The sequence below is a fragment of the Homo sapiens genome, chromosome 7, assembly GCF_000001405.40.
Source record: "Homo sapiens chromosome 7, GRCh38.p14 Primary Assembly".
In the NCBI taxonomy this organism is placed as follows: domain Eukaryota; kingdom Metazoa; phylum Chordata; class Mammalia; order Primates; family Hominidae; genus Homo; species Homo sapiens.
The window spans coordinates 8395956-8972671 of NC_000007.14; the positions used below are offsets into that span (position 1 = coordinate 8395956).

The following is a 576716-nucleotide window of genomic DNA, read 5'->3' on the forward strand; positions in this document are numbered from 1 at the left end:
CTGGGATCTGACTACATAGTTTTAAGACTAGTAGTAGAGAGAAATGAAGGATAAAGAGAGAATTGGCTTTTCCTTGCAAAGCAAGTTCTTCATATGATATTACTAGGGGGTCTTCAAGTACAGTAGAGATAACTTCATCAGACAGGGATGGAAGAGCTGAACCTTCTGTGGCAGTTGAAGGTTCAAGGCATTTAAAGTTCTCCAAATCTTCCCACATATAGTGTATTCATCAGCTTGGTCTACCATAACAAAATACCATAGACTGGGTGGCTTGAACCATAAGAATGTATTTATTATAGTTCTGAAGGCTGGGAAGTCCAAGATCAAAGTTTTAGCTGATCTGGTTCCCTGGTGAGGGCTTTCTTTCTGATTTGTGGATGGCTGCTGATACGACTTGGTTGTTTTGTCCTCTCCATATCTCATGTTGAAATGTGATCCCCACTGTTGGAGATGGGACTTGGTGGGTGGAGTCATGTTAGAGTCACGGGGAGTAGATCTCTCATGAATGACTTTGTTCCAACCTTGTGGTAATGAGTAAGTTCCCGCTCTACAAGTTCATTCGAGATCTGGTTGTTAAAGAAGCTTGGCATCTCCTCCCTCTCTGTCACATGTAGCATGCTGGCTCCCCTTCCCCTTCTTCCATGATTGTAAGCTTCCTGAGACTCTCACCAGAAGCAGATGCCAGTAATATGCTTTGTGTACAGCCTGTAGAACCACGAACCAACTAAACCTCTTTTCTTTATAGGTTACCCAGTTTCATATATTCCTTTATAGCAATGCAAACAGACTAACACAGCAACACAGCTGCCTTCCTCCTGTGGCCTCACATGGCAGATAGAGAGAGAGAAAGAGAGAGTGAGAGAGAGAGTGAGAGAGAGAGAGAGAGAGAAGGAGATAGAGGGAATGAGGTGGGGAAGCAAACTCTCTGGTGTCTCTTCTTATAGGGGCACTAATCCCATCATAATGTTCCTACCCTCATCTAAAACTAATTACTTTCCAAAGGCCCTATCTCTAAATACCATTATATTGAGGGTTTGGGCTTCCATATATTTGAATTTTAGGGGGATACAGGTCAGTCCATAGTACTATATATCCTCAGTACAATTCTCAGAGTTTGATTACTTTCCAATTCACATGCTAATTTTCACATATGATGCATGGTAAACATATGAATTCGGATAATATGATTCAGTAACTTACAGGATAAATATCCTCAATTATTGTTAATTTCCAACCACCCCCTGGCTCTTTGTGTCACTCCCTCAATATTCAAAATCCATTGAGTATCTGATTGGATAAGCCTAGGTTGCTGACACACATCCTGGTTGTCTTCCACCATGGGAGGTAAAGCCCTGAATTCTTCACCTCTTGGGGCTTTCCCTAAATCAGCTCAGGTTTGGGTAGACAAAATGAAATAAAATAAAATAAATAAAACACAACAACCCACAAACCCAACTATTTATTATAAAGATGTTTAGATATTTTTCTTCATTTTCATGCTATTTTAAATGACAGTCTGGTAAATAGCAAGGTTTTTGGTTATTTTCAGGATAGATTCTCAGAAGCAAAGTTTTTGAGTCAAAGGTCTTATAAAAATTTTAAGACTTATGATATATACTGTCAAGTGACTTTTAAAAATTTTTGTACCAATTTTGTTCTCACTCCAGCCATATTGGACTGATCCCATTTCATTGCGCCCACACTCCCACTGACCAAGACATTTTCTTTTCTGTCAACAGTCCATCATTCTTTCTTGAAAACATTACTGTCTTATCTTTTAATGCAACTTAGCATTTCCCCACTGCTTTCTTGATTTCTTCTGTAGCCCCTTAAGAATACATGGAGTGAGAAGGACACAATGTCATTTCTTTGGGATTCTTGCCCCAAATATACAACCCTTAAGCTGATTATGAGAGAATGTCAAACTCACTTGGATATTCCACAAAAAACCTGGCCTTCAAAAGTGTCAAGGTCATAAAGACAAAGAAAGACTCAGAAGTTGTCCCTGACTAGGAGAGACTAAGGAGATAAGATTACTAAATGCAAAGTGAGATCCTGAACTGGGTCCTGGACCAGAAAAGGGCTATTCATGGAAAAACTAGTGAAATTTGAATAATCTTTGTATATTAGTTAATGATATAATCTCTATGTTTATTTCCTGGTTTTGATAATTTCACTATGGTTATATAAGATGTTAACATTAAGAGAAGCTGGGTGAAGGGTGTATGATAGTACCTTTCTGTACCTGTATCATGACTTTTCTGTAAGTCCAAACTTATTTCAAAATAAAGTTAAAAAACACTCCTGGTTTGTGATGCTTATATCTTGTGTTTTGTCTGTAAATAGTAAAAAATAAGCAGCAAAAGTTAGTGTAGGGATCCTGGTCTTATTTCTTCTCTCCCCTATTTTTACTTTCCAGTGTCTCCTTATCTTATGAATAATGGTAAAGAGGTGTCATAAATGTGGCAAATCCCCCATACCTCATCCAAGGCAGACATAGCTAACGGATCCAGAGTCTTTTTCCAGTTGAGCTCATTTTCTGCCATCATGGCTTGGTTGGAATTGTCATGCTAGTTAAGATGTACTTATTGTCTCTGCATGATGGGATGCCTTACTGTTCTGTAATTCTTAATTGATTTCTGAAATTTGATTTGAAACCATGTATTTGCACCACTTTACATTTTAATACATGCTTCATTTTTTCTAAAGTTTTCTTTAAATAATTTAAGTATGCTTCTTCCATTTGTTTCATAACCATGTACTCTGAGCTCTTTAAGCTGTGCTTGACATTTTGTTATTTCAGGAGCAAAAAAGAATTGGAATACAGGCCGGGTACAGTGGCTCACACCTGTAATCTCAGCACTTTGGGAGGCCAAGTCAGGTGGATCACCTGAGGTCAAGAGTTTGAAACCAGCCTGGTGAATATGGCGAAACCCCATCTCTACTAAAAATACAAAAATTAGCTGGGTATGGTGGCTGCACCTGTAATCCCATCTGTTTGGGAGGCTGAGGCAGGCGAATCGCTTGAACCCAGGAGGCAGAGTTTGCAGTGAGCCTAGATTATGCCACTGCACTCCAGCCTAGGTGACACAGCAAGACTCCACTGCCTCAAAAAAAAAAAAAAAAAATTGGAATACATGATTCCACTCTTCAAAGAACTCAGAGTCCAAGTAAAGAGATGAAATATAATCACAAGAAAAACTAGATAATGTGTAAAAAACACATAATAAATATGATATAAAAACTGAAAGACTAAATTCTTAGACATTACAAATACACTAATGATTTGAAGGGCCAGTTTACGAGGGAATATCTTCTGGAGAAGTTGTGTTTCCTGTATTTGTGTAATGTGGAATTGCCTAGGCCTCACCAAATATGAGTATAAATGCAGATCATATTAATAGTGACAACACAAATTTCACCCCACCTACTCTTTATGAACTTGCAGCTGTTCTCCAAGTGTTGTGGAAATCCTTCAAAGATGGTGCACGTGAACGTACAAATGATCACCTCCTGGCCTTTGATTCTGGCTTCTAGTTGATTTCTGCTACCTGGGAAGGCACTTGACTTGGCTGCTCCCTCCTGGCCTTGCTGCTCTTGCACTCGATAAGAGAGCTGATGTCCGAGCTGAGGCCACTCTTTTTCTGCTGCTTGCTGGAGTCTCAATAGGTTTGAGTCACACTAAAGTCTGCAGAAAACTAAAGGGAGAATTCCTGTTACCCAGTCTGTATCCTACCTCATCTCTCTACACCAAATAGCATTCCTTGTGCCCATGAATTTCTCAGAATTCTTTGGAAATATAGCTCCTCACCTGGAACTGGATGAGAGAGCAACATTCAAGATAGATACCATGGATTTTTCCTCCTAGTACTCATGCAAAAAAAAAAAAAAATTCTCCTCAAGCCCAATAACCCTCATGCAAATTTACCCCTGGAAGAGCTAGTCATGGCATCAGACTAGTTCAGATATTAGATTTTCCAGATCAAGCTCAAGATGCACTGTTGAGATCTCACTGTATTTCTTACTTGTTATCATTATTTTTCATGTGGTGATTAAAGTTCTGAAATGTACTTTCATTTAGATTGCTTGATTTACGTCTTTGGGTAGACATCTCTGTTAACCAATATTGGGAGAATCTTCTAAGGGTCTGCCCTATATGTAATGTCATGGACAACACAGTAATGGATGAAGATACTGTCTGGATTTGGTGACAGTAAGGCTTTTCATTTCTAAATGTTTTTTATACTCTGTTTTACTCAGAAATATCATTAATCCTTGTACTGCGGTCATTTCCCTTAATGTTTTGTCCAAGGCTTATTTAAACTGTCAAGGGCCTTGATAAAATCCACCAGTGAAATTCCCCAACCAAAGAATACTCTGTGCCCTCTGGAGCCTCACTCTATTATGCTTCTGCTTGTTTATTATCTTCTCATCTTTAACACATCTCCACCCACACTCCTCGAGACAGCTCCTCAGTATTTCCGGGAAAATCAATGAAAGTTCCATACGAAGCATACTTTTTTTTAATTGTTGTTGTTGACTATTACACACTATCCATTGCATAGGACTCTCATGCACTGTTTCTGACCTACTATGTCCATTGGTCTTAGAAGCCTGAGGGTTGCTCCTGTTTTCCCTCTCAGTCTCCTGGCATGGACACGGATAGCACTGAATGTAATCTTAGTGCTTACTGGTCCCTCCTGTTCAGGAGTACACATTTACTAATGCAAATTCTTGATGATACTTACATGCCCTTGGACATAATTCCTATTGTCACTCAATTGGTCAGGATGGGGCTTTCTGTCTGCAGTTCAGTAGATGTACAGTAGCTTTTCCACAAAGCGTGGTCCATGGGTCACCTGTACCAGAAGTCCTAGGAGTGCTTTTAAACGTGTATGATCATTTTACTCCTGTCACACCTGCCACTATGTCAGAATCACTGGACTCATGAAGAAATATTTGCGTGTCTGAACCATCTTCATTCTTTTCTTATTCTTGATTGAAAGTTCCTTTTTCAATATACAATTGAAAACAGAAAATATCAGTTCCTCAGAATTTGAAGAAAATGTTTGATTGTGAGAATTTCCTGGGAGAGCTGTTTCTTCCTAAACCTAGAGCCAGAATTAGAGAGCTGGCCAGAAAGAATCAAAATCTCTTAGTATGAAAACAAAAAAATAATCTGTATTGTTAATAAGATTTGCTTAGTTTTATTAGGTTCTGTTTGGTCTTTGGCCATAACTACTTCACTCCATATTTGACTTTTCTGGACTTATTTTTACATTCATATCTATACCTCCATTTCATGGAAAGACTAGTTGATTCATTCTTTTAACACACATCTCTTTACTGAGACTCTAATTTGAATGAGACTCCGATACAAAGAAGAGCCAACGTCTCAGCTTTCAAGGAATTCACCTTTGAAGAGGGTAACAGACAAGAGGACAATTACTACCTATCAACGATGAGAGCTGTGGTTGAGGAGGGCAGGCCATAGCACAGCAGAGTCAACTCAGTCTGGGAAGGTCCGGCAGAGCTTTCTACAAGTACTAACACTGAGCAGGCAAAGACTGAGGGCAGCAAAGTGTCAGAGCTTTCTGGTGTGTGTGTGTGTGCATGTCCATGAGTGCCTCTATTAGTTTGATTTACTTTGGTCATCTTCTTTCTACTATTTTTATTCTAGTAGTTAAATCCTTATTGTTTTCACATCCCTCTCTACCTCCTTTCATCCCCTCCTCCCATTTTTACTGAGCCATTTCGAGGGAACCAATCCTCTCATCCCCACTAGCATTGGCCAGCCATACTTCTCCAAGTGTTCCTTCTGCTTCCATTTCCCTCTCTTCTCCCTTGTTCTTGTTGGACCTTGAACGAGTAAGTGCAGGTATTCCTTCAGGATCCCTGCATACCTGCACCTTGTGCAGTGGTCCCCATCAAAGACTGAACTGGCCAATCTCTGACACTGAATGACATTGAATGAGGAGGGATGATTGGCCCAAAAGAGGCGCAATGATTTCTCTCCACCCCCTAGTGAGAGTCAAGAGCGAGTAGTTTGTTACAGCCTTCCCCTGCCCTAGCTCTGCCTAATACCCTAGCTCTGCCTAAGTTCCTCCAGTCTGCTTGCTGCCCCATATGGATGAGTAAAGGTTGCCACATTACCAGCTCTTCAGAAAGATGTTAGAGACTTTGTTTATTAAGTGTCAGCCATACTGTATGATCTCTGGATCAAATACCTTGGGGCATTTAAGGTACCAGTAGTTTTGATTCACTTACGAATTAGTTGCTGCCTTCTCTAGGGTATTCTTATATTACCCCAAATTATCTTTGGGGGCCTTCTCTAGGGTATTTTTATATTACAGCAAATTATCTTTGGGGGCCTTGCGATCCCTCGTTTCTCCTTTAGAAACCATTTACATTTAAATTTCTCATTCTCTTCCTGTGAAACAGGCTTCAAGATAGGGCAACTGCTTGCACAGTATTTAATGCACAGTATTTAAAGGTATTTGGAAAGACTTGCTCTAAGGAAAGGTTAAAAATTTGACAGGGAAGGAGTTCTCAGTAGTGTGCTGTATGAGACACTTCTTGTGCATCACCTTGCTTCCTCTTAGCTGTGCTTCAGTGACGAGTTACATGCAGCTTTCCATGGGTGTCCTCTTTTAGCACCTCACCTCAGGCTGCTTCATGTTATCATGGCGTTTTTAGTGACAGGAGCTTGAGTTCTGTGCATGTGCAACCTGGAAGTGCCTGTGGACTCATCCTTGGCCAATGGGAGACAGAAGCCAATGGATAAAATGTGTCTGTCTCTCTTTTGTCTCCTGAGTGGACAGCTCTGATATTTCCTGAGACTACTTCGAATGCTTCAGCCAGGTCAGATGCGAGCCATCTGTAATGCAGTGGCAGTCTCAGCATTGCATCCTTGTATTGCTGTTTCTTTCTTCTTCTCTGTTTCATTCTAACTAGTCCCTCACTCCTGCTCCTTGCATCACATTCCCAAATAAACTACCTGTGCCTAAGACTTTACATCAGTCTTTGCCTTCAGAAGAATCTCAGACTGTGACATCATGAACATTTTAGCACATATATTTAATAATACCATATTTCTCTCTTTTTTCACTCTAGGAATTTTGGGGCCATCACTGAAGCGCTAGGAATATTTTATTCTATTTTTGCACTTCTCTCTCCTTTTCACATATTTCTTCCTTCTTTCATTCTTTTTTATTTCTTAAGCACTTGCTATGTACTAAGGATTATTTTATCAGTTTGGGATACATACATGAATAAAACAGACAAAGATTCCTGCCCTTAGAGAGCTGACATTCTGGTGGAGGGAGACAGGCAATAAACAGTAAACCACATAGTCTGTTAGAAGGTGATAAAAACTATGAGAAAAACAAAAATTAAGGAGGGTAAGGGGAAATCAAGAGTTCCAGGGGTTGGATGGGTGTTGTAAATTTAAATAGGGCAGTAAGAGTAGGCTTATTGAAAAGATGACATATGATTAAAGACTTGAGGGAGAGGAGGGAATTACCCTTGCAGATAACAGGAGGAAAAACTTTCCATCAGAGGCAAAAGCTGGAGCAGGCATGACACATTCAAAGAACAGCAAGAGTGAATTCCTTTTCTTTTTGTCTTCAGTCATCTTACTTTCTGCTATTGGCTATTCACTTATGGCAGGTGAGCTTCGCACACCATGATGCACTTTCCTGTATGGTTATTCATGGCTCCTGCTCAGTCTCCCATGAACTTCTAATTTCTTCACATTGTCCTCCCCATTTTCCTCTTTTTCCTTCACACACTCCTAACAATATTTTGCCATTTATTCAAAGGTAATCTTAGGTATATCCTTCCTCTCATGTTGATGGAGCAAACATTTTTGTTTTCATTTTGTAAGACAAGAAGAGGGACTATCCCAGTTTTATACAAGAAGAGACTAAAACACAGGAAATTTCTGATTGACTCAAAAGAGGAGGAACTTCCAGTCTCATGTGCTATGGATTTCCTAGTTTGATTGTGTAAAATAAAATCTAGTACTTCACACGCTTTAGGATGGTTACTATCAAAACAAAAACAAAAAACCAAAAATCTGAAAACAATAAGCATTGGTAAGGATATGGAAAAAAATGGAACCCTTGTGTACTGTTGATGGGAATGTAAAATGGTGCAGTTGCTGTGGAAAACAATACGGCAGTTCCTCAAAAAATTACAAATAAAATTACCATATGATCCAGCAATTCCACTTCTGGGCACATATCCAAAAGAATTGAAAGCAAGATCTCAAAGAGATATTTATACACCCATGTTCCTAGCAGTATTATTTACAATAGCCAAAAGGCAAAAGCAGCACACGTGACCATTGATAGATGATTGGATAAACAAAAGTGGCGTACACATACATTGAGGTATTATTTAGTCTGAAGTAGGAAGGATTCTGACACATGCATCAGCATGAATGAACCTTGAGATCACTGTTAAGTGAAATAAGCCAGTCACAGAAAGACAATTACTGTATGATTCCACTGATATGAGGTACCTGGAATAGTCCCATTCATAGACAGAAAGTAGAAGGGTGGTTTTCAGGTACTGAAGGGAGGGGGAATGGGGAGTTGTTTAATGGGTTTAAAGTTTTAGTTTTGCAAGAAGAAAAGATTTCTGAAGATTGGCCATATAACAATATGAATGTACTTAACTATTGAACTGTACACTTAAAAATGGTTAAAATGGTAAATTTTATGCTGCATATATTTTACTATAGTCAGAAAAATAAAAACTAGTAACAGAAGAAGTTTTCAAAAGACTTTGATAACCAGTTTAGGATGGTACTTGGAGAATCAACAGGCTACAGGAATTACTGACACCCATGACCCTGTCATCACTTTGCTCATATAGAACCTAGACTGTTTTGAGTGTCTGTCTGGCCAGCCTGGAGCTGTGCTCATGAGCATAAAACAGGGGAAGAAGAAAAGCCAAGGCTCAGATGACCAGCTTGGGGCTCGCATTCCTTACGAGCCAGAAGCTTAGATCTCTTAGCCCGGAATTCACAGGCTAAGCTGTGCCCTTGTACTTCGCCCAGCTTTTGCTAATATTAGTATCTCAAACAACCATGGTACATCTATCAAAACTAAAATAATTAACATTTGTACAGATTTTACAGATTGGTGCAGATTTCTTCAACTTTCTCTGGTGATGCTTTTTCTTTTTTCTTTTTCTTTTTCATTTTGGGATAACATGTTGCATTTAGTGGTTGGGTCTTCTTAGGCTCTTCAATCTGTGACAGTTTCTCAGTCTTTCCTTGCCTTTCATGACCTTGACAGTTTTTGAAGAGTACTTGCCAGGTATTTTGTAGAATGTTTATCAATTTGGGTCTTTCTTATGTGTTGTCATGGATAGACTGGGGTTATGCATTTATTTTAATTTTTTTAAATTTTACTCTAAGTTCCGCGATACATGTGCAGAATGTGCAGGTTTGTTACATAGGTATACACGTGCCATGGTGGTTTGCTGCACCTATCAACCCATCATCTAGGTTTTAAGCAGAACATGCATTAGGTATTTGTCTTAATGCCCTCTCTCCCCTTGCTCCCCACTCCCCGACAGGCCCTGGTATGTGTCATTCCCCTCCCTGTGTCCATGTATTCTCATTGTTCAACTCCCACTTATGAGTGAGAACATGTGGTGTTTGGTTTTCTGTTCCTGTGTTAGTTTGCTGAGAATGATGGCTTCCAAATTCATCCATGTCCCTGCAAAAGACATGATCTCATTCTTTTTTATGGCTGCCTAGTATTCCGTGGTGTATATGTGCCACATTTTCTTTATCTAGTCTATCACTTATGGTCATTTGGGTTGGTTCCAAGTCTTTGTTGTTGTAAATAGTGCTTCAATAAATGCAAATCAAAACTACAATGAGATACCATCTCATGCCAGTCAGAATGGCGATTATTAAAAAGTCAGGAAACAATAGATGCTGGTGAGTTTGTGGAGAAATAGGAATGCTTTTACAGTGTTGGTGGCAGTACAAATTAATTCAACCATTGTGGAAGACAGTGTGGTGATTCCTCAAAGACCTAGAACTGGAAATACCATTTGACCCAGAAATCCCATTACTGGGTATATACCCAAAGGATTATAAATCATTCTACTATAAAGACACATGCACATGTACTTTTACTGCAGCACTATTTACAATAGCAAAGACTATGGGTTATGCATTTTTTTTTTTTTTTTTTTTTTTTTGAGACGGAGTCTCGCTCTGTCGCCCAGGCTGGAGTGCAGTGGCGCGATCTCGGCTCACTGCAAGCTCCGCCTCCCGGGTTCACGCCATTCTCCTGCCTCAGCCTCCCGAGTAGCTGGGACTACAGGCGCCCGCTACCACGCCCGGCTAATTTTTTGTATTTTTAGTAGAGACGGGGTTTCACCGTGTTAGCCAGGATGGTCTCGATCTCCTGACCTCGTGATCCGCCCGCCTCGGCCTCCGAAAGTGCTGGGATTACAGGCGTGAGCCACCGCGCCCGGCCGGGTTATGCATTTTTAAGAATACCACAGATGTGAAGTGCTCTCCATTGTATCGTATCAGGAGTTACAGGATATCAACATGACTCACTACTGGTGATGTTAACCTTAATCTATTTTGTAAATGGTATATGCCAGGTTTCTTCACTGCAAAGTTACTATTTTCCTTTCCATCTTCTATTTGATAGAAGAGAGTCACTAAATCCAGTTCATGTTCAAGGAAAGAGGAATTCAGTTCTACCTCCTAGAGGGAAGAGTATTAGAGAATGTGAATATATGTTAAAACCACCACAGTAATTAATACTTATTTTGGGGGAGGTTCTTTGAAGCTATTCAACTATTCTGTTTCTCATTGAAATTTTACCCACTAATTTTAACATGCCTGACTGAATCTTATCAGCAGCAATTATTACTGCAGTATTTTGATGGAGATTTTCTGTTTCACTCCTTCCTGCCTGGCTTTACTCATAGCGAGGCAACTATATAAGAAAGATTTGTTTCTTCTCTATTTACTTATTTATTCAATCATTTGTTTATGTCAGTATAGATCCATGAATCTTTGTTTTATATTTTGGGTTATAAATCAGTGCTATTGCTATTTATTTTATTGCTCAATTTCTTTCAGCTTTGGTCATTGAGAACCCTTTCAAGTTGACTTCTGTGTCCTTTTGACAGGTTTTTATTCTCCCTCCCTCCTTCCTTTCCTCCTCCTTTCTCTGTCTGTCTCTTTCTTCCTTTCCACATTCTTATTTTCTGTAATTACAAGATTTTCCAGGTTCATCTTGTATTATCCCTGCCCCAGACCTACACTCAGCCATTTCTTCAAGGCGCACTGGTTCCTTTTATTGGAGAATAGTATTCAGAAACCAAGATCTGGATGCTAGATAAGAAAATTAGTTTTAAGAAAGAGTATATGTGAATGTTGAGGATCTAGAAATGAATTTCCTTAAAAGTTATGTCTACATGTCCTCTGGAGGCTCTTGTATGTTGAACAGTAGGTATTACGAGGTTTATAATGTATGTCTTAAAATCTGTATGTGAGAAATAAGTTCTATAAGATGCTGAAACAGTGACTACATGTTTACATCCATGCCATATGGAATAGCTACCATGTTTTATCAGAAATAAGTGCAGTGGCAGACCAAAGCTGGTGAGAAAGAAGGATGCCTGCTAACTCCCTGCTAACTAAATACAACAGATTAACCCTGTTTCCTTTCTTCGTAAGCTTCCTTAAAGCTAATCAAGCCCAAATCTATAATTAATTAGGTGACATTTAACTTCTTGAGTGCTTACTCTGTACCTTTTAGTCTCTGTTGTAGCGGCTTTTGGTAGATATTAAAATCTTGGCATCTTTGCTTGATATCCTTACGTGTCCTCTCTTTTTCCATATATGCTGCATTAACAATTTCCTGCTTCACTGCTCCTTCCTATAAAACAGTTGTAAGGTTTTGCAGTCTTACAGCAGAGTTGAGTAACAGTGCTTCCATTTTGCTTTATAAAAATTGGTCTCCTTTATTTTTGCCTAGTGTTAGTCTTAGCACAGTCACTCAAGCTTTGAGGATATTTAAATGGTAGCAAGGGAATCCACTGCCCCCATCAGCCGATGAGGGCTCAGCTTCCCTATAGTTCCTCTTGATCCTACACTGACTACATGTCTGATCTACACTGTGGGAAATGCCTGAGATCAGTGTTAGAGACTGGGCACACACATATAATAACTGAAGATTTGTGTTGTGCTTACATTCACCCAAATTCATACTGTGGGCTTAAGGAAAATTTTGGCCTTCAGTGTGGGTGCCATTGTTAATTTTGAAACTTTTTTAAGATTGTTGCAGCATCCCTCACTGAAAGAAGACAGTGCTTGAACATCTCAGAAAAGGATACGATAACTGGCCTGGCGTGGTGGCTCACGCCTGTAATCCCAGCACTTTGGGAGGCCCAGGCGGGTGGCTTACCTGAGGTCAGGAGTTTGAGACCAGCCTGGCCAACATGGTGAAACCCCATCTTTACTAAAAATACAATAATTAGCCGGGTGCGGTGCTGGGCACCTGTAACCCCAGCTACTTGGGAAGCTGAGCCAGGAGAATCACTTGAACATGGGAGGTGGAGGTTGCAGTGAGCAGAGACCTTGCCACTGCACTCCAGCCTGGGCAACAGAGTGAGACTCTGTCTCAAAAACAAACAAACAAACAAACAAACAAAAAAACAGAAAAAAAAACCCCAAAAAGCCCCTCAATTTTTACCTAATGTTGAACACAAGCTGAAGAACTATTTGAATGACATTTGGTTTAATGTGTTTAGTAAGTGCATGCCTTGCCTAATGCCACCAAATGTACACAAACATATTTAAGCAGTGTTCAACATTTTTGAATATGATGAAAACTTTTTAATGTTCCCTCACCTCTAAAACTTCCATAATAGCTTTGTATTTTTCAGGATCTTCTGAGAAAATACTTGGTGAGAAAAGCTCTTATGAATTCAGCAGTGCTTTGAAGTAAATCTGTATTTTTCACAATAACAGACACATACATTGGAAAATAGTGGTCTGCCTTTATGAGATATATAATATGTATTCAATATACAAATAACTCTTGGTTAACATGTTGATTTTGGAACTCCTTACAATAAGCTTGGGGCCAAGATCAGAGCATGATAGCCAAGGAACTACAGATACAAATAGCGGTTGATTTATTTTACTGATCTTATCAGAAATTCTTAATTAAAGAGTGGTAAGCAAACCAAGACTAAGCCTTAAAGGCAGAAGCATATTCTGTCAAAAGACTTATTAATAAGAACTATGCTTTATAATATGGGGGAGGGCAGAAGAAATAAATACATACTTTATAATGTCAAAAGACAATACACTTTTTCATTGTTTAATCAGGATTCTGTAGAAAAAGCTGAACTTTTTTTTTTTTACAATCACTTAATATCTGGAAGTAGGGTCTTGGGTAAATTAAATTGAAGTTTGTCATAATAAGAACAAGGCTCAACTCTGATGACCATTTGTAGAGCAGAGATTTCTCTTAAACAATAATATTAAAATGTGTCAGTGAAACAACCATTCAGATAATATTGGGGAGAGTTAAATTAGCACAACTTCCTATGATAGCAATTTGGCAAGATGCATTAAAAGCCTTAAATAGTTTGGCCCAGTAATCCTATTTAGTGGATATACAAATGCATTTAAACATTTTTTACATTGGTGAAGAATATGAAACCATCTACATTTCCAGCAATGGAAGTGTGGTTAAGCAGATTATGGTTCACTGACTGAATGGAACATTAAGCAGTTATTAAAAATTATACTTACAAAGCACTTATTAAGTAAAAAATGCATTTTAAATTGTTTATGTTGTATAATATTATTGGACAAATAAAGATTTCCAGATTTTTATAATAAACACAAACATCTTTTATAGTGAAAACAATACATTTGTTTATTTTCAAACTGTATATTACAAAGTAGTTTTCCATTTTTTATATTATTGGAAAGCAATATGTAAACTAGCAAGGTCATTGACTTTTTATACAGGCAGATTTTGATTCAAATTTCAGTTCTGGGACTTGGTAGGTGTGTGACCTTGGGAAAGTAGTTTAAAAGCTCTAGTATCAGTTTCCTCATCTGTATGAGTTGTTATCAAGACGTAATATAATAACACACATGTAAAATTCTTAATGTTAAGAAACAGTTAACAATTTCTATGTATGTATACTGGATTTGAACAAATGAAGAAATGAATGGTGGATGATGGGAATCAGTTTTCTCACTGCTGGAGAGTGATGTTAGATAAGCCAGGAGGAGGCAAGAGTGAGCCAGGTGAATCAACTATGGATTAGAGATAGAAATCTCCATATGATGTCATGTTTCCCTTAATATAAAGATGCATAAATACAGACATAATTGTAGATATGTATAAGCCATTTACATGGATTAGGATATATATATATATATATATATATATATATATATATATATATATATATTTTTTTTTTTTTTTTTTTTCTAGCTCTGTCTGCTGAGAGGATCTAGAAACAGTGACACCCTATTAGCGAGGAGCATACCCAGAGTACAGATCTTGGTTTCTAATACAATTCTTTCATTTAAGGAATGAGGGCTCCTTGGGGAAATGGCTGACTCTAGGGGTGGGGCAGGGAAAATACAAGATGAGCCTGGAGCATCTTGTATTGCTAGAAAGTAAGGAAGCAGTCAAAAAACAAAACGATGGGAACATGTCTAAGAAGCACAGGAGGTAAAAGAATTACCAATGGCCAAAGCTGGGAGAAGAACAAAAAGAAAAACAAAAAACAAAAAACAAAACAAATTTGCAGAAGAGAGAAAAAAATGTAGTGGTAGTACTGGATTGTAACCTAAAGATAAAATACATGCTTATGAATCCATACTTGTATAAATGATTGATCAAGTAAACAAATAAATAAATGGGGAGAGAGACACATCTTACTTATGGAAAGATTCCAAATAATTTACATAGACACTATCTCCTGCAAGAGATGGAGCTCAATTTCTCCTACCCCTGAATGTGGGCTGGGTATAGTGATTTTCTTCCAAAGAACATAAGGATGAAAAAAGGGGAAAAACAGTAACTTTATAATGGAGAGATCTGACAAACACTACCTCAGCTTGATGATCAGTGTTAACATCAACAGTGATACCACATTGATAGTATGTACTCTTGATATAATGCAATTAAAAATGACACTTTACCTCTGTTGTCTTTCCCCTCCAAATTTATAACCTCAGTTTAATAATGAGGAAAACATTAGGCAAATTCAAATTGAAGGACATTCTACAATATACTAGGTGATTCCTTCTCAAAACTGTCAAGGTCATCAAAAACAAAGGAATTCTGAGAGACTTTCACAGTCAAAGGCACCTAAGGAGGCATGACAACTAAATGTCGTCTTCTATCCTGAATGGAATCCTGGAACAGAAAAAGATTACTAGTGGAAAAGCTAGTGAAATCTGAACAAAGTGTGATGATTAGTAAATAGTGATGTTAGTTCTTTAGTTGTGGCAAAGGTACCATAGTAATGTAAGATCATGTTTGCTACATCCTGGCAAGTGGTTGAAAAGTTTCCTTTGAACTTTCTAATCCACAAATTGAGGGAGGCTGTTCCAACTTTGGTTAGCTATGAAGATTACTCACTCTTCATTCCCATCCATCCATTTAATTAATACTGATTATGCACCTTAAGGCCCATGCTAGGGCATTAAGGTACATTGGTGAAGAAAATGAATGTAGCCTCTGCCCTCCAGGAGTGACTAAAAAGTGCTTTCTGTAAATTTGTTGAAGTTCCTTATAGATTCTGGATATTAGCCCTTTGTCAGATGGATAGATTGCAAAAATTTTCTCCCATTCTGTAGGTTGCCTGTTCACTCTGATGATAGCGTCTTTTGCTGTGCAGAAGCTCTTTAGTTTAATTAGATCCCATTTGTCAATTTTGGCTTTTGTTGCCATTGCTTTTGGTGTTTTAGTCATGAAGTCTTTGCCCATGGAAAAAAACAAACAACCCCATCAAAAAGTGGGCGAAGGATATGAACAGACACTTCTCAAAAGAAGACATTTATGTGGCCAACAAACTATGAAAAAAACTCATCATCACTGGTCATTAGAGAAATGCAAATGAAAATCACAATGAGATATTTCTGTATGTTTCCTTCTAAAAGCTTTATAGTTTTAACTTTATTTTTGGTCTATGATCTGCTCAAAATAAGTAAAGTTTTATTGAAACACAGCCACACTCATTTGTTTATGTATTGTCAATGGCTGCTTTCCCCCTATAATAGCAGAGTTGAGAAGCTGCAACAGAGACCCGTGTGACACACAAAGCCAACAATATTTCCTACATGGCCTTTTACTAAAAAGTTGGCTGATCCATGTTCTAGGGATTGAGCAGGGACAGGGTTGGTTAGACACAAAAGGAGATAGAAAAAATACACTAGCGAGTGATATATGTCGGATGGTGATAGATGCAATGGAGAAGGATGAAGCAAGGGAAAAGGGATACCAAGAGCAGCTGCAAAGGATGTGGGGGGTCATTAGGTAGTTTAGGGTTCAAGAGGACCTCTCCAAAATGGTGGCTTGAGATTGAAGGGAGTGATTCATGAGGGTATTTTAGAGAAGCACATTGGGAACTGCAAAGACCCCAGGCTCTAAGAGAAAAGGGTCCTTAGATTTGAGAAACAGTAAGCGGCCACTGTGACAGAAGAGAACGTGGGGGACAGGGAGAGTGGAAGGAGCTGAGGTCAGAGAGGAGAGGAGAAGGGGAGGAGGGGCTGAGTAGGCATGTTTGAGGCCATTTTTTTCTCTGACATGGGGAATCTCTAGAAGATTTGGGGCCAGGAGTGGTGGCTCATGCCTTAAATCCCAGCACTTTGGGAGGCTGAGGCAGGAGGATCACTTGAGCCTAGGAGTTCAAGACCAGCCTGGACAATATAGGGAGACCCTGCCTTTACAAACAATTTAAAAATTTAGAAAAAAATTTAAAAATTTGCTGGGTGTGGTGGTGTTGCACCTGTAGTCTCAGCTATTTGTGAGGCTGGGCTGGGAGGATCGCTTGAGCCTGGAAAATCTAGGTTACAGGGAGCTTTGATAGCACCACTACACTCCAGCCTGGGTGACAGAATGAGATCCTATCTCAAAAAGGAAAAAATAAAAGATTTGGGGCAGAGGAGTCAGGTAATGGGACTCCTTGTAAAGGATTGGTCTGGCTGCTATATTGAGAATGGACGGAAGAAGGGCAAGGACAGAAGCAGGGAAAGCATTTAGTGAGCTACCGTTGGGATCCAGGCAGCACAAATGGTGGCTCAGACCATAGCCACACATGGAATGAGGGGCAAAGCAGGACTGCAGCTCCAGATCAGCCTCACTCCAGAGTCTGTGCTCTGTCAAATGCAAGTTCTAATCACAGAAACTGATACTTTAGGTTTGGGAAATGCAAGGAAACACTTACCTGCAAAGGGTCTGGCCTCCTCAAGGATTCTCTGAGTCCTATCGGGGGAATTTGGGTAGTTCTGATAGACAAATCCATAATAACAAGATAATTGGGGGATGCTAGTTAAATCCCTCGGGCAGCACTCCTTGGGTCTTTTGAGTCAGAGTAGGGACATCTTTAGCATCTGATTAAAGCTATGGAACACACTCTCTGGAAAAGAAAAAGGACACACACACACAGATTCGCAATATTTTGCATACATTTTTAGAGTGTTGATAGTCTTTGCCTCTAGGATTTAAGATTCTGTTGAGGTTATCTACATCTGAGCAAACTTCAAAATTGAGAATTGGAGGTTCATCAGTAAGAGGAAGTGGGCCTTCACGGAGTCAGTGGAGAGATACTAGGTTGTGCAAAAGTAATTGTGGTTTTTGTTATTTAAATTAATGTAGTAAAGTAGTTAGGCACATGTGAATATTATAGCAAGCTTTAAGCCATACTGAGCAAGTCACCTATTGTGACAACATGCAGACCAACGTTTTGCATATGTGTTAGTGAGAAATAACGTTCATTGTAGAACTTAAGACTTGTACGTTTTCAAGTTAGCATAATAATATTAATATGTTAGGCCCTGTTATACTACTCAGTTCCCTCTGATGAATTTACTGATTATTTTTTAAACACTACAGGAAAGAACTATTTTAACCTCGATGTACTTCTATTGTATTGAAACAAAATGATGTCTTTGGTGGTGTATTTTTCAAAAAGTAAATTTATTAATGCTAGAAAATACAGACATACTTGGTTTTATTGCATTTTGCTTTATTGCACTTTGTAGATATTGTTTTTACAGACCGAAGGCTTTTGGCAAACCTGCATCCAGGAAGTCTATTGGCACCATTTTCAAACAGCATGTGCTTACTTCGTGTCTCTGTTTCACATTTTGGCAATTCTTGCAATATTTCAAACTTTTTCATTATCATTATATCTGTTATGGTGATCTGTGTTCAGTGGTCTTTGATATTATTACAATTGTTTTGGGGTACCATGACCCATGCCTGTATAAGATGGCAAACTTAATGAATTTGTGGGTGTTCTGACTTTTCCACTCACTGGCCAGTCCTCTTCGCTTCCTTTCTTCAGGCCTAATCCCTGAGACACACAATATTAAAACCAGGCCAATTAATAACTTAAAAATGGCCTTTAAGTATTCAAGTGAGAATTTCACATCTCTCATTTTAAATCAAAAACTAGAAATGGTTGCGTGTAGTGAGGAAGGCATGCCCAAAGCCAAGACAGGCCAAAAGCTAGGTCTCTTGAGCTACACAATTAGGCAAGCTGTGAATGAAAGAAAAAGTTCTTCAAGAAAATTAAAAATGCTACTACAGGGAACACATGAATAATAAGAAAGCAAAACAACCTTGAATAGATCAAACCAGACACAATATTCTCTTAAACCAATGCCTAATCCAGAGCAAGGCCTTAATTCATTTAAATTGTATGAAGATTGAGAGAGGTGAGAAAACTGCAAAAGAAAAAATCTGAAGCTAGTAGAGGTTGATTCATGAGGTTCAAGAAAAGAAGCCATCTCCATAATATAAAAGTGCAAGGTGAAGCAACAAGTGCTGATACAGAAGCTGCAGCAAGTTTTCCAGAAGACCTATCTAAGGCAATTGATGAAGGTGGCTACAATAAACAACAGATTTTCAATATGGACAAAACAGCTTTTTAGTGGAAGATGTCATCTAGGACTTTCATAGCTAGAGAGGGGAAGTCAATGCCTGGCTTCAAGGCTTCAAAGGGCAGGCTAACTCTCTTCTTTGAGGCTAATGAAGTGATGAACTTAAGTTGAAGCCAATTCTTGTTTACCATTCTGAAAATCGTGGGGCCCATAAGAATTATGCTAAATCTCTTCCTGCCTCTATAAATAAAACAACACAGCCCAGATGACAGCAAATCTGTTTACAACATGGTTTACAGAATATTTGAAGCCAACTACTGAGACCTACTGCTCAGCAAAAAAGGATCCCTTTCCAGATATCACTGCTTATTGACAATATACCTAGTAACCTAAGAGCTTTGATAGAGATGTACAAGGTTAATGTTTTTTTCATGCCTGCTAATACAATATCCATTCTGTAGCCCATGTATCAAGAAGTAATTTTGACTTTCAAGTCTCGTTGTTTAAAAAATACATTTTATAATGCTATAGCTGCCATTCATAGTTCCTCTGTTGAATCTGGGCAAAGTAAATAGAAAACCTTCTGAAAAGGATTCACCATTCTAGATGCCACCCAAGAACAGATGTGTTTCATGGGAGGAGGTTAAAATATCAACATCAATAGGAGTTTGGAAAAAGTTGATTCCAACCCTCATGGATGACTTTGAAATGTTCAAGACTTCAGTGGAGGAAGCCACTTCAGATGTGGTAGAAATAGCAAGAAAACTAGAAGTAGAAGTAGAGCCTGAAGATGTGACTGAATTGCTGCAATCTCATAATAAAATTAGAGCAGATGATGACTTGCTTCTTATGGATGAACAGAGAAAGTGGTTTCTAGAGATAGAATCTACTTCCAGTGAAGTGACGATGAACATTTTTGAGATGACAACACAAGATTTAGAATATTTCATTAAACTTAGCTGATAAGGCAGCCCCAGAGTTTGAGAGGACTGACTCCAGTTTTGAAGGAAGTCTACCATGAGTAAAAGGCTATCAGCTAGCATTGTGTTCTATCTTTCATGAAAGAGTTAATCAGTGTGCAAACTTTGCCGTTGTCTTTTTTAAGAAATTGCCACAGCCACAGGTATGATCTGCCACAGTCAGACCTGCAGGAACCACCACCCTGATCAGTCAGCCACCATCAAAATCAAGGCAAGACCCTCCACCAGCAAAAAGATTATGACTGGCTGAAAAGTCAGAAGATCATTAGCATATTTTAAGCAAATGAGTATTTTAAAATTAAGGTATGCATATTGCTTTTTTAGACATAATATCATTACACCCTTAATAGACTACAGTGTAGCACAAACATAACTTTTGTATGCATTGGGAAATCAGAAAGTCTGTATGATTTGCTTCATTGCAATAGGCTGGAACTGAACTCTCAATCTCTCTTAGGTATGCCTGTATTGTCAATTTTCTTTGGTCTCTTTTGATATATTTATTTGACAGTTCAGTACAAGGCAATATCACAATTCCTCTTGTTACATTTACGCTACCATTCACACTTTGTAAATGAAGAGATTGAAAAAGCTTTATAGGGAATGTAGATTCTTTTTCATTTATTAACTTGGCTTGAAATAGAAAAAAAAAGCCATTCAGGCCTAAATGGTGAGTTTTCTCCTTCCTCCTGACAAGTGCAACATGATGAGAGTTGCACAGTAATGTTGGGTTTTCCATGAGCGGTCTAAACTAGCTATTAACCTGGTATGTATCTGGATTTGAAAGATTCAGACTGCAATTCTATTTCCTCAGACAATGCTCTTTATCTGACCCAATCCTAGCACTTCTTATCTAGAAGCAAAGACATTTTTCTAGTTGTTGTATTACTTTGATAAAGAGATTTGAGAGAGAGTAAATCAGAACAAGAATAATATAATATTTTCTCAAGGCATGCATGTAGAAGGTCTCATTCTCATGTGTGTTCAAGAACAAAGGGGTACATATTTCCTTAGTCAGTGTCATGCAGTGGCATACTGAACATATTTGACACTTGAAGCTGATCATTTTCTTTTCTTTTTTTTCTTTTCTTTCTTTCTTTCTTTTTTTTTTTTTTGGGATGGATTCTCGCTGTGTTGCCCAGGCTGGAGTGCAGTAGCATGATCTTGGCTCACTGCAACCTCCGCCTCCCGGGTTCAAGCGATTCTCCTGCCTCAGCCTTCCGAGTAGCTGGGATTACAGGCCTGTGCCACCACGCCCGGCTAATTTTTGTGTTTTTAGTAGAGTCGGGGTTTCACAACGTTGGCCAGGCTGGTCTCGAACTCCTGAACTTGTGATCTGCCCGCCTTGGCCTCCCAAAGTGCTGGGATTACAGGCGTGAGCCACCGTGCCTGACCAAAGTGGATCATTTTTTAACAACACATTTCCTCTCTATGACAAAACCATCTTCAGTAATTATCATAAAATAAAATTAGAGGCCTGTAGCTTTCATCCATAGGGATAGTGCCTAAATCTTTACTTGTAAGTGTTTCTGTGTCCAGCCATTGGTTTAGGATAATTTCTGGTTTCCTGACGCTGATCATAATATAACAAAATTTTGTTTCAAGGATTTGTTACACCTGCCTCTAGTGAATCTCTCATGCAAGGTAGTTATTTGAGCACTGTTAGATATGAGTTCTAAATTTCTCTTCAAAGATTCAATATGTCCGTATGTTCAATTCTTTGCCTTCTACTTTTAAACTTAACTTCCTCATAAAACAACCTTTTTGATCACCTGCTCCACCCTGACTCATTCCGATTACCTGCTCCACCCTGACTCATTGCGATTTCCTACTCTGCCATAATCATTTTTCCCTCCAAACCATTACCCCATCTCTCTCTGTAAATTAGCCAGTCGGAATTAGTTTAGCCTGTGCTGCCTAACCCTAGCCAATAGGGGAACTACACAGCAGCAGGGGCCACCTGCGTCAGGAATAAGAACCCCTTCCCCTTCCTTGTCCAGGTGTGCGCTCACCATTGCTCCGTCGGTGAGAGTGCACCTTTCTATAGAAGTAAATTGCCCTTCTGAGAAGAAAAAAAGAATATTTTATATTTGAGTGCTATTTCTTTTGTGGCACCGAAGCTTTATTTATAACAGGACTAAAAAGAATACAGCTGAGACTTTATTTAGATCAAGATATATTGTATGAACAGTTCTTTTTTACTTGCTTGCAATTTCATATTTATTTAATAAATGTCTATATAAATGTGTCATAATCTGGTCTGAGATATGCTTTTATTACAATTTGGTAATGAGGTTACGGGGAAGTGGCTGACACCCGCCTTAACATTCTTTTGAGACCGACAAGAATAACTTGAGAGTGTGCTCAACCAATTTTGTCAGCTCACAAAAACTAGGTATTCAATGGTCACCTTTATTTTCATGTTGCTTTGCTCCTTCTTATATGTGTAGGTATTCCACTCTAAAATGAATCGATTATGAAATGACTTACCTTATAAAAACAGGGTTAACCTTATAGTTACTCTGGTTTTCCAGGGAACAATGGCAATTAGGCATTTATCAATGGGATGAACCCAAACATGCAAAAGACTTAGTTCAACAAAAGAGACAAAGGCTTTTCAGCAATTTAAGAGTATTAAAACAATAGAAAATACTTTGACTATGAGATATCAAAATTAAACTTTGAGGTCTTCTTGTTTCCTTTTATTTGGGATGTATGACTATTATTAGTTTGGTTTCATAGGTGAACTGGGCTATACCATCATATGGCAAACACTAGGTGGCGCTGAAGGACTGTAATAATTGACCACAATTAGAGCCCTTTACAAATCACATCATTGTTGGAATCAAGAAGAGTGTGAATTTTTACATTAAAAATGATGCATATGATCAGATTTCTTTCTCTTCTGACTATGGCTTTGCTTAGTAAAAATCCAAGTGCAGTTTTGTCATGAGTGAAATAGAATTTATGCAGTGCTTACTAGGCAATAACTTTTCAAAACAAATTACACTGGGGAAACAACATCCTTTTGTTTGGGAGCTCCTATTTTCAAATTTTGTTGCTCCTCCAAGTCATGGTCTTAGTCTGGTTAACAGTCATCAACTCATTGTAAAGCATCCACAGGAAAATATACTTGATAGTCACCTCCCTAGTGACTGACAATTTCCCATTTTGTGCAGGTTTTTTATTTTTTTAAATTTTTTATCTTAAAGAGTTACTGTAAATCTTGGAGCATAGTAGAGCATATGAAAGGTGAAGGCTGTTTCTTCACCCTCCATTTGCTCACATTGTAAAAAAGAATGAAAAATGCCTGCTGCAGAAGCTCATATTTTTCATGTCTCATCTTTACTCCTCAATGAGAAAACTCATTTTGTAATCGTTTCATCGAGGGCTATTTTTGTTCATTTTCATTGAAGGGTATCTACTTCCCAGAACCTAATTAAGGTTTGGCAAAAGAGAGGATAGTATGCAAGGTTAATTAATTACATTTTTATTCTTTTTTTAGAAATGATAAAAGAAAGCATATACCTAGTTTTTCAATCAGCTTATTTGTTATATTCCTCTGCAATATATGGAGAGTTTCTGTCTCATTCATTAATTCTGAAACCTAAGACACAAGATAGAAGTAGTGAACCTGGGACTTAACATATAGAAATATATAGTCTTAAGATACAAAGTCTAAAGTATCTTAATATCTTACTCAATAGGAAGATCATTCCTACAAAATTAACATGAGTCTAATATAATTCATTTTATTTTGAATTATAGAAGCTTTTAAAATCCAAAACCTCTACATTATAGATTCACAATTCACCATCAAAATAACCAAAAAGCATTTAGTGTTATATAATAAAATAAAAAATTTATTCACTAATATATGGTTAAATTTAAGTTAAATTATCCCAACTTTATATTCCTTTATCAAAGATAATTATAAAAAATAGCACTTTGGTTTTGTACATAATTTCTCTGAAAATCTCAACACAACTTCAAGTTTTAGGACAGATGACTTTAGGGTATAAGCTATACACTGAGGGCACTTGGGATGCTGAGTGGCTGTCTTAACTAGAGAATATATTTCCTTTATAGCATCATATGTTGCCATATAACTCTTATTTCTTAGGTTTTTTTCCTTAGAGCCCATGAACAAAAATAAAGCAAATGAGATTGTCAGATTTGTTTTGTTAATCTTGAAGGATTCAATCATGTTGGGGTACCTGCTAGTTAATTATTCGCTCAGATCTCGAATGGAATGGTATCTCAATGATCTAAGATGGTTAAGAAAGCTTTCAAAATTCACAAGAGTTTCCACACTAAGGAAGTAAGTAGAACATCTTTTAAAATATATCTAAGGTATGGAGTTCAAATAGGCTCAAGAAAACATTTGATTAATAAACCATTCTTTGTTTTGTGTTCTTAAGATCAGAAATCTAAGAGAATGAACATGTGGCAGAAAGATGTTCACTCCAAAGAGAAAATGTATTCCCAGAGTACATTTCTAGCTTGCATACCATTACCGTTTGAGTCAGTGGTAGTCTGACAAAGCTTTGTAGAGGTACAGAACCAAAAGGAAAGAAAGTTGTTAAAGAACTATGTACTTTGCTGTGCTGTTATTTTTTTAAGTAAAGTAATCAAAACAGTTGTGAGACTATAAGTTTGTTATTAAGGAGGAAAAGAATATAATAGTAGAATTACAATTTCACTGGAAAACAGATTCAGCAAAATCTCATCAATTCTAAATGAACATGATTTGAAAACAATTTTGAGTTAGGATTCCAGTGGTTTTACTTATGTATTTATTTCCAGCAAGCAACCATGGTGGAAAGAGAAAATAACTGGATTTCAGTAGTTTTGGAATTGGATTCTGAATCTAGAACTGAATTAGGAAGTTTGGGTTCCAGTGTCCTGGAAAAACTTTGGGAAGGTTAACCTTTTTAAAACTATTTTATCATCTGTTAAATGTATGCTACCTACACCTGACAGCTGTCGTGTAGATTAAACGGGGTAATGTATGCTCTATCAGATAACTGTAAAACGTAAAAGCCATTTCCATCCATCCATCCATCCATCCATCCATCCATCCATCCATCCACCCACCCATCCATCCAACCATCATTTATTTATTCATTCTATCATGTATTAATCCTTAATTAAAAGCCTTTACCTGTAGTAATACTTTATTTCTCATTTTATTTTTCATTGATACTGAAAGTGCTAGTTAATGAATAGGAGAAACAGAAAGCCAAAAATGCTAAGCTTGGTCTAGGATGTTTTTTAAAGTGGAACAAATATAAAAGTAGAATTATGGAGTGCAATAGACAGCACAGGAAATACCTCATGAGGTTGACATAGATATGATACCTAAAATCTGGGGTAGCTATATATTAAAGCAAAAAGCATCCAAATATGGGACCAGAGCTATTCCTTGGTTAGTTTCTAAGAGGACAAAAGCCCTTGGATTGAATGAGGAATTTCCAAAAGATAAAATCATAATTAAAATAATATGTGAAAATGAGCAGCTTTTTTTCAGTAAAGTCAACAAAATATCCTGACTAAAGCAGAGGGCTGTGTAAGAAAATACTAAAAGACAAATTTTGGGTAGGGCCATTTTATGAAGGTCCTTAAATGTCAAATTGAAGAACAGAAATTTAATCTACAAGTTGCTTGAAGTAGTTAAAATCTAGGAAAAGGGACAGAGAAAAACATCGGAAAAATATTTATTTGGTTTGTCATGTATTTTTGGATACTCATTGATATGGTTTGGATTTGTGTCCCCGCCAACATCTCATGTCCAAATTGTAATCTCCAATATTGGAGGAGGGGCCTGGTGGGAGGCGATTGGATCATGGGGGCAGACTTTCTCCTTGCTGTTTTAGTGATAGTGAGTCAGTTATCACAAGACCTGGTTGTTCAAAAGTGTGTAGCACCTCCCTGTTGTCTCTCTTCCTCCTTCTCCGGCCATGTAAGACATGCCTGCTTCCCCTTCCCTTTCCACCATGATTGTAAGTTTCCTGAGGCCTCCCCAGCTGTGCTTCTTGCAAAGCCTGTGGAACCGTGAGTCAGTTAAAATTCTTTTCTTTATAAATTACCCAGTCTCAGATAGTTCTTTATAGCAATGTGAGAACAGACTAATACACTCATTATGGGCACAGAATTGTGCAAAGCACTGAGGGGAGTGTTGCAGATGTGAAAGGAGATACTGATTCTTTCCAATAAGAGCTTCCAAATTAGCTGGAAAGAAGATATAAACACAACTGAAAACTAAGTGTCACTGAGGGTGATCATAAAAATGTGCAAGTAAGCAGATTAGTCCTAGATGGTATAGAGACTGAGGGAGAAGAAAATTAAGTAGGATAAAAGTAACGTCCTGAAAGATGATCCATATTCACTGTCTGTACAACTCTTTCCTTACATTTTTCTCTTGAATCCCCTCCATTCTAGCTCTCCCTTTATTTACTCACTGAAACTGCTCTTGTCATGGTCAGCAAAGACTTCCATATGTTTTAATTAAATGGTCATTTTTAAAAATCTTACTTGACTTATCAAAGCATTTGATTCCATTGCTAACTCCTCTTTTTTGGTCTCTGCCTGCATCAGTGTGTGCTCATTCTCAGTCTCTTTTTCTGGGTCCTCCTCACTCCTCCACACCGACTGTTTAACATTTAAGTGCTCCAGGACTCTTTTCTCCTTTTTCTATATTGATTTCCTTGATGATCTCATGTCTTTAAATACCATCTATATGCTGATAATACCCAAATTTATGTTTCCAGCACCGACATTTACCCTGAATCCTAACTCATAATACTCAATAGCTCCGCATGGACGTCCAATGTACATCTCAAACTTAACATGCCTCAAACTGAGCTATCGATCTCTCCTCTTCCTCTGTCTACCTTTTTCTTCCACAGTCTTCCTCAAATTAATGGTGACTTCCATTCTCTCAAGTGTTCAGGGGAAAAACCTTGGAGACAACAGTGTCTTTCACATTCCATATTCAATCCATCAGCAAATTATGTCATCTCTCCCTTCAAAATATATCCAGAATTGGTTCATTTCTCACAACCTCTGCTGCAATCCATGTCATGAAGTCACCATTGCTTCTTGTTTGGACTATTACGGTAACCTCCTAACTGCTGCTCTTGCCCTGCTTCAGACTGTTGTTGACACAGGATGTACAATACTGTGGTTAAAATGTGAGTCAGGACATGCTTCTCTGCTTGGTGTAAAGCTATCCTGCAAGGACTTGTGAAGCGGAGTCCTTCCAGTGCCCTTCAGATGCTGCTCAGTCTGTCACCTCTGATATCAGCTCTTTGCCACTTCTTCCTAGCTCACCAGGAATGTGTCTGTTCTTCCCCAGACAAATTGGCATTCTTGCTGTCCCTCTAATGCCCAGTGTGTACTCTTGCCTCAGCATTTTTCACTTGATCTTCCCTCTACTTAAAAAGCTTTTGCTCCAAATATCCACATGGTCTACTTCCTCACCTCCTTCCATCTTTATTCAGTTTTCACTATCCTCAACCACTCCACTTAAAATTGCTTCTGCATTTTACTCCTGCCATTCTCTCTCTCTTCCCTTCTTTATTTTCTCCATAGAACTTATTGCCATCTAACTTAACCACATATTTTATCTTACATTACAATTTGTTTGTCAGTCTTTATGCACTAGAATATACACTCTCTGAGGACTAGGATTTGTGTTTATTTGTTCAGTGATATATCCACAGTACCTAGAACCACTGCTCATTCAATAAATTTGTGTTGAATGGATGGATGGATGGATGGATGCGGGAAGCTTCAGTGAGGAAGGCCTTGTTCGAGATGATGAACAATGGTTGGATTTGGAGATGTACAAAGGAAGAGGAAGTGGATGGAGAAGAGCATTCTAGTTAGGGGGAAGCTGCATAAGAAAGAACGTAAGGGCCGGGCATGGTGGCTCACACCTGTAATCCTAGCACTTTGGGAGGCTGAGGTGGGTAGATCACCTGAGATCAGGAGTTTGAGACCCGCCTGACCAATATGGTGAAATAGAAAAAAATTACTAAAAATAGAAAAAAATTAGCCGGGCCTCGTGGCATGGGCCTGTAGTCTCAGCTACTCAGGAGGCTGAGACAGGAGAATTGCTTGAACCCGGGAGGCAGAGGTTGCAGGGAGCCGAGATCGCACCACTGCACTCTCCAGCCTGGGCGACAGAAACTCTGAAAAAAAAAAAAAAAAAGAAAGAACTTAAGACTTGAATCAAGCCTGATATTAATATGATTGGGGGCAATAGGGCAATAAAGTGAAGCAAATGTTCTTGAGTGCACTTGCTATTAAATCTTTTTAAAAAATATATTTTATTTTTAATTAACAAATAATAATTATATATATGTTTAGAGTACAACATGACTTTATGATATAGTTGGCCCTCCATAGCCATGGGTTTTGCATCTGTGGATTCAACCAAAACAGAATTGAAAATATTTGGAAAAAAATTAACAATACAACAATATAAAATAATACATAGTTTTATTGTAACAATACAACAATAAGAAATAATACATTGTATTAGGTATTGTAAGTAGAGATGATTTGAAGTATGCAGGAAAATGTGCATGGGTTATACGCAAACACTATACCTTTTTAGATAAGCGACCTGAGCTCCCATGGACTCTGTGGAGAGGTGGTCCTAGAACTAATTCCCTGTGGATACCAAAGGACAATTGTGTATGTATACATCATGCAATGATTGAATCAAACTAATTAATGTATCCATGTTATCAAATCTTGATGGGTGGGATAAACAGGAGACTTTGACAAACTTTAATGTCTGCCACAAGGGGTTCAAATGTCATTCTGTGAGATGGAGTTTTAAAATTCCAATTTATCACCGTCTAGGATAAGGTTTCTCAAAGTGTATTCTTCTGACGACCTTCATCGGATCACCTGGATGCTTGCTAAAATGCCTATTTTAAAGATCAAAGCCCAGACTAGTAAATCCTAATCTAAAGTAGGGCCTGATAATGTGCATTTTACTTCACCCTCCAGGTGGAAATTAAGCAAACTAAGGTTTGGGAATTTCTGTCTTAGGGTATCTTAGATAGTTTCTAGCTCTAGGTTTGCTTGGGGATGGGAGAGAGGAAAGGAGGTAAGGTGGGAAAGGCTGTAGGTAGGGATGTAAACATTTTACCCTAGATTCAACCAGAGAAGCTTTGAATTTCTCTATTTTACCTACCATGTTTTTGAGTGAGAATTCTCTTGAATAAATAATTTCTTGGAAAAAATTAATGAATACATGAAAAGTAACCCTGTTCTAGACATGGGAAGATAAGAGGAGATTTTCTGTGTGTGTGCCGAGGAGTAACAGGGCAAATATGTTGTGTAAGCAAAAATCTATGGGTAGTATAAGGAACTGATCCACCCATCAAGTAAACATCTATTGGGCATCTACTGTGCAGTAGGCATCACACTAAGTGTTGGAGGTACAAAGATGGATAAGACCTTTGTACCACTACAGTCCTTACCACTATAGTGCTCATAGAAGTGAGATTAGTGAGAACTGGAAAACTAGTTGGGAACTGGAAAACCAGTTATAAGGTGTCTGTCCACATGTGAGATGATGAAGCCTCGTCCACGGTGCAAGGAGGTGGATGCAAGAGATATTCCGAAGGAAGGCTTGATGAGACAATGTGCCTGACTGGTCTATGAGATGAACACAAAAATAACCAGATTAATTCTGAGGTGTAAAGCTACATAGAAAGTTTGGGTGCCACAAATGAAGTCATGGGAGCTGTGAATAGGAAGATGTGTGTTGGGGGTGGGGGGTGGAGTATAGTATTGGGGGTATTGTCTAGTTTACCATTGAACATTTTGTATCAAAGAATGGCGGGCATTTGAGTGAAGATTCCGTCTGGCAGATAGAGATATTAGCCTGTAGTTTCAAACCAAAGGGGTGGGCTGGAGGGCAAATTGTTAGCCTGGGAGTGGTTAGTAGGAACAACCAGCACAGGAGACAAAAGGAAACTGTCATAGGTGTAGAAAAGAGACCTGGAAAGAGTGGTTTTATTAAATAGTTACTGGTAAGGTTAATTCAATAGCCCAGGGCTCCAAGGCCTAGTGTTGTTTTTCTCCGGGGATGGCTAACTCCATTTCCCAGGTCCAGAGTTGGTGGTCGTTATGATAATGGTATGCACAGTGCTTTCTGTAACTCTTCTCCCTCTATCTCCTTTCCCTGTTTCATCTGGTCCTGAAGGTAGAGTGATAAGGTGAGGTCTGGTTGTAACAAACTGTTGGGTAAGATACTAATAAGTGGTGAAGCAACTGAACTGTGAGATAGGATTTGGGGTGTACCTGTGCAGAGTGAGCTAGAATTTGGGGACATTGGGGTCTTTTTGGTATCACCACATACTTGGCTCTGGACATGAGGGGGTTAATGAATCTGTCCTGAGTAACTCATTCAGCGCAAATTTTCCATTCAGTTTCTGATTCTGAGCAGTCTCTGAGGATGTTTGCGGTGAAGGAGCTTGTGCCTTCTGGCCAAAATTTCCCACTCTAGTACTGTTCCTTTTGCTCATTTCACTTGGCTGATGTTTGCCTGAAAACTTCCTCCAACTACGCACTCTCTGAGAACTTCCTAGATGAGGACTTGCTGCTGCAGAGGCTCTGATATGCTCTCCTGCTGTGGGGTACACGAGGCTGTTTTTCGGACACTGAGCTTTCTGAGCATGATTGAACATTCAGCTCAATCTAGTTCAAGGTAAGGCTGGGGGTGCAAAACTGAATGTTGCTGTCCAGTAGAGAAGGGACATGTATAAACAGCATGGTGCAAATAGTAAGAATACTTTTTAGTACACAAGTCCCTGAGAAAAGTGGAGAGGATGAGAGGTGATCTTTGAGCAGAGGTTGTAGGAAGATGAGGAGTTTACCTAGAGATTGAATTGAGAGGCGTCAAAGCAAAGGAAAGAAGGTGCAGAGGCTCCAAGTTGAGACATATGGTTGTGTGTTAGAAGCTGTAAGGATAGGTAACTGATGAATGTGAAGCATGTAGTTGAAGAGGGGCCAGATGGAAGGAAAAAAAATGGAGTGGACAGAGGCCAGCTCACAGGGGGTCTCCTGTGCTGAGCTAGGGAGCTGGACTTGATTCTGTAAGCAGTGGAGAGTTTATGAGGAGATTTAAACAAGTGTCTGATGTGGGAACATTTTGGTTTTAGCTCCATCATTCAGGTAACAGTGAGGAGGATATATTTATGGAGACAGAAGCTGAAATGAGGGGAGATCAGTGAAAAGACTATTTCCACAGCCCAGATGACTAATGATATGAGCCTGGGTTATGAGCAGGAGCAGGAGCAGGAGCAGAGAAGAGAGGAGATAAGAGATAATTAGAAATAAAATTGAGATGTGTTGGTAATTTTATGTTTGATGTGGAGGACCAAAAAGAAGGCATAAGAAAATCTGGTACTTAAGTTTTCCAGTATGTTAGTGGGATCAGTTAGTCAGCTTTGCCTGTGATAATGCTGCAAAACAACACCCAAATCTCAACAGTTAAAGAGTAAACATTTGTTTCTCACTTTTGGATCTGCAGAACTACAGGTCAGCTTGGTGGCTATGCTCCAGATCCAGATCAGGCTCTGGTCTTCATGTGCTTTCTCATTTTAGGTCTCAGGCTGAAGGACACAGCTTCTACATGGTGCATGCTGTTCTCCTGGTGGCTGAAGGAGCAAGTGGAAACATGCTATGCCTCTTAAAGACTCTGATTATGATGGAAAAGAACAAGTAAGTAAGACAGGAAAGAAAGAAAGAGAGAGAAAGGAAGGAAGGAAGGAAAGAAGGAAGGAAGGAAGAAAGAAAGAAAGAAAGAAAAAGAAAAGAAAATAAAAAAAGAAAAAAAAGAAAGGCTTTGCATATATGGGGAGGTATACTTCTCCATTTCACCATGAGATCTTTTGGCAAAGGGCATGAGCTTAGTCCCATTACAAGTGGAGAACTCCACAGTGTGTGACACCAACTAACAGGATATATGTGTAATGTAATGACATAATTTCTTCTGTTTTAGGCATATTAATTTTAGGTTCCTCTAGCACATCTAAGTGGACATGATGGCAATTGAATATTCAGACAAAGAAAAACATCAGAAATGGACTTTATGAACTTGGTGGTCACTAGATGTTAATATATAATAAAAACATGGAACTAGACAGGATTGTCTAGTAGGAGTGAAAAGAAAGTTATTGATGGAACCCTGAGGAGCACCAATGTTTAATGTAGGAAGATTAGCACACAGATAATCTGAAAAGGAATGGTTAGTGGGTTATTTAAAATACATGGAGAGAATAGTGGCACTGAAACTAAAATAGTGGAGACAGTTACTAGAGAGAGGGGTATACATTAACGATCCAGTGATTCTCAGATTTTCAAGTCAGCCTTCGTGGAGATGAGTGTGAATGAGATCTTCTCATCTAACCCGGGAAGTTTATTTTTAAAACTAAATTGCTGATTGATGCTCATGGACTCACTAGGGATACAGTGGAATGATATAAATAAAACACAGGGTATGGTTCCTGGCATTTGCCTGGCACTTGGTAATTGGTAGCCATTACCCTGTTGAAAGCTATGGAGCTTTGAGAAATTACCATCTACTTAATACAAAATTTCATGTTAGACTATTTTGCTTTGAACTTTATCAAAAGCATTTTATTATTGAAACTAAAAGAAGCAGAAAAATGTAATATTATGTGATTTTTATAGCATGACCCCTGAAGTTAATTATGGTGAAATTGTAATATAGTTGTTTTCATTAATTTGATATTAAAAAGGGAGATTGAAAGATTTGTTGCATCCCTGTGATATCTCCTATTTAAAAGGTGTCTAATCCAAAACACTGTTATCACTATGACACTATGATATTTGGGTTGAAGCAGTTCTTTGTTCCCTGCCTGTATAAGTCATCTTGTTTTAGAGTGATGTATTCATATTGTCAAATCAGGATAAAAGCTGGACAAACATGTATGTTTCAAAATATCTAGGTACTTTAGATTATGGAGATGAACTATGCATTTACAGACTCATTTTCAGCTTCTGATAACCAAAGAGCTTGTAGCCTTTGTCCTTAACAATTTCTTCCATCCCTGCGTGGTTGAGAGTCCCAGTGTTCTTTCTGGCTGAAAGCAGATACTGTATTTTGCTTTGTTAACAGAACATTGGTTATCAAGTTCTCTGTCTCTAATGATTCTGTTTTAGGGAACTGTCAATTAATAATCTCTGGAGGAATCATCATAAAGAATTTCTGTAATGAGATTATAATGCAAAGGTTTGTTTAGTCACAATATTTTTTAAAATTTTAATTATGATTTTCGGGCGATGACCCCAATCTTTCCATCTTTTACATTCAACTGCCTTTTAAATGCTGGCTTCCTTCAATTTCTCTTATTATGTTCATCCTCTTTTTAAAGTTTTTGAGCATAACTAAAACTACCCTACCTTTGAGAACCCTCTGTCTTCACCTAGTAGAATAAATGAAATGTGGATACAAAGGCTGAGCATATAAATTACCTTTAAAAAAGAAAATGCCTTCTACATAAAGCTTTTTGATTCCCTTTAGTTTTTTTTTATTCTAGAGCTTGACGGCTATTTTTCCTCTCTAGTCCAGTGACCTTGTTATTAAAGCATTATTGTAAAGGTAATTTAGCACACATGCCTCATAGTTATTAACCGAGTTCTACCACATTCAAATACCAAATATTCCAGGCTGGTAAAAATCACTATGCAAATAATCCTTCCTTCCACTAGCAAAATATGTTGGGGGAGTGGAGAGGCCAGGGGCTTTTTTAGTAGTCCTGAGTGACATTTAAGAATTCTGCTAAAGGCCAGGCGCGTTGGCTCATGCCTGTAATCCCAGCACACTGGGAGGCCAAGAGGGGCAGATCACGAGATCAGGAGACTGAGACCATCCTGGCTAATATGGTGAAACCCCGTCTCTATTAAAAATACAAAAAATTAGCCAGGCGTGGCGGCGGGCTCCTGTAGTCCCAGTTACTCGGGAGGCTGAGGCAGGAGAACGGCATGAACCTGGAAGGCGGAGCTTGCAGTGAGCCCAGATCGCGCCACTGCACTCCAGCCTGGGCGACAGAGCGAGACTCCGTCTCAAAAAAAAAAAAAAAAAAAAAAAAAAGAATTCTGCAAAAGTAGTGGAAATAGCTTTGGATCTTTTCTAACCGATATTCATAAGTATAATAAGGATGCCACTTTGAGTGTAGATTCTCATAAATCAGTGACATTAAAAACATGTACAGAACAATTTACATGAAAAAGTAATATGATGAATTCAATACAGTCAACCTCTGACCTAGAAGAAAGGTTATGAGGGTGGAGCAGGGAAGAAATGCAGAAAAAATCTTTGGCTCAAACCTATAAACACACTTGACTAAAAAATCTTTGAAATGCACCAAAAAAGAATGTTTTTTCAAACTGTTAATATCTTTGAAAATCATAATGCAGTACACAATTGTTTTTTGGGAAGCAGGTAAATTTTTTAAACCTGCATTTAATCATAAAAGGTAAAATAAAGGAACTTTAGAATTAGAAATCATTTAAAACATCATGTAACCTTACTTCTGCATTATACAGAGGAGGGTACCGAGGCCAGGTGAATATTTAGGCACTTGTCCAGGACTACACAACATGCAAATGCCAGGTTATACTGAATTAAGGGCAGGAGGGTGATACAGTCTTTGTAAGTTTTCTATCACTATTAGGAAAAAAAATAGGTACAATGCAGTACTATGTACAAAGTGATGTAATTTGGCCTGAAGCTTAAGCAAGACCACAGCTGGATGCTTTGTAACAATAGTTCTCTGTTTTTACTTGGATTTTGGGTAGAATATGATGATATTAAGGTGTTTAAGACAGGTTCATTTTAGGACAAAATTTTGTAGAACTCAGCCTCTCTCTTTATGTCTCTCTTCTCTCCAGCCCCAAGATAATTCAAACCTCTCCCTTCCCTCTCCCCTGCCAAAAAAGAGAATCATACAAATGAACCAAACCAAAATAGATAATTACATTTAACAGAACTATCAGTATATGTCAGAAGATTCTAGTTTAATTTCTTCTGGTTTTAACTTTCAGGAAAGTTAATTTCACTATTTTCTTTTGATGCAGCCCATTTTAACCCTTTAAAAATATATTTCTTAGAGACAAAGATCTATATTATTTCTCGTACTGTTCATTTCAGGTTGGACCAGGTAGACATGGGGAAAAGCAGATGCAGAGGGTTGTGTTTTACAGTGGTTATCATTCATACTAAGTTTATATCTGTATTAAGTTGCATTGCACACAAAGTTTGGAAACAGTATTTCTGAAAGAATTTTCAGCATGAGTAAAGTCAGTAAAAATTGGTACAAACACTATACTTCTTAAGGTAATCACACTTTTGTTCTCACTCAATGAAGCTGACTGTTCATGTATTCTAAGAGTGCATTTTAGAGTAGGATACTACTTGAAACAGAAGAATGTAAGAAAATCATGCTTTTATTGCTCCATTGTTCTTTATAAAGCAAATGATAGGAAAAAAGGAGGGTGAATGAACCATTCTTGTCCACTTCTCCCCCAATATTATATTATTAAAACTGGAGTGGTTTAGCAGAAACGATACATTTTTCTGTGTTACTTGGTGGCTCGGTATCCTTTTCTGGTTGAGTATTATAGGAGATGAAGACCCCTGTGAAATATGAAAAATGACAATCCGCCACTGTTTTATATCACAGGCCAAGTATCTCATAGGATCCAGCGAAGGTTGAATGTCTGGGCAGAAGATCTCAGGTCATTAACAGAAAAAGCTCTTTGGCATCCTGTGTCATAGAACAAAGTGTCAAACCTGTTCCCATTACTAGGTGCCTGTGGTGCTTTTCTTAAATAATCAGTCCCATTCAGACAGACATTTTAAGGTCTCTGATCATCTTTCTATTTCACAAGCAGTATTTTTTTAAGGCTAAATGGCACTAGAAGCAGAATGTTTTTAAAGTAAGGTTTAGAAAAGAACTTGGTATATTCCAAAGCTAGCCGGATTCTTTCTCATTTTCCCAAAGGTCAGACAGAAGTTCAGCTCTGACAGCATTGTAGCTGGGAATCCAGATAGAGGCAGGCAACATTTGCTCCAGCTCTACACTCCAGTCTGGGAGGCCTGGGAGCTCCTGTACAAATAGGAATCAATTTTAGGATAGCCTTATGAATCCTAGAGGATGGAATTAGACAAAGCTTTTTTTGCCCCTGCTTTGACCATTTGGCCTCAGATACGGGTGCCCCAATACTTTAATTTTTCTTCTTTAAAGTTTAAAGTTTTTAAGAAAATGAAATAGCTGGTAAGTGAAAATAGTCAAGAAAACATTGTAATTATGCTATATGTACATGTGCGTTTTTTCTGAAGTGGATTTTCAGAGACACAGTTAGAAGGTGTGCTTCACTGCTTTATTCTGCATATGCCCCAATGAATTCCAGGAGGTCACAGCAGCAGAGTACAACTTTTAAGATTAGAAGAGCTTGCTCTTTAAAGAGTTATTTTTAGCTGGAAGGGAGAGTGTAGACCTCAAAGTGCTGGTAGGTATGTTCTACAGTGGGGATCTAATTTGGAGGTCTTTGGAGATCTGATTCCAGGGGAAGGTCTCAGTGGGGCTCCTCTTGCCTCTGCTGCAGGACTGGGTGGCTCTGCTGATTGTCACTGCCTTGTTTGAGGGGTGGTCTCCATCATCCAGGGGAATTCAGCCTGGGACCTATTGTCTAGAGTGTACATTGTATCTAGGCCCAGACCTGCCAGAGTGTCCACAGCCACACTTGAGGAAAGGACATTCCAGACTCATTAAATATCACAATTCGATTTTGATGTCACTAACTCAGGTTCCTGAGATAAATTTCCATACAATTCCTACAGATTGATATGGATATGTGCATCACCCCAGGAGAGGCTCTGGTGAAGGGCAGGCTTGGAGATGCAATGGGCAAGGTTGGGGAAGAGATACCCTCTTCCGGGTTCCGATTTGTGCCCTGAATTTGGGCAAGCTCAAGGAGCACTGGCAACCCCACCAGCACCAGAAGAAGCTGGTCCTGGCTGTCTCCCGAGACTGGTGAAACTGCTCTGGTGGTGGTGCACTGGAAGGGTGGAGGAAAAAAAACAAAAAACAAAACAGGGTTTGAGGGGGAATGGCAGGGACACGGTAGAGGCACAGAGATACAGAGACCTAGAGTCAGAAATCCTGAGTGAGACACACAGAAAGGCAGAAAAAGGCAGAAAGATGCTGAGGGACAGAGACGCAGACCACAAGAATGACAGAAGAAGGAGACAGAGAGAGAGAGGGAGTGAGAAAGATACTGAGAAATAGGGACAGTAAGGGAGAGACTGAGAAAGACAGAGACAGCCAGAGTCGGAGCACAGAGGCCGAGTCTGGGAGACGCTGGTTGAGTGGGAGGTGTCAGTAGCGAGGGAGGTGGTGACGGCTCGAAGCATCCCCCGTCCTCCTCCTCCCCCTTCACGCTCAGCCCAGCCGGCGGCGAGGAGTCCAGAGGCCAAGGTCGCCCAGTCCTCTCGGCTGTCTCGAGCTGAATGGCTGGCAGTCTGCGGCTCCCCCGCCTCCGGCCCGGCAGCCACAGGTCGGAGGCGCCCGGCGTCGGCGCTCGAGGCCGGCAGGGGCGCCCTGCACCCTCCCGCGCCCTTCCCCGCCCTACGCGACTCCCGGCTGCTCTTCCCGCCACTCCCCTGGGCTTTGCGATCTTCCCTACGCCCCCCGGGAAGGGGGCGCTGCGGCCACCGAAGACACCGCGGGAGCCACTTGTCCCTGTGGGCCCAGCCCGCGAGAGCCTGAGAGCCGGATCTGTTTACACAGGGTACTAATTAGTCTTTGAGGAATCATTCACCCACGTGCCAAAGTAATTGTCCGTGTCAGGAAGGTAGGCGTGCCAAGCCGCGGCTCTGCGGAGAAACCACGACCACCGCGGCCGCCGGAAACCCAAAGCGCTCCAGAGCGTCCCCGGGTGGCCGGGCAGCACCAGGGACAGCGCCCGGGACTCCACTGGGGACCGGCTCCTGGGCTTCCCAGCGTCGCGGGTAGAGGTACAGCTGCTCCGTGTGCCGCAGGCTCCAGATTCTCGCCACCCCACCCCTCCCTCAGAAACTCGGACTGCTCTCGTCTGCCGTGTGGTTCTCTTTTCTTCCGAAAGGCCAGTGTCTTATCTCTCCACTTCAAGTCCAGAGGACTTGCTCAGTCTCCTCCCCTTAAGTCATTTCCACCATCCTCAGGCAGCTGTGGGAAGCCGAGAGTCCTGGACTGTTCGTCCGGGTGCCAGCGCTGGCAGTCCCAGTCCGTCCGGTGCAGCAGCCCGGCGCATTCCCCTCTCTCCCTCCCTCTTGCTCTCCCTCCCTTTCTGTCTTCCTCTCTTTCCTCCTCTACTGCTCCCTCCCTCTCTTGCCTCTTAAGTTTCCTGCACCGTGAATCCAACTGTGCCAAGCCTTGGCTCCCGCGAACCAATCCTGAGCGCGACCCGGGCACTGGGACGGCGACTCCGCCAAAGCTGGACGAGGCAGCCGGACCCGTCTGCGCTCGAGCATGGAGACGGAGCGCCTGGGAGGGCACGTCCGGGGCGCTGGAGACGCCAGGCCCGAGTAGCTTCTCCATGGAGCCTGCCCAGAGCGGTCCCTTCTCGCAGGATTCGCCCCAAGTCCTGTGCGGTACGTACCCTTTGCCTCCGCTGTTCCCGGAGGGTACACCTGGGAGCGGGGTGGTGGGCACGAGGAAGGGACGGCAGGGAGGGGCGCTGGTTAGGAAAGAGAACAAGCCTGGCAGGTGACCCTCACAGCTCGGAGGAGGCTTCTTCTCTAGAAGTTAGCGACCGGCTGTACCCTTTGGCTCGAAAAAAGTAGTGCTAGAGATGTGACTGTGAGCATTCGTGGGTATCTCTGTGTGCGCCAGGGGTTCGAATGGGTAAACTGATCCCTGCTTTCCTGTATGCAAATTGCATTCTCTTTCCCCACCCCCACTTCACCGAACGTGTTGAGGTACCTAGCACCTAATCGCGGTCAGTTCTACCTACCTCTTCCTCTCACCGCGCCCCCCTCGCTCAATCTCTCTCTCTCCCTTTATCTTTCCCCTCTATCTCTCTCTGCTGGTGTGTACGTGTGTGAGCACTGCCAGGGCTGGCGAAGAACCAGCCGCCGCCTTTAGTCCGAGCCGCCGGGCCACCCAACACAAGGGCAGGTCTCGCTGCCGGAGAAGCCTGGGCTCCGAACCAGCCTGCACGCGGCTCAGTGTGCTCCGCCGCCTGGGAACTCGCACCCGAGGAGCGCAGGGGGCAAGGAGCCCCTCACCCTCCCTCTCGTCCGCCCGCCCGCCTCCCCAGCTGCGGACCGCGCGCTTGCTGGTCTCAGGCGCTGGATTTACTCGCTTTTCAATTTTTCGTACCCTCCCTCCCTTTTTTTTTTGGTCCCCCACTCCCCGCTACGACCCCCTTTCCCCGCTTGATTGTCAAGCCTAACCTTGCCCGCGTAGTCATGGGATGTCTAATTTTATTTGCATCTAGGCTGCTGAGAGCGCTCCTTGCTCTGTAAAGTGGATGTCAGGTGGATCTATGTTTCTGAAGGAACAAAGACTCAAAGAAGGCACCGCCAAGGAAGTTTGAGACGCGGGAGAATGCAGGCTGCGTGCTGGTACGTGCTTTTCCTCCTGCAGCCCACCGTCTACTTGGTAAGTCTTGGAAGGTTCGGGGCTTTCGCATTTTTACCCCGGCCGGGAGGCAAGGAAACTGGGGACACGCGGGAGAAGGGTTACGCCGCCAGTTCAGTGAGAGCAGCTTCCTAGCAGCTGTGTTGGAGCAACTTTGGCAAGCTGGTCTCTGGATTCCTGCGGATTTTCCGGGGTTCCCACCCCATTTTCTGCTCCAATCCCCCAGTCTCCTGCGCGTGATTCTTGAAAGGGGCTAGGGCGCCCCAGACACCCTAAACCCAAGGAGGTAGTGAGATGGGGTGCTTTATGTGATAGAGGGCCAACGAGAAGAAGTGGAAGGCAGGAACTCTCAGTAGCTCATGCACAGAGTTTAAACGAAGGGAAGTGGGGGTGTAGTTGGGTGGTGGAAAGAACAAATCTGCCCAGGTCTGTGAGTTTAAAAGTGAATCTACCCACCCACTTCCCCGATTTGGAGATGAGACACATAAAGAAGCGCAGTTAACTTTCTTTGACTTGTAAGGGTTCCGACAGGATAAGTTTAACTATCAGGGGTACTGCAAGCAATCGGAGTTAGGACAGAGATACTCCAGCAAACATGTCCACCTTCCTCTCGTCTCGACCTCCCCTTTTCATCAAATAACTAAATCCCATCTCCAGTGACTAGTCCATTATTAGGGAATGGTAGGCCTTGTCGCCAGGGAGAGAATTCTAAACAAAGCCGCGGTCCTTGTCCTTCAGTAGCAGAGTTTTCCGGGGGGCTGGACTTTGTACACTGCTGGAACTCGGCTCCTGGTTGAAGAGCTTTGTTGTGGTGAATTGGTAGCTGTTTGTGCCATGTTGAGACAAGGAGAATGAGATATTTCAGGTCTGGCTTCTGGGGTGGGAATGGGGGAATGGGGGTAAGGGACACTTGTGCCCTGCTGGTGAAGTTGTGTTCAGTGTCCCGACCCCCATAGCCCATCCTGGGCTGCGGGAGTGCACCGAGGGCTCGCTATGTTCTGTCTAGGGGTGAGGTGCGCTAAAGCAGCCCGAACTCTCTGATGGGCTACACCTCTGATTGGAGGTGATACTGGCGCTCCTCAATCCCAAGAGCCTTAGATAGAACCCATAAGCCTGAAAGAATTGCCATCCCTACAATTGACAGCGTTTCTCGGCCGTTGCCCTGGTGCATGTGGCTGCAAAGCTGCGAGTTGTGTGAATTCTGTGTATGTGAGTGACACGTATATATATGTGTGTGTGAATGTGTATTTAACCGATTTCAGCTTCAATCCAAGAACCCTCAATGTTGCCTGTCTTTGCCCCTTTATCGCCTGACCGTAGCAGCCGCGGACGCCAGAGGGCGCTGCGCATCAGCGTCCTCGCCCACAGGACACCTTGGGGTAAACAGGTGAAAGCCAGGGCAGCCAATCCAAAAGAACAGCCTTTCTGACTCTGTCACCGAAGTCTGTGCCTTTACCCGCTGGAACGCAGGCGGAATGCAAAAAGTGTCCTTCCCATTTCCCATCTTCAATCATTTTCACCCCCACCTGTGTTCAGTAAGCCCACTGACATTGAGAGACCATGGATGGAGGGCAGAAAGTTTGGCCAGAAGAAATATAGAATTTTTTTATTGAGAGATGGGGGGAGGGAATGCAAAGTGAAAGCGACGGGGGCGGGGGGGAGGTAATTTTAAGGATTCCCTTGACCATCGTAACCCGCTTGCCCTTTTCCTCTGCATACCTTTACGCCTGACCTGAACTTGAGGACTGTTCTTACGTCCTTGGGCTGTGCTCACACACACGGCAAGGGCTTGTGGCTATGGTGCAGTTTATTGCTTGGAGCAAGTATTTCGATAGTCTGGAAAATAATCTATCAAAAGCAGAAGTGAAATCAATACTTTGTGTTAAATTTTAAATGTGTTTGTTGGCAGTTAAACCGTTTTCCACTCATTACAACAACAGTGCTGGATTTATTCTAATGCGCTGCGTTCTCAACAACAAGCGCATTAATTCTCCTTTAATTGTAAACTGGGAGCATTTGAAAACCATTCAGTGTGCAAATTATGCTGATTCAATTACCGTTTAGTTACAGACTTCATTACCTGAATGCCTTTTGGCAATACAGAGAAAGGAGACAATTTTTCCAATTTCACTCAAAACAATACGAAATGTGAACAATAAAATAGAGAAGGCTATTTAGAAGTCCGTTCTTTTTTCTCCAATCTAAAGTACTTTTGTGTGTCGGGGACTAGAAACCACATGCACCACAAAAACTACAGCTGATGGCTGTGACCCAAGGCAGTATTTCCAGGGATTGTAATCCCATGGATATTTGCCAGCAGAATTCCGAGCTGTTTTCCTGAAGGAGCAAAAAGCTGACTTCTACCATGGAAATGAATTTAAAAGGGTGAATTGGGCAGTCATTTCGGGATGGTTTTAGGCAAATAAAGAAGTAGAGAGCCTTGATTAAAACTCTAGGGCAATGAACCGATCAAGAAGTGATCAAGGCTTCTTTCTTCATCTATTTCATTAAATACCAGATACAGTTAACTGGATTGATCATTTGTTTGTAGCTGCACATTGGAAGATCTTATCCCTTTGTAAGAACCTGCACTGGATGCATACAGATTGTCAGGAGCTGCTTTAAGTTACATTCAAAGAAGGCAAGAGTGGCAAAACCATTATTTTAATTTTCTCTTGAACTGACATAAGCCAGGGAAGAATTTGATGGATAATTTTTGTCTTTGTGAGCTCACACCACTAGTTAAGTGCCTGCATCACTCTGTTTATGCCTTACCTCTTAGCTGATATCTCAGTGCACCTTGACCTTTAAGCCCATGGTATCCTAGTTATGTTTCCCAGGGAGTAATCACCACATTAAGTCCATGAAACAAGACTTGTCTAGTTATCTCCTAAAGAAATATTTAGGCTTCTGTTTAAAGTGAATACCTTAAATACCCCCAAATTTGAGAATAACTTCTTATGAAAACTCTGCAGTAGGTCAATGCCCCACACCAAGCCACAGTTTCCTACCTGTATTTGGGTGAATGTTTGCAAAGTATGTTTCTGGGCCCGGGATTCTTTGAATGCTTTAGGTTGAGGATTTTTGTGTTTTTTGAGAGACAAGTCTGTCCTAGTTCAAAATAGAAGCTTATTTTAGTACTTTAATGGGAAACTAATTAGATATGTGCCCACAGAGTTACCTTCTGAAGCATGTTAGCTGGAATACTCAAAATCCACCACAGGACAAGCTCCAGCCATAAATGCATGGGGGTGGGAAACTAACTTTTAAAAATAAAGGTAAATAAAATTTCAGACTATTGAATGTTATGTATTGCAGATTTAAAAGCCTGAATTCAATAGGAGAGAAGTCTATGGTTAACAACGCTTATTAAAAATAATAAAAAAGTTTTGCAATCTTTATTCTCTTATTATTCCTGGACCAATTCCAGGATATTTTCAGTATGATACAATGGGATGGCAGGATGATAGCATTTTAACTTTATTGAAGCATATATTGAATCAGCTAGAAAAATATGGTTCCTTGCTCTGAAGAGTGGGGGTTCTAACTTGAATCAGCCTCATTGGATCAAGTAGAAGGATAGGCCAGGACACCAGGAAAGCATCTCCCACAGGGTGTGGCATTCTGTTTGGGGGCTCACCTGTGGTAACTCTCAGTTAGAGAGGTGAGTCTAATGAGCACTTTCTGAGCATGCTAATGAAAAAGCTACTCAGAAATTGAATCCAATGCATCCGACAAGGCATTGTATAAAGTTACTGTGACTAGTCACCCATCCACAGCTCTATTCTAATGAGAAGGGGTCCCACCATTTCTGCTAGGAATTAAATTGCTAATAATCAAGTTGCTTTTTAAATCAAAATAGGCATGAATTAAAAATCCTTTCTAAACTTGTGCCACATTATGAGCCATCTATTCTCTCAAATTTGGGATATCCTTAAAATGTGAATTCTACACCAATTGTTTAATAGAGTTTGGAGAGTAATTAATGTATCTATGGGACCACTACCTCTGCACTGTTAAAAGCTAGATCATTTGGGTGAAATCCACTCATTATGAAGATGGCTGTTAAGGTATATTGGAGCTGGGGGAAAAGCAGAGGGAGAGAGACCAGCAATGTCTTTTCTTTGGACTAGGTATGTGTGCTTCTCATTCTTTAAAAATTAAGCCAGCTGCACACTGAAAATTCTAATCAATTTGAGCTTATTACTGAAAATAAACAAAATAAAATAAATTTCCTGACAGTGGCTATTAAGTGTTCCCTATTAAGGCTAGTTCTTGGAGGCAGTACTAAAAGTTTCTCATTCCACTGCATTTCCTGACTCTTCTACTACAGACCAGCCTTTTAGATACATACGGGATTCAGACTAGATTTTTGGAAGGCCCTCTACCCCAGAAGCACAGCCTTAGAACTCATCAGTTTTAAGATGTATTCCTGAGCTCTGGGGGACACAGAAGTTGCTACTATTCTAGGCATTTCCCTGAAATGTTCAACTTTCCATTGACCAAGAAAGCAGCTCGCCCAAGTGTGTGGGAAGCACTTGGGTGGGACACTTTTCTGCCCCATTTCCAGAAGGATTATCTTGGTCTGAGGCCTTCTAGTGACAGCTTTAGAGAAGCTGACTTTAGTATTCGGAGAGAACCAGGATTGCTCCAACTTTCTCAGCGGTATTTTTTCGGAAAGCCATTAAATTCGTGGCTCCTCTGTGCGAAGTTGATTTCTATTTGGCTTTGAATTGTTGACGGCTATTTCTTCCTTAATGAAAGTGTTGTCTGGGTGAAAAATATATCAGGTGGCTGGGAAATTGGTTGATTTTTTTTTGAGATAGGTGCCCAGTGTCCTATTTTTCTATCTGAGGAAAGATTTTCTGCAGACTACAGAAATTGACAGCATTGTCCGGGTAATAACCGTCGTCGACAATATTTTCGAAAGGGCATTTGAGTGCCGAAAGCATTTGGATATTGCTTTTTCCAATAAGAAATTTTCTGCCCTGAGCTTCTTTGATTTTATAGGGGGTGGGGAGTTGACTAGGGGGGCGATGGGGAAGAAGGAGCCTCGCATTGGCAAAGAGATGCCTTCCCCATCCTCCCAGTCCTGGAATACCAAGGTGCTTGTCAGCTTCACCTGGAATTCCTGGATCTGAAGAGCCCTCAAATAATTCGGCTGCGAGTCAAAAGGGAATTTCAGGAATGAGGAATAACACTCTTCTTGCGCTCCTGTAAAGCAAGTGATGGAAGCTCTGAAAGTTTGCCTGCTCTCAAGTGGGAAGTTAGGAAGTGTGCGTTCTTTCTGATTTTTTTAAAAATAAAAAGTGTCTAGCTTTGATTCGATTCAGGAAAGCTCCTCTTGGGCAACCATTGTCCGTTAGGGGCTTCAGATCTCATTTTAAGACCTTAACAGTCCTCGCCGTTCTAATTAAGGAAAGGCAGGCGAGCCTGCCAGCCGAGAGCGGTTGGGTCAGCGGCTTCATGGTGCAGCCGAGTCTCAAAGCGGGTCTGCACTCTCGCCTCCCTCTGCATTCTCTTAGCCACTATTTGCCTGGTCCCGTCGCGTGTGTGCAGGAAGTTTCAGTCTTGATTTATCCACTAGTCAAGTTCCCGACCAGCTCTTTTTCTGGATGTCAGCACTAACCCCCTCCCGGAGCTTGGTAAACACAGCGCGCGCATTTTTCTGCCTCAGATTGGCATGTTGACGACTCTGCTTGAAGGAATGTGACAATAAAGTGGGAAACCAAAGCTTGGCAAGCACTTAATCAAGGATAAAAAGGTTCCGTTGTAAGGATGTCACTCAATTTATTGTGAAAGTCGAATGAATTACGTTTAATGAAAGTGCTCCCCAGATGAATATTACCAGCAATTTCCTGAGTTGGCTCTGTCAGCTCGAGATGAGGAAATGCCAACCCAGATCAGAAAAGAGCGCCCGTCTCAATTACTATGCAAGCTTTCCAAGAGCGGCTTTTTATTGAGATAATATATTTTGGCGGCTTCTTCAAACCCCTCCGCGCGCCCAAGAGCGCGTTTGCGCATTTTCCAAGTTTGCCCTGCCCTCGCGGGTTGGTGGCTGTTGTTTAAACTTCTGATGAGCGCGCTGCGTTTCTGCTACGGGATGAAAACCTAATTACCTCCTCTGCAAAGAGCTTTCCCTAGTATATTTTATTGATTGCGGAGGTGGGAGCCGGCAGGGGGTCTGTGGGGGTGGGCGGGGAGGGGATTCTCTTGCTCCGGTGCCCTCTGTTGCCGAAAGTTCCTTAGGCGTCTAGTCAGGGGTTCGGGGTGGTGGAAAGCGAGATGGCGTTGGGAGCCAGGGCGTTGGGACGGCACAAGCAGTGGGGTCCCAGGAGCAGCAAGACAGTAGCTCCTCTCGGGCCACGGCTTACGAAAAGCTTTCCTAGCTCCTTCTTCCTATAAATTAATGAGGGTATTTTACTCGTTCAAGCCGGAAATACGATGGGGAGGGGGAGACACAGGCCGCATCCAGAGCGCATCGCCTCATCTGCATGAGAATGGAGAACCGGGAGGCTTTTCTTGTACTGTTTCTTTCTCCCACAATAAGACAAATTGCTGCTTAGAAAAACTGAGTGTTTCCTTAGAAACTGGCTTGCGGGAGCTCTGCGCGTCCCCGCTGAACCTGCCTCTGGCCGCGCCTCGCCATCACCCCCGCCGCCCTAATGGATTCTGAAGCGAAGGATCCTAGCTGCCGCGGCTAAGGGCGCAGGGGGAGGCCGCGCGTCCTCGCCACACCGGAAGGAGAGGGCATCCGGCTCACACATCCCACCCTATGTCTTAGACCCCGTCCTCACACATTGACTTTAAAAGGCCATTTTCCTTCGTCTTCTACAAGAAGCAAGAAACTTTTTTCGACGTAGGCTTCATACCCTCCCTTCGGAAACTCAGTCCGCTGACCAAAGCCGCAGTGTTCAGGCCCCGGGGTTTCCCAGCCGTAGTGGCCGCCGCCACAGCTGCGCGCTTTATTGTCTGCTTTCAGTCGCAGGTGACCTCGAGCGATCTCGACAGGTTTATGGAAACACAGATGCAGCCCTCTCGCGTCCGGAGCCCAAGTCCCCATGCAAAAGCGCTGTTTCTGGGTAATTTTCGTCGACGCCACCAAGCTTCGGTGCTTTTGGGACAGCGGGCTGGATAGCGGCAGTTCTCGGGAGAATAGGCCGCGGGCTATAAGATTTGATCGCGGGCAGGCGGGCGTGGGGCACGCCAGGGCCGGGAGAGCGACTCTTCAGCACCACGGCCAGCGCCACAGGCTCCGCCCCGCCTGGTGCCAGCAGTAGGGCCTGCCTCCCCCGCTGCCGCTCCGGCTGGGTCCTTAAAGTCGAGTTAGCACTCTCGGTTTCCGCAGATACCTCCTCAAGGCCCGCTCGCGACTGTGACGACCCGCCTACCCCTTCCAGCTATTCGGGGGGCAGCTAGCTCCCGTCTCTAGGTCCCCAGCATGACCTGCGGTCAGAAACTCTTGCTTGCACCCCTCTCCATTACCACACTCAGTGGTTGCGGCGTCACGTGATCACCACGGAGATTTTGCGAATCCTTCTTTTCCCCAACTTCTCCCCCTACCCAGTCTCCCATTCTTTCACAGTTCATTAAATCTACCCCTCCCCCGAAACAGAAACGTGAAGGCTGTAACGAAGAGCTAGAAGTGTCTCTAGTAATGTAAAAGTCTCAACTGACAGACAAGGAAACTGAGGCAACCAACTTATTCGCAAGAGTAAAACCCTATGGGGAGAAGCGATTCCTGCCCCTCTTCCCCCGGCGAGGAACACGGCTGGAGCCACCCAGGCGCCTTCCAGGCTAAGGCGCCTTTAGCGGCGCGCAGGGGTGAGGGAGAGGGTGGGGAGAGTCCTAATTATTATGAATTTCTAAAGGCGCAGTAATTATTCACGGGGAGCAGGACAAACCATGGCTAGGCAGGGAAATCGATATATTTGCTATCGAAAGTTCCTGGCTCGCCTTTAATGCAGACGAATGGGGGATGCAGCCTCATTATTTTCCGTGGTTAGGCTCGCCAGCGTGGGGCCTGATGCAGCGTGAAATCTATCATCATTAGACCCGGGATGGAGCGGCGGGGGGGAGTTTCTCTTTACTTACCAAACCGCAACAACAAACAAACAACGACGAACAACCGCCCCCTACAAACACTCATTCTCACACAACGTTGCCCTACCTCCCTCGCCGCTTGCCCTGGCCGCTGTTGCACACTCCCCTGGGGGCTGTCTGCACGCCCTAGAGCAGACACTGCGGTCACTTAAAGTGCGCCCAGTTCCTCCACCGCAGCGGTCACACCGTTGATTTGATCCAGAAATAAGACGGATAGTACCGAGCGTTGGCGCTAGGGGTTGTCTATGTCAAAGGCGAAGGTTGGCTGGGAAGTTCTGTCCGTTTCTCTTGCCTTAGCATAGGAGTCAATCCTTTTCTTGTCACCCGATTCTGCAAATTCTCGCTGTATTAAAGGAGCAGAGATCTGGCATGTAGTGCTCCATTAACCCGTAGCATAAGTTAGCTCGGACATAAGGCAAGCCCTCGAGAAGGGAACGAATCAGAAGGTGAAAAGAGCGGTCGGAAGGTGAGGAAGAGAAGGTTTAGGCGCAACGCCTCGGAGGTATTCTCTGAGGCCCTGGCGAGATTTCGGCCTTTAGCTTAAGGGCCAGCCCGCTAGTTTTCTAGGACTGGGTATAGGCCCCGCCTCCACCCACCGAGGTCACTGAACTGCCCAGGGTCTTGCCTGCTGGATTACAAGCCTATTCCCATTTCTCCTCTCTTCCGCAGTCCACCCTCCCTGGCACAGTCTTTTTCACACTCAGAAGTTGCCTGATGCCCCCGATGGACAGCTGCTGGGATGAAACTTGTATTCCTGTACAGGTGTCTTCGCAGTTACCTGCAATACCATAGTACTTAGGGTTAACTGAGGTGTGTGTGTGTGGTGTGCATTTGTCAGTGCCTCGTCTTCATCGTCTTCATCTAGCTCGCCCCTCCCTTATAACAGTGAATCAATCGCTGCAAAGAAGATAGGATGTAGCAGTTTTAAAATAACCTAACTCCTCCTTCATTGCAGTAAAATGATCGCATTTATAATAACATTAATGAGAACAAAATTAAAAATTATGGCCTTCCAGGCATTAAAGTAATACTATCTGTCCTCTTCTCTTGGATTTTCTTTTCCTCAGAGCCCAGCCTTTTTATGGCATATTGTGATTACCTGAGTGTCTTTGTTTCCTTGTGGTCAGAGACAGCTAGCCAACACAATACTAGGACTGTATGATGTAGGGCATGATTTCCTCCCACCCTCTTCATTTTTAGAGGCTTTGTAATTAAACTCTGTGAGATATACGTAACTTACATCCAGTGGAGAGCTCTTTTATTTATATTTATGTAGCATGCTGAGAAAGGAAAATTAAGGAAGTGCTTATATTGAAGTAATAAGCCTGCTTTGATATTAACAGAATTGTCCTCTTAATTTACTTTTCTCAAGTCTAAAGGACTATCTCTCTGAGATCAGACCCCACAGTCAAGCCTCTTTAAAGAGAGGTCCCAATAAAGCGAAAAAGACATTTATTAGCTTGTACTAACTTAGAGGAACAAAAGGCCAGGCTTACCACTCACTGGAAATGTACACTATGGTAAAGTGCAGTATGATGCAGGAAGCTGAGCAGAAAGAGGTGACTGGAAACAGCTGCAGGGCCCTACATTTTTCTGCCTCCCTGCCTCTAACCCACCACAATGCATAAATTTACACATAGTGTAACGGGGCCTTCTAGAGCTAAGATGAAGATACAAATTGGCAGGAATTTTAATACAATTGAAAACCGCAGACTAAAAGAAAGAGGCACTTTCTTCTCTAAGAGGTTATTGGCACAAAAATTACGACAAAGATTTAGAGAAAATTTCCTGGTTTTAAAGAGCCTTTTTCATTTACAGATTACACATACACATATACACAAAGCAAAGCAAGGTTATATGTTTCTATGTATTCACCTCTTTAGAGGATTCCATGGAAAATAATTGTGGAGAATTCTTTTGTTTTCATATAAGTTGTTCCAACATGGGTTTGAAAGTACCATTTCCTTGGTAGGAATCTGATACCTGACATTGCACTGTTGTCCTGTTTATGTCAGTGTTTTCAGCTACAGAATGAAAGTAATTTTGGTAAAGAGGAACTACAATGGCATGATAGCTGAAATTTTAGTCATGCGCACTCCAACCTCTTCAACTGAACTTTAGAAAATGATTCTTCTCCTTGTAACCTTGTAGCTGGATGTTATTAGAGGCCCATAGGTATATAAAACAGCTTATATAAAATTAATGGACTGCTTTACATTCACAATCTCTTACTTGTGAAGCCCTTGTAAAATATTGCATCTACTTAAAATAGGAAGAATATAAAGTTAGGTTTGGTGTGCAATCAATAGTTGTAAATGGTTCAGTGAAATATTTGATTGTTTTGAGTGAGTTTGACAATGTAATGGAAATTTATTGTCTGTCTTAGTGCAGTGATATGAACACTGGTATGCTAATCATGGGTTGTCCCTTCTTTTATGTACTTGACGTGTTTTGAAAGTGATTGTAAGAGTCCAAGGTAACATCTAAGTACATAATCAAAATTTTAGGAATGATGCATTTTCTTAACTTACCAGATACAAAGAAATTTATGGGTCACAAAGAAGTCATGGCTAAGAAAGAAAAAGGCCTGTCTAACATTGCTTTATTATTTTGCTTAAAATAATCAACAATATATGAGTTATGTATTGTTGATATTCTGTATGCATTTTTGAATAAGTAAAGGAATAGAGGTTTTGATTTTAGCATCAAACATAATAAAAATGAGGCTTTTTGAATGTAGTTAAATCATTAAAACCAAATCTCTTCCTGTTTTCCACAGGCACAATTTGAGGTCCTTATTTTTTTCTTCCTCCAAACAGAAATTAAAACTACATTTTCTCATTTATTCTGTTACATAGTGTATAGATCTCTAAGAAATGCCATAAATTCCACTATGATTTCCTTTTTTCCTCACTGTATATTTATATTGGGGGAATGAAGCATTTTTTTTTTCTTACCTTCCTGGACTGAGAATTATACACGGTTAAAAATCATGGTGACATTTTAAAAAGCTGTTCCCCTCCCCATTTCATTCCAATGATAACTAGAATAGTAATATTCTTTTTTTTTTTTCTTATAAGAATGACCACTGCACTATCCTGTTAACATCTCCTCTAAATCAGAAACAGTGCCGTGACTTATCAACTGGCTAGATGCACTGCTGATGCTGCCCAATACTTGATGGAAAACTCTTAAAAGCATAAGCTGGGCTATATGAGACCTGTTATATTTTCTGTTTGAGAAATTTTAAGTGAAAATTCCGTAATTAATCCTAAGTTTAATTCTAAAGCCTGTTTGCAGAATGATGAGTTGTGATTTGTTGTTGGAACAGCTGTGGTGTTAGTAATAGAGCTGTCTATCTAATCTCTGAAATTGAAGATACAAAACAACTTTACTCACATATTTTTTTCCAGTTATTTGTGAATAGTTTCTTTCACCAGGGCACCATCATTTACTGTGTTAGAGAATTAAATGCAGAGAAAGATGCAAGCCACTGCATGTGAAAGGAAGTTATTCATGCATGGTCAGTGTAGTATTTCTCTGGTCTTGATGTGGAACTTAATTGCTATTGATGTGGAGATTTTGCAGAACATGGCAGAGTTTTTGCGTCTTTCACAAGAAATATATAATTGAATGATGAGTGCCTGGTGTTAGCTTTTCAACCTTATTTCTTTTGGTTTAACAATGCAGAATTGTGAACAGCTGCAGCAAATAGGCAGCTACAATATCTAGCTATTATCAAATAAATGCAGATCTGGCATATGAGCTGAGCTACCACTTTTGGATCTGCACCTCTTGAATAAACATTCTGAAGTGTGGAAGCATGAAAAGTGAATGATTTGCCCTGAGGTGTTTAATCCTGCCTTGCATTCTTGACTGAAATTCTTCACAATTAGGGTGACTAACATTAATATGTGGCCAGATGCATTTGCACAGATTGATGGATTCCCCCCCACCCTTGATGTTCCTCGAACAAGTGGTTAAAAGTGTGAGAGGCTTTAAAGGCAAAGCCACGTGCCTCCAGGTGGCTGATATTTTCCCAAAGACCATCATCAAACTTCCAGCCAGGTGGATAATATCATGGCACCCAACCAGGTGTCAACACTGAATTCACTTGGCTCCAACGAGGACCTGGCCATAACAGAGAGCAAACAGGCCTGTTTTCAGTTATCCCAGGACCTCTGTCTCAGATCCCTCACTGCAATTCTTAAGGGAAGCAGCATTGTGAAAGACTGGCTAGGAGAAAAGAGAAGGTAATGGCAAAGTATTTCCTTAATTCTGTGACTTTGGGCAAGCTTAACTTCTCAAATCCTCAATTTCCCTACTTGAAAAATGGGGCTGACAATACCTCCCACCCATTAGAGTTATTATTGAGAATTCACAGAGTTAATGTATTCTAAAGAGCTTAGAAAGGTGACTGGTACAATGCAATGATGAACTAACAAAGAAAAAAGTCTTGCTAACATTTTAGAAAGAAGGGTTTCCGGACCAGGTTCCCATGTGCTTCCAGCACAGTCCTTATGAATATGACACAGAAGGGCTGATTCTATCCTAGGGCCATATTTTTTGTTTCCTTCTTTCAGCTAGTTGATAGCTATATAGTTGCTCAGTGCTGCCCAGAAAGCCATATGTATTTAGAGTGGATAGTTACCTTTACGATTACAGCCAGAAGAAAATGGACATTTGGCTGGGTGCGGTGACTCACGCCTGTAATCCTAGCACTTTGGGAGGCCGAGGCGGGCGGATTGCTTGAGCTCAGGAGTTTGAGACCAGCCTGGGCAACATGGTGAAACCCTGTCTCTACTAAAATACAAAAAACGAGCCGGGTGTGGCGGCACATGCCTGTAGTCCCAGCTTTGGGAGGCTGAGGCAAGAGAATTGCTTGAACCTGGGAGGGGGAGGTTGCCATGAGCTGAGATTGTGCCACTGCACTGCAGCCTGGAAGACAGAGCAAGACTTCGTCTCGGGGAAAAAAAAAAAAAAAAAAAAAAAGGACATTTCTACAGCAACTAGCGAATTGTTTATGGAAATGAAGAGACAAGTCATCAATAGGATCAATAAATAGATTGCCTAATTGAGATGAGAATCCTTGTGATGTTTTAATTCCATGTGGCAAACACTATGGCCATTTATTAAGATGTGATTTTAAATATTAATTTGTGAGTAGTATTTGCTTTAAATTACTTTTAACATTTGAGATTATCTTAAAATTTGCACACAGTATAATCAAAACTTATAATAGCCTACTGGGTTTCAAAGTCCAGGGGCCTTTGGCCAGGGGGCTTTTTCCTATTGAAGTTCATTCTAGCTGAATATCTGAGTGTGACACATTAACTCCCTGGAAGGACTTGTCGAAACAGTTTGGTGGAATGAGAGCCACAGTATCCCTCTCATATGCTGCTAAAAATATCTTGTATAGGTTACCCTATGCCCCCTTCCAAGGCATTGCCCTGGGTATCCAAGAAAAGTTCCTACACAAAAACACTATTTTGTTTTATATTTGACATTAGAGTGGGGAAGGTGTAAAGACTACTAGAAAGGATAAAACGTTCCATATTTCTGTTTATATTTTGAGGCAAGCACTGTGCCAGGACCTTAACATGGAGTTTTTTCCATTTAGTTATTTTAATGACCCTATAAGATGACATGTACTATTAATATTAGGTCATATTAATATCTTTACTGTTAATATATTAATATGCTCATGCTAGTGATATGGTTGATAATACCCATTTTATAGATGAGGAAATTGAGGCACTGAGAGTGTGTCTGGTGTAAGGTGGCAAGATTCTATCTCAGGCAGTCTTATTCTTGACCAGGGCTTTTAATCATTAACCCATGTTATGTTTGTGTTGGAGAGTCTCATAAAAATATTTCAAAAGAAATAACTGTTGCCTTCCATTTCAATTAAGAGTTCTTTTTTTCTCCCTCCTTTGGGCAGATCTTATTTGGGGAACTGGGGTCTGCCTAAATTGCTGTTGGCACTACTGTAGTTAAGTAGTTTTATTAGATGCAGTTTTTATTCTTTAGGGACTTCCCATCAAATGGGGATACAAAGTTAAGAAATGCAAGCTTGATATTGATGATTGTGACTGCAGCTTCTGCTCGTGGCATGTGGGACACAAGCATTTTAGGAAGTCTGCATCTATTGACCTGACCAATATGAAAAATGATCCCTGGGTCTCAGGGTAAGGTAAGAAGCGAGACTGGGACATAAAGTACAACCCTCAGTCATCTGTAGTAGATTTAAAAATGATACATAACATCTGTATCTCTTCTAACAAATCACACTCATGTTTTTTGAATTATTTGCCATGTCTTGGCAGCAGGAGGTGGGGAGAGAAGAGCAGAGTTCACTTCTAAGGGGGAAACCATATATACAAAGCATAAACTCTAACTTTCCTGTGGCATTTAATCTAATGAGTCCTGCCATGCTGACAGCTTACTGGATTTAAAAGGGGATGCAAATCTACACTCTTTTTAAATTAAAATATTTGCACAATTATACAAACTATGAAACTTCAAATCTGCTTAGTTTAAAACCTTACAGTCAAAAGAGTTTCAGACATCCAACTAACTTAGCACAGGTCTTTCATTGCATTCTGCATGTGTAAAGATGAAGTAGAAAACTTCCTTGACAATATTTTATAGAATTATTCAGTCTATGTTGGATCTAGGAATTTATCTATTTCTGAAAAATAAAAGTAGATCCAAGACACTTTTGCCCCAAGTGGAAATCCTCTGGTAAGAGATGAGGGAGGAGAGTCTGGCTTCATTTCAGTCTTGTACTACTTTTGACCTTGGGAGAGCTTAGTTATGCCTTGGGGCAAAAAATTAAATGTTCCATTTTGCAGCAGTATCATCTTTCACCTTTATGTGGATTTAAAAATGTAAATAAAATTGCTTTCTGTAAATGGTATACATGAAGGTCATATTCATATTCTCCGCAAGAATTCAAAATGCCATTTGACCCATCATTGGCTCAATAGATAATAATGTGTTCTATTAGTTTCTAGTAATCTACTTTTTAAGCATTTTATGACCCAATATTTTAATGCCTAGTTCCTAGTTTGTGAAATAAGTCAGAAATAAACCTTTTAGCACTTCATTGTAGATTTATTTATAGAATGTGTGCTTTCAACTTTGAACTTTAAAAAATGCCAAATCTTCCCAGAATATATTTCCTTAGTTATAAAATTGGTCTGGATGAACATCTGCACTGTGGAAGAATATGCATTTGAAAGATTTTGAGGGATCTAGCTTTTTTTTTTTTTTCAACTATCATCTGTGTTCCTTTTGCTTATTTTTTCTTATAGATCCCTTAGGAATTAGGGTTTAGGAATCCTGATAACAGAGTGCAGCCAACAGACTTGGGAAGTTAAGTGACTGTTCTGTCTTTCAGAGAGCGGGTGTCTGAATTATTTTTATTGCAATTTGGATAATAAGACCCTGATAGATCCTTGTATTTAATTGTCATGATTTTGATCGCTAATGACTTTTGATTGCTTCTTCTGGAGACACCTGTCAGCCGCTTCCGAAGCACAGATGGCTTTATCAGCAGCAGTAGGAGTTTCTTTTTCTTACTAACCTTGAGCTGAACAAATTATTTTGGGAATATGAACATACCAATGTCATCCCAAGTTTTTCTGTCTTTGGAACATTATTTTGTTTATTGAATAACGAATTGAGACTGCTCTTTTTCAAAAGCTTTTGGATTTTGTTTGATAGTAAAAAGCATTAGTCTTTTGTCTGAGTAGGTATGTGACAATTATTCAGTGGCCAAGGCCATACAACTATGGTGAGAGAATACTTCTCTGTTTACTTGGAACAGTTCTGTTTTATGCCCATTGCCTATATCAAAAACAACCCTCCTCTTATATTCAGAAGTATCCTGGTTTGGATGATTAAATTATATCATCGTCTTACATGTGATTCAATGTTCAAATGGCTGACTGAGAAAGGTCGATCATGAGCTATGAAAGATTGCTGCATAGGCAAGAAGAGTATTTCCATTTCTTTTTCATGATCCTTTCCCCATTAGGCATTCAGGGTCCTCATGGACTTGGGTGCATAGGGTTCACCATGGTATGTCTCATGGAACATAGCCCAAACTCTTTTCCTTAAAAATCTGGTAAAATTTTTGAATGAAAATTGGGCAGTACACAGTTAGTTACTGGAAAAGCTGACAGAAGAAAACTGACTGATTAGCCACTCAGATGTCCCGCGGTTTGCATCAGCCTGGTGAAATTGATTTGGTCCCAGGCCCGGAAATGGAACTTTGTCAGTGATTCTAGAGTTAATAGATATTCAGAAATAAACTGACTCTCACCAGAATACGTTTTTGATATACCCTTTTCTTGTGAGAAGAATATCTGAAACATTAGAGTACTTTCCTTTCTAACAATCCAATAACCGAATCCAAGTTTTCTATGCTGACAAACCCATCCAGTCTTTTTGATATACTCTTTCTTTAAATATGTTACCACCACTGATGAAACTTCAGTTAAATAGCTGTACCATGGACCTGTTGAATATTCCTCCTGTTCCCATTTTTGATTTATTATATCCACTGAAGGCATTTTTATCTCCCTTAATGCCTTGGTTCCTTGATAGGCTAGAATCTCATTGACAGCCTTGATTTTTCATCATGTTTTACAGCTCTCTTTGTAAGGAGATGTAAAGGCCTTGGGAGTAGAACTGTGAATGTATGATGCTGATTTAATAGGTCAGATTATTCATGGTGGGGAATTCAAGCAATTAATTAGGATCCTAGGCAAAGCCATTTAGGTATGTGGTGGAAAGAGGGGAAAAGAAAGCCTTTTCCATGCTTCTATTCAAATGTTTGACTTGTTTTTCTAGTGGGCATCCTAAAGACATATCTCAGTTTTCCTAAATTTCTTAGGATTATAGAAGTTGGTGCCTGATAAAGTATTAAAAAGAATGGGGGGTAGGGTGAGGTGGTCCTGGGGATTGATACTAGAGCCACTTCACAAATCTTCTGTTTTTGTAAATATATTGGCAAAAATTAACTGGATCCTTCTTGGTAAGAAGCATCAATGCAGATTGCTACTTCTGACAGCCCAGAAGATGAGTGTACTTCCTAGTTTGCTTTTCTGGGGAAAGTCTCATCAGAACATGTACCCCAGGAATATAGTATCTGCAGGCCTCTGGCAAGAACAGAGTTAATAATGATAACATACCAGAATTTCACTCCAGTTTGGAAACTAAAATGGTCTAAAAGACAGAAAGAATTAAGTTTACTTTCAAAGATACTTTTTTATTTTTTACAGAAGTAGAAGGAGAGGGGGAAAGGGGAGAGAGGGAGAGGAAGAAAGAAATACTTGTATTTGTATTTATACTGTATTCAGAAACTGTCATCATAAACGTATTACCCTCTCCAATGAGCTGAACAATTGACATGCGATCTTGCCTTCTTAGTCACCGAACATCTGAAAATCATTCTAAATATTTTAATTGGCAGGAAAGAGACAAAAAACCCACCCAAACATCAAACATGCACAATCACCAAAAATGTTATAGAAATGCATCATTGGTTGCCAAGGTGGCTGTATATGCCAAACACGGCATTTTTATTTCCAACTGTGGCATTTTGCAGTGGGGTTGTTTTATAAACTTAGTATATGAACAAATACGCTCTTACTCATGAGTTGTAAAGAACCATTTTCTTTAAGAAAATTTAATATGTTTTATTTATTAAACTGCCTTAGAGGAATATTGTGTAGGTTATTGTTGATCTGAGGACTAATGATATTGGTACTACTGCATCTCAGAAGTGAGTAATTCCTCTAACATGCTTTACACATAGTGGTTTTAAGATATTTGTTGGTTCACTAAGGATAACGGCTTCCAGCTCTACCCATGTCCCTGCAAAGGAAATGATCTTGTTCTTTTTTATGGCTGCATAGTATTCCATCTTATATATGTACCAAATTTTTTTTATCCAGTCTATCATTGATTGGGCATTTAGGTTGATTCCATGTCTTTGCTATTGTGTATAGTGCTTCAGTGAACATATGCATGCATGTGCATTTATAATAGAGTGATTTATATTCTTTTGGGCCTGTATCCAGCAATGACATTGCTGGGTTAAATGGTCTTTCTCCTTAGCAAACTAAGGAACAGAAAACCAAATACTACATGTTTGCACTCATAAGTGCGAGCTAAATGATGAGAACACATGGACATATCCAGGAGAACAACACACACTGGGGCCTTTTGGAGGGTGGAGTGGGGAGGAGAGAGAGGATCAGGAAAACTAACTAATGGGTACTAGGCTTAATACCTGGGTGATGAAATAATCTATAAAACAACTCCCCATGACACCTATGTAACAAACCTGCACTTGTACCCCTGAAATTAAAATGAAAGTTTAAAAAAGGAATTTGTCGAATGGAATTTTGTAAGAGAAAGTTAGTGGACTGCCTTTGGAACCCAGTAGTTTAGCAGTGAACTCTGTGATATGGTTGAAATAATGGGTAATTTTCAATGTCTTAGGTGTTCAGAGTTTAAAGGGGAGATAGATTTTAACCACTACAAGGTCTGAGACAAAGCATTTATCCTCTGCTTTGTGCATCATGCTTCTCCTTCTACAGGATGTTTCAGTTTTACCAAGCCCTTTGTTCATTTGTAAATTTGACTTGTATTGATTGGGAAGTGTCAGAATTAGGGCCAGTCATGGAGCTAGATGTAGAAGATTTTCTGATGACATGCATTGGCCATTAGCCACTCTTTCTGGCCCCCACCGTATCTTTCCTCCTCTATGATATACTCAAAATTACAAATAAGTGCAAAAAGCCTCTTTAAAAAGAGAAACGTGGCTCTAGAGGAACATTGGTGGCTTGTCGTAGAGTTAGAATAAGTCAACTTTTCCAGCAATCAGTGCTCAATGGAATCCCGTGATTGAAACTAGAGTCCACGTACCTATTGGGCAATATGACACTCTTAGTGAATTATAAATTTCTCCATTCCTGGGGCTTACTACATTAGACAGTCATCTTTCCTAGGAGCCACTGCATTATATATATGTGCTCATAGTAAGTTGTATTTCAGAGACAGAAAATGGATGAAGAGATTTCAAAAGAAGTATGTTTTCTTTGATAATTGCAAAAGATATTAAAAAATAGTCTAGAAGTCTAATTTATGATGCTGTTTTTTTCATTTGTGTAGCCATTAACAGTAGAGTAAATTGTGGACCAGAGGGCTACATGTTTGTGTCTTAGATTATCAGAGGTAACCTTGCAATCGTATGCCACGCCATTATTTTTTGTTAGACTGCCATATGAATCAATGAATTATTCCACCCACTATATTGTCAGTTCTCCTATATACATAAATCTAATAAAAGGAGATTAAAGCTGTGTTTGCAGAATTGTGGCATACGGCTAAAAAGAAAATAAATTGGCTTAAATTAAAGAGCAACTTGTGGCCACTTTAAACGACTAATCCTGAGACTTTAATCAGTTGTCATGATATTCCATGTATGAAGAAAATTGATGTGCAGTGTATTGTGTCTTGGTGCATAATCTCTGGCCCTATTTTCATCTGTGGTGCCATTGAAAAAGGAAATGAGTGGATCTTTTAATGGAAATCAGGACTGTTAACAGCTTTAGCAGAAGGGTGAAAGGTAAAGCTTTATTTCCTAGCCAGGACATTTCAGCTCACAAGGAGAACAGACTTCCCTCTTTCTGTACACCATCTGCACAGCCTCGTGGCCTGCATTGCCATTACTGTCCAGAGAGAATGTTAATTCCCAGAAAGGATCAGAATTTGAGCAATGTTCCAGCCTGGAATTTCAACTGTCATAGGCTGTTTGTGAAGACAAGTTGGGAGGAAATTGCCTGCTGCTTATCAGCATCCTCTCTTCGTTGCTTCTTCCAAAAGGGTTTCAGCCAATATTCAATATCAGATGCTGTTGGAGCCACTAGCCTATAAAATATTAAGTGGCTTGTTAAAAAGCACATTGGCATACTTATAATTTGTTCAAACCAAATATGAGATGGCAGGGTTTTCTTCCCATGTGTCCTAGGGGATATTTTCTTGCCAATCATTTATTTCCTGACCCTTATAGAGAAGGACAATTCTCTGGAATGGTACACCTGATCCTTGCAAGGTCATTAGGCAATTTTCTAGATGGAGCCTCTGCTCTGAAAATGGGAAGAGAGGAAAGCCAGGCATGGGTAAGTCATTTGATAAGTGGTGAATATGAGGCATAGGGTAGTTAATTGTCTTACCTGGGTTACACGTGTTGGAATGAGAACTCTAGTCTGATGATTTCCATTTTGCCCATGACAGAAATTAAAGCCACAGGATTTTACTGCTTCCCCATCTACATAAAGTTAAAGTCTAATATGTTACTAAGGAGGGCCTTACCTAACAACACTATGTTTTTAAGGGAGGTAGAGTTCTGGTTTGTCTTGGTAGTAGCTGATTACCTTGTTGATCACTGAATTGGAAATAATAATGAATGCATATTATAATTGTTCATCACTATTTCTTGATTCTAATGTTACAATAATTTCAGCAATTTTACAATATAATCTGTCTATCTCTGTAGAATTCACAGAGGTTGTGGGACCTTGAGTCTGGTCCAAGTGGCTCTGTGTGCTCAGCATGTGACAAAAATGATGAATGGAATTGCAGGTTTAAGGAAACAGAGGTCTTATTGGAATGACATCTGCTTCTCTTCCAGGCCAGACATGACATATCAGGGGTCAGTGAATCATGGTGGAAGAGAAATTTGACAGGCTTGAAAACGTAACTTTTTTTTTGTCTATTTGATTTTGAGCTGAAAAACCAAAACAAAAGTAGTTGAATTTTTCTATTATCCATAACTTTTTACATCCAAATCCATAAAGCTATATTCAAATAACTGCAGTAAGAAACACATTTTTGACTTTATGAGCCTTACAGTTTAAGGCATGTTGCCCTTTTATATCTATTCCATGGGTAAAGTCTAGCTTGGTGAAAGAGACATTTTGCTTTTGATTTGTGTTTTAAGTTTATTCCTTGCCAGTGATTTCTAACTCCATTTATACCACTGTCCCCACTGCAGCCTAGATAAGGTCTCTAACTCTCTATCCTTCTTAGATTGTCAAAATGGTGGCACAATATCTTCTAAACATTGTCCCTGGCGTCTAGGACAAAGAACCCCTAATGTCCACAAAGGTCAATTGAATATTTATGCTTGATACGAGGGTTTTTAAAAACATTGTGTAGGAACTGGGGGTTCTTCCCATTTTAAAATGGCTTTTAAGTGGTGTTTTCAAACTCTTTACCTGTGGAAGAGGCATTAATTCTTGGCTTTTCCACTTAATTTCTGGTGGCCTTGAAGAAATTCTCTTTACTGTGCAACCATTTTACAACAGTTGGCAACTGACACAAGGGAAATAAATGTCTACTTCTCTGGTCTATGTAGCCTAAATGTCTCAGACAATCAGAGAGCCTCTTCCTAAATGGGGGAAGAAAACAACCCAGAGATGCAATCTGTGGCTGGGTCAGGATTGGTACACCGATGGAGAAGGCATTGTCAAGCTATGCAGCAAAGAATCAGGGTGCCTGTGACAGCTAGGCCTGGAGGCCCACATTCTTAACATAGTTGGAAAACCGAGGGTCTAGTCACATACACTTCTTTTTTTGCCATTGGTAGAATGCTTTTCATTGCCCTAATTCTTAGTTTTTTTTTTTTTAATTTTATTAAAAAAAAACTTGAAAGGAGCCTCAGAAGGCAGGTAAGACAACTTCATTGGTCCATTTGGTCTCATATAGCTCCTGGCATTCTCCCATTGTTCATACTTGTATTTTCTCAGCATTCTCCTTGACTGGAGTGCTCAGTTCCTGGCTCACCTGAAATATTTGCATACTTATCCCTTGCTTCTCAGCCTTCTGGCAAAGACTAAGTGGAGGCTATGTGTGTATATTGATGTGTTTAAGATCAAGGTTGGCATTTCTGTCATCTTTGTTGCCATTGATTAAAATAATTGAAAAAAAAGTTAGAGCTATAAAAAATTAGCAACAATTCAGCCCAATTTCTTCATTTCAAGAACCAAGGCCAGGAATGGTTCACTTTCTTCCTTCAAGAGTTAGTCACATGCCAGAGGCAGGTTCCCAAAGCAATTCTTAATAATGTCATATTAAATGTTTTTATTGAATTATTTGAGAAAAATTTTAATTGGAACTGATGCATTTCAAAAATTATGAAAATAAATGCTATTCCATAAAAATAAAATGTTAGTGCTAGTGCAATTGAGATTTAATCTGATTGCATATATTCTACGCTTCTTCCTATGTAATCTGTGGGACTGTACTGATGTGAAAAGATGAACAACGGTGTTGCAAAGAGACGTGGAGAATCATTGACTTTAGGGTCTCTGGAATTGACTAGTAGGAAGAAGACCAGATGAGGAATTTTCTCAGGCAGTTCCATAACCTCTTTCTAAGTGGGGGAAGGAAACAACCCACAGATTCATGCTGTGGTTGATATATACTGGACCATAATTAACACATTGATAGAGAAAACATTCTAATACAGATTCCTAATATACCCTGATACAGATTCTCTCAGTTTTGGGTAAGGCTTAGAATGTAGAGCTGAAAAGTACTTTGGAGTTAATTTACTTCATCCCCTCATCCTTATTCCTTAAGAAAATGAACCAAAGAGTGATGAAGTGACTAATTCAAGATCACATAGCTAGTTTTAGGGGCACTTAAGAAGAGAATCCCAGACTTCGACTTTATGTCCTTCAGTATTTCTCCTACAATAAACCGCTCTCAGTCATTCAGTTTCTTGAAGTCTCAGTTTTCTAATATGTAAAGTGATGATTGCGGCATTTGGTTAACTATTCAATAGAGTTGTTGAAAAGAATAACCTTTAATTAATGAGAGAGAAGACAAGATAGAGGGAGAAAGAGAGAAAAGTAGGGTTTACCATAACTTCATAGAGTAGGAATTATGAGTAAAACACTGCAAATTTAGTAGGTTGAAATGATCTTGATAGAAGGAATCACTTTACACAACTGTTTGAAAAGATCCCTCCTGGCATGGAAATAGAATTTTGGGGTGAGGTTAAGAAGGAGCAAATGACACATTCCATTCCTTAAACTAAATTTATAAATTGATTATTGTCTTGGGAGCATTCTTACTCATAAAACTGTAATTACATAAAGCATTCCCCTTACCATAAAGTAGCTTTTTGATTCTGATCTATTCATGATTTTTCCTTGATTTTTTTTTTCTTCCAAGGAGAAGGAGTTAACTTAATGAACATCTTGGGTTGTCTCTGTGGTCTAATAATTTAATGCTTATCTAAGAATTTTAGTATTTTGCATGGAAAGTGGTTAATGAGGACATAAAATTATTCATTTTTACCTGAATTCCAGATGAAATGATATGAGAGAAGGATGATTAATTTTATCATGTAGAGACTTCACTGGATTTTACAAATTAAAGGCAAACACCCTTCACAAAAGTTCTTGGAGATGTGACAAACTGATTTATATTCCATTAATTTAACTCTATTTAGGCAGAATCATGGACTTCTGTAATAAAACACAAAATTAATTAAATTGCCCAATAGTATAATTACAGTTTCATCAGTAGAGAAAACAACTTTGAGTGCCAGAGTTTAAAAATGTTAAACTGCATTTTCAGTTTAATTTGGTTAAAAATGTGTAATTGTACTCTGCCCTGCCATCTTCTTTCTTCTAGAAACATTAATGCAAATGCAGTCACTGCTTTCCCCTACTAATGACTTCAGCTTTGATTCCAGTCTACTAAACTTTTCCACTGTGGGTCCTCAAGACTGAAAGAGACTGAGGTTGGGGCAGCAAAAACATTGAAATGGAATGGAAAGGGTAAGGAAAATCTAGGGGAAAAGAGTAAGGATGTGCAGTAGATATAAAATCCCATTATGAAGTCTGCATGTCTGTAAAGAATATGACAGAAAGCAATATAGACCCAGATATGCAATAAATATTTGTTGCACGAATGAATTCGTGAATGAACATTGCAGGGCTGAAGATCCCTTGAAAATAAAAGCAAACACGAGTTATATGAAACATGGGTGCTTAGCCAAACTGAGCTATGCTGTGACAACCCCAAAGGTTTAATTGAATAAGTGACTTTCTGTAGGATTACATTTCAATGTGTGACCTTCCTTGTTTCCATGTTAGGTCTTCTGTTAGTTTTGTTCAGATGAGTAAATCAAAAGCTTATTTTTATACAAAAGAAGCTCAATAAATATTTAATTTACAAATGTAAGGATGATATAAATATATCATTTTTCCCTAGGCTAGATTTTTGAAGTTAAACTTTTGTTAATTTTATATAAAATTTGTGCTTGCTTAAGCAGCACATAAAGTAAAAAAATTTTACCTGAAATTTATTATTTACTAATTTTGTACCTCTGATCTTTTTTATTCATTCTCCCTAATGGCCTTAGACTTCCCATTCCAAAAGAAGATGAAAGTAAAGAGGGACTGTCTTTATATCTATCTTTCCTCGTCCATTTAGTTGTTGCTGTTTTGGACTATATTTTTGTTAAGAATTAATTTTTTAAAATCAAGCAGTAGAGTACAAATTCAGGGGTTTGAGCCTTGATAGCAAACTTGACTCCTCTTTGCATGGCACTCTCCTTAGGATTTTCCTGAAGCAGGTTTGTTTAGTTAGTAATAGAATGTGATCAATGGGAAGGTTTGGATTCAATGAGAAGGCTATCTTTTACATTTTGCATTGACCATTGGACATGCCTAGCTCTGATCCCTCTAGATGAGTAGAAAGTTAGGGGAAATAAGCCAACAGTGTTTTGAATGGTTATTGCACTCCAGGCTTTTGTTTATTGCTTAATGGAAAGTAGAAAGAAAAACCACATGAGCCTTGCAACGGACATGCTTGAGTGTGAATCTCAGCACTCCCAATTATTGACCACCTATCTTTGGAAAAATTATTCAACAACAGTCAAACATCTGTTGGCTAACTATAAAAAGGAAGATTGGAGTGATCATCTCCTAAGACTTTGTGAAAAATCAATGAAATAATCCATGTGAAAGTACCTGGCACTCACTCAGTAGGGCCTCATCACATTTCCTCAACTTCATTTCCCTTACTTTTGGCTATTTGTGTTTGGATCTTTTCAATATTAGGTATTAAAAAACTGCCTTACACTGATGGATAAGTATTGGATGGACTAGAAATGTGGTAGCCATTGTCTCTTTGGAGGGTTATGAAAATACACAAAGATTGGAGAATTGCTTGGAGAAGATCTCAGCACTGGGTTGCAGAGGAAGAGAACATTTGGGGAGTGAACCATGCCCCCTTGCATTCAGTCTCTAATTGTTCAGTTTTCAATTCTCCATCCTCCCTCTGTCACATTACATGGTTAGGAAGAGATTCCAGTTGGCACAAATCCCTTTCTCATTCTCCAGGTTGTATTTTTTTTCCTTTCTCTCTTCTTTTGCTTAAAACACCAGTTGAAGAAAGAGTAACTTCAGTTACTCCCAAGCTCTAAGGTGGAGAGAGAAATAGAAAACATAAAAGAATTAAGGAGACTTGAAGACAGAGGAAGCCTTTGTAGAGACTCTGAAGATGGTATTATTAATGTGAAGTAGATAGCGTTATCTAGGTCACTGTATTTTCCTCAAATCCAAATAGCTTTGTTGTTTTGCTCACTTTAAGAATAAACACACGGCCGGGCGCGGTGGCTCACGCCTGTAATCCCAGCACTTTGGGAGGCCGAGGCGGGTGGATCATGAGGTCAGGAGATCGAGACCATCCTGGCTAACAAGGTGAAACCCCGTCTCTACTAAAAATACAAAAAATTAGCCGGGCGCGGTGGCGGGCGCCTGTAGTCCCAGCTACTCGGGAGGCTGAGGGAGGAGAATGGCGTGAACCCGGGAGGCGGAGCTTGCAGTGAGCTGAGATCGCGCCACTGCAGTCCGCAGTCCGGCCTGGGCGACAGAGCGAGACTCCGTCTCAAAAAAAAAAAAAAAGAATAAACACACAAGTGCATACATGCACACCTACATATACTCAAACACCATTTAACACAAATGGAGTCATACTCCACAAGCTACTTGGGGTTTATATGTAGTATATTATTTTTATATTAATATAGATGTTCTTTTCTTAAAAACATTACTCTTTTAAATGACCACACTGTTATGTATATCTATATATCTATATCTCTATCTCTCTGTCTATTTTTTGAGAGAGTCTCACTCTTGTCACCCAGGCTGGAGTGCAGTGGCGTGATCTCGGCTCACAGCAACCCCTGCCTCATGGGTTCAAGTGATTCTCCCACCTCAGCCTCCCAAGTAGCTGGGACTACAGGCATGCGCCACCATGCCCAGCTAATTTTTGTATTTTTAGTAGAGATGGGGTTTCACCATGTTGGCCAGGATGGCCTCGATCTCTTGACCTCATGATCCACCCACCTTAGCCTCCCAAAGTTCTGTCATTACAGGCGTGAACCACTGCACCCGACCTTGTATTATAATTTATAAATATTTTATGTATTTAAAGAACATATATGTGCTAGGCACTTTACAAATGTTAACTCATTTAATCTAGATAACAGCTCCCTGGTAATAGGTTCTGCTATTGTCATCACTGAGAAATGGAGAAAAAACTGAAGGATACAGAGGTCAAATAGCTTCCCACAGTCACTCAGCTAATGATGACAGAACTGAGATTCAAATGCAGGAAAGCTGGCTCCACAGACTGCTCTTAACTGCTAAGCTATGCTCCTTCCAGTCTCCTATTGATGAACATTTACATTATTTTCAGTTTTATGGTTTGTATCAGAGAAAATGCTGATCCCACAATGTATAGATATCTCAAAACAACATGTTGTACATGATATATACAATTTTTATTTGCCAATGAAAAAATAAAACAGAATACTTGAGATGAATACCTTTGCATATTTCATTTATCCTTTTACTCTTATCACTGTTATTTATCTGTGTATCATTTTGCATTTACTTAGTTATTTCCTTTGGATAAATTGCTAAAAGAGGAATTGCTGGATTGAGAGGCTTATTTTATAGTTAGACTAATAAAATCTCAAAGTTTGAAGAGACATTACAGACTACCATGTTGCTGCCCAGCTTCTCTTTAATCTCTTACTTGAGGTAGGTGTTACATAGATTCCTTTCTCTTTTGTAATCTCCCTTCTAGCCCAGAAAATTCTTTACTTTTTAAGTAAACATTGGAATTTACTGACAAATATAATTCATAAGTTTAGGGGTAATTCTTCAGTCATAGCCAAGGCAATGGAAAATAAGCCTTTTATAATAGATCTGAAATTCTCAAAAGTGAAATACATACTGCTCCTTTAAAACACAAATTGAGGCATATTTACATATACTGACACTTCCTTCTTTTTCACTTACCGTCTTGGAGGTATTACCAAATGGTATCTATAAATGTATCTTTTTTTTTTTCATGGCCACATAGTATTTTTTTTATCATGAACTGTAATTTACTTATTGAAGTCCTCAAATAGACATTTATATTTTTTAACCCTTTGAAAATATAAACAGTGTTGCAATGACTACATATACACTCTTTCATGTGCAGTTATATTAGTATTATAAATTCTTGGAAGTGAACTTGCTGGGTCAAGGATATGCCAATTTAAAATTTTGATAGATATTTCCAAATTGCCATTCAAAAGTTTTGTCCCAAGTTATGTTTCCACCAAGAATGTATATGAGAGCTGTTTTTCATATCCTTTCCAACTTTTTGATTATTAGTATTTTCTTAGATTAAAAAATAGCTACTTATTTCAATTATTTGCATTTACTTAATTTTGAGTGAGGTTGAGTACCTTTTACGTGCCTAAGGCCATTTATATTGCTTTGTTCTATGGACTGTTCATTCCCTTTTTGAGTTAGTCACTTAAGCTTTCTAAGTTTAGTTTCCTTATCTGTAAAATGAAGGTTTTGAGGGATTAAAGATTATCTAAGGGGTTTTGTACAGTGTCTGGCAGAAAATAGGCAATTAATATAAATGTTGACTATTGCTGGCATTATTTCTCCTACTCCATATTTGCATCTTTGTCTGTCATTTGGACCTTTCTTAGGAGTTCCTGATTCATATTTCTATTCACATATTTTGTTCAAAACCATATGTTCCCAGAGACGTCTCTCCTCTTCCTCCTCCTCCTTTTCTTTGTTCTCTACCTTAGTGGCTCTTAAGTGCTCCTGCATAATCAGGTTTGACAATTCTCAGTGCTCTTTGTCCTTCACTCCTCACTCTTCCTTCTCCCCCATATCTAATCAGCTGCCAAATTGTATCAGTTCCACTTTAATAATCTATCTCCATTTAACCTCCTTCTTTCTTAGCCATCCCTAGACATCTTTATATCCCCCCGTAAAACCTTTTACCAACAATGTATGAGAGGTCCTTATCTGTGACCACTTGCCACTTCCATCTATCATTTTCACTCTTTTAGGAATATTTCTTTATGAAAACAAAGATGCTAGTATGCATCTTTTTCAAATTATTTGATAGCCATCTGCTGCTCATAGGTTAAAGTCCAAACTCCTGAGTCAGACATTCAAAGCATCTTGCAATTTTAATCTTCCAGTCTTTTTACCCCACTACACTAATTCTTTCATGATCCCAAAATGTCTTCCTGATATTTAACCATCCTAATCAATCTTTTGTCTGCTCCCTACACATGCTCAAGGCACCTCCTTAACATATATCACTTGCCTGTAGGAGTCAAGAAGATCTAGATTTGAATTCTGTTTAGTTCTGTTAAGGCAACCTAGAAAAGATAACCAATTTCCTCGTTTATTAAAATCTAGGACAATAAAGGTGGAATGATGCTTCTACAGAGTTTAGTGGAGTGAGAGGCACAGAGCAAATGTGTAATGCGTGTAGTGTTTTTTTTTGTACTTGAATACTATTATTGATAGCTTATCTGGAAATGTTTTACTCTCCTAAGAATTCATATAGCAGGTGTATCACTCATTGGGATGGCATCCTTTATAGCCAAGGATTCATATGCCCATGTTCTGGAAGGCCTGAAAGTTAGCCTAAGTAGTTTAGACTGTGGACTTTTGATGTTTTTTTGAATGAGGGAGAGAAGGACCAAAATGTGCTTTGGGAAACAAATCTGGCAGCCTAAAATAATCCAGATGGGAGAGAAGGAGACACGAAGACCTATTAAGAGGCGGATATAGATACCAGGACTTGGGAAGGAGAACAATTCTAACTAGAAACAGTGGGACTTAGAAAGGACAACAGGAAAATTTATAGTATAGGGGATCTCCCCAAAATCTAAAAGAAAAGCTTTCAATTGCACAAGGAGGTCTCAGTTTGATGGAGAAGTATGGGTAAAATCCAGCTGAAACCCCCAGAGGATTATTATAGCATCTTTACAGAAACATTTTTCTACTGGAATTTCTGTTATAGCCCCCTTTCAGTGTGATCTATATAAAGAATTTAGAATAGTGGAATTTTCTACTCGCTCCTCTATGCTCAGGTGACATTGGGGATTGTGTCTCCTGAAGGATTAATTACCTTTTATAAGGCCTCTCACCCCTGAAAGGCTTCCTTTTAGGTCATGGTCCAGCTCAGCCTGGGTTGAGTTGGGAAGGATTGTATGTGGGATGCCTGCAGTGTCCCTGACAAGTAGATAGATGAGCTCTCATTTCTCATATTGTGCTATTAGGCTCCCAAGCTAGTGTAGCGCAAGATACCAGGAAAGTATTGCAAAGCAGGGGGCATTTTCACGGTCGCTTTCCAGCTGTTGGCTGTTAGCAACAACATCCATTCTGCTGCTGACACTCTGCTCTCCCTGGTGGCACTTACACTTAGAAATTATTTAAACCACTTAAAGACAGTAGAATATTTAAAAGTCAAAATGCCTGCTTTCTAATTATTCCCTAGACCTCACTTAGCAATAGCTGGCTTCATGTCACACAACATGACTCTCATGGGGATTACAGTAGCCCCCTGAACAGAAGTGATGGTGTTGGCATGCTACTAACTAAACTGGAGACTGTTGTGTCCACAGCCTTGAAAAGCAAAGAGAATCCCCTTCTGTCCCCCATGTACTGCAAAGTCTCTAATTCAGAGGATAGGGCAATTTCAATGGGTTGTTCTTAGGTGGTTGGGGGAATCTTGAGGCTATTCCTTGACTCGCTTTAATTCACTCAGGTCATTCCTAATGAAATGATCTGTGAAAAATGTGAAGTAGTGTAAAGGGGATTTGGTACTGTTGGCTTCTCTTGACCCTCACTGACTTTTGTGAGTACCTTGAAAAGTCATTAAAAAATACAAAAGGATTAATGAGTTAAAGGAAATCAAGACTGGGACCATGATATTATCAGGAAGTTTGTTGAATGAGCTTTTGAATTTGCTTTGTTAAATCTTGAAAATGGCATTAAGCAGCTAATGGAGTTGATATATTAAATACAACGCTAGTCTGTATACAAGATGGACACTAGCTAATCAGTGATGTGCTACATCAATTGGTATGGGAACGATGAGCTCTTTTTATTAGGTCAGCAGAACCAGTGATGTATGGAAGCACTAAAATGAAGGAACAGATTAGGCTGCTCTTTGCAATTTTAATTATGAATTTTTATGAACAGAAAAATGTAGACATTTTTGACTGCAAGAATAAAGGTGTCTGCAACATTTGCTGGAGTTCTGATCTATTCATGTTCTTTTTTCTTTAGCCTCACACCTAGATAAAGACTCGAAGGGACATTGTAAATTAACGTATTCTTAGTTTTTAGTATATCATTAAGGAAGATGGTGTGGGGAAAATCCTTTCATCTGATGGCTTGTGATATTACTCATATTACCTATTTTTAAAAAAGTAAATGATCTAAAACTTTATACCTTGAAGAAACTTTGGGAAGTCAAGTTCTAGTCTTTCGTTCCCTTGTCTTGAAAATTTACTTTTCTTTCTGTTTCCGACCTGCCCCTCCCACCCTGCCCAGCTCCATTTTGTGGTTGGGAGGTGGTATAGGATAGTGGTAATGAGCACAGGGTCTAGAGTCATTAGAGCTGATGGGAATGTGGACTCTACCACTTGCTAACTATGTGACCTGGGACCATTTCCTTAATTTTTCCAAACCATAGTAGTTTCTGCATCTGTAAAATGGAGATAATAGCCTCCCCTCCTTCCAGGGCTGTTGTGAGGATGAATAATATAAATGCAAGAAATATACAGCAGCTAGCACACTGACACTCAGTGTTCAGTGAATTTAAAAAATTATTTGGTATATGAATCTTGGAAAGTCTTCCTATTATAGAGTACTTTCTTTTTTATATGAAAGTCCGTCACTACTTTGGGTCTCTTGGATTTTTCTGATAATGATACTTAAAGTATGCCCAAGTTTAACTAAAATCTGGTTTAAAAGGTCAATGTATTTTATAGATCTATGAAAGGGTATTAATAGCTAAAGACTGTGAAATGAGGAGCCACAGAAACATCAGGTGATGAAGCCTCTTCTGGAATTCTCCCTAAGGTCATATCATGCACATTTGCATATAGTTGGCATATGATTTACAGAAGCTTCCTGTCTGTTCTGAGATATTTTTAACTTATGCTTTTATTATGGCTCCCCTTAGGACACTAATTTCCTGAGTTTCCCTAATCTTCTTTCAGACTATCTTACATCTTACACTCTTTATGTTGTTAACTTTCTAAAAACATGAGCCTGAGATAGTAGATATATAAGTTAAGTGAGGGATATATAGCGGTGGGGGCTAGCACATACCTTTGACTGGGCTTCTTAACCTGTAAATGAAAATGTTGCATTTTGGGTCTAGCATCTTTAGATCTTGTGAGAGGATCTTGGAAGTTCAGGGGAATCAGGTTGAAACTATGACCAGTTAGTTAATACAGTGGTCAGTAACAAGATAGCAACCTCTTTCAATTTAGAACATTTTATTTAAAGTGAGTAATCATGAATACACATTTCCTTAGAAGAAAGGAGTTATCAGGTGTTCTGCCTGTTTTCTTCTAGAAAATTTATTATCAAGCATGGCTATTTATTTTGAGTCAGCTTCTAAGTTTTTCGGGCATTGTATACTATCAGTATTATTGATTGTACTCTGTAGGAATGCCTGTAATTTGTATGCAGTTAATTAATAAAGTTTATTGAGCATTTAGTTGTGAGATAAATTGCGCAAAAAGAAAAATTTGTGATCCATCCATACTCCATTTAAATAAAGCAAGAAAGATAAGGAAAATGGTTTGTGCCATGTTTTAATATACTTTCACCAAAATTTCTAAAACAAAGCAGGCTATAGAATAAATAATCAATATAAATGCTTCCAGAATGTAGCATATGAGATATTCTATAAAGATAAATCTAGAACTTGGCTAGAGCATTAAAAATAAAGTCAGACAAATGTCAGACAAATGGCCAAGTAAGAATGATCTTTCCTTGGAGTTTTCCTAAAATGGTTACATAGGTGAGTTTAGACAGTTGAAGGGGATTTAAACCCAGTTCAGAAATTTAAAGCCTATTCACATTTTATCTTGAAAAATGTCTTCTTTGAAAATGCTGACCGTTAGATAAAAGCTATGCTTGCAACAATCTGCATCTGTTTTACTATATCTCATTTTAAGATATTTTGTCCATGAATATAAAATCTTTTGCTTTGCTTTTTGGTTTTGAATTTGTGTTGTGTAATCAAAGATAATATCCCATGTCCTGCTATCTTATTTTTCATCAATACTCAACCAATGATCAGGAAACTATGGCCTGGGATTCTTTTCTGTACCTTAGGATGTGTACACTCCCTGGAAGTCTCCAAGATAATACTGGCTTTGGAAAGTTCAAAGCTTGGGGTTAAGTTTCTATGTTGCTTGCAGGTGACTGATTGAAAATGCTTTTTTTATTTGTAAGTTTTTCCCTAATGGTTAAGTTGTTATGATAGTTCAGTTCTTAGATTTGAGCGACTATTCTAGTTGTGCTAGTGTAAAAGACAGTGTAAAAAATTACCCAAGATAATAAAATTATGGAAAGGTAGTTTCATCTAAAATAATTTATTTTCTTCTATTTCTGGAAAAGTATATAAGGCAATTTTTAAGAGTGTTAAATTTTTATCTGTGATTTTGAGACCATTTCTTTTCCATGCAATTGATATAACAATCTTGTTTTTAACTGAATGCTCATGTTGAAATTCTTATTTTTAATTCATAAATTTGAAGTTTACATAAAAAGTAGATTTAAGTATCTTTAAGATACAGAAAAAAGAAATATTAAAATGTAGAAAAAGGATGTCAATTTTCTTAGAGTCCCATATTATACAAAGAAAGGGGTGAATGTTATTTTTTTAAAAAAGTACCATTATAGTGATTTTTTTGGGAAATTCTACAATCTCTGAAATTTAAATTCTTGGACTATTTTAGACTTTCACATGAATTTATCTAGACTTTGAAAATGACTTCTATAGTGACCCATGGACTTTCTGTGATAATAGTCACATGAACATTAAAAAAAAATCTTTATTTGCTAACACATTTTTATTGAGTATTTACCGCCAAACACTGTGCTGGATGATTTAGCTCCAGCTCAGCAGCTCTCAGTTTTGTGAGTATAATCAACTAGGATCTAATGACAGAGAGCGTCAAATGTATATGTGCTCTCAGTTTCTTTTCTAAGTCCTGAACAATCGTTCCCTCTCCTCTCATCCTTTCATGAAACTACTAGTCTTTTATCTCTCTCTTTCAAAGTATGGTCCCAGGAAACAGTCAGATAATCAGATAACTTACATCTTATATTGAATAAGCTAACTTCATTATGAAGGTTACCAGGGATCTTTACACTTTAATTCTATCGAATTGTGGATTGAAATGCACACTATGATGAGGGTAAAATACACACTATTACTATTATTGCTAACTATAGAAGTCTTCCATATGTATGATAACTACCAAAGACTAGACATGCTGGGCATTTAATATACATTGTCTCTAATCCATGCAACAATGTTTGTGAAATGTCATTATCCTTACTCTCAGTTTACAGATAAGGAAACTGAGCTTCAGTGATACTGGCTTGCTAAAGTCCATATGGCTAATTATTAGAAGAGCTGCAATTCTTTCCTAATTCTGACTGCTTCCAAAGCCCATGTCCCTCTCATTCTACTAAACTGACCTCCAACTGTATCTTAACATTGCATACATTAGACAATATGGATTATATGTCTTGTGTATGTAGTTGACATGCATGCACTACAGGAATCCAGCTCAGGTATGGTCAAATTGGTTGAAAGTACTTTTGGGCTGAGTTTAGCTTAAGCATCTAGAGTTGGCCATGGCCCAACATGTCAGGCTTACAAAGAAAAGTCTATTTCCCATTTACACTGTACTTTTATCGCTGGATAGATTATGCAGAGATCTACATTGACTATTAAGTTGGCTGAAATGTGGATTTCTATCATTTGATGCACATATAAGTGATGTTAATACATGTCAACCAAGAATGAGAGGGAAGTTTTTGATATGTGGTCAAGAGTAACAGACTAACATTCTTGAAGACGCCTGAATTTTTTGAAATAATTTTCCTACAAAGGGAAACATTTTGCTTTGTTCAAGTTGTGGCTGTTCCCTAGATTCTCAGAAATTCATATTTTGCTTGAAGCTGAATCACTTCTGAATATTAGACCATTTAGGGCAAACTTTAGCTTTGTAGGGAAAAAATGCAGAGTAGGAACAGATCTCAGGAAAAGGTAGACCTGGTGCCTGGCTAAGCCAGTGGTGAAGTGTCAGACCTTTACTGGAAGTTCATGAGAGGGTGAGCATGAAATAAACACCCACCTTTAAGACTCTTGCTTAGGCATTTCATAGCCTGGTTTACATATGTATTAGTATGATGGCTGTTTATCAAATTCTTTAAAATGTCCTGTCAACTTGTCACCATAAAAACATTGTTGCAAAGGTCCTACTTTTGTAGCATGTTTTCAAGGCTGGCAATTGTGAACAGTCTTCGTCTTCACCAGCTATGGCTCTGCGATGATGAAAATTGATTTTTTTTTTTAAGAAGAAGGAAATAGCAGAATGGCCTAGACATGGGAATGGGATCTTATAAAATTCTATGGTTCAGAGAGGATCTTACAAATTTTTCTGGAGGTTAGGGCAAGAACAGGAAAAGTGAACAGCTAATTGGAACTTCTTGGGTTTCATTTTTTTGGGTGATTGGGGTAGTGGGCAGATACAAAGTGATAGCATTTGGGTTTTCAGTGAGTTTATATCTGAAAATCAGAGCTAGTGCAGTAGGCCTGGTTTTACCCAAATTGCATTTGAATGACTTATGTGGAACTGCCGAGTTTAGCGTCTCAAAATTAAAGAAAACAATGGGATGTGGTCACCTTTAAATGTTACTCTTTAAGGCAGAGATCAGGCCAATGTGGCGGTACTCTACAAGAAAAGCTGTGCTTAAGGGAATTTATAAGTGGAATGAACCCTCACTCTGAGGGGAAGGATTTGTGAAGAGTAAAAACTCTGGGTCACACGAATATCATTAACATAGAAGATATATTCTTATAAAACTGACCTTTAGTTTAGAAGAGGGTTGGAAGGACAGAGGGTTAAGGATGAGTATTAAAAAATCACAGTCTCAATTCTGCTACTTAAGATGGGGACTGCTGAATCAATGGCTGCTTTGGAAATGGGTTGTAAATACAACAGCAGACAACCTCCCTTAGGAACTCATTTTGTTGCTTCCTACAGAAAAGATCTTGACTTGGCATGGAACAGTAGGAGGAAGGATTCATCCATGGCCTTCAACTAACTAGAGAAATCACTTTTTACCTTTTTATTCTTGAACTATCTATATTTATTTTTTTCTTCCCTGGAGACTAGAGCAAAATCTTTGTGAAGGTTTTTCTTTACTCATGAAAACAAGTACGCTATTACTCTTACATTTCTCATTTTTAACATGTTTCACTGATGTTCCTTTGTTCAACTATACAGGAGAGCATCTTAAATTCTTTTCATTTAAAATAACAAGTTACAAAAACAGTAGGTAGAGTATAATCTCATGGTAAATGGTGTTTACCATAAAGCTAACATTGATATTTTTCCTGAGAGAGACATTACGGGTAATTTTAATTCATTTATTATTTTTTTGATATCCTACACGATGGCCATAAAAATTTAAAATATAAATAATATTATTTTATCATATTTATAATATAGTAGCAATAAGCCATTATTTCATATCCCAAACACAGTAGCTATTATTTTATTTCCATAGGTGATGTGTCTTCTTTTTGTGCTAAGGATATATAAAAATAACTTACTGATATAGGTATATTCATATTGGAACTGTACAAATTTGTAATAATTGTGCTTTGACTTGTACAACAGCTCTGCTTCTGTTTGACTTTGTTCAAGTCATTTAAGCCCTTGGGGATTGTTTCCTCATCTGTATAATAAGAGACTGCAATAAATGATCTCTAAGGCCCTTCTAAAATTCTGTGATTTCATGAGTGAACACATTCTTCAAAGTACTTTGATATTCATGATTTCATTTGATTCCTTGACCACCTGGTGAGGGAGATAACAACATTGCCATTTTACAAATGAGAGACTGAGCCAACGAGGGGTTGGGTGGTTTGTCCAAAGTCACCCTGAGTTGGTATGAGACCCTGTGTGAGGCTATGGCTGTCCTTCTGTGGGCCCAGGCTTTTTGCCTCTAGTGCTGTCAGAGACTCCAGGATCTGGATGCCACACTTCCTTGGTGGAAGGAAGGGCCCAATTTCCTGGTAGGGAAGAGAGTCTGGATAGGATACCACAATCTGAGTTCCCTAATGGCAGAGAGGAGATGGAATAAATCCCAGGCCAAGTCAGGGAAGCTGTTGGTTTCAAATTCTCCTTCTCAGTCTTATAAAGAGTTAAACTAGGCTGCTGAAGGAATTGACTCATTAGCTGCAATAGATTCCCACTTGTCTAATGAAGGCAGAAGCCTCAAACAGAAAGATCTAGACTAAACAAGGGGAACTCACTTGGTTTTAGCACCTAGTCCTGGCATTCCTACAGGCTTCTAGAAGTTTGGAAAAGCCATTACTGTTCTGAGATCTCAGTTTCTCTATAGTCCAACAATATGGCCAATCTACCTTGTCACTGAAACATCTCCTTGTGGGCCTTCCATAAGAGGCACATATTACTACCAGTGTTATGTGCTGCTCTCCAATTCTAAAAACAGACCAAGATCTGCACCCAAGAACCACTTTTCTGGTTATGGGGTTTAGACATGGCATAACTGATGGTCTTTTAAAATCTTTCTTACCATTTTCGTATCTGAAGTTTTCAGGGAACACCTTTCAGATTAATTCTTCAATGTAGGGAAATGGCCATTGTCAAGTGCCTAGGACTATACATGCTTTATTGAGCGGCTGTTCCCAACCAAGGCTTGAAAATCATTGACAAAAGCAGGCTGTATTATCTAAGTTAGTTGTTTCAATGCATTACACCCAGGCTATGTTATCCATCATAAATGTACAAGAAAGCCTTTTTCCCACTGCTATTGATTTTCGCATGGTGACTATTTGTTTGTATTCTTGACAGGATGATAGTCAGCTGACATTGCTAAGCTCTAGTGTCCTATACCCCCTGCCATCTAAAACTGGCATGCGGGTGTGAGGCTTCAGATTAACACCTACTTAAATAATTGCTCTCTTATTGGAGGTTTTCCATGTAACTTATTATTGTACTGTATTATCAGTTCAACATCTTTTCGCTCCCACACAAACTTTTGTTATATTTTTTCAGTTTCCATCTCTCTATGCTGTGTTTTCTGTATAAATAAGCTTATATTATCATTTGCTAGATTCTAAAGGCATTCTAAGGCAGTACACAGTGATTTGAGGTAGACATCAGAATGCTGTGTGTGTTTTTTTTTTTTTAAAGAGAAGGCAAATTGCCAAAAGATAGACCAGCAATGATAGACCTTCCATTTAGTTAATTTCACAGCCCAATTTGACTAGTCTAGATGAATCTACCCCCAAAGAACCGACGGTTTCAGCTTGGGCAGGATGTCATTTCTCTTTTATAGGCTACTCAGATTTCATTTTCCACTTGAACTGCTGCAGGTATCCTGAGCTCCCTTCAAATTACCCAGGAGCTTGATGAATAGCTGGACTCACCAGTGAGTGGACAGCTCATTAGCCAATCTACAAGAGCCTGCTGTGACTACTCTGAATCAAAAAGCCAGTTTCTAATGGTGGATAGCCAATTAACAGCAAAATATAACCTCGTGAATTTTAACTTACCCTGTCAAAAGTCTGAGTTTGTTCTCTTCATGATGTTTATTTTCCTTATTGTAATTAGGAATGTGAGAGGACATAGAATCAAGAATGAGGTGTATAAAAATAATTTTAGGATTGCTACACATATTTTGTGTTTTTTTTCTTTCTCTTCAGTTGGTGCAAACAATTTTGATCAGTTTCTATCAAATGGGTGCTGAGAGAAATGATACAGAAAAAGAAGTAGTAAAGCTTTCTTGTTTTTATTAATAACTATTGTTTTATATATAGTACCAAATTGGGAAATATAGAGAAGTCTAAAAATGAAGATAATCACCCACAATATCATCATGCATAATAGACTCATGCTACCATTTGATTATACATCTTTCTGTCTTCTTGGCCTTTGTCTCTACTCCTTACTCTCTCACACACATCTAATTAACACATACCAAGTACGTATGTTTAAACACATTTACAAAAAACAGGTTGATGCTCTGCAAACTACTTCGAAATCTGCTTTTATAGTTGATCATTATATTGTGAGGATCCCTATATCATATATCTGACAAAACTTTAATAGTCGCATACTAACTCTCAAGGTTTCACTCAATCTAGCCCTGATCAGTCACCTTTTTCTTCTAGTTCACTTCATCGAGGTCTATACTTTTTCATGTCTCTTTTTTCCAACCTCACTTTTATACCCCTCTCTCCATCTCTAGTACATTATCCACTTCCCACTGGCTTTTTCTTCCCTCTCACCTGGAATTTAAGAGGAACACATCATGAAGCTGCGGCCATGCTGGTTGGTTCTTCTAAGTACCTTCTCCCAGGGTGAGCAGAATGAATGCTCCTGAGGCTTATGTGTGAGGACAGTCCCAGGTCTGAGAGCAGAAATGCCATTACCAAAGTCCCAGCCCTGGATATCACCCCTACTTGTGGGAGGCCATCCTGGTTTATGGAGAGGCACTCTGACTGGGGGGTGGGAAGAGGGTGTTGAGAACTTGTTTTCCTGCAGTGTATTATTCTCTTTGCCTTTTCACCTCTACATTCCTAGATTCCTTCTTTAGAGACCCCTAAACTTCAGTTGTTTAACTCTTGTGTAAAGAGATCAAGGGTGTGAAGCCTGATTCCCAATCTGGCCTGTCCCTCAGAGGCTCTATTTGAACCCTGCTGCTTGGTGTCCCCAGAGAGAATCTCAGGGACTTTGTTTCCTTTGAGGTTTACCTTTAATAGGAACCTTTCTGTTCTATAACTAAACCATAAGGTTGAACTATGTAGCTCTGGCCTAAAATCAATGGATAATTTGGGAAAATTTGGTATTAGGTATGTGAGGGAAAATTAGGACTTGATTTACAGTTGAATAATAACTAAACCCATGGAATGAAGATTTCTAAATAAAAAACAACAATAGCCATGCTGAAAACCCAACTAGAGCAGAAAAGTGATCCTCTGTGAATTGCATAAAGTGGATGTCTTCATATGACTTTCTTCTCTGCTAACTGCAACAAGGGAATCGGGACTGATTGCTGGGGAAAGTTTAGTGTTCAAAGGTTTTCTTCTTTGGTGGGAAGCTCTTTTTTTTCCCCTTTCAGGATATTAATGCTAGTGTTTTCTAATTTTTAAAATCCTTTTACCTCTTCACCTCTTCTATTCTTGTCTTTTGCTCCTGTTAAAATAAGAAGGATATAATATCACATATATAATTATTGATTAGGAACACTAAGCCATTTGATTGAAGTAAAATTTAGTCATATTAAAAATGTTATCTTGAACTGGCATTTGAATTCTGTAATCTTTATCTCTGTTTTAATTCCAGATAATACCCATGTCTGCCACCCCTGCACAACCTCTCCAACTTCCACTCACCTTGCCAGCAAGGAATATTTTTGTTTATTTTTAAGGCAATGGGAGTGGAGGTAGGGTGAATCTGAAATGATGCTAATATTGCTCTTACATGATGCAAGTAATGTTCTGAAAGTAATTTGATAAGTTCTTCTACAGTAGGTTTCTTAACATTTTGGGGACCATAGGCCCTTTTCTAAATCTGAAAATATTTATGGATCTTCCATTTTAAAGACTTAATTACCTTTCCCTATTCTGTGTGTATTTAAAAGATGCCCATGAATCTCTGGCCTGTTCTTGGCAACACTCTGAGCGGTGCAAGTGAGTGTGGATATTCACAGTAGAATGCCCTGTTCTTTCTCTGTCAGCTGACAAGTTTCTTCCCTCAAACACTTAACCTACTTTTTCTAATCTTTTTCTGTTCTTTCAGGCCTGGGTTTGTATCTTCATGTCCCCAGCACACACATGCCTTTTGAGTCTCTCCTATAGAATCCTCTTACCCTATCTGAGTTTAGACGCAATTCATTTTTTTTTTTCCTTTCTAACATTACTCAAACCTTAGCTTGTTTTTCTTTTCCCTCATATTCATATGAGGGATTCATATAGATTCATATTTGGTGTTCTTTGATATATAGGTGTTATGTTGTTTTTTAATGATGTTTTTACACTAACCTTCCTGATCTGACATCCTTAAATGCAATGCTATACATTATTTATTTTTTCTACCTTAGCTATGAAGTATATGATTAAAAGGCTTCATGTTAATAAAGATAAAAAAAATAAAAACTGTAATGTGTTATACAAAATAAGCTAAAACTGTAAGAAAATGGCTCAATACATGGATTAATTAAATAAAAATACCCAGCAATGAGAGGGTGTAACTCAGGAAAGAACCAGAAATTTTAACCAGGCACAACCAGGTATTGTTGTACTTAAAAATCTAACAACCATATAGAACTATTCCCAGAGCTGACTATAGGAGATCACAATGTACCTATTTCCTTATACTTGCCTTCAAATTTATTTTAAATTGAAGACTAGCTGGGAATCTTATGCCAGAAGAAGACACCTAAGTACAAATATGTTCACGTTTTTGTGAGACTTGGGGTTTGTCTGTATGTTAAGCAGTACCCAAAAATACACCATGTCTGTGTAGTTGGGAGAGTAAGCAAATGAAGAATTCCTTTTCTCCTTCTTGGTTCTAAAATGGAGACAACCATATGGGGCATGACTCTATAAAAAGTACTTCCCTGGCGGATGACCTGGGACAGCAAATGTCCACAGTTTCTATAAGCAATTAAAGGAAGGTCTACCCAAAGACTGATATGCTTGTATACATTGTGTTTTACTTACTCTTACTTGTTCCCCTCCCTACCAATCCCCTGCTGTTCCGGAGCTGTATTTTTTTTTAAATAATTGTGTTGCTAGAGTGCAGGTGATTGATGGCTATAGATCATCACTCCAGTGGTCAAGCTGAGTTGTTAATCCAGCTAATAAACATACATTTTGTGGACATGAGGATGACTGGGAAAATGGCAATAAATTTTCTTTCTTTCCTAGACTTTTGCCTAGCAATACATACAAATGTACAATAGGATAGAGAGAGCTATGTAATTAAAAAAGAAATATGCAAATGTGCCTAATTTTCTCACAAGTCTTAATGCGCCTCTTAACGTAATTCTAGATTTAATGGCACTTTGGTGCTTGGGTCAGACCAGTGATTCTTAATAGGAATCACCTCCTGCTGCAGGGATGGTGCTGGGGGAGGATGGCTGCATCAGGATCACATAGATGAGTGTTTAATGTGCTGCCTTAAGGAAACATGCTTTCTGAGCTGAAAAATCATCACTGTCTAGTTAGCCATTATTGCTATTCTATTTCTTATGTGTCTTATTGTAGAGAAAGATTGAGAACCACGTAAGCTGATTGTCCAGGGACTTTATTACAATTACGTGTTTGAATTTCTGACTCCCTTATCAGCTTTTAAATCTGGGATTTAAAAGGCCTGAATCATGTCTGCCTCATTAATCATTCTTGCTAATCATTAATAATCTTGTTAATAATTTGATTCCCATTGCTACACTTATAGTAGGTGCTCTTTGGATATTTGCTGAATGAATAAAAAGATGAATGCATGATGACAAGGAGACATTGCAGTTGGAGATTTCTCTGAGATTGGATTGTCTAGTTGGAAATTACCTTGCATGAGAACTTGCAAAAATGTGTAACTGTCTCCTTTCCTCCAAAAGCCACCAGAAAAACATGGTGTAGGTTTCTTAACATTTGATAAGTTCTTCTACAGTAGGTTTCTTAACATTTTGGGGACCAAAAACTGTAATGTGATATATAAAAATAAGCTAAAACTTTAAGAAAATGGCTCAATATATGGATTAATTAAATAAAAATAAAAATACCCAGCAATGAGGGGGTGTAACTCCAGAAACAATCAGAAATTTAAAAAATATCAGTTAAGAAAGAATAAACATAAAACCAAATAAACAGAATGGATAATTCCTTAAAAGAAATATAAAGTAAAATGGACAAATTTTAAGATCAAAAAGAAATGAAGAAGTAAAGTTTTTGTAAAGAAAGATCCAACATAAGTATAATGGAAATTTCTGAAGAAATAAACCAAGAGAACAGAACAAATTCTAAAACCATAATTCAAGAAAACTTTCCAGAAATAAAAAACTGATTTGAAACTACATAGTGAAATATGTAGCTGAGAAAGTCCATCCAGAACAACAAATGCCAAGACATGTTCTAGCAAAATTTGATACAAAAGGAAACAAAGGCCATTTGAGCATATTGATCAAACCAAAAGTGATTTGTAAGTGAAAGAAAATTAGATTATTATCAGACTTTTTTGATAGCAATTCTTTATAACAGAACAAAATGGAGTAACATACTTAAGAAATTCAAAGAAAGAAAATATGAGCCAAAGATTTTTATATCTAGAAAAACTGACTTACAAGTATAAAGGGCTCAGACTATTATTGGCATACAATGACCCAAATAATGTTGTTCCCTTGAGAACTTTCTGAGAGATCTACTAAAGAATGAACTTCAGACAATAAAAAATAACTATGGAGATATTGTCATAAGAACTGGTGATAAGTTAAAAATACTGTTTGTTAACTGGTTAACATATATTGTTTAACTGGTTAATAACTGGTTAAACATATAGTTACTTGTAGAACTAAGATTAAATGAGGGTTAAAGATCAAGTATCTATAAAACAGCAGATTTAATAAAATGAATATAAGGAATAATTTATTAAAGTGGGGATACAAATGAGGTAAGCATGTTAAAATGTTTAAAAGCTATTCTCATTAACTTCATTGGTGGTGGTAGTATTGTATTGTTATTCTTAGACAGTTATGTAACTAATATGGGAAAAGATGAGTAATTATGTGATTTTCTAATTCTGTCATTCCTGTGTATCTTTGAGCATTAGAATTTTTGTTGCAGAAGAAAGGAGATACAGATGTAATTCGGAAAGGGCTGTATTCTTGAATTTAAATTGGAAGTAAGAGTATGAACTCAAGACGTCTTTCATATGTATAAATGTATATCTTTGTATATCTGTCTCTGCCCCCTTAAAGGCTTAGGAAAAGTGAGCAACTTAGTGCAAAAAGCACTCCTAGCATCCAGATCGTGGTGGCTTTGAAATAATATTTCTCATTAAAAGAAACAGGACTTAGAGAAATGACTAATTCCAGGTCTGGGGCAGGAAATGTATAAGATGAATCTGGAACATTTTGTTAAATCATATAGCTAGGAAGCTATCAGAAACTCCTGTGGTTATGTCAAAAGAAACTCAGGAATCAATTTTAAGAACCTCCAATTGGGACAATTTAAGCTTCAAAAGAGATAATAATTGCAGTGGAATAAATCCATAAAATAAGTTAAATGTGTGAGTAGATAACGGTATTTTAAAAACCTAGTTACCTTCAGAAGACGCAAGAGAACTAGTTCGTTGTCTTGAAAATGGGTAAATAGAGGGAAAGAATGTAACATTGATCCTGCCTTTCCAATAAGATAAAAAATAATTAATAAATAAAATTAGAGATGTCTAGAAATGTATACAAGTGATAAAACTATAAAAAGTGATTGCTATAAAAGTTGGGATAGTGGTTACTTTTGGGAGGAGGGAGATGTTTGAGATTTGGATGGGGTACACTGATGAGATTTCTTAGGTAGCTGACATAGGTCTATATTTTGATATAGGTGGTGGTTGCAGGAAGTTGGCCTTATAATAACTCATTAAACTATACATATATTTTCTGTGTGGTTTTCTGTATTTGTTTTATTTATAATTAAAAATTTGAAAACAAAAGAGAAAAAAAGGTTGGATGGAATTTTTATTTTCTCTCCTGGATGAATTCTGTGACTCTTCCTCTGCTCATATATGTGGCCTGAGATCTTATTAAATGCCTACAGTTCAAAACTCTTGAAATGGAAGGCAAATCTATCTTTACCTGGGTATGCCCAATGCTCCAGAGAATAGCCATGATTCAGAATGGACAATTCTCTCTTGGAATCCAGAATTATTCTGCACTTTATTTGCCTCCAGGGAAAACAAGGTGACATAGGCTCGTTGTCACCAGTGAGAATTTCTAACACTTGGTGTCAGGAAACTGGGCAATAAATCTCAGTGGACTAAACCACTGCCCTAAGTGGCTTAGTCATGCCTTAACACTCCCTGAATAGCCTCTAAAAATGACTGCAACAGCTGTACTTTCCAGAACCTAGAGTTGATCTTTATTTAATTTATCCATCTATCGTGTGAACTTTGCCACCCGGCAATTGTAAGAAGAAAAATGAGTCACCAAGATTTGTACATTGTGGAAGGCAAACTTCCCCCTCCCCACCAAGCAATCCTGGAAATTAAATCTTTTATTCCTTAGTGATTCACTAAGTGTTTGCAATCATGGTCCACACATTTAGTTGTTGTCAAGATGGATATTTCTAAAGGTATTATTTTTTCATTTCATGGTGAGACTCTTTTTATCTTCCAGACACTTCAATTACTGACAGAAACTAGGCGTGAGAGGCTCAAACAGTGAGGTTTCATTTGTACATCGGTGCTCAGGATGAGGATCACACATGTACTATATTGTGTTCAATGTCTGATGAACCACAGCAGCCTCTTTTGTGGATGTTGGTTGAGAGTTCTGAAGCTCAATTAAAGGTCTCCCTTTTCAGTCAATATCTTAAAATATAAAGGAGATACCTAGTGATGATTATACTGGTCAACTCCTTTTTCTCCTTTGCGGAACTCATATAGAAGAAGCTGCATCATGAATAATGCTGGAGTGACTTGAGAGGTCAGAAGGCAAATTATTCACATGAGGCCATAGTGCATATTTCAGAGATACCTACGCAGAGATGTCATTTATCTGGTTGCAGTGGTAATAGGATGGGTATAGAAAAATCTTGGGAAAGAAAAACACCTCCATGAAAATATTTGTTAGTGGTTGTGAAAGATCTTTTGATTTGAGGGTTTGAGGGTATTGGGAAATAAAATAAATACTATGAAATAAAACACAGAGGTCAGAAGTGAAATAGTGAGCCTGTTTTCATTGATCTTGGATTTGTTCATAATTTAGAGACATCTACCAGATTGAAGTTAGCATTCCAAGTAAGTGATGTAATTTATAAAACTGAAAAAACCCTAAATACCCACCAAAATAAAAATGCTTTATCTTGCTTTAATAACTTTAATTTCATCTTATTTTTTCATTTTTATTTCATTTTAGATTCAGTGGGTGCATATGCAGGTTTGTTACCTGGGTATATTGCATAATGCTGAGGTTTGGGGTATGAATGATCCCATTTCCCAGGTAATGAGCATAGCACCTGTTAGTTTTTCAATCCTTGCCCCACTCCCTCCTTCCTCCCCTGTAGTCCCCAGTGTCTATTGTTACCATCCAAATGACTTCTGAGCCCTCTGGAGTTCTTGCATAGATCACACTCAGTGCTGGCAGAACAGGCTGACTAGCACCTGATGCCCCCTCTGGACTGCTTCACTTCACCTTGGACCTGACGCACATGCAGCCTTGTTGCCTTTTTATGGAGCTTCCTCTAAGACTGACTTGGGAGGCTCAGAGCATCTGGTCAATGTAGGCAAGTCCGTAGGCTGGGATTACGCAGAAGCTGTGGCCCAACAGAGTGAAACTGCTGAACTTCAGCTTTCTCACCAGTTTGCTTCACTTTAAAGAGCAGCCTCAGCTTGAACAGCTGGGGCTAAATTGCAGGGAAAGTGTTTCCGTGAGCTTTGCTGGCTTTCCCAAATGAGTGTGTGGAATCTGGCCCCTGTCAGCAGTGCCAAAACACAGCCTTCTGATTGTGCCTCAGTGAATGAAATGAGGGTGGCTTCATTTCCCTTTCTAACATCCATTTCCCACACAGTCAAGTCTCCTCTAGCCAGGCCCACTTCTGTTTTTAGCAGGAAGCTCTTGAGGCCAGGGAAATCTGGAAGTACTTATTGTTTATATGGCACTGGGAGTCTTTAGGTTCTCTTTTGGGCTTCCAAGCTTAAACTGACAGATTTGTGGCTCAAAGTGAAAGCTAGCCTGCCCTAGCTCAGGATTCAAGTCTCAGCATTTCAACCTTTTTCTCTCTCTGGACTGTTCTCTATTTTGGCCTTTTAAATCAGGGGTGGAGAAGACTTGACAGGTATGCCTCCATTTCTCCCTCCTGTACAAAAGGCCAATAATGCTCATGGTCATTGACTTCTTTCTGCTAAATCCATATTCAACCTCAGAATACTTAATACTATGGTCAATCAATCAGTTAGCCCACATGTTGAATCCTGTTTGCTGTTTGGTAGGAGTGACAGTGGAGAATAGTGGCCCAAGAGACTGATAAGCGGGCCTTATCCCAGCATTGTGATGGATGGTGTCTTGGATAGAATGGTTAGAAGAATTGTCACTCTAGCTCTATCACTTACCAGTTAACTACAGCTACATTTGATTTCTTGAAGCTTAGTTTTTGTTATCCAAATAAACGAAATATCTTCTCTAAATACATTACATTTTGTTGTCAATATACGGAAATAAACAAATGGGTGTGGATTCCTTTGCAAGCAGCCTAGTGTGACATGCATAGAAGCTGTTAGCAATGTAATATTAATACATTGCAAATTCCTGCTTCTCTATTTCCTAGACTTACAGTAACAGTTATATACTAGGTGTTTTAAGAACCAAAAATTCCCTATTAATAGTGCTGTGGGAATGTACATTAGATTGGGAATCAGATTTTTGTTTCTGTGCTACAAGTAATTGCTTATAATATCTTGGTTGTTTGGGCTCTACATCCATATTTATAAAATTATGAGGTTGAATTAGAAGTTTTAAGCATTGCTCTTAGCACTCAAAACTAAAATTTTATTTTATTTTCTTTTTTTTAAAAGACAGGGTATTGTTCAGTCACTCCGGCTGGAGTAGAGTGGTGTGATCTTGGCTCACTGCAGCCTTGACCTCCCAGGCTCAAGCGGTCTACCCACCTCAGCCTCCAGAGTAGCTGGGCATGGCTAAATTTTGTATTTTCTGTAGAGACTGGGTTTCCCTATGTTGCCCAGGCTGGTCTCAAACTCCTGGGCTCAAGCGATCTACCCAGCTCAGCCTCCCAAACGGCTGGGATTACAGGCGTGCACCACCACACCTGGCTCAAAACCACATTTCTAGTGAAATCATATGAAACCCTGATATGAGACATATAAAAGAGCTGTGCTAAATCATGTCAGAGTGGGGTGTCCAGAGGCCTGCCTGTTTGACCTCTTCTGAAAGTGTCCCAGAAGTACTCTTGTAGCATCTTGGGATCCCCTGAAAATTTGAAAACCACTAGACCAGATGTTCTCCAAGGTCCATAGAAGTTTTAACATTCTACAATGCTAAATGTTTAAGGAAGATTATTTTCTCATTGCCTTTATTAACTTTCCTTTTATATGGTGGAAATAACTGGAAATTTATGGCCATTCCTATGCAAGCACAGCTAGCAACTAGAATAAATAACACTCCCCCCACCTTTTTTTTTTTTTTTTTAAGAAGTAGACCATAGAGGATGTCAGAAATGTTTTTTATAGTCTTGTCTGGGAAGCCATTTGCTTCAGTAAGCCTTGAATCTTCATATGCTCTGCATGCAACAAACCAACAAACAAATTTCTACAGAAATCTATTTAGTGTCTTCCATGTGCCAATCACAATGTTCATACTGGGGCTACAACGGTCACTAAGACACTGCCCTACCTCAAAAATCTCACATAGTCATAGTTGTTTTCAAACTGTGCTCAGCAAATCACAACAGAAACCTCATATTTTGGGCCTTACATATCAAGAATTTGTTAGGTTTCTAAGGGCTGGCACCATAACATAGCTTGCTTTTTTGTGCTGGAAATACTTGGTCCGCTTTATTCACCGTAGCTGGTCTAGGTCTACACCATCAAGCAGGATGATGGCAATGCCTGTGACTGAGAGCTCAGTGATAGCAGCTGTCAAAGGATATGTAATTTTGACAAAGCACTTAGACTTTCTTTTCAACAAAAATAAGACAAGTTATTTTAATAACACATTTTAAATAATCCTAGGATTTACATTAATGAATGAAATAAGATTAGCCCTGTAAGTTTTAAACTGTATGCAACATAACCACTTCATAAGTTGCTTAAGGGTTATTTATTTACTGAACTTGTTTGAGTAAATGTCATAAAATCGAGCTTTTAAAAAATGATGAAAACTCAAGGTATCACTTTTGAGAAGTAGTAATAGGAAAATGGACGTATGTAGGTGTATTTAATTTCCTCCTTTCTTTCTATAAAAATAGTGGTATCCTTTCTTTAATCAGGGAAAAATATTGCATTATTCAGTAATGGATCAAATTCCAGCAATGACATTTTACCTCTGTTATTCTATACTCTATTTAGATACAGAAGCCATCACTTAAGCAATTTGCAAAATATGTAAGCTTCTAAAAAAATATACAAGTGAGGTAATTGTGAGTCTGGAGCATATTTGTTAGGGCACTGATATGGTTTGGCTCTGTGTCCCCACCCAAATCTTACCTTGAATTATAATAATCAGCCCATGTGTTGAATTCCCATCAGCCACAGGGAACAAAATGGCATTATGCCTCTTCTAACGTAAGAAGAACTAGAGGAGACATGTCATGGGAGGGACCCGGTGCAAGGCAATTCAATCACGTGGGCAGGCTTTTCCTGTGCTCTCTTTGTGATAGTGAATGAGTCTCATGAAATTTGATGGTTTTATAAAAGGGCAGTTCCCCTGCACGTGCTCTCTTGCCTGCCTCCATGTAAGATGTGACTTTGCTCCTCATTCACCTTCTGCCATGATTGTGAGCCCTCCCCAGACATGTGGAACTGTGAGTCCATTAAACCTTTTTCTTTTATAAATTACCCAGTCTTGGGTATGTCTTTATTAGCAGCACGAGAACAGACTAATACACCAAGCCGAAAACTGAAGCCAAACTAAATAAAAACATGTCAACACATCCTCCAGAGGGTCTTGTTCGTGGATATCTCAGAAGTTCCTCAGAGGAACTTCTAATTTCTCATTATCTTTCCTCACTCCACAGAAGGATGGCACAAACAATGACTCTGTTCTTCTCCGGGCCCCATGAGCTCCCATTGTCTTCCAGGAGATAGGTAGGGGTGGAGGTGGGATAGACTAGAGGTATAGTATTTTGCTTAAGTGGAGGCGGGGAGGGGGCTCAAAAGACTTCTCATTTGCCAAAGTTCTTTGCAGTCTAAATATTATATTAAAAAACAACTATTTTTCAACTGTAGGCTAATAAGTTTCAAGGGAGACATCAGAGGCAATAATTACAAATTATTTTCCTGAAGAGAACATTTTGGATTCAGGTATTGATTAGGACCCTCTGTGAAAATGAAAAGAAAACCAAGATGAATAAACTTAAATCAATGTCATAAAAATTAGAACAGCAGCTGCCAGAACCATTTGTGGGTTAAACTTCATTGGTGTTCATCTGGCATTGACTTTAGTTATAAAGATCAGTTTCAACTTACCTGGTGTTCCCTTTCCAGCCTGACTTATGAAGATAAAATGCCTAGAAAGAGTTACTCTTGGGATTTTAAAACATATGATGGGATTTGAGGTACCCCATAAATGCCATTTCTTTCCCCATCTGAATAAGTCAAAAATATTTTATTTCTGATAAAATTGATTTTGGAGATTGTAATTTTTATCTGCTTGCAAGTAGTTTCCCTCCTTCTGAAGGAAGAACTAGACAGAATTCCCTTCAGCCACAGGGAGCAAAATGGCATTGTGCCTCTCCTGATGTAGGAAGACCTAGAGGAGTAGAGCAGAATATATTCTTTAAGGAAGTAGAATGTTCTTTAAGGATAAAGCTAGGAAGCAAGGCCTTGGTTCTGACTGCCTGTTTTACCTTCCAAACTCAGTCTGATTAATTTTCTCCTCTGCAGCAGATAAAGGCTGGCCTATTGTTTTAGTAAGCTCCTTTACTTGTAAGAATCATTTGGAAAGGAAGGAGTATTCCCTCAAAGGATACATTCTTCTTTTAATAAGACTGCCTTCTGCCACAGACCTGCTGTGTGAACTCAGACAAGTCATTTAACTTTTCTCAATCATTGTTTCCTCATCTGTAAGACAAGGATCATAAAGACCTGCCTAGTAGATTAATTAAGCGAGATAATAAATGCCATGCTGGATCCAGCCCTGCCTGCCTCTCCAAACTCATCCTGTGCTAGTCTACACTTATTTCTAATGTTCTGGCTTTCCCATCTTTCTTTCCATTCCTGGCATACATAATGTTCTTTCTGACCTCATAATTTTTGGTGTGCAGTTCTCTCTATCTGGATAGGTCTCTTCTCATTATTTTTGATCTGGTTAATTCCTACCTTTTAATCAGTTCTCAGATTAAATATAACTTCCTTAGTTAAACCATTCTAATCTCCCTCATTTATTTAAATTACAGGCCCTTTATTATTTCTTGCATATAGCCCTTGTAAGTAATAATTTATCTTTCTTTGATTATTAGTTTAATCTCTATTTTCCATGATCAGATATTATGCATATAAGAACAAGAACCTATGTTTTTTTCATTTATCATTGCACATTGAGAGCCTTTAGAGTACTTAACATAATAGTTTCTCAGTACATATTTTTGAATGAATATGTAATCTACTTATCATATATTCTATAAATAGTAGTTTCCTTTTGTTTCTCCTCAATATGTTATCAGTTCACTGGTTTGTATGATGGTAGATCCATCATTAGTGATATGGTTTGGCTGTGCCTCCACCCAAATCTCACCTTGAATTGTAGCTCCCCTGGTGGGAGGTAACTAAATCACAGGGGTGGGTTTTCCCATGTTGTTCTTATGATAGTGAATAAGTCTCACGAAATCTGATGGTTTTATAAGGGAGAGTTCCCCTGCACATGCTCTCTTGTCTGCTGCCATGTAAGATGTGACTTTGCTCCTCATTTGCCTTCTTCCTTGATTGTGAGGCCTCTCCAGTGATGTGGAACTGTGAATCAATTAAACCCCTTTCCTTTATAAATTACCTATTCATGGGTATGTCTTTATTGCAGCAGTGGGAACAGACTAATACTGTAAATTAATCTAGCTTCTCTCTTGTCCTTCCATTTTATCACTCTACTTCCATACTACTTATGCATTGGTACTGTATCTCTCTAATCACTGTAACACTTTTAAGTGTCTTGAAATATAAATCTTTTTACTTCATTCACTAGCTTGCTCTGAAACAAGTGACTCTACTCAAAATAGAAAGAATAAAATTTTGGAATTTGTTTAACAAGGGAAGCTTCCCCATTTGGAGTGAGACCGTGGGACATGAGACAGCTTCGGACTGTGGGAAGGGCTCACAGTTTAATATTAGAGGAGGTGTTTTGAATTTCTCTTTCAACACCAGATTGCCTTATTAAGTAATTTAAACTTCCGAAACTTAATTTCCTTATCTGAAGAATTTTAAGGGTCACATAGAATAACGTATTAAAGAGTTAAATTATAAAAGGCCATTACAAGGCTTACAAAGGTCATCAGTTGTAACTTGGCAGGATTAGGTACTTATCAGGCTCTGCCACCAGATTATAAGCCAGTTTAGGGCAAAGTCTTTACTCATTATTTTGTCTTCCATAGTTCTTGCTCTTCATTTGTTTAATGGTGATAACAATATCTAACTTATAGATCTCATGAACACATTTTATGGAAAGCATTATCCTACAGTAGGTAACTTTTCTTTTTCTTCTTTTACCACTATCCCATACCATGGGACACATACTATATCTTACATATTACATCTTACATACTACATCTTACATACTACATCTTACATACACATTTATGTATGACCATAATGTGATCTGTCAGTTTATAAATCATACATCCATTAGTTGTGATATCAGGCTTCAAAAAAAGTAATGACTTCCCTCTTAAATGTTTATAACATTTGACCATTTAATAACTCTAGAGATTAAATTGATTAAGTGATTTTCCCAGAAGCATAAAGCTAATCTTATAGAAATCAAAATGACTGAAACCCAGGCCTCATCTCCCTTGGTTTTGTAATTCTTTCTCCAACCATGGCCGCTTATAGTGCTACCAGAAGGTACATAATGGGAATTTTATTTTGTGCCTTTTATTCTAATTTGTATGTTTTTGGTCTTCTGAAGGCTAATCGAGGACTTGCCTCTTTCATGTTCGCCTTCATATAGGAATTTCTGACCTAGATCAATCACCTATAGCTGTGGAACCAAGAATAAATCTACATTGAGTTTCTACATCTGTAAAATGGGCACAATGGTAGGACTCATGTCAAAGCTTCTGAGGGTTAAATGAGATAATCTCTGTATCAGACTGTGTACAGTTTCTGGAAGATAGTAAGAGCTCAATAAAAACAGCTAATGCCATTGCTTCTGTTAAGATGATGGGTTTTGTAACTGTCAACTTCATCTTTTAGCAGCCTACTGAACTTCAACAACTCTGTTTTGAATTCTGCAGTAAGTTCTCTTAATGTCCCAATACTAATTGTGGTTGAAGAGTCTTTGGACTCAAACCTTTCAGAGGCAGATAATTTTGTTCCTTGCATTTGCAAATCATCACGTATGGGGCTCTGATAGATGGGATGTGATTACAAGATTCGTGTCCAAGAGAATTTCATGTGATTGGCTGTTTCGTTGTCAGGGCTGTGACGGGAGGGTAAAATAACAGCAACGTCTGTCCCCACGTGCTGGGGAAGATTCGGCCTATCTAGGGATGTTCTCTTCCTTCTTCAGTGTTCTATACAGAACTCTCTGGAAAGGGGGTGGCCTTCTCATATCGAAAAGGACCCTTCTTCATTCTAGGGAGTCTGAATTTTCATAGCACCATTGAGTTATCTGTTCCAGTTCCAGAAAATTCTGGTGGTATAATACAGGGGATCAAGCTACTAACCACAATGAACAAAGAGAAAGGAACTAAAATTTACTAAGTGTGTATGATGTGCCAGGTACTTCACTTGGGTAGTTTAGAGCTATTCTCACATTTAGTGTCACCAACTCCACTGAAGTCTGACTGGGGCTAATGGTTGAGTGGGTGGTGCTCTTACTATTAAACGGTTGATTCATTCATGAGACCCTGGGCTGTGCAGACTGAACATTTTCTTAGCCAACATTGGCCCATCTGAAAATAATGGGCAAATATTAGGATACTGTGATTTAGAAAGAAAAGCTCAAGATTCCTGCTTTGCTATTCCATTTGACAAAACTACTCAGACTCATGGCATATTAGTATTATGAATGACATGTTGAAAGGACCTGCCTTAACATACCCTTAATTCCCTTAGCTGGACATTTAACCTCCACCAACAAATTCAAACCTGCTCTCAGTTAAGGGACCAATTTAATGGATGTATCAGGAGAATTTCTCTGCATCTCAATAGCTTTGCTGGGTCATGTTTTGGTCTGATGCCCTGGTTCAAGGTAAATTGGTTCTTGATTTAATTAAGCCAAACAAATCTTACTCTATTGAGCCTATGTCTTGGTCCCTCCAACACTCAAGTTCTGCGGTATCTTCAGTGGAAAAGCCAGAGGCTATTGTATTCCTGAGTCCCAGCCTTAAAAGGAGTGTCCTTCAGTATCCTACTGACTTAGTCTGGCTCTTTGAAATATCCTCTCAAGGCATGTGCTTGATTTGTGCATTCAAAGTCCACAGTTTTCCAAACCAAATATTTAAATGCTTTTCTGCTAATAAAAAATAATTTCATGAATGCTACTTAGAGGGAAATTAACCAAATCATTCTGGCAGTAATTCAGATTAATTTTAAAAAACACAGGAGAGATTAAAAGAATGCATGAATGGTAATCTAATGAGTACAGAAATTACTAGACTAACTTAAATCCATGTATTCCAATGTTACAGTAGGAGGTCTGGGGAGTTGCAGAGAAATAGCTGCTTGTAGTTACACATACACAGGCTGTTTTTTTTTTTTTTAAGCAAATTGTAAATTTAATTAGCTGATTACAACTTTGTAACCAAATTGTTTACTTGGTACTTCATAGAAAGGAGTATAGTTTTCATTCTCATTTAACCTTCTCTGAGTGAAGGAATGTGGAAGTGATGATTCATTTTTTGTGGTCCTACATTTATAACTGGGGAGCGCTTTGCTTCCTGTGAAGCAGATCGGTTCCAATGTTTGTGGGAACATTTTGACTACAACTGTTTACTAGTATAAAAATCTGTGTTATAAAATGTGAGAATCACTGTTTTCTATGTAAGATGTCAATAGTTTTAAAATGGCAATAAATATTTAAGGGGGAAGGAGACAAAATATTTAAGTGATTCTAAAGCTTGATATCCCAAGCGATATAATTTAATCACAACAGCCCCACCTTCCAGGTCTTTAATGTTTTACCAAATACATTTTATGAATAAATATTAGCCAAGTACTTCTGGTGTTTGTGATTAAATATTAACAGGGTTATTTTTACAAAATGCATAAGAACATTTCACAGGACTGTGTCTATGAATGTAAATAGGTTGACAGACATTTTGACAGATGCTTATGATTTCTTGTAGTGACACCTGCGACACCTGCTTTGGTTATTATTTACTATTAGAAAAACATTTTTTTTTGCCTAATGTTCACCAGTTGCCTTCTTCCTCATCAGTGTAGCTTGTAGTTTATTATCCTCTGAAAATGTAATTTTACCAGAGCAATGAATAAAAAATTTTGTAATTTATACTAATAAGCTTGAACGGGAATCCACTTGCTTTGGACATTTCCAGCCAGGCATAATTTATCCCTATCCTTGGCTGTGAAACAGTGCGGATTTTCTTAACTGAGTCCCTGACAGATGGTTTCAGTGTTTTCAGGACTCCATTTCCAATCATTTTGCCCATATTGCAAAATTGGCCTTGAAAAAGGGTAAAGAGTTGTTATGCTGCATTAACATCCCTTCAGAATTGCTTGCTGTGAAGGGCATGAAGAAATGAAGGAAATCAAGACAGTAAGGTTTGAAAAATATGCTCCCGGAAGTTAGAAATGTTAGTGACATATTGATAATCCCAGATTACATCACGATCTCCATTTGATTTTGATTGTAAATCTCAAAGACACATTAAATACACTAGTAAAAACACAAATATTCAGTTAGTGTGGCTCATAAGCCATTCTGATGGTATTCATAATGTGGAAAGCTAGAAAGGGCTATCGTTTAGGCTGGCTTCCCATCATCTTAAATCCTGCTGATAGGTACCACCACGGACTGTTAGATGAACAGGGATTCTCACAGTACTTTTCAAGTCTTGCTACCAGCTCATGATGAAAGCACTGAAATATCTACATTCATTTTCCAAGAAACATGAATTGATCACATTCAGCATGCCAAATTTTCATTTTCTTTTGCAGCTTCAGCTGACTGACTTCTTCATCTAAAGTGCTGTTCTTTTCTTTTCGTCGCCTTTTAGTTTATGATCAAAATCAATGAGGACTGAAGCTTTCCACAGCCATCTATAAAATGCAATTACTGTATACAACACACAGTAAAACTCCTGTGGTGTGTATGTTGAGACATAATTTATGCCACTTACCTCCAGAGGTATCGATCTTTTTCTGTGAATGTTTTACAAAAGGGTCTCTTGAGTGCAAGCACAAGGAAATATGTGGCCATTGGAGCTGATCTATAATTTGATTAATAATGACCAATCTTTTGAACTTGACTCCTTACTGCACTTTTATTGTGATCCGACATTAGAATTTTAGATTTTTTCCTTTTGTCATTCTTTCCAGAAGCATAGTTATTCCTACGTTTTGACGTGCTAATCTTGTTACTTGCCTTATCCATGATGTCACTCTTATTAAGTTTGGCAGCACTACAGGGTGATGAATACTAAATTTGGAGTCAGAAGATCTGAGTTTGCTTTTGATTTAGCCATGTAAGAGCTGTGTGATTGTAGGTGCACTGCTTACATACCTGAGTCTCAGTTTTAAACTCTGCAAAATAGAAACAATAATCCATTTCAGGGGATGCTGTTTTCTGAGGAGTAAATAAGATATTTATTTATTCAACAAATGTTTATCAACTAGGCCTTTTGACAGGTTTTGGGGGACACAATGGTGAATAAAACACACATGATTGCTGACTTCATGGAGCTTACACAATCAACTGGTATGTAAATAAACTTCATATGCTTTAATATGTTATACACATGGAAGATGGCGCCATCATCATCACTGCTATGACACATTGTGGTTGTTGTCATGCCTGAGAGTGGAAAGCACAATAATGCTGATGCTGTTTCTGACAGTGGGTCCCATTGGTGGAGGGAGCACTTAGAACTAATGCCATGGAAATTGTTCTGAAACTGCACAATGAGCCTTCTTAATGCTCCAAAGCTTAGCATTTACTAGTTTATCCCCTTAAGTTTGGCTGGAAACTCTATTTATTGATTATTTCCCTTGTAGCCAGAGTGTTCTAAGTGAAAGAGACAGAAAGAAAAAGAAGGAAAGGCCTTTTCTTTTGACTCTCCTAAAATGTAATCTATTAGAGTCAATGAGCACAGGAAGTTCATTTTCAAAGAACAAACCTTCCTGATTCATCCACGGTCCCTCAGGATCTTATCTTGGGGCAGCATGTGATGAATAATCCACTCTCCTCTCGACTATCTTTGTGAGGCAGGGTAAATTTGTGATTAAGGGGTTGTGGCCCTTTGACCTAGAATATATTTGCCATTGCCAGGGTTATATTATGGGATTTTCTGCCCCCCAAATAATGTGAGGACAATGGTTAGTTCACCTGAAGGAATGTCTCCTGCTAAGGCTCTGTACCAGCCATGGAAGGAAGTATGTTTTAAATTACTTGCAATTTTAACCCTATAGCTCTGGCTATTTCATCACGGCTGGAGGAAATGTAGGGTTCAAACTCAGTACTTCGCTGGCATAGAAAATGGCAGCAGGTAAGTAATTGGTATATCAGACTGCCTTATGCTTTGACTTTGCTTACTGCTGTGCCCAGAATCTCATACTTTGCTGGAACATTTGGACTATGTGAAGAAAGAACATTTTGTCCTGCTAGAATGAGAGAACAGCTCAGGCTAATTTACCTTGAGCAGAAAACTGGAGAGTAGTATTAAACTTCATTGTTATATGACTACAATATATTTTCTCTCCTTGACCTGGAGTAAATGTCCACTTACGGGATTAGAAGAAAATTAATTGCCTACTTTTAGCTCACTGAAGTCAGGGACATAATAAAATGTTCATGTATCTGTGATCAGAAAGATTGTATTGTCAAGAAAATGTTCCAGTGGCACATGGCCACTTTTTGTCTTAAGCACAAAAGTCTGGAAGAAACCACTTCTAGTCAGATGCGATACTTGTGAGTACATGAAAAGTTAGCTCTTTCTCTCTCGGTCTCATTTTCTGTAAGTTTTAAGTGCCAGGAAAAACATGGGTACTATTGGGCTAAGATCCATGGGATGGGATATTTTATCATGTTTTTGTTCACTCAAATAAGAAAAGGGATCCAAAAAATAAAATGAGGGTAAGCTTAAGAAGAAGTTAGTTGATTTTTATAATCATGTTTTAAATTAGAAAAGTTCTTTCTTATGTATAGTATCCTAGATTTTTTCCGTCTCAGGATATTGAAGGCCTTTACTGGGAATCAAGCTGTCAGCAGGCTCACAGGGAGGTACTACTTGTCACACTCTGTTTTCTAACTTGATTTTTCAAATTAGATTTCTTGATTTTTCATAGTAGAGTGATTTTTCATAGGAGAATGATTTTTTTTGGCAGAAAGGCATAATTTCTTATGTAAATTTTTATTCCTGCAGAGGAAAAGGAATTAATTTTCATTGACTATACAGAATGTGATAAATCCCATGATTAGCATGTTACACATATTTTTCAATTTTTATCTCTTTGTATCCACCTGTGAGATAGGTAGTATCTTTTTCTTTTTTACTGCTGCGGGAATTAGGAGTTAACTTAGTTTTTCTGCAACCTTATTTGACATCAGTAAGGCTCAGTTTCTCATTTGTGAAGTGACGCTGATCATGCCTTCTTCATAGATATTTAATGATATAATGTGTGTAGAGTGAAGATCACAATCACATAGTAACAGTTTCAGAAAATTGTTGCTTTTTAAAATTTTCATTATTATTACTATCATATTTTTCCCTACCTCCAAATACCTTGACAATGCCAATAATGGAGTCAATCATCTGAATGGTGTATCTTTGTGCAGTACAACCAATTGGTTCTATCGAGTTGACAGAATTATCCTGAACTTAAGTCACTGCATTAATTGTTCTTATTCCAGGTACACATAATTTCATGGATGAATCTGCATATGCATATAGAATACAACTCAACTGGTTTAGTGGTCTAGCTTTTATGGGCACAGAGTAATAGATTGTGGTGGTGAGAACATGATCCTAAGAGTCAGAGACCTGAGTTCTAATCCCAGAGGTACATCCTGATTGTACTCCCACTAAATGCTGTCTCTTGGTTAAGTTCATGCTTTTATTTCCTCATCTGTAAAATGGGGATAATATAGATTTTTGTGAGGTTTAAAAAGGGATGTTAAAATGGAAGTTTCAGCAAGATATCATGGATTAGTTAGGTTTCTCCAGAGTAATAGAATCAATAGGAGATAGGTAATAGGTAGATAAGTAGATAGATAGGGATTTATTTTAGGAACTGGCTCAGTGATTGGGGGCACTGGCAAGTCTGGAGTTTGTAGGGCAGGTTGGTAGCCTGCCTACTAGGATTGATGTTGCAGTCTTGAATCTCAAGGTAGTCTGGTGGTAGAATCCTTTTTCCTCAGAAAACCTCATACTTTGCTCTTAAGGCCTTCAACTGATTTGATGAGACCCACCCACATTATGGAGAGTAATCAGCTTTAATCTAAGTCTACTGATTTAAAGATTAATCACATCTAAAAAATATTTTCACAGCAACATTGAGGCTTGTGTTTGACCAAACAACCGAACACCATGTTAGGTAAGTTGACACATAAAATTTGCCATCACACACCATGATGCCATGGATGAGAAATTCTGAAGCTGGTTTTCTGTAGATTGACTTCATAGAGAATATGACTTAGAGCCAATTCCATACTTTTCTAGCATTTTTTTTCATATTCTAAAAATGTAAGAGGGTCTATGGAGAAGGAAGAGGAATGATTTAGGAGGAGATGTAACTGAAGAGAGGCATATTATTTTGTGGATATGCAGAGGAAGAAAGAAGTGGGATGGGTGTTACCTCCTCTGCCTCAAGCTTTGTGAATGAGATTTCTATAGGACCACTCAGAGAATCTGAAATATGTTCCTTGCATGTGGGAGAAAGACTTAGAGGACTGGGGCTTACACAGGCATGGGAGTGGGGAATGGGCCTATGGCAGCAGGATAGACATGGCTGCCACGGTATTTGTTTGCATTCTTGGAATTTAGTGGGGCAGGCAAAGCATGTATTGTGTTTCTGGTGAATCACAGGAGAGAGAACTATTGTGGGCTTGTCATGGGTCTTTCTAATAGGGCCTCCTGAAGGCACAGAGGGTTCCTGTGGAAAGAACTTAAGTATGAGCACTGGATTTATAGGGGCTTAAGAGGGACTAGGTGGTAGCTAGTTTGAATGAAGTTATATCAAATGAGTGGCAGCATTAGGATTCTCCAAACAGCACACTAAAAGCCCACTGGAGAGTCAGCTTCAAAATCTGCCAGACCTGGAGAGTGCAAAGATTATTACAATAGTACCATTTCATGTCGGGCCTTTCTTTACCCCTTACCTCTCTTCACACACACAAGACCCCTTCACCAATCTCAGAGGAGCTGGTGTGTGAAGGGTGAGCACAAGGTAGACAAATCCAGAAGCCAGGCATGTTCCTCTTTCCTTCCTCATTGTTTTCCATCCAGCTGGAGGAGAAAGAAGGCAGAAATTTTAACATTAAATAAAATTCAGACTTTTGATGAATATCATAATCTTGACACTCTAATTTCTAAACTGAGATTGTGTTCATAATTTACAGCAATAGTAATTGCAATTTAATATAATCCAAGAGTGGGCAGAAGAGCCTTGAGACCTGCCCAAGTCTTTAATTGGAGTCAATAAGAGACAAAAGAGAATTGTGTCATGAGTACTTGAAAATGGTTTTCAAAGGGTGGTCCCCAGACAGGCTACAGTAGCATCGCCTGGGAACATGTTAGAAATGCAACTTCTTGGGCCCCATCCCAGAACTCAGGGAGAGGGAGCTCAGCAATTGCAAGCCCTTCAGGTGACTGTGAGGCATGCTTTACTTTGAGATAACTTGTCCTAAAACAATGTCTCAATGTCTCACAAGAGAAAAGTAGTTTCCTTTTCTTATGCTCAGATATATCTATTTAATGACCCATGCTTCTCATAATAAATATAAAGGAGGTAGGTAGGTAAATAAAAACAGATTTTTTAAAAATTATACTTTAAGTTCTAGGGTACATGTTCACAATGTGCAGGTTTGTTACATATGTATACATGTGCCATGTTGGTGTGCTGCACCCATTAACTGGTCATTTACATTAGGTATATCTCCTAATGCTATCCCTCCCCTTACCCCATGACAGGCCCTGGTGTGTGATGTTCCCCACCCTGTGTCCGAGTGTTCTCATTGTTCAGTTCCCACCTATGAGTGAGAACGTGCAGTGTTTGGTTTTCTGTCCTTGCGATAGTTTTCTCAGAATGATGGTTTCCAGCTTCATCCATGTCCCTACAAAGAACATGAACTCATCCTTTATTACGGCTGCATAGTATTCCATGGTGTATATGTGCCACATTTTCTTAATCCACTCTATCATTGATGGACATTTGGGTTGGTTCCAAGTCTTTGTTATTGTGAATAGTGCAGCAATAAACATACGTGTACATGTGTCTTTATAGCAGCATGATTTATAATCCTTTGGGTATATACCCAGTAATGGGATGGCTGGGTCAAATGGTATTTCTAGTTCAAGATCCTTGAGGAATTGCCACACTGTCTTCCACAATGGTTGAACTAGTTTACAGTCCCACCAACAGTGTAAAAGTCTTCCTATTTCTCCACATCCTTTCCAGCACCTGTTGTTTCCTGACTTTTTAATGATCGCCATTCTAACTGGTGTGAGATGGTATCTCATTGTGGTTTTGATTTGCATTTCTCTGATGGCCAGTGATGATGAGCATTTTTTCATGTGTCTTTTGGCTGCATAAATGTCTTCTTTTGAGAAGTATCTGCTCATATCCTTCCCCTACTTTTTGATGGGGTTGTTTGATTTTTTTCTTGTAAATTTGTTTAAGTTCTTTGTAGATTCTGGATATTAGCCCTTTGTCAGATGGGTAGATTGTAAAAATTTTCTCCCATTCTGTAGGTTGCCTGTTCACTGTGCTGGTAGTTTCTTTTGCTGTGCAGAAGCTCTTTAGTTTAATTAGATCCCATTTGTCAATTTTGGATTTTGTTGCCATTGCTTTGGTGTTTTAGTCATGAAGTCCTTGCCCATACCTATGTCCTGAATGGTATTGCCTAGGTTTTCTTCTAGGGAATAACAACAGATTTTAACCTGTTTCCTTATAGCAGTAGTATTAAAACTGAAGTTTCCTCCTCTGTATGAGACAATCATAGGGCTCTGCTTATTTTGTGAGAATATTGAATCAAATGAGCTAATATCTGTGAAAATGCTTTTTAAACCATGAAGCATTGTACACACGCAAGTTATTATTATTACAAGTACCTTATTTAGATGGACATCAGCTTCATTTTGAAAGGATATCCCTGGGGTTTGCTGATCATTTAACTTTCATTATCATACCTGTCAACCAGTTTCCACCGCTAACCAATTAAGTATCAGGCAGAAGAGCCAAATCAGAGGGGAAGATTGGTAAAATCAGTGCTGAATGCTTTAATTTCAGTGGGAAAAAGTAGAGTTGATAGATTTTTGTCTTGGCTGAAATTGGATATTTAGAGTAACTTAATGACTACTGGTTTATCAGTCCCTCTATTTTTTCCCCCTACTTTTGAAAAGGTTTCTGCCAGTTCCATAGACCCAGCCTTGGATGAAGTTAATAAAATTTGCAAACCAGAAGGAATTTCAGGATGAGATTGATTGTTTTTGAAATCTCCACTTGTGGAAAGTTCTTTTCATATTGAAAATAGTCTCTCATTTTTTTGTTCTTATTGGAACATCTCTTTTTCAGTTCTATTGGGAAATTATAGCATGATGGGTTTATAGATACTGATAATTGTGTGTTACAAACTTCAGCATGCTAGCAGTCAATGAACACTCTATTTTCAGGACCTATTATGAGCAAAGTCCTAGGGGAAATATCTAATGTGTCCTTGTTCCAAGTTGTTCTAAGAGCTTAGTAAGAGGGATAAGATTTAGACCTAGGAAAGGGAAATGTGATGTCAGTCAAATAGAATGTAGGTTAGAGTTGGGTAGATAATGCATGAGTGTGGGTGGCTTCCTTGAGAATTTGAGAATTTAACTCTGATTAAATAAATGTCATATATTTTATGTAACATTTGAGTATAAAGTTTGGTATTTGACATTCCAGGAGCTTGGACTTGAGAGAGTGTTTAACATGAAGTGAACAGATTCTACATAGTGTAAAGCCTCCTATCAGGTAAGATGATGCGAGGCACTACAGGTGCCTGGGTGATGATCAGTGGTGTTGGACAGGAAGTATCTTTGAGCTGTGCCAGTGGAGAATTCTTTTTTGGTTCCTATACCAAGCAGGAAAGGATGATCCTTAAGGAAAGTACTTTAAAGTCTCTTCTATCACCACTACAAAAAAGAACAGTTTGTTTGAGCATAAGAATGCTCCTTCCAGCTGAGACAGCACAGACAGAATGCCCAGGTGACCCCCAGCTGTGACAGCTGTACACAGCCCTCCCAGGGTTCATAGCAAACAGCCAGTGCTCCAAGACTACTTTCATCAAATACTCAGCCAAAGACCAAGGCTCTGTAATAAGGGCCCTGATACAAACAGCAGAGATCCCAGCTGAGCTATACCAGCCTACAAAGGCTAGTCTGGATTTGGAAATTAGCAAGAATGAGACTTGGATTCAGCCTAAGTAGCTTGTAGTTTGGTTAATTATTGAGCTACAAAAACAGACAGTGCAAAAATAAGGGTACAAGTAAGTGAGTGTATGCAGCATCTTCCCAGGACCTCCCAGGTTCCACACAGAAATGCTCCCAAATTCGGTAATCAATACTCATGCCTAGTGGGAAACTCACCAAGTCAGAACAACAAAAGCTAGACTCCCAGTGGTGAGGCCTAAGGAGCTCTCAAATGTCTATTCCCCGCTATTTTTGAGGCCTTTACTGCATGCCATAGTTGCACACTTCTGAGCATTGGCCTCTGCAGCTGGACGAGCCATGGCTTTCCATAGAACCACAGATTTTACAGAGAGGGAAGGACTGGGCCAGCAAAGAGCCTCCTTGTGCGGCCACATTAGGAGTTAAAGGTGCTCACCACTTCCCTCATGAGGAAGAAGCATGTACGGACAGAAAAATCTCTTCATATCCTTTATGGTTTGTTTTGTATGGATTCTGTGTACTATAAAGCGAATAACATTTTTATAACAGAATGTGGATTGCAATATTTCCAACAAATCTTTTTGTTCTTTTCATATGTTTGTGAGTTAAAATACTGCATCCAGGTATAAACTCACACAGGCAGAAGTTTCCTCGCCATCAGGTCAAGATCCTGGATCCCAAAGAGGGCAAAAATGACAAGGCTTTTTGGTGTCTGGCATGGACTTAATTAGTGGTCACTTTTAGATTCTAAATCTAAGTTTTACTTCAGCAGCATCAATTACCTTTTGTCTAGTAGTCCCTCAGGTAACAGTATTGGATCAGATAATTTCTTTATGTTTGGTGTTTTAGGGAATTTCTGAAGTTTGGTTATCTGAGAAAAGGCAGGATATCAGGATGATGAATAGCACAGACTTTAGGGTCAGGCTGCTTGAGTTTGAATTCGAGCGTGGCATTTTCTAGCTGTGTGACCTTGGGCAGGTTGCCAACCTCTCTGTGATTCAGAAATGGCATCTGCCTTATTTGGCTGTTGTGAGCATTGAATGAGTTGCTGTGTTTTGAAAATTCATAACAGTGCCTGACATGTGTTTGCTATTATTATTTCCAAACACAAGACTCTTTTGTGAAGGGCACAGTATTATCTAGACTGCTCAGGGTTTGCCTGCTTCTGTCATATAGAATTTTTGAAAGGAGCTTGTTTCTTAACTAGCTTTATGGCAATAACACTGTCTGTAACCACTGGAACCAGCTGATGCATTATCCATAATCCTAATAGCAAAATACAGATTCAACGTCTTTTACTTTCTTAACCTCATTTTTCACAGTGTTACACGATTTTGATGCAGGTCTTCTCAGTTGGTCCTCCCATTTTTCAGACATGTGATCAATGGTTAAATAATGACGTAGGGGTCCCTTAGCTTGTGGTTGCAGCCTGAATTTGAATATACACGTCTTTAGGCACTTAGCTCTAAGAAGTGTCCAGTAAAACATAATGTTCAGAAGTAAATAGCATGGAAGAGGTCTCTAACTCAAATCTTGAAAGGTCTGGTCTGCAATTGTGGAAGGTGTCTTATCCTTTAATGACACTTGTTTATGAGTTGGGATCTTCAGCATAGTTTTGGTTTTTGCTTTTAGAACTTTGAAAAATCTATCAGCTGTCACAGATACGATTTTTGTCATCTAGCTCTTTTGAGCTCTAGGGATCTGCCTTTTCTAAATTTCATAATATAATGTGGCTATCAGTTCTCACCAATGAATTGAAATTAGGCTTTTCATGTGCACAATGCAAACATGAGAAACCGTAGTTTGTTACTGAGTAATGAAATGGCAAATAATCAGTTCCTGGAAGCTTTTAGGAGTTGTACCATGCAAGATATGACTACAAATCATAGCCTGAGTGCCTGGACACAGTGATTTTCATACCCAGCCATGTATCCTGGGTAGAGCCTTTAAAAATGTGGATTCCTGGGTCCATTCATGACTTGGGAATCCATATGTCTTATGAACAGAATTATGTAAAAAATTTCATAGTGATTCTGATGAACCACTTTCCCAAATGACACATTAAAATAATTTCAAAACTCTAGAGTCACATTTCAAATATTAACATTAAAGCATTTGGACACTGGTAGGAACTTACATTCTACCATTTTACAGGTGAATAAATTAAGACTGGGAATGGTGTAGCAATTTTAGGGTCATAGAGGTTTAGAGCAAGGAGCAAGTACACCAATTATCTGATATGTCATTGGCGCTTTATAAATGAAGAAAATGAAAACCAGTGCAGCAAGTAAAGATAGGGCTGTCATAGCTCCCCAATGCAGCAACGAGAGCTATAGCAAGAACAGACTAACAGTCTTACCCAAGAGTCGTGGGTACATCAATGAAGACGGCAATTAGAGGGTAAGGCCTAGGGCCTATATACCCATCCAGTGGCCTACACAGATATTCGAAAGTTGTCTTGGAATATTATACAATTAGAGAAAAAAATTAATCTGAGATGTCATCTGAGTTTGGAGTGATCTTGTTGCTTGTTAATGGGGGAGTTAACAGAGTGGAGGGAAAAAACATTTGGCTGAGAGCTGGGAGATCTGAGATCTCTTCTCATGTCTATCATTAATTGGCTCTGTGGAACCGTGTGTAAGTCACTTAACCTCTTCTAGCTTCAGCTTCCCTATCTCAGAAATTACAGTGATAATGTCTTTACTAAGTATTTTTCAGAATTGTTGTGAGTATACATTTTTTAAATGTACAGAAATTTTAGATTTTATTGTACTAAGATGTGTTTAATGGCAAAAACTAAAAGGAAAGCAAATATTAGTTTTTCTTTTCCCAGGATTCCCTATCAAGGGAACATTTTGATGAGGAACTAGGTCTAAAACTATATTTATTTCTTTTTTTTCCTGGCCCTTATGTTAAAGATTAATTTAACAAACATTCATAAAAGTGCATATTATGTACAAGGTGCTGTCTTGCACTCAAGGAATAGGATTTTATTAATCCTCTTACATCAGTCAGAGTCCAACCAGAAGACAGAAACCACACAGTAATTTGAGTAGGGTAAATACAATATAAAGCATTAGTGGTGTGACAAGGGATTGGAGTAATGAGGGATTGGCTAGTAAGAAGTAAAGAGAACTCTGAAGAATAGAGGAGTAGCAAGTATAGGAGCACTCACTATGCCCAGGCTGAGATAGAGCTTTCAAGGAAGAAATAGGTCTCCTGTACCCAGGATTAAGATCCAGAACTCATTAGGAAGTGCATAATCATGGCTCACTAGATGGTAGAGGAGACATCAAAGTACCTCACTGGCAGAAGTTACTGCAAGCCCATCTTCTGGAGTGCTGGAGAAGCTGTTCACAGAGATGGGCTGGGCCTCCGAATGTGCAGCAATACTGTCTCAGAAGTTTTGGGGAAGCTGCTGGGTGCTAGGTGGGGCTGGCCACTTCATGATGCACAAGGTAGTACTAGAGAACCCATCCATGGTAAGGGCTGGATCCTGGAAAGACCACATATTGCAGGAGCCTGTTGAGTGCAGTGTCTTGGAACTGGGTGGGAAACCACTGAAAATGTCTTTTTAGTGCCCTTTCATGATGGTGCTTTGCTTACACCAGCTGGCAAAGAGAAATATTTGAAGGGCCCCGATCTATTTGTGCACAACAGACAACAAAGGGTGAATATGGAGCTTCAAAATCAAAACATTGATAACTGGAACACTTTTTAACAGTTCTGTGAAATAGGTACTATTATTATCCTTATTTTATAGATAAGGAAACTGAGACACAGAAAGGTGAAACAACTTGCACAAGGAAGGTCACAGGAGTAATAAGGAGCAGAGCTAGGGTTTGAACCTGAGTATTTTGACTCCATAGTCTACTCTGAATTCCTCCCCTGTGCGGCCTCTTTGTCTCCTTCCTCACCGGTGATGCATGGTCAGTGTTATCTTGCATTATCCTGTGACTTTATATGCAAGTCCCACTACACTTGAAGATTGACTCTTACATTTACAGACATCTTTAAAGTCCTGGAACTATTTAGCACAAAGTTTTCTTGATACTTTTTCTGCCTTAACTATTTCTTCTGCTTGTTTTTGATGTTTCTTCAATTTCTGCTACAATCATGTGTCCAACCCAAACCTCAAACCTACTTTCTTTTTAGATTTCCTGATGCAGGTAAGGAAGGAAATGTGAAGGAGTGGTTTGATCTTCTCTGTAACATTTCTCTGTTTTCTGCTATCTTGCCACACTAGTTCAGACCCATAGAATTTCTTGCCTATGAACACGGCCTGCCTAGCAGTCTGTCTGCTGCCCATTTAAGGTCCGGTTCATCCGGAACACCATCACTGCATTAGCCTTCCTGAATAGCTGCCCTGGTCACATCACCACTCTCCTCAGTAATCTCCAATGCTTCCTTAGGCACTGCTCTATTAAAGACTATTCCCTCAGTTCAGCCTGCAAAGCCATCTACATTGTGGTCCTAAGTAGACAGCTTTCCAGCCCTAGCTCTCCTGTCTTCTACTAGTGCCTATTCTTCTGCCTGAAGTTGCTATTCAGTGTTTCCTCAACTTTGTTTCTGCCCTGCCCCTGCTTCATTTCAGGGATGCATTATGCCAGGGGCTTTTCTGTCCCCATGTGTGTCCAATGTCACCCATCTTAGATGTCCCTCTTTCCACAAAGCCTTTCCCATTTCCAAACAATCTTGTTCTCTTTTGAAGCTCTAGAATGCTATATTTTTCTCTTGTAGTATTGCTTCTTAGGATAGCAGTACTATTCTCAACCTCCACCCTATTATTAGATCACAAATTCCTTGAAGACTAAGGCAATATTTTACTAGTTTTTCTTTCTTTCTTGTTTCCTTTCTTTCATTTTGTTTATATATAATTGTATTTTTTTCAGTCTGAGAGGCCACTAAAATAGGTTTCAAGGTGTGGATTTTCAGTCAAGTTCATAAGACTCAATTAGATTTACTGAGCAGAAATTTTACTTAGAAAAAATGTAGAACAGGGAACTCACCTATGTAAAGCAGCATCATCACAGAAACTGCAGCCACTCAGGAGCAGTTTCTATCTCTTAGTCATGGCTGGGACATGTTTTTGTCTAAGATTAATAGTAAATGAATGGAGAACAAGGCCTATCAGAGAAATCACATGCTCTGCATTCCCTTGATGCTATGGACTGAATGTTTGTGTTGCAATCCTAACCCCCTAAAGTGATGATGTTAGGATTTGGGGTATTTGGGGTAATTGATTCATGAGGATAGGGTTCTCATTAACAGGATTAGTGCCTTTTCAAAAACAGACATGAAAGCTTGCTCTTGTTCTCTGCTCTGCTAAGTGAGGATATAATGAGAAGATGGGCAACTGAAAACCAGGAAGCAGATCCTCACCAGACACCGGATCTGCTGGTTCATTGAACTTGGACTTCCCAACCTCTAGAACTGTGAAAAATAAATATTTGTTGTTTGAACCACCTTGTCTATGGTATTCTGTTGTAGCAGCCCAAACTTACTAAGGCATTCAGTTTGAATGCCCTGCTAGCTACACAGCCCTGCAAGAGTAAGGGACATTCACTACCATGGTATCCTGCACACAGTAGGGGATCAAATTTTTTTTAAATTCAATTTTTTGTCATTTTTTGGTTAAATGTCTGATTTTACAGTGCACTGAAGGTCAGTGTTTTCCTCATATTAAGTGAATGCCAGGTCTCTGACCTACTGCTGGCTTGATACTTTCTATACGTACCCTTAACTCTCTGTTTCTAATTCTCAGCCCCATTGAGACCTCCAGTCACTGCTTGGTTTTCAAAACTTTCCTAATAATTTGGACTCATTTTCAGTGCCAACAACCTTCTTGATCTTTGAAGGCTTGTCTTAACCTCCTCTCCAGTTCTGGGTCCTTTATATTGCTCTATAATTTGCCCCAGAGTAGCCTGACTGGCCAATATAGTCATTTGTGAGCAATATACCATGAGAATACCTATGCCTAGAAATAAATAATAGACCTCAACATTGCAGACTGGATTTCTGAGCCACTCAGCAGGGGTTCCTGGTAGAAGCAATAAAAGAAAAACAGTCTTAAAATCACATTTTTTATATTAGCAAATCTAAATCTAGGGGATATCAGAGTGTGTACTTATCAGATAATTTCCATAATACTTTTTGTAAAACTTGTGCCCATTAGGTTTCTTATGTGATTAATTGGAGATTTCAGTTTGCATTAAAGTTTTGCATACACTGAACATTCAATCATTCAATAAAAGTTAGTTAAATAACTATGTTAGGCACATGATGTTCTGTTCTCAATTACTAGAAGTGTCATTGTTTGCTAGAAAATTGACTCTGAGGAGCATGCAGGTGTTTCTGTGTTCTAAACTTTGTTGTGCATAAAAACCACTTCCCATGCAAATTAAAAGTGTACATTTCTGGGAACCATTTTGATTCAGTAGAGACAGAAATGGGCCCAGACACCTGCATTTTTATAGTGTCCATATGGTTCTGATGTATGTGATCTGAGGACCATACTTGAAAAAACAATAAATTAGTCTTTACCAAAAGCATTCAAGAGTTTCACAGTTTTAGAGGTACTTTCTGAGTTGAACTCCAAAATATCCTTGAGGAACTTAGAGAGATTTTTAAAAACAATTTTATTGAAGTATAATTTATCTATTATAAAATTTACCTATTTTAGTGCACAATTCAATATTTCTAATACATTTGTTGAGTTGTGCAACTGTTGTTGCAATGATTTTTACCTCCTCTTCCTTGCCTGGATTGAAGGAATTCTGTTACTCCAAGGGAAGACCAAAGAGTCAAAGACCCAAGTTTGAGTTTTGGCTACATCATCCAGTGTCCTGAGACCTAGGAGCAAGGGACATGGGTCTTTCCATGTCTTAGTCACCTCATTTATAAAATGGGGATGCTATTAATATTTCCTTTATAGGATACTTGTGAAGATTAAGTGAGAAAAGATGTTTGGAGTGCAATTTGTAAGTTTATTCAACTATCTAGTGAATGAATACCTACCTTTGGTTGCTTACTTGCTGGTCTAGGAACAGACTATTAATGAGTAAAGACAGATACCATCTCTGCTCTCCCTGAGCAGATAGCCAGTAGGGACAGTGTGTGTTTGATGAGAAAATACAGCAAATAAATTTGATTTGAGTGGGAAGACAGGATCCTGTTTAAGGAAGTCAGAGAAGTTTTACTGAAGGAGGTGATGTTTGAGATAAGAGCTAACAGATTAACTGGCATTAATTAGGCAAGGAGATGGTGGTGCTAGCATATCAGGGGGAAGGAGTGAGGGCCAATGCAGCAGAGGGTACATGGAACATTACAAGTATCTGAACAAATGCTAGGGTAGCTGCAACATGAGGCTCAATGAAGAGGGTGGTGCTGGGGGCAGGCACCAGACCCTGCATGCCCTGCAGCTCATGTGAAGGTTTGGTTCCAATCCCTGAAGGGCTTTCAGTGTGTGTATTTTCATGAGCATGGGTGTGACATGATCAGATTTGCATGTCAAGTGCCCACCCCGGGAAGATGAAAGGGGAGTAGGATGAGGGCAGAGGTCATCAGAAAGCCAAATGGGAAGCTATGCAACAGTTCAGGTGAGAGACAATGGGCTAAGGTAGTTGTGGCAGACCTGGAGAGAGGTGGGTGCAGAAGAAGCAGATTTAAGGGATGAAATTGATTGGGTTTAGCTATGGGTTATATTTGGGGGTGGCGTGGGGAGAAGGAAGTGTCTGAATGACTATTAGATTTCTGACTTACATAATTGAATAGGTGGTTGTTAATACATTAGGGCATGGAACACAAAGATGAAGAATTTGAAGGTGAAGGGGTAGATCATGAGTGAAACAGAAGCAAAGCATTTACACCAGTGTTTGACATAACCAGGGATAGCCACTATGATGATGGTGATAATTTTAAGATGTCATTGAAGCATCCTAGTGAACATCTTAAGCTGTAATGAGCTATACTATTATTATCATTACTTTGGTCATAAAACTTGGCAAGCAATATTTTAATTCATGTTTTAATTTCTTACCGCATATACATCAAAATCACTTATAACATGAATCCTTCTAGTAGTTCCCCCAGTGGTATAAAAGCAGGATTTTACCGTATTACATAGGTGCACATGTTTCATAATCTTCTAAGTTTATTGATTGAAGCTGAAAGCTGCAGCTAGATCATTCCTCAGAGTGCCTCTAGGGAGTGTTACATTAGAAAGATAACAGCAGGCTTGTAAATTAGTACAGTTTACCAACCCACAAACATTTGTCACCCTCTCCCCTCCTCACAGGAGAAAATAAGCAGTCTTTCCTCAGCACCTCCTGCCTCATGATTTGTTTGGCATAAATTGCTACCTGCCTTGTGGCTGGGCAGTAAGCTAATTTAAAGGCTGAATGAGAAAGCTCAGAAAACAGCCAGAGTGTTCTATTGAAGTAGACGGTCAGTCAATAGGGAAAAAAGGGAATAAGCTGATTAATGATAAAATCAGGAACACCCTTTGAAAAGAATCTTTATGCTTTGTCAAGCTAATTTCAGTGGATCTCATATCACTGGTCACCTGGTACCCATCCAATATTCCTGATTTCAAGTTTAGACAGTTCTCAGTATATCACTGTCAAATCATGACTGATATTCCTTTCAGTGGAACAATACTCAGATAATTGCAATTTAGCTTTTCTCTCTATTATAAATTTAGTTGTCTCTTTACCTGTGCAACAAAATCATAATTAGATGAATACCTGCATATTTATAGGTATATTTCAACCCAACAGACGGTCTAGACATTTTCTGCTAACAAACTTTGATTGATTGTTAAGGGCATGTGGAATCAGTAGTTGGCTATGTTGAGTACATCTCTGAGCTTTGCTTTTTCCATCTGCAAAATAGAAATAATATTATCTCCCTCATAGGGTAATTGCTGGAACTAAATGAAGCAAATATCTGTCGCATATATCTGTAAAATTCTTTGAACAGTGCCTCTTACATAAAAAGCATTCATTCAGTGAAAGCTATATTATCGTTAAAGAGTTCCTTCTAGCTCAGCCTGGGGAGATAGTGTGTAACCATTTCTCCATCCTTGGATAAACACTGTGGGTGGAGTTTGAGTCAGACCAAAATAAATTGCCCTTCATTTGTGAGATCTCATATTTGCTAAGCATCTTTTTTTTTATGTCTTGAATGTAAATCCTGGAGTTCAGAGGCTACAGCTATTTCTTCTATAACCCCAGTGTCTGGCCTCATGTGCTGCAAAGGGTCTAAGTTCAATCACTGTTTGTTGCATCAATGAATACATAGCACAGTGATCTGAAGTCTTTTCATTGGCCCTCAAGTCTCTGTGGAAGGAAGTTAGGGTCTTGTAAAAGGAAAGATATCAGTCTGAGACTATTAATTTTATGCCTATGGTCATTTGGGGAGGCGGGCACATTAGAGGAAATAGGACTAGATCCATGGCCAAAGATAAAGCTCAAACACAATTTCTTGTGGCATAATCCAAACAAGCGATATTCGTAAAAACAACTCCATATCTGTGGATATTTTCTTGTTTTTAGATGACCAAATTTGTCTGAAGGAGGCATGAAGCACCATGAAGTAAAAATTCTAACACTTGGTGTAATTTTGATATCTTTATTAAATGACATTATCCATTAGTGCATGACTGCTGAGCCTACTGTTTACCAGCTTGAGGTGAACTGCAAAACTTATATATCTTATTTAAAAATTAAAATGTTGATTCTACAGGGTTATCAAAGAATCTAAGACATGATGATTTCATATTGCAAGTTATGTAAATGGAATTAATTTTGGAAGACATTTTGTACAATTTAAGTAGCTTATTTCCACATTAATAAATATGATGTGGTGGCTAGGATAAACACCTTGCTTTGGAAGAGCACGTTTATTTTCCAAAGACAGTGTTAACTTGTGCCCTGTCATAGAGAGTAACGACATATGTGGAACATCTATTCTCTTTATTTCTTTCTTCTTTTTTCTCTCTCTGGAGACTAACGTCTTCATTTACCTAAGGTCTCCAGCAATTGGAGGCAATCGTAAGGAAATTGGTAGTCCTCTGATTCTTCTGCTCCATTGTATTCCCCCTTCTTTTTCTGAGTGTGTGCTTGTTAGGGAGCTTGCAAGGATCTACAGTGGGCAGAAGCTTGTGTTTCATCTGAGAGAGGAGAGTGACAAAAGGGGACTAGGAAAGTCAGGCGTGACATGTCTATTTGGTGTGATCTGAGTTTCTTCCTGTGTTTTTCACTATGGGCTTCACTCACACCCATGAAACAGTTAACACATGTTCCAACAAAAGCAAAACCAATGTGAAAAATGTCTCATCAATGCCTTTGTGTGGTGAGCAATGGGAAGCTGGGCAACAACATTTTTTCATGTAGCTGAGAATTAGCAATGATTATTTCTTCTTAAAGCAACATCTGCTTAATGACAGCTCTTTTAAACTTCATCAGGAAAAAGTGAGTGAAAAATCCTGTTATAAATACTACAGTGAAAGATTCTATTTAGATGTTCACTGTTTCAAAGTCACTAGCTCTGAGCTAATCCTAAGCTTCAGAAGCTTACTGTGCACCCTGACATGCTGACTATTCAAATGGGTCTCTCTCAAGATGGCTGGGAAAATTGTTCATATACAAAGGAGCTCAGCTTTAGCACCTAGTGGGGCTGAAAGCCAGGTGTGACAAAGGGTGCCTGGGGAGGCCAGAGAGATAAACTTGACATTTTGCCCATTTTCAACATTGAAATGACTGTTTATAAGTCAATGATGAATGTAATCATAGTCTTAATTAGTAATTACTAATGTTTATCATTATACACAAATATTAAGTGAAATACTTTCACAAACATTATTTTATATAATTTTCACAACTACCTTCTGAGGTAACTAATATGCCTGTCTCACAGATGACAAAGTTGAGGCATAGGGAGGCTGAGACAATTATCTGTAGTAGAATTTGCACTCGAATCTAAGATTAAAAAAAAAATCTACATGTTCTGCACATACAATTCTAGCATTAGCCCCACTAACATATAGGGCCACAGGGGAAAGTAAAATGTTTTAAAATTTTTTAAAGTTTGGTGACTGAAGGAATATTATATTTTGGTTTTAGGTAGAATGAGAAGTGTGGGCACAAAAGCATGGAAAGCCTGCTCCTTTTTGAAGAATTATACAAATACATAGTCATATAATGTATAGGAATAGGTAACTTTTAAAAATACTTTATATGCGTATGTTCATAATGTATGTATTTATAACCACTATCAATATTAATTTAAATATTCTGTTATAGGTTCAAACTGAGGGATTAGTATATATTTAAGGCATTTGCCACTCTACACTGAAAGTATAGTCTCTCTCAATAGGCACTTGCTTTTTGGCTCCAATTCATTTTAAGTTTGAACTTCTGAACCCTTCCATTGGAAGTTTCCATTTATTTTGTCATGGGCTCTTGGGAAATAAATACCTGTAGTATGCTGCTACTAGTCTGATCTTCTCTGCTTCCCTGACCTTGGATCAATAAAGGAGGGGTCAAAGTAGATGTTCTCCACTTTGCAGAAAAACCTTATTTTAAGTAGAACAATAGAGCTTGGTTTAACCTGGAATCCAAAAAGAATAGGACTTGAATTACAATTACAGGCAAGTCTTCTAAAAAAATTAATGCATTATGTATAGCATTAAAGAATTATTCTAACCCTTAGTGATAACAGGCAATCTGGGGCATTACTCATATCTCATTTGTAAATACTTGCTATTTTTCCAGGCTTTGTGTTGGTGACTTTCTGGGTTAATTACTGAAGAGTCTGTTTTCTTTTCCATAGAGGCCACAACTCTTGGGACAGAGGCTGCCAGCCACAATTTTGCATTTCCTTTCTGCATGTGGAACCTGTCCTGCCTATGAATGTTGTCCCAGCCTTTGATTTCAGATTTCTGCTGCATGCGGCCTGGGCTCCACTGCTGTCTGGCACCCTGCTCCCTCTCTCAGATGTGAGGCTGGTGTGTACAGTATAGACTGACCCTCATTCAACTAGAGACCTTGACATATCTCCTTCACTCTGTAAGGAGTGGAGATGAACAGCCTAATAGTAGAACAAAAGAAGAAGCTGCACATTGTACCCAAAGGATTTGGGGAAGACTTTTCCACCTCTCTTCCAACCCCCTGGCCCCAGTGAACTTGTAGACTATATGTCACCATGCGTTACTTTTCTGGCACCAGTATACTACAGCAAATAACAATTATTTCTGTTCTGATGCTGAATTAGATTCTTAGCTTTAAATCCTCTCACACACAGCAAGTTTGTAGACCCTACTGAAGATTCTGGCACAATTTCAGTCCTGGTGCAGGCAGCTTCAATAAGACATGGTCCAGGGGACTGAATTGAAGGCATATTTTCTTTTATCAAGGTTGACTGAAAGAAAGTAGCCACCGGGAGGTTCTGACAACTCAGGAATGGATGACCCTGCCCAGTAGCTCTGGCCCTTGGCGCTCAGCCAGGGCAGATGCTAGAGATGAGTCTCACTACAGCTGCAGATGCCAAAGCTCAAGATGCATAATCCTGAGCTTGACAGCTGCCAAACTAGCCCCCTGAGTGTCCAAATGAGTTGGCTCTTCTGAAGGAGATGACAGGAAGGAACCAGAGGGATTGCTGTGGCTCCTCTCCAAATACAGCATTAAAAGGAAGCCAAGAGAACTTAGCAATTTTGCCTGTATTGTAAGAAGCGCAAAGAATCATGTGATAATCTTAACCAACTGTTATTTCAGTGGTTGGAAGGGGTTATGAGCTAGATCCCTTATATTTTTGTAACCCTTTTTGAATTTTAAAACATTCATTAATTCCATCATTTGACAAACATTTATGAAATGTCCACTGCATGACAAATAGTGAGAACACAGAGGTATATAAAGGTAAAGGAACTTACCTTAAGGAAGTGACTCTTAATCTTTTTGAACACAGTCTAATTAGAAGGGGACAATACTGTGGCTCATCAACTCTAGCCTTTCCCCTTTTGGTAGGGGATATTTGAGAGGGTGATTATGATGAATTTACTTTAGGATTAGTGGTTCGTATTTGAATCATAGTGCCCAGTCTAGTAATTTAAAAACTAGAGGCTAAAATGATTTTGATGCAAATACACATTTCTTCATACTATAAAGTTAACCAAGTAGCACAAAGTAAATTAACAACTAGAAAGTTAAATTAATAGTATTTCTTACTAACGGTAACAAATACAAACCACCCCCAATTTATTGTACCCATAATAAAGTGTTTTCTCCCAACTGCAAAATTCTATCTGCTTATGCATGTGTAGAAAAGGAGCGTTTCCATGTTGAACAGAATTGCATGGCAGCCAGACTTCTTAGCAGAAAACCAAATTAGAATTCTAACTACATTCTTAGAAACAGTAATTTTCATTTACAAACACTAAATGTTAGAAACTTATGACACACTGGATATATTACTAGCAAGTAATCCTTAGTGGTACAGGAAGATGAAGCTATACAGTATCGACCCTCAGTCTCTCTAAGGACCTGGAAAAAGGTGTTCTTTCTGAGTGTGTACAGAGTCAATATGAGAATTACTAAAATAGAAATATGCATGTGGAAGACATCATAGAAGAAGGAGGGAAAAGTGCCCAACTACCCAAGTAATGAGAGAACGTTACTTGGGACTGGTGGTCTTTGAATGGGGTCATGAACATGGAATAGGAATTTTACAGGTGGATGAGGATGCAAAAGGAACAGTCCAGGTGCAGGAAACAGAATATATAGGGATATCACAGAATAGAATGAAGGGATATCACAGAATAGAATAGGTTCTCAGTCTCTTACCTGCAATTCTGAATTCCCCACATCTTTAAAAACTGAAGGGTTTTCTTAACTCATGTGGCAACAAAATTGACCTTACGTGTTGTGAGGCTACATGTAGTTTCTACTTATCAGCATTAATATTCACATATTTGGTTGCAGAAATATTAAAGTGTTGATTACAATGTATACCAGTACATCCTGCTGGAGGTTTTACTTAATAGATGCTACATGCATCTATTTCTAAAACCTGAATAATTTTGAATTCCAACACACCTGGCCCTAAGGGCGGCAGGTAAGGGATTGTATACCTTTGAGTAGCTACCAACATTGCATTATGGTTTGGGGGAACAAGGAACATTTGGAGATGTGATTAGAGATAGGATGAAAAAGGTAAGGAGGAGTCATCTGAACCTCTTGAATTCCCTTTGAGCTCTCCACTAAGGCTTTCAAGAGAACCACCTATGTCCTATGGTTTGTCAGACTTGCCTGCGTCTTGCTCCATGTATTCGTTTTCTAGGGCTGCCGTAAAAAAGTAGCACAAACTTGGAGGCCTAAACAACAGAAACGTATTGTCTCTCAGTTCTGGAGACTACAAGTCTGAAATCAAGATGTTGGCAAGGTTGGTTCTTTCTCAGGGCTATGAGGGAAGGATCTGCTCCAGGCCTCTCTCCTTGGCTTGTAGAGGACCATCTTCTCCCTGTTTCTCTTCACTTTGTTTTCTCTCTGTGCATCTCTCTGTGTCCCAATTGTTCCTTTTTATAAAGACATAACAGATTGGGGTCTATCCTAATCATCTCATCTTTGCTAATTACTTCTGAAAAGACTCTGTTTCCAAATAAAGTTACATTCTAAGGTACTGAAAGTTAGAACTTCAACACAAGAATTTTGGAGGTACAAATTTAATCCATAACTTACCACATCTTGCCTGCCTTCAATACATTCTGCTTTTTATATTAGTAGGCTGAAGCTATAAGTGTTGCTTCTCCTTCATAGACTCTCTCTCTCCGACATTTTTAAAGCCTTATTATTTGGGAAACGTACAAGTTATTTTTCTCATTTAAAAAATCCTCACTTCTAAGGATGATTCAGAGAGGTTCAGTGACATCCTTGAAGTTGCACAGCGAATAGCAGACTTGGGAATCAGTCTCAAGTGTTTCTACTACTATGGACAAGCATTTGGCTTTTGCCCAATGCATTGGAAAATGGTTAAAACAAAAAGAAGAGTCCATTCCCTGATGCTACCTCAGGATGGTAGATAAAACTTCATATCCCCCATGTGCTGTGTGTGTCATGATTGTGGACTTATGAAAGTTATAGGGTCTATGTTCCAAGTGGGTAGATCCCATCATCTCATTGGTCTTTTAGACTCTTAGCTTGTGAGATAATGTAAGTTCTGTACATCTCTCTGATCCAAACAGACACTGTGCAAGACTGCATATTAATTTTTTAAATTGCATGCTATTCTTTTTCACCAAGCGGATGTCCATCTCCACTCCACTTCCTGCCCCTCCACTCACCTCCCCTTGCTACAAGTCAGTAGTTCAGTTGAGATGATTTAACCCAGATTACACACTCTAAAGGAAATTTACTTTACTGTCTTAGTTTCCAAATGTTTTACGGTCAGTTTAATTCATATGGCCCATATGTCTTCTGTCCCACACAGAGGCAGCTGCATACTTAGTGCCTTTTCTCCCTTCCCAAAGAACATTAGAATAAACAGAGCGTTGCAGAAAGTGATGCCTGTGTGTATGTGTGTGTGTGTAAGAGTGCACACATGCAAGAGATAGTGAGACTAAGAAAGAGAGATTATAGTTTACAAAATGCTTTCCAGCTAAAATGACCTTTTAAAGGAATTTCTAATCTAGCTGGGCTGAAAATGTTTCCCATGGGGGATGATTGTAAGTGAGGCAAGAAGTCTGCATTTCTGGGCAGATGTGTGTCTAGGTGGGAGGTGGGATAAATTAGAGAACAGTTCTGCAGCATGTCCACCAGTCTGTGTGATTTTGCTTCATCATCATCAATTAATATTTATTGAGGGATAGATCATGGGACACATGGTACTGTATGCTGCTCCAAAGGCTAATATTTTATCTCCTGCCATGGATTCCTGGAGAGCGGCTACATTTCACAGCTAAATTGTGGATACTTGAACAGTTGGTTAAAGGGATTCATTCATGTGTTGTTTATAAAAATGCTTCACATTCTTTGGAATCAAGAAAAGCTTTTATGAATCAGTATAATTTTAGCTGATTATCACAGAGAGGAAGAGAAATGTATATATTGCACCAAAAGTAGTTTGCTTTAAGAATAGATTAATAACACAACTCATGAATTCCACATTACTTTTTACCATGGTGTTCTAAAGGGCTGTAAATAAGACCTAATGCATAAATTTGGAATCATTGTTGAGAAACGTTTTTATTGCAGGTGTTATCATTTTCCTCATTCAACAATTGGTAGGCCTGAGCGTTTTAATCACGTCTGTAAACTCACATGTGGAACATGAATCTGATCACATCAGCCCTCTGAGCCAAAGCAAATTGAATTAAATACTAATTTTTCTTCTGTATGGCCCATGGGTTACTCATTACTCTGCTATCTTACCTAACTCTAAATCTTCCCTTCTTCTGTTCTTACCACCTCATGTTCCCGCAGCCTCTCACACACTCATGCATACCTATCTGGTGTGCATGCACCAACTTCTGTCTTAGTCATATATTTTTCTGCCACCAAACCTTCGATTTGATTGTTTACTCATCTGTAACACCATAGGCTATTATTCAAATCCTGCTTGCTTAAGTCTTGGACATCTTTAAGGAGCTATTCAAATATCACCAGTTATCAAGACCATTTTTTGATGTCCTTTCCTTTCCATCATTAGTAACCTCTCTATTTTTACCTCTTTAGCCATTACTCATCAGTTGGATCGTCTACTATATCTCTTTCCTCCCGCCTCCGCAATTTCTCATGCTTTATCTACTTGGGATTTGCTTATTAGTTGCTGAATATTTCATGTTACTGGCTGGGTGCTCTCGTACCTTAAGGCAATAGAATCATCAATCAATAAGAAACCAGTTACTCAGAATATTTGTTTCGTTGTCTACTGTGAAGTAATAAACACAAAGAGCATTACAGTGAGCATCAAATGATGATTTAATACTGTTTTTGCTGATTAGGAATTAAATTGTTTTGTATGAAATGTCATTTGAAAGTCTTCAGATATCACCTGGTGCTCAAGGATATCTTGATCCTGCTGGGGTTTCCATTAAGTTGATCAATAAAAGTGATGGTTTTGTCCTCGAGGAACATACTTGCCCAAGGCCAACAGCAGAATGGGGGAATTGCTTCATCTAAGTTATTCTTGCCTTTATTATATACTTTCAGTTATTAAGAGGAGGTAGAACTCTGGAGCCTTTTGAGTTTAGAACTTTAGTGAGAAGTGGAGAGGGAGAGAAAAAGAATGAATCTCTTGTTACTTATTCCCACTCAAACAGGTTTGCAAAGCTGTTTATTAACAACAAAATCATGAACGACTATAGAGAGAGCCAATGCCCAGGGTGCAGAAGGTGGATGGAAAGAAAGAGGGCAGATCTTTTCCCTTCATGATGTGTGGTCTGGCCATCTTAGGGGCTTCTGTTTTTGTTTTGTCCTTTAGGGTTTAATTAGATAGGATTCATCATTGAACATCTAAGAAAGCATGTATAAGTCAATAAATTATAAACAAACATTAATCAATGGATTGATCCAATCCACAAATGTACTGAGCACCTACTATGTTCCAGGCATAATAAAGCACCAAGAACACAACAGTAAAGAAGATAGATGTAGCATTTGCCTTTGCTGAGCTAGCAAACTAGTGTGCATAGTAGTGACTCAGCAGTGAGCAACAGTGGCGGGTGACTAGGCTGTTACAGGGGAAGGACAGGGTGTTGCGGGGCCACAGAGAGGTACCTCACCCAGATTTGGAGGCTCAGAGGTAGAGTTGTCTAGAAATTGGGACTAAAGGGTAAATAGCATTTAACTGATCAGAGTGAGGAGAAGAGGATTGTAGGCATGTGGAGGACATATGTGGAGGACTGGGATGAAAGAACATGGAGTGTATGACTGTTGACATGGCTGAAGCATAGAAGCTGGGGGCACAGTTCGGTGCTGTCAGATGTAAATTTTGTTTCTGGGGGAGCCCATCTCCTAGGTAGGGGAGTAAGAAGTGGAGTCTGGAGTGATCCTTGCACATCAGTGTTTGGTTATGTTGCTTAAGATCTGACTCTGAGTTTGAAGCAGACAGATACACAAGGACTGAAGGGATATTTCTCTTTAAAGAGAACATACGGCACTGGATTACTGAGCCCTCCCAGAAGAGATCTCTCCTCATATTTGTGCCTGGGCTTCTGTTTACAGAAATGGTGGAGCGGAGGTCAGGGAAGTGGGGAGAGGAACAACATTGATTTTTCTTATACTCTACTTGGGACATTTACAGAGGCAGTTCCTGGCAATTCTTTGAGATAATGTAACATAATGCACTGGGAGAGAGCTAGGGAGATAATCCCTGACATCTCTGAAGAACCGTTAGGAGTGAACAGAGTTGCCTGGGACCATGTTTTGGTGAACAGAATTGTTTTTGAAATTGAGTTTCACATAAGCTTGATGTCCTGAAGCAGTTTCTTTCCACCACTGCAATATTCATCAAACATGCAGATAAAAGGTAGACAGGAAAAGCAAATTCTTAGGTGCTGAATTTTAGTAGCTATATTTGTGAAACTTTGTAGGCCTGAGGTATGCCTTCATCTAAATTATGACAGTACTTTGTACATAGTAAGTGTAAAAAAATATTATTAGATTGAAGTTAACATTTGAATATATTACTAAAGGGTACAGGTCAATATGAAATTCAAGGAAAAACCCAGACTTATTTTCTTCCATATTAAGAACGATTTGTTTACTTCTTTTGCATTATTCCTACCTGGTACTGATCAGGGGCCTGGGTATGTAATATTTGTTGAAACATGGAAGGAGTGTAGTCCCAAATAAGAGTAGCATAAATGTCTTCATCATCAACAACATAGTTATTATGTCTCACATTTTCAAGGTATTTTATTATATACCTAACACATAAAATTATTAAAAAAGAAAATATTGATGGCAAAAACAGAAGAATATATAAAGCATACATTTATTTCCTAGCTCCAAGTAGCTTTCCGTCCCCTTGTTTATAGAGGCAGGTCTTGCTGTGTTATGCAGGCTGGGTTGGAGTGATGCAATCTCACTGTAACCTCGAACTCCTGGGTTCAAGTGATCCTTTTGCCTCAGCTCCCCAAGTAGCTGGGACTGCAGGTACAGGACACCACACTCAGCTAATTAAAAAAAAATTGTAGAGATGAGGTCTTCCTATGTCTCCCCAGGTGGCCTCAAACTCCTGGCCTCAAGCAATCCTCCTGCCTCAGCCTCCCAAGTAGCTGGGATTATAGGCGTGAACCACTGCACCCAAGTAGCTCTTTCTAATCCATGGGTTTTGGAGCCACATAAGCTTGTGCTTAAACCTAACAGTTTCCACTGTTGAAGTAATATAGGGGCAAGTTCTTAAATTCTTTATATCTCCTTCCCCAGCTTCCCCCATCCCCTGTTCATTTTTTTTTTCTCCCCAAAGGCTGGAGATAGTGCATGCTGATTTTGTAGTTTTGTGAAGCTATGAGGAGATTGTATCTTTATGTAAAGCATGTAGCAGAGTGCTTGGCATGGGTAGGCTATTGTTATTTGTCTCCTCAACTTTCCATTACCCTTTCCTTTGTTCTGAAGAATCAAGCTTCTGAGCAGTATGGCTAAGCCTCATTAGTATTATCTCATTTATTCTGAATTTGTTATTTTGCCAAGAATAGACAATATATTTTGTATACTCTATAAGGGAAGATTTCCTTAAATAAATGAATGGTGTAAAAAATTATAAAAAAGGTATTACATTTACTCAAAAAACACCTTTAGAAAGTGTGAGGCAAATGACACAAACATTAATTAAAGTTGCCCCTTCCTATGTAGACAGTCCCTAAAAGAACTGAGTAATATATATTCTGCAATTCACTTGTTTAAATTCAGGATAGCTTAGCCATGTTGTTTGATTTAGTAAAATTTCCTACAGTGTTTCCCAACATTAAAAATGCTATTTTGTTTTCAGCAATGAACACATTTAAACTGAAGATACACTTAAACTAAGGGATTCCAAGGAAATAAAAGGACTAGGTTATACAAGGAAAGAGTTCTAATATGGAATAAGCATTTTCATTGCTTTTTTTGCTGTGAAATTGAATTGTCAGTTTTCCTATCTTCATAAATTGCAAAACAGCATTCATTTCCTTGTGCCTTCTTCTCTCTCTCCCTCACCGCTCCTTATGTTTTTACCTTTCCGTATGCGTGTGCATTACTTGAAAGCCATGCATGGGCTGAAGGATGTTGCAGTAGAGAAAAATAAGAAGGCAAACAAAAGCTTATTGAATTCACTGTTTGTTAACAAGAAAAAAATATATATACACATACATATATTTATACACATGTATACATACAAATACATGTATATGTAGGTGGACATGTACTTGCATAGACATTAATGTATCATTTGAAATGAGAAAGTTTATTGATGAAAACCTATCATCTTAAAAATCTCACTGCCACAGTAGCTACAGATAAATTTCTAGTGTTTTTCACTATCTCCATCATAATGTTTATAAAAAATTATTTATATAAAGATGATGCATAATATATATATTTTCATTATACAAAAAGAATGGGGTTATAAACCCCAAATTCAAAAATGAGAAATACGGATTGAAAAAAACTCCTTGATCATGTGTCACGAGAATCTGGAATAATCTTCCAATCTTTCATGCTGACCTGGATTAGGCACTCAGAAAATCCATTGCCGCTATCCATCCTCTCCTGCCAGTAGTAGCTAGACAACCCAAATATAAGGTTTTTTTGCAAGTCACTGTCTGACTTTTTCAGACAATTCAACAACTTCTTTTTAAGGGGAAAAGCAGCAGCATTTGTTTTCCTTCAAAGCATTCTTGTTCTATGATTGAGATGACATGGTTTTTGGACTGCTCCCTGCAGGAGGAGAAGCCAGACGGAAGGTGGCTTTCTCTCAGCTCTGGCAATTATAGCAAAGTCATAAAACCCCAGGTAAATGGGAACTCTTTAAACATTTGCAGATATAAGTCCGACACGGTAGGAAAGTGACCCAAAGGGAAGTGCTTATTGATCCATTTCCCCCCAAAGCTGTCAGTGATGAATGAACATCATCTAATTTAATAGGAACAGCTCTAAGCCTGCAACCTTGCAGGTATTCTCCCTGGTTTTTCTTGTGTGACTGTTTGACCATGCCCAAGAAACTTAACCTTTTCAGTGTCACTCTTCCCATCTGTTAATGGGGATAACAGTGTTTCAGTTCTGAGCCTTCTTATCTAAGGTAGCTCAGGAGAAATATGCTGTTGAGTTGCATTGTATCATAAACATATTTCATGCCGGGTTTTGTCACTTCATTTTCTCTTTGGTAAGGCCTTGTCCATCACTGCAGAATTCATTCTGTCCTTATAAAGCAGTGAAGGGGGACATTTCAAAGTTGTGGCATTCACATGCAGTTGATTGAGACAGCCACAAGAAATTCTGACATCCCTGCCAAATTCATTTGTCTTGTAAGCTGCACTTTTTCTGCAGCTAGATGTTGGAGCAAAGAGCTATGGAAGAGACATAACTTGATCAGATGATGTTTTCTCTGTCAGTTTTCAGATTAAATCCATCAATAAATACTTCCTAGGGTGATTCTAGTATATATGAGGTGTAGTTCTAGAAACTCAAGCAGAATCCTGAAGATGGATATGATGAATGTTTTGCACTTAAAGACTCTAGAGTGCTCAGACAAGTTAGAGCCACTACCAAACAATCAAAGTGCAGTTTAAACCTGCTTGGCATCACTGATGTCCCAGTCCATTTGGGAAATATGATGTACACTCACTGTGATAGAGAGTGCCGGGGCTCATCTACATCCAGTTTTCCTATTCTCTTGGAACATTTGCCAGTGCTATAGTTCCCAGCCCCCTTGCTGTTAGGTGGAACTGTGTGATGAATTCTAGCCAATTGCATAGTAGTGGGTGGGATGTATGTCACTTCTGGGCCAAGGCATTGAATTGCTGAGAAAGCTACCTCCAAGCTTGCTTTATCTTTCCCCACCATGGTATCCTTGAAGGCCAGGTGTTGAGATGGCAGCATTGCCAGATGGAGGGAGCTGGGATCTCTAGTTGTTGAATGATGGAGAGACCCTAATAATCCCCACTGGACTTTATGTGAGTGAGAAATACACTTTTGAAGGGGTTCGCAATTGAGATATAGGAGTTTTTAGACATCATTGCATAGTCTGGCCTATTTTGACTGATTGAATGTTAAATCATAAGAATTAAATGGCAATGTAAGACAATGGCAGTGTAACTGTCACAAGCAGGTAGAAAAATAATTACCAAAAAAGAATTCAGGTGAACAAGCTTCCTCAGCACATGGGAAGATAACCAGTGTGGGTGGAAGCGATTTGAAGGATATGGAGATTTGGATAGGAGGAGGACAGAGGCAGGAGGAGAGATAGCCTGAGAAGAAGACAATGAGATGATGTTGTGAGCCAAGACTACATGGCTGCAAGGGAGAGTAGGATACTGACACTGCTACCTTGGAAAAGGGAAGAAAAAAGAAAGATAAACTTTGTTTTATTGAAATACTAAAAGCTATAAACTCATACACATATAGGTAGTTATTGTTCTTAAGAGGCATTGTTTCAAAATTTAGGACTACAATGCATTACTGACATTCAGGGTGGAGAATATCACAGTTGATTATTTGAAAGAGAGCAAGACAAGTTACAATTGAACAAAGACCATAAGAATCCCTGGGCAATAGGAGGCCGTTCTTGTGAAATCCAGGACACCAAGCATGAGTCTAGCTCTATCCCTTGGTCCCATTTTCTGCTGGGCTAGCTCTCCAGTTGTGTGCAGTGTTGACAATGCAGGCATAGCATTCATTGCACAGCATTGAGGCCTGTAAATCAGCTAGTTCATACAATTGAATGTGATGACTAATTATGTCCAACATTGCTAAAAAGTCCCTTAGAAAATGGATCTAATTTGTTTTATGTAGTTAATATTATTTTATTGAGTATGCATTATTGATTTTATAGAGTAGACAATTCTTTGAGAGACATGTTTATGAATTTGTATCAGCTCTAGCACCGTTTTTTTAAAGCACAGGAGATGCCAGTGAGGGACTTAAAATTCAAGTCCTCATTTTGTGATTGTTAATTTTATTCCATTGTCATTTAGATTAATTTCCTCCTGCATTTCAGAAAACTAATTTTCCTATTTAAAGGCTGAATTGTGAGCCCAAGTCTGGTTCCCTCAGCCTATATCTTCCATAAATGCCAAAGCTGGATTCATTCCTGCTTCCCACCTCTAGGTCCAGCCCTAGGTGCACCCTGTCCTTCTGGTGGAGACAGTGATTATATTATGATCTGAGTTCAAAGGCCTGCAGGCTCTGTAGAGTCTACTTTGTACCCATGGGGCTTCCCCTTAGAAAGTGTTACAATGTGTCACAGAGCATTGGCTATGGAGACAGATGAACCTGAATTTCAGTCCCAGCTCTGTCATATACCAGCTGTGTAACTTTGGGCAAATACACTTTTTGTGCTCAAGCTTCCTCATCTGTAAAATGGGAATATGCAGGTATACTAGTTGTGAGAATGCTAAGAGAGGATGTGTTTCATGTCAGAAGATAACAGGCATGCAAAATGATTGTTGGATGAGTGGATATAACCAGTAATGCTGGCACAGTTTAGTCCAGTACTTCCTTTGACTGCACTGGACCTGACTGAGGTCCATCTCAAGCCCATATCTTCCAGAGTTACAGCAGAGAGCCTATTGTTACCTTTCACACTTGGTGCCTCATAACAGGCACACTCAGAATTTCTAATATTGGGAGATGTTAATCTGACCTCTTCTGGCACCTGTATATTGAAGCTGGGGTCCCCCCAACCAGGTTTTCACTACATGAAAATTCTTAGAGTCTTTTCTTCTCTCATGATTGTACAAAAATAACTGAAGGATTTGATAAATATGACTGTACATTTGTCCTTTATGAGAATTAAGTACAATTTTCTCTACACTAGCACTTCTAAAACTGTGTCCCAAGGAACACTAATTCTCTGAATGTTCTAAATGTTCTTAGAGGGAAAAGAATAGGATTCTAAGGATTAGATACATTTGGGGAAACTTGGGTTAAGTAATCTTTTTTTCTTTTTGTTCAGGATTTCTTAAAGCGTTTGTAAAGTAATTTGTACTAAGGAGCTCTAAAAGACCTGACACAGACTAGGCATACAACAAACATTTGTTCCATGAGTGAATGAGTAAATGAACAGCTGAGTTAAACCTAAATTTCTCTTTCTGGATCCAGTTTTGAAGCCTCATCAGCTTCCCCTCACTCCTCACCCTTCATACATTCTATATCATGGGTCTGGACATGATTGCTGTCCTTCCCCACTAACCATTTGCTTTTGCCAACCTGCATGCCCCTATCCAGAAAATCAAGCGTGAGAGAAAACACTAGTGTTTCTCGTGTGTCAAGGATACAGGAAAGCTATCTTCAGCCGGGCACGGTGGCTCATGCCTGTAATCCCAGCACTTTGGGAGGCTGAGGCGGGTGGATTACGAGGTCAGCAATTCAAGACCAGCCTGGCCAAGATGGTGAAACCCCTTCTCTACTAAAAATCCAAAATTAGCTGGGCCCAGTGGCAGGCACCTGTAATCCCAGCTACTCAGGAGGTCGAGGCAGGAGAATCGCTTGAACCTGGGTGGTAGAGGTTGCAGTGAGTGGAGATCGTGCCATTGCACTCCAGTCTGGGTGACAGAGTGAGACTCTGTCTCAAAAAAAAAAAAAAAAAAAAAAAGGAAAGCTATTTTCATACTTGTGAATCCTTATAGAATGAATGTAGTGACCCCAACAAATCTTGGTCAATATATATCCTCTTAAGGCTTGGCTCTTTTCCCCTTGAGATGCTATGCTCTTAAAAGGAGTACCTCAGGTGGGACTTACAGGAGTCTTTCTGCAGGATCTGCTTCAGAGGTTCAGCTGTCCCATTTTTTCCTTCCTTACTTACACTGACTGACAATTACCTTTTGGAAATCATAGCATGGATTGTTCCTCTCTCCTTTGCCCAATTAAGGGGACTTTTGTTTAAAATGACAATGCCAAGGTGTCTGATATGGTTTAGCTCTGTCTCCACCCAAATCTTAACTTGAAATATATCTCCCAGAATTCCCACATGTTGTGGGAGGGACCTGGGGGAGATAATTGAATCATGGGGGCCGATCTTTCCCATGCTATTCTCAGGATAGTGAATAAGTCTCATGAGATCTGATGGGTTTATCAGGGGTTTCCACTTTTGCTTCATCCTCATTTTTCTCTTGCTGCCACCATGTAAGATGTGACTTTTGCCTCCAACCATGATTCTAAGGCCTCCACAGCCACATGGAACTGTAAGTCCAATTAAACTTCTCTTTTTCTTCCCAGTCTCAGATATGTCTTTATCAGCAGTGTGAAAATAGACTAATACAGTAAATTGGTACTAGGAGTGGGGTATCACTGAAAAGATACCCGAAAATGTGGAAGTGACTTTGGAACTCGTAAACAGGCTTAGGTTAGAACAATTTGAAGGGCTCAGAAGAAGACAGGAAAATGTGGGAAAGTTTGGAACTTCCTAGAGACTTGTTGAATGGCTTTGCCCAAAATTCTGATAGCGATATGGACAATAAAATTTAGGGTGAGGTGGTCTCAGATGGAGAAGAGGAACTTGTTGGGAACTGGAGCAAAGGTGACTCTTGTTATGTTTTAGCAAAGAGACTGGTGGCATTTTGCCCATGCCCTAGAGATTTTTGGAACTTTGAACTTGAGAGAGATGATTTAGGGTATCTGGCAGAAGAAATTTCTAAGCAGCAAAGCATTCAAGGGGTAACTTGGGTGCTATTAAAGGCATTCAGTTTTATAAAAGAAGCAAGAATAAAAGTTTGGAGAATTTGCAGCCTGACTATATGATAGAAAAGAAAAACCCATTTTATGAGGAGAAATTCAAGCTGGCTGCAGAAATTTGCCTAAGTAGCAAGGAGCCTAATGTTAATCCCCAAGACCATGGGGAAAATGTCTCCAGGCCATGTCAGATAACTTCACCGCGGTCCCCTCCCATCACAGGCCCAGAGGCCCAGGAGGAAAAAGTGGTTTCATGGGTTGGGCCCAGGGTTCCCATGCTGTGGGCAGGCTAGGGACATGGTACCCTGTGTCCAAGCTCCTCTAGCCATGGCTGAAAGGGGCCAACATGTAGCTTAGGCTGTGGCTTCAGAGGTGGAAGCCCCAAGCCTTGGCAGCTTCCACGTGGTGTTGAGCATGTGGGTGCACAGAAGTCAAGAACTGAGGTTTGCGAACCTCCACCTAGATTTCAGAATGTGTATGGAAATGTCCAGATGCCCAGGCAAAAGTTTGCTGCAGGGGTGGAGCCCTCATGGAGAACCTCTGCTAGGGTAGTGCATAAGAGAAATGTGGGGTTGGAGCCCCCACACAGAGTCCCTACTGGGGCTCCACCTAGTGGAGGTGTGAGAAGAGGGCCACTGCCCTCCAGACCCCAGAATGGTAGTTCACCAACAGACAGCTTGCACCATGCACCTGGAAAAGCTGTAGACATTCAATGCCAGCCTGTGAAAGCAGCCAGGAGAGAGGCTGTATCCTGCAAAGCCATGGGGGCAGAGCTGCCCAAGACCATGGGAACCCACTTCTTGCATCAGCGTGAGCTGGATGTGAGATCTGGAGTCAAAGGATATCATTTTGGAGCTTTAAAAGTTGACTCCCCTGCTGGATTTTGGACTTGCATGGGCCCTGTAATCCCTTTGTTTTGTCCAATTCCTCCCATATGGGGTAGCTGTATTTAACTAATGCTTGTACTTCTATTGTATCTAGGAAGTAACTAGCTTGCTTTTCATTTTACAGGCTCATAGGCGGAAGGGACTTGACTTGTCTTAGATGAGACTTTGGACTGTGAACTTTTGGGTTAATGCTGAGATGAGTTAAGACTTTGGGGGACTGTTGGGAAGGCATGATTGGTTTTGAAATGTGAGGATAAGAGATTTGGAGAGGCCAGGGGTGGAATGATATGGTTTGGCTGTTTCCCCACCCAAAACTCAACTTGAATTGTATCTCACATAATTCCCACATGTTGTGGGAGGGACCCAAGGGGAGGTAATTGAATCATGGAGGCTGGTCTTTTCCATGCTATTCTCATGATAGTGAATAAGTCTCATGAGATCTGAGAGGTTTATCAGGGGTTTCTGCTTTTGCTTCTTCCTCATTTTTCTCTTGCCACTGCCTCGAAAGAAGTGCCTTTTACCTCCTGCCATGATTCTGAGGCCTCCCCAGCCATGTGGAACTCTAAGTCCAATTAAACCTCTTTTTCTTACCAGTCTTGGCTATTTCTTTATCAGCAGCATGAAAACAGACTAATATAATGTCTCAGCAGAAGTAAGGCACAGGTAAATATATTGTCGTGCATAAACTTCTGTTTCTTGGAAGACAGGGGCTATCATAGCTTTTAATTCCTGTTCTTGTAATACCAGTCAGGACCACTCTGATGATAATATCTCACCAGAAATTCTCCTATAGTAATTTCCCAGCAGAATTTGCCCCTTACCAAAAAAAAAATGGGTAGAATTTTCCTATTAATTGGTATTTGGGTAAATCAGGTTTAATAGCTTCCTCTTCCTCTCTCATTAGTGGCCAAAGTAATATTAATAACTGACATTGAGTAGGAGAAGGCAAGGCCATTTTGAGTGGCCGCTTCCTATTATGTGGAGATTCTGGTTCACGCTATTGTTGCAAGGAACCACGTAGTGACGTGTCGCCTCCCATGCAGCCTCAGCTTTTGCTTTCTTGGATGCACTCCAGAGGATGAAATTCTGATCCATGCATGATGGCTGGACAGTAGGCAGAAGGGGGCACTCAGTGAAGCTCAGATGGCCTCTAAATTGCTTTCAGAATCTTATCTGCAGTGTATACAACTCATTTTCCAGCTGCAACATTTTGTCTTTTTGGATAAAACTAACATGGCTCCTCCTTAAAAAATGACAGCATTATGGCTTTGGCAAACCCATAGAGGGGTCAAGTTAGATCCACACAATCAGAAGGGGGAGACCAGTGCAATTAGTTGGGACCAGGACTTAAATATTTATAAATCTGGCAGGAATTAGTATAGGTGTTCCATACTTTTGAATGAGACTTTTCCGTGGACCTGCTAAATGGATCCAGACTCTGGCAGGAGAGAAATGAACTTGTTGAAATTAGCTGAATCTTTGTCATGTCCTCCAAATGGCTCATTCATCCAGGATCCAATATGAAATTGTTTGACAGACATTTTCCTCTCCTGAAGAGACCTAACTATTGTAATTCAACATGGCAAAAGGACACCCACAACTTGATACACTTTTTAGTGTGAGAGATGGGAAAAGAAGGAACATGGGATGTGGAAATTGATCAGATAGATTTTAATCCACTGTCAATGACCCGTGACATGCTATCTATTTCTAATTGATCATTTGGTAGAAAAGAGTTTCCTCGGGAAGAATCTTCTCTCTGTAGACTATTTTCTTCGTGTTAGTTTTCTTTCTGTAGCTGATAAAACTCATACGGGTGGTTCTTTGACCTAGCTCCAAAAGCACAATAACCGATGGTTCGAATGAGAGAGAGGAGCTGTGGAAGTGGGGAGAGAGGAGTGGGGAAGTGGTTTCATTTACAGAAAACAGAAGCTAGAGAAGGGAGCAAAGGCTTATCTTGCAAAGCCCCCCTCCTCCCCTGAAGGGCAAGCTTTGGGGCCTGTGGCAGTGCCCACCAGCAGTGGCACAGATTGTGCCCTTCTCCATGGTACCTGGGCTGCTTGCTGAGGTAATGGCTCTGGGGGGAGCCAGAGTGGGTGGAAGTGCCCATGCAGCTTGGGGCTACAGCCTGGACATTGCAGGAGAATGTGGTGGAATTTAGGCATGACTTTGGTTTGCAGAAATGCTTTTGTTTTTCCGACAGATTGCATCCCACAAGTAAACAACATGTACAGACACATGATTCATTTTAACATGAAATCTGCACAGATGAAGTGCAAGGCATAAACCATATTGAATCGTCTGTCTTGTTTTAAGAGTCTTTATCTGAAAGGATGCCTTATTTGCATATGAAAAATATGTTCCTTTTTGCAGTGGTCTCTTCTCCCTCATTCTTCTTTGAAGGAACAGCTTTAGTTTGCTACTGACAATCATAAGGTTTACTTTGTTGAAGAGTAGAAAGAGACCTTAGGAAAACTGCACATACTTGCTTCATATTTTAAGTTTTATATTAAAGTTGAGACATCTGTTTTTCTTGTCCCAGGTGGACCTTGAAATAAAAGCAGAAGCTTATGATACAGAAGAGAGTACATGAGTTTTCTATTGCTCTAATAACAAATTTCCACAAATTTAGCAGTTTAAAACAACACATATTTGTTATTTCAGTTTCTGTAGGTCAGAAGTTCAGCATGGCAGCACTTGCTTCTTTGGTTAGGTACTCACCAGACTCAATCAAGGTATCCCATGTAGTTCCCATCTGGGGTTCAGTGTCCTCTTCCAAGTTCACCAGTTGTTGGCAGAATTTAGCTCCTGGACCTGTTTCTTGTAGGACTCTATTCCCTTGACATATGACACCTGTCATCATCAAGTTAACAGTGATGCATTTACTCCTTCTCACCCTGGTTGTCTCTCTGATGTTCCTCTCTGTCACATCTCTCTGACTTCTTCTGTCCTTTGATTTTAAAGACTCACGTGATCACATTGGGTTCACCCAAATAATCTACAGTAATATCTATTTTCAGGTCACTAATAACCTTAATTATATACACAAAGTCCCTTTTGCCATGTAAAGTGACGTAGTCATAGATATGGCACCAGGGGGCCAAAATTCTGCCTGCCACAGAGAGGGATTACAGCAGGAAGCACAGTATAGGCAGCTGTGTGGGTGCAGTACACATGGGAAGGTAAAAGGACATATGATTAAGTGTTTTAGAAAGGACAGTAGAGATAAGGAGACTTGATGGGAGTCATGATAAGGGTTCACACCTGCCAAGATCTATTGTTCATGCTGGCAAGAAAGGGCTCCATTACCAGTAGAGTACAGTGGCTAAGTGTGGATGGCAGGATCAGGCAGCCTGCATTCAAGTCTTGGCTTTGCCAGTTATTAAATTTATTAACTCAATCAAATTATTTAATTATATTAAGCTTAAATTTTCCCATGTGTATAACAAAGATAATAATAAAGCTTAGCTTATAGGGATGCCATGCAGATTAAGTGAGCTAGGGCATAGTCTGGCATACAGTGAGTGGTCAATACATTTTGTAATTTTTATTATTACCTCCTTTTCTTCCTGAATTAAAAAAAATGGTCCAGAGTAATTACATTAAGCTGAGAATGGCATGAATTTAATTTCTGGCCTCTCTCTTCTACCAGCTACCTGGGTGATCTTTCTTTGTCTCACAATTTTGTCACTTTTAAAATGAAGATTATGTTAATTATGCTAATCATTCCAAAAGTAAGTTGGTGATTTTAGAGCACTTTGAAGTAATCACTAGTTATTTTTGAAATGTGTATGATAATTTAGGGGAAAACAATCCTGATTTCTTTTAGCTCATTCTGTATCAGAGTCACCCTACAACTAATGGTAGAGGCCCAGGACACTTACCACGGGATGTAGAGAAAAACCAATCATCATGAAGAGCCTGTTGGAAGTGGACTTACCCTATGGATGGGCAGGGTAGCTGGTTGGCTAAGGGGTATGAGTTGTGAGATGTCAGAAAGACAAACTGCCCTCAAATATGTGTGCTATTAACCTGTAGCAAATGCCTCAAATATTAATTTTAGAGATCTTATCTTTTCCAATATTGAGACCTAAAAAGCAACGTGTTAGAATACAAAGAACATTTCGCTCACAAAAATCTAGATTGGTTCTAGGACTAATTAGCCACATATCATACATCCTTTGTGAGTCCCATTTGTGAATGAAGGAGGTTAGTCTAGAATGATGTTTGAAGTCTTCTCCTTCTTCTAGATTCTGTGAACTAGACATCTAAGACCTTTGATCTTGGAGTATAAAAATCAGACAGCCATTCTGGTGAGCAGCAGTTGCTCCAGAAGGTCGTCTCTGAGGAGATGAGCAAGAAAGACGGTTGTTGTAGGGTTTCTGCAAGTGTCAGTGAAAACTTGCCTGGAGGGGCATGAGGGAGGAGGTGAGTCAACAGAGGAGATGTTCTCAGGGGTGAGGTGAGAGCAGAGGGTGCCATGCAGGCCCTTGCCCAATTGTCAGCCCTGCTGAGGAGCTCTGACTACAGGCATCATCTATTCAGACATCTGGTTTGTACTATAAAGTTACTAGCCTGTTTCCTGGGCTGATTGAACTCTGTTGGCAAAAGCTTTGTCTATAAATGAAGTTAATACCAATTTATTTGTCTGAAGGGAGGGGGTTAAATTATACATGTTTTTGAGGTTCAGTTAGCAATGAGGTATATTTATTCTGGGATGTACATTATCTCTTTTGCTTCAAAAGAGGACAGAATGTAACCTAAGGTTTTATATGTTGTAGTTTAAGGAGAACTAGAATGGGGATCAGAAAACATTATTTTCATCTTTGCTCTGGCACTGAACAGAGACACAAACAGGGGCATTCTGAAACCCATCAAGATTCTGTTCCTTCTTGGCAAGTGGAGATAATAATATCTGCCCTGCCAGCCTATTAAGCCATGTAAAGTGCTCTGCACAGTGTTTCACTTAGTAAATCCTCCATAACTATGAGCTATTATTTTTCCAGCCCTGGCACACTACCTGAAAAATTTGAAACAGTCCATAAATAGCTATAGAGTGAATGAACAAAAAAAGGGTATAGTGAAGTTCAAAGTAACTTAGTGTGATGTACTACATAATAATGTCATACTCTATTTGTTGAATGAAGCAACAGTTTTTACATGTACAGAAACATTGTAGAAAAATTCTTTAAACATCTCTTCCCAAGTGAGGTGGATGGCATAATGTGTCACCTAATATCAGCGATCTCTTCTGTGAGCACCCTATGTAACTAGAACTCCCTTCAGTTACTGTACTCTCTATTCTCTATCTTGCCTTATTTTCCATCTCAGCACTTACTTACTAACACCTGATGAGCATTTTTTTGCTTGTTTATTGTCTGACTTCCCCCACTGGAATGTGACATCTATAAAGGTAGGTTCTTTGCTTGCTTTTGTAAATTCTTGTTGCTGTAAACTACATTGGTAGAACAATACATGGCACATAGTAGGCACATAAGAAAGATGATGAGTTAATATATTTTGGGGATGCCTCCATTGTGACAATGACTTCTCTTAAATAATCAAGCTGTTTTCACTCTATCCACCATTACTTGCAGCCTACAATATGTTCCATCTGGTGTTAAAGCAGTAGCAGTATTTTTCTGTGTCTCATAGTAGGTATCTCACATATGGTTGGATCTTATTACCAGGACCTGGAAACTATTTGTATCTGATCCTTCGTCTCCTTAGGGATGGTCAGGATAACTACTTCCCAAATGGAGGTACCCTCAATCCCAACAGCTACAGTGGTGTCTAAGTTAGGGACAACACCAGTAATTCTGCTCTGTGCTCCATAAAAAATTAACAGCCATAAAAGTCAAATCAGCTTCCTCTCTAGCAAATGAACTTTACAACCCGCTTTAGCTTACAGACTCTTAGTAACCAATATGTAAAAAATACCAACCAGGGAAAGATATTTTCCTGCTTTATAGGCTTTAAAAAAACCATTTAATTCAATCTGGCACCCAGGCTGAATGTAAAATAGCTGCAAAGCAGTATTGATGGAACAACACAGGATATAATTAAATCTATGTATCAATTCATCCAGTGTAAGATAAAAATCAATCCCGCTCAAACAGACACCTTCAGGCAGGAAAGAAGGAAAGCATTTGCTGCAGCCTGCCCCTATGTTGTACCCTGTTGGTTTCTTATTGGAGCAATACTCTCACCTGCTCTGAAATTATCCTTTCATATTTTTTTTGGGGGGGGGGGAGGGGGCTGCTTTTTACAGGGCTCTGAATAAAATATGAGTTTTTGAGCTTCCACTGCGGTTTTGAAGTTACTCCTTTCTGGAAAAAAGTGACAGAAAGCGACTTTCCTATGTAGACCACTCAGGAGCAAAAATCCATGATCTGAGGTCTGAGACCTTCCTGGGGAACTTGTTAAATGTGCAGACTCTTGGGCTCCATCACAGAGATTCTGATTATGCTGGTGGTGGTCCTCAGACCGTAGCGTCATTTGCGCCCTGGGTGAGAATCCGGACCCTATCACTCAAACATTCTATGGCCTTGGGCAAGATAATTACATATTTTTATACCTCCGTTTTCTCATTTGTAATTCAAGCTTATGCATGGTAATGTGCTCTGGGTACATTCTCATTTAATCCTACTTTCTAGGTTAGTGTGGGGGTAAATGAGGCAATGTATGTTAAACATTTAGCTTAGAGCCTGATAAATAGTGTACTATTGCCACTGCCAGCAGCCAGGATTACTGAGTGCTTGCTGTCTGAGGGGCACTGTTCTGAGTGCTTTACATGTATTCCCTCTTTTTAAATCTTAGGTTGGTACTGCTATTATACTTATTTTATAGTTGAGAAAACAGGCACAGAGAAATTAAGTGACCTGTTTTAGGTCACACAGCATTGAGGTGATAGAGCAAAGACGAGAATCCAAGTTTGTATGACTTCAAACACCACATATTTTACCCACTATCATTATGTATTTTCAGCTATAGATCACCTATCTTTTTTTCTTCTAGCTTTACATCTGGTTGTCATCAGCCCAATACTGAAGTTGTCTTCCTGGTTAATCTGTTGTTCTTTTATAGGTTCTGGCACTAGTATACTTTATTAGTGAAAGGACTCTTAACCTATGCTTTTAGCATATATTCTAAAATTAGAATCCATATCATAAAATGTAAGAAGTGCAAATAATCTGATATTCTGTCTCCCTCCCCTATAAAGATCAACATTAGGTGACATATAGGAAAACTTAGCATTTTTAAAAAAATTCAGGTTAGTGTTCATCCTCAAGGGGAATCATGAAGAAAATGTTTAAAAACCAATTGAAAATTTAGTATTGTTTATGGTTATTTATGGCTAGCGGTATTATAGGCAACTCGCCTATCTCTTTACATTTTCTGCTTTTTCCAAATTTTGTACTACAAAGAACTGATACTATTAATACTTTTATAATCAGAAAGAAATTCTTTCTGTAAATAAAAAGCAAATTAATTACAAATAGGACCCAGTGGCATTGGTCCCACGTTTCTTCAGCCTGCTGTTCACTCCTAAGCATGCATCCTGGTCATCTCCATAGGACACCCAGAGAAGAGCTGATCAATATTTTGGTGTCAAGGGGAGGAAGAAGGAGCTGGTGAGAGGGAATATTTTGAAATTCTTTCTGTGAGCTCTGTTAGAAGTATGCCTCAGTTCACTGACGTTGAAAATTAACCTAGGGTGATCAGAGGACTAAGCCCCAGAATAAACAAACAAGCAAGATAATTCATTTTTAATTTTGACCAAATGTTAACAACATATTGTGCTTCCATGATGCCAAAACTTATTAGTTTAATGAAAAACAACATCAGTTAAGTCATTGGAAACACACAAAAATCAATATGGGTGTTATTCTATAGATCAAGCTATCACTTTATAGATGGGATTTCTCTACCATTCATGTATTTGTTTATCACTTGACATAGTTAGAGGTCGCTCTGAGCAGATGCTGGTGCCTCAAAGACAACAGTTATGAAAAAATGAAGTCGGAGAAGGAAATGTGATGAAAAAGTCTCTAGTACCCTTCAGAGCCATAAAGGAACCACTGGAAACATTCCATTTTCTAATAAAGTGATTACTAAATTTTAAAAAATAGCACAGTGGAATCTATTTACTACTAGGTTGAAAACGTTTGGGTATAAAGAAATTGTAGACTGTGTAAAAACATCTTCCACACCAATAATAATCTCCCAGCCACGCTGATGCATTAAGCTACTTTATAATAAGAGTTGCTGGGTAGCTAAAGGGATAGGAGGCTCTGGAATGAAGGTATTTCATATCTCATATAAAAGCATAGTATGTAAAATAGGGAGAGATGTTATTGTAAGTTCCTAAGAATTTGGAGAAGAAAAGCCTTTTATTTATCTGTGTAAGCTAAAAAAGAAATATCAAACAATAACAGTATCTTACATTTATAAATTATCGTACTCTCAAATATTTGACATGATTTCAGGTCTCTTTTATCACTCTATTCCTGCTAACAGCGCTGTGTCAGGTAGGCATTATCACCCCTGATTGATGAGGAAATGAAGGCATTGTTAAGTCATTTGCTCAAAGTTACTGGTAGGGCAAAAACTACAACGCAGGTTATGTACCTACTAAATTGGAGTTTATTTATACACTGCATTTTTTTGTCTGTCTTGAGCATTTGTCATCATGGCACAAATGTATCTGAATGAAACATGAAAGAAAATAAGCAAATAGACAAAAAGAAAAAACCCAGTACCTAATTTGCTTTGTTTACATATCATTTAATATTTAGACATGCCCAAATCAATGAAAGTAAAGTGCAGTGTTCCAAAAAATGTCTAGGTGATTGACTACTATCTTTCCTTGTATCCAGATGCTATAGCATCATTTAGACCCAGATAAAGTTAAAATATAGACAGACAGACATGAACACCAAAAATCTGAATCAAATTATGCATTTGGTAGTAGTCCTATCTTTGACTCAGGTTTGAATATAGCTAGATGCCTGTCACGTTTAGGTTTGTACCAACAAAAAAAAGGAAACAATCAGTGGAAATAATGGGGACAAATTTAGAGATACATAATAGAATCTTATGCTTCATTTGGGATTTTTTGAAAAGATTTGTTAAAAGAATGTTCCAATTTAAGCCCTTGATGATGTACTTCTGAATAACCTTGGCTATTAACAAAAATATACCCTGAAATTAGATGACCTGGATTCCTATCACGTGAGACTGATAATGGATATGTGCTGACACTGTCTTGGTGACTGGGATTAATTGGGATATGGAATATAGCACTGGAAAAAAAAATCCAGACAAACCAAACACAAGAACAAACCAAGACCCTGCTGTCATGGTGGTCAGAGTCTAGTAAGGGAAGAAAGATAGAAAATAAAAAATCCTAACTATATGCCATTCCAAGGGGCTAGGATGAAAAATAAAGCAAGGTAAGAAGAAAGAGATAGAGAGTGACTGGGGTGTTCTTTTAGATAAGGGATCAGGCAAAGCAGTTTGTGGACAAGGTAAAATTTTAATAATAAATTTAATTCAATTTACAATTTTGAAAAAGCTGGATTTTTCAAAGGTGGTTGATGTGAAAATATTAAGGCAATACGTGGTGGCAGAACCATGCCATGTTTACCTTTTGTTCACCTGCTGTTTCCTTTGCCAGAAGCATCTCCTTTGTTCCCATATCCCACCCAGGTATCTCCTTTGCCTAGGTGATTGTGGTAACTCCTGTTTATTTTTCAGGTCTCAACTTGTGTGATCCTTTGCTCAGATGGGCATTCTCTTCAATTCCCCCTAAACACCTTGTACTTCTACTTTTGTAATAGGAATCACATTTGTAATTGTGTGTTTATTATCGGTCTTCCCACTTGATTGAGTTATAAGAGTGCTAAGATCATGTTGCTCTGTTAACCTTTGCATTTTCTTTCTTCTATCCTTGTGGAGCTTGCAGATAAGAAAATATGAGTTTATCTCCTAGTTGGGGAATTGAACTCACTCACATGTATCAACGCATATAATAATAGAATGTTTGAAGCTCAATGCTGATCACATATTGAGGGGAGTAAACATGGGTGTCAGTAAGTTAGATTTTGGAGTGATAAGAACATGGCTTTAGAACATTTCTGTTTTTTTGTGATTGCATTGTGTAGCTAGCAATGTCCTGTTGTTGTTTGCTGTTCTTAAGAAAGGTACCATGTAACAAACTCTGGTAACTGAAGTCACGAATGGCTCTTTTTGCTAGTAGTTTGCCTAGTTAACTGGTAGCTGACAAGCTAGTTGTATTTTTGGGGGTTCTTTGGGGAAAGTGCTTAATAAGCTCAGCTATAAACTACAGAAAGGAGGCTATTGTGACCATTGGTAGACTTAAAAAAAGGAAGTGACGTCATTGGTTCACTTGCTCTTAGAGACATTCTGGTTGCTAGGTAGAAAATGTATTGTAAGGGGCCCAGAGAAGAAGAAGAGAGACTGTTTAGAAATCTATATTAATATCCCAGACAAGAGAATATGGTGGCTTAGAGTTGTGGAAATGGAGGAGAGAAGCATTCATATTTAGGTTGTGTCTTGGAAATCGGATCAAGAGGATTTGTTTTATGGATACAGGGTGAGAAGGAAATAAAGATGTCTGCTGATTTCTGGTATGAGTATCCAGATAAATGGTGGTGCCATTCACTGAGATGGCAAGCCTTGATGGTGGCCAATTGATAGTGAGAGTTTTATTATGAATAGTTTTAAGTTTGAGATGCCAAATTACACATACAGCTCTATGTTCTGGGCTAAGACTACAAATTACTGCATTTATTATGATGTTTGGAAATAATTTTTAAACCTTTTCTCTCTGAATTGTGAACTCCTTCTCAGCATAGCATGCTTTTGTATTCCCTCTTGTACTCCTTATTTCTGGAGTCTCTCAATTACCTGGACGGATGAACGGATGGATGATGACAGGGACTTCTACACTGCTTACTCTTTATTTCTCTGTATTTCCTCTCCCTCTCCCCCTATTCACTTTATGTGCCACCTCCCTGCTTTCTGAAGTTTAACAGAAGCACTGTATTAATTTGTTCTTTTGTTGCTAATACAGGCATACTTGAGACTGGGTAATTCATAAAGGAAAGAGGTTTAATTGACAATTTGGCATGGCTGGGAGGCATCAGGAAACTTACGATCGTAGCAGAAGGGGAAGCAAACATGTCCTTCACATGGTGACAGCAAGGAGAAGTGCTGAGCAAAGGGGGAAAAGCCTCTTATAAAACCCTCAGATCTCATGAAAACTCATTCACTATCATCAGAACAGCATGGAGGTAACCACCCCCATGATTCAGTTACCTCCCACCAGGTCCTTCCCATGACACATGGGGATTATGGGAACTACAGTTCAAGATGAGATTTGAGTGGGGACACAGCAAAACCATATCAAGCACTAAACTGGGAATTATCACATTTGTGTACTAGCTGTGTGACACTGGGAGCTCTAATTAATATTTTTCTGGGCCTCAGCTTCTTCATCTGAAAGATGAGGCAGTTGGACATGATCTCTAAATTTCCTTTCAGCTTGAAAATTCTGTAATTGGTATTTTTTTCTCTGAGATGTTCAAATCAAATATGTACTTTTAGACCTTACTTTTTATATTTTCAAAGGCATGCATTTTTAGAAAGAGACAATTTAGAGATAATCAGTTCAACTCACTCGTGTGAAAGGCGAGGGGAATGGAGCCCTATGATATGCTCCTCCATTTATAAAGTAAGGCTACCAATGATAGTAACAATAGCAATAGTTACAGCAATGATGATTGCTTCTCATCCTTTGGCTAAGATCAAGTGTAATAATAGTAATGATAAAAAGAACACCTATATCAAAATATTCTTGTGGAACTAAAATTAGATAAAACATATAAAAGTGTCTAGCTAGGAGTAAATGTTCAATAAATATTGATTCTCACAGTGGTTTTTAATATTAAATGTCATGTGACTTGCCCCCAAATATCTGGCTGGTGACTGGCAAAGCTGGGACTGAACCATTTCCTTAAGGCATACAAGCCATTCATTTTTCTTCTAGGCCCCTTCTTGTCTTTTCCTCCAACAATCAGAGCTAAACCATCCTTCTTCATACAATATGGAGATAATACAGTGAAATAGTTATGAACATACCTTAGGGGTAGGATAAAACCTGGGTTTCAAACTAAATTCTGATATTCTCTTTCTGGGACACTGGGTAAGTTACTGAATGTTTCTGAATCTCAGTCTCTTCATCTGTAAAATGAGGATAAAGATAATGGGTACCAACCTCAAAGAGATGTAGTAAGGATAAAAGACATTATGTCAAGTACTTGGAACAGGTCATGGCATGAATAAGGTCAATAAATAGTATCTATCTTAATTATCAACTTTTCCCCCACGTGCTAAGTGGCAGAAGTTCTCCACATTGTCTCCTCATTGCCTAGACAGAAGTTATTACACGTACTCTTGAAAGAAGACTTGGACATTACCACTCATGGCAGAAAAATATATCAATTCAAATGTTGACTGGAGAAATATTGTCAGAATCATTCAGTTTGGATGTTAGAAGGTGACGGTAAAGCTGAAGTCCCAGACAGCAAGCTGTATGGATTTGAGCAGAAGGATGGAGAGGCATTTAAGAGGGTGGGCAGGAAAGAGATGAAATTAGCAGACTATCCAATGTGTTTTGAATGTTTGAAAAATATTACTAGTGGTTGGTAGATGTGTGGAAATATTTTAAAAATTCAGTGATAATTCATGTAAATCTGAGTAAATGAGGCTAGTAAAAGAAATGTCATCATTGGACATCATTTGGCTCAACAGCGAACAATATTACACAGACAAAGTTATGCAAACACTGACTACCTATGTAACCATAAATTGCAACTTCACTCTCCTGGGAAGATGGGTAGGTGGAAGGGGAGGAGTTGATGGTGGTGCTGAAGAAAAGCACCACTATCAGCTAAATTCTCATCTAAATTGACAAGAAGCTAAGGGATAATATCTAAGCTTGATAAATAAAAAATATAAGATTTATATTTAGAAACTTGCAGAAAAACAGCTAAAGAAGCTGCAAGTGGCTATACTTGGAGAATAGGACATGGGGAGTTAGAGGTTTGTTGGATAGAGGCCACTGTCTTTTCTTGTAAGCATTTATGAACTGTTTGACTTTTAAAACAATGATCACTCTGATAGCAGAAATAGAAAAAAGTGATAATACATACTATCTTTTCTTTTCGTAAATAAGTTATATATGAGTTATCAGTAAAATTTACATGAAATTTTTCCTTTTAAAATGCTTATCAAGACTTTCACAGTGGTTGCAGAACTACAACCCTCACATATTATGTATAAGGATGTTTATAAAATACCGTATTGGATGATAGAATTTTTCTCACATTTATATACAGATATTGTTAATGCTGGAAATAAAGCATGTATTGATTAAATTATCAATGCACATGTATTAATAATATTACCAGACACATGTCCACAAACAAAAATTAAGGTTATAATTTTTAAAATAAATAGATACCATAATAATGCATGATAATGCTTATTGTTTTACTATACTTTTCTTACATTGAGTGCAGGAATTGAGTTTTTCTCATCTTTGATAACTCTTGGAACCCAACAAGGAATATATGAGTTACAAATATTTTCATTAGTGACTTTTGTTAATTATATTTCTTCTTATGAATATGTGCAAGACAGTAAACCTTTATATTTTGTTTTAGATAATTTACTTTGTTAAAAATATGATTTTGATAGTCTCATTTAGTGGTTTTGTTGTATACTTTTTGGAAAATATGAAATTCTATTACACGCTAATTTTATAGCAGATTTATTAGCAGATCCTACAATCTTAAAAACAATATAGTAGTGATTCTTATTTGGGGAAGATCAATGACAATCACAGAATCACCTGGGAAATTTCAGAAATTAAGTTACTACCCACCTTGGATATTCGAAATAACTCTCCCAATACCATGGGAGAGCAGGGTGATGGTTCTTATCAGAATCTGAAAGAAGTAATCCACTTGAACTGGGACTTCTGCTGTCGGTAAAAGTGAAGTAATTGGGGCCAAATTTACACTGAAACAACCAAGAATTAATAAAATGTGTGAAACGACAAGTTTAAAGATGTTGGACATCAGACACTGAAAGATAGTGAATCCCTGAGAGTAGAAAAATAAACAAGGTGAGCCCCACAGTTTCCCTTACTTATTGCCTTGAGAGGGTTTCCAGGCCACTGTGCAGGGAAGGAAAACCCAAGTGAAGCCCAGGGGACACCCTAAGTGAGGAGATGAAGCTGAGTGAATGGGGAGGTCAAGGCGGTTAGGATTCACATACAAAAAAAGAGTCCTCGAAAGGAGAGAGCTGCTTTTAAAGAGAATTTCCAAGGTCTGCAGAGAGTACCTTTCAATTCAGTGGAATAATAATTACCATGTAAATGTGAAGAAATTAACCAGCCTACAGAAGGAACCAGCTGAAAATGTTAGGGGTAACAGTGGCTAACACTCACACAGTGCCAGCAATAGTGCTGGTTTCCTCCAGTCAGACTTGAAAACCTCATGATTCATGGGCTGAAAGGTTCTTGTCTCAGTGGTGAAGAATAACTAACCCATGACTGAGCATGCTCCAGACCTTCCCAACAAATCATAAAACCAAAGCCAGAATGAATCAAACTATTTCTAAGTAACAACTCTTCCAGAACAAAGCTTAAGTATATTTATTGAAATCCAAAAATAATGAGCACCCATCAAGGAAGATCTACAATGTCTGGCATTTAATTGAAAACTATCAGGCATGTAAAGAAGCAGGAAAACACAACCACTAATGAGGAGAAAAATCAAACAATCAAAAGTTATCCAGAGATGACATGAATGTTAGATTGAGTAGATATGGAAGAGATGGACTTCAAGGTAGTCATTACAACTCTATCCCATATGTTCAAAAAGTTTAGATATGGAAGATACAAAAAAGACCTAAATTAAACTCTGGAAAAGATGAATAAACTTGAAGACATAACAATAGAGATTATCCAAAATGAAACACAAGAGAAAAGAGGATATGAAAGAGGACATCAGTGAGTTGTGGGATAACTTCAAGCAACCTAATATATATATAATTAAGGTCACTGAAGGAAAGGGAGGGAGGATTGGAAAGAAAGATATTTGAAGAAATGATGCTTAAAATTGTTCCAATTTTGATAAAGTTATAAATCCAAGAAGTCCAATGAGCCCTAATCACAAAAAATATGAAGAAATCTTCAACAAGGCACATCATAAACAAATTTATCAAAACCAGTGATAAATATAAAGAGGGAAGGGCATTAAAACTGGTTGCCACATGGGTAAATAAAGAAGAATTTTTGGTATAATTTAAATCTCAAAAATTGCTTAAACCAAAACAATCACAATGTAATATGGAGTTAAAAACATGAGTGAGAATCAAATACATGGCAGTAAAAGCACAAATGCCAGAAGGGGGAAAATGGAAGTATATTAATATAAGGTTTTTATACTATATATAAAGTGGTATAATATCACTTGAAGGTAAACTGTGATAAGTTAAAGATGTATAGAGTTAACTCTAAAGCAGTAACTAAAATAACAAAACTAACAACAGAGAGGATAAAATGGAGTAACAAAAATATTTAGTTAATCCAAAATAAGTGAAAACAGAGGAAAAGAGAAAGAACAGATAGAACATTTAGAAAACTAATAGCGAGATAATGATAGATTTAAACCTAACCATATCATGAATTAAAATAAATGTAAATAGCCTAAATATTTTAATGAAAAGGCAGATATTGTCAGATTATGTGAAAATTAAGATCTATTAATAACTATATGTGGCTTGGGAGAAACACTTTATCAATTATAAGAAAAAAAAGAAAAAATATACAATGTTAACATTAACAAAACAAAGCTGGGTTGGCTATATTTAATATAAAAGTGGATCTGTGAGCAAAAAAATAGTACTGGATATAAAGAAGGTAATTTCATAATAATTAATGGGTAAATTCATTAAATGGTCATGTAATTATAAGCATTTATGTATCTAATTTCAGAGCTTCAAAATACATGAAGCAAAAATTGCTAGAACTTTTATAGCAGTGAGAGAGTTAAGAGATTCCAACACCACTTTCTCAGTAATTGATAGAACAAGTAAGCAAAAAAAATCGTAAACTATATGGAATATTTGAACAACACAACCAAAAAATTGATCTAATCTGCAGGTATAGAAAACTCTATGCAACAAGAGCAGAATATACAGTGTTTTCAAATCTACATAGTGTGTTATCCAATGTGGATCATATTCTAGGCCATGAAACAGTCTCAGTAAATTAGAAAAGTATTCAAGTCACAAAAACTAGTTTCTCTGACCACAGCAAAAATAAATTGGAAATCAGTAAAATAGTCCATTTAATAACTAAATGAAATTACTTATACAACAATTCAAGTGAAAGTCTCCTTTGATTTTAGGGACAAAAACCTATCAACTCTCACCTCAGGAGGAAAAATTATTATGTTAGATTATGCAAAAATTACCAATATAGGAATACCATTTTAGGTACAAGTTTACACAGGCAAAATAATGTGGGTACTATGAGAAAGACTTATTCAACAAATATACATGTACTTTGGATAAATGGAAGGAATTAGGAGACTTTGAGATCTGGAAGGTATAATGCATAGCGTAATTTTATTTTCTCTTTGCATTGCAAATACAGCCTAAAAGTCACTGAAAACACTTTTCCTTCAGACAACATTTAAATTGAATTTACATGCATTTGAGCTATCCCTCCTTGACCCCCATGATGATTGTCCTTTTGGGGGTAGATATTTTGAAATTGGTTCTACCATGTATGTGTAGCTAACTCACTTCATTCATTATTTCTGCTCAATACATATACTGCTACTATAAAACTCTTCATTGACCTTCAATTGCATCTCATCCACTCCCACCTATGTATTTTTGCTCATGTTGAAACTCCACATTGAATATATTAATACCTTTTCCTTCCATTTTGCTTTCCAAACCTTATCCATGCAAGCTCCCATCTTACCTGCTATGGACTTCTCCTCTATTATTCTGATGTGTCACTTATGTTTCTTCTCTGAACTCCTACAGAATTTCATAGATAATTACGACTAAAGCAATATCACACAGACTCTCTTGTTAATTAATTTTGTATTCAGCAGGTTTTAAACTATAGTATACATTATAATTACTTGGGGGTGATTGTAACAATGCAGATTTGGGGCCAAATCCTCAAAAATCCCAGACCACTAAAACTGGGGGCTCAGGAATTTATATTTTATAAAAAATCCCAGGAGATTCTGATGTGATGATTTGCAAATCACACTTTGGAAAAAACAAATTTCTTTAATGGATTTTAATAATTTGTCTAGTTCACACGTAGATGCACAGTATCTAATCCTTCTTTTATATTTTTATGTCAACAGGTAGCATGCTAAGCATATAATGGATCCTTAATAAATGCTTGTCCACCTATTGACGTAGTACAGTTAAACATTTTGTGTATGTACTCTTCAGTTAGCTTTTTAAATAAATGATTGCATACCAGGTGTTTTAATTTTTAATTTTTTTTCTAAGCTTATGATTTTGCTTTTCATTTGAATAATGGAATTTTAGAGCTGGAAGGGATCTGTAGAATTAATTTAGCTCGGTTCTCTCTTATTTTTTCTGGAGGCAATTGAGGGCAAAAGAGGTTAAGTGACTTAACCGAGTTCATACAGTTAATTAGAAAGAGAGCTACATCCGCAATCCAACTCTCCAGGCTCCCAAGCCTAGTGTTCTTGCTGGGGCACATGTTGCCTCTTACCAAGAAATTTGCCCGGTAGTTCTAGTTAGTCACACAAGTGAGAAGATTCAAACATGCATTTGTCAATAATTTGAGTGACTAAAAACTTTATGTCACTCTTTAGAAATCACAGCAACTGTTGCTTTAGCTTGTTTGCTGTGGATAACTTAGATTCAATACTTCTTTGTTTTGGGGGCTTTCTTGTACATTGTAGAAATTTTAGCAGGATCCCTGACCTCTAATCCCTCACTCATTGCCAGGAGCACCCTCCTACCACGATTGTGTCAATCAGAAAGGTCTTTAGACATTGAAGAATATTCTCTGGCAAGCAAAATCACCTGCAGTTGAAAACCTCTACTTACAGACAAAGACATAGATCACAGATTCTTGAAAGACTCATAAAGAATGTTTACATGGAAGGATGCTTGGCATTTGAAATGATCCCTACCCGAAGACATCATAGGCATATGCCATAAACAAAAGAATAGTGAAGTTAGGAGTGCAGTGCAATGTTATAATGTAGACCGTACTGAGGCAGATGATGGTGTCATTTTGATTTTACGGCTTTTGTATTTGTATGAATTTTTATTATGCTTCTTAAAAATTTTACTTATCAGTTCTAAAGTGCCTGTTTCTTTAAGTAGAGCATTATGTTATGGTATAAAGAGTGGTTTTCATCATTTACAAACCAACATATATCTATTCTAGACATGAAGCATTTGTTTTGCAGAATTTTCAAAAGTCAAGAAAAATTATGTAGCTATACCCTTTAGAAAATGTAAATACATATAGTGCTTTGTTATATGCAATGTCTTATCTTCTTTTATTTACTCTTTTCTTTGATTGCAGAAGCTTAGGGAAGCTATTTGACCACTTAGTCTAGCGTGACCTTAACAGAATAGTTTCTTAATGGATATCTACTCATCTTTGCTGCAGTACTGAAGGAAACAACTTCTTTCTACTTTCACAGAAGAGGATATAAACTGAGGTTTAACAGATGAGCAACATGTTATCAAGCAGCTACCAGGGAAATGTCTCTTCAGTGCTATCAAGGGTCCAAAATAAAGGAAGAGGAATATTATTCAGGGAAAGTTTTATCCCAAAGAGTAGCTTGTGAAATTGAGGCAGCATGGAGGGAGTAGAAGATTGAGTTTCAGTTCAGGCTTTGTCACTAGGACAATTTCTACTCTTGGGATCATTTTTATTCATCAATTAATGACAGTGTTGGGCCAGTTGATCTTGTACATGCCTGTGCTGCATATCTACAGTAGAAATTGTAATTATTTATGTTGCTCAAAATAAAATATTTTTAAGCAAAAAGATGAAAAATAGTATTAGAAAAATGCCTCAACTGATAACATAAACAACATAAACCTAATCAGGAAATACTGTCCTCTTGTAGAGTTAAATATGAGATTTTACTTCGAGGGCATATGTACATATATACCTCAATACACAATGGTTCTAATTAAAATAAAACAAAATACTAATCTGCAAATAACTTTCTTTTTCTATGTTTGAAACAAAATACTGTATTTGCTCTTAGCAACTCTCTGCTCAGTTAGGTCAATTAGTGGTTTAATATTTAAAGGAAATACTCAGCTTTATAATATTGATGATTTTCATAATTAAAGAAATTATAAATATCAACTGCTTAGACTCCAGTGAGCTTATTAACATGCAGTAGAGAATACAAATGTTCATAACTGATACCATTTTTCTTAATCCATGGCAACTAAGCACTGTCAGCCCTTAATACAATTACATCAAGCTCTCATACAAGTTAGCTTATGGCCAAATGGTCTGACACAGGCAGTCAATATCTGGGCTTAATTATGTTGATAAACAACAAAAGTCACTTTTTTGTGTGTAGGCTAAATGCTCACAGTGGGTAGAGAGACCAGCTGTTGTACTTTTGATTTCACCGTAAAGATTGTAGCAAAAGGTCAGAACTCTTTTGATGCCAGCTAATTAAAATATCAATAATTATGCAACTTATAAATTTGCTCTTAGTGTGTAAAGCTGAAACCTCTTTTTCATATATTTTGTGGCTAGGTACTTTAGGGTAATTATTTTGATGTGTTAAGTGTCAAGGAGATTGACATGTTAAAGAATACTCAGGCAATCATTCCTGGAGTTGGGTTTTCTTCCTTCACAAAATTGAGTACATGAAAGTATGGTCCTCCCATTCATGACAAAGGGAAACTGAGTTCGGGAGAGAAAGTCACAAATATGGAGGAAAGTATGTTCCATCAGATCATTACTGAAACGAGATGGGGATATTCTTTACTAGTGGTTTTTGGGCCTATTATTATATGCCTGTGAGTATTCCAGCGTAATTAATTGTGTTAGCTTCCTTAAAAATTTGTCCCTTTAGATCACACTGCAATCTATGGACTCTGTCTTAGAGTCACTGAGTGTTCTTATTAAAATGCATATTCCCTGGCCTCATGGTCAGATGTTCTGTTTCAGTAGGTCTGGAGTAGAGCTTGTGAATATACTTCATAAATATTTGTTCTGATACTCATTAAAAGTTCTCAAACCACTAACTTAGGTTGCAGGAACCTAAACACTGTTAGGACAAATATTTTGCCTATTTGCTTGCTTATCTTTCTGCTCATTCATCTCCCAGTGACCCCTCTTCCCTGCTCCATCCCCTACCATAAGCTTGTCTAGGTTTCAGTGAACTGTCAATTAGTATCTGCTAATTGGTGCTTAACGTATTGATGCTCATGGTGGTATTTTTGTTTCAACAACAATAGTAATAACAGCAACAACCACAAGAACAGTAATATCTGGTTTACATATTTGAAACCTTGTATCTCTTTGACCCTCAAATACTTCTGGTGCCACAAGTTGTAGGGAATTTTCATACTGTGAGATGATACTGGCCTTGGACTTTCATGTAATCACTTGAAATGGGTCAGCAAATTGGGAAGTAGGAGTACTCTTGAACATCCTCCTAAACTGAGATGGTTAGCAATAACTGAAGTCTATATGGAAGTAACTGTAAACCATATAAATATTTCCCATTAAGGTCCAACTAAATGTAACGATTCACAACCCAATGCCCCCTTAGGTGAATGCCAAAAATTCCTGCACACAATCGCTGCCACAGCACACAAGGTTATTGGAAGTGTGAGGGAGGGGGAAATTGGAGGAGAGAAAGATAGTGGCCTTAACGTCATTGAAGTATCTTCTTTTGCAAATTTTAGAAAAACATATAGATTACGAGAATATGTGTTGTCCTTCTCTTAAAGGGTTCCAGATAAGTAAGGGGCCCTGAAGCTTAAGCTTCACTCACTTCTCAGTAAGACAGTTTTGCCTGTACACCTTGCTCAGTAATAGAAACAGCACAAGATGTATATATGATAAATAAATGAAAGACTAGAAAACGTGTAATTCTTTTTTAAAAATTATTTTAGATTCAGGTGGTACAGGTGGTACAGGTACAGGTTTGTTTCATGGGTATATTGCATACCGAAGGGGATTAGTCTTCTAGTGTACCCATTGCCCAAATAGTGAATATTGTATCTGTTGCCCCTAGGTAGTTTTTAAACCCTTTTCCCCCTGCCCCACTCTCCTGCCTTTTGGAGTCTCCATTGTCTACTATTTCCATCTTATGTCCAAGTATACTCATTGTTTAGTCCCCACTTCTAAGAGGGAATATGTGGTATTTGATTTTATGTTTCTGAGTGAGTTCACTTAGCATAATGACCTCCACCTCCATCCATGTTGCTACAAGGGACATAATTCTTTTTTCATGGCTGCATAGTACTTAATGGTATATATATGAATTTATCCAGTAAACTGTTGATGAAAACTTAGGTTGGTTCCATGACTTTGCTATCGCGAATAGTGCTTCAATGAACATACAAGTGCTGGTGTTTTTTTGATATGATTTATTTTCCTTTGGGTAGATACCTACTAGTGGGATTGCTGGGTCAAATAATAGTTCTATTTTTAGTTCTTTAAGAAATCTCCATACTGTTTTACATAGAAATTCAACTAATTTACATTCCCACCAACAGTGTATAAACATTCCCAAAAGGTATAATTCTTATCCTCCCACCTTTTCAGATGAAGTGTTGAAGTTGACCTGTTTGAAATCACTTAACTTATTACAATGGGACAAGTATTAAAAAGGATACTTCCTGTTCATGGAGTTTACCATGCTCCTCAATGAGCACTACTCCTAGTGTAGCTCACTGTCACTTGGTTTCCATGTTGGACATCGCCCTGGTTTCAGAGACCAATCTGCATGGCGACATTTTTTTCTTTAAGAAAATTTCTATCTGCATGGACCCATTCTTTGTTAAAAGGAATCCAGAAGAATGTGACAGCCACTATTAGGTTATTTCTTCCAGATATCAAAACTCTTTGACTTAGTTAACTTGTGAGTTCTTAATAAGCCTATAAAGTAGCTGTATAAATGCTGGGTAATAGAGAGAGATAGAGGGATATTCAGACTTTTGGGTAGTTTCTCTGCGAGACTGCCTAATGTGCCACTGACGCTGTCTCTGACATGAGAAGGACTTAAATGCCAGTTTACTAAAGTTAGTATTATACAGGGGTTGATAGCCTGATTTATGGAGTTGGCATTCCTGAGTTCTTAACACAGCTTTGCTGCTTACTATGGGACCTGTGCTCATTCACTTAGTCCTATTTCGCTATCACATATTCACTATCTGTTAAGCATAACTGTTTTGAGGATTGAATGAATTAATATGATTAGTAAGTAGTCAATAAATACTGGCACTTACTGTTGCTGTGCTTGGTTTTGTCTTTGACACTAACTAGCTTCTTGACATCAGCATCAGTTTTCTCATCAGTAAAAGGAGTAGTTAAATGGTAGTTAAGATTCATAAAATTCTATGTTGAGGAATATTGGATTATACATATTACACTCAGAAAAAATTATTTTGAAGTAAAAGCTGTTGTAGAACTCCTTTGTTTAATAATTGAAAGATAAAGTCCCACTAATTATCCAGCATCTTAAAAGATAAATTAAAAAATCCAGTAAGTTGGTTTCTTTCTTTCTCTTCGGAAACAAGTTTACTGAAGAGCCAGTCTTGTTGCCTAATGAACCAAGAACCCAGACCCTGGATTTCATTACTGTTATGATTCCAGATCCCACTAGAGTCTCTTATCAAATGTGGCCTCATTAAGTGCAACAGGTAATGCAATTCTCCATTAAATTATGCTGAGTTAACTCGTGACTGACATGAGCCAAAATGAAATGTAATTATTTTAAATCGTTCCTATTGGACTGTATTTGCACATCACAGACAGATATTAACACATGCACCACTACTTGTGAATCCTCATTTATCCAGGCTTTATTCTGAGTAAGTATACTGAATGCCAAGTCTTTTTAATGAAGCTTCTGTCAATAATAAAAGCGAAATATAAAACAACTCCTGTGTTATCCTGTTTTGAGTAAGTTGTTTCTAAGATTAATTCAGTAGATTGTTTTCTTCCCCCTCTATGGAAGAGAGAATTACTTATAAACAGACCCAGCCCCCAATATTAATCTCTGCTTTTTGGAATTTTGTAAAGATATTTATAACTTTGAAAAAAGAGAGAGTACACTGCCTTATAATAATTGCTAAGATTTTACACCAGAAATGCTTATAAATGCCATATATGTGTAACTAATTAGCTAATTAACTTACTTAATCTGTTTTTACAGAGGAGGAAATAAATGTACACAGAGATTACACATTTACCCATTTATACATTTTAGCTAGTGGAAGAGCTGGATTCACACCCTGGAAGCCCAGTTTCAGTGCGTGTTTGTAACCACTAAACTACCATTGTTTCTCAAATTCCCTCTAAATTATACTGGTTTCCTTAGGCAGAGAGACACACTAAGCACTGAACAGTGAGGATTGAACCCACAGAATGCAAGTTTGTATCTGGTGATATATATGTCTTATTTTGTTTCTCAGTTAGAAAGAATACAATATATCAAATGCAACCCAATTTTTAAATAGGAGAAACCACCAATAGGTAGTTATAAAACTTGCCTGCGGTGATCTGGAGACTTTAGTGAAAAGCAGGAATAGTACAAGCTTGTGACTCTCACTCTGTCCTTGGCTAAAGCCACTAGAGAATGTGTCTGCCTAGTGACAGCCATCAGTGGCTGTAGGGGATAGAGATGACTTGGACACAATTAGTGATTCCAGAGGGAAGTGACAGAACATGAAACGCCTGGGGGCAAAAGGGGGGTGTTGCTGGGATCCAGCTTATGGTAATAACTTCACCAACAACCTCAACTCAAAACAAAATGGATAATATATTTTAAAGGGCATTCCAAAAGGATCTTACTATTCAACCCTTGGGTTCCACTGTTATAGAGTGAGCCTGCACTTTCATTCCTGAAGTCTTTTTTTCAGAGGCAAAGACACATGGGCAATCCTATAAAGTCTTCCCATGACTTATTGGAAGCATAGTGCTTCTGTTTTTCATTGACTTTTAAAAATAGTATTACTTTATATCAGAAATAATAACTCTTGAATAGACATATTATATGCAAAATAACCCATAATACCAACTCAGAGAGGAAATGGGAATTATTTTAGTCCCACCATTCAGAAACTATCAGTTAACATTTTTCTATATTTACAGCTATAGTTATATCTATAACAACTTTTGAACCACATGCATCTGCAATTTTGGATCTTGTATTTCACTTAAGGTGAATAGTTCTCCAGGTTGTTACATATTTTTAAATTTTAAATTTGAAATACCATTTAATGGGTGGATAATAACCAACTGCACATTGTACCATAATTTATTCTACATGCTCCTGTTGAGCAATTAGATTGTATACAGATGTTTTCAATTTTGAACAACACATATTTTTATACTTGAGTCCTGGAATTTTAAAAATTATTTTTAGGATAGTCTTTCTTAGGATAGGCATTTGTCTTCAAAGAATGTACAGTTTTAAATAAAACTTCTAATATGTATTAGAAAATTGTCTTACTGAAATATCTTAGTTTTTTAAAAATTCTATCAGCTGTGCAAAAGGATGTCTGTCTCATGAGATCCTCAAAAAATTAAAGATTATCATTAAAAATATTTGGTTAATTTAGTAGGTCAACTATTATACCCTATTCAATTTCTATTTTTAAACTATTTGTCATCTGTGTTTCCTCTTTTACAAATGAATTGTCTACTCATATCCTTTGTCTAAGATCTAATACATTAAAGAAGTGTTTGCTACTGTATGTTGTGATCAAAATGATGAATTCTGAGCAAACTTGGTTAAAGCAAAACATGCTAAATTCCAACTTCACAAGGAGTTTAAAAGTTTTCCTTTACTAAATAAAATTCAGCCAGACTTTTAAAAATGAGATATGTGGAAAGATTTAGGTGAAACAAATACCATATTTATAATATCTTATAAAATGGTGATGAATTATATATAACGCAGAATTATCCTTTACGATTTTGGAACAAGGTAAAATACTGTGTTTAAATAAAATAAGAATTATCCTTTACAGTTATCTTTTACAATTTTGAGGAAATTATCCTTTACAATTTTGGAAGAAGGGAAATGCATTCTTTTTTAAACAGAAAAACATTCTTTTAAAATAAGATTTAGGAATATGTTTCATTCCTAAGTCTTATTTACTACTGTAACTGCTCATTGTTTCTGAATTCCTACAGTGCATTATAACGACTTTGAAGAGCAAACAAATGAGCAAGAAAACAGTGTTGTACAAATATTGTCAAATATTTTTTCTCCATGTCCAACCATTTTAGGTTAAACAGTCTAATAGCTTTCTTCACCTTGTTCACCAAGTCAGCTTCCAATTTGTTCAAGTAGATCTATAGCTTTAAAGATGTGCATATTTTTTGAACGTTTTTTCCCTTAAATCCTCTGATGTCTCTTTTTTCTTAAACAAAAGACACAGTTTGCTTAGCTGCAAAATTTGTCTGTACTTTTCAGAAATTAATGTGAATCTTCCCAAGTCTAAGAACAATAATTCTATTTTGGCTTAACTCCAATTGTCTGCAGAAAAAAAACCAAAAAAAAAAAAAAAAAAAAAAAAAAAACCACCAAAACCACACAAACCGTTAAGGAGAGTAATGTAATTTGTAGAAATCTGCAGGAGGCCTTGGTCCTTGGTCCAGGAGTACTACTGCTGACAATTACACAAATAATGTTCCTATGCAATTATCCCAGCAATAACCGATAGCAAGCAAAAATTATAGAGGCCTGATGGGATTTATACTCAGAGGTTTCTATGTAGCACTTTGTTTGAATGAAAATGGCTGTCTTAATTTTTTTTTCTTTTCTTTAAAGAAAATAATCAGTCAGCTTCTTAGGAGAACATAATTTTCTTCCATCTAGGTTTAAATGGCATTAGCACAGCAATCAGATGTCAAGGTGAAAGAAACATGTCTGCCCCGGGTACATAAATGGCAAAAATACCAGGTAATATGGGTACCATTTCCCTGGCTTTTGCATTTTAAATTGCATTAACCTTGTGCTGTGTAGAGTTATGATTTCTTGAACTGTTTTCACTCTAAAATGGGCAATCAGTTCTACAATTTAAAAATGTGCTATGTGCTGTCAAGTTTTTCTCTTGGATGCGAAGGCACAGAAAAATACTCAGTTTGTTTTGGTTTTCATGTTTGCATGATTACTGCACTGTATTTATTTCCACAATTCCTTCAATGTCACCATTCGACTACCCTTAATTAAAATCTGCTTGTATTTGCTCTTTGCCTAGGAGATTACATCTCAGGACATTATGTAATACATTTCAAGCAAATCAGATTGGAAGAAATTATTTTTTCCTTTTTTAAAAGATGCAGGTATTAATGGTCACGTATGAAGTGTATTGAAAAGTAGTAAAGATCTATCGTTTAGGAAGTCAGACAGCCATTTTTACAAAAACTAAATACAACCACAAAATCTAAGAAGGAAGAAAGAGAGCACATATGTACCAAATTCCCTTCCAGTGATCCCTTTTATAAAACTTGACTAGAGGCAAAGAGAGAATGAAAAGCAGTTTTTAGTGAAGCTGTCTTTGGAAATTGTGCAGATTCTCTTTGGCTGAAAAAGAAAAAAAGCAGAGCTGGACAAACAAATTTATTTCTCTATCCTTAATGGATTAAATGGAAAATGAATTCCAGTGGGCAAACCAGTTTTGTCTTCATTGGGGTTTAAAAATTTATATTCCAAAGGAAATTTGGTAGCTTTTAATGAAAGTTCCAATTTTTTTTTCTGAGGAAGGTGGTGGGCATTTTTTTTTTTTTTTGCTTATTATGTGTATTAGAAAACATGAAACAATCTAATAATTTTCTATATTTAAAATGATGGAGCAGAAATTGGCTGGTACATAATCATTAGTAAATAAATGCTTGTTGGATTAAATATTACTTGACATAGTCTTGACTTGAAGCCTAGGCCAGTTTTATGACTGACTGACTAATGAGGAAGATACCCAGGTTTTAGCCTTAATTCAGAATGGGTCTTAAAGGAATGGAGGGACTGTCCAGCAAACTTTCTCAGGGTAATAGTTTAGAATATATGTGGCAGTAAATCTCTAGTTTCATCTATCCACCCAATACTGTCTTTTCCTTACATCTTCCAGCTAACTTATCTCCACAGATTTAATGCATCACCAAGTCCCATCAGGCTAAGATGTTCAAACACCCTTGGTTTGAAAAAATCATCTTGAGCCATGATCAGTGTAGTCATTTGTTCTGTTGGATAAAAATAAAACAAACTACAGGTTTCCCCAAGTTGAGATCTATTACTAATTCCAAATCATCACATAATTCTCTAATGAGTGTTGAGATTTCCTGTGGCATTGGAAAAATTTTTCAATTATATTTATTTCCAAGAACATTTCTTAGGAAAATAATCCTTTGATTTAACTGTGGAATTTAGTATTGAATCTCTAGAAAGCTGAAATGGTTATGTCAGTGGCTGAAGTGTGGTTTTAATCTACTGTGCTGTAAGAGGTACACAAACTGATTACAGGTGGAGTTATGCTTGTTAAGAGCTAAGTAAGATCTTGGTCTCAACAAGATGTGGGACTCAGGGAGCTTATAACATGATGGAAGAAAAAAGCAAAAAAAATAAGACTATGCCAATGTTAGATACTATCATTGCTTAGGTGTTAACCTTCAGGCATTTAGGATGACACCGAAGTTGTCTAAAATACAATAATAGCCAGGGGCAATCCTTCAGTCTAATGAGACAGATGTGATCCAAACCTGGGGATGATGCACTTGTCAGAGGAGGAGCAATACCGACCATATGGTGGGAGATTGACTCACATCCATCAGAATGAGCCGGTCGGTGCTCTTAGGATTTGAAACTGAGAATGTTGTGCTTATGGGGATGTACATGTTTTTGGGTGTATGTGAGTGGGTAAATGAGCTGCAGTCCTCTGTACCCTGAATTGTGGTCCATAAAGACATTTATAATAGGCTCTTAGTACATTAATATGTGTTATCTATGTTCCACATACTTCCACATCCTTTCTTAGGTTCACATTTCAGGAAAAGCAAAAGAGTATTTGGGTAGAAAAGAGGCTCTAGAGATACCTGTCTTAAAACCTGTGTTAAAAAACAGAACATGGCTGATCTATTTCCTGAATTCTTTGGCCTTTTAAGTATAAAGTCCTTCTGTTCTTTAGGAAGGCTCTTTGCTTGAAATAATACAGCCCGTTCACCAGAACAGTTACGTTTGTAACAGTATGTGAAACAAGACTTTAAGGATTTAAAAAATGAAAGAAACAATCAAGACCTTAACTTTTCTAATTCCAGTTTAAATTTTTTCTTGATCCTATTAGAATTTTAGGAGGGATATCAAATTGATGGAAATTGCCATGACGTCTTGAATCACAGGGGTGTTAAATCCCTTTTGGATCAAGACACACATAGATGTCATCTTCTGCCAGAGCTTGATAGTAGGGAAGGGCAGTCCTTGGAAGGCAGTGTGGTTTGGCTTCGTTTCTGAAAAAGTGTAGGTCCTCAATAAAAGGCATTGAATGAAAGGACTGAATGCAACCCAGATATGCTGGTGTCAAGAGCCTGTGGTTCTAATGGTCAGGAGTGAATACAGTTCACTGGTTGGGGAAAACTAACACGCAACTGATAGACTGAAGTCCAGTGGGAGTTATTTTCTGCTCAGCACTCCATTGGAGGCTGCATTTGTGAATCAACTAAGAGCAGCTTTTATTGATATGGTCACTTTGCTTTTAGTTCCCATTTTGAAGTGTGTCTCTTTGATGGATGTGTAAGGAATCTGCTTAGACACCTCTGACAGAAGACACCAGGCAGAAGATACGAGTAGATTTTGAACAATCCTGATTCCACAAAAGAGATGACACAGACTGCTGAGTAAAACACAGCAAGCCAGTTTGTAAAGAGACCAAGCATTACATGACAGAAGCACCTAAGTCACTTTTCAGGTTGCTTGTCTTTGAGGGCTGGAGAGGAGGCTTCTTTCTGAAAGGAGAAAAGAAAAACTTTCCCAAGGCCAAAGCACACCAGGTTGTAAAAGCTTGGAGTAGAGCTTTGCTGACCTCTTGTCCAATCTCCCCAACCTCATTTCTTTGTTCGTCTTGGCAAGGACCCTCTGCTAGAATTTAGGCAGTTTCCTTCACAGATCTTGGCTATAACTTGTTCATTACCAGTTTTGAACCTTTGCGTTTGTTATTTCTCACTTACTGAATGTATTCTCTGCCTGATTCCTGTGTGTCTACTTTATATTTTTTATCTTAAAAAATCTGGCTTACATCTAACTCTTGGGGAAGCATTTCATATCTAAGCTTCTCCTGTCTATGTCCTATGTCCCCACTGGGCTTTCTATCTGTACTTGGAACAAATGGATCTAGTTTAGACAGTATAATTTGCACTGGGGTTAAATATTTGTTAACTATAGATAGTCATTCTCTCTAACTATAATATAGGCTCTTGAGGGGAGGAACATATTTTTACTCATGCAGTTGTATTCGTCCTTCTTCCCTCCATCCAGGATAGGCCAGTGATTGGCAAACAGCAGGCACTTAGCCCATGTTATGGCTATTGATCCAAAAATAAGTATCTTTATAATGGGCCCCAACTCAGAGAAGGTGAGCATCAGGAAAATGGAAAAGAGTGATTACATAGAGTGTGTGTTCTGGGTGTCTACTGCTGCCTAACAAACTATCCCCAAATTTGGTGACTTGACACAACAGTCATCTGCCATTTAGCAGGGTTTGGAAGTAATTGCTCAACTCTGCTGTGTGTGATGTTAGCTGGATTTTCTCTCTACTGAGTCTGGAGCATCTACCTCCAAGATTGCTCACTCACCTGGCTGTCAAGTTGGTTCCGGTTGTCTACTGGGAGTTCAGCTGCAAGTGTTGGCTGGGGGCTTTGATTTCTCTTCATGTGGGCCCCTCCACCAGGTTACTTGTGCTTTCTTACAGAGTGATCAATGAGTTCCGAGAATGCTCCAGCAGGCAGAAAGTAAAAACTAACTGGCCAGTTAAGAACTATGTATGTCTAGAACTGACACAACATTACATCATCAGAAACAAACCCTACCTCTTTTTGGGGGAGTAACATGATAGTATTGCAGAAAACCACACTTGTTTTAAACATAGGTATTTGGAAAATACAGACTGCTATATATTGTGTTACTGATAAAACTACTACACAAAGTCACATTACATAAAGCATGGAAACCCCTTGGTAGTGAACTCTTTTCAAACCAAAGATGATAGTTAACATTTATTTAATGCTTACTCTGTGTCAGGCATGGGCTAAAGGGCTTATACATGATTTCTCATTTGATTCTCACAACTTATGGGTCAGACATTTATTCCTGTCCCCATTCCAGATGAAGAAACAGATACGATGAGGTAATGTACCTTGCTCAAGGTCATAACCATTAAGAGGCAAAGGCAGGATATGAATTGAAGTCGTCTAAATTCATAACACATACGCTTAACTCTCCTGTTTCCTAGTCGATGACTACATAGAATGAGACATTGTAATGTAGCACAGAGATATGAGAAATACCAGTGGTCACTTGTCCAGAGGTTTAGAACCTGTGTTTGGGTCCATACATGTGCTTATGGGACAGTTGAAACCTCTGTGATTGTGTTACAGCATTGTTCATGTGGGTACATCCCGGGCTTTTGTTAGTCTTAAAAGGGCATGCATTGTAAATGCTTAAGTGTTAAAACAACAACAACAACAACAACAACAACAATGTGATTAGACCCCTCTTCCTAAGGCAGGCTCAATCTCAAATATCTCATAACAATGTCAATCAACACCTTCCTTTAAAACATTCAGAAGGAGGCTTCCATGGTATACTGGGGTCATGCTTGCTTTGGGTCCTGTGACAGACTTGGTCAAAACCCTAGCTACTCCTTTGCAATCCTTTTAATCTTGGGTAAATTATTGACCCCTCCACTCAGGGTCTGGTTTCTTGGTTTGTAGACTAGAGCTAATGTCAACCGCCTTTAAGGGTTTTGATGACAGAATAATTTACTGTGTGTAATGTACCCAGCAGTAATGGGGTTTTACCCATTGTTATTTCCTTTAATGGTATTTTGAGTATTGTACAGAACTGGTGCAGTAAAAACATTTCCTTCTCAAGTAGCTGCTACCTTCTAAAGGCAGGACAAACCTCCAGTGAAATTCATCTCTCACATCACTCATATACAGCGACATAAACTGCTCAGCTCACTTTTCAGGATTCAGTAGAATGCTGGACCCATATTTTCCTCCTTGTGCTAAAACATTCTGCAGATTTAGTACCATGTAAAGGCATACAGAAAATCAATCCAGGCAATTGCTTCTTTACTTTCTGATCAGTTCCTCCCAGTTTATCCCCAGCTTTGAATGTACTTCATCTCTTCTATGTAGACCATTATCCTCTCTGCCCGCACAGTCCTATCATAAAAAAAAGGTTCAAAGCACTTCACACACATAAAAAGGCTTGTTATTAAAATTTCTCTTCTGTCCTCCCTAATTTGATATTTTCTGAATAAAATCAGAGAGAGATTTCTATGAAATTTATGTATGAGAAACATTTTGATTTTAAATTCTTACAATTAGGTTTTATATGGGTTTCTTTATTATCTATCAGCTTTCAAGAGTCAAAATTGTATCTGTTTATTTGGTTATTTTTTTCGGTGACACATTTTATCTATTTTATTTTATTTTTTGGCAAACATTAACAAGTCTTTTTGGGAGGTGGGAACTCCTGTGCATAATGGAAGCGAGTTGTAATTCTTCCAGAGTGTTTTTCTCAGGTGCCACTGGACATCCTGTTAGACTTGAAGAGTTAGAGCAGCTGGAGCTTGGGAGAGAATATTAGTAAATGGTTAACAGTAAAATCGGCTTTTAATTTTATCTTTTTAATGTCTAGGAGACATTGGAGCCAATAAAGCTTAGTTACTACATAAAATGATATCTATTAACAATGCTTCCAGTGTGGTCTCTTTCTTTGTTCTTAGAGCCTTTTCTTACAAGTAGGTTTAGTTCTTTAAACCTTTGAATGTGGCTCCATACTGAGCTAGATTCTTATATCTCATAGGCTCAAGTCACCTATGAGCCCAACCTTTTCCTTTTATATGATTGTTACTGATATTTAATAAGTTTCATTTCTCCTTGTTATTTTTAAATTAAGTTTCATCAGCCTACAGCAGATTTCGAGGTATTTTCTAGTTAGAATCGATTGTTTAAACTGCCCACCTTTCTTGCTTGCTTTTCATTTTGTTTCATAGATGACTGCCGTCTTTTGTGTTGATTATCTTGCTATAGTTTGTTTGTTTGTTTTGATCTGTTTTTGGAAGTATAGTGAACTGCAGGAAAAAATTAAAAACAATAGAATATTGATTACATCCTAATATTGGGATCTTTTTATTTTATTTTATTTTGAGACAGAGTCTTGCTCTGTTGCCCAGGCTGGAGTGTGGTGGCATGATCATAGCTTACTATAACCTTCAACTCCTGGGCTAAAGTGACTTCCACCTCAGCCTGCTGAGTAGCTGGGACTATAGGTACCATGCATGGCTGATTTTTAAAAATTTTTTAGAGACAAGGTCCCATTATGTTGCCCAGGCTGGTCTTGAACTTCTGGTCTCAAGTGATTCTCCTACCTCAGCCTTCCAAAGTGTTAAGATTATAGGCATGAGCCGCCACGCCCTGGTGGAATCTAATTTTAGAACATTAATATGAACATACAAAAAAGTCTTAATTTGATTGAAAAAGAAAAGTCCTTTCTTTCTTCTGTCACCTCCCGAGTGTCTTAGAAGATCTGTATTTACAATTTCCCTTAAATTGGTAAGACATGCTTTTGCCTTAGGTGTTTTCATTAAAATTCATAAACACCAGACAAACTCATTATTTGGATGCCCAAATTTAATAAAAATATAAATTCTTTTGGTTCCTATTTTCTCCCTACTTTCTTAAGACACAGTAATTAATTTATGCTGAGAACACTCATTTTTGTCTTAGCTGAGTTCCCTAAAACTTTCAGCGCTAAGTTAACAGGTACATGAGCTTTTTTCCTCAGTTAGATGCCACTAGTCCATTCAGTGTTGATAGAAGGCTGGGGTTGGGTCTGGTGCCTTAGCAGGGCCAAGTGTAGACCTTATAGGTTTAGGTCCGTAAACTTCACCTTATATTTTTCCTTCCAGATAATGCTACATAGACATGGATTTCAGTCATAGAAACTCAAATGTGTCACTTAATACAGAATGAGTCTTCATGATGTCACCAATTTGGAGTGGGCATAGCATACTGGGCCAGTAGTCAACTTGCCTGCCAAATCTGATCCATTTGTAGTGGTTGTTTTTCTGAAATTACAACTAGGCTGACATGAAAGATTGCCAGAATCGATTATTGATATCTACCATGAAGTCGGGAGAGAAGAATGGTAACGGTAGAGCCATGCATTTGCCGTCTTTAGGCATTATTTATGAAGAAAACAAAGAAGGACTCCTTTTCATTTTACTTTGATGCCTCAGTTACAAAACAGAATTCTACTTGAAAGATTAATATAACTCATTGCTGCACATCTTGAATAATCCACTTAATTTCAATATTCGTAGGATAGTCAGGTCATATAAAAAATAATAGCATATGTAAAAGTCTAGTATTATCAAAAAATTATAAGCTGTGAAGTTTGACTTCTCAAACCCAACCTTCTCATACTATAATGCAGATGTGCTTTGCTTTACTCCTTGGCATTAGATATTTCAAAGACTGTTGACATTTGAAAACCAGAGTAGCTGAACATGGATTTTCTAAAGAACACACTCTAATTCTAGAAAAAAGGCAGTGTGATCTTTATTATTTTGTTTGATGTGACAGACTGCAAGGGAGTATACTCTGTGGTCATAGGGATACTCTCATTTCAGAAGCAGCCACTTACTTGAATCCACATTATTACTGTTACGCCCTCCAATGGTAGGTTGTTGGCAAGTATTTATTACCCTTTCTGCAGTGTGTAAGTTAAATTTCTTTTCCAAGGCAATGGGGCCCTAAGGGAAAATCAAGGAAGGGGGAGAGTGAGAGGAGCCTGGGATGAGACGTCTGGTTCTATAACTTCCTTCCAAGCCATTAGTTGATCTCTTGGATCAGCTTTTCTCAACCTTTTGTGTGTAACTTTCCTGGCAGAGTTGTTGAATTATGTGCAGCCACTTTCAGCAAGCTGCTTAGGTCAGGGGGCTTTTCTTTGGCATTTAGCTCCCACATACTTAAACAAAACCTCAATTTGCTAAGGTTTTTAACACTAGAAGCTTGTTCTCCTTATCTGGTTGTATTATTTCTTCCACACATTGTTATTCATAACACATCTGGCTGCAGGTTACAGCATTTTGGCTGAGCTTCACCATGCTAACCTTTGTTACCTCTCCTAGGGTTTAGGAAACAAGCCCCTCTGGATTGAAATATTAATGATCATAAGTACAACAGCAACCCCTCTGCTTTTCAAGTAATGCAATTCTAAGCCGAAGGGCAGCAGCACCAATTATAACTACGGGAATTCTATATACTCTCCCAGTAGGATAGACAGATGCACATACAGGGACTCAGCTGGGCTCTGATACTTGTAACTCAATGCTTCCTTGTGCTTTGGTGTTTCGAAGCTCTGAAAGAGAAAAATGATTCTAGCAAGGAGATTTGGTTGGTGAGGGAGAACCGCTCACAACTGCTGAGCTAGCTGTATAGCAAATTGCCCTTAGGTAGGGTCTCCTTACTTCTTGTAACACTCAGTTTTGGAGATGAGGGAAGCCTATGTGACACACACACACACACACACACACACACACACCTCTCTCTCTCTTTTTCTCTTTCTTTTTCCCTCCCTCCTTCCCTCCTCTGGGCTGTTTTCAGTAATTAGAATAGTGTACCAAAGAATGTAGTAGTACATTTTATTTTCAACTCAACTGCCACCTGAGAGACGCCCTGAGACATTCAGCCCAAGGGTGAAAACAAATGAGCCAAGATTATAAAATGGGTCGAGTCACATGGTATAGGGAGCCTGTTGGCAGAAACAGATTCACAGACTGAATCTTTTGAGGCTGACTTTTCTGCTAGACTAGTCCCTAACTCCAGGCTGACAGTCAAAAGCCTTAGATGATTAGAGGGCATAATGAGGTTTTGTAAAGGTCCATGAGTTCTCAACAGGAAGAAAAGAGAAAAAAAGTGTAGAGCACCAGGCAGGGAAAAATTTAGGTATTTACATAAAAAGAGAGTGGTGCCAAAAGAATAAAACTGCAGAAAGTCGGCAAACAATGGGGAAAATGTTGCTGAGAAACAAAAGAACAAAGCAGTATGTGATTTTTTAAAAAAAGTATTGTATATATTTAACAACATGATGTTTCGATATACATATACATAGTGAAACGGTTACTACGGTCAAACAATATTAAGCATCCAAATGAGAGTTACAGATAATGGCACTCATCATTTATTGAATATCTATACTGTTCCAGGCACCATTTTAAGTGCTTGGCATGCTATTGACTTATGATCCTTGTAATGACCCTGTGAGGAAGGGAATATTTTATTACCATTTTACAGATAGGAAACTGGAGGCACAAAAACCTTAAATTTTAATTTGCTCAAGATCAACCTTACATTTTTAACCATTATACGTCAGCTTCCTCCCAAGAGATTGAAGAGGCTTTTTAAGAAGAGGTTGGAACAGTTGGAAAGGCCAGATGGAAAATATTGATCCTCAAAAAATCTGTAGGATTGAGCTAGGCAGGGGAGCTGATGTCTATTCCAGGCAGATGAATAATATTAACAAAAGTACTTCAGCAAAAGAGATACCTTACAAAAGAGAGCTTTGTAAATGCATGATTTTTAATGGTTGATTCATTTCCTTGAAGCAACTGATTAACTTACTTTCCTTTTCCTCTATAACTCTGAATTCAGCCCTGGTGATAATGAAATGAGTTTTTTTTTTTTGTTCTTTTCTTTTCTTTAAACCGTAACTTTCTTAAATGTGATTTTTACAGATATTCTTTAATGACTAACACATTCCTGTGCTTGAGTGATGTTAAATGGAAACTTTAAAATAAATCTAAAAATAAATACAGTTGATGGATATCCTAATAGATAATATCCTAATGGATATTGTCTTAACATATCCTAATGGATAATGTTTAATATAAATGGGAATGCTCATGGTATAAAAAATATGTCTGGTATAAGCTAGTGTTGTTTAAAAATGTGTATTGGTATGTGCATATATTTCAAAAAGATTGAAAAAACATATCTCTAGTTATCTCTGAGTGGTGAGAATATCAATGACATATACTTTTTCTGAATTTCCTAATTTAAAAAATGACATGTATTATCTCTATAAGCAGAAAAGATGCCATCAAAAGTAAAAATAAATATGGCTCTAACATCATGTTTTAGAAATGGCTCCAGTAGATAATTAAGTTATGAATTCTAACCTATAAGCATATACATACTTAGTTCTACTTTTTATTTGAATTAAATCTTTTGACTTTATATGCAAGATAGAACATTGACTTCCAAATCTGTAACAGAATTAGTCAAACCTCAGGAGGTCAAAATGAAACCAATTCTCTATCACACATTGCAAAGAAAACTGCCAGTTCCTGTTCTAAACTTTGGGTCCTTGAATTCTTTATCTGATTTCTAGTGTACAGCACTACTTAATTAGGAGAAGAAAAACATTGTTGTGTATTTTAAAAAAGAAGAAACTGTGTCTTAAGGCAAAAATCAGCCTAATTTTCTGTAGGTTATATTCAGTCATTGTGTCTGAATTCTTAGAGCTCTTTGAGAATGCCCACTAACTAAGAATTTGGATATATGTGCTCCTAGTTAGAGCCTAGAATGAGCAACAAAATTGGTGTATTCCATTACAGAAATATAAACTTATGAAAGCATAATATGTTGATGTTACCATTTTTATTGATGACATAGGAAAGGAGGATGCAGAAGGGATTGAAACAAGACTCGGAAGCACTTTCTGACTATGAGCAATAAGGTGTGAAAAAATGTGGAGAGCTAGTATGAGAGCTGGTAAAGGGAAAGGATTTTAGGAGAAGTCAAATTTCCTTGGGGTGATTCTGGTTGGGGGAAAAGGTTACCCATTTGGAAATTCCTCCTTCTCTATAGATTGAGACAAATATCCCCAGCAAATGCTTTATCTTTTTACCTGGAGTCCAAGGCAGCCACTGTGCTCTGCTAATAATGCACGCAGAAATTCTTTGGGAATGCCACTTATTGTGGTTAACTGGCTTGCCCAAACCATAAACCCTGGAGGGAGCTTAGTTAAAAATTGATGGGCCATTGAGATTAAAAGAGCAAAACAAACAGCCACAAAACAAATAAATAAGTGATGCTTCTTCAGTTAGCCAATGCCAGAACTCTTCACTGCCAGTTGGAATTTGAATAGGGTAGAATATATGCAAAGAACAGGCAAAATGCCTCTCTCAGTTCCATTGCATAAAACTAAGAAACTTCCCACCTCCAATCCTTCCTCTTGTCCCCAGAGCACAAAAATTATAGATTTAGCCCATGCTTTTTGACTATCTGCTCACTCCTTGGGCAGAAACATCAATCACCTTGCCATCCGCTTACTCTGATGGGGCTGCATAGTTTTTCTTTTTCATTGTCTGTTTGCCATCCTAGCCTCCTATAGCAAAACAGATTCAAGCCAATTGCAAAATTAATTTTAAAAATAAATGTCTTAAACCAGCGTAGCAGTAAATTAATTTCATGCCTAATCTAAATAGTTCTGTTAATAAAAGTAGAATGCGTATGGTACTTGAGAATGACTGTACAGGGGATGATTTTGCTGGCTTTCTCCTCTGGATGTGACATTGCTCATGGCTCTTCCCAACTGCTGCCAGAAGCTGTGTTGATTGTAGGTTGTGGGTGCTTAACAGCCATCTGGAAGGAAAGTTGGCAACACCTAGTTGAAAGCATATCTCAAACTGAGGGATCCTGGCTGCCATCTCGGTTAGTAAACACTGTAGCTTCCCCACTGGATTGAACACTTACTCCAAATTCCTAATGGGAAGAGAAAATCAAGAAGGAGGGAAAAGAATAAGCATCACTTGAATGCTTTACAAACTGGCCATTCATTAAGGCAGGATGCTTTTCTTTTATTCCAGAACTCAATCCAGGTGAAGTGTGGTCCATTTCTTTCTTAATCTCATTAGATAGAGCTAGTCAATTACTGCTCAAGTTTAAAAAGAATATGCACTCTGTGCTTTTTAGAAACCAGAGTTTGTAACAGTCTTTGCTGGAAATAAGCAAAGAAGCAGGAGACATAGGATGATTTTGCTGTATGTTTATTCAACACTACAATGCCAGTTCTGGAATTATTCTATTGAATCTTTTTCTCTTATTTGCTGGACTGTGTCCTCTCAGGAAGTAAACAAGTAGACTTCAAGAGTCCCTTAAATTTTGGATTAGAGGTAGCAGTAGTAATAAAATAGGGAGCTTTTGTTGAGAACTCTTTCCTGCCCAATCACCTGTGGCATATAAGACGGCACCACAAATCAGATGTGGCCCTGTGTATTCTTTCTCATATTTTCTTTCTCGTAGTTTTCAGGGTCATTCTCAGAAACCTGGAGAGTGATGATGGATAGATTCCAGCCCACTGTCACTCTGGGTGGGTCCTTTCAAAACATCAAAATGTGATTTTGCTGTCATTTGAGTGTCAATTTCTTTTCTCTCAAGAGTATTTACCAAGAACATCACTGGAAAGAGTTTGTCTTATACCCATATTTTAAGCACGCAATGCAGGATCTTAGTATTTTTAAAGCCAAATAAAGCAAGGAAGACATAAGTCAATAGAGAAATTGAAACATAGAATCTAGATTTGTTGCTTAAATCTGATTCAAGAGCTTATGCAATCCTTAGAATGGGACTATTTCTATAGAATCACAGTGAGTTTGACATAAATATAAAGGAGAGAGGGTTTAGGTATAACAAACCTTGTTGTGTTCTAAACTAGAACATTTTTATCCAAACTAGATGTTAGTTTACTTTTATACTAGAGAAAAAACATGAAACTATGTAGCAACAAAATATTGAAATATTTTGACTTACGCCACATCTTTTTAAACTTTATAATTTTATTTTTTTGGGTGTTTCACTGGTGTGTTTAGGTGCCCTCACAACATATTTTGTGGAATAAACTTATACTACCTCTTGGCCCATCGTTACTTTTAATGAGAGTTTTGTGAAGCACAACTTTACAGTGGGTTTGGCTTTCTATTTCTATGATTCCTGGTGAATTTTAGGGCCACAAATTCAATAACAAAGTTGTTAAAGTATTCATTTAGTTTAGTATTCTCCCACAAACCTCACTGTAGCCTAACTCTCTTCCTTGAGTTAAGAATGGAGGATCCTTTGTGTGTCTTAAAGTGCTGACAGTTTCCCTTGGAAATTCTGTTGGTTTGGGGCACCCTGGTTACTCCAAAGTAGGTGGGATGATGCCAGATGAGGACTTTACTGTCAAGAGAATCCAGTTGTTATTGCTTCCTTCTTATCCACTTTGCTTACCAAGTAAGCACAGCATTGTGTTTTCTGAGTCTCTCACAGAGGCTCGAGCAAAGGAGCTTCAGTCTCTCTAGTTCTTTGGCACCATCGATTCTGATGACTCAGATACTTGTCCAGATGGAATCATTGGAATCTTCTCTACATAATGACACTGTGGTGCTCTCTTTTGGAGGACCATGAAATTGTTCCAAAATTAAACCTGTTGTTTAGCTTTGGTTGCATGGACAGAGACTATGATGATTAATTTTAAATGTCCACTTGACTGAATTAATGAATACCTAGGAAAGTGGTAAAGCATTATTTTGGGGCTTTCCTATGAGGATGTTTCCAGAGGAGATTGGCATGTGAGTTTGAGTGGACTAAGTAGTGAGGATCTACCTTAAAGTTGGGTAGGTAGCATCTAATGTGTTGGAGCCTTGGATGAATAAAAACAGAAGAAAGGCAAATTGGTCTCTGTCTCTCCTGGAGCTGGGACACTCTTCTCCTGCCCTCAGACACTAGGACCCCAGGTCCTCCATCCTTGCAATTCTTGGACTTACACCAGTGGCCCTCATGAGTTCGAAGGCCTTTGGCTTTGAATTAAGAATTATACTATTGGCTCCTCTGATTTAGAGGTGTTTGGACTTGGACTGAGCCATGCTACCAGTATCACAGAGTCTCCAGCTTACAGGTGGCCTGGGTCTTGGGACTTAGCCTCCCTCATCATCTGAGCCAATTCCCCTAATAACCTCATATTCATTCATATTTTTTTTCTCTCTCTCTCATCTATCTATCTACTGTTAGTTCTGTCCCTCTGGAGAACACTAATACAGAAATCATCATTTACTCAAATTGTTTCAAGAACAAGAAGAAAAAAAGAATACTTAAAGATTCATGTGGCCTAAAATTTTAGTGAAACATTCAGGCTTCTCTCTTGACCGTCTGCTTTATCTCTCACACATACACATCTGTGATGGAAGCTTTGCTTTTCTACGAATCTTCATTATACACTTCCTACTAACTGGTTTGGCTCTGGTCCCTTATACTGTTAGTTTGCTTCAAATCTTATGTTTCCAACTCTAAATATGATTTTATCTCCCCCAAATAACAGTTTAAGTTCTTTTGGGTTTTCTAGAAACCATTTCTTGAGAAGCCCTGTTTCATTTTATTTTAAATAACAGGTCCTTTCAAAGATCACTTGCTAAGTATGAATTATTTGCCTTTGGTTCATGTTTGCGCCTCTGGTCAAATCATTTCTGCAGGGGTCTTATAGTAAATACTGCACCTAAGAACTATGAGCATTACATTTCTTTGTGGAAAAGGCTGTGGGCAGGGCCCACAATGACTAACCACCTGTGTATCTGATATGCAATCCTTAGAATGGGACAATTTCTATAGAATCACAATGAGTCAGACATACACCTTGTTTCATTCTAAACTAGAACATTTTTATCCAGTAACTAAAGTAGATGTTAGTTTGCTTTTAAACTAAAGAAAAAACATGAAACTATAAAGCAACAAAATATTGAAATATTTAGACTTATGCCACATCTTTTCAAACTTTATAATTTTATCTTTTTGAGTATTCAATGCCACCAGACTGAAGCCTGCATATTTCTCTGAGGTGCTCTCTGAGGTTAGTTTCCTGCTAGTGTGGCTATGTGGAGTGTGATGTTCTTATAATCGACCTAAATATAGTTTAGTTAAAGGAGAACATATGGTCTTTCAGTGTTGCTCAAGGCATGATTTCACTGGACTAATTTCAATCAGGTACTTTGTTTTCAGTGCGGCACTTAACAGAATCATAGGCAGTCTGAGCTAGGAGTGGCCTTACATCGTCTACTCCAAATCAAGTCCAACCCCTTTATATTTATAGAAAATAATTTGGCCGAATACAGGTAATCTGTGTGGGTGAAAATAAGCTTGCTGAATTGCAGGGCGAGTCTTTTTTCAACGTCCCATGCTATTTTCGGGATAGATATAACATATAGCTTTAAAATTGATATTCATCCTAAGTCCTTCAAATACAGGTAAATAAAATAGAGCAGATTATGTGACACTAACTGTAAATGTCCTGAGAATGGTAGAAACCTCTGTTGACTATAACTGGTTCTAAACCAAGATGGTGGAATTTTATTTTCTCAAATGTTTTCAGCATTTAAAATTTCCCTTGTATGTCTCTCTTAAGGTCCCAATTTCCTCGAATAAATAGGCAAACAAGAACTAATAATGTATTTTCTTTAGCTACATTCTCCCTCCTGATGCTATGATTTTTAAAAATCTCATGCTTTCTGCAAATATTTTAAATGATAAATTTTTACACAAGGCCCCAAAATAGCAGCTTATGTGCAGATGCATAAAGAGAAGGCTGTATTTTGTATGTAAACTATGTTAATGCAATGAGGAGACCATTTTTTGTTTCTTTTCACAGCATTATGACCTCCTAACTGTGGTTCTGTTATTTTGTATGTGTGCAAATCTCCAAACTTGATGCTTTGATCAAGCAATATGTCATCAAATATCCCTTACATAATGCATAAAAGAAAGTTTTCATTCTTAGCAAAAAAAAAAAAAAAAATTCTCATTTCAACAGAATAAATATTTATTGAATCAGTGCCAAAATGTTCAGTGAAGAACTGAGTACCCTGCTGGTACTTGAGGTCTATGTCAACTACAGTTTGATGGAGGGCTTTTTCTTTGGTCCTTAAATGGGTAGTATTTTCTAAAGCTAGAGACTTTTATCTGCCTCCAAGTCAGTACTGAGTGCAGTGTTTGATATCTTTGCATTTGTAACCTGACCCATTTACTGAGCAATGCAACAGGGATTTGATCATGGATAAGAATTCCAAGTTAACAAATGCAAGGGGATTATGGAATTAGAAAAAAATTATAATTTTAAAAGCCTTTAAAATATTGACCCTTGACAATATAAGTCTATGAATTTAAAACTGTTTTGATGAAATTCGAACACAGAGTAATTAATGCATCAGGTTGCCAATTCTGATGCATCACATCAATCTACTAATTTGGGATTACCAGACATTATGTGCATTCTAATCAATAACTCTGGACATGGAGAGCATCACCTATGAAAGTTTTGCAAAAATAATTGAACCTAAATCTAATTAAGCTTCTACACCTAGCTACCAGTTCTACATAAATGTCATGAGAAAATTAGAAAAGGGGGAGGAGCCATTGTACTTTAAAAGAAACAATATACATAACAACCCATTGAAAGGGATATACGTTGTTAGGATTTAAATTCAAATATGACTATAAAAGAATATTTTTGAGATAATCAAGGAAAAATAGACAAGTATTAGATTTCATTTAGAGGTATTAATTTTGTTAAGTGTGATAATCTTATAACTATTTTAAGATATCTGTTAGCAATACATACTGATAAACTTATGAGTAAAATGATATAATATTTGGGACTTACTTTAAAGCTGTTCAGTAATAAAAGAAAATGTGGGAGGGCAGGAGCAGTCATGAATGGCAAGTTGTAATTAATTTTTGAAGCTGGATGATGGGTCTATGGGAGATTATTACACTCATCTCTATTTTTGTGTGTGTTTCAGAGTTTTCAAAGTAAGAAAATTACAAAACAAGCTAACAGAGGTTTGTCTTCTTCCTAGAGTGGGCAAGATCTTTAGAACCACAACTCAGGTTTGACTTGGTAAGAAAAAATGATATTCTGTAGGTTCCCACACTACTCAACACTGAAGGCTGACAACTTATTTATTAGGAGAGGGATACCTACGGTATTACTTTGGTCTATTACTGGTTGTGTGTCTATGGGCATTCACCTCTGTCAGCCATTAGAGTTATCATTTGTGATGTGAAAATAATAGTACCCATAGTATATGATTGTAATGAGGTTTAAATATGACAATGTATGTAAAATAGTTGGTACAATGCCCAGCATTCATTCACTCCTCAATAAAGTGGAGCTGTTACTGTCTTTACCTCACTTAACAAAGATCAATTGAGTGCCAGTTATGTGCCAGAACCTGTGCAATATCCACAGGATTTTATGACAAAAAAGATACACTTCTCCCCATGAATGGTTCTTAATTTATTTAAAAAATTGACTCAGAAGAGATTGATGTTTTGTTGATATAAAACTGTTAAATATCAGCAGTTTCATGCAGTTCAACTTGGTAACTAAAGTGAGATATGATAATGGAGGCAGCATAGTTAAGATGATAGATTCTAGCACTAGACCTTTTGGACTTGAAACCTGGCTCTGGCATGAATAAGCTGCGTGATCCTGGGCAAAGTCATCTTTTTGTGCGTTAGTGTCATTGTGAAGTGAGGGATAGAATAGTACTTACCTTATAGGATTGTTATGAAGACGGCACATAACATACACAGCACAGTAATTAGTAAATAATGAGCCTTGTATACTATAGTAATCAGCATATGTAGAAAGTGATGTGCGAAGGCACCCAATTGTGGGAAGTGCAGATAATCATATTGGGTGTTGGGGGTTTTTACTGAGGGGATCATAGAAGTTTTCACAGAGAAAGTATGACATTTGAGATTCAACAGGAAGAAGGAGTTATGCAGGCAAAGATTACTCTAAGTACAACTTAGACAAAGGACCTGGAATGTACAAAGGTCTGGAAGTGGGAGGGAAGAGTTTCAGGAGCAGAGAGAAGTGGAGTAGGGTTAGAGTTTAAAATGTGGGTCTTTGGAATGGAAAGGAACAGGGCATGATACAGTCATGGTAGATTGGGTGGTTTATATTTTGATAATTTGGTAGGCAAAAGAGTCATAAGGAGATCTTAACCAAGAGAACAATAGCAGTATTGTGATGAATTGCAATTGAGGGAAGACTTCTTGGGAGTTTATAAAAATAACCTACTCAGAAGGTGGTTTCTGTTATCAACAGAATCAGTATATATATGTCTGTCTATCTGTCTGTCTATCTAATCTAATCTAATCTAATCTAATCTAATCTAATCTAATCTAATCTAATCTAATCTAACTCTGGTTAGAAATGGGAATTCCTGGTCCCACTTAGAATTATGTGGTCCCACCTCACCCAGAATCTTTAACAAGATCTCCAGGTGAGCTATAGCATGTTGAAATTTGAAAAACACTGGCTTGACAATGTCATAGGAGAGTCTGGGCTAAGACAGGAATAGTGGGATGTAAAGGAGGGTGTGAGGACCACTCCCAGATATATTTAAGAAGTGGAACTGAAAAGATTTGACTGATATGGTATGGGGATAGTGGGTAGTAAAGAGGATGCCCATCGAGAATATGTCTGTGATTACTTATTAGGGTTTCTTTGTGGATGGCAATGGGAAACACAGGAAAAGGGGAAATTTGGGGGGAACAGAGGTGGGAAAAAGAACTCATTTTATTGCATATTAAGCAGCCTGTAGGACATGGAAGATCCATAAGAAATGGATTGAGGAAAAAGGAGTCACTTTATAATGAGGAAAATCTTAAGAAAGCGGTTATCTTAATGTCAAGGAAGAGTCCCAAAAGGACAAATGCTAGACATATCCCTCTCTACTGTTCTTCTACAACAGAACAAGGACAAATTAGAATTGGTTCTCTAGTAAGCATTAACTACTCTGAAAAATTTTGAGCTTGTAAAGTCAAAGATCTCTGGTTCCTCTGTCAAGTATAAATGCATAAAAATAAAACCGTAAGACACAACAAAGCTTGGTAATTTGTACGTAATTCTCCTCCATAGACTTGGCAGGAATTCAAGCTCTGGAATTGGAGAGGTTAAGGAGTCCTAGTGATTCCTTGGCATCATTGTTGGTGGACTTGTTAAAAAAAAAAAAAAACACTTGGTTTGGAAGGATGTGAATAATTTAGATATCTGAATTCACTATCTGCTGAGTTGAAATGAAATGCTACCAAGGGGTAGGCTTGAAAGGTTATTTAGCCAGATTGTGGAATCTCTAAATATGCAATCACTCCCCAACTCAGAGTTGCCACATTTAGCAAAAAACAGGACACCCAGTTAAATCTGAATCTTAGATGAACACAAATAATTTTTTAGTATGTCTTAAATAATGCATGGAATATACATATATTTTAAAAAGAATCATTATCTGAAATTCAAAATTAAGTAGATGTCATATATTTTATCTGGATACTTCCTCCAATGCCCTAATTATATTAAATAATTGCAATATATATATTGCAGATATAATGAAAATAGCAAATAATGTTTAAGGGCTAAGCTGAGAATTTTGTAAAACATTATGTAGAAATTTAAAGCAGTGATTAATACAAACATGTATATATTCAATTTGGAGAAAAAGAAACAGAACAAGCTTGCTGGAAAAATTATGCCATGATTTTTCTTCCTGTGCTTATGATAAAATTACTGACTTATTTTTTAAACCCTGCATACGTTTTAGCACCTCATTCTATAATCATAATACAGCATTTAGTGGCAAGACAGTCTATTATTAAGGTGTAAGGTATCAAACAAACAGTAGACATAGAGCTGTGAAGGTAAAGCCTGATGCTTATTTTTTTAAAGCAGACTCTGATATTAAGCAGATGTGCTTGTAGTGAACAAGGCAATGTTGAAAAATCAAACTCTATTGCAGGTAGCATCTAATACATAATGGAAACCTCCTTTTCGGTTGGATCTGTTTTTTAAAATTTTAAGACTTGGGTATATATTAGTTTTTTTTCAATTAAATTCAACAAATATATCAAACAGAATATGCAATTAAAAATAGTTGGAAGTAAGAAATATTATGAGGCCACAGAGAAATAAGGAATTACTTCCATCAAGGGTCATTTGAGAAGGTCTTACAGAGGGCAGCATGAGAGCATCTTCTTAAAATACAGGATTTGAAAAAACCTCAGTATGTTATTTTTTTTCTGATTAAAAGTAATACATGCAGGAATTTTGTAGAGGGGAGTTTAAAAAAGCAGCAGAAAACAATTACCCTGAATCTCAAGACCTAGAAATACTGATATTGTTTTGATATATTTCCATCCAGTCTTTCTCTGAGTTTTTTTTTTTTTACCCAGTTAAGATCATACTGTGTACATGCAATTTTCTGTCCTGCTATTTCACTTAACAAATGTCTTAAACATTTCTCCTTGTCATTAAAAACTCTCTGTTCACATCATTTAAACCAATCATACATTATATTGGTGAGTAGTGATTTTCAATATAATTGTCTAACTTTGGGTTTTTATGTACTGATAAGGTTTTTAAGCAACTGTTTTACATTTAAATAAATTTATATCTCTATTTCTGAGTCTTAGAAGTAAATTTTGGGAATTAAGGGTATAAAACGACATGAATGGTCTTGACATACATACTACCGAACTACTTTATAAATAGATTATCCCAATTTAGACTTGAAGAGTCAACAGATAGAGACAGGAAACAAAAGAGCACTATAGGGCATAGGTGGGGAAGTGTAGTATGTATTTGGCAACAAGGAACAGTTGGAATATTTTGGAGCATAATGCATGAGTGATGGATAGGTACAAACAGCCTGAAAAGGCACTTTAGAACCAGGTTATGGAAGCTCTTAAATGCCAAACTAATGCAATGAGCTTTCTTTTTGCAGGGAGTTGTGAGCCATGGAAGGCTTCTGAGTAGGAGAATGCCATGACTTTAGAACTTTCTTCCAGTTAATTATAGGTTATTAAATGTCTCTGAACTTTTGGATCATGACCAAATAATATTTAAGGTCATCAGCTATCAAAATTTGAATGTCTGGAAATAAACTATGCCATTGGCTCCTGATGTTTAAAGACATCATTGACATTTACCTTATTGAACATAAATTGATTTTTACACACTTCTGTCAGTGACTACATAAAGCTCCTGGAAGGTAAAAAGTGCTAGGTCAATTCTATGTCATGGAAACCTTTAAAGGTGTACTCTGGTGGTATACAGAACTGTGAGTGTCATAAAGATTTATTGAGGATTTAAGATGTTCTTAGGACCTTCTAGCTTAATGATGTGCCCTGTAAGTGTTCAGGCTCTGAGCAGGACCAGAAGAGCAAAAATGGTATAAAAAGGCTATTCAGGTACATATTGTCTATTTAAAATCTGTACACGGTTTGCACCTTTTCCCTAAGTGTTCTGTTTGTCTATGACATGAAATATTCATCTGAAAAGCTAAATAAAATACTCAAATTTATTTTATATTTTCTAGGCAAAACTGTTTTTTTAAATTTTCAAAATTAAAAACATTTTTTTAAGAGATGGGGTCTTTCTATGTTGCCCAGGCTTGTCTCCAGCTCCTGGGCTCCAGCGATCCTCCTGCCTCAGCCTCCCAAGTAGCTGGGACTCTGACTCGAACTGACTTTATTTTATTTTCTCTCATCACATAGATGTTTTTATGGAGCCATTACAGATTCAGTTTAAGATTGCTCAGTCTAGTCAATAGGTTGTCTCTTTCTGAAGGAAAAAGATGGAATCTGTTAACTTCTTTCACATGAGTGCATACCCACAAAAAGGAAGATGGAACCCCAGATGGAGAAGGAAGGCCAAACAACACCACAGGTTGTTTTCCTGGTGTCTGCATCACATGTACTTAGTGGGTGGGACAATGAAAGCTTCCAAATTTAGAATCTATTTAAACATTGAAGGTTCTGTGTTTCAAATTCAACTTGATCTTGTTCAGCCTTGGATTCCGTCTCCTGCTGTCACAACATCCCTTCTCAATTCGAAAGGGAAGAAAAGAGATTCATAGGACCTCAAATAGAGTTTCTCTGGCATGGCTGTGCATCAAGTGTAAATGAATCAGAAAACTGAGCATTAACTTTTACTTGAAATAGATAAGACTTTAAAAAATAGGGATAAAAATGCACTGATGGTTTGAAATAGCAATTCAAGTAGTTTTATGGCACTTACCACCAGACATGCTTGGTTAAGAGAGTGAGGTACTCCTTCGACATTATAGCATTCGTCGGAGACGTTCTGTTAAATCTAAAATGTAAATAGCTTCTCCCTTTTATATTATGTTTGACTCTGACATTAATGCTGTATCCTTTAAGTGACTAAAAGAGTATTTCTGACTAAGCCTTCTAATTTTGTCATAAAACTTTGCTCAGAATGAATTTTTGCTTAAAAGGCCAACTCTAATCCATTTTTCTTTTGGCCAATTTAAAGCAAATAAATCAGGTCAGTTCTCTTTATGACACAAAAGGGAAAAATGATAAGTTTTCTTACTTCATACTCTTTTATTTTTGAATTTCTACAACTAAAATGTCTCTTTTTCTCCTTTAAGTACAAGCTGACAGGTCATTAATCCTTAATGTGAATTTATACCTCTGGGTATTTTGGGAAGAAAACTCATTAAAATTCTTTTGTTTTATATGTGACTGTCCTAATAGAAATTTGGAGTTCATGTTTAGAATTTGTTTCAATGAATAGAAAGCATAGAAATTCTTTTAAAAGAGTTGAAGTATATGAAATTACTTCTACCTACAGTCAATGCTGTTGCTCTGATCTTAAAAGTCTGCTGCTAACTTTTCTGCAGAAAGAACATAAGTTCTGTAAGCTCCATATTTTCAATGTGAATAGATTTATTCCATTTGAATTATCTGGATAGGCCTATGCACTTAATATAATTTTCTATAATGTTTCCTGTTTTTCTGTGAAGCACTGTTTTATTTTTCTTTAATTCTACCAAAAGGTGAGGCATTGGGCAATGATCTTTTTTTTTTTTAAATAAGCTCTTACTTGGTCAAAGTTAGCTAGCTATGGCTTATGTATAGGCCCATTTTATGGATACTGGTGGATATATTCTGCAGCCTGTTGCTGGATCATAGTTTCCCATTATTTCCTCTCTCTCCAGTTTCTTCCTTCTTTATAGAGTGCTTGAAAGCCTTCTAAATGAAAAAGAACTGCTATCAACAAACTTATATTTCAAGATTATTAGAGAGATTTTATCATCTGTAAAAACTTCCCATCTCAATAGGGGATGGGTATACCTGCTTCTCTGATTGTCCAGAATAGCTTCTATCTCTTTTTATTCTAGCCACTGATAACAACACAAGAACTGATGAAGAGAGATATGCCTTTTATTTGCTTTCTTTTTCTTAAGCAAGTATATCAAACTCTTCCATGGTCTTAACTGTATTCTAGGCATATGTTTGAAAACTCCATTCATTTCATGTTTCCATACTTAGCAAACATCAACTATGCCTTGAACACTGTGTTGGGCACTGGGAGCACAATAATGACCAAAGTAGTCATCATCCATGCCCTTTGGGGTAGGAGTGAGGAGAATGTGGCAATCAATGCTATCTGACTTGTTCCACAGGGAATAAAAGTGACAGCTGCGATAAGTGGTATTAAGGACAGACATGGTGCTATCATGTGTATAATAGGAAGAACTAATTTCTACTGAAGCGCAAGGAAACCTTTCTTGAAGTACGTTTGAATGAAAGGATGTACTGAGGGACATTCTAGACAATGTAGCTTATGGAAGAAAGTGGTGAATGACTGTAATGTAGGACTGAAGGAAGGCTGCAGCCTTCTTTCACACGTAGGCTTAGGAGGGGTCTTGTGAGGTGAGGTGGGAAAGTTATATTGGGACCAGATCGTACATGACTTTGTGGAACAGACAGTAGAAAAAAAGGATCTAGGAGATAGTGATTTATTAGATAAGAGAGGTGAGGGAGAGAGATGTGATAGGATAAGTACCATGTTTTTGACTTGTTCCTTGTACTGATGATGGTTGTTCTTCATTGAAATGTTGCTTTTCTCTTGAGTTCATTAGATTATAAACTCCTATAGGGTCAGAGTTATGTTTCCAGATGAACTAGTAATCTTGAATATTAAAGTAATCAATTCTGGTCTGCAAAATTCTCTTTTTACTCTGAATGGCCTTTACTCTTTTATGGTGAAAATTTACAAATATTTACTCAAGCATCTGAGTTCCTTTAGAAACAAGGCCAAAGAAAATGCAAATAATGTTATTATTATAACTTTGAAATAATGTTATTATTAGAACATTTGAAATGATAATAATATTAATACTGTATTAGTCAGGAATTCTAAAAGCTCAAATCCTCCCTGTATTGTTTAATGTATTTGCATAACATTCACGGGAGTATCTAAATTGTGAATTTCCATTACAAGGATAATGCAAAAAAGATTGACTTTGGCAGTTTCTAATCCTCTTATCGTTTCTTTTAATATAAGTGATAAAGTTTATTTATCTATACATTTTATTCAGAGCTATGCTAGTGGATCAAGTAAGACTGCATTCAGAAACCTGGGAATTGTTGCAGGGGTATGTGTCTTCTCCCACTATCACTAACCTTCTCCTCAAAACCAGGAGAGTAACAATCTTCTTTGCTGTGGTGATTGGGGAATATGTATGTGTAGTTTCATTACTTGCTTCAGTATTCCTTGTTTTTGTTTGTTTGTTTGTTTACTGTTTACATCAAAAACTACCATTTGTTCCTTGGGCCACCCTTTCATCTATTGATCTATGATTCCAGCCATAGTTCCCTTCAAACATTTATTATCAATTACACACTGTGCATGAGGCACTGTACTAGTGACTCTGGACAGAGAAAATGACATCATCTGTGGAAGCCAGCTTGAAGGCTTCCAGTGCTCCTTACCGCCTGATACTGTGCCCTTGTGTAGTCTCCTTCCACAGTGAGTCAAGGCTTGCCTGTGTAACTGAACAAGTATTACGGAGGTGATGATGTGTGATTTTCAAGGCTTGGTTTCAAAGGGCATTGGGTCTTCCATCTTGTTTCCTTGAATCACTTGCTCCTTGAATCACTTGAGAGAGGCTTATTTGAAGAGGGACTGAGGCTACTTATCGTACCAAATTGTGAGCCACATGAGTGAGCAGACACCTTAGAAGTGGATCATCCAGCCCTATGCAAGCCTTCAGATGACTGCAGTCCCAGCGGACCTCAGACAGAAACCTCACGAAATACTCTGAGCCAGAAATATCTAACCACACTACTTTTACATTTTTTCCCCATCAAAACGTTGAAAGATAATCAATGTTTCTTATTGTTTTAAGCCACTAACTTTTGGGGCGATTTGTTACACTGCAGTAGACTCCAACACTGGTTCCTACCTGAAGGTATTATTCTCCCTTCTATAACGGAGGAGGGTAGCATGGAGCTACTTGATTTACAAAGGGCTTTCATCCTGATAAACCCATTGTAAGTTGAAAATACTGTAAGATGAAAAGGTCAAATTCAAAATTTGAAGTACAGTTTCCATTGAATGTGTCTCCCTTTTGCATGATTGTAACTTTGAAAAATCCTAAATCAAATCATCGTTAAGTCAGGGACTGTCTATATTCACATCTCAGCCATGTCCCAAACAATAATAAAGTTCAACTATAGCCTCAGCAAATAGACAGTTACAATTCGAGCTTTTCAGAATTCATGCCATAGATAATAGTAGTGACTTAGAATTTTCTAGCAATTTGCAATTTACTTTTGCAGTTCACCAAGTACTTTCATACAATAACTATAGTCCTCTGAAAGCAGAGCAGATTTTATAGATAAGGAGTTAACAAATCTGTATTGAGTAACTACTGCAGGCTGGTCATGAACTAGGTACTGAGGTCATAGCAGAAATAAAGACGGACAAAGTCTCTGTTTTCACTGAAGAGGGGAGGAACACTTAAATGGTTACCAGAGCATGCTTGCTGCCAAGGATCAGGCATAAGTTGCTATGGAAACATAAAACAGGGGGAAGCCAAAGTAATATAAGGACCAAGAAAGGCTTCTCTGAAAGCATTTTAGTTCAGTTGAGCCTTACAAGATTGCAGGAGTTATCAAATGGAAGAAGTGTGGTAGGTAAAGATGAGGCAGAATATTCTAGGCATATTAAAGCCTGAGTCAGGATACAACATGTGTTGTTTGAAAACCTGAAAGAACTCAGGTATGGATGGAGCAGGACAAGGAAGAGGACACTTGGTGCTAGATGATGCTAGAGAAGCAGGCAGAGGCCAGGTACTCATCACCTTAGACCACTCAGTACCACATGTTTGTGAAAGTTAAAGGGAGAAACGTGAAGTGCAAGGCTGCGTGTGGCTGATCTAGAACTTGAACTCAGATTTTCTTTCCAATCCTTTCATCTTTTAGTACTCACTATTTCTTTATTAGAGTATCCTTGACAGATAGAGAGCGAGCAACCAAATACCTGCTTTAAAAGAGAGGAATAAAACAGATTCAGTGATGGCAAAGACAAGACTTACCTAAAATTATAACTCATTTGTGGTAGAGTAAGGAACTTCGCTATTAATCTAAGATTCATGGAATTCAAGTTTTTTTTGTTTTTTTTTTTTGTTTTGTTTTTCTGAGACAGAGTTTTCACACTGGTTGCCCAGGCTAGAGTGCAATGGTGTGATCTTGGCTCACTGAAACCTTTGCCTCCCAGGTTCAAGCAATTCTCCTGCTTCAGTCTCCTGAGCAGCTGGAATTACAGGCATGCACCACCATGCCCAGCTAATTTTGTGTTTTTAGCAGAGACGGGGTTTCTCCATGTTGGTCAGACTGGTCTCAAACTCCTGACCTCAGATGATCCGCCCACCTCAGACTCCCAAAGTGCTGGGATTATAGGCGTGAGCCACCACGCCTGGCCGGAATTCAAGTTTTATGACACAAAATTCAGAATGTAATTTGTTTTATCCACTTGGTTTCATTTAAATCACATGATTGTTCCACTTGATTGCCAGAAGCATCTTTGGCAGTGTTGCAGAGCATAGATCACAGGGGCTATCAGAGACCTTGAAGGATGGTCCAGCTATAGCCATCCCTATTAAATCCATTGGGGGGCATCTAGGGATCATCTAGAAGCGGGTCAGGCATTTGTCTGCATTGAATGCCTCTGGCTTCAGACCTACAGAGAAAAAGCAAAGTCTTTACATAAAAAACGGTTGATGTATTTGTTATCAGAAACAGTGAGTGGAGAGAGATGGGAAGAGTCTGTGCCATTCCACAACTACTTTTGGCCAAGAACTAAAAAGCATAAAATGGGCAGTGGCTGTTAGTTAAGGAGAACAAAGTAGGCTGAGGCCCTGAGGCCTGCTTCACTGGGGAACGGGCATGTAAGGATATGGACGGGACTTATGACCTTCCATGTAAGAGAACAGAAGGAAGGTAGCTTATGCAGCATTTATATGCCGAATCAAGAATGGGTATGGGCAAAGGATAATGCTGATTGAATATGGAGTTTAGAGGAGATAGTCACAGGCTGCTATTGTTAAAAGTTTATACTTCCACTGCCTATGACACCTTGAAAGATTGAAAATAAAGGCAAGAAGAGAGACAGGATGTTACTAACATCCACTTACTCTTGGCAGAAAAAGATTAGGAAACCAAGAATTCTTGAATTACTAACCAGAGACTGCTTCCTCAGGCAAGAAGAAGCTATTACTCTGCTTGGAGATTAGGGGGCTGAGAATGGGAGAGAGGCTGATCCTTGGAAAATTGCAAAGCTGCTGAAGAGGCAGCAGCTGAACATATTTTCCTTTTATTTTTGAATGTTTCAATGTCTGAAGAAAAAGATATCAGTCATAGTACTGACTGGCAGTGATCCAGAAAAACCTCTGGAGAGCTTAGAATTCTGATTGGCACTTGAGTGAAGTTCCCTGACACCCAAGCTGAATCTGCGGCATTCATGCAGGCTGAGTTGTGTTGGTCACTTTTTTTTTTCTTCTTATGCAGAGGGAAAAAAAGTAGTTTCTGGGGCCTGTTAGGCTTAAATTCCTTCCAGAGCAATTAGGGCACCTGCTTTCTTCAAATCTCTGTCCTTCTATCAGTGAAATATTTTAACATCTGGAACTTGGCAGATGGAATTGTTCTTATATTCTTAACATTTTCCTTTTTATTTGGATTTTTAAAAACATAACCATCAATTCTTCTAGTCCTCTAGTGTTTCTGAATGAGTGCTCATCCCTGAGAAATGCTAAATCCCTGAGCAAGAAAGGGAGTTACAATCAAGGACCAAATGGGAGTACATTACATTCACCTTCCACCTCTACCATTCTAGAAATCTTTGGTCTACAATCCTAGAATTTTCAGGTTTATTGAAATTTTCCCCAGAGGGGTTAGGATGGAAGAGAAAGCCATTCTCTTTCTCATTCCTGTTCTTCCTTTTTTTAAAAATATATACTTATTAAAGACATCTATGTATCAGGCATTGGGGAAATAATATGTATTAGTCCATTCTTGCATTGCTATGAAGAACTACCTGAGACTGGGTAATTTATAAAGAAAAGATGTTGAATTGGCTCATAGTTCCACAGGCTGTACAGGAAGCCATGGCTAGGGTGGCTTCGGAAACTTACAATCATGACGGAAAGCAAAGGGGAAGCAGGCACATCTTACATGGCTGGAGCAGGAGGAAGAGAGAGAATGGGGGAAGTGCCACACAGTTTTTAACAACCAGATCATGTGAGAGCTCACTCACTGTCATGGAACAGCAAGGGGAAAATCTGCCCCCAGGATCCAATCACCTCTCACCAGGCCCCTCCTCCAACATCAGGGATTACAGTTCGACGTGAGATTTGAGTGGGGATACAAATCCAAACCATATCCTAATGATTAGCACAACATGCTGGAGTCTTCACAGAGCTTAGAGTGTAGAAAGAAACACACATATGAAACAGAGCTTTTATAGTCCAGTGTGATAGGAGCCAAAATAGGAAATTGTAGGTAACTAGGGGACAAAGTAGCGATATTCAGCTTATTTGGGAGGGAGAGTACAGGAGGTCAAAAAGGACTCCCCAGAGAAATTGCCATTTAAACAAAGTAATAGTGTCATGGGCTCCTTGGGGTGTTGCTTTGCTAGCCAGAAACCTCTGTGGCCAGTTGCATCTTCTGCCCCTGCTGCCTCTGCTTGTGCTACCAGCCCAGATCCTATACCTGCCAAGGGCGAGACAGGTGCAGAGTGGTGAGGGGTGTGTGGGTGAGCAAGTGCTGGGTCTGGCGTCTGCACATAGCCAGGCATACTGGCTGCTGTGGCAGGGTGGGCAGCTCCGGGCACCAGCACAGGTGCTGGCTCTGTGACAGGCTGTTGCTGGATCAGATGTACTGCACGCAGCTTCCACTGTGGGCACTGGCATCTGGATGAGGGGAACCCAGTGGCACTGGGAAGCTTGTAGATGCCGGGAATCACAGAGCCCCAAAGACAGTGTCATAGCCCTGGCTCTGAGAGCCTCCAGGTCTGGTTGCCTTCTCATTGACCACAGTATGGTGAGTGGGGTCTGTGTTTCAGCCCTGTTTGCGTTATAGCTCTTTCAGTCCTGCCATTTGGCAGGTCCTGAGTTCTTGTCCTGTGACCAGGAAGAATGAGGTATGTGCACACCCAACTGGAGGGCGAGCAAGGTGGAGAGGAGCTTCACTGAGTGATAGAATAGCTCGCAGGAGACTTGGAGCATGTAGCTCCTTTCTTCAAGCAGGTTGTCCCGACGAGTGTCCAGCTCTCAGCAGAGAGGAGACCTGCAGTGGGTAGCTCTGCAGTGGGTAGCTCCTTTCTGCAGGAAGGTTATCCTGGTGACCCGAAGTGGGTTGCTTCTTCCTGTAGCTGGTAGTTCAGACAACTGTGTGAGTCTGGCTGTGTCTAGGGGGTTTTTATGGGCTCAGAAGGGAGGAAGTGCATGCTGATTGGTCCATGGGCCCCACAGGTGGGCCAGAAAAAGCACTATGAGTAAATTCTCACTCTGGGTGCTAACTCCACCTGGAACTGACAGTCCAGCCCCCATGCTTCAGGCTGTCCCTGGCTTGAAGGTGGAGCTTCACTAGGGACCCACCCCTTTCCACCCAGGAGCCTGTCAGCCTCCTGCTGCCATCAATTATGTTGTCAATGGCACCCAGGCTGTTCACGCTGAGGGGCAGCTGCAGGCCCACGCCAAGCCACCCTCAGCACCCCCTTGGCCTTCCTCCCATGCCTGTTGGCACCCAAAGTCTGAAGGGGGCCAAGGGGGCAGGTGGCTGGCATGTCAGCACCACCCTGAGTGTGCATACACTTGGCCGGGTTGTGACAGTGCCCAGGCTTGGTGACAGATCCCAGCTGTGCTTAGGGATCTGCTCAAGTATAGGCTGGATGCTTTCTTGCCCACAAGGATATAATGAGGACTCCCATCCTGACTTCTAAATTGTCTGCCAATCTGTATATCTATTATGACTTCCCAAAATAGGTACAGAGATCTGGCATTTCCCAACCATCTACTATAGGTAGACACGCATTGTAAAGTGCCTTCTGGGGTCTGGAATCAGAGTGTCTGAGTTTGAATCCTGGCACAGCCATTTATTAGCTATGTGACCTTAGGCAAGTTACATGGCCTCTCTATGCCTCAGTTTCCTTATCTATAGGTAAAATGTGGATAATAATAGTACCTGTATCATAAGATTATGTGAATTTTAAGTGAAGTAAGGTCAGTGCCTAACAGATTGTAAGCATTCAATGCATGTTTGCTATCATTATTATTATTATTACCCCATTATTACCCCCATCTTACAGTGGGAGAGACTGAGTTGCAGGGGGTTTAAGAAATGTGTTACACAGCACTTAGTGATAGAATCGAGGATGCCACTACCCTGGTGAAGGATGACATACTCTGCTTTTCTGGTAGAGAGAGCAGATATTGAACAGGGGCCGAGAGCAACAAGTGCAGCAACAGTGGTTCACAGACATTTGCCAGGTGGTCAGGACTTGAGAACTGACAAAGGTGAGAGGGCAGGTAGTCCCCTCCCATTCCCTCTTTATCTTTTGGAACTCCTCTGAGAGGTGGAGGAGAGGTAGGGTAGCAAGTTATTCTTTCATGCTACAGCCCGGTCATGGAGCTCTTTGTTGGATATGGAAGATGTAAAGTGGTGGTCAAGCTTCCAGTAGCTAATGGCATACAGTGAGAACACAGTTATCTGCATGGTCTCTCACAGAAAATTTAACATGGCTGAGCCTGTCAGTTCTCCCAAACTATTAATAAGTGTAAGCTAATTTTTCTTCAGATATTACTATGCATTGGATGCTGTTCTGTGTACTTTACAGATATTAACTCAATTAATATTCACAACACATTGGTGAGGTAAGTACTATTATTATCCTAATTTTATATACGATCAAACTGAGGCATGGAGAGGTGAAACAACTTGCTGAATCTTATAGAGCTGTAAAGTGGAATCAGGACTTGGCCCTAGATAGTCAGACTGTAGAGCCTGTAATCTTAACCTCCATACTTAGAACTTTCTTAACTGTGAAGATTAAAAGAGACTATTGAAACACCAATAACATTGTTCCCCAATCCCTGTAGGAGCACAGAATAGCTTAGTTTGCCTTCTTCCCCTACAGACTTGTCTTCCTCAACAAGAAAATAAAGCTTTAGTTTATTTAACAAATATGCATGCATATTTTTATTATATATAAGCTATTTAGGTTTCATAGGGGGATAAAAGATGAATAAGATTTCCTTTAAGAGGTCAAGATCTAATAAGCCAAGCTTTCTATAGAGACAAATACACACTCAGAGATCCAATACAAAATAAAGTATTAAATGGTATCACAGAGGGATAAAGTGATATGGAAATATGATCAGTACCATGGGTTTGGAGGACTTGTTCAAAAAACATTTGTGATTTATTAGATCCTTAACCACTGATTCCAAGTGGAATCTGGGGGATCGGAATGGAGATGGTTGTTAAGGTTTGAAGTTGTTTGTGTTCACCATTTAAACATCTAGTAATTTCACAATCCTTTTGTGTCCAAGGTATCCCATTTCAAATTATTACCTATCTCAGTGGCCTTTTCACATTATTCACAATCTTACATTACTTTGTACTATGTATCTTAAAACATTTCTGTCTCATTTAGACTGCTTAGACTGACCACATAGGAATTGCTTTGGTAACCAGGACTATCGATATCTCTTTCTGTGTTAAAAATTGACTTAAGGCCTCTCTACAGTTTAAAAAAAGTTGTCATTTTACATTTTGATTACTTTTCTATATTGGAGATGTCAGTAGTGTTCAAAGTCTGGAAACTGGCCTACCTAATATTTTTACTGCTCTCTTTTCATTGGGAAATATCAGTAATTTGGGGGACTTTCTCTAAAATTATTCTATGTCTGCAACATCTGGTAACATGAAATACTTCGTTTGCTTATAATTCTTTCTTCTGTGTTTTTAAAATATAAAGAGATGCCTCTTCTGTTTATTTGTGCCCTTGTAAAAAGGATCCAACCTGCTGACAGGTGCCCAGCTCTGCCTGTGGGGTCCAAATGAGGTATGCTTGCTCTGCCTGGGAGTGGGGAGTTCAACTGAAGCTTTGTGTTTTTGCTATAAACAATCCTTTATTATGGATCTTGAACTCTGGCTTTACTATAACGTAATTCTTAGAGAGTAGCTCAATTCTTTCAGTGTAACTTGATATAATCATTCATGGGTAAATCATAACCAGGATTACTGATGAAAGAGCCAGGGTTGGTAGAAAGAGTCGTAGGGACAGGGAAACTTGCCCCAGTCTTGCTGCTCTTACATTGAAGTGTCTCGTATCTAAGAGTCTTAAATATGTTTTATGAATCTATTTGCATCCTTGCACTCAATCTGGTAATATGATATGTTTTGGCTGGACTGTTTATATTTCAAGAAACTTTGTTTGTGTATTAAAATAAAAAAGATGAATGTGCATCACATATGTTGAAACATTTGCAATTAGTTGGTGCTACTCTCTTAAGTGATTGGGCAGGGCAGGCAGACAGCCAGCCTTGGCAATCTTTTCAGATTCTTTTTCATGCCAATTTGCAATTTGTGACAGTGCCACATTTTTATCGGGAGGGCTTTATTGAGCTTTGGAAAGAAGTACTTCTTGACCTGAATAGGTGGGTTCTTGGCTAGAACCCTAGAACTGTTTCTTCCTCTAATATTTTTCCATGGGAATGTTGGGGATAAAACATTATAGAAAGCTCAGTGTGGAACAGACATCGACCCTTTTACAAGTTATCATGGAGAGGTTTGCAATACAGTTTGCTGTAGAGATGGAGTGATAGTAACACAGAAAGTCTTGAACGATCTCATCATGAACACACCGTATCTATCTTAGTTGGTTAGATAAGAATGGAATCAATTGACTAAATCAAATGAAAATTTTAATCCAAAAACACTGAGGAACCTAAAATGCTGGAAATTCAAATCCCAAAACACGCTGTTTGGGATACTGTACTAGAACCTCATAGAACAGGAATGCAAGGGGAGAAGATTGTGGAGGGAGGTTGTATAAATGGGTTTGAGAATTTATTCCTGATCTCAAAGAGTAGGGAGTTTAGTATGGAATTCGATAATAATTCATAGAAACTTAATTAATAAAAGCCCATGTCATATGAACCAGTGCCAAATTGATTGCTGGTATGCAAGTAGAGACCACAGGATCTAAGAGGAAATGAGGACCCTGAATACTGTGATGGTCAGAGAAGTTTCCAAAGAAGACATGAGTTTTGTTCAGTCTTGAAGAGTAGAGCCAAATAGCCAAGGTAGAAAGGGGATTAAGGAACAGCATGACCAAAAATTCTGGGGGAAGGAATGGCATGTTAAGAGAATAATGAATATATATATATATATATATACACACACACACACATCGAGTAGAAACTTCACATACTGTAAGTTGGAGATTTATTTTAGGATAAAAGTAGTGATTTTCAAAACTTTTAACCTTTTGCATTCCAGTTGGAATAGCTCTAAGATTTTTCTTTGTGTTGGTTTTCTGTGTTGTTTTACATATTTGATAATGTGGAGTAAGGTATTTCAATTGATTTGAGTTGGGAATTTTAATGCATCAGACTATGAAGGAGAAAGTAAAACACCATGCAATACTCTATCCCTTAGAGAAAAGACTATTGTTGACATTAGGTAAATATTCCAGGCAATTCTCTTTGAATGCATAAAGATGGATACATAGATAATTATTAGATAATCATAAATAATAAAAATGGGATCATGCTATACCCGCTTATAAATTATATTCTCTATTATTTTCATGTAAAAATAGTGTCAAAATACAGTTAAGACTTTACATGTCAGAGAATTCAAAATGACATTTCATTTCCTAGTCATATCTCAGGCACCATGTTTCTCATAACCTTAATACCTTTGTGACATTTATTTGAAAATAGTGGCTGTGCAATCCTTTATTTTAAATTTCCTGGGTTCGTGTATATATCTCTAATTCTTATTCACAGTGCTGCATTTATTCAAGGGCAGATTTTTAAACTTTTTTTTTTTTTATAGAGGGGAATGGAGTGCAGTTTTGCTATGTTGCCCAGGCTGGAGTGCAGTGGCTATTTACTACAGTGATCAGGGTGCACTATAGGCACCAACTTTTGAGCTCAAGGGATTCTTCCCAATCGGCATCCAAAATAGCTGGGACTATAGGTGCATGCCACTGTTTCTGGCTTCAGGAGATAATCTTTTTAAAATTATACTTTAAGTTCTGGGATACATGTGCAGAACGTACAGGTTTGTTACATAGGCATACACGTGTCATGGTGGTTTGTTGCACCCATCAATCCGTCATCTACATTGGGTATTTCTCCTAATGATATCCCTCCCCTAGCCCCCAACCGCCCAACAGGCCCCAGTGTGTGATGTTCCCATCCCTGTGTCCATGTGTTCTTATTGTTCAACTCCCACTTATGAGTGAGAACGTGCGGTGTTTGGATTTCTGTTCCTGTGTTAATTTGCTGAGAATGATAGTTTCCGGCTTCATCCATGTCCCTGCAAAGGACATGAACTCATCCTTTTTTATGGCTGTGTGGTATTCCATGGTGTATATGTGTCACATTTTCTTTATCCAGTCTATCATTGATGGGCATTTGGGTTGGTTCCAAGTCTCTGCTATTGTAAATATTGCTGCAATTATGATCAGACACTTCTCAAAAGAAGACATCGATGTGGCCAACAAATGTATGAAAAAAAGCTCATCATCACTGGTCATTAGAGAAATACAAATCAAAATGACAATGAGATACCATCTCACGCTAGTTAGAATGGCAATCATTAAGAAGTCAGGAAACAACAAATGCTGGAGCAGATGTGGAGAAATAGGAATGCTTTTACACTGTTGGTGGGAGTGTAAATTAGTTCAACCATTGTGGAAGACAGTGTGGCGATTCCTCAAGGATCTGGAACCAGAAATACCATTTGACACAGCAGTCCCATTACTGGGTATATACCCAAAGGGTTACAAATCATTCTACTGTAAAGACACAGGAGTGAATTTTTTAACATGTTAAATACATTGTATTAAATGACACTATGGATGCAAGTGGCAGACATAACTTGTACTAACTCAAAGAAGAGGGAATTTATTAAAACTGCACTGGGATATCTGATATAAATCAGGAAAGACAGGGAAAGTTGTGTCCCAGGACAGTGAAAAAAAAATGGAATGGAATCTCTGCTTATTTTTGCACATTGGCCTTCTCTTGCACAACAGACCACATAACTACATGGTGGGGAATATGGTTGTTCAAGGCTCCCAGGCTTTAATTTCCACAGCCCTCCAGAGAGGTACTGACTCTTTTTCATTAGTTCCATCTTGGAAGACTTTGGGGAAAGACTGGTGTGGCTTGGGTTAGGTGCCCAATGGATTTTGAATAGAGTCACATGGCACACACCTGGTAATTGGAGTACATTCCTGTTTATCTTGTGTTCTAAGATGAGGGAGCTGAGCAGCCACCCTCCTCTAATTGGTGCCAGATATATACATAAAACTACACTTGGGTTGACATGGACAGGGTGCTTAAAATGCGATTATAAGGCCATAAAATTTAGAACACTTTGGAACTTCATTGTTTACAATTAAGGAAATAAGGTTGATAAGTGTACAATTTATTTACATGCATGCTGTAATCTTTAAAAAATTTCCTTTGTGTATTAGCACTATATGGAAATAGAAAAAAATCTAGACTATCCAAGTTTGTAATTTAAGAATAAAGCAGTATGTTATTATCAGTGGAGGAAAAAGGATTCAAAACAGCTTTCTGGTGCAATAAAGTTTGCCTGCTTTCACACCTGGATAACTGACTTTTAGAAATATCAAATTTAACTTCTAAAATATTTTTCCTCTGCTCTGGGCTGTGGAAAGGAGGCTATAGGTGAATATTAAAAAATGGTGACTAATCTTAAAGTATAAGATGAAAATGGACACCTAAAATAGAATCTGAGAATCAGAGAATTAGAGGTGGAGCTGAACTATCTTTGGCAGGCCCGGTCACTTGCATCATATTAAGTCACAAGGTATAAGATTTTTGAGCAAGACTTCTGAAAATTGTAGTTTTTGATGGGTGCAATATTAGTCCTTGAAATATTACTATCCAGAAGGAGAAAGTAAGTATGCACACCAGCAAACAGGAGAAGATAGCTGAGAACTATGTGGATGGAATCCTGCTGAAGACATGAGATGGTGGAAGAGTGGTTTCTGAGGGAGTATGTACCAGAGAGGGTATTATACCTAGCAAAAAGTGAGGGTGAGGAGATCAGCTTCTGATGCTGGACTCCAGGGGCAGGAGACAAGAGCATTGGTCATGCAGACAGAGCAGGTGAGTGAGTCAGAAAAAGAACGAAAAAGATAACCTGAAGAGAAGTTGGTGAATAAGTATAAATCTTGAACCAAATATGAAGTTGGGGCTGAACGGAAGCTATTAAAGACTATGCTCTGGGAAAGGACAAACAGACCAGAGAGCAGGTCTACAGTTGTAGCTGCACCATCCAATAGATAGCCACCATCCAGTAGATAGATAGCCACCATCCAATAACCACCATCTAACAGCCACCATCCAATAGATAGCCACTAGCCACAGGTGACTCTTTAACTTTATTAAAATAAAATGAAATTCAATTCCCCAATCTCATTAGCCACATTTCAAGTGCCCAATAACCACATGGGGTTAGGGGTTCAAAGTCAGTGCAGGCATAGAACATTTCCCTCATGGCAGAAAGCTCTATTGGATAGCACTGAGAGGCTATGACAGTGAGCCTGAAGTGAACATGAACCTGAAGCCTTGACCCATGTCCTGGCTTCATTCTTCTTTTCATAGTTATTGGAGGTTGACTATGTTGGGAATCTACTTGGATTCTGACACTAACATTTGGGGGCAAGCATCTAGCATCACTAGAGAGACAGATACTGGAGGGTGGGTTTAGATACGAAACTCTGCATCCAGAGTTCTCTACTTCCTTCCAAAATATAAATAAGTAAGTAAGTCTAGGTCTAGGCTACCAGGTAAAGACTTGTTTTAATTATGGTTAGCCAAACCCTAGAGTGATCCTTCTGCTTCCAATCAAGGCTGTATCTAAGCCATATAAAACAGTCGACTGGCCAAGCTCTTTTTAGATGTTGCTTCATTTCTCCAAGGACATGCTAACTTTGTCCAGGATTTAGTGGGAAAATTAGAACCTTTACAGATGTCAGGTCTTTTTACATAATAGCGACAACACCTGCCTTACCGCAAGAATGTGGTGGTTTAAGATCCTGAAACTAAAGCCATCTCATTTTTGCATAACTCAATCTGTTCATGAACAATAAATGTTAAAAATTGAAATTCACATTCTGCTATTTGTAAATATTAATTCTTTGGCTTGGTGTATTTATTTTAACTTAGATATTTTTTGCCCTCATCAATGATTCTTCCTAGAAACAGGGACCTTTTTACAGTAATTGACTCCAATTTTGTTGAACTGGTAAGCAATTAGGATTAGCATATTTATTTAGTTTTTTTGCTAAATTTTGCTCTTTTAAAAATGGTATTGAGGAATAATGTCAAGGCAACACATAGAAGCTCATTTTCTCACTCGTTGAACTGTTCCTATTTTTAACTCAATGGCTTTTTAAAAAAATTACATCGGCTTTCTGAGGCTATTAGGCTACTCTTCAATTAGGTGTTGCTTCTGTGTACACAATAGCATGCCAGAAGCTGGAAAGTGCTCATGCAGTTTCAGAAGTGTTTAATTTGCTACCAGGGAATAGCTTAGTTTAGAACAGCGTAAGAAAAGCAGAGAGGAGAAAACAAGATACTATTTCTCACACCTACAGTTACCAAAGAAGGATAATAAAACCAATGAGACCTAATGTTTATTGAGTGTTTACAGTGGGATAAACATTGTGTCGTTCTTTCATGTGTTTTCTTCGACCCTCACAAGAATGATTTCAGGTAGGTAAGATTGTTATTCCTATTTTGCTGATGAGGAAACTGAGGCTTATAGAGAAAGAGCAATTTACTCAATGACACAGAGCTAGTAAGTGGTGGATCTAAGATTTAATACTCAAATTGTTTGATTCTAGAGACCTTGTTTTTAACCACCACTTTCATATCTTAGTTGACTAAGATGGCTGTTTACTGAACACCTTCTTTGCTTTCCCACCTGTATCTTTTCTCAAGCTGGGCTGGAAATACCCTACTCCTAGTTGTCTTTGAAGTTTTATCATGCTTTAAGATTCTTATCTCCTCCAAGATTTTCCACATCTCTTCAACCAATATGAACATTCTTCTTCTCCCTTAATCTTGCAAAACTTTGTGTTTCCATTCCATTATTTGCAAAGCCTGCTTTGTATTGGAATTTTATGTCTGTACTGTGAGCTTCTGAGGAGTCAGAACTTTAACATATAGAAGTTTTATTTCCCCTGGCACCTAGAAGTGTGTTTTAATGTGGTAGGTACACAAAATATTTTTGTTGCTGACAATTTTGAAATTTCACTCACAACTTAATGAACACTGTATTTGCTGACTTTGGGTTGAAAGGGAGGGTGAAAGGGCTGAGGTTTCTTTTTTTTTTTTTTTGATAGTCTCTTTAGTTGCACTTCCTTATGTTTGAGGACAAGTTGTCTGTTGTCCTTTAATGGTGACCTTCAGGGTTACAGGCATTCATTCAACAGATACTCATTATCATCTTTCAGTCTTCTAGGAGCCAGGCATATGATGGTGACAAAGACTGATTGTGTCACTCTTCTCTTGGAGTTAAGGGATAATCTGGAGAGGCGAAAGATTGTCAAAAGTTGTCATCTAAATATATAACTGTAAGGGTACTATGGAGGAAACCAAAGAGGTGTTAGGATGAAGTGATTGAGGAAGTGATATTTAAGGGAAGACCTGACAGGTGGAAAGGAGAAAGCTGGGATGAGCAGAGGAAGGTGTATACTCATTATGGGACATGATGTGTGAGAGTCCTGGGGTAGGCAGAAGCTTGAAGAATTCAGTCACCATCTGTTCAAATGTCACGCAATACATAATATAGCAACAATTGCTTTCTGGTGGTCAGTTCTCCATAATCCATGCATGACAGGTTTATGTGCATTTCATGGTTATAGTTTAAACCGTGCCCATATTTCCATTTTGTAGGGGCTTTAGCAGCCACTTAGGGGTAAGTCATGCCTTTTGTAGGCTTGTTTACTTTTGAAGTTGTAAATTGGGTTTAAATTATAGCTTCTTACAAAGCAATCATCATATTTACTGTTCATTGAGGACTTATATGTTAAGTAGTATGTTAACCATTTTATTCATATTATTTCTTTTAATTCACTAAAGCAGAAATCTTGGCAAATGTTTCCACAATGGGCCAGATAGTAAATATTTTAGGCTTTACAGAGCTCATCGTCTCTGTTGCAACTATTTAACTTTGCTGTTTTAGTACAAAAGCAGCTGTAGATAATATGTTAATAAATAGGTGTGGCAGTGTTCCCGTAATGCTTTATTTTTGGACACTGAAGTTTGAATCTTATATAATTTTCACATATTGTGAAATAGTCTTTTTTTTTTTTTTTAAATGTTCCAACCATTTAACAATGTAAAAACCATTCTTAGCTCACAGGTCATACAAAAACAGGCACTGGGCAGCATTTGGCCCAGGGGCTGTAATTTACCTACTCCCACCTGCTCTCCTCATTGTCCCCGTTTTACCAACACAGAAGCTGGAGTCACTGGGAAGTTGTTTATAGCCAACCCAGGTCTGGTAGATTCCAAGGTCCATTTCTTTAACTCAAATGCCTCACAGCATTAACAATTTGTTGGGTTCCCAGAATGATTTCTTAATAGTTTCTGGTGTATAAATTTTAGTCCCTAAGCAGATTGCATGTTTCTCAGAGTAAGAAGCATTTTTTTTTTTTTTTCTATTTGTCTTGTTTCCCTCCACAGGAATGATGGACTTACAGGAGGCATTCGGTAACGGGTTATCTGCCCTTCAAATGGTTTCTCTGGAAGTGGCTATGAACTGTAGATTTTTGGGAATACATAGCAATCATATTTATATTGCCCACCTAATTTAGCTTTTTAAAGCAGGGCCCTGAAAACTGATTAGAAAGATGATTAAAATCCTGGATGCCATTTTCACATCATATTTGTAGAATTAGTGTCATATTTCCAGTTTTCAAATGCAAATCTTGTAAAACAAAAAAGTTGATTTCTCTTCCCTTGTGGAATAAATTGCCCCCTAGTCTCCTGAACCATGGGGAATTCTTTAATTTCTTGTTTTTAAATTGTGCCTGTGGGGTCAATTAAAGGTGAATGTAAGAGCTTTCAAAATCTAAATAAAATGAGTAAATAAATAGAAAAAGCTTGAAGAAATTCATTAATAATACACCAGTAGCCAGTTTGTCTTGATGTCTTGCTGTCTCTGGACCTCTTCATCTCCCTTCCTAGTTACCTTAAAATTAAAATTCAGATGTGACAAAACTGTCGTTAACATGTAGAAAGTGGCTAATATTTTTAACAATGAGAACTGGCCTTGTCATTTTGGATTCTGCTTATAACAGACATTTTCCATAGATTGGAAGATCCAAAATGTACCTTGGTTTGGTAAAAATATATTTAAAGCATACACGATACGTTACATACAAAAATACATATATTTTTACAAACATTTCAGCTTATGATAACATTTTTAGACATCAACTTAAAAACATGTAAGTGGGTAGTTTTTCAAAATTCTTGTGGGAGGTATGATAGCAACAAATTTTGAAGACCACTGCTTTAGGGCATTTTTGTTTTAAAGGTTTCTCTGAAAGCCAGAATTCTTCAAGATCCCTAATGATTATCTACCTTGAAAGGCCCACGTTTTACTAGACCACCACACTCCACCCCCCACGTTTACTTGAATGGTAAATGTTAAGAGAATGCTGATGAAATGACACGCATACAAGCTACAGTAGTTTTGAAAAGAGTCTTTTTCACTCTGTAGTATTTGCAGGAAGAGGAAGTGTTTTGATATTTACCTTGGGTAGAAACATGAAAGGGCCGTTTTGAAGTTTCACATATTTCAGACATGCAGAAGTATGTCATTGTTGACGATGGTAAACAGCTGGTAAAGATAACTGCCTGGAACAGCTGGAGGAGGGAGTTGACATTACCCTGTTTAGAAGTCTGGAAACAGAGAAAGCATATTTTTTTAACTACAGTGTACATCAGCAGCATAGATGCATAGTCTATGTGCCTATAAAGCAGCCATTCAAGCTTAAAAATATGTTTCTCTTTGCTTGTTTGTGGGACAAGGCTGTGAACAAAATAAATTAAGTGAGGAGGTTCTGACCTCCGCAGCTGGCTTCCACAAAATGATATGAGGACTTGGGGGGAAGAGAAATGAGTTTTGTCTGGCCTCGGTGGAACCTTCTCAAGGGAGCCTTGGTGGCAAGTTATATTTCTTTGGAAGTCGACTTGACTTTACTCTGGTTCAGGGAAGGAAGATTCTACTTAATAGAAACCTGGTGTCCCTAAAGAATCAATGCCGCTTCCAATTGGCATTTTCAAATTTAAACAAATTATTGTCTTGTGTAGGCTCAGCCTTTTCATTAGATTTTCATGGGGAATAAACTTCCTGAATTTGCTGCGGGCTGAGTGTGTATTTCCATTAATTAGCAATGCAGGAAGCAGACACCAAAAGGTGAGCAAACCTAGGTAAGACTCAAAAGCTCTTGAACCTGACAAAGCTACCGAGGTTCACAAAAGTGAAGTTACAGCTTCTACACTAAGTGGAATCTCAAGGTCACCCTGGAGAATTATTTGGCCCTAATTTTCAATGGCAACATCATCATAATGTTCTTTGGAAGCACACTTTTATCTGTCTTTTAAAAATGACATTTGGTTTTCTCTAGTATAAAGAAGGAGTGTTACTTCTGCCAGTATAAATAAATAAATAAATAAATAAACAAATACTTGATTTCAAGAATTCTGGCTTATGTCACTTCGAGCAACCCCAGTATAAGAAAATATAAAATAAAGACAACAAATATGCATTTAAAGAAGTCATGTAATGAATTTTAGTGCATTTAAAATATCATTGGATGTAGAAATAATGATTTATTTTTTACTTAAGAAAAAATGAACTTAAAGCCATGTTTACCGTAAGTTGAAAAGTTGAAAAATGACAACCATCTGGAAATTATTTGGTAAAATATATTGTAAACATATATATATAGTAATTTCATAATTTAGTTTACATAGCGAAAATCCTTAAACATTGTAAGTATGAATTAGTCATTGGATACATAATATTGATTTAATCTGCTAGGCATTTGTTTGAAAAGTATTTGATAAAATCCAGTTTTTAATGCTGCAACTTCTGACAATTTGTGAAAGTGTATCTGACTTCTACGGAACTCAAGAGTATACTGACTATATTTTAGTTGAGCTTAGTTATTTGTGTGTGTGAGTGTGTGTCTGTGTGCGTGTGCATGTGCGCTTCTGGGGAGGGATGGTTTTCTTTTGAATTTTTCAAGTTTCTTTCCGTAATGAAAGGAAAATTGAACAAACATCATCCTTTACCATCGCTTTTAGTGATTATGTACCCATTTGAGGCTCGGTTTTACAGCCTGTTCTCTACTCTTAAAAGGTTATTATAAGGACAGATAAATAATAGGTTAAGTGATTTTTAAGTTACTCAGATGAATTAATTTGTAAATTTAACATTGTACTGACATTCGGATCCCTTTAAAAAATTTAGCATGCAAGTTTGATATGTCTATGATGTACATGTCACAGAAAACAAATGGTATATATATTCACTTAGGCATTATATATTTTTTTCCTGGGGATTTTGCATTATTCAATTTTTATACTTATAAAATTAGTTAAGGTTGAGGACTATTGAAGTCCTGTTTCTTCTAAGGTGAGCAGAGTGGTTGAAATTGGAAAGTTCATTTCTGCTAAGTATGTAAGCTCATGAGCTAATTCTGAATTGCCTGGGAAAATTCTGTTCAGGAACAGAATGACAGCATTGGTACAGAAATAAAACCTTAAAAAGGATAAGAGTGCTTCAGAATTAGAGTTTGGAAAGTGACAGAATAGCGTACCTGGAAGGAGTTAATGAAGACATTTAGTTATTAGGGCTCTTGGAAGAATGTTTCCTGCTAAATGGCCCACAAAATCTAACATCAACCACTGCCAAAGTGTTTTTTTATTGGAATGAACTTTACTATTATATCTTAAGTCAGCCTATGCAGGCCAGTTAACTGTCATGTCTAAGAGTCTACCATGTGTCCAATGGAGATTAAAGATGGGTGTCATTTACCTTTCAATATCATAAGTAACACTCATTAAACATTTACTATGCTAAAGCTTTATAGAAATCAGATTTTCTAATAATCCTGATAGCTCTCTAAGGTATATATTATCATGATCCTTATTTTACAGTTAAGACATTAAGGCACAGAGAGGTTAGGTGACTTGCCCAGGTCATGCAGTTGATAAAGGCTGATGTTAGTACTTGAAATCAGGGAACTCTGAAGCCTGTGTTCTGAATCACTGCTTTTACTTTGGGAGTAGTGCTTGAAGAGCTCACCTTCTAATAAAGGCGAATGGGTACATACAATTTTAATATAGTAGGATAAATATAATCAAACAACTATATGCAACGTGCAGGAATCCTATAGAAAAGGAACTATTAATATTATTTGTGGGAATAATCTTGGTATGGGAAGAAAGGCAGCTTACAGAGTCAGTGACACCTTGGTAAAGCACTGAGGATAAAGAGAGCCCTTCCAGGTGGGCAAAGTGGGGATGGTCATTCACAGCTGAGGGAAGAGTCTAGCAAATATAAGAGATTTGCTACTACAACATGAATTCATAGAGCTGCAGATACTAGTTATGATAAATTTTTAAATGGGGTGGGAGTGGGTGAAGTGTTCAAGAGATGAGAATAGAGACTGACAACAACAAAGACAGTTGGGTCTTTTCAGCCAGAGTACGATGTTTTGGCCATTAAAGGGTAAAGTTTATTTAGCTAGATTGCTTAGTTGGACATGCATGGTGGACAGACGTGGTGGCTGGGAGACCACTTCGGGTCCAGTGCTAGAATCTAACCAAAGATAATGGGGGTGGGCAAGTGGGTGGATGGTAGAGCACCTGTGTTAGGGAATACAAGAGTAAAAGCAGGCTTGGGGAAGATAGTGAGTTTGAATAAAGGTTGTACAATTACTTGATGAGTCATTCAGTGATATTTTGTACTTTCTTTATGTCTAGAATTTTCTTTAATGTACATTTGTATGGGGACAGATACTCAGAGGAACCAGTTTTAAAAATCAAACAGCCTCTATTTGCTCATTCAGTCATCAGAGTTGTCTAAAGAATTAGAAGACTGAGTAAATGCCTCCAGCTCTGCTTATGTAGTCAGGTCCAGGATGTAAAAGGAGGATCCGGGTGGGGGGCGGGGGGGCAGTGTGGGGAGCAGTAGCTATCACCTTTCTACTTGGCAACATGCCTTACTACTCTGAAGACCAGTCATTCTTTAGCTACTGTTAATGCTGATTACACAGAAAATTGCACAACACTTCACTTTGATTTGGCCAATTGAAATGCCCTTTTAGCAAACAAGTGGCACTACCAAATCAGTCAATTCCTGGATCAATGCAAATCTGAGAGTTCTTTTACTGCGGAGAGTGGTCCTATCATTTGAGTGTAGTCAATTAGCAGAGGTGATATGAAAACCTCCAGCTCTGCTATAGAAAGCAAATAGGCTTTGCATGATTATTAAGCAGTTTTCTCATGTGTTCTTTCCTTGATGGAGTTAAAGGCATTAGGGTTTGAATCCTGCCCATGCTCATATATAGAGCATATGTCATCCTCTCCATCTTTATTGCTATTCATATTGAGGTCAATTATGAGCTGCTGTTTAATGTCACCATGAAATTGTTCAATTATTTTCTCCCAGCGTCTAAGCAGCTATCCTCAAAGGGATTTGGGAGGAGTGGTATTAATACTGAGGAATTCTTAAGAAGCCAGTAGGCCTGCATGGCTCTCCTTTTATAATTCACCCCGTCTCAATTATGAGATCCAAAATGCTTGATAAGTTGTTAATGAATAGCTTAGTATCCAATCTTCTCTTTGGCTAATATTGGGGCACATAGACCTGGTTCCCTTCCTTGGTGGTGGAGTTGTAACTAAAGAAGGGAAGCTGCTATCTTTGTCACGTTTCCCCTCTCTCCCGCAACTAGACTCTTCTGGAGCGCCAAGGGCCCTTGCTTGGTTATTCCTAACTAAGGAACAATTAGGATGAGTTTTCTTTTTCCATTTTAATGTTGGAATGGGAAGCAAGGGGGTAGGGGAAAAGAAACCTTTTTTATTGAGTGAACCATAAGTATATTTGTACAGCGTCAGTATTTTTCTGTTTGCAGTTTACAGATAAAATGTACTTGTATCTCTGTTATTATTGTCATGATCTGCAGGGGGATGCAAAGAGAAATATTTCTGTAAAGAAACAAATATCAGTGCTTTTCTTGAAATAGATCATGTTTCAGTTACTCCTTTTTTCTCTGTATAGCCTGGTAAGAGTTTTCTGAAGCCAGCCTAATTGCTTCTGATCATTGTATGCCTGCTGTAGGCTCTGGGATTTGGTTATGTCTGTAGCAATGCAAAATCAGCAAAGTGTCTCTTTGAGACATTTCAATTTGTTCATTTATTCATCCAAACTTTTATGCATAAGGCATTGTGCTAAATTTATTGGGAGAAGGGGTATAATTGGATGAATCAGCCAGGGACCCTCTTTAAAGGAGTTTGTGATATAATGGAGGCAGTAGACATGCAAACAGTTAACTCAAATACAATGTAGAATGAACTGTGTTATAAGAGGAACAAATAGAAGGCTGTGGGAGAAGAGATGAAGAAGCAGTTCTCAAAGAGATGACTTCCTGGAAGAGAAAATATTTGAGCTGAGCCTTAGGAGTGAGAAGGATAGTTATAGGTGGCATGGGATTGGTTGGACATTCAGGATGAGAGAATGCCATCAGCACTCACGAAGGTCATTACGCTCTACGATTTCATCTTCTTAACAATTCCCTGCCATGACTTTTGTTGTGGCTTTCAGAATCCTTCTATTTCCTAATGCTGTGTTACTCCTCTGGGCTCATCATTTTTGAAAATCTCATTCTCATCCTGTCTTCCCCACTTAGTAAGTACAATAGTATTCAATTTTCTTGGCTTAGTGTATGAGGTCTGCCATGATCTGGTAGGCACCTATGTCTGCCATTTCATGTCTTTCTGCATTTTAATTTAGGATTACCTATTCATCAGGCATGGATTTTCACCCGTTTGTCTTACTGCCTTCAATTCCTTCATTTCTTACCTGCCTGTCAAACACTAAGTTCAATCACTTCAATTTGTACTATTGTTAGCACTCAAGACCTGGTTTATTGTACTAGTACTGCAGGCTAGTATGAGTGGAGCCAGTAAACAGCACCATTACAGAGTGCTGTTTAACCACACTTGTTCATAACTTGTGCCCATGTTACCCTTAGATAGGAAGATTTTTTTTTTTTTTTGGTGAAGGGAGGGATTGTTGGTATTAGTTTAGTAGCAAATATAATTTTCATCTTTAGTCATTATTTATGTATCTTTCAGTCATATTACGATAACTATGCAGATGCTAAAATAGGTTAATTTTGGAGGAAGAGCTTAAGAAATGAAAGATGTGGGATTGTGGGAGTGAGAATTATCTGAAGACAGTATTAGTAGTTGAAGGAGGGAAGGTGGCGTTGGTGGAGGGTATTTTCCAACATTTTCAAATTTCTTTCTAAGAAAATATTTATTTATATGATGTTGGTCTTCAAATGAGAAGTTTGATTCAGTAAATAAATATTCAAAAAATGATTATTGCAGGGCATTGGGTATATACTCGTTCTGGGGTATAAGAAAGTAGGCAAAGGCCTACTTTCTTACTGTGTTGACTTTTTAACCGAATCCTTGGAAACCCATGCCAGTGATTGAGAGGAACCATGTAAAAAGCTAATTTGGAAACCTGAAATCCCAATCAGGAGATTTTGCAAGGTTCAATTTATTTCCTACTTATGCTTTTGCCCATTCAGTGCCTGACCCACTGGCTTCTGGTGGTATTGGCTTCCTTCTCTGATCTATCTGTTTAGTGTCAGTTCCCAGGTATCAGATTGCATAACTGAACCATCTACTTGACGTACCTCTGTGCACCACATATGTGAAAGGCCTGTCACTGTGGTCAGATCTGGTTTGCAGATCCTGCTGTGTGGACCTGCATCAATGTCTAGGCTCTGTCTAGGACAGTTTGGGAGAGATCAGACGTAGATGTTCAGAGCAGAAATGTGGATTAAGTGGTATGACAACTAGTTCTAAGTCTTGAACTTTAAGCCACTTGCCTTCATTGAACCTTCTCTCTTCTCTATTACTTATGATTGACTTTTGGTTTCACAAGAGTATTTAAATTTTATTGCATAATATAAATGAACCACTTTGTTTTCATTAGGGGACTCCATACAAATGCAAACACTTTGTTTAAAAACAGAAGTATATACAGTTGTCCCTCTGTATCCCTGGGTTCTGCATCCCTGGATTCAACCAATCTTGGATCAAAAAGATTAAAAAAAGTTATGTCTGTACTGAATGTGTAGACCTTTTTTTTTTTGTTTTACTATTGTCTACATAATATAGCATAAAAACCATTTACATAAAATTTATTGCATTAGGTATTATAAGTAACATAGAGATGATTTAAAGTATATGGAAGGATATGCATAATTTATATGCAGATATTATGACATTTTATATCAGGAACTTGAGCATCCCCAAATTTTGGTATCCACAGGAGGTCCTGGAACCAATGCCCCTCAGATACCGAGGGATGAGTTTATATACTTTTCCACATGGTGATCACAATTTCTTCCTTCCTGAGCCTTATGCAATTAGTTACTATCATTTCTCTTTTCTGTTTTTTTTTTAAATCCCATTAAAGGAAGTAACCAAACTTCTTTTATTAGTATCTGAATTTTAATCTACTATGGTGTTTGGTCATAGGAGAACCAGACTAAGAGGAAGTGAAAGAAATATCATTTTTGTTGCCAAATCACTTTTCAATGCATTAAGGGAAAAAAATGCAAAAAGACAATGCTACCAAACTGGTGTATCCAGTGACTCTGAGGTTACCCAAGTTCTCAGCGCTCTCTACCTGTTCTTCAGGATGAAAAGTTCTCAGTCCCTTCACCATTTTCCTTTTCTTCCTCATGTGAAGACCAAGGTATATTATTCCAGGAATGATTAGTGATGTTGACCCTTGTCCTCACCAAAGTTATGCTTGAATCGTCTTTCATTGAAAATAGGGACAAGTCCCATAAGAGGTACATCTACTCATCATGGAATAGATCATGTCAGGACCCAATTCCCTAAAATACAGGAAGTCACTGTGACCTTGTGCTTATTTAGGGCCTAGCTGCTCTGTGATGAGAAACTCCTTCACTTCCCAGATTTGTGATCCAACTGGCTGTTCTTCCTGTAACTCAGAGCCACAATGCTATTCTAGGACCAGACTGCAGGATATTCGGTAAAATGCCATCATTTGTTGGCTGCTGGAAATATTTGGCTTTAAATCAGTTACAATAAAAGTCCAGACCGAAGACCAATGGCCACATTTTAGCTTAATCAATACTGAAAGTTAAATACTTTTATGACTTTCAATTTTCTTTTGCCTCCAATCTCTTATATATATGTTATAGTAATAATAATTAGTATGTTCAGTATTGGTGGATATAGTATATCAGAAAAGTACACAACTTGCTTTTAAGAGTACAAACACCAGTCATGTTCATTGTAAAACATTTAGAAAATGCCAATAGGCAAGAGTAGTTAAATTCTGTTACTCAAAAATTTTACTTTTGTTAATATTTTGGTGTTATATGCTTTTTTAGTTATTTCTCTTTATATTTAAAATAGTTTTGTAAGTGATCCACGAATGTGTTCCAAATTTTTCTTCCTTCATTAGAGATCTGAACACATTATTCCTAAACTCAAAAATCTTTACTTGCTTTCTGTTGTGTCTATAGAATAAACTCAGTCTCCCTGGCCTGTTTTTAAGACTCCTCATGGTCTTTTGACTGTTTCCCCTTAAATTTTCTGATTTATACTTTGGTCTCTGACATATGAATAGGTGCAGTTTTGGGTACTGGGTTCCTTTGTCTCAAATGCCCTTTCCCCTTCATTATCCATCTGGCTAAGGCTGTTCAAATCCTCTTTCCTTTGAATGTTCTCAGAATTAATGTCTTGCTTTACTCTGCTATTCAGCTCATTTATATTAAGCATAATTCTCAGTCTTTCCTTAACTCCATGTTTACATACTGTTTTCTCTACTAGATTTCAAGTCTGGAAGGAGAGGATTGTCATTCTCACAATTTGTTGTGAAGACTCATTTACTGTCAGTGTTCTCCACTCTGCTATTATCTGTATAAAGGCAGGGTCCACCTTCATAGCTCCAATATCATGTTCCTGTTGGCTGGGGAGAGAATAGTACAAACTCAACAATAGTGGACTTACCCTTGTGTCTTTTTTTTTGATGGAGTCTCACTGTTGCCCAGGCTGGAGTGCAGTGGCACAAATTTGGCTTTCCGCAACCTCTGCCTTCCTGCCTTAGCCTCCCGAGTAGCTGGGATTACAGGCGCCCACCACCATGCACAGCTAATTTTTGTATTTTTAGTAGAGACGGGGTTTTACCATGTCGGTCAGGTTGGTCTCGAACTTCTAGCCTCAGGTGATCTGCCTGCCTGGGGCTCCCAAAGTGCTGGGATTACAGACGTGAGCCACCGTGCTCTGTCTACCCTTGTGTCTTTTGCAGCTCTTAGCATAATGCCTAGAATATGGTAATGCCTAAGAGATATTTGTTGAATTGAATTGTTATTGACTGTAAGTAAGGAGCATACATGGGCTATGTCCAAATTTGTTGGAACATTTTTGAAGGAAGTAAGCTTATTACTCTGAAACCTATTCAGTAGTATAAAGCATTTTGAATAGAAATACAGTTAAGTATTATTCCAGGTAGCAAGGTGTATTACAGAGTGTTCTTAGTGACCTCAATAGCCACTATCACCTTTTTAAACGTTATTGTTCTTACTATTTTTGTTTTTGTTTTTTTGCTCAGCTGGACACATTGTCATTAAGATTGAATCAATAATTTTGTCATCAGCCACCTTCCAGGTAGAGGATTCCACCCATTTGCTTAAGACCCCTCAAGTCTGCCTTCATCATTTTGGGTATCATGGGTCTTTACTATCATTTGTTTAGCTTTTCCACATTTTGTGATATCTTTTCAGCTTTTACCTATTAGAATTATTTTTCCAAGTCTACTTTTGGATAGAATATAATTTTACTGTTTTTGGTTGTTCTCTAAGTGACATTGAAAGGTACACACTTTTTATTTTTATTTTTTACTCTCTCCAGGATCTTAGTAGGAAGGAATGCATTTTATCTTTCACCACACTGTGTAATCTCCTTGGCATCCTCTCCTTTATTTGTTGGATTTTTCTTTTAATTAAAAAGTCATTCCAGGTATGTTTTATTGCTTATTTATTCTTTCCTTATTTACTTTCTCAAAAACTAATTGAACATAGGAAAGTAAATCTTTAATTCTGCTAAAAATATCAAGACTATTATTGAAATCTATTCTTACACATTCTTTAAAATGAGCACCCCAAATCATTGTTCTTTCTTGGGACAAATGCAATGAAGATAGTGTGTTAGCTATGCGATATCATCAGTGGTGTGCAAATGAGGAAAAAAATAAAAAAAAAAGTGGATGGTTCTATCCTTTCTTCTAAAGACTAAGCTGGTAGCTGCCCTTAATGTTGGTGGCATTTTCTAAGTCAGAATCATGTACTACTTGGTACATTTAGAATGATATAAGAAGTGATTGGGATTAAGTTGTTATAAAACATCATGTATTTTTTAAACTTGTTGATTCAATGTTCTCTGCAACCCTTTTCAATATAGCCTGATCTTTTATATTTCTAATTATCTTGTACAAAAACATATCTTGAGCACCTACCTACAATGTACCCAACACTGAATGTACTCTTTGAGTGGTACAAATGGAATATAAGGTGTTACAATGAGAAAATACACTAAAATGGTTTCGCCTGCATTTTCTTTTTAGTTGCGCTATTCCTGCTTTCTTACTGTATGATTTCCTTTCTTTGTTACATAGTAGATTGCCTTTCTCTCACCACATTTTTGGTTAAAATTGACTTATGCAAGAGGGGCTTTGAAGTGAACAATATAAAAAATATAATTTTCAGTCAAACTTTGAGCTTCATGGTTATATGTTTTTCATTGCAATTTAGAATCTATAATATTTTATCATACTATATATGCCTTATTTGTGATTTGGAATTTGTACCTGAATTATTTTCTAAAACAAGATATTATAGGCAGGTTCCAATATGGTACTAGACTACTAGTGGCAATAGCATAAACAAATACCAGTTTTGAGATTTGTGAATACACATTTCTTACAAATTTGTGGCTGGTCAAAATGCTGACTTTCTGATTAATTAGAAGTCTGTAGCCTCAAATAAGCCCAAATCTATTTATTCATGTCATAGAGGGGATACACTGAGTACTTCCAAATAATTTATATTATATGGAAATAGTAACATGCTTGCCATTTTTTCTCCACCATTTTAGATTGATTCTTAAATATCACAACATTGTACATCATTGCTAATTGTCAGAACTGCGTACCATATTGCCATATTTACTTCTATAGCTTTTCCTTTGTATTTTAACATTTGAAATAACTTCAAGTGAATTCATTCAGATTCATTCTTAATTACTAGATTCCTAATAGGACTGTTTAAGGAATGCCTTATATTTGATGTGTGGAAAATGAAAGGTGATATAAAAATGCAGTGTTATAGGGTAGCTTCTGTGTAATTTTGGCTCACTGGAATGCCAGTTGGGGAATGGCAAAGGCTAATACTCAACAGATGGCAAAGTCCTAAAACCTATAATAATGGTTGCAGTTATTTTCATTACTGTCATTTGAAGGCACATGCAATAATGTGAAAAGGCTTGAACTGGGTAATCACAGTAAATATACTCAAAGGGACCAGATGCATTTCAAACAATCAAAACGGTGATGGATATTCAGGCTGAGTGCCACTTCTGCACATATTCTAGGTACATTTATTGCTAGGGATTAGAAGCAACATTACTTGTCACAGAGAGGAGCTCCATTTCCCCTTTTAGTAATAACAAGCAACAAAAATTGACATCTGTTATAACACAGACAGAATATTTCACATCCTTTATGATTGTGTGTCATTATCATGCATATAAATTTAGTTTGCAGATGTTCAACGTCAGAGATCAAAATACCAATTTTGCCTACAAAAGAGTTGCAATGGATACCGAAAATCTAAGCACTTTTGAAAATAGATAAGTTAAATCTTTTAGAGTGGGGACAATAAAAATCAAATAAGATTAGGAAGAAAAAGCATCAAAAGGCATCAGAAGGGGCTGTGTGGAAGTTTCAGAAGATCTTAATATTTCTATTTGCAGCTTTGTAAAAGCACCATTCTTGATTTTAATCTCCAGAGACTGTAGTTTGGAGTTGTTATACATCTTTGTTATTTTCTTCCATACAATAAATAAAATGAGGCCAACATTTTTTCCTTGAAAGAATCTGTCATTCCAGAAAATTAATTAGTTCACATATGAATATTCATAATTCTTCCTGTGTCTAATATGTAAAAATAGTTCTTGGTGATTTTGTGCAAGGGATTGGGTAGCAATGACCTACAATGATGCTATTAAACATAGTACAACAGACAAGTTGACCTTTTCAGGTATTCAGTACTCAATTTAACATCACTGTTTGTTCTATATATAATTTCCTTTATTACATTTAGGAAACAGATGAACAGATTGATAGAAGATGAGAGGAAAATTGTATATTTTGTAGTACAATATAAAACACCTAAGAATAAAAAAAAATATGTTTTATGGAAAACTCTTCTCCTTTTCCCCACCCTACGTAACCCCTAACCACATACAACTTCAACCAAAGGAAAGAAACCTACGTTACTTGTTTGAACAATCTTGTGCCTGCTTCAAAGGTACTGTTAACAATGTGATGTATTTTGCATTTGCCTCTGGGGATTTACCACTCAATATTAAAGTACTTCCCACTGTGACATTTTAAAAACTGTCTCTTTCCTCTGCTGAGCTAAAAACATAATGGGGATCAAGAAAACCATCTGAAACAAGCATAGTATAAAATTTCTGCCAGGCATTGGAAGTTAAGGCATGGTTTTTGACCCTCCTTTTGTACTGGGCAAAGATACAGGACTGCTGCCCTCTCACTCTGCCTTTTCAAAAGCTTGTTAAATGAATTGCCTCTGCCATATTGTAAACTTGACATATTTGCCCAGGGTCTTTGGTTCAAATCTAAGTGTATATCCTCCTAGTCCAGTGAATATGTGCAGAATGATATTTGTAAATCAAGACATGATAGTGATGCTACTTTCTGAAGAATCTAAAAAAACAGAATTGGTAGGAAGCTGGGATTAGATGATGAGAACATATAGTTTCTTGAAAATATTTTTATTTTTTTCTAGATATATATTTCTACCTTGAAAAGCAAACCACTAATTTTATTGATTGCTTGATTTCTGATGTTTTGTGAATATAACCTATTCTTAGTAAATTTGGTAATCTGAGGACATATTTTATTGAATAATTTTAGTTGGGGCTTTAATTCTAGTTTTTCCTGGGACAAATATACGGTTGGACTCATATATATCCTGGGACCAATACAGTTTAAATTATAGTAAAATTAACAAAATTAACTCGAAGTTTGAACTTGAACAGTGTGAAATCACATTGGAACATTTTAAATTTAGTAGCAATAATTGGCCTATCCATAATTAATACAGTACTTATATATATTATTGCTTAAATAGGTGTTTAAATTTTACATGCTCTGGGTGATTTTGCTTAAATGAGTTAAAAGCACAGTTTAATTAAGACCAATGAGTTGCTAGAAGAATGCATTTGGCTTCATACTTTTCTTGGATCGTGTCACTCGATACAGTACTCACTAACTAGTGGCAAATAAAAAAGTCAATAAATTCCTGTTTCCATCAACTAGACTAATGAACTTCATTAGTTGATCATGTTATCAGTATAATTACTACAGACCACATTTTGCCCTTGGCTATTAATGCAACAGACTTCTGTACTTAGAAGAACTGCCTAAGAAGAGAACTCAGGTTAACTCTGGCAAATAACTTTGACTCTTTTCTTTCTAAAATCATTATTATATCCTCTGGAAATAGAGTATCCCATATACTCAGCTATGATGGTTTTCACATTGAACTGTGGGAATATGTTGCTAGACCCCTTTGCTTTGTTATAATTGTGTTGGCTATGCCTTTATGGGATACTGTTGTGGGTTGAAATATGTTCCCCAAAAAGATCTGTTGAGGTCCTAACATCTGGTTCCTGTGAATATGACCCAATTTGGAAATAGAGTCATAACAGATGTAAATTAAGATGAAGTCGTACTGAAGTAAGGTGGACTCTTAATCCAATATGACTGGTGCCCTCGTGAGGTGAGAAGAGACACACACATACCTAGGGAAAATGCCATGTGGCGATAGAAGTCAAGATCAGAGTGATGCAGCTGCAAGCCAAGGAATGCCAAGGATTGGTGGTGACCACCAGAAACTGGGAGGAGGTAAGGAAGGATTCTATCCGGAGTCTCAGAGAGAACACTGCTTTGCTGATTCCCTAATTTTGGCTTCTACCCTCTGGAACTGTGGGAGAATACATTTCCATTGTTTTCAGCCACCCAGTTTGTGGTACTTTGTTATAGCAGCCTGAGGAAACTAATACAAATTTCTTACTTGAATTATTAACCATAATAGATTAACTACTTAGCTAGTTAGGAGGAAGTGATCAGCTGTTCTCAGGGATAAATGGAAGTCTTGAAAGTCCAAGAATTATTCATTAGGACAAATTCTTAAAAATTCAGTGATTTTTTTTTTTTTTTTGAGACAGGGTCTTGCTTTGTCATCCAGGCTGCAGTGCAGTGGAGTGGTCACAACTCACTGCAACTTCAGCCTCCTGGGCTCAAGCAAGCCTCCCACCTCAGTAGCCTCCCACTCCTGATTAGCTGGGACTACAGTGATGTGTCGCCATGCCCAGCCTAGTGGTATTTTTAACAGATAAATAAGAATGGAGGTAGTGGCAGAGGTGGAGTGAGAAGAGAGACAAGTAAAATATAGAAATTTGAGGGAAGTGAAATGGCCCTTTCTGTATTTTTTTAAAAATATGGAGGTTTGCATCTTCTTGATTTGCAGCTTTGAAAACATTGACTTTTTTGTGCGTCATATGACACTAATAACAGAAACTACCCCACCAAAATACCACCACAAACTTCACTTAAAATAAACTCCAAAGAAGAATCCATTTTTCGTGTGATATGAATGACAAATGATTATAAGGAATTTTAATAATTTATATAAAAATCCAAAGAGTCATATTGTAAGTACTGACAGGTATACTAGGGAGTTTTTGATCACACTTAAAAATTACTTGTGTAATTAGGTACAACATTAAAATGAGAACAGGGATATATACAGTAAGTCCTCACCTAATGTCATTGATAGGTTCTTGGAAACTTGACTTTAAGGGAAATGACTACTCTATAATGAAACAAATTTTATCCCAGCTTAAATGATATAAATGAGAGTCATTTTGCTTGACATCACTGTTTACAAGAACCTATCAGTGATTTTAGGTGTGGACTTATTGTGTGCATAATTCATATATTATTTAACAATATATTAGGTCCAAAGATATATCTCTGGCTTTCTTATTCTACAGATGGTTAATGTCTGCTAGCTAAGCTAGGTAAGTTAGGAAAAGCTTAGAAGCTCAATACATGTAAGCAAATAAAAAACCCAAAAACATCATTTTAGACGATTCTTTAACCTTCTATTCTAAAATTATGGCAGGCACTATACGTAAGGGCTTTATAGTTTACATTTTGTAGACGAAGAATATAACAATCAAGAAACAGTCTAAAAAACTGGCAATGGAAGAAAGAATGAAGAGAAACCCAAGACTTAGCTAATTCATGATGTTGCCTCAAATATCAAGAAGCTGGTATTATGCAAATGGATCTTGTGAGAGGAAATGAACTCAGAACTGAGATTATGACTGTGACGTACTTTGAGACACTTTCAGAAAGATTGAAAGACGAAAAGATATTTCTTGGTACAAAGCACATTATGATTGATGACTGTTTGAGGGCAGTTATCTTTAAACTAGTATTACAGACAAAAATCCCATCACTTGTGTGATGTCCTCCATTGTGTTGTAGATTTTATTAGCCTCATGGTTTTATGTGAGCAAAGAATGATCTCAACATGACACAATTTTAATATATTTTCTCCCAAGCTCTCAGAGCTATTTTTGTCTATTAATTTTAACATAACAGAGACTGCAGTTCCCTTATATTTTGCTGTTCTAAGGGAGAATTATGTCTTTTATTTTAAGCCAGGTAGAGGGAAAGCATTTTTGTTGTTAAAATAAGTGAGGATGATTATTTTTCCCATTCAGATTTTCAAATCCCTTGGCGAAGAAGGTATTGCATTATTAAAATTTACTTGTTTGATTTAGAGGTACTGCTTTTGGACATGGTAAGAGTTTTGAACTTTAATTTTGATTTATTTGCTTGCTAGAGTGATAGCTATGAAGAATTCATAACATTTTATTTTAAATGGAAATTGCTAACAGAAATAACTGCACTTTATAATCGTTTTGAGATAATTTTGGTTGCAATTTCACATTTGACTAACAGCATTAGAGATATGATTCCAATTAAGGGAAGTAGTAAATATTTTCCTTTGAAATTTCTAAGAAAGGAGAGCCTTTCTGTGAATTAATGCATAGGTTGATATATGCAGAAAACCAAGCACTCTCCATAGCACAAGAATGTTGAATTAGCTAGGAATTTGCACTGAATTAGCTAGGAATTTTATACACCTGTCAACATTCTCCCCTTTCCTTATAATTTTCTGTCTATTTCCAGATCTTCATTCCTCATGATTCTATCACAGGACGTGTTAGAGGAGCACACATCACTATGGCTTATGACATTTCAGAAAACATAACTTAAAAATTCCTTTGCAGAACTTTATTACAGAAAAATTGATCACATGTAGTAAGGAATAATAGGATACACAAAAAGTACCACATAGAACAGTACAATTTTAGAAAGGGGAGAGAAAGAAGGAGAATATGTATCCTTCCAGATGTAGATCCCCAGATGATAACAGGGCTATTTCTGGGTGGTATGATTACAACTGGTTTCTATTTTCTTCCTTTTGTTGATTCATTCCCTCTAATTTTTATATGATTAACATGTATTAATTGTGTAATTTTTTTTCAACTTAGAACAACTGAATTAGGGTGGATGTTTTAAATCCCATCTCCATAGTACAATCAACACACTAGATATCAAAGGCTCTTTTTTGGAACAGGAGGGCAGACTGCTATTAAATATTATTCCAGGGATATGCAAATGTTTAAGAGGCTCAGGTGGGCATGGAACAAGTGTGCTGGGAGGGTATCACCAATGGAATAGCCATTAAGGGCCTAGGCAGCACTTAACTTGAGTCACAATAGCACTGGGTCTGGATAATAGCCATTGTGGCTGAAACGCCGCTTAGAGTTGTACTCTGTGCCAAATTCACTTTACCCACAGAAATTGCAAATGAGTTATCATTCTCATTTTTTCCTTTTATTTCTAGTTGCCACATCATTGTACATATTTATGTGATACAGAGTGATATTTTGATACATGTATACAAATTATGATACATGCCATGATCAAATCAAAGTACTTAGATTGTTGAAGGGCAGGCAGAAGACTACATGATATAATTTGATGGGCTTTTAAAATGTTCCCTTACCCCCAAGTTTCTCTCAATCGGCTGGCCCTAGGGTTTTCAATTACCTCTGTCTTCCTTTGGGTTAAATCACTGTATTTTGAGAAAATGTCTTTGAAAATACTTGCGTTACATGGTCAAGACCACCATTCTACAGATTACTTGCTAAAGACCAAATCTCTGAAGAAATGAGCATAAAGTAAGAATATTGACAGAGGAAGGGAGACAGAGAATCGTTTGGATTGTTGATCACTATCAGTAGCAATAGGTGATGAAGTCAAAGTGGAGGGTTTTTTCACCAGGACTCAGTGTGAAAATCCTAAGTATTTGATGTGAATTTGTGAAGGAAGGCACTGAAATAGGGAAAGAAAAATTTTAAAGCTTGCTCTGTACAGTTAAACCTTGTGGCATATTTAACAAATATGTTTTCAATAACTCCAATGATCTCTTGGTATGTTGGAATGCATAATTTTGCCAAATTTGCATAAAGTTCATGGTAAAGTGATGATAGGAGACTTTGGTTAGGTAGTAGGTGCATCTATCCAGCCACTCAGCATCTCTTTCTCAGCAGGGCTCTTTTGTGTGTTCTTGGTACTACTAAGTCTAGAGTAACATGGAGAATTGTCCTACAATATTCTTAGCAGTGAAACTTTAGGCAATTAATTTGTAATGTCAGAAAGTTCCCAGCGTGCATGTAACACTAGAAGGAAATGTGATTTCAGAATGAGCCAGATGCATTTATAAATATTTCAAGATTGTAAATTTCTTGAAGTTTCCAGAGTAATAAAGAATATCAAGAACTGACTCTTTGGGAATTCAAGTTGTTATAAAGCTAATTGAATATGTGAAGGCATGTTCAGTGTTTGAGTTCTTTTTCTCTTTTTTTTCCCTTCCCCTTCTTTCCTTTCTCTTTCTGTCATTTCTCCCTCTTTTCTTTACTTTACCTCTCTCCATCCCTCTTTCTTTTTCTTTCTTTTTTTTACATTCTCCCCTTCCTTTCTTCCTACCTTCCTTCCTTCCTTCCATTTTTTTTTCTTTTTCTGCCTTTTGAGTATTTATAGTGATATAATCAAGCAGCTCAGGGAATTTGGCTGCAATAAAGGCTGTTTTGGTGACTCCCTGCTTCTCTTTTCTTCTCTCAAACATAGTTTTGAGAAGAGGAGATATAGTGCTAGTAGCAGCACTCAAGAGACACTTGATTAAACTTGAAATTTTATAAGCATTCCAATGCTATTACATTAAATGTATATAAATACTGACTTGGCCAGTTTTGCCAAGAGTGAATTAATAAGCATTCATATGTGCTAAGTTATAAGAGAGTCTAATCAGTTCTGCATTCTAACATTGCCTTTTGCTTCTACTCCTGTTACAGTCCAAAGAGAATATTTAAAAGATTCCATGTTTATATTCTTATTTCTTGATATTAGACCACTACTTATTTTGTTAGCATTCTGTCTTCACAGTCTGTCTCATTCATTCATTATACCCTTTTCCTGGCCTGGTATCATTAACCTTGCTTTGTAAATAAAGAGAGACACAGAGGTCAGCCTTCTTGGCGAGTGTTTTGTCTACTTATTGCTATTGCTGATATTAGATAAAAATATTGAAAAAATGCAGCTTCATTTCCTTGTTTACCTTACCTGAAGTTAGGTCTCAATTATGCACCAGGGGATTCTATGCTGCAGTGAAACTGCTTTGTTGGGTAGGATGTGACCAGGGAATGCAGACTAACTTTCAATTTTCTGTGAAAAAATAATAATAAAGATGGTCAGTGTGTTGCCAAACTATAGGGATATGTGTGTTTTTACTTATCACTCTGTACATGTGTATCCACATTTACATAACCATGTTTGAGTTTTCATGCCACTACTACCTTGAGTCTTCCTTAATATATAGGATTCAGAGGGTTTTTTTTTCAATCATTATCTCCATTACTTTCACATAGCCAATTTCAATAATTATAGTCATGTTTTAAGTTTTGCGCACATTTTCTTTTAGCCAGAAAAGCTCCATTTTAAATGCTAGCAAATCCAGTAACTCAAAAGCTTTCAAATATAGTCTATTGTCCAGGGCTTTCGTGGTGCATTTCAACAAAGAGAATCTCTATGCTCACTCAATTTGCAAACATCTGGAGGAAAATAATGTGATAATTAGAAGGCACCATGGGTTCATCAAAAACAAATCATGCCAAACTAACTTAATTTCTTTCTTTGATTCCTTAACAAGCTGAGTGGGAACACAGAGGGTATTTTTATTATAGTAAGACACTTGATGTAGCTTTCTAACAATCTTAAAAGGCTTAGGGAAAATGCAGATTAGGGAAAATGACTGGTTAATGTAGGATATCTTTGTAAAAAGGGACCAGCAACCATTATCTATCTATGGTTCAGAATACAGTTAGTAGAGGCTGTTGGATAAATTTTATTTTATTTATTGTATCATTCAATATCTTAAGCCTTTGACTTTGATTATCTATATTTTATATCTCATAGTGTTTTTTAAGGTAACTGGCTATAGGGATTTTATTTTTAACTAATAACATTGGTAATTTTTTTCTAGAAAGGAACATATATCTTGGCCATCTTTTTTCATTAAAAATCTATGAAAATCATACACACACATATACATATAAATCACATATAGACTGAACACACGTGTATATATAATTCATAAAATTATATCATAAATCATAATCTTAGTTTCAACGACTAATATTGTTTTAATAACTGTTCTTATGGTTTTGTGTCTGTCCATAATGTTTTTATAAAAGTGAGAGTATACTAAGTTTACTATTTCTGATTTGTTTTACTTTAATAGTATAGTGTTAAACACAGTCCTAAGTTGATAAATGTACTTTTACAGATTTATTTATAATTATTGCATAGTATTTCCGTGGATGTGCCATAATTTATTGACTCGTCTCCCTTTGTTAGATAGATTATATCTTTGTTGTTGTTTTTACAACTATAAAATATAATGGAATAGCTATACTTGTAGTTAAAACTGTTTTCTTATACGGCATATACCTAGACATTGTATTATTGGGTAAAAAATGCAAACATTGTAAGAATTTTATGTGTGCTCTCTAAATGCCTTCCAAAAGGTTGAACCAGTTTACATTCCTACTGGCTGTTTAAGAGAGGATGCTATATATATGTATTCATATCTATAGACATATATGTCTGTATGTGTATATATATGTAGATATATGTATATGTCTATAGATTTTATGCATATGTCTATAGATATGGATACATATATATACATACACGTTTAGAAATAGACATACATGTGCACATATAGGTGTATATGTCACATACACATACACATTTAGAGATAGAGACATATCCATATACATATATGTAGGTATGTATATGTCTATAGTTTCCATTTGGAAAAAGGAAAGTTCCTCTTTGGGAAAAATGAAACTCACTGGAAAGATTTAAATGATAAAAGTTGCCATAAATATTTTAGAAACTCTATGTTTGATTATGCAGCTGTGATGAAAGAATATCAAAATATAGGCTTAAATTGACTTTTCTCCTACTTCTCTGTAAAGATTTATCAAAAGGAGAGATTCATTTTGTGGCAGTTATTGTTCTTATTGAACATCCTGAAATAAGAATTATTCTATGCCTCAAAGTAACACTAAATTATATTCTTTGTTAATATATTAAACAAGCAAAGGTCTTTTAAATGGTGTTTGAGATTAAAGATTCTGTTTTGTATTTTAATTCTGCAGCAAATACAGCTTCCTAGCTTCTACTGTTAGTTGGCTCTGATTTCTAATTCTCATCTCTTCTTTCTTTTTACTTGTTGTGCCTCATTACAATTTCAAATGAAACTGTATGACGCTGATTGGAATTGTTTCTATTGGGGGAAAATGTACGAATTAGATGTGCCCAGGAATTCATCTGCATTTGAGCCCTGCTATTTGTTTGACACAATGGGTTTTCAGGAATGGGATTGCGGGAGCTAAATCTTTAATAAAATTGTTATTGACTGTCCCTGCAGGAGGCAGTGCGCATGGTGGCTAAACATGAGGATTCAAACCCTCAGCTCTGTAGCTTATTGGCTATGTAATTAACCTCTCTGAGTACATTTACTCATCTGAAAAATGTAATGATACAAACCTCTTAAGGTTGTTGAGAGGATTCGATGGGATAATTTAAATGAGTACAGGGGACTTAGTAAGCTTTCAATAGATGTTAGGTGTTACTGCTATCTCTTGGTGATCCACACTTCCCTCAGATGGGAGGGCATAATCTTTCCTATAGCTATTGCAAAAATAATCTGACTCTGCTTGTCCCATATTATTGCCTCATTTTGGAACAATTATATCAGAATCTGTAAAATAACTATTATGTCAATATTTTCCTGCCTGTCTCCCTTCCCTCTTTCCTTCTTTCCCTTTCCTTGCATTTATTGAGAACCAAAGGTATTCTATGCTTTGCTAAAGATTGGAGAAGGAAAACTGATAAGAATCATATTTTGAAGAAGGTAACACACCAGTGGAGAAGACAGATGTTAATCAGGTAATCACATAAATAAATGTAAAATTGCAAGGATGACAAGTGCTACATAAATGACAGCTGCATGGGTTATAAGAGCATATAGGAGATTGGAAAGACTTCTCAGAAAATGAAACAGGGAAATAAAGTATAAGAGGTAAACAGGTGAAGCAGTAGACTTCTACATAGTCTCCCTATTTTTGCCGTTATCTTCTTAAAGCTTATTCTCCGCATAGCAGCCAGAGTGACCACATTAAAATGAAAGATAGATTATATTAGATCTCTGCTCAAATCCCTCTCATCATGACTTCATTACATCTCACTCAGAATAAATCTCGTAGTTCTTATTTTGTTTTATAGACCCCTATGTGATTGGTCTCCTGCTACCTTTCTGACCTCATGATCTTTCACTCTCTTCTTACACAGTCACGTTCAACCACACTGGCCTCCTTGCTGTTCTTGCTGTTCCTTGAACATATAGGTAAACTTCATTTTGAAGTCTTTTGATCTTGTTCTCTGCCCAAACACTTTCCCCAGGTACCCCCTCACCATATCAGTGAGCTCTTCCCTGATGACCCTATAGAAAATAGCAACTCTGTCTCTATCAGGACTCCTCATTGCCCTTATGCTGTATTTATCACCATCCCACATTTTATAAATTTACTTGTTTATTTTTTGTTCTCCCTCGTCATCTCGACTCAACTTGTTAAAAACATCATGGGATCAGGAGGTTATGTTTACTGCTGAAATCCCAACTCCAAGTATAGTGCCTTGAAGGTACTAGGAACTCATTTAATATTTGAGGAATGAATTAAGGAAGAAGAGACATGGTGGTAAGAGCATTTAGGACAGAGAGCGAAGCATATGTAAGGGCCCCAAGGCAGGTAGAAGCATGGCAGCCAGGGGGGACTGAGGGAAAGACATTGTTGCTTTTGAACACAGTGAACTAAAAAAAAGTGTGGAATACTAGAGGCAAAAAAGGTAGGTAAAGACTGGATCATACAGTTATAAAGATTTTCCCCTAAAAACAAATACAAGCTACTGAAGTATTTTAAGTTGAGATGGGGTTGAAGGACCAGATCAAGTTTATGTTAAAAAAAAAAAAAACCACTCTGGCTGAAGTATGGATATCAGATTTGAGGGGAGGACAGTGTGAATGTGAGTAGATCAATTAGGAGTTCGTTATAGTAGTTGTGCCAAGAGATGGTGCCAGCTTGGGCCACTGGCTTCAGTGGATAAGAAAGGAGCGGATTGTTTGAGAGCAGTGGTTCTCAACTGGAGCAGTATTTGACAATGTTTGGAAATACTTTTTGTCATTACAATTGTTGGGGGAAAGGGGATGTCTACTGGCATCTATTGAGTAGAGGCCAGGGATGCTGGAAACCATCCTACAATGCGCAGAACACTCTCCAATTATCCAGTCCCAATGTCAATGGTGTTGAGATTGAGAAACTTTGTTTTAGAGGTAAACTCAAGAACTCTCTTCATGAGGTACAAACTCAGAACTTGCTGTTGGAGTAGACATGGGAGTTGAGAAAGTGGGTATTTCCTATAAAAGAAAGGAAATCAGTATATCAAAGAGATATTTGCACTCCTATGTTTGTTGCATCACTGTTTACAATAGCTAAGATTTGGATGCAACCTAAGTGTCCATCAACAGATGAATGAATAAAGAAAATGTGATATATATATACAATGGAGTACTATTCAGCCATAAAAAAGAAGGAGATCCAGTCATATGCAACAACACAGGTGGAACTGGAGATCGTTACATTAAGTGAAATAAGCCAGGCACAGAAAGACAAACCTTGCATGTTCTCATTTATTTGTGGGATCTAAAAATCAAAACAATTGAACTAGTGGACATAGAGAGTAGAATGGATCAGAGGCTGGGAAAGATAGTGGGGAGATTGGGGGAACATAGCAGAGGTACAAAAAATAGAAAGAACAAATAAAACCTACTATTTGATAGAACAACAGGGTGACTATAGTCAATAATAACGTAATTGTACGTTTTAAAACAACTTAAAGAGTATAATGGGATTGTTTGTAATTTAAAGGATAAATGCTTGAGGGGATGGGTACCCCATTCTCAATGATATGCTTATTTCACATTGCATGCTTGTGTTAAAATATCTCATGTACTCCCATAAATATATACACCTATGTACCCACGACAATTAAAGTTTTTAAAAAGCAAGTGGGTACATCTCATGTAACCCAAAATATATACATCTATTATGTACCCACAAAAGTTAAAAATTTTTTAAAAGTAAATTAAAAAAACTTCCAGATTTGGGGCATGGGTAACTAAACTGATGAGTGTCACTCGCCGCAGGGTTCTTCTGCCCATAAGGAATTATGATTTCTGTCCAACCTACATCTTTTCTTTGATGTTAACAACACTAACCAAAAGGGTAGAATGGATACTCATGTTTGTACTTTATGATCTGGGCATTTTGGGATCTATTTTATGGTATTAGCATGGAGGTTAGGAAATACAACATTTAATTTGATATTTTCACTCAATTATCTGATGCCACTGATTCATCTGACTGTATTCATACAGCTGACATCTGTGGCACTAATTCTCAGAGCTGGCTTCATCAAAATAGCCATTGAATGCATCTTTTAGGGAGCATCAACACTGTGCTAAGAAAATCTTGGATGTTTAGCCAATGAGCGTAAAGGTAATTAAATATTTTATTAACTTTGTATATAAGAGCTCAAAGCACTTTCACATACATTTTTCCTTCATACTCTTTATGTGCTTGTATTGGCAGAAAGAGGACAAAGTAGCTGTATTGCATTATAGCACAAACTTTCAGGCAATGAGACATTCCTGAGGCTTAAATTTCACTTGCAAACTAGGAGAAGAGGTGGAAAAAAGGAATCAGAATTTACCCTTTTGCTAATGCATTGTTTCCTTAGAAATGTAATCACTGCATCATTCTTTCATTTTGAGAGCCTTCTGAGATTATACAAGATATTTAATCCAATATCTTTATATGTTGAATCTGCATAAGAAGAACTGGAGAATGTGTGTTCTTTTTTATTTTATTTGTTTGAATGTATGCTAAACACACTCTACAGAATTCAAGGAATGCTAATTATGTGTGCTGCAATTGAAGTTATCTGGACCCAGTTTTTTTCTCTTTTGCTGCTGCATTTTTCATGGCAAGAATCTGGTAGAAGATGAAAATTATAAAATTGAAATCTTTTCAGTTTGTGTGTTACTATTTTTAAGCAGGAAAAGTTTAGTATGTACAAAAGAGATGGTTTCAGTGAATTCCTGTGACATTAATGTGCTATTTTCTCTCTCTAAGAAGGAAGTTGAGAACTTGAGCTTGATTTTAGGATTATGTCTGCCCTGGTACCCTTGGCGAACGTTTCTGCTTTTGCCATGTGTTCCTGGCATAGTTTTGAGGTGGCGTGCATTTTGAAGGGGCACTGATTTGTGTTTGAAAGAAATTAGGTCCTCTGTAATAGTCAGCAATCCCTGTCTTATCTCCTTGGTTCAGATTGGCCTCTAATCTTCTATTACCTCCAGTTAACTTCTGCAGTCTGCTTCTATTCTCTTGTTAACATTTGTTGCTGCATCTGGGATGAAGCTTATAATTATGTGTCCATTGCCAACTCTTTACTAGAGTTTTGGTTAATCCAGGTCTTATTTTGTTTATGTTTGCTTAAGCAAATGATGTTCAATGCTCTTTCAGATATCCTTTAAAGTAATGGGATCAATAATTTAAGCCTTTATAAGTATGCATATCCTGGCTAACCTCATTTTACCCATGTGTCTGTACTGTCAGTTATATTTACATTGAGCAACCTCACTGACTCTTGTGGATTTATTTAACTATGAAGCAAAATAATAGTTATAAATTCAGTATGAGAAAGTATTACAGATATCATGTCTTATCTTATTCTCCAGCGTATTTTTTAAGTGGGAAACTGAGTCCCAGAGAAAAGGAATAATTCTCTGCATTTGTAATAACACTCTGTAGTTTACAAAATATACTAATACCATTATTTCATATGATGTTTTCAGTAATTCTGTGAGGTGTGCTAGGAAGGCATTATTATCTCTATTTTACAACAAGGAAGAAAAGATGTAGAGAAATTGAGACTTGCTTCCTCAACTACCTACAACAAGTATGTGGTAAATCTGGATCTAAAATCCAAGACTTAAGGCTGTTAACCAAGTGTCCTTTCCCAAATATGATCTTGGCTCATGAGCAGAGTTTTTCCATCCACGTACTGCTGTGCTGTAATGTGTTGAGATACTGACTCTCTCAGCACTTAGAGCTGCCAGAGTAGCCGTTGACCTCTAGTCACAAGGATCCTTCTCACCTCAGTGCAACACAGAACTACTATTATCTTCTGTGTACCTCGACATTGAAAAAACACAGAAGCACAGTTCTAACATATAATGGAAAAAGACCTGATTAAGTCACTCAGTGAGTTTATTGAAAGATTACTAGGTGCCTAACAGTCCTGGGAATGTTTTCACAGTCTGCATTCATCCACCTCTGATACTCATATATATTTACCTCCAAGGAACCTCCCCTTCCTACCGACAGTTTGTGTGGTTCCAGGAAGCCAGCTGACAACAATTCTGACCCAGGTTAAAGATGTGGGCCTCAGTAAGCCTCTGTGCTGCCTCTTCTTGTCATGGTGATTAGTTCAAGGGGAATTATGGAATTCACCCAGAGCCAACCAGATCTCATGAGACTGTGACTTTTGGGCAAAAGAATATTGCTACTGTTCTGTAACAGACTCTGGAAGCATGCAGGCTGAGGCTGCTGCCACCAGCCTGACTCCTCATGTAGCTTAAGATTGAAGCCAATGCTGGAATTAAGGAGATCTGAGAGAGAAACTGAGCCCCGCTGATACCATTTGATGTCAAGCTGACAAAAAAGCTGAAGCTAATTCTACGCTTTAGAATTATACGAACCAATACATTTCTCCTTTCCTTAAAATGATTAGATGAAGTTACCGTCACTAAAAATCATCTGTATTCTTTCATAAATGGTTAAAAATTCTAATTTGTCACTTTAAAGGCCTCATGGGGACAAGGACGATTTAGAAATGGATGTTCCAATTTGATCTGATCTCTTCCAGGTTGTATGTTTTTCTTCTCCCTTTGAAAAGGTAATTCATAACCTATGAATAAAAACGCTCTCTCTATAAACTTTCACACAATCTAAAGGTGTTTTTGTCATAGTCAGTTGCCTATATTAATTCATCAAATAATTATTGTTATGACACTGAGGTAGGCTGGGGAAGAAGACATCATCTTTGCTGTCAAAAAATTTATAATTTAGTTGGTAGAAAAAACATGTTATAATGGAAAGAAAATTAAATTTAATTAATGTATATAACTAAATCTGATGTGAGTGTCACTGGAGTAGGTCAAAAGAGGACAAGGTGCCATAGATTCAAAAGTGATAGTCACCATGAAAGAGAGAACTGGAGTCAAATCTTTAGGATTTGGGCAGGTGACCAGGAAGAAGTCTGTCCAGGAGCTGCAGCATAGCACAGACAAAGACTCAGACAGGAAAGAATGGTGTTTGAGGAAGGTAGTGACTCAACAAGATGGGTTGCAGCAGAGGAGTTAGGGTGAGCAACAGGATAGCTTGGAAATTTCCATCTTTGACTTTTGAGAAGAACTTTGGGACAAAGCTCTTTGCTTAAGATTGGTATTGAGAAACAATAACATGCTAGCCACTCTTTTTTTTTTTTTTGAGGTGAAGTTTCACTCTTGTTGCCCAGGCTGGAGTGTGATGGCACGATCTTGGCTCACTGCAACCTCCACCTCCTGGGTTCAAGCGATTCTCTTGCCTCAGCCTCCCGAGTAGCTGGGATTACAGGCGTCTGGCACCACGCCGGCTAATTTTTGTATTTTAGTAGAGACAGGGTTTCACCATGTTGACAAGGCTAGTCTCAAACTCCTGACCTCAGGTGATCCACCTGCCTTGGCCTCCCAAGGTGCTGGGATTCAACTCTTTATTGAGCACTTACTACATACATGACATTAGGTTAAAACTTCACATGCATTATCTCACTTAATAATAATAACTTTCAGGTAGGTATTATTGTACCTACCAACCAACCCTGTAAGTGGATGAGGCAGAATGAACCAAGGACAGTCTGCCTCTGAAGACCGTGCAGTTGCTCTGGCCATGAAATTCCATCTGTCTAAGATGAACAGAGCAGTCACTTTGCACATGTCATGTAAGTTTATAATGGTCCTCTGCACATTTCGGTGAGTATTGGTATTTTTGGCAAGTTTAATATTCGGAGTTACTACTAGCAAATTCTTAGAATTACTAGATTTCAGGCATTTAGAAAGCCTCTATTTTACCATGAAATTCATTGTTATTTATTCTACACTTAAAGCAAGGGAGTGAAATCTCATAAATTAGATTGAAGTAATAATTATTAAGAACATCACAACTTCTAGGGATTGAATTAAAGTATTTGCATTATTATTTCATTTTTCCCCAACAGATTGTGAATGAGGATGTTGTTATTCCCTTTGTATAGACAATAAGACTGCGATCAAAAGTATTTAAGTAGCTTATACAAGGGCATATAATTAGTGTGAGCAGAGCTGTGACTTGAATTCAGGTCCTTCAATTATAAGTCTAGTTCTTTCCCAACTACATTAGTCTATAAGTGGCCAAAAAGTACATATGAAACTTGGCATTTTATATGTATTGGAGTTACATTAGACCTTAAGTGGCCATAGAGTAACAAATGAGACTTGGCATTTGTGTTTACTACTAGTGAGTGTGAAAAGCCTAAGTAATTATCAAATACGAGGGATAATTTGACAAAGTTAAGTCTCATTCAAACTGAAAGTTTGAATTTTCCATTTGTCTGGTTATTCTATGATTTGTCAACAAGTCAGGATAACAAATATTTATTGAATACCAATTTATTAGGTAAAAGTATATGCTAATGTAAAAAGAACTTTGTGCAAACGCTACACTAATGGAATAGAAAATATGGTTGAGGACAAGGCGAAAACCTATACAGTACAAGTGCGAGTAATCTCTGAGAAACGATTAAATGAATATTTTGAGGTGGGACATAACTAATATATCATAGGAATATTAAGGACTATGAGTGCAGAGGAAGAAAATATTTGTAGCTGCTGGAGTGGTCTTGGGAAATGTTAACATGAAATTTATTGTTATTAATGAAGGAAGTATTTGAACTACTCCTTGAGGGGAGGACTTGGAGAAATCAGAAAGAGCAAAAGCAGAGTGGTAAGGAAGTATGTGGTGTGCTCCAGGGAGCAGTTTGTCCAGAACCAATATTTAAATACAGGGTAAAATCACAGAAGTGGGTCAGGGCCAGCTTGAGGAAGTCTTAAAGAAAAACTAAGAGGCCTGAATTTAATGATGCAGGAGGGATTGCAGTGCAGGGCTCTGCAGGTGCAGAGGAGTGGAGACAGGGAAGACTCTGGGAGACGAATTAAAACAGGAGAAGAGTAGAGACAAAGGTTCATTTGTTATAGAAAATACTGGGGAAATTGGATGAAATAACTAACACAAACTACAAAGTGATTGGAACAGGTCAGGTCCCCACAAGTTAAAGGGGGAAGAATAAATAGATAAATGGCATTTCAAGTAAACAATCAGACAAATTTAATTTATCTGACATTCTGTAACACAAAGTAAACTGTCATGAAAACTAAATACTTGAGAGAAAAATTAAAAAGATAAAAGAAACAGAGTAATTAACTACAAACACAACTTGTAAACTGTGATCGAATCATAGTTAACAAACAAAAAACCAAAAGCTGGGGGACTAGCAGAGAGATTTGAATATAGACTGGATTTTAGGTAATATTAATGAACTGTCAATTTTTAGTTTTGATAATAATTTTGTGGTATAGTAAGAAAAAGTTCTTATTTTTAAGAGATATATACTGAGAAGTCTCATATGTGCCTTTTATTGTCAATTTTTTTCTGCAAAATATATGTATATGCATATGTGTATTTTTATTTGTATTCTATCTGTATCTATATTTACATGTAAACCTTTTCTATGGCTTTGTATGTATTTATATCTACATTCATACTCAGACCCATACTCATAGTCACCCCATCCCTATCTCTGTATATGTAGCTAGATCCAGATATGGATCTAGAAGAAGTATATGTGACATAATGTTAAAAAATTTTTGAATCTAGTTTATGGATGTACAGATGAGCAACGTGCTATTCTTATAATTTTTTGGTGTGTTCAAGATTTTTATAATAATAATTGAGCTAGAGGGAAGGGGGATAAATAGGTCAGGACTTGGAGCCTAAAGGAGAAGCAGTGTGAGTGGAAAGGAGGAGCAGATGTGCAGTGATAATTGGTAGCACAGGGTGAGTTTTTTAACCCAAAGCATCAGAGGAGCCTCTTAGGTATGAGTTTTGGCATTAAGGCCTTACTGATTGGCTGTGGCCACATTTTGAATAAGGGCAGGAATGTCTTTAGAGAAAGTAAGTTTGAGGGAGAGAATGTACTTGTTTTCAGATGGGTTTTGTTTCCAGTGAATATGAGCTTTCCAATTGAACCTTGTTGGAGGAAGGTTGTCCAGACTCTGAGAAGATCAGAGCTAGAGATGCCAATTCCATAGTCAGACACAGCAGATGGCAGTCGAAATCATGAAATTGGATGAAAATTATGAGTAAAGAAGTGTGCAAAAGGAAAACTGAGAAAAACCCTAAGAAATGCCCATATTTAGGTGGTGGAAAGAAAAAGTGAGGAGAGCAAAGCAGACAAAGCAGGCCAAACCAGAAGGGAAAAGATAGTGTCATGTGGAGAAGTGGAGGGAGCACACAGCCCATGGTGAACACACCATGCATCTTTTTGAATGAATGAATGAATGGAGTTGTACAAAAGAGTGAGGGTCATTAAAGTAAAGATAAAGAGAACAGTAAAGACAATTGCAGAGTGAATGAAAGGCATTTGGGATTAGGAGTTGAGAGGTTATTTTAAACTCAGACTAAAGGTTTGGTGGAGGCTGTTGCAATGGTTCATTGTGGAAGCAAAAGCCAGCACGAGAAAGTGGGGAAGCTGAGTAGTAGAGGGCTCCTCAGTGCAGTTTGGGGATAGGAAGACCTGGATTCAAGTCATGACTCTTAACTCTATAACTGCCTTCCCTGGGCTTCAGTTGTCTATTTCCCTAAAAAAGTGGGGTAGGCTAAGTGATGTCCAACATTTCTTAAAGCACTCACATTCCACTGGCCCTTCAGCTGTTTTAAAATATATATTTAGAGAAGACTGTCCCAATCCATATTGTAGTGTCATTTTCAGCTTCCTATGTGTCACAGTTGCTTTGACTATAGAGTCCCTATGTAGAAATAGAATTATCCTATTCTTTTTTTGGCAACCTCACTGATTTACAATGAAATTATTGGAATGGTCAATAGATACATCCATATAGCATTTTGACATAAGCAAAATGTAACTTGACTGAATAGTAAAATAATACTGTAATTTTTTATTTCCAATTTCAAAGATTATTTTAAAGAACTGAGGAGATGATATATTATGTTGCTATGCATTGGCAATTTCTGGTAGGAAGTTAGGGGGAAGATCAACTCAAATTCTGAAACTTTACTCCATTATAAACTTTTCTACATCCTATTAGTTCCAAATATGCAGAAAGGGATTGTGCAGATGATACCATTCTGCTTAAATGACAAACCTGGAATGATGAATGCTTTTCCTGGTCAATTAACCCCTGCCAAAGCTCTCAGTGACTAAAAGAAATGCTGTGGAACACAGTCTCAAGTAGACTATAAAATATACAATTAGAGGTCTTCTGAAGAGGATAGTGTTCCATTAGAAATCTACCAGCTCCTTTTAACTCTATGGGTCCCTATTTCTCAGAACTTTTACCAGAGGTTTGTTCAGAAACTGGCTCATCACCAGTTTTCTTAACAAAGCTTTCAGATCTTTGTTATCACACAAAGAGATAAAGAGTCTGAAATCCTCCTTATGATTCAGGCATCATCTGTTATCCTAGATCAATGTCAAGCTAAAGATTTTTGGAAAGGATTTTGGCAAAGTGTAATTGTAGATTAACCCCACAGCCTTCCATTAGATAAATGGCATAATGGGAAGTTTCAAACAATGAGTCAGAGGACTGGGCTCTGATCTTGAGAAAGCTGATTTTCTCTATGACCTTCAATTAGTTATATAATCTTTTTGTCTGTGAATCTTTTATCTAATCTGTGATATATGGTAACTACTTTTTTGTTTGTTGGTTGAGGACTATAGGAAATACAAGATGTTATTTTTTCTCATATGTTGGGAAGACCCATTCTTTCTGCATTTCTTCTAAGGGACCTCTTTCTCCTTAAGCACGTGGACTTCACTGGCAAACAAAGGATGTATTTAACCTGATGAGGAAAGTCAATTCTGAAAAAAAAAAGAACATTTTAATAAGGAAAGTGCTGGTAGTGACCTCATATTGAGTGTAATGAAGCATGGTTGGATATACATCATAAATTATGCATCTTTGGGCCTTAGTCTATTCCAAACTGCAACTTTGTTGAACCTCATGGACTATAATTCTGATGTGTCAGTGGGATATACTCATTGTCATGCAGTTTACTTTTTTTTTTTTTTTGGCAACTTCAAATACTTACCTTACTCCAGATCTAACTTTCTGCTGAGGGTAGCTTGCCACCCACCTTGGATTCCATTACTTTCTCACTGCCATGAGGGACTCCTTTCCAAGCACTTGAATTTTCATTTTTTTTCTTTTAAATTACTCCTTACAATGACTGATAAGAGATAGGATTCATTAGCACACTTTGCTAGTACTTTGTGCTAATATTACACTGAAGTCAGGTCATATGAAATCAAAGTGTTCTTTAATTGTCCATTTTGCACATTCAACATGTTGCATATGGCCCTTCAGGATCTGGTCCTTGATAATGTCTTCTACTATTTTTAAGGCATATTTCACTCTGATTTTATGCCTTAATAACAGTAAAGTAGTAATTTCTCCCATGCGATGTGGTGTTTATCACCTGCAAGCCATTATCCATGCTTCTCTTATTCTTGGGACACTTTTTCTGGGCACTCTGCCTACTTACCTTCTATTCTTCCTATACACCTCTGCTCAGACTCCCTCTTTACCAGGGTCTTTTTCCTGACATCCTCATTCCTTTAAGCATAAGGACAAAGAGCCTCTCTGGGTGTTCTTTGAATATCCTGTGAACGCCTCTGACTTTATGCCCCCACCTTGTTTATATTTCTGTTTATGTCTATTATATTAATTAGACAATGATATTCTGCAGATCATTCCAATACCCAGCCCAGTGCTTGGCACACAGTAAATGGCTAATATACATTTAAGTGAATTGGCCTACTTGGAAGAAGAAAAAGATTCAGATTAGTGGCCATTTTTATGTATATTTGATGTCCAGCAACTATTATTTACATACCTGGGAACTCATGCATGACCTCGGGCAAGGTAACAAGGGAATGCTCATTCGGTAAATGAGGCAGAATAAAAAACTACTTGTTAGTCTAGAAATTAAGGCCATATATAGATAGGCAAGTCTATATGGGAGGAGAAAAGAACTCAGGGGAAATAGGTAATGAAATAAGCCTCTTAAATATGCAATGTTCTTCAGTTAATATCTCATATAAAACAAAGAAAAGACTTCCAAGCCTTCAATATTCTAAGTTGCCATGGCAGCAGCACCATCACTCTTGGCTCTTTGAGTAGTAGGATCGCAGGGGGAGAAAGGCCTGACACTAGTAGGCAGAATGCCAAGGGGCTGGGAGAGGTTACTGAAGCATTTTATTACTGACACTGAAGAAATGATTATAGATCATGAAGCAGGAGAACCTACCATACCGTGGCAATGAGATTCATTGGTTTCCAGAGAGTTGCATTTTGACTTTTAAAAGGAGATTTTAAAAAATGATAGTCAAATTGCACTTCAATGGATTAAAAAAAATAACCATTTTAAAAGCAGAAGGGTAGAAGCTGCTAGAGAGTGTATTCAAATCCATGCTTCTTAGCAACCAGACCAGATTTCATCCATAAAAGAAAGCCAGAGGTACAATAAAAAAAGCCTCTTTGGTTCTCTAGAGAATATAAAGGCATATTAGAAAAAAAGAAGCACTTTGAGATCTGTGGATAAAAGGCACTATATGGGCATAAAGTATATTACAAAAAGAGAAGGACAAGGAAGAAGTGATGTCTAGACTGGGCAGGTTATCTTGGGTACGTATGAGAATAATTGCCAAAGTCAAAATGAGAGATCATGACAACTAGAATCATTAGAGTGTTCAGAAGTTAGTATTATTTTAAAACATAACAGATATATATTTTTTCCTGAATCAAAGCAAAATAAATGTAAAGGGAAAATAGAGAATATGTGGATTACTTAGTAACTACATACTATTTCCTCAAAAGATTTTCACAGTGAAGAGAAATGAAAAAGTGCAAAGAAAAAACGTCACTAACATGTTACAGAGTTTGATGTTATCTATCTTCGAAGTTTCAGTGAAATTCTACACAGTAATTGATTCTTTCTGATTCAGCCAAGTAGGAAACATTAGAACATTTTATGCATAGGTGTTTTTTTTTTTTTTTAGATAATGTATGGTTAGAAGAGTCATCACAAACAAAAAAGCAAAAACCAAACTAAACCAAAAACCCAAACCCAACAACAATCAAACATTTAAGAGGAAAGTCAGGGACAAGAATGTAGTTTCTGGTGATAGGATAAGAAAAATTACAAGTTAAACTAGAACTCTCATTTTCTCTAAATTAAGCCAGCCCTTTTTGTGTATGTATAAAAAAAAAAGAACTGGGGGGTATGAAAGAAATGATTCTTTTCATGTACTATAATCAATGCAGAGATTATCTTCAGGAAGATTCAACAATGTTCTTGAGTGGTATACAAAAAGCCTGATGTATTTGAAAGAAAATAAATATAAATGAATGTTTTCTGGATAAATGAAGAAGCAAAGCTTGGAAGTAGAATGTGTAAATTTAGCAGAGATTTGACGCGTATGTTTGAACAGACGGTGGTGCAGTTGTTCTCGTCCGAGGTTATTTTATGAAAGCTGCATTTTCCCTTGAAGCCAGACCCCGTATGGGGTTGAGATGACGAAAGCCTCATGTATCTCACTATCATTAGGCTAATGAGATTGGTCAAGGCCACAGGCATTCTAGATCTTGGCAAAATTTAAGATAAATCTAGTAAATTCTTCTAATAGCTTTGTGCTGTTTTTGGAAAGAAGGAGAAAGATAAGAAATGAATAAAAACAAATTTTCGAATACAAAAGATTCCATTTCTGAAATACTGTTCCATTATGAAAATGATTGATATTAAGATAGATTATTTACCCCCATTGTTATAAAATTTTATGGTCACAGAAATAATTTAAACCAGGTATTTGTAAAAAATCCAATATGTAAACACAAATATTAGGAACATTTGTTTTTTAAGCATTCCCTTTGTACCCAAAACTTTCCAGTTTTTATAGTGAAGAGTTTTGAAAATTATGGTGGATGGACATTGAAAATGGGTTAGTTTAGCTGTGAAAAAGTTTATTTTTGAGCTGAGACCAACTGTTGGAAATTATAGACAATTTGTAACTACTAAGAAAAGTGAATTGGTGGGAGCCATAATGAATGCTTTCTGATAGGAGGCTTATAATGACTTACATGCAGTTGGGGGAGATATTTCATTTAAAATCTTTGGGCAGGTTTTCATAGCTAGTTAAAAATAATGCAAACTGATTTTAAGTTTGGTGTGTTAATATTACAAGCTGTTATGTATATAAGTCATCGAGATTACTAAAATTGCTCTTTATATTGGTAGGAAATAACTCCATAGTATTGTCTGTAAAGTAGAGGCCACTGGGTGAAAAATGCTTTGATTGCTGTCCAAACGCTGAAGTTATAATACAGTGCAGAGCAACGCCCAATAATAAATGGAAGTACCATCTGCAGTATATTACAAATGAGTCACTTTAAAGCCTTGTGTGGGACTTTTTAAAACACAGTTGTAGCTGCACAAAGTAAAGTGGGGAGTTTAGAAATTGCCTGGTGCTTTTATCAGCTCAAGCAGCTACTATAGATAATTTAGGTCCTACAACCTTTTGCCTCTGTGAGAATTAGATATTCTTGGCCTGAATAGCTTATATATAGCTTTAAGTTCATATATCTCTTGATTTGGTTGTACTGTGCTAAAGAGGCCAAGATGGGTGGATTGGTGAACATTTTACTCCCCCACATTTCACCCTTGGGTCTTAAGAAAAAAGCATACTATTAATTTTGCCAGAATAACTTCTGTTGTAAGGCATACTGATGGTTGTTCAGACGCATCACGTTGACATAATACTATGATAATAGATGCCATCAGAGGGTGACATTCTAGTTCTGGGTCCTGTGCTTCATTAAGAGACTTCACCTGGAAAGTTTTTCCTACTAAGACATGTTCTAAGATATAATAATTAAATTATTATTGAATTTAATTCAATCCAATACTGAAAAACTAATTGAAGAATTAAAACTGTACAGTGTTTTATAATGTCTCACTATTCTCAAGATATTTAATGATACATTTTATGTCCAGGATTGGATATTGTTTCAGGTGCAATGCTTCCTCATGGGAGCTCCCAAGTTGCAATACATTCCCACCAGTGCTCCCCATGCTGACCAAAGGAAAACAACAGCAAAGATTTTGAGGAAGTAATGCAAACAGAACTAAAGACAGTTGGCATAACATTTATAAAAATGTTCTACAAGCATATACGTAATAAAATCCATCATTCAACATTCTAAGTTGTCATTTTACGAGGAAAAGAAACATGCCCAATGTAATTAAAACTACTGAACTTTTATGTCTTGAGTTTTTCAGTTCTCTTGTTGCCTTTGATACTACTGAGCCAAAGTCAAACTATTGAAGATTATGCATAATTTGACTTCACTTTATTGTTTGAAATTACAAATGCTGGGTTTTTTCTCCTTTTTTAACTTTTAACCTTTAAGTTCAGGGGTATAAGTTCAGGTTTGTTAAATAAATAAACTTGTGTCATGGGAGTTTGTTGTACAGGATATTTCATCACCAGGCATTAAGCCTAGTACCCATCAGTTATTTTTCCTGATCCTCTCCCTCCTTTCACCCTCCACCCTCTGAAAGGCCTCAGTATGTGTTGTTCCCCTCTATGTGTTCATGTGTTCTCATCATCTAGTTCCCACTTATAAGTGAGAACATGTGGTATTTGGTTTTCTGTTCCTGTGTTAGTTTGCTAAGGATAATGGCCTCTAGTGCCATGTATGTCCCTGCAAAGGACATGACCTCATTCTTCTTTTATGGCTGCATAGTATTCTATGGTTTATATGTACCACATTTTCTTTATCCAGTCTATCATTGATGGGCATTTAGGTTAATTCCATAGTTTTGTTATCATGAATAGTGCTGTAATAAACATACATGTGCATGCGTCTTTATAATAGAATGAAAATTAACTCAAGATGGATTAAAGACTTAAATGTAAAATCCCAAGCTGTAAAAACCTGGAAGACATCCTAGGCAATACCATTCAGGACATAGGGATCGGGAAAGATTTCATGATGAAGATGCCAAAAGCAATGGCAACAAAATCAAAAATTGACAAATGGAATCTAATTAAACTAAAGAGCTGCACAGCAAAATAAACTATCAGCAGAGTAAACAGATAACCTTCAGAATGGGGGAAATTTTTTGTAAACTATGCATCCAACAAAGGTCTAATATCCAGCATCTATAAGGTTTTTTTTTCTAGTATGGTGCTAATAATAGGATTAGCACTTTTCAACTTTTATTTTTGACAGCTTTGTTGATTTGTTTTATTCTTAGTATGTCCACGAAATGACCACTTAAAGGATTTTAACAGTTTTCGGTCACCACAATGTTGATAGCACTTGCAGGTGCTGTGGTCAACATCCAGAAAGCCATGGATTATTGGATATTCCAGGTGTCAATCCATTTAATTCTATTCTATTCTTTAATTTCTAACATTCTCTTATTAGAAGCAAGTTATACCTTAGAAGTGTTGTTAGGACACAGCACTAAAAACTATAATTCCAATTTCCATGTGTCTTTATTTTATTTCAAATGTATTTGATCAAGATGAGTATTACATTTTTGTAATAATAAATGTCCTCAGTTTTCTGGTCTGAAGGAGGACACCATTATTCATGTGTAGGTTATAGGGTATTCTTTACTGTGCCTGAGATAGCTAAAATATTGATAAAGATTTAGAGATTCCTGTAAGTTCAGCTTTGAGACCTTATGTCTGCCATTCAGGGAGCGTCCATCAGATGGCTGTGGTAACTTGAAAATTGCCATATACTTCCTTTTCTCTCCAGGGGCTGAGTGTTTACTAATAATTAAAATTTTCTTCCTCCAATTAATTTATTTAAAATAAATATATTGAATTAAGAAAATCTTATGATGACTAACCAACTAATTTTAGCTTGAAGCAAGATTGAAGATTTAAAACATCTCATGGCTTTTCCAGCAGTAGTTTTCTATCAATATTTTATACGTTGATTGCAATTTACTTCTATATTGGCATTCTTGATTCCATTGCTTACCTGTTTACATTCAAGTAGATGTATAACTTTATGTCTTTGGCTCTTTTTCTCTGGTAGCCTCATTTCTGACTACTTCGAGGGTTGCTTGGCAGTGGTGAGTGGGAAATCAGTCACTTTAAGGGTTATCCTTTGATTTTTCTCACTTATATGCTTAGCGGCTAGTCTTGTCTATTTCCCAAATGCAGCAACTGGCACAGTGACTGGAGCATGGAATCTGTTCTTATCGCCTTATGATTCTTCTGAATTAGAAAGCATTCTCCTCAAAGATGGCAGCTGTGTGGCTAGCTTTCTCCTTGTAAGTTAATATACTGTTGCCTTAACTTACTCTCAAATTTCCCCTCCCATGAGAATTTCCGTGGTGTAGAGCTGTAATTGTAAAGTAGGGCTTCTAAGGCCCCTAGAAATATTGTAGTTTGTTAGAAGATTTTGAATATATCTTTCTAGAATTTTATTGAACCACAGTCTACTTAGATGAGCATTCTAATAATCAAGTACCTAGTGAAAAGGAAACATGACAAATATATTTTTGGGGCAGATTATTTACTGCTCTGTGCATTATTACATCACTTCAGCCACAAGAGTATGGATGATTCTTTTTCAAATTGTAATTAATTCATGTGTTGAGAATGTGGGAAACTACTTCATGAAATTTTACAAATATTATCAGTGATGCATCCATGTGCTTCTACATGCAACCAAACTCACATAAAATCAATTAATAATGAAGTTAATACAACCATAATGTATCATTAAAATAAAAGTAACAGGCCGGGCATGGTGGCTCACGCCTGTAATCCCGTCACTTTGGGAGGATGAGGCAGGTGGATTACGAGGTCAGGAGATGGAGGCCATCCTGGCTAACATGGTGAAACACTGTGTCTACTAAAAATACAAAAAGCCGGATGTGGTGGCATGCGCCTGTAATCCCAGCTACTCAGGAGGCTGAGGCAGGGGAATCACTTGAACCCAGGAGGCGGAGATTGCAGTGAGCCAAGATCGTGCCACTGTAGCCTAGAGACAGAGCGAGAGTCCATCTCAAAAAAGACATCCTTGTTGATGATCTCACAATAGAGTTTCCTTCTTTAGAATTATGCGGATGTGAAAGCGCACACACATTGTACTACAGTGTTGCGTGACAACCGAATTTCTCAGTAGAATACTGAATTTCAGCCTCAGTAAGCTCTAATGATCTTCTAACATTCATTTATAAAACCCAAACTTTAGAAACACTTAACAAACCACTCAACAGGATGTTTAGTAACGTTTAACAATTTGCAAAAAATAATTGCCAATTACCCAGAAGACCTGAAAAAAGAATTCGTAATTTTTATACAGCCCATGGTTCATCAAGCTGAACCTTGCATGAGCTGACAACAATGCATGTTTGACAGTCTCTCTTGAGTTGAACCCTCTTTTTGTGGATGACAAAACTGAGGTCTGCGGAAGGAAGGTTCTTGTCAGTTGTAGTAAAGTTAAATATTTTTCAATTTTTTGTGTGAAGTATTTGCTTAAGAATTTGAAGTCCAGGTTATATGCTGGGCCAGTTTCCTTATTTATGAAAACACCTTTGCTTAAGAGCATCTGTAAATAGAGATTTCTTCCTATTATGGGGTCATTTATTCCATTATAGGGTAATTCTGATTGTTTGAAAGTTGAGTCTGATGTGAGGCTGAAATCGAATCTGTCTCATGACAATTTCTATTTATTTTTTCATTTCCTGGTGATGTCGTTTAGCTGTGTCCCCACTCAAATCTCATCTTGAACTGTAGCTCCCATAATCCCCACGTATCATGGGAGAGACCCGGTGGTACGTAATTGAATCATGGGGGCGGGTTTTCCCATGCTGTTCTCATGATAGTGAATATCTCATGAGAACTGATGGTTTCATAAAGGGCGGTTCCCCTGCACATGTTCTCTTGCCTGCAGCCATGTAAGAGGTGCCTATGCTCCTCCTTCACCTTCCACCATGATTGTGAGGTCTCCCCAGCCATGTGGAACTGGGAGTCCATTTTTACTTAGTAAATTTAATTTACTTTGTAAATTAAGTCTTTTACTTTGTAAATTACCTAGTCTTGGGTATTTCTTCAAAGCAGTGTGAAAATAGACTAATACACCTGGATAATGATAAGGTTTGTTTTGTTTTGCTATCATACTCATCTGAGTGTTTCAGGCCTATGATATGGCCAGATTTGCATTAACTTACAAAGCAAGAGGTATAAAATTCTTTGGAGTGAGTTCTTTCTTCTGCAGTTATCTGCATGGTAGAGATTGTCCAGAAGAGTTTTTTTTTTTTTTTTTTTTTTTTTTTTTTCCAAAGAGCAGCCTCACTTCACCATGTGATTTGCTTTGAGATGGAAATGGCCCAGGAAATGATAGGGTTTATATCTATCTTCTTACTTAATAGGAAAGCATGCAGATGTAAAGAACTCCTCTCTGCCCCAAATCTCTGATAATTTCCCCAAGAATAAGTATTGAGAACTCCAGAATTCAGATGTTTCAACTCCTTCACAAGACACTTTTAAAGTACTTGAATAATAATTTCTGTATAACTTTCTGCTGTGTGTAGAAATGACTCTTTTGCTTCTCACCATTGACATATTACTGGAAGTGCAAACAACATTTGATGATGTAGCTATAATACTGGGAGTTTTGAACAATAGCTATCTCTAATCACATTTGTCAAAAGCAGACTAGAGATCTTACCTGTCTGAAGTTGTCAACCCGTAGGCCATTTTTCTAGAGGCAACCTAAAGTGCTGAATAAGATTTGCAAGTGGAAAAAAATGCTATGTCACCGAGGTAGAGGTAAGCTTGGAGCCCAAGTACTGTGCATAATTCTTCAAAGGTTATGAGAATGACAGCTATTAGCAGGCTGAAGGCACAATTCTTTAAGAACTAACACACAGCAGTCTTTGTTGCCTTTTGCCCTAAAATCTCACATCACATTCTATTTGGTTAGACAGCTATTGAACTCAAAAGAACTTCAGAGTTTCTTTCAAGTTTCTTTTCCTACCTTTCTCTTTTTAGTGGTATAAATGCATTCAATCTCTTGGGCACCCTTTGAATTATTTTATTAAATTCTGCAAGATCTTAGTGATTGGTTTCTGGTATTTCCTCCATTATCAAGACCACTGCTAAATCTTAAGGGCAATGTTATGGGTATAGAAAAAAGAAAATAAAGATGCATCAAGATAGATATGTTAGATAGAGAACCATCACTCAATTACCTGCCAGAACGTTGGAGAGTGACTGTGATGACACCGGGTCTAAAAGCATTTGAAATATTTAAAAAGAAATGTAATAACAGATCAACCCCCTATAGAAATCGTATTTTATTCTACTGAATTGTTTCTTGGAAGCATTTACGTCTTTAACCAATGGAAAGATGAAACAGCTTTTTTTCTTTTTTTGACAATTAAAAAAGTTTGGTCCAACTGAATTTAGAATATATACACTTGGATAGTTTGCCCATTTGTTTCAGCTAACTGGTAGGGTTTTTAAATGTGTACTAATTGTACCTCCTATTTATAGAAAAAAAGTGCTGTTCTTTGAGAGAGAGAAAGAATCCAGGAAATATGATGCTTAAAGGTAATGTCTTTCACTACACCCACTGAAGGTCACTTTATCTATCCAAGGGTAAAGTTTTTCTTTCTCTCTTTTATTTTTATTGAAGTTGGACTGCAGCCTGCATAGACTTTCTTTTTCCTTTAAAGATATCGTTTTCCGCCTAATTGTGCCCAGCTTCATTTATACCCTGAAAAGGATTGTGTTTGTGCTTACATACTCAGGAGACTCTTTCACTCAATAGCCAAACTCCAGCAACAGCCCTCTGGGATATTTGAGTAAATGTAAGTGAAAGTTCCCTGTGTTTGTCTCTGTGTTCTTTTTAAACAAAAGTTTAACTCAGGGCACCGTGGGCATATTTAAAGAAATTTATCTGTAGAACTGTCTTCCAGCTAAGATCTGAAAAATACATTTTGGCCTGCAAAAGTGTTCATCAGTCAGCAGAATTTCCAGTAATGCCTCTTGTATTTTCAAGCCACTTTCTCCCCATATTAATAGGTAAAAGAACTAGCAGCACATGCCTACAGCCCATAATGATGTGCCTTTAAAACTTTCTGTGAGAACTTAGCAAAGGATTAAAAAGGAAAGGGCAAACCAAGGATAGCAAATTGATTCAATTCCAGTGGAATGCCAATTCCAGTCATTTAGTGAGTATGGCATCCCATGCAAGCTAAGGGGAATCATGAGGATGCAGTCAGTAGGAAAGCATGCTGTGATTGATTTGATTTTGCCATGGGCATGGGAAGGCAAATGATGACATACGTTACACACGTATTCCACGTCTGGCTTAATCTTCAACATCAGGTTTGTATAGTCCTACAAATTACCTGTTTGGGTTTCTGAGCTACATCATTCATATTCTGTTAATTTGGGATTCTTACTTCCAAATGAATATGAAGATTTGTATTGGATTTCTTTAACTAGTGAAATGTTCAAATCTGAGCAATAATTGAAGGTTCAGTAACAGGCCAGCTTTGCTTGCTTGGTCTTCCAGTTCTAGATCTAGGGACATTGCTTTGATATTTATGACCATAACCTACTTTAAGCAGCCTAGCTTCATCTCCTTGAGAGCCCTGTGCATGGTACAAAAATCCTTTTGTGTACATTTTGTCCTTTTTCTTCCTGGGAGCAGAATCATGGTACTGCCTATAGACATGTGGTCAGCCTTTACACTTAAATCAAGAAAATGGCAGGACCTTTGTCTTTTGTACAACTGTAAACATTTGAATGTCCCTTACACTTCATATTTCTCATCTTGCTCACTGCTGGGACTGACTCTTTTTTTTTTTTTGAGAGAGAGGGCCTGGCTTTTTAAACCAGACTGGAGTTCAGTGGTGCAATCATGGCTCACTGTAGCCTCGACCTCCTGGGCACAAGTGATTCTCCTACACCAGCTTCTTCAGTAGCTGGGACCACAGGCTCGTGCCACCATGCCTGGCTAATTTAAAAAAGTATTTTTTAGAGATGGGGTTTCAGTATGTTGCCCAGGCTGGTCTTGAATTCCTGGGCTCAAGCAATCCACTCCGTCAGCCTCCCAAAGCGCTGGGGATTACAGGTGTCAGCTACCGCACCTGGCCAAGAGACTGACTCTTATTTCCTGTTCTGGTCAGTGAGGCTGGGCTGTCCCTGATTAACCTGCTTTTACATGATCTAATTGGCCACACTAACAGCTCCTTTTTATTTTTAGATGCTGTGTTTAGATTTTTGTTTTGATTCAGAAATAAATTTTAGGCTTTGAGCTACTTTGGCCTTTATTAATTTGTGCAATGAACTCACAATACAATACATGCTCTTCAGCTTCATTGAATTTGTTGTTTACACAGAGATTGATATTTTTCTTACATAAGTGGTTTAAGTCAGGAAATAAATAACTTATTCAACTGGGTAAATATATTAATAAGAAGGACTTTGGTGATACGATTTAAAGCAAATCAAAGAAATTTATTTTAAATGTGCTCCTGGTTTTTAAAAACATGCACTGAATAAGCTGAGCCCATACCTGGAATAGGAATCCAAGTCTAGACTATCAAATTAAATAAAACAAACTCCTCCAAAAATAAAAAGTCAGCTAAAGAAAATTGGAGAATTGAATATAAAAATGGATGTGGTGCAGGTGGCCATTACTTTGAACAGAAAAAACTCCAGCTTGTAGCGACAGAGATGAAGAACCTGGAGAGGAGAATGCTGATCTACTAAAGCAGATGGTCCAAACAAACACGAGCTAGGAAAACAAAGCAGAAAGTCTGGGAGAAGAGCCAACATCTACAATGGACTAATAAAAGCGAACAAACACCTCGGCAACCACATCCGACAGCTAGGAACCTGAATTGGCACTGCTCAGCTCATTGTTTTGGGCATATCAGAAAAAGCAGAGGGACCACCAGCCCGTAGATGCTCCCATTCACTGCGGGCCAACAACCACTGGGGAGAATTAGAATCCTCCTGGTGCCAGGAAACCTCTTGAAGTTTGCATATTACCACAGCTAGTGCTATTCTCATTCAAATATACCAGTAAACCAAGGAATTGTGTAAGATATTATATTAAAAAGTTGTAATCCACAGTAGAAAGCTTTAAAGAAAGAGAATGGTGAGAACGAAGGAATGCCTTATTTAAGGATTGATTGTTGTATTTTTCATAAGTAGTTGTGTTTTTAGTTAGATAACAAACACTTAGAGGGGCTTTTAAGAGGGAGAGAGAAGAGCAAGGAATTCAAAAATTCTTTTCTTTGTCCATGCAGTGCTGTGCATATTAATTTGGTGAATGATTATTGTGTTTAATGTTTCAATAGTATGATTTTAACAATGGATCCTATAGTTAATTCTGTATAATAATTTGTAATATAACCCATCTTGGCTGCATTATTTTTTACCCACTGCACTTTACTGCTCGTATTTTACAATCACAACATAGTGGTTACGATCTTTGGGGACAGCTAGACCTTGGCTTGAATTACCTACTTCACTTACTCTTTGACTATTGAGAGGTTTAAGTTCCTTGACCTCTCCAACCCTCAGTTTCCTCAACTCCAAGCTGAAGATAATAACATTTAATGAAACATATATTGAAACTATGAAATGAAATGTATAAAAAGTGCTTAGTTTTTGGCATAGGGCAAGCAGTCGATTACTGGTAGCTATCAACTTGTTTTTCTGTCAGTGCCAAATAAAATTGATAACAGAATTACTAAAAAATCATATAAACTAATAAGGAAATCTTTAATAACCAACTAATAATAGAATTAGTATTTTGAGACTTCTGACCTTCCTAATACCACATTATCAAACTTCAGATCTGTCTAGAACTATTTTAATTTGGAAAAAAAATAGTCTGATAGCTGCCTCTATATGGGCAAATGGAGATACAAGGAATTCTCCAGAGAATGTGTAGTCAAACAGATTTTCACATCTTGATTCCAGACACTACAAACAAAAGGCATGAACATTTACTTTAGATAGATACAGCCACATTGTCCTCTAAAAGAGTACTTATTTACATAGCTACCATCGGTGTAAAAGAAAAAAAAAAGGCTGTTTCTCTATATACTTTCAAATTTTTGCCGATTTGTTGGCTGAAAAGTTGTACCTTGTTATTTTCATTGACATTTTCTTAATTATTAGTGAGGCTGAGCATCTTTTTATAAGTTATTGGCTACTTACCTAGTGATATGGTTTGGCTGTGTCCCCCACCCAAATCTTAACTTGAATTGTATCTCCCAGAATTCCCACGTATTGTGGGAGGGACCCAGGGGGAGGTGGTTGAATCATGGGGGTCCATCTTTCCCATGCTGTTCTCATGATTGTGAATAAGTTCTCATGAGATCTGATGGGTTTATCAGGGGTTTCCACTTTCACTTCTTCCTCATTTTTCTTTTGCCCCGGCCATGTAAGAAGTGCCTTTCGCCTTCACCATGATTCTGAGGCCTGCCTAGTCATGTGAAACTGTAAGACCAATTAAACGTCTTTTTGTTCTCAGTTTCAGGTATGTTGTTATTAGCAGCATGAAAACGAACTAATAAACCTAGCTTCTGTTAATTGGTTGATCTTATAGTTTGACAACTTTTCTACTCAATTATTTGTGTTTTTCTTATTGATTTATAGGAACTCTATACATATTTTAATTCATAATGTATATTGCAAATCCATATTCCCATCCACTACCTGCCTTTTAATTTTTGGTTGTTTTACTCCATAGGAATTATTACTATTTATGTCAGTGTACATCTTTTTCTGTAAGGCCTTTGGGCTTCATATCTAACTTACGAAGATTTCAAATTCAAAGAGAAATCTGTATTTTAAATGCTTCTAAAGTTTTAAAAAATGTTTAGTGATTTATACAAAATTGACTTTTAAAATATTATATGGGGTGGAAATCAGAATTAATAATTCCATTAATGTTTTCTCTGTAAGAATATTCAGGGTCCTCATGTAATTTTTGAGTACTCCATTTTTTTCACCACTGATTTGAATATTATATTTATTAAGTATTAAATATATATATAGTTTTAAATTCATTTTGCTTGCTTTCTTTGATCTAGTCATACATTTCTGTATCCTGTACTTCTTTACTTGTCTTTAAATAAGTAACATAATCTTAAAATGAATTGGCTTTATTGTGTGTTTTAATATATAGAAAGTGCTCACTCATTATTTTTTATGTGATGGTCTCATAATTCTTATTCTTTTAGATAAAATTTAAAATTAGCTTATGAAGTTCTATCAGAAATCCTGGTTGGGCATGGTAGCCACACCTGTAATGTTAGCACTTTGGGAGGTCAAGGCAGGAGGACTGCTATGAGTCCAGGAGTTTGAAACTAGCCTGGACAACATAGGGAGACCTCATGACTACAAAAAGTAAAAATATTAGCCAGGGTGGTGGCGAGCCTGTAATCCCAATGACTCATGGGGCTGGGGCTGTTGGATCTCTTGAGTCTGGGAGTTCAAGGCTGCAGTGAGCTGTCATCACACCACTGCACTCCAGCCAGAGCAACAGAGCAAGACTGTCTCTAATATAAATAAATAAAATTAAATAAAAATTTAAAAAGTGTTATTTATATTAGGCTGAAGTTTCAATTAACTAAAAGTTTGTGAAGCTGTAGCATTTTAATTGCACAGACTTCCATGTAAGAACAAAGTTTTCTTGTCTTTAAAAATATTTATTTAGTTAAGTTTTATCATATTCTTGATATTGATCTTTAACACTTTCAATAACATTTATTCCTAAGTATTTTATAATTTTTAAGAATGGGGACATTTTTATTGTTAATTTTAAGCTATCATCCCTACCAAGTATTTGTTTATTAATTTTCAAAGTAATACCTGTGCACAGTTTAATATTAAATAATAAAAAAGAGTTCTCCTTGGATTGAAAACCCTGGTGTGCGGGAGCAAGCTTGTGTGGATCTCTTCCCAACTCTGTGTTCAGGGATGACAAATTGTTATTTTTAAATTGGCCATGGTGGGAGTATTTCTACTACAGAAATTGGCATGTGCTATAAATCTGAACTTTTTTTTTTCCTGGAGAGCAAATTTTAAACATTTATCAGCCTAACACTGCAACAACACTACTCCACTCCAATTCCCACCCCCAGAGACAACAATTTTCAACATTTTTAGCAGTCTCTTCAGCTATGTGTATCTGTTTCTAAATATGCTTTGTTGGTTTCCTTTTTCTTTTTTAAAAATTTCATTAGCCATTGCTTATGGTATTTACTTCCCACCTTGAGGGATGAGAATTTCCACCACTCCTCTTTCTATAATAGTTTCTATAATAGTTACATCTCATTTTATTCAGGCACACTATTTTGATTATGTCCATATTTTTCATGAGTTATATACTATAATTTAGTTTTCATTCTTATACAACCTTTTTGTCCTTATTTGAGTTAATAATTGCCTAATTTTTCTTAGCTTAGTTTTCTGTGAATATATCACTAATTATCCTCTTCACTCAATGAATGTGTGAAACTTCTACAATAAAATCAAATGCCAGGGAGTTTACCTATAAGCTTCATTTCTTCCCCTTTGGAGACATTCCTGGAGCCCTGCACCTTCCTATTCCATTCTGCTCTCGATGTTACTATGGAAGTGTCATCCTTGGGCTTTCCTTCACCATCATTTTGGGAATTCCTTTTACTTCTGTTCACTGGAATTTATTTTCCTGGGCTATTTCTATATGTTGAACCACCCAATTAGCTTCCTTAAAAAGGGTGTTTTGAAGATCCTTTTTACGGGTACTTTGCAGGACTGAAAGTATCCTTATTCTTGCATCATACTTGGTTGATAGTTAAACTGAGTATAATGTTCAAATTGGAAATCATTTTTCTCTAGTGATTTTAAAGACATTGCTCTGTTGTCTTACAGATTCCAATGTTGCTGTAAAAAGGTCTGATGCCATTATCATTTCGAATATTTTGTAGGTGGCCTCTTTTGTTCTCTCTCAAAGCTTTTAAGACTTTCTTTTTAAATCACAGGTATTCTTAATTCAAATGATATCCCTTAGATGGGCATGTTTTCCTTCATTTGGCAGATTTTTTGAGGATGAGGGTGCTTAAGCAGTTCCCTCTGAGATTTATTAATTTTTAAAATTGGTTACCAAAAATATATAAAAAATACTTTATCTTTTTAATGTTGCCTTTTTGACCATCTGTCTGGATTTTGTTATTCTAACATTCTAATTTTTTTGTTGATTTTCTTGGATATTTTACATGAATATCATCAATAAATAATGACTTTTTATCTATTCGTCCATATTTTCATATTCCTTATTTTTCTTGTCTTATCTAATTGTCCAAGACATCTAGGTCAATGGAGAATAGTAACTGCAAACAGCAGATATTCTTTCACTTTCACTGACTTTAATGGGAAAGTTCTTAATGTTTTACTATGGATGTCTGGGCATATACTTTTTTTTTTCCTTTTTCTTTTCTTATTTTTTTGAAATGGAGTCTTGCTCTGTTGCCCAGGCTGGAGTACAGTGGCCCAATCTCGGTTCACCACAACCTCCATCTCCTGGGTTCAAGCGATTCTCCTGCTTCAGCCTCCCAAGTAGCTGGAACTACGGGTGCACGCCACCATGCCTGGCTAATTTTCGTATTTTTAGTTGAGACAGGGTTTCACTATGTTGGCCTGGCTGGTCTCGAACTCCTGACTTCATGATCCACCTGCCTCAGTCTCCCAAAGTGCTGGGATTACAAGCATGAGCCACCATGCCCGGCCAGGCATACACTTTTATAAGTGAAGGACACTTGATTTCATTCCCAGCTTTATATAATTAGTATGATAAATAGCTGGTACATTTTCGCTATTTTATCTTGACATTAATTTTTAATAATATATGTATATGTACATATATATTCTTATACATGTGTAATTTTGCATTCTTTGGAAAATTGATTTGAGGCTATGATGAATTATTTTGTTAAGAAACTGCTGAATTGTTGCTAATACTTTATTAGGAATTTTACATGAATATTCTCAAAATAGGTGTTCTAAAGTTACCTTTTAAGTGCTTTTCTTCTGCTTTGATCAGGTTATGTTAGCCTTTAGAAATGTTCTGGCTAATCTTTTGTTAATATGACAATTTGACTGATTTATTTAAATCTCACTTGTCTGAATATATTGAGATTTTTTTATTAGCCTAATACATGTTCAGGTTTTATAGTTATTGCAAAGGACATTTGAGATAATATATAATACGAACAAGATTTCTCTATATACCTACTTATTGTAAGCTTACTAATTATTGTTATTTAACTGAACAAAACTTTTTACTTTTAGGTTCTTTATTACTTTATTACTTTTGCATAGAGGTTTATTAGAGTACCCTTCTATGATTATAATTTTTGACAATATCTTCCTTCATATATAAATTTTAACTTTAAATTCCATGTTGCTTAGTGTATAAAATTTAAAACTATGTGGATTTGGCCTTCTACCAATCTAAATATTCATATTGTTTCATTTCATACTTTTGTTCTTATTTTAGTATTACATTTTTGCTAATAGTAATACTGTAGCACGTGCTCATAGAGGGCTTTCTTTGGGGTTCATGGACAACAACAGGCTGAAAATCTTTGCTCTTGGATTAGAGAAATGTGGTGTGTTCCACAGCTGGGCGTTACACACTTACATACTACATAGTTATCTCCCTGTCTTTTGAGGAGGTTTGCTTTGCTTTTCTTTCTGGCCTGGATATCTAGGCTAAAAGCCCTCTCATGGAAGAGTTTTCTTTCTTTGGAAAGTAATTCTTAAGACTTTAACCTGGGAAGCAAATGTCAGTGTTCCTAGATGTTTTGGTTTTGGTCTGGGAGAAGGAGGGCCAACACTGACACAGCAGTTGCTGTTTGACTGATGGTATTTTAATTAATTGTACCCATGAATGTCCTGCTGTTTGAATTTGCTGACTCTGAGCTTGGAGTTTCTCTGGAGTTCCTTTGGGAAGAAAGGTTCTCACCTTGGCAATGGCTTTCTCTCAGGCCTACTTTCGGTTGAAGTTTTTTCACTGTAGTTTCTCTCAGTTTGATCGTCTCTTTATTCTCTTGTCTAGAAATCCTTCTGTATTTCTGGTTTGTTGATGGCATTTTTTCTTCTTGATGACTGCAGTTATTGTTGAATTCTTATTTTAGACTATTTTTTTTTAGCCATATTGGGATTTCAGAAAGAACATTGTGCTCTGCCTGCTGTCTCAAGTTGATAGTGTCATGTTTTTTAACAGACTAGGACTTTTTTTGTGAATATAAAATATCTAATATCTAAATATAAAAAATATAACCATTACCATCCAGATTAAGAATTAGAATATGATAATGACCATTGGATCCCATTGTGTATTACAGCCCAGCACATCTTCCTCCTCTCCAAGTGGTAACCACTCTCTTAAATTTTGTGCACATCATTCCTTTGCTTTTAGTAATAATTTTACTATATATGTTTATCTCCCCAAACAGTATATGGTTTAGTTTTGCATATTTTGTACTTTATATAAACAGAATGTCTTCTTTGGCAGTTTACCTTTTTGCTTAGCATATTATTTGTGGGATTCATCCCTGTTGATAAATGCAGTTCTAATTTATTGGTCACTTTTGCAGATGTACAATGTTCCACTGAATAAAAATAGTGCTCGTTCTCTTGTTGGTAAACATCTGAGTGGTTCTAAATCTTTTTTATTAGAAACAATACTACTATGATTCTTTTACTTTTCTTCGAATGCACACAAAGAATTCTTACGGTTTATACAAATAGGGTTAGAATGATTGAGTCATGAACTATATACACATCTTTAATTTTATTAGATAACTTAACCTTTTCCCAAAAGTTGTACCCAGTACATTTCCACAAGTTCTATGTCAAAGTTTTCAAGGCTCCTCTCCCTCAGCAATATTTTCAAAGCTTTAAAATGTCTCCAAATATATTATATGGAAGGTTGTATTTCATTGGGCTTTTCATTTACAGTTTGTTGATTCCTATGATCCTGAACATCCTTTCATATGTTTATGGTATTCAAACTCCCTCTGTGATATTCTCCTTTATATTATTTGCACATTTTATTGGCATCTTTTTCTTTTAAATTTACTTTTAGGAGTTTATTAAAATAAATTTTAGGTATCAACCCTTTTTTGATTATATCTAATGAACATCACATATATTATAAATGTATTATCTCTTTTTACTTCTTCTAATGTTTTCATCATGGTTTGGGCTTTTTGTATCTTTTAATGGAAATATTTCTGTATCTTGGTCTTAAAGTTATTGTAAACATTTTAATGTTTTGTTCCTTATATTCGAGTGATCCATATGGAATTGAGTTTTGGAGTACATTACGATGTAGTAACACAATTGTATGTTCTTATTTCATTTGGAATTCCCAACACCATTATTTCTCCACTGATAAGCAATTCCACTTGTTATATATCAACTTTACATATATTTATAGGTCCAATTCTTTGTTTCATTTGTCTCTGTAATCTTTTTGCCAATTCCATGTGTGTTAATTGTATTTTTATTATAGGCACTAATGTCCATGAAGTATTTTTTTCCTTTGTACACGTTTTAGTAACATCTTGTCAAGTCCTCTCATGACCCTGTAGATATTTTGATTTTGCTATTAATTAAATTAATGAATTTTGAAAAATTGACATCTTTTACATATTATCATCCTATCCATTAATGTGACCAACTCTTCAACTTTTAAATGGTCTTAAAATATGTCTTTCAGCAAAGATTTTAACTTTTTCTATGATGACCCTGTGTCACTTTTCTTAGATGTATTACTGGGTGTAATTAGTTATTTTATTTTTTATTGTAAATGAACTTATTAGAGATACATTTTTAAACTCTCCGTGAGTGGTAAATACAAGTGCAATGGATTTTTGTACGTTTATCTCATATCCGACAATCTTTTAAACTCTATTATTCTTATAACTTGTATATTATTTCATGCTTTATCTGTCCACAATTTGTACGTAATGACAATATTATTTCTTTTTTGCCTATCTTGATTCACTTTATTTTGTTTTCTTGTCTGATATTCCTGGCTATAACCTCCAGTAAACTTTAGAAGAGAATGCTAATAAGGAGTATCTTTTTCTTGCTTTTAAAAGAAATATGACTATAGGCTTTGTTGTACTATTTGTAGTTATATTTTATCAAGTTCAAGCATTCTCTTCTATTCCTAGTTTCTGAGATTTTTGTTTTTAAAGTCTTGAATGCCAATTTTATAATATGTTTTTCCTATTCTATCAAGGTGATCATATAATTTTTCTCATTGGATGTGTTAATATAATGTAATATAAATCTTGCTGGAAATCAGTGGACCCCAAACAGTCCCTCTATAATTTTATTTTTATTTATGTTTATTATTTATTTTTAAATAAGGTTTACTTAATCAGAGAGCCTCTGAAGGCATCAGGTTTCTGTCATTTTTTTTTTTAAAGGCAATAAACTGGCAACTCGGGTGCATGATGGGTAGGAACTGGGCATGGGGAGCTGGGAGGGGTACATGGAGAGAACACAGGGGAACAGGCACTGGGGAGGGGAGGAGAGAGAAGAAGGTGGAGGAGTATCAGATGGGACCATAGAACAGTCAGACCCAGCTCCTAGCCACCCCTGGGACAGGCAGACAATCGGACAGACACGGATACAGACACACACAAAGACACGTGTGTTCTGTGAGCTCAAGAGCCTCTGCTGTCCTGCACAAGCAGGGATCAGTCAGAGCCAAGTGTGGAGAAACTCAAGCAGATGCACAGGCTGCGCCTGATCCCTCAACCCTGACCCTCAGGCCCACAGTGTCTCCACTGGCCACCCAGAGGCTCTCTCCCCAGGGACTGGACATCCAGGCCCAGCGCAGGTCATGGCAAAGCAGAAGTCAGCTAGAAGAGAAAACCTCCAGACCACTCATGCCCAGCCCTGGCAGGAAAATAAAGGGGTGGGAGGCAGAGAGGCAGGCAGTCCTTCTGTCCATCCATGGTCACACGATTGCATTTAACAGGAAGAAGACAGCCCCCAGTGCCAGGCCAGTTCAGCCATAAAATATATATATTTTATATATATTTCTTTGATTTCATTTATGAATGTTTAGGTTTTAATGTTTATATTCATGAGTGTGTTGGTTTGTAATTGTTTTTCTTGAAATTCTTTTGTGTGGTTTTTATATCTCTAAATGATTTGGTAAGTATTCCCTATCTTTTAATCGCTAGTTATGTTTAAATGATGTTGGAATTATGTTCAATTCCAATATATTATATCCTACTCTAGTAGAAATTTTCTGTAGGCCTAGTGTTTTATCTTGTGTGAAGGTTTTTAATCACTGATTCAATTTTCTTAACCATTCGGTTTTTTTTTTTTAACTAAGTTTGGTTAATTTTTTCAAGTAATTTGGCCATTTTATCCCTAACCCATTATCTTATCCTAATTTATCCTTGACCCATTATTTCCCTATGACTGTGTTTAAAAATTTGAAATATATGAGTTGATGTAGTTCTTATAATGTGTTTCTATCTTAATTTTTAGTCAAAATATTACATGGCCTATATGAAACTATCCAAACTCACTGTATGCCTTTTTAAAATAAACTTTTAATTTTTGTGGATACATACTAAGTGTATATATTTATAGGGTACATGGGATGTTTTGATACAGGCATGCAATGTAAAATAAGCACATCATGGAGAATGGGGTATCCATCCCCTCAAGCATTTATCCTTTGAGTTACAAACAATCCAAATTATATTCTTTAAGTTATTTAAAAATGTCCAATTAAGTTATTTTTGACTATAGTCACCCTGTTGTGCTATCAAATAGTAGGTTTTATTCATTCTTTTTTTTTCTTGTAGCCATTAACCACTCCCACCTACACCCAATCCCCCCACTACCTTTCCCAGCCTCTGGAAACCATCCTTCTACTCTCTACGTTCATTAGTTCAATTGTTTTGATTTTTAGATCCCACAGATAAGTGAGAATATGTGATGTTTGTTTTTCTGTGTCTGGCTTATTTCAGTGAACACAAGGATCTCCAGTTCCACCCGCGTTGTTGCAAATGACTGGATCTCATTGTATTTTATGGTTGAAGAGTACTGCATTGTGTATACACACCACATTTTCTTTATTCATTCATCTGTTGATGGACACTTAGGTTGCTTCCAAATCTTAGCTATTATAAACAGTGTTGCAACAAACATGGGAGTGCCTTTTTATTATAAACTTACATAAATCCCTCATGTGTGCTTGAGAATAATGTTTATTATTTTATTCTTTGGAGCAGATCTCTGTATTTGTACATTAAACCAAATGTGTTTTCTTGAAAACATCTGAAACAAATTCATTTTTATTTGTATAATTTATCAATTACTAAATGAGGGCCCTTCCTTAGAAAGCCAAAACTATATGGGGAATTTATCAATTCTTATTGTAGTTTTTTAAAAATTTTTGTTTTATATAAGTATATACAAGTTTCTAATTGGTATATCCTTGTCTTACATTGAAACATTATTATTAGTGAGATGACTCTTTTTCCAATGTAATCATTTTTGCCTTAAAAATCTGCTTTTTTTTTTTAAGATTGCTATTTTACTCTCCATTACTTTTTTAGTTTTTTTTGTATTTACACCTTTTTCCTTTTGATGGTACTTATTCATCTATTCCATATATTATATTACTTTTCTTTCAACCTTTATATACATCTCTTTAAATCAGCCCTAAGCTGAGTTTACAAAAAGATGAAAGTCTGTCTACATACCATTTTCTTTTTACTGGAGAGTGAGTTTAGTCCATTTACATTCATTGTGATTGCCAACATATTTCAGTATAATTTTGCTATCTTATTTTGTGCTGTTTTTCATATGGTATTTATCTCTCTCTTAAAACGTATTTCTTTCCTTTTTTTGTATTCAATGTTTATTTTGTTTTACTTTTTCCATTTATGTTAGGATGTACGTTCAAACTACCTACTTTACAAACATGAAAATCACCATGCCTCTCAACACCTGTGTGTATGTGCACCTGCATATACACACACAATTATACTCTTACACACACATCCAAAACCAAGACCAGGGCAAAATATTTCCTTAGTATTTCTCTTCGGTGGGTGAATTTTTAAAATAATCTATGTTTTTACTGATTGTGCAGCCCTTTGGAGACGCGTTCTTTCCAGCTTTATGTGCCTAGGTTCCAAGTCTATTGCAAGTGACCAAGGCCTTGTTTCTTGTCTTTGTTGGCTGCTAGAAGAGAAATGGAGTTTGAAGTTTAGCAGATGCTTTTATAATAGCCACAGCCTTAAATTATTGCTTATAATTTTCTTCTTTATTCCTACTTTATTATTCTCTTTTGAGTTTTTTTCTTACTTTGCAGAATAAACACTAGTATTACTTGGTGTTGGGTAGTGGGTATGTTCAGGGGTTATCTAATCTACCATCTTGACAGAAACAGAAGCCCCCAATGCTATTTTACTCTTCATTGCTTTCCTGTGATATCCTCTATATAGGTAAAGAAGGCTTAAATTAAGGAGGGACTGAAATACTATGAAGTACAGTCAGTGAATTGGACATTGGACAGTTTTACCTGGTGAAACCTGTCTACTTGGAGGTCTGTATCACTCAAGAACTCTGTTGCTGCTATTTCTGGACAGTTGTACAAGAAGGATGCAATGAACAATTTTTATCTTAATTTACTTTGATTTAGAGAAAAAATAGTCTGTGTGATATAGGAAAATCTGATCCAGCGTCTTTTGTTCTTAAGGTTTTATCAGCATGATTTGAGATTAAAATGAATTAGAAACTTCCAAGTCTGCCTTTATTTTTTTCTAATACAATTATTTGCTAAATATGTAAAAAATAAAAAGTTTTCAAGATTGCTTAGGTTTATTACTATGTGATATTCATCTACATAGAAGAAACAAATACCTTATAGTTCAATTAAACTAGCCTTTACCTTATGTGATTTTTATAACATTTAGAAGGATGTCTTGTGATCTAAAGACACAGCTTCTTGGAATGAGCCTTAATTAGCAGTCTAAGTTTTAATATTATGTTTGTCACTGATGCAAGTCAGGTAGTTTATACATTTCAGTTTTGTCTTCTACCAAAGGCTGCCTAATCCTAACTCTGAAAAATGTTAGAATATGCTGGTATTCTTGCAGCTTTCTCCTTTTTGTTTTTATTTTTCAAAATACTTGCATGTCTGTACATTATACAATGACAATCATGTGGCCTCTTGCTCAGTCTCTTTAGTTGCCACATGGCAACTGTCTCTCAGCTATCATTTCAGTTTTGGCAGCATCCTATTGTAATTCACTTGTGTATATCAATGACTGGAAAAAGTGAAATGACAGTGCTGTTGAAATAAAGGTAGAAGCCACTAATACAGACGTAAGTAGTATTTAGTCTTATTCAGACACTCATTGTATTGACTGAGTTCAATGGTAAAGTAAATGAACAAAACTAAATGGCATGAATAAAATGTTGAAAATATACCATTGAAGGTTGATCCAAAAGATGGGATTTCATTTGAGACATAATATTTATTTATTTATTTATTATTCTTATACTTTAAGTTTTAGGGTACATGTGCACAATGTGCAGGTTAGTTACATATGTATACATGTGCCATGCTGGTGCGCTGCACCCACTAACTCGTCATCTAGCATTAGGTATATCTCCCAATGCTATCCCTCCCCACTCCCCCCACCCCACAACAGTCCCCAGAGTGTGATGTTCCCCTTCCTGTGTCCATGTGTTCTCATTGTTCAATCCCACCTATGAGTGAGAATATGCGGTGTTTGGTTTTTTGTTCTTGCGATAGTTTACTGAGAATGATGATTTCCAATTTCATCCATGTCCCTACAAAGGACATGAACTCATCATTTTTTACGGCTGCATAGTATTCCATGGTGTATATGTGCCATATTTTCTTAATCCAGTCTATCATTGTTGGACATTTGGGTTGGTTCCAAGTCTTTGCTATTGTGAATAATGCCGCAATAAACATACGTGTGCATGTGTCTTTATAGCAGCATGATTTATAGTCCTTTGGGTATATACCCAGTAATGGGATGGCTGGGTCAAATGGTATTTCTAGTTCTAGATCCCTGAGGAATCACCACACTGACTTCCACAATGGTTGAACTAGTTTACAGTCCCACCAACAGTGTAAAAGTGTTCCTATAATTTTAAGTTGCTAAATAAAATTCTCTGTACCTTTCGGATTTATTCAGATTTAATTTAAGCCTTTCGGATGAATTCAGAACATTTAATTTTGGTTCATCATTTCAAGTTTACCTTTTGCCTTTATCCTATGTTATGATACATGAAGAAAAACATTAAGAGAATCATCAACTGCCTGGTGGTTATAAATGTACTGGAAATATTTTTCAATACATTTTTGAAAATGCTTGTAATGGATAATTCATGGCTAAAATAATTAGTTCTTTTTTGTGTAGTCTATTAATTTTCGAGAACAAGTATAATATTCTTTAAGATACTTTTTCCTACTTTGTCTTATTCTGTATATTTTTTCTGACACACAGAACAATATAAGGCCATTGATCCTCCCACCTCCACCCTATTTTCTGCTTCTTTTTGGTAAATCTTAGAAGCATTTTAAATTCCATCTGTCCCTTTTTAAGCTTTCACCAATTTACGAAGGACTTATTCACTTTCTGGAGCACCTAGCTTCAATCTCAACCTTTACTTGACAAAATAAGTCTTCCATGTAAACATATATTTGATGAAAAAATTTCAACAAACAATGAATTATTATTATAGAAAATGAGAAAAAGCTGTAACAAAATCACCTTTAATCTGCCTGCCAAGAAATAACCAATGCTACATTTTGATATAAACTCCCTGAAGTATTTAAATTTATGTGAATAAATTTTACATATGTGTTATTTTATCTATTTTATGTAGAGAAATGAATCAAATAATAGTTAATGAAAGGTTTTATCATTTCTTTTTATTCATTCAAAATAGAGCCATTTATATCATACTTATTTCCATATCGATAAATGTGCCTCTACAACTTATATTTTGTATATAACAAAATTCTATTACATGATATAACAAATTTTAACTAATCCTCAATTACTAGAAATTCAGGAGGTTTCTAAGAACATTATTACACACAATTTTTGAGCACCTACTATGTGCCAGCTCATATTTGAGGCACTGGAGTTTAGCAATAAACAAGACAGGTAAGTTTCTGCTCATATGGAGCTTATTTCTGGAGAGTAGCCTTGAATTAATCTCTATTTTCTTTAACCGAGGTATTTTTCCTCATTATCACACAGGTATCTTAGGTTGTTGTCCAGAGGTGATGCTTTTTATCCTTCTTAAGGGAAAAAACATAACTTGGATGTATCTCCCCATCCGTTTCTTCCACCAACTATGAGTAACAATTCATGGTTAAGAGATTTAATTCTCTTTTTTGTGTAGCTTATGAATTTTTAAGAACAAGTACAATATTCTTTAAGAGACTTCTTTCTGCTTTGATTTTTTTAATATATTTTGTTAACACAGAAAAATATAGGGCCATTGATCCTCCCACCTCCACCCTATTTTCTGCTTCCTTTTGTTTATTTCCAGAAGTATTTAAAATTCATTTTGTCTCTTTTTAAGTTTTCACAAATCTATGAAGAACTTTTTCACTTTCTGGAGCGTTTTTCACATTCTCTGCTTTTTTTTTCAAGGCTTTGATGGTACAGAAAAATGACTGCTCTTGCAAAACTAAAAGTGTAGCTGGAATATTTGTATTTATTGATTAAGAATCATCTTTTACTATCACTCTTTTTAAAAATAAACGTTCCTAAATAAACACAGTTTAGTATATATGAGTTACAGTACAGTTTCATCTAAGCCTCATAGACTACATATATTTTAGCAGTTTTGGTGGTGGAGTTTTGACAGCCACTTTTTACTCTTGCGTTGTCCTGTGTGGCATTGCTCCATATCCTTAACCATAAAAGCTGAGGTGATTTCTATAGCGCTCGTAAGCTCTGGACAGAGAAGCATTGCATTAGCTACCGTAAAAATAGTTCTTAAGACTCTGGTACAAATGACTTTAAACCCTTTTGTATATATGTAATCATCCAATCTTTTGGCTTTTAGTTCTGGTTTCCCATAAAGATGTTATACTACCTTTTTCAATTATGGTAATGGCAGGATTTTCAAAGAAGGATAGTCTATACCAACAAGCTATTCTATATACATAACTTCAATTTCTGTCCTCTAAATCCTGGGGAATATTTGCCCTCTTGAATGCAGAAAGGCAGCCCATCTGCTTCTTTGGGTAATTTACTTCATTATTAAATTGTTCTATAAGGTGATAGGAGAACTTTTCAGAGGAGTTTTCATCTTATCAGAAACATGATATACCATTGGACTTCATGCATTTTCTTGTTTTCATTTCTTACAATACATAGCTGACTATTTTCTCCTCTACATACTTTTGCATGGCTAGGGGTCAACTCCTATCGTTAGAAAAATGTAGATTAAAAGTGGCACTATTAATGTAAGAGTTAACTTTGCTTGGATTTCATGTGTGGAAGTTCAGAGATAATTAATTGGGCTTTCATTGTAGTTTTGCCTTTTTCATTTCAATGTATAAATCTATTTTCAGGGAGGGCTGGCTAGCAGGACAGCAGAAATCTAAGACTTCCATAACCTTCACCTTTTGAAAAACTCTTCATTGCTTTTGGATAGTCTCAATTTCTTCTTCTATTTCTCTTAAGAAAATTCAGAATTAGTGTTGAAACTTTTTTTTTTTGTAAAATCAAACTCTGTTAGATCCTTTCAAGTAAGTCATTTACCACAGATTTCCTGGAGTTAGATTCCAACTAGTATTTATGTTTTTAGTTGACATTTAGGAAAGGTTTTCAGCTAGAGTTAAAAAGAGAGTGAGGGGCGAATATGTGTAGCTCAGCTGTTTTGAAAATGATCTGTTTGTAGAAGGCCACAAAGCAAATATGATTATCTTATTCTTACTCTGAATTTTCACCACTAAAACCACATTCTATTGAAGGAATATATAATAAAAGTGCATTATCATATAGTGTCACAATGAGGGATTCAGGTGCGAAGGGAAGACTCATTCCTGTGAAAACATAGCCCATCCCCAGCAGTTGGTAGAAGGATTTGCTGGAGTTCCTCCTCTTTGTGTGGCCTATAAAACATTCCATGAGGCATGTGGCAATAGTCACAATGATAGTGGCCTTATCTCCTCCAGTCTTTGCATCCTCACTCAAGCCACCTCTTTTCATAGACACATACTTTATGTTTGGGAAGAGGTGCTCTAGGTGGGACACCCCTGCCTGCTCCAAATAATTCCTACTGACATCCATGGCAGGTTCATTCTATCTGAGCTGGAGATTTGGGAATTTAGGTGGGCACAGAAGAAAGAAGGGGTTTGGGGCAGTGTCGTTTGGATGATTTTGACAGATTCTTCCTGGGGGTAAAGAGAGATAGGTGTGTCTAATCATCCAAGGGAAATAAAATGCAAAGGTGTGTGTATATGGAAAATCAAGGGAGAGGAAATTAAAATTATCCAGATTGCTTATTTAATAGTCAGGAAACTCAACTTTCCATGAAGGTAAGATTCCCCACTGTGTCTTTTTCTTTTTCCTAGAAATTGACCAATTTCTGAGTAGATGAAAAAATACAGGTGGCTGGGCGAAGTAGCTTATGTCTGTAAACCTAGCACTTTGGGAGGCCAAGGTAGGTGGATTGCTTGAAGCCAGGAACTCGAGACCAGCCTGGGCAAAATTACAAAACCTTTTCTCTACCAAAAATACAAAAATTAGCTGGCCGTGGTGGCATGTGTCCATAGTCTTAGCTACTTGGGAGGCTGAGGTGGGAGAATCGCTTGAGCCTGGAAGGTGGAGGTTGCAGTGAGCTGAGATCGCGCTACTGCACTCCAGCCTGGGTGACAAAGGGAGTCTGTCTCTGTCTTTGTCTTTGTCTTTCTCTCTCTCTCTCTCTCTCTCTCTCTCTCTCTCTCTCTCTCTCTCTCTATACACACACACACACACACACACACACACACATCAGATATGTCCATCACACGCACACACACACACGCACACATGCTTTCATGGTAGTTTTGCCTTTTTCATCTCAATGTGTAAATGCATGTGTGTGTGTGTGTGTGTGTGTGTATGTTTATGTGTGTGTGATGGTCATATCTCATATATGATTATTGTTGATTATTGAAAGATTTTCTTCATAGGATACTGCCCTTGTATGGAAATATCTATGCAGAGAAGAGAATAACAAGCAGTTCAAGAAGAGTTCACAGGCAGCCAGGCAAAATAAGGATCTGTTTTTTCAGACTCTTGCCTTTGCCTAGAATTCTCTCCTCAGCTTTTGCATTTGGGAAATGTGACAAAGTTTTCAAGGTCCCTTTCATATATCAACTCCTCTGAAAATCTTTCCTTGATCTCTAGCAGAATTAACCCTTACTCCACTGTGTTCCCTTGGCACAACCGTAAGCACAGTTTTGTTTTACAATATTATATTTTGTTGTGCATGTGTCTTTCTCCCTAGCTACACTAAACTATATGGGGCTAGGAAGGCATTTAATATTGCATCTCTAGTGCATAGCAGTTTGGTGGCACAAATTAGATGTAAGATAAAATGTTATTGAATGAATGATCTTCATCTAAGTGATTTATATCATTGGCTTCAGTTTATGTTTACATCTTGGTTGCTGCACAAGGAAGATATGTATAAGAAGGAAACGTAGCAAAGGCAAAATATTCTAGTTCACTTCTGATAAGACAAATAATAAAGCTAATTAATAATGAGTAAGCGTTACTTGCTTTTGCATCACAAAAACACAAGTAGGTTCTCTGTAATATTTGTAGAATAAATGAATAATTAATAAAAGCTTTTTAAAATTAAACCCTTAATATATGCTAGACACTGAGTAAATTTATTTACTTGTCTCATTTTACTTCTATTAGACTGGGAGCAAGGTGTTGTTATCCCCATTACAGAGAAGAGGATATAGACTCAAAGAAATGATGCAACTTTACTAAAATCGGATAACTCACAAACTGTAGAGTTAATGTTTTTTTTTTTTTTTTTTCAGAGGGTGGTTTTTCTTTTTTTTTTTATTATTATACTTTAAGTTTTAGGGTACATGTGCACAATGTGCGGGTTAGTTACATATGTATACATGTGTCATGCTGGTGCGCTGCACCCACTAACTCGTCATCTAGCATTAGGTATATCTCCCAATGCTATCCCTCCCCGCTCCCCCCACCCCACAACAGTCCCCAGAGTGTGATGTTCCCCTTCCTGTGTCCATGTGATCTCATTGTTCAATTCCCACCTATGAGTGAGAATATGCGGTGTTTGGTTTTTTGTTCTTGCGATATTTTACTGACAATGATGATTTCCAATTTCATCCATGTCCCTAGAGTTAATGTTTAAACTGAGGATTGTCTTACTCACTTTCTCATGAAGGTCTTCACCACTCTGCGAGTTTCCCATGAATTTACAATTCTTCAGCAATGGATTTTTTATTTTGGTCCTCATTCCAATTGTGTATGGCAGAGTAAGATTCGAGTTTCCACAGCTGGTGGATCTTTGATTCAGTGTTTATTGTACTTCTATGTACATGATGTCCTAACTGTTATAGGATATACAGTTTTAGCTACATAAGGGCAGGGATTGTGTTTAATTTATTTCTTAGTCTTACAGTGTCTGCCTGACACAGCACATTGCTAATAAAAGCATACAAACATTTAATTTGAAATTCTGAATTAAAAGAGCAAAAAACCAGCACCATAAATGCCATAAGGTAGTGCAAGTGCCAAAGAAATGTTACAAGGAAAATGGGCTATGAGCTCAGAATTGAGAGGAATCATTGTAGGTGGGAATTGTCAGGGCGGTTGGATTTGATAATTTTGTAAGATATTTTGAAACTTCCTGCCTTAGGTTATTTTTGATAATTCCTGTATTCTTTTGAGCAGTGATTTGCAGGACATTTCCTTTCACAACAAGGGTCTGGACACTTGACTTGGAAACAAGGCGAAAGTAGAGAAGCCCTGGCCCACTCCTAGGCAGTCACTGGAGGAAGGGTGAGGAATTTGGGAAAAGCAACCAGCATCAAATCAGAGATGAGGGCTCATGGCAGCTGAAAGGGAAGGGGACAGCAGCCTGGAGTATAAGATTCAGGTATGATTTATGATGAGAACTCCAGCAGCAGGAGATGTCAGGGATATTCCCAATGTTATAAACTTCAAAAATTAAAAGTTTCTTGGCACCAACAAAATCAATTGGAATATTAAGAAAGCAATACTGGACCAGGTGCAGTGGCTCACTCCTGTAATCCCAGCACTTTGGGAGGCCAAGGGAGGTGCATCACCTGAGGTCAGGAGTTCAAGACCAGCCTGGCCAGCATGGCGAAACACTGTCTCTATTAAAAATGCAAAAATTAGCTGGGTGTGTTAGCACGCACCTGTAATCCCAGCTACTCGGGGGGCTGAAGTAGCATAATTGCTTGAACTCGGGAGGCGGAAGTTGCAGTGAGCCGAGATCGTGCCACTGCACTCCAGCCTGGGCAACAGAGCAAGACTCCATTTCAACAAATAAATAAATAAAAATAAAAGCAACACTGTTTTTTGAAGGAAGGACAAATTCAGTGAAATGCAATAATTCAAAGTTAATTTCACTCTGCATTTCTGTTTTCAGACCAGTATTTAGTGACTTCGAAAATACAGTATTTCTATGTCCATGTATACTTTCTACATAAAGTTTGAATAAAATTAGGCTTAACACTTATATATTAATACACTCTCTCAGTGCCTAAATTGTAAGTTCCTACTACTATGTTTTATTCTTTTTATCTTCAGTACTTGCCCTGGTGTCTAATTTATGTTAAGTGCTCAACGAGTGTTTGATTAGTGAACACATTTCCATTTAGTATGTGGCAATGTTTAGTACTTAAATTTTTTCTTAAGTTTCCCTTGGTTCACAACTTACACATTGTAACTACAGCTACAATAAATTGAATACAATATGCAGTACCAGGCTCCAAGGAAACTTGCTTCATGTTGATTTGTGCTTATGAAGTTGACTTTGGGATTTTAAAAAACATACAGAATAACTGTGACCACATTCAGACATTTAAAAAAGGTTTCTTATCTATCCTTGGCTTTGATTTGTAAGTTATATAATCAAGATGAAAACAGTCATTTATAATCATTCCTGGTTCCCATATCACAGTGTATTTATAAAAACAATATGTAGCACTATGTGTATTATTTTATAGTGTTACGTATCGTCCTTCTTTTGGTTGCTTACACTCTAGTAGAAAAAAAGGTCAACCAATTTAGGTTACCTATAAGAAAATAAAATAATATTGATTAATGTGCATACAAAGTCAGCGTGAGGTAGAATAGATGATTTTGGGACAGGGTAGTTTAGTTTTGAATGGTCTAAAAGAAATAATGAATTATATGCGCAAGATTTATATCTGATAACTTAATATTTAAATGCTGTGATTTACAGAAGAATAGTAAAGGGAAAGCTGGCATAAGAATATGTATATATATATATATATTTTTTTTTTTTTTTGCTAAAACAGAAAAAGTATAAGGTGAATGCCCCAGCAAATGGGTTTGTTTCATGTATCAGGGCCAAGTGACAATTGGCTCTGTGTGGTTATAGTTTTCAGTCCCACTTAGAGGGATGTAGAAGAATCCCAGAAGTTTTCAAAGCTGATTAACAACTTAAAAAGGAAGATTACCAGAGTGCTATTGACAATAACTAAATGGAGATAATAAACGGCCTTAAACAGGTTTATCAGTCCAGAAAACATTGCTATTTAGAAAAACATTGGATGCCTTCAGTATTTAGGGATATTGTTTCTCAGACCCTCTATTAAGGGTATCAGAAGACGTTTTCTTTAATCAAGGCTTTTAGCTTCTTTGCGATGTGTTCAAACATCCTCCTTTAGCTCAGAGAAGTTTGATCATCTGAAGCTGTCTTCTCTCAACTCGTCTGGAAACCGTCATTCTCAGCAAACTATCGCAAGGACAGAAAACCAAACACTGCATGTTCTCACTCATAGGTGGGAATTGAACAATGAGAACACTTGGACACAGGAAGGGGAACATCACACACCGGGGCCTGTCGTGGGGTGGGGGCAGTGGGGAGGGATACCATTAGGAGATATACCTAATGTAAATGACGAGTTAATGGGTGCAGCATACCAACATGGCACATGTGTACATATGTAACAAACCTGCACGTTGTGCACATGTACCCTAGAACTTAAAGTATAATAACAAAAAATAATAATGAAAGAAATTTTCTTTAAAAAGAATGAATATAACCTAGAAATGCATTGTGTTATTTTTTCTGTCAACTCAAATTATTGTGTACTGTGCACTTAGTCACCTGAGGGTGCACAGCACAGCAGATAGTCTCAGCTCTGATGCAACTTATCATCCAGTGCTAGGGATGTGTGAATGATTGTGCAGATAAACAATTTGGGGACATTTCATAATACAGAGAGACGTGCTGGGATGGTATTGGCGTCAAGTGTTTGGGGAATACTTAAGAGGAGCAGAATCCTGCTTGAGAAAAACCCAGTGTGACTTTCTTCATCTTGCAATATTACTTTAAATTAATTTAAATTGCTAAAATATGGTAATGATAATGACAGCAGATACATGGAGCATCTTATTATGTGTCAGCACTGTGAAAATATTTTATATAAATTATTTCGTTTTAATTCTTAAAATTACACTGCCAGATAGGCATTAATTTGTTTTGTTGTTTCTATTTTGCAAATAAGGAAAGTGAGGCCTAACATTTTAAGTAACAGTCTGAGTAGCACAGAATTAATCAGGGGTGGTGAGAGGATTCAAACTCTTGGACTTACCTTACAACTCTTAACTTACTGAACCTTTAGCTCTTAAAACTCTGTTAACTTACATAAACACGGGTGAAAGTTTTGAAAAGAGACACTAAGCAAAAGCATAGTATTTTTTGCTAAAACAACTACTGTTCAAAAATTAAGAACAAACTTTCCCACATTTAAGTAGCTATGAATTTTAAAGATTGCAATGCCAAACTTGTTGAAGTTTTAAAAATGAATAAGGCTCAAATGTAAAACTCATTTTTTGGCATCTGAGGACAGGAAATGTAAATTTGAAATGAATTGGACAAAAGTAAAGCTACTCACTGAAACTGAAATCCTTTGTCATAATAACAACTGCAGGCTTCTTTGGCGCAATAATAATTGTAAAATTTTAATGTATGATTGAAGCAGAACTATCAGACAAGGAAAAGATTCACAATCTTTCCAATAATAGATATGTTAATTTTTTATGACACTGTACAAGAACAAGTTTAAGGTTACTCTAGAAGGTTAAACATTTGATTTTTAGTTTTACTATTTGTCTTTTATTTATCAAAAATTTCCAGTCTAAAAATGGTTAATTTCACAAATGAAGAAAAGTATCAATTATGGAAAAATCAGAGGACATAATTTTTATATCATTCCTTTTTTTTTTTTTAAAGTAAGTGGCTAACACATTGCCTTATATGGAACGATCTTTTCCTCAGGAAATCTCTTTTGATTAAGAAGCTGCACAGTGACATAGAAAAATATAGCAGAGTGATTGCTTCCTCTACAAATCATATCTGAATAATAAGTAGTCAAAGCAAGAATAACTGGGAATATTGAGGTGTCTTCATTTTCTAACCTCAGAATATTTCACCAATTTATTTTATCCTTAAAATGCATTTGAAACTTTTTGTTGCCTTAAGGTTTGCAGCACATAAAATGATATTGTTGGAGAACAATTTGAACTGAGGATGGGTTATGAAAAGATCTTTTTATCCCAAGTAATACCAATACCAAAGTGACTATTTCCTGTGCCTACTGATTCTTAAATGACAATTTGGCTCACCACACTCAGACTTCTCAAAATAGTTCAACCTAAGTGGATCTGACAACTGCCTAGAAAGCTTGTCCGACCCACCTTATTTTGTTGTTGCTGTTTTTCTGTTTTGTTTTGGGCTTTTAGCAGCCTGAAGTCATGTTTTTTGTTTTCTGTCTGAAGTGGTAAGCAGAAAAGAGGGGAGAGGAAGGGGCTTTACTGGCCCAACCAGAAACAGAAACTAAGAACCTATGTCTGTATTCTCTCCCTTGGATACCTGAAAAAGGACATTAAAAAGTCAGTGTAAAACAAAGAAAAAACAAAAATGTAAGCGAAATTTATGACTTTGGTTCAATTATATCCCAGATATCCCAAATCTGTAGAAATAACCAAGGGGAGATCAAAATTTTTCAAGTATAAAGGTAGTACTCAGTTTTTAACTTCTTAAATGAGGAGTGCCCCTCAGTCTTCTGTTATATAAAAATTTACTGTTGCATATGTTTCCAAATAATGAATTACCAAGTATGACTGATACATAAAATTATACTATGAAAGAAAACTTACAAGTATTTGAAATATATCAAGTATCCCCCCCAAAAAACAAACCAATTAACTTGAAATTGTAAATTACACAAAATGTAATAAGTAAATTAACATATAAAGTCTTTTGTAAATTAAACAAAATATATCAAGTAAGTTAAAATATAAAGACTTCCCGGATAGATTCCAACCAAAAAGTTGCTCAGGAGCTTGAAAATACCTTCTTAAATGCTTTGGCTCACATTTCTAGTTTAAATGATTATTGCATATATTTTTGAGACATGGCATATGATTTTATATATATATATATATATACACACATATATATATACACACACATGTATCTCAAGAAGAGATGGATAGTTGTATAGCTTGATATTTGTTTCTATGTTTGATTTAACATTGTCATATAAATTTGTAACTGGCACTACATGATATTGATGCCTTGTGATTCCCATAAGTAAGAAAAGTGGACAGTTGTTTTTTATTTATTTCCGTTCATAAATGTCAGAACAGGTACCCTTAAACTATGGGGATAAGTTTTGGCTTAAGTTACTGGAACTTTTTGACCAATATATTTAACTAGAATGAGAAAATGTACTTTGACAATTTCAAGCATAGTTATGATTCTATTTCCTAAATAAAAATTGTACAAAATTTAATATTTTACTTTTATGTAGGTATTTTTTTTAAATTTGTGAATGAAGGACTTTCAATTTTTTATCAAGTCTGGGTGAGTAGTAGTTGTTATTGCATTACCTTTATGCAAATTAGAAAACTGAGAAGTGACGAAAGTCAGATAGCAAGTAAATAAGTATCAGTCAGGGCTGGCTGGCTGACTTCAGGTTCAATATTCTGTTCATTAAACTACAAGTAATGTTTTAAATCTATTCAATGTTGCAGTGATATCAAAAAGCCATAGTTTGTGATATTTGTGCAGCTACTAGTGTTGTTTCTTAAATATATTTTAAAATACGTGTCATTATTCAATGCTTGGAAGATGCAACAATAAAAGGTTATGCATTTTTTAACAAGTGAGGACATTTCTGTATAAGATTATCTTATCCATGTTTTTATCTTTATCAAAAATTTACTGATTATAACACAGTAAGTGCTAAAGGAAGGTATGAGTGTAATACTGTGAACTGATATGGATAGAATATTTTGGCGTGTTGGGAGATGAATGCTTGCCTACAGAGGATTGATGACAAAGTCAGAGGGTATCAGGATGTGGTCCCACAGAAAGCTCTGGGCTTAAAATTGAGATATTGGAGTCATTTAGTATACATGGAGTCAATGTTTGTGAGTATCTAAATTCTTACTTGCAAAAAGAAGGAGATTGGTAGACATCAGGGTCCCCCATCGTTGAATTCTGGCTAATTCTGCCTTATCATCCCTTTCGCACTCACAGTGTGCACAATTTTCCTTTTTAAATCCCTTTGGAAGAGGATGCACTTGACATTTAACTATGGGCCCCATCATCCTTTCTGGTCTCACGATCCATCTGATTTACAGTTTTTGTTATCTGCCTAGCCCCATTGTAGATTAATTCCAAGTTCTCTTTTTGCTAAGCAAAACAAAACAAAAAAATCCTTGCGGCATTTTCATCTAAAATTAACTGGTTGTATGTGTAATTGCAAACAAATAATAGCTAAAGCCGGCTTCTGTTCCAGATAATACTGTTTTAAGGCTACAAAACCTACTAAAATTGTTAAAGGTTTCTCAATTGCCAAAATATAAAGATATCCCCTTACAAAATTATTAACATTAATCTAATAGTCTGATTTATGAAAATTCTTAAGAAGTACATTAATTACTTGACTAATCAGCCAGGGGATCCAGCATTAGCTTTCTCAAATTTAACTGAGCTGAAAGGAGTCTAATCCTGTGATACAGAGAAATAATTGGGTTTCCAATGTCTGATAGTCTTAATTCATGGAGATAGCTTGAGTCCCTTGAAGAAAGATCTGGTCATCAGGGTCTGTTACCCTCTAATCGTAATCCTTATTTCTTCTCAAAGGTCTTGCTACCCTTTTTACTGGATTTAGAACGCCATGTATGATGCTTTAACTTTCCATCCGTAACAGATTTTCTCTGTCTGTTTTGGGTATTTCCACTCATTTTCTTCTCTTTGTCTCCCATCTTCCTAGAGAAAGAGAAGTCTTGTTACCCTTTTTACTGAATTTAGAAAGCCATGTATGATGCTTTAACTTTCTATCCCTAACACATTTTCTCTGTTTTGGGTATTTCCACTCATTTTCTTCTCTTTTTCTCCCATCTTCCTAAAGAAAGCGAAGGGTAAGCTTATCCCATCTCCTCCCTCAAGTGCTTTCTCTTTCATTTTTAATTCTCTTTGCCTAGCTTTTTCCCCTTTGTGAGGACCAAGAAAAATATCCTGTGCTTCCTAGAACATGTGCACTCTTCTTTCCCTCCTTGTATTGCCCAACTTGTTTAAAAGTAATCTGCACAAAGCACACTTCACATGTGCCTCAACTGCTCACTACCTAACCTCTTACAGTTGGTAATCTTCTCCCACTGCCCTTCTGAAATTGCTTCTGCTTTGCCTTGACTGGCATTTATTGCTTTCTGTCTGATTTTAAAAGTGATATCTATTTACTGTAGAAACTTACAAAGATATAAAAAAAGAAAGAAAAATTACCTTTAATACCATTCTCCAGAGATGCTGGATTATAAGGCACTTCTATTTTTAATCTTTTGAGAAACCTCTAGACTGTTTTCCATAATGCCTGTACTAATTTATATTCCCACGAACAGTATTCCAGAGTTCTTTTTTCTCACCTCGTCACCCACACTTCTCATTTTTTGTCTTTTTGATAATAGCCATTTGAACAGATGCAAGGTGATAGCTCATTGTGGTTTTAATTTGCATTGCTCTGATGATTAGTAATGTTCAGCATTTTTTCATATACTTCTTGGCCATTTGTATGTCTTCTTTTAAGAAATGTCTATTCAGTTTATTTGACTGTTTTTTAATTAGATTTTTTTTGCTATTAAGTTGTTTGAGTTCTTGTATATTTTGTGTTTTAATCTCTTATCAGGTGTGCAGTTTGCAAATATTTTCTCCCATTCCATAGGTTATCTCTTCACTCTGTCAATTCTTTCCTTTGCTGTCATAAAGTTTTATATGTTATGTAATCCAATTGTCTGTTTTCACTATTGTTACCTGTGCATCTGGGGTCATATAAAAAAAATCACTGCCAAGACCAATGTTTTGGAGATTTCCCCTATGTTTCCTTCCAGTGGTTTTACAGGTTCAGTTCTTATATTTAAGTTTTTAATCCATTTTAAGTTGATTTTTGTAAATGGTGTAAGATAAGGATCTAATTTCCTAATTCTACATCTGAATATCCAAATGTTTCAGCACCATTTATTGAAAGGGCTGTCCTTTCCCCATTGTGTGTTCTTGGCACATTTACTAAAAATCAATTAACCATAGATACATGGATTTATATCTTGGCTTTCTATTCTATTCCATTAGTCTACTTTCCTTTTATATGCTATACCATGCTGTTTTAATATAATTTTGTAGCATATTTTAAAGACAGATAGTGTGATGCCTTTAGCTTTGTTCTTTTTGTTCAAGATTGCTTTGGCCATTTGGGGTCTATTTGTGGTTCCATATAAATTTTAGGACAGTTTTTTTTCTATTTCTGGGAAAAATACCATTGGGATAGTTATAGAATTTGCATTGAATTGGTAGATAACTCTGGGCTGTATGAACATTTTAACAATATTATTTCTTCACATTCATGAACATGGGATAGCTTGCTATTTAATGTGTTTAATTTATTTCATCAATACTTTATAGTTTTCAGTGCACAGATCTTTTACCTTCTTAGCTGAATTATTTTAAAGTATTTTATTTTTTGGTAGCTATTATAAAAGGGATTTTTTTTTAGTTCTTTTTTTGGAAAGTTTGTTGTTAGTGTATAGAAATGCTACTGATAATCGTATATTGATTTTGTATCCTGCAACTTTACTGAATTGATTTATTAGTTCTAAGAGGTTTTTTTTTCTTTTTCTTTTTTTTTTTTTTTTGAAGGAGTCTTTGGGTTTTTCTATTTGTTAAGACCATGTCATCTACAAACAGGGACAATTTAGCATTTAATTTCCAATTTGGAGACCTTCTAGTTCCCTTTAGTTCTTTCTTTTGTCTATTTTTTTCTGGCTAGGACTTCTAGTACTACACTGAAAAATGTGGGAAGAGTGGGCCTCCTTGCCTTGTTCTTGATCATAGATAAAAGCTTTCAAGTTTTCACCACTGAGTATGTTAGCTTTGGGCTTGTCATATATGGCCTTTATTGTGTTGAGGTACATTCCTTCTATTACCAATTTGTTGAGAGGTTTTATCATGAAGGGTTATTATGTTTGTCAAAGGATTATTCTGCTTCTATTGATATGATCATATGGTTTTTGTCTTTCATTCCGATAATGTGGTGTATCACAATTATAGACTTGTGTATGTTGAAACATCCCTGAGATAAACACCACTTGATCATAATAAGAAATCCTTTTAATATGCTGCATAAGTTCTTTGCTAGTATTTTGTTGAGAGTTTTCATATTTATGTTCCCCAGGGATATTGACCTGTAATGATCTTTTCTTGTAGTGGCTTTGCCTGGTGTTGGTATCAGGGTAATGCTGGCCTTGTACAATAAGTTTGGAAGTATTCCAATTTCTTTAATTTATTGGAAGACTTCAAAAACATTGGTATAAATTATTCTTTAGATGTTAGAATTCAGCAGTAAAGCCATCAAGTCCTGGCTTATCTTTGCTAGAAGACTTTTTATTGCTTATGTAATTTCCTTACTCGTTATTGGTATGTTTGGGTTTTCTATTTATTCATGATTCAGTTTTAGTAGGTAGTGTATGTCTAGTAATTTATCAATTTATTCTAGATTATCCAATTTGTTGGCATATGATTGCTCATAATAGTCTCTTATGATCTTTTGTATTTCTGTGGTATTAGTTGTAATGTCTCCTATATTATTTCTAATTTTGATTCTTTTTTTAAAAATTAATCTAGCTAAAGGCTTGTCAATTTTATTATCTTTTAATTTTTTTGTTCATCTACTATAGGTTTTTGCTCTGTAACTAACATGAGGCTTGCTTAGAACATCTTATAGTTATAACTATGGTTATTTTAAGCTGATGACAACTTTTATCACATTAAAAACTGAACACTTTTACTCCACATATTCTAACATTTTGTTTTTAATGCCACAGTTTAATTTTTTAATTACATATTCCTTAACACATTATTGCAGCTGTTTTTTTAAATACTTTTGCATTTTACTCTTTATACAAGGATATGTGATAATTAGCCATTACATTATTAGCATATTCTGAATTTGACTTTCACCAGAGAGTTTTACTTTCAGATGATTGTGTGTTATACATTAGTGTCCCATTTTTTTTCAGCTTGAAGAACTCCCTTTCACATTTCAGGTCTGGTAGTAATTAATTTCCCAAATATTTGTTTTGTTTTGTTTTGTCTGAAAAAGGCTTTATCTCTCCTTTGTTTCTGAGAGTATCTTTGTCAGGTGCAGTATTCTTGGTTGACAGTTTTTTTTTTTTTCTCCGCAGCATTTTGAATATGCATTTGCCATCCATTATCTATTGGCCTTTAATGAATTTTTTTTCTGTGAAATCTGATTCTAGCCTGATTGGAACTCTCATATATGTGATTTGCATCCTTTCTCTTGCTGCTTTCAGGATCTTCTATTTGCCTTTGATTTTTGGCAGATTGTTTATAATATGTCTTTGTGTAGTCTTATTTAGATTGAATCTAATTGGAGACTCTTCTATACCTAGATATTTATATCTCTACCTAGATTTGAAAAGTTTTCTGTGATCACTTATTTGCATAAGCTTTCCACCTCTTTGTCTCTCTCTTCTTCTTCTTGAACTCCTAAATCTTGAATATTTGATCTTTTAAAGCTGTCCCATAAATCCCATGTTTTATTTATTCCTTTTCATCCTCTTTTCTTTTTTCTCCTCTGATTGTATATTTTAAAATAAACTGTTTTCGAGTTCACAGATTCTTTCTTCTGCTTTGATAAATTCTGCTGTTGATGTTCTCTATTGTATTTTGTTGTTGTTGTTGTTGTTGTTTAGTTCATTATATTTTCCAGCTCCGGGATTTCTGATTTAGAAAAAAATTATTTTAAATTTCTAATTTGGTTGTTTATTATAGTTTTTCTGATATCATTTTATTGTTTCTCTGTATTTTCTTGAAGTGTTCCAGACTTTCTTAAAATAATTATTTTGAATTATTTGTTAGACAGTTTGTTTCTCCATTTCTTTGTGGTCAGCAACTGAGAGATTATTGTATTCTTTTGATGGTGTTATGTCTCTTTGTTTTTTTTTTTTTATTTTGTTGTTGTTGTTGTCTTATGTTGATAACTGCACATTTGGAGAAGTTGAGACTTATTTTAGTCTTTGCAGACTGACTTTGTCTGGGAATACCCTTCAGCAATCAGCCCATCCAGAGATTCTAGGCAGGCCATTTGCTACAGTTTACAGGTGAGCTTGCTACTGGAGTTCTCATGCAAGCTTATTTGATTCTTGGGTTCAGCAGGTAGGCAAGCCTGATGCCTGGGTCCATGGGATTGGGCCTGAATCCTGGATCCACTTGGGTAGACCTGTTGATTGAGTCCATGGGGGTGGGCCTGGAGCCTGTATCTGCAGGGGCTGGCTTAAAACTTGGGTCCACAAAGGCTGATGTACTGGTGGGATAGGCTTTGAGCCTGAGTCTGCAGGGGCTGACCAGGTACTGGCATGGGCCTAGGACCTGGGTCTACTAGAACAGGCCTGGAGCCTGAGTTCATAGGGTCTGGCTTGGTGCTGCAGCAGGCCTGAAGCTTGTGTTCATGGGGGCAAGTATGGCTTCTGGGTCCATTGGGGGCTGGCCTGGAGCCTGGGTCTGCAGGGGTTCATGAGGGCTACCCTAGCACTGCCCTGGCACTCAGGGGTCTACTGTAGTTAGGCCGAACCCTGGGTATGCTGAAGCCAGATTCGACTCTGGATCCAACTGGAGCATGGGTCCATGGGGACTGGCATGAAGCCTGGGTCCTCTGGGGTTGGCCTGGAGCATGGGTGTGTGAGTGCTGACCTGGAGACTAGTTCTATGAGGGCCATCCTGGAATTTGGGTCCACAGGGATGGTCCTGGAGCTTGAGTATGTTCCAGCCAATAAATTGCTGTGATTTACTGTGATGGGTCTGAAGCCTGTATCTGCTGGAGGAGGCCTGGACCTCGGGTCTGCTGGTGTGGGTGTGTGCTGGGGCCAGCCCAAGACTGGGCAGACATGGAGCATGCGTCCATGGGTGCCAGCCTAGGTCCCAAGACCAGGAGTGCTTAGCTAGCCCTGTGTGGACCTGAAGCCTGGGGCTGTGTGGGTCCACCCAGCTCTGTGCTGGTCTGAAACCTGGGGTAGTCGTGGAGACCAAAGGGCCTGGCCTAGAGGTTGAGTCTGAAGATGCTGGCCTGATTACTAGGGATGTGGGGGCTGGCCTGGCACTGGGGTTGACCCGAATCTCAGACCTGGCTTGGGGGACAGTATGAAGCCTGGGGCTGTAGGAACTCAACTGGTTTTGGCACTAGCTTGGAGGTTCAGTCTGAGGGTATTAGCCTGAATTCTGGGAGCATGTGGGCTTGCCCAGCTGTGTTTTACTGGGGTGAACCTGGTGTTGGAGTACAAGGCAAAGTCTTGGCACCAACTCTGAGGTTCAGTCTGAGGTCTGGGAGCATGTGTGCTTGCCCAGCTGTGTTTTACTGGAGTGAGCCTGGTGTTGGAGTCCAAGGCCAAGTCCACTGCTTTCTTCCCTCCCTTTCCCTCAAGCAGAGAGTATTTCTCCCCATGCTGTGCTGCAGGGGAAGGATTGATGTGGGTAATGTACAACTGTCCTTCCTACTCTCTTTAATGAATCTTTTCTTATTTTTGTGTCACACTCAGGTGCTATAATTTTTCACCTGTTTCCTTAGCTCTTGTAAAAATATTTTCATGCAGGGATAGTTGTTCAAATTGATGTTTCTGCAGGAAGCCAGGGAATGAGGACTGGAAAGTCCTATTCTGCCATATTGCTGACATCTTGCTGATCAGAACCCCAGTCTTCAGTTGTTAAGGATTTAGAATATTTTCTATTATAAACAAGTATTGGAATTGCTCTCTTGAAGATTATCAGTAACCCCTAATGACGTAAACCAATGTCATTTTCTGGGCCTTCTGGCATTTGGAATGGCTGCTGCATCTTTTGAGATGAACTTCCCTCTGCCTTTGATTCTCTTTCTTTTGTTCTGACTTTTTATTCCTCTCCCTCTCCTAAATGTAGATGTCCTTTGAGGTAGTGTCCTTTGCTTTCTAGTCTAATAAACTCTTCTCTGGAAAATTTACTTTTCTGAAATTTACATTTTTAGTGTTGAAATCTCTCACAAGTTCTATCCCTTTTTTCTTCTTAAACATTTCTACTTAAAACCAATGTTAAAACCAAATTGGATTTACCAAAGATTATATAAAATTGAACTTCACTAACCCCAAATTTATGACTTTTTGTAACTTACAGATTTAATGGTACTAACTATTGTCTGAATTATCCAAGCAAAGCTTCTCATGTAAACTCGTGCATCTTTTCTGCCAACATGTCCAAGTCCTTTTGTCCCCTCCCTTCCTTTCCATTTAATCTCAATGAAATTCATCCTCTACTGTTTTAACAGAAGTTATAACTTCTATTAGCATCACCTTTAGGCTGCCCAATATCGTCATTTACCAGAAAAAATGTGTTCTTTAAAACATAGGTCAGTGGTCCAATATGTATCACAATATAAAAGCAATTTGAAAAAGTTTTTGATACTTCAGTTACCTGCATCACAGAAGAGTTTTCTTTTTCTATGTAGAGGGTTAGGGACAGGGTCTCTTTGTTCCTGCTTTTTCAAGGATTTGTGGTCTGGAAGGTTTTTCACTATGGGTTCCCCTCTGATACTGCTTTCTAATCATTGAAATCCATACACAGTGTATTAGGTAATATCTAAGCTGATAGCACCTCTGACATGGTCTTATCTACTTGGGATGTACTCATCTGCCTGAGTCATCGTCATGTTCTTTAACAAGAAATCATTCAAAAATTGCCCTACCGTGGTCTGTGGACAGTTAAGACAGGCACTCCACAGATACATACCATTCAACTCTAATAAAGGCTACCCATTTTTCAGATTACTTTTTAAGGCAAAAATACTTCTGTACAAATAGTTAAATAAATTACATATGCTATTTTTGTGTGTTCGTGGTGCTTAAATGAACAGTTTTATTTCTATGTGAAAGAGAAAAAAATGGTAATGTTATTACAGGAAAATACTATCATGTTAAGAAGAACATATGTTTGACTAAGATTTTATCATATTAAGCACCCAGCTGTCTTTGGCCATTGAAGCTTTCTTGGACAGATAGGTTCCTGAGCATTCTAAAAACACTCTTTTTGATTGCCAATATGATGTTTGGTTTCAGAGACTTTCTGTCTCATGTATTTGCCATAAAGAATGAACATACTGATGCTCTCCCTCAGTTTTAGCAAGAGAAACATTTTAGAGCACTGGAATGAGGTACTATGGAAGGCTGTATAATTACCTTCCATTAAGGTCTTTAAAAACAGAATGGCTATTTATATTTCTTGAATTGTCTTAAAGAAGCTCTTTCTACATGGGAGGAATGGTTCTGTGATGGTTTTTGAGGTCATTTTAGGTCTTGAGTAGTTTTTATGTTTTAGATAAGTTTGGTACAGAAAAACACACTTGTTCAGAAAAATTGGGTCTGGCACTGGTTCTATCATAAGGTTATTGCATAAATCCTAATTCTGTCACCATTTCTAAACAGTGTTTTAGGATGGAATGAAATAATAAGTGTAAACATTCTGTCGCCTCTTTAGAAAACAGCTTGATTTGAATTTCTCTGATGGCTAGTGATGATGAGCATTTTTTCATGTGTCTTTTGGCTGTATAAATGTCTTCTTTTGAGAAGTGTCTGTTCATATCCTTTGCCCACTTTTTGATGGGGTTGTTTGTTTTTTTCTTGTAAATTTGTTTGAGTTCATTGTAGATTCTGGATATTAGCCCTTTGTCAGATGAGTATGTTGCAAAAATTTTCTCCCATTTTGTAGGTTGCCTGTTCGCTCTGATGGTAGTTTCTTTTGCTGTGTAGAAGCTCTTTAGTTTAATAAGAAAATGTGGCACATATACACCATGGAATACTATGCAGCCATAAAAAATGATGAGTTCATGTCCTTTGTAGGGACATGGATGAAATTGGAAACCATCATTCTCAGCAAACTATCGCAAGGACAAAAAACCAAACACCGCATATTCTCACTCATAGATGGGAATTGAACAATGAGAACACATGGACACTGGAAGGGGAACATCACACTCTGGGGACTGTTGTGGGGTGGGTGGAGGGATAGCATTAGGAGATATACCTAATGCTAAATGACGAGTTAATGGGTGCAGCACACCAGTATGGCACATGTATACATATGTAACTAACCTGCACATTGTGCACATGTACCCTAAAACTTAAAGTATAATAATAAAAAAAGATTAAAAAAACCATAAAACACACCATAATAAAATGAAACCCCTAGGGGAAAAAAAAAAGCAAACAGCTTGAAAGACAAATCCAATACAGTCTTGTCTAATTGTTTTTTAATCTCTATACAGCTGAACTGTTGTGATGGTTGAGGCAATTAATAAAAGAAGTCTGCATTTTGAAGAAATAATAAGTGAGAATAGAAGTCAGGGAAGACCATTGTTTCACAGAGGCGACCTAAGTGGTTTCAACTTATACGAACACTGTGTGCTAACAGCTGTGGGTCCGTCCTCCTTTTCCAACTTTGAGAAATTTTCTCCTTTCAAACGGTTCTTTCTTATCCCACAGTCTGCTCTGCCATCTCTTTCCTCATTACTTTTCTTGGCCTGAGCATCTGTTCTTTCCCCTGTGTGCTGCTAAGGGAAGAGGCAAGGTGGTAGAGTGAAAAGAACAGGGATTTTGAATGAGGCAGACCTGGATTGGAATCTTGCTTTATTACTTACCATCAAGATTGCTTTAGTCAAGTTACATATCTCCATCTAAAACACTGACATAATTTCTGTTACAAAACGAGGTGATATATTGAAAACATCTTAGCAGGGTTGCTGACAAATAATGAATTCTTAATAATTATTAGGCATTATTGCTCTATTTTCATATGGCCTGTCAAAATACCACCACCACCCAATTTAAACATAATTATTTTAAGCCTAATAAAAGGAATATAAATTGGCTTTAGAAAAAAAGTATAAATAGGAGCAAAAGTTATTTGAGTGAGATAGCCAAACATAAATAAAAGCAGGCATTATTAACATAAACAGTTTCAATTAAGATGCATGCTTTTAAACTGAATACTTTATGAGAAAAGTATCAAGTTCTCAGATATAAGTTGAGGATGGATACCTCTGGTAATTTTCCCAAATTAGAGGCCACTATGAAGAAATAATATTTCAGATATATACTCAAAAATGGAAATGTATTTCAAATCTGTATGTTTGTTGGTGAAAGCATGTGATATTTTCCAAGTCAAAGAGGCTGTGTGGCATTAGAGTTAAGTGCAGTGCTGGGTTTGTATTCCAACTTTATTAGTTACTAGCTGTATTATCTTGGGCAAGCTATCTAACTGCCCCATGCTTCATGCTTTCATGCATACATTTGGAATAATAATAGTTCTGTGCTTACATAGTTTGTGTGTGTGTGCATGTATGTATGTATGATAATTAACTGAATTATTTCATGAAAGGGATTACAACAGTCTTCGGCAAAGACTAAGTGTTCAATATTAATTAGGTGCTCTTATTGCTATCATTATTAGTAGTAGTAGCTACAGGAAGATAGTGCTACTTGAAAAAAAACACATCTTCCCCAAATTATTTTATGGCTAACATGGATTGAGCATTGAATATCTTCACAGACTAGAAGAAAACACTGTTTGAGCCTAAAACAAGGGGATCAATATTATCAGTATTTCATTTATTTATTGATGAAGAAGTTAAAGATAGCTACAATGTTGAAAGCTACTCCACATAACAAAGTAAAGATCTATTGTCTACTTGGTTTGCAAATAAGATACAGTATTGGAGTTGTGCCTAAGTAAAAATTATTTTTTCTATTGTGAAAATATCAATTACACATTTATTTTTTGTAAGGTACATTTTTAATCAATGTCCCTAGTACTTACAAACATATAGACACACACACACACACACACACACACACACACACACACACACCTATGCAATTCAATCCTTGCTGCAATTCTGCAAGGCAGATATTAATAGTTCTATTGTACAAATGGAAAAATTGAAGATGAGAAAAATTCTGTGGGTTGCCTAAAGGGATGACTAAACTGAGTAAATGGGATACTTCTTGACTCTTCTTTGGGTCGCTTTGTTTCTCTCAAAGTATATTCACTTCCCGAGAGTATGACTATTACACTTCTCTGTGGACCTCTGCTATATTTTATGTTCAGAAAACGTACCGTATTTAAGAAGAAAGTTCATTCTTTGCAATTAAACTCTACTAAGAAATATGGGTGCATTCGTATGGAGAGCTGCTGAATGCCTGAGTGTGGCAAGGAAATCTCTGGAGGCAGAATGGAAACAAAACTCACTCTAAAGGAGTTTGGGGTTCCAGGCATTTACAAAAGTAGAAGGCCAGAGATAAGCATGGAAGATGCTGATCAATAGACAGACTGGAAAAATGTGACCATAGTCACAGAGGGGTTCAATTGTAGCTGCATTAATGAAGCAGGTTCTTGACAATTTTGGTAAACCATGCTGATAGCCAGCAGCATGCACCAAAGAGTAAATCATGCTCTCTGGAGGCCTATCACAGAAGGGATGCCAACTAATGAGATTCCACACATCATTGTGATGAGGTATGAATGCTCATCAGGAACAATCGACCTAGAAACCGAGGCCAGTATTTCAAGGGGTATCTTACGGTCAAGCCCTTACTGGTGTAGACAGCTCCAGATGAAATATATAATTGTTCTAAGCCAACTTAGTGACAGAGCAACCCTGACTATTTCCTACCAGGGCTGACAGGTTTTTTGGACTGGGTATGGATGAGTAAACCTTAAAATAGAACAAGGGGTAGGCTAAATCCTTCTGGTCTTGTGTGTTGCTGAGAGAATAGGAACTCTGGAATCAGAGAGACCAAGATTCAAAACTCAGCTCTTCTATTTATTTTATATAATATTGGGTAAGTATTTACCTTCCTAGGCTTTAGTTTCTTTATCTCTAAAATGGGACTAAGAATACCTACCTCAAAATGCCTAATATAATATACATAAATTTCTGTAATGTAACATCTGTTTAATAATTTTTATTTTATTTTATTTAAAAATTTTTTAATTTCAATATTCTAATTTTTAGGCATAAGCCAATAAATATTAGTTTTATCAGCCTCCTTCTATTAATATTTGAGACCAGAATTGATATACAATGTACTTCATATCTTTTCCTGATTATAATTTCCTCACATTCTTGCTTTTTTCTTAAAGTTGATGATGCGTTTATTCATTCGACAATCAGTTATTGAACAAATATAATGTGCCAGGAACAGTGTCAGGTACTGAGACTGCAGAAACAGAAGACATGGCCTTTCTTCCAAGTTAATCATTGCAGCATTCATAGACAACTTCCGTACAATATGGTGAGTACAGGATGCTAGGGGAGCACCTCGGACAGATAGAGTGATGATGGTTAACATCTGTGGTACATTTTAAAGTATGAGTATAGGTTATCCAGGTAAACGTGGATGAGAATAATGATACATTCCCCCAAAAGGATAACACATGGAAAGATATGGAGGCCTTGCATGGACAAATATGGGTCTCTTTCTTGTGTTTTAGGCCATTTATAATGTGTAAATGGATTCCAATAAATTAGTCAATTCAACTGCTAATCACGGACACCCATTTCCATCTAGCCTTCTCTTTTGCCACTTGTTGGTCATTCTTGGCTCCAGCTACCTCTAATTATCTAGTTTTCTATACTGTTTGGCTGTGTAAACTAACAAATCTCTAGGGATAGGCTTTAGATTTGCAAGCAGAGTCTGGATGTTTTTCTTAACAATTTAACCATAGTCAGTGCCACAGATGTGTTAGCAAAAAATAAAAGTGTAAAGTTTTATTGGGAATTAACATTTCAATGCAGTTGCTGCTGTACTTTACACACAGCCTTGAAAACAAGTATTATAAATTGAATAACCAGAAAAGATTATAACTCCCTACGTCTAAGATGTGTGTTATCCTAAGTGTCTATTGTGTGCAATAATGTAACTAGTTTAAAAACAGTGTTCAAATTTTGTCCAAATAGTCTATCAAAGCAAAGGATGGAATTCTGGTGCTCTGTACTTTAGTTGGCTTGTGTGTATTAAGATGAGTAGCTGTAAACTGAAGTCATTTGCATAACACTCCACCTGAGGGCCCCAAATCAGGCCTCATCTATGCAATCGTGATTTTTATTTTATTTTAGTTAGATAATATATTTTGAACAAAGGAATTTTCTGTTTGTATATTATTACCTTTAAAATGTCACTTTGTCTAGCAAAGTGTAAGCTCACAGAAATGTGTGGATATATAGAGAAATGTTGAATAAACACATTTACATTACTAGAAAAGAAAAAGTGATGGCTGGTGACTTAGGATTCCAAGATGTGCTTATTTATCAGTATAGAGCTTGGCTGCCTCTTTATAGTTTTCTAGTACTTGTAGGAATATTAGTAAGTTGCTTAACTGGGTAAAGAAGTAGCAACTTAAATATATATAATCCATTATGACACAGGGCTTAAAGGCCAGAGAGAAAACATACTGTTTGGGACCTATAGTTTTATACTCTGTTGTTTCAAATCTCATTATTTATCAAGAAGTGTAAAGAGCCAACCAAGGTGATTAAGGGGGAAAAGACTTCTGAACCAAATATGTTTACTCATCACTCTAAAGTATATGGGCTTATGCAGAAATGCTAACCCTGCTACAAATTTACACTGTTCAGCAAATACTGGGTCTCTATGTTTTGTTTATTCCAATTGTGTCCTTTAGTCTCTGAGTCTCTGAAAGCATGGTACAGGTTGAATGTAGCCATCTGTGATGTCCTGTCTGATGTATCAGAGTTATCTTGACAACAGACAGCAAAGTTATAGATGTACTTTGTTTCATACTAATCTGGTATTGAGACCTAAGGAAACTAGAATAATTATAAAGGGCAGTTTTTGAAGAAATTCCCCATGCTATGTTTAACCAGGTTGATAATGACAGAATTTGCAAATTAAACTAAATTAAAAAATTTCTAAGGTTATAACATTTATACTAAGATCTGTGATTCCTTAGAAAGTTAATGTTTTAGTTGGGTTCCATTTAAGTAGAAGGTTGTCAGAATGTGAATAAAGAAATAATGGGAAGGTATTTAGAAGTGCATTTAAGAAATGACAGACCAAAGAGAAAATGCTAGTTTGTTAATAGGAAGAGTAGACATTAAATGAATTATTTGCTAAGATATTTACAGGGAAAGGCAGGGGACAGATGCCAGCCACAGACATGAGTTTCCCCAGAGAGGAAAAGAGGAACTATGATAGCACAAAACCAGATGATCAAGGTATTAGAATGTGAAGTCTGAGAAAAGCTCCTGGCCATATGGAGCCCATCCCATTACTGTGAAATGAAAAAAGAAAGAAAGAAACCTTCCTCTCTATGCTTAGTTTCCAACTATACAAGGCACTATATTAAAAGGAAATGCAAATGCATTTAGTTTAGAAGAAAACTAAAGATTAATTTAGCTATGAACAAGATGATTTTTATTGATAATAAAACAATGCATTTTACAGGTTATAAATTGAAGTTTATTTGAAACTTATAAAATGACTTAATAAAATATACTCTCAATCTTTTTGTCACCGAAGTAATTAGATTACATTACCAAATAGTTGCCCAAAGAATTAGTGTTTACATATATATAAACATACATACATTTATATATATTTTATAACTATATATGGTTATAAAATAATCTTTAGTATCAACCAATATAAACATCTCAATGTTGTATGTTTCCAGTGAAAATGAAGAATAATTAGGATTAGTTAAAGCTTGATGGAGTTAGAGGATACTTTTGAGAGAAAATGTTGGATAGGAGGAATACATTTATCCTATTTCAAGTACTCTCTAAAGTAGGTGATTTCCTAAGTGTTTTAGGTCGCTAGTACACTAGTACTATTGTTTAGTAGCCCAAGGGTCTACAAAACTCACCAAGTTATGGGTTCAGAAGCAGGTTATGCCAGCCGTTAGTCCAGAAGTTCAATAAACCCCACCTCTAGGTGCTTGGTCTAATTGCCATTATATAAATTCACATCTTTCCCTTGAGTAGATATATTTTTCCTTTTCCTTTACTCCTCTTAGAACTACTTATGTCTCTCTTATGTACCCTTTCCCCTTCTAGAACATCTCTTGGGGTCTGTGGGAGTTTCTCATTTACGGTCCTTTTGCATCTCCAGTGTTTTTCTCCAGTTGCATCCTAGCTTCCTCTGGTTGTTGCTCACTACAGCCAGCATTGGAGCTGTTTGCTGGCTGTAGTGGATGGGCAGCTATGCCAGTGTTCAGGGGCACCCATCCTCTCGTGATCACCAAAAATCTCTTATTAATCTCACTCCCACTGCTCTCAGCCAAGTCACAGGCTCCTACGGGTCCGCAGAGCCTCCTGTTAAGGAATGGGTCACTTCCTATTAGTTGCTGCTCGTGTCATTTAGGCTATTACCACTGCCTGCAGGTTTGTGGTCTGCACATGAACTACTCCTAGGGAAAAAAAAAATAGTCCTCTTGTTGTTATTTTGTTTATGTAGAGTGGTCCCACAGCAGAGTTGCTTTGGACCTTATTATAAAATCTATTTTATCCTTGCAGACCTCTCCTCTCTTAGTTTTGGTTCACTTTTCTAGATTTATCTTTGCTTTATCCAATTTTTTTTTTTTTTTTTTTTTTTTTTTTTTTTTTTGTTGAGACGGAGTCTCGCTCTGTCACCCAGGCTGAGTGCAGTGGCACGATTTCGGCTCACTGCAAGCTCCGCCTCCCGGGTTCACGCCATTCTCCTGCCTCAACCTCCCGAGTAGCTGGGACTATAGGCGCCCACCACCACGCCCGGCTAATTTTTTGTATTTTTAGTAGAGACGGGGTTTCACCGTGTTAGCCAGGATGGTCTCAATCTCCTGACCTCGTGATCCGCCCACCTCGGCCTCCCAAAGTGCTGAGATTACAGGTGTGAGCCACCGCGCCCAGCCTGCTTTATCCAATTCTTATTGGCCCCTAACATTTTAAGAAATAGTTCTGTAAAGAACACGTTCAAGTGTAATTCAGTACAATTTGCAACATTATGGGCTAGACAAATATAATTTCAAGGAATTGGGGTGCCGCACTGGAGAGCTCTATGAAAAGAGAAACTGTATCCCGTTTATCTGTGTATCTCATATAATGGCCAGGATGTTTTTTAATTAATGTAACATGTTTAATTGATAACGTTAGAGTAAGAATTAAGGAACACTCTAATCATAGCAGGTTTGAAATTGTTAATTGTTAAAATCTTATTGTCAATTTTCCCTCAATGTTTCTTTGTCACAAATTAACTTTTGTTATTATTTTTGGTGTGAGTTGAAAGTCTTTGGTTAAGAACAAATATTTGTGATCAAATGTGTCTGAATTGGGTGAAGGCTTGTTTCATGGTGGCCTTAATCACCCAAGTCTATTTGTTGCACTCTCTTCATTAAGATTTAAGCTAGGCTGGGCGCAGTGGCTCACGCCTGTAATCCCAACACTTTGGGAGGCCAAGGTGGGCAGATCACGAGGTCAGGAGTTCGAGACCAGCCTGACCAACATGGTGAAACTCTGTCTCTACTAAAAATACAAAAATTAGCCAGGTGTGGTGGCGCGTGCCTGTAATTCTAACTACTAAGGAGGCTGAGGCAGTAGAATTGCTTGAACCCAGGAGGCTGAGGTTGCAGTGAGCAGAGATTGTGCCATTGCACTCCAGACTGGGCAACAGAGCGAGACTACGTCTCAAAAGCTAAATCATCTGTTTGAAACCCTAGTATGTTTTCAGACACGGAGTGGTATTTGTTCATGACCTGATTACTCTCATCAACAGCATAAAGCTTTTATTCAGTGCCATTTGTGGGTTTTCCTATGCTGGTAATTGTATAAAAGAAATTCAATTCATTTCAAACATTTATTGAGTACATGTGATGCATCAGGTACTATGATAGATCCTGGGGATATGAAGGTGCATTAAATGTGGTAAGAGTTTGCTGGTGGTGAATCGGGGAGAGGGATAGTTTGTTTCAGATGGAAGGAACAGCATATGCAGAAAGCACAGAGTGTGGAAAATACATGGGCTGTGTGAGGTCAGATGAATAATCAGTGCAGGTAAAGTTAAAAAGATATGCAGTCTGTTCTTCCAAGCCATATAACCTAAGATTGTAGATTGCATTGAGAAAAACAAATCTCGTGTCTTATAGATTATTTCTCCAAATGACTCAAGAGAAAATGTTAGGTAGTATATATAGATGCTTAGTTAAAACTTGTTCAATGACAAAAAAGCATTTTAAAATGAAACAAAACTAAAAATATGTTTCTGATGGAAGTAGGAAGATGGTGCACATTTCAAAAAGTGAAGTACAATGCCAAGACACTTGTGCTTAGTGACTAAGGAAAATTGTAGAATTATTATGCAATGATCAAAGGAATGAATTCATGTAATACCAAGGATCACTGTAACAGTTATTGATATAAAGTTAACACCTGGAGCTGCCAGTGCTAATGAGGTAGCTCCCATCAAGGATACCTGTGATCAGCATCTTTTATATGCAATAAAGTGCTAAAACAGCTCCTGCATAAGCCATGAGGAAAATTTCTATTAACAGAATATTAGTGCTGGAAAAGGATCACATGACCTAAAGGTATCAGCAACCTTCTGAATACTTCACCTGGGACAGGGTTAAGAGACTATTGAACTAGATGTTTTACAGATGAACAAACTGAGGCTACAGAGGTAAAGAGAGTTGCTCAAACACACAACTGGCTAGTAACAGAGCCAGCGCTAATGTCCGGTACAGTGCTCCTCTCCTAGACTTTGCTGTCCCTGGCCAGCCCCTTTATGTTACATAGTTAGATAAGTAGATATTTATGACATCATTAAGTGGCATAAGTCATTTAGCTTCAGAGCTATAATAATAAAAATCCATCCCTTTTACTTTTAGATTTGAGACCTTTCTACCATATCACACCATCTTTCATATATAAGCGTTTATCTTCCGACCAAAGTGATATATGATGCAAAAATACCAAATATAAACTGGAATTGCTTTATGCTTCTTTCTGTGAAAGTTAAGTAATATTTTGAGACAATTTACCCAGTAATGTGGATTTCTTTAACTTTGTAGACACCAAAGGGACCTTGTGTTTATTATAATATATATATGACATAAATTGTAATATATAGTTCAATGAAGCTACTCAGAGTGGGGAAAGTCCATGAGTTGGAACTGTGCCACTGCCCTGACGTTTGCTGCATCCACTGACCCCTTGTCTCCTTGACTAGACAGTAAGTCACAGGATTTCTAGGAAGGGTGTGTGCATGTAAAGGGCAATTACAATACTTCAGGCATTTCTTCAGTGTTAACAGTCATATCTAAATTTTGATTCCATAATATACAATGTATGGTGAAATGAAATCTTAATTATTATACTGCATTACAAAGTTTATGTTTATTAGTACAGTGTGGCTGTTTTTCTTGACAAACATCAGGCCTGTGTCAGGCTGCATCTGAGATGATTGGGAGACATTGGCCTATCTGGCCTACCACATCTATATTTTTCCAGTCTTTCTCTACTATTGGGAGGTTGTAGAAACTTGTCCAGCCCATATGTGCGTCATTTACTGCAGTGAAACTGAGCTTTGCCCCTTTTCTAGAAATCTGAAAGTTGAGATCCAGAACCAGAAGTCCTCAGGGCAATTATCAGGAGCAAAAGCAAGGAGGCAAGGGAGGAGAAAAACAGGAGGAGGAAGAGAAGTGAAGGGTGAGCATGCCAGTGGAAGGGTCTGAATGGGTGCTGGGGTGAGGGGTGATTGATCACCTTCACCTTTGTGCTTGAGTATGCCTGTTTCATTGAAAGGGCAAGGGAGGGGCCGAGCAGGCAGTGAGGATGAATGTGGTTACTTAGGGTCCTGAGGAGCACAGGTGGGAAAATAATTCAGACCTCTATAAGTCTCTTCTGGCCTTAGAAATAGTAATTCTCAAACCTAGCCGTGCCTCAGAAGTTCTTTGGGATCAGATTCCCAGGAAGATGCATTCTGACTTCATAGGTCTTGGGACGAGATCAGGAGAGTATGTGTTTTAAAAGCACACTAAAGGATTCTGATACACAGCTGATTTGGGCTATATGCCTCTGGAAATTCTTTACAGTACTCACACAATGATTAAATGATTATATTTTAATATTTAATAAAGACTCTGGAATATTTACAAGATACCACTTCTACTTTACCAAATTCCTTTGCTCCATATAAAGGTCATACAAATAAGAGGCAAGACTTTACTCTCCTATTCTTATATCATCTGGGGAAAAATCACTTGAAATAAGCATCAGTGGAATCAACATACAGATATAAAATTGAAATATAATCTCATGCCTCTAGTGCTTAATGGAAATGAGTACCCACCAACTAGACTTTGGGCATGAATAAATAGAAGTATTGACCATCAGTCAGAAGCAATCATTATAACATTTTATAAAGAATGAGTGATGCTTCTTCAGAAATGCAGTACAAGATATGCCATTTAAAGGAATGCACACATTATTAACCTTTTAATAGTTCAAGTCATTAGAATGTGATGTTGAATATTTTCAGGTATCAAGAGAAGATGAATTTACCACAAGGCAGCTTATTCCAGCACAAAGAGCCCTTGATTTCAATTCAAGAAATCTGGGTTCTAGCTCTCATTCAGCTACTAACTAGCTGGGTATATTTTTCTGTTTTGCATTACCATAAAGGAATATCGTGTAGCTTGTGAAGAAGAGGTGTTTATTTGGCTTGGAGTTCTGCAAACTGTGCAGGAAACATGACACCAGCATCTGCTTGGCTTCTGGTGAGGCCTCAAGAAGCTTTTATCCAGGTCGAAGGTGAAGTGGGAGCAGGTGTGTCACATGGTGAGAGATTAAACAAGAGAGATGTCAGGCTCTTTTAAACAACTGTCTTTTGCATAAATGCATAGAGCAAGAACTCACTATTGTGGGGAGGGCATCAAGCCATTCATCAGGGATCCAACTCCATTAGGCCTCACTTCCAACATTGGAGATGACATTTCAATACGAGATTTGGAGGAGAGAAACATCCAAACTGTTACACTGGCTGAATTGCACAACACTCCTTAGTGTCTTAGAAAAAGAGTGGGGCTATATCTCCAAAGTTTCCCAAAATCAAATTTTCTATGATACTTGTCATTGTGATTTAGAATTCTTACACAGGAATGGGTCAGATTACTGCAGTACTACAGTGGTTGGTTGGCAGAAAATGATTCAGCCCAGTGTGCTTTCTTCTGGTAAAATGCTACAACTGACAAGATCATTTCTGGGTTTGCCATTTATAGTCTCTAAATATCTTTAATTTAAAAATAACCTATTTTTTTCCTGGCTTTTTGATCTATTAGGTTGGCACAAAAGTAATTGCATTTTTTTGGCATTAACTACTATTACTTTTGCACCAACATAATTTTTTTTGTTCTAGATCATCTTGTCACTTAACAAATATATATTGACACATATTATGTTCAAGACACTAGCCTGCTTAATATGAAAAATATACCCCCAAGGAATTTAGAGATTAATAGAGATGACAAGAAATAGACAATGCCCAGGAAGCTAGAGACATTGCTATAAAATGATAATTATAAGAATTCAGACTAGGAGACCTTATTTCTACTATGAGTCTGCTTTATAGAGATGGCATCTGTGTTGCATACTAAAGTTCAGGAAGGATTTGGAAATGGAAATTTGGTGGGGCACAGCACTTCAGGTAGAGAGAGATGAAAGAACTGTATCATGTTTGGAGAACAGTGAATGATTAAGTTTGATGTATAGGACATAAGAAGAAAATCCCTGGGAAACAAGCTGAAAAGATGGGTTGGATGAGTGACAGTGAGGCTCATGGGTCTGCCTTTTCAGGAAGAAACTTTCTACGGTCAGGCTATTTCTGGGTTTGTTAATATCATATTCCTGCCCGTGAGGCACCTTTGCCATTAGCTGTGATCACCACATAGTATGTGTGTGTTTCCTCACACCAGAGCTTATTTTCAGGAGACTTTTGACATGGTATCCTGGCCTTGAAACTTGGCCTTTGATATGCGATACTTGATGTGAAAGGTTAGGTTCACTGTTCCTACTTTGTTGACTGTTTTCTTTCAGGCCATATTCTGGTTTTATTAATTCTTAGTCTCCTTCCTTCAGTATGTTTTAAGATGGTATGTATGAAGGAGAAACTGATGCTTGAAATAAAAGAGAAAATGCACGTCTCCTGATACTAAGCACTAACGATCCTGGATGTTCAGAGCTTCATGATCGTCTTGCTAACAATCTGGCACACTTACAGAACAGTAACTGCAAGAAGAGACTGTTTGGAGAGGTTTTACTTTCAATAATAAACCGGATATACTCATTAATTATATTCTAAAACCAACTTTTGACATGGTGAGAAGAAAATTTCAAGTCATTTCCTTCAGTGTCCAATGTCCCCTGTGCTATTTATTATATTCCTCTGGAAACCATTTTGTTTAGCTATTGAAATCTATTAATTTTGTCCCATTGGTCATATTTAGGCCCTTCTATAAGATGTACTTGCTGTGTTAATTATTTAACTATCTTCCAACATAAATAATGTGTGGGTTTGATTTCAAGTGTAGATGATCCAGGATGTGTTTTAAAAGGCTCAAATTCGCCATGTTGCACTGTATAACTACATTAGGTGTGTCTGGGAATGGCTCTGAGCGGAATTAGAAGTAAGGGAACTTTGTTCTTCATCCTAGACCTACTTTTCTTGTCCCTTCCCTCTCCTGCCAGTGGTCTTGGCTTCTGTCTCTCAGGAACAGTTTCTATCTGTTCCTTTCAAAACCTGCCCTTATATGATGCTCCTTTAAATTAATTCACACAATAGTTTAATCAACTGATAACTGAGAGTTATCCTTTATTACGTGCATTTGATTTAATAGGTTATAATACCCTAAGCCAAATGAGTTTTTTTTTTTTTTTAATTAGGTATGTTTGAAGTAGAGAGGCATTCCTGGCTTATTAAAATGTATCCTTTTGACTTTTAGATCCCACAGATAAGTGAGAATATGTGATTTTTATCTTTCTGTGCCTGGCTTATTTCACTTAACATAATGATCTCTAGTTCCATCCATGTTGTTGCAAATAACTGGATCTCATTTTTTTTTTTATGGCTGAATAGTACTCCCTTGTGTATATGTACCACCTTTTCTTTATCCATTAATCTGTTGCTGGACTGTTAAGTTGCTTCCAAATCTTAGCTATTGTAAACAGCGCTACACAAAACATAGTGCAGATACCTCTCCTTTGATATGCTGATTTCCTTTCTTTTGGGTATGTACCCAGCAGTAGGATTGTTGGATCATATGGTAGCTCAAATTTTAGCTTTCTGAGAAACCTCCAAACTGTTCTCCACAGCGGTTGTACTAATTTACATTCCCACCAATTGAACTCATCGATATAGAGAGTACAAGGAAGGTTACCAGAGCCTGGGAAGGGTAGTGAGGGAATGGCGGGGGGAAGTGGGGATGGTTAATAGGTTAAAAAAAAAATAGAAAGAATGAATAAGACCTATTATTGGATAGCACAACAGGATGACTACAGTCAAGAATAATTGTACATTTTAAAACAAAGAGTGTAATTGGATTGGTTGTAACACCAAGGATAAATGCTTGAGAAGATGGATACTCCAATTCTCCATGATGTGTTTATTCCACGTTGCATGCGTGTATCAAAACATCTCATGTATTTCACAAATATGTACAGCTACTATATACCCACAAAAATTAATTTAAAAATGAAAAATGTATTCTTTATCCTCTCCTATCCCAACCGAAAAGAGCCATTTTAAAAAGTTAAGTATTTGATAAAATATTCTAAAGCTCTTTGTTAGGTATGACCTTAAGTTTAGCAAACATGCCTGATATTTTATACCTACAAGATTCCTCTTTCTAGTTTGCATTTAGAATGTGCTTTATTCCTCAAGTGTTTGGATGTTTCTTTCCTTACGTCTAATGAAAATTCTGTATTGCTGTCAAAATTCAAAAAGAACCATTATCATTTCTCTGTGGTAGTTCAGGAAAATTTAAATTAGATTTGTACTCTTCAAAATCAAAGCCTGTTTAGGCATAAACAAATTACATGCAAATAATGCAGAAAATATCAGGTGTATTTATTACACTTGGATATGACCTTTGGAAAAATAATATAGTGCCTGGTTTTGTTAAAGAAGCAGTGGAGAACTGTGGCTGAATAAAAAGTCATCTATACACAGTAAAAGTATAGTTTCTTTAAGTAATTGTTCATATCAGAATTATACTCCTGTTCTGATATGTAATGAGAAAAAGGTGAAGAAAGTTAGCTCCACAAATGTGCTAAAGACAAAGAGACAAGTGGCATTATTTCATCTGCCTTTGGTTCTAATCTTGTTAAATTAGGGGAGAGAGGAGAATAATCTTTAAAATGCCATGTGTGGAATGTCATACATGACTGGAATCTAGGTTCCTTCAAACCAACTTAATATTATGATAAACTGGAACTGTTGTCATTGTTGTCATTTATGCCATCACTGTATTTATGGCCAAGGATGCTGCATTTTATGCTGAATTACACATTACCATAAACAAATGACGATAATTTTGATGCCTATAAGAAGTTTTATTTTTTAATGAAAAAAAGCAGGCAAGAAGTTGTACCGTTTGGCAAGATAGAATTTTCATGAAGACAAAGTATGTCATTGTTCATATAATGTAGTTTGGCAAGTGCTAAGTAAGGGTCTCAGTCTCAAAACAAGACACCCTTTTGACTTCAGCAGATATGTAAAGGCTGTTCATTACCTTCCTACTTACTCCTTTTGGTAGATTTCACAGTATGTAATGCATCAGTGCAGAGGCTCTCAGGATACCATGCATGTAAACTGTGATGACTGGTGGAGTATTGGGATCATTAGACTAAGTTTGGGTTGTAGAGGATTGGGCACTGCCTGAGTGAGCTTTTGGAGGTGAGTGAGAAAAAGGAGCAGGGGGACTCCAAGAAGGAGGAGTGCTAACATGAGACACAGAGAATCCAAATTTCATCAAATCTTTTAATATTTAGTAGGACTAATTTTAGGCCCAGTATTACTAATTTTTTCCCATTTGATATTTAGCTTGTGAAAAGTCAACATGTAGACATTTGGTTGGGAAAAATGTTATATTAAAACATCATTTTACCTCATTTTTCTAATCATAGAAACATGGTTCTTTTTCCTGTAATATTTATGTCTCTGGACATTTTTGTCCCTGAACATGCATGGGTACAAAATCAGAAAGAAATGAGCTTAAATACTGCCTTTGCACATAGGAGCAAAGTGATTTGGGGCAAGATAACCACACTGATCATAATTTTCTCATTTGAGAAATAGAGATAATAACCTTGATGAGATTTTTACGGAGCAATATGATGATATCTGTACATCACCTCATTGAGTGCTGGTACATGGTAATGTTCAAGGTTAGCTAGTATCATTGTCATTGATACTACTGTCTCTCTGCTGAGACATTCTGAAAATTATTTCTTTCTAGAAATAAGCCTTTTGGTCAGACTTAACAAAAATGTTATTTTATTTTTAATATATTTGAAAATCAGGACTATCAGGCTCTGTTGCTTTTTTTCCACGTGGTACAAATACATGCAGAGTTGATTTGATTTTAAATAAGTAAGGTATGAGAATCTTAGTCAAACCTTTTTTATGCCAAGAAATGTAAAGATTCCTTATTTGAATATTGTTGTGGTTCTTTGTATAAATGCAATCATTATGAAATGTACATTATGACTTGCTTCTCCATGGCATCTTGGACAAGAGCTTTTGCTTACTTTGGCAGAGGTCTGTGTGTATAAGGGTGTCTTCAAAATGCACAGCTGACTGATCAAAGGGATGCTCTAGGATCTGATGTTCTTGATGTAGGTAAGACTCATTATTCAGAAACTTGATAAACAGAAATATAAACTTTTTAATAACACTAATGTAAGTCATGGAACTGATTCATTATACATTATAAATTCGTTTACATATCTTGTAGTTAATTCAACATTGTAAATGTTATCTTCTATTATTTAATGTCCTGTAGTATATATCTGGGTAAATGTGGTTCTTATTTTTTTCTGTTACTGTAATATATTAGATTGCTGCTTCTGTCCTTATTTTGCATATCTTCCTTGCTTTAGGCCAAACCAATCTTTAGATTGTGTCTGCCAACAGAATTGGGAAGTACAGTTAAAGAAGCAAAGGATTACAGGTCATTGATCTGTTGCATGACAGGCAAAGATGCGATAGAAAGTAAGTGATGTTTTAGCTTAGTGTGTTGTATTCAAATTAGACACATGTATGTGTCTTCTTTTCACTTATAAGGCTTTGGCACTCATCAGACAGTCCTATGCTGGGAAGGGGAATTGTAACTCCTGCTCTCATTTATCTCATCATCTCCTAGTCTTGTTGAGAAATCTACTTTGACTTTGCAGATACATTTTCATTGTATGACACAGTTAATAATTAGGATTTCAATTTATCAGAAAGTAATTGATAAATGTTGCAGAACAGGATTACAGCTTTCAGGCACATCCTTCTAAAGGTGCTCTTGGATACTGTATTGTTACATTTTGAAACTGACATCTGTTAATGTTTCTAGGTACCTTCGTTTTCCATGGTCTTTGTTTTTGATCTCTTCTGGTGCTTTCCTTAATTATTACAGCACCAAATTCATAGTAGTCTCTTTTTCAAAAAATGTTTGCTGACTGAGTATTTGCTCTTATGTCTCTGGAATTTTTTAAAGCACGTATTGTGCCATTCATTATCTAATTGATAGAATGAGAGTATATAGGATGGCTAACTTCATATAGGAGGATAACCCATAGTTTTCAGAGTCAAGGGCACTCAGCTTTGAATCTCATTCTATCCTGTACTAGCTGGAAAAAATAAAGTAGCTTCACTGAGCCTAGTCTTTTACACAAGTAAAGTAGGTGTGCTTTCTATTACATGCTACATTCTATGCAGATGAAGTGAAAAAAAAAAAAACCAACTTACTATCAGTCAGCTCGCTGGCAGGAAACATAGGACATATTCAAATGGGAAATTGAGGGAAGCAACACCTTGTAAAAGTATGGGCAAGTTTAAAGGGGACCTACAAGGTAATATGAAGTATCCTGGACCAGCAACAGTGGGGGATCCTCGCTATGCATAGGCCTGAAGGGGAGTGATAGGAATGAAGTTTCTAGAACCCAGAAATAGTGTTAGGGTGTAGGAGAGTGCCTTCTGGAACGGAGGCCTTTGGTAGAAGAATGAAGCTGAACCATAGCCTGGTAGGGCATGAGAACAGGGAGTAAATACAATAACTTGACTTGATTCCCACTCTCCCATTTTCTGCTAGGGCTTCTGATTGGACAAACTCAGTCAGAAAGGAATCCACTAATGCAATTTATAGAAATTAGCCTCTAGGGAACAGAGAAGGGTGGAACTGAGAGGATAATAAACATATCTAGCTATCTATGGATCTATCATGGACTTAGTGACTGCTACTTAGCATATAGGGTGGCCATATAATTTATTGTCCAAATTGCAATACTTTTGAGAACAAAAGGAGACACCACTATTAATAACTGCACTAGGACAACAGGCATAAAGCAGAGCTGAGCCAGGCAAATTAGGCTTACTGTTACCTTACTAAGACCATAATAAGCCTAGGTGAATATGAATTGCCTTTCCTTTTTTAACCACTTTTCTCAGATTCTTTCTTTTCTTATAATAGTGTAATGTGAGTATTTTGAGAAAGAAGATTGGATTATTTTAATAAAGCAATCTAGACTCATACCCCTGTGGCAGGCTTTCCAAAGTCGTAATTATTACTGAGTCCCTTGCTAACATCTGCCAGAAGAGTGCAAAGGATTTAGGTTATTCGTTAAACTTAAATCCTGATTATCTTGTTTAGTAGTCTCCCATTGCTTAGAAACCTCTTTTGAGCACTGAAGACAGTGGAAGCAGCAGAAAGTCTATTAATAAATGGGATATACATGCTTTGCATGAAGAAATTTGGTGAGCTATTTATTTTTCTCTAGCCATGGTCTTTCTATTTCTATCTTAAACCCAAGTACTTCACATGTAGGTTGCTTTGTTTTTAAAGATATCTATGATTAGTATTTTTAGTTTGTGTTAATATTGGTGATTGACCAGGAATGGTTTTTAATGTCTTATTTCAAGCAAGAAATAAGAATACTAATGAATACAGGGAATTAATGATATCAACAAACATTTCAGCATAGATACTTGTAAGTTCAAAGACCAAAAATATTTTATTTAAGTGAAGAAATGTCAGTAGGATTAAATGGAATAAAGTGCATTTGGAACAAAGGAAACTCTATGGAAATTGTAGTTTACCTTGTATATATGTCTTGACTGTGATTTTTTGACAGCAAACTTGAGAAATAAACAATCCTGGTGATGTCTGCTTATCAGTGTTCCATTTTCATATTGACGCATTTACTGCCTCGTTTGTGACATCCCTGCCAACATCAATAACCTGCTGCTTCCCTTTCCTGGCCCACTGACTTTTTGAAAGTGCTTGCTTTGCCCAACTTTGATGTATCCATTTGTTCATAGGATCTTGCACTGCTCCTTTGCCATTCATTCAGATTTGAATGAAGTCTCCTCAAGGAGTGACTTACTCCTTTCCTCTGAAGACTTCCTTTTAGTTAACAATTGGTAGATTCACTTGACTGTGAGTCTAACTGATTGGGGTGACATATGGCTCTCTCAGCCCTAGTGTTTTTCCAACCCTTTTGAAAGACAGGGTATAATCCTAACTTTCCAATGAGTTCTTTTTAGAACTTCTTTATTTTATTTTATTTTTTTTGAGATGGAGTTTTACTCTTGTTGCCCAGGCTGGAGTGCAATGGCGTGATCTCAGTCACCATGACCTCCATCCACCTCCTGGGTTCAAGCAATTCTCCTCCCTCAGCCTTCTGAGTAGCTGGGATTACAGGCATGCACCAGCACGTCCAGCTAATTTTTGTATTTTTTGTAGAGACAGGGTTTCTTCAGGTTTGTCAGGCTGCTCTCCCATTCCCGACCTCAGGTGACCCGCTCTCCTCAGCCTCCCAAAGTGCTGGGATCATAGGCGTGAGCCATTGTATCCTGCCCTTTCTAGAACTTCTTAATGTCACCTCTACAAAAACAAATTAAGGAATTTACACAATTTGGTATTGGTAAACATGATTTTTTTAAAAAGCATATGAATTATAATAAAATATTTTTTGCTACCAAATACAATTTTTTAAATTGAAAAGTAGAAATGGAAAAATTTTAACCACTGAAACTGCCGTATAAAGGTAAAGCAAATATTTGCAAATAAGCTGGTTAACTAATGTATCTATTCATTCACAAAATACTTTTTAAGTCCTGTTATCACCAGATGTTCCAGGCATAGGGGTACAATGGTGAGTAAGATAGGCATGTTCTCTAATCTAATGGAGTTTAAATTTTAAATAGGGAAGACAAGCAATGAACAACTACAACACAAGTAAACAGTTTATAAACCATCAGAGACTATCAAGTGCTATGTGAAGAATGCTGTTATGGAGTCACAGAGTTGCTGCCTTCTAGGTTAGGGAAAGTCTTTTGAAGGAGGTGACTGTTAAGCTAATGTCTGAGTGACAAGGGGCACTAGTCAAGCAATGATCTGGGGAGATACTTTTCTAGTCTGTAGGAATCTCCAGCACAAGGGGGCTGGGGCTAGAACCAGCTTGGCAGGTTCTAGGCACCAGAAGATGGTCAGGGAGGTTGGAGTGAGCAGAGAGGAGAGTGCTATGAGATGGCAGGGAGGGCTTACTAGATTCTGTTGGGCTTTGTAAACCAGGATAAAGAGTTCAGATTTTATTCTTTGTTCTCTGGAATATAATTGAAGTGTGTTATATAAGGAAGTGAAATGATTTGATGAACATATTTAGAAGATCACTCGGACAGCTGAGTGAAGAATTAACCACACACGTAAGCCAGAAAGGAGGCTTGAAGATTATTGAAAAGCTATTGCACCACCAGTGATAGATAGTGGTGGCTGACAATAAGGTAGTGGTGACAGCACTGGAGAGAAATAGGCAGAATGGGGTCAAGTTTTGCTTTGTTGGATGTTTGACTTTAGAAAGCAGTCTATAGGAATATAATAGTTGGTGACTAGAATCAAAGGATTGTTTGTTTCTTTTTAACAGAACAAGACTTCCTAGGTAAGAACTCAGAAGGGACTTATATGTGCTCTAGCTATACTACTTTTTTCCTGTTTAGTTTTCTTGGCCTATTATCTGGAAAAGTGCTACTCAACCTTTCTCATAAAATATTATGGGAAAAGTCTCCATAGTTGCCTCTCAACCTGTCCATATTGACTGGGTGCTTTGTGTTAGTCTAACTCCCAGTATCCTTTGTGTACACAATTGTAATTCATACATTTTTGTGCTATTTAGAAAAGGGTGATGGTAACTTCTAAAGCCGAGTTGAAAGAAGCATGATAGAAAGGGATGCTGTGTGTAAGTAGGTTGTTAGGTAGATGAAATGACCCATGCTGAATGAATGTGACAAGGAAGAAGGGGATTTGAACGAATCACCCTTAGACAAAACACCGCCTGTAAGTGATTCTAAGGATGCATTACAGAAGCCCGTTACAAGTAAGTGAAGTCTTCCTACAAGCCCACAGCTGATATCTTGATTAAATATTTAGAAGGAGCTCTTAGGAAAATAGAAAAAAGAGGCAAGTGAAGGGGCAAGGAGGAAAAATTTAGAGTGGAAATGGAACTTAAGCAGAGTCAAAGCAAGAAGAAGGGAGAGTCTCATTCTCCATTTGCTTCAAAAACAAAAACCAAGAAACAACCCCCGCCGCCAAAACAAAAACAAAAACAAAAAAAACAAACCTCAGTCTGTGAACAAAGCCCAGGTCAATATTTGGTAGTAAGAACATTGACTTTAGAGTCAGGCAGGCCTGAGTTTGAATCCACATTCCAAGTTACATGTGTGTCCTTCTGTGCGTAAGAGAGGGATGCTTATACACAGCATCCCTTCCTATCATGCTTCTTTCAACACAGAATTGCCTTTGAGTCTCAATTTTTTCATATAGAAAATGGAGTTGTAATGTCTAAATCATAGTGACCCTAGAAAACATTTAATGAGATGGCTGTATTTGACTCTAACTCCTGTCTGTTTATCTAAGTGTCTTTGGCAAAAGACTTAATCTTTTAAAACTTTGTTTCCTCATCTCTAAGGCAGGACTAATATCTATGTCACAAGATTGTTGTCTAATACATTATCATTAAGTGTTATTATTTTTGAAGGTTCATTGTTTAAAATCTCAGACCAGAAAAGGCAATCAATAAATATTTTTTCCTTTGTTATTTTCTTTTCTTCAAGTCTTGTATATTATTACTGTTCATCTTCCATTACAGAAAATCACTCCCGTACACAATGTTTATAAGTTGGTTTTCAAGTTTGCTTAAATAAGTACATACTTGCTTTGAACTATTTTTCTCCTGGGATCTCTGCATAATTTTTTTCCTCTCAGTTTGGTGTAATTACTAATGGCTTCTCTTTTCACTCTAAAAGTGTCCCAGTTTGGACAACAAATTATGTCATCACCCCACTTATGGTTTCTATTACTTATGTAATCATCCAATGTATAATTTAAAATATATATCTTTTAATTTTATGAAGAAAGAGTCATGTCAGGATGACATTTGTAAAACAGTTTTCTGAAACAAAGCAGTATCTTGTTTACTGAATATGCAATGAACGAATCCACTGGCAAGCCCTGATTGATTAGGACACTCATGATGATCTGTCACTCCTGGAACATGCTGGGGCAGACCAGTTACATTCTTGTGGATCATTTCCTCAAGCTGCATGTCATGAAAGTGCTCATGATGTTAGAATGCAATCCACTCTTTCCTAAGTGCAGGTGCGTGGTGGTCTCTGAGATTCAGATGCCCCTATGTGCATTGGTTGAGTTGTCCCTTGACACCCATGTCAGGGATGCTTGTAAAAGCAACATGACTGTCTTTAGGGAAAATGAATTTTTGAAGTCTCAACAGAAAGTATAGCTCAGTGCTTTTGGGGGAACCACAGGGATGACATTTTTTGGGAATGGTGATTTCATTTCTCAACTTGGTCATATGGTAGAGAAAAAAAAGGCTCTTTTAAAAGTATAGTCTGGACATTGCCCTAGTACCACATCAGATTGGAAAACTATGAAACTTTGAATTCTTAATATTTCATTTCTCCTTAAACGGGTTATAATAACACATCTATTTTTTTCATATTTGATTCATCATTTGATTGATTTTTATATGTTCTAGCAGGAAAGGAGCTAAAAAATTCATAGTATTATAATTAACAAATGTCAAGTACCTTTACAATTTATCTCATTCTACTTTCTATGCCAACCTCTTTCCTATCACAATATAACTAGAAATTCATATAAAACAGTCCACATGAAATAGCATCTGCTTTCAGCTGGCTTTCTAACTTCTCAGAGTTAGATACATGAAAAAAAGTTGAAGAAAATGAGAAGAGAGTAAAAAATAACTGTTAAATTAAGTTTAAAATGAATACTTCAGGGCAGGATTTGGGATTCTGTGGATAATTCAGTCTACCTAGGAAAGAAAATCTCTAAATACATTATTATTTTAAAACCAAGTATTAGAGGGTTTAGACTTTTAAAAGCATTGGATATAATTTTGGATGTCTGGCAGAACTAGGATATCAACTTTTATTAAAACAGTCCTTTTAGGAAAAAACATGAAATATTCATTGCTGATATTATTCCAAATTTTCTTCTATATTAAATCTGGAATTAGAATAGGGTACTTTTAATTTTTATAATGGTAGGTACATTGTGCTGTAATAATATTAGCTCCAATTTAAGGTCTTGGCGGATGCTAGGTCTTTGAAGTTTACTGTCTCATGTAATCCTCCCCACCTTCTTAAGAGTTAGGGTTATCTTCATAGCACAGGTGGCGAAACTGAGGTTACTAACTTGGTCAAAGCCACACAATTAGTGATTGATGGAGCCAGTTTTCAATGCTAGAACTTGCTCTTTTACCATGTTACAGAATGTAGTTTGTTTACAAGAGTTATTATGTTTTTTTTCCTAGATGTCATCATAACTTTAGTGGAAGTCACAATTTACTGCAATCATAATGTTTGCTAAACACCTCTTTATCCCTTACTTATCAGATTGCCATCATTAGCCTTAACTACATTGCTATTTATATGACCTTTACCTTCTACTTTTCTATGGTTAAGTAGATATGAACCATTTCAGCCTTCTTTGTTAAGGAATTTTGGATATTTCTTGGTTCTGGTCTTCCAACTTAACTTCTAATATACTAAGTATTTTGTGCCATAGTTAAACGTTTACTACCATTGACAAGAACTGTCAGCACTCAAAACTTTTTTATAAAGAAAAAATAGCCTACAAATGTTAAGATTCAGATTGTTGAATTTTAATCAATAGGAAGCTTTGCTTACCCTCTGCAGTGAAATTTTCTAACTGAGATTAAACGTGGTTCCTATTCTCAGCTGTGCCCCAGTGAATGTTCATGGAGTCATTGTATTGTTTCTTAATTTCTTCTTTTTAAAAATATTGATGTACTCCTTAAAACTGAAAGAAAATAACACCATGTGTCCAGGGATTTGGAAGCATAGTCTGAAGTAACTTCTAATAGCATAAAGTTTCAAGTTTTGTTTCATATTAAAAATTCATGTGTGCACTGTAACTTGTATATTCTTATCTCTGATATAAATATATTGTCTAAAATACTTTCACATAAAACTGGTATTTCAGGAAGACGTGCTACATTTTCCTCTGGTATGAACTGTTTTGGAAAACTAACTTACGTTTTCTGGTGGCACACATAGTCTAGTTTGAAAATCATGAAGCTAAAGAATTTTCTCCAGGAAATCCTATTAGAAAAAGGAGCCACTCATCCATTTATTCATTCAACAGATATTCTTTCCTGAATTCACTCTAATGACTATGGGGACATTGGGCACAGGCTAATGACTAATTTCATCAAGGTTCTTGCTTTCATGGGTCTTACATTCTGAGGAGGAGTATTACTAAATAACTAAGTAAGCCAGAAAATGCCATATGACAATATTAGGATGAAAATAAAGCAAGATATTGTGATTGGAATAAACATGGACTTTTTCGGATCCCATAGGTTGAGAAAGATCTCTCTGGGGATATAACTTTTTAAACGGACACCTGAATGATAGGCAAAAGTCAGTCATACAAATATATGTTGCAGTAATTTCCAGGCATATAGTTCCAGCATAGAGCAAAAGTCTTAGGGCTGAAATGAGTGTGACTTTGTCTTTTATCAGAAAGAAGGCAAGTTGTATAGAGAGAGTAGAATAAAAGTGAGGCCTGTAGTCCCAGCTACTCGGGAGGCTGAGGCAGGAGAATGGCGTGAACCCGTGAGACGGAGCTTGCGGTGAGCCGAGATCTTGCCACTGCACTCCAGCCTGGGTGACAGAGCAAGACTCCCTCTCAAAAAAAAAAAAAAAAAGTGAGGCCGGGCACAGTAGCTCATGCCTATTATCCCAGCACTTTGGGAGGCTGAGGTGGATGGATCACTTGAGGCCAGGAGTTTGAGGCCAGGAATTTGACACCAGTCTGGTCAACATGGCAAAACCCTGTCTCTACTAAAAATACAAAAATTAGCTGGGTGTGGTGGTGGGCGCCTGTGATCCCAGCTACTAAGGAGGCTAAGGCAGGAGAATCACTTGAGCCAGGGAGGCAGAGTTTGCAGTGAGCTGAGATTGTGCCACTGCACTCCAGTCTGGGTGACAGGGAAAGATTCTGTTTCAAAAAAAAAAAAAAAAAAAAAAAGTGAATGATGAAGTGAGGGGACCAGATTGTCAAATACCTTGTAGACTGTGGTGCCAAGAGTTTGGGCTCCATTCTCAGTGTGAAAGATGCCAGTTGGGGGTTTGAAATGGGAAAGTGACATGATCTGGCTTATCCTTTTAAAAGGTCACTGTGGATGCTGCATGGATAATGGATTATAAGGGTAAGAATAGAAGTAGTGTGACCAGTTAGGTGTCCTATGAAATGGTACAGGTGAGAGATGATAGTGGCTCAGACTGCAATAGTAGCCATGGCTGCTATTAGTGGTATATTTTAGAAGTAGACAGAAGACTCACTCATTGTTTAGACAGACTGAAGTGCTGGGGTAAGGAGAAGAGTATTGTCAGAGATTTTAACCTGAACAACTTGGTGTGTCTCTTTTTTTGTAATTGAGATTTTATTGGTTGTGTGATAATTAGTATATACATTTCAATTTGTACACCATTGATGAGATGGGGAGGATCATGATTTGAGGAGAATGAACAAAGTATCTGTTATGGAAAATGCTTACTCAATATTTAGGTGAAGAAGTCAGGTAGGATACAGAAGCCAGAGAAAGTCTCAGGCAAACATGTTCCAGAGAGCGAGAAAACTGTAAGTACAGAGGCTAGAATAAGCTTGATGAATTTTAGGACCGGCAAGAGAGCCAGTGTGTTTGGAGAGTGGAGCAAGAGAGACACACTGGTAGAACAGAGATCACAGAGATGACTCCTATAGGCAGGATCATTTATGGCCTGAAGGTCATGCAAGATAATTTGGATTGCATTCTAAGTGTGGCAGGAAATCATTGGTGGATTTAACCCAAGTAAAATGGCCTGATCAACATTTGTAAAGTGATCACTTTGGTTGTTATATGAAGAACCAACGGGGAAAGGACAGTGCAGAGAGCAAGAGTAGAAGAGGGAGATAAAAAGCTTACTAGGAGGCTTTCGGAGTCAGAAATACTGGACGTCTTACAATGTATGGCTGAGTTCTGTACCATGACAAACATTTACACCAATATTCCATGTGTTGTTTGAATACTCAACTGAAGATTCATGGAGGTAATAAACCTATTTTCAATTCTATAATATATATAAATACAAACCATTTTTGCATAGTTTTATTGTACACTAAGTTTTTCAGGAATACAATTATTGCACATATTGAAGAAAATGTTGTACTTGTTTCGTTCAGAACTATAACAATAACTATTCACCATTTTATAAAATCAAGTCATTGATGGTAATGCCACCCCTGGTATTTAAATTGGTGTGGCCAATATCTCATACCAGTATATATCTGTGTTTGTAATTGCTATCTTATTGATTGCTCTATGTATAGGTATAAGCAACTGATTTCAACATGTCTTGTAGCATAGTAGTATCTACGCATTTACATATTGAAAGACATCTTATGGGGTACTATACTGATTTTTTGTAGTGTATATAGGTTACAGTATCTATGAATTTTATTTCAGAGTGATAAACTATTGCTATATGAAGGAGGCTATTAGAGTGATAAGTTGAGAACCACAGATCTATATAATTATGGATAATCTGGAATCTTAAGTTTATGGTTATGACCAGTTTAGGCTAGATGAAATTAGAATTGGTAGTCTCTTATATCAATGTAATTTTCCCAGGAACACATAGCTAATCAGCCACTTGTGCTAGTTTTGAATTTAGCCCAGAGTGTCTCTAAAGCCCATATTCATTACCATTATACCATTATATCAGGGTAAAAATTTATTTTCAGAAGTTTATTCATTGTAGTAGAGTATGCTGCTTAAATTCTTGGTGCAAAGAAAATGTTTTAAAGCTGTGTCTCTATTAGCAATAAAATAAATTTGTTGATTCAGCCAATTTAGTGATACAAATAATTACATTTGGAGGATTAGAACAGATCAAATTTTTTTGGTCCATTATATGATGAACAAAATCTGATTGTGGTTTCTTTTCACTCAGATCCAGTTGTTGAGATATCTTACAGAAAAGGCTAGGTTTTCTCATTTTTCATTTTAAACGTGAAAACAGGTTCCTATTTGTTTCTAATTATCTTCTCTTATCACAAACTTGCCTCATACTTGGTTAGATAAATGCTTCAGGACTATCACAATGGAAAACATACATACTTTTATTTTAAGATTTTAAAACTACTAATTGTTTATTAGAAAAGATCTTCAGTTTTTATCTCTGATTTTCCCTTTGCAAATTCACATAGTGAAATGTTCTTTTTGGTGTCAATGTTTTATCTCATCAAGTACCAACAATATTATTATTCTGCAGAAGAATAGCTAAGAAGGAATTAACTTGGCAGTAATTCTCATAAAAAAGTAATTTTGAACAGATATGACAGTTTTGTGAGCCATTGTCCAACTATCACCAAAGCATTTTAATTTGAACGTTAAAAGAATTTGCAACAGTTAAGAAAGATAGTTGCTAGGGAATAATATATCAACACATTGTGTACTATATCAAAGAGTTTTTTGATAGGGTTTTGATGATGGGGAAAATACAAGTTAAAATAATCTGTCTTCCGTTTGGGCCACTTTGCATTGGAAATTGATGTGGTTTTAAAAGATTGATTTTTAACGTTTCCTTTTTATTGTGGGGCAATCCACAATATCATGGAGGATTTCTTAATCTTCATGTTGCACCTTGCTCTTCATGGTGATTTGTGCTGTCTTTGTCTTATGGATAGAAAGGGAAGATCCACTTACTATGTGGAAGATATAGAAGAAATTAATTACACTGCCTGTGGTTATTATCTTCACAGAATCAAATTACTTGGTTTAGGAAATATTTCATGTGTTAAAAATCCAGTGTGAACCAGAGATACTGCACCTCAACCAAATGAATGGTGAAACCTGAAGATAAATTTTCTTTTCATTACTCTGCCTGTGAAAGGCAGCAGAGCACATGTTTAAAAGCTCTCCAGTGAGGCACCTGAGAGAAACTGTCATCGTTTCTTTACCAAATTGAATTGTAAACTCTTCCTATTTAGGATCGTTTATGAGCAGTTTGAATGTTATTTAACAAGCATAATGTTGTGGAGTAGTGTTACATATTGCCTAAGAAGGAGGTTTCTATTACTTCTATTTATCTTTTGCATCAGTGTTTGACAGGTAACAGATGAAATTCCTTTTCTAAAATTAAATCAGGCTTCATTTCTGTCTTTCATCCATTAAATCAGGCTTCATTTCTGTCTTTCACCCATAAAGGATGAAACATCATTTGCTTCTTAGACAGTTCCTGTACTCTATCATCTTTCATTACTTTTATAAGTTCTGTCATAAATGCTTTACCTCTTTGGCCTTGGCTTCTAACGGCCTATTATAGAGATAAGTGTCTGGGTTTGATAATATAAAAACCTTAGATGTTGCTTTACCCTCAATTAAAAAGTACTTTAAAAGCAGCATTAGAGTACAATGTGGTCTTTCACTTTTTTATTATATTTGCCTTCTTAAATAGTTTTCGTTCTTTATGACCATGAAGAGCAGTGTTTGCAGAGAATTTGGGGTAGCTCCCTTTACTGAAGTCCATAGCTGTACACCTGCCTTCTGGACATCTTTACCTGGTTATCCCACAGCACCTTAAATTTAGCCTGATCACTGTTCCTTCCCATGTTTTCTCTATTACAGAAATTGGCAAATGATGGTCTCTGGGCTCAATCTAGTCCACTGCTTGTTTTTGCATGGCCTTGTAAAGTGAGAATATTTTTATATCTTTAAATGGTTGAAATAAAATAAAAAGAGTAATATTTCATGATATGTGAAATTTAGATGAAGTTAAAATTTCTTTGTCTATAAATAATGCTTTTTTGGAACACAGCCACACTTGGAAAGTTTCACCACTCTCTCAACTCCTAATCTTAAAACCACTGAATCACCTTCCAACCTTTCCTTTTATTCATATTCATATTCTGTTAATGTATATAAGGCATATCTCCAAGGCCAAACTTCTCTTTACTGTAACCTTTATCTCTTGCCTGGACGATTGCAATAGTTTTCCATAACTCCTGCTTCTCTTCAATAAAATGTAATTCTATAATGGTATCAGAATTATCATCTCATGAGCATTAATAAATTAGATCATTTTTCTCCCATGTTAAAGATGTCATTGGGATCCTTCTTTCCATAGAACCCAGTCCAAACTCCTTAGCACTGTAACAAATTCTTTCATTCATTGGCCCTGATTCTTTTTCTAGTCTCATCTCCTGTGGCTGCCTGTTCCCTCCTCTTGCACCTCTTGCATCTTAAATTCCTACAAGACAGTACTTCTTATTGTTCTCCCCCAATATGTTGATTTCTTTCAAGATTCTCTGCCTTCGTAATGCGGCTGTCTTATCTTTATTCCCCTTTTACTACTTTTTACATAGCAAACTTGATTTAAGTTTTTGAGATTCAGCTTAAATGTCACATTTAAGAATCCTTTTCAAGGGCTTTCAGGTAAAATTAAGTGTTCTCCCACTGAATTTCTGCACTTGTGTTTTAATCATCTATGTAGAAGTTGGAGCTCTTCCCCATTTTGTATCCTCAGAACCTAGCATTTGTTACAAAGATAGTCAGTAAATATTTGTTGGCTGAATAAGTGCTCATTTACTTTAGAAAGATTCTTCAGTTTAATTCAGCAGAACCAAAATTCTAAAAATAATAACAATCAAGTCTATTATTCTATATGGTCTGGAATGAACCTCTGAATCTTTGTGGGTGATTATCTAAAAGTCTCTGATAAGCATCTAGAACAGTCTTCCTTATTTAATTCTGTGGTTTCCTAACTTGCAAATTTATTGAATAAAATGTACCAATTTATCTGTTAACTATTTGCTTCCCAAATAATTATTCATGATCCCAATTAAAGAAAAAAAAAAAAGCCCTCCGTATTCTAACTTTTGTTGTCTGTGTTATGTTGATTTAGTTTTAATCAATGAATTAATTATTTCTATAGGCAATAGTTAAATTTTCAAATTCAGCTTTTTCTGGTGCTTTTTGGTATCTCAAAGATTAGAATGGCAAGAAGATCAGGTCATGTAGAAATAGTACATGGCTCTATCACCTCAAACTTTTATGCAAATTATCCTAGCTGGATCATTACATATTGCATACATGTATTGAAACATCACACTGTACCCCATAAATATGTACAATGATTGTGTAAATAATAAAATAAAACTTAAAAAAATTATGTGTTATGTTTCACTTATTCAAACCCGATATTTATTTGAGGAATTAGCTAAGCTTCTGATGTCCTATCATTCCCCATGCTCTGTCCTTGGATTCACATTACTGCTTGTTAGCATATCCATGGGAGGCTAGTCATGGGCCTTACTGAACTATTATATATGTGCCTTACATAGACTGGTTGGATGGGAAAGAATATAAAACCATCTAAATAAAGATTTTAAGATTATCTATGAGTTTCATTCTTCTATTATTTTCCTGGCTCCATTTAGTGTGGACAATAATGGTGAGACAAACTTATAATTATATAGTTCTTTATACTTATTTAAAGTGCTTTCACCTACATTATGCCTCCTGCTAGGAAGGCATAGGTGGTACTGTTACAGAGATTTTTCAAGTGAAATGGATGCTCAGGAAAATGAAATTACTTTCTAAAACTCTTACAGTTAGAGATGTGATAAGAGTAAAACTTAGTTCCTGACTCCATGAAACTTTTCTGATTTTTTCTTCATATAAAATATGTGCTCATTATCCAACTATTGCCTCTGGGCTCTAAAACTACCCTTCCATACTCTGATCTGTGGTACAGGGATAGGATTTGCAGGGTCCTGCTCTCCTTCATTAGATGGCCTCCTGTTAGTTTCTGCCAATAGAGGGCACATGAGGAGGCTAGACATTGCTGGAGGAAGAGAGGGATTTTACCTCTCCCTTTTTGCTGCTGTTTCTGTCAGCATATCCCTAGTAATTGAAGTTGAATGGAAACTTATCTTGGCCTTCCCCAAATCAGCCTCATCATACTTCCTTAGAGCTACCAGCATCCACAAAGCAGTGCCTCTTCTCAGAGGTTCAAGTCCCAGCCCCTCCTGTGAACTTCTAGATTCTGATCGCTACCACACCTCTCATATTTCTCAATACTTAGTCATGGTAGCTGCTTTCTGCAATTATTACGTCTGTGCTACTTTAGTGTTCCATTCATGCTTTCTCAGTCCCCTAATTTAATACCTGTGAAATCACTTCCCTAAGTTATATGCACGCTATTGAAATACCTGGTTTGGTTTTTGTTTTCCTGAAAAAATCCTGCATAATGGTATGCTTGTTATCAGGAGTAGTCACAGAAAATATACTCTGGGATTAGGTGATATTCTGGGGTTGGTTTGGTTATGTATTTGTCTTTGTCTTGGAAGCAGTACTGATTTTTTTTTGCTTATAGTATGCAGTGGCGCTCAATTAAATTATTATCTATGGTTGATTGAAATGAAGTGTCTGCTGAAGCAAGTTGTTGGAGGGATTAAATGGGTGGGATAGCTTTTTATGACTTCACTGAGGAGCTTTCGAAAAAGAAAAGGGCAAACTCCTTTCTTTAAACCCTTGTTTCAAATCACTGTTAGATAATCAGAGAGCTTTCATAGCATCCCTGAAAGATTTTATTCCTTATTATTGCGGGCCAACCCACTAGAAAGAGACATAAAATTACACCACCCTCCCTTTGTTCAATTATTTCACCTGGGGAACTTGCAGTACAAAGGGATGTTTTTGTTTCCAAACCCCTTCCTATTACTTCCAGACCCAGAACTAGAATCAGATATCAGAATACTCCAGAGGAAGAATGAAGTCTGACCCAGGATAAGATAACTTATATTCTAGAATGAATGAAAAATTTTGCTAATTTATATCAAAAGTTTCAAGGGTTTTAGACTAAGGAGGAGATATGTAATGATATATATATAGCATAAGGTTAAACTTACTGCTATGGTTAAATTGGCAGAAATTTGTGATTTCATGTTTTAGTTTGTTTAGTATTTTAGTTCCAGCTCTCTGCTGAAAGTGGTTGTAAAAATTTATCTGGTTAGTAACTGAAACTTTGACTCAGTGGTAGCCTAAATTCAATGAGGTTGAAATCCTAGAACTTCTGTGGCATACTATGAAGGAAGGAATAAAAGAGCATATGGAGGTAGGTAGGTATTTTGGAGTAGATTTATTCCATGTGTCTTGCACAATCGATTCTCTCCATGCCATCACCACCACACGAGACACTGTATTCTCAGAGAGATCCCAAAGGACATTCTTTTAACTTAAGCATTGAGAAATACATTGACAAATAGAATGCCCCAGAAGTCACTCTCTTCTATAAGCCAGAGATGATGGTGGGAGATGCTGCCAATGAGATAGCTTCCTGAATTCACTGGGGTTTCTGGAATTCTACAGGGGCAAGGTAATTCCAAGTGGTAATGCCTAGCCTTTAGAATTAAGGGGAGACCATTAGTAGAAGGCAGGAGTAGCCAATTAGCATGGAGCATTTTTATTATCTGCATGGATTTTTTGGTTATAGATAATTATGGTATTCATAAAAGCAAATATATAAACACTTTTCTAAAATATCACTTAATCTGTAAAAAAAAAAAGATAAAATTGTAGGTCTGGTGGCCAGGAACTTGACTTGCATCACCACAGTGAAGGGTCCTGGCCTCTCACTGAGTTCGTAGGTTAAGTCAGCTTTCAGAACTGGAGGCAAAATCCTCCTAAAGGTGAATCCTAAAGTACTTTCACAAGTATATATAAAATCTTCCTTCAAGTTCTGCCCAAAAGGACCTGCAACCACTAACTAGGGTGACTATGCACTTGGGAGAGAGAAATGCCCAAAATATATAGGGATTAGTAAATGTTGTGTCTAAATTTATACTAATTCATGGACCCAAAATGCTACTGCAGTCCACTAGTCAAAGTGGAGATTGTGCTTGTCCTGACACAGAGCCAGGACTAGGGTAAAGCAAGCCAGGCATGTAGGGCATACAAAATTGTAGACTGCACTCACAGGTTTATGCAAGTGCTGAGTCTTCCTGAAGTCTCAATCCTGAATTAACAAATGGAGTTTTGCACACAGTTTATCCCCTTAGTGGGTCCATGGACCCATATTGAAATTACTTCTCTGGCATCTGTGTGAATAATTGCAACACACTCAAACGGCAACTGTCAGGTTCCATACATTTATCCCTGATTCATGAAGTGAAAGTTTTTCTGGCAGGATGGGACATGGGTAAACTTCTGGAACTTTTCATCCCTGCCAGGACGGTGAACCTAAAGTAGTACTGCAACCCTAGAGAAACTGCAGATTAGTGCCACCACCAAAAGCTTGAAATATGCAGGGGTGGTGGTTTCCATTATGTCCTCATTTTATTTCCTTGGTCGTATTTTGAAGAAGATATATGTATCTTAAAGAATTACTGTGGATTATCTTAAATGTAATCAGGCATTGATTCCAGTTGCAGCTGTGGTCCCATATGCGGTTTCTTTATTGAAGCAAATCAACGTAGCCCTTTGGACGTGGTGCACAGTAATTGATCTGGGCAATAGTTTTGTCTCTATGACTATTGCAAAGATCACCAGCAGCAGTGTGCTTTTACCTAGCAAGATCATCAGTGTATCTTTAAAGTCTTACCTCAGGGCTATGTCAACATTTCTCTCTGCCATAATTCAGTCCTCAAAGATTATGGTGGCACAAATCTTGGTTAGCTTATTTGGCTTTGGGGGACAACATAAACCACATTTCTTTGTTGCTCCACTGTGTCTACTGAGTAACTGAAAAGGCATCTCATAGAAGGAAAAGCCTCTGCAGCTAGTAACACTGCAGTGCAAACTACTCTTCTACATAGGCCTAGTGTCCCAGTAGACATAATAATATTTGATGTATCTGGAAATGGAGATACTTGTGGAACTTCTTAAAAACCCTTATAGGAGAATTAGGGTTATAGTCTCTATGGTTTGGAGAAAAGCTATGTCAACTTCTGCAGTTAACTAACCTCTTTTCAAAAAATGGTTCCTGCAAAGCTATCAGGCCTTGGTAGCATTGGAATACCCGAACATGGATCATCAAGTAACCGTGCAATTTTAGCTGCCATCATAAACTATTTGATTGGGCATGTGTGCAACAATTTATCATGTGTGGAAGAATATGTTAGAGACCAGGCTTAAGCAGATTCAGAAGGCACAAGCAGGTGTCTCAAACTTTTACTACATATAATCCTTCTGCATTACCTCTCCTCCCTCAATGCATAACTAAGCCCTCATGGGGGAATTTCTTAGGAATAGTTGAGTGCCAAGAGAAAAACTCGATTGAGGTACTTGAGTGATCCGTTTGAAATGGTCAGAGTGTGAAGATGTTGCATTCTATGTAAATGTTCAACAAAGGCACTGCCAGAGAACAGGCTCAGAACAACCATGTGGAATAGAAGACCCATCCTCTGGTTGTCAGTTGGCCTCTCTCCTCAGCCATTCTCATTCCGACTCAATGGGTTCATGGTCATGGTGGCCATGGAAGCAAAACTAGACACTATTCCTGGGCTCAACAACACGAATATTCCCTTACCAAGACTGGTCCAATTGCTGCCAGTCCTGAGTGACTAATCTGACAGTTGTAGAGGCTAAGGCTGTGTCCTCTGTGGGTACCCCATTGAAGAGGGAGGAGGAGTCCCTCTTAGGAGCAGATTGACTGTATTAGACAGATTTGTTTTCATTGTCTAAAAAATGTTTTTGAGATGCAGAATGGTGAGAGTGAGAAGGGGGTGAGTGATGAGAAATTAATGGGTACAATATATATTTTTCACACGATGAATACACGAAAATTGCAGACTTCACCAGTACACAATATATCCATGTAACAAAATTGCACATGTGCTCCATAAATTTATAGAAATTAAAAAACAAAAATATTTTAATATGTTTTAATGATTATTGACTATATTAGTTTGACTTTTACTATTTAAGCTAGAAACCTGTATCCTTGACTTCCATCTTTAATTTGCTCTCTAGCACTTCACACTCACTCCACCCAATATTTCTTATAATTACAAGGAATTTATTTGGCATTTGTAAACACATTATGCTTTTTAAGCTTCTAGCAGGCCCAGCTTTTCTATTCTACCTGGCCAAAATAATATTCAGTATTCAAGACCCATCTTAAATATCACATCCTTTAATTCCTGACAACATTTCCTATGTATTTACAGCATAATATTTCTCAGGCTATTATTAAGACATGTTATAAGTGCATGTTTACCCCATCTAAATAGTATGTTCCACAAGGAGTTGCCAATGCTATTATTGCATCCTGTCCTTCTGCTTCCAACTCAATGACTATTATATTGTTGGTTCTCAGTATGTATTAATGAGTGAATGGAATATGGTGCTTTCCACTTTGTTTCTGCTTTTACCATTACATTGAATGGCAATGAGTATATATATATATACTCATCATCTCATACAGATCCATCAGGATCTGTAGGTCAGTTTGAATAATGATAGTAAAGCAGTAAGACATATGAGAGATGAGCATTGGTCTAATATTCAAAGGCCTAACTCTAGGATTTGCTAGCTGTGTGACCTTGAGAAAGTCACTTAACCTCCCTGAGCTTTGATTTCTTCTCTTCTAAAACTAGGCCTCTTTTAACTTTGTAATTCTACTGCTTAATTACTCACTTCAAAAAAAGAAATAAATTGTATTATTGGAACAATTAACTTTTAGAATTTCCCTTTCTTATTCTTTATTTTCATATAGTTTAATTACTTAAATAATGCAGATAAAAGCTTTTTTTTCTTTTGAAAATGATCAATGCTTAAAACTTTGCTAGGATACAAAACATAAATCTTTAAATAATTTAATATGCACTCATATATATGAATATGCAAATTTTAAATGGAATTAATTTGAAGCTGAAAATATTTATAACATGCTGTTACAAAGGATTCATCCTACATTTGGAATCACTATAGTGACAAAGAGCCAAATCATGGTCTATAAAGAATTCTTAATTCTTTTCTTCACTCAGAAAAATGATCAAACATGAGGAACCTGATGTCTGTTAGTTAATTCATTCAACTGACATGAAGGAAGATATGTTTTTCCCCCTTTGCTTATCTAGGTGTTCTAAATTTTGTCATTCGGTCAAAATAGATTAAGAGATATGTGTACCTAGAATGCATGTTTTTCTTTTCTTTTTTATTTTTTTAAATTTTTTTGGTTTTGAGATGGAGTTTTGCTCTTGTTGCTCAGGCTACAGTACAATGGCACGATCTCAGCTCACTGCAACCTCATCCTCCTGGGTTCAAGTGATTCTCTTGCCTTAGCCTCCCGTGTAGCTGGGATTACAGGCACCTGCCACCATGCCTGGCTAATTTTTTGTATTTTTAGTAGAGATGGGGTTTCATCATGTTGGTCAGGCTGGTCTGTAACTCCTGATCTCAGGTGATTTGCCTGCCTCGGCCTCCCAAAATGCTGGGATTACAGGTGTGAGCCACCATGCCTGCCTAGAATATGTGTTTCTCTATATCCACCCCATACAATTTTTTTTTTACAGAATTGCATTTACTGAATTGGTGGTATGCTATTATCATACTATGAAGAATGCTATAAGGAAATTATGAAATTCACTTTTGATGGATTGTTAGCAAGAACATCCTTGATATTCTCTATATCTTGCTACTCAACATGTGTTCCATGACGAGCAATGCCGACAATACCCAAGAGCTTATTAAAAATTCAGAGCCACAGGCCCTACCTGTAGATGAACTGAGTCAGAATCTGCATTTTAACCAGAGGCTGAGGTGATCCATATGCACACTGAAGTGAGAGAAGCACTGGACACCATGACCAAATAGTGTCCTTTTTATGAGATTCCTCATAAAATTGGCTTATGATAAAGTTTATTTATCTTAAAATAGTAATTATATGATATGACAGTATACATAATTAAGAAAAAAACTGTGCTTCTCCAAATAAGAGTATTTGTTATTGTTTTCAATCTTTTGAACACTGTTGATTGTTGGTTGATCTCATTTCCCTATCTGCTTTGGCAGTGTGTGCTACCACTTTTGAGTACTGTATGGTAGTCCTCTTTGAAAGTACTTTTCTTACCCTTTTATTTGTTGATTTGTATGTCATTCACATGCTCCCTTTGCCTTGATACCTTCAGTTTTTAAAATTGTTAAATGGTGTATTAGGTGCTTTGAATTCTTGGTGGGATGAGTATAAAGAAATAAAACCAAAATAAAGAGCCTAAATATTTCCAGGATTTGTTATATAACTTGAGCATTGCAAACCTACTCTTTCCTCTTTGCCACCTACCTCTCTGTAACATCATAATTAATGTTCATTATGAAGATTTTTGAGGCACTCTGGGGGTTACAGTTATCAGAGAAGTATTAATTATACTCAGCACACTATACTGTACTTACTGAGCCAGAAACATGGACTAATATGTTTTATAAAGAATTTAAACAAGGGTGGAAAACCCAAAAGATTTCTGACTAAATCAGAACATTCACTTCAATTAAAACATTCCATTTTATGAGAACACTGGTGAATATGAGTCTGTTAAGTCTTTATAGATAAATTATTTTTCTAGTCCTTTTTTAAAACCAAAGTACAATGATTTTCTAAGAATCTAGAAATTATTTACATCAAATTTGTACTGTTAAAACAAGTTTCAGGTAAATTCTGAGCTAATGTTAGGCTATATATCTTTACCAGCAGGCAGCCAAGTAGTTGAACTTACTGCCTCAGGAATCCATTGAACCAATAGTGGCTGAATAATTTTATGACCAGTAATAAGGCTCACAAGTTATACATGCTAAGAGAGGGGTAATCAAATCTTATGCTTCAGGGCATAAATTAATCACTGCAGGGGTCAGAAAAGAATCTCCTTTGCCCTATGAACAGAATTGAATAATTAGGCAGTATCTGTATTGATACTGTTTTAAAGCCTTGTTCTTAAGCATCAGAATTGGTTTTAAGAACAATTTTGTGACTTCGTGGGGGTGTTTGAGCTCTTGATTAGAAGAGGAGGGGTCCTGCAAGTTGAGCAGTTTATTCTGGCAGACAGAAAGGTTGGGCAGCTTCCTGATTCCACACTGTTCAACCTGATTTTCATTAAAAGCTCAAAGTCCCTGCTGTTAAAATGTCTCCAGGCAGCTGGGGCAAATGGGCCTCCTTGCCTATCTGGAAATCTTGTGGTGGGTTTTCATCTTTTAATCAATTCTTCCATGAGGGAGGAGGGATAGTTTACTAATGTGCGAGGTTTGTTCTCTGTCTTCTGCAACTCATATTTTACATTTTAAAGAAGCATTTTTCTGGATTGAGGAATTAAGCCTTGAGTACTTTTTCAGGAAAACAAGATCAAGGGGAAACATGATAATCAAATGACATTGAAGGCCAAAATCAACTGCCAAACTCATAAATCTTTTCAGGTTTTTCTACATGGTTGTTGAACAAAGCATGTCAACTGTTACGTTTTTTGTTTTTTTTTTTTTTTTTTTTTTTTTTGAGACGGAGTCTCGCTCTGTCGCCCAGGCCGGACTGCGGACTGCAGTGGCGCAATCTCGGCTCACTGCAAGCTCCGCTTCCCGGGTTCACGCCATTCTCCTGCCTCAGCCTCCCCAGTAGCTGGGACTACAGGCGCCCGCCACCGCGCCCGGCTAATTTTTTGTATTTTTAGTAGAGACGGGGTTTCACCGTGTTAGCCAGGATGGTCTCGATCTCCTGACCTCATGATCCACCCGCCTCGGCCTCCCAAAGTGCTGGGACTACAGGCGTGAGCCACCGCGCCCGGCCGTTACGGTTTTATGATAACACAAGGATACTGTATTCCATGGAAAGTAGATTTTATTTCCTACATCTTTCTGCTATAGCTCTATCCTCAGCAGTTTTAAATTTAGATATGGCAACATAACTTTCAAGTTATCTCCCTGGAGTATTCCTACTAAAAGGAAAACTAAAGGGTGAACCATTTCCAAGTAATGACTGCCTACGAGTGGCCTAGATTCTCAATACACCTGGAGAAGAAAACAAAGACTTTACGGACATACTTATTTTTTGACCCCATTGGCCTTCTAGATGTTTGTATATTTGGTTCTCTTTGTTCTTACTTTGTTTTCTTTTTGAAGTCAGTAACATATTGTTAGGCTAGTCCAGCATGGGTTAGACATATTTATTTTTGATGTAAAATAGTATATTTTTTTCATGAAAGGATTTACTATATCCTTTCTAGAGGCCTAACACTGAGGCAGGCATGTAAGTTAAAATAAAGGCAGCAAGTTTTCTCTTTGGAAGCTCATAATCTGGTTTGGAAACATAGGCCATAGCCGGAAAACACAGTTAAGTCATGTTACAAGCAGTCAGGTTAAGTGTCAGAATAATGGTGTCAACATGGGCTGGCACAATTTATGGAAGGAGTGAGGCTGCTCTGGGTACTGAAGAGTATGCATGCTTTTTTTGGGGTATGGGAAGAAAGCTATCACTTGGGAGCATGAGTGTGTGCATGTAGGGGTGTGTATGCATACATATGTATGTGAGGGGATGGAGATGCTGCAGAATGAACAAGGACTTGAATTCAAGAAGGAACTGAAGGTAAACAGGGTCATGTAAATGGAAGGAAGCCTGACCTCTGAGGAACTGAATGCCAGGGTAAGCGATATTCTAAAGAGATTATAAAGCCATTGTTGAAAGCAAATTTTGGGAAGGATATGGTTACAATAGGGAAGCTGGGATAGAACAGGAAAGGGCCAGGGTCAGGAATTCTGACTAGAATGCCATCCAGTTGTGAGGCAATTATGTTCACATTATCTGCCATTCACTTGGGTTTCACAACTAGAAATTCTTCTTGATCAGCTTGGCTTTTTATTTCCTCTGAAAGCTCAAGGTTGTTCTTTGCCAAAAGAGAGTCGAGAAGTGGAGCTTGATTTCACTGACATGTGCTAATGTGACTACAGCACTGGTATAGACTCTTAGGAGCTAGATTCAAGCATCTTTATGTTTAGATCAAAAACGAACACAAGTATGTGCCCCTAAATCAGTGTTGAACTCGGTATGTTTAATTTCAGGATCAGTTTTCTTTATGTTATTTTTTTCCAACCAGGTATCCAATATTTTTTACAAGGCCATTCTCTTGAATTAAATATACATTAGATATCTCATCTAGATAATAAATCTTTGTGTCAGCACCTATCCTGATCTCACCAGATTTCATTTTGCAGCATTTCCCTGATGCTTAGCAAAGTAAATCAACTGCTTTGACAAATGAGTAGCTTAAACTCCTTCAAAAAGTCAGTCAATAGTGCCCACCGAATGAAAATTCTTCCCTCTGTGTCTTGGGAATACAAAAAGAACTGGATGACTAGTCTCCACTCCTCATAAGATTTCAATCGAATGAGAAAAAGAAAAAGCACAGACTAAGCATTAAATGAAAACATAAAAAATCCTAGAATAATAACATCTCTGCATCAAATAATTACTGTGTACCAAAAACTTTACAAGCATTATCTCATTGACTTCTTATGTCAGCCCCATGGGTTGTGTTATCAGCATGAATAATTTTGCAGATGAGGAATATGAAACTCAGAGAGGTTAGCCTCCTTGCTCATGGTCACACATCTAGTAAATTGCAGAGTCAGAATTCGAACTCTTATTTATCTCTTTCCTCTTGCTGCTTTTAGGATCCTTTCTTTACTCCTGACCTTTGACAGTTTGGTTATAAAATGCATTGAGGTAGTCTTCTTTGGGTTAAATCTGCTTGGTATTCGGTAACTTTCTTGTACTTGAATATTGATATCTTTCTCTAGGTTTGGAAAGTTTATTATTCCTTAGAATAAGCTTTTTACCCCCCTCTCTCTCTACCTCCTCTTTAAAGCCATAACTCTTATATTTGCCATTTTGTGGCTATTTTCTAGATAGGCTTTCTATTTTCTACAAGAAGCTTTCTTGTAGGCATGCTTCATTCTTTTTTATTCTTTTTTCTTTTGTCTCCTCTGACTGTATATTTTCAAATAGCCTATCTTCAAGCTCACCAATCCTTTATTCTGTTTGATCAATTCTGCTATTAAGAGACTCTGATGTGTTCTTTAGTATATCAGTTGCACTTTCAACTCCAGAATTTCTGCTCGATTCTTCTTATTTATTTCTATTTCTTTGCTAAATTTATCTGATAGGATTCCGAATTCCTTCTCTGTGTTATCTTGAATTTCTCTGCATTTCCTCCAAAAAAACTCTTTTGAATTCTCTTTGTGAAAGGTCACATATCTCTGTCTTTCTGGATTGCTCCCTGGTGCCTTAGTTTGTTTGGTGACATCATGTTTTCCTGGATGGTCTTGATGCTTGCAGATTTTTTTTTTTTTGCTACCTGGGCATTGAAGACTGAAATATATATTGTAGTCTTTGCAACCTTGGCTTGTTTTTACCCGTCCTTCTTGGGAAGCCTTTCCAGGTATTCAAAGAGACTTGTGTGCTGTGATCTAAGTTTTTGGTCACTGCAGCCATATCTGCATTAGGGAGTACCCCAAGTGCAATAACACTGTAGTTCTTGCAGATTTACAGAGTTATCACCTTGGTGGTCTTGGATAAGATCCAGAAGAATTCTCTGGATTACCAGGCAGAGATTCGTGTTCTCTTCCCGTAATTTCTCCCAAGCTAATGGAGTCTCTCTTTCTGTTCTGAGCTGCCTGGAGCTTGGGAAGGGGTGAACACAAGCACTCCTTTGGCCACCACCACTGGAACTGCACAGGGTCAAACCTGAAGCCAGCACAGCACTGAGTCTTGCTCAAGGCCCCGGCAACCACTGTTTGGCTACTGCCTTGAATACTAAAAGACCTAGGGCTCTACAATTTACAATTAGCAAGTGTCAAAGCCAAACAAGGCCCTGGGTGGGTTCAGAAATGCAGTCTAGGATCCAGGGTCTAGAGTGTGAAATCTTTTAAACCTACCTGGTGCCCTAAACTACTGCAGCTGAGCTGGTACTGAAACCACTACACAAAGTCTTTCCCACTCTTCCCTTCCCTTTCTCCTGGGAGAGGAGCCTCTTCCTGTGTCCATCACCACCATAGGCCCATGGAGAGTATTGCCAGGCTACCACTGGTATTCACTTAAGGCCCAAGGGCTCTTTACTCGGCTTGTGGTGGATGCTGACAGACCTGGGACTGACTCACCCTTCAGGGAAGTATGCTTCCCTCTGGCCCAGGATAGGTCCAGAGATGCCATTCAAGAGCCAAGGCCTGGAACTGGGTACCCAGGACCCTGCTTAGTGCTCTTCCCCACTGTGGCTGAGTTGGTGTCTAAGCTTAAGACAAAGTCCCCTTTACTTTTCCCTCTACTTTTCTCAAGCAGAAGGGGTGTTTCCATAGCCACCACAGATGTTAATGTGCTGGGTCACACATGAAGCCAGCATATATCTGTGTCTCGCCCAATGCCCACAGTATGTACTACCTGGTTACTGCTGCTGGTTATTCAGGGCCCAAGGGCCCTTTATTCAGCAGAGGATGAATTTTGCCAGGACTGGGTCTTTCCCTTCAAGGCAGCAGGTTCCTTTCTGGCCTAGGTTGTATCTAGAAATGTCATCGGGTAGCAAGGGCCTGGAATTGGGGCCTCACAACTCTGCCTGGTGCCAAATCACACTGTGGCTGAGCTGGTATCCAAGTTGCATGACAAAGTCCTCTTTACTCTTCCCTCCCCTCTCCTAAAGTAGGAAAGAGGGATCTCTTTTGGAACTTGGAGCTGCCCTGCCTGGGGTTGGGGGATGGGTGGCACAAGCACTCCCTTAGCTTCCCTGGTTGGTGTCTCATTAGGTCACATGCCCCTAAGTTCATTGGCTCTGAGCCCAGCACAGCACTAGGACTTGCCTAGGAGTTGCAGTCCTTGTGGTTTAGACAGCCTTTCAAGTTTATTTAGGATCCCAGAGCACTTTAGTCTGTGGTGGTGAGGCTTGCTGAAACTCAAGTTCTGATTGCTGCAATAGGCAATTCCCCTCTGGCTATGGCTGGTCCAAATGCCCCCTCTGTGGGTGCTGGCCAAGTTCTGTCTAGCTTTGGCAGCACTGTGTTCCAATGCAAAGTTCCACAATCACTACACTCTCCCTCCCGCAGGTGCCCAGGTTCTCTCTCCATACCACATGGCGAACTGCTGTGAGGGGATGGGGTAAGGGTGGCATCAAAATTTGAGATTGTCTTTCTTATTCTCTTCAGTGCCTCTTTCAGTGATATGAAGTTGAAACCAGATACTGGTTTTTGGTTCTTCTGAAGGTGCTTTTATTGTGTAGATAGTTGTTAAATTTGGTGTTCCTGCAGGGAGGACAATTGGGTGTCAGGAGGAGGCTTCTATTCGGCCATCTTGCTCTACTTCCCCAGAATCTGAACTCTTGGCTCTTGAATTTTTCAGCCAGATCTCCTTTCAGGTTGCTATAATCAGTTATAAAAAGGCAAAAATGCCAAAGTTATTGTTTCTTAATTAAAAATAAAATGATTTGGGAAGGTTACACAGAGTCTGACTTAGGAGCCACTAGGGTTGTGGAGAAAACACACGGGTTAGATAAGAGTCTTCAAGAGAAAATTCCAGGTGAGGGAAATGGCAGGCTTGTAATTACAATGCAAAAGACTACGGGTGTGGGACAGCAAACAGGACCAGTGAGTTGACGTGAGAGATGAAGGGAGAGGTGTCCCCAAATTAAGAGCATTATAAGAAGTTGAAATCCTGACTTGAAATCTTAGTGCTGGACACATAAAACATTATATGTGTGTGTTTGTGTGTGTATATTTACATATACATATATATATAAATGTATTAGCAGTTGTCAATGCATATATATGAATATACATATATGTGTACATATATGTATATTTACAATGGTGGGTTGTAGGTGCTGAGCACTAATGTGAGTTTCACATGGCAAAAACAAAAGAGGGACAGCAGATAAGGTGAAAAAGCCAGCATCTTTGGGTATTAAGAAACCCAGAACCACAGGACTTAAATTATCCTTAAAACTCCTTATGGCAGTAAAGGAATGTGAGCGTCAGAATAAATTTCATACCTAAAAATTTCACATCTTACTCTTTTTTATATTACACTCCTCAAAACTTCAGAAAGTCCTCCCATATCATCTCCCCTTTAAGGTGGCCCTGACTATAGCTTTAATCTGCAATTCTTTGTATAAAAAGTTCTAGGAAATGGAGTTTAGCCAATATAATTTTCCCAAACCTTGGACCATGGGATTAGGATTAATCGAGGAGAAAAACGGCACCAATATTGTTTGCATGAGATTATAAAATGTCAGTGTGACAAAATTTTTTGTTTAGAAAATTTATAACTAAATTTATTAAGTACAGATTTTTATCCAATTTATTGTATCAGACAGCAATAATTCAAAAGAATTCCACCTCTGCATTACCAAAGGGCAAATATAAAAGATAAGAAAAATTTAAACTTGTGAAAAATATGTTTCTGTACTTTTCATTGCCTTTCAACCATTTTGAATTCTTTGGATTTTGGTGTTAAAAGGGTATTACTGGGATATGTCTGTGTTTCTAGGCTGATGAACAATGAAGAGTACATGATTTAAAAAAACCTGCAGGGAATATTTAACTAGTATGTACCAGCAATAAAATATTTAAAAACTTATGTACTAGTTGGTAAACAGTCATTGCCCTGAGCCATTGGAGTGTCTTCCCCTACAATCCTTTCCTCCCACTGCTGCATGGGGCACTCTAGTCTCTGGCCCTTCCCCCAGGATTATTTCTTCACCTCCCTAATGCACAGTATCTAAAGGGTTGATTAGTACAGCAGTGAGGCTCCAAGACACTGCTCTGGTGCCCCAGTACCCACCTTCATGTTGTATAGTTGTTAACCATTTTGAATTGCACCCCAAGAAATAACATGCAAGTTACTGGGTGAATGTGATTGGAAATGTAACCATGTCTTCTCTTACTCAAGTACTTCTGTTTGTACCTCTTTCTTTCCCTACTTTTCTTCCCTTAGTAGGTTTGCTAAGAAACATACACATATAACTTTGGAGATGATGCATCCTTTCTCTTGAGTTAAGTGTGTCTCTAGCTGTATTCATGTCCTATATTCTTGTTCTGATTTTAAGAAAAAAAATGTTGAAAATAATAAGAGTGGTATTTTGGTCACTGTATTTGCCTATGGGCTCAAAACAAGAAGGATTTATTATGTATGTTTCCCCAAAGCAGAACAGTTCTGAGATTGATGAAAAAACTCCAACAAATTGACTGACTGATCTTTAGTGAGTCAACCTCTGCAAAATGTTCCTAGGATTCGGCTGAAAGAGATAATGTGTGGATTAAAAAAAACCCCTTAGATGTATCTAAGATTCCTGAAGCTCCATCACTGAATTAATCATAACTTTGAAACATTAGTTAAAGACTACCCTCTAAGTCCCTTTTCTGACTTTTGATTTTTCACTGAGAAGTCCAGAATAAAGGTGCCTTCACTTTCTGGGCCACAAGGCACTGGAATGAAATCTTTTGTAATACCAATGAGACTTGTGCTCCCATCTAAGAGATGCTAGCTCCCTCCTGCTACATATGTGGTAAGCTTATTTTTCTACCACCTGTGAATATAGTTTAATAATGACAAACTTCTTGATCTTTACATCATTCATGTCTATTTTAAAGTGCATTTGAGAATAAAGGATTCTAGGTTTTCCTAATAAATATTAAACTTTAAAATAAAAACTGGATCATGTGGGTGTATTCTTCTCTCTGTGTGTATATATATATATATATACACAACATGTAGATATGCATGTGTATACATATACACATAGACACAGAGCCCCTATATACATTTATTTTGGCTTGATGACTCAGGATGTAAAATGTTGTTTCTCTTAATGTTTAATAATACATTAATGTATTTCTGGTACAATACTTCTTTAGTTGCTTATAATATTCCTTATGATGTGGAACTGTTCTTTACATTTCTACTTGAAATGCATTTGCTCTCTCTCAACATAGAGTATTTATGCAGTTTTACTTACAGTGACAAAGAGATATTTCTTTGAACATATTATATGTAAAGCAGGCTTGAACTCAGCTTTTGATTAAAACATAGTTATGTGGCCTTCTAGCTCAGCTGTAATTGCATTTAAAATTCCTTTCTGCACTCTACTGAAGACCGCAAACCAATATTAATAAAGTAGGCTTAGAGCAGTGTAGCACCTGAGCAATTGGTTCTTGACAAACGTTATTTACCTAGCTAGAGTTTCATTTCAGAGCTAACATGTCTCTGTGCTACTTGAATAAAGCACTCATCTGAAAACTCTGTTAGACATTTTAACCCAATTTAATTTATTCCCTGAAAGTTTAATCCCCTGTTGAAAAGAGTAGTTGCAAATTTTCTGGAGTTACAATTCACTGAAGTGAAAAATAGTTAATGACATCAAGAGTTTAGTTAAAAATCTTTCTCAAAATGTAAAACAGGGGGCAAGAGTTAATAGGATATTTTATATAGTTATATTTCAATCCTTTTCCGAATCTTCCTAAAGTCACTTGCTTCTCTACCATTAAAGAGGTATGAAATGAGTTACTTAGACATCTCCAGGAAGTAGGGGGAAAAACCACTTATATTTGAAACCAGAAAAGCAAATCTCTTCTGAGCTTTGTCATTTAAGTGGCACATTCAGTCCTTTTATATTTTATAACACCCTTTTTGTATCACATCCACCAAACGAAGCAAATATTAGGTGCCGGCCATCTACAGCTTTCTACCTAACTGTATGAGGAAGCAGGGTACAGTCTGCAACACAGAATGCTTTGGCACTCATATGCCATCAACCCAGACTTGATTTTATGCAGTAAATTGTCCAACAGAAGTCTATTTATCTGTTATTGAAATATTTTTGGTTTCACTGCCAAAGAGGATAAAAATATGGGTGGAGAGAAAATAAAATCTGAATTGACTTTGTTTTTGGCATAGTAGAAAGCATTTTGGTCCCCTTTATAGTCTCTTAAAAATTTAATTATTCATTTGGCAGATATACCTCTATAGCACAACTGGATAGTTGTTTTAAAATATGCAAAGCGCAGATTTCAGACTTAATAGGAGATAATGACTGCTTTATAGCCTGTCAGGTCATGGCCTACTTGGCCTAGTTACAGAGATATTGCTTCATGGTTCAGTGCTCCAAGAGCTGATGATGGCTCCAGGCCAGCAAAGGTGTCATTGACATAATAGAAAGTAAAGGTTTCTCTGGAACTCTAATGGGATGCTCCATAAAGCATAGATCAAAAATATTATGGCTTGGATAGTACAACCCTAGTGGGGACATTGGGTGGTATTTTTCCTCCATATGTCATTAAGAAAACAACCAAAAATTTATGTGCAAAGTCATAATTTCACATTCTAAAAGTAGGATTATTAATGAAAATTATATTATATTTGGTGGATAACCATTTGAAAAAGATAACAGTGTTCTGGTTGCCTAAATGACTTGGAAAGTCACCATTTAGGCAGTTCCCATAAAAAAGGCATCTGCCTTAAGAGCTGTCAGCCTGCAGCCTGGCTCCAGAATCTAGGCTCTTACCACTATGCCATACTACTTAAAATGTGCAATGTTTTCCGACGTGAATTTAAATTATGGAAATGAAATACTTTTATACAAAACTAACGACATAGATCAATATAATTGTATTGATTATTAATGAGTAAAAATAAAATAAAAAATACAATATTATTAACCACTGAGAAGAACAGCTTATGTACATTCTAATTCTCAAAATAACACTGGGACAGGGGGATTCTATCTCTAAATTAGAATAAGAAAATTTAGATTCAAGAGATTATGGCTTCATAATCAATTGTCATTTGGCTATGAAGTCCTTGCTGAATATCCTTGAGTGTCTGTATAAGCACCTGGTGTATTATGAACAGTATGATCTGCTTGTCAGCTCCTTTTGGAGAATGATGATTGAGGTTACACTTTAACTTGAAGTTCAAGGATTGGGGAATGCCTCTACTTGGTTAAGTGTCCATTCTTGGTTCATATCTGTTCAATGAACTGAATCACCAAAATGTACACTCTTAAATAGCAATAGGTAGTACAACCACCTTTCATTTGGTAATACCAGTAATAGTAATCTTGTGGTTTTGGGTCAGAACAGCAGGATAAGAATTCGAATGCTGTTTCTTGTATGTGTGATTCTAAGGCCATCTCTTGGGGCAGTGGGTCTTGCATTTCTCTACTCTATCATTAGGTTACTGGTATCTACATCACAGGCAGATCTGTGGGGATCAACCCACTCACATAATGTATTAACATATGATGGAAATGATAAACACTATGCAAATATTTGTTTAAAAATCTTTATGATTAAAATAAAATAATGTCAGCCTCAGACTGAAAGATAAGTTTAGTAAATCCAGCAAATGGATTTTAAAAAACATTAGCTTCGCTTAAACAAAATGTGAAATGAAACAGACCACAAAATGACAAGATTTAATGAGCTTATTATCAGTAAAACAATTGAATATAATGCAAATTAATTACCTGTAAAATTATATTAAACAGGCTAAATGACTTACTAGGCGATGATTTTGCATAGTACAATAATATTTTACTCTCTGCAACTACTAAAAACATTGCTTCCTATATGCTCAAACCAAGGAATTCCGTTTCTCTAATATCAATTTGTCAATCTAAAGTTCTAGAACTTTCCTATAAAATGATTTGCAGTGCACATCAGTACAACCCAAACTGAGGGACATTTTACCGATTAATAGCCTATGCTGTTCAAAAATGTAAAGAACCAGAAATAGAAGGGAAATAAGCTGTAGAGTCATGACAACTGAATGCAATGCAATTGCATGTATTGGATATAGATTCTGGACTAGAAAAATTGGTAGGCATAATGGGGTAACAGATGCCATTAGAATAATGGCAATAGGTTAAATTATGGTAATATATCAAGGTTAAATTTCCTGATTTTGATAGTTCTACTGTGGTTACATAAGATAATATAATTTTCTTAGGGTCTACTCCAGGACCTGCTTAAGGGTAAATGGGCATGGTGTCTCAAAGTTACTCTCAAAATGGCTCAGAAAATTTATACACACATACATACATATATGCATAAATATGAGAGAGAGTAAGACAGCAATAAAGTTAATGTGATCAAATGAAACTAATTGGTGAATCTCGGTAAATGGCATATGGAAGTTTCTTGTAACTTTTTGTAAATTGGAAATTATACCAAAATAAAAAAATAAAAATCTAAATACGTTTTTGTGCAGATTTAAATTAAGATGGATAGTCTTTGCAGTCTATTTAAGAACCAAGATTACTTAAAGAAAGACAGTTTCACTTAAAAATGCATTTCTTGTGGCTCACGCCTGTAATCCCAGCACTTTGGGAGGCCGAGGTGGGTGGATCACGAGGTCAGGAGATCGAGACCATCCTGGCTAACACGGTGAAACCCTGTCTCCACTTAAAAAAATACAAAAAATTAGCTGGGCGTGGTGGCGGGCACCTGTAGTCCCAGCTACTCGGGAGGCTGAGGCAGGAGATGGCTGTGAGCCCAGGAGGCGGAGCTTGCAGTGAGCTGAGATTGTGCCACGCACTCCAGCCTGGGCAACATAGCGAGACTCTGTCTCAAAAAAGGCATTTCTTGATTGTTTAAACGATCATCCAGTTCGAAAAAACCATAAATCTCATACCTTCCTTTAACATTATGTGAGACTATGAAATAAACATTTTAATTAAAAGGAAATTAATGATACACTTAGAATATGCTATTTAATTTCACCACCCCCATGGCAAATTCCATGATCCTTCGTAAATATTACAGATCAAGTTACCTTGGGTTTACTTTAGTACTTCCTGTTGAGAGTTACTGACTTTCAAGGCTTGTAGCAGGAGAGAACCTCCAAAATACCAGGACCTTTATTCATTAGAGGGTGAAAAGTACCAATGATGTGGGTTATATGGAATGAGTTGACTTAGAGATGGATTTGAAGTATGCGAAAAAAAAAGACTTCCATGGAATAATTTTTTAAAAATTTTAATATTATAGTTATTTAACAAAAGCTTGCTGATGGATTTATTTATTTTTGCCTGGGATAGAATAGAAAATCTGACATTTTACTTTTACTTTCCCCTTTTAAAAGCAAGACTTCTGAAAATAGGAATGAATGAGATTTTGGGAAACACATATAAAACATTTTCCCTTCAGAGCCTGAAGAATAATTGCCTCTGTGTTATCATTTGCTTGACTGAAATTCTGTTACAATGGTTCTCTCATTTCAATTCTCTCCTTCCTCACAGTCCTCACTGTTCAGATAAAAGCCTGGGAAGATCTGTGCACAAGTTTGTGTCCAAAGTCAACCCAAGAGACCCCGAGGTGTAATTGCAATAGACTAGGTTAATGCCTCTTTTTTAGGGGTTTGCAAATGGTGCCAATTTTCTAGTATCTCTTCCTTTCACAAAATTAAAACTTGCCAGCAAAGTTAAGCAAGTTCCTTGTTTTGAAGTGATTTGGTGATTTCCAGAGCTTTGAAGCTTTAAAAGCTCTGAAGAAGACGTTAAATACCAGCTCTCAATAAAGGAAAACCTTGGAATGCAAGAGGAGTGGGCTGGATGGTAACGAACCTTCATCACAATTTTGGCTCTGCTCCTAACCATCTTGATAGCCTTTTGTGAGTCACTTTAGCTCTATGAGGCTCAGCTTTCTAAGTTATAAAATATGTTCAATGGCCCCTTCCAGCCTCAGATGTTTAGTGATTGTAACTCTCAACAGTCATGGATTTTCATGACACAACCACAGAGCAAAAATGTCACAGTCAAACTGTGTTTATTTACACTTTATCAACTGTAGAGTCAAGCCAAAAATGCCTTCAATACTCACATTTTAATATCGTTTTAATTTGTGCTGTTAATGAACACTTTTACAGCTCTATTTTAAACCGTTGCAAACATACCCATAAAATTGTGTTTGCTTCGCATTTTAAAAACCCCACTGCATTTCCCAAGCAAATAGGCATTTATGCAAACAAATAGCCTAACACGTGTCTAACTGCCTGTTTCAAAGCAATTATTATTTGTCAATACAAATGTCCACTTGAGTAGTGCAAAGAAAATGCTCCCAGAAAGTTTGGCAGGCTCTGTTCTCTGCTTCAATTCTATCAGTATTCTTTTCATTACCACATTAGGATCAAATTTCTAGAAATTCAAGGAAGAAAATGTAGAATATGATGCTAACTTTCTTGCCACTAAGAGACCATACTCACTATTTTATTAAGTTTTGCTAATGTTTGTCAAGCCCCCCAAAATATAGTTTTATGCTCATCTAGGTATTTTGCTCTTATTCAGTTTTGTCTTAAGTAAAAATACATTTATTTGGGGATTTTTGGTATAACATTTTTGGTTATAATGGCCTGTAGCAGTCACTTGTATTTTCCAAGAAGAATGCCACCTTTTCTTCTTGTGCCACTGTGCATGATTACAGAATTACACAAAACCTCCACAAAGGATTACAATACAAACACCTTTATATCTGCCAGATATATAATATTTAGGAAGGATTTGTATAGGGTGCTATGAGTGGATCAATGATTGCTGTAGAAATGAAGTTTATGGGGAGCTAGATAATGCGGAGTTAGCTTAGCTAATGGGAATGTGTAGATAGGATTCCAGGAAGGGGAAGCAGCTTATACACAGGTTCTAAAGTTGGAATAAAGAGAGCACATGAAAAAGTCTGATGTGCAAAAATCCTGAGACTAAAGGGAAAAGTAGCCAACATGAAGCTAGAGACATAGACACATGTTGCATTGACTTAGACTACTTTCCAATAAGTAAGCAAGTAGATAAGTTAATAAATAATCAAATAAATAAATAGGTAAGTGTATCTGAGCTTTGAACATCCTTTCTCTCAGGAATAGGGCCCACAATAACTTCTTTAGTGGATGACGGCTTTTAGTAGTAGTTCCTTCAACAACAGCTGCTCCTTCCAGGTCACTAAAGCTCACAGAATAGGTGGTTCCCACAGAGTGCCTCAGCCAGCAGTTACCACAAAAGTTCCTGTCCATCTTTTTTCAAAGAGACCTGGGACCCTTAGTGACACAATCCTGTCTTTCAGCACCATGAATAGAGGCAGCTGTCATATGTCCTAGCTGTGCCCTCTAGCGGCAGCTGGAATGTTACCCGGCTCTTTGAAAAGGGTAATTAAAATACCTCTCAGTATTTGAAGTCAGTGAGTTTAGGGACATACTAGGAGAGGAAAGTCTTCCCCAACGACCTGTTCTCTCAGTTTGCCTATGATGCCTTCTATCCACAGTGCTCAAGGTAAAACAAACTGCTAATAATGAGTAAGCCATTTTAAGCTACATTAAAAGAGGGTTGAGGGAATTTCTGAAAATATATACAAATTTTCATCCAACCTCTCTATTGTGACTTATCTTACAGCATCTCTAGTCATTTTGAGGTTATGTCTGCCTCATTCTCTCTATGACCTATTTCATCTTATGATGTTTGTATGAATACCCTTCTTTGATTTAATGGAACTGTTTACTTAAGACTTGGCTCTTTTTGTTACCAAGGATATTTTTTCTTTTAACTCCAGGAGCACCACTCAGTTTTGTGTCTGATTAACTTTTCTTAACAGAATCTAAATCCAGAGGCCATCTTTTTGCTTATTTATGAGATCTCTCTGGCTAAACATCTTTTTTCATTAGCACATGTCTCTTCAGTATGAGATTTCACACACCATGCTTTAAGAACCTGGGAATTGAGGAAAATGGTGATGCAAGACCAAAGCAAAATCTAGCCCAGGCTTGTGGACAGCAGCAGCATCTGATTCCAAATCTGGCAGTAACTGGTTAAGAGATCTGCAGAGGGCAGAGTATAGTAACCCAGTGCTAGGAATCTTGCAAGGGAGAAACAGAAGGTCAAGGAATGGATGTTACCTTCTTAGGGAAGAGCTTTTTAAAAGAATTCTCAAGGGAATAGTTTTCTTATAGAAATAGTGGTGTTTGATATTCTCAGTGCATGAGTTGTATCTTCCCTGAGCTATGCCGAAGAACCCATTGTAGGACAGGCGCTGTGACTCACGCCTGTAATCTCAGCACTTTGAGATGCCAAGGCAGGCAGATCACTTGAGGCCAGGAGTTCGAGACCAACCTGGGCAACATGGCGAAACCCTGTCTTGACTAAAAATACAAAAATTAACTGGGCATGGTGGTGGGCGCCTGTAGTCCCAGCTACGCAGTAGGCTGAGGCATGAGGATGGCTAGAACCTGGGAGGCAGAGGTTGCAGTGAGCTGAGATCCAGCCACTGCACTCCAACCTGGGCAACAGAGTGAGATTCTGTCTCAAAAAAAAAAAAAAAAAATCCATCGTAGGGCCTGGTACTCTAAGTTGGATGTGTTTTTACCACTTCTTGCTCTGGCCAAGGCATGATTCACCAAAAATATTTATTTACTTAATGTAAAAAATTCTTGAAGGAATTCAAACTCCAGCATCATCCACCTTTGTTGAAAGGGTGAGAGGTCTATTCTATCTACTAGACTTTATTTTTTCTTAGACAATGCCACACTAGAACATTGGATTTGCTCTGCTTCAGAGAGTTGGAGATTCCCAGGACTTTTATAGGAGTGTGGAGAGGCTCTATTTCCAGGATCTTTACCTATTTTTTTTTATTTCTGGGTTGACCGACATTGTCCACTCAGCACCTGGAAAGTTCTGAGCACTGTCCATGCACAATACTCTGATCAGAAAAAGACACTAGAAGGGTTTTTGAATCAATCTAAGGTCTAAATGACACAGGAATGTTATTCCTTGGCAACTAATCTCCATTATTTAATTTATATAACGCTTCCTTCTAACAAAAGGCTTCCAGGTGAAACTCTGGATAATCAGAGTGTGTTAATTTAGGCATATTGTATCAAAAATATCAAAGTCATTATTTCCTTAGGAATTTGGACTTCTATTGGATAAGCTGTGTTATTATTGCTACAAAGTGTGTTTTTATATAAAGTTGTATATAAGAACATCTGTATGTATATTATTAATACCAGTGGCTAATAGGTACAAATGTCTTACATATACTATTCTGAAAATATGGTTGGAAGGTAAGTCAATCCTTCCTCGTTTGCTTCTTTTTCTTTTTTTTTTTTTACACTTTACTGCAATAATTTTCATTTTTTTGTTTGTTTTTTTTAAATGTATTATTATTATACTTTAAGTTTTAGGGTACGTGTGCACAATGTGCAGGTTAGTTACATATGTATACATGTGCCATGCTGGTGCGCTGCACCCACTAACTCGTCATCTAGCATTAGGTATATCTCCCAATGCCGTCCCTCCCCCCTCCCCCCACCCCACAACAGTCCCCAGAGTGTGATGTTCCCCTTCCTGTGTCCATGTGTTCTCATTGTTCAATTCCCACCTATGAGTGAGAATATGCAGTGTTTGGTTTTTTGTTCTTGTGATAGTTTACTGAGAATGATGATTTCCAATTTCATCCATGTCCCTACAAAGGACATGAACTCATCATTTTTTATGGCTGCATAGTATTCCATGGTGTATATGTGCCACATTTTCTTAATCCAGTCTATCGTTGTTGGACATTTGGGTTGGTTCCAAGTCTTTGCTATTGTGAATAATGCCGCAATAAACATACGTGTGCATGTGTCTTTATAGCAGCATGATTTATAGTCCTTTGGGTATATACCCAGTAATGGGATGGCTGGGTCAAATGGCGTTTCTAGTTCTAGATCCCTGAGGAATCGCCACACTGACTTCCACAATGGTTGAACTAGTTTACAGTCCCACCAACAGTGTAAAAGTGTTCCTATTTCTCCACATCCTCTCCAGCACCTGTTGTTTCCTGACTTTTTAATGATTGTCATTCTAACTGGTGTGAGATGGTATCTCATAGTGGTTTTGATTTGCATTTCTCTGATGGCCAGTGATGGTGAGCATTTTTTCATGTGTTTTTTCGGCTGCATAAATGTCTTCTTTTGAGAAGTGTCTGTTCATGTCCTTCGCCCACTTTTTGATGGGGTTGTTTGTTTTTTTCTTGTAAATTTGTTTGAGTTCATTGTAGATTCTGGATATTAGCCCTTTGTCAGATGAGTAGGTTGCGAAAATTTTCTCCCATTTTGTAGGTTGCCTATTCACTCTGATGGTAGTTTCTTTTGCTGTACAGAAGCTCTTTAGTTTAATTAGATCCCATTTGTCAATTTTGGCTTTTGTTGCCATTGCTTTTGGTGTTTTAGACATGAAGTCCTTGCCCATGCCTATGTCCTGAATGGTAATGCCTAGGTTTTCTTTTAGGGTTTTTATGGTTTTAGGTCTAACGTTTAAGTCTTTAATCCATCTTGAATTGATTTTTGTATAAGGTGTAAGGAAGGGATCCAGTTTCAGCTTTCTACATATTGCTAGCCAGGTTTCCCAGCACCATTTATTAAATAGGGAATCCTTTCCCCATTGCTTGTGTTTCTCAGGTTTGTCAAAGATCAGATAGTTGTAGATATGCGGCATTATTTCTGAGGGCTCTGTTCTGTTCCGTTGATCTATATCTCTGTTTTGGTACCAGTACCATGCTGTTTTGGTTACTGTAGCCTTGTAGTATAGTTTGAAGTCAAGTAGCGTGATGCCTCCAGCTTTGTTCTTTTGGCTTAGGATTGACTTGGTGATGCGGGCTCTTTTTTGGTTCCATATGAACTTTAAAGTAGTTTTTTCCAATTCTGTGAAGAAAGTCATTGGTGGCTTGATGGGGATGGCATTGAATCTGTAAATTACCTTGGGCAGTATGGCCATTTTCATGATATTGATTCTTCCTACCCATGAGCATGGAATGTTCTTCCATTTGTTTGTATCCTCTTTTATTTCCTTGAGCAGTGGTTTGTAGTTCTCCTTGAAGAGGTCCTTCACATCCCTTGTAAGTTGGATTCCTAGGTATTTTATTCTCTTTGAAGCAATTGTGAATGGGAGTTCACTCATGATTTGGCTCTCTGTTTGTCTGTTGTTGGTGTATAAGAATGCTTGTGATTTTTTTACTTTGATTTTGTATCCTGAGACTTTGCTGAAGTTGCTTATCAGCTTAAGGAGATTTTGGGCTGAGACAATGGGGTTTCCTAGATCTACAGTCATGTTGTCTGCAAACAGGGACAATTTGACTTCCTCTTTTCCTAATTGAATACTCTTTATTTCCTTCTCCTGCCTAATTGCCCTGGCCAGAACTTCCAACACTATGTTGAATGGGAGTGGTGAGAGAGGGCATCCCTGTCTTGTGCCAGTTTTCAAAGGGAGTGCTTCCAGTTTTTGCCCATTCAGTATGATATTGGCTGTGGGTTTGTCATAGATAGCTTTTATTATTTTGAAATATGTCCCATCCATACTTAATTTATTGAGAGTTTTTAGCATGAAGGGTTGTTGAATTTTGTCAAAGGCCTTTTCTGCATCTATTGAGATAATCATGTGGTTTTTGTCTTTGGCTCTGTTTATATGCTGGATTACATTTATTGATTTGCGTATATTGAACCAGCCTTGCATCCCAGGGATGAAGCCCACTTGATCATGGTGGATAAGCTTTTTGATGTGCTGCTGGATTCTGTTTGCCAGTATTTTATTGAGGATTTTTGCATCAATATTCATCAAGGATATTGGTCTACAATTCTCTTTTTTGGTTGTGTCTCTGCCTGAGTTTGGTATCAGGATGATGCTGGCCTCATAAAATGAGTTAGGGAGGATTCCCTCTTTTTCTATTGATTGGAATAGTTTCAGAAGGAATGGTACCAGTTCCTCCTTGTACCTCTGGTAGAATTCGGCTGTGAATCCATCTGGTCCTGGACTCTTTTTGGTTGGTAAGCTATTGATTATTGCCACAATTTCAGATCCTGTTATTGGTCTATTCAGAGATTCAACTTCTTCCTGGTTTAGTCTTGGGAGGGTGTATGTCTCGAGGAATTTATCCATTTCTTCTAGATTTTCTAGTTTATTTGCATAGAGGTGTTTATAGTATTCTCTGATGGTAGTTTGTATTTCTGTGGGATCGGTGGTGATATCCCCTTTATCATTTTTTATTGCGTCTATTTGATTCTTCTCTCTTTTTTTCTTTCTTAGTCTTGCTAGCGGTCTATCAATTTTGTTGATCCTTTCAAAAAACCAGCTCCTGGATTCATTAATTTTTTGAAGGGTTTTTTGTGTCTCTATTTCCTTCAGTTCTGCTCTGATTTTAGTTATTTCTTGCCTTCTGCTAGCTTTTGAATGTGTTTGCTCTTGCTTTTCTAGTTCTTTTAATTGTGATGTTAGGGTGTCAATTTTGGATCTTTCCTGCTTTCTCTTGTGGGCATTTAGTGCTATAAATCTCCCTCTACACACTGCTTTGAATGCGTCCCAGAGATTCTGGTATGTTGTGTCTTTGTTCTCCTTGGTTTCAAAGAACATCTTTATTTCTGCCTTCATTTCGTTATGTACCCAGTAGTCATTCAGGAGCAGGTTGTTCAGTTTCCATGTAGTTGAGCGGTTTTGAGTGAGTTTCTTAATCCTGAGTTCTAGTTTGATTGCACTGTGGTCTGAGAGATAGTTTGTTATAATTTCTGTTCTTTTACATTTGCTGAGGAGAGCTTTACTTCCAAGTATGTGGTCAATTTTGGAATAGGTGTGGTATGGTGCTGAAATAAATGTATATTCTGTTGATTTGGGGTGGAGAGTTCTGTAGATGTCTATTAGGTCCGCTTGGTGCAGAGCTGAGTTCAATTCCTGGGTATCCTTGTTGACTTTCTGTCTCGTTGATCTGTCTAATGTTGACAGTGGGGTGTTAAAGTCTCCCATTATTAATGTGTGGGAGTCTAAGTCTCTTTGTAGGTCACTCAGGACTTGCTTTATGAATCTGGGTGCTCCTATATTGGGTGCATATATATTTAAGACAATTAGCTCTTCTTGTTGAATTGATCCCTTTACCATTATGTAATGGCCTTCTTTGTCTCTTTTGATCTTTGTTGGTTTAAAGTCTGTTTTATCAGAGACTAGGATTGCAACCCCTGCCTTTTTTTGTTTTCCATTTGCTTGGTAGATCTGCCTCCATCCTTTTATTTTGAGCCTATGTGTGTCTCTGCACGTGAGATGGGTTTCCTGAATACAGCACACTGATGGGTCTTGACTCTTTATCCAATTTGCCAGTCTGTGTCTTTTAATTGGAGCATTTAGTCCATTTACATTTAAAGTTAATATTGTTATGTGTGAATTTGATCCTGTCATTATGATGTTAGCTGGTTATTTTGCTCGTTAGTTGATGCAGTTTCTTCCTAGTCTTGATGGTCTTTACATTTTGGCATGATTTTGCAGCAGCTGGTACCGGTTGTTCCTTTCCATGTTTAGCACTTCCTTCAGGAGCTCTTTTAGGGCAGGCCTGGTGGTGACAAAATCTCTCAGCATTTGCTTGTCTGTAAAGTACTTTATTTCTCCTTCACTTATGAAGCTTAGTTTGGCTGGATATGAAATTCTGGGTTGACAATTCTTTTCTTTAAGAATGTTGAATATTGGCCCCCACTCTCTTCTGGCTTGCGGAGTTTCTGCCGAGAGATCCGCTGTTAGTCTGATGGGCTTCCCTTTGAGGGTAACCCGACCTTTCTCTCTGGCTGCCCTTAACATTTTTTCCTGCATTTCAACTTTGGTGAATCTGACAATTATGTGTCTTGGAGTTGCTCTTCTCGAGGAGTATCTTTGTGGTGTTCTCTGTATTTCCTGAATCTGAACGTTGGCCTGCCTTGCTAGATTGGGGATGTTCTCCTGGATAATATCCTGCAGAGTGTTTTCCAACTTGGTTCCATTCTCCCCATCACTTTCAGGTACACCAATCAGACGTAGATTTGGTCTTTTCACATAGTTCCATATTTCTTGGAGGCTTTGCTCTTTTCTTTTTATTGTTTTTTCTCTAAACTTCCCTTCTCGCTTCATTTCATTCATTTCATCTTCTATCACTGATACCCTTTCTTCCAGTTGATCGCATCGGCTCCTGAGGCTTCTGCATTCTTCATGTAGTTCTCGAGCCTTGGTTTTCAGCTCCATCAGCTCCTTTAAGCACTTCTCTGTATTGATTATTCTAGTTATACATTCTTCTAAATTTTTTTCGAAGTTTTCAACTTCTTTGCCTTTGGTTTGAATGTCCTCCCGTAGCTCAGAGTAATTTGATCGTCTGAAGCCTTCTTCTCTCAGCTCATCAAAGTCATTCTCAATCCAGCTTTGTTCCCTTGCTGGGGAGGAACTGTGTTCCTTTGGAGGAGGAGAGGCGCTCTGCTTTTTAGAGTTTCCAGTTTTTCTGCTCTGTTTTTTCCCCATCTTTGTGATTTTATCTACTTTTGGTCTTTGATGATGGTGACGTACAGATGGGTTTTTGGTGTGGATGTCCTTTCTGTTTGTTAGTTTTCCTTCTAACAGACAGGACCCTCAGCTGCAGGTCTGTTGGAGTACTCGGCTGTGTGAGGTGTCAGTCTGCCCCTGTTGGAGGGTGCCTCCCAGATAGGCTGCTCGGGGGTCAGGGGTCAGGGAACCAGTTGAAGAGGAAGTCTGCCCGTTCTCAGATCTCCAGCTGCATGCTGGGAGAACCACTGCTCTCTTCAAAGCTGTCAGACAGGGACATTTAATTCTGCAGAGGTTACTGCTGTCTTTTTGTTTGTCTGTGCCCTGCCCCAAGAAGTGGAGCCTACAGAGGCAGGCAGGCCTCCTTGAGCTGTGGTGGGCTCCACCCAGTTCGAGCTTCCCGGCTGCTTTGTTTACCTAAGCAAGCCTGGGCAATGGCGGGCGCCCCTCCCCCGGCCTTGCTGCTGCCTTGCAGTTTGATCTCAGACTGCTGTGCTAGCAATCAGCAAGACTCCGCGGGCATAGGACCCTCCGAGCCAGGTGCGGGATATAATCTCCTGGTGCGCCATTTTTTAAGCCCGTCGGAAAAGCGCAATATTCGGGTGGGAGTGACCCAATTTTCCAGGTGCCATCTGTCACCCCTTTCTTTGACTAGGAAAGGGAACTCCCTGACCCCTTGCGCTTCCTGAGTGAGGCAATGCCTCGCCATGCTTCGGCTCGTGCATGGTGCGCGCACCCACTGACTTGCGCCCAGTGTCTGGCACTCCCTAGTGAGATGAACCCGGTACCTCAGATGGAAATGCAGAAATCACCTGTCTTCTGTGTCGCTCACAGTGGGAGCTGTAGACTGGAGCTGTTCCCATTCGGCCATCTTGGCTCCTTCGCCTTCGTTTGTTTCATTCTAGACAGAGTTGCACTTTGACTTTAAGAAGCTAAAAATTTGTCTATTACCATTCATATAATAGCCTTGTTATGGAAAAATCATTTGTATTGACCACTAATTCAGGTAGAAAGAAGCAATTCCTACATATAGAACACTTCTCTCTTCCTGAAAGGCATCTGTATTTACTGACAAAATGAAATCGTTTTATGGGTAATACAAAAGTGATTCTGAAGTGTCTGTTTTAGCAAAGAAATAGTCTTTTAATGTGTTATTTTAAATGTTTTATTCATTATTATAACCATGTACTCAGGGGTCCTTAGATGAGATACGCCTTATAACTTTTAAAAAAATGTAATATAAAATATAAGCTATTTTTTTCTGGGTTATTGTCTCCTTGTTAGTGGTGAATCAGTGAGTGGTGAGGAAATGTGAAGGCCTAGGATACAACTATTTACTATTGTAGACTTTATAAGGACTATACCCTTGGGCTTCATGAAATTTATAATTTTTTAAATTTTTAAAAAAATTTTACTTTAAGTTCTGGGATACATGTGCAGAGCATGCAGATTTGTTACATAGGTATACATGTGCCATGGTGGTTTGCTGTACCCATCAACCCATCATCTACATTAAGTATTTCTCCTAATGCTATCCCTCCCCTAGCCCCCTACTACCTGACAGGCCCCCTGTGTGTAATGTTTCCCTCCCTGTGTCCATGTGTTCTCATTGTTCGACTCCCACTTATGAGTGAGAACACGTGGTGTTTTGTTTTCTGTTCCTGTGTTAGTTTGCTTAGAATGATGGTTTCCAGCTTCATCCATGTCCCTGCAAAGGACATGAACTCATCCTTTTTTATAGCTGCATAGTATTCCATGGTGTATATGTGTCACATTTTCTTTATCCAGTCTATCATTGATGGGCATTTCTGTTGGTTCCAAGTCTTTGCTATTGTGAATAGTGCTGCAATAAACATATGCATGTATGTGTCTTTATAGTAGGATGATTTATACTTCTTTGGATATATATACCCAGTAATGGGATGGCTGGGTCAAATTGTATTTCTGGTTCTAGATCCTTGAGGAATCGCCACACTGTCTTCCTCAATGGTTGAGCTAATTTACACTCCCACCAACACTGTAAAAGCGTTTCTATTTCTCCACATCTTCTCCAGCATTTGTTGTTTCCTGACTTTTTAATGATCACCATTCTAACTGGCGTGAGATAGTATCTCATTGTGGTTTTTAATTTGCATTTCTCTAATGACCAGTGATGAGCTTTTTTTTTAATATGTTTTTTGGCCACATAAATGTCTTCTTTCGAGAAGTGTCTGTTCATATCCTTTGCCCACTTTTTGATGGGATTATTTTTTTCTTGTAAATTTGTTTAAGTTATTTGTAGATTCTGGATATTAGCCCTTTGTCAGATGGATAGATTGCAAAAATTTTCTCCCATTCTGTAGGTTGTCTGTTCACTCTGATGATAGTTTCTTTTGCTGTGCAGAAACTCTTTAGTTTAATTAGGTCCCATTTGGCAATTTTGGCTTTTGTTGCCATTGCTTTTAGTGCTTTAGTCATGAAGGCTTTGCCATGCCTATGTCCTGAATGGTATTGCCTAAGTATTCCAGGGTTTTTATGGTTTTAGATCTTATGTTTAAGTCTTTAATCCATACTGAGTTAATTTTTGTATAAGGTGTAAGGAAGGGGTCCAGTTTCTGTTTTCTGCATATGGCTAGCCAGTTTTCCCAGCACCATTTATTAAATAGAAAATCCTTTCCCCGTTGCTTGTTTTTGTCAGGTTTGTCAAAGATCAGATGGTTGTAGATGTGTGGCATTATTTCTCAGGCCTCTGTTATGTTCCATTGGTTTATATAACTGTTTTGGTACCACTACCATGCTGTTTTGGATACTGCATCCTTGTAGTATAGCTTGAAGTCAGGTAGCGTGATGCCTCCAGCTTTGTTCTTTTTGCTTAGGATTGTCTTGGCTATACGGGCTCTTTTTTGGTTCTATATGAAATTTAATGTAGTTTTTTCTAATTCTGCAAAGAACGTCAATGGTAGCTTGATGGGGATAGCATTGAATCTATAAATTACTTTGGGCAATATGGCCAGTTTCACAATATTGACTCTTCCTATCCATGAGCATGGAATGTTTTTCCCATTTATTTTGTCCTCTCTTATTTCCTTGAGCAGTGATTTGTTATGATTTCCGTTCTTTTGTATTTGCTGAGGAATGTTTTACTTTCAAGTATGTGGTCAATTTTAGAATAAGTGTGATGTGGTGCTAAGAAGAATGTATATTCTGTTGATTTGGGGTGGAGAGTTCTGTAAATGCCTCTTAGGTCCTCTCGGTCCAGAGCTGAGTTCAAGTCCTGAATAGCCTTGTTAATTTTCTGTCTCATTGATCTGTCTAATATTGACCGTGGGGTATTAAAGACTCCCACTTTTGTGTGGAAGTCTAAGTCTCTTTGTAGTTCTCCTTGAAGAGGTCCTTCATATCCCTTGTAAGTTGTATTCCTAGGTATTTTATTCTCTTTATAGCAATTGTGAATGGGGGTTCACTCATGATTTGGCTCTCTGTCTGTTATTGGAGTATAAAAATGCTTGTGATTTTTGCACATTGATTTTGTATCCTGATACTTTGCTGAAGTTGCTTATCAGCTTAAGGACATTTTGGGCTGAGACCATGGGGTTTTCTAAATATAAAATCATGTCATCTGCAAACAGGGACAATTTGACTTCCTCTCTTCCTATTTGAATTTCCTTTCTTTCTTTCTCTTGCCTGATTGCCCTGGCCAGAACTTCCAATACTATGTTGAATAGGAGTGGTGAGTGAGGGCATCCTTGTCTTGTGCCAGTTTTCCAAGGGAGTGCTTCTAGCTTGTGCCCATTCAGTATGACATTGGCTGTGGGTTTGTCATAAATAGCTCTTAGTATTTTAAGATATGTTCCATCAATACCTAGTTTATTGAGAGTTTCTAGCATGAAGGGTTGAGTTTTATTGAAGGCCTTGAGCAGGTATTGAGATAATCATGTGGTTTTTGTCATTGGTTATGTTTATGTACTGTATTATGTTTACTGATTTGTGTATGTTGAACCAGCCTTGCATCCCAGGGATGAAGCCGACTTGATCATGGTGGATAAGCTTTTGGATGTGCTGCTGCATTTGGTTTGCCAGTATTTTATTGAGGATTTTCACATTGATGTTCATCAGGGATATTGGCCTGAAATTTTCATTTTTTGTTGTGTCTCTGCCAGGTTTTGGTACCAGGATGATGCTGGCCTCATAAAATGAGTTAGGGAGGACTCCCTCTTTTTCTGTTGTTTGGAATCATTTCAGAAGGAATGGTACCAGCTTCTCTTTGTACCTCGGTAGAATGCTACTGTGAATTCATCTGGTTCTGGGCTTTTTTTGGTTGGTAGGCTGTTAATTACGCCTTAATTTCAGAACTCATTATTGGTCTATTCAGGGATTCAATTTCTTCTTTGTTTAGTCTTGGGAGGGTGTATGTGTCCAGGAATTTATCCATTTTTTCTAGATCTTCTAGTTTATTTGCATAGAGTTGTTTATAGTATTCTCTAATAGTAGTTTGTATTTCTATGGGATCAGTGGTGATATCCCCTTTATCATTTTTATTGTGCCTATTCGATTCTTCTCTTTTATTCTTTATTTGTCTTCCTAGCCATGTATTTTGTTAATCTTTTCAAAAAACCAACTCCTGGATTCATTGATTTTTTGAAGGATTTTTTGTGTCTCTATCTCCTTCAGTTCTGCTCTGATCTTAGTTATTTCTTGTCTTCTGCTAGCTTTTGAATTTGTTTGCTCTTGCTTCTCTAGTTTGTTTAATTGTGATGTCAGGGTGTTGATTTTAGATCTTTCCTCCTTTCTCCTGTGGGCATTTAGTGCTATAAATTTCCCTCTAAACACTGCTTTAGCTGTATCCCAGAGATTCTAGTATGTTGTGTCTTTGTTCTCACTGGTTTCAAAGAACTTATTTATTTCGGCCTTCATTTTGTTATGTACCCAGTAGTCATTCAGGAGCAGGTTGCTCAGTTTCCAGGTAGTTGTGCAGTTTTGAATGAGTTTCTTAATCTTGAGTTCTAATTTGATGGCACTGTGGCCTGAGAGACTGTTTGTTATGATTTCTGTTATTTTGCATTTGCTCAGGAGAGTTTTACTTTCAATTATGTAGTCAATTTTAGGATAAGTGTGATGTGGTGCTGACAAGAATGTATATTCTGTTGATTTGGGATGGAGAGTTCCGTAAATGCCTATTAGGTCCTCTTGGTCCATAGCTGAGTTCAAGTCCTGAATATCCTTGTTAGTTTTCTGTCTCATTGATCTGTCTAATATTGACAGTGGGGTGTTAAAGTCTCCCACATTTGTGTGACAGTCTAAGTCTCTTTTTAGGTGTCTAAAAATTTGCTTTATGAATATGGGTGCTCCTATATTGGGTGCATATATATTTAGGATATTTAGCTCTGCTTGTTACATTGATCCCTTTACCATTATGTCATGCCCTTCTTTGTCTTTTTTGGTCTTTGTTGGTTTAAAGTCTGTTTTCTCAGAGACTAGGATTGCAACCCCTACCTTTTTTTTTTTATGCTTTCCATTTGCTTGGTAAATATTCCTCTATCCCTTTATTTTGAGCGTGCGTGTGTGTTTGCATGTCAGATGGGTCTCCTGAATACAGCAGATCGATGAGTCTTAACTCTATCCAATTTGCCAGTGTGTGTCTTTTAATTGGAGCTTTTAGCCCATTTACATTTAAAGTTAATATTGTTGTGTGTGAATTTGATCATGTCAGTATGATGCTAGCTGGTTATTTTGCCTGTTACTTGATGCAGTTTCTTCATAGTGTTGATGGTCTTTACAGTATGGTATGTTTTTGCAATGGCTGGTACTGGTTTTTCCTTTGTATATTTAGTGCTTCCTTCAGGAGCTCTCGTAAGGCAGGCCTGGTGGTGACAAGATATCTCAGCATTTGCTTGTCTGTAAAGGATTTTTATTTCTTCTTCACTTATGAAGCTTAGTTTGGCTGGATATGAAATCCTGGGTTGAAAATTCTTTTGTTTAAGAATGTTAAATATTGGCCCCCAGTCTCTTGTGGCTTGTAGGGTTTCTGCAGAGAGATCCACTCTTAGTCTGATGGGCTTCCCTTTGTGGGTAACCTGACCTTTCTCTCTGGCTGCCCTTAACATTTTTTCCTTCATTTCAACCTTGGTGAATCTGACAATTATGTGTCTTGGGATGGCTCTTCTTGAGGAATATCTTTGTGGCATTCTCTGTATTTCGTGGATTTGAATGTTGACCTGTCTTGCTAGATTGGGGAAGTTCTCCTGGATAATATCCTGAAGAGTGTTTTCCAACTTGTTTCCATTCTCTCTGTCACTTTCAGGTACACCAGTCAAAGGTAGGTTTGTTTTATTCACACGTTCACATATTTCTTGGAGGCTTTGTTCATTCCTTTTCATTCTTTTTTCTCTAATCTTGTCTTCACACTTTATTTCATTAAGTTGATCTTCAATCTCTGATATCCTTTCTTCCACTCGGTAGATTCAGCTACTGATACTCGTGTATGTTTCATGAAGTTCTCGTGCTGTGTTTTTCAGCTCCATCAGGTCATTTATGTTCTTCTCTAAATTGGTTAATCTAGTTAGCAATTCATCCAACCTTTTTTCAAGGTTCTTAGCTTCCTTGCATTGGGTTAGAACATGCTCCTTTAGCTTGGGGGAGTTTACTATTACCAACCTTCTGAAGCCTACTTCTGTCCATTCGTCAAACTCATTCTCCGTCCAGTTTTGTTCCCTTGCTGGTGAGGAGTTGTCATCATTTGGAGGAGAAGAGGCATTCTGGATTTGGAATTTCAGTCTTTTGCACTGGTTTTTCCTCATCTTTATCTACCTTTGGTCTTTGATGTTGGTGACCTTTGGATGGGGTTTCTGTGTGGATGTCCTTTTTGTTGAGGTTGATGCTATTCCTTTCTATTAGTTTTCCTTCTAACAGTTAGGACCCTCTGCTGCAGGTCTGTTGGAGTTTGCTGGAGGTCCACTCCAGACCCTGTTTGGCTGGGTATCACCAGAGGAGGCTGCAGAACAGCAAAGATTGCTGCCTGTTCCTTCCTCTGGAAGCTTTGTCCCAGAGGGACACCTGCCAGATACCAGCTGGAGCTCTCCTATATGAGGTGTCTGTCGACCCCTGCTTGGGGGTATCTCCCAGTCAGGAGGCACGGGAGTGAGGGACCCACTTGAGGAGGCAGTCTGTCCCTTAGCAGAGCTCAAGTGCTATGCTGGGAGATCTGCTGCTCTATTCAGAGCCAGCAGGCAGGAACATTTAAGTCTGCCAAAGCTGTGCCCACAGCTACCACTTCCCCCAGGTGCTCTGTCTCAGGAAGATGGGAGTTTTATCTATAAGCCCCTGACTGGGGCTGCTGCCTTTCTTTCAGAGATGCCCTGACCAGGGAGAAGGAATCTAGAGAGGCACATTGGCTACAGTAGGTTTGCTGAGCTGTGGTGGGCTTCACCCAATCCGAACTTCCCCCAGCAGCTTTGTTTACACTGTGAGGGGAAAATCGCCTACTCAAGCCTCAATAATTGTGGATGTTCCTCTCCCCACCAAGCTCAAGCATCCCAGGTCGACTTCAGACTGCTGTGCTGGCAGCAAGAATTTCAAGCCAGTGGATCTTAGCTTGCTGGGCTCCTTGGGGGTGGGATCCACTGAGCAAGACCACTTGGCTCCCTGGTTTCATCCCCCTTTCCAAGGGAGTGAACGGTTTCGTCTCACTGGAGTTCCAGGCACCAGTGGGGTAAAAAAAAAAAAAAAAAAAAAAAAAAAAAAAAACCCTGCAGCTAGCTCTTTGTCTGCCCAAATGGCCACCCAGTTCTTTGCTTGAAACTCAGGGCCCTGGTGGTATAGGCACCCGAGGGAATCTCCTGGTCTGTGGGTTGTGAAGACTATGGGAAAAGTGTAGTATCTGGGCCAGAATGCACCGTCCTTCAAGGCACATTCTCTCACAGCTTCCTTTGGCTAGAGGAGGGAGTTCCCTGACCCCTTGTGCTTCCTGGGTGAGGCAACACCCCACCCTGCTTCTGATTGCCTTCCATGGGCTGCACGCACTGTCTAACCATTCCCTGTGAGATGAGCTGCGTACCTCAGCTGGAAATGCAGAAGTCACCCGCCTTTTGCATTGATCTTGCTGGGAGCTGCAGACTGGAGCTGTTCCTATTTGGTCATCTTGCCAGTCACCTATTTTCCTCTTTTTTCTTTCTTTAAAATAACCTTAGCATACTGTACCTTTTTTCTTTATAAACTTTTAATTTTTTAAAACTTTTGATTATTGTGTAATAACACTTAGGTTAAAACACAAACACACTATAAAGCTGTACAAAATATTTTCTTTCTTTCCATCCTTATTCTATAAACTTTTTCTATTTTTTAAATTTTTATATCTTTTGCTTTTTAAACATTTTTAAAAATGAAGACACAAGCACACATATTAGCCTAGGCCTACACAGGGTCAGCATCATCAAGACATTATTAGGTGATAGGAATTTTTCAGCTCCATTATAATCTCCTGGGACCACCATTGTATATGCAGTCCATCTTTGTCTGAACATCAGTAGGCAGTGTGTGACTGTACCTCTAAAGATGACCACAGAGTTGTCAGAATTATGCTAATTCCCACTTCAGTTTGTTTGGATTATTTGAGCTGATGTAATGTTTCCAGTCAGGAGACAAGTATAGAATAGCAGTGCACATTCTGAAAGCCTTATTTTCCTTTCTCCTTCAGGGTTTCATAACCTAACTTGGCATAATAGGTCTCATGTGTTGTGCTCAAACTGCATGTAACGCTATATTTATGCCTTATATTTGTAGCCCCTATATTTATACCTTAGTATAAAAGAAATGAAGGAAATAAGTGCATATCCTCTTATCTGATTTTTACCCAGAATTACATAGATAGCTTGCCATTGTTTGGATGGCAAGAAGAATAAATACAGGCATGTATTTATCCCCATGACATGCACTACATACAAATTTTTCAGTTTTGTCTTCACAAAAACCCAATGAGTTAGGTATTATCTAAATTTTTTAAATGGATAAAATGTGGCTCTAAGAGATAGACAATGATGAAGTAGCAGGATTTGCATTTAGACCTATGATCTCTGACTGCAAAGCCCATTCTCTTAGTTCCTATGTAATACAGGCTCCTGGAGCCTACTGGGTTAAGAGAGAGCCATGAAGCTCCTTTTCTGCTTTTCCATTGTTAATGCAGCTCTGTGGTACCTGAAGCACTGCTTTGCATGAAGGAAATGATGTACCTTTTTTGTTGCTTGTTTTTTGCTTTTGTTTTTTTTTTCCTTTAAATTTATTTATTTATTCCCAGCTTTACTGATATGTAATTGACCAATAAAAATGGTATATACTCAAGGCTTATAATGTGATGTTTTGATTTATGTATACACTGTGAAATGATTACCACAACCAAGCTAATTAAAATATCCATTACCTCACATAGTTACCATTTTGTGTGTGTGTATGTAGTGAGAACTCTCCTACTCTCTTAGCAAATTTCAAGTATAGAATACATTGTTAATAACTGTAGTCACCATGTTGTACATTAGAACTCCAGAACTTATTCATCACATAATCAAATGTTTGTATCCTTTAACAAACATCTTTCAATTTCCTCCATTCCCCAGCCTCTGGCAAATACCAGTCTACTTCCTGTTTCTGAGTTCCACTTATTTGGATTCCACATACAAGTGAGATCATGCAGTATTTGTTTCTGTCTAGCTTATTTTACTTAGCACAATGTCCTGTAGGTTCATCCATGCTGCTACAAATGACAGGATTTCCTTCTTTCTTAATAATTTTCTCATCCATTATGCATATTTCTCATTAATTATATAGCTCATATCTTCTTTTTCCATTCATCCCTTGATGGACACTTAGGTCTATATCTTGGCAATTGTGAATAATGCTGCAATGAATATAAAATGCAGATTTTTTTTGAGACCCTGATTTCATTTTCTTTGGATATAAACCCAGAAGTGGGATTGCTGGATCAAATGGTAGTTCTATTTGTAGTTGTAGTTTTTTGAGGAATCTCCAGATTGTTTTCCATAATCTCTCTACCAAGTTATAATCCCATCCACAGTGTACAGCTGTTCCCTTTCTCCACATCGTGTTCAGCACTGATTATTGTTTGACCTTCTCATAATAGTTATGCTGACAGGTGTGAGGTGATATATCACTGTTGTTTTGATTTACAGGAAGGAATGTATTTTTGAGGTATTAAAACACTACTTTCCTCTGGCTTATGTAAAATGCAGGTACTTTGGGTATTATCAATAAAATACAGGCTCTAAATTTGTAAGAAAGGAATCTCTGAGTGCCATGTGTCCCCCTAAAATATTGATTGTGAATCAAATAACATTCACTATTAAAATAGATGTAGCTAAGAATATGAACCATACAGGTAATTTATTAAGTGCTTACTCTATGCTAGGCACTCCTTCTGCCAAGATACACATGGCATAAAATAGAAAGAACATCTTTCAAATATTCTTAAGACTGTAGTCTTGGGAAACTAAACTCTTGAGATAATTGTATGAAAAAGAGTCTAACACATCTTTAAATAGCTGCCTACCTTTCTCTAAACTAGTTAAGAAAGGGTCTAGTGAAAACATGGGCACCACGTAATCTACCTTGTAAGATTCAGAGTGCCTGAGATAGAATTCTAAATTTCTTTGCAGAGAGAAAAAGCAAAACAAATTAAAAGATGAAGGAATACTATATCCATGTAAGTCTATGGCCAGTAAAGACACTTTTGGGTATGGATGACTCATTTTATCCTATATGAACTTCTTTTAAAGTAATCATACAAATATATACACCCAGAAAAAATGAAAATTCAATGAGAGAGGGGAGTGGGATATCTGAAAAAGCAATGAGCAAAGAAAACATTGGAATTGAGGCTAAAATAGTAACTATGTAACCTGGCTATAAAACAATGTAATAATTAAGGATCTATCACACAAAACGTATATAAAATGTAAAAATACGGTATATTCATAATATAGAATTCTAACTATACTTAAGTTTAAAATAAAGGTGATGTGCATTGTAGAATGTTTAGTTAATAAAATACAGGTGATATATCTGAATATACTAGCTGAGATGTGTCTCTGAGATATTTTGTTAATTGGAAAATATATAATGTAATTTATAAAATAGACACCATGTATGTAAGATATTTATATATGAAAAAGAAAATACTTAGGAACAATATATACCAAAATTTGAACAGGTTTTATCTTTGGTGGGGGTGGGATTGCAAGGAAGCAGGGGTTGATGATGAAGAACATCTTTTACATTTTATTTTATTAATTTCCTATAATGTTTAATGTTTTAATAAGCATAAATTAATGTAAAATTTCATTATTGAAATGGCTTTTAAAAATAAAGGATATATCCTGTGGAATAGTGAGAAGTAGCTTACCAGCAGTGATTTTGGACAAGTGCTATTTGAGTTTCCATATCTCTTCAGTAAGCTGAAGACTTTGCTATTGACCTCAAAGTTAGTGAGTGTGTGCGTGTGTGCGTGTGTGTGGTTTAAATGTAATACAATGCCATATGTAAAGTGCTAATTACAATGTCAGTGATATAGTGTGCCCTTAACCAATAGTAGTCAATATTATGCAACATATATTGAACATAGGTAACCATAAACCACTAAAATGAAGTTGTAATCATAGAGCAATGTTTGTTTGTTGGTTACTTATTCACCAGTGAGCAATGTTGCTTGAGCAATAGTTTTTTTTTTAAACATTTTTGTTTGTGTTCATACATTTGGTGAAATAAATATAAATTTTTCAAAGCAATCTTGAGATTATTTATGCTGAACAGTAATAGATCAACAGTAAAATATGCAGGTTGGTAAAAGTTAAAAGACATCTCATTTCTCATTTATAAAAAGAGATATACAAATGTTTGGAGACACTTCTAGTTGAAGATTGTATATATAAAAGAGATATACAAATGTTTGGAGACACTTCTAGTTGAAGATTTTATATATAAAGAAGTAAACATTTTGTCACGTACAGCCAGAATAGTTGAAGTGGGAGTGAAGTCGAGAAGTGGTTTATTCCCCCAAAATGGTGTCTTTCAACAATATTTTAAAAGATAATGTATTGGCATTATGGCATTATTACTATAAACCTATTATGAGATGATATTAGAACAAGCAGTGTGTAATTATGCTCCTAAGACATGTATAGGAGGAGCTAGAGCAAAGTGTGGCAACTCTTTTTTTTTCTTTTCTTTTTTTTTTTTGAGATTGAGTCTCGCTCTGTGGCCCAGGCTGGAGTGCAGTGGCGTGATCTTGGTTCACTGCAAGCTCCGCCTCCCGAGTTCATGCTGTTCTCCCGCCTCAGCCTCCCGAGTAGCTGGGACCACAGGCACCCACCACCGTGCCCGGCCAATTTTTTTGTATTTTCAGTAGAGACGGGGTTTCAGTGTGTTAGCCAGGATGGTCTCTACCTCCCGACCTTGTGATCCGCCCGCCTCGGCCTCCCAAAGTGCTGGGATTGCAGGCATGAGCCACCGCGCCCTGCCAAAGCATGGCAACTCTTCATGTGCTCACACTTCCACCATCCAATGGTGGTTTTTTCTCTCTAGCCCCAAACTCAGTTTCTGTCCTAGGTATGCTCCTTTGATGTTAGATCTAAGCTTGGTCTTTGTTTAATGTTGAAGAAAATGACCCTTGTCTATGCCCCTATTTGTATATAGTCTCAAAAGAATCATATATTTAAAAATGCATACACTTATGTTAATAATCTTTATGTCTGAATGTTTCTGAAACAATGAGACACATCAAATTTGTGGAAATGGTATCATTGAACTAGAGAGCCAGCTCCTTTGGTAATGGGCATTGGCCACTTTTGACATGGAAAATTATCCTCAGGAAGTATATTTGGTGTTTTCATTATAATATTATAGAAAATATTTATAGAAAAAGGTCCATATGCTTTGGTTTTTTGTTTGTTTGTTTGTTTTTTGGTAATCATCTTTATGCTATAGTCCTTACCACTTCTGATGATCAACTGGCTCCTCTTCTGCCTGTCCTCAAAGTGCTAACATTTTTAAAGATATTCTTAGCATACTTCTTTATTACCACACGTTTCTTGCACAATACCATCTACTCATACTACAAAATCAACATCACCATCCCTCTCATGTCTCCAGACCTTCAGATCCTTGTTCCCAGTTTCCTAGTGGATGGCATCACCAGAATGACTTCCCACAGGCGCTTAATCTCCCAATATTTCTATGAGTTTTAATTTTATTTTCCAGCCAACTTGTTACCACTGTTTTCCTTGCAGATGCAAGCAAGCTTTCTCAACCTTTTTTATGTTTCTATTTAGCCAAGAATCATCAAGCTTAGTTAATCCTACGTCTGAATTATCCCTTAGATCCATCATTTCTTCCTCTTTTTCTCTGCTACTGTTTTGGTTCAGGTTCACTTCTTTTTCAAATGAAATATTGCAATTAGTTATTTAATTAGTCTCCCTTCCTTCAAGGTCTCTATTAAACCACCCTTTAATATCTACTCAGCGATTCTTCTAGAGCCAGGATGACCTACTTAAAAAGAAAACAAAATGAAATGTAGTGACTCCCTATTTCCTGTAAGATTAAGTTTAAATGCCTTAGCAGCACCTTTACGATTTGGCCGTAGCCTGCCTTCTACAAGTTTTTGGCAAGCTCTTCTATTTCTCCTCTAAAGTAATGCTCCCTGGCGTTCAGCAGTAAGAAGCTATTTTCTTTTTTTCCCCTTTCTTTATTGACAAGTGAAAATTGTGTATAATTATGGTGTACAGTATAAGGCTATGAGATATGTATACATTGTGGAATGGCTAAATCAAGCTATTTACCATATGCATTATCTCACATACTTGTTTTTTGTGTATGGTGAGAATGCTTAAAATCTACTCTCTTAGCATGGTCTCACTTAAATGTGGAGTGTAAAAAAGTTGAACTCATAAAAACAGAGTAAAATGGTGGATACCTGGGGGGTGGGGGTGGGTGGAGTAGAGAGATGTTTGTCTATGAATGTAAAATTTTAGTTAGAGAATAATAAGTTTTTTTTTCATTCTTACATTTGACACGTCCTTTCTCTGCTCTGTGCTTTGGCACTGTCTGCCCCGAAACAGAGTCTTGCTCTGTCGCCAGGCTGGAGTGCAGTGGTGCAATCTTGGCTCACTGCAACCTCTGTTTCCCTGATTCAAGCAATTCTCCTGCCTCTGCCTCCCTAGTTGCTGGGACTACAGGCATGTGCCACCACGCCCAGCTAATTTTTTTTTTTTTTTTTTTTTTGTATTTTTAGTAGAGACAGGGTGTCACCATGTTGGCCAGGATGATCTGATCTCTTGACCTCTTTATCCTCCTGCCTTGGCCTCCCAAAGTGCTAGGATTTCAGGCGAGAGCTACTGTCCCCGGCCCTGTTCTTTATTCTTGGAAGAACTCCTCTGGCCCATGCACTAGCTGTTAAAGTACCAAGCCTCTTTTATCTACCACATCTAAGGATCATCTCTTCTGTTATACCTTCTCTACCTTTCAACTTTGACTATGATTGCTGGAATGTTACACATAGTGCTGGTTGCATCACACTGTGATGGCTTAATTGATGCCTCCAGTAGACTGTGAACTTCTCGAGAGCCAGGACCATGTGCCATTGATGTTTGCATTTCTTTATTCCACTCAATATTCTTGTAGTCTCACTATACAGCTATTTTGTTAATAAGACAAAAGAAATTGGAGTTGTTAGTCTTGAACAGCTCTGGGGACTTTGCTAAGGAACCTTCCTGTTTTTTTCCAGATTTATATTCTCTTTTAGACATTGCCCTACTCCCTTCCTAAGTAAAAAGCAAGGACTGAGGGAATAAGAATATTTAAGACAGTGTTAATGATGATTACAGCTGAAACCTGCTTTGATTCTTTACCCACACTGAGATGTTCCAGAGAGGCTTCCTGACTGTCAGCACCACTTGAAGCCTTTCCCATTATATCACTGAAGGCAAATAATTCATTGCATTTGGAAGCTAAGCTGTTTAATAACAAAGGATGAGCATAATTTTAGCTAACTTGAGTTCAATCACTTACTTTATTTGCCATATATTTAGGCAGTCACAGCAGCACTTTCAAAAATATATGCTTGCTTTCTTTCCTTTTCAACATTTCAATTCATGTTACATTGTTTGGAGTTCAATATATATTGATGCTATCCTTAATATAAATTTAAAAAATTATTTTATTGTGGTATGAGCACTTAATGTGAGTTCTACCCTCTTAACAAATTTTTAAACTGTAAAATACAATATTGACTATAAGTACAAATGTTGCAAAGCAGATCTCTAGAATTTATTTCAACCTGATTAACTAAAACTTTATGCTCATTTTCTCCCCATTTTCTTCTCCCCCGCTTTCCCCCACAGCATGCTTTTTTTTTTAATTGTTTGCTTTATGTTTGTGGTTATATTGAAGGGAGATTTTCTTTCAAGAATGCTTTATGCTCTTAAATCCGATTATAAATTAATAATTTACATAAAATATTATGTAGTGAGATTCAGAGGTAAAAATATCTGGTGATGACAACAGCTAAGACGACTATTGAACAGTGTTCCAGGTACTGTCCTTAGTAATTTGAATGGAGTGCCCTATTTAATCCTCACAACAGCCCTGTGAAGAAGATTGATATTATTCTTCTATTCCCTAGAAGAGAGAAACAGTGAAGCTTAAACAAGTTAAGTAACTTGCCCACATCACACAGCTGTTAAAGATCAGAACCTGGACTGGGATTCAGGCAGTCTGACTCCAGAGTGCACTCCCATAATTACTACAGCTGTGGATAACATAATTTAGAACTAAACAATTTTTATTCTACCTGAAAATCAGAGGTTTGTCTGTCAGAGGAGTCTTAGCAACTTTTTGAATAGATTGATTCTTCCTTCTTGAAACCATATTCACTACTTCCACAAGTTTTACTTTCATTTCCCCCTATGCTACTGGTAAATTGAGCTGTAAATCCCTCTTTTCCTCCTTCTTTGGGATAATTTCGTTACTGCTTCATTAGCCAGTGCATCATGAAAGCATCTCAATACAGCCCTTTGCTGATGCTGAGATATAAGCACTAAGCCACTACTAAATGCATTCCTGTATTTATTCTTTTTGCCACACAAACAATGGGAAACTGTCTAGATAATTCCAGGCAAAAGCCAGAGAAGAGGATACACATGTATTTGTTTTATACTGAGGCATAAATGTAGGAACTGTGATAAGGGCAATGCTTATGTAACTAGGCAAGTGCAGATTCAGATGTTTAATCAATTAGATTTTATTCACGCACACACACACACACAGTCTCCCAAATCCAAAGGTATGTACTATTTTTACTGATTAATGTTAGTTTTAAATTTTACATTATAGCTACTCTGTGTTACAGAAAAATAGTATCTTTTGAAATGCAGTACCTTCAGAAAATGAGTGGGAAAGCTGTAGTTGTTTTTATTAGTTTTATAACTATAATGAAAAATACTAACTCTGGAGCTGCTAAGGATAATCCTTTTGATGTGAGAGTAAATATTTTTCCATAATGGAATGGCTTTATTGTCAGGATAGATTGGAAATGTATTGCTTTTTTCTTAAGAAAAGTTATATATTCCTATGCATAATCCTCCTCTCCCAAGGAATATTTTTCCTTTCAACTTTATCCTATTAGAAATTAATATTTAGTCCTTATTAAAAATTACTTGTGCTAAAGCAACGATTTTGCTGTTATTAGTCATTTCTACTGTTTGAATGTGGTCCATTTCTGCGATACTATTTTGGTATGAAGAAAATCTGTAAACAGGAAAGAGTTTGGGTACATAGGGGAAAGGAGAGATACCAAAGCAAGGGTTGAGCAAAAGTGAAAGGGAAGTACTTACAACTAAAAAAAAGTTGGCAGCGAAGATAACCTTCTGTCAATTTCCTATATTTTCCCCAAGACCACTAATGGCCGTCTGATAGCCCCATTTGACTCCACAGCAGGGTGTTTGCTTATTGTGGGGAGCAGACACTTTAAAAGGACTGACTGCATACACGAGGCTGGTCCGTGTTTCTCTTAGATGTGACCTTGCCCTGACAATAGTCCAGAGACTGATTCTCCATTGGTCAGTGTTATCTATTCTTCCTTCATCTCTGCACACAATGGCCCTCTGCATCTTTCCATGAGGGCATTGCTATTGCCTTGGGGATCACAGCAGATGCAACTGTACTCGAGCTAGCAGCCTCAAAGAGTTCACAGTTTTTTTTGTTAGCCTACCCAGAGTTTCAGTTTTGGCTTTTCAGGGTGCTGTCATGGGATACAAACGCATGATGAAGTTGCGTTTTATCTCTGATGCAATGAATTTTCATGGAGACAAACTTGCAGGGTTTTTAAGCTCAGCATTATTAGGAAGATGACAGCTTCAGCTGGTATTCTTTCTGTGGTGAGAATAGTCCAGCCACACTCATGTTACCTCAATTTGAACAGGCAAATAGGAGACTGCTTCTTGGCTTGAAAAGAAGGTTTACAAGATCTAAGAGCTTTTGTTCTAGTTGAGATGACGAAGGTTCTCTGCATCTATGTCCCTGGGGGAGCCCATTTTTTTCCACATTCCAAGCACTTGGCTGTGTAATCCTGTGCAAAACTTCTCCCAGGCAAGATCTCCATATGTATTATTTGGTTGCTTTCTCTAATTCTCCTCAAACATCAGCTTAGTATTCACAATAATAGCTACATTTATTGAGCCCTTTCCAAATGCCAGCCACTGTTCTAAAGGTTTTACCTGTTTAGCTCACTCAATCCTCACAAACTTATGAAGTAGATATCATATTGCCTACATTTTACAGATTCAGGAAACAGAGGCAGAGGGAAGTTAACTAACTTGACCAGGGGCACACAGCTTGGCAGTGTCAGAGCTGGGAGGGAATTCCAGGGAGTCTGGCTCTAGAATTTATGGTCTTGCTCTCCAGGGATTGAGAGCGCATCCTTTCAGTAACAAGTGGTTGAGTAAAATGCTATTTTCAGGTCACATTTGTATCCTAACAAGAGTCCCACACAGCTAAGTCTAGGGAAGTGTCCCTGGAACACAGCTATAATTCCTAATGGGCCTGAATTTTAAAAAGCTTTCCAGGAATGACCATTCATTTTAAGAACAGTGTGGAAGGAGACTGGAGGGTCCAATGAAGCTGCTGAGTAGTAATCAGGCTGGTATCTGAGACAAGACTCAGAACTGGTTCTCCAGGGGCATGGCAATATAAGTCTATTGTGAAATGTGGCTTTTTAATGGGTAGCTGGGGACTCCATTCAACAGCCTTACCTTAAAACAGCAAGTCCGCATATTGAATGGTTTACTGGTCTTGGCTATTTTAGTTCCCGTGGGTCCTTAGTTCTGTTAGCTCCTGTCCTTGATTCTTCCATGTCAGGATAAGAAGTTACTGCTTTAACTACAGGCCAGTGTGGTCATTGTGGCCACTGGTTCTTCTGTATCTCTGTGCAGTTCGAAATACAATTCTTTCCTAAGAAATAATTTTGCGGTCCTAGGAGAACAGTGTCTGCATGTGACTCTCACAATCCACCCTGAAGTGACCTCTCAGTCATTGACCACATGTTGTTGGTTTCTCTAGAACTGACAATTACTTAAAGTCACGTTCCTAGATCACATGTTAAGCCCTGCAAGGTAAAAAATTATGTCTTATTCAATATATTCATTGCTTATTATAGGTGATAGTAAACATGTTATTTTGTTTTGACCGGTTAAAATATACCAGAGTCTCTTTGCAAGACTAACTTTTCTAATATGACTGTAATATGGATAACGAAATAGTCTAAAGGGTGTCAGTTGACATATGTCTGAGAATCACAGTTTATTTCATATTTATATATTTCTTCTAACAAAATGGGATACATGTGCAGAATATGCAGGTTTGTTACACAAGCATACATGTGCCATGGTGTTTTGCCGCACCTATTGACCCGTTCTCTAAGTTCCCTCCCCTCACCTCTCCACCCCTCAACAGGCTCTGGTGTGTGCTGTTTGCCTCTCTGTGTCCAGAGAATCATACAGTTTTAAAGCTTAGGGTAATTTTGAAATAGAAAAAGAACATAATGATTTATAAAATTTGATTTCAAAAATGTTTGAATTTTTGTGCTAAGAAGTAATTACTTTGGTTTATATTTGAATTTACTTTGCTTTATTCATGCTGGGTGGCCTTTTCTTCCATTAACCAGTGGTTTTATATAATTTTCAGGTCATATTTAGTAGTTTTTCCACCCACATCTCCCTTCTTCCATTGTTATACAAAAATATAAGTGGTGTTTTATCACATATTAAAAAATATTGGCCAGATGCTGATGGTGCTTTTAAAACGTAATTATTTAATTCTGAGACTCTGGGAGAGGGGGCTTAGATCTCTGCTTTGGGTGTTCTTCTCAGATGCGGTGCTTTTAAAAAAAAGTGTAATTATTTAATCCTGAGACTCAGAGAAGGCTTAGATCTATGCATTGGGTGTTATTCTCAGATGCAGAGATGTAAATGCCATTTTTCTCTTCTGTTTTCAGGTCACATGTGCCAATTTAACGAACGGTGGAAAGTCAGAACTTCTGAAATCAGGAAGCAGCAAATCCACACTAAAGCACATATGGACAGAAAGCAGCAAAGACTTGTCTATCAGCCGACTCCTGTCACAGACTTTTCGTGGCAAAGAGAATGATACAGATTTGGACCTGAGATATGACACCCCAGAACCTTATTCTGAGCAAGACCTCTGGGACTGGCTGAGGAACTCCACAGACCTTCAAGAGCCTCGGCCCAGGGCCAAGAGAAGGCCCATTGTTAAAACGGGCAAGTTTAAGAAAATGTTTGGATGGGGCGATTTTCATTCCAACATCAAAACAGTGAAGCTGAACCTGTTGATAACTGGGAAAATTGTAGATCATGGCAATGGGACATTTAGTGTTTATTTCAGGCATAATTCAACTGGTCAAGGGAATGTATCTGTCAGCTTGGTACCCCCTACAAAAATCGTGGAATTTGACTTGGCACAACAAACCGTGATTGATGCCAAAGATTCCAAGTCTTTTAATTGTCGCATTGAATATGAAAAGGTTGACAAGGCTACCAAGAACACACTCTGCAACTATGACCCTTCAAAAACCTGTTACCAGGAGCAAACCCAAAGTCATGTATCCTGGCTCTGCTCCAAGCCCTTTAAGGTGATCTGTATTTACATTTCCTTTTATAGTACAGATTATAAACTGGTACAGAAAGTGTGCCCTGACTACAACTACCACAGTGACACACCTTACTTTCCCTCGGGATGAAGGTGAACATGGGGGTGAGACTGAAGCCTGAGGAATTAAAGGTCATATGACAGGGCTGTTACCTCAAAGAAGAAGGTCACATCTGTTGCCTGGAATGTGTCTACACTGCTGCTCTTGTCAACTGGCTGCAAAATACACTAGTGGAAAACACTCTGATGTAATTTCTGCCCAGTCAGCTTCATCCCTCAGTATAATTGTAAATCATCACAGATTTTGAATTCACACCTGAAGACATGCTCTCACATATAGAGGTACACAAACACACCGTCATGCACATTTCAGCTTGCGTCTATCATGATTCCTGTTGAGAGGGCTTTCATTGTCTGACTCATAATGGTTCAGGATCAACTATCATCAAACGGAAGGATTAACTAGACAGAGAATGTTTCTAACAGTTGCTGTTATGGAAATCTCTTTTAAAGTCTTGAGTACATGCTAATCAATAATCTCCACTCATGCATTCCTACTGCTTGGAGTAGCTGTACTGGTAAATACTACTGTAGGAGTATCTGCTTGTTAAAATGGAAAAATGTGTCTTTAGAGCTCAGTATTCTTTATTTTACAAACACAACAAAATGTAGTAACTTTTTTCCAGCATACAGTAGGCACATTCAAAGTGGTCCAAGATGGCTCTTTTTTCTTTGAAAGGGGCCTGTTCTCAGTAAAGATGAGCAAACATTTGGAATTTACATGTGGGCAGACATTGGGATAACAACTTTCATCACCAATCATTGGACTTTTGTGAAGTTGACACCAGCTAAGGCTGCTTAAAATAAGTTCTGATCATTATATAAGAAGGGAAATGCCTGGCAGACACCATGTAAGTTATAAGTGTCTGTCTTATCTTTACTACACATATTGTAACAAATTCAATATCCTAGTCTTCATTTGTATGAATGGTTTGTATTGTACATAGTTTAACCAAGTGTTATTTGAGCTGCTTATTAATATTAACTTGTACTTGTCTCTCTGCTTGTTATTGGTTAAGAAAAAAGGATATGAGGAATTCATTTTATCAATGTAGCTGTGAAGGCCATTAAAAAGACAAACTTAATGTACAGAGCATTTATTCAGATCAAGTATTGTTGAAAGCTATACATATACAACATTACAGTCTGTCTGTATTTAGATATTTTATTTCTGGAAAAAATGAAATGTACATAAAAATAAAACACTTAAAGTTGAGTTTCAATATGTACTTGTGTAAGATGGTGATTTAAATGGTTCTGACAAGAAGAATGTGCTGGAATACAGTCCTGGCTTTGCATCTCATATCTCTAAATTTGTACAGAACTATCTAAACTGCTGTTAGTTGCCCAGTCAAAACAACTTAAGAGTTTCAATCTGAAGCCTGGGGAATTTGTGGCATATAGCATTGCATACATTTTTGGTTTGGTGTCATGCTAGTTATTCAAGAATACCAAAAATCAATGAACATCAGGAGATAATTGAGGTCTCCTAAATTAATTATATATAGTTGAATTATTTCCTGACCAGTCTTTATTTAGCAGAAGAACGGAAGTGAAAGCATTCTTTTTGCTTTAGCAGAGTCAAGATGCCTGAAGATTGTGGCTGAATTTTCCTGATTATACTGTAATGACTCAACTCAACTGAAGAAATTGTGATAACATTGGAGGGCTTCAATGCTCAATTTACCTATAGCAGATTGGATCAACTTTATATATATATAGAGAGAGAGAGAGAGCGAGAGAGAGAGAAAGAGAGAGCATTGTTTGTTTATGGACATTAACTTTATTTTAAAAAATAATTGCTGTACACAATCTCAGCAAAATAACCAGATGAATAGTTGCTGTACACAATCTCAGCAAAATAACCAGATGAAGAAATATGGGAGGTGACCAATTTTTAAAGCCACGAGTTGGGAATCGGAATTTGAATTGTTTCAAAGGTTAACAAACTATGTCAAATTAAGAACACAAATTCATTATCATCTTCCCCTTATGGTACTTAGAAATAAGTCTGTTTTCATACAGAAAATAATGAAAGTACTGCAAGAGAAACAAAACCAGAGTTCTAAAGTGAGAACTCAATGACCGATTTGATTAACGACAGTCAACTGCAAATTGAGCACTCATTACTCTGTTAAATGTCCATTTCTTGAAATGCTCCAAAATATCTAGACCATTTATATCAATATAGTTATTAATTAATTAATTTACCATGGAATTTAGAAGCTAATGTTAGAACGGCGTCTCTTTGGCACAACAGGCAGTAAGACCTTAATGAGTCCTGGCTGCTGAACATACTTGCCGTAGATAAATCTTGTCATTCTGGAGTTTACTTATCAAAAGTGATCACTTAGGAATTAGTTGGCTCTTAGCAAACATGAGAGTAAGTAAGAAAGGAAAAAATATATCTTTAAAGGATCCTTCGATTAGCGGACTATGAGTCTCATTGTATGGTCTGATCTGTCATTTTGTAATACAAAATTCAAAGTAAGATAAAAATGTACTTCAGTCTCCAACCCTCTATCTTGCATTCTAACCTCCCAATGAAATGTAGCTTATACAGTTTTATAAACACACAGAACACAGCTAACTAACATTCATAGACTGAAATGTTTTACTGAGATTTTCTTTAGAAGAAAAACAAAATAAGAAGAAAAGATGTAGCAAACTTCCAACAAGCATTTTAATTTTAAAAAATCCAAACCTTCAGGACCCTTATTCTGGGCCGGTACACATTCATCCCAAACTTCTATATCAACAACACCTCTATCTGTAATAGAGAAAAATTATTATGATATAGAACTTTGATTCAAAGAAATGTATTTGCACCCATTAAATTCTTCCTTTCTTTGACAAGGAAATGGGTGAAGGAAGATGATCAATGTCAAAGAAAGATCAAAGGCTCAGAGGAAAACTATTAGACCAACTTGTTGCTTAAACAAACTGGTTAAGTTTTAACTGTGTTAGAAAATGCTTTTGTTATTTGGAAAATAAACTTTAAGCAACACTAAGAAAATAACATTCTCTAGAATCTTAAATGTTATTTTACATCTTTGCTGAAGTATAGAAAAAAAAATCTTCCAGGTGGAAGTGGTTAGTATCTGATGCAAACATGGGTTTGTCATCTCCTATTGTTCGTTTCAAAAACATTTTAGTAAAATCAACATTATTATAAAGTAATGATTGTTGTAGCTTCTTGCCTCATGGAAGAAAAATGATACAAATTACTGGTTTATTTCTTTATAAAACAAAAAAAATGAATTGTCATGTTCTCAGTTGGGCATTTTTGGGTCCATGGCTCTTGAGAGAATTTCTCTGAATGAGTGGAAGGGGCATACCTGGTAATGTCACACAGTAAAGTTCTGGAAGTGATTACCTTGCAAGTAATTGAGATACTTGTTAAATTTAAAAGTGTGGACTGGGAATCTTCAAGTTCCTACATTTCAGCAATAAATTGTAAGCCATATTTTTGCACAGAATAGATTAAAAAATCATGAGAAGCCTGAGAAAGTGTTTTCTTTTCACTTTTTTCCCACTGCTTTATATGTAAGAAGCAGCCTAACGAATAAACAGCTCTTTGGAAAAGCAATGTCCATCTTCACCATCAGCTTTGAATGCCCAGTTTTAGCCTGAAAGAAATTCTAATGGCCGTATTTACAAACCATTGGAAGACGTGGTTGATATACCAGTTTTAGAACTTTATTTACCTGTTCAACTATCAATCTATTTATTTTACATTTATTTCTTTCATGTTTTTCAAATAAAATGCAAGTTAGTATATCGATTCAAATATTTAAAAATAAACAATTTGCATAAAAATTATGACCACTTATCGAATCTCTAGACGATAAAAATTGAGTACAGGCTGAATACAAAAATTGACTATAGGCTGAATCAAATCCTGAAAAACTTATTGCAAGGTCAGAGTTTTCTCAGGAGTCCCATGCATATGAAAGAATAATTGCGGGGGTTGGGTACATAAGACAAAAAGTCTAAAATTGCAGTGTATCATTAAGTTTTATATACAATAATATCAGAAATATTTTACTTAACAAATTTCTAATTTCTGTTTACTAGGATGGGAAAGACAGAAACCTCCTAATAAAAGTTTTAGTTAGGATTTGCTCCATGAGCAAGGTCTAGAGAAACAGCCTTAAGGTAGGGGAGTACTAGCGCCAAGCAGCTAGCCAGGTGTCCCATGCCTGACCAAAAGTACTTTCATAATTCTGCATCAGTGATAACATGCCTTTTATCACTGATGGTTTGCAGGATAACTGTAAAGCTCCCAGATGTGATGGCTGTGGAAGGCCTAGAGACTTTCTGTTGGTGGCTGGAGTAGCTGTTGCCATCAGAGGCCAGGTGTTGTTGCCCAAAATTCTAGCTACTGAATTAGACATACAACTCTGTTCACATCCTCACCCAAAAGTCTCTGGCTTTTTATTTCCTGATCTTAGGAGTTCAAAGGGACAGATAGAATGCAATTCTTCTACTCAAACACAAGAGTAAACTTGGCCCTTGTGATTGTGATAATTTAAAGAAACAATGCAAGAAAGTTGTTAGAATGCAGCTATTGTTGAATTTTTTTTTTTTTTTTTTTTTTTTTTTTTTTTTTTGAGATGGAGTCTTGCTCTTTCACCCAGGCTAGAGTGCAGTGGTGTGATCTCGGCTCGCTGCAACCTCCGCCTCCCAGGTTCAAGCGATTCTTCTGCCTCAGCCTCCCAAGTAGCTGGGATTACAGGCATGCACCACCACATCTGGCTAATTTATGTATTTTTAGCAGACATGGGGTTTCACCATCTTGGCTAGGCTGGTCTTGAACTCCTGACCTCCTGATCCATCGCGGCCTCCCAAAGTGATAAGCATTTTTTTTTAAAGAAAAAGTCTACCATTGTTTCCATTACTGCCAAAATTTACCATGTCAATTTTCTGAAGTCCAGTTTTATTACCAAAATCAATTTGTTTTGTATTTTATAGCAATTTTTGATAGAAAGCATGGCCAAATGACATTGCCTAAGCAGTTTAAAAATATTTCATAAACTTTGTAAGAGAGGTAAACAATTGCTATTCTCTTTTATTAACCCCCTTAACCCAAAAGAGAAAGGGGTACAAGTCCATGATAATAATGGCTAATATTTGTCGAACACATAAGGGTGGGCCATTTACTGTGCTAGGCATTTCTATCTATTCCCTCACTTAAGCATCATGACTCTGTGAGGAAGGTGCTCTCATGCCGGTGTTACAAGAGGAGACTGATGCTTAGAAACATGAAGTAACCTCCCTGAAGTAGCACAGCTCTTAAGTGATAAATCAGGGAGTCAAAACCCATCTCTAGACTCCAGAAACTGACTTTTTAAACTGTTACTCCTCTGTGTTATTCTATTTTCAAATTGCATTGAAAACACTTCTACCCAAAATTGGCACATTTAATGTAAACATAAGCATGGTATCATTACATCGAAAAGAGATGAATAATTCATTTAATTCATTTATTTTTCTTCGGCTTTTTGCTATTTTTCTTATTTGCTCAGGTCCCCCTCATAATCCTGTGGCGAATTCCAGCCCTGGTAGCTCTCAGGCAGAAACCAGCTATACAATGTAGTTGCCTCTGCCAATACACTGCTGTGGTAGCTAGCATTGTTCCCCAAACTACTTTTTATAAAATCATTTTTGATTTAGGGCCAGAGTTGTTTCTGAGCTTGATACATATGAAAGTTGCAGGTCAGGGATAAATGGAGCTATAACGTAATTCAGAATTACTCAAGATTCCTTCACAGGAATCTCATTTCAGGGAAATACTACTGCATGCTTAGGAAACTTTCAGCAACGTGACTTAAGTTTTCCTCAAAAATGACTTAGATAATTTTAGTGTGGTTTTTTTTCAACTGTATTTAGTTCATATCATAGTGAGTCTTTCTGCCCTTCTGCTACAGGCTTTGAATTGGGTATTCTCACGGAGTCAAAACAAAAACACATGAGGGTATTTTCTGTAAAAAGCTTAAGTGAGTTGAGGATACTCGAAAAGGTTGCTCAAATCCTGTCTTCTGATATGTTTCATTTTCCTTGCTTTCAAGGTTTTATTCTTAAACACACACACACACACCAAAAATGGTAACAATTTCCTTATTTTACTTTCTCAAGTTTGTTAGAAACCCAGCTCTATACACAAAACAGGAATTGGAATACACTGAATGCTTGTGGCTGCTGTGCCCTGGTACTCTATGACAATGACACTTATACTCACTTACTTTTAGTAACTTATTCATGTTTTGCTCATGTATAAAATTAACATTCTTTAAGAGAACCATAAGTGTGAAGGCAACTTGTACTCCATTATGTTAACAGAATCATGTTCAAATTCTAGTATGTTATAAATAATCTGTGAACTCAATGTATGAACTCTGTTATTAACTGAACCTGGTCACCTTTTCATTTTTCCCCTAATTTTGGAAAAAAGTGAATTTTATTATTAAAACGACACATGTTCAAGTCTAAACTATTTCACTCTCTATAAATTACAAAACACTAGAAGTGTAGTTGAGCTTAAAATGATCTTCGTTTTCTTTGGTTCACAGGATTTTTGTTTGTTTTCATCAGGTATTTGTGAGGTATTACTCTTGCAGTTACTTTTAGTGGAGACTTTTGCAGTATGTGCCCCCAATCCCCATACACACATTTACCTATTCGTACCATGTGGGCTTCCCCCAACTTAGGCAACTACAGCTTCCCACATTCAGGCCTCTGCTGTAGCAGGGCCAAAAAACAAATAAGGACATTGGAAATTCTTGGCAAATTTATTTTGAAAATTTGGCAGAGCTAATGATCTTGTCATAAAACGTTTTTTTGTTTGTTGCTTTGTTTTCTTTCCACTTGAGTTATGTATATCAAAAGGAATGCCTTGAAGCATGAGGATATAAATTCTGCATCATATCTAATAGAGTTTCTTGGAAAAAGTTAAGGTCATGCAGAGCCAGTTCCTCCTCACTCATTCCACCAACTCAAAATAGGTGTTCTGTATTCACACTGTGAGGAAAAGGAATTCACTAGTGGAGGCAAGATTATAAATGCTGGGGTGGCCCTGGGAAAGGGCCTTGACCTCTTGGGGCTTCGGGATCTGACAGCAGGGGGATACTTCCTCCCGGAATGGAATATGGGGAAACAGCAAGTCTTGCAGCAGAGTTGAGATGGCTGTATGCAGCAGCTAGGCCATTGGGAAAGGGGTGTCAAAAGTCTCATGAGAGCAGCAGGAAGTTTTCTGTTGTAGCAGAGTGGCATAAACTTGATGGAGCCCAGAGTACCAAAGAGGCCTTGAGATTGGAACAAGAAGTATGCAGGAGCCATCTACCAGACCTGACTACTGCAGACTAGACAGGATGTGAGTTTCTGGGAGGCCAGTGTGGGCTCATAGTGATTGAGAATTGGGTACCAGCTTCTGCCAACACCATGGCATTTTATATGCCCTGTGAAAGTTGTATGCAACCTTTGGAACAGGTTCGAATAATCCCTAGATAGATTGAAAATGACTTCGATTGGCTGAGATTTTGTGTGTTCTCCATGTGGCAGAATTTGGGTTTAAGACAAAAAGTTAAGCTACAGAAAGGTAAAATTACTTTTTTTACAGTTGATTATGTGACTAATTAACATCAACTAGATGTTATTTTATTCATCTGATGAAATTTAGTGGTATATATTTTGGGAAAAGTAGAATGGTAGCACACTGTGAAACAGAGGTTTTAATATAGAGACACCTATATTGAAGGACAAGATAGCCTATTAAAATGTAGAGAGGATTTTGCGACCTTTATGATGCTTCCCATCCAATAGAAATTCAACATTTTAATATTGGCTTACATAATTTTCATAAATAATGGTTTTAGATTCAAAGGACAATTACAGAAGCATGAAGGAGATGGGTCAAGGGTAAATACGTTTGTAAATCACACCTTCAACATTCTTCCCCCCTTCGCCTTCTGGAATGGAATTTTAATACTTTGTGGGTAAGTGTAGAACTTAGTTTCAAACACCGACATACTGAAAGGAACAGAAGATTTTTTACACTTTGTGGATAAGTGTAGAACTCAGTTTCAAACACTGACATACTGAAAGAAACAGAAGTTTTAGGAAATCTTACACACCTGTGCTATGGAGATGCATTGCACTGGGAATGGGACTCAACCTAACTCATCAGCTGCACATCTAACACTCTTCTGTTATACCAAACTATACTTTCTCCACTCTCTCTGAGAGGTCCTACTTGTATAATTGTAACATAATCTTTCTATATTAGGGTCATGGTCTACACATATGTCCCAAATTCCTCAATTTCCACAGACATAGTAAAATTTCCATTGCCTGGTAAATTTTGTTTTCTTTGGATCACAAGATTTTTGTTTTGTTTTCATCAGGTATTTATGAGGTTTTCCTCACAAATATACATTGCCATAGTAAATTTCCATGCTTGGGCCTCTGAAATAGGACATGAAGGAGGCTAAGAAGGAGACAGAACTCAGCTATTTGTGTAATTTTCTATCTTAGCATTCATGTATTCATTTGACATATTTACTGAATGTCTACATGTGTCATGTGCCAGGTTAGGTACTGAGTATATAGCAGTGAACAACATAGACAAAGTCCCTGACTGACTTCGTAGAGCTTAGAATCCAGTGAGACAAGACAGCACTCACTAAATAAACAGTACATCTGGTGGTAATGAGGGTTACGAAGACAAAAGAGAGGTATGATGTAGTGGTTTATTCATTTCTTTTTTTTTTTTTTTTAATTGATGGTTTGGAAAGGTGGCTTTTCTATTCTGTGGTAACATTTGAAGGAAGTGAAGGAGCTAGTCATAAGGATATCTAGTACAAAAGCATTCCAAAAAACAGAGCATAGCAATTCTAAGTGTCTGAGGTAGGGGCTCACTTAGTGTGGTTTTGGTGAAAGGCAAAAGGACCAGAGTAGCTGGAGCGGAGTGAACACTGGAGAGAATCTTAGAAAATAAGCTAAGAAAGGGAGCAGAACGTTGGCTTTACTTATGAATGTAAAATAAATCTTCAGGACTAGTGCTATTACCTGCCTTACCTTTATGGACCACTCTGTACTGTGGAAAATGGATTGTAAGTGGGAAGGGTGGCTGCATTGAGGCAAGATGTGAAGCTAGCATAACACAGAGGAGAGATCATGAAGGCTCAGACTTAGACCATTGCGGTAGCAGTGTTGGCAATGAGGAATGATTAGATTCTCCATATAGGACAAAAGTGGAGCCTAGGATTTACTGGCTGAATTGGTTATGATGTGTGAAAGAGAGAGTTAATGATGCCTTATTTATTTTTTATATTCAGGTTACAAACAAAGATAGATGCTTTATAAAAGCAAACATTTGAAAATCTGCTTTGACATTAGTAGACAGTTACAGATGTGCATGCTCCTTCTGATCTCTATTACACTTGATCTATCTCTTTGGAATCCATAGAAGGGAAAAATTAATTTTATATTTTGAATACTCTATATCTTCTTTGGGTCCATTCTGATAGTCACTTAATTGCTCTTAGAAGCATTATGAGATTTACACAGTTATTTTCTTTAGATGCCACTATTTAAACATATATGAAGAACTCATTCAACAAGTGTAAAACTTGCTTAATATTGATCCATTGTTGAAAATTTGAGAGAAAATTTACTATTATGTAAATTGAAAGGGACAAGTAAATAAAAAAAGAACATGTAAATTTCTTTATGTTCCATTTTAAACCATTATTTCTTATTCATATCTAAGTAGATCTACATATAACCTGCCAATAAGGCAGAGGTTCTGAATTTGGCTTTCAGGGAGACCATGAAACTTCCCAAATTGTGCATATATTCCTTTTTCTTGGAAGAGAGATTCTATTTTCCAACATATTTACAAAAGGGTTTTTAAAAGTTAAAAATGTTAAGAACAACTAAATTGAATGGTTAAGGAATTAGAAAATCATTGGTGGGACTGAAGCTCCTCACTGATTAGCTAAATTAATAAAGGAAAATTTTGAAAGATTTTTGGAAGATTACTTTAAAATTATCTATTTTACACTTAACCATCTGCAATTTAAAAAATTATTTTTGAGGTGGCTGGACGGTTGTAATTTTTGTTTATTTTTAAACTTCTGAATAAAAGTTCAATGAACAAAACAATAATTAAACTTAAAATATTACATCATCCTAAATTGTCTAGAAACATACTTGGGGCTTACCTTAAAATCAGGTGTTGTCACCACAATTACTTGTTAATCTACAAAACCTTTTCAAAGTCTTGAGCACTAACACTGTACTTGTACTCAGGTTTCCCTGAAATGTGCAATTAAACTGAAAACCAGGAAAGAAGCTACAAATCATAGGATGGAAAGGCTATAATAATCTGTTTGTCTAGAAAAAATTAATTGATTATGTAATTGGGTATGCCATTGTACACTGGCTAACACATTTAATTCATATGGATGTACTTCAGTGGGACAATTGATTCAAAAGTATTGTGCTTGAAGATTAAATATGTAGAACTGATATTTACTTAGAAATGTAAATACATGTGGTGGTTGAATAGTCAGCTATAGCCATCAGTTGATGCTGACTCTCCTTGTATTATTGTTTAAAAACAAAACAAAATAATAACAAGTGTAATTGTTTCATTTCATATGTGGAAATTGATATTAATATTTATAGGCCTCTGGGATAGCATTTAGTATACTGCTGTAGAATAATAGTTTGGTAGTTATAACAGTTAAGTGTCTTAAATATTATATGTATCCCTTAATATATTTCTGCTGATAAGGGATCCTGGGGATGATGTAGTTATCAATGCCAAATAAAGACTACTGCAGGAATTAATAATTGAAACACTTATTAACTGTATTTGTATCTTTTTTACAATGATGTGATTTAATTTGATGATAACATTCAATGATATTGACTGTTTCCAGCATATTTGAATGGCATAAACCTGACTTTCAAATTTGTGGTCAGCTCATTTTGACTTACATCTTTCTAGTTGTAAAAGGTGTGTTAGTCTTGAAAACAAAATGAAAATAAATGTATAAAAGATACAAAGTTGTCTTTAACTCGAATATTTATATGCCTAAAATTCCTGAGTTAGCAATGAACTTTAAGTTATCGAGTGTTCTTTTCCGGCACTGCTGTAGCAGACACTGATACCGTCCTGTCTATGTCACTACTTTCCTTATCACTGCAGTCCACGTTAGCTCAATTTCCAACTGCCAGCATGTGGATTTCTTTTCCTGAAGGCTTTCTTTGTCCGCTGGAGCCTGCTCTGCTACCTGTACAGTAGGACAGAAGTGCTCAGGAAATAATGCTGTTTGGTACCCAAGAACAGGCTTCCACAAGTTACCTGAGAAGTCCTCATCCAATGATCTCAAGAGGGATAACTTTGATGCGTGTATTGTATACGGATTCACCAAACCCCACGGTGGTAACTTGCTTGATGGAACACACTTTACTAAACTACTTTTTTCTGCTTCAAATCTTCACTTCCTTACTTCTTCATTATTGATGCCTCATATAATCACCTTTAATATAAATTACTTTCATTCAAACCTTTGTCTCAGGAAATGCTTCTAGGGGAATGGACACTAAGATATATATAGATTGAAAAAAATTTATTTGATCATGATATTTGCTCTCAATCACAAATATAAAATGATATCTTTTGTGAATGTAGATTTTAAAAATCACATTTATCGAGGTATAATTTACACACAATAAAGTACAATCATTTTAGTTGTACAGTTCAATAAATTTGATACAACTATGTAATTTCCTTCATTATAATCAAGATATGGAACATCTCTCTCTAAAACATTCCCTCATGCCCCTTTGTAGTGAATCCCCATGACCCCCACTATCGATTCCTCACTATTGATTAGGTTTCTTATTCTAGAATTTTATATAGAAGGAATCAGAGTATATACTCTTTTTTTCTGGCTTCTTTAACTCTGCATTATGTTTTTGAGATTCATTCATTATGTTTTTCATGAATCAATAGGTTTTACTTATTGCTAAGTAGTATTCCATTGCATAGAAATGCTACAATTTGTGTATGCACTTATTTGTTGATGGGCATTTAGGTTGCTTTCAGCTTTTGGCTATTATGAATAAAACTGCTTTGAATATTTGTGAACAAGCCTTTGTGTGGACCTATGTTTCATTTCTTTTGGGTAAATACCTAAGAAGGGAATTCTGGGTTGTATAATAAGGGTATGTTTACCTGTAAGAAATATTTAACTGGTTTAAAAGTCGTTTTATACATTTTATATTCCCACCAATGGTCTATGTGAATTAGAGTTGCCCCAGGGCTTTCCCAACAATAGGTACTGTCAGTCTTTTAAAATCTTAGCTATTCCAGTGTGTATGTAATAGTGTCTCATTGTGATTTTAATTTGTATTTTACTCCTGATTGGTGAAGCTAGGTATCTTTCAGATGTTTTTTGGTAATGTATAGACTTTCCATTTGTGAAGTGTCTATTAAACTCAATAATTTCAAAATTATTGAGTTTAAAATTTTAAAATTATTGAGTTGTAGATGTTCTTCATATATTCTGGATAACAGTCCCTTGTCAGATATATATATTGCAAATAATTTCTTTTAGTCTTAGCTTGCCTTTTTATTAATAGTGTTTTTTGAAGAACAGAGTGTAATTTGTCATTATTTAAATAATTAGTACTCTCTTGATGTCCTAGAGAAGCAAAGATCTAAGCAATCTTTGTCTACTCTTAATTTTTTTCCCAGAAATTTTAGAGTTCTAGATTCTTTGTTTTGGTCTATGATGTATTTAAAGGTAGGTTTTGTGTGAGGTGTGAGGTTTTTTCAAATGAGCATAGTTTTTTCCAGCAACATTTGTTGACAAGATTGTCTTTTCCTCACTGAATTATATTGACAATATTGTAAAAAAAATGATTAAACATATATATGGGGTCTACTTTTCCACACTACTTGGTTCCATTGATTTCTATCTATACATTTTGATATGTTGTGATTTCATTTTTCTTCACTGCAGTATATTTTCCAAGTTTCATTGTGATATTTTTGACTCATCATATCTTTAGAAATATGTTGTTTAATTTCCTAATATTTGTAGATTTTTCAGATGTGCTTTTGTTATTGATATTTAACCTTATTGTGGTTAAAGAATATACTCTAGGTGATTTCAGTCTCTCTAGATTTACTGAGATTTATTTTATGGGCTAGCATATGGTCTGTTTATTTTAGTGGGTGGCTTGTTTATATGCCTTTGAGAAGAATGTGTGCTCTGCTGTTGTTTGTTATAGCGTAGTGTAATGTCAATTATGTTAAGTTGGCTAACAATGTTTAGCTATTCCATAGCCTTACAAATTTTGTGTATATTTAATTTTTTGTTACCAAGGGAAGAGTATTAATATCTGAAACTATCCACATTAGTTTTATCTATTTCTTCCCTCATTTCTGAATATTTTTGGCTTCACGTAGTTTGAAGATTTATTATGGGCATATACACAAATAGGATGTTACATCCTCTTGACAAATTAAGACTTTTTGTTATGAAATGTTCTTCTTTACTCTTGGTAATATTCCTCAATCTTAAGTACATCATTTAAAAATGTTATATAGCCAGTTCATCTTTATTTGATTAGTGTTTTTATAGTGTACCTCAAAAAATCCTTTTACTATTTAGCTACCCATGCCTTTATTTTTACATTGTGTCTCTTATAGACAGCATATAGTTGAGTATAGTGGATGCCGTGCTCTGTCACTCATATGCTCCTTCAGTAAAAGACTTCCAGCCCAAGCTTTTGAGAATGCTGTCAGCAGATAGGCTTTAGCTTTCAGTTTCTTCGTGAATTGCTTATGCTCCAGAGGGCTGCCTCATCATGTCTTCAGAAATTACATTTCTGGCTCCAGTTGATATATCAGAAAAGATAAGGCTAATCTGAGTTTTTTTGTTCGTTGTAGAAGACCCATTTTTAAAAAATCACCTTTACACTTCACCTTTATTCTGATGCTTTCATTAAATTATATAGAAAATCAAATAATTATATGCAAATGTTTAAGAATGTTAAGAGACATTTAAGCTACTAAGTTTCCTTTTCTGTGTTAATCAATGAAATGTGGCCTTTGCCTGAGTTTCATGTCCTTTGGAGCTAGGAATGGATGATGTATGTTAATCTAGAAAGGATCATATCTTTTATAAAATAAACCAATTTTAACTTCTTTTGAAAGGATTGATTTAGATGAGACAGGATAAAAATAAAATGCCAGGACTGGTTGGCAAAATGAGTCGGTATATTCTCATCAGTAGCCTCAATGACAAATGCATTTATTTTATTTTTCTACCCTCTGCAAGTGTCCTACAGAAGTACTTATATAGCATATAAGAGTGATCAGTTTCCAATTTGATAACTAAATGGAAACCATAGAAACATTTATTGAATGCACGTTAGGTCCCAATTACTATCCTAGGCACTTTACACATTCTCTATTTCAATCCTGGAAGTAAACCTGTGAGAGCTATAGATGCAATCACTCATGTTTTATTGGTAGTGAAACTGAGATTCATAGAAGTTAAGAGAGTAGACATTGACAGTCTGATTCCAGACTGGGTGCTCCTTTTGTGCTTTCATTTTGGTCTTAATTTTTGGACATAATTAAACAGAAGTTTTGGTACTAATTTTTTAGTAGTCTGGGAAATATGCTAATATATCTCTGAGTATATATTTTATTTTTTGTTGGTAAAACTATATAAAGAAATTTAAGAACTCTAACATTTATTTATATTTGAAGATGATATGAATATTTCATTTCAGATAATGTACATTAAATATTTCACTCTGATGACCTAGATACATTAACATTGTACAGTAGCATTTGAATATTAACATTTAAAAATGCACTCACTTTTCAATTATACCCTTATTTTGAATTATGGGGTCATGATTAAATATTTAACCAAGAACTCAAAACAATGGCAGAGGTACATAGCTACAGTTTTGATTCGACATAGCTACAGTTGTGATTTGAGGGTTTCTCCCTCAAGGTGACTATTTGCTTCTAGCATCTGCCTAAATATGTAGATGCCTATATGCCTATAATATAGGCATATAAGCATGGATTAGTGTTGATTAATTTTTTTAGGGAACTTAAAAAAATCTTTTTACTATTAACTTATTTAAACCTTTATGTGAGAAAAGAAATTTGTCTATTCATAAGAAAAAGAATGTGCACATAGCATAGTGACATTAGTAGGGCATGATGTGTGAAATAATGTAGACATCTTTAATGCTGTGAAAACCAGGTAAACTATTATTTTTAGTAATTTTTAAATTTTGAGTGAATAAATTGCATAGGAAGACATATTTTAGAGAACATATTGATTTTCGTATAAAACCACTAGTTCATGATATACGACAGATTCAACTGGCAAGCCTAATGCATGGTTATAATTTCTTCTTAATATTCCATTTTTCAACCACTGCTTAGCTTTACCTTACCCAAAATATATTTGTCTTTTTCTGCGTGTTACTGATTTCTCACTCTGTTAGTATTACCAGTATTTGAGGAGATCAAATAATATTTTAAATATTAGGCTCATTATTGCAGTCAATTTTTTTTAAAAAATTACATAAAAAGCAATTATTGAGCCCCTACAATGCTCTAGACATCATAATAGGTGCTGAGAACACCAAACTAATTTTTTAAAAGAAATTCCACATTGTAGGAGGTAAAAACAATTTGTCTCATGAGAGATATAATTATATTATACCATATCATACCAACATGATATGATATAGAAGATAAATTGCTTTGGTGGCCCAGTTGAAGAAATAAAATATCTTGCCTGTAGATAGAATGAGGTGTATTATGGTTTAGATGCTCCTTCTAGTTTGAATGCAAGTAATTTATTTGAAAGGTAGATAAGTGAGACTAGGAAGGACAGCCAATAAAGGGGCTTTAATAATCATAGGTAAGCAAGGGTAATATTTATACATGGGATTGGACACAGAATAAAAATAAGCTGATAATTCTCTGAAAGCCATAACATTAACTGGGAAACTTAAATAAAGGATCTAAGCTTGATTATAAGATGAAGAACAAATAATTTGGGGGGGCCCAGACCGATGCTATTTCTTTTTTCTTTTTTGAGACAGAGTCTCACTCTGTCACCCAGGCTGGAGTGCAGTGGTATGATCTCAGCTTACTGCAACCTCTGCCTCCCGGGTTCAAGCAATTCTCTGCCTCAGCCTCCCGAGTAGCTGGGATTACAGGCGTGCGCCACCAAGCCTGGCTAATTTTTTTTTTGTATTTTTAGTAGAGACAGGGGTTCACCTTCTTGGCCAGGCTGGTCTTGAACTCCTGACCTTTTGATCCACCCACCTCAGCCTCCCAAAGTACTGGGATTACAGGCGTGAGCCACCACACCCAGCCAACTGATGCTATTTCTATAGAGAAAAATGATTGTATGAGCTCTTTGCTGACATATATTTTTCACAATTTTCTTAATTAGTCCAAAGCACCTTGAATGCTAAACTTGAAAATATAAGACCAGTGTGAAGCTAACATTTTCCACTAAGTATATCTCACCAGTGGGCATGTTCTGTGAAGAAAGTAGACAGTTTTGAGTGTTCTTTTTTCCTTAGGATTTGATAAGAATTTGTAACATAGATTGTTGGAGTTGAAAAGTGAGCCCTCAATAATAGCAACATTCTTTTCTATCCATTCTACACAATGTCACAAATAAAGAGTAAATTTGCAGGCCAAAATATCAACTTGCTTATTGATAGAGACTCTGTACGAGGATGTAATTTATTGTAAGAGCCAAATGGGTCTGAAATCCACACCCAAGGACTGGGCTGACTTACCCAACAGTTGGGGAAATATGCTTTTCATGTGGATCACCTTCCCATGGAAGATGGAGTAAGGTGAGAGGAATTTCTACTTTTGGGGGCCAGCTTGTTCTGGGTGGAGCTGAGTTTAACATGCACGGTTATCCTCCTCACATTTGTCAGATATACCACTGTGTTCCCGAGTGGCAGAGATAGTGAAGGAGTAGAGAGAGGCCAAGAGTGTGTGTAGAACAGATTCTCCTTCATAAAAATCAGAATTTGTGTTGGAGAGGTGGCAGGAGAGGGATATTTCCCCTTTTTAAGAGATTATGTAAAAAGATTAGAAAAAAACAGAAAAAATTGATTTAATATTTTTCCTGTTAGAAAAATTTGGGTTTGTTGTTGTTTAGGACAAAATGAGGAAAATTCATTATAACTACTCATAATGATAAAGATATAGAAAATTATAGCATCAGAGTATCCCTTAAATAAAAATTTTCTATTTGTTTAAAATCTGATTATTAACAGTTTGGGCATCACCTTTGTTCTAAACAATAAGTGTAAAGACCAGTTGTAATAACAAACTTAACTAAAATTTAACTTTGCTTCAAATTAGCTTTAACAGTATCACTATATGTTTTAATTTAATATAGCCTACATCATCTTCCAAATTTTTACTCTATAGAATATCTAAGCAGCGAGATGCTCACATTTGAAAAATGGCACAGTCACATTAGTTGGGAAAATATTGAGCTCGTAAAGCTTTGAAGGTCCCAGACTATGACTATGGGGTTTCTTAATTTGAATATAAATTGTGAATAACCTAGAATTTTAAAAACTTGACTACTGTCCTTTCTTTCACAGACTAATTAATAGGACCATTTTTTTTCTGTTTAAAATTCTTTAATGTGTGTTATTTTATTTTGTTCTCAAAGCTATCTTCTCAGGCTGGCATTAAAATCGGAATATGAGAGATGAAAAAACTGAGATGTTAAGCTACATCATGGGTTCAAGGCAGAGGACTAGAGAGCTCGAGTCAAACTGGAGTCTTCTGACTTCCATTCTGTCAGCCTTTCCATTGTGGTGTTTTTATTAAGTACAACGTAAAGTCTGTCTTCATAGAAGGTCAATGCAGTCAATTAAAAAGGGAAACAAAAAAAAAAACATAAGCATTTGATGTAATAATAATGAAAGGAAGCTGACATTATTCAAAATAAATTTTCTCTTACTGAATTGATGAGTAGTTTGGAGGAAGGCAAAAAGGATTGAATTACAGTGTTTTGTGCCAAAGGGTTTTTTTGACCCTGAACCCAGTTTATTTTTCTGACTTTGAGATAAGATGCTGAGGTGGCAATCAAGTTTTCTAGAAAAGGTCTAACATGATATGAACAGAAGAATTTCTCACTTTCTCATATTAGAAAACTTTCCTTTTCACTTGATATTTGAAGATGAAGGGCTCATTGATACATGTTTTCACTAACCCTTAGCTTAAAACTACTCTATAAAAGATTGTGAAGGAAATAAATATGAACCTAATCTTGATTTCTGAAAAGCTATTTCCTGTGAAACAAGAATGGGATAAATTGGTAATGCAACCTTTGTAAACATGATTTTATATTTTTTATGCTAAGGACTATACTCATAGGAGCTTCATCTTCTACTCATTTGCATGATATTTTATGGGTCAAACATCCTCTTCAGCTCAAGCGAGGCTAGTGAAACATTTAGTCTGGAGGAAATTTTTATTTTTGAATAAGCTTTGTGTATCAGCTTATGGTAAAGGATTCTACTGTTTTTGGTCTTTTCATTTTTTTTAAGAGTGTTTTTGTTCAGGATTGCTGTTTACTAGTAGTTGAAAATTGTATGGAAATGCATAGGATTTAGGTCTGTTTTTGAGATGATTTATGTGCAAGTAAATCCTGTAAACCATCACCCTAAAGCATATTCATGGCTTCAAATATCTCTCTGTTTCCATTGCTCTTCTGCAGGCAGGAAGCGTCTCATTTAGGATTCATGTCCTCTGGGAGGGAGAGAAAGTAGTTAGTATGCATTTTTTAGGATATTCTCTTAAAGATTGCTCCCATTATTAAAATGTTTTTTGAAACCAAAATACAGATAATTTTGTCAGCATTCAACTTTTTACTTTAGTTCACTGAGAAGGACAGTTCCTGCACTCTGAAATGTGTTGACTGGACTCCAGGATAAGCAGATATAAAACCAGATCAGTTTATGTTGAGAAATTGAATGTAGAATTGGAAAGCAGAAGGTTGTTGGGAAAGATGCTCTATACAGATTTACTTTTTAAGCTGTTTTGGTTTCACCTAGTGCAAATCATTTTACCTCTCCAGTCTCAGATTCCTAATCTGTGAAATAGATGTAATAATACACACCTCCGAGGGTTATAAGGATTAAGTAAGATGAAATTTATAAAGTAACGTAGCATGGAGCTTTATACATAGTGGATAGTCTATGAATTCTAGTTGCTATTATTGATTTATTATAAAATATCTTTTAACCTGAGAATCCAAATGAAATGTTAAAAATCACACCACACCACCACCACCACATTATTATTTATTTTAGGTTACTATAGAAGCAAGAAAAATAGGCTCCTGAAGGCCCTTGAGTCAAAGCTATTTTAATGACTTTGTTCTTTTCACTACCTATGTTGATTTGTATGTAAATATATCTTCATTCTAAACCAATAGTTCTTAACTATCTCAACCAACAGTTATCAAAGTTAAAAAAAAAAAAGAATACTCAGTCTCCTTTTCTGTGACACTTAAACCAGAATCTCAAGGTAGAGCCCGTGTATTTGTAGTTTTTAAGAGCTTTTCAAGTCAGATGCGGCCATTGATGAGAATATCTGGCCTACCATGCATCTAACCCCAAGACTGATGCATCATTTTTATAAATTGCAATAAGACAATCAAATTAGGTTAAGTATATTGGTTAAGGTAGGCATCTTAGGCTGTGATGCTTAATTACACTTCCTGAATCTTTTACTTTCTGGGTTATAGGCAGCATTAGAAACTTACAAGAAAGTCAAGTTTAGCGGAATCTGTGTAATAGGCTGCTGAGCAGTGAAAAAAAAAAGTAAGTAGATATGGGAATTTTATTTGGAGAAAAAATGAAAAATGCTAGGTTATTGATTATTGATAGGCCCTCCATTTTACCATTATTTTAAGAAGAAACCATGACTGACTCTTAATTAACACTCATCTCAGAAAATTTTTACAGTTGAGAATGCGCAAGATCTGGGACATTCATATGGCTGCTTTCTTGTACTATAAATCACCTGTCTAGAGGCTTGTTTAGGGCTTGGTTTATTTATACAGAATGAAAAAAGGAAGAGTTCCATTATAAGATCAATTTGGAATTGACTAGGCACCCAAATTCAATGATGCAGAATCAAAGTGTCCTGATGATGCAAAGCCAACTTTGCCTCTGAAGCCCTGGATTTAAGCAGTGTTTGTGATGCTAGATCATATTAACATCCCCCAGGCAGTTGGCAGTGGTAATGTTCACTTAGGGCATCAATCCTTATGCCCATGTTGGAGTTATAAATCTGGGCATTCAAAGGACTCTTGCAACAGTAATCATGTGGATAAGTGATTTTTTTTTTATTTCCATGTGGTTTAGATAGCTCTCATTTTGTATAAAACTAGTATATTCTTGATGACTAGAAGAATACATTTCTCTTTGTAAGTACATATATATTATAGCGAATGTATACACTGACACATCTAGACATCATGTGTAGATAGTATGTACCTCTTTGTTTCTAAAATATATATAATATATATTGCTACATTTCCCTATTCCTTCCTCGAAGAATGTACATGGTCAAAACTTTAGTAAACATATACTATGCTATAATGTATCTATGAACTGAGTAATGAAGCCACACTGACTATTTGCTTTGCCAGAATCTGTCCAGCAATTATTTTAATCCATAATTTTGGTCCAGTGAGAAATTGTTAGTACATACAGCAAGAATGTGACATCATCTAGGATAGTAGATAGATTGATATGTGGACTACCGGAAGTGAATGAGAAACGTACAAATGAAAATGTTTTCCAACATTGTAAAACACAGTATTTTTTATCAGAATATTTATGCGGTTTCTCTTATGTACAATGTGCTACGCTACTTAGAGAACACAGGTTTTTAGAAAATCTAAAATTATTAGTCTTCAGCTTTTAAAATGTCATATTTTGCTTTATAATTTTATATGCTGTAAGTAAAATATTTAATTGGTATATATGGTAGATTTTTGTGCCAGAGATTGTTCAAATAAACTTATGGAATTCTTTTTTTATTTATTTACTTATTTTCAACGTTTATTTCAGAGTCAGGAGGCACATGTGTTAAGTTTGTTACCTGGGTGTATTGTGTGATGCTGAGGTTTGGGGTATGAATTATCCTGTCACCTAGGTACTGAGCATAGTGCCAAACAGTTTTTCAACCTTGCCCGCTCCCTTCCTCCCCACCTTTTAGTAGTCCTCAGTGTCTATTCTGGCCATCTTTATGTTTACGAGCACCTGAAGTTTAGCTCCCCCTTGTAATTGAGAACATGTGATATTTTATTCTTTTGTTTCTGCATTAGTTTACTTAAGATAATGTCCTCCAGCTGCATCCGTGTTGCTCCAAAGGATATGATTTCATTCTTTTTATGGCTGTGTAGTATTCCATGGTGTATATGTACCATATTTTCTTTATGCGATCCATTGTTGATGGGTACCTAGGTTAATTTCATTCATTTGCTGTTGGGAATAGCGCTGTAATGAATAGGCAAGTGCATGTCTTTTTGGTAGAACAGTTTGTTTTCTTTTGGATATATACCCAGTAATGGGATAGCTGGGTCAAATGGTAGTTTCTGTTCTCAGCTCTTTGAGAAATCTCCAGACTCCTTGCTATAGTGGCTGAACTAATTTGTATTCCCACCCCAACAGTGTAAATATATTCCCTTTTCTCCACAGCCCAACCAACATCTGTTGTTTGTTGACTTTTTAGTAATAGCCATTCTGACTCATGTAATATGACATCTCATTGTGGTTTTGATTAGCATTTCTCTTATAATTAGCAATGATGAGCATTTTTTGATATATTTGTTGGCCACTTGTATATCTTCTTTTGAGAGTGTCTATTCATGGGTTTTGCCCATTTTTTAATGGAGTTAGTTCTTTTTTCCTTGTTCAATTGTTTAAGTTCCATATAGATTCTGGACATTAGGCATTTGTTGGATGCATAGTTTGTGGATATTTTCTCCCTTTCTGCAGGGTATCTGTTTACTCTGTTGATAGTTTCTTTTTCTGTGCAGAAGCTCTTTAAAGGTTCTACTTGTCAATTTTTGTTTTTATTGTAATAGTTTTTGAGGACTTAGTCATAAATTATTTCCTGAGGCCCATGTCTAGAATGGTGTTTCTGAGGTTTTCTTCTAGGATTTTTATAGCTTGAGGTCTTACATTTAAATCTTTAATCTATCTTGAGTTAATTTTCATATATGGTGAAAGGTAGGGGTCTTGTTTCATTTTTCTGCATATGTCTAGCCAGCTATCCTGAGCATCATTTATTGAATGGGGAGTTCTTTCTGCATTGCCTACTTTTGTTGACTTTGTTGAAGATTAGATGTCTGTAGGTGTGAGGCTTTATTTCTGGGTTCTCTAATCTGATCTATTGGCCTATGTGTCTGTTTTTGTACAAGTGCCATGGTGTTTTGGTTATTGTATCCTTATAGTATAGCTGGAAGTAGGGTAATGTGATGCTTCCAGCCTTGTTCTTTTTGCTCAGGGTTGCTTTGGCTATTCAGACTCCTTTTTGGTTCCATATGAATTTTAGAATAGTTTTTTTTTTTTTCTCTCATTCTGTGAAAAGTGACATTGGTAGTTTGATAGGAATAGCATTGATTCTGTAAATTGCTTTGGGCAGTATGGCCATTTTCATGATATTGATTCTTCTAATCCAAGAGCATGGAAAGTTTTTCCATTTTTTTGTGTACTCCATGATTTCTTTTAGCAGTGTTTTTAAATTCTCCTTGTAGAGATCTTTCACCTCCTTGGCTAGATGTATTCCTTGTTATTTAACTTTTCTGTGTGTGGCTATTGTAAATGGGACTGCATTCTTAATTTGGCTCTCACCTTGAATGTTATTGGTGTATAGAATTACTACTGACTGTTATATATTGATCTTGTATCCTGAAAGTTTGCTGAAGTCATTTATCAATTCCAGAATCCTTATGGCTGTCTTTAGAGTTTCCTAGGTATAGAAAAATATCATCTCTGAAGGGATATAGTTTGACTTCCTTTTTTTCTATTTGCATGCTTTTAAATTCTTTCTCTTGACTGATTGCTCTGGCTAGCAATTTCAGTAGTATGTTAAATAGGAGTTGTGAGGATGGGTGTTCTTGTCTTCCAGTTCTCAAGTGAAATTCTTCCAGTTTTTGCCCATTCAGTATGATGTTGGCTGTGGGTTTGTCGTAGATATATGTTCCTTCAATGCCTAGTTTATCGAGGGTTTTTATCATGAAGTGATGTTGGATTTTATCAAAAGCTCTTTCTGCATCTATTGAGATGATCATATGTTTTCTGTTTTTAGTTTATGTGGTTTTGTTCTGTTTTTGTGGTAAATCACATTCATTGATTTGCATATGTTGAACCAACCTCTCATCCCAAAAATGAAGCTAACTTGAACATGGTGAATTAATTTTTTGATGTTTTTGATGTCAAATTCAGTGTGCTAGTATTTTGTTGAGGGTTTTTGCATCTATATTCATCAGGAATATTGCTCGGTAGTTTTCATTTTTTGTTTTGTCTCTGGAAGGTTTTGGTATCAGGGTGATGCTGGCTTCACAGGATGAGTTGGGGAGTAGTCTTTCCTCATCAATTCTTTGAAACAGTTTCAGTTAAACTGCACTAGCCCTTCTTTGTATGGCTAGTAGAATTTGGCTGTGAGTCCATCTGGTCTGGGGTCTTGGTTTTCTTTTTTCTTTTTTTTTTTTTTTTTTTTTTGATTGTTAGGTTTTCTTTTATTACTGATTTAATTCAGAACTTGATATTTGTATATTTAGTATTTTAATTTTTTATTTGATCTTGGGAGATTCTATGTTTCCAGGAATTATTTATTTACTCCCTATTTTTTAGTTTGTATGTATACAGGTGTTCATTTTCATAATAGTCTCCAAAAATCATTTGTATTTCTGTGGGATCATTTGTAATGTCACTTTTGCCATTTCTGATTGTGCTGATATAGATCTCCTTTTCTTTGTTAATCTAGTAGCCATCTATTGATCTTGTTTATCGTTATAAGAGACCAACTTTTGGTTTCATTAATTCTTTGTATGGATTTTTGGGTCTTAATTTCATTCAGTTCCACTCTGAGTTTAGTTATTTATTTTCTTCTGTTAGCTTTGGAGTTAGTATGTTCTTGCTTTTCTAGTTCCTCTAGGTGTGATGTTAGATCATTAATTTGAGAACTTCTACCATTTTGAGGCAGGTATTTAGTGCTATAAACTTTTCTCCTAATACTGCTTGTTTTGTGTCAAGATATTTTGGTGTGTTGTGTCTCTATTTTCATTTATTTCAAATAATTTTTGATTGCTTTCTTGATTTGTTTGCCCGAAAGTTATTCCACAAGTGGCTTCATTTCCATGTAATTGTGTGGTTTTGAGAGATCTTCTTTGTATTGATTTCTGTTTTTATTCCACTGAGGTCTGAGAGTATGATTGGTGTTATTTGGATTCTTTTAAATTTATTGAGACTTGCTTTATGACAGAGCATGTGGTTGATCTTGGAGTATGTTTCATGTGCACCAGAGAAGAATGTATATTCTGTGGTTGATAGATGGAGAACTCTGTAGATGGCTATTAGTTTAAGTGTCAAGTGTCAAGTTTAAGTCCAGAATTTTGTTGTTAATTTTCTGCCTTGATGGTCTGTCTAATGCTGTCAGTATGACGTTGAAGTTCCCCGCTACATTGTGTGGCTTTCTAAGTCTTTTCAGAAGTCTAGAAGTACTTGTTTTAGGAATCTGGGTGCTTCTATGTAGAATGTGTATATACTTAGTATAGTTAAGTCATCTTGTTGAATTGAACCTTTATCATTATGTAATGTCATTCTTTATCCTTTTTTTTACTATTGTTGGTTTAAAGTCTGTTTAATTTGATATAAGGTTAGTGACCCCTGCTTTTTTTGTTTTTCATTTGCATAAAACACAGGATTAAAATACCTTCTAATCTTGGATTGACAATCTACCTTGAACTAAAAGATATGTACACCACCTGATTTCCTCTTTCCTTATTCTTTATATCTGACTAAGCCATTTCCTTTGACATATTGTTTTATATTTTTGGATCCCTTACTGTTTATGTGACTTCACTTCACTAGACTGCCCACTCTTCTGATGTTTTACCACAATCCAGTAGAATCTACTGTAATATTGAGAAGATATTTTAGATGCTCAGTTTCAACTAAACCAATTATGCCATCTAATATTGCTCTAGTTAAATTGTAGTTACCTTGCTCTTAATTTCAATTATTATTATTATTTTGAGACAGAGTCTCACTCTGTCACCCAGACTGGAGTGCAGTGGTGCTATCTTGGCTCATGGCAACATCCACTTCCCAGGTTTAAGAGATTCTCCTGCCTCAGCCTCTTGAGTAGCTGGGATTACAGGTGCATGCCACCATGCCCAGGTAATTTTTGTATTTTTAATGGAGACGGGGTTTCACCATGTTGGCCAGGCTGGTCTCCAACTCCTGACCTCAGGTGATCTGCCTGGCTCAGCTTCCTGAAGTGCTGGGATTATAGGCATGAGCCACAGCACCTGGCTTTTAATTTCTTTAAAAAGTAAGACCTTTTTTTTTTAAAAAAAATTAAAGTATATGTGCTTATATATAATTGTATCCTAAAGATATTAAATATATTTCATTCATTTCAAAGATATATTCACATTAATAGAATGGATTGTATTAAACAGTGAGATTTTGTCCAAGAAGATTGACAGCTTAGTTTTGTTATACGAAATTTTTGGAATTTTTTTCATAAACATTTATGAATAATGTTTAAAAAACTTGGAAGAAAAGTAATACACATGGCAACTTTCCTCTTTCCTTAATGACTTTCAAAACAAAAGAAAATGCTTATAAAAGGAAACACTTGTGGCCTAATTTTATTTTTTAAAATTAAATTCTTATTACTTAAAAAAATTGGTATTATCTCATGAAAAGTCAGTAAGAGTCAGACAATCTAAGTATTTTTGTACATTTGTTTGTTTTTAATTCTAAATTATTTCCTAAAATGCTCATAGAGGGGTATTAATAAATGTTAATTAAATTGCTATAATTTTTACCTACTTTATTCATCATTGTCATCTGTTGCTGCTCTTGCAGCAGAATAAGGAAATTGGTATAAACCATTCGAAGTTCAGAAGTCCGTCTTGAATGCCTTTTAAAATGTTCATAATTCATCTAATAATTTATCTTCCAGTTATGATCAAAATTATATACAAATATTTGTTTACAGGACCTTTATTACACCCTTTAACATACAAAAAGATCATGCAAAATAAAAAAAATGCCCACTAACAGAATTGTTAAATAAATTGTAGTATATCTATGCTGTGGCATAGTATATGCTTTTTAAATTCATATTTTCGAAGGCTATTAAATGGCATGCAAAAGTCTTGTAATATAATCTGAAACATTCACTATTGCAGGCTCTTTGTATAACGTGATTCTGGTTGTTGTGATTTGGTGATTTAAGCACTGTGCTTATGGCATTGTGTGTTTCAATACATTCAGAAGGAAATACATCAAATATTAAAAGAGATCATTGCTGGCTTGTGTTACTAAAAGTAATTAAAAATTTGTTATACTTTTCTATATATTTTCCATTTTTACTGTAAATATGTATTATATTTTTGTTTGAAAGATGTTACAGAAAGAAAACTGTGGCGCTCAGTAAAGATAACAATGGACCCCAAAAGATCATCATTTCAAAGCACAATTTTTTGTTAGTCTCTGGAGGAATACAGCCTGTCAGTTAACGACTCCATAACTGAGAGACCATATCATCCCAGTCAAACAGAGGATGATGAAAGATACTCAGAAACCTCCACTGAGCTTATGCCAAACACAAAGGCTTTGTGTCAGCTCTGTTATGCTCAAGTTTAACAGCCTTGGTGGCAGCAAATATTTGGTTCATATAAAACAAGAATAAAGCTGATGTAGTAAAGTTTTAAACATCATAATGTGAAAAATAAGATAACCCTTTTGGGAGCAATTGGCAATAATATCAAGAGCTTTAAAAAATGCTTATATTTCTGGGCTAATTTAACATCTGAGGGTAAGTCCTAAGGAAATAATTTCAAATATTGAGCAAATTTTAGGTACGAATATGTTTAGACATTTTTTAAATGACAAAATATTAGGTGCTAAATATCTATTAGAAGAATAAATATAGGATATTTACTTGATAAACTGTTGTGGAGATATTAAAAATAAAATATTGAAAATTCTTAAAATATGTGTGGTGAACAAGCAGGATGTATCAATGAATCTACAGAAAGGATTTTAATAAGTTTGCATAAAGGGGCAATGGACAGAAAAAAGAATGAAATGAAATATGCCAAAATGATCAGTGTGGTTCTGTTCGGTGGTAGACCAATAGAGTTATTTGTTCCTTTATTTTTCTCTATATGCCTAATTTTCTTTTCTGACCATTCTTTCATAAGACAAAATAAACGTGACTAAAAAAAGACGGTGTTGGAAAATTTTTGTCTGTATAATTTTAAAATAAAAATGGGACACTTAAAGTAAGCTCTCAAATGGTCTATACCACCTTGACTATAACTCAGTTATTTTACTGGCTCCCCATCCATCAGTATCAAGGCAGATAGAGATCTGTCTCTAAAAAAGCCTCCATCTTTCAGAAGTCCACACCTGAATTTCACCCAAGAACCCTGAATCACCATTTGTCTGGGGGTGCTATGGACAGTGGTATGAGGAGGGATTGAAATAAAACTCTACTGAACAATAAAAAATTGTGTTTGAAAATAAGTTTTATTGATAATTTTTCACTAAATTCTCACATGCAGGTATGGGGAAAAATCACCCCCATCCTTATATTAGAATCTCTGCATAAGAAGTACCAAGATGGGAAAGAGTGACCTGATGGGAACGTAGGGTTCTGCGAAGACAATGTGCAATTGCACTTTCCTTGTAGTGGGAAAGCCAAAGGAATTGTGAGAGCTGAGATAGAGAGTATTCAATTATTGTTTGTTTACTTTGCTGTGTAGTAAACCTCATCTATTTACTCAAATCTCCAGTAAAAGTCAGTTACAGACATAGCGTTATACCAGTGGCTGTTTTGGGGAATGAAAAAATCAGTATTCCTTGCAGTGGGAAGTGATTCAGGGAAGGAAAGGGACAACATATTTAGGTAGCAAGACAAACTGAGCTAAATAAGAGAAAAGAACTTGAAGCCAGTAATGACTAGGAGAGATGCAAGCCCCCAAGAATTTAAGGAGAGATTGGGAGAGATGTTTCCTCCCATTTGGTTGACAAAGCTAGTTTTATTTGTATTTCAAAGGGCAAGATGATGCCAGGTGGCATTAATTTATGGTTGAAAAAGGCAGAATTTTTTATATGAACTCGGGAACTCAATAATGAATCCAGTGATGTTGCATAAAATCAGAATTACCAAGCTCCTTTGCCTTTGTCAATTTTTTCTTTTGCTTCTAACAGTTGGAAGAGGGTTCTAACATCTCAGATATAAGACAATTTATTTTCTAAAGTTAATTCATTCACCTAAAAATATGTATACTGTCTACTATATGCCAGGCATTGTTACAGGCACTGGTGATACATTGACTAGTAAACATACTAAATGCCCTACCTTCATAAGACTTATATTACTCTAAAATTAAAACCTCAAATTGAAAAAGTTAACACTGAAATATAAATAGAGAAATATAAATATAAATGGACAAATTCATTACATTTAAGCACCCATTCAACTGCATCCTAGAAGAATAGTCATTTTTTGGTAACATTACAGATCTTTTACTAGGTCCAGAAAGATAAGAACAATGTATTTATGTAGCTTAGAGGTATGTTGGATCCTTGCTACATTAATACTGAGAGTTTTAGACTTTTAGGGCCAAAATACAGCCCTATACATCCTTCTAGCCCAGTTAATCTGCAGAGTGACTGGATTGAGAATAGTTATCTAGCAAGAATTTATTCCACTGTCTGGCTTTAAAAAATGGAAATGGATGTGGGTAATAAATGAGCTGTGGAGTTAATGTGCTATGCTTTGAATATTTGTGTCCCCAGTAAAGTTCACCTGTTGAAGTCCTAATCCCCCAGGTAATAGTATTAGAAGGTAGGCCTTTGGGAGGTGATATAGTTTAGGAGGACTACTTAATGGATTGGTGACCTTAGAAAAGAGGCCCGAGAGAGACCTCTCAGCTCTTCCACTATATAAAGACAAAAATAAGACACCAACTATGAACTAGGAAACAGGCCATTGCCAGACATCAAACCTATTGGCACCTTGATCTTGGACTTTCCAGGCTCTAGGACTGTCAGAAATAAACTTAGTTTGTTATACACTGTCCAGTTTATCATACCTTGTTATTTTAACTGAAATGGAAGAAGAGAGCACAAATGCTTGTTAAAATGAACCTCATGAAAATTTGAGATTTTTCCTTCAACATTACTGATTTTATTTATTCCTAAGCCAAAATGGCCAGACCATATGGTTAGAAGACTCTTGACATCATGCTGAGGGTTGGCACTCCCTGAATCACTGCAGTGTACTTCAATAGCAACTGAAGTGAAACAAACATCACAAAAGCACACAGGCAAAATCCAGCAAAATACCATAGGAATTGTCCTTTGTTATTACCATTTGGTCACAAATACTTAAATGTGGCTTTTATTAGGGACATGCTGTAGAACAGTAGTTTCTTGTGATACTTGTGGAAAAAGGATTCAATGGTCAAATGAATTTCATAAACGATTTATTTCCTGGAGGTTCTCAAAACCTAGTCAATCTAATAAAGTCCCTAAGACATCCAACGTAAAGAAATCCCTTGGCCTTTGTTTACTCAAAGTTTTTCTAAAGTTTTTTTTTTTGAAAATGAACTAAGTTTTTATATTTTGGTTTTTTTGGTTTCTAGAAACATCTATTATCATCCCACAAATGTACTTTAAAAATGTTACTGTAATGTGTTTTAAATTTTAAATTTTGAGTGAAAATATAATTACATTAAGAAGAGAATTTACTTGAAGTTCATGAATGGTGCATTTAATCATATTTGGTAGGCATCAATAAACCTGAAAAATATTTTTGAAGTCTTTATGAATAGTTTTTTTTCACTGAACGTCTAAACAATTTTAAAATAGCAAATAGTTTCCTAGGCCATACATAGATGATGGCAATTTGTTGCACAAATTTGCACCGGTAGATAATCGGATTTTTATCACTCATTTCAAGCTGATTATGCTCTTCGAAGATGTTCTGCTTTTCCTCGACTTTGCATCCAAGGCACACATTAGCTGGGCAATTGCTTGCAGTTTTTGTTTTTCATTCTCTAGCTTTTAATGCCATTTGAAGATCCAAAAACGTTCAAGAAGCAGCAAAGCAAGAAAGTACTATCCTGCTAGCTAAAAGAAAATAAAACCATTTTCAAGGTATGTTTACTCCTCCAATTTCATGGATGCTAAAATCCACGAATGGGCTCCATCTCAAGGCCATCTTGAGCAGAATCACACTGCTTTGCATCTAATGTTAGATTCCTCCACCTAGGAGTATTTTTCCTGGGAGAGTATTTCTTATTAAAGATGAGCAGCAGCATTTCCCAAGATGAGCAAAACTTTGTAATGGCTTGGTTTTTAGACATCTGATGGGATATGCTAATGCAACCAAAAGTGCCTCTGTGAAAGAATAACAGCATCCTATGAGCAAAATAAAACCTTGCTATGCCTTTTTACTTTTGCTGTTAATTAAAATTATCAGGCTAATGAATAGAATTCCTGTCCTGTATATAATTGTTATCTTTCCTTGTTAAAATATCACTAAACACTTAAACACTATTTATATTTCATTTGTGAAGAGAGACCACTTATTCTAAAGCTCAGATAAGTGACTGGATTGTAAAGGAAATTAATGTCAGGACTCTGAGCCTAAGCTAAGCCTGATCATCTCCCCTGTGACCTGCACATACACATCCAGATGGCTGGTTCCTGCCTTAACTGATGACGCTGTCTTGTGAAATTCCTTCTCCTGACTCATCCTGGCTCAAAAGCTCCCCCACTGAGTACCTTGTGACCCCCACTCCTGCCCACCAGAGAACAACCCCCCTTTTTCCTTTACCTACCCAAATCCTATAAAACGGTCCCACCCCATCTCCCTTCGCTGACTCTTTTTGGACTCAGCCCACCTGCACCCAGGTGATTAAAAGCTTTATTGCTCACACAAAGCCTGTTTGGTGGTCTCTTCACAAGGATGCGCGTGAAAATTAACATCAATAATATGCTTTGGTATCTTTAAAATTAATTCAATAAAAGAAGTTAGCTTCAAAGTAATATCCAACCAGCTTTTAGTTAAGTTATAATCCTATTAAATAGAAGACTTAAACTGAACTTCTTAGAGGTATCAGCTATCAAAATCAAGTAGAAATTAGTTAAATAAATAGCTATTAAATTGACATATATTACTCATATTATGGGTTATGCACTCTGATAGATGTTAGGGAGATAGACAGCACAGTCATGGTCCCTTTCTTAAAGAGGTTACATTAGAGTAGAGAAAAACGTGCAACAGATATGCAATCATGCCATGCTCAGTGTTAGAGAGTAGGGAGGAAGTGGCAATTCACGAATGCTTCCAGAGGAAGTGAATCTGAATTGAGCTTTTATAAGTGACTGATAGTTAGACTTGGTGAGCTGAGGGGATTAGACATTCCAGGTAGAATGCACAGTATTTGCAATGGTACAGGGTGAAAAGGAGCTTGCTGAGTTCTGACATCTGGGATTAGTTAGAATAAAGTCAGAGTTAGTTTAGTTATATGCCGTGCTAAGGAGTTTATATTTTATCCTGTAGTCAATGAGGGTCATTGACACATCTTACTCAGGGATTTCAGAGATCAGACCTTATTCAAGCACATATTTATGATTATGATGGGCAGCATTCAAAATATCAGATTGTAGTGGTGGTGGTGTCGTGTGCATGTGTGTGCGAGAGAGGAGAGAGACCAAGAACTCAGCTATGGAAAGATTTATAGGGCTCAGTTGTTTAGCAGTGGTGGTGGCAGAGAGTGGCGGTTGGGGTGTGAAGGGCACCCTACACTGCTGGCAGGTCAAAGTAAAATTCCTTTTTGTGATTAGGAATAATTCACCATATGGAGCCAAAGGTAAGAGTTCTTCTCTTGTTCAAGGAAATAGTGATTTTTCTTCTGATGAAACCAGAAGGGGAATACTTCTGGGTTTCAGGTTTTAGGCTGGATGGTAAAGATGTCTCTTTTCCTGATCCTGTGACTCTGTCTTCCTTAATAAGATTAATTTACTTCATCAATCTTTTATCTCCTTTATGTCTGAAAGAAATTTTTTCATAATGTAAAGTACAATTTTCCAAAGTAAAAGCTACAGCTGATTATAAAATCCAAACTAAATCTGCATTGTGCTGAGAGTGTATCAGCTTCATCAAATGCTCAGACATTTATCCACAATTCAACCTTCATAGAGCTATCAGTTTCTTTCCTTTTAAAACAAGTTTGTGAATTATATATATATATTTTGTATATATATTTATTTATATATGTAAAATCTTTAGTGACCCTTCATTTCATATATGATGCAACATCATTTCCTGACATGTGAGAGTAGTTTATTTTTCAAAAATAATTAACACTATTTGAGCCCCAACTTTTCTTAGTACCTGCCATGATTTTTTTAATACAAAGGGTCCTTTAGAGATAAGCAAATTAACCCAGTCTACTAAGTTAAGAGTAAAGGAGATTGAGTGTGTGTGTGTGTGTTTTCTTCTTTTGGAAAGGTAAGGAGCCGGTCATTAAATTCAAGGGTAGGAAGATAGGCTAGGCATTATAAAGCTACAAGAATCAGGAATTGAAAAGTCTTTGTGCTTTTTCTTTCTCCAGGTCTGCCCTGCTATAATCTCTTAACCCTATTCCTCTCTATATGCCTGTTTTAATTCTCTTCTGTAAAGTCTGGTTCTGTTTAGATATAAACTGAAGGTCTTAGTCACAGATTTATACAAGCTTTCCAGTAAAGACCACAAATAACAATCCTACTACTGGCTAGCTACTTACAGGGAAAGAAGACATTATATAAAATAGATACTTGAACATGTATGTTTGTTGCATCACAATTCACAATTGCAAAGATACAGAATCAGCGTTAAGTGTCCATCAACTGATAAGTGAATAAAGAAAATGTGGTATCTATATACCATGGAATACTATCCAGCCATTAAAAATAAAAAAGTAAGTATTTTGCAGTAACTTGGATGAGACTGAAGGCTATTACTCTAAGTGAAGTAACTCAGAAGCAAAAAACCAAATACCACATATTCTCACTTATAAATGGGAGCTAAGCTATGGGTGTGCAAAGGCATTCAGAGTGGTATAATGGATATTGGAGACTCAGAAGGGGGAAGATGAGAGGCAGATGATGAAAAACCACCTAGTGGGTAAAATGTGTACTATTCAGGTGCTGGGTACACTGAAACTCCAGACTTCACCACTACACAATTCATCCATGTTACCAAAAACCTCTTGTACCCCTAAAGCAATTAAAGTGTAAAAAATAAAATTAAAAAAGAAAAAAAAAGCAAATACCTAATGGCTCCAACACAATTCCAAAATGACAGGAAAGAAATCCTAATTGGCTCATCTTAGGCCACATATTAGCCCATTTCAGTGGGTTAAAAGCAGGGGGCTAGGTAGCTTGGGCCAGTGCCCACTCGCTGGGGATGTAGAGAGGAATAGAGAGATGCTCCAAGGAGGAAATCTGGGGGCAGGAAGAAAAAATTGGCACTCTGAATCACCAGCTGAGCCATATTCCTGAATCTGCTGCTACTCTCCCACTTCTTTTCCTCAGAGCATCTCACAAATTTCAACTTAACCTAAGTTCTAACTCTTTAATTTAGATGCTAATGAGCAGTGAAATGACCCAACTATGGACATGAATAAAGAAAAGGTAGAATGAAGGTCTAAGGGGAAACTCATGAAAAAGATAATGAAACCTTGAATAATCTAGCATTACCTGGCATACGTGTGACCTACTGTCTGTGGGGCAAGAGGACTCACTTGTCTTCCTAAACTAGTGGTATGGTTACAAGGACCTGAATTTTCTCCTGCCAATGTAGCACAAGCTGAATTAGTTCTATGAATCTTTCCTGGAAACTGCTTGGTACTTAACCTCTCCTCACCTTCTGCTAGCAATTCTGAAGTGGGTATTTGTCTTGTTTCTATTTGTGCTGTTTTAGTCCTCTCTTTTCAGAAACTGCACCCTTAGTACATTACTTTGCTTCCTTAATAATGAGAATATCAATGTCCCTAGAAGCAAAACACGTAAATTTAACCCTTCTTGCCTTTTTTGTGTGGAAAAAAAGCTTTCTGGAGTTTTTTTCTCCACTTTAGTGTGTGTGTAAGGATGAGCGTTGATAGTTGCAGGAACATATTGTCTTCCCTGTGGGTGATCCAGGATTATAACTAGGGGCGAAGGATAATGGTCTTCTTGTCCACACGGCTTCTAGCTTTGGGTGAAGTAGCAGTAGAGCTGATGGGAAGGCACTACCATTCTGATGTTGGAGTAATGGCTCAGCAATGGAAATATTCAAACTAGCTTTCAAAGGATTTATATAATTATGGTTTGACATATGGCCTCATCTCAGGAGCTATCTTCCCTAAATGATGCCCCCTCCGTTGAACATCTGTTTTGGTTTGAAACTGGCAGAAAAATAAAAAAACACCAAAAATTTAAAAAAAGACCATTTACAAAATTAAACCTATGTTTTTTCAAGCCCTTGATGCCAAGGTTTCCACAGAGGTATGACTAAAGCACAGATGAATACCAGAATAAGGCTCAGTGGCCCATTCCCTTTGAACTAAAACAGTTTCATAATCTTGAGTGATTTATAATCTATATGGAAGGTGGACCATTATCTTTCACATGTCAATTCATTGACTTCCTTATTTCCAATGACTTCCTTTTCCTCTTCACCTTAACAACCTACTTTCTTCTTCATGCCTTGCCCCTATAAGTGCCCCATCCTGTAACTGCTAATTCAAGGATCTAACTTCCTGACCCAATTCTCCTCTATTTTCAGCATACTTGTTCAGTAGTTCTCATTATGCCCATCCATAGATCTTTTTGGCTCCTCCTATTCTGCCAACTCATTTTCCAGTTCATCATGTTTCCCTTCTATTCGCAACCCTTATATTCAGTTTAAACTTTAAGTTATATTACATCAATAAAGTCACTATTATCATAAATTCCTTTTCACTTTCTTTTTGTCACATCTCTATGGCAGAATCCCATTCCTAGATGAAGCCAACTGTCTGCTTTACTTGTACTGGTGCCCAGGTAGCACAAAGGTCTTTGAGAAAATATTATAATATAACATACTTTTTCTTCTAAAAATCATAACATGACTTCAGACAAACTCTTAGTATTGTTGGCAATCATGGTTCGTACCTCTGGGCAATCTTCCCACTATGCACATTGATATTTCAAAGTTTCTATACTCTTCTCAGATGTCTAATATATACATTCCCACTCAATTCCTCAATGTCAGCGTATTATCTTATTTTCTATTTATAGAGGGAAAAAAAGAGAAATAGACAAAAGAATAACCAATTCCCAAATGTCGCTGTACTTCTACCCATCGTCCTCTCCCTCTTACAGTGGAAGAACTGGTCCTTCATGTCCTCCTGGCCAAGACTAAAGTGACTCCATCTGTTTTCTCAGAAACTGTAGGCTATTGCTTGTCTTCTTACCTTTTCCTTTTAATTACATCCAATACCCCCATCTACTGGACTATTTGCAGTGACAATTGAGCATGTTCAAATCACTTCTACCAAAACAAAACCAAAAAACAACAGCAAATAACTTTTGTAGCACATTTCTCAAAGAAATTGTCCATGCTCAATTAGTATTTGAATAAACAAAGACATTATTTGAAAATATTTGGCTTATCAAAATATTTCATTTTGAGAAGGACTTTCACTGCGTAAAAGCTTTAAATCTAAATGTATATTTATTGAATTTCTACTGTATTGAGTATTAGGGAGATAGTATATACAGGAGAGTTCTCTCTATTTATCGATGGGCTTACTGTCTAGTAGGGAAGACTGGCAAGTAAACATTAACAACACAACTTTATTTATGCTATATAAATGTATATGTATGGACTATGGAAGCATACACAAAAGCAACTGAAAATTTAAAATGAAAATACAACATAATTTTTACTGAGGTAGGGTAAAATTAAGACAAATGTGCTTTTAACTTAAAATGAGAAATGTTCTCCTTTTAAACTTTTATCTTAGGTTCAGGAGTACATGTGCAGGTTTGTTATATGGGTAAATTGCATGTCATGAGGGTTTGGTGTACAGATTAGTTCATCACCCAGGTAATAAGCATAATACCCAATAGGCAGTTTTCCTATTCTTCTCCCTTCTTCCATCCTCCACCCTCAAGTAGGACCTGGTGTCTCTTGTTTCCTCCTTTGTGTGCATGTGTTTTCAGTGTTTAGCTCCCACTTATAGGTAAGAACATGGAGTATTTAGTTTTCTGTTCCTGCATTAGTTCCCTTAGAAAAATGGCCTCCAGCTCCATTCATGTTGCTGCAGAGGACAAGATCTTGTACTTTAGCATGGCTGCATAGTATTCCATAGTGTATATATACCACATTTTCTTTTTCTAGTCTACCATTGGTGGGCACTTAGGTTGATTCCACATCTTTGCTATGATGAATAGTGCTGCCATGAACATATGCATGCAAATGTCTTTATGGTAGACCCATTTCTATTATTTTGAGTATATACCCAATAATGAGATTGCTGAGTTGATGGGTAGTTCTATTTTTAGTTCAAGAACTCTCCAAACTACTTTCCACAGGGGCTGAACAAATTTATATTCCCACCAACAATGTAGAAGCATTTTCTTTCCTCTGCAGCCTTGCCAATATCTGTTATTTTAAAACTTTTTAATAATATCCATTCTGACTGGTATGAGATGGTATCTCATTGTGATTTTGATTTGCATTTCTCTGATGATTAGTGAGGTTGAGTATTTTTTCATATATTTGTTGGCTGCTTGTATGTCTTCTTTTGAGAAGTTTATGTTCTTTACCTGCTTTTTAATGGGGCTATTTGTTTTTTTATTCTTGTTGATTTGTTTATTTTCCTTGTGGATTCCAGATGTTACTCCTTTTGTCAGGTGCATAGTTTGTAAATATTTTCTCCCATTCCGTAGGTTGTCTGTTCATAGTTTCTTTTGCTGTTCAGAAGGTCTTTAGTTTAATTCCACCCTGATTGTCAATTTTTATTTTTGTTGAATTTCCTTTTGAGGACTTAGTCATACATTATTTCCCTACACCAATGACCAGAAGAATATTTCCCAGGTTTTTTCTAGGATTTTTATAGTTTTTGTTTATAAATTTAATTCTTCAACTAATTTTGAGTTCTTTTTTGTATATGGTGAGAGGTTGGGGTCCAGTTTCATTCTTCATAACCATACCTCATATGGTTAGCCAATGAGGAATCCTTTTCCTATTGCTTATTCTTGTTTACTCTGTCAAAGATCAGTTGGTTGTACATGTGTGGCTTTATTTCTGGGTTGTCTATTCTGTTCTATTGTCTATGTGTCCATTTTTGTATCAGTACCATGCTGTGTTGGTTACTGTAGCCTTATAGTATTTTAAAGTCTTGTAATGTGATGCCTTCACCTTTGTTCTTTTTTCTTAGGATTTCCTTGGCCATTTTGGCTCTATTTTAGTTCTATATGAATGTTAGAATAGTTTTTACTAATTACTTGAAGAATATCTTTGGTAGTTTGGTAGGAATAGCATTGATTCTATAAATTGCTTTGGATAGTATGGTCATTTTAACATTATTGATTCTTTCTACCCATAAGCATGGAATGTTTTTGCATTTGTTTGTGTCATCTCTGATTTATTTGAGCAGTGTTTTATAATACTTGTTATAGAGATATTTTACCTCTCTGGTTAGTGATATTCCTACTAGGTATCTTATTCTTTTCTTGGTATTGTGAATAGGATTACATTCTCATTGTGTATAGGATTTTGTGAATGGGCTATTGTGACTAGGATTTGGGTCTCAATTTGTACTTTGTTGGTGCATAGAAATGCTACTGATATTCTTACATTGATTTTGTATACTGAAGCTTTGCTGAAGTTGTTTTTCAGATCTAGGAGCTTTTCGGCAGAGACTATGGGGTTTTCTAGGTATAGAATCATATCGTCTGCAAACAGATAGTTTGACTTCTTCACTTTTTATTTGGATGCCTTTTCTTTCTTTCTCTTACCTGATTGCTCTGGCTAGGACTTCCAGTACTATGTTGAATAGGAGAGGTGAGAGTGGGCATCATTTTCTTGTACCATTTCCCAAGGGGAATACTTCAAGCCTTCGCCCATTCAGTATGATGTTGGCTTTGGATTTGTCATAGATGGCTGTTATTGTTTTAAGGTATATTACTTCAATGCCCAGTTTATAGGTAGTTTTTAATATTAAGGGATGTTAAAATTTTTCAAAAGTCTTTTCTGTGTCTATTGAGATGATCATGTGGTTTTTGCTTAAGTGATGAATCACATTTATTGATTTGTGTATGTTGAACCAACCTTGCATCTCAGGAATAAAGCCAACTTGGTAGATTAGCTTTTTGTTGTGCTGTTGGATTTGGTTTGGTATATTTTGTTGAAGATTTTTTTGCATCTATGTTCATCAAGGATGTTGGCCTGAAGTGATCTTTCTGTGGGTGTCTCTGCCAGGTTTTGGTATCAGGATGATGCTGGATTAATAGAATGAGTTAGGGAGGAGTACTTCCTCCCTAAGAGAATAGTTTTTAAGAATAGTTTCAGTAGAAATGGTACCAGCTCTTCTTTTTACATCTGACAGAGTTTGACTGTTGTATTGGAACTGTAGCATAGTGTGTATTTATGTCTACAAATTTTATATAAATTTTGCGAGGTCATTTTAGTCAAGACTTGCACAAGTATTTATTAAAATTTATTATAAATTAATGAATAATAGATTTTAATACTTGTGCAAGTCCCGACTCAAATTAAAGGATCTTAGATTTTACTCTAAAATCTTCTAATTACCCATCAAATCTTTCCAATATTTAAATTCGGTCTATTTTTTTCAAGTGACCACTCTTTCTTTCTTCTATAATGAGTTCCTGGTGTTGACTTACAGTTCATAATGTTTTTGTTTCAGTTTACCAACTCTGGGAAACTCTCTGTATCAGAATAAATCTCCCAGAAAGAACACTTAGCAACATTATATTTTAAAAAATCATCTGTTTGAAGCCACACGAGAATTGATGACATGAATACCCAATACGTGGGTAAAGTAAAATAAATACTAAAATATTAAAATAACAGTGATATATTGTGGAATTTATGCATGCATAGACATGGATATATGTGTGTGTGTGTGTGTGTGAGAGAGAGAGAGAGAGAGAAAGAGAAAGAGAGAGGAGAGAGAGAGAGAGAGAGAGAAGCAGTAATATTTAAACCCTAAGTTATAATTACATGAAATGTAAATGGACTAAATACTCAAATTGAAAGAAAAATATTGCCAGAGTAAACAAAAAATTAAAATCATTTCTATATTACTTACAAACGGGGCAGCTTAATTATAAAGCTGTAAAAAGATTGAAAGCAAAATGCTGTAAAAGATACTAACCAAAATGGCTGATAAAGTTATCCAATATCATACAAAGTAGATTTTTAAACTGAGACATTCTAGAGATAAGGATAATTTACAGCGAAAATGGGTTAACATACAGGTATCTCAGTCCATTTTGTTGCTATAACAGAATACTGGAGGCTGGATAATTTGTAAAGAAAAGAAGTTTATTTGGCTTATGATTCTGGTGACTAGAAATTCCAAGAGCATGGGTGCTGGCGTCTGCTTGGCTTCTGGTGATGGTCATGTGCTGTGTCACAACATGGCAGAGAAGTAGAACAGCAAGTGGGTGTGTATAAAGAGAGGCACAGAAGAATCTGGGCTCACTTTATAACAACCTGTTATTTGAGGAACTGGTATATTTTCAAGAGAGTGAGAGAACTCACTCACTCCCATAAACTTACTCATTCCCACAAGATGACATTAATTTATTCATGAGGGCATTGCCCCCATGATCCAAACACCTTCCGCTAGGCCCTGTCTCCAAACACGGCTACATTGGGAATTAAATTTCAGCATGAGTTTCAGTGAGGACAAATCAGAGCTAAATCATAAGCAATAGAACAGACACATAATTCTATATACACAACTCTATATTCATATGTACCTAGTAACATAGCTTGAAGGCATGTGAAGCTATAACTTGTACATCTACAGGGAAAGTTAATCAAATCCACCATCATTTGACTTGAATGAATTTCTCTCAATAAATGATAGAACAGACAAAAATTAAGTGTGTAGAAGATTTAAAAATACAATAACAAGTGGTTATATAGATACATTAAGTTTTAAAAACTAATGCTTGAATAATTAAATCCCAATAAAATAAAAAATATTTTAATTGAAAGATAATGAAAAGATACCATTTAAAAACCTGTGGCTTAAAGCAAATCAGTACTTAGAGAGAAGCTTATGGCCCTAAATAAATATCTTAGAAACAAGATTAAAAATAAGTATTGCTCTCAATAAGTGGTTAGAAGAACAGTTCAGTAAATCTAAAGAAATTAAAAGGAATACAATAGTAAAGAAAGTAGCAAAGATCAATGAAATAGTAAGCAGGAATAAAATAGAGAGGGTAAGCAAAGCCAATAAATAGTTCTTTACCAAGATTAATAAAATTAATAAACTTTTAGTAAGATGGTTGGAGAGACAGAAGCAGAGGGAGAGAGAAAAAGGCAGTATGAATTATAAATTTCAGTAATGAGAGAAGTAATAAAATTAGATATTCTACAGACTTTCAAAGTCTAATAAAATAATATTAACGACCCTCTGTTATTGAGTTTAAAAATGTAAGGGTAATGGGCAAACTTAGAAAATATTCAAAACTAACAAAATAATAAATAGCAAACATATTAAGAAGCTTTAGGCATAATTTTAAAAGTTCCCACAAAGGAAACATTTAGACTCAAATAGCTTTACTGGTGAAATAATTCTTTCAGCAATTTTTAGAAATAAATAACCTCAGTCCCTTACAAACTCTTTAAACAGAGAAAAGGGAAACACCAAATATCAGCATAATCTTGATGATAAAATCTGACAGGTACCTTATGAGAAAGAAAAATTATAGACCAAATTCATTATAAAAATACATGTTAAAACCTTTAACATGACATTAGCAAACCAAATCCAATGGCATATGAAATGAATAGCCTATCCAGGAATGTACACTTTTGATAATTAATGAATTTGATAGATTCAATATATTAAGAGCGTAATAGATGTTAAAACGCTTTGTCCAATTTTACTTTTGTAAAATTAGAAATAGAAAAGAACTTCCTTAGTCTCATAAAGAGTATATACATAAAAGATAAGAAGAAAATATATTTAATTGTGGGATCCTGATAAGTTTTTCTGTGAGTTGGGGAAGAAGGCATTACATGTTATACAAACTCAATAAAATGGACGGATCTATCTGTATATTCTTGCATTGGAAGTCTCCATATTGTACAAATGTTAGTTCTACTGAAATTGGTGCAAGGTTGTATGGAATATTAATCAATGAAGGGCAATTCATAGAGTTCAAAAATATTGCAATATTCTGGTTTAGGTACTTTCATCTAGAATATGTAATAGTCTCCTACAAGTCCATTTAAAAAGACAGAAAATCTAACAAAACTACTTTACACTTGAGGTGGTACAATACAAAAGAGAATATTCAAATGGCTAAAATAACATACAAAAAGGTGCTTAACCTCATTAGACCTTGGAGGAATGCAAATTAAATCCATGAGCTACAACCGCACATCCACAAGAATGGCTAAAACTACATGCTGGTTATTACTCATGATTGGGAAGATTGTAGAGCAAACGAAACTCATACATTGGTGGTTAAAGTGTAAATTGGTACAACAACCTTGCAGAACTGTTTGATAATATCTGGTAAAGCTGCACCTATACAAAACCTATGACTCAATATTATCATCACTGGCTCTTTAACCATCAGAAATGCATACATGCATTCATTAAAAAAAAGTCCACAGCATTAATAGTAATAGAGAAAAGCTGTAATCTACCCCAATGTTCATTAAAAGGTATAATGGATGAATATATTGTGATATATTAGTATAATGAAATACTATATGGCCATGAATATAAAAATATTTCTACATGAAATAATAGCAAGAATAAATCTCATGAGCATAATGTTTAGTGAAAGAAGTCTGATACAAAAGCACACAAAGTGGTACTATTCCATTTATATAAAGTTCAATCCCTGGCAGGATAAATCCCTTGTGTAAAGAGTCTGGCTACGAGTTACTATTGTGGGAAGGAGTAGTGTCTGAGAGGGGCATGGAGGAGTCTCTGAATTGATAGTAGAAATCTATATCGTGGGTGGGCAGAGTTAGATGGATCTATTCCATTGAACAGTATTTGTGATATATGTGCTTTTCTATATAAATGTTGAACTTGAATATAAACCTTTGAAATCTCTATGATTTGGAATTATTAGAGATATGGGATGTTCATATGAGAAAAAGAGAAACCTGTTATTTTTTAAGCTTGAGAATGTTTTCCATCAAAAACAGGATGGTATAACAAAAGGGAATAGACTTTGGGATCAGGCAATTTTGAATTCTAATTTTAAATTTATTGCCTACCAGCTTTATGAAACTGAACACCAGAACACATCACCTAATTGATTTGAATAGGTAAAACATGCCTTATAAGAATACATACTGTGTCAATAGACCCGTGTTTGTTGGTTGGTTAGCATTTTTTGCGTGTTTAGTGCTGTTTAAGGAGTAAAGCCAGTGTCCTCTCAGAATGACCCAGAGCCAATAGATGTGGGTTTGATGGTTACTACATTTCTGCTTTTACTCACTTGGAAAAGTCCAATTTAGAAAAAAATATAAGGTGCTTTTTTACACACAATTCATAATTACTTTGCTTTGCAATCCTTGCTCTTTCATGGTTAGTTCCTAGGCACGTCAAAACAGCAAAAATAAACAGACTAATTTTCCTATACTGAGGACTCACTCAGGAAACTCATTTATCTCTTCTGTGCCAAAAGTAAATATCTTCACGGTCTCCCTGCTTTGCCTTTTAGGTGACTCAGAACACCTGGTTGCCAATTGCTAGCTGATGATAATTAGCTTTCAATTATCACCAGTTACATTTTCACCTGTTCAATTTGCAAATTCCTGAATTTTTTGGCTTGTTCCATTAACAAGTTCTGATCTCGTCTGTCTTCAGTGCACCTGGCAATGTGAGAGTGAGGAAACAGTTCTTTCACTGGGGAATTCCCCTTTCATCTGCCATTCTGTCCAGTTTTATCCATCTGGTGTTAAACCGGGACATGCTCCGCAGAGACCCATGGAAAGACCTATGTTGTTAGTCTCTTATGCTTCCAGTGCTGTCTTGATTTCTGAAAGTGTTTCTATGGCTTTTCTCACTTTATTCACAACCAGCCAAATAATCCTTTATTTCTGTAAATTAGCGTTAAGAGATGACCAAAACAATATCCAGGCAATGTAACAAATAAGTGTATTTTTTAACAATGGAGGGGCCTCTTAATAAAATTCAACAATGACTTAAGACTCAATAGATCTGGAAATGAAGTGAAGTTAGTGGAGATAATGCAGTAAGATTTTGAGCAGGAATAGGAAAATATTCTAGTGAAATTTGTTGGTAGTTACATTTGAAGACATTCATTCGTATCAATTAAACAGAAGATATTCACTATCTGATACGTGGTCTTGGAATAAACATAAATTAAAATGGAATCCTATAAATATTATGTTAACACCATGCACAAGGCAATATTGCATTATAAGATAATATTAAACTTAGTGTTAAGTGGACACATCATATTGACTTATACCTTAAAGGACATATAATTCACTAAATCATTCACATATTTTGGGGTATTTGTGTTGCCTCTGTTTCTTACATTATTAAGAGTAACACTGCAATGAACATCCTTCTATTTTTATGCCTTTTAGTATATTTATGGAAAATTATTTGTCAAAGGGTATATAACTCATAAAGAATTTTAAAATAACATTGAAAAAACAAAACAAGGTTGCTTAAATTTTTCACTATTTTCTATTTAAAATCGTTGCTTAAATTATAAAACAACAAAACTAGGACATTAAAAGTACTATAAAGAGAAAAAACCTCCAGCACCTTTCTCTAACTTTGTATTTAATTTTGCGTATCTTCTTATTTTTACCAACATATATCATTTTAACCATGGTTTACAATAAATACTATGTTTTTAATTTAGTAATGTTTAATGTTTTTCTGTTCCCACACTTTTTATTACTATTAGGGGGTGCAAACTTAATTGCGATTTTTGCCATCAGTTTTAATGGCAAAAACCATAATTACATTTGTACCAATCTAATATAATGATGCAAATTAGTTCACTAAAATTGTGTATTATAATTTACTAAATCATTCCTGTAGTTTGGGGGTTTTTGTGTTGCCTCTGTTTCTTAAATTATCATGAGTTACACTGCAAGGAACATCCTTCTGTGTTTATTCCTTTTAGAATATTTATGGGAAATTATGTGTCAAAGGGTATGAACCATTTCTTATGCACCTTGGTATAATACCAAACTGCCTTTGCAAATATTATTAATTCGTGTTTTCGAATTCCAAATCTATATTACTAAAATGATAATGTTAACTATTTTTACATTTTTTTCAACACGGATATCTTTTTACCTTTTTATATTACAAATTAAATAATGCTTAATGAAGGGAACTTACAAAATAGGAATATTACAAAGAAAAACAAAACCAAAGTTAACATGATTCTATGACCTGAAAAATTCCTTAGCATTTCAAATATGTTTTAAATTTTTATAGAAAATATTTAAAAACTGAATTAAAATGGTGATATTTTAAAACAATTAATAATATCCATTTCATAGTTTAATCTTCCTAATTACATTTTGAATTTTTTTGGATGTAAGCATCATGCCTTACGTTTATTTTGAATCTGCACAGTACAAATCATAGTTCTGTCATATGAAATATATTCAAATACTTGAAAAATTGGTGAAGTCCACTATGTTCCCAGAAGGAGGCATGCACATTTTACAAAATCCAATTTACTTGAACTAAAAACTTATTTTAATATATTAAGTTTTTGCTATCTCATAAATATGATTTAATTTTATATTTATTCATTTACTCAGGGGATTTCTTGAGTGGCAAGCAAAACACCAAGAAAGATGTGGTTATTCTAAGATAGGCCATAGGCTGCATAGAAAAGACTTTATTGAAAGAGTAAAACTTGATCTGAATATTAAAAGATGCTGATAGACAGTAAATAGGTGTTTATTAGGCTTAAGTGGATAAGAGAAGTATTTCAGAAAGAAGACACAGCCATCAAAGCCTCAACCATGTGAGGGAACCATGACACTGACAACAGCTTGATGTGAGGAAGAAGTGTTAAGAGCTTGTAGAAGTAGGCAGAAGCCAGACCAGAGAGGACATGATGTATCAAGCTAAGGATAGTTACCAAAGGTATTACAACACAGGTACTGACTTTGTAATTGGAAAATTTCTAATGATATATAATTAAATAGACATTTATTACGTCAAAGCCAAAATTTCCTAAATCCCAGGGAACATGTTTCATGAAACTAGTCAGTATAAACTGATGTCTGTGGAAGTAACTTCTTAAATACAAAATTAGAGAATCATTGTTTCACGCATATGTTCACAATCTAAGCAATGCAGACAGTATATTTAAGGGTCATCTCCCTCGTATGGTAAATGCATGAAAAGGCAACTTTAAGACTTCATCTCAACTAGAATTTAACCCTCAAATCTCAACTATTAATACCATCATATCTCTTAAAACAGTAGGTTCTAACTATGCAGATACATATACTAGATGACAATTTACTCCCATACAAACCTTTTCTCCTTAAAACTAGCATTCTGATTTTTAAAAATGGCAGTAAATATTAATGAAGCATGAGAAAAGGTAGATGGGGATGATAGCTAAGCTGAGCCACCAAAGATGGCCAGAGACCAAGAATATATTCAATGCATGCTCAACAATTTTAAGTGAAGTAGGCATGTCAGACCAAAGGATATGGCTCTGAGTGTACATCGAAATATACACAAGTGATATCGTTGGACCCACAACAAGCAGTAGTGCTCAGTCTGAATGTTCAAGAGGAATTCAACATATTTCATTTGTAGTTGAGCATTTCTTTAGTATTACAAATAGTATTTCTGGAGCCTCTGTATGGTCCCTCAATTAAGATTTGATGCATTTTAGTTCAGCTGCCTGGGAATGTGCCAGGCATTATGGGGCAGTGCTGCAACTTTCTCAGACTTCTGCAAGAAACTAGTGTAGGATGTAGAAGAGTTTATAGTAATTATTAAACTATTTGTATTGGCTTTAATTTCTGGGCCTGGATAAGAAAATATGGTTGTAATTGTTTCAATTACTTAATTCCCATTCCATGTTTTTTTCTGACTTTAGAATGTTCATTCCAATGATGTCTGATTGCAGAACTTTAGTCTGTGGATTTTTATGCACTCTTACACCACTGAAGTTTTTGCTATAAATACTGAAAAATGTAGTCAGCAAGAAAGCGCTTATGGAAACTTTAAAGATCTGACATATACCAGTGAGTATGCTATCTCTATTTGGATAGTCAGTAACTGCTTGCGTTGATAAGCCACTTAAAAACTGCCACCTTCAGTGGTTCACTGATTCTGTGATTTATATTTCTGCAATTTGGTATATATCATATAAATATCTTCTAAAAATTATACTCTTGTACGTTTGGTTTGCCTGGGGCTTTTAGGAGGTATGATATATTTTTTGATATCTTCACTTATTCACCTGAGAGTTAAATGTGTTATTTGTCACTCTCAATGTTATCACACTCCTTCTAGGTAAAATAATTATGAAAGTCGGAAAATTTCTATTGTTTACATGAGGAGAAAATTCCCAGAAAATCTAGGTATTTTCCTCACTTCTGTGAATTCACATTTCTTGATAACTGATGAGTTTATATAAACTACTTGTACTTGCTGCCCTCTTAAAAAATGGCCCTAGGACTGAGATGGCATCTACACGTATAATAGCAGAGAATGAAGGATTAAAATCATAGTATTTCCATACTGTGAATTACAACTTACCTATTGCAAATGTTTTAGAATATTGAGTGAAGTCTCACTTTCATTTGCTTCTTTGTGATATGTGAATGTTTGCAATGCTCCAATTAAAACAAAAGCTACATTTCCCAGCTTTTCTTTATCCCAAAGGGTAAATATATAACTTTGGTTGTTGAATTATGAGAAGAAGTTGCCAGGTGGGAGCAGTTTCAGCTAGCACCTCCCATCTGTTTTCTCCTTTCATTTCGTGTAATAGAGACACATGTGTGACAGTGGAGCAACCATTTTGCCTCCACAAGATGGCAAGAATAAGAGTGGTGTCACTTTCTAAAGAGACTATATTTATCTTGAGCACCATGAGCCTGCCGTGTCAGAATTACACCATCTATGTCTGATCTTGTTGTGTGAAAAAATAATCTCTTTTTGCTTAAACCACTACAGCTTGGGTTTTCTCTTACTTGTAGCCAAGTTAATATCCTAACTCATATACCAGACAAAAAATGTTTACTACATGTACTAAATTTAATACATTTATAATATAACGCTAAGTTTTTTAAAAAAGAAATGTGAACTTTTGCTTCTGGAATAACTGCTGTGGAATTACTCTCTCCAGACAAACAACCAGAAAAATGAAACTACGATAAAACCACCATTTCAGATGTTGGACAGCCAGCAGAGCAGGACTGAGATCCCTGAGAGAAGGCAAACGCATAGTGTGGGCCATATGCTTGACCAGACATATTGCCTGGAGGCAATTTCTGGATGGCCATGCAAAAAAGGAAAATCCATGAAGAGTCTGTAAGTCTTCCTGATTTGAGGAGAAGGGTGTTGTCTAATCAGAAATGAAGAGGTATACGAAGACATAAATATGGCCCAAAATGGGGAAAAAGATCAATAAGTATAAACAGTTGTAAAAAAATTACTAAAATGATGAACAAGAACATTAAAAAAGTCATTATGGTCAATATGCACAAAAATTTCAGAACTGAAAATATAGATAAAAAAGCAAGTTAGAACTTCTAGAGATGAAAAATACAATGTCTAAAATAAAAATTTTATGGGGTTAACAGTTTACACACTGCATGATAAAAGACCAGTGAACATTAAAATGAAGCATCAAAAACTAACCAAAGTGAAATACGGAGAGTAAAAATACTGAACAACAAACAGAACCTCAGTGACCTATGAGACACTATCATGTTTATTTAACATATGTGAAATTGAGAACTAGAAATACCATTTGACCCAGCCATCCCATTACTGGGTATATACCCAAAGGACTATAAATCATGCTGCTATAAAGACACATGCACACGTATGCTTATTGCGGCATTATTCACAATAGCAAAGACTTGGAACCAACCCAAATGTCCAACAATGATAGACTGAATTAAGAAAATGTGACACATATACACCATGGAATACTGTGCAGCTGTGAAAAATGATGAGTTCATGTCCTTTGTAGGGACATGGATGAAATTGGAAATCATCATTCTCAGTAAACTATCGCAAGAACAAAAAACCAAACACCGCATATTCTCACTCCTAGGTCGGAAATGAACAATGAGAACACATGGACACAGGAAGGGGAACATCACACTCTGGGGACTGTTGTGGGGTGGGGGAAGCGGGGAGGGATAATTTTAGGAGATATACCTAATGCTAGATGACGAGTTAGTGGGTGCAGCGCACCAGCATGGCACATGTATACATATGTAACTAACTTGCACATCGTGCACATGTACCCTAAAACTGAAAGTATAATAAAAAAAAATATGTGAAATTGGAGTCACAGAAGGAAGGTAGCCAGGAAAAAAAGTATTTTAATAAATAAGGGCCTGAAACATTCAAAATTTGATGAAAAAAGTATGACAGACCCAGGAAATTTAATAATCGCAAACATTATGCACACATACAGTATATTAAAATCAAATAGCTGAAAACCAGTAATAAAGATAAAATGTTAAAAAGCAGCCAGAGCAAAGAGATACACATATTGCAAAGGAGTGAGTACAGTCATGAGTTGCTTAATAACAGAAGACATTCTGAGAAATGCGTCATTAGGTGATTTCATCATTGTGCGAACACCGTATGGTGTACTTACACAAACATAACTGGCATAGCCTACTACACACCTGGGCTATATGGTTTATCCTATTGCTTCTAGACTTCAAACCTTCACAATACATTACTGTATTGAATACTGTAGGAAATTGTAAAATAATAGTATTTGTGTATCTAAACATGGAAAAGTCCAGTAAAAATACAGTGTTATAATCTTATGAAAGACCACTGTTGTATATGGAGTTTATCATTGACCAAAACATTTTTATCATCAGAAACTATGCAAGACCTATGACAATGGAATGACACGATATTAAGAGATTAAATTAGAAAATCAATGTTATCATTTGAATAGATGCAGAAAAACTTTTGACAAAACATTTATTCAGGATAAAAATTCAAAATTAGAAAAAAAACATTTTCAACTTGATAAAAGGTATCAATAAAGCTTGCAATTGATATCATACTTAACAGTAAAATTCTGTATGCTTCTTCCTTCTCCCCTAATATTGGTAACAAAACAAGGATGTCCACTCTCATCACTGCAATGCACCATGATACATAATATTTTGGTGACTGCATTGGTTCAGTAAGAGAATAAAAATAAATACAAGGAAAGAAAAAAGTAAATTTCTCTTTATTGAGACAACATGATTGTTGTAATCACTCTGCAGAAGCAGGATAGGTCCCTCACCCAAAATTTGTTTTAGTTGTTGAGACAGATGACCCCACATATGTACCAAAAATGTATAAAAGGACTTAGCACTAACAGAATGAGGCTTTCTAGGGATAGCACAATGAAAATGACTTGAGGCTGGGAGTGGTGGCTCATGCCTGTAATCCCAGCACTTTTGGAGGCTGAGGAAGGTGGATCACCTGAGGTCAGGAGTTCGAGACCAGCCTGGGCAACATGGTGAAACTGTCTATACTAAAAATACAAAAAGTAGTCAGGCGTGGTGGTATGCACCTGTAATCTCAGCTATTCAGGAGGCTGAGGCAGGAGAATCTCTTGAACCTGAGAGGTTGAGGTTGCAGTGAGCCGAGATCGTGCCACTGCACTCCAGCCTGGGCAACAGAATGTGTCTCAAAAAAAAAAAAAAAAAAAAAAAAAAAGAGAAGAAGAAGAAGAGGAAGAGAAAGAAAAGAAAACGGCTTGAGAAAGCAAACGAAATAGATTGAGTTGGGGTTTTATGGTGGTTAGTAAGAGTGAGTTGAGAGTTTCTGCATCCCTGCTGACAATAAAGGATTAGAAATAGAAGATAAAATGGAATCTAGTATTTCCCAGATAAAAGGAATCTGAGCTTTCTTATCAGTTTGCCCAGATGTTGGGCAGAAGAAGTGAAAGGGGTAGGGCTTAAAAGCCATCAGTTGTCAAATATCAAAAATAGAGTCAGAATTTTTATTACAATTGTACGCACAGAAAATTCTAAGGAATTTCTTAGAATTAATCAAAACGAGACATCACAGAAAGGTCAATATAAAAAATCAGTCTATATGCTGAAAATGAACAACAGGTAACTAAGTTAAAAATATCATTTTTACTAGGCTCCAAAAGCATGAAACATTTAATGTTCATTTTAATGTTTGTGCAAATTCTGTACAATTAAATCTGTAAAATATTTAGCACTATTTGTAAAATACTTAAATGGAGACATATATCATGTTCATTGAACAGATGACTCATCAAGATACCAATTATCCACAAACTGATCAACGGATTCAACGTAATTCCATTCTTAGTCTGTTTATGCTGCTATGACAAAATACCTGAGACTGGGTAATTCATAAAAAACAAATGTATTTTGGTAGGTTTGGTGGTCTGGTTAGGGCTATATGCTCCCGAGGGGAGAAACACCATGTCCGCATGTGGCAGAAGGCAGAAGAGCGAATTAGCTTGCAGAACACTGCATGAAGCCTCTTTTATAAAAGCTTAAATTCCATTAAGGAGGGAGTCCTCGTGCCCTAATCACCTCTTAAAAAGCTCCACCTTGAGAAATAGAAATGCTTTTACACTGTTGGTGGGAGTGTAAATTAGTTCAACCATTGTGGAAGACAGTGTGGCCATTCCTCAAGGTTCTAGAATCAGAAATACCATTTGACCCAACAATCCCATTATTGAGTATATACCCAAAGGATTATAAATCACTCTACTATAAAGACACACGAATACGTATGTTTATTGCAATACTATTCACAATAGCAAAGACTTGGAACCAACAGAAATGCCCATCAACGATAGACTGGATGAAGAAAATGTGGCACGTATACACCATGGAATACTATGCAGCCATAAAAAAGATGAGTTCGTGTCCTTTGCAGGGACATGGATGAAGCTGAAAACCATTCTCCGCAAACTAACACAGAAACAGAAAATCAGACACCACATGTTCTCACTCAAAAGTGGGAGTTGAACAATGAGAACACCTGGACACAGGAAGGGGAAGATCGCATACCAGGGCCTGTCAGGGGGTGGGAGGCTAGTGGAGGGTTAGCATTAAGAGAAATACCTAATGTAGATTACAGGTTGATGGGTGCAGCAAACCACCATGGCACGTGTATACCTATGTAACAAACCTGCGCGTTCTGCACATGTATCCCAGACTTAAAATAATAATAATAATAATAATAATAATAATAATAATAATAATAATAAAGAACAGCTTAAAAAAAAGCTCCACCTCTTGATACTATCAGATTGGCAATATTGAATACTGAATTCTTCAAGGAACACATTCAAGCCATAGCAACATCCCAATATGCTTTTGTAAAAATTGAGAAGTTGAGTTAAAAATGTATATGAGAAAGGCAAATGTTCTAGAGTATCCAAAAACAATTTGACAAAGAAAAAATTTGGAGGACTCGCAATTTCTGATTTCAAGACTTAGTGCAAAGCTATAATAATAAAGACAGATTTCTTACAATGTTAAATATATAGATTGATGGAATATAATTATAAATCCAGTATATGATCAATTGATTTTTGAGAAATATGTCAATATTGTTCGATAGGGAAAACTAAGTTTTCCAAACATGGCACTGAAATAATTTGATATCCATGTTAAAAGAAAATTTTATATAATAAAAGTTATATAAATATTAACTCAATATGTATTATAGAACTAAACCAAAAAAAATCTGTAACTCTAAGTCCTATAGAAGACTATAGAGGAGATAAATTTTGCAGACAGTAAATTTTTAGATAGGATACAACACAAATGTTAAGAAGAAAACAGTGTTAAATTATACTCCAACAAAATTAAAACCACAGACTGAGAATATTTGTAATACATTTGATAAAAGATGTGCATCCAGAATATATAAAGACCCTCTAACAACTCAAAGACAAAAACTCAATTAAAAATGGGCAAATATTTGATCAGACACTTCATCAGAGAAAATATATGAAGACCAACATGCACATGAAAGATGTTCAACATCTTTAGTCCTATGCAAATGGAAATTGCCACATAATCCCACTGTACACATGTTAGAATGGCTAAAATTAAAAAGATTAAACACCAAGTTGAAGCTCTCATATGTTGCTTTTGGGAAGATAAGTAGTATAATCTCTTTGAAAATCAATTTATCATTTTTTAATTAAACACACACTTACATACCTTAGGCAATTCCAATTCTGATTATATACCAAAGAGTACTGAAACACATGTCTGGATATACTCATTCTAGCTTTACTCACAATAACCCCAAACTGGAAAACCCAACCCCCAAGGTTTTTCAACAGGAGAATGAATGCACAAGTTTTGCCCTACTCATATAATGGGATGTTACTTTAAAAATACTAATACGTGGAAAAATCATGGGTAAATATCACAGTATTATTCTATGCAAAAGAAGCCATGTACACTGTTTATACTGCATGATTTTATTTATATGAAAATCTAGAAAAAACAAATCACATCTATGATGACTGAAAGATCAGGTTGTCAAGAGCTTGATGTGTAAGAGTAATGACTGGGAAGAGTTATAAGGAAACCTTTTTTGAGTGTTGAAATGTTCTGTATCTTGAGTGTGGTGGTGGTTAGCCTGGCAAACATATTTGCAAAATTATCAAACTCTATGCTTAAAATCAGTGCAGTCTCTTGTATATAAATTATAACAAGTATATTAAAAGGCATAATAAAATATACGTACATATATTTACAGATGCACTATAACATTTATACTGCAATATAAAATATGACCCCAAAAGATTAGAAAGTTATATAACCATATTTTAATAATAATTACCCATATGTTTTCTTCTCAGTATTAACCTTTATTTTCTTTATTTCCCAAATGAACTCATGTTGTGTTTATAAACAAACAAAAACAAGAGAAAGCAAAGAGTTTCAGGGCTGAAATTAGCAACATGGATCTAAGCTATTTCCTCTGGTCTTGTATATAGACGTCATGGTTATTTCTTAAAAAAAGGAACTTATTTTCTTCATCCTTAGCAAAATATTATCAATTTTAAAATGTCTAAATGACAATATTAGTTTTCGACTGAAATATAAGTGACTTTTATTTAACAAAATAGTGTTTAGAAATTCCTACATTTATATATCCTAAACCCAGTATCTAGCGTTCCAAGAAAATCATCTATAGAGAATATATTTTAGTTCATTTCACACTGTTAATTATGTAACACACTGTAACCATTACCTTTTACCAACTACAATTACTCTTCTAATGAAAAGTGATGAATTTAACAAGAAATTATTAGATCTGTTTTATCTAAGCATGAACAAGTGGTTGATAGGAAATGCTTCCTAATAAATATTTAATTCCTTTTACCACTCCCTCCTTCAATTTTATAATTGAATTACATGCTTCAGCTCAGTTAAATAAATAATAATTTTACACATCTAGTGTACAAAATACCATAATGTGCAGCACTGGCTATAAATAATCTTGATTTCAGACCAGTGAAGATAGTGGCTTCTAGACTGCTTCTGTCATTTGCTTTTACTTCATCCAGCATGTAAAGGCAAACATTTGGAAGTTATTTTTGTTCTTTTAAAATTTTTCTTCTTCCTAATTTTTCTGTCTCCCAAATGGTTTTCAAATATATCACTTTCTATGTAAACCATTATCTCTGAGCTCCTAATCTGCTGCTTCCTTTTCTTCGCTCCCATTTTTCTTCCAGTTCTATATCAGAAAACCCTTCAGAAATGCTTAAATTCTGGTTTCAATCTTGTAGTGGCCTCCAATTGCCTTTTAGGACAAGGTGCAAGTATCTTAGAATAGTGTAAGAAGTCCATTGGGATTTGTTTCTCGCTACTTCTCAGTGTCATTTTCCCCATGCCAAAGTATATCAGAAGCATAATTTTTATCCTAAGAATACTGTAAAACAATCTGTATATTTTAACCCATCTTCCTTATCTACTTTTCATTTTTTTGATTTCTATAATGTTTACAAACAGAGCCTTCAAAGAACCTTAAAAGAATGCATAATGAAGAAGAGTGTAATGGACATGACAAATACACTACTCATATCTCCTCACTCTTTTCAATGGGCACTAGAAATGGAGAGAACTAGTAACCACTGGGGCAGCCCTCAACAAATTAAGGAGAGAAATTGATATATAAATACCACAGGCCCTTGTTCCTAGTTTTGGTAAGAACCCTTTATTTGCAGTGGCAATTTGCTGGATAGCTGACTCTTTGTTCCCTTCCCTTCCCGCCCCCTCTCCCTAACTCATTTCTTCAGATCCTCTCCAAAATAAACTGCTTGCACTAAAATCTTTGTCTAACGTCTGCTTCTTGGAGAACACATAATGAGACATGAGTATAATGTCACTGTTTCATTAAACTGTTTTTGCATGTCATCATCTATTAATGTTCATTTAATCAGAATATCTTAGGAGTTGCAAAGTAAACGATGATACCCCCATATGAGCACATAAACTTATATACAGTTTGTGTATAAAGATACAGATTTTGAACATATAAACTTCCTTGATATCCAAATAAATGAAAGTAATTTGAAGGCTAAACAATGAGATAAAATAAACCAAAGAAGATGACATAAAACCAGCCTCAATCTATGGGTATTATTTGACCTACAGCATTCTTCCATTAGCCTTGGGAAAAAAAAAATCCCTGAGTCAAAGCTACTATCAAAATATCACTTAAATCTATGTATTATTCTTATGGTCGGGAAATACAACTTTAGACCTTTCTTACTTTTTTTGTTTTTTAAAATTAATTTCTGCCATTTATTTTACAATAAAATTTTATTTTAACACAATATAGTAAATCAAAAGGCAAAAGAAAATAAAAAGCGTAGCACTCGTAATTTCTCCCTGAAAGACAACACTATGAAAAATCTGGCATACCTTTCCATACAATTTTCCATATGTACTGATATAAACAAATGTAGGATATCGCTGTTCATATTTTTATGAACACTTTCCCATTGAATATATTTGGAAATATTGCTGTGTCATTAAATATTCTCATAAAATTATTGAATAGATTTGGAAATATTTGTCATAAAATATTGTCATAACATTATTTTGGTGGTTATAGTTACTCGCTTTAAAATGTTTCATTTTGTTTTGTTTTGGTTTGCTATTATAAGTGGCATTTTTATAAATCTTTAAAGTTAAATTTTATAGAGTGATACAGATAACAGAGCCCACCCATGGTAATCATATACTGTAATCATATGGCTTGCAGAATCTTGGGAAATTTTACTGGGCAAATGATGCCAACTGGCATCAGAGAATCAAGTAATTCATTGATGTCTCAAACCAACTTCAAATTTGTCTCTGCTCAAATTTTATTTTATCAAAGATCCTTCTCCTATATAAGCACTTTCCCTAACTTTCACTTTAATTTCATCACTAATCATCCTCTTATTCTGCTTCCTTTCCCCCACATAACACACATCATAACCTTATTTATTACGTAGTTACTCATTTTTGTGTGTTTCTTGTCGGTATCCCTAATAGACTTTAAGAATCATGGGGATTCTGGCTATTGCCTTCCATTTACTGTAAGAACCAACATCCCATAATAGTTAATAGTTTATATCTTTTCTTCAGATTGGAGACTTTTGTCCAAAGGTAGATCAGTTGCTAATTTTCCTGTGAGTTCTTGGACTATTTTGACATGTATCATCTGTTCATTTGCACTAGAAATTTATTTAATATTATTTAATAATATGAAACAGGGTGCTTTAAACGCAAAGACAGAAAGGACTGACCTAAAATCTACCTGAGTTCTTCTCAGAGCCCAGTATCAAAGTTAAGATGTACCAAGCATGTCCAACCCGGGGCCCATGGGACTCATGTGGCCCAGGATGGCTATGAATGTGACCCAACACAAATTCATAAACTTTCTTAAACCAGTATGAGATTTTTTTTTTTTTTTTTTTAGCTTAGCAGCTATCGTTAGTGTTAGTGTTTCTATGCATGGCCCAAGCCGATTTTTCTTCTTCCAATGTGGCCCAGGGAAGTCAAAAGATTGGACACCCCTGGGTAACCATTACAACTATTGCAAAAGTAAATGTGAACACTCACTTGATAGGTATGTATTATCTATAATACGTTAATGTCTATAAAAATCATTATCTACATATTTTACATACTATATTTTTGTGTTATTTTCAATTTCCATGGGTACATAGTAGGTGTATGTATTTATGGGATACGTGAAATATTTTTATAGAGGCATACAATGCTTAATAATCACACCAGGGAAAATGATGGATATTCACCCATCACCTCCAGCTTTTATCCTTTCTTTGTATTACAAACAATCAATTATACTTTTAGTTATTTTAACATATACAATAAATTATTGTTGACTACACTCACCCTGTTATGCTATCAAATACTAGATCTTACTCATTCTATGTTTTTGTACCCACATTAACCATCTCCAATTCCTTTCCCCACCCAATACCCTTCCTAGTATCTGGCAACTATCATTCTATTTTCTATGTCTCCATGAGTTCAATTGTTGTAATTTTTAGTCATAAAGAATGAGTTCTTGTCATTTACAACAACATTGTCTATATTATTCCCATAGAATATCTTTCTAATAGAAATGAAAGTGCATGAGAATTTTAAGGATGTTGCACATTCATTACTTTTACTTAGATTTTGTCATATTAAACATTTTCATGTGACTTGGAGTAGGGGAATAAAAATGTTTTCATTTACTCATATTTTGTTTGCTCATTAAAAACATGCATTTCTCTTTATTTGCTGCTTTTGGGGGTAACACTAGGTGCTTTCAGAGGAGAACTTTCCCTTTCCATCGCTGAGCTTAGCCAACAGTGTACCAGAGGCCAGGGTATTTCATCACGAGTTGCTGCTGATTAGCACAGGTCTTGACACATGAGTTTTGAGTATTATCTTAGCTCTATAATCACAAATGTTATTGAGCAAGAAATTATTCATCTCTATTTAGAAAGAGCTTTGGTAGTTGACTCTATGACCTCTAGAGTTGAGTCAATATACCAAGCAGATTTATTAGAAATACTGTAATATATATTCTAAAAAAGGAAGAAGTTCCTCAATAAAAATTAGCTTGACATCAATGCCACCAAAATTCTCCCTTTTACCAGAGAAAGAGATTTTCAAAGTTTATATATCATCAAGGAAGAAAAATAAATCTTATGAATACATTTATATGTTTTAAAAACTAACAAAGATAATTACTTTATCATGCTTGTTACTCTGTAGAAATGAATTTTGGTATCGTTTTAAACACTATACTTAAGATGAATGCCTCTGATCACCCAGCCTCAATAAATATAAAAAAGAAAGAAACACAAAGACATGAATAATTTGTTACAAATTGAGTAATGTACATTTGAGCCCCCCAAATGGTATAAAAACACATTTAAAAGATACACCAGAGTCTAGAAAAATATATTTGCAATGCATAGGATTCTCAAAAAATCAAGACCTAGAATATATGAAAATTCTTATATTCAGCGAGACAACTCCAAAGAGAAATGAGAAAAAGTTACAAAAAGACACTTCAAAGTAAACTAAACCTGTTTGTTCAATAAAGGGCACAAAGTTCCAATGAGAAGGAATAAGTTCCAGTGATCTATTACCATATTATTGACTTTCATCATCATGCTATTTATTATACACTCAAAAATTGCTGAGTAGATTGAAAACATTCTCATTAAAAATGATAAGTATATGATGTGACAAATATATTAACTTCATTTAATCATTTCACTATATATGCATATCAAAATATCACACTGTATACCATATATACAATGAAAAATTAAAATTAAACCAGTATGAGATTAATATAAATTTGTGCAACCTTAATGGAAAACAATTTAGCAATATCTAATATAAATGAAAGTACAGATAACAAGCAATCCAGTAATTCTAACTCCTAGTCATACATTCTAGAGAAACTCTTTCAAAAGGAGCCTGCCAAGTACTGGACAAATGAATGGGTCTAATCCATGAGTCCACTCAGATTTGTCTGATCTCTGAGTGTAGTTACCAGACAAATCAACCCAGACCAAAGGAATTATGAGAATTAAAAATATTGTTTCAAGTCATTAAAGTTTGGAGTAATTTGTTTTACATAAGGCTAGCTGGTATTTTTTCCCATAAATGTCTATGCTGTATATGAATATAAATAATATAGTAAAAAGAAAAATGGGATATGATTTATGCAACAATATTATAGAATAATATTTCCATATGAGGCAAGATATGCCTTTGTTTTTTTTTTTCTCTTTGGATAGAGAAAACCAAAAAAATAAGTAGAGAGAGAAGCTTATTTCCCTTATAATTACAAGAAAGGAGCTGAGCCTGTTGTGTCCTGAGACTGAGTTCTCCTGCCCCAAATGATCTTTGGGGACCTTGGTATTTTACGGTCACAAAGAGAATTTGCTTTGTCTTCACCCATTGAGAGGGGCTGTTTCTGAGAGTTGAAGAGGCTGAAGTGTCCAGATCTAAAAGGAAAAGAAAATTGTGCAGTTTAGGTTAGTCCAAGAAACAGGCACTGAACAAAGGACTTGAGTGCCAGAGATTCGTTTGGGAAGTGCAGGAAATACCAATGAGGAAGAGGGGAAATGATGCTGGGACAGAAAGAAGAAAATAGAACATATATTATCCAGCCTGCTCCCACAGGGGTGACTGCAGCTGAATCCTGTGCAGAAACTACAAAGTGGTGCAAAACATCCGACTCACAATAATTACCACACCTACCCTCATCCTCTGAGTGGTGGGGGAGCTGGGGTACTTACACCAACTCCGATAAGTTGAGCCCTATTCTAGTGGAAGGGTGGTGTTAATTCTCTGGAATTTCCAGGCTGCTATGTAGGAGAAAGTTCTTCCCTGCTTCCGGGAGAAAAAAAAATCCCTCATGCATGGGGTTCACTGGAGAACGTGAAAGGTCTGAGAGATATGGGCAGAGCCTTTGTCTGCCCCAAGGATCTTCCCCAAAATTGAGCAAAGGAGAGGGGTAGTTGATGTGGGAGTTTCGGAGCCTGGCCTACTTGCCCAGAGGTTGGGAAATGGGGCTTGAGATGGCTCCAGGTTGCCATGATTATTGTGAACCAAAACCTTTTGTGCAGGGTAGAGGCTGATTCAGAGTTTGCTATACTTGGCCTTTCAGACCACCTGGCTCTCACAGCTTCTCATGCTTCACAAAGTAGGCTCTATGGCAAAGCAAAGAAGAAGGAACAGCAGTTTCAGCCCTGTAAATGGAAGACATGTGTATTGTTAGGGAATAGGATGTCCCATTGTCAGATATAATTAAGGTAAAGTTTTGGCCTCAATGTTAAGTGGGACATAAAGACAGGGTAAGTTAGAAAAACAACACTGTATAAGGCTTCTTGTACCCAATTATATAAAACAAATATCTGCAATGGATGACAATATATCTTATATTATTGTATTAATATATATGCAATATAATTTTAATCTAGTTTCTGTATTCCATTATAAGGGTGTATCATAATTTATGTAACCAGTCTCCTATTGTTGGACTTCTGATGTATTTTGAATAAAATTGAGATGGTCGTCCTTGACTTTTATCCATGTGAGGCTGAAAATTTTCTAAGGAGAAATTTCTTACTGTGGAATTCCGGATCAAAAGGTGTGCACAGTTGAAGAGTTTTAAAATATATTCCATGATAGTCTTTCAGATGTATATATTTATTCATATATATCTCCACAATCTACTTGGGGTTTTATAGATGCACAAGCAGCATTTCAGAGTATGTCTTTTAACTACATACAACCATTCCTAACTTCCCTGTCTTAATCTTCTTTTACGTCACAATTTAACAGAAAGTCATCAGTTATCAGGACAGGTATATCAAATGGTACCACATTGTTCTTAATGAGACTAGTTGAGATTCTTCTCACTTTTGAGATATATTTGGAAACTGGAAGATTTTTTTCTTTGATGTTTATCTAAACCCATTTGGTAAATTTGCTAGCTTTTGTCTAATATTCAATTCAGGTTTGATTTGGTGTCAAGGAGTTACCAAAATTTGAGTTCTTTGACTCATGTTTTTCAGTTTTGTTATTATATTATTTTGTTTGCATGATGAAAAACTGATAAGCAAAAGTCCATGTATATTTTAAATACCACTTATTTGATTTACAACACTTGAAACTCCCCGTAAGTAAAAGGAAGATGAGAGAGGTTGAATTTTTGATAAGATTAGAGTACCATCAGGAAGTAATATTAAAATTGGCTTTCAGAATATAGGAAAGCATTTGTCCAGTTATCTTTAATTGATCTGCTATAAAAATGAGAGTACAAATTGTAGATGAAATTGCAGTGCATTACAAATCAAAGAAGAGGATAAAATAAAGCAATAAGATAGGATGTGGATTTTTAGTTCTTTTTTCATCTCAGTACTCATGGGCTACTTGGTATTTTTCAATAGTGCTGGTAAAGGTACAATGTTCAATAACTTAAAATGAACCTGGACTTTAAAATGAAATGAAAAAGCAAGTTCTCATAATTTCAGTTACTTTTTATTCAAGAAGGGGGTTTCTGTGACAGACTGCTTGTTACCGCATTGTCTGACAGCCTGGAGAAACTACTCACTCAGGCAGCATGGGTGAAGGGCTAATTATGTCAAAGAGGGGAGAGAGGGGAATAGGAATTAATGAGCCTGAATCTCCCCAGTGCTATGCTACTCCCTTACTCCCTGTTACTAAGTTAGGCTTGGAAAGATGTGAGTTTCTTTTGTAGCCAGAAGTGCTCAGGGAAGCAGTCAAGAGCATGGAATTGGGCATCACACAAACTGAATCTCATCTGTTTCTTACTATCTGAATTACAAGTTATTTAATCTCCTTGAGCCTCAGTTTCCTTGTCTATAAAATGGGAAAGATAATGTCAATCTCATTGGGTTATTGTGAAGATTAGCAAAGATGAAAATCTATGCATTGTCCAAGTTTGTATGTGACATACATTAAGCATCAAAGGATAGCTATATAATTTTTACTTGCTGTTTTGGCTATTATTCCTACTATTACATTATAATTATTTAATGGTTTACTTTGGTTGGGGGTTAAGTCATTTAGTAGAAACTAAGGAAGCACTTTATAAGATTCAACTTTCCTACAAGTCACACTTAAAAATGAGTTGCAAGTGATTCTTTTACTATAATCAATAGAATAGGCTTTGTTAGATCTGTTGAAGGGGCATTCTAAGATTCTAACTCTGCATAATTATTAAGAAAATTAATACACAAATGTGAGCATTTATATAATTTATTCATATGAATAACAACAATACAAATACTACAGTGGTTAGCAAAACTGGATGATGATCAACATCACTTGGGCAGCTTTTACATCATAACAGAAATAGAGGTCCTATCCGAGACCTTCTGAATTAGTGTTTCCAGCTCTATTATTTATCTGTAAGACAGGGAGCACTTGTGATGGTCTGACCCATGCAGCAACTCTTCCCATATTTGAGGGTTAACTTTCAGAAATGCACTGAAAGGTAAACGAGCTCTTCCCCTTCAGTTTTCTAATAATATAGTCCTTAGAGTTATTCTAGTCTAGTCTTCTTCATGTGCAAGTATCCTGGCACTCCTGACTCATCCAACAGAGAGACTATCTATCACTCCGTGGATGCATCTAATTTCGTTAACAGAAATCCCTTCTCATGAAGTTAAATATGCCGCCTTGTAACATTTGCAGAAATTTAGGGAGATAGTTCTCTGAGTGCTTCTGTGTTTAAATTTGAAACTATATTGTTTAAAAACCAAAGATTTGTATAAAATGCTGGGAAATAAAATTCAGCTGTGATGTGTGGGAGAGGAACGTGACAGAAGTTCAATGGCTTGTTTATCCACTGAGTTTTCTTCATCCAAACCATTGTTGCTCTCTTCAGACCAAGTTTGCAAAATTAAATGCCAACAAAAACTAAGCAGGTAACATATATGAGTGACATAGGTGGAGACTATCATATAATGGTGTTGTTCTTAATTACCTAAATTGAATTCTTTCTGAATCATTTTGTTCGTAGGTTATATATGGAGTGATAATTCACTTTTCAGAAGGTATATGTATTCCTCCAGTTTAGTTGAAAGTGGTGGTCCTCTTGGTAGAAGTTTTCTTTTTTTAAATTTTGATAGAGACGTGGGTCCAAGAAATATTTCATATTCCCTTTAAGAAAACTGACGGTGCAAGTGTAATGATAAACGTGGCTGACACTGGGCTTCACTATCTGGAGGCAGCAGGGAGTAGAGAGGATGATGATGAATGGAAGAATTCATTTATTATCTGAGGAGAATACCATTTCTTAGTTGACTGCTGCCATATAGGAATAAAGATGCAATGTTCCTGGATCTGATTTTTTAAAAAAGATATCTCCATATGTCTAAGAGCTGGAAATTAATACAAAATTTAAAAATATATTGTTGTCTGTACAATCAGGCCAACAAAGACACATCTGTGGGATAAGATGTGGCCCATCTTATACTTTCCTTCAACCTCACTTTAGACCTTTAATTTTTTCTAACATAAATGTAATCATGGATATTTACCATCAATCCTCAGTGATGCCATGCATTATTTTTTCATGTGTATTCAAGAATAAGATTTTTAATTTTAAATTCTATAAAACTTTTTGCCTATAATTTTCTTTCTTTTTTTTTTTATTGATACGGAGTCTCGCTCTATCGCCCAGGTTGGCATGCGGTGGTGCAATCTCGGCTCACTGCAATCTCTGCCTCCCAGGTTCACGCCATTCTCCTGCCTCAGCCTCCCGAGTAGCTGGGACTACAGGCGCCCGCCACCATGCGGGCTAATTTTTTTGCATTATTAGTAGAGACAGGTTTCACCATGTTAGCCAGGATGGTCTTGATCTCCTGACCTCATGATCCGCCCGCCTCGGCCTCCCAAAGTGCTGGCATTACAGGCATGAACCACCACGCCCGGCCTTACCTATAATTTTCTAACATTTAGATACAAGTCACTAGAAGAATATCTAGAGTCACAGACTATTAGAGTTGGAAATGTTCTTGAAATTTTCATCTATTAATTTTGTAGATGAAGAAACTGAGAGGAAAACGGAGTTGCTAAAATTCATGCATCTAGTTAGTGGTAGAGTCAAGGTTTGAACCCAGAATTCCTCAGTATTTCTCTAATGCTGTTTTAGCATTATCGTGGTGCCTCTGATTTGCTTGTTAGTTTATTATATAAGGCCTGGGAAATAAGGCTCAATTTTCTTACGCAAATTTTTCTGCCCGTCTGTTCCATAAGGAAAAAGACATGTATTTGGCACTTTAGATAGTAGCAAACTAAAAATGACCTCTTAAATGTATTTGGCACTTTAGATTGTAGCAAATTAAAAATGACCTCCTAAATGTATGCTTTGTTATGTAGGATACTTCAACATAACAGACTAAGTGACAGCAGAATTAAAATTGTCCAACTCCCTGCTGTACATTATCCATTTATAAACTACTAGTTTTGTGCTTGATTGATTATATTAGTCAGATTTGTTTCAGCATTGGATAAAGCCTCAGAAGTAGGGAAGGAAGGCACATACTGTGCTACTCTTATGAGTCTTAATTGTCTCCTGCAATTCATGAAAAGTGAGCTTTCCTTGAATCTTGTTTTGGTATTTTTATTTTGACTTTGTTCAGCACATTTATTAACACTAGTAAATTTCAGGTTGTTTTCCAATAGAACTCAGATGTTCGAACACAACCATATTTAGGAAATAGCAATTGATAATGCAGCTATTTAGCTTCTGTTCAGAATCTGCTATTTCTTAGTGCCGAAAGATGCAGCCCAAATCCCATTTGCAGTGTTTATTACCTCTCAGAATCTGTGAGCAAGCATCTTTCCTGGTCCTTTTACTAGTCTGTCTTGTCTATTGGCTATCCATTTTCCATTGTTGTCCCAGGTTGGCTGCCAATGGTATATTTCTCAGCCACTTAATAACTTTACTTAGACAGATTTATAAGAAGCCAAGTGCTGTCAAGTCCCTGAGATGTATAGATTGAAGCATGCTTCCTCTCCTCCACCCATTCCAACTTTACAGTATAAGTCTGTCTCCTTAATAGCACTCTGGTCTTAATAGAGTGTGTCTCTCAGGGTCCGGCATCTGCTGCATTGTTGGAGCATGGCTGATGCTCATCTCTTCTGAGCTGGACGGCAGTTAAATAGGAGCAATTTATTTCTGCTGTTGTCAATATCACATTTCGTGAACCTGAAACTCATTACATTTTTTTAAAATTACCTTGCTTGGCTTTGTAAGGGCATTTTGTATTTGCCACAGATCTTTCTTTTAGATTTGGAAAGAACTGAAACTTTTTGTTACACTTCTGATTGGTATAATAGGGTGCCATTTAGGCTAAGTGTAGGCAGGAGAAGAAAAGCACACCTTTTGACTGCAGAAACTGCGCTTGACTTGCTTAATAACAAGGATAGTGGTTGTGGAGCATCTAGTTCACAGTGCAATAGAGAGAAAAGACAGCTTCTGGCATCAAGAAGTTTCTAGAAATACATAGAGACTGGAAAATTTCTCTCAAAAGGAAATTAAGAAACATATCTGAGGAAGAGCTATTGGTATTATAAAGGACATAGCTGGGTGGGCATTATAATGCTGAATCCAGATAAAACTGTTTTTTTCCTAAGCACATCTCATGTTGCAGTTGTGCCCTCTATCATTTCTATCTGTATGTTCCTGTAAAGCAGAGGATGACAAACTGCAGCTCACCACCTGTTTTTGTATGGCATGAGAGGTACGATTTTTGCAGTTTTATATAGTTGAAAAAAATCAAAAGAATAATCTTTCTGACACATGAACATTATGTGAAATTCAAATTTCAGTGTCTACAAATAAAGTTTTACTGGAACACAGCTTCACTCTTGCTTACATATAAGGTCTGTGGCTGCTTTCATGCTACAACAACTGTTTATCCCACAAAGCCTAAAATATATACTATCCAGATTTTTCCAGAAAAACTGCCAGTCCCCGGTCTAGAGCAAAGTGCTAGGCAATCAGGCATATTTCTTTTCCTTTCACCTCCCCATTCTGCTACTTAGAGAAAACACTGATAACAGAAGTTGCAAAGTCAGGGCTGGCTCGTGGCCCAGATGGAGGTGCATAAATGAAATGATTTATAGGATACAGCAAAGTTTCTTCTACCTACCAATATCTTACTATGTCCTGTCAAGATACAATTCTATCCTTGTCTGACGTAAGTCATTCCTTTGAGGTCAATTATCCAAAAGTGGTGGGGAGGAGCATTATTTATAGAAGACTACAAAAAATATTTTAGAGTAGAAAAAGTCCATACTGAGACTTAAACCTGAGATCTAATTAGGAATTACCAGTGACTCAGCCATATGCCCTTAAGCACTGCATTTAAGCTTTTGCAGAATGTTTTCATCTGTAAGGATGATAAACCACCTGCTCTCTAATGTCTGTTTTAACTTCTTATTTTGTACTTCCCAATGTGTGGGAGGGAGGCTTAGGGCATAATTTGGATTTCTCCCATTAGGATGATTGAATTTACTAAATAAATGATGTGCTACTAAGAAAAGATGCAGAGATTCTGTCCCTTCATGCACATTATTGGTCGCCATATCAACAACACCTATAACAAATGAGATGGTTAATAATATGATTTGAATTAATGAATAAATGATTGCATGAATGAAATAGCCTTGTTACGAACTGGGTATCACGTCACTAAATTTCCCTTTTTTACTGGATTCTATCTTTGTGATTTGTCTTTTTATGACCTTACCTTACACTTGTACGTTGGGAATGAACTTGACCTTTTGCTATCCTTCTCAATATCATGGCATAGATTTTCATATTGCCTTCTGCTGGATTGGCTTACCCAGGGCAAACATATCAGTCAGATCTGCTGGTATGCTAGACCCTTAGTAGAACTTCCCCTGCCAGACTGGCTGAATTCCCACAAGTGGGAGCTAGAAACCTTAGGGAGCTGAGAAGCAGCCATAGAATGCCAAGTCAGAGGAGATAGCATCTAGATTTTTGGATGAAGCCCAATTAGAGGACTGTCAGTAGCAAACTAATACTTCTAAAACTTGCCCAGAATGAACGCTCCATTGTATGTCAATATATAATGTATATGTTGGCTCTGTGGGTTTTTGCCCTTACAAGCTCCTGTAGCTCTAGCATTTCTATGTTCAGAAGGGTCCTTATTTCTAAACAGTAGCTAAACATATGTTTAAGGAAGCAAAATACAGTCTTTTTAAGTAGGAAAGTCATAATTTTGTTTTGGACTTCAAGAAATAAAGAATTTAGAAATGGTGGTTACATGGGAATGTTTGCCTTGAGAGAGGAGCTATTGTAAAGGAGCATCCTTTATTATAGTTTTGTTTCCTTTTCATCACTTCTGTAGTGGTAATACCTTCTAATATCTGCTTTCCAAGATGAAGACAGATAGGAAAAGTTGTATGTGTTGATCTAACACTTGAATTCACTCTATTAAGGGAATTTAATAGAGATTTTTTTAGCCAAGGAACTGTAGCATCTCAAATATGATGCAGGAAATATTAAAATATGTTTAAAGGACATTCATATTTACTTTTCTTGCCTGTGGTTTAGGAGGCAAATGGCTATGAAAAGATGACACTTATAAGAGTAGAATGGGACAAAAACAATAAGCAAAAATAATATATAAATATTCTGTTTTCTAAATTGAGTACCATTAATATAATCTGTATGTGTGTGCTTCTGTCTTTTGCCAAAAGTTACCTCTGATTGCTTATTAGACCGATCAAGTAGCTAACTACTTTTATATAATCATTCTTTACCTTGTGAAATGTTGGTGTGAAATTCAATGGTTATAAAATATGAAGAACATCTTTGAGTCTTCCTATAACTAACAGTCCCAGTTCCTAGAATGCGTTTGTGTGAGGTTGAGGTGTAGATGAAGACGGTGGAATGGTATCGCATCAGATAGCTATTTGGCTATTTACTTTGATTTTCTCTATCTACATTGAAATAATTGCTCTATGTACCCTCACAAATGTAAAAACCAGATTAAGAAGACCTAGTTACATTCCTAGGTCAATCCTTGATAAGTATTATTTTAAAGACTTCTATAGGAGAAATTTCTAAACTTTTCCCATAACATTTCTGTTATTTTTAAGTAACTTTTCCTTTCCCACATTTAAAATTCTGGTTCATTGCCTACATCAAGTGGTTATAGCAAAGGTGAAGTGAACAATCATAGTACTGTCATTGATTTTGATATAATCATGCTGACATAATTATGTTTTTTATGGACACATTAATACCATAGTCAATGATAAATAATAAAACCTTGCAAAAAGAACAACGGATTATGATCATGACTAGTTTTTATTGAGAACGTCAATATGTCAGGAATGGTTCTAAGTACTTTGTAAGTTATAATGTTTATTTTCAAAATAATTTTGTGAGTAGGCACTCTTCATTGTTTTATAGATATGTTATAGATGAGGAAATTGAAGTACTGAGTTTTAGGCAACTTGCCCAAAGTGACACAGTCATTAGGTAATGGAGCCAGAATTTGAACCCAGACAGTCTGACATCAGAGTCTGTGTGCCATCTGATTAGTTTTTTAGACATATTTCTGAACTTATTATATTTGTCACAAAAATATTATTGATTTACTAGACTCAACTTCCAAGTTGCGTTTTGCAAAATCGTTCCTTGGAAAGAAGTTCCAAGACGTTTTAACTCATATGGGGCATTCCTTGGCTGAATATGATCGGGAAGTAATGGTTTTAATAAACAAACCAGTTTCTGTGATGCAGGCCTTCTCAGAGCACTTACTCTGTAATGCACATGGTAGTGCTTCAAAACTGGGAAAGAATATGCAGTATTTGCCTCTCCTGCAAACACTAGTACTTTAGACAGTGCATATATAGAACATTTCCATCCTCACAGATATTTCCGATAGGCAGCAATGCTGTTGACTTTTGTGTCTGCATTTGTGTCTAGATAGAAATAATGGTTACATGGGTTATTAAACCACATAGGCAGACACTGGTAACACTGAAAGTGAATCACCTAGAGATTAAAACAATTTTGACTTAGTTTTTCTACTGAAAATGAATCTTTTGATTACAATAGAATTTTAGTACATATGAATCACAAATCCCTTACATCTATAGAACAATTACGTTTATAGTACTTGGAGTTCAGAGTTTAAATAAATATAAGCAGTAAAATAAAATGGGGGAAAGCATTGAAGAAAGGATAGATTAGTAATTGATCTTGAGAGCAAGAAGCTGCATTCAGGGATTCCCCTTCCTTTGTACTGGATACAAAAATCAAATGTAATTGTAAGATACAAATGGCATACTTATGCCTCTAACTTTAGAGCAAAAACGATTGTGATACTTAGCTTGATACAACTAATGATATAAGACAGACCCTCCCATCAAAGTAGCATTAATGGAGGTGTGGGAATCAAAAAATAGATTATACTTAGGGTTACTTTTAGATACTTAGGAATATTGAAAGCAATTATCTTAGAGATCAGGTAGGTGAGGTAAATACATAAAGAGAGAGGGCATGGAAGTAGGGCAGTATATTAGTCTGTTCTCATGTTGCTAATAAAGACATACCTGAGACTGGGTAAATTTATAAAGGAAAGAGGTTTAATTGACTCACAGTTCCACATGGCTGGGGAGACCTCATAATTATGGCTGAAGGCAGTGGAGGAGCAAAGGAACGTCTTACATGATGGCAGGCAAGAGAGTGTGTGCAGGGGAACTGTCCTTCATGAAACCATCAGATCTCATGAGATATATTCACTATCATGAGAATAGCATGGGAAAAACCTGCCCCCATGATTCAATTACCTCTCACTGGGTCTCCCATGACAGGTAGAGATTAGGAGAGCTACAATTTAAGATGAGATTTGGGTGGCGACAAACCCAAACCATAGTATTCCACTCCTGGCCCCTCCCAAATCTCATGTCCTCACCTTACAAAAACAATCATGTCTTCCCAACAGTCCCCCAAAACCTTAGCTCATTTCAGTATTAACTCAAAAGTCCACAGTCCAAAGTATCCTCTGAGACAAAACCAGTCCCTTCTGCCTATGAACCTATAAAATTAAAAGCAAGTTAGCTACTTCCTAGATTCAATGGGGATACAGGCATTGGGTAAATACACTCATTCCAAATGGGAGAAATTGCTAAAACAAAGGGCTACAGCCCCCATGCAAGTCTAAAATCCAATACGGCAGTCATTAAACCTCAAAGTTCCAAAAGAATCTGCTTTGACTCATGTCTCACATCCAGAGCATGCTTATGAGAGAGGTGGGCTCCCATAGCCTTGGGCAGCTCCACTCCTATGGTTTTGCAGGGTACAGCCCTGCTTCCAGCTGCTTTTACGGGGTGGTGTTGAGTGTCTGCAGCTTTCCCAGAACGGTGCAAGCTGTCAGTGGATCTACCATTCTGGGGTCTGGAGGATGGTGGCCCTCTTCTCACAGCTCTACTAGGCAGTTCCTCAGTGAGGACTAAGCCTACATTTCCCTTCTGCAGTGCCTTATCAGAGGTTCTCCATGAGGGTCCTACCCCTGCAACAAATTTCTGCCTGGGCATTCAGGTGTTTCTGTACATCCTCTGAAATCTAGGTGGAGATTCCCAAACCTCAATTCTTGACTTCAGTGCACCTGCAGACTCAACTCCACATGGAAGCTGCCAAGGCTTGGGGCTTGCACCTTCTGAAGCAATGTCCTGAGCTATATCTTGGGCCCTTTTAGCCAAGGATAGAACACCTGGGATGCAGGGCACCAAGTCCCTAGGCTGCACAGAGCAGTGGGGGCCCTGGGCCTGGACCAGGAAGCCATTTTTTCATCCTAGGCCTCCAGGCTTGTGATGGGGGGGGCCTGCCGTGAAGTTCTCTGACATGCCCTGGAGACAATTTCTTCATTTTCTTGGTGATTAACATTCAGTTCCTTGTTACTTAAGCAAATTTCTGCAGCATGCTTGAATTTCTTCCCAGAACATGGGTTTTTCTTTTCTTTTTTACTGCATTGTCAGGCTGCAAATTTTCCCAAAATTTCTTCCACCAGATACCTTAAATCATCTCTCTCGAGTTCAAAGTTCCACAGATCTCTAGGGCAGGTGCATAGTGCCACCAGCCTCTTTGTTAAAGAATAACAAGAGTCACCTTTGCTCCAGTTCCCAACGGGTTCCTCATTTCCATCTGAAACCACCTCAGCCTGGACTTTATTGTCCATAACACTATCAGCATTTTGGTCAAAGCCATTCAACAAGTCTCTAGGAAGTTCCAAATGTTCCCACATCTTCTTATCTTTGTCTGAGCCCTCCAAACTCTTCCAGCCTCTGCCTGTTACCCAGTTCCAAAGTTTCTTCCACATTTTCAGGTATCTTTACAGCAGTGCCTCACTCCTGGTGCCAATTTAGTGTATTAGTCTTTTCTCATGCTGCTAATAAAGACATACCTGAGACTAGGTAATTTATAAAGGAAAGAGGTTTAATGGACTCACAGTTCCACATGGCTGGGGAGGCCTCACAATCATGGCATGGCAGAGGCAAATGAGGAGCAATGTCACGTCTTACATGGGGGCAGGCAAGAGAGTGTGTGCAGGGGAGCTGCCCTTCATAAAACCATCAAATCTTTTGAGACTTATTCACTATCATAAGCATAGGAATAGCATAGGAAAAACTCGTCCCCATGATTCAATTACCTTCCACTGGGTCCCTCCCACAACACATGGGGATTATGGGAGCTACAATTCAAGGTGAGATTTGGGTGGGGACACAGCCAAACCACATCAGGGAAGGATTGGGCAGTGGGGTGAGGGTGTGGATATAAGATAACAGGGAATTTTTCCCAAACCAATACTTCTGTCACTGGCTACCAATGTGTGACATCTGAATCCTAATTGCTCCATAGTAAATGGAAATCAAAATTCCACATTCACTAAAGTGAATAGAAAAACTATTCTAAGTTAGGGAGCAACATATGTATTTACATTGTTATACTTGTATAACCAGAAAGCAAGACATTGCCACCATCTGGAGGGAGCTGTTATTAATTGCAGGTTCACCGTCTCAGAGATGAAACCAGTTTCTGAAGTTTCCTAAACGCATACCTAGAAAAATCTGTGATATTTGGTGGTGTTGAATATTACTCACATTGAAGGAATTTTAAAATGTTGTGAAGGTAAGTTCTCCTACATATAAGCAAAATTATGATACACTTGAGGGCAGGGACAATGTTTTATTTTTAAATTATTCCTATATGTATCCAAGTAATGCATGTATATTACTTAGAAAGGAAAGTACCTACTTAGCTCAGTCATCAATATTTCCAAGACTCCTACAAACTTTTGTCACTTTATATATCTAAGTAATGTGCTTATACATCTTATTCATCAGATTTAGATGTTAAATTTACTTCCTATTAGAAAAGTTAAAGATAGCTGTGTCTGCTTCTCTTCCCTCCAGTTGTTTAAATCAATACTCAACATTCACATTATTATAGTTGTGTAAATATTGTTTCCTGCTCAAATATATATAGTTTGTAATTTTTGGTTCAGTTTTCCTGTAATTAATAATGGCTGTTTCTCCTTTGCTTACGTTTCTATATCATTTTACCAAAATTGTCATTAAAATTATAAAATATTTTATAAAAATTCAAATATATTAAAATTATCTCCCCTCCTTTTTTCTTGGAAATATTCCTTTGGAGTTTATCATCTTTTTGCTCCAGTGTGAGCTTGGGTGCTCCCTAGTTTCTGAAAAGTTGTCCTCTGGGACTTCCCTGTTAACACCCTTCTGGATGGAGCTCCTGTGTCCTGTGTCAGGGTTTTCCTCTTTGCTGGTGTATACCTTCATTTAGTACGGGCTGCACATCTTTCTTTAGTTTCTCTAAAAGAGGACATGGGATTTTGTATGTTTAAAATGATTTTTATTTTATTCCCAATAACTGTGCCTGCATGAACAATTATAAGTGAGATAATGGGTTGTTATTCAGAAGCATGATCCTATTTGGTCTGTCAAATTTTGTATATAGTTTTTGTTCCAATGAAATCCTTTAGAATACTTTATCATTCATCTTCTGGAATTTTATAGTGATGAGACCTAAAATAAGTTTGTTTTCATTTATTGTGCCAAATGCCAGACAATAACTCACATTTTTTCCCCCTTCACTTCTGGGAAACTTTCTTCTTTGAATATTATTTTAGAGATACATTGCTTTTTTTCCTTTTCCTTCACAAAATCCTGAGAGGCTGAACCTTTTGGATTGTTATTCTTGTTTTCTTACCTATTTTTGTCTGGTCTCCATTTTTTTTCAACTTTCTGGGCGATTTTCTCAATTTTTATTCCCAGCATTTTTATTATTTAATTATTTCTGCTGTTGTTTCTGGATCCTTTATAAGTTTTTACTGAAGTATAAAATATATAAATCATAAGTGTAACAGTTCAAAGAATAATCACAAAGACAGCATGTTACCACTACCAAGTCAAGAAATGAAATGCCCCTTATCTCCCTTTCAATCTCTACCCCTTCCCCCATTCTCAAAGGTAATCACCATCCTAACTTCTAATACCATAGGCTAGCTTTGCTTGTTTTAAACTTCATAGTAATAGAGTCACTTCCTTCTTACTCTTTTGAGTCTGGTTTATTTTATCTAATTTACATTTATAAACATATTATGTTATATTTGTATGTTTATAATTATAAATTTCATTTGTATTTACATATTTTATTGTTTGTAAATTGCACATTGTTATTCCATCTAGCAGGGGTTGGTTCATTTTCATTGCTTTATAATATTACTCCATAGTGTACAAATATAATTTATATATTCATTCTACAGTTGATAAACTCGGGGTTTCCAGGGTTGTGTATTATGAATAATGCTGCTATCAATATTTTTGCTTATGCATTTTTGTACATGTATGATGCACTTCTAAGAGTGGCATTGCCGGGTTTAAATGTGTAAGTCTACATTTTGCGAATACTACCCATGAGTTTCCAAAATTCTTGCAGAAGTCTCCACTTCCTTCTATAGTTTATGAGACTTCTAGATGCTCCATATTCTTTTAACATGTATTATTGGCAGTCCTTTAAACTTTAGCCTATTTGTAGGTGTGTGATGCCGTTTTTAAATGCTTTAAATTTTCAATTCCCAGATGACTGATGAAATTGAAAACCTCTTCATACATTTATTGGCCATTTGGGTATCTTCTTTCTTGACATGAGCCATTTTTTCTATCTTTTCTCATTTTTCTATTAGATTATATGTCTTTTTCATATTGATATGCCAGTATTTTTATATACTCTCATTATGACTCTTTTATCCATTAAATGTATTACAGTTATATTCTCTGATTTCTTTTATTCTCTCCTAATGGATTCTTTGGTTGAACAGAAATTCTTAATTTTAATGCAGTTAATAAATCATTTAGTTATTTATTTCTACTTTAGTGCTATTTCATCTTAGAAAATTTCAACTATTCTAAATTCATGGAGATTTTTTGTCTTCCAGAAGTTCTTTGATTTTATATTTCCTATTTAGAATATCAACACACATGCAATTGATTTTCGTGTAAGGTATGAGTTAGCAGACCACCTTTGTTATTTTTGTGTTATATATTTACAGTGAAACATGATTATCAAAAAGAACATTCATTCTGCACTGCACTGTAGCATCAGATATATAACAAATTATATGTCTCCATTTGTGCACGACTGTTCTAGACTCCCGTATTCCTCCAAACCATGCATCTATCCTTGTGTCAGCACCTCAATACTTTAATTATTGTACACTATTTTAAGTCTTGACATCTAACTGTGTAACTTCTCTTTAAGATAATGCTGACTATTCTTGGCAGTTTGCATTTCTACATAAATTTTAGAATTGACATTTCCCCAAACCTTGATGTTTGATTTGGGTTATTTCAAACCTATATGTCAACTTGGGGAAACTTAACAGTATGTAATCTCCCAGTTCATAAATATGTGTATCTCCACATTTACTGGTGACTACCTTAGTTTCTTTGATTAATGTTTTGTAGATCTACTATGTTGAGATCTTATCTTGCACATTTATTATAAGATTTATTGCCTAATGGTTATTTTTTTCAATTCTTTTATTTTGGTAACATACACACAACATAGAATTTACCACATTACCCATTTTAAGTGTACAGTTTAGTTGTAGTAAATACATTCCTAACGTTAGGCAATCATCAGCACCATGTATCTCTTGAACTATTTTAGCTTATAAAACTCAAACTCTATATTCATTAAACTATAATTCCCCATTCTTTCTTCCTTACATCAGCTGGCAATCAACATACTACTTTCTGTCTCTATAATTTTGTCTATTCGAAGTACCTCGTGTAAGTGCAATCGTATAACTTTGTCTTTTCGAGACTGGCTTATTTCACTTAGCATAACATCCTCAAGGTTGGTTACTTCTATTTTTTCTAAATGAACCAAAATATTCTAAATTTTCTAGTGCTGTTATTAGAAGTTGATCATTTTATTCCTTTGTTTGGATTGAGAAATGAGAGATACCTCCCTCCTTCCATCCCACTCATCTTCTCAACAAATCTTACTTCTTATAAATAACTGCTTTTAAGGGCCAGAAACCTCTAAGTTGTCTAAGAACAAACAGAATCGTCTAAGAATAAAACAGAATAAGGCAAGGACATGAAACTCTTGTGGGGCCTCTAGTCCTCCTGCTTCAATAGATATCTCAGCTTGTAGATATCAGGTTCATCCAAGGAAGCTGGTTACAAAAGCTTGGCCTAACTTTATTTCAAGGGCTGTTATTGTTCTTCTTTTCCTTCTCTCTTCCTTCTAACTCTTCATCTCTTGCTTTACTGCTCTCTTTCTACATCCTGTCTGTCTCTGTCTGTGTCTCTTATCTTCAAACTCAGCTTGTTTAGTTGAAAATAGTTAATGCACATGTTTGGAACTTATTTCTTCTGCCTTAACGATACTTCTGAAGTTCAGACAATAATTCCAAAAGGGCACAATAATGATAATAAAAGACATGAGTGAGTCCAAACATACTTTAAAAATGTACTTTTTATTTCCATTGCATGAAACAAAAAATGAAATGCATGTGTAATGGAATATATAATTTATATAAGAATGTCATGCTATATATATTTGCACTAAAATCAGTGTTTAAAGGCCAAGCAAAATATAAAATCAACTAAGAACTCTCCCAAAGTCTGACTTTCCAGCAGGAATCCAGGACAATCTCCTTATTTTCTGTGGCTCCACATGGATCCACAGTTCAATGCCACACCATTTATGAGCAAATAATCTTTCAATTACTGCACTGTAAAATTTTTAAGGTGTTGACCATAAAAATTGCTAGTAGAATTATTCAATTTAAAGAACATATCTGGTGATGATAGGTCCAAGTGGCTTATTTTCTACTGTATTGTAAATATTTTCACAACCATATTTCCCTTTAAATTTGTTTTCTTACATATGTTTTCAGCTCATAATTCGTCCTCATCCTTAATTCCATCTAAAATAACAGTTTGTTTTCCAAATTACTGGTTTTTATCATTTTGCTAAACAGTTTTATTGCTTCTCTATAACATTTTGAAAATTTGGTTTTAGCCTTTAATTTTTAGGCTTTATTGAGTTGTAATAGACAAAAACTTCATTTATTTACAGTGTACAACATGATGTTTTGATAAATGTATACAATATGAAATGATCACCACAACCAAGCCAAATAACATATTCATCACTTCACATAGTTATATTTTTCTTTCTTTCTGTGGTGAGAACATTTATGGAAAAGATTGTTCTTTCCCCATTGTGCATTTTTGGCATCTTTGTTAAAGAACAGTTGCCCATAAATATGTACATTTCTTGGTGCTCTCTGTATGCTCCATTTATGTACATGTATTTTTTTATGCCCGTACCATGTTGTTTTGATTGTCAAAATTTTGTATTATATTATATCTTAAAGTCAGGTGTTGTGAAGACTCCACATTGTTCATTGTGTTTGAGATTGCTTTGGCTGTTCAGGATCTTTTGTTATTCCATATGAGTTTTTTGATTGTTTTTTCTATTTCTGTAAAAAATGCCACTGGAGTTTTGATAAGGTTTGCATTAATTATTTTGTCACTGTAGGTAGTATGGACATCTTACCAATATTAATTCTTCCAATCCATGAATATGGAATGTCTTTCCATTTAATTGTGTCTTCTTCAATTTCTTTCAACATTTTAATTTTCAGTGTATGGATGTTTCACCTAATAGGTTAAATTTATTCCACGATTTATCTTACTGCTGTTGTAAATGAGATTGCTTTCTTGATTTCTTTTTTGGATAGCTCATTGTTAGGATATAGAAACCGTACTAATTTTTGTACATCATTTTGTATTCGGTAACTTTACTGAATTGTTTATTAGTCTTAACGGATTTTTGGTAAAGGCTTTAAGGTTTCCTATATATAAAATCATGTCATCTACAAACAGTTTGGGATAATTTTACTTCTTCTTTGCCTATTAGAATGCCTTTTATTTATTTTTTTTCTTACTTCCTCCGGCTAGGACCTTCGGACTATCTTGAGTAGAAGTGGCTCCTTGTCTTGTTCCTGATCTTAGAAGAAAAGCTTTCAGCTTTTCACCACTGAATATGATAATAGCCATGGACTTACCATATATGGCCTTTATTATGTTGAGTTACATTCCTCTATACCTAATTCATTAAAATGTTTACCACAAAGGCACATTGGATTTTGTCAAATGCTTTTTCTGTATCTGTTTAGATAATCGTAAAATTTTTGTCCTTTTTTTCCGTTAATGAAGTATGTCACATTTACTGATTTACATATGTAAAATATTCTTGCATCCCAAGGATAAATCCTGCTTGATTATATTATCCTTTTAATGTGCTGTTAAATCAGTTTGCTAGTATTTTGTTGAGGATTTTTGCATATTTGCTATTTGCATATTTGCATATAGCCTGTAATTTTTTTCTTTACTGTCCTAGTCTGGCTTTAGTATCTGAATAATACTGGCCTTGTAAAATAAGTTTGACAGTGTTTGAGAAGGATTAGCAGTAATTCTTTTTAGAATTTAGTAATTTTTTTAGAAACCACTATAGTCCCTTTTTATAGCTGCTGCACTATTTTATATTCTCACCAACAGCAAACAAAGCTTCTAGTTACTCCACATCCTCATCAACATTTTCTGTCTTTTGATAGTAGCCATCCAAATGAGCGTGAAGTGGTATCTCATTGTAGTTTTGATTTGCATTTACCTAATGATTATCAATAGTGAGTATTTTTTAATGTGCCTTTGGCATTTGTGTATATTCTTTGGAGAAATGGCTATGCAACTCCTTTGCCTATATTTGAATTGAGTTTTTGTTGTTCTTTTTGAGTTGTAGATGCTCCCTATATATTCTGGATATTAATCCCTTATCAGGTATATGGTTTGCAAATATTTTCTACCATTCTGCGTATTGCCTTTTTAGTCTATTGAGTCTTTCAGTGCACAAATTGACTTAAAGTTTTGTTAAGTCCAGTTTGTCACTTTTTTTGTTGTGCTATGGTGTCATATTCAAGTAATCATTGCCAATGTCAATGTCATGAAGATTTTGCCCTATGTTTTCTTCCAAGATTGTTGTAATTTTTGCTCTGATATTTAGGCGTTTATTTTGAATTAATTTTTGTAAATGGTCTTATCTAAAGGTCTAAATTAATTCTTTTGCATGTGGATATACGATTTCTGAGCAGCGTTCATCGAAAAGACTTTTCCCATTGAATGTTATTGACACGCTTCTCAAAAATCACTTAACTATATATGTGAGGGTTTATTTATGGGCTATCTATTCATTCTATAGGTCTATATGTCTATATGCCAGTAGCACTCTCTTTTGATTACTGCATCTTTGTCGTAAGTTTTGAAATTAAGAAAGTGGGAGTCCTCCATCTTTGTTCTTCATTTTTAAGATTGTTTTGCCTATTTGGGTTCCACTGAAATTTCCTAAGAATTTTAGCATGAGTTATTTTTATTTCTTCAAATTAATCATTGATTTTGTGATAGGGATTACACTGAATATGTAGGTTGCTTTGGTTAGTATTTACTCTTAATATAAAGCCTTCCAGTCCTTGAATGTGTAATATATTTCTATTATTTATGTCTTCATTAACTTCTTTTAGCAGTGTTAGTTGTTATTGTTCAAGATTTTAGTTATTTTGTTAAATGAATGCCTAAGGATTTTACTCTTTATGATACTAATGTAAATAAGATAGTTTTCTTAATTTTCTTTTCAGGTTTTTATATGTAGTATAAAAATACAACAGATTTTTGCAGTTCACTTTGTATCCTGCTGTTTTGATTAATTCATTTAGTTCTAAGAGTTTTTGTGTGAAGTCTTTAGGGTTTTCTACATATAAGATTGCATCATCTGCAAACAGATCATTTAACTTTTTTCCAATTTGGATGCATTTTATGTCTTTTTCTTGCCTACTTGCTCTGGCTAGAACTTCCAATACTTACAGCCTTTCACCTTTGAGAATGATTTCAGTGTGCATTTTTTTCATATATGTATTTTATTATGTTGAGGTAGTTCTCTTCTATTTCGACTTTGAGAGTTTTTACCAAGAAAGAGCATTCAATTCTGTCAAATGCTTTTCCTGCATTAGTTGGGATAATGACACGTTTTTTTCCCCTTAATTCTGTTAATGTGATGTATTACACTGAGGAATTTTCACGTTAGACCATCCCTGTGTTCCATGAATAAATCTCCATTTGGGTATGGTGTGGAATCCTTTCAATATGCTGCTGAATTTGGTTTGTTAGTATTTTGTTGAGGATTTTTACATCAATGTTCACAAGATTTAGTGGTTTGCAGGTTTTTTTTTTTCAGTGTTCATACATGACTCATGGCTTTGGTATCAGGGTAATGTTAACTTCATAGAATGTGGTTGGAAGTTCTCTCTCATTTTGGAAGGATTAGTGTCCTCAAATGTTTGCTAGAATTTACCAGCAAAGCCATCGGGTCCAAGGGCTTCCCCCTACACCCGCCCCCCGCTGGAGATTTTTGATTACTGATTCAACCTTCTCACTAGTTATAGGTCTATTCAGTTTTCTATTTCTTTATAATTTAGTCTTGGTAGCTTTTGTGTTTCTGGAAATTTGCCAATTTTATCTAGTTTATTCAATTTGTTGAAATATAATTGTTCATACCACTCACTTATAATCCTCTTTGTTTCTGTATTGTTGTTAGTAATGTCTCCACTTGATTTCTGATTTTAGTGATTTGAGTCTTCTATTTTTTTCTTAGTATATTTAACTAAAGGTATGTTAATCTTTTGATCTTTTCAAAGCACCAACTTTCTTAAAAATGAGACTGTATTTTACTGATGGCATAAGGGAGAGATATTAACACGGCTTTTTGATAAGTGAAGAGGAAACCAGGGGTCCCAATAGGTCCTTATGTAGATTTTCAACCAAATGTCTCATTTTCAACTCTATCCTTCACCAATCCACTGGGATTTTAATATTGCTAATATGAATTGAATGCTTTTACAATGGAGCTATGGAAATAGACAAATTAATGTTTCGAGTACACCAAATTTCCATAGAACTCAACTGTGTCCTTTTTGTCTTTGTATTTTCATCACCTAAGCTCAATGCCTAGTATAGGTTGAAGTTATTTTGTTGATTGAATAAATTTAACAAACTAGAAATAGTTTTTTAAAAAATTAAAAAAGTTTTACAGAATAATTAAAATTGTATATTTATATAAGCACTTGTATTTCACCCCACATAATAAATATTGTTAGGTAAATTGTAGGGACTATTTAATAATATATATTTCACTGTATAAATTATGAGTCTTCACTACCATAAACAAAAAATTTACTGAGAATGCCAAATTAAAGTTCTGGGCTTTGTCAAAAATAATGTAGGCAAATTATGGAAAAACAGTGCAGACAAATTCTTGGCAGTTTTAGTGAATCAAAAACATAGCCTACGAATCCATTATGTGACTACTACCTAATAGAGCTATCAGAGGGACTGCAAATGGAGGAAGCAGAGCCAGGAATATAACAAGTTACTACTCTAATACTGAGCAGAAGCACGTCAATATTACTGCACAGTCCAGAGCAGAAGTTCAACGGGGTCCCACGTTTTGGTTTGTCAGCTGTAATTTTTGTAACAGAGGTAGTTGACATCATTATATTTGTTTTCTTATTTCCTTAAATATCATTGAAGCAAGGATATTAAAATACTTTTAGCCCTGGAAAGAGTAACATTCTACCTAGGTTGAAATCTTATTCTAGCCTGATGCCACGTTAGGTAGAACTGGGGTAAAGTATTAGAATGTGAACGCTAGATAATTGATACAACTTGAGCTAGGCACTAGGGAGGCATTGGACTGTGGTGAAAAGGACACAGGTTCTGAAATTAGTCACACCTGAGCTTAAACACTGCATGGGCCACTTACTAATTGTATGAGCTTGGCCATTTTAGTGTTAGCATTGAGATGGGATTGTGATATTCACTTAAGAACAATGTTCGTGAAATCAACACAGCACATAGTTCGCTTTAGCTTCTTCTCTTACTACTCAGTTCACCCCTAATGTATTCTCCTGCCACACAAAATTCTAATATTTATTCAATATTTCAAGTATTATTTTACCTGTAGATTAATTTTTTTTCCTTCCCTGCATGTAACTTTGCCTGGTTAACTCTTACTATTTCTTGAGGTCTCAATTAAATGTCACTCTCTCTGAGAAACTTCCATAAGCATCCAGACGGATCAGTGCCCGTTCGCTCTGTATTCTCACAGAACCACAATCAAGCCACTTATCCCATGTATTAAAACTGCCTATTAACTTGTCTATCTTTTTTACTACGTTACATGATAGTAGTGACTATGTCTTTTTTATTGCTAAATCTCCAGTGCCTGTTACTAAGAGGGAAGTCTATAAAACATACTGAGCGAATGACTAAATGTTTACTGGGGATTCAGCCATAAACATCGCACAACTGATAAGTACAATTTTTGGTTTAATGGATATAGCTTTCCAGAGATGGAAGAATACATTAAATAAGTAATTACAAAATGGGTCACTGAGTTACAGTTATTATAGGTGCTACAAAGAAAAGTAACAATAGAAATAAAAGCATGTAACATGGGATCTTCACCAAATTATGACTGGAAAATTGTGAGTCTGTGATGGTTTATTCTGTGTGTCAACTCAGCTAACACACAGTACCCAAACATTTGTCCCAGTGCTGCTCTAGGTGTTGCTGTGACGATATTGTTTTTTAGATGAGATCAATATTTAAATCAGTAGACTTTGAGTAAAACAGATTAACCTCCACATATGGGCAAACCCCAATTAGTCAGTTGAAGAGCTTGAGAGGGAAAAAAAACCCAAAACTGGGGTTTTTTTTTTTCCTCTATGTCCATTAAAGCTATACCCATTAAAGAAGGAATTCTACCTCCAGATTGGCTTTCAACTTAAGACCACAACATCAACTCTTTCCTGGGTCTCTAATCTGCCGACCTGCTCTGCCAAATTTGGACTTGCCAGGTCCTACAATCTTATGAGCCAATTCTTTAAAATAAATCTCTTTCTCTTTATATATACATGCATCCTTTTGGTTCTATTTCTCTGGGACATGCTAATATATAGCCATAGAAAGACAACATTGAGGAAGTGATGCTTAGTTTGAGCTTTGAAAAAAGAGAAGGAATAGTTGAATGAAGAGGGAATGGAAATAACATTCCAGTAGAAGGAAGAACATGATCAAAGGCCTTCAGGTGATAAGATACTGCATATTCAAAGAATAAATGCAGAGAGTATTGACGAACGTGCCATGAGACAAGTCAAGTGAGATAGACGAAATCGTACAGAACTTGGCCATTTTATGTGAAGGAAATTCACAGACCACCATTTTTTTTGTATTTAACTTTATAAATGATAAAATTAGATCTACATAGCGGTATTAATTATATTTTAAATTGTTCATAATTTAAATAGTAGTTTAGTAGTACTTTTTCCTTCTATTAATGCATTGATCAAGAGCAAACTGTTATCTGCTTTTTATTATCCAAACTCAGAGACAATCTGGAAAAAATAATAGAAACAAATCCCACGTGGCTCAAATGGATGTTTGAAAATGTGAGAAAAGATCAAATATCTGCTACATTGAATCAAAACTTCAGTAAAACATTAGCAGAGGTTGAGTGAGCCTGACAAAAGTTCACAAAACAATTCACTTAAGATAATGAAGAAGGAAGTTCAAGTGTGAGGGAGGCAGAAAGAGATTCAGATTATTTAATATTGCTTAGTTATTGTGCTTTAAAAAATACCATTTGGCCTTCTAAAATGTCAGTGCACATTTTTGTAAATTTCACTGCACGTCTATTCATTGTATCGCTTCTTTTAGACCTTTGAATGCTATTGTGCACGTTCTTGGGATTGTCAAATATTTTTGAAACCATACACGTATTAGTGTCATAGAAAAAAGTGGATGAGTAAAAGAAAAAAATACATAAATCTTGAAAAAGCTTTATGATAGATGCTTTTTAAATAATTTGCATTTAAAAAATCAGAATAGATTTTTAAAGGAAGGGATATAGTAGTAAATGAACACATTGTTTCCCATTCTTAAGTCCATTTTTTGTAATTAAGAAATTGAGCATAATGGTGGGAGAATAAATTTTTAGAATATAAACCAGGCCAGGCGCCCAGATTACATGGCTCATGCCTGTAATCCCAGCACTTTGGGAAGCTGAGGTAGGCAGATCACGAGGTCAGGAGTTCGAGACCAGACTGGCCAACATGGTGAAACCCCGTCTCTACTAAAAATACTAAAATTAGTCGGGCACGGTGACACGTACTTGTAAGTCCCAGCTACTCTGGAGGCTAAGACAGAAGAATCACTTGAACCTGGGAGGTAGAGGTTACAGTGAGTCAGGATCGCGCCACTGCACTCCAGCCTGGGCGACAGAGTGAGACTCCATTTCTAAATAAATAATCAAAAAAGATATAAGCTACTTTTCCCCTAAGAATTTAGCGAATAACCTTTCAGGAAATATATTAAATTCTGCATTATACACACACATATACATTATAATGTATTGACTGATATAGTTATGAAGGCGAAGCTCAGCAATGTGCTGTCTGCAAGCTGGTGTCCCAGAAAAGTTGCTGGTGTAGTTTGAAGGCATCAGAGCCAGAAAGCTGATAGTCAGATTCTAGTGAGAATAAGAAGGCCTGAGGATAAGGAGCACCAAGGGTAGAAGAGTGATGTTACATCTCAAGCAATTAGGCAGAGGTTGAATTCAACCTTATTTGGTCCTTTTGTCCTATTCAGGACACTGGGGAGGGCCCTCTGTTTTACTCAGTTTATCAATTCAAATGTTAATCTCTTCTGAAAATACTCTCACAGACACACAAAAATATGTTTAGCCAGCTATCTGGGCATCCTGTAGCCAAGTTAATTTGACACATAAAGTTAACCATTACACTAATATGTAAATGCTATATTTTCTAAGAAATGAAAATAGTGCACGTGCTCCTGAAACCATGAAGTTCTTTGAAAAGTCAGCTCTACCTTGAAAATTTTTCCATGTTCCCCTTATCTGCTTTACCAACTTATTTTAGCTTTACACTGTTGTTGAGGTTTTTGCTGCCTGAATGTTCACGTCTTTGTGTTTCTTAAATGGCTGTATGTATCTGTTTTATGTCAGCTAACATTGTGACAGCCAATTGTCCTTTTGTCATAATCTTTTTTTGTTTTTAGTCCACTCTGAACAATTTGTTGTTGTTGTTGTTGCTTTAGATGATGGAGAAGAGGGTAGATTAGGGAATGCCAAACATCCATGATACTATTAATTACCATACCTTTAAAAATCTGTTTAGAGCCACTGCAGCAAGAAAGAAAAGAGAAGCACTGAAACTTCAGCTGTCATCAACTGGCTACCTTCTGCCAGGAGAATATAAAACCTACTAAAGGGATTTTTGTTCTCGGAGAGAATGTTGCTGTGATGGTAATGAGATGCTAACTTCTAAGTTCAGCTATCAGATGACATAATTTACAGTGCACATATCTCATCAAAAGCATTCAAAATGACCAAAAGATCACTTGTGGGAATAAAAGTTATGTAACATCTGGGCAGGTGGCAGGCAATATTTGTTCAACGGTCTGGCAATTGGCTTACTTCACTAAGGACTGTGTGGTTCTTGGGTCTCTTCTGTTTAATATCATTCATTGGTCCTTCACTTTCATAGCCACTTCCAGGTTACATTTCAAAAAGAATTTTATTTAGTAGGATGCATAGTTACACGTATTGAGGAAATGTAAAATTAGATTACCGCAGACATAACTAAATCTCATACTAGGGAAAGTTTTTAGACTTACAGACTTCAATCATTAGGAAATAAAGGATATCTTATTGCTTCAACCCTGAGACCACTTTTAGTCTAATCCACTCTACACCCCCATATCGCCAATAGATTTCTTGACTGTATTGTTACCACATATCTAATTTCAACTAGTGACAAGATTCTTAACTTACAGCCTGGTACTCCTTCTACTATTTCATACTGTCTTTACTGCCCTCCAGGAGAGGATGCAGAAACAAGAAACAATTTGACTCGAACTCACCAAGATAAATCATTACCACTTTTCTTTGCTTCCATTTGTGCTATATACCCAAAGGCTTGGGAAGTTAAAAACATGAGCTTTAGTAGTGAAAGTTCTTGCCAGCGTTGTTTGCCAAGCAACCACATAAAAATACTGAACCCTTGTTTTCTTAGTAACATTTCCTTTCTTCACTGAGAAATGGATAAGTTGCAAGTATTGATTAATTGCATTATAGAACAAACAATTACTGAGAAGCAATTTGATTTTAAAAATTAAGCTACTTGAGGGGAAACTTTTATTAAACCTCATGAACTAATATATCAGCCAGAATGTCCAGACAGTACAGGTTGATTTTTGTTATTCTTGGGCAGCCAGCCTTTGGTATTGGATATAAGATATCATACTCACAGAAGATTAGTGAGTGGCAATTTTTAAATTATAGTAGTTCTTTGCCACATGAAGAGTGTTTAAAAAAATGTTTTTTTGTTCAAATAGCATTGCTCCCTGAAAATGACAAGAATGAAAGAACTAGCTATCCTTTAATTTCAAACAGTGTTATCTCAAGCAACAGTAGTTCAATGATTTTGTTCTTCTTTCTAATGACCTAAGCCCAGGGTAAATGATTTATAATGTTTGCTTCACAGTCACAACAGTAAAATCATATCGTGAAATGATCTCTTCATTTTTCATGATAGATTACTTTGAATAAAATTGCATTTAGGCAATATCCAATATTTACTAGCCTCTTCCAGATATATCTAAATTACAACAAACAGTAGGCTCTTTTTCGCTGCAAATTGCTGTATTTCCGAAACAGAAATTTCTTTTCTTTCTTTCTTATAACCCTTATTCAGATAGTAAAGCTAATTCTAGAAATGGTGATGTCATCTGAATATTATAGTCGATCTCTGAAAAGTAGTTATGCAATAGACCTATAATGTAGGAATACAATAGCTTTTTTAATTTAGCCAAATATACACTTACATGTGCATATTACACGTAAATATATACACACACACACACACACACACACACATATATATATGTACTCTTAGAAATGATCTTGAAACCAAATTTATCTTATAGCCCTAGAGCACTGTAGTTCTAACTAGTAATTAATTTTTAAAGATAGCTTTATGAATTAAAACAGAATTTTAAAAATTTTGTATTTGTATTGATTTAGGGGTACAAGTGTAGTTATATTACATGCATAGTGGTGAAGTCCAGACTTTTAGTGCACCCATCAGACTAACAGTGTACGTTGTAGCCAATAGGTAGTGTTTCATCCCTCAATCCTCTTCCCTTCCCTTTCAAAGTTTCTGATGTCTGTTTATTTCACTCTATATGTCCATGTGTGCCCATTGTTTATCTCCCACTTATAAGTGAGGACACATGGTTTTTGACTTTCTGCTTCTGTATTATTTTACCTAGGAAAATGGTCTCTAGTTCCATCTATGTTGCTACAAAAGACATGGTTTCATTCTTTTTATGGCTGTGTAGCATTCCATGGTGTGTATGTCCCACATTTTCGTTATGCAATTCACTATTGATGGGCACCTAGGTTAATTTCATGACTTTACTATTGTGAATAGTGCTGCAATGAATATATGAGTTTATGTGTCTTCTTGATATAATGATATTTTCCTTTGGGTAGATACCCGGTAGTGTGGTTGCTGGATCAAAGGGTATTTCTATTTTTAGTTCTATGAGAAATTTCCATACTGTTTTCCATAAAAGTCGTACTCATTTATAGTCCCACCAACAGTTTATACTAATTCCCTTTTCTCTGCATTCTTGCCAACATCTATTGTTTCTTGACTTTTTAGTAATAGCCATTCTGACTGGTATGAGATTGTATCTCATTGTGGTTTTGATTTAAATTTCTCTGAGGATTAGTGATGTTGAGCATTCTTTCGTATGTTTGTTGGCTGCTTGTATATCTTCCTGTGAAAGATACCTGTTCATGTCTTCTGACTGCTTTTTAATGGGGTTATTTGGTGTTATTCTTGTTGAGTTGTTTGAGTTCCTTGTAAATTCTGGATATTGGCTCTTTGTCTAATTCATTATTTACAATTATTCTCTCCCACTTTGTAGGTTGCCTGTTTTTAGATTACTTCTTTTGCTGTGCAAAAGTTTTTCAATTAATTAATTCCCATTTGTCTATTTTTGTTTTGGTTGCATTTTCTTTTGAGCATGTACTCATAAATTCTTTACCTTGACCAGTGTCCAGAAGAGTTTTTTTAATAGGTTTTCTACTAGGATTTTTATAGTTTCAGGTCTCATATTTAAGTCTTTAATCCATCTTGGGCTATTTTTTATGGTAAGAGATAGGGGTTCAGTTTCATTGTTCTGCATATGGCTCTCCAGTTTTTTCAGCACTGTTTATTGAATTGGAATCCTTTCTCCAGTGTATGTTTTTGTCGATTTTGTCAAAGATCACTTGGTTGTGGGTGTGAAGCTTTATTTCTGGCATCTCTATTATGCTTCATTGATCTATGTATCTATTTCTATACCAGTACTATGCTGTTTTGGTTACCATAGCCTTCTAGTATAGTTTGAAGTCATGTATTATAAAGCGTCTGGCTTTATTCTTTTTACTTAGGATTGCTTTGGCTATTCAGGCTCTGTTTTGGTTGCACATTAATTTTAGGGTTATTTTTTCTAATGCTGTGGAGAATGATATTGGTAATTTGATAAGAATTGCATTAAATATGTAGATCGTTTTGGGCAATTTGGTCATATTAATATTAATTCTTCTGTTCTATGAGTTTGGCATGTTTTTCCATTTGAAATAAGACAATATCTTATTTGGAGTCTTTCTGTCTGAATTCCAAAATTCATTTACTCTCCTGTATAGCTAAGGGGATTTGAATTGTGTTATGTGAGTGTAAATTAATACTAATTTTAAATAGTAATCTTCAATTATTTTCATAGATGAATATGGTGTACAAAATAAGATATGTGAAGACTGAGCTAGTGTGAAAGTCTCTAGATAAACTGAGAAGATTTTGAGATACTTGTTAATAAATTGCAGTTTATTTGTTGTATAATAAGAGTTTAATGGGTTTCAGGATTTCATTTCTGGATTATTAGTGTTCTATAGGTAAGTTTCATGCAATAAGTATTTGTTTTGTTTCTGAACACACATCAATTTGAGCACCTTACCAAATCTCGCAGCATTGACTTGTTGAGCACTTGGTATAATGAACTAAGTTGCAGGTCATATTTATGCCAGATACAAACTTGTAATTAATTAGTACATAAAATTTTACCTTGAAATATTTTATAAGTAGAATATAAAATCCTGACCTGCAAGGAAAAAATATATATAATGAATGGCAAGAAGGACAATCAATAAGAACTAAGAGAACATTAAAAAATAGTGAGATCATTAGCTCAAGCCCCTCAGACAGTCTTGGTCTCGGTCTAAAGTGATATGGGATTGGAGAGCATTATTATTCTGTAATCATACTTTATGTTTAAGAACTTATTGACACTTTAAAACTGTGAGCTGTTTTGCATGATTTACATGCTAACCAATGATATGAACAGATGAGGGAGGAGGTCATTCATACCTAAGTGTAGGAGCACATTTATTTTGAATATACATTTTATTTTTCCTTTGAGTGGGCTAATTTCTTTTTAGAGAAATGTCACCAAGGATGGAATGAAAAGAAGGAAAAAGAAAAGAAAAACATGTAGACAGAGCAAATATACATAAGAAAATTGAATTAATTAGGGAAAAACAAATTTTATCCCTTGCTGTAGGATTTAATATGACTTGGAGAGTATATCATCTCCGTGAGACCAACTTGAAAAATAAACGAATGGTATTCTAGTTTGAATGTAAAAAGAAGATTAAGTGTCCTGAATATAATAATAAACTCAGAAAAATAATGAAATTCACTCAGATACTAATGTGCAAACACCAGGAGGGCTCTAGGAAAAATATAACAATAAAAATCTTGTTTCATATTAATTGCATCATTTGACAAACTGAACATTGAGTTGCTTATGTCCAGCAGCCCTTACATAGGCAAGATCACAGATGTACTCTGAGATGTTAAAATGCTAGAAATCCATCTTCCCAGGAGGATTTTTGCCAATTAGTTTAGGACTAAAGAATCCTGCCAGGCATGTGGCTGCCCAGCAAGCTAGAGGATCAGAAACAGGAAAAAAGAAATATTTTATAAGAGAGAGCTAAAAAAAACAGCAACTCAGCTGGTAGCACAAAACTATGCTTAAAAGTAACTTTAGGATTAGGAAGCTTTCATAGTGGATTGCATTATAATTTTAGAAGTCTTTTTGGGAAGATTTGCTGTATTTCTGGCATCAAAAAATTGTGTAAAGATTAAATGATGTGCTTATTCATTATGATAGCCTGCACTTAATAAAGAACCTAATTAATTGCTTTTGCAGATATTGCAGAGTAATTGACGGGATCATGATGAGCCAATTTTATCACCTTAGAAATATGTTGGATATTTGGACCTCTGTAACAATTGATTAGATGGACTTTTACTTTTTAAGTCTTTATTTGGAGATGAAGCATCACCATATATGGAGGAAAAACTATACTCAGTAAAATAAAAATCTAAAACATAAATATAACTTTCAAATTATTGAGCAGCTCTAACTCATTGCCAGAACTAAGGTATGGACTTTCTCCTTGAGTTAATTAGCTACATTTTTTCTCCTTACTCGAGTTAGCTACATGGCTTATAAAGAAAAAGAGAAATACATTTTCTGCTCATTCTTTTTTTGTTCTTTATTTCTAAACTATTTAGCCATAATTTATTCCAAGATATCTTGAAATAAATATGTTTGTTTGGTAGAGGCTTGCATTCTATGAAAACCTACAAGAAGATATCTCTTCTGAGTTTCAGTAGTTTGCTTGCCTTTATTCGCCTTTAGTCAATTTTCAATTTGTGTTTTCATGATACAATTAAAAAATATTGAATGGCAGGAAGACATAACTGAAAGACAAAGCTAGAAAAATTTAGGATGCAAAAACTCACTCTGTGACCATAAATGAATGTGCACATCAAAATAAATATGCTCCTTCATACTCTTCACTGTTTTTCTTAAGAAAAACTCTAGTCTTTAGGCCTGGGTAATATTATACTCCTCTAGATTTCCTATTACTTTTTTGGGGTAAGGAGTAGGTAAGATGTTTGACATATTCCCAAACATTCAGAATACTGCTGCAGACCTTGCAAATATTCAAATAGTACTTATTGGCTATAAGCCAATTATAGAAAAATGACCACCTACTTGGTGCTAGACCAATGCTGATCAAGCAAGAAATCACTGTGAGAATATATAAAAGAAAATTTTCATAGTACACAAATCAGCTTTATACAATCAAGGCTCAGAACATTTAAGTGTTTGGGTATGAATTACTCAGGGCCCAACCAGAGACATAGAATCAGTTGGAGATATTAATAGATTTATTGCAAATAACTGCCTTACAGGATTGTGGAGGCTGGCTACATCAGTCTGACATCCGTAGAGCGGGCTGTCAGAAAGGGCAGACTTGCAAGCTCAAGTATGGACTGAAGCTGCTGTCCACAGGCACAATTTCTACTGCTTCAGGGAAGCCTCAGCTCTGTTCTCACAGCCTTTCAACAGGTTGAATTAGGCCCCCACAAATTATCTAGTATAATTTCCTTTATCTCTAGTTAATAATAGACTTTAATCATATCTACAAAATAACTCAAGAGCAACACCTAGATTAGTGTTTGGTTGAATAACTGGGAACTGTTACCTTGCTAAGTAGACACATAAAACTGCCTAATGCGTGGTAATTCCCAGAGGACTGGCATAGAAAAAGATAGCTTTGGATTTAGTAAGATTTGGGCACTAACTGAAACTTTAACTATTATTAGCTATGGGATCTTGAGTAAATAACAAAATATTTATGTAGTTATTTCTAAAATTTGACATTCTTATTAATGAAGTATGTGATATCATCATTATCAGAATGAGGCTAGGTGTAACACACTTACTGGCACTTAGTACTCCACGAGTGTTAGTTCTTCCTGTCCTTAAAAAATCACATCTTATGGTTAGTACAGTAATGTTTCTAAATAGCAATGCTTTGTACAATTTAAGAAAGTAAAAAAAAAAAAAAAAAGAAGTGAAAGCTGTGACAGAAAGATCGCAAAATATATTGCAGTTTAAGATATATTAACAGGGTTGTTGGAATGAGGCCTAAATTTGAGTATTATCTTAATTAGTGAACAACTGTGACAACCTGGCGTGCCACTTGATCATTTTAAGCCTCGGCTGACTCACTTATAAAATGCAGGATGTAAATACTTGCTCTACCCACCTTATAGGAAAATTATTACATAATTAGCTACATCTTTTCTCCTTACCTGAGTTAGCTAAGTGGCTTATAAAAAAGTACTTGCTCTACCCATCTTATAGGAAAATTATGAAAAACAAATAAAAAATGCATATGAACTCCAAAAATTACACAAATTATTATGTTGGTCATTAATTCTGATCCACCCTCTGTTGAGTAAATTATAAGGATCTCTTGAGTGCTTCCTTCAAATATTTAGAATACCAAAGGGTTTTTTTAAAAAAAAAACATTACAAATGGGGGAAAATCCAAAATCTCTCAGCTATTTATTAATATAAAAACTAATTTCTTAGGACTAAGAGAAAAATAACAAGTAATTAACTAAGATATTATAGAGTTCTCCTAGGCTTTATGAAAATTATTTTAAAACATTTATTTAAAAAATGCACAGCTAAGTAAGCTTAAAACTCTGTTATGACACAGAACTCATTCTGTTCAGGTTATGGAACTTTGAAGTTATCAGCAATTTACTTCTGTGTTAGTATAAAGAGCAATCTCCCTGTACTTTATGAACAGGAAATCTTTATGGAGTTTCTGTGTGTATTTAATCCAGTTATCAACTGCTGAGTAACAAAGTATCTCAAAACCTAGTTGCATCAAAAAAAATTTATTTCTTAATGCTCATGAATTCTGTGTGATAGGAATTCAGATAAGGCATAGTGGTGATAATTTGTTTCTTTTCTAAAGTATTTGGGGCCTGAGATGGGAAGAATAGAATGTTTGGGTAACTTGCTGTGGGCTGGAAAGATGTGAAGGCTTGGGGGCAGGCTTGAGATGTTTCTAAGACAGGGTTCAGCTGTAACTGCAACACATAACTTTTCCATGTGGCTTTGGTTTTCTTACACCATGGTTGACACAAAAATAATTGGGCTTCTTATATACTGGCTCAGAGCATCAAAAGTGACCAATTTCAGGGATTAAGGCAGAAGCTGAGCACCCTTTGTGACCCAGTCTCAGAAGAAACGAAGTATCACTTCAACCACATCTATTGGTCAAAACAGTCACAAGCTTACCCAGATTGAAGGTGATGAGACATAGTACCCAAATCTTACCAGGTAGGAAATAAGTTTTAGCCATTTAAATTTAGTTCTATGATACATTTCAAATCAAATTTTGCATATGGAGTAGATATTTGAGATATTGGTTGAGGTTAATTTTTCATGATAGACCTCCAATTTTTCCAACTCCTTTTGTTGAACAGATTATTATTTCTCCCAGTACTACATAATGTAGTCCCTGACTGAATGTGCAACTTGCATACCAGTTAAAGCCAGAGGAGACCTGTAAACTGTTTAAAGTTAAAAAGCATTTCCAGACCCACACACAGATCCATTAGCAAAGAGTCAAAACTTAACTGCCTCAACGGGTTTAAGCACAACCCCTTACCAATTATTGGCTGACCACTAAGCTATGTTGATCCAGGTATAACACTAGGAAATCAGGCTTAAAATTAAAAATACCACACACCACTGGAGAGATACGCTTTACTGTGTTACTCTAAGCAAATACACACACACACACACACACACACACACACACACCCCAAAACAGCAACAGAGAGATTGGCATCCAGAGTTGCTACAATGTACCGTCTAAAACGTCCAGTTTTCAACAAAAGTATGAGACATGCTGCTATGGCTTGAGTGTCCCCACCAAAGCTCATGTTGGAATGTAATTGTCAAGATAATAATATTGGAAGGTGATTAGATCATGGTGGCTTTGGCCTAATGAATGGATTAAAGCCATTATCATGAGAGGGGGTTTGTTATTGCTGGAATGAGCTCCTGATAAAAGGATGAGTATAGTCCCTCCCTCTTTTGCTCTCTGTCTGGCATGCTCTTTCCCTCTCTTCTACACTCCCTTGCCTTGTGATGCCTTCCCCAATGGAATGACCCTTGCTAAATGGTGGCACCGTGCTTTGTGCTCTGCTGCAATGACAGAAAACCACAAATGGGGTAATTTATAAAGAAAAGCCAAGATCTTTGCTACTGCTTAACAAGAATGGCCTTTAGTCCAGTTTTCAATACTTTGATCTTTATTTCCATCTCAGGAACCCCAAAAGTGGGCCTGTTGCTATGCTAAATACCTGAAAATGTGGAAGCAGTTTTAGAACTGGGTAATGAGTAAAGGCTGAAAGAATTTAAAGGGTAAGGCTAGAAAAAGTCTATATTGCTGTGAATGGAGCATAAATGATGATTTTGATGAGGACTTAGAAGAAAAGGAGAGCTGTAGGGAAAAATCTAAATCTTCTTAGAGATTACCTAAGTGGTAATGATGAGAATGCTTGTAGAAATATAGACAATAAAGACCATTCTGATAGTATTAGATGGAAACAAGAAGCAAGGTACTGGAAACCAGAGTAAAGGCCATTTTTGTTCCACAGTAGTAAAGACCTTGGCTGAATTGGGGGCAGATTTCTCATGAATGGTTTAGCACTGTCCCCTTGGTGCTGTCCTCTCAATAGTGATAGTGAATTATTATGAGAACTTGTCATCTAAAAATGTGTGGCACCTCCCTATCTTTCCTATTCCTGCTCTGGTCATGTGACATGCCTGTTCCCCTTTACTTTCTGCCATGATTGTAAGTTTCCTGAGGCCTCTGCAGAAGCCAAGCAGATGCCAGCATCAAGCTTCCTCCACAACCTGCAGAACTATATGCTAATTAAGCTGCTATTCTTTATATACTACCCAGTCTCAGGCATTTCTTTATAGCAATGTGAGAATAAACTAATACAGATATTGAGCTATTATTTTCTATTTTATCTTGAGTTAGTTTGGGTAAGTTGTATTTTACAAATAATTTGTTTTTTATGTTGTCAATTTATTGGCATAAATTTGTTTTTAAAAATCCATTTAATATCAGTAAGATCTATAGGAATATTACAACTTACTTTTCTCACATTGATAGTTGGTGTTTCTCTTTTTTTCCACTTGGTTAGTCTTGCCAGTGGTTTATCAATGTTATTTTTTTTCAAAAACCAACTTTCAGCTTTTTAATTTTCTGTTTTCTATTTCATTAATTTATTTTCTTATTTCCTTCCTTCCTTCCATTTAATTTGCTCTGGTTCTTCTCATTTTTTAAGTTAGAAATGTAGGAAAGTTCAAATACTTCATGGTATAAATTTTTGTCCACATGAGGCTATAGTTTCATTATCTAAATTTTTATATATTGTGTTTTTATTATCATTCAGTTTGAAAATTTTTTAAATTTCTCTTGTGATTTTTTCTTTGAAACAAAATTTTTTAAAGAGTATTTTAAATTTTCTAGACATTTTGGAACTCTCGATACTCAATATTTGTTTCTACTTTAATCCCATTGAAGTATTTTTCATTATTTTTGTGTGCTTTGTTATTAAATGCATACGTGTTTAGAATGTAAATGCATACAGGTTTAGAATGTTTATTCTCTAGATGATTTGTTCCTTTTAACAATATGTAATGTTTCACTTAATATTTTGTAACCTTGTTTACCTTGAAGTCTACTTTGTCCAATGTTAAGATATTTCAGTTTTTTTATGATTACTGTTTGCATGGGATAACTTTTTCTATAATATATTTCTATCTTTGTTTTTATATTTAAAATTTATTTTCTTATAAAATATAGCATGTAACTTTATAACTTTATAATTTTCTTAACTTTAATTTTCTCAACTTTTATAATTTCTTAACTTTAATTTTCTTAACTTATACTGTAAACTTATAATATAACTTTATAATTTTCTTATAAAAGATAGCATATAACTTTATAATAAACTGATTTTCTGTGGAATCTAGTAGTCTACAAAATGAAGAGGTTACTTCTGATTCACTAAAAATGAATATTTCAGAAATATTGTTCTAGTGTTTCTTTTTATTCTTGAGATGAATCAGAAATGAAAAAAATGATTTGAGAAGTATATTTAACAGAAAGCTGGGAGAAGTCAAGTGTCAGAAAAACTATGTCAAATTTGCTGGAAATAGTGATAAAAGTTTATGGTCAAAGATGTGGGATTTTTGGACAAATATAATTCTCCCAAACCCATGAAACTACCCATAATAGTTTGGGAAGTTGGACTTCTATTAATTAGAAAGTAAATATAGTATGTGGTATTTTTATTCTCTGATTTCCTAAACAGGCATTTATTATTATATTGTTTCATGAAAAAAATCGATACTTTTTAAAGGTTAAACAGTAGTGAGAAAAATTAGCTGTCATATTCACAAGTTCTTTATCTTAGGAACTGAGAATTATTATAAAGTATTTTATTTGTTATTTATTTTCTCCAAATAGTCTTGGTGAACTAAGAGTATTCAAAAATTAATTCTAGTTAAGTTTTTAAAGGCTCAATTATTAGACAAATATCAAACATGATATGATTTCTGATTATTCTTCTCATTAATTTTCTTACTTTACAAGGCATATATAACTGTAAATTCATTTAAAAATATAAAGGAAGGGCAGTAGTAAGAAGACTCAGGTCATAAAGTTCAATCTATTCAGCATTAAGAGAAAACTCTTGCTTAATTTACCAAATTGAACATTAATTAAATAAAATGAAAAGTTTAGTTTCCTATACAAAGTTTTTTTTTTCCTAACTGTAAACACCATTTGGTGTTTTATTTATCACAGTATTTCAGATCTAAAGCATGAAATGCCACACACTAACTTGTTATTTATTTGCAATCTGGGACCACTTACATTGAGTTGCACCTGTGAGGTTGTCTAGTACATAGTAATGTGAATTTTATTTTATCAATGCACACAACCAAGCACACATACTCAAATGGATAACTAGGTTCCCTTTGTTGCCATTTGTTGGTAGTTGGATAACACCTTGGAACATAAATAATAGCAGTTCATATGACAGAAAGCACTTTGAATGGAAGAATAAGTTTTAGAGGTATTTACCTATTTTTGGATTGAAGGTCCATAAGCTAAACTACATAATTTCTCAACCAAAGATATTTAAAAAAAAAATAAAGAAAAGCTTTGGTTTAGTAATAAAGAAGGAGAAATTCAAAGAATATGTTAAAGAATGTCATTTATAGGCTTACATTATTTGGGTTATTTTTTAATAGATGCACAGAATTGTTTGGAGATTTGGCTAAATTTTAAAAAATGGTCTAATTTCTTGCAAATCCCATATAGCACAACAATAGCCAAACTCTTCAACAACTCAATTTTCTGCATTCTAATACCTCTAGAAATCTTATTTAGAAGTATAGCTATTTAATTCCTATGTGTAGTTTTTGTCATTTTGTCCAATGACTATATTTTCCCAAAATAATTCTTCTTGCCAGTTCCAAAACTGAGCATCTTTGCATAGACAGACACCAACATAAATACATAATTATTGAGCTATGTTAGAAGAGGTATATGCTTCATATAACAATTATTACTTGGCTAATCTTCAAACAGAGTGTCTTATCACCACTTAAAATGGTGGCAGTTAATAGAACCTAATGTTAACCTCAACAATTACAAACGAATTTTTCCTTTAAAAACGACTAAGTAGTTAAATACCCGAGGATGGTGCGATGAGTGGTACATACTTTCCCCCTTGATTTTCAGTGGGAAGTGAAAATTTGATTTGTTAATCAAACCTAAACGCCTGAAATAACAGAATCAGAGCATGAACAAATTGCCCATTTGCTAATGAGCAAATCAAATCACCATGTATTAGTGCTCTCAATACATTGTAATATGTACAGTGCCATTCTAGGAGAATGGAAGACTGGAGAAGAAATAGTAAGGAAAGGAAGAAGAGAACACCTGGATTTCTGGCAAATAGATAAGTGCAGTTCTTATAGTACCAAATCAGCACCATTACTTTTATAAACGATTTTCAAAAGATTCCTACTTTGCAAATTCTGTCTCCTAATAGATTCTTACACTGTGATTTAAAAAATTCACCCATAGTTAGCAATTTTCTTTCAGATGTAGACCGATTTGTAGACAGGAAATGATATATAAACATACGCTAGCCCTTTTGAACTAAGAGGTTTTTGCATTTCTTTGGCTAGCCTTGGTGATGCTGGTTTCTCCTTATCTTTCATGCATATTTTGTTTGCAATTCTATTAAGACCACAAGTCAAATAGGTAGTAATTATTTCCAATCATATTTTGAGTAGTATCTGCTGCATTGCTTTTGCTCGATAATATTTTAAAATAATACAACAAACAGCTAGAATCATATAATAAATTCAGGTGATTAAAAGAGATCACTGTTTTGGGAATATGGAGAAATAATTACTTTTTCAACATAATTTAAGCTCAAGTAGATTTTCAGATCTAAATTCTGTGATACAAAATGGCATTATTCTCATTTAGCCAATTGTAAAGTAAGGCTTACAAAATATAAATAACTTGCCTAAAATCCTACCACCTGAAAAATGGAGAGGTCATTCAATCCCATTTTTGTCTGACTTCAAAGGTTATATCACCTCCAGCAGAGCATGATTTGATGGAAAAGACATGTGAATATGCACTTGTCATTAGACAGGTGGAATCTGTAATTTCCCCCCCACCAAAAAAAAGATTTTGTGATGATTTATTTGTCTCTATCACCTGCATTTTATTTTCTTTGAGGATATAGCCAGTAATGTTGTTGATGATAGAATTTTCATGAACAATAACAAATATATAGACAAAACCCAACTTATGACAAATCTTTTATTTGCTTATGTGATATTTACTTATAACACTTGACTTTTAGAATACCCTGTCATCTGTTGGATTATGTTTTCTATGTGACCTTCAGTATCTTAAAATTTTAGTATATTAAAAACAGTACATATCTTGGAATTAGTTATAAATAGGTTTACTGTTTATATTTTAGTAACACTATGATATAAATAATTAGTTTAATTTTTGAGCCTTAGTTTACTCATCTTTAAAATGGGATTATTTCTGCTCTTTCCTCAAGGAGAATAACAAGACAGAGGATAAAATGATGAAGAAAGTATAACACTTTTCAATTTGCCACAGAAAATATGCTCAGTAAATACTGGCTGTCCATTTCATTTTGCTTCCAGAAAATATACTTTTAGTTTTTTCACAGCTATTCAAAAGCAAAGGACATTTGCTATTCTTTACTCATAAAATACCTGGGAAAAAGTACTGAGTCTCTGACAATTAGGAGACAGGCATTATTGGGTGATCTATTTTAAGGAAATCGCAGGGGATGAAAAACCAGAACTGAGTCTGATTTCTGCTTTTTCAGTAATAGCTGTGTAGGCCTATATAAATTACTTAATCTTTTCTTAGGCTCAGCATTCTCACCGATGAAATAAGTCTAAACCCAATACTTACTCAATAAAAGATGAAATTAATTCAATGTCACACATGTTAAAAATGGCCAATAAGGAAGGCCACTGAGAAGTCCAGACAGATGTAACCAAATCCTTTCCCAAGAGTCATAGACAGGCAGATACATAGGAAGTATCTCCATAGTCTCATTTTAATCCAGGGGTTACCAATGCGGTTTACATGTACTCATTATACTAGATGTAAGAATAACAAGTTGCTATGGGTATATGTAATGTAACAACATGGATAGGGCAGAAAAAATATCCACAAACTAATATAAGGCCTCTGAAAATAAAATAGTTGGGGGGTATATCAAGTAGTGAGGAAAAATGATCTATATAACTGCAAAGGCTTCAAGAGCAGTTATGTGCAACAACAAAATAAAACAGATGCATATAGTAAAACCTCTAGTTATTTAATAACCATCCAACCTACAAATATAAACTCTCTGCTTCCCAGAGTTATAGTTTAGGAGGGAAAGAAATATTTCATATATTCTCCTAAGAAGGTGAGAGATTTTTGTGATCATTTGAACCAAAGAACAGAGAAAATAGTGCTTCATCCTACTTAAAGAGGTCAGGTAAAACTTCCAGGACAGGTGACATTTGTGCCAGTAGGATGTGTCCTAATCTGATAGACTGCTGTAAGACCATCCTTGACATACCTGACAAACTCCTCTTCCACTGTGATTTGTTTATCCAGCTAAGCTACTTAAATATGGCCTCAAATTTTATCTGTCTTTATACATCCCTTTGAATCTTTGTAATCTGTTTCATCTTTGGGACGGTAAAGCATTTACAAAATATGCTTGGGATTTTTGGACTAAAAATCATTTGTAAGAAAAAAATACACCATCATAAACTTACTGTTTTGTGTTCTTTAAATTCTACTTGCTATTAAATGACTTCAACCACCTTAATTTATTCTTGAGAAAATAGATGTTTTTTCGATTTGAAGATCAAAAGGAAAGCTGTGACATGCTTTATTGTTTTGTCTGTTAATTTTTAGGTTAAAAAATAAAGTTAAATAGAGTTGGCATCAAAGTACTAGCTCTTTTGCAAATTGACATAGAACCATCAAACTTGATTGTATAAGCATTTTTTGTTTTCTTCTTCTGAGACTGGGTCTCGCTCTGTCACCCAGGCTGGAGTGCAGTGGCACAATCTTGGCTCAGCACAACCTGTGCCTCCTGCTCTGGAGCCATTCTCCCGCCTCAGCCTCCCAAGTAGCTGGGACTGCAGGCCTGCACCACCATGCCCGGCTAATTTTTGCATTTTTTTGTAGAGACGAGTTTTTGCCATGTTGCCCAGGCTGGTCTCGAACTCCTGGGCTCAAGTGATCTGCCTGCCTAGGCCTCCCAAAGTGCTGGGATTACAGGCATGAGCCATTGTGTCTGGCAATCAATGTAACTTTAAGTGTCAAAATTCTATTTATAGAACCTATAGAACCAAAAGTGAACCTATAGGATTTGCCATAGCCAGATGCAACACCAGTTTATTACATATTTAGCAGCAGTATCTAAATAAACAGATTAATGGAATTAAATGAAGAACATAGTACTTATATAGAAGAGAAAACACCTAAAATTCACAATATAGCCCCTGCATTGTACCTCATGAACGAAGAACTCAGAGGTATGAATTAGTCAATCCAATCTCATGTTGGTTCTGGGTACCATTTAGTGAAAATAAAAACTGTCTGGGTTTTATTTTATATGTAACTGTAGAGTCAACAACATGCATTTTCTTTTTAAAAAATCTGACATATTAAGAATTTTTTTCTATATAAAATACTTTCTCACTTTCTATTTCCACTTTGACTCCCAACAATCTTGTAACCAAGGTTTAGACTAATTTTCTAGATAAAGGACACCGAGTCTTAAAGTTAAGTGGGCTGGGCATGGTGGCTTATGCCTGTAATCCCTGTACTTTGGGAGGCTGAGACGAGTGGATCAACTGAAGTCACAAGTTTGAGATGAGCCTAGCCAACATGGTGAAACCCTGTATCTACTAAAAATACAAAAATTAGCCAGGTGTGGTGGTGCGTTCTTGTAATCCCACCTACTCAGGTGGCTGAGGTAGGAGAATTGCTTAAACCCCGGAGGCAGAAGTTGCAGTGAAGTGAGACCATGCCATTGTACTCAAGCCTGGGCAACAGGGCAAGATTCCATCAAAAAAAAAAAAAAAAAAAAAAAAAGAGTTAAGTGTTTCTCTGCCATATAATGCCATATGCATGTATCAAACATATATATCCACCTATAGGAAATAGCTGTCATTGCTATAACAATGAAAGCAGACATTGTCCCTGTTCTGGTGGAGCTTATATTTGAACGTGTTCCTGTGGTGAGGGGATAAAAATAAACAAATGAAAAAAGCAGTGTAGTTTCATGGAATGATAAATGCTGTGGAAAGGCAGGGTCTGTGTTGAATTGGTGGTCAAGGAAGTCCTTTTTGAGGAAGTGACATTTGAACTAGGAACTGAATAATGAGGAGTCAGCCAAGTGAAGATCTGGGCAGAAATGTTCCAGGTAGAAATTTGTATATGATGAGACATCACAGCATTTCCCCCCCCCGCCCCTGTCGCCCAGGCTGGAGTGCAGTGGCACGACCTCAGCTCGCTGCAACCTCTGTGCCTCCTGGGTTCAAGTGATTCTTCTGCCTCAGCCTCCTGAGTAGCTGGGAATACAGGTGCGTACCACCCCATGCCTGGCTAATTTTTGTATTTTTAGTAGAGATGGGGTTTCACCATGTTGGCCCGGCTGGTCTCGAACTCCTGACCTCGTGATCCGCCCGCCTTGGCCTCCCAAAATGCTGGGATTATAGGCGTGAGCTACCACGTCTGGCCCATCACAGCATTTTTATATGAAGTAAACCAGGATTTAGAGAAAAAGCTCTGCTTGAGGCACAGCCTTTTAAAAATGTGTTTGTACAGTTATTTTTTAAACACATGTTCTTTAGTATTCAAGAGTGTCCTTGTAACTCTGGCAATAATTCTAAGGATAAAGTTAGGTCCAGGCTGTGCTTTCATTCTTTATTTTTTATTTTTTTAAAAACTTATTTTCTGGCAGTTGTAATACACCATGAATATTAAATTAAAATCAATTGCACACTTACTTATCCCACTCTAGGGATAAAAAGCATAAGCTAACTTTGAATTAACTTCCACTTTAAAAACATGACTTCATTTCAAAAGCTTAAGGTGCTTTCTGAGAAAGCTTGATAGCTCCATGCCTCTTCATTGGGAGTTTTATGCAGTTATTTTGGGTAGAAGGAGGAAAAAGGAACAGTATAAAATAAATATGTAAAGTAAGGTGTATGTCAAGCAGACATACGATCAACTCTGCTTTTTTGCCTGGATACTTTATTACTACTGGACTATATAGTAGATGACAACTGGATGTTCTCCAAATCTGTATGTTTTCTCACTCCCACCAATAAAGCATCTATGTTCCAAACCAGGGACAATCTTACTACTCTCCCAGTTAATGATCACTTCAGGGGCTGACTGCTAGAAAGAAGGTATGCTTTTGACATTCCAGAAGATCCACATGTTTGGGCAAATAAGAGACCATTGCTGTGGCTAATTCTGAGACCCAGGATCTGGGCTGGCCATGGAGTGGTCAGCCTCAGTTTGAGCAGAGAAATGCAGCCTGGGTTAATTATGATTGTGATATAGTGTTACTTACAATGGTATCTATGGTTGTGTGGAAGATTATTGAAAAAGGGGAACTACAATCAATGACTTAGGGAAGAGCCAACTGAAAGGCGAGGACATGCTATCAATACCAAGGTAAATGGGGCAGTGGCAACTTACAGCACAAAGTGGTTTGCTGTATGATTTTTGTAGGTCAGTATGGATATTTGAAATAGGGACATAAGGAATCATTAGCAAACTGGTGATATTGAGGGTTATGAAAATGGTTGGCATTATTTAGGGAGAAGGTATGAAGCTGGAAAGATACTGAAGAGCTGTATACTAATATTTAAACATAAGGTAAAAAAAGAAGGACTTGGGTATAAACTGTGAGAAAAATCAGAGATATAAAGCTAGAAGATTTTGATGTTATGGAAGCCAAGGAGAAGAGCATTTCAAGGAGTAAGAGGTCAGTTGTGTTCCTTAATGCTGAGAGATGAGAAAGACGAGTACAGAAATGCCTCTGTCAGGTTTACCATCATTTACATTTAACAAAACGCAGGTTATTAGTGATCTCCCCTAAAGCAGTCCTGGCACACTGGTGGGAAGGGAAAAACCAGAGAAGGGTGGATTGAGATTGGTGAATGGGAGTTGAGGAAATGGTGACCGGCTGTATATTCAAGAAGCTTTTTCAGCAAGTTAGGATGTAAATCTGAAGTGGAAATCTTGATTCGTAGTTTAAGTGGGACCCCAGAAATTGAATGTCTTGCTTGGGAGATGGGAGATGGCAGAGATTTCACAATATGTTAACAGTTTTGGGCCAAATCCATTAGAGAAGGATATAGGTGGGAACAGGAGTGGGAGGCCAGTTGGAGTATGGCCTTTAATTTGAGGAGAACAATCCATTCCTCTTTAGTTGGATTAGAGGAAAATATGAAGAGATAAAAGAAAGGAAATGGCAGGGAGTTGAGAAGGTTCCCTTCTCTGAAACACGGCTGGTCGGGAAGGGACGGAAAGCAATTAAGTACATGGAGCTAGTTCAGATGCAGCATTTTGAAACCATCAGAATTCTGCTCCAGTGGCTTCCCCCTATGGCCTTCTTCTGAGCCAGGTCACACTCCATTTACTGATTAAGTGCAGAGGATGCAGCAGTGGCAAGGAGGACCACATCTAGACTAGAGCAGATATTCTTTCTTTTTGCTAGGGAATGTGAAGGTTTTCAAAGCATTCCAAATTGGCCCAAGGGTAAATACGCGAAGTGAAAAAAAAAAAAAACCCATCATATATTGATTACCATCTATGGGTCAGCCATTTCAATTACTTTACTTTTCTGATTTCCTGTGAAAGGAGGATTCCACTTTAATTTAGGAAACTGAGACATTAAGAAACTAACTCAAAGTCATATAAATAGAAAGAAGCAGAGCAGGATTATTCCTCTTCCTACAAGAGAAGAGGGATAAATGTGAACCAACCAAAATGCCTTTCTCTCCCAAGTTATATATAGCAAATTATACAATACTTCATAGCTCTGAAAACCTGAGGCTTCTGTGTTAGATTTATATAAAACATTATTTTTGTTCACAAGTGATTTAAAAGTGCCTCCATACAAAAGGGTGCTCATAATTAGAACTTACATATTGTAATACATATCTCTTCTTTACAAAATCAATTCAGTTGGGAAATGTTTAAACATCTAAGCACTAACAAGCATAAATGAATAATAGGTGAATGATGGAGGCATTGTGTTGCTGTATCTGTATTCAGATATTTTAAAAACCACCTTACCCATAATTATAAGAAACGATGACCAAATCTCTGCTCTTTCCCAAATACCAATAATTAGATTTCAACACCCACTTTAAGTGATTGATCTGCCTAAAGAAGAAAGCATTAAATAAAATGTTTATATATAGAACCTAACCGTTTTGTCTGGCATTTGGTAAACATTTGTTAATATTGGTTGGTTGAATGAACAAATGAATGGAAATAGAATGTAGTGTTTCAGTAACTATTGTTACCAAATAGTACCCATGGCATCTCCGGAAAGTGAGAAGTTTACTTTTAAAGATTAGTTTAATCTATGCAAGTTCATCATTTGATTGTGACTATTGTTTTTTCAATTTCTGTAGCACTTAAGAACAGAATAACATTACTGTGATTACAACTGAAATTAAGTGGATAAAAGGTTTCTGAATGGGTAAAGGAAGGTCTATAAATTAATCTACTATTTTTCACCTTTTCCTTCAAGTACGAATGATTCATAGCACTTCCATATCTGTGACATTTTCATTATTAAAAGTTTATTTAATTATCAGTATGATGCCCCTTTCTCTTAAGAAAATCGTATTTTACACTGGCCATTGTTTGTGAATGGAGTTATCAATGTCCTTCAATCCACTTGGAAACCTGAACATCAGTTCCATTAAGCTGATGGAGTTTGCTATTGACAGGTTAAATAGAATACATCTTCCCAGGGCTCTGGCAACTTTTCCATATACTCAATTGAAATCTTTTGTGCTAGTAATGGAATATATAAAGTGGATTTCTTGTTGTTTCCATTTCTTCTAGGTTCTGGAGTGATGATAAATTCAATCACAGTGCCCACTATTTAGTTTTTTTAGATTAATTTATTTAGCTGCTATTTCATTGTAAATGCGTGACAAGAAATACAATAATCACCCCTTGTAAATTAACAACTGGATGCATAGACTAACCCCATTTATTATTTTCTGTTAATGTTGGTTGTTTCCAGTTTGTCAAAGTACATTAAAAACATATTATGATATTATGTGAATGCTGAAATTTACATATTTGAATACATGTACCTATTTTTGTCTTCCATCCCAGATTGAAATCCATTATTTTAGACTGATGTTTTATTCCTCTTGTGCTTGTAACTGAATTCTTCATCAGAATAGATAGTAACTATTTTATGAGAAAATTAGAATTTCTCCAAACAGAAGAGGATTTCCCCTCCTAGTTAAGTTGGTTGTCATGCTTAAATAGCATATTTTGCTTTGTTATTTCCAATTGTTTTTGAATTGGAAAATACTCACCATGCTACTGCATTATTATAAGTTACACACACAATAAAAATCCTAAGATTTTTTACTTTGCTAACTTCTCATCAGAAAGTATTTTTTTCTTTGCCAGATCTCCTTCCTCACTATGTTGTTTGTTAACTGGTAACCTGGCATAGGATTCTATCCAAGGAATGGTTTTCTTAATAACCCTTAGTGTTAATACTAGATTTCCATTTAGGAATTACCAAGACACCTAAAAACTCTCAATAAATTAGGTATTGATGGGACGTATCTCAAAATAATAAGACCTATCTATGACAAACCCACAGCCAATATCATACTGAATGGGCAAAAACTGGAAGCATTCCCTTTGAAAACTGGCACAAGACAGGGATGCCCTCTCTCACCACTCCTATTCAACATAGTGTTGGAAGTTCTGGCCAGGGCAATTAGGCAGGAGAAGGAAATAAAGAGTATTCAATTAGGAAAAGAAGTCAAGTTGTCCCTGTTTGCAGATGACATGATTGTATATCTAGAAAACCCCATTGTCTCAGCCCCATATCTCCTTAAGCTGATAAGCAACTTCAGCAAAGTCTCAGGATACAAAATCCATGTATAAAAATCACAAGCATTCTTATACACCAATAACAGACAAACAGAGAGCCAAATCATGAGTGAACTCCCATTCACAATTGCTTCAAAGAGAATAAAATACCTAGGAATCCAACTTACAAGGGATGTGAAGGACCTCTTCAAGGAGAACTACAAACCACTGCTCAAGGAAATAAAAGAGGATACAAACAAATGGAAGAACGTTCCATGCTCATGGGTAGGAAGAATCAATATCATGAAAATGGCCATACTGCCCAAGGTAATTTATAGATTCAATGCCATCCCCATCAAGCTACCAATGACTTTCTTCACAGAATTGGAAAAAACTACTTTAAAGTTCATATGGAACCAAAAAAGAGCCTGCATAGCCAAGTCAATCCCAAGCCAAAAGAACAAAGCTGGAGGCATCACACTACCTGACTTCAAACTGTACTACAAGGCTACAGTAACCAAAACAGCATGGTACTGGTACCAAAACAGAGATATAGACCAATGGAACAGAGCAGAGCCCACAGAAATAATACCGCACATCTACAACCATCTGATCTTTGACAAACCTGAGAAAAACAAGCAATGGGGAAAGGATTCCCTATTTAATAAATGGTGCTGGGAAAACTGCCTAGCCATATGTAGAAAGCTGAAACTGGATCCCTTCCTTACACCTTATACAAAAATCAATTCAAGATGGATTAAAGACTTAAACGTTAGACCTAAAACCATAAAAACCCTAGAAGAAAACCTAGGCATTACCATTCAGGACATAGGCATGGGCAAGGACTTCATGTCTAAAACACCAAAAGCAATGGCAACAAAAGCCAAAATTGACAAATGGGATCTAATTAAACTAAAGAGCTTCTGCACAGCAAAAGAAATTACCATCAGAGTGAACAGGCAACCTACAAAATGGAGAAAATTTTCGCAACCTATTCATCTGACAAAGGGCTAATATCCAGAATCTACAATGAACTCAAACAAATTTACAAGAAAAAAACAAACAACCCCATCAAAAAGTGGGCGAAGGACATGAACAGACACTTCTCAAAAGAAGACATTTATGCAGCCAAAAAACACATGAAAAAATGCTCACCATCACTGGCCATCAGAGAAATGCAAATCAAAACCACAATGAGATACCATCTCACACCAGTTAGAATGGCAATCATTAAAAAGTCAGGAAACAACAGGTGCTGGAGAGGATGTGGAGAAATAGGAACACTTTTACACTGTTGGTGGGACTGTAAACTAGTTCAACCCTTGTGGGAGTCAGTGTGGCGATTCCTCAAGGATCTAGAACTAGAAATACCATTTGACCCAGCCATCCCATTACTGGGTATATACCCAAAGGACTATAAATCATGCTGCTATAAAGACACATGCACACGTATGTTTATTGCGGCACTATTCACAATAGCAAAGACTTGGAACCAACCCAAATGTCCAACAATGAGAGACTGGATTAAGAAAATGTGGCACATATACACCATGGAATACTATGCAGCCATAAAAAATGATGAGTTCATGTCCTTTGTAGGGACATGGATGAAATTGGAAATCATCATTCTCAGTAAACTATCGCAAGAACAAAAAAACCAAACACCGCATATTCTCACTCATAGGTGGGAATTGAACAATGAGAACATATGGACACAGGAAGGGGAACATCACACTCCGGGGACTGTTGTGGGGTGGGGGGAGGGGGAGGGATAGCTTTAGGAGACATACCTAATGCTAAATGACGAGTTAATGGGTGCAGCACACCAGCATGGCGCATGTATACATATGTAACGAACCTGCACATTGTGCACATGTACCCTAAAACTTAAAGTACAATAATAATAATAATAATAAAAAGGAATTACGAAGACACCATGTATTCTAATTATACTCTGTCAGCTGCAGCAAAACTTTCTATGTATTTTCAAGGAAGATGTTGGTGTATTTTTCTCTTTTGTAGAAAGATATGACAGAATGAAAATCAGATAACAACCCTAGATTATAAATATAAGTTTATTTTCTAAGACATTTGAAAATCTAAACTGTGTCAAGAGATTTTTTTTAAAAGGGTCTATTGCTCTGTAGCACAAGAATGGCATTTGTTTTTCATTTGAAAATCTTATAATAGATTCTTTCACATACAGACACAAGTAGAAAGAGTAAGACAATGAAGCTCTGCGTACACCATTTTTGGCAACAATTTTCTGACATTATAGGTGACAAATCTCGGTAAGTTAATGATTGTGGGTTCACAAGTATCTAAAAAGTTACCTGATTGTCTTTATGCCCAAAAAAGTCAAAGTTGTTTTTTCCAGGTTGTTTTCTTAATAGAGCACTTTATAAGAAAGCCTGGCACCTTATCAGACTTAAGTTATATCACTATTTATATTAAAAAAATCACATCTTTATTGAACAGCAAATTCTCTATGAAAGAATTATAAAATACATGTTAGGCTTCATTCCTACCCTCAGGAATCTTATCTATTTGAGAAAAAATGTAGAGATATTACATATATTAATACAAGCTAGAATTGAGTTGATATCTATAACTAGAGAAGAACTATTAGCATATTAATTAGGATCATATTTGCACTTCCATTGTCATGAAAAATATCTGTGTTTTAATTTAGATCTCCATGTTATATTATTCTCATTACTGCCTCTCAGTAAAAGGTAATCAGCTTGAAATTTATATGCGTGTGTAAACAATACAGGCTTGTATTTGGCAGAAGGAACCCATCCTGGTCAATATTTCACAGCATGACACTTCAACATAACAAGGTTGTACTTAGATAAGAGAATTATGCTTTACAATATAGCTATTAAAAAGAGAACCAATGAATAAATTTGCTTATAGCCCCTTCATGTATTTGGACATTAACCTGAGTTTATTTTGTATGCAATAATATGATATACAGATACACTCATATATGCTACATATGGATGCACTCACAATGAAGAAACAAAGGTGGTCTTAATATTAAGTGCATGGATTGGTCAGGCTTGGTGGCTCACACCTGTAACCCAGCACTTTGGGACAATGAAGCGGGTGGATCATTTGAGGTCAGGAGCTCAAGACCAGCCTGACCAACGTATTGAAACCCTGTCTCTCCTAAAAATACAAAAAACTTAGCTGGGCATGGTGGCGCATGCCTGTAGTGCCAGCTACTTGAGAGGCTGAGGCAGGAGAATCGCTTGAACTTGGGAGGCGGAGTTTGCAACGAGCCAAGATTGCACCACTACACTCCAGTCTGGGCGACAGAGCAAGACTCTGTCAAAAAAAAAAAGGGGGGGCATGGATTGGTGTCTGGCTTCTGATAACTGAAGAATATCTCACAACATAAATATATTTTGCAATGCAAACTATGGAGTGGTAAGGGCATATATGATGATTGGAAAGATAGTATAAGGCAACCATATGCAGAGGACAAAATTTGCTCAGAAATGGGAAAGAAAGACATCAATGGAGAATGCAAGGAGGCAGGGAATCAAAGTATCGTGAGAGTTTTGGAGTAGTTATAGCCATAGAGCACTGGAAATCTAGAACTAGATTTTCATACTTTAACCATGAAATATTTGGAAGCCTTGAAATTCTTTATAAAGTCTTCAAACATGATTTAAAAACATCAGTGATGGGTAATAGTAGAGTGGCTAACTTGTCTCATACTCTATGTAACTGGGCATGCTTATCCATATTGAACTTAAAACAATAGCTTAGATGGGTTCATCTTTTATTTGATAATTATGTATTTAATAAGTATTCCCTCATAATTTTCCAATTAAAAAGGTGTTCTTTTGACCGTGACTAATCAGCAATTACAAATTTTGGCCATTTGACAGCAAACTTGGGAAACATCACTAGTTTACTTCACAATAAAAGTAAGAATTTTATTGGCCTGAGCTTTTTGTAATCCTAGGAAAAAAGAAATATGTGGATTCAGCATAGCATCTAGCACATAAATACTTGTTGAACTGAAATATTCAGCAGAAAAGCAAGTCTGATTTGATAGTGGAATTTAGCTCTCAGAGGGATTAGAGTCCATTATTTTGGGGAAGATTCTCTGTATTAAAGCAAACGTAAAGGTGGGTTTGCTTATTCAGCAGAGTATACAGTGTTAACCAACTGTTTTGCTTCAATACACTTATTAAAGCTCCAATTATTGTGGAGAGTCTTTTTTTGATTAATGTTGCTATTTCTATTTGATGGCTTTGCCTTAAGGTTCTATTTTTGTGGAACATAATGCAGTTTAAGCTTGTTAGATCGATCAATTCCCATATCAGATAGTCACAAACATTTACACACATCTCTTAATCTGAAAGTTACATGATAATATACTTCAGATGCTCTTACTCATCTGATTAGTAACTCATACAAATCAGCCACCCATGTTTCTGAAACTATTTTCATAAACATATGTGAATATGAAAAATGATACTGCAGCATATAGCATATGAAGAAGTTATGTGGTAGGCAGGTTAATGTATTATTGAATTCCACACGAAGTCTTTCATGATTTTTTAAGGGACTAAAGATGCTGCATAGTAAACATCCTCAAAACAGATTATTTTATAGTGCAAAATTATATCATATATAATACATGATTTTGAGATCCAAAGATAATATCAACACAACCAAATACAGACAAAAAAAGGTCTTTTACAATCTATATGTATTTATTCAGTGAGTGCTTCTGTGAAGTGGGAGGGGCACTAATGTTTGTAGAGATACATTTTGATGTCTAAGCAGCCAGACTTTTCAGATGGATGATCTTATTTGGCTCAGGGCTGAGGAAGATGTCAGAAATCCTAAGGGGATCTTTGAGCACTATTGATACTGGCTAATATAAATCAGTATAAATACCTGTAATTAATGTAAAAATTGACTGATTAAAAGCAAAAAAGTAGCCAACTACAAATGATCAGCTACTGTTGCCTAGAAACTTTGTCAATATATGAAGTATGTATTGTAGCATATTAATCAAATGAGTCAGATTGCCAATAAGTAAAGCATTACCATATTTCACAAGGGATATAAAAGATGGACCTAAGACTTTATATCATCCAGGAGGAAAACAAAAATTTAGTATGTCCTTTAGGTGTTGACCTTGGGAAACCAAGTGTCACTATTATTTTCTGTCAGTGTCCCATGTTTCAGTTGGTAGTATATGTGAGACAGCAAAGAAAAAGATACTCTTCTGGAAGATTCGCATGACTTGAAAGAACAATATTCATCTTGATTCTAAGTCCTACTGGCTATTTCCTCACACAATGGGGATTTTGAAAATATCAGGACTAAGTAACACAGAAGAACTTGGTAGGGGCTCAAAAGTGATAGTGGCTTGCATTAATCAGAGCTCCATGATTCTTTGTCCATAATACACAAATGACACTCCAGAGGAGAGGCAGATATACTGTGTAACTGAGCTGGCATTAGGAGAGTCATGGAGTCTCATGTTTCATAATCATAGTACTCTAGTCTGAAAAAAATTAACTTTTTATTCTCATAATGTCCAGTAATAGAAAATATAAGTCAGTAGACATATTAACATAGTTTTCTTAATTGTCATACCACTTGAACTATCTATGGCTCTTTTCTTTGACTAATCTGCATATAATAAATTTATTATGATCAAAGTAGATAAAGGCCACACTAAATGCAGATACTATTTTATCAGTCATTATTTACGTATGTTTATCTAGATATACACACACCTAAATGCATTTTTCATATTTGTGAATATATATAATATGCAGTTATGTCAACTTCAATTATCCTTAAGTTGAACAAATGTCTAATGCAATGATAAAAAAATTCATAAATTATTTAAGTGTGTTTAAAGCTATCATCAAAATGAAGATTTAAGTAGAAAGTTGTAATATTGAGTTCTTAAATATATATATGTCATAAAACTAATATATATGTATATATGTAATTATAATTTGTCTCACTTTCACATTACGATGTCTGAGTCAAATATTTTCTTGAAGCAACCAGGGCTTTGGTCTGAATCTTAAGCTCTAATTCTAAGTGTATCATTAATTTATTGGATGCCCATTACAAATAATTTTAAACATTAACTAAATTATTTGGGAAAACAATTTTTGCCTCTCCTGCATCAATAGTTTTTCCATCTGAATGAGTATTCACATTAGTAATGAAACATGCTGTTATTTTCCCTATAACAACTGAAATAATCTTCAGATTATACATTTCCTTCCACCTGATATTCTATTCTAATTCCCCTAACTTAAAAAGTTCTCTAACAATTTATCTATTTTTAAAATCTTCAATTATTTTTTTCCTATTCTCTCTTGAATCTGTGCATATCTGCCTTTATGTTCAAGCAGTCATGGAAACAACTATTGTCATGGTCACAATGACTCGCATTTTGAAATGAAACGGTTAATTCTCAGTCCTTATTTACTTATCAGTTGCATTGATATAACTGATCACTGTTTCCCTTGAAAGTTTTTTCACTTAAATTCCCATCTCTTCTTGGTCTTTCTGTTTTGTCACCTTGTTCTTAGTCTCTATTCCTTAGTCTTTCTTTTCTGCTCAACCCTTATATGTTGGGTCATTGGGCCTCTTTCCTAACGGCACTCCCTACATTCCTTTTAGATTCATGGCTTTAAATACCATTGTGGCAGCCAAGGTCAAGTCGAGAGATAGGACCGTGTAGCATTTTGAACAGAGGAAGTTTAATGTAAATAATTATCATGTACAATATATAATTGCCTACTGTGGAGATAAGAGAACTGTAAAGAATACAGGAATGCAACTATAAAGAGTACCCACTATCTCTAGGGCTAAGCAGGACTTCTTTCCCCCAGGTGTGAGGTACAAATCTTGTTGGAAAGTGTATGGCTATGGCCAGCTGGATGGCATAGAAGTCACTGAAACATTGTACTTTGGAACATATTGGGCAGCTACCTGAGATGATATTGGGTGAAACTGCATTGAGCCCTCTGGAAAACCACCTTTTGGGGTGCAAGGGGAAGCTAGCCAATGGTAGCTACTCTGTGCTCCTGTCTGCCTCATTGAAGGGGCCTTCTAAGAGAAACACACTACCTAATAACAAGAGCCATTACTTCTTCAGTGTTCCTCCAGAACCTTCTATTTAGCTTTACCTAGAACCAGCTAGAAAAGAAAAAATGAGCTGTATTACAGCAGGGTAAAGAAAGGTAGATTTGAAGCTGAGAAGTAATAAGTTCAATAACTGATACAACGATCTCTATGCAGATGAGTCTGTAAGTAATAAATACATATTTATACATCTCTATATTTTTTATAAGTCTGTGTCTCTACATATGCTCATGTGTATTTATATATCTATGCCTATTTGCCTGCTTGACATCTTCACTTGACATAATAGCTACCATGAACTTTTAAAAAATATCAGGCCATGTCATTCTTCTTTCAAAACTTTTCAATATTTTCTCTTCTCACAGGAAGAACCATGGTCTTTAAAATGGCCTCAAGACTCAACAAGATGATCTGCTAGAGACGCAATGACCTTCCCGCTGATCTTTGAACAACACAAACATGCTTCTACCTCAGGACCTTCGCACCTGTTCTCCTTACAGACACTGAGGTTCACCCTTCCCCTTTCTTCCATATTTGAGTAAATGTCATCATCCCTCACCCTCTTAAATAAGTTCTCAATAGCGCTTACCCACCCTGATAAACTTCTCCTCTTTTCTATCTTAGATGTTGCCATATGGATTATCAATATCAATTTATTTATGTGTTTTAGTCATTTTCTGCCTCTGGCACTAAAAGTTACATTCCTTAAAGGCAAAATTTTTGATATGTGTTGTTCTGTGTTGTGTCCCCAATGTCTGTCCCAAAGGAAACATTCAATAAATACTACTTAAATAAATGAATTATTTGATAAGATGTCAAACATATCGCTTGTTAAACTGAAAGCAATATTTATATTTCAGAAAAAATGCATTAATTATAATTTTTAAATCTTTTCATAAAATGAAGCTAATTTTTTGTTTAAATATATTACTCTTTTCTTCCTCCCTATACTTGATACAAGTATATATGGAGAAAATTCCGCTTTTTCGATGTTGCTTGTTATTGTAATATTTGTACTTTTTCCCAGAATAAAACTGTATTTATTTTTCTTGGTGTTTCTGACCAGGCTTAATGTCAAACAAATTATAGTCATGAATAAACAGATGTGTTAAAATTTAAGAAACAACATTGGGTGTATCTTAAAAAGGACTGTTTTGTAGAAATAAATACACTGTGCTCAAATTGCAATAATTATGGAAGGTGATTAAATACATTTGTTATCAAGTACGTATGAAGAACATAAGCATAATATTTCATGTTATATCATATTAAAATTTAAATGTATTTAAATACTTATCTCTGTTTTAGAATTTTCTGGAATAACTTAGATGCCACAGATATTTATAAATGGCACCAAATTAGAAACACTATTTCTTTGCCATTTTGAATGTTTCTTCATAGAAAGCAGAGAAATTCAAGTCATTACACTGACCACACATAAATTCTAGCACACCCTAACATTGTAGTCAATGATGATGCTATTTCTTCCACTGTAAGAAAAACATTTTAAAAAGTAAGATCTAAAGCGCCGTTTAGTTCTATTGTCTTCTGCATCCTCAGATGAAAATACACATGTGTCTATTCACTAGCAATACGGCCAAGAATCCATAGTTCTGTTAAAATACTCTCAGCTTTTACGGAGTTGGTACAACAGGAGCACTTCACACATCATTGGAAAGCCAAGAGAACCAGTTCCAGATTGTCATCACCAACTCTAAAGCATTGCTCACAGGATTGCTTGCTTAGCACTAATGTTATTTTCTTTGAGAGAGTTTCATGGACCAGTTTATTATTAACCTTACCTTCTGTGTTAGCATAACACTATATGTAGTCCTCTATTGACACTGCTCATTTTGTATAATAATTATAGCATAGTCTTCTGGCCTATATTTACACAAAAAGTTCTTAGTGAAATTATATAAATATATATATATTTATATGAGTTTATGGGCATATTCTCATAGGAACAAACATTTTATTTCTAAATTTTTCCAAATGTTTTCCTAAAACACTTTAAATTTTCATGTCTAGATAATATTCAGTATTTATGCAACAAAATTAAATAGATAGTTTTGCAATTTTTTGGATTCTATCCTTTATGTTACAGCTAACACAAATATTTGTTATATAAAAGAATAACATTCTAAATAGTGACTACGTATCTTTGTACATCTTTATTATCCATATTTTATAAAACAAATGCTAGTGTTTAAAAGACTATTAGTAAAGGCTAACCAATAACATGCTTACCCAAAAGTGAGTTATCTATCAATCTGTACTTATATGCATCTCACTGATTATAAATTTGCATTTTATAAAGTACCATGTGTTTTCTTCACCAAATAACGTGTCTAATTCATATATACAGCCTCATGTACTTGATTAATACAGAAGAGTCATTTAATGCTAATTTAATTCATACAAAAACCAATTTATTTGGATTTTTGGTTCTAGAAGTGGAAAAGTAGCTTTTTAACCAAACTAATTCTCCTACAGGTACAAATTATAATATTTGTAAAATATTAAAATGAATATTTGCAAACACTAAAAAGTGGCTAAAACACATAGAAACTGGAGGGGATCAAACCCTTGAAATCAAGGGACTCCCTTGGTTGAGATATATTCTTATATGTCTTTCTCCCTGAGACTGTTCCTAATATTGTGTGGCATAGGGCAGCTGGAACTCAAGCAGAAAGCTTAAAGTTTAGAAATATGAACTTCAGAGTTACAAAAGCAGCTATAAATGAGAAGAAAACATTCGGAAAGGGAAGATATCATGGAGGGAGCCCAAACATCTGTGATATTCCCCCTCCGAGAAATTCTACACACAGCCAGGGGACTCAAAAAGTCCAAGGAACAATAGCAGCTGAATAGCAGAAAATTTGAGCATGGATTTGAGAATCTTCTCACTCCAAAGTAAATATAATTTGCAGTTCGAATTTTCCCATATATGAAGCATTTGGTAGTAAGTAAACACCTTAGGTTTTCATCAAAACCTGAGAATGACCACACTTAAGGATTAGTGACCAAATTCCCTGTGATTAAAACCAAGACCAAAACAGACCTTTTCTTAAAGAGTATAAAAGCCAGATCAGTCATTAACTGAACTCACTCCCAGAAGAAAAATCCGTACTCAAAGAACCCAAACTTCTTATAGTGTATTATTCACAATATCTAGTATACAATGAAAAAGTTAAACCAATATTTCATGCAAAGACATGGGCAAGAGTGGCTCAAGGTCAAGTGAAAAGGTAGTCAATGGAATCATACCACAAGATGACCTCAATATTAGAACCAGAACATTGGAACTAAAAGAACTGCGAAGTAGTTATTGTAACTATGCTGAAGGACTTAAATGAAAGTCATAGTGGGTAAAAATATGGATCGTATCAGAGGAATGGGAACTACAAAAATGGAAATTCAAAAATTAATAACTACAATTTCTGAAATGAAAAGTTCAACGGATACACTTAACAATAAATTTAAGATTACAAAAGAATGGGTCAGTAAAAATGAAGAGAGTAATATAAATTATCCCATCAAAAGAAAATAGAGATAAAGGATGAAATTTTTAAAAGAACACTACCCTACTCACCTATGGGACAATATCAAGTGGCGTAATAAATGTATAATTGGATTTCCAGAAAGATAGAGAGGAGAAAGGATAGGGAAAACATCTTCCAAAAAAAAAATCGTTGAAAATTTGCAAATTTTGATGAAAAACATCGTTACAAATCCAAGGATATTAGAAAAGATGAAGCATAATAAATACATAGAAAATGACATATAGGTTAGAATTTTACATTCAGCAAAAATAATCTTCAAAATTAAGAGAGAGGTGAAGACTTTTTCAGAGAAACAAAAAACTAAGAATTTTTCATCAGCAGACCTATATGGTATAAGAGACACTGAAAGAGTTCTTTGGGCTAAAGAAAATGACATCAGATAAAAATTTAGAGCTACGTGAAGTTATGATGTCACCAAAATTGGTAAATATGTGAGCAAATGTAAGAGGCTGTTTACCCCTTCTCTTTAATTCTGAACTAAAAAATTATGACCATTTATAATATATATGTAATTAAAATATATGATCCAATAGCACGAAAATTTAGGTGCTACAAATAAAATCATATTACTTCAAAATTCTTACATTTTATATAAATGATACAATATTCTAATTAGTTATAACTTGAAGATAGATATTGTATGTCCTATAGCAACTACCAAAAATAACATAAAAAGTATGAAAAAAGCTAATAAAGAAATTTAATTATCAAAAGATATTCAATTAACTCAACATAAATCAGAAAAAGAGAACCAAAATTGAGATATAAATAGAAGAAAAATTGCAAAATAATAAACCTAAATCTAACCATATTAATAATTATGTGAAATTTCAATAGACTAAACACTTTAATTAAAAGGCAAAGATTATTAGAGTAGACCAGAGGTTGACAAATTATGGCCCATGGGCTAGCTACCTGTTTTGGTAAATAAAATTTTATGGAATACTATTATTCACATTCACTAACACATTGTTTATGGTTGCTTTTGTGCTCTGATGATAGAATCGAGTATTTGGAACATATGATTCCCAAAGCCTGAAGGGAGCATAAGATGATTTTCTGAGATGATGGAAATAGTATGTATTTTAATCGGGTTGATTGTTGTAACAGTGTATTCACACATCAACTCTGAGTTTTGACTCAGAGTTAAAATTAAAATCTATACATTTTTGTTTATATAAATTTTTATCAAAAATAAAAAACGCAATAAAAATCACTGGGAAAATTATTTATTCCTGAAATTCTAAATGCACAACATTTGGGAAAACTACTTTTAGCCATGCATTTTGTTTTTGGTTTTTTGAATCAGATAAAATGTTAATTCTTAGTTTGTGTATTGGTGTAAAGAAGATGATAAATTGTCCTTCAACAAATTACATCAATTATTGGTATTTTATTCTTTAGAAAAATGTTGCTGCTAATAGTTTTATTTGCTGACTTCCTGGTAATATAAGCCAAATGAATAGGGCTGGTATATGTCATTAATCTATTGGCCCTTTTCATTGAGTCCATGTTTGGTTTTGTAGTTCAATGTACATGAACTGTTAGGCTTCCAGAGAGCTTTCAGGATATACATTGGTTTCATTGCTAAGGAGGTATTTTATCTTTGTCTCTGAATTTCTATAGTAGTTTTGGAAAATGTTATTTAAACGTTGTAAATTTGTGAGTAAATGGTAGAATGCTATGAACTATATAGGACTTAATGATATCTATAATGAGTTACTAATAAGACTTGTTACAAAATTACAACAATGATGTACTATGAAAAACAGTAATTACAATTGTAATAAGAGTTGGGAAATGATTTGAATTAAATCAATATGGAACATGTAAAATCTCCAAAAGTATTTGTGCATGAGAAAGACAAAGAACATATAGTTGGCTATCAATACTTAAGGTAATTCATTACATTAAAGACTTCCCAAAAGGTAGAATTGGCAAAACTCTCAAAATAAATGGAAATGCTATGAAAGTGAGATTTACAAAACTCCTGGATTATGTAACATTTTTATGCATAAAACTCACTATTTCTATGTAATTTAAACTATACTTCAGTGTTCTTTCAACCAGATCCAGCCTCTTTGGATAACTGGGGCATATGTACAAAAGTGGGTATATGCCAAAATTTACCTGCTTCCTTCAAGTTAACTTTGTGTTGCAGATCAAACTTTAGTTCTAGTTTTAAGTTAAACATTGAGAAAGAAGCACGGCTGACAGGTGGGGGGCATGTGGACCTGCTATGTTCCCTGCATAACTGGCTCAGTGTATACTTTTGCTGTTCTTCTTTATGATTACATGCAGCTCTATGCCATAAAAAGAAAGGCAACCCACTGTTTAAAATGCATTTAGGGGATATGAAGGTCACAATTGAAGTGTGAATTTATTTTAGTTGGTTTGAGTTTCAATTCTAAATGCTTTTACTTTACTGTGTAAAATCTCTCTTGCTGTTTTGAAAATTGCACCTGAACAGAGAAAGGTCTCATTTAATTCAATATTACTTTACTTTTATATAGATTCTTTCTTTAAAATCATGTTCCAAAAGGCTGAGTTAAATAATATTGCTTCAAAGGGAAATTAAAAAGTATGGTTGGGGAGGAAAAAAGGCAATGTCTACCAAAATGGTGAAATACTAAGATAAATAATTTTAATATTATTATACACATAGCCAGGTCTTCAGATAAATCTACCATATTGTTGGCAAGTACAAGAAGAGCCATAGCTGAAGACCTCCCTGCAGTGTTGGTATAGATTTTATTTCCCCTTTTTTCTTCCCCAATTTTTCAGGTCCTTTCTCTTAGAGTGCCCGATTTACAAAATGAAAATACAAGATACCAACTTAAATTTGAATTTCAGGTAAACAGTGAATTTGTTTTAAATAAGTATGTTCTGAGCAATATTTAAAACACACTAATATATGTCCTGTATTTTACTTGCATCCCTTTCTCACACTCAAACCCCCAGTGGGGAACTAAGTGGTGGTCTTTCTGATGATCAAGGGCTAGAAGAGAGACCAAAGTAAAATCTTGCGTAAGATCCTGGTCTTTAAATATAGCTCATGGTGTAATCACGATTTGGCAAAGGGGCAAATATATATACTGGAGGATAATGATGGCTCTGGATTCTAGAACTTTTTCTACATGACAGATTCTCTAGAGAGAGGTTGCAATTATATGAAATATTGCCCAATATGTACATATTTGTCATTAACTGCCAAAATCCATAGCTCCTTGGTACTAGCTTGACTCTCCTTGTATAAATATTTGCTCTCCTTCTGTAGACCCCAAACCACCAAATCCAACCATGCGTTCTGGTCCGCAGAACCCCCAGTCACTATAAAACCCCATCTGTGTTGTTTTTTTCTTTCATGAAATACATTATCATCAACAATGTCTTTTTTCTGCAAATCTACTTTTTCAGATTTTTTGTGTTTTAAATAAGAAGTGTCTGGTTGCCAATACATTTCACTGGAGTTAAAAAATATTACATCCCTTTAGCCACTCATCAAACTAAAGTTGATAAGGTATCGTAGTTATTCAGACTGATGATACTTTTCTACTTTCATATGGGGTGATTAATTCAATAGAGAATGTACTTTTCTTAACAAGTAGGCTTATCATGCAAGGCAGATTTATCCATCCTATTAGAGGATTAATAGTACTGTGAATATATCAGGAACTCAAAATGCAGAACTTTTTTCTAGAATATTTTATCTACTCTTGATAAAACCTACTTAATTCTACTATATCCCGTACTATATTTACCTTACAACAGGATTTAATCTCTAAATGTATTAAAAATTTTTACCTTTTGAATTTGTTTAACATCAAGAAGGATCAAAACAATATGTATGGTGATAATATTTACAAAACCTGATTATTTCCAAAAACCTAACGTCAGCTCACAGATAGTTATGGAGAAGAGAAATGCTGAACCCCACCAAATACAGTTAATACAATCTGAAGCTTTATAATTAGGAATAAGAGAATGAATAAAAGTGTAATCATCCTAAATATTGGTATCTGGCAAGCAAGCTTTTCAGAATTCATTAAGGAGTTTCAGGGATACTCCATAATAGGTTGTGAATAATAGGATTAATACAGCCATGGGCAGTGTTAGGTCAGCTGGCAGTAGATCAATCCACAACACATAAAATATTAAAAGGGTTATAGATTAGCAATTAGATGGCTTCACAAACAAGGAACAGTTCCTTGAGCATATCTAAAGGTTAACAGATGAAATGTCAGTTTTCTCAGTTTATGACCCAGTAGCATCTAAAGATGAGAGAAGAGATGGGACTTAGACTGTGATTATGATTGACATAATCAAACCGAACCATCCTTTCAGTATCAACATCTGGATTTCAAAGGGAACAGATTTTAGTATTAGGTGAGGGAAACACTTGTGAAATACAATGAAGTAGTTTGAAGGACAAAGTTTGGGGTGTTAGAATTCTCAAGAGACATGTCATAGCCAGTGATTCAGATCTTATGTTCAGTATTTAGCTTCCAAGTATTTGTGAGATGCCCTGGGAGAGGTAAGTGAATTCTCCATTTCTGTGGATGAAAATCAATGCTGTACATTATGACAACCATGTTCTATTGAAATTTCACTTGACACAAAGTTTATCAATATTATATAGCTATCTGAGTCTTGATTTTATTGTTTTCCACGAAGACATTGCCAAATGGTAGTATTATACTGCTTTTGATTATGCTTTGTATGAAGAAAGCATAGTATATAAGAACCTGCCCATATTTAAGATATGAGTTTTTGTAATTTACAACTTCATGACTAAGGAGTTTGCACCAAAGAGCTACTAAACTGTTTCCAGGGAAGAGTTTTTGAATGCCCTCATAAAATGATATAAAAATCAATGTGAAAACCTGGAAAATAAAGCTACTAAATCCCATTAAATCAGAGTATATAGACTGGACCTCATATTTCTGGCATGTTAACACCTTTGTTCTGACCCTCAGTTCCTCTGTAGTTTTTGACCTTCATGAATAGGCAACGTGGCACAGAAAAGAGAAAAGTTTAGTATTTAAGAGCCATGTTTTACAATGGTCCTTTCTTCATGTATAAGTTTCTCCATGGCTTTCTGAGCTCTATTGATTTCAATTGGAATTGAGCTCACAAATTTCCATACACAGTCGACTCACATATTCATGGGTATACTCCCATATATAATTTACTACATCTAATTGGTAAGGGAATGCAGATTATGGGTAAGGTAAGTCAGTACAACATAAAGTCTCACAGTCTTAGAGTTCAAGTTCTTTAAACCAGTTAATAAACATCTGCTAAGTCAACCTTTGTCGCTTTGATGTACAATGCTGCCAACCCTTATGGTTGGCAATTGGTTGTCTGAAATTGTCTGAGAGTCATATGCTCAGTTTAAAAGAATGTATTCCCACAACAAAAACAAAAAATTGACAATGGGATTGAACTGGAATAAAGAGCTTCTGCACAGCAAAAGAAACTATCAACAGAGTAAACAGACAACCAACCAAATGGGAAAAAATAGTTGCAAACTATGCATCCAACAAAGGTCTAATATCCAGAATCTATAAGGAACTTGAATTTAAAAGCAAAAAATTATGCCATTAAAAAGTGGCAAAGGACATGAACAGACACTTTTTAAAAAGAAGACATACATGTAGCCAACAAACTTATGAAAAAATGAATAACATCACTAATCAGAGAAATGCAAGTCAAAACCACCATGAGATACCATTTCACACAAGTCAGAATGGCTATTATTAAAAAGTCAAAAAATAATATGCTGGTGAGGTTGCAGAGAAAAGGGAACACATACATTGCTGGTGGCAATGTAAATTAGTTCAGCTACTGTGGAAAGCAGTTAGCGATTTCTTAAAGAACACAAAGCAGAATTATCATTCAACTCAGAGCAATCCCATTATTGGGTACACACCCCCCAAAATCTAAATTGTTCTACCATAAAGACACATGCACTTCTGCGATCATCGCAGCACTGCTCACAATAGCAAAGACATGGAATCAACCTAAATGCCCATTAAGAGTAGGCTTGATAAAAAAAAAAAAATGTACATATATGACATGGGATACTATGCAACCATAACAAAGAATGAAATCATGTCCTTTGCGGAAACATGGAGGGAACTGAAGGCCTTTATCCTAAGTGAATAGGATAAATACAGGAACAAAAAATGAAATACCACATTTCTCACTTATAAGTGGAAGCTAAACATTGAGTACGTATGGACACAAAGAAGAGAACAGCAGACACTGGCGTCTACTTAAAGGTGGAGGGTGAAGATTTAAAAACCTGTTAGGTACTATGCTTATCACCTGAGTGATGAAACAATCTGTAAACTAAACCCTGTGACACGCAATTTACCTATATAACAAACGTGCATATGTAACCCTGAACCTAACATAAAATTAAATTTTAAAAAGGATGTATTTTCAGACTTCTGTGGAACCTTGGTGTGACGATTTTTACCAAAATGTTTGGCTTTCCAAAAAGAAAAATTGACGGTGGGTTTGACTCAAGTTTAAAAATTCATTCTTACATACATTCTGTTAGAAATCTGCCAATCGGGGATTTTCTGACACTATTTCTTTATGAACATTAATATAAGGCCTCAATAATGCTTAGAAATTATATATGTATATGTGTAGAGCAACCAATTAACATAATTATATTTCCTGGTTTTCAAAAAATGTTCAAAGTTACCATATAATCACTAATTTCCTTGCTTCTTATAAGTGATTGATTAGGAGTATTCCATATAGATATTTTGCATTATCTCTATAAAATGTTCACTCTATAGACTATCAAATGCTCTCTGTATTGCTGTAAGTAAAGTAAGTATTTTTAAGTCCACAGAATGCTAATTCAAGAAATCCCAAAACAATTTAAAATACTAATCCTTAAAATGCTTTTAGTCATGGTTCTCCAGAGACATAAAACCAACACAATACACAGAGAGAAATATAAAAAGGGATTTATTGGAATTGGGTCATTTGATTATGGAGGCTGAGAAGTCCCAAGACAGAAGGACTAGAAACCAAGAAAGCTGATAACGTGACTCAGTCCAAGTCCAAAAACCTCAGAACCAAGGAAGCCAATGGTATTATTCTCAGTCTGAGGCAAAGGCCCAGAGTCAGGGGGTGTGACCACGGGGCAGACTGCTGGTGTGAATCTTGGGGTCTGACATCCAGGGGTAAAAGAAGAAGGGTGTCCTGGCTCTGGGAGAGAGAGAAAATTCACCCTCCCTCAGCCTTTTTGTTCCATCTAGGCCCCCAGTGGATTGGATGGGGCCTGCCCACATTATGGGCAGAACTTTCCCACTCAGTCCAATGACTCAACACACCAATCTCCTCTGGAAACAACCTCAAAGACACAACTGGGGCAGCCCAATCATTTTAATCAAAAGCAAACCCATCTGGGTTTCCCTTTCAGCAGAAGAGGACAGGCTCAGTGCCTACTGAAGCATAGAGAATAAATAATACTTTACCAACTATCTGAGTGTCCGTTAATCCAGGAAAGTTGACACCGGAAAGCAAACATCACCCAAGAGCAGACATTGAATTCACAGTAGTTTTCAGGTTTAATTCAAGTACAGTTACACAGAACATACCTTGGTGGTTTTAAATACATTTCTTTTTCTTTTTTTTAAATTATACTTTAAGTTCTAGGGTACATGTGCACAACGTGCAGGTTTGTTACATATGTATACATGTGCCATGTTGGTGTGCTGCACCCATTAACTCATCATTTACATTAGGTATATCTCCTAATGCTATCCCTCCCCTCTACCCCCACCTCATGACAGGCCCTGGTGTGTGATATTCCCCTTCCTGTGTCCAAGTGTTCTCATTGTTCAATTCACACCTATGAGTGAGAACATGCAGTGTTTGGTTTTTTGTCCTTGTCATAGTTTGCTGAAAATGATGGTTTCCAGCTTAATCCATGTCCCCACAAAGGACACGAACTGATCCTTTTTTATGGCTGCATAGTATTCCATGGTGTATATGTGCCACATTTTCTTAATCCACTCTATCATTGATGGACATTTGAGTTGGTTCCAAATATTTGCTATTGTGAATAGTGCCACAATAAACATACGTGTGCATGTGTTTTTATAGCAGCATGATTTATAATCCTTTGGGTATATACCCAGTAATGGGATGGCTGGGTCAAATGGTATTTCTAGTTCTAGATCCGTGAGGAATCGCCACACTGTCTTCCACAATGGTTGAACAAGTTTACAGTCCCACCAACAGTGTAAAAGTGTTCCTATTTCTTCACATCCTCTCCAGCACCTGTTGTTTCCTGACTTTTTAATGATTGCCATTCTAACTGGTGTGAGATGGTATCTCATTGTGGTTTTGATTTGCATTTCTCTGATGGCCAGTGATAATGAGCATTTTTTCATGTATCTGTTGGCTGCATAAATGTCTTCTTTTGAGAAGTGTCTGTTCATATCCTTTGCCCACGTTTTGATGGGATTATTTTTTTCCTTGTAAATTTGTTTGAGTTCTTTGTAGATTGTGGATATTAGCCCTTTGTCAGATGAGTAGACTGCAAACATTTTCTCCCATTCTGTAGGTTGCCTGTTCACTCTGATGGTAGTTTCTTTTGCTGTGCAGAAGCTCTTTAGTTTAATTAGATCCCATTTGTCAATTTTGGCTTTTGTTACCATTGCTTTTGGTGTTTTAGACATGAAGTCCTTGCCCGTGCCTATGTCCTGAATGGTATTGCCTAGGTTTTCTTCTAGGGTTTTTATGGTTTTAGGTGTAATATTTAAGTCTTTAATCCATCTTGAATTAACGTTTGTATAAGGTGTAAGCAAGGGATCCAGTTTCAGCTTTCTACATATGGCTAGCCAGTTTTCCCAGCACCATTTATTAAATAGGGAATCCTTTCCCCATTTCTTGTTTTGGTCAGTTTTGTCAAAGCTCAGATGGTTGTAGATGTCTGGTATTTTTGAGGGCTCTGTTCTGTTCCATTGGTCTATATCTCTCCTTTGGTACCAGTACCATGCTGTTTTGGTTACTGTAGCCTTGTAGTATAGTTTGAAGTCAGGTAGCGTGATACCTCCAGCTTTGTTCTTTTGGCCTAGGATTGACTTGGCAATGCGGCCTCTTTTTTGGTCCCATATGAACCAAAGTACTTTAAAGTTTGGTTCCAACTTTAAAGTACTTTTTTCCAATTCTGTGAAGAAAGTTATTGGTAGCTTGATGGGATGGCATTGAATCTATAAATTACCTTAGGCAGTATGGCCATTTTCAAGATATTGATCCTTCCTATCCATGAGCATGGAATGTTCATTCATTTGTTTGTGTCTTCTTTTATTTCATTGAGCAGTGGTTTGTAGTTCTCCTTGAAGAGGTCCTTCACATCCCTTGTTAAGTTGGATTCCTAGGTATTTTATTCTCTTTGAAGCAATTGTGAATGGGAGTTCACTCATGATTTGGCTTTCTGTCTGCTGTTGGTGTATAAGAATGCTTGTGATTTTTGCCCATTGATTTTGTATCCTGAGACTTCTCTGAAGTTGCTTATCAGCTTAAGGAGATTTTGGGCTGAGACAATGGGGTTTTCTAGATATACAATCATGTCATCTGCAAACGGGGACAATTTGACTTCCTCTTTTCCTAATTGAATACCATTTATTTCTTTCCCCTGCCTGATTGCCCTGGCCAGAACTTCCAACACTATGTTGAATAGGAGTGGTGAGAGAAGGCATCCCTGTCTTGTGCCGGTTTTCAAAGGGAATGCTTCCAGTTTTTGCCCATTCAGTATGATATTGGCTGTGGGTTTGTCATAAATAGGAAAGTGAACAACCTGCTCCTGAATGACCACTGGGCACATAACAAAATGAAGGCAGAAATAAAGATGTTCTTTGAAACCAATGAGAACAAAGACAAAACATACCAGAATCTCTGGGACACATTTAAAATAGCGTGTAGAGGGAAATTTATAGCACTACATACCCACAAGAGAAAGCAGGAAAGATCTAAAAATGACACCCTAACATCACAGTTAAAAGAACTAGAGAAGCAAGAGAAAATACATTCAAAAGCTAGCAGAAGGCAAGAAATAACTAAGATCAGAGCAGAACTGAAGGAGATAGAGACCCAAAAAACCCTTCAAAAAAAAAACATCAATGAATCCAGGAGGTGATTTTTTGAAAAGATCAACAAAATTGACAGACCGCTACCAGACTAATAAAGAAAAGAGAGAAGAATCAAATAGACGCAATAAAAAATGATAAAGGGAATATCACCACCAATCCCATAGAAATACAAACTACCATCAGAGAGTACTATAAACACCTCTACACAAACTAGAAAATCTAGAAGAAATGGATAAATTCCTCGACACATACACCCTCCCAAGACTAAACCAGGAAGAAGTTGAATCCCTGAATAGACCAATAAGAGGTTCTGAAATTGAGGCAATAATTAATAGCTTACCAACCAAAAAAAGTCCAGGACCAGATGGATTCACAGTCAAATTCTACCAGAGGTAAAAGCAGGAGCTGGTACCATTCCTTCTGAAACTATTCCAATCAATAGAAAAAGAGGGAATCCTCCCTAACTCATTTTTATGTGTCCAGCATTATCCTGATACCAAAATCTGGCAGAGACACAACAAAAAAAGACAATTTTAGACCAATATCCCTGATGAACATCTATGCAGAAATCCTCAATAAAATACTGGCAAACCGAATCCAGCAGCACATCAAAAAGCTTATCCACCATGATCAAGTGGGCTTCATCCCTGGGATGCAAGGCTGGTTCAACATATGCAAATCAATAAACGTAATCCAGCATATAAACAGAACCAACGACAAAAACCACGTGATTATCTCAAGAGATGCAGAAAAGGCCTTTGACAAAATTCAACAGCCCTTCATGCTAAAAACTCTCAACAAATTAGGTACTGATGGGATGTATCTCAAAATAATTCATTTATTTTTCTGTTTATATCTTCTAATTTATAAATGACATACAACTTAATTTTATCTTATTGTATTTATCATATCTTGAGACATTAAGTTTACATTTTACTTATTAGAATTGGTGCACTTAAAATGTTAATTTCCCTTGTCATTTAGAATATATATTTAAAATTTTATTATATTTCTGTGTGATTTTATATTTTATTCAGTTTTATTTAAAACTATTTTTTAGTTAAGGCAGTCTTTAAAATACCAATAGTTGTTCTTTTGTTCCTATTCTAAAATTAATGTCTGGTTTTATTGTACTACAGTGGGACAATATAGAATACATAATTATATTAATTCGATTTTTAAGATTTTCTTTAATAGGGTGGTAAGTTTTTAACAATAAGAGGTTAATTATTTTTGGCTTTCATATATAACGTATCAGTTTTATTATCAGCTTAGAAATGCTGTAAAGGTAGTTCTCACCCTAAGTCAGTGAGCATATTACAAAAGAAATTCCATGGAAGTGATTTACAATTCATCAAAATTTCCACTTATCTAATATGACTGGCGTGTCAGAAAATGTTTCTCAGAGGAGAAGCTTCATAATTAAGTTGTATATGATGAACTGATATAGTCAGTACCAGAAGCAGGGAATGTGTAAGCCTGGCAGTAAGAGAGCACGTTAAAAACCACCTAGGATAGAGTGCACCTAAGAGAGAAAAGGTCTAGTATGATTCCAGGTTTCTGAGTTGAATGACTGAGTAACTGGTGCTGCTTCTTATCAAGGTGCAAATACAGAGATTGTGAGAAGGAAGATATCAAGTTTGGTATCAGCCGTATAACCATGCAGTCATACCATTATTTACACATTTCAAAGCAATTTCAATGTAACATCCCATTTTGTACTTACAACAAAATAGTGAATGAAATAAGGCAGCTAACATTTCCATTTTATGAATGAAGAAATTAAGTGACTTGCTGAAGGTCACAAAGCAACTCAAGAATGGACTCAGAAATCAAATTCTGGTTTCGATTTATGAATTCAGGGTTTTTTTCTGCTATTGTACTAGAAATCCATATTGTAACTATTAGCATCCCCTGTACATATTGATTGTATAAATTATTTTGAAATGAAGCAGATGCTCATTCGTCACCTGCTACATATATTCATCTCTCTCTCTCTGTAAAAACATTGACTTCCTGACAATATTAATGACATAACTTCTTTTAATACATTTTTAATGTACTAAAAATTCCTCATTTTCAACTTTAGGAGAGACTAAACATGATAGCAAGAAAAAAGTAAAGTTTTTACATCATGACACTAGTTCTGGAGAAAAATTATTTCTAAAGGCAATAATTTACTTGAGCTGGTGAAATGAAAACCATTCCTTTCATTACAAATAGCTTAAATCTGTAGTCTCATAACTACCCCCTAGCCATGAACTTCAAAGCTCTGCCACAGCAGTCCTGGAACAGGTTTCTTATTTTTTCATTTGAACTTCTTAATCAATCTTCTTCACTACCTACTATTCACGCTTTGGAAGCCGAAGAAAATAGAAATCTGAGTTTTAGCTGAATCAGATATAAACAAAAGCTAGGAACCAAAGTGAAATCTGCCATTCAGTTCAGGTCTATTTTAACTCTGGAAAACCCTCTGAGCTCTCTCTTCTTTATAACGAACCAAATTGAATCAGTCACCTGCACATGCTAAGAAGTTTGTACTGTAAAAAATTGATTTGTGAAATACAGCAGCAACTTAATAAGAAACACAAGAAAATAGGTAGTGGAGCAACAAACTGGATGGTTGCATTAACTTCATTCTACTTAGTTCATGTATGTATGGTTTAAAGAAAATACACACTTGAGATAGAGCCTAACTTCTTGCAGTGGTTTGTGTTCATTTGACTTACTTCCATGAGGAGTAATGCATAGGATCTAGGATTGCAAAGAGGGAAGAAAGTTGCATGGGGTGAAATCAGTTACTAACTTGAGATGTGAGACAGAGCACATTTTTCAAAACTGGCTACAGCAATACTGCTTGTCTTTCATATTCTTCCAGATGCTTGTCAAACCCCATCAAGAGTTGGAGACAATGTTTCTTCTCCTTAAACCTGGGTGGGGGTTTGTGAGTGCCTTTATGAATACAGTGATGGGGAAGTACATTTTAAGGCTACATCACAAAAAGAGAATTGAGTCTCCACATAGCTTCCTCTCTCTTGGGAAATTCATCTGGGGAGCTCTAAGATCAGATGTAACCAGTGGGGATTCCTGAGCTAGACAGACTACAATTAGAGGCCACATAAGAAAAAAGGAGAGATTCCGGAAGACCTCCAGCTGTTAAAGCCCTTAGCTGTTTGAGTCTTCGCAGCATCAGCTGCCAGACATGTGAGTGAACAAGTCTTAAGATGATTCCACTGGAGCCTTCAAGCTGTCCCAGCTGATACTGAGTGGAACCTACAAGCTGCCTCTAAGCCTTGATCAAATTGCAGATTTGCAAGGAGACTGAATGTTGTCACTGTTTTAAGCCACTAAATGTTAAGTGATTAGTTACACAGCATTTGATACAATAAAAAAATTTATGTATATTTTAAATTGCATGCTATCAATAAATTCAGTCCTCCATTATTTAGGAAATAGTTTACACTTTATTTATACACTTAAATCTTTGTCATATCTCTTCTGCCCATCTACTGGATGTTGCATCCCTAATAATGCTACACTGGAAATAAAATTAACATTAGATAATATGTTTGTCATTAGGATCTTTAAAAAGATAGTTCGGGAGAGAAAACGGGGAGAAAAATTTGCATAATTAGGACACTGTGATATATTCAGGAAGTATACAAAAATAGTATTTCTCCTCAACAGCATTTTCAATGAGAATATATAGGGTAAAATTTTTTCACAGTGGCCATAAAATTAATATGGATTCCAGAAATAAACTTAGTTGACATTTGTTATAGTGAAAACTTTTTGGATATAATACCAAAGACATGATCCATGAAAACAATAACTGATAAACTGAACTTTATTAAAATTAAAAAGCTTCTGCACTGCAAAAGACACTGTCAAGAACCTGAGAAGACAAGCCACAGACTGGGAAAACATATTGGCAAAAGACACATCTGATTAGGGACTGTATCCAGAATACAGAAAAAACTCTTAAAAGTGAATAAACAAATGACCTTATCAAAAAATGGGCCAAATACCTGAAAAAATGTTTCACCAAAGAAGATATACAGTTGGAAAATAAGCATATAAAAAGATATTCCACATCTTATGTCACCATATGTTTTAATTTAATTCAAATTAAAATAATGAGATATCACTACATACCTATTAGAATGGCCAAAAGCTGGAACACTGACACACCCAGTGCTAGTAAGAATGTGGAGTAACAGGAACTCACATTCATTGCTGGGGGGAAGGCAAACTAGTGCAGCCACTTTTAAAGACAGTTTAGACATTATGCAAATTAAACATACTTTTACTGCACAATCCAGGAATCACATTTTTGGCATTTACCCAAAAGAATTGAAAACTTCTGCCCACACACAAAAAACATGCACATGGATGTTTATAGCAATTATATATTCATAATTGCCCAAACTTGGAAGCAACCAAGATGTCTTTCAGTAGGTGAACGAATAAACTGTGTACATACAGACAGTGGAATATTATTCAGCAATGAAAAGAAATGAGCTATGAAGCCATGAAAAGATGTGGAAGACCCTTAAATGCATATTACTAAGTGGAAGAAGCCAGTTTGAAAAGCCTACATTACTGCATGAGTCCAATTATATGACATTCTGAGAAAGGCAAAACTATGGAGACAGTAAAAAGATTAATGTTTGCCGGGGGTTGGAGGTAAGGAGGAATTAATGGGTAGAGATTTTTTTGAGAGGAGTGAAGCTATTCTGTATCATACTACATTGGTGGATACCTGTCATTATACATTCATCCATACCCACTGAAGGTACAACACCAAGAGTATACCCTAATCTAAATAATGAACTTTGGATGATTATGAAGTGACATTGTAAGTTTATCAACTTAATAAATGTACTCTTAGTGGGGGATGTTGATAAAGGGAAAAACTGCATGGACAGGGGCAGGGACTGTATGGGAAATCTCTGTACTTTCCTGTTACTTTTTCTGTGAAACTAAAACTAATAAAAATCATCTTAAAAAATATTGGCACACATGAGATTAGTAAAATATGGTAGGTATATCAATTTTGAAAGGGTAGGAGTGATTAAAGACTATATTAGACTTTAATGTTAACTTTATAATTTTTTTTTTTGAGATGGAGTCTTGCTCTGTTGCCCAGGCTGGAGTGTAGTGGCGTGATCTCGGCTCGCTGCAACATCCACCTCCCAGGTTCAAATTATTCTCCCACCTCAGCCTCCCGAGTAGCTGGGACTATAGGGACGTGCCACCACACCCAGCTGATTTTTGTATTTTTAGTAGAGATGGGGTTTCAGCATGTTGGCCAGGCTGGTTTCAAACTCCTGGCCTCAGGTTATCTGCCCGACTCGGCCTCCCAAAATGCTGAGATTACAGGTGTGAGCCACCACAGCTGGCCATATAAATTTGTTTTATTCAAACAATATTTTAATGCTTTTGGTTTAGAAAATTACTACTTGTGAAAATATTTATAGTCTTTTTAATTGCTTCTTACATAATATATTTTCATAATGTATTTATTTTAGGTTAGTACATAAGTCTTTCATTTCCCCCCATGTGGTAAGTACAAAACATCTCATTGTTCCTATCACAGAAAACACACTAGTAGAACAGGAAGATGTTTTATTTGATATGTTAGGTTCTAAAAATACAGTTAAATATAAAATCCAATGAGTCTGTAGTTCTGATATGCTAAAAATACATAAAATCACTTTGGATACTATTAGGTTTTCTTCATTGCTGATGGTGAGGGAATTAAGAGTACAGTTAAGGTGCAGATTTTTATGTAAGTTGTGGATTTTGATATTGTTTTATGAGAAAGAATAGTGTATTAAAGAGTTTAATAGATCTTACATTTTCAACCACCATTAATCTTTAAATTTTATGATTTAACTTTTGAATCCTCAGTTAAGCGTTGTGATTTCTTTGATAATATTTCATTAGATTTTAAAATTTAACATTAATCAAATTACATATAATTAAATCCAGTGTTATTGGAGAAGAATCATGACATGCCAGGGAGATGAGGAAGGAGTATATTCAGTACATATTTTTTAATACAAAAAAAGAACACTGGTTATTAATTGCTTCATATAAGTGTACTGAAAAGTGTCAATTTCTAGAATGCATAGGCCATATTCCTTGCTTAAATTTATCTGCAACTATCCTGAGTTCATATGCAACTATTTTAAAATTAATGCATATGTATAATAAATTTTATTGATGAATGATAAATTTAGGTAAAATTTAATACACTTATGTACACAAATATAGAGCTAAATTTGCCTTTTTAAAAATTATGATGCTATGGTATGATTCTCATATTTATGTCTCTATGTGATATATAGTCACTACATTATCTTGTGTTCCTTAAATACTAATTACAGCTTGTTTATAGCCAAAATTCTTTCTTCTACAAGATAGAGAATGAAATAATATAGTATGGTTTCTTTCCTATCTTATTCTCATTTCCTGACAAGTAAATAGTGTTATCAACTTCAGTTTCAGGTCTTTAGTTATGATGATTTCTCTTCATGTAATAAAATATCATTTTTGTGAGTTTCTTTCCTTTATTCTGCTGTCACTGACCTGGCCCACAAAAATACAATTTCATAGAGCATTTCTTAGACAGTACTTTCAGAAATGTCATTGCACCACTAGAGAATTGGCATTTTCTTTGCCAAGATGTCATTCCTAATAATACAGTGTCTTAGGAAGTGAAGCTGGGAGAAATAGCTAGCAGGGTGGTGAAGGATGGGTTGCCACATCTATAAATAACAGTGATTTGCAGGATGATGATCTCACCAATAGGGCTCATCTCCTCTCTTCCTCTACATTAGGATATTCAGCAGCACCAGGGTGAGGCTGTCAAGGACCCCAGTGGGGACTGAGAGAGATGATGGAAGCTGTTTTGCATTTTAGTCATTCCTGATTGAACTCTAGCTCTCCTCATTGCAGAAGGTAAGGCAGCAGGATGTTCTATACAGACAAACAGAACTTATCTTTCCATGCTGCTAAGTGCAGTTCCTCTCTCTCCTAGAGTTATATTCACTCTGTTATTCAACCTAAAATTCCTTTAAGGGGACATGGTTAGGTAATGTTGGTGGAAAAATCAGGGCCCGTATTCAGGTGGGAATTTAGTGACTTACTCTGCGGTTGCTACTGCCAAGCTCTGGGGGAAATTTCTTCAGTCATTGTACCAGAGAAGATGCAGTGAGTGTATTTAGGTTTTTACTAGACAAAATTGTCTAAAAGATAGTGTCCATGTTCCTTTGAATCACACTGCACATAACCTGTAATAGCACCACAATCATGGTCATATAAAATTTTCTACAGAGATGAAGCTGCACATGGAAATATATCTTAAAGCAGATTCCACTATAGACTAAGGAACAGGGACCTGCTTCAATAAAAGCATCTTCTTCCAGGGACCAAAATATGTCATTTCAGAAGACTTTGTGGTACTAAAAAAGTTAAACTAACAAACAACAAAAGTGTTTTACTAGTTAAAAAAACTGAAAACTACAGGTGCAATGCAATAGGCATTACTAACATCAATATCCAATTCACTCCTACTGTCTGAAACAGAGTGACACAGACCATGCTTTTCTCACACTAGCAGAACTCAAGGTATTTTCATATTTGCGTGGTCTCAACTTTTCCAAAATTGTCTTCCTTCATTCACCCATTTGTCTTTTCTGCTCCAATTATGCAGAGCTAAGTACTGGTAAAGGAGCACACACCTGTGTCCATATTCCCTTACTTAAAAAGATCCTGGCAGTGCTCTGTCCAATTGTATAATAATTCCACTAGTTCTTTAACATCTGCTTCATGACAAACTTTTTCAATCATGCCTTCTGTGATTGCCTATAGCCCAGTTTGATAAATTCTTATAAATTTTTGTGGGTTATGTTATTTGAACATCAAAAATCAAATCAGAGTTTTGACCATATTAAACAAGTTTAGTGAACAATGAGAGAGGAGATAGTTCTGTCTCACCAAACTGTTCTCCACGACTGTCAGGGGAGATGATGATGACAATTGTAGTATAGAGTAGTATCTTCCAGTCACTTTAAATTTTTTGCATGTATGAAAACATTTATGTGAAAACCTTGTGAAATATATACTCACATTATTAGTATCTCACAAGTGTAGAAATTGAGGCAATGAGGTAGTGAGCTACTTGCCAAAGGTCATAGAGTTAGCAGGTGCCAGGGCCTGTGTTTGAATCCATGCCTAACTGTCATACTGTACTTAGCAGTCAGAGGGCACAGGCTTTTAAAAATCTTATCACTTAATGGCTGATAATCCAGCACGTAAAAATCAGAATTAAAGAACACTTAAAAGACACTTAAATTCATTTCAGAAAGAAATGGGTCAGGAAAACTTAGGACAGACATGGTAAGAAGAAAATATAGGGTAGACATGTTTACTGTCTTCAAGTATTACATAGGCTGTGAAATACGGGGGATTAACTTATCTTAAATTGCCCCAGGACTAGAATTAAAATCATTAGGCACATATTTTCACCAAAAATATAAAGAAGCTATTTCTACCTGTCAGAACTGTCTAAAAATAATTTCAAAAAAGCTTTGTGAGAGAGAACATTTCCCATAGCTGAAAGTTTCCCCACTTTGGGCTAGTTGACATCTTTTGGCAAGAGTTTTGTCGGTGGGTATCAAATATCAGAAACTAGTTAGAACACACAGATTGTAAGAACCTGCACATTCCATGAATTATCAGAAGACTGTCCTCTGACTGCTGGGACTGGGAGGCAATTTAATACCATGGGTAGATCAGGGACAGAAGGCAAAAATGTGAAGGAGGAAAATAGGAAATAAAAATGGAAATGGAGTGGGTGGGTGATGACTGGGAGAAGAGCAAAAAAGATAAACCGTCATCTAGTGAGGCCCCACTGGGCAGAGTCGCTAAGGCAGGGAGAGTTGAGCCCCTGTACAGCCTTTCTCCCACCTTTCCAATGTTCACACGTTTAACAGTGGTTTAGGGTTGGTTTAGCTCTGCTGTTATGTTTTTCCTTTGAGACAGCTTTTTCCTCTTTAGTTAGGAAGGCAGAGCTCTGACTCTGTTGTGGAGCAAAAGCTATTAAAAGAAAATTGTGGTATATAAAATGGAGACACATTTTTGATCGTATTTCAAAGGATTTGAAGGGAAAGACAAGAAAATCAATAAATGCATGGATTCTTTTACACTTTAAAAAGACAATTCTTTCCTTTCTAAAGTCTGTTTCTGGGTGTTCCTGCTGTGAAATCAGGCCATAACACAAAGATTTGATGGAAATTTACTTGGTAAAAGGATAAAATAGTAAACAGAAGAGTGAAGGTTTCAGTTGCTTCCCACCCTTTCTACTTTTTGACAAGTGATAATGCCTTCATTGGGAACCATGTAGTTTTCAACGTGTTTATTTGGTTAGAGGAAGGTTGACATTCATTTTTAAATCTAAAGTATAAAACAAAGTCCTTTTTATTAATCATAATTCCCAATATTTTACAGATTTAAATTATCTATGACCCGGGGAATTCTTTCTCATTGTTATTTTGGCTAACAAGAACATAAATAACAGTTACATAATACCATAAAGAGAAAATCACCATAATAAAATCTCTGGCAATTTGTGAACATAGGTCTCCATTTGAGATTCTTGATGATTTATTGTAAACAACAAACTATTTTAAAAATTTAAAAAATAATAATTTTTGATTTGAGGAGATTTTTTCCAAACCAAATCCTTCTCCTTTCATTAAGTAGAAAAATGGAAACTCTGCCCCTGTAATTACTCCATGTAATTGGAAATTTTGTCCTGATTCATCTAAATCATTTGGTTCTTGCTAGGAGTATTAGATGGTATTAACTTCTCTTTCTCTGTGATGCATAGCATTTTTAAACATTTTTATTTTGAGATACTGTGGGTGTGCATATACTTATAAGAAATAATAGAAAGAAATCCCATGTACACCTTTCTCAGTTTCTCCCACCAGTAGCATCTTGCAAATCCATAGTAAAATAACCAAGATATTGACATTAACACAGTCAAGACACAAAACAGTTTCCTTACCAGGACAATCTCTCGGATGGTCATTTTATAGCCATACCCATTTTTCTCCTGCTTCCACCCATCCTTTAAGCCCTGACAACCACTATTTCTTCATTTCTATCATTTAGTCATTTCAAAAATGTTGTATAATTTGGATCATATAGTGCCTTAATCTGTTCATGCTGTCATAACAAAATGCCATAGACTGGGTGGCTTAACAGAAATTTATCTTCTCACAGTTCTGGAGGCTAAGTTCAAAATCAAGCTGTTGGCCAATTTAGTTTCAGGTGAAGGCTCCTCTCCTGTCTTGCAGATAACTGCCTTCTTGCTGTGTTCTCACATGGCCGAAAGAAAAAGCCAGCAAGCATTCTGGTGTTTCTTCTTATAAGGGCACTAATGCCATTATGAGGGTCCCACCCTCATGACCTTATCTAACTTTAACCACCAAAGGTGCCTTCTCCAAACACCATCACCTTAGGGATTAGAGCTTCCACATATTAATTTGTGGGGGATACAAATATTAGTCCAGAACATACAGCATGGAGTGTTTTGATAGTGGCTTTTTTTTCCCACTTATCATAATTTTCTAATTTATCCAAGTTGTTGTGTGTATTTATAGTTCATTACTTTTTATCACTGAGTATTATTGTCTAATATGAATGTGCCATAGGTTGTTTAACCATTCACTTACTGAAGGCCATCTGGGCTGGTTCCAGTTTTTGGCTATTACAAATAAGCTGCTATAAACATTTGTGTACAGAGTGTGTGTGTGTACGTGTGTGTGTGTGTGTGTGTGAGAGAGAGAGAGAGAGAGAGAGAGAGAAAGAGAGATTTCTTTTCCCTGGGATAAATGCCTAGGAGTACAATTGTTGGGTCATATAAAAGTTGCATGTTTAGTTTTTAAGAAATGATCAGCTCCCTCTCCCTCTCTTTCCACGGTCTCCCTCTCCCTCTCTTTCCACGGTCTCCCTCTGATGCCGAGCCGAAGCTGGACTGTACTGCTGCCATCTCGGCTCACTGCAACCTCCCTGCCTGATTCTCCTGCCTCAGCCTGCCCAGTGCCTGCGATTGCAGGCGCGCGCCGCCACGCCTGACTGGTTTTCTATTTTTTTGGTGGAGACGGGGATTCGCTGTGTTGGCCGGGCCGGTCTCCAGCTCCTAACCGCGAGTGATCCGCCAGCCTCCGCCTCCCGAGGTGCCAGGATTGCAGATGGAGTCTGGTTCACTCAGTGCTCAATGGTGCCCAGGCTGGAGTGCAGAGGCGTCATCTCGGCTCGCTACAACCTCCACCTCCCAGCTGCCTGCCTTGGCCTCCCAAAGTGACGAGATTGCAGCCTCTGCCCGGCTGCCACCCCGTCTGGGAAGTGAGGAGCATCTCCGCCTGGCCGCCCATCATCTGGGATGTGAGGAGCCCCTCTGCCTGGCTGCCCAGTCTGGAAAGTGAGGAGCGTCTCTGCCCGGCCGCCATCCCATCTGGGAAGTGAGGAGCGTCTCTGCCCGGCCGCCCATCGTCTGAGATGTGGGGAGCGCCTCTGACCGGCTGCGACCCCATCTGGGAGGTGAAGAGCGTCTCTGCCCGGCCGCCCCGTCTGAGAAGTGAGGAGCCCCTCCGCCCGGCAGCCACCCCGTCTGGGAAGTGAGGAGCATCTCCGCCCGGCAGCCGCCCCGTCCGGGAGGTGAGGGGCGCCTCTGCCCGGCCGCCCCTACTGGGAAGTGAGGAGCCCCTCTGCCCGGCCACCACCCCGTCTGGGAGGTGTACCCAACAGCTCATTGAGAACGGGCCAGGATGACGATGGCGGTTTTGTGGAATAGAAATGGGGGAGGGGTGGGGAAAAGATTGAGAAATCGGATGGTTGCCCTGTCTGTGTAGAAGGAAGGAGACATGGGAGACTTTTCATTTTGTTCTGTACTAAGAAAGATTCTTCTGCCTTGGGATCCTGTTGATCTGTGACCTTGCCCCCAACTCTGTGCTCTCTGAAACATGTGCTGTGTCCACTCAGGGTTAAATGGATTAAGGGCGGTGCAAGATGTGCTTTGTTAAACAGATGCTTGAAGGCAGCATGCTCGTTAAGAGTCATCACCACTCCCTAATCTCAAGTACCCAGGGACACAAAAGCTGCGGAAGGCCGCAGGGTCCTCTGCCTAGGAAAACCAGAGACCTTTGTTCACTTGTTAATCTGCTGACCTTCCCTCCACTATTGTCATATGACCCTGCCAAATCCCCCTCTGTGAGAAACACCCAAGAATGATCAATAAAAAAAAAAAAAAAAAGAAATGATCAAACTCTTCCAGAGAGGCTGTACCTTCTTACAGTCACACCAGTGATTTTTCCCATTTTCTAATTGGAATTATTATTGAGTTTTAGAATTTATTTATATATTCTATATTCTCATCCTTCATTTGTTACGTAATTTTCAAATATTTTCCTCCAGTCAGTATCTTGCATATTCCTAACAGGACATTTAGCAGAGCAAAAGTTGTGAATCAATAATGTTTTAATTTGTCAAATTTTCCTTTTACAGAATATGCTCTTGGTGTCAAGGATGAGAACTCTTTGCCTGATTCTAGATCCAAGTGATTTTCTCAGATATTTTTTCTTTAAGCTTTATAGTTGACATTTTACACTTAAGTCTGTGATCCATTTTGAGTTACATTTATATAAAGTGAGTCTTTTGTTTCACTTTTTTGACTATCAGTATCCAAGTGTCCCAACACTATTTATTGAAAAGCCTCCTTCATTGAATTGTGTTACCTTCCCTCTCTCTCTTAAATGACAGGAAATTCCAAATGAAGCATGGAGTTTAGCTACCCATTCCAAACTAAAGTTTTCGTTTTTAGTCAAACTTCTTCCACATCTCATATGTCATCTTATGCCTTTGTACCCAGGCACAAATATGGTACACAAAGTTGATGACCATTCTTTTTTCCTTTTTTTTTTTTTTTGAGTTGGAGGAGTCTCACTCCTTGCCCTGGCTGGAGTGCAGTAGCATGATCTCGGCTTACTGCAACCTCTGTCTCCCAGGTTCAAGCAATTCTCCTTCCTCAGCCTCCTGAGTAGAGTAGCTGGGACTACAGGTGCGCACCACCGTGCCCGGCTAATTTTCGTATTCTTAGTAGAGACAGGGGTTTCAATGTGTTGGCCAGGTTGGTCTCAAACTCCTGACCTCAGGTGACCTACCTGCCTTGGCCTCCCAAAGAGCTGAGATTACAGGCGTGAGCCACCACACCCAGCCCCATTCTCTTATTTTTCTAAACAATCATCTAAACCTTCACTTATCTTATTATTGAGAACATTAACAACTTTTACATTTGCATATATCTTTTATATTGTTAAGGAACCAGAATAACTTACGCTGTTAAAGAAAAAAAGGAAAATGTTGGCTGCTCCAAGCCAAATGGCAGGTGATTAGTATATTACTATCATTTCCTAGTACTGCCAAACAAAATTATGTTTGGAGACTGGCCTGAGAGATGAAGTCTGTCCCCTGCTGCAATGACTTTTTACAGGTTCAGATCCTTTCCCAGACTCTGGTGAAATTTAACGGGTGGCAGGGGATGATCTTTCTCAATGCCAACCTAGCCAATGGGCCTCCATGCTATGGATCCCAAAGTTGAAGACTCAATTTCAGCAATTTCAATTAATTCACAAAATCACTTACTTTGGTTTATACTAAACCTGAGAGAGAAAAATCAGGCCTGGTTTGTGCATCTGCTCCCAATTGTTCTTGGAAACACTTCCTCCTCTACTCAATCAACTCAATTCTCTCCCGAGTTCACCCAATGTGTTGATAAATTATTTCTTAAATTCTGAAAACAAAGATCTTCTGACTACTCACTCCCAATCAATTCTTCCAAGAAACTTTACTCTTACTGATACCAAGATGATTTATTCCTAATCAATACGTGTAATTCATGGCTCCACTCTTACCAGATAAAGAAACATTTAATCTTTGGTGGATATATCAAATAAGAGCTGTATTAATCTCTAAGTAGGGTATATAATGGACCAGCTTCTCATACTTGGTCTTGGAATCAGTCTTTTCAATATCTCTTGGGACCAGTGTATTATTGATATTTGCAGAATATTTTGTTTTCCTAAAACTTGAATAGGGGAAATAAAACATTTCTAAAGAAATGTGAAAGTAGGAAACTAAAATGACTGTCTCAAGATCATGCCAAAAGTTCTGGTACATGTTTATTTACTGTTCATTTTAAAACTGTTTCACAGACAAGGACCTGAGAAATGCCAACTACATTCCAGAAATTGTTATTCAAATTGAAACCTTTAAGGAGATTCTTAAATGTATCTTATCTTGGATTTTATATTTTAAAACTTTTTATTTCCAGAGTAAGAGCAAAAAAGAAACTATGTACTTGTATATCACAAGTAAACAATTTCGGGTCCCTGGGGTTTGTTATTACTTGGAAGCTCACTTGTTTGCCTTGTGAATTATCTATGCTTCCTCTTCAAAATCACTGAAATACATTTCCTTATAGAAACCCAATAATCTTGAGATAGAATGGTGTAATGTATCATCCAAAACACAAAATCACTTACCTTGGTTCATACTGAACCTGAGAAAGAAAAATCAGACCTGGTTTGTAAATAGGAATAAAATTTCCCTACATTTTTAATGGAAGATATCTGAGGTGTCAGAGTAGAGAAAAAAATGGCTTTTGCTTCCTAGAATGGCAAGTCAATGTCATAATAGTATTACCATCTTTGTGAGTTGCTCCTTTTTCATAGTCTCATCTTCAAAAAAAAAACTCAAGAATAAAGCAAAACTTTTTTGGGTGAAAATATATTAATTTTCTAGTCTGCATACTGGCTGTTATCTGTATAATTACTGGTTTGACTTAACCTCGGTATACAGGAAATTCTTTAAAATGGTTTTTTTGTTAAATTTTGACAGCTGCTTTCATTTTGACAGACATCTAGTGAAGTGTTTCCTATGCAGTATGACAGTGCCAGCCATGACGTTAATTGCATCTTTTGTTGGAAAATGCCACATGTAACATTTCAAACAGAATCCAAACACCAGGATGACTATTCATTTATTTTGCTTTGCAGTAGAGTTCTAAAATATTAGACTTCATTTTGTCTTTCTCAGTTTTCTAATTGACTACTTCAACTATGTGCACTGATCATATTAGCCAGCACTATCAGTTAACTAGATAGTCTAATCAAGGATGTCTTTTATCAACAACATGCCATACTCAGTCCTTTTAAGAACATGTTAGAGTTTTAATTGGTTTTTAAGTGTAAAGTTAATTTGAGAAACAAGTCAGTATCTTTTCTAGAAAATCATAAAATGTGAAATATAACTTCAGACTTAGAGACATTGATATGAATGTGCATAAAGTAATGTAAAGTAATTTAACAGTAATTAAGTTTCTTAGGGTTTCTGTTGCTACTTTGGACAGGAAGATCTTTCTTAGCATACATTGCAGAAGTGTTATCGCTATGCACTGTATGCTTTCTTATATGTGTTTATTCATATATTGATTTAAGAAATACTACAGAATCTATTCAATGCCAGGTACAATAGTGAGAAAAATAATAAATGGTTGCTGCCTTCATGAGCGTTGCTTTACATCAAAATATTGTTTTAAAATAATACGTAGTATCATCGAAAGGCCCATGTTTTCTTGCACCTGGAATCAGCTTTGCCATTGGATATATAACAACCCCTTATCTACAATCATAAGGTCCAATTTTGCCTTATAAGCAATACAATAATTTTTACCACAATTTTATTCATCACAGGGTCAAGTTGTGTTTAACTATTTACCTTCTTGAGAGACTTAAAATCCACAGCCATATTTACAATACCACAAATTCTAACCTTAGGAAATTAAAACATCCCTGCTTGTTTTCTGATTTATTACTGCCATGACAATGCAAAGAAAATTAAAAATGAATCTGAAAGTGTGCCAGATCATTTAGACTCACTACAGGAAATATTTTCACTGAACTAATCATTATTTTTTGGGTTTGGTGGTAATGATCAGTTGCTGTTTTGTGACATCTATTTCCATATTGATAAAGTCAATTTGTTTATCAGATTTGTGCTCCTACTGGTGCAATTTTAAAAAATTGACCACCAGCAACTGGTGTCATCCAATGCGCTTGGAAGCATTAGTCAAAATATGAACATCCAAACTTCATTATTGATGGAGCCACTGGAGAAAAAGACATTTAGAAATGACTGAGAGTATATTGATTATCATATGTTATTATGATATTGAAGGGACTAACTGTTCTCAATTTGCTGTTTAGGCTGTTGGGACATCAATAGAGTTATCAGCACTGAATCAGATGATGCATTATTCATTTGCTTTCAGCCTTGACCCATTACTTAAATATAAGTTTGAGATTTTCTAACCACCTCTTATGTTTTATCTTAACATTTGCCTTGAGTGAACGTCTGCTCTTATAGATTTATTTTAATGGCTTTCAAATCTAGATCACTCTCCTAAACACAATTTTCAATAATTTGCTCTATATCTTTATACTATTTCTTTTTTATTATATCTTTGAGATTTAACTGAGGTGCTAATCCCAAATTCTGTTAAATGTCTCTTGTTTCCTAAATTGATTTTCTATCATTTAGCTAATTCAAAATATTGGTAGTGGCTAACCTCTACTTCTTGTCCTAACCTCTACTTCTAATTTACCAAAATGGGCACTTTTTTTATATTGGTGTTCTATTTTTTATTTCTAATGCCACCTAAGTCAGCCCATATATATTTTTTGGGTGTGTACAACACACATTTGCCTATTTCCATAGCCTTCCAACATACACTTTCTCAGAGTTCTCTTTGAAAATTATAGGATCATTCTTATTCCTACATTGCTAGCAAACCCTTAGTAGCTCATCACCCCAAGCTCCCAAGCCTAACATCAAGGCCCTCTCCATACTTGTTTTCCTGCTTCCACACATGCCCACTTCCAAACTACTCTCCTCATACACCCAAGAGGGACAAGTTAAACATGCAAATCAGAGCAGGTCCCGACACTGCTTATGGTAACAGTGTATAAGCTTTCCATTGCTGCTAGAATAAAATCCAACTTCTTTTCCTCGGGGTTGTTCATGGTCTGGCCTGACTACTTGCCTGTCTTTCCAGATTCTATTTGTGCCACTCTACTCTTTGTTATGTTCTGGAAACAGTGTTCTTGATAATTAAAAAATACTTTATACACTGTGTCCTCTTAAGTAGATGGTTTCTCAACCAAGATGGCTGAGAAAATAATGTGCCAGGCTGACTTAAAAAAGGGAAAAGAGAATTATATGAGGAATAATTGCTATAATTCATGCCATATTACCACTAATAAGGAAAACCAAAGAAGTCTTTATCACTAGTACACACCTACTTAGTGTCATTAGTATATGTTTATTTTATCTTAAAAGTCTGAGAATGTTTGTTATTTTTGACATAATTCATTAGTTTCTATAACTGTATAGATGTCAATGTACAACTTTACACACATTAACACAGTCAAGCTGAAAACATTACAATAACATACAATTTGTTTCTATACTCTGAGTTGTGTTTCTCCAAAAAAATACTTCACAAATTTTAGCAGACTTTAATATTATTTTGAGTTTGTTTCAATCTTGAAATGTTTATCTTACTCAAGATAATCTTGAAATGTTTATCTTACATTTTTGGCATTTTTTTCTTAGTATTACTTATTGGTCTGGTTCACTATCGCCACCAGAATACAAGTCTCATTACATACACTCATAGGCATCTATAGATTATGTGGGAGACAGGAAGATGAGCGAGGAAGGCTGAGCTGCTACAGCTCAGTTGAGAGACTTCACGAACACTAACAGCTGAATTCTCTTGTATATTCCTATTGGTCCGTTAACTGAATTCTTTTATCTCCTCTTCTTTCACAAATGGGAAGACTCTTAAGAGATCTTCTGAGTTGAAATAGAATCAAGAGACAATAGGTTTTGAAGCTATATTAAATTGCAAGACTGAAGAAAATCTTTATGTAAGAAATAAATTGGCCTTCCCTTCAGAAGATTGTGTGTGTGTGTGTGTGTGTGTGTGTGTGTGTGTTTTGTCTTTGCTTGTTTTATTAACTGACAGTTGTTATAGGTAATCTATGTGTTACATGAATTTAGTGGAGAGTTCACCATTTATATGTGGGTTAAAGACTGAAATTAAAGGCCTGGTTAACAATGCCCTTATGTATTAAGGAAGGTCATAAGGAGGATATGTAATTATTCCCTTAATTTTTTTAGGATCAACCCCTCCAACTTTCAAAATTCTCTACTTCACCTGTTCATTAATTTTTATAATTGGAACACTGAAAATTTTACAGAGGGCTGTTTTTACGCTCTTCTGAGTAGTATTTATGGATGATTTAGAGACAGGGGATTAAATCCACATGAAATCATCACGTTTCCCTAGATGTCAGCATGAAATTACTACTTTCCCCTGCAAATTTCCATGAAATTACAAAAATTATTGCATCTTTGTCTCTGGATATCTTGCTTGAAAATATAAATGACACCGAGTTAACCTTTATTTTAGTTCAGTTCCTGGTATAGATACTTATTTGTGAATTTGTTAATTAAGCAATAGGAGAAAAATGTATACATTTTATATAGGAAAATTTTAAAGTTGAGTCATATTAAATGCCTAAATTCAGTGATCAGAATCCTACTATTTCCAGTGAGTGACAGCCTGTAGCATAGGCAAGTTGCCTATTTTTGCCAGTTTCACAATAGTATTTGCTGTCACCAAATATCTCATGTAATATGAATTTTCATCAAGATTGACTAAATTGGTGAATTAATTGTAATGAAGTATACTTTTGTCTATGGAAATAGCCTTTTGAGTATGATTTAAAATATATACTCTGATCTCACACACATACACACACTCAACTACATCTTATGTACCATACTTCCAACAATTTTAAAGTTGCTATAAGATCTTTAAATATAATTTTGCCCTCATTTTGTTGGGATTATATACTGCAGACTTTTAATGTACTGTTTGGATATGTGACTTAAACATTCCCTTTTTGCAAGAGAGTGGTTTCTTGCAAACCATATACCAGGCTTGATATATGATTTGCCTGGGGCAATTTAATGTGAGTAAAGGAGCTTTGTACCATATCCAAATGTTTTCTGGGCCATTGTAAGGCTTTCTTATGGTGTCTTTTACTTCTGCCATAGAACTTGTAAGTTTCTAGATAGGGGCTGCTTCTTTATTCCAGACTACCTCTGTCCTGAAACAGAAACAAAGTAACTTGAGTTACAGCCAATCCACAATGAATATGTGAAATAAGTGAAAAAATAACCCAAATAATGAACCCAAATAATAAACCCAAATAATGAACATATGGAGTTTATGTTGTTTTTTAGCCCTTCTTCCCCTCTCTTGCTCCCACCTTTTGGAGTCCCCAGTTTCTAATTCCTGTCTTTATGTTTTCGTGTACCCAGGATTTATCTACCACTTGTAAGTAGAATATGCAATATTCTATGGTTTTCTATGTCTGCATTAATTCGCTCAGGATACTGGCCTCTAGCTACATCCATGTCGCTGCAAAGGACATGATTTCATTCTTTTTATGGCTGCCTAGTATTCCATGGCATACATGTCCCATGCTTTCATTATCCAATCCCCCATTATTGAGCATTCTAGGTTAATTCCATGTCTTTTCTACTGTGAATAGTGCTGTCATAAACATATGAGTGCAGGTGTCTTTTTGGTAGAATTTTTCTTTGGGTATATACCCAGTAAAGAAATTGCTGAGTTGAAGGATAGTTCTATTTTCAGTTATTTGAAAAATTTTCTAAACCCTTTCGACAGGGGCTGAATAACTTACATTCACACCAATAGAGTATAAGCATTTCATTTTCTCTGCAGCCTTGCCAACATCTGTTGTTTTTAAACCTTTTAACAATAGCCATTCTGCCTGGTGTGAGATAGTATTTCATTGTGGTTTTGATTTGCAGTTCTTTGATGATTAGTGATGTTGGGCATTTTTTCATATGTTTGTTGGTTTGTTGCATGTCTTCTTTTGAGCAGTAGCTGTTCATGTCTTTTGCTGGTTTTTAATCAGGCTATTTTATTCTTGTAGGTTTATGTTGCTTATAGATTGTGGATATTAGTCTTTTGTTGGATGCATGGCTTAATTTTCTTTTACTTTGTAGGTTTTCTGTTTTCTCTGTTGGTAATATTCTTACTTTGCAGAAGCTCTTTAGTTTTAATTATGTCCCAATTGTCAATTTTTGGGTTTTGTTGCATTTCTTTTGGAGGACTTAGTCATAGATTATTTGCCTAGACCAAAGTCCAGAAGAATATTTTCCAGGTTTTGTTCTATGATATAGTTTTACGTCTTATATTTAAGTATTTAATTGATTTACTTTTTGTATATGGTGAGAAGTAGGGCTCCAGTTTCATTCTTCTGCATATGGTTAACTAGTTTTACTAGCACCACATATTGAATAGGTAGTCCTCTTCCCATTGATTATTTTTGTCAACTTTTTAAAAGGTCAGTTGGTTATAGGTATGTGGCTTTATTCCTATGTTCTGTATTCTGTTCTATCGGTCTATGTGTCCATTTGTGTATCAGTACCATGCTATTTTGATTATTGTAGCTTTGTAGTATAGTTTGAAGTTGGGTAATGTGATGCTTCTGGCTATTTTCTTTTTGTTTAGGGTTTTGTCTATTCAGGCTCTTTTTTTGGTTCCATATGAATTTTAGAATTTTTTTTTCCTAATTCTGTGAAGAATAACATTAGTAATTTAATAGGAATAGTATTGAATCTGTAGATTTCTTTGTGTACTATGTATATTTTAATGATATTGTTCATGAGCATGGAATGTTTTCCCAATTGCTTGTGTCATCTGTGATTTTCTTCAGCAGTGTTTTGCAGTTCTCCTGCTGCATCATGCAAACTCTAGAAAGTAGTATTTTCCTTTCCATGTAGTAAAAAATATTTTAACTTTTCATAAAGATTTATAAGTAAATTTTTATAGGAAAAATTTAATTCTCTTAAACCATGCACATCCTTCTGGAACCTAAATGTTAATTTTGATTTAAACTCACTAACTTTTCAGTAAACTGTGCATAACCGTCTAACTTCATTTGGTCTAAAATAACTATATAAGGTTGTAAAGCCAGAAGTACTGATGGGATACAATGATGGGTAGCTAGTAACTTGAAGGATCTACTGTTCAAAGTATTAATTCTTTACCAGACTGTTTTTGTAAGGTACACAAATAGAATTTCTCTTTTCATAGTAGATATACAATTTTTTCCATGAAAATAAAATTAAGAAAAGTTTTGTAGTTTTGCAGGTCTTCATAATTGTATAGGTTTGGTAACCTTTGTGATTTATAAGGTGATGTGATCCAAAAACCTCAATAGCTGTGTGTGTACTGGACTTTTGCCCCTGGTATTGGGATACATATAGAAAGAGCTTCAAGGGACCTTGAACATCAACTAAACAATCATCTTTTAACAAAAAAGAAATAAGGGTCAGCCTTTCCTATTTCCCAAAATTCTATGTCAGGTGTCTATTTTTTATAGTGTTTTGTGTATCTTTTATCATAGCAGTATATTAAAATTGGTTTTTACTTGCCTGCTTTTCACTATAATGAAAGCTCACTAATTGCTTAGTAAGTAGATTGTTAGCATTGAATTCCCAGAACATATAAGGCATTTTAAAATCTAGAATTATAATAACATATAACATTTACTGAACATTTACTATGTTTCAGGAAATCTAAGTTTTATGTATGTTATATAACAAGATATATATCTGTGTATATATGTATAACATTTCCATATATACACATACGTACAACATCTATATCTGTCATACATACACACACACAACATATACCTATATACATGTGTATAAATGTAGACATCTCTTCATGTAAAACTTGTCAATTCTGTGAGGAATGGGCTATTTATTATCCCCTGCTTACAGAAGAGGAAATTAAGAGTCAGCAAGGTGAAGCAACTTGTCCAAATTTACAGTGAAGTTAGTAAGTGGATTCAAGATCCAAACGTAGCATTTTAATTATACAGCCTTCATTTTTAGCCATTATATTTCATTGCCTATTATAGAGTAGATGTTCCATAGATGTTGAAAGTAGATTAAATACATCTAACTGAGGGAATGAACATGTAAAACACAATGACAATATAATTCAACATGCTAAGTTATATAAAATCTGTAAGCAAAAGGTATGCTATACTATTTGTATACTAGGTACACAAGAACGGGTCAGAGAAGGCTTCATAGAACATTAACATTTCAAACTAATATTTAAAGTAATATTTTAAAGAAATATCGTGTTCAAATGAAATATAAGAAATTTTATTTTATCTTTGTCAGTAGAATGCCCACTTAGGTTTTTCTTCTGCCTTACCAATTTAGTAATTAGTAAAATACACTGCAAATCATTCTTAATACACATTTGACGCAGATCCTACCTGTGTTTTCCCATATATGTTTAGCTATACTTTTCTTATGAAAAATGAATGAAAACCAGAATGAATAATAACCTACCTCCTCTGATGGCTCAGAGTAAAGTATCCTGGTCTTTGTATCATTTGTTAAGTTCCCCATTCATGAATTATCAGCATTTGGTTTAACTGACTGGGGTTTCAGAAAAGGATGCCCCTTCTTTTTTTGGCTGAAACTAAGCAATTTGATGCACTGGTACTTATATGCACTTTAAATTTTCAAGATTTAAAATAATCTGGTGTGATAATGGAATCTTATATGTTTACCTATGAAATAATTACTTTTAAAGCAATGCTTCCTAAATGATTGTCTTTTTTTTGTAAAACTTAAGATTTTTATAAGGCAACAAAATATATTGATTTTATTTTTAAAAGACATTACCAAGGTTCCTAAATTTTTAATTTCTGTGATAGTCAATGTTTGTCCTGCCTTACCCACTCCCTCCTAGCTCTCCCACTAATTTGAAATTAAAAGTGTGGAATAACATGCCTCATTCTAGTCATGAGAAAAACCTCAGACAAACTGGGAGATTTTCTGTATAATGCCTAACCTAGTACTCCTCAAAACTATCAAGGTTATCAAAACAAGGAAAGTCTTTGAAACACTATCAGAATTAAGATACACCTAAGGAGACATGACAGCCATATAATGTAATGTGGTCTCGTGGATGCATCCTGGAACAGGAAGATAACATTGAGCAAAAATGGAGAAAATCTGAATACAATGTGGACATTTATTAAGAGGCATGTATCAAATATTGGTTCAATAATTATAATAAATATACCATACTCACATAAGATGTTAATCATAGGAGTATCTGGATATGGGGAATTCATAAACCCTCTTTACAACTATTTTGTAAATCTAAAGTTATTCTAAAATAACAAGTTTGTTTAAAAAATATACAATGGTGTGCTTATTCATGTTAGCAGCTCCACCAGGAAATCCTGAAAGACTGAAATCTTTTGATGTTTGCTTACAAGTGATAAAATCGGGGCATTTTATAAAGGTATTTGTTATAGAAAATTAGGGAGCAACTTTAGTGAATTCATTTGAATATAGACATTGAGCGTACTCTGCTACCAAATATTCACATGCAAATTCACTCAAATGAAAAGCTCTTTTCCATATACTGATTTTTCAGTGTTATAATGGAAATGTGAAGAAAATCTGCGTTCAACAAACTTCCTGAGGAAGTCTTCAGATTTAAACTGAACCCTGACTTGTCCTCTGTGTCCCCACAGTGTCACTTGACACATCATGGGGGACAGGCTAACATTTAACTAAAGAAAGGTAAGTAATTGTACTCCCTTCTGAAGCAATTGTATTTTGGGTATGTAGGTAGTGTTTCTATTACATGGCAGGCACAACACAAAGTTTTATTTAAAATGCATGCAATATCGGTGGCTTAGAATCTCTTGATATAGTGTCTTTCCCTGAGGACAAGGCTTTAACCACATCCGTCTCTAAAAAAATATTTAGGCCAAACTTTCATCTTAGTATAGAGAAAAAGTAGTACATTCATCGCCCCTGCTTGATGCATACCTGGATATGATTAATGTAGACATGCTCTCAGGACTAGGATGACTATTCACAGAAGTTGGGACTGTCAAGCTCTGAGTTGAGTCAATCCTTATGCTTCACAGTTGTAGTTTCTATTCCTCACCAAAATTTTAACATTTTCTGTTTGGATATTCTTCTTTGCCCAGTTAAAAAGTTATCATCCTCTTATTAATCCTTGTCCTCATCCCCAAGCCTTTCCCCTGTGCCCTGCAGAAATTCTCTTCCAATTGAGAGCAATTTACAAAATTCTTTAAGTTAACATGAACAGTTTCTTCCATTCTTTTTTGATTGAATCCAGGATCTTCTGGGGTCACTACTTCCCTTGCAGACCTGTTAGTCACTTTTTTACATTTTCATATAACATGTGTCCCCAAGGGTCAGAAGTGATCTACGTTTTTTCCTAAAATTAAAAATGACTATTTGAAAGGCCACTGAAAATAAAATGTTAATATTTATGTGTTTTCTAGACCAATTCTCTTCAGACGCCTCATTTCTTTCACTACAAATATATTCAGTATTTTTTCTTGAGCAAGGTACTTGATCAGTCCTGCTTTAGGTGCAGCAAATTCTGTTTCAGTAAAGATTCTACTTGTATTGGTTATCTTTGCCTACGTGTACATTTACTCAAGAACTTACAGGCTTAATACAACATATATTTATTATCTCACAGATTCTGTGGACTATAAATCTGGTCATTGTTTAACTGGTTCCTTTGCCTCAGAGTCTCTGGCAAAGATGTAATCAATGTGTCAGTTAGGTCTCCAGTCTCATTTGAAGATCTGATTGGGGAATAATCCACACTTCTAAGCTCATGTTGTTAGCAGGATTCAGTTCCTGGTGGACTGTGAACAGAGGACCTGATTTCTTGCTGCTGGTTGGTCAGAGACCACCCTGAGTGATTCTCACTTCGTTTCACCAGAATTGCAGAGTTGGAAGTGAGAGGGAAGGAGGGAGGGAGGGAGCATGAGACAGTGAGAGAACAAGAGAGCAAGCTAAAGTCAGTCTTCTGGAATATAATTACAGAAGCGACATCCCATCAACTTTTCCGTATTCTACTTGTTAGAAATGAGTCAATAAATTCAGCCTACACTCAAAATAATGGGATGACAGGAAGAGATGAGTATCATGAAGTGGGGATTTGAAAGCTGCTTGCCACAAACAGTCCGGAAAAAAAAAAAAATCACGCACTGAAACTTTTCCTTTATGTGCCTCATACTTTTTCCCTCTAGGCCTCTGCCTGCATTTTCCTGTGCTGGAAACATGCTTCAACAGCTGCCTCTCCTCACTCTATTATCAGCATGTTTCCTCATCTTTAAAATACAGATCAGGTGTGATGGCTAATTTTATGTGTCAATTTGACTGTGCCATGGGATGCTTCAATTAAACATTATTTCTGGGTGTGTCCATGAAAGTACTCTGAATGAAATGAACATTTGAATCAGTGGGAATCATCCAATCCACTGAAAGCAGAATAGAGCAAAAAGGAGGATGGATGAAAACTTAGCCGCTTTTGCTTCCTGCCTTGAGCTGGAACTTTAATCTTTTCTGCTCTTGGACTGGAATTTATATCATCGGATTCTCTGATTCTCAGGCCTTCAAATCTTAAAGTAGAATTATACCACTGGCTTACCTGGGTCTTCAGTTTGCAGATGGCAAATTATGCAATTCCTCAGGCTCCATAATCATGTGAGCCAATTTTTTATTTTATAATATATCCTATTGGTTCTGTTTCTCTGAAGAATCATAATACATAATCGATCACCAGGGTCCTCCCTCTGGTAATGTTACCTTTTTCATGCAAAACTTTATCACCAAATATAAGGTAAGAGAGATATTTTTAAAAAAATGTTTATAATAGAAGGCTGAAACTTGAAGAGACTGAAGATAATATCTAGTTTCTTTTTATAGGCATAGACTAGGTAAATTTACTTTCCTAGTGCTGTATAATTTTTCAGACAAAAAACAGTTTCTTGGTCCTGAGATTCTGATAATCTTACCACTTCTCTAAACTGGGTGATATGTTATTTGTCATTATTAAAATTATCAAAGGACTGTTTGAATTCATAGTAATGGGTTTATTTTTCTCTGAATAGTAGCTATACCTGAATACATGCTAATGAGTATATCAACTTGAAGTTACATGTTATTTTAGTATGGAGAAAGGTACATAAACAAATCCTTTTCCCCATAGATGACCCAGGATAACTTGTTAGGGTAGAAATAATTTTAAAAGGGGGAAACTATTTTCTAGATTTCTTATGTAGGAAGTTTGTTAAATTTACCAAATTTGCCTTACAGGATGTGAAACAAGTGGCAATTCACATCAGTAACTGAGGCATTAAAAAATGAGGCTCATTTCAATTCAGTGTAGATTGGCCCTAATCACTAAATGTTGGTTAATTTAAAATATTCCTGATGTCTTTAAGCTGCACACCATTTTAGAGACTTTGAGTGTGAACCTATATGTATTAATTTATAAACACACACATACAGAGCACTTAGATATTCAGAAAATAACTGAAGACAATGAACTAAGTTTTTTAAACTCATTAGTAACTGATACAGAAAAGGTACCATTGAATGAGAGTATACACAGCTACTAGAGCTTGCAACTTCAAGTTACATCTCTACATGGTGCACAAGGTTATTGAAGTCTGTATCTACAAATAAAATGACAAATGCTAACTTTTCTCCTTCATTTATAATGTTGAAGTGATAGAGGAACATAATTGCCTGCGTGATTGTAGGCCATATACCAGAAGACCAAAGATTTTAGCACAAAGTTTTCTCTCTCATTTAAACACTGATTCATGATTTGATCATACTGATGTCATCTAAACTTAGTTGACCACACACACAAAAAGGTTTCCATTCTTTTCTTGACCTGCCACACTGGCCAATTACTATGACATTGATAGACAGTTGAAAACTGATCTTTGCAGGACAAATAGCTAATGCATGTGGGGCTTAAAACCTAAGTGACAGGCTGATAGGTGTAGCCATGAACTATGGCATGCATATACCTATGTAACAAACCTGCACATTCTTCACATGTATCCTGCAACTTAAAAAAAAATAACTTAAAATTCTAGCATCCAAAAAAAACGACCTTGAATACTTCCAAATCAGATTTTTGAACCACCTTCTTGTACCAAATTTCCTTCTCATTTAAATGGAGAGAGTATTGTACATTGACACTTATTAATTAAGGTGAGTGGAGGGCACTTAAGTGGCTACACCACAGAGCATGACTATCATGAAGCACAGCCATGGCCTATTGTGTCAGTCATCGCTGCGACTGTGCTTAACGTGCTTAATGTAGATGTGGAATTATTTGATGGAATTATGATGAAAAAATATCAAGCCTTATGGGAGACGCTGGGTAATGATAATGAGCCAAGTGTTGTAGTCCATTGGTGCTGGCTGCCTGATTTGTCCAGATGGGCTTCTGCCTGGAGGGTTAGCATTAGCCTTTTGACAACATCTCCATTAATTCTCACTTTACAAAGAGTGATGGCATGGAAACCCGTCTCAGTTCTTGTGCTTATGAGATGTGTGACAGTAAGGCATGCCTGCCATTTCAGGGAATGGTAGGGACAACACTTAAAATGTGTGCTCCTGAAAAACAGTCAAATGAGAAGGCACAAACATCTTCAGAACTTGAAAATAATTTTTTAAAGTGCCTTTATTAAACTCAGCATGGGAGACAATCTGAACCGAGATCTTCATCAATCAGATTAACTACTTTCCAAGATGAAAACAGACGAGGCACAGTGTGAGGCTGAGCAGATATTTATCAAAAGCCATATTAATAACCACTTTCAGCTTTTTCTTGACAGTTTCATCTGAGGTTCCATGTTTAACATTTGAGTATCATATGTTTTTGTCAGAATGAGGCTGCTAAGAGCATCAATTAATTAATTCTTTTGAAGTACAGTTCAGAAAGGTAATAAAGTAACTGTCTCTAAGGCCAAACCAGTAATGGTAAGCAACATTCTGGAGCTACACAATTTGTTACTTGGAAGAGAAATTAAAAGCAAAATGTCTTCTTGAACTCACCTGAGAATAAATACAGATATATTTTGCAAAGTGGCAATAAGGTATATATGCATTTATATATGTATAGCCACAAATATATATTTGGTATACATAATTGCCTACTTGGCTGAAATATTTCTCATTTACATTCTAGTGTATACTTTAGCAGAATAAAAATGGACTCTTCAATTTGCTTTATTTAAATGGCCTGTAAATAGGGCAAAATTAAACCTGGAAAAATAATGAGGAAATTTTTATATTATTAAGATTATCAACCACACTTTAGTGTTTCAGAAAATTAATTTGGTGGGTTAAAAAAATTTCTCAGCTCATGAAAATTAACACTTGAAGTAATGCAACTCAGAGTGTAGAAAACATTTGTACCTTGTCACAGCCAGATGTGAGTTACATATATTTAGGGACCCCTTCTGCCATCTCCACTTTATGCAGGGACCATCACAGACATGGCTAATGTAGTTCTCACTTCAATGATGTAATATTAGCAACTGGCAAACAACTAAATCTTAGTAATCTCAGAGATACTTTTGTGTACATAAGGTGTCAAGCCAAAGTGCAAAATAAAAATAAGACAGGTGTGTGCTGATGTAGGCTCATTTTACATGGGATATTTCTTCAGTCTGGAGGCATGTTCCTTATGAATAATTTAGAATGAGCTTTCTGTTACTTGAAGCTTTATATCATCCACGTTTACAGTGACTCAGCCTTATGACAAAAATCTGTCGCATAAGTTCCTGGATGAGATGGTCTATTTTGTAGAACTCTTTGACTAATAAACAGATACTAATTCAAAGTGGCATGACTTGGAGTGTGAGCTACCTTTGGAGGTAGATGGCCTGCCAGGCAATAGCAATATAAGGAGCCTTCTCACTCTGATGACCTGTGAGTGACAACTCTCAATTATTATGTTCCTGCATCAGAGGCTTGGATCACAACTTTCTTGCTATTGTGACGTGGGTTCACATATTTCTTTTCCATTTTCTTCCATTTCCTATCCCTTTTCTAAGACAGGTTATTTTTTCTTCTAATTGATTAAAAAAAGGTAGTGATGTTTTATCAATTCATACTCAATATTAATACTTCTAGTATAGAAGTATTAGGAGTTTCATGGTCTCATCTTTTTTTGTCAGCTAGGATTTCAGAGGTTTTTGAACTGATATCTTTATGGGAGCCTGGCACCATGGTCTCAATAATTGTCCCCCTAAAATTCATATGTTGAAATTTACTCCACAGTGTGATATTATTAAGAGGTGGAATCTTAAGGAAGTAATAAGGTCCAGAAGGCGCCGACCTCATGAATAGAGTTAGTGATCTTGTAAAAGAGGCTTGAGGGAACACTTTTGCTCCCTTGCATGTGAGGACGCAAAGTAGGTGCACTGGACATGATCGATATGGTGACTTACTGGTGTACTTCCAGCCTCTATAACTGTAAACAATAAATTTATATTGTTTATAAATTACCTAGACTAAAGCATTTTATTATTATGACCCAAACAGATGAAGACAGCTGGCATCTCAGTTCTGCAGGTATGTTTAAGTGGAGTAATAATAATACATTGAGTGGAAAAAAAAAGGGATTAGGTCAAACATCAGTGGTAAGTCATAGGAGTTCGAGTCATTGAACAGTACATTTTCAAACCTCAATTGTCAGATTTTTTTAAATCACTCCTTCAAAATAGATGTTTGTAATGGTAAAACATTCCGTCATTTTGTACTTTTAAAGTGCATTCACATATGACATCCAATTTTCTTCTCATACCAAACCAAGATAAGATAGTTTTTGAACACATGAACGAGGAGTTTCTCACAGTGGAAGAGGTGCCTGGGAAAGACTGGGCTGCCTAGACCACCTGCAAGTGACACAGTTGACCTTATTTTAATTATAGAGCCACCACATCTGTGATGACAATATGAGCTGAAAGAATGAGTCATAAAAAGAGATGAGTGACAGTGGAGAAAGGTGAGATTCTTCACCTTCCCCAGGAGGGGGACTTTCAAACACATGAAATTCAAGACAGTGAAACTAAGGCATTCTAATTATATGCATAATTGAGTCCAGCTGATTTTTCCTTTCCCTGCTACCATCCTTCCCCTCCTCCCTCTTTGTGGTATGTTGTATTAAATTGACATTTTTGAGTTTGTTAAAATACAGACACACACACACACACACACACACACACACACACACACACACACACACATATATACACATTATATATCTATATAAATTTATGTTAACTTAGAATTGTTATAAGTCATTCTACTGCCTTGATTTATGCTCTTTAGATTTCCTTTTAAATTCTATCATTTGCTTCATGCATTTCTTTAGAGTTTATGTTATGTTTTATATAATGTTTTTAATTTTATATGTTTTAATGTTATTCTTTATATTAAAGTAGGAATTAAAGTAGGAACTATTTTTTATTTATTCAGTACTTACTATACACTAGCAATTACACACTAATAATGCATAAACTAAGTTCAATGTAAAAATCATTTCTAAACCACATGGACTGGCCTATTTGCTATTCTAAGTATGAGATCGTGCATTGCTTCTGATGGTTTTCATCACCTGAGTTATTTTACTGGATTTTTCTGTTCATGTCTGATGCTAATTTTTCTATTGAAATATTTTTGTACATTACATAAAAAGAACACTATAAAGTTATCTATATTCATATGTATATTAAACTTTTGCCTTTTTAAACATTTACTGATGTAATTCTATGTGCTAGTTATTGTACTTTTTACAAGTATAAGCCAGTATAACCTTCTTGGTATTCCTATTTGATAGTATTGCAATATTCATTTTAAGTTGAAGAAATTTAAAAGTGAGGAAAACTTTGTTGAAAGTCACATGGCTAGTAGCAGATATATAGCTTTAATATTAGCCTATCTTATTTTAAACCCATGTACTTAACTCCATTTTATGCTACCTTCCTATCTATGCGATAATTATTTCCCTCAGGCTTTTACTTTTAACTTTAGTTTCTTTCTCCTTAAAAATTGTTTAATATTTATGTAGTGAACCACATCTATATTTTCCTTTAGGGTGTATATGCTTTTGCTGTTATGCTTAGAGAGTCTTTACCTGCTTCAATATTATATAAATATCACTTAAATGTTCCTCTAGTTTCCTGTTCTAATATTAAAAAATATTAATTACAGATCCTTTCACAAAGCTTTTGAAAGGCAAAGTCTTTCAGTAAAAAATGTGCACAAATTTCCGTATATAGAAAATTTTTCCTACAACTTCAGGAAGTTTATACAATCTCTGAACCCTGTGCATTGAGGTCAAAAGGGCCATATTCTAGTATGTTTTGAAAATTCTTAATTCTTTTGAAATGAATTTCGTATGAGTATAATGCACTGAATCATGTGCTCCCAACATTCATATGGTGAAGTCCTAACATCCATTATCTCAGAATGTGATAATGGATGCATTTGGAGATAGGTCCTTTAAAGAGGTAATTAAGGTAAAATGAGATCATTAGGGTAGGCCCTAATACAACATAACTGGCGTTCTTATAAGAATAGATTAGGACACAGGCATCCCGAGAAAAGACCCTGTGAAGACACAGGGAGAAGATAGCTGGCCATCTACAAGCCCAGGAAGGAGGACTCAGAAGAAATCAACCCTGCTGACATTCTGATCTTGAATGGCTAGTATCCAGAATTGTCAGAAAATAAATTTCTAATGTTTAAACCACCAAGTCTGTGGTACTTTGCCCCGGCAAAATAGCCCTTGTAAACTAATACAATGAGATAGGGATATAATTTTTGTAGCTTGCTAGATTCATTTTTATTTTTGGCAAATGAGTTTATCATTTCAACACCATTTATTCAGTAACTTCTTATGTACTTACTGAGAATACCACTTAAATCATATTTTAAATTCATACTGTGCCCAAGTGTAAGATGTGAGTCTTGATATATAGGATGTATATGCATGCATACATGCATGCGCAGGCTGGCTTCTGTTTCCATCTTAATTCATATGGTAAGAGCATATGCCCTTAACTATTCCTATTTTTAAAAAATAAGTTACAGTAAAGAAAAACAAATACATCACACACATACTTGGAAGTGGTACATAATTTCAAAGAAAGATTGCCAGTGAGGCTAATTGTGACTCAGTGATAAATGACAACAGAGCAGATTTGTATTAATGTTATTATTTTTCTTTGATTTTCCTTTACAGTTTGCATTTTTTAAATCTCAGAATTATTTTGCTGTTATCAATAATGCCTGATTTATAAAAGTTTGTTTCAAATCCGATTACTGTTTTATAACGCATTTCAAGTGATAACTGAACATGCATTAAATCTAAGAATATTTGAATTAAATTTAAATAGAGTAATAAAGGTTATGTTCAATAAAAACCATACCTGAGAAAGCATACACAAAATAAACTTAAGCAGATAGATGACATCAAATAACTTGCCTTTTCATTCTAATTAACAGAATTATCTGTTACTAAATATATATGTTTGACATATAAAGAAATATTTAAGGCATACTTTGGCTGTCTGACCTACCCCAAAGCCACTAATAAATGTTTTGGTTCTCAATATTTATTAAAATGTTTTTTATTTAACATTTTTAGAAGTCAATATACTTATATCAGAAAAAGCCTTATCAATGTGGATGCCATATATATGTATATATAGACACAACAAAATGTTGAACAAAGTTATATTGCCCAATTCTCATGCTAGCATAGTCTTTATTGAGTGAGAGAAGGGCCAATATCCTATTTTTTGTTTGTGAATGATTATTTGGACATTGTAGAAAGATCTCTTGTATTCTCTTGTCAAGGAAAAAATGACATATGACAAGAGGCAATGAAAATAAACAGTGTTTAATGAAAATTTACTATAATGGAAGAATTGTAAAAATGAGTCAGATACACACAACCACGCATCAGCATGGTCAGAAGATCTGGCTTTGGATTATTATGTGCTAGTTAAGAGACATTAAGTAAGTTTCTTAATCTAATTTTTACCTTTTGATTTCTCATCTGTAAAATGGACTTTATACTAGTGCCTGTACAAAAAACTGTTAGGAGAAAAGTGAGGTAGTGTACGTAAGATACTTAGCTCCTAGTATTTCAGAAAGCCAGCTCTTCTGCTGACTTTAGAACCATTATCTTCATATTACAATGATGTCATTTGGAGTTGGCAGTGAATATTTGTGTTATGAGAAACAGTATATATATATGTATATATATAGTGCTGTGTGAGGTAAAAAGCACTAGATTTGGAGTTAGCCGCATGTGGTTGAATCTAGGTTCTTGTACATAGAAAATGTGACCTTGGGTATATTAACTCCTGAAAGATTGAATTCTTCAACTGTAAAATGGGGATAAAAACAATTGTGCCTTTCAGGGTAAGAATTGCTCTGCATAATGACAAACATTGAAGTCTGAAAAATTAGTCCTTCATTTCCTTTAAATTATAGGGGATCATTTAGGTTAGTCACTTCAGCTCAATTCTTTGCCCACATTGATAGGAATTTACTGAACTGATACTGTTCAGGTTTGGAGGACTTGAAGCCATTTATAAAGCTATTGGTTGAACAACTGCTCAGCTACCACATATTCATTAGAAAGGCCACAGTCGCCAGCCCATCACCCTCATGGTGAGCTGACCAGTCAAACACCAAGAGGGATAATGCTTTGGTCTTTATACTTTACAACGGGATTTATCAGGTGAACCTTGTAAATTTCTATGCAGTGAGTATAGTAAACAAATACTCAAGTAAGTGAAGGGCCTAAGGTTACAGCCAGGCCATAAACACAGTTCTCCCAGTGTCTTAGAATGTATTTGAGTTCCCACAGCCTGGGCTTAAAGAGCTTGTTCTTTGAGTGAGAAACATTTCTATTAAGGGAAATGAAGATATTTAGAAGTTCTAATGCTAATAGCACTTGCTTTTACTACCACCTCTGTGGTCTCCCTTCAGGTATCCCTCCCCCATGCTTGAACCATTGATATGCCATAGAATATTGAACCTGTATTTTTTTGGAAAATTTAATCAAGTTATAGCCATTCCTCCTTGGCCTTTGACTTGAATATATTAATAAGGCATGACCTCGCATTAAGGCAGCGTGTCTTCAACTATAAGGCAGGATTTCTATGAGATTAAAGAGCTCATAAGAACCATTGCACAGCCTTGTAGAAGTTGTAGGTATGAGCGCTGATGTTTCCTAGAGAAAGGAGTTGTCTGTAGCTCATTCTTTGACCAGTTTTGATCTAGAATTGAAAACTGGCAGGCCAACTTCGTTGCTTGGCAGTGGAAATAACTGGTATACAAATAATTATTTAGTCTTTTATCATTTCAAATGTTTGCTTTTTTTTATTAATAGTATTCATAGTAGTACTAGTAGTACTTTTACTAGTATTTTTGTGGAGCTCCTTAATTTAAAAAAGTTTAGAATAACTTCATTAGCAGAATAAAACCAAGTTATTTATGCAAAGACGTTCTCTAGGTTTTATGTATTTGTGAGGAAGGTCACTTTTTTAAACATCTGCTTAAGTAGGGAGCGTGCCTGGGAATGAATGGGGTAGGGCTGCTTTGGCAGAGCAGGAGTGGTCAGATTACATATCATTCTTATCTCTGTCCTCATGGTGGAAGATATAACCCGAGAGCCATGTGGCTTTGTGGGGCCTGAGGCAAGACTGGCACTCATCAATCATTTCAAGCTTCACTGGCTTTGATGCAATCTAGACAGCAGAACATAATTTTGCATTTTTTAAACATGGACCATAATTAGATAATTTTGTTTGTATTTATCATAATCTTGCTAGATTCCATTAGGCCTCAGGGCATAGTAAGATCTGAAAATGCCAATTGTTTTAAATCATTTAAAAAACAGCAATAAACAAAGTCACACTTTCTACTAATAAATGCACTATTAACAATTTCAATTTAGACTATTCTTGAAGGAGTGAGTAACGCTGGCCAAGTTTACAGGAAAACATAATTATGAAAACATGAGAAAATACTGTGCTCCCAACAGCCTGATATACAAATTCAGCAAACAAGCTGAAATCGTTTAGCCAATTTATAATACCATTACTGGCATCCAAATCCAAGCCTATAATGATGCAGTATTTATCAATTTACTCAATTATTTTCTCTGAGCTAGAGAATTTGAAGTCAGACATTAAGCTCATCTGTAGCCCAGAATTCTCTGTAAGACCAAGGGAAATCAGAGAAAAATCCAAGTCCTGTGGCATCACTCATAATTTAAGAATAGCTTCATATTTCGATAATATTTTAAATCTTTAAAAAATTGCTGTATTTTGGGCGTTTCCATTTTACTAAACATTAAATGTGATGCTAGATTTTTATCTTATATAATATTTCATTGTATGGAGATGTGATAGTTTTATTTATGACCTATGGCTGGAAATTTAGATGGATTGTAAATGACTGCTATTTTGAAGAATTCTGAAGTAAACATCTTTTTCAATAAATGTATAAATTTCTGATGATTTCCTTAGGATAGGTTTCTAGCATTAAAATTAGGGTAAAAAAATGTTAGACATGTTTGTGTTGTTGAATGATAAAATACATTTTTAAATTGCATACCTTTTCTAGATGGACAGAATGATAGACAATTTTTTCTTCAAAAGTTCTTCTGTTCACAATTAACTAAAATCAGGAATGAAAGTGGGGATATTACTACAGACCTCACAAAAAAAAAAGAATTCTATGAACAATTGCATGCCAATAAATTAGATCAACTAACATGGACAAATTGTCAGAGACACACAAATAACCTAAACTAACTCAAGAAGAATTAGAAAATCTTTACAGAACTGTAACAAACAGAGATTGTATTAATCAAAAAAAACTCAACAAAAGTTCAGGGCCAGTTTCACCAGTGAATTCTACCAAATATTTAAAGAATTAACATCACTCCTCTTCCAAAAAAGAGAGGCGGGAACACCTCCTAATTCAGTCATTGAGGAATTACCTTGAGGCTAACACCAATTGAAGACGTAATATAAAAAGAAAGTTGCCGGGCGCGGTGGCTCACGCCTGTAATCCCAGCACTTTGGGAGGCCGAGACGGGTGGATCACGAGGTCAGGAGATCGAGACCATCCTGGAAAAAACAGTGAAACCCCGTCTCCACTGAAAATACAAAAAAATTAGCCGGGCGTAGTGGCGGACGCCTGTAGTCCCAGCTACTCGGGAGGCTGAGGCAGGAGAATGGCGTGAACCCGGGAGGCGGAGCTTGCAGTGAGCCGAGATGACGCCACTGCACTCCAGCCTGGGCGACAGAGCGAGACTCCGTCTCAAAAAAATAAAATACAATAAAATAAAATAAAAAAGAAAGTTACAGACATATTCCTTATGAATATAGATGCAAACATCCTCAACTAAATACTAAAAATGTAATGTAACAGTGTTTGAATAGATTATATACCATGAAGTAGGATTTATCCCAGGAACAGAAGCATGGTTTAACATAAGAAAATCAGTCAATGTAATGTACCAAATTACTAGTATGAAAGGGAAAAAGCAGCTCATAATGATCTCGATGCAGAAAAAAAAAAGACTTAAGAGAAGCCAACACCCCTTCTTGATAGAACACTCAACAAGATCAGGAATACAAGGAAACTCTTATAAGGAAACAGGACGAAGAGTATTTACAAAAAAAAAAAAAAAAAAAAAAAAAAAAAAAAAAAAAAAAAAAAAAAACAGCTAACATTACACTGAATGACAAGAGATGGAAAGCTTTCCCTCTAAGATTAGAAAAAAGACAATTATGTCCAGTTTCTCCACTGCTATTCATCATTGTTCTGAATATTCTATCAAGAGAAATTAGACAAAGAAAATAAATAAAAGGCATCCAAATTGGGGGAGGAAGAAGTAAAACTATATATATATTTACAGATTATATGTGTACACAGGAAACCCCAAAAAATCCACAGAAAGCTAACAGAGCTAATGAATGAATTTAGCAAAGTATCACAGTACAATATCAACACACAAAAATCAGTTGTGCTTTTATGCATCTACAATCAATAAAAAAGGAAATTAAGAAAGACATTTTATTTACAATAGCATCTAATAGAATAAAAATACCTAAAAACAAATTCAACCAAGCAAGTGAAACACTTGTCACTAAGAACTACAAAACATTGATGAAATAAATGAAAGAAGTCTTAAATTAATGAAAAGACATTCCATGTTTAAGGGTAAGACGACCTAATATGCCTAAGTTGTCAATACTACCCAAAGTGATCTACGTCTTCAATGCAATCCTTATCAAAACTCCAACAGCCTTTTTTGTGTAAATGGAAATGCTCATTCTTAAATTCATATGGAATTGCAAGGGGCCCCAAATACCAAAAGAGTATTAAAAACAAGAACAAAGTTGGAATACTCACACTTCCCATTTCAAAATTTGCTAGAAAGCTGCAATAACCAAAACATTGTGGGACAGGCATATGTCTATATACTGATTTATAAAGATGCACAGGCCAAAGAAATAGAATTGCGAGTCCAGAAATAAACCTATACATCTATGGTCAATTGACTTTTAACAAGGGTGGCAAATCCATTGAAATGAGGAAAGATTATCATCAAATGGTGTTGAAACTGGATTTCTACAGACAAATCAATTGGACCCCTTAAACTGTATAAAAACCACTAACTAAAAATAGATTAATGACTTACAAATGAGAACTAAAACCGAAAAACTTTTAGAAAAACATAAGGGTAAGTCTTCATGTCCTTGATTTGGCAACAGATTCTTAGATATGACATCAGAAGCATAAACAACAAAAGAAAAAATAGATAAACTTCAAAGAGAGACATTTTTTGTGCATTAAAGGGGATTATCAACAAAACAAAAAGACAACCCGAATGGAAGAAAATATTTGCAAAGCATATATCTTGTAAGGGTTTAATAACCAGAATATGTTGAATTGTAGACATTCTTTACAACAATTCTTTACAACAATTCAACAACAATTTAAAAAACTGACACAGGACTTTAATACAATAAGCCCATGAAAGGAAACTCAACAATACTAGTCATTAGGGAAATGCAAATTGAAACCACAATGAGATACTGCTTCACACCTAGATAAAAAGAAGTATACAATAATAAATGCTAGATAAATGGAAGTATACAAAGTAGAATGAGGGTCATGGCAATGAAAAATAAGATATTAATATTTTAAATGAAAAAAATCAGTAAGACTTGTCAACCAATTTGACAGAAAGTGAGACAACAGAGTTAAAACAAGTTTGAGGTTTTGACTTCAGTATCTGGCAAATGAATTGTGCTACTATGGACTGAATGAGTCCCCTTCAAAATACCCATGTTGAAACCTAATCCCCAATGTGTTGGTATTTGAAGGGGGGCCTTTGGGAAATGCTTAGGTCACAAGGGTGGAAACTTCTCCATGAATGGTTTAGTGCCATTGTAAGAAGTGCCCATTTAAGAAAAGGCCAGAGAGCTTCCTAGCACCCTTTCAACACGTGAGGAAACAGCAAATTGTCCACTAGATTCTAAATCTGGGTATTTTGATCTTGGACTTCCCAACTCCAGAACTCTGAGAAATAAATTTGTTGTTTATACGCCATCCAGTCTATGATAGTTTGCTATAACAGCCTGAACAGACTAAGATAGACGCTCCTGATGAAAATTGGAAACATGATTAAAAATTTGACCAAGAATAAGTCCTTGAAGAGGACTCAATATTGGAAACAATCAGATGTTGGGGAAGTAGGAGAAACCAAGGCCACCCGCTAGTAACTATAGAGAACAATGAGCAGGAAAATCAAGAAATGACTGTTGGTTTTAGAGACAGAACATCAAGAGCCTTTGAGAAACTCCTTTTGGTGTTGTAGTGAGGATGGAAGCCACGTATTAAAGAATATAGAGGTATTTTGCTCTGTAATTTTCTAGCTCTGTGAATACTATCAATGTTTCATTCATTCTTGCCAGCTTAACCTTTGGCATTATTCTCAGGACTCCTTCCCTTTCTGCTACTCTCCACAATCAGTTCAATAATTTCTATTGATTTTACTCACTAAATATCTGTTAAATATATCCATCACTCCCCTTTCCCATTCCCAAAACACTTCTTCCAAGTCAGGTCTGTCAGTGTCTCCGTACTAAGCCACTGCAATAACACCACTCAATCCATTCTCTGCATAACAGTATGTATCTGATTTTGGTAATATGCCACTGAATATCTTAAAAGGATGATATTTAATTTAAGGATAAAGACAAAATTCTTTGATATGGCTCCCTTAGAACTAAACTATTTGGGTCCCACATATCTTTCCAGACTCATTTAGTTATTTTCTTCCCCAGACATTACAGTCCAGTCACACTTGCTTCCTTAGAGTTCTCCAAATATACTTGTCTCTGTTACCTACTAGACTGGAATGCTAATTGGGAGGGAAGATATTTTCACTATAATTTCTCCCTTTTTACCTCTTCTAACACGTGGGATATAGTAAAGTCATAGGTTTTCAATAAAAGCTTGTGGAGAAAATGCACTTGACATGGTATATTTCCTCTCACTTTGGTGACAGTGCCCAGAATCATTGAATGATAGATTAGAAAGACATTCAAGGTCAGTAAAACATACTCTCAAAGTGCCTTTTATGAGCAGAAAGCAGTATTTTTGGATAATTCAGATGAACACAAACTGCTGATTGTTAAATATTTAAATCAGAGCTTCCTGTTGAAAAGCATGATTTGAAATGAGGCATTATCTGAGGGTATTTACTCTCCTGAGGAGATAAACTAGGAAACCACTTAGTAGCTCATACTACCTCTTGACCTGCAGTATTTGTATTTACATTTCCATGTTAGTTCCTGTTTATAATCTCCAGGTCAAACATTGGTCTCATCAGCCTGCATGAATTTTGCTATTATCATGATATAAACGCACATTGTCAATGAAATAATTTTAAGGCTTGTTGATATTTGTATTTCTGGAAACTAATGGATATAGATTTCAAGTCAACGTAAATTTTAAAGAATATTGATTCATTTTCTAGTTGTAATCTAATTTAGATTAACTGTTTAGTATTATATGTAATTTTTATAACAAAGTGTTTTCCTTGTACATGTTCATCAGTTGGGTTTCTTTACCCTTGCTGCCTGTCGTGCTCCCCTCTGCTACAGTTGTAGGCTGCAATTCTGCTGATGCATCAGAGGGAATATAGACTTTTGCATTTCTGCAAAACAGGATTGATTATGTTTCCCTAGCAACGCCTATTTCAGTGACTAGCACTTATCTTCTTAGTTGGGTGAGCTGAAATTTCCTTGCATCTCACATGTAGTTCATCAGCTCCAAAAAATATCAGGAGTACAGTGATTAAGGGCGCCAAGTAACACCACTCTCTTTTGCTTCTTTCCAAGGGTAGTAAGTAGTTTCTTCAGTTATTATATTAATCGCCAAGTAATCTCATTTCACTATCTTTTGTTTTCCAGTTTTCCCAGTCCTTTAATGCTATATTTTAAATCGCTTTATATAGCTTCAATGACTATAAAAGGATGGCCTATGCTGGCTAGTTGTCTGTTGGCTTGCTCCTCAATTCTACGCGGTATCCTCTCCTCTGTATTGCAGAGAGCTAGAGGTTAAAGAGATTTCCCTGACAGTAGAATTCCGATTAATTTCTTCAAATGGGAAGCACAAACCAAGATATTGAAAACTGGAAACAAAGGAGAAACAATTTATATCTATTACTGTTTCAATCAACAGTAGCTGAGCAGTGCGCAAGAGTGGGCACCTGACTGCATGGGCAGCATGGTTTTAACAGTATGAGAGGTAATAGCATCAGTCAACCTGGACTCAGCACTCATTGTCTCTGAACACATAGCAGTAGGTGTTGTTCTCCTAGGCTTCTGCAGTGACAGTAGTTGTTTGTGGGTCCTGTAAAGACACCATGGCTGTTATTCTTACAGCAGATACATCAGCAGAAATGTCCTGGACTCTCAGATACATTATTCCTTTTTTTAAGTCTAGGAGTTGCATCACCTTTCTACGTTTACTATTTTCTGAGCATCCTAATTTTAGTCTTATTTCCTAGACTTTTCAATACTTTGGTAACTAATTATCTGTGTTAAATTCACTTTGTATGAAATACTGTTTTTGTGAGGGTTCTCTAGAGGCACAGGACTAATAGGATAGATATACATATGAAAGGTAGTTTATTAAGGAGTATTGACTCACATGGTCACAAGGTAAAATCCCACAAGAGGCCCTCTGCAAGCTGAGGCACAAGGAAGCCAGTTCGAGTCCCAAAACCTCAGAAGTAGGGAGTTGACAGTGCAGCCTTTAGTCTGTGGCCAAGGCCCAAGAGCCCCTGGAAAACCACTGGTGTAGGTCCAAGAGTCCAAAAGCTGAAGAACTTGGAGTCTGATGATCAAGGGCAAGAAGCATCCAGCAAGGGAGAGAGATGAAGGCTCTAAGACTCAGCCAGTCAAGTCCTTCCACGTTCTTCTGCCTGCTTTTATTCTAGTCGTGATTGCAGCTGATTAGAGGATGCCCACCCAGATTGAGTGTGGGCTGCCTCTCCTAGTCAATGACTCATATTGTTAATCTCCTTTGGCGATAAGCTCACAGACACACTCAGGAACAATACTTTGCCTCTTTTAATCCAATCAAGTTGACATTCAATATTAACCAACACAAATACCTTGAAACAATTACCTTTTTAAAAAATAACTAGACACTATATACATTTTATACATTTTTAAATACTATATATACTTATGTCTAGATTTTGTAATTATAAATTAATCATGTTGATGAATGTATCATTGTATTATACATTTTTAAAACTTCATATTTCCGTGATGCCTCAACATTCTCACAAACAGGCTGTGAACACTCTGCTCAGGTGACCAGAGGCACTAGTGTGATAAGACTGGTGTCTGTTCCATAAGCACTCTTTTTTGCCCTCGCTTGACTATGATCTGGTAACATTCATACACACTAATGAAATCCCTTCATGCCTTTTGCCTGACTCCCAGTATAGGCACTTTTTCAGGGGTCCACCTGCTTGGTTGAGCCCACTCCCTGGGAGCTCTTTGTATATGACCTCCTGTGTGGTATGCTATGCCTCCCTCTTGTAGTACCTATAATAAATCTTTTAACTTCAAATGCCTCTCTGAATGTAATTTCTGATGTCATGTTGTAATGATCTACAAAGATACTACAAGGGAGACTTACTTCCCCACTTACAATACAATCATTAGTTCTTTATTTCATATTACTGTATAACATTACATAGTATGTTATAAATTACATTGTATTACATTGTATGAATAAACCCCAGCTTCCTTATCCATTCTAACATTTAGATTATTGTCATTTTCTAGGTATTAGGAAAATGTTACTTCTACGAATATTCTTATGCGTCTTTCAACATTCTTACATATATTTCAGTATCTCTATTATATGTATATATTAGAATAAATATACAACTTGGTATACAACTTGACTTGAAAAATTGGTTTTATAGAATATTAATGTATTAATTCTTAGCAGATACTACCAAAAGATTTGCTTACTGGATGTACCAATTCATATTCTCACCAAAACTGTATGACGGTCTCATTTCTTTCACATTCTTTCCAATACTTGGTATTTGTTTTACAATCTACTTTTAGTGCCTTAAAACAAAAACATGACTTTTTCTTAGAAATGAGCAATTTAGCCAAGACTTGGTGAGATAATTGTCTTTGTCCACCCACCATTTACATCAACTTGAAACCTGATGACTGGACTTATCTGAATTTTCATTAACATATGTTTGGTGGTAGATACTGGTCATTGGCACACATATAAGGCCTTTGTACGTGTAGCTTTCTCACAGCATGATGCCTAGATTCCTGGGGAAAGCACAGGCATGCAGAAACACACACAGAAATAGAGAGGGAGGGGAGGGGAAAAATGGCAAAGGATGTGTATCACTAATTATGACTTAGATGTCAATTTTACTGTATATGAGTTGTTAGAAGCAAATTGCTAGATGTGGAGATTACAACATCTTTGTAAGAGTTTATTTAAAATATCCTTACCATTTCTCACTTATGATTGTTGATAAAGTCAACAATCAAAATACAAACCAAAATGTTTTCTGGTAACCCCAATATCTGGATTTGAGGGTCTCAACCTCATTGTGTACTTTGACTTTTAGTGCTGGCCTTTTTTTCTGCTGTAAGTCATAATTTTTAAATAAATACTCGTCTTACATAGAATAATTGCGGTGGATGGCTCTGAATCATAGTGATAGTTCTCATTATTTACAGTAGTTATGTTCTATGAAGTCACTGCAAACACTGAAACAGTGGATATTGAATCAATTATCCCAAGGAAAACACAAAGTTAGGTTTGTGGGATCTCTAGTCGTAACATTCTCATTTAAATCAATCTTGTTTTATGTGTGTTTGTTTTAAAACATCTTATTTAGCATACATTGTTGATTCATTCATATTAAACTCATGGCCAACAGCACTATACAACTTATGTGTAAATGTAGCTTATCTAATGTGTGCATTTTCTCCATAAGGCAAATAGATTTCTCGTACTTAGGAAGACCGGACAGCACTTCAGCACCATGCCTTGGGCTCATTTTAAAAAATGAAATCAACAAAAAATAAAAAGGAAAAAAGTGACACTAAGTAGAACACAAAAAAGACTTATAAGAGCTGCAACAAGAAGGCAGAACAGTATCTTGTTCAATCTCAGCTGGGAACATTAAGTCTTGGGAAACAACTTTTTCACCACTTTGTGCATGCCCATAAATGGCTTCAAAAGCACTGAAAGTATTGATTTGGGATGCCTACTAAATTTCAGTGAGTAAGCAAACTTGCAAATAGTCTTCAAATAATGAAGATCAACTGTATCTTTCCAGAACATAATTTTTCTCCTGGCAGACAAATTATCTTTGCACCATCAGTAACTGAGGTGATTCTACGCTCTCCGTTAAGAGCATTTAGCAACGTTCTTCTTTGGTGAATTTTACACTTTGATTTGTGTCTCATCAACACCATATTTCCAAAGTCTCTTTTTAGATTTTTAGTCTCTTTGCAGCCATCTTTTAAACACTCTGTGTATGTGTGCCTTAGGAATCCCCAAATGCTCTTAGAGAGAATTAAGAAATATTGGACTTTCATGTTTGTTTTTTCTCTCTAATCTCAGCTCCTATCTTTCTTGCTTCATTGGTAGCCTCAGACTCCAACTTTTGACTTTTTAACCCAGTAAGACATTCCCATGCTCCAAACCACAACTTTCTGTTTGAAATCTATGCTCTCCAATGCAGATTTAAAAAAAAAAAAAAAAAATGTCCTGAGGGAAAAAAGCAGTGTTGAATACAGGGCTCTCTTTAATACGTTTTCTTTTTTTACTTTAGGGCCTTAATCTCCTGAGTACTGAATGCCTTAGTTGTTCCTCTATGCTGCTTAAGAAATGTTTTTGTATTTTTCAATATTTGTATTTGTTATTGGTGAGAAGGTCAGTCTGATACAAGTTACCACTTTTTTTGCTGATAGCACATCTGTTAATTATTTCCTAAATAATGGACATTGAGTTCTCTTACCAAATTATTTAAACATATTTTTAACACTTATGTGCCAAGCACTTCGTATGCTGCAATGAATAAAGCACATTTGATGGCTCTTCTCAAGGTGCTTATCATATAGAAAAATGTAGAAAAAAGTTAACATCTTAAGTGCAATAAGAGCAAAAATTCATTGTGTTACAGAAACATTTGGAGAGAACTTAACTGAGACATGTGAGTTTACGGGAAAAATAGTAAAAGCAGTGTTCAATTGTAGTTTTGAAGATTAAATAGAAGTTATTCACACAAGAGGTAGGGGAATTTGAAAGAAAAAGACACATTTTGGTAATAGAAAAAAGTTCACTAAATATTATTGAAGAAAGAAAATCTGTTCTTTAAAGAAAAATATGCCAAAAGAATAGTATTGGATGAGGTTAGAGAGAAAAGATGAGAACAGCAACGCATAAGAAGCCTGTAAGTTCTGTTAAAAGGCCTAAGTTCTGTCCTAATATGAAACCAATTCATTTAGGAGTATAAGTGTGTGCAACATTATTATAACTTTTGCATTTTGAAATAATCATTCTGGTTTCATTGTTAAGAATATATAAGAAGATGTAAGATTAAAGGTGGAAGACCAGGAAGAAGCATAAAAAAGTGGCCCAGGTGAGTGCAGAGGGTGGATTAAAGTATTTATTTTACACAAAATATCTTAAAAACTCATTATAAAGCATTTGATCAAACCAGACATATATGAACACAGAGATTATGAGTCTTCCTTCTCTCAGGCTTACTCCCCAGAAGTAACTCCCACAACTACTATCAATAGCTTGGTGAATACCATGATGTAATTTTAAAATATATATATTCATACACAAAATATATTGAAACTTATTTTCCCCAGGAACCCGTTATAAAGAGTAATTTCTTCATATCCATTGTTCCTGGGAATGAGAATTGTTTAGGAAAAAATATTTAGAAGACTAATATGAGGAAAGGTGGGAGCAAGAGAGGGTGAGAGAATGAGAGAAGAGCAAGTGACAGATAAGAAAATTGGGCAAAAAAACCCCCAAAATGTTCCATAGAGGTTATAAAATTATTTTGCTACACTGTGTGTAATGTTTTCCCCTTTATTTCCCCACAATATCTTGAGTAAAGTTACCTAAAGCTTTATGGAATGGATTTTGGTGGAAACTTACAAGTTTTGTATCCTGACTCAAGCTTCATCTGAGCCTGAAATAGGATAGCCATAGGGTGATTTCTCAGATAGTATGGAATAAATAGGTAGATATTGCTTATCTGTACATATCTGTATCTGTATTTATACATATATAATATTTGCACATGCATGGCCTTTTATGTTAGTCAATTTGGGCTGCTATAGCAAAATCTTAGATTGAGTCATTTATAAAAACTTTACTGCTCACAGTTCTCAAGGCTGTGGAGTCCAAGATCAAGGCAATGTCTGGTTTGACAATGTCCAATGTCTGGTGAAGGCCTGGTCTTCATGGATGGTGCCCTCTGTATGTCTTCGCATGGTGGATGGGGCAAACACACTCTCTCTAACCTCTTATATAAGGACATAAATCTCATTCAGGAGGATGGAGCCCTAATGACTATCACTTCCCAAATCCTGCACCTCTACCACATTGGGGATTAAGTTTCAACATGTAAACTCCGGAGGAATGCTAATGTTCAGGCCAAAGCACATATACATATGTAACATAAATTATATATATATTATAGATATACATTATATGATGTTTGTGTGTATATATGTATCATGTTATAAATAATTGTACAACCTGTTTTCATTATATATGGCAGCTATCTTTTTATATTCATGTGTGTGTGTGTGAACATATAATTCACTGAAGTGTTTCAAAAGAGTAGTTCTTAGGATTCCATGCTTTTACCGTAATTAGCCAATTGCCTTTTTGACTATTGTGGTTGCTCTTATTTAGAGAAATGTCTGATCAGCACTCCCATTGAACATTCCTGGAGGGAAATCTTTTTTGCGCATTCATATTAAAGTTCTGAAGGGCAAATTCACTTGTGCGAGACTCACAACGTATCAGCAAGTTTCTTTGTAAGTTTTGTTATGTATATTAATTCGGTGTTCAGAAAATCTTTACCTGTGTTCCCATCAGAGACATTTGAGTGTCAAGCCTTTTCCAGTCTGGACATTTTGATTTCGGTAAACATGTTCCCTTCCGGCCTCAGCAGAGTTGCTTCAGAGGCAATTTGTACTGCCTGGATTTCAATGTCTCGTTGCTACATCTTTTTTTCACCTAGAGCATTGTGATAAAGGCTCCTCTTATTGCTAGTTTTGTCCTTGTGATACTTACTTACCTGGTATGACAAGACATTCTACTGTTGGCTTTGCATATTCCTGATTCTCTGTTCACCTAAAGGCACCTTAGTTTATATTAGTTAACCCAGTTCTAACACTTTTTTGACCACCCAAGTGAAATATAATTTCCCATACTGGATTGGGGACACATCTTCACTAGAACCAGTTTATCACTGTCATTCCAAAAAAATTCTAGAGTAGACATTAGTGTACAATATCAGAATTAGTCTATAAAAATTTACAAACATACTCAATAACACTCTTAAAATCTAAGGTTTAGTGGAGAATTGTAATTACAAGAAACAATTTCCCAAAATTGTAAATATAGTGAAGCATTTATGTGAATCATGTCTAACAATCTTGGACTTTTTAGTAATACTTAAGACAAACATTTAAAACATAATTCTCTTGTCATATTTGTGAGTGTTTGAAAACATTTAGCTTAAGATTTACAAACATTTAGCTTAAGATTTCAGCTATATTATCCAAAACTCTACCTATTTAAGGTAACAAATTTGGCCCTTAAAAGGACTCTATTTATACCCATTATTAAATATAATTTTTAGGAAATGTGTTCATTGTTACGATTTTTTGGTTGACATTATACATTTAGTAATTTATTTCAGAATCTTTTACTCCATATTATGCCTTTTTTACTAAAGGAATGCATTGCCCTAATTTGTTAATCTACAAAATGCTGAAAGAATTTGTCGAAAAATGATGAAGTCATAGTAAGAACATGCGATGGCTTCTATTGGGAAGTCACTGGTTATTGAACGATCAATGAGGATCTTTTGATCTTACAACTCCTTTTCCATTTATTATTTGAGACCGTCTCACTCTGTCACCCAAACTGGAGAGCAGTGGCACAATCGTAGCTCACGGTAACCTTGAACTTCTGGGCTCCAGCGATCCTCTAGCCTCAGCCTCCCGAGAATCTAGGACTACAGCTACATGCCACCAAGCCTGGCTTACTATTTTTTTTGTTTGTGGAACTGAAGTTTCATTATGTTGCCCAGAATGACAACTCCTTTCTTTAGCATTGCCGTAACCATGATGTCTTATGGATCACATGAAGATTTAGGTCAAAACTCTATTTGAATCAGTATTAAAAACTTACTGAAGTTTTCAGTTAATTATGTCTAAAAATTATATCTGAATTAATTTATGGAATAATGCAAGTGAATAAAAATGTTTAACATTTCAATTCTTTCAGTCAATATTAGAATATATTAAATATGTTAATCAGGACATTAGACATTAAAATGTTTACCACTCAAAAATTTAACTATAAGAAATCTTGAATGTCCATGAGCATATCTGTCCTGTTCACCACTGTGTCTTCAGTCCCTAGAACAATACTTTACCCTAAATAAAAATGGGTACAATGAAGTGGTATGAAAGACTGAATTCATTAGGATTAGCCTAGATAACTGCCCATCATTTGCATTTACATAATTTCTTTTAACCTTCATAATAATTCCCCAGTAGTTACTGCTATTTCCATTTTCTAGGGAGAAAATGTTAGTAGTGCTTACAAATTATAATTTATCAAATTCTCATTTATGTAAAAATAAACTTACTAGTATAAATATGACTAGTTGGAGGAGTTGCTAATGCGTATTGCATGCTTACAATATGCTAGGGACTGTTCGAGTTTTACAATTAATCTTCATGCCAACTTTAACATAGATACTATTTTTCTCCAATTTAGTTATGAGTTAATATTTTTAGATCTTACATATATGATGTAGAATACATTTTTGAAAGAATGATATTTTCTTAAAATTATATGTAGTTATTAAAAAGTCAAAGTAGCCCCAAAATGTGCAAAGAAAAAACAAAAAAAGAAAATCTCTCTGAAGTACAATCATTGGTAACAATTGGGTAACATTGTTCCAGGCTTATCTTTGTTAAAATTATATCTGACAGCCTTTATATTTTAAAACCTGGGTTGTATTATACATGATTTTAATATAAACTGTTAAATAAAATGTATTTTACGAAAGGAACATAAAAGTCACAGGATTTCTGATAAATTTCTGATAAATATTTCTTTATAACAAATGATATATGCACCTAAAGAAATATATCAACTTACAAAAGCAATATTATGGAGACCCTTATATGTGTTTCTTTCAACATTATGTGTGCATTTTAGGCTATATTAAATTGACGAATTTTTTTTCTCTATATTATGTAGTTATATTTTTATTTTTATATTGTCAAGATATATACCAGTTATTTACAGGTATGGAAACTTCATCCCCCACATTTACTATTAGTTTTATAGTTACACAGTTGAGTATTAGTTATGTAATAGATGGTTACATGTGTTCAAGATCTATTATCATGACATATGAATTCCTGGATTCTTCAGTTTGATTAGTCTGTTAGTCTGATGTAGTTTATCATCAAATAGAAGTTTCATATTTGCTGTATTTCCAGTGTTGAAGCTTGCTGTAAAATATTTTATTCTGGTAAGAAAGTGCCTACATGTAAGTTTCTTGTTGCTCTTTCTTTTCTCAGAATTTGAAAGATATTACTCTGTGTTCTGAAGTTGAGTGTTACTAAAGCAGCAGCTAAACAGAATAGCATGTTCTTACAGCATGTTTGCATATGATTTGCTTTTGCCCTTTTAAAACCTCGGGTTCAAAATCTTCAGTTTCAGAAATGTTCTTCAACTAAAATTTTACTTATTTTGGCTCATTTTTTTGTGCTTCGTTTTATTCTTCCCAGGGTCACATATTGGGTCCTTTATTTTTTTATATAAAATATACTCTTTGTAATGTCTTATAAATGTGTGCTTTTATATGACATTCAATTGGATATGGAGGGGAAGTTCGTAGGTAGACTTAATTGCTGGATTATAAATATTAGGATATGCACTTGATGATGTAAGTATTGGTTTGGGTAAACATGAGGTTTGTTTTATGAAGAATAAGATTCATTCTGAATGTAATAAACCAAGTTGAGAACAATGTTTTTCGTCTTCTTTGTTGGGTGATTTCTTATATTTTAAACATTTATTAAACGTGTATAGGAGCTGTTGAGTTCACTTTAACCACTAAATTTTCCAAAGATTTATTTCTACTATGTAGGATTTGAAAGGTAGAGGAAAAACTTAGAAAATTGAGCCATCATTGTGATCCGTGCTTATTTTGGCAGTACTTTCATGGGATAAATATTTTCATTTTATTTTTTATCTTGTGCTCCCAATGAGCTAAGCAATGGGTCATTTTACAGCATTTCAGGTAAGGGATGCTTGTTTTCTCATCCTTCTGCCATAAGTCTTTATGATATCTTAATATTATCTGGTAATATTTAGCAAATTTCAATTTTAGTAGCATTTGCATTCTCTGTTCAAGTCAATTTCTAATAGATTACATTCTCCAGAGCTGCCCTGATTCCCGTGGCTTCTTAACACCAAATGCTAAACTCTTTCTTCAATTCTGTGAACCACAGAGTATCCTACAAATATCTTCACTTTTTGGCTTAGTTTCTATTATTTACAACCGAAAGACCACTTGTAAGTAAGAGAATAAAAATATTCTTCCCATTTAAGAAAATTCATGATCTCAGGCAAAAAATAAAAAAAAAAAAATCGATGCTTGCAAGGTTATATTCAATTATGTCTTGAAATATTTGTGATCATTTAATTTAATCCTATAAAAAATCTCAACTTGATCCTTACTGTTTCTCAGTGGATTCTTGTAATAAGTTTTCTTTCTATTAAAAAATTTTAGTTGTAAATATTTTTAATATGAAGAGAATATTGATTTAAAAGTGAAGTAGATGATAAAATATAGCAGAAGTAGATGTTTTATAAAACATACTTGGGAAAGGCAAAGAAGCTCCCATCTTGTCTTTGAGATACCGGGACACAGATTTGCATAAAAGAGGCACCCTCAAGGACATGTGGTGTCTTATCACATCGAAATGGGCTAGAAAAGGAAGTTCATAGGCAGAGTATTAGGAAGAAGACTGGAAATATAAAATGATTACATATGAAACTACTTTGTGGCTCTACTTAACCAAGGCAATGCAAATATTGTACAGAGTTTGCCGTGCCTCTAACATCCAAATGACTCTTTCTCCAGAGGCAGCAGAGACCTAAAATTATTCATTTAGTTGCAAAAGGAATTAGAAGATTCACTATTCGGGCTGCAGACTATTAAGTCAATTTGCTGTTTTGTATATTACTTTTATACTTAAAGGACTTTTATGTAAAGTGAAATCGAAAGATCAACTAAGTATTTGTTGAGAAACCCACATATTCTGTATTTCTGTAACAGTATCAATTACATTTTTATAACAAGAGTTTTCATTCTATCCTTTGATTCAGAAGAGTTGCTAAACTATTTGAACCTGATAATCTGATCCAATGAAAATTATAAAGGAGACTTGGGACGAAGTTACCAGCAGAGGATAAGACTAAACACCTCATTTGGGATCCAAGTAAAGATTTGTGAAAATTGTAGTCACAGTATAAAGGTCCAGCAAAAATAAAACATCTCATATCAATGGCCAACCTACAGACCTTTAAGAGTGATACTACAGTAATACATATGTAACAAAACACTCCAGTGTCCTAATTAGCTACGTTTTTAAAGGGAAATCTATTTGATAGTAGTAAAATCACAGCAAGAAATAAGAACTAGCTATATGCAGAAGAGTTTGGTGATAGGAATTTGGAGGGGGGACAAAAGTTATCCTATGTTCAAGTCCCAATACCAGTACCTCAGAAGGTGATTTTGTTTGTCAATAGGACTTTTAAAAAAAGTAATTGAGATTAAATGAGATTATATAGGTAGGCCCTAATTCATGCGACTATATTTGCAAATAAGGCATTGAAAGAGATGACTAAGTTAAAATGAGGCCCAGAGGGTGCGGTATTAATCCAGCATGACTGGTGTCACCAGGCATTCCTGAATACAGAGAAAAGGACAGAAAAGGCCACATGAGGACATAGCCAGAAAACAGGCATTAGCTAGACAAGAAAAAAGGCTCCAGGAGAAAAAAAACCTGCTGACACCTTGATCTTGGACTTCCAGCCTCCAAAACCATGAGAAATAAATTTCTGCTATTTCAGCTGCCCAGTCTGTGGAATTTCATTATGGCAGCCCTAGTAAACTAATTCTCATCTTCCCAAAGTTCTCTTTTATACACTGTTTTTACCCCTTTCGTATGAAGTAATTATTTTCTCTTCACCTGGGGGCCATAGTACAATTAAAATACTATTTATGATGTAATTTTTCAAGTCTCCAAGTGTCCAATGTGGAGCAGGCATTATGCCTTTAATTTAACCCAGCCCTTAATTCTATATGCTGTAGAGTCTAATGCTTTGATTTTTGTAGTGTGCTGAAAGTTCAAGTGCATCCTGTTGAAATTCTCAGCAGCAGAGAATAAATTTAGCAAAATAAAAATGTTTTACTGAATTAAATTCATGGTACTTGCACAGCCTGAGAACACACTCCCAAAGATCTCAATAATATTTCACTGTTTTGTTAGGCTACGAACTTTCCCAGTATGAACTTTTGACCAGATTATTCTAATGCCTGTATTGATCAAAAACATTAAATATTATGTCTTTCTCGCTCAATTAAGTGAAATGTAGGCGCATAAAAAGTAGCTGAATCCAGTATTGGAGAATTTGTTTTTATCTATTTTACAAAATTACGGGTACTTTGTACTTCCAAAGTCTGATACTGTACATTAACAATTGATCATTTCATATGAAAAAAATCCCTTATGTCAAGACAAACTCTGGTAATTTTTTTCATCTTTGCAATTAAGTCACCAGAATTCTAGTTTCCTGTGGCATTCGCCATCCTGCATTCCAAACATTTCGAAGCATACAACTAGATAATTAAAAAGCTGTTACCCTTTCAATTGCCAACCACCATTTGTGGCAATTCTGCCCATTATCAGGCTGGTATATTTTGGGGGCATGTAAATCGGTATGGATTGAATGAAGGTTGCCAGACGCTGGTTTTTACTGTTTAGGAACATACACAAAACGTCACCAGCCTGGCATCTAACAGGATAAAACATATGAGTAATGTTGCACGCCTCACTTGTGTCGGGTACATGCTATGAGACTTTCCAATACCATCACATTTTCCCCTTCCCAAAACCTTCTGAAGTAGATATTTTAATCCTCAGTTTAGAGAAGAAATTGAGGCTTTGATTAGACTAAAGTATTTATCAAATGGTTATCTACCGCTATCTCAAGAGCAGTTCCTCTAGAGTCATTTAGACCAACTGAGTCATGTCTGTCTCTTGCAAATACTTGGTAATCCACTGTGCTTGCACTGTTCTTTGTGACATTTGTGGTCACTGTGAGCACTGAGATAAAAGTTTCAATAGCAAGTGGCCATACTACAGAAGAAATTCTTATATAATGAGGCATTTGGCCAGAAAAAGTGTCAGACGGACCATGAGTCAGCAGTTTTTTCCCCCCATCACACAATCAGAGTTCACTCAATTGGGTTCCTCTTAAAATTGTGTCCTCACTGACATTATTACACAATTTCCAAGTAAAAACAGTTATGTTGAGTTATGTGATGTTTTCTGAAGAAATTGACTGAATTTTATAAATCTGACTAACACATAGGGGAAATGCCTATGTTATGGTTTAGGGTTTATAAAAACAGTATTTAGAACCCCTATGCTAGGCACTATGCTAAGTGATTTCACAGTTATTAGGGCAGAGGGGCAGAATAGGTTAAGTTGTTTAATAAGTAAGTCTTACAGAAGAGTGGATTATAATGCGTAAATTCACCATATCATTGCTTTACTGGCACATTCCTTTCTTATTCTCTTTTACAACTCAAAAGAGAATCATACAAGATTCAGTTGCTTGCCATTCCTTTTTGACTAGACAAAAAGCAAAGAAATAAAGGAAGGCATTTGCTGGTGCTAAGAAAGCCTCCTTTAGGAAAGCTGAAAGGGGCTGTAATTAGTTCCCAAATACCATCTTGAATTCACTGTGCATTATTTTTCACACACAAAATTGAGCATTGGAGACCAAAGGACATGGAATGTAAAATGATGCCGCTAAACTCCATTTAGAAGTAGTTGTAATGCAATTTCCAGTTGCTGGATTGATTTTATCTGCTAATCTTGAAAAGAAATTGAACCCTGAAATATCACTAATATTTCCTAACTCTTGTTACAAATTGACAGTGATTGATTTTGAGTAATTATCCTGAAAAATAGATTAAAAATATTCTTCTAGATTATAGGGCAGTCTAGTTCATGTTTTTAATTAGTCCCTTTTTTGAAAGTATGATGGTATAACATTTGAATAGCACAGTGGATTTCTTAAATAACAACTTGACTTTACTATGAAAAAAACTATATAAATTAAGAGCCAAGTTTTTAGTAAAAATCCCATTTGTGGATTAAATTCTTCTGGAAGAAAGCAACATAGAATTAAAATAGCTAGGGTATCAAAATCAGGGGGCCTGACATATTCTTGGTTTAGCCGTTAGTTACCTTCGTGAAGGCAGATGACCTTTTTGGCCCTGATTTCCTGAATCTGTAAAGTGAAGGAATTCAAGGAGAAGATGCTCTCCAAGGCCCTTTCCTCTTCTAACAGCCTGTTTTTATGTATTATATAATTCCATCTTACTTAAATTAATGGTCCATTTTCCATGCAGGCCTCTAAAGTAACATTGGAGAGTGATTAAGGGAAAGTGTAAAGAAAGACTAGCTCATATAGAGGAAATAATTCCTTTATGTTTCATTGCTTATAGAAAGATGCTCTCAAGAGTAGTGCTTCTTAAGCTTAATTTGCATTCACATTGCCTGGAGATCTTGTTAAAATGCTGAGTCTGATGAAGTTTGGAGAGAGGCCTGAGAATATGCATTGTTAGCACACTCCTGAGTGATGTCCTTCCTGCTGGTTCCAGAAAGATACAAAAATGTAATAAAGCTAAATTGAGAAAAATATTTCTTCTGGAGAGAAGGAAAAGAGATGCAATTAGTGACATGGACACAGAACTCTTAATAGTGTTAGTAATGTTTTATTTTTATTTTTTAAGCTGTGGGGTGGTTATGTGACCAGTGTCTTAAATGAAGCAGAAAAAATACACCAATTAGCAATTATTTTAAATACATACAAATATTTAGTTGACAGCACTGTTGTATTTGAACTATTTTTTTTAAGGCATTGTTGAGAGCCTTCACTTTCTGCACATGTTGAGAAGTTAGAATTTGATGTATCTATAATAATTTTTTTGACATCTATTTAGTCAAAACTAACTGTATGCAGTGTATTGGAGCCTCCAGCTCCATCCATGTTGTTGCAAAGGATAATGTCATTTTTTATGGCTGTGCAGTATTCCCTGGTGTATGTGTTCCACGTTTTTCATCCAGTGTGTTAATGGGCAGCTAGGTTGATTCCATGTCTTTGCGATTGTGAATAGTGCTGCAATGAACATGTGTGCGTGTGTCTCTATGATAGAATAATTTTCATTTCTTTGGGTTTATACCCAATAATGGGATTGCTGGGCTGAATGGCGATTTCTCAAAAAACTTTAAACAACTACCAAACTGCCTTCCATGAAGCTGAGCTAATTTACATTCCCCACCAGCAGTATATATGCATTCCTTTTTCTCTGTAGCCTCACCAGCATCTGTTATTTAAAAATACATTTTTTTTAAAGCATGACAGCAGGTGTTAAAACTTTCTATGGAGGAAAACAAAGCAGGAAAAGAGGATGCAACATTTTGGGAGATTAGTTGTACTTTCTCAGGGAAGAAAGGCCTCACTGAAAATTTGACATGTGATCAAGGACCTAAGGAAGGTGGAGAATGAGCTCTGCAGTTTTATGGGTTGTTCTGAGCTTTGAAGTACAAATGCCCTTATGCATGTGGTAAGTTCGAAGAACAGGAGAGTCAATGTATCTGGAACACAGCAAGAAAAAACGAGGCAAACATACTTCTTAGAAGCTCAGTATGCCATATTAAGGATTTTGGGTTTATACTGAATGAATTGAGCAGCATGGGACATTTTGAGTAGAGGCATCATGTGCTATGATTTTTATTTTGAAATGGCCACAGTGGCTCTTCTGTTGAGAATGTACACCAGGAAAGAAAGGTAAGAGTCAGGGAGATAAAGTAGAGCAGATACTGGCAAACTCCAGTACTAGGATCTAATCTGGACTGCCTGTTCTGGTAAATGAAGCCTTACTGGGACATGGACATGCTCATTTAATTGCATAGTGTTGATGGCGGTTTTCACATTGTGGCAGAATTAAGTAGTTGAAACAAAGATCCTGTGGCCTATTGTATCTAAAACAACTGTAGATCTAACTCTAAATACAGAAAACAGTTTGCACATCTCTGAATTAGAAGGCTATAATCCAACTGAGACATAGTGGAGGCCTGTATCCAGTTAGTAGTGGAAGTGATTAGAAATATTTAGATGCTGCATATATTGAAAGTAGAGCCAACAAACATGCCGAAAGGAAAAGGGGCTAAAAGAATGATCAACTTCACCTGAGCAATGGGAAAGAACCGTCATTTACTTAGTTGAAAGATTGTGGGAAGAGCACATTTAGAGATTCAGATCATGAGTTTGGTCTTCAGACACCTAACACATCCAACAAATAGGTACAGTAGACAGTTGCACATTTAAGTCTAGAGTTCAGCAAGAAGACCTTAGCTACTAACGTAAATTTGGGAGGTTTTGGCATGTAGGTGGTATTACACAGCATGGATGAGATCACAGGGCAGTGATGCTGGAGAAAGAGGTTCAGAGGTTACACCTGAGGCTTTTCAGATTTTGGAGGTCACGCAGATATGGTAAAATCAGCAAAAGGCAATGATAAAGAGCAGCTAAATGAGAAAGACCAGGACACATGAAATCTTTGATGCCTCAATAAACAAGGTCAGTCAAGTTAAGTGCTGCAGCTCTTGTAGGTAAGATTGAGAAGAATTTACCGGCCAGCTTACAACAATGTGGAGATCATCGATAACCTTGAGGAACATCTTAGTGGCATATGGGGTAAAAATCCTGATTGGAATGAATTCAGGAGAAAATGAAGAAACTGTAGATGGTTCATAAAGAAAATTGGAAGTTTTTCTCTGAAGGAGAGAATAGAAGGTAGCAAAAGGAGGTGGTATTGAGAATTCTTTAAATTTCTTTTTCACATAGGAGAAATAGCAGGATGCTTGTATGCTATTGAACAATTTGGTCAGGAGGGGAAAAGGATAATACCCAAAAGAAAAAAAAATTAAAAGTGCTGTGTTTGAGCAAGTGCACGAGTGGAAGTGATGTCCTTCAATGAGAACACAGGTTGTTCAATCAAAGCAAGAGAAGTAAAAGCAGAATATATAGGCAATGTAGAAACAGGTGAGTAGATAGGAGTGTAGCAGCTGGGGACAGTCTTCTGATTACTTTTTAAAAATTTTTCTTCTTTGTTTTTAGCATAAGAAGCAAAGTCAAACTGAGGGGAAAGAGGTCTTGGAGGTATGAGAGGAGACTAGAGGGTACGCAATATCCATTAAGAGAGGAGGCAAGTGAATAGGGGAATATAGAATTTCTGCGTAATACCTTGGGCTAAGAGTCACAACAAAGCATACATTAATATACAATGAAAATATTCTAAATATTCAACAAGAGGATAATAGAAAAGGATTCTAGAACTTTCAGTAAATGAACTACTGTGAAGTTATCAATTTTCTAGATATGCTTAACATAGGAAAATCTCCATGTGGAATAATATAACTACAATTCTTTATATTCTATGTTGTTACCAGGAAGTGCAGGAATCCTCAATTCTTAGTCTTACTTGGAGAAAGTTCTGCCAAGTGATTTAACCAAAAAAGAGAATTTATTGAAGGAAAGTAGAGTGCAGAGAGTTTGCTTAAAGCAACAGTATAACTCTGAAAAGATGAGTCAGAGCCAGGTACTTAAAGGGAGTGGGCCAGCTGCAGCCCCTGAGAGTTCCGCATTGGGTTTTTATGATGTCAAAATCTTGAAGTTCTTACTTGTGTCTTAAAACTGTTTCTCGATCTAGTTTTTCCACTCCTACATTAAGTCTCCTTCCTTTCCCCCATGGACTTCTCAATCCAGGCTTGTGGGACCCTCCCTTACCACTATTAGGGTGCATGTGTGGGTCTCCTGTCAGATACAACTAGCACCTGCATTATCCCTTATAACTTTGCCTTTTGCCTCTTGTTCGGCATGTAGCTAGCTCCATTCTGACAGGTTAAGTGCAGAGTGAATGACTATGGGGCATCTTACTGGGCATTCCTTTCTGCATGGATATTTTCCCTCCTCTTTATTCATGCATATAGTATGCAGGTTTCAGGTGATCTCTGGGCTGCGAGATTTTTCCAGACCTCCCCTTTCTCAAGGGCTTTCCTCTCCTGCTCATGTCTGGTTCTCTGCCTACTCCAACATTATGCAATTTCACAAGTGACAGACATGAAGACTCCAAAATCACAATCCTGGGAATTGATAAGCCTAGGTTACAAATCCAGTTTGACTGATTTCAAACTGATTTCCAGACCACTTGAGTTTTAAGCATGTTTAAAACCTCCGAAATTTTTTGAAAAGGTATTACATGGATAAGTATCCTATGTTTTCTAACTGAACAATTGTTTCAACTGTAATGTCTAAGTTCAAAAACATTACATTTCTAACGTTCCAGGTCAATCACCCTGAACAGTTTTTGGGCAAACTATTTCTGTCATTCAACACCTTAATTTTGTAAAAACTTTAGCCAGCTCTCTTAGTTTTTGAAGTGCTCTAATGAAATCTTCATGTAAATCTCCAAAATCACTAACATGCTAATTCATTCTTGAAAATAGTAGTAAGTTTTAGAATTACAGAAGCTTCTTTGAAGAAAATGGTCTAAAATAACTAAAAGGAATATGTTACTAGATAGAATTATCCAAGTTCTTAACATTTTGAATAAAAAATTAGAACAAAATTCACAAAGTAGCAAAAGATAAAAGCAAAGGAGGATAAACACAGCAACAAAAGAACTGAGTAAAGAAAGCACAAACTTATTCAAGATAATTCAGAAGGGGAGAAAGCGCAAGAAAACAGCTCTAAGAGCTCCCGACTGCATTGCTCCTCAGGGTTTTTATAAAGCCAAAAGAACTGGCAACAGGTGCCCTTTAGAGGCCTCCAAATGGTTACACCCTATGACCAATCAGAGGCTGAAGTGGATGCTTGGCTCACATTCAATTAGAGGCTGAAGTGGAAACTTCTGTCTCCTTATCACAGGCACGAGGTTGTGGCCTGTATGCGACCATTCTTGCCAAGAACTGGCTGCACCTGCTGTTGTTTAGTTTATCCCTTAACCCCCATTTATACGAATTCCCTATTCTGCCTCAGAATGAATTTCTGGCATAAATGAATCAAGAAACAAAACCCAAATTTGGTACAGTTTGCTCCTCTATGATAATCTCTTCAGGCAAACATAGTTTAAGTTTCAGATTGTATCCAAAGACTTTTTAGGTTTTTTCCACATGTGAGACTTACCCCTGATCTCTAACAGCTGACAATTAGATGATCTTACCTTGTCCCATGACCATTAATATTTTCTTATACGTTAATGACTTCCAAATTTATATCTTCTATCCAGTTCTCTTCTTTTGCGCTCCAGTCAGGCACATTTATCTGTCTTGTTGACGTCTCCCTTAGGTTAATTCAAGCATAATATAGTCAAAACAGATCATCTGAGAGTTTTGCCACATCTGCAAGAATAACGATCATACTCAGTAATCAGACTGCTGGCATTCCGGAGAATGTTGACATCACTCTTAAGGAAGGCCTAGTTATTTTGAAGGGGCCCTGAGAAACTCTGTTGAGGGACTTTAATTATGTGAATATAGAACTCGGTCTCTTTGGTGGATGGGGGGAAGAAAGGTAGAGGCTCCAGCTTGACAAATGGCAGGGAAATAGAAAGAAACTGGCTACAGTGCACACTATCTGTGGCCATCCACAGAGCTTGATCAACGTGTTACAGTGAGCTTCCATTACAAGAAGAGATCTGTGCATGCTTACTTTCCCATCAATGTCATTTTTCAGGAGAATGGGTCTCTTGTTGAAATTCAAAATTTCTTAGTGAAAAATGCATCCACAAGGTTCAGGTGAGGCTGGGTGTTGCTTGTTTAATATCTCAAACCCAGAAAAATGAGTTAATTCTGGAAGAAAATGACATTGAACTTATATCAAAGTCTGTTGCTTTGATTCAGCAAGCCACAACAGTTAAAAACAGAAATCAGGAAAATTGTGGATGGTATCTACATCTTTGAAAAAGGAACAGTTTAGCCCCCTGAGAAGTAAAGCCTAAAAGTTGTCCAGCTTAGGAAACAAAATGCTGATTCCTCAAATCCATTTATGACGTTTTAAAGATTTAACAAAAACCCTCTACTGAAAAAGAAAACAAACAACAACAACAACAAAAACACACACACAAAAAACCAAGCAACCAACTAATCAGACTATCTGAATTACAGCTCTCCCCTCAAGTTATTTCCCATTTTTATAATGTCACCATCATTTGCTCGAGCCAAGAACCATCTTTAATTCCTCTCTTTCTCTGAAACCATATGTACTCAATGAACAAGTTTTCCAGGACTTTTTCCAAAATACATGTAAATTCAGTCCTTTGCTCCCTTGCAGTTCTCTAGTCCAAGCTCCAATCATCTTCAGCTTGTTTTATTATAACAGTCTTCTAAATAGTCTGAATATTTTTCCAGTTCCTCTAATTAATCCACAAAAAAAATTTTTTTTGAAAGATCATTCAGATAACATCACTTTCCCATTTAAAACCTCTCAATGCTTATTGTCATGTTAATATAAAATGGAAGCTCACTATTCTGGTCTATAAGATACTACATGATTTGGATTCTGTCTGGATTTCTACCTATCACTCTACCCCCTGGCTTTTTCTTCAGTTGCACTGTTCTTTGTGTTCTTGGAAGACACTAAGATTTTCCAGCCTTAGATTCTTTGTATCCACTCTCACCACTGCCTAGACCACTTCCCATGGTTCTTATATTTCAGATCTCCTATGAAATGTCACACACTGGGAGAGTTGTTTCTTGACCATTCTATCTAGGATAGATTTTCCACCTCTGAATGTATGTTTTCTCTACCAAAACATCTGCTTATTTCTCCTATGGAACCTAACACAATCTTTAGGTATTTTTTTATCCATGTGTTTCTTTATTTTGTGTCTAATTTTTCATAGGTTTTTTACTGCAACGCCAGTGCCTATCACCTATCGCGTTCTTAATTTTTGAATGAATGGATAAATGAATAAATGAATTAATGTACCATTTTCACTCATCGCAGAAGTGATAGTTCATTTTCATAGTTTATAAATTCATTAGTTTCCACGCACAGTCAATTGATATTTAGATTACAGGCGATAATTGTCTTCTTAACACTTCTTGACTCCCCATTTTTAGGTTGTAAGGATTCTGTTTTGGTCAACTTCTACAGCTATTTGGTACATCATCTTTTTTCTTTTGCCTTCTTTCTTTATAATTCGAATGGATATGTATAAGGAAACTATTTCGCTGAATACCTCCAGCTCTTTCTCATTTTCAGTCAAGCCCAAACCTAGGGGTGGATATTTTCCCTATTTTAACCACCTCTGACCAGTTTTAACATTGCATAAATCAAAATACAAATTTACAAAACACAGGATCTCTACATAAATCTGTAGAAGGTAGTAAAAATACGTTTTTAAAAAATGAATTTGAATCAGAGGGAAAAGTGTTTAATCATAAAAGCTCATCCCAAGTGGCTGAAATCACAGCATGAGACAGAATTTATTAAGGCAATACATAGCCAGCTGAAAATTATCAGATCCTTTTTTTTTTTTTTTTTGAGACGGAGTCTCGCTCTGTCGCCCAGGCTGGAGTGCAGTGGCGCCATCTCAGCTCACTGCAAGCTCCGCCTTCCGGGTTCACGCCATTCTCCTGCCTCAGCCTCCTGAGTAGCTGGGACTACAGGCGCCCGCCACCGCACCCGGCTAATTTTTTGTATTTTAGTAGAGACGGGGTTTCACCGTGTTAGCCAGGATGGTCTCGATCTCCTGACCTCATGATCTACACCACAGCCACTCATTAATTTTAGAGAATGCCACTTCCAAACTTTTGGTGATCTTTAACCTAAATTCCAGAATCTCACAGAAAGATGTAACTGGAGATTATATAATGTCATACCTCAAACATCTGCAATAGAAATTATTAAATTGTCTTTGGAGATTCAGTGAATTTATACTTATATAATAAGTTATCCTTTTTTGTCACAGAGAGCATTAGCAATGCATCTTTTAGATTCTGTTTTACAGTCTGCTTGGCCAAATGGACATAGCCAGAGCCCACTCTTGCTGGTTTCTATACTGGCCCATATTAACCCAGCTAATGCTTCAACAGAGTAGAAAGCACATTTACTTTCACTGTCTAATTTAATGTTCTTTATCCATCAACATGTACTAAAGAATGTTTAATGGAGAGACAGAGCATGGTTAACTAGATAGACCTAACTTTTTACTGAGGTATGCCTTATAGAGGCTGACACATGTTTTAAAGATGTAGAACAAGGAAAGGAATGTCACAAAAAGTATCAAGTACAAGTACCCTCGCATCTATCTTATTGGTTGAGGGGGATTGAAGAGTACATGAGGTAAAGAGAAAGACCTATGTCTTTCTAAGTACTTCTAAGAAAATCAGAAAGTCAACATAGCTAATAATCAGAATGTGGGCGAAATATTACTGAGATAAGGGAAGGAGGAGGCGGCCCTGATCAAGCAGTTTGTTCTTAGGAAAATGAGAAGTCACTGAGAGTATAATAAGGATAATAATCTTTTTGAAACAGTTCTCAATACTGTCCCACTCACTGATTTTCTTTTTTAAACATCTTGGCTCCAGGGAATGGAAGAGCAAATTGTAAACTCAGAAAACTGAAAGTAGAAGTAGCCATTCCCGTTGCCAGAAGGGAGCTGGTAGGCAAAGACAGAAAGTGAAGTAGAAAACTTTCCTGTTGGTCCTCTCCTTTATTTTACCTCAGTCAGCAACATCATAATTCTAGCAATGGAAACAACCAGGTAATTTTTCAGGAGGGTGTTTCTGACTTTCCTAGCTGCATATTAGGAAAATTTAAGTTTCCTGAGAGGGAATGCCAGTGTAACCCAGGTGGTATGTAAAGCAGTAGCATAAACAGTTGACAAAGGGAAGATTCCCAATTTTCCACAGGTCTTCTAGTTTTCCTTTAAGCTTCGAGAAGGTCGTGGAAGATAATTGGGATATGATCGGGCTTGCCACCTCACGCCAAGGTCTATACAGTTAGGTAAAAGAGCCCCATAGAGAAAGGGAAAAAAGAAGTTCAATTAGGCCTCTGACAGTATCTGCAGAGCCACGAGGCTGCAGAGAAGGTTCCCAGCTGAGTGTCTGAAGGCACTGAATGCTCCCACAGCAGAGTAATATCCTACCTAGCAACACCAGGTAAGAGCCAAACCAGGTGAGCCAGACCAGGTAAAAGCATTTATAAGAGCCAGATAAAATGAAAAACAGGCCACAGGTTTCCCTTGCAATAGACATCAGCAGCTGTTGACAGTTAGTGCAAGGGGTTTTACACTGGGGCCCAGGAGATTTCACAAAAACTTTCAAAAAAATTAATGTCAGAGGAATGAATAATGCAATCTCTGCAGAGCGTGTAGTACAAGAAAAGGGGTCAGGTGCAGTGGCTCATGCCTTTAATCCCATCAATTTGGGAGGCAGAGGTGGGCAGATCATGTGAGGCCAGGAGTTCAAGACCAGCCTGGCCAACATAGAGAAACCTCCATCTCTATGAAAACTACAAAAAAATTAGCCACGTGTGGTGACTCATGCCTGTAATCCAAGCAACTTGGGAGGCTGAGGCAGGAGAATCTGAGCTGGGAGTTGGAGGTTGCAGTGAGCCAAGATCCATCCCACCATTGCACTCCAGCCTGAGTGACAGAGGGAGACTCTCAATTGAAAAAGAAAAAAAAAAAAGAAAAAGAAAAAGGAGGCATAGGACAGAACTCCGAGTTTTGGAGGAAGGTTCCAAAAGAAAATAACATTCTGAGTAAGGAATGTTCGATTGCATTGACTGAAAATTTCCACTGGACTTGAAATTGGAAAACATTAGTGACCTAAATATAGACAGATTTTGTGAAGAGGAGAACTGAAGAGAGAGTGAAGTAGCTGTTGAGTAAATGAGAGAGTAAAGGATAGATGAGGAATAGAGGCAACAACTATAGGCCTTTCAAGAAATTCAACAGTGAATGGGAGAGAAAGTAGGTGATTCTTGAAGTAGAGTGAGAGAAGGTTGTCTTTTGTTTGTTAAATAATTTCTTTGTTTGTTTTGAGGAAGAGTCCTGAGCATATTTAGTTGTATGAGGGAAGGAATCAGAACACAGAGAGAATAGATAATACTCCATGTGGGCCCCCCAAAAAAAAGAGCAGCAGGAAAGGCATTGTGGCTTCCATTTTACAAATAAGAAAACTAAGACTTAGATTTAGTGGTTTGCTGAAGGTCAGGAACTGTTGATGTATTTGAACAAGAAGAAAGCCTTTTTTGTTTATGTGTTCCAATTCTTCTTTCAATGTATTTAATATCCTCATTTGCATTAGGACACTGCTGGATGTTGAGATTGGTTAAATGACCTGTAACATTTCATCTCATTGCATTGAATTCACAGACTACTAAGAATTGTGGAGTCCCTGAGTGATCAGTACATGAGGTTCTTGTGAGATCACTGCATGTGAGGTAGCTGGGTTTGTAACTCCTACTACTGTTTGTGAATTTTTTGGTGCTGGTTACTGCAACTTCCACCTCCCAGCTCAAGTGATTCTCCTGCCTCCGCCTCCCAAGTTTCTTGGATTACAGGCATAAGTCACCACACTCGGCTAATTTTTTTGTATTTTTAGTAGAGATGGGGGTTTCTCTATGTTGGCCAGGCTGGTTTTGAACTTCTGGCCTCATGTGATCCACTTGCCTCAGCCTCCTGAAGCGATGGGATTACAGGCATGAGCCACTGCACCCAGCCCCTTTTCTTGTACTACACACTCTGCAGAGATTGCATTATTCACTCCTCTGACATTTTTTTGAAAGTTTTGTGAAATCTCCTGCGCCCCAGTGTAAGTCCCTTTGCACTAACTGTCAACAGCTGCTGATGTCTATTGCCAGGGAAACCTGTGGCCTGTTTTTCACTTTATCTGGCTCTTATAAATACTCTTACATAGTCTGGGTCTTACCTGGTCTGGCTAGGTAGGACACTATTTTGCTATGGGAGAATTCAGTGCCTTCAGACACCCAGCTAGGCACCTTCTCTGCAGCCTCATGGCCCTGCAAATACTGTCAGAGCTACTGCTTTGCCCTTTGTAATCTTGAGACAGAAAAACGGGGAAAGCTCAAACAATGGAAAAACAATGAGAACACTTCTAGTCTTGGACAATGGGTAGAGGAAACAGTGTTTCCAGTTCTTAGTGCTTGGTCAGCTGAAAAGCAAGAATTTCATCCCTTTTCATAAGTTTTGGGAAAACTACAATGTGGTTTTTGCTAAATGTAAGGAAAGGAGAATGCTGATTGATATTATTTTATCTATATTAATATAAACAGCTAAAAGTGGATAACCTTTATGAATCCTGGCTATGTGCTAGGCACACAAGTATGATAGCACTAAATACCTCATTGAATCCTTACAGAGCTCTGAGACAGGATATGCTCTCTCCATATTAGGAATAAGTAATAACTAACTTCAACTCCTCACTCTACCACTTATAAGTGATGTGACTTTTGGCTAATATGTTATTCAGTTTTATGTTGCTATAAAGAAATGCCTGAGACAGGGTAATTTATAAAGCAAAGAAATTTATTTGGCCCACAGTTCTGCAGGCTGTACAAGGATGGTGTCAGCATCTGTCCAGCTTTTGGTGAGCCTCAGGAAGCTTTTAGTCATGGCAGAAGGAAAGGGAAGCCAGCATGAGACATGGCGAGAGATGGAGCAAGAGAGATGGGGTGGGGGTGGTGGGTCTCAGACTCTTTTTAACCATCAGATCTCATGGTAACTCATTACTGTGAGAAGGCACCAAGCCATCCACTAGGGATTTGCCTCCATGACCCAAACATTTCCCACCAGGGTCCACCTACATCCAACAATGGGATCGCATTTCAACATGGGATTTGGAGGGGACAAACATCTAAACCATCTCAGCCAGTTATTCAACCTCTTGAGCTTCAGTATCCTTATCCATTACATTTAAATGAGAATGACAATAATAATACTTTCAACATAGGGTGATTTTTGAGAAGCAAATGAGTTACCATTTTTTCAAAGAAACTTACAGTGAGAATATCTAAGTTTGTGTAATATAAGATAATTATCTGATTTTAAAACAAATTCTGCTCCACCAGCTCAGAACTATACATCAGTTTCTTGACTCCCCTGTTGGAACAAATAATGCATTTTTCCAGAGCAAAATAAACAAGTATAATTATTTGGGTTCTATAATTCAGATAAGTCATAGAGCTTCTGGACTACCTTAAAGAACAAGTGATCATGCATTACAGTAGAATCTGGAATATATTTTTGATTAGAAATGTTTACAAGTGTCAAGGAAATATTTTTTGTGAGATGAGTTGGAGATGGCTTGTTGTTTACATATAGAAAACGGGAAGAAATTTGATACCTTCCAATGAGTTATCAGTCAGATAGGTTCTGTAGTTACTTGGCTCAGGTTATTTTTATTTACTTGGTTCCGTTTAATTGACGCTTAATACACCTGCTAGAAATATCACCAACGAACCACAGCAGAAGAGTTTAGGTGAGAAAAGCAGTTAAAATTCCCCTCTCTAGTCTCCACTAGATCATATGGAAAGCAAGTGATTTCTGAATAACTGAATTCATTTGAACTTGTATTAGATTATCAGGCAGTTTTGTTTTGTTTTTGACTGCTAAAAACACTACTTTCCATAAAATCCAGATACCTCCCTACCTCAGCCAACTTGTATCTTTTACTATTGATTTTGTCCTTACCAGTTGAATTCTTATACTTGAAAATGCTTCAAAAAATAAAAGTGCACTATAAAAGATAATATTTATTTATAGTATGGTGTTATTTTCTATGTTTCAGAACTCTGCTAGGTTAAGAAATACTGAGTTCACTCCAAATTATTTAATGAGTAGGAATCAGTTACAGGAATTATCTAATCTTGAGAAATAAGATGGTTTTCTGGCATTTAAAATATCTGCTTAGACTGATGTTATAAAGGTTGAGAAAAAGAAGAAAATGATGAAAAACTGATCAATGAAATATGTTTTTATCTTCTGGAAAGACCCTCAAATGTCCAACATTTCCAGTAATTCCTAATAATTTCTAACTGTCTGATCTCACAGTATAGAGATGAGTAAACATATCATTTTTAAAATTGACATATTGAATAATCTCATTAAAATACCACAAAATATAAACCTTATACATCATTCTACAGGTAAAAGAACACATAAACAATTTTAGTGACATACTCATATTCATAATTACCAGAAATATGTATATTTTAAATTTCCGCATGTATATCTTTTATTTGAGCAAGATACATTAAGTTCTTAACAATTTACTGTGTCTATGTCTATAAAGAAGATGAGGGCAGGGTGCTGCTACCTTCTGTTTCTGCTTCTGATTTCCTTTCTACCCTGCTCTATCCCCAAGAATCTGAGATTAGCCACATCAATGCATTTCTTTGCCCTCTGTTTCTATTTGGATTTGTTCAACAGGCTGCATCAACAGAAGATCAGAGGGAGAGAGAGAAGTGATGTAGGAGTATGTTTTTCCTTTTGCTGTCTCCATGCCAGATTGAGGTCAGGTGATTTTGTCCCTCTAGAAAAGGCTGTAACTTCTGTCAGGAGGCCCTGTTCCTGCAGCTATTCTCTTCAGGTTCCAGTAATAATTTGCATCCCTTCACCTGAGGCCCAGATAAAATACTGATTTCTCTTGCTATTATTAGTCTCAGTATATTGCATTATCTATGGATGAGGTCTTTAAACCTTGGCCTACTTTGAAAATAATTCCTTTAATAAAATTTCCTCAAATTACACCTACTTGAGTGCTCTGTTCCCTGACTGAATCTCTTAAAGAGTGGGGAATGGATTCCTCAGAGTACTGAGTTTTAAAGCAGTCACTTTCAATGGCAGCATCGTCTCTTACTTGCCTTGTTGCAATAATCTCTTATTGGTCTCCCTTCTTCTAACCTTGACTCATCAAAGTGGATCTTCAACACTGCTGCCAGAATAATCTTGTTAAAATGTAAGGAAGATCAGTTCATTTCTCTGCTCAAAGGTCTTAGAGGATTTTAAATCTAAATATCCAAGATATTTCCATATCCTTGGAGCCCTAACAATCTGCCCCCACCTGGCTCCCTTACAGCTCTGCTCTGGTCTCCTCTGCTAGTTACCCCTTAGCTGTTCCACTGCTCTGGATGGCGATGTTTCTTGAACACACCAGACATTCTCCCTGTTGAGGATCTTAACACTTGCTCTTCCTGCGGCCTGGAATGCTCTTCCATATGGCTTTTTCCTTCACTGACTTCAGATCTATCTATGCTATGATTTCAGCTTCCAAAGTAGTCTTTTCCTAAACGCTCTATTTAATGAAACAACATCCTCTCCTGGGCTCCTTTACACAGTTTTTATTTTATTTTTTCTCTAAAGTACCTATCACCAACTAACATATTTATTTTGTGCTATTTCTCTTTAAAGAATGTAAATTGCATAAAAACTGATTTATTTCTGTTTGCCCCTACAATCTATATCTGCAGAACACCTGGCTCTTAGTAGGCACCTACTATATACTGACTGAAAGAATGAAGAAATGAATGCATATAACTCACTAGAGTTAAGCAACATTTTACTCAGCTCACATTTACTTTAGCTGTAGTATGTTGATGATTAAATTAATTAAATCAATTATTTAGTAAATAGCATTGATACAGTTCTATGCTGAAAATTTAATTGCTCCCTGATATTTCCATCTTTTTAATATACACAAATAGATTGCAAGTCTTAATTTACCCTTAAAACAATATTTGTTACATAAGTAAAATGAATCAGTAAACAGATTTTTGAACTAGCTCTACTAGTAATTTACACTAGATAACATAAGGCAAAGTCATTTTAATTTCTTTGTGCTCCAGTTTCCCCACCTATAAAATTAGGGATAGAATTAGATGATTCTTAAGGTCCATTCTTCTTCTGAAATTCTGAGAGGTGATTGTTACATAAAATGTCTTCTAAATATGTTTATATATTTTAAAATATCATCTAAAATTATAGTGTAATCGATGCTAAGTACAAAGAGTAAGTGACATCTTCAGGAAACACACAGGCCTTATTATTTGTCTTTTCATTTTCTTTGCTAACAATATATCAGAAAGTCTCTTTCTGGAGGATAAAAACAGATAAAATTATCAAGAGACTAGTGATCATAGATAACACATTGATTGAAATAAAAGCATAATTTTGAGTTGACTGTTTTTCACTAATGTGTTAAGAAGCAGATGAAGTATGTCTGAATTCCAGATTATATTGCAATGAATATTTTTGGTTTTTATATGTCTGGAACTTTACGGAAGATTATCTCTACAGAGGATCATCTCACAAATTTCCAAATTCAAAAAATGACTTTACATTGATCTCAAATGAGTACTTTAAATTGAAATGAACCTTTTATATTTGACATATTTTTTGCTTATAAAATTGACACTGCACTCCCAGAAAATTCATGTAAAATTTATAGGAGTCTCTAGATCGTTCTTATCTGTTTATCGATCTGAAGATACGAAGCGACAAATTTCTGAATTTTCGTCAGCACTTGTATCGTGCCAACACAGCAAAAATCAGATGCTATTTATCATTTTTGAATTTTCACCACCGGAAATGTCATTAATTTTAATGATAAAATCCTGTTATACTTTGCATAGAGTTGACCTTTTGAGCTCTCAGAAAAAATGTATCATATAACCATAAGATGGTATTATTGTTACTTGGAAATGAAATAGATTTCTTATCTTTTCGTAATAGTATGATGGACAAAAATGTGTGTCTTTTGTCATTTTTTACTTTCTACATATTAAGTGCAATATTCATTTTGAAAATAAGTACTTCTTGTATATTTACATGTATATTTTATTTTAAACTACTGGAAAGTAAAAACAAATACACACAATTATTTACATACCTCTAGCAGGCATCTAGAAAGTGTTTTATTACATTTATTGTTTCATCATCTCAATTATTTTCAATAAAATCTGAACTAAAATTATTACTTATTAATAAACTCAAGCCCATAAATATCTTTTATCCCCCTACAAAGTGGTTTTTTATCCTGCATCAATTTATCTTGATTATGAAACAAACAAATTCTCAAATGAGTAAAAAATGTAGTGTCTGCTTGTCACACATTTGGACAGTGAAAGATTCTTTTGTTTGGAAAACAAAAGAACTCACAATTTCTGGCTTCTTATAGCTTGATGATATTTGTTTCCATCATGCCATTTTACTTATTGTACAATACATAGTAGAATGCTTTTTATTGGCTTCAAACATAGGCTTAGAACAGGCATCGTTCAAAGAAAAGGGTCTCTACATGCATCACAATTTCTTCCTTGCCACTGCCGTTTCGTATATAGTTAGGTGATACATCCATCCTCATTAGGAACCACTCCTCTTTACGCACAGACTATTCCTGACAATCAACCAAGCCAGTTCTTCTCTTGGATTTAAAATATCCTCATAACATTTATTCTCACTGCTTTGCTTTTTGTGGTCCCTAACTAGTACAATCATTTTTTTAAAGAATAATACCTCCTATATTTATTCGTGCCAATAGAATGAAACAGACTTCATGGGTAGAAGGATGCAAGCAATACACAAGGCAACAATAAGAGAGGCACTGCCAAGTACTGGATTTAAAAAAGTAGAACTCACAAAGAGCAGCCCTTAAAGAGTATGTTTAATCATTGCTAGAAGTGTAAAGTATAACTACCTTATATGACTGGTCGCCCACCATTTAATATTTATAAAGCACATTTCTACTTTTCATGAAGTTTAATATTTTATGATTATTATATCTATAATTCCACAAGAACCCCTCAGAGAAAGCATATTACAAGTTAAAAATTATCTGATAGGGCAAGTGTAACACGTTTATATGACAGCTTATGTGATAGAATGAATTAAAATAACTCACTGGGAGATGGTGATATGGGTTGCATTCTGGTTCCTACCATTTACTACATTTGTAACAGAGCAAGTTCCATGGTTCCTATGTTCTTTAGTTTTTATTCCTGGTAATGAAGGACATGACTGTCCTGTTCTACCTTTTGCACTATTTTGGAGTTTATTGATAACGTGTAGGAGGATACTTTCAAAAGAGAAAATGTTCTTAAAATATTACATTTAAACATCCTAAACTCTGTATTCCTTGCTATATACCTATGTAGAATCTACTTGACCTATGAAATTGGTCCTAACTTGGCCTTTTCCTCATTGTTGCAACCATTTAGGTACAATTCTGTTAAATTTAATCTTCAAAAAATTAGCCTTTATCTCTATAATTTGATCGTTTTTATTCTAAGAGTTTACAAATGTGATTCTACCTCTCTTACTCAGAATCACCTCCCTTTTTTAAGGTATTTTACAGTGGGCAGTCTTTTATTCATCACCTGAAACTGAGCTAAACATTGATGCTATATTTTGGACATGAATGCTGTATTTCCCACTATAAATCTTTAACCTTTCACACTTTGTGGTTAATAGATGGACTTGGCAATCTCACTTCTGGGTATAAACCCAAAGGAAATGAAATTAGTATCTGAAAGAGATATCTGCACTCCCATGTTTGTGCAGCACTTCTAACAATAGCTAAAATTTGGAAGCAACTTAAATGTCCATCAACGGATGAATCAATAAAGAAAATCTGATACTTATGCACCCTTCAGCCATAAAAGAATGAGATTCTGTTATTTGCAACAACATGGATGGAACTGCAGGTCATTACACTAAGTAAAATAAACCAGGCGCAGAAAAACATCACGTGTTCTCACTTATTCGTGGGATCTAAAAATCAAAACAATCAAACACATGGAGATAGAGAGTAGAAGGATGTCTACCAGAGGCTGGGAAGAGTAGTGAGGTAGGGGTGGGGAAATGGGGTGCTCTGGGGGAGGTGGAGATGGTTAATCGGTACAAAAAATTAGTTAGAAAGAATGAATAAGATCTAGTTCTTGCAAAACTTAAAAACAGATTTACCATATGGCCCAGCGGTCTCATTACTGGGTATATATCCAAATGAAGATAATTTTCCCACCAAAAGGACCCATGAATTTATATATTTATCTCAGTGTTATTCACAACAGCAAAGACATGGAATCAACCTAGGTGCCCATCAACAATGGACTGGATAAATAAGATGTTATATATCCAGTTCGCTGTTGATTGGATATCAACAAAGGATATGTAGGATATCAACAAAGGAGATATATATCTATAGATATCTACAGATATAGATAAATATGGATAGATATATAGATAGATAGATATAGATATCTATAGATAGAGATCTTGCCACTCCACTCAAGTCTGTGTGACAGAGCAAGGTTCCTTCTCCCAAAAAAAAAAAAAAGAAAAAAAAAAAGAATAAAATCATATCCTTCGTAGCATCATGGATGCAGCTGGAGGCCATTATCCTAAGCAAATTAATGCAGGAACAGAAAACCAAATACCATATATTCTCATTTATAAGTGAGAGCTAAACATTGGGTAGACATAGACATAAAGATGGCAACGGTAAACACTGGGGACTACTAGAGGCAGGAGGGAGGGAGGGAAGGAAGAGGGCAAGGTTCGAAAAACTATTAGGTACTATGCTCACTGCCTGGGAGACAGGAACAATCATGCCCCTAACCTCAGCATCACACAATATACCCATGTAACAAACCTGCACATGTACTTCTGATTCACTAAAGTTGAAAATTATTTACAAGAAAGAAATTTGATAAGAGAAAAGATTGTGTGTGTCTTCATCTCTTACACCCATACACATAAATCACAACTATGGTTGGTGATGGAGGTGTTAATTAATTTGACTGTGTTAATCATTATACATTGTACATGTATACCAAATTATCACATTGTACAGCTTGGATATATACAATTTTTATTGATCAATTAAGTATTTTAATATTTTACTTAGGATGACCTGTGTTTGAAACTTTGCTTTACTGTTTATGAGCTGTGTAATCACATGCAGGATGTTAAATCCGAAGCTTCAAAATGGGAAGAATAATAAAACATACCTAATGTAACCTTTAAGAGTAGTAAATGAGAGAACTGATTTGAGTGATAACTCTAGTTGTCCTGTGTGGGCTGGCCTCAGGTCATTTAAACTCCTTCTCTATTGCAACACCATGGTCTCAGTGAATTGATTTTGTGTAGTGGGCAGGAAGAAGCCATTAGGTGAGTACATCATGCTGCTGCCCACCTGACCCAGCAGGGAACCAGTCTCTCGCAGAGCCCCATATTTCTTGGCATCCTCAAGTTAGGTGGGAGCTGTTGTATGTGGTCACAGCATAGTACCTGCCAGTTCTGCCTCTCCTCCTCCATCTCCTACCTGATGCCACTTGCGGAAGTCTCACAACTGGTCCTCCTGACAGTGTGTGTAGTGAGAAAGCAAAGATCAGCATCTGGCGTGGTCTCCACCAGTTGTCTGGGCACCCAAGGAGAAAGCCAAGGGCTGGGCCCAGCATGGACTCCACTGGTACTACTAGCACCTGAGCAGAACTGATTTCCCTCCACAAGACAGTTTGAGTTGACTCCCCTCAAACTCAATGTTTTACTGTGCCACGAGGAACCAAGCAGCTCTGTTTAGGCCAAAATCCCAAAGTCTCAAGGATGAGTTTCATAGTTCTAGGTCCTCAGATCATGCCCAGAATTTTACCAAGTGTTATGGAATCACTTCCATCAGTTTTTGGTTTTCTCTTCTTTTATCCCAAGAGCTGAAACCCAGAAGAGAAAAGATGTTAAGTCATGCCTATTCAATTTTCTCCAGACCCCTCAGCTAAAAACAGGCAAACAAAGAGTAGTAAATAAGATTATGTAAAGGGCTTGCTTCATGTTTGGCACTCCATCAGTTGGGTCTATCATTATCAATGTATCGCACATTCTAGTTCCTTTTGCTGCCATTCCTGACTTTGCAAAATTTATGCTAGATTTTCCATTATCTTTCTTTTCCTTCCACAAAAAATAAAGTTGCTCTTCTTTATTACAAGCGTATAAACATGTGGAAAGCTCCTCCTCGTGAGCCTCTACAGTCTTAGGCATTCCCTTCCTTTATTGATTTTTTTTTGTCAGATTTTGTGCCAACTGTCTCATGCCACCTTCAAAAATCCTGAAATGATAGTGTAATCAACAAACAATAACAACATTACACATACCTGGCTGTCAGTTTCAAGATACTCACACTCAATGGCATCATATCTTAACAGACACATATTCCCAAATAGTCATTTCTAAAACTTGTGATCCACTACCCTTTAAGCCCAATGTTCATTCCCCATACTATATATATTTAATTCTTTTTTTTTTACTCAAATCATCCACAAATGGGCCATTTCCCTCATTGTGATAGCCCCTATTCTGTTCACCAATAATAGATGCAATTTTGTTTACTGGACTATTACTTATTACTACTCAGTGCTTTATTTTCTCATTTACATAAAAAAGATGGAAAATAGTACATAAAGTTTTTATTTGGATTAAATGAGTAAATAAAAAAATAGTGTACATATAGATTACTTGGAAGAAAGAGCCATATGGTAGTTCATGTATGTTTGTATATTTCCTATAATATTTAACACTAAATAAATTTTCTGGCCATGTATACTATATATCATTTGGCATACAGAGGCCAGATACCTAATATATTTATGTATATTCATAAAATGTATACACACACACACAGTATCCATACTTTTAGTTCAATGTTTTATTTAAGTATTAGTATCCTCAAAAGAACTCTGACAGGTAAACATTATAATCTTCATTTTACATATAAAGAAACTATGGCTTTAAGAAGTTATAATTTCTTTGGAACCACTCAGCTAAATAGCGCAGAACAAGATTCCAAATATATGCTCTTCTCTTGTAAGCAAATGCTGCTCACACCACTTCGTCTAATTATCAGACACTGTTTTATTCAATGATGAGGGTTTGTGATTTAGAGTAGCCATGTCCCATGTCCAAGCCTGAGATATCTTTGTCAACTATTTCAACTGGATGAGATAGGACATCATTTCATCACTTTAAAGGGAAACTTGAGTTGAACATGCCACTTTCATTCTCCTCTGTGAAAACATGAGTGACTTTCTCCACATTAAATCTGGGAATCAAACATCTTTGAAACATCCTCACCCCACCCCACCTCCAAGCATTATCAGCTTTCAGTAAGTAAGTTTTCCCCTTCATGAATTAAAAATAATAAAGATGCTCTTTGAGAATGCAAGAATTCCTTCATTTCAGTCATAGATGTGTTTCAACAAAATTGGTGAAGTGTAATTATCTAATTATATTCCAGCCTAAGATTGGCACCAGTTTTAGAAGTAGTTTCAAATAATCACAAATGAATTGGAAAACTTGATGAGCCAATTATTCTCTGTCCATGACACTCTCAGTATTTTTAAGTGAGTGTGTTTCTGTAGGTTGTCCATAAATTATTTTCATCTTTGTATTAAACAGAGTCAGTTTCTTAAATATTTCTGAAATATGCTCTATAATGTGTTTCAGGTAGAAAGTTCTTGCATTCCAAGCTGCCCATTTCCTTAAACTTAATATTCACTTTAATCCTGTGGATTCAGTGTTCTGTAAAATGAATTTACTTCAAATGAAGAAGGTTTTTCTATAAACATCCACGTGCATCATTTTAGTTCTCTAGTGAATCTGGTTTTATTGCTCTAAGCAAATATTCCTTGATTCCATTTGTAAAATATTTCTGAAGAAACAAAGATGGCTTTGAACATATTTTCATTTTTCCCATTTTACTGAGATTATGTTTCCTTTGAACAGTCCTCAGATGAATTTCACCTTTCCTTTTTGTCTATTTCAAAGAAAGGGAGCCTTTGAAGAGTGTTTTTTTTTTTAATTTAATATAGCTAAAGCTTCTCTTACACGCAAATGAAATTTCCATTTAATATTTTGGGTTTTTACTGAGAATAGGCTATGCTCAGTGGAGAAAAGAAAACAAACTTATTTTCAACTATTCCTATTTTCTATGGAGACCCAAGTCCCAGTCACCACTTTTGCCGCTCTGAACACAACAGGGATGCAGCAGGCCCCAATTCCAGCACAGTTTGCTGTGAGTATGGGGACCCTAAGTGTGCATACAGCTGGTACCATATACCTTTTCACTTTCATGAGTTATGAGTTTAGGAGATGACCATGGGGGACGTGAGAAGGCAAGATGTATTTCACCCCCTTATGTACTTCCAAATATACCTAACAAGAGACACAAAGAGAATGCTTCTTCTCCTTCACTTCGGTGGTTACCAAAAGCATGAATGTGCCTATTTTAATTTTAATGAAAGAAACAGAAAATGTAGAAATTATTTCTATGGGATGCAATATTCATGCTATAGCTGCCATAGACTTTCTGGGAATCCTTTTTGCTTTTCTTCTTTGAGTTGTTGCAGGATCGCTAGAGCCCAGGAGATTGAGGCTGCACTGAGCTGATATTGTACCACTGCACTCTACCCTAGGCAACAAAGACAGACACTGTCTCTAAAAATAAATAAAATATTATTCAAGTTACATATAAGTGTGAATTTTTGTTCAGTGGCAATTCCATTTAGAGTACTTTTTATGTACCAGCAAAAAATATATAAACTATGTTTGATTTTAGAAATTAAAATATGATAGGCTATTTAATTTTATCTGAAAAATTACAACTTGCATGGAAACAGACATTATAAAGAGGACCCTGGAGACTAAGTTACAGGACACATACTAATTAATTTTAAAACTCAGTTAAATGATGACAGCACTTCACATAAACACATAACAATATAAAGTGAGAACTGTAACTGTTCTTTCTTTCAATATTTAAATAAATCAAAGTTTGCATTTATAGAAATAAAGTAACAGAAAACAGAAGTTACAGATCTGTGATACTGGCCAGAGAGGAGAGATGAAAAACAGACTAGGTACCATTTTAAAGTCTTGGACTGTGTAGTAGGCATCTTCCTACTCCCATCCATTCTTCCTGCTTCCTATTACTAAATAAATAAGTTAAGATACTCTCACCATACATTTTCTTGCCAAGCAAACTTTGTGTTTTACTACTTATACTAAAATGAATAAATCCTGAAATTTTTTCACTATTAAAAGTTCTAGATGTGTCCTGATCTACCTTTTTAATAATTTTGACTTACTACTTACTCTACCAAAAAAAATTCTCAGATGGTTCTATTTGTTATTCCCCAATACCTTCCTCTCATTTCAGCTTTGTTTATGCCAGACATGTAGTGTTGTAATGCACATTAAGTCCTCCTTACCACATATCTTCAATCAAAACCCAATCTCTTCTTCAAGTATATGTTCAAATTCAGCCTCAAACATAAAAAGCCTTCTTTTTTTTTTTTTTCACACCAATTATCATGAGCTTTTAATTAATCTCTCAAGCAGGGAATAACCATCAGCACATTAATTAATTGGCTTTTTCCTTATATTTGAATATTATCAAATTTTAACATTCATTTTATTTATTTATTTATTTATTTATTTATTTTTACTTTTCTTTTTTTTTATTATACTTTAAGTTTTAGGGTACATGTGCACATTGTGCAGGTTAGTTACATATGTATACATGTGCCATGCTGGTGCACTGCACCCACTAACTCGTCATCTAGCATTAGGTATATCTCCCAATGCTATCCCTCCCCCCTCCCCCCACCCCACCACAGTCCCCAGAGTGTGATATTCCCCTTCCTGTGTCCATGTGATCTCATTGTTCAATTCCCACCTATGAGTGAGAATACGCGGTGTTTGGTTTTTTGTTCTTGCGATAGTTTACTGAGAATGATGGTTTCCAGTTTCATCCATGTCCCTACAAAGGACATTAACTCATCATTTTTTATGGCTGCATAGTATTCCATGGTGTATATGTGCCACATTTTCTTAATCCAGTCTCTCATTGTTGGACATCTGGGTTGGTTCCAAGTCTTTGCTATTGTGAATAATGCCGCAATAAACATACGTGTGCATGTGTCTTTATAGCAGCATGATTTATAGTCCTTTGGGTATATACCCAGTAATGGGATGGCTGGGTCAAATGGTATTTCTAGTTCTAGATCCCTGAGGAATCCCCACACTGACTTCCACAATGGTTGAACTAGTTCACAGTCCCACCAACAGTGTAAAAGTGTTCCTATTTCTCCACATCCTCTCCAGCACCTGTTGTTTCCTGACTTTTTAATGATCGCCATTCTAACTGGTGTGAGATGATATCTCATAGTGGTTTTGATTTGCATTTCTCTGATGGCCAGTGATGATGAGCATTTTTTCATGTGTTTTTTGGCTGCATAAATGTCTTCTATTGAGAAGTGTCTGTTCATGTCCTTTGCCCACTTTTTGATGGGGTTGTTTGTTTTTTTCTTGTAAATTTGTTTGAGTTCTTTGTAGATTCTGGATATTAGCCCTTTGTCAGATGAGTAGGTTGCAAAAATTTTCTTCGCAACATAAAAAGCCTTCTTGATTGACTTGGCCAGTTCATAATTCTGAGCACTTGTTTTGTACCATTTCTAGCACTTTCCCTGTATAACCTAGTATATTTTGGTTTATATATTTACTCAACTGCACTGTTAATTTTATGGAAAGGAGTACCATCAAGATTTTAACACCTCTAAATTCCCCTCAGTATTAAAGTCATATTCTATAGAAAAAATGTGGATGAAACAATGGATTGTTCTTGAATGCCTCTGAATAGCTTGATTCCATGACTCTCATCATAAATGAAGGTCTCAAAATTTTATACTTACAATGTTTATGGTCTTGGCTACTATCAAAATCCATTTATATTCAAACTTTCCAAAGAAATTAGCCGTAGACGAATATTCCTGGGGCTCCTGCTTTCCCTTCTTAGTTTGCATCTTCAGTCACACTTCACACTACCTTTAGCTATTTTTTAATCACCCTTTATCACCTCAGTTTGTTTCTCCATCAACAAACCTTTGTTACATTCCTGTATTTACATGAAAGAAATGTCCAATTTCCTCAACCTACTTTCTTGGTCTTATAATCACTTTATTAGGCAGTTCAGCTTCTTCCCAACCTCTTATCCTTTCAGCCTAATTGGTCTATTCCTTTTCACAATTCAACTATTTTTACAAAATAAACATTTCCCATTAAACAAAGAGGAAGACATGGATGTTCTTTATACTGTTATTATTTAACATTGTGCTGAGTTACTAGCTAATGCAATTCATAAAGAGAAACAAAAAGGAGATATGGAAATTAGTCAAATATAAAATAATAATTACCTGCAAATAATAAAGATTTTTTATCTGGAAAACTCAAGATAATCAACAGAATTTTTATAAAAAGCAAGAGAATTTAGTAAAGTAGGCACAGAGCACGATCAATTGCCTTCATATATTGAAAGAAGGAGCTACAAGATCTAATAAAATAAACAACAATTTTTATAATAGCAACAGACAGAGGAAATACCTAGGACTAAAAAAGGAGTGATCAATACCTAAATGAAGAAAACTGTAAATCACTATGGAGATTCAAGAAAAGATATTTTAACAAATGGAAAGTACAGCATGTTCTTGCAGAGGAAGACGAACAATCATAAAGATACCTCTTTACACTAAATTGACCTACAAAGAAAACAGAGCAGTATTAGTGAGAGGTGATTTAAGTGCCTCGGTTTAGTGAAACTAGCAGACTTGAATTTGAATTCACTAGCTGTATGACTGTGGAGAGTTTACTTAACCTCTCTGGGTCTCATTTCCCCATCTAATAAAGGAAAGAATCTACCTCATTGTGAAAATGAAAGGAAATTGGAATTTTGTTTATGAAAATACTGAACACATCACCCAACCCTTGGTGCATTCGAAAAATACTAGTTTAACATGATCCCATTAAAAAATACCAGTAGGATAAATTTGTACAACTAAAAAGCCTGATTTAAAAATATATTTAGAACAATTGGACATATTTCCCTGAATCAGTGCTGTACCCCTGCTCATCTATAGCTTCATCTTGCTCATCTATAGCCTCAGCCAAACTTATCTTCCTATAGAACTGGCCACAGTGCTACCTCTGTTAGGTAGCTTTATTCGCCACTGACTACCACCAAGTCATAGAAGGCCTATTAATTCCTATGCTCTTCATTTGACACTTAAATTATTTTTTTTGCTATTCTCAGGCATGCCTTCATATGACAGTAGTTCAATTCCCCACCTACATATTGAGTCTAGGTGTCTTATATGTATCTGAATATTTCTTGGTACAAGTTATAGTGTCTGTATAGGCATTAGTTATTTAGAGTAGGAACTTTTATCCTACTTAATTTTAGTTGTCTCCTTTATTTATTTTCAGATGTCTCATACATGCCAGCAGAGTTGATCCCAACCTAATTACGCCCCAGGATTAAATTTTGTCACTTTGTTCCAGGTGTTCTAAAATGTGCTGGATAAAATTGGGTCTAGGAAGTTGGATATATAGCTTATTAGTCTATAGCTGAAACAAGCATGCATATTCTGGGAAATTGGTGCTTATTTTGGCTTAATCTCATGATCTTATGCAAAATATAAGCATCCTTAATAAAGCCAGGCTTGAGCCAGGCTCCAGGTTGCCTGATATAGTCTGGAAGTTAGAAAATTGAGGAGAAAAGGTAGAAACTGGCTCTAATAACAGATACGATGCTTAGTTGCCAGGAAGAGCAAAGATGATGTGAAAATAGAGACAGGAAAGCCTAAGCAAAATTCTTTGAGCTGTGGAGTTGAAGGCAACTCAGTCTCCTGTCAAGATAATGAAGCAGGAGAATACAAAAGCAAAGATCAATGTGTGTGTTATCTCCTGTTAGATTTTAGTCTTGAGAAGTCCTGTAAATATTCTTTCTTTTTTTTTTGGTATATTTTATTGAATCTGGATGGTTTTTAAAGTACTGTAGGTCTATAAATTAAATAGGAATTACCAAAGAAAACAGAGCGGTATCAGTGAGAGGTGATTTAAGTGCCTGGGCTTAGTGAAACTAGCAGACTTGAATTTGAATTCACTAGCTGTGTGACTGTGGAGAATTTACTTAACCTCTCTGGGTCTCATTTTCCCATCTAATAAAGGAAAGAATCTACCTCATTGTGAAAATGAAAGGAAATTGGAATTTGTTTATGAAAATACTGAACACATCACCCAACCCTTGGTGCCTTCGAAAAATACTAGTTTAAAAATGCAACCTTCATTCTTCTAAGGTTCAAAAATACTCTAGTTCTTTTAGATACCTAATTTCTGATAAATCCTAAGAGCAGATGCCTTGCTTTTACTTGGCCATAAAATTAATCAGAAATAGGCTGGGTGCGGCGGCTCACGCCTGTAATCCCAGCACTTTGGGAGGCCGAGGCGGACGGATCAAGAGGTCAGGAGATCGAGACCATCCTGGCTAATGCGGTGATACCCCCTCTTTACTAAAAATACAAAATATTAGCCGGGCTTGGTGGTAGGCGCCTGTAGTCCCAGCTACTCCGGAGGCTGAGGCAGGAGAATGGCATGAACCCAGGAGGCGGAGCTTGCAGTGAGTGGAGATCGCGCCACTGCACTCCAGCCCAGGGGACAGAGCGAGACTCTGTCTCAAAAAAAAAAAAAAAAAAAAAATTAGAAATAGTCTGTCATTTCTCAGAGGATTATGTACAGTAGTTAATTTATTTCAGCGTCAGGAGAAATGTTAATGTCCCAGTATATAATTCGGGTTTTCGCCAGAATTGAAATTTATGGATTATCACACCTTCTGAATTAAATTTAGAAAATTTTTATTTTTCTTTTTCTCGTGGCAATGAAATAATGACAAACATTTTTCGGGGTGGCACCTAAAGCAAAACAAATATGATCCTAAAACCTTCCTCCCTTTCAAAATCTTGTATGATCTTACTTCAGGCCATCCTCCAAGTTTCTCAATTACAGTCCAGACAGTCTTGCAAATGTGGTGTCTGCGGGAGGTCACAAGAGCTTTTTGCAAACCATGCCCCACTTCTATAAAAAGGGAGTAATTAATATGTGGCTGTCAAAATGTGGTGAGGATTAATTGGGTGTTTATAAAAGTCTTTAAAGGTACAAAATGCTGTAAAGGCTGTTTCTTTGCTTTTTAAATTAATCATAAAACGTGGAGATTTTCCAGGAAAAGTATTAAAAATATTAGAATTTCATTGCTCACTTTCAGGAGATAATTAAAATATGTAGCATTTTTATTATATAATTTCTTGATAAGAATCATAGCTCTTTTAATTAGAGAATTTAGGAGAGGTTAAAATGAAGTTTTCATTGATCCTCAATGATCACATAGCAGAGGTATTTTTTGATGAAAGTTATTGTAAATGAAAAACGAAGAATCCATGAATCTATGCGCATTAACATCCTTTTTATCAAATGAGCTTTGATTGTCTGAAAGAGCGGCCATTCTTTTCCTCATTTCTAACCCATGACACACTATTTCTAACACTGCTCTCCTTTGGACACCTTATTAGTTTTCATGTAACACAAAATTCTTAGCAAGTTTAATTATTTGTTTTCCCACTGCATACAGAAGCTCTTAGAGCTAAGCACAAGCAGAACAGGAAAAATTGTATTTGATGGCACAAAAGGTGGGGAGAACAGAAATACTGTGGATGTCAGTGCACTAGGTGTTGGTTGTGCTGCTGTGTTCAATGGCTTGTCTGAGAAAGCACGGATGTTAGTAAAATTCTTTAGTGGCATATCCATCAACAGTAATTGAGAATAAAACATGTGAAAGCTGTAGCACTTGAAGAGTTTATTTTGAATATGGAAAGTCTTTTTGCTTTATGATATTACATACTATGAGACTTCGTTGCACATAAAATATGCTGAGGAAGAACTCTGTATTTCATTACATAAGTATGGAAATAACAAAGTATTTTTAGAGCATTCCTAGGGTAGCCCAAACCTAAACATAGAAACTATCCATGAATAGTTTCTCTCCAGTTCTATGGAGCCAAGGATTCACTAATTAGCCAGGCAGAAAGGGAAGAAAGAAAGAGAAAGTGTATGTGTGTTTGTCTATGTGTGTGTTTAGTGTGTGGTGTACATATTTATGTCATGCAGGAGGTATTGTGAGATAGTGGTGGATGGTATTGGGTTCATGGAAAGGCAGTATTGCACATGGATATAGACCTTTGGGTTAGATTTTGGGTTGAGGTGACTTTATAGCCCAGATTCACCACTCATATAGTTGGGTGAGTGGACAAAATCTCTGAAATAATTTATTTTGTAAAATGGCAGTAATAGAGGTGCATGTTATGTAGATTACTTATTAGGAAGCCTTGTGTAAATTCATGTTAAAATGCTTAGCAGGGTGTCTAGTAAGCAGAGTAAACACTTCAAAAATATTAGCTATTATTCTTATATTTATTATTGACACAATATTTCTACTGATAGTCTTGGAAACAATAATAAAGTTTTATTCAAGCAGCATAGAACAAAATCCACCTCCCATCTGCCCTCACCATCCTTCCCACACGAACATCTAAGCAGTTAAACCAGTGATTCTTCCCTTTTTCCAAGCCTAACACACCAACGATAGGTATAGCACCCACATATTATTAATTGTATTCACCAACTAGTAATATGGGGAGAGATTCTCAGGGGTGAGTAGGAGGAGGAGTGGATCATAGAGACCTGTCTATGATATATAGAGGAGTCTATGATATATAGAGGAGTCTCTTCAGCTTTCTGATACACACTTGTTCCTTGCTGAGTCTCTAAGCACAATATAAAATGAGGAGTTTGGAAGAGTAAGGAAAAATCTCAGGACTAAACCCAAGGCCATTTTTTTTTAAGTTGATAATTCTTTTAAAAAACTTTTTGGACGTTCAAAAATTCTGGCATCTCTGTGTCACTGTTTTATATGCTTACTGAGTATACGAAAGAAAACCATACTGGTGCTATTAGTGGAACAGAATTCTAGATTCAAGATCTGCTTCCATGAGCAATTTTCAGAGATCACATAATTACAGAATTATATGTATATTGCCTGTTAAGAGACAGGCAGTGCTCAAGGTAAAAGGGCTGACCCTGGAGCCAGATATTCTCTTCAAATCCAGCATCTATCTCCCCCTTACTGCATTGGCTTCTTGAGCAAGTTAATCTCTGTGCCTCCATTTACTCATTGTAAAACAAAGGTAAAAATAATTACCTACTACCTCATGGGATTCAGTAAAAATTAAATGAGATAAAATATGTAAAAAGTATAGAGTGGCTTCTAGCATAAAATTGCTCAGAAATATGTTATTATTATGTTTTCCTATGGAAAGGGCATTCTCAAGTACTAAATTAACTGTTAATAATAATTGAATTGAATTGAATAATGACACTATATGTATTTGAGTGACCTTTAATTTCCTTATATCAGTTATACTTACGGTTAGAGGAGAAACCAGAATGAAGCTATTAGTTGTGCAATTGTGCTTAGTGGGGAAACAGTAACTTCAGCTAATAATAATCTTCTACAGTTTTGTAGGCTTTAGAGATCACAGATTTCTATGTATTATGCTTGACAATTTGCAAAGTGCTTCACAACTATTGCATCATCTATCCCTGGCAATAATCAAACAATTATGTTTATTTTCTTTAAAAAAATAGGATTCAAAGTGGTTGTCATGCAACCCTAGTCAAACACGATTGCTGGTTACCATAAGTCTAATAAACAAAAAGGGCCAAAAACATATAGCATCCTGCTCTTTATCCCTCCTTTTCTCTCTGCCTTTTTCCCCTTTCCCTTTCTTCTTTTTGTTCTTTTTTTCCTTTCTTCTATCCTTGCAAAATATGGGCTAAACTTAAGCATGTGTCAGGTACTGTGCAAAGTGCTGGATCTAGAGTGGTGCAATGAAGACATATCATTGCCTTCTCTGCAGATCACATTTTGATGGGCGAGTCATAGCGTGTAAGCAAGAAAACAAATCTGTTACATTAATGACTATGTATTGTGAAATGATGAAGAAACAAAGGCAGCAGTGTGATAGAAAGAAAATGAGTTGGGAGTGGGGGCTACTTTTAGGCAAGATGGTCACAATACACTTCTCTGAGGAAGTGGCATTCCTGAAAGTTGAAGGAAGCGGAGAGCCTGTCAAGGGAGGAGGCAGGTGAGGTGCGTAAATATATTACAGTCAGTCTGGCATAAGTTGTTTCAGATCCCTATTGTCTTGCAGGTTGAAGTACTTGAATTGAGTCTGGAGTACAATTCCTCCAGGGAGCTAAGAGATTTTCAGGGTTGTGATCATCGGTGTAACCCTGATCATCAGTCTTACCCTAGCAAAGGGCTGGGACTGTGCTTCATGGTTCTATAAGGGCTACCACAAAGTTTCCTCTTCTGTATGCACCATAGCTATGACAAGCGGGGCCCACTCTGTATTAATTCATTTCTCTCCAAATGTGTCTCCAAAGGCCCTTTCTTGTAACTGCTATATTCAATGTGCAGTTTAAGTATTCCTTAAACTTCATCACAAGGTAATTATTTTTTGTTTTTGCTGCTTTTTTCTCTATAGCTTGTTGGACCAACAAGAAGATTCTAATTCTACACTGAAACCTACAGTTCTCATTCTAGTCTGATATAGAAGATAAAAGTCTTTTGAAAAAGAACAGTGGCCTAGACAGTATTAGAAAGAAATCTTATCCCCAAAAGGATGCAGCGTAAATAGAGCAGCACATGGCCAGCTGTCAGAGGAAATCTCTTTGGCTTTATACTCCCCACAAGAGTGCAGTGAGCAGGTCCTTTTAGTATGTCTACCAGGATACTAATAAGATGCTAAATGAAAACATCTTTTAAATATCTGTATCTGCCAATAAATTCCCAAGCTTATAAATCCAGTTGATATGACATTTTGTTGTCATGTTACTTACACTCAGTATTTATTTTGCACTGCCTGAAACAAACTCTTTAGCATCAGGTGCAGAATGCTGAAAGATGCTACTACATTACATTTAAGTTTTTCTGCAGCATCTTTGGCATTTCCCGTGAGACATCATCATGTACGTAGCTTTGAATGCAGAGTGATGTAATAAAGCAGGATGAAATATGGCTGCAGAATACAATGATGGCACCACGGCAGGCCTCTTCAGCTTTTTTTATATTGAAGATTCAGCAGGACTATTAAAGTGTAATGGCACAGAACATCTTGTTAAAAAACAAAAAGCCACAGCCTTGTATGATATTCTTGTTTATGGATGATATTTATTACTTTTGTATTCTTATTGTGTGCTTCGAAGTCAATTGAAATGCAAGTGCTAATGAAACCTCCACCATAACACATTTATTTTTCCCTACCCCAAATGAGTCTACAAGATGTAAATGACTTACATATATCAACTGCTCAGGTTTTATTGTTTTGGGTTAATTTATTTGCTGTAATATTCTTAATGAAAGTAATGACTCTTATACTAGTTTGTATATTCACATACTACAGTTTTATTAAATCACGCTGGGAAAGTTCACAATGAAGGTCCTAAAATAAAGTTCCATGTTTTGTCAAATATATAAGTGCAATCCACTTACCAAATATCAACACTACATATTTTGTTATTCATTGTTTCCTAATTTCACCTCACCAAAATTTTAAGGTTAGGGCGGTCCAGGATATAACATATTAGTCATATGTTCGTATTGCATAATTTTTAAAAAGAATACTCATCAGAGTTATCTACTTTACTACCTGAAGTTTATTGCACATTATATTGATTATGATGACCTAAAACAATCACTTTAAACTTTTATTCTCAATGTTTACATTTCTGTGAACATACGTACTTTAGACAAAAGCAAACATTTTCATAGGATTATGGACATTCCAGATGGAGTGAAACAGAAGCTTTCAATATACAGTTAATTCTAAACTATGTCCTAGAAAAACAACAAACAAATCAATAAATAAGACCACTGTGTAATATAGTTTTAGAAATAAACCTAAAAATTTTTGTATGTTCATTCCATGTTATATACTGGATGCCTGGTACTGGCATGACACCTAGGAAGCTCTCCCAACATTTTGCTGAATGAGCAATCTACTAATATTTAACCTCTTGTAGCCAACAATTTTTTTTTTTTTTTTGAGACGGAGTCTTGCTCTGTTGCCAGGCTGGAGTGCAGTGGCGTGATCTTGGCTCACTGCAACCTCTGCCTCCCGGGTTCAAGCAATTCTCCTGCCTCAGCCTCCTGAGTAGTTGGGACTACAGGTGCACGCCACTATGCCCAGCTAATTTTTGTATTTTTAGTAGAGATGGGGTTTCACCAGGTTGGCCAGGATGGTCTCGATCTCTTGACCTCGTGATCCACCTACCTTGGCCTCCCAAAGTGCGGGATTACAGGCATGAGCCACTGTGCCCAGCCTGTAGCCAACAATCTTAATCTGTCCAAAAATTAGCCTTTATTCCTACTTCTTTCTCTAGTCATTTTTTGGTCATTTTTTTTATTAGAAGATATTACTTATTTTGCAGACTAGTCTTAAAATTTTGAGATAACAGTCAAATCAATCTCCCTCTATGACCCAGTTTAATCAAGTATACCTTCACAAGTCGTTTCTAAATATGTTCCCTCTTCTTCATCACCACTGCATATTTCAGCCCTATGCTTTTATGCTTTGTACTGCAATAATATTTCAATTGGCCTTGCTGATATCTTCCACCTCCAATTGATCCCTATATGGCAATCTATTTCTCTTCCTAGCCTATAACTGATTGTGTAGCTTCACTGCTTGAAAATTATAAAGGCTCCAAAACAGTAAAAGTTTTTCATAATCCCAATTCCCTAGTATAACATGTAAGTCTGAGATCTAATGCCAACCTACCTTTTTTAGACACTTCCCCTCCCCTTTCTTCATTGATCTTATGCTATAACTAATCTTGAAGTCTCAGTATCCCCAGAATCCATTGCCTCTGATCCTTCTCTCAATTTAGATTGCCTTCCTGAACCTTTAGATCCACTTCTATAGCTTTATCTCCATATAGCCTTCTCTGAATAAAAACCAGTGAAAAGTATTTGTTTATTTCTCACAACCACTCTCCCCCCAGTTATCTGTCTGAATCTTCTTTAGAGCCATTGAAGTATTTACAACTAACAGTAAAATATTTGCATACTTAAAAATATTTGCCTTCTATGTTAAAACCCCTTGAAGGTCACTATCTTGTTTGTTTCTTCTTTATGTTCCTGTATGATGCTTAGTACAAAACTGTTAACATTTTTAGTGTTCAAGAAACATTTGTTGAATTAAATTGAATCACCATAAAATACATTACACGCTTAAAAACTTCAATTCTCCATCTAATGTCTGCCAAATAACCCTTAGCTCCTTTAATCTCGACTCAAAGCCTTATTTTCCAACTTACAAGTTATTTTATTTGCTCTTACTTGAAGCAGAAGAATAAAGAAAGTGGGGAGATGAGGAAGAGAAATGCAAGATGTAGGTTCTATGAAGGCACCCAGAAAAGTTAAATCATGCATGTGATCTAAAGAAAAAAATCTGAGAGCCGCAGTCCTCAGAAGGCTTGTGCATGCTTCTTGAAGTAGCAAGTGGTTTTATCCATTATATGAAAAGCATTTATCACATGGTCAGCCTTTCCATTTTTAAAGAAAATATGTTTTTGAGTTTACAAAGCCACTTTCTTCTGGTACTGATTTTCTATCCGTATGGCAGCAATTTTAAGCTCATCTCTGAGTGACAGCTAATGTTGCATCAGTGCGAACTGGTGAATGATGGCTTCCAAAGAAATAGCCAAGAAACCCTTCAAGGTATCAAAAAGCTTCTGGTGAATAATCTGGTTTTGATTTAGAACCTGTAAGAAAAGGGCTTTTTAAAGATGTCATGAGTTTCACTGTCCTTTTCCTTCTGTATCTCCCCATTCAGCCTCCGGTATTTATAGCACAGTAATGGTTACATTCTTTGTGCTCAGGGCAGATTTTCATTTTCATTTCTTTTATAAAATTAGTTATTCACATGGCAGAGAAAACTTTTTAAAGTTAGACTTCACATTTTGATCTTCAACATAGTTTGAAACTGATACTTTTTTTGTTGGTTTGTTTTTATTTTCTAGATGACAGCACTAAGAATTGATGGAATCTTTTTTGCAAACTCTGAAGAGAATCTGGGATGACTGCCAGTTACAGAAATGGAGGTGGGAGGTGATCTTTAAGTGTGAAGATATACCTCTCATTTTAGTGTGCTGAATGTCTATTTAACCACATGATCAGAAAATTCTTCCTTATACTCAATGAGATCTTCTTTGGAGTGAGATGAGCATATTTTTGTCTGACACTCTATGGAGTTAAAGTCAGACATTTTCTAATAATAATTACCATCTATTTAATGTTTTTATATGCAGAACCTATGGTAAGTATCTTACATACTCTTCTGATAAATATGCATTGGTATTCTGAATTTACAGATGAAAACATTTAGGTTAAGTTGCCCAAACTTACATGAGCAGAACCTGGATTGTATATATGTATCAAGGTCCATAGTACTTTGAAACCCATGCTTTTAATCACTCCTCTCTGCTCACTCTTGACAATAAATTTTCAAGTGTTTAAACTGCAATGATGTAAGCAACTGCCTCTTACTGCTCTTTTAGTTTTGCCCCTGGGAGCATTGGCCGCCTTAGTTTCTGGAATATGACAATATTCTTCTCCAAGTAGTGATACAAAATACTATCTGTTGGATTTTTTCCTAATAGTGCTGACAGTTAATTGTACCTATAGCACACATCATTAGTATATGGGTTTCACTACCATAAGGCTTTAGCCTGGTTGTTGTTGTTGTTGTTTTCCTCTCCAATTGTAAATGCCAGCTTCTAGGCTTAGTTTTTATTTTCAAGACTCTTTTTGCTTAGATTCCCATTTCGGAAGCATAATGGGATTGTTCATTTTTAATAAAGTGCTCTGTAAAGTGAAAGTTGAGAGCTAGATGGAGATTTTGTGTGACAGTAAGTCTCTGGTTTCAAATTGCTTGAATTTTGCATTATCACATTTTCTCTTTTTGGTTAATTAGTCTTATCTTGATCATACTACTTAGATACTTGGAAGATTTTTTTAAGCTTCTCATTCTAATTTTTATTTTTAGAAGAAACCTGACTGCAACTTTAGAAACATAATTGTAAATCATGTTAAGGGATATACAAAGCCACTGCATTCCTTTTATAATAAGGATTTATTTGCGATATGAACTATGGGCAATCAGTTGCTACTAAGACATAGCCTTAGCCTACATTCTAGACTAGTATATAAAAATTTGCATCATTGTTCTAAGAATTCAACGTAAAAGGGTCATAAGAGTTCCAAAAATGAATTACATAATTTCAGATAAAGAAGAACTTCCCAATAATTCCTGGAGATTTCCTCAGAAAAGGTAGCATGCTTTTTGTTTTCATTTTCCCATAAAAATATATTAATTTTATAATTAACATGAATTTTGCTTTTAGAATAGAGCAGGTAGAATCTGTAGACATGGTAGAACAGATCAAAGTGGAAAGTATATATTCTACACATTTTAAATACAAAACATACATTTCACCTTGAAAAATAAAACATCTGAGATCTACTACTGATTTTTCTGCCATGATAATCAAAAAGGAAAGAGAGTGAGAAAGGTAAGGAGGTTATAGAGGAAAGAATGAGAAAAGGTCGGCAGGGAGGAAGAAAGCAAAGCCAAATATTTTGGCTATACTTATTAACCACAACTAAAAACTAGTGTGGGTAGATGAAGCATAGGAATATGCACAGTTTCACACAATATCTCAGCATTTCCTCCTCTTCTTTAGTTGTTATTGTCTACATATAACATTCATATTTATATTTGCAGGCTTTTCATAGTTGATCATTCTTGTGGGTATGTGCATCCAGTCCTCTTCAATAATGTTGAGAGAGTTGGATAATTCTCATTCCAAACAGCTCTTGGTCATTTAACTCTTAATGTTCTTCATTCCAGAAAACAGACCGATTCTATTCTAGGAAATATTAGCTTTCTCTCAGGTGGCTAACAATTTTATAAGAACCAATTTTATCATGTCATTGTACGATTTTGTGCAAATGAGTTAGCTTGTAAATGACAGGCAGTAACATTATAGTGTTTTCAATGCTATTCAGATTGTGAAGAGCCAGAAATATCATAGAGCTAGTCTGCCATTGAAATAGTAAAATAAATATTTTTATTGAAATGCATTAAATGGTTGGAGAGTCATAGGCTGAAATAAAATAGAAAGGGACACTCAGAGATAAATTTGATGGGAGATCTCAGAGCTACTTCCTACATAATCATAGTGCAAGGAATGGGGATCCAGTGATAGAATTTATAGCAATGGTTTAGCCTTAAATGACTATAATAAAGAAAGTATGGAGGCTGAACATTTTATCACTTTAGAAAGGATACTTGAGACTGCTTCAACTGCTTGAATATAATTCAGCCTCTTCGATTACAAATATGACCCAATCAAATCCCAAAGACCTGAAACAGTGGGGGTCAGTTCCCTTTTTTCTGTGCTTAGAGAGTGATGTGCAAACATGAAGCACATATTTACTTCAACATGTTTGTGTGGAGAACTGTGGTTGTAGGCACTCTTTTCAATTGCAACTGTGTTGCGGAAAAAGAAAATAAAGGGAAAAGGATCAAAGCATAGAATGAAGCCTAAACATATTTGTAGATGTCCTATTGATGGAGAATGGTATTTATCTTTGAAACAAGAAGCTTTGTTTAAATCCATAACATTCTTTTTACTAAGAAACAATAGTCCTTTGTTAATAACATGTGATAATCATACAAACAGTTCAAACATTATCAATAAAATAATAATAATGTTATTGTTGGTTTCTGGATTTCTGCTGTTGTGAAACAGGAATAGTAAAAATGTAAGCTTGTTGACTATTTGTTTTTTCCATAAGTAGTTAGTGAAAAGAAATCTTGGTAGGTGCCAGTGAAATAATGGCAAGTATTGAGATAACTTCCAGTTTTGCTAAAAGGAAAAAATACAGTACTTATTTGGAAACTCTTATTAAAAGCTTCAAACAAAATGTAAATCTTTGAATTTATCAATAAAATCTGTTAATAAGACATTGGTATTAACTCATAACGATATTGGTTCATAAAATCCCCATAATTAGGATGTCTAATTTTTTGAGACTACCAAAGCTTCAAAGGCCTTTAGACCTCTTAAAAAGAATATTTTACTTCATTTATATTAAATCAGTATTTAATAAATTAAATAATTATTTAGATTTTAGACAATTTCAACATTTAAAAAATACTACTAATGTGCTTAAAATCTTGCAAAACTTAAAAAGTGATCACTACTAAACCAATAGTCTTAACAATTGAATGTTATCACACATACCTACTTGAGGTGACATCATAGAATATTCAATCTTCTGCCAGTCGCAGAGTTTTATAGTTTCGGGTCTTACATTTAAGTCTTAAGATGAATTTTGAGTAGATTTTTGTGTATTGTGTAAGATAGGGTGCAATTTCATATTTTTCAACTTGTATATCCACTTTTCCCAGTACCATCTATTGAAAATAATATCTTTTCTTCATTCTGTATTCTTGGCACTTTTGTGTAAGATTAGTTGGCCATATATGTAGAAATTTATTTCTCTGTTTTCTATTCTGTTCAATAGGTCTATGTTTCTGTTTTTATGCCAGTACTATACAGTTTTGATTATGATACCTTTGCAATATAATTTGAAATCAGGAAGTGCAACTGGTCCACTTTTGTTTTTCTTTTTCAAGATTGCTTTGGCTATTCAGGATTTTTTTTGTGGTTCTACTTGAATTTTAGAATTTTTTCTCTATTTCTGTGAAAATATAATTGCAATTTTGGATTACTTTTAATCTGCAGATCACTTTGGGCAATATGGATATTTAAAAAATATTACTTCTTCCAATTCAAAAACACAGGATATCTTTAAATTTGTTTGTGTCTTCCTCAATTTATTTCATCAACATTTTATAATGTTTAGTGTACAGATCTTTTACCTTCTTGGTTAAAATTATTTCTAAGTATTTTATTATTTGTTATGCTATTATAAATGAGATGGTTTTTTAATTTCATTTTTTGATAATTTATTTTTAGTGTATTGAGCACAATTGGCTTTTGTACGTAGATTTTATATCCTTAGGTGTTAATGATTTCGTTTATTCTAACATCTTTTTGGTGGAGTCTTTAAGGTTTTCTGTATATAAGAGCAGACCATCTGAAAACAGAGACAGTTTTCTTCTTCCTTTTTGATTTGGATGCCTTTTATTTTTCTTGCCTAATACACCTGGCTAGGACTTCCAGTACTATTTTGAATACAAG

General features: G+C 36.5%; 1 protein-coding gene, 1 long non-coding RNA gene and 1 pseudogene across 4 annotated transcripts, besides 7 other annotated features; 2 read left to right on the top strand and 1 right to left on the bottom strand.

Moving 5' to 3' along the window:
• The first annotated feature begins 37653 nt into the window (after positions 1-37653).
• On the top strand, positions 37654-357006 carry NXPH1 (neurexophilin 1). Its single transcript, NM_152745.3, has 3 exons — positions 37654-38800; positions 39649-39812; positions 355053-357006. The coding sequence occupies exons 2-3, from the start codon at positions 39759-39761 to the stop codon at positions 355812-355814; spliced, it is 816 nt and encodes a 271-aa protein (NP_689958.1). The 5' UTR covers positions 37654-38800; positions 39649-39758; the 3' UTR covers positions 355815-357006.
• Positions 38218-38765: an enhancer, noted in NCBI's record as "H3K4me1 hESC enhancer chr7:8473803-8474350 (GRCh37/hg19 assembly coordinates)". NCBI's record gives its function as "activates a minimal SCP1, AML or CMV promoter by ChIP-STARR-seq in primed H9 embryonic stem cells {active_cell/tissue: H9 hESC(primed)}" and the evidence as "EXISTENCE:reporter gene assay evidence [ECO:0000049][PMID:30033119]".
• Positions 38766-39313: an enhancer, noted in NCBI's record as "H3K4me1 hESC enhancer chr7:8474351-8474898 (GRCh37/hg19 assembly coordinates)". NCBI's record gives its function as "activates a minimal SCP1, AML or CMV promoter by ChIP-STARR-seq in primed H9 embryonic stem cells {active_cell/tissue: H9 hESC(primed)}" and the evidence as "EXISTENCE:reporter gene assay evidence [ECO:0000049][PMID:30033119]".
• Positions 39314-39861: an enhancer, noted in NCBI's record as "H3K4me1 hESC enhancer chr7:8474899-8475446 (GRCh37/hg19 assembly coordinates)". NCBI's record gives its function as "activates a minimal SCP1, AML or CMV promoter by ChIP-STARR-seq in primed H9 embryonic stem cells {active_cell/tissue: H9 hESC(primed)}" and the evidence as "EXISTENCE:reporter gene assay evidence [ECO:0000049][PMID:30033119]".
• Positions 45262-45762: an enhancer, noted in NCBI's record as "H3K4me1 hESC enhancer chr7:8480847-8481347 (GRCh37/hg19 assembly coordinates)". NCBI's record gives its function as "activates a minimal SCP1, AML or CMV promoter by ChIP-STARR-seq in naive H9 embryonic stem cells {active_cell/tissue: H9 hESC(naive)}" and the evidence as "EXISTENCE:reporter gene assay evidence [ECO:0000049][PMID:30033119]".
• Positions 46941-47120: a silencer, noted in NCBI's record as "fragment chr7:8482526-8482705 (GRCh37/hg19 assembly coordinates)". NCBI's record gives its function as "represses an EF-1alpha promoter that drives an FKBP-Casp9 reporter gene in an ReSE screen in HepG2 liver carcinoma cells {active_cell/tissue: HepG2}" and the evidence as "EXISTENCE:reporter gene assay evidence [ECO:0000049][PMID:32094911]".
• LOC105375144 (uncharacterized) lies at positions 168570-236508 on the bottom strand. 3 transcript variants are annotated; one of them, XR_001745084.2, is made up of 4 exons: positions 231268-231353; positions 216935-217036; positions 198333-198480; positions 168570-168652 (listed from the first exon to the last, which is right to left on the bottom strand). It is a non-coding gene; the product is annotated as an uncharacterized LOC105375144 (long non-coding RNA). The 3 variants fall into 3 exon arrangements; XR_007060208.1 differs by lacking the exons at positions 168570-168652; positions 231268-231353 and adding exons at positions 196014-196095; positions 236430-236508; XR_927017.4 differs by lacking the exon at positions 168570-168652 and adding an exon at positions 196014-196095.
• Positions 347906-348406: an enhancer, noted in NCBI's record as "H3K4me1 hESC enhancer chr7:8783491-8783991 (GRCh37/hg19 assembly coordinates)". NCBI's record gives its function as "activates a minimal SCP1, AML or CMV promoter by ChIP-STARR-seq in primed H9 embryonic stem cells {active_cell/tissue: H9 hESC(primed)}" and the evidence as "EXISTENCE:reporter gene assay evidence [ECO:0000049][PMID:30033119]".
• Positions 356044-356338: a silencer, noted in NCBI's record as "tiled region #4649; HepG2 Repressive non-DNase unmatched - State 24:Quies, and K562 Repressive DNase matched - State 5:Enh". NCBI's record gives its function as "represses a minimal TATA promoter and a strong SV40 promoter by Sharpr-MPRA in HepG2 and K562 cells {active_cell/tissue: HepG2 | K562}" and the evidence as "EXISTENCE:reporter gene assay evidence [ECO:0000049][PMID:27701403]".
• Positions 542829-543499, top strand: RPL9P19 (ribosomal protein L9 pseudogene 19; annotated as a pseudogene).

What these genes read in the sequence shown, in the direction of transcription:
- NXPH1 (NM_152745.3), top strand. Translation starts at nt 39,759, where the DNA reads ATGCAGGCTGCGTGCTGGTACGTGCTTTTCCTCCTGCAGCCCACCGTC. An exon ending in TGCAGCCCACCGTCTACTTG is followed by an intron (nt 39,813 to 355,052) that starts GTAAGTCTTGGA and finishes TTCTGTTTTCAG; the next exon opens with GTCACATGTGCCAATTTAAC.